Source organism: Pelodiscus sinensis, chromosome 11, assembly GCF_052426305.1.
Source record: "Pelodiscus sinensis isolate ZL-2025 chromosome 11, ASM5242630v1, whole genome shotgun sequence".
Classification (NCBI taxonomy): domain Eukaryota; kingdom Metazoa; phylum Chordata; order Testudines; family Trionychidae; genus Pelodiscus; species Pelodiscus sinensis.
The window spans coordinates 8,213,685-8,625,071 of record NC_143062.1 but is presented as its reverse complement, the minus strand read 5'-3'; the positions used below and the strand labels follow the sequence as shown (position 1 = coordinate 8,625,071).

The following is a 411,387-nucleotide window of genomic DNA, read 5'->3' as shown; positions in this document are numbered from 1 at the left end:
ACTGGTCATTTTCAGCAGCGGCTAACTTGGGGACGCCTGGGGCAGAGCAGCTGGGGTGCTGCTGGGTTGGTCACCCCAACTGCTCTGCCCCAGGCGTCCTGATTCAGCCGCTGCTGAAACTGATCAGCAGCGGCTGAATCAGGACTCCTGGGGCAGAGCAGCTGGGGTGCTGCCGGGTTGGTCCAGTAGTGCCAAGGAGCGTAGTGCCAAGGAGCGGTGCTGCGGGACCAACCGGCAGCGCCCCACCTGCTCTACCACAGACCCCGGGCTTTGCTCCACGTCTCCCTGGTCTGCTGGGAGGGGCACTAGCTGCGTCCCCCCCCCAGCAGACCAGGGAGACGCGGAGCAAAACGGCGGAGGACCCGGGCCGGACCGCGGCGCTTCCAGATCAGCGCCGCAGTCCGGCCCGGGTCCTCCGCCGCTTTTCTCCCTGTCTCCCTGGTCTGCTGGCTCCCCCAGCAGACCAGGGAGACGGGGAGCAGCTTTTCTCGCCCCGGAGGAAGCGGGCGGCGGGACCAGGCGTCCTGCCGCTCCAGTCCTCCGGGGCGAGAAAATCCCCGTTCGTAACTGCGGATCCGACATAAGTCGGATCCGCGTAACTCGGGGACTGCCTGTAATGCAGTGTCAGTCCTGGGATGAGTCCTCATCATGAATGGTTGCTAGTCGGTCTATAATTGGATCCAATTTTTGGATCCCCTGTATGCTGAAACGCAAGGGATCTAAGAGTCCATAAGTGCTGAGGAACCCTGTGGCTGGAAAGCATTATAATTACTTTGTCTAATCCCCTTGCTGGGGTGAAGGACTCTCTAATCCAACTGCTGTAGGCCCCAAAGGTTCCCAGTCTTGCCAGCTTCTATGCACATCTAGGCTAGGCTACGTCTAGACTGAAGGCTTCTGTTGGAAGAAGCTTTTCTGGAAGAGATCTTCCAGAAAAACTTCTTCTGAAAGAGAGCGTCCACATTGCAAAAGCGCATCGAAAAAGCAATCTACTTTTTTGAAAGCTAGCATCCAGACTGAATGGACACTATCTTGCATTTCAGCTGTGATTACTGTGGATGGAGTGGTCACCAGGGCACCCGTGCTTTTTCCTCTTTCCTCTTCTTTCGAAAGAACTCCCTCTTCCCTATCCTCACACGCCTTTTTCTGAAAAACCTTCTTCCTCCTAGAATGAGGATTACCAACGCCGGAAAAACCCCTCTGTTCTTTCAATTTTCTTTCGGAAGAACACGATTGCAGTGTGGATGTAATTGAAGATTTTCAGAAAAACAGCCATTTTTCCGAAAAAAACTCTGTAGTGTACACATATCCCAGAGTCCTATTTAGCTGGGGTTGCTCTGGTTTACAGCTAACTCCTTGACTACCATGTGGCGCTAAAGCAAGGAATGAAAGCTTTGCAAAGGAACTCCTCAAACACATATATTTAATTCTTAGATAGCACAGGAGAATCAGACCTAGGCAAAACGATAAATGCCTAAATTCCATCCCTCTTTGGAGGCCATACCACTGCTGAGAGTCTGGATTTGGTCAGGGTCCTTGGAGAACGGCAAAAGCTCTTTCTCCTCCCACTCCTTCAGCTGTGTCTTCTGTTTGTGGCAATGGAATAGCTGCCTTGTTTAGACTGCTTGACTCTTTTGAAAACAGTCTGACATATCCTCTCTCTTCTTCCACGGGATTTTCCATTTTTGCCAGCGGAGGGAGACAGGGAGGCAGACTTGTGTTCCTCTTTATTTCCTTAACTTGAAGGTACAGTACAGGAAGAGCCCAGCATGGGAGGAAAATGGCATGTCACCAGAGCCACTGCACCTGTGGGTGGGGGGTGGGGGGTGGGGGTCCTGCCAGAAAGTCCAACTGACATTGGAGGACAGGCCAGTGTGAGTTGTCAGAGTTTCACAGGAAGCTGGTAAGAGCTTTGCAAGAGAAGGTGGCTTACTTGTGTAGCATCCATGAGTGTGACGACTTCAACAGCATGCACACGAAGATTCTATGAAGACATCTGAGGGAGGAGGCTAGTTGACTACCAATTACATCAGTTCCAGACAAGGAGGGAGAACTGGCTGGTTGCCAGCCCTTTAGGTTTCCTTGGTCCTACCACAGCAAAGAGAGCTGTACGTGATGTCGTCTTGAAGTCCATTTCAGCCCTTCATTTCTGTAACTCTCTCCCTAATGGTTGTTGGGCAGGAAGTTAATAACAGACAATGCTTTTGCAAGTAGCAAGCCCAGAGTTCCACCAGGATAGAGCTATTAATTGTTGATTGGCCCTCCATGTTCCTTTTATAGCTTCCTACGTAGTCTGCCCACTGGATGTCACGGTCCTGCTACAAATTGAAGATACTAATCCACAGTGAAGTTTACAAGCTGAAAAGCTATTAAAAAACACAAGGGAATTCATCAGTTGCCATAGACATATTCCCCAAACGATCACACGCAGGATCCTTTTGTTGTCCATTTGCTTACCGGTCAATTCACAACCTTCGATAATTCACAACAGTCTTCCAATCATTAGTTCTAACTACTACCTTCTGCTAGAATTCTTATTCACATAAGATGATCTTATTGCCCTTATATAAATCCATGGTACGCCTACATCTGGAATACTCTGTACAGATGTGGTCTCCTCGTCTCAAAAAAGATATGCTGGCATTAGAAAAGGTTCAGAGAAGGGCAACTAAAATGATTAGGGGTTTGGAACAGGTCCCATATGAAGAGAGATTAAAGAGACTGGGACTTTTCAGCTTGGAAAAGAAGAGACTAGGGGGGGATAGAATAGAGGTCTATAAAATCATGAGTAGTGTGGAGAAAGTGAATAAGGAAAAGTTATTTACTTATTCCCATAATATAAGAACTAAAGGCCACCAAATGAAACTAATGGGCAGCAGGTTTAAAACAAATAAAAGGAAGTTCTTCTTCACACAGCGCATAGTCAATCTATGGAACTCCTTGCCTGAGGAGGTTGTGAAGGCTAGGACTATAACAGGGTTTAAAAGAGAACTAGATACATTCATGGAGGTTAAGTCTATAAATGGCTATTAGCCAGTATGGGTAAGGAATGGTGTCCCCAGACTCTGTTTGTTAGAGGGTGGAGAGAGATCGCTTGATCATTACCTGTTTGATTCACTCCCTCTGGGGCACCTGGCATTGGCCACTGTCGGCAGACAGGGTACTGGGCTGGATGGACCTTTGGTCTGACCCAGTATGGCCGTTCTTATGTTCCAAGAGGGTTTACATGGCCACTACCATATGTGATCAGACCCCTGGCTATTAGAACTGGCATAGTGCACCCCTGGCTTGAAGTGGTTTTCATCATAGGATTTACAGTTTGGTTCAGTGGCTCTCCGCCCCTATCCCCCAAGTTCATAAATTGTTCCAGTACCCTTGGTCGGACCAATAATTTGTTTAGTTCAGTATCCTATCTCCAAAGTGGATACTGAACTGGCCAGTGTCAGATTCTTCAGAGGAAAGTGTAAAACTCCAATAGAGGACAGCTCTGAAATAATCTTCCCATAGGAGTGTCTTCTAAAACAGCAAGACTCCAGAAGCACAAGGGCTGATGTGCATGTCAGAGAAAGAACTAACAGAGAAAGAACATTCTGCTTCAATATCTTGTGGCCCTGAGTTCCATAAGGGAAACATGCACTAAATGAAACAGAAATTCCTTTCAGCAGTTTGAAATTTGTTTCCTTCGTTCCATTCTAATGGACCCTTCCCTGGTCATTTAAGCACAGAAAAATTAGATTTGCCTTTTCTAAACTACTCATTTTGTATTCCTCTGTCATTCCCTACCTTCTTCCTTCACTGAACTAAACTGTCTTAAGCTTTTAAATCTTTCTTATGTGGAAATCATTATAAGACTGATTTATTTTTCCACTGGCCTCTCCTAGACGGTTTAAATTTCTATTTCTATTGCATCTTTTCTTTTAAGATGGGCTGTGGAACATGGAACACAGTATTCCAAGTGAAAAGCACACCACTGATTTACATAATAGGCCACATTGAGGCAAGGGTAGAGAATAATTCGATCATAGTGCTTTTGACCACTATATAAACAGAGATTTTCAATGATCTCTCTACAATAACACCTAAGTTTCTTACTTGATTGGTTAATTTAGAAGCAAACTGTGTGTATGAAAAGTTTGAATTGTTCCAAGCAATGTGCATTACCTTGAACTTGTCTACAGTGAATTCCATCTCCCATTATGTTTTTGCATGTTGCCTAGTGATCGGGTCCTTTATATGGATAACAAATAAAACGGGGCAAAAGACAGACTAGAAACATCCACACTTTCAAATTTCAGAATTTAAACAAAACCTCTAACTGTTCAAAGTAACACAATGGCACATCATCTGAGGAAAGCATTTAAATCAAGGCCAAGCCTGCAATTCAAGGAGATTGTAAAATGATCCTTGGTGTCAAAGCCAACTGAAAATCAGGCATAAGAATAGAAAGCTACATCTTAGCCACAATCATGGGAAAGTTGGGGGAAACTGTGGATGCAGGCTGAGCAGTGTGATGAGTGACATCCAGATTGAACTGGCATTGTTTCGTGTGCCTGCTGCTGGACAGCCACAATTTTAAGCCAGGTAGAGAAATTTAAGAACTTGTTGACATTGGGTCTTTCAATGAGAAACTTGATGTTTGATTAGTGTGACGGCGAGCTGGGGTTCCCCCAAATCCTGCAGCCCCGTAGCAGCAAGAACAGACTCCACCAGTTGTAGAATAGAGAGGGGTTTATTGTTCCTTCAGGATACAGCACAGCACATATGTGATGTGGCTTCAGGCAGGGGCGGCCCGTGAGCCTAGGCAAGCTAGGCAGCTGCCTAGAGTGCTGCTGGCCCAGGCGCCCAATGATGATGTCACGGCCATTGACGGCCGTGCAGGCAGGGGCGCCGATTGCCCCGCCCCGCCTAGGGTGCCAGCTGCTGCAGCCGGCCTTGGGCTGCTCCTGGCTACAGGGGCCAGGACCAGGATGCCTCAGACCCTACGGTTAAGGGTCCATCGTCCCTAGGCCCCAGCTTAGCCTCTTCTCTCCATGCTTCCCAGACAGCCACTACCTCCCTCCCAGGCCCTGCCCCCCAGCCAGGTGTTGGTCTCCGCCTTCCTCCCTTTGTCTTTCTCCCTGGGAGGCTGAGCCTGGGTGTCTGGGTTAATACACATGTGGGTGAGTCAGTGAGAATCTCACATCACACCGCAGGGGGACCCTGGGTCACAGAGCAGGCAGCACCCCGCTATGTCACAATTAAGAATCAGGGCAATCAACTACCGATAGGCAAGAATTTAAACTCATGGGCCGAGTCTTGCTAAGGGCTTTATACAATGCCAGGGGTAAAAGAGCAGCCTGGACACTCTGCTAGGAGACACCCACGCACCTGGGTATGGAAGAGTGATTGTGAAGCTGTTGCTGGACACTATGCAGGAGAGGTACCAGTGTTGAGGGGCCCCTGCCGACTCCCCTTGGAAATTCCAGCAGAACCTGCTTCTAGACACTTCAGGTGAGTCTGTAACTTTATTTTTCCCTTTAGGCTGAGTCATGGAGTGGGCCCTGGATGAAAACAGGTTGCTTTGGATGGGGGTGAGCAAATACCAGCCCCAACAGGGTTAGTCCCTAGCGGGCCCCCACACTGCCATATTTATCTGCGCCTTTGCAGCTAAAGCGACAGGGAGTCCTGTGGCACCTAATAGACTAACAGATGTATTGGAGCATAAGCTTTTGTGGGCAAAGACCCACTGACATGCATCTGACGACGTGGGTCTTTGCCCACGAAAACCTATGCTCCAATCCATCTGTTAGTCTATAAGGTGCCACAGGACTCCCTGTCGCTTTTGCAGATCCAGACAAACACGGCTACCCCTCTGATACTTTGCAGCTAAAGGGGATCACTGCTCCCATTGGCCACGGATTGCCATTCCTGGCCAATGGGAGCTGCGATTCCACCTCCGCAGGTATGGGCGGATTAATATAATGACAGCGGCCCACCAGGGGCTCACCCTGATGAATCACCGCTGTTTTATTGCCCACCCCTGCTTTAGATCAGTGCAGGTGGATTAGCTGGGGCCAGGACGGAGGAGGACAAAATATTTGTCCTTTGATTTCTGAGGGTGAATGACATTTTGCGGACGTACTGTCTGTCTCTGTCTGTCTGCTCTTTGTATTATCTAGGTTGGAAGCTCCTTGAGGCAGGGTCATATCTTGGGAGGAGTACAGAGTGGTGCTTAAAGCAATTCCAGGGCTCAACTTCAGAAGTCAATGCTTCACTGGTGAGGGGGTGACTGTTTGCAACTTGAAACAAATGTGCTAGTGAGTTACCGGTAGGTACTTTATCCAGGTGATGGCAGGAAATAGAAGGAAGCTCATTTGCCTTTTCTAAGGGGAGACAAAGTTCTGTCCTCAGATGGGGGTGTACGGTGTTCAGCAGCTCCAGCAAGGCAAAGCGGCTCTGCTTGGCAGATGCTACCTCTTCTGCCTTAAAGGTATCGTGGCCCTTTCTGGACTTCCTCCATTGCTCCTCTGAGCCACAGACCGCATTATCTGCACTTCTCTCACAATCCTCTCAGGAAGGGAACCATTTGGGGTATGTCTACACAAACAAACAGCTGTGTCTCTGAAGCCACGGTTCTAAAAATGGAAACATAGCCGTTTCTGCTCATCCTGGAGCATGGGCTCTGAGACATGTCCCTCTCTTTGCAAGTGTGTGTTTTGTTTTGTGTTTTTAGTGTAGACATACTCTAAGAAGCCACTGCAAACTTTCCTGGCTTGTAGTCCAGATTGCTAACGTTCCGTTGCAACTGCCCCAGCACCTGTAAGAGGTTCTGGGTGGTAGGTGCTTCCATTTGCTGCTTCCTGTTTTTGTCCTTTCAAGGGTTGGAGTGCAGCAACAGCCACAGAAATCCATTGAAATCACTCCTTTTTAGGAAAACTCCAGAACAAAAAAACAGATGAGGAAGAAGGCAGGTAGGCAAAATGGTGGGTGGAGAAGCTTTGGAAGCAGGATTTGTGTAGTGTTTAACAGACCAAATGGAGCGATGCGACAGCCGGATTAAACAGTGAATTATGCTGTCCTCTGCAATGCCATATCATTGTTATGCATCTGGACCCTGCCTGTACATGTTATATAGGCACAATTTTCCCATTTCACTGTCTTAAGGTTGCAGAATGCAGGCTGCACTCCTGAAAGAAACTGAAGTCTCTAGACAACTTCAACAAGGCCCAGTGGCCCACCATGCAAGTGAAGATCTAGTTGCTCATAATGGCACTTTCTCAAACATCGGTGGGACAAATTTACCAGCTGTGAGGTGTTGTGCTGTCATACCCTCGGTGGTATCACTAGAGTACTTCAGGAATAGATTGTGGTGATTTATAGTCCCATTGACGCCAGAGTGGCTGTGCCAATGCTGGGGTTAGCAATTTGTTGGTTGTTTGAAATGGAGACTAAGTTGATGCATCCATCACCATAGAGCAGTACTCTGGGCCACTCCTGGATTATACTTAATAAGGGCACCTGTGTCCTCTCTTTATTTTCTCATCTGCTACCACAACACACCACTACCGTAACATCCTGGCACAGCAAGAATGGGAAAATCAAGTGATATTCAGGTGTATTCTGTAATGCTAAGTCAGTCTAGTACAAATTCAGGCAGAGTTTCCTTGCCACTGAGATGTACCCTGGCCTGTGCATGACCCACCCACAAAATTCTTTAAGGAATATTTCTACAAATGGAAAGGGAAGTTTTTGCAAGTTTAGGGGTTTGTAGTTTGTTCCCAACATATGAAACAATGTATCTCTGCACAGGTCTGCTGTACAGCACAGCATAGTTGAAATATGAGACTGCCAGAGAAAAACCGCACAGGTATATCTATTATTACCCTCTACAAATACAAAAAGAATGAAAAGAGATTGCCCTTACTCACAGCTGCAGAACAAAATTATTACAGGTTGCTTCTTTGAAGACAGCAAAGTTGGAAAAGTTCTTCCACAAATACAGTGTGGAGTTAATGTTTTTTTCCGTTATTTGCTAGTTGTTGCTCAGCCTTTTCAGCCAAAATGTGAGGAACAAAGCCTGAACCTGTATTATAGCAGGGACCTTGCAGTGACTACTATAAGGCTGCATACCAGTTTTCATTCTAAGCCCCAGTTTTTGCTTCATGACCTTCACCTTGGGAAGGATGCACTACATGTGCATGTGCAACTAGCTTCACTTTACAGTGGCTTTATAGAAACTAGGCTATGTCTAAACTACACCTCTCTGTCGGCAGAGGGATGTAAATTAGACGCATCAAAAGTGCAAATGAAGCCGGGATTTAAATATCCCACGTTTCATTTGCATAATGGCGACCGCTGCTTTTTTCGAAACAGGGCTTTTTGAAAAAAACCCAGCAGTTTAGACAGGGCATTTTTGACAGAAATGCCCCGTCTTAACTGCCAGTTTTTTTTTGGAAAAGCCCCATTTAAGAAAAAAGCGGCAGCTGCCATTATGCAAATGAAGCATGGGGATATTTAAATCCCAGCTTCATTTGCACTTTCGATACATCTAATTTACATCCCTCTGCCAACAGAGGTGTAGTTTAGATGTAGCCCTAGTGTATTGTCTCTATCTCTGTAAAAACAATAAAGTCCTGTGGCACCTTGAAGATGAACAGATTTATCTGGTATAAGCTTTGATGGGTAAAATCCTCTTCACCAGATGCATCTTTTACCCACCAAAGCTTATGCCCAAATAAATCTGTTAGTCTTTAAGGTGCCACAGGACTGCTTTATTTTTCTTTTTCTAGACTCAGATTAACACAATTATCTGTGTATGCTCTGGAAGAATGGCCTCCCGAAAGAACCACTTTCCAATACTCCATATTTCGTAAAACGGTAATCTGCCAGTGTAGGAAAAATGTGGAATGAATGCATAAAATGTGGTGTTTTTCCACTGTGAGCGTACCATCTTACCTTACCATTGGCTGTTTGGGACTTTCTTGTATTGTTTAACTTAACTCCACCATCCTCTTTCTGTTAGGCCTGTCATTTTTTCTGTAAAAGGGGAGACCAATCCTTGACAATTCTGTTTCTGTAAAATAGGTCTGTTTCTGATTTGAGCGTGTTTAGTGGGGGATAGGGTGAAAGCCTCCGAACTACCTCGTGTTCATCTTTTTCTGAAGAGCCTCCTGGGATCCACTGTTTACAAGGCCCTCACATGTCTGCCTTTCAGTGGTCTGAAGCCCTTTGTTCTTAGGCTGCTTTTTCCTCCTTCTTTGGCTTGCGCATCTCTGGAATACATGTTACCACTGTAAAGGAAGAAGAGGAAGAGCTACATTGACTTCCAGAACACTTTAGTTTGCCCCTTTTGTTGGAAGCCTATTTCTTTAGCCCTCCATCTATAGGCTTAGTTCTGTACATGATGCAATCTCTAGACAGTCCTACAGCATAGAACAATTTATACTATCGGGCCTATAGCCCGAGAGCAGGAGTAAGCTATAGCCAGTACGCTTACTCCTGCGCTCTTGAACCTCCAACTTGAGCCCAGCTTCTTTTTAATGAGGACAAGCACATAGTAGGATTCATTAAAAAGCAGCACAATATAGTTTTAATGATGTTTCAGTACAAATACAACACAGAAATGTTACCTGTCCACCGTTACTTATCAAATAATGTCATTTAGATGGCATAATTCTGGGGAGCACTATTAACCGGGCTCTTTGTGTTTCTGAGAACGACAGGCATCTAAGCCGTAGTAGTTCAGGGGAGTGATGTAACGATACAGTGGCGATGCTCGAAGTAAGCTGTCTGACACTACCAGGTCCAGCCCCTAGATGGAATGAAAGTGTTGTAATTCACAGTTGCCTGCTCTCAGTTCTGCACTTAGTGGACACTGGTTCTGAGGAGAGGCCGTGCATTTCCTTTTTGCCTTGCTTCGCAGCAGTTGTATGGGTTGACTCCTAACGATAGCGGAAGGCTGCAATCAAGTACTTTGCCAGGGCCGTGGAGCCAGCGTGTGGATTGCTTTCCCAGAGCAAGGGTGTTCAACAGGCCAGGCTGGCAGGACACCTGAGGCCTGTTGAATTCTCTCACGCAGCCAGTTGCTGTCTCAGAGCCTGGGAGGAGAGGCCAGATGTGAACGCCAGGAACCTGCCGTCCCGTGAACGCCAAGAAGCCAGCGCTTCCTGAGCCGGGCCCCGGGCGTATCGGGCGGGTGGGGTGCAGGGTGGGCGCAGCTGGGCAGTGCCCTCAGGCCCCACGGCCACCCTGCCCAGGGGAGGGCTATGGGACGGGCAGGGGGCAAAGGTCTCGTGCGGCCTTGGGGCACCAGCCCAGCAGGAATTCCGGCCTCGCAGCACCTGGCGCCGGCCTGCAGGGGGCGCCCGCCCCCGCCGCCCCCTGGGACGGGGGAACCTTTCTCCTCCCCGCGGAACCTTTGCAGCGGAGGCGCCTGTTGCCGCCCGGGGGATGCTCCGGCTGCGCTGGCCGGGGGGACGCTTAGCGGGGCGGACCCCGAGCGCGGAGCCGAGGCCGGAGCGAGGAGGCGCGGGCGCAGCCGAGCCGCTCCCGGGGCCGGCGCGCGACCTGCGGCGGGAGCAGTGGCCGAGCCCCGCGGCCCGGCCCGGCCCGCAGCCCCGCCGGGGAGGTGAGCGCGGGGCTGCCGCTGGCGGCGGGGGGCGGGGACCGAGCCACAAAGGGGCGCCGGCGGCGGGGGAGCGGGCCCGGGAGCGGCCCAGGCCGCGCCCACTGGGGGGCAGCCTCAGCGGGAGGGGCCGCTGGGGACTGGCCCGGGGCGGGCGACGCTGGCGCCTGTGGGGTGTCACCGGGCGGGGGGCGGGGCGCGCCTGGCCTGGGCTAGGGGGAGAGCCGGGGGCCCCGTGCGGCGGCAGCGTGTGCGCAGCGCTGGCCTGGGGGGCGGGGAGGAGCCGAGCACCGGGCGGGCGGCTCCGCGGGGGGAGGGTGGCCCCGCCGGGGGGCGCCCGACTGAGTTCGGCAGCGGCAGTGGACAGTCCGCGTGGAGCGGCGCCGGAGGAAGTGCTGCTGCTGCTGCTGCTACTTCTGACTGGGACCTGCCGGCCGGGGACGGGCGAGGTGCGCGCTGCAAGCAGGGGAGGTAACAGCTTGGAAATCAGGCCCCTGTTCGGAAACGAACGGGACAGCCCCGAGGAGGTTATGTAAGAGCGAACAAAGACCAAAGGTGGCAGAGCAGCTGTCTTGCTCGTCAAACAGAGAATCGATCTGCAGGTTAAAAAAAAAAAGGCCCTTCTTGTTGATCTTGCCTCATCACACAGGGTCAAGGGGCATTCAATGAAATTAAAAGGTGGCAAATTCAAAACTGAATAAAGGAAATACTTTTACACAGAGCATGCAGGTGGGCTGTGGAACTCATTGCCACAGAGGGTTGTTGAGCCCAAAAACTTACTAAGATTCAAAAAGTGCTAGGATGTTTACATGGATAACAAGGATATCCAGAATCATAATTGTGGATGAGATATTAAACCTCATGCTTCAAGGTTTATGCTAATCTCTTAACTGTTAGTGCTGGGGATGAGATTTAAGGTGGAGAGAGGCAATTCATCCCATAGTTTGGTTCTTACATCTTCCCTTCAGGCATCTGATACTGATTGCTGTCAGAGGCCGAATATCTGCCTAGATCAGGCATGTCCAAAGTCCGGCCCGCGGGCCAATTGCGGCCCGTGTTCCGGTTTAATACGGCCCCACAGGTAATATCTATCTTTTATGGCCCCCAACGAATCCATATGTACTGAGATGAATACATTGTAAAATCTCAGTTAATGTCAGTTGGTCTAAATCAGTTATAAATATATTTGGACACAACATATATACTTGGTGTTATGTTCCTGTTCATATTTTTTGAACTTAAAAGTTGACAGACAACCTTTATTACCAATAATATGTAATGTACTTTACAATGTTCCTGACATATATTTCAGCTTCCTGGATTTTTTTTTCATCTGGCCTTCAGATATGAAAGGCAGAGTGATTTAACACCTGTTTAGATTTGTCATCCATGTGACAAAATGAAAAGTATGCCGTTTGCAATAAACTTTGCATAAAATAGTTCATTTGCATTTAATTTTAATGGTTCAAAGAATGTCAGGCAAAATGGTCGGCCCTCACGCATGTTCACTTCATCAAATCTGGCCCTGTTTGAGAAAAGTTTGGACACCCCTGGCCTAGATGGATCTGGGGTCTGATCCAGTCTGGCAATTCCTATTTGTAAAATTGTATGTAAAAATGTACTTTAAAAGTCATTGTTTAGTCACTTTCAATAGTATTATATTAGTAAATAGATATTTAAAACAAAAAATTGGGTTTCCAGTATTTGTGTGATATTGGTGGATGGACTGTGTGGTCCTTTTGTGATATTTTTGGATAGGTTTTGAGGGTTGATCACTATTCTGTAGTGCTGTAACTTTTTCATTTGATTTCCTCCCTCACCAATCCATAGTTTGGTGTTTATGTTGAGTATTGTACAGTCCATTCTCACTGATGCTGCTTATTTGTGACACCAGACAATAGGAGCTCACATCAGCAAGACATTTGCACATTTCATTAACATGTCTTCCCATGGATTTATACAGAATTTATCAGAATTGCAGTTTTTGATTTAAAAAAAAGTGTACATCTCCTTTGGTGTTGCAGTTTTAGTTATCTTAACTGCTGACTCGCCAAGCCATCAGGGGGTTTATGTTGTCAAGACTCTTCAGCAAAAAGGGTCAGAATGTGTCACTCCCTTCCCCCTCCATTCATCTTAGTGGGTTGATAGTTATCTTACTTACCGCAATTGCATTTGGGTAACTGTTTAGCTTTTGGTAGTCCTATTAGAAATATCCAGGTAATGTGCTTATTCACTGAGATGCTCGCTGTGTCCAATAATTTGGAAGTACCTTTTGCAGATATAAAACTACAGTTTTTGTAAATAGTAGGATGAAGAGTGGAGGTCTCTAGGAAAAACCCAGATGCTCCAACAGGTGATGGGGTTATGTGCTCTGAGTCAACACTTAACCAGTATCCCAGTCCTGTTTGTCGGGGTTCCACCGATAATCACTGAGCCACATACCTGAGCTACTTGGCTTTAAAGATCCAGTAACTCTTTTATCAAGAGTATAAGTATTTAGCCTTTGTCTACTGGCCACATGCCATCCTGAGTAACTGAGTAAATTCTGTCTCCCTAAATTCCCCATGAAATTTCACTTGGATGTAATATGCTGCTATATTTTTACAGAACTATAGCATAATGTAGATAGTGTGTTTTTTAAAAAATGGCTCTGTTCCATCCAAGATGTAGCTGCAATTTAGGTTAAATGTGCAGTAGAATCTTTTGGGATTAGAAACATTATATACAATTTATTATGGTGGGTGTATCAGAATATAGTATTTCACCAATATGTTCTGCAAATGACTCTCTGCCCCTTCTTCATTGTTATGCCATAATTTTACCCATATTCTGATTGGTTAGGTGCCATATCCTGGAAATCTGCCTGTCTTGCTAGATGTGGTTTTGAGCGCCCCAAAATAATCTGTTTCAAATATCTACTTTTCTAAATATGACAAGGTCACTAGGGTAAGGGAGGAGTGATGTTGAAATAAGCACTATACAAATATATAATCCTACAGGATTTGAGCTGAAATTTTAAAAACAAAGTTTTCTGACCACAGATGTTGTGTTGCCAGCATCCAAAGTTAGCAAAACTTTACAAATCCAGAAGTTAAACACGTAAATATTTTAAAATAACATGTCTAGGTGGCAGATCACAGGTGCTATAATGCAGTTCTTTCTAATGGTGTAGTTAAATTAGGCTATAATTTCAACACAGCTATTTTCAAGAGCTTGTAATTTTTTGGGAAATAATTCTGCAGGGAATGACATTTTCTGTGCTCATTCAAAATGTGAATTATGTGCAGAAAATGTAGTGACATTTCTTTTGGGTATTCTTGAGCTAAGAAATGTGTCAGATGCTCTATTTTGTACTCGACTAACAAAAAGTTTAATTTTTAAAAACTTGATGCTTGCCATGGATTTAATTCTCAGAGAAGGGAAATATCTTTGACATCTTGAAACTTGGTTTAGAAATAGATGCAAATTTAACATGTTTTCTAACAAATACTTAGTTAGGCGAGGAGTATATTGAAATAATCCCAGCTGTGCATATTTCATTGAGTGCAGTCAGAGAAATGGCTCTTGCTTCTCTTGTGTGTTCAGATGATGTGTACAATTCTGTAGTTATTGAAATAAATGAATTCATGGGGCACACTAAACTATCTACATTAGATTCCAGAATTTCTGGTATAAAATTTCTTCAAATATATATGTTAATTTGAAACTGAGAATGAAAATTTTAACAGTTCTTATAAGCACTTGTAACAGCGTTCATGTTTCTAATAGGCTAACGAACTTGAGAAAGTGATGACATTTCTATAAACTGAGAGGGGAAAATGAATGGCGTAAAGTTCCAATTTAAATTAAAAAGAGGAAGACTTAGGGTACATTATAAACCTAAGTCAGTCTATATTAAATCATTTGATAACCACCACAGTAATTACTCCTGCCGTGAAAATGAGAAGACAGACTGTTACTACATTTAAAAAGCAGAGCTGCAGTGGCCTGGGATTGGGCGTAAGCTGGAACAGCTGAGTCCTGGCTAGCAGCATTTCCCCCACTGTTTCTCTGCCTCCCTTGCCCCCTGTAGATATGGTGTCGCTTACATCCCTAATATAGAGGCCCGTGTGGATATAACATAGTATCCATGGAATTGCAGGTCTCCCTTGGAAACCACAGCAGCAGAGGGTGCAGAATGGGAGGCTGCCACTCCAGCAGCCAGCACACTGTGCCAGCAGCTCCTCCGGAGCAGCTATACTGCCCCAGCTCCATCTCCATCCCTTCCACACAGCTGCTTGTGTCTCTTGTCTGAGGGCTTGCGCACCACTTGAACACAAGAATGTGGCGAAGACCAATTGCTGCTTAGTTTGAAGCCCAACCTAGTAGGCAGGGCTGGGGGCAGTACAGCTGTACTGATGGAGCTGCTTCTGGGAGTGGCTGCCCCACGTTCTACTCCTTTCTCTGTTGGGGCTCCTAGGAGAGTCTTGCGGTTCCATATACATTTGTAACCATGCAGGGCTCTATCTACGCAGATGCTGCGTTGCCCTAACTACACAAGTGTAAGCTTTAGGCCTCTTGTTGAGGTGGTGTTATGTCAGTTAAATAGGACTCTTACACTAGTGGGAGCAAGACTGTAACATAGATTCTGACCTAATAAGGTTGATAGAAGCTGCGTTGACCTGACTGCGTAGCAGTATTCTCTCTAAGATCTTCCATCCATGAACGGCATGAGTTTGGTCTTGCGCACCAATGTTAAGGTCATGTGTGCTTGTTCGGATGTGTGCCCACGAAGATGCGCATTTAAACATGAGTCTTGTTACTTCTGTAAAGATAACTTTTTAATAGATTGTATTAGTTTCTATTCAGTATGAAACACAGCTTTCGCCCTATTAAAACATGTTGAGTCCATGTACGTATTTTCCTTAATATGGGCATTTTCACTGAAGTTAATTTGAAGAATACTGCTGTTAGTTTTCCTAAACTGTGAAATGTTCCAAAACAAAGAAAATAACTTTAGTCCAAGCCCCACATGTATCACAAAATGCAAGTTTCAGTTTTCTCTCCTCTGTAGAGGGCTTATTTTAATTCTTGCCACTATCAAAAAGGTTACAGGAGATCTACAATGTGGTCAAGAAATTTGTCTTTAAAATAGTGCTTTTCATGTTATGTAATACGTCTCTTCCCCTCCCCCCCATGGTGATCCAAAAACTCCTCAGCTACAACATAAGAAAAAGAGCAACATGATTTTCATGTTGCGCTATATGAAAGACAATGTAGGAAACAACCTATGTTAGTAGGAAGAGACAGTATTTCATCAAATAGCTCTTTTCCATTTCCAGTCTCTCTTATTCTCCTAGTGGTATTATTTAGTGGTATTATTTAGTAAGTGCCAGCAATTGTTTGGCTCTGGGCAAAATATTGAAAAGGAAACATTATGTGCCACAAAAACTTTAAAATTTAAATAGCCAGATGAAAATGAAATTACCTGAAAGATCCAGATAAAGAGGGTTCTATGGGCCTGACCCAAAATCCATTGAAACCAATTGGAAACTTTCTATTGACTTCAGTGGAACGGGGATTTAGGGCATACCTTGGATTTTTTTTTAATGGGTAGGTAAACTACAATTGACTGACCTGTTTTAATGTAAACAAACAAAAAAACTCAACTAGAATAAACATCTTTGTAAAATGTCCATTTTCCCCAAAAAGCCATTTTCCATCAAAATGTTTCCCCACAGCAGTCTAGTAGATACTAGAGCGGACTGAATTATTCATTGCAATTGTATTCTTTTTTCCCCCCCTGCATTCAGATCATTTGCAAACTGCTCTGGTTTCTGCAAGATTATTACTTATTTGTGAGAATTCTTCTAACAATTCAAAACACATTTCAGGCTGAGATGATCATTAAGTTTTAGTATGCACAATTACCTTTCAGTGGTTGGTGATTGGTCACCTAAGTAACCTTACATTTTTCTGCTTCCTGATTGGAAGACTCGTTTTTTAAAACAGGAGAATAATGAATGAGTAATCAGACACACAACTCTACGCCCAGTGACTTCATGGGACTTTGCAGTGCTATTTCAATACTGAGTTATTTTGAAAATCCCATTCTACATTTTAGACCCTCCACCTACAAAAACTTACATATATGTCTAACTTTACCCCCGTGACCATTTCCTTATAAGTGAGTGGGACTATTCTCATGAGTAACATTAATAAGGACTTTAATAACCACCTACTTCCCAACCTAGACACTGGTAATGTGATAAAACCCATGGAAGTCAGATCAGACCCTAAATAAAGCCAAGAATTAACAACTGAAGATGTATAATTAAAGACTTACACAAAGGATTTGATGGTAAGGCAGGGAATCAGAATTTTACTTTGGCACTCTGGCCCTGGCCGGGGCTGCTGGAGGAGCAGCCACCGCCAGCTACCTATGACGCTGCTCTAGCCCTGGCTGGTGCTGCTAGCGGAAAAGCCGCCACTGGCCGTCCACGATGAGGCTAGCAGCTCCTGTCCTGGGGAAGAGCTAGGTTAGAGCTAGGGCCAGGGCCATGTGGTGGTTGCCTGCTGTTCCTGGGGCAGGGCAGCCACCCAACACGCAACCCCGCCCCGGAGCAGCTGAGCAGCCACTGTTCTGCCAAGGAGGTGGCCACTGTTCTGCCAAGGAGGCACAGTTCTGCCAAGGAGGTGGGCAGGCCCCAAATTCTTGGTGCACACCCGCACAGGCGCACACTTTAGAGGGAACACTACTGTGCAGTGTAGACCAGTCTTTAGGAAGTAGCATCAATGCCATTGCATGTTGTAGAGAAGGAAATAGTTAGAATTGTGGATTGATTGTGTGTAGGATGGGGTGGAGAGGGAGTGGACTTGCTAGAAAATTCTAAGAATATGGTTTTTTTCAGTCTTTGGTTTTGAATGTGGTAGATAGGGCTTTTTCATCCTAACTGGTAAGTACAAAAGCTGTTAAGTACTATGTACAGGCATTTAGCATTTACTGGTGACTAAACACAGTTGACTTAATCTATTTGATTCGGTAAGTCGAAGGAAGTGTTAGCAAACAAGCAATTGAATGCACTGAAGTAATGAATACAGACATTTTCTAAAGTAAAAAAGGGCCCAAATCTGTGATTAATCTCAAAAAATGCAGAAATTGGTTTCTTTAACTCTTCTAGTTCAAATATGCCATTGAATGCACTTTTGTCTATTGAAGTGGAAGATCGGAACACTTATGAGCTGATTACTGCAAGTGAGACATATTCAATGCCTGGGTGTCATCGCAATTAGGGATGTAAAAGACTAGTCGCTCCCTCCTCCTTGCTGCCTCTATCAGTCAGCAGGACTTCCCGCTGGCCCTGGGCTCCACCTGGTGTTCTAACTTTGAAATGCACAAGAGCCCCTGCTGGGGCTCTTGTACATTTCAAAGGCAGAACACAGAAGTGCTTATCGATTAGTCTGTGGAAAAGGAACATCAACTGCAGCCCTAAAGCATTGTGATGGGAATTCAAAATTCCATCGACTACTCGACTAGCAAATTAATCGCTACTTAACGTCCCTAATTGCAATGCTACTGTGATACTTCAAACCCTCTTCAAGATCTTCTAGCAACAATTGAGTATCAACTTCAGGACTGGTCTCTGTGTGACTCTGATGCTTCAAAATGCGAAATATTAATGGACAATAAAGTCATTAAAATAACTGAACTTGATAAGGAAGTAGCATCCTTTAATGTAAATATCACCTTTGTTGTTTTCTAAAATGAGTGATACATAGAAGTTATTGAAGCATTTTGTCTTGGATGTGTACTTTTGCCATTGACTTAAACCTTTAGATCCATCACACTGCTGCAAATGAAGACATTGGGAAAAGGGAAAGAAGAAGCAGAAGAATCAACATTGACCTTAACAGAAGATGACGGATCTAATATGAGAGAGGACTCTAATGGTGGCAGGCATCCATGGAGGGAATGTGTGTTCTACTTAAACTGCTGCATAATTATATGCAAATGGAAAAAGAGGCCCTCAAGAATGTAGAGAAAATTATTACAAAAAGGTCTTTGCCAGTTATACAGAAATGATGCGATGAGAGTATTTCTTAGGAACACTCATTCTAAATGTTGTGTGTGCAGTACAGTTACAAAAACGTGTTGAGCAAAAAAAGGAACATCTACTGCAGCCCTAAAGCATTGTGATGGGAATTCAAAATTTCTTCTGCACTTAGCATCAACCTCTTGGTTGGTTGAAAATAGGAGAATTGATGCCCGTAGTTCACAGTAACACTTAGAGGAATTCCCAGAAAGGCTGTTGCTTGGTCTATATGTAAAAAGTTTTACTGGCATAACTGTATCAGTAAGGAATGTGATTCTTTTATTTGCCTATGTGACTATGCTGGTAAAAGCCCTAGTATAAACACGATTAGGGTTTATTTCATTTCCTAAATGGGAATAAGCTAAACTGGTATAAGCATTTTTTTTACTAGTATGATTGTATCTACTCTAGGGATTTTTTTTGTCACTGTAATTATGCAGCGTTAATGCAGCAAAATGTAGACAAGCCCCAGCACTCTGTAGATGGTATTGCATCAAAATACCATACATATAGGCTACGTCTACACTGGCCCCTCTTCCGGAAGGGGCATGTAAATTTCACGAGTCGTCGTAGGGAAATCCGCGGGGGATTTAAATATCCTCCGCGGCATTTAAATAAAAATGTCCGCCGCTTTTTTCCGGCTTTTAAAAAAGCCGGAAAAGAGCGTCTAGACTGGCCCCGATCCTCCGGAAAAAGTGCCCTTTTCCGGAGGGTCTTATTCCTACTTCAAAGTAGGAATAAGACCCTCCGGAAAAGGGCACTTTTTCCGGAGGATCGGGGCCAGTCTAGACGCTCTTTTCCGGCTTTTTTAAAAGCCGGAAAAAAGCGGCGGACATTTTTATTTAAATGCCGCGGGGGATATTTAAATCCCCCGCGGATTTCCCTACGACGACTGCTGAAATTTACATGCCCCTTCCGGAAAAGGGGCCAGTGTAGACGTAGCCATATTGAAACTTGCACTGAACATCAGGATAACTTTTATCAAGACATGAGACACAAAATATAGTACATGCTTTACATAATAAGGCAATCTAAAAGGCAGTACTAACTTGTAAAAGAAATTGAAGGAGGTTTTGTAATGATTTGACAGATTTAGGCAGCTAATGGTACTGTCTCAATTTCTGTGGCAATCTGGTTTGATCTAGTTAATAAAGATCTGGAATTACACTAGAAAAGAATAAATTCATATAATCTGCAGAATCTTTCTGTTGCTTAGTCAGTATGACAGATCCCTAATACATAGAAAAATGAAGCTTAGGTCCAGTATGGAGGAGGTGAAATACAGCTAATGTATCATCATCTTGAGTTTGTTCCTTTTCTTATGGCATTTAAAATCAAAGATCCAAGCTTTTATCCAAAATCTCAGTTTGTGAAGATGGTCACAGTCCATCAAAATGATGAAAAATAATGGAACCAATGTGACAGTGAAATTCAGAATATCAGTGTTTTTTTTTTTTAAGAAGACCTGTAATCCAGACCAGCCTCTTGGCATCAAGGAAGCATGTTGCTGGTGCATTTGCACGGAGTTAGTGTACACTGAAATAGACTACCTGTATCTCAGGGTCTTATCCAGCTTTCCACAGCTGTGAGTGGGAGCTGGATCAGCCCATATGGGCTGTTTAACAAAGCCCAGGAGGGATGACTAGTGTCAGTCTTTTACGCACCACTGAATCAAACCAGAGATAGGATGAGTTTCTCTTTAAGCACCTGTCTGTCTTGTGCGGAAAGAAATATTGTGATGTTATGGGTAAATTCAGTTTGACACACACATGCTGGAGGTCTTGTGCAGCCAGTAGTAAAACAGAGTTAGATTTTTTTAAAATTATAGATTATTAGAAAACTTACCTGGCATTGCCTGGTTCCTTCAGGGCATGGGGATGGGGGGGAGGGGGTGCAGGAGTCAGGGTGGAATGTTGTGGAGGGGGCTCAGGTCAGGGGGCTGGGGATATGGGGGGGTTAGATTGAGGGTTGGGAAGTGAGGATGGGCTCAGGGCAGGTGGTCCTATCTGGCAGGGTCCTTCTCTACGCCACCCAATTTCCCCTGACCAGTGGGGGCCTTCTCTACCCCTCACTTCATTTCCCTTTGGCTGACAGGGACCCTTCCCCTCCCCTAGCGCTGTGGTCAAGGATCTGAGGAGGGAAGGTTTTGGGGCAGAGGGGATACTTACTTAGTCTGGTGGCTGGCAAGATGGCGAACCCCAGGCCCAGCTGGCCACTCTCTTGGTTTTGTGGCTCCCCCAGTGATAGATCTGCAGTATAACTCTCCCCTGCACTTGCTGCCCCCGTTGGCCACTCTCAGTATTGTGTCCCTCTTCCCTGTTGCCTCCCTTTCCATGTTATGGAAAACAGTCCCATTCTAGGCACATCCTGTTATCCTGGCACAACCAAATCCTGACCTTGCTTTAAGTTAGGAAGCTGCGTATCAAATTTGGTGATCCTCACTCTTACCATTTAGGAGGTGTTCTTGAATGGATGCACAGACAGATGCACATGTCTAAAATAGATGGATTTTCTGGCACACGTGGTATTGCACTCAACATATAGTAACTCTACTTAGGAACTCTTTCAGATGGATAAAAATGAATCACGGCTGTGGAATGGTGGTTGCCGAGGGACCAGTGATCATGACCTGATTGCATTCAATGTGGGCAAACATAAAACTGTGCCAACAAGTAATTTGTATATGGAGTATACTCCTGATTGTCCAAATAGCAAATAGAATAGAATTTAGTCAGCTCATCGGGAGTTCATGCAGTTGAAAGGGTCAGAGCTATTCAGCTCATTCTCCTCACAGTCCTGGCTGGGGTTGGGCTGCAGAAGTCTCCCTGTGCTGTGGCAGGGCAGTGATACCCAGTCCCTGCAGGCGCAAGATGCAGCAGAAGGAGGCCTGCACTCTGTTCTGTCCTACCAGGATTGCAGCCTTCCCTGCATCATCCACCTGCAGGGATCACGTGTCTCTGACCCTGTGGCAGTGAAGGGAGCACTCTGCAGCTGAGTTCTCATGGTCTGCTCCCTCCATCCCGTGACAACTGGACTTCAGAGGCCTCACTGTGCTGCCCTAGGATTCATGCTGCAGCATGGTGGCCTCCTCCACAGCCTTGACTTCCTCCACGCAGTCCAGGCTGAGGGTGTGGGGGTAAATGGGAATATACTGTACGTGGTGCTTCAAAAGGCTAATTTACCAAAGCAGAGGAAAACAATGAGTGAAATGATTGTGGGGAGAGGGGATATTAAGTAAAAGAAAATGAAAATTAAAATTAGAGTTTGTATAAAAAGTTTTTTAAATGGCCAAAAATACGATTAAACAATCAAGAAAAAGGATATTGTTGGCCCAAAAACCCAGTTCTAATTCAGAGGTGAGTGAAGTGACGGCAGCAATGAGAAACAAAGTAATATCCATCAAAGGGTCAAAAGTGGGGAGCAGATAGCAGTCTATCAATTAGCAGTTATGAAGTGTAGACAATGCAGTGCTTTTTTTGTGATGGTACTGCCTGGTATGCAATCCCGGCACCTCCAGACGCAGTACCGGCACCTCCAGTCAGAGCTCAACAACTTTTCCCCTGAAATACCGGCATTTTTTTTTTTAAACCAAAAAAAAGCACCGAGAAAAAGACATGGGGAAAAAAATCCACGACGGGCAGGATGTAAGACAGTAAGGAGTTGCAGTATGTCAGAAACAAAAGCGATCCTAGCAGTGGTGGTGGTGGTATTTGGAAATAATAAAATGGTTATGCGGCATATAAATCAGATTTGTTCAATTTGGAAAGAAATAGGATGATGTGCTATAGTATAGAGGTGCAAGAGTATAGCTGTTTAAACAGGTTATAGATAAGCATAAGCTTATCGGTTACCCGAACGGTTACACACAATTCCCGTTCCTGGGGAGCTGGCTGCCACTCTACACCAGAGGCAGCAGCGCAGGGTGGCAGTCGGGAGCCGATTTGTGCAGGAAGCTGGCAAAGAGCCGGCTTCTGGTGCATACTGGCTCTTGGGAAGCTAGCTGGAGGTATGTATAACCATGTAACTGCTGACATTTATATAATTACCTGCATTTTAATATCCCTGCTGTGCTATATCTCATAAGGCTGACATAATTTCAAGTCCATTAAACAACATCTAATATACATAAATATTTTAAAATCAGGATAACTGGCACACAAGAGTCCTAAAATAGTTGGCTGAGGAGCTCTCTAGCCACTGTTGTTAATTTTTAATATATTTTAGAATATTAAGAAAATTCCAAAAAAGTGGGAGATCACTAATATTGTGCAAGTATTTCAAAAAAGTAAGCAGGATGACCCAACTATCTGAGGCTGTTTAGCCTGACTTCACTTCCAGGTAAAATAATGGAATGGCTGATCTGAGATTCAGTGGTTAAAAAGAGTTAAAGGATAGGGATATAATTAATGCCAGTCAACATGATTTTATGGAAAATAAGTCTTGTCAAACCTGACTTCATTCAGTGAGATTACAGGTTTGGTTGCTAAATGTAATTGCATACATGTAATAGACTTTTAGTGCACAACATTTTGATTAAAAAATTAGCACTTGATTATTGTGGGAGTGTTTTACGTACAGTATTGGAAACTTTTCTTCCAAAAGCATATGCCTTTTTCTACCTGAGAAATACAGATGCTTATGAAGTGATCCACTTAGTTTGGATTTCATAAACCTTTGTGACTTTTTCTCCCCAAAACCTGTGGTTTGTGGGGTTGTTTTTTGGGAAGGAATGGGAGAAAATCACAACACTTCGATTGACTTCTTTAACAAGCTGCAATACCTTTCCTGTCTTCCTCAGAAATTGTCAAGTGTTTGCTGACAAAGGGCACTTGCCAGTAATCTGTGGAAAGCTTTATGTTGTGAGGGTGAGGGCTTAAGCCAATTAATTTCTGCAGAAAAATTAATTTCACTGGAAAGTTGTTTCTAGTTCTCATGCTGCCAAGTAGCCTTGTGAATGTGAATCAAATGTAGAATGATGCAGTGTTGTCTTTGTGTCTGCTCACAGACTTATCAAGCAGCACCAGATTTCTGGGCAACTGCAAGGAATTATCTGGGGACTCTTGCCATTGTTTCGTCTACTGGAGGTCAAAAGGACGCTCAGGGCAAGGTTGAAAGCTTCAGGGATTCTGCTAGAGGCTGCTCCCATCAATACTCTATCCACCTGAGGGCTGGAGCTACCCTTTTGCCTGTTGTTTCCTGGCTATTGTTTCCTGGGTGTAGGTCCATCAATGGCTGTTAGCTAGGATGGGCAGGGATTACTTCTCTAGCTTCAGTTTGCCAACAGAAGGGATGGGTCACTTGATGGTTCCCTGTTTGGTTTGTTTTCTCTGGGGCACCTGGCATTGGCCACTGTCTGAAGACAAGCTAGATCAGTGGTCCCCAACGCGGTGCCCGTTGGGCCATTTCTGTGCACCCGCCGAGTGATATGGGCCGGCCCCACCCCCAGGCGCATGGGTGGTGCCGGCCCCTGGGCATGCAGCGTATGGGCGGCCCTGCCTCCGGGTGCACGGCACAAGGGCTGTGCCAGCCACGGGCGCGTGATGCTGGCCCCTGGGCGCGCGGCACAATCACGGCGCCGGCCCCGGGCACGTGGCACAGGGGCACTGCCAGCTCGTGGGTGTGTGGCGTATGGACATCCCCACCCCTGGGCACGCAGCACAGGAGCAGCGCCGGCCCCAGGCGCACGGGTGCTGCTGGCTCCTGGGCGCTGCCGGCTCCTGGGCACGTGGCACAGGAGCGGTGCTGGTCCTGGGCATGCAGCGCATGGGCTGTTCCAGCCCTGGGCGTGCTGCTTATGGGCAGCCCCACCCCTGGGCATGTGGCAAAGGAGCGGTGCCGGCCCAGGAGCGTGGCACATGGGTGGTGCTGGCACTGGGCACTTAGCATATGGGCAGCCCTGCCTCTGGGTGCCCGGCGTGTGAGTGGCCCTGCCCCTGGGCGCCCAGCAACCCCAAAAGTTTGGGGACCACTGGGCTAGACAGACCTTTGGTCTGATCCAGGATGGCCGTTCTAAGGTGCATAAAATTATTCTCTCTATACCCAATTTCTTTCCCCAAGTTTCCTCTGCAGACAGGCTCACCAAAGAGAGATTTTGCTGCAGGCAGATGTTTACCATTTCATCTCCTAATTTTCTTTTTTAAAGAGGCTGTTTTGTTTTTTCTCTCACTCTATCACTTTGCCACCAATGAAGAGGCAACAAGGGAAAGAAGGAAGTTGTAAATTTTCTACTTTGTCACTGCAAGTGGGGCAAATAATGGAGGGAGTCAATGTGTTATTTCCCTCGGGCCCCTTTGTGATCACCTTTAGCTGAATCAGTTTTAGGAGTATTTAAATTAGTAGAATACAAATTGAGGGGATGGATTCTCTCTCTCTGACCCTTGTATGCTGTTTTGGTATTAGAAAGTGGCTGGCAGAATCCAGGATCAGGTCTAGAGAGAATTCACCCCGATTCAACCTTTGTAAAAGATACCAAAAGGCCCTGTGGTAGAGGTGGGCTTAATTGTTGGAGGAGGTGGGACTGTAGTGACAGATTGCCTTAAAGGGCTGCCTAAATTATAGCAATCTGTTATTCTAGGGCCATCCGTGGCCTCCGCATTAGCCCAGAATTAGGAGGGCATGAGGGTGACTTGTAGCTGTATCAAGCCTTTCCTCTCCCCTCAGGCTTTGAGTGTTTTGTTGTGCCCCATGGAGAGTTGTGCATAACTGCAGTGCAGAACACAAAGAAAACTATGAAATCTGCAAATCATTTCTGTTTTCTGTATTCCTAAATCTGCTGTTGTGAACCTTTCTCTTTAAAATTTTTAGTTTTATTGTCTGCAATCCTTCTCTAAATATATTCAAAGTACACCACTTTCCTCTAAGTAAATCCTGTTTTTCCAAAACGACATTGTACTAAAAATTAGAGACAAGCAAGATCCAAAAAATTAGCATCTACAGTTACAGTATCAGAAAATCCAAGGTTTTTTTGTTATCTCTAAAAGAACTCGTATTTGACTTGCCTAACAGAAAATTACCTATCACCTGAATCAGTAGTAGTCCTACTAATCATTACTTGTCTAAACCAGCTTAATTTTTTTTACTGTAATAGCACACACTTTTACTCCCTCAGATTAATAATAATAATAAAAAAGAGTCAGTTTCTTATGGGTGAAGAACTGAAGTTCCTAAAGTGTTCTTGCATCTTTGAATAAGATGTGTTGCCTTTCTCTAACCATCTTTTCATGTTTTATTTTGTATGCCTATTTGTGTAAATTTGCACTTTGATATATTAACTAAAAGAAACTCATTTCTATGCTTAGTTGTTTCTGTGGTTTACACTTTTGTGGACTTCGCTAGCAGGGTTTGACATTTTTATTTTCTTGCATGTGATTTTATTTTATCTATGGGTTTTGTTTAATTGTAAAAACATTGTTTTTAATTCGGTTAAAGATTCAGTAAAAGTGTATAGGGGGAGGGAAACGGCTTCTGTCTATTTTTACTCTTGCTGTGTAGAGCTGTGTCAGTTTAATGCTACTACTGCCTGGAATACAAAAAATAGAAGATGAGAGAGGGATAGAGTAGACCTCCCTCCCCTCCTTCATCCTCTAGTTTCAGGGGATGGTAACTAAAGCAAGTTCTTCTTAACCAAGTTAAAAGGAAATGCCCTGCCATTCTGACCATTGCCTTCACGTCAGTGTGGATTAAGGTTCTGCATCCCCACTGGAATCAGCTCAGTTAAAATTCATCTTCTCCTTCTAGAGCTGCTGTTTTAATGAGCCCCAGTTGAAGGGCCCTTTGTCTAGGCCTGGCACATATTGGTTTCTCCAGGTGTCAGGGCTGTTCCCCTCTCTGGCATGCCAAGTGCAGAAGGTGGGGTCCCGCAAAAGACCTTAAATACATTGCCTCTATAGGCTCTGCTGACATAAACTCCCCAGAGTCACGGATTCACTCCCCCTGGGAGATAAGCTGCCAGCATCAACTGAATTAAATAAAACCCTGAAAACCATGAAGAAACTGTTGAGCATCTTCCCAAGGGGTACCCCAAGCACTTTTGCCTCAAGACAGCTTGAAAAGCCCACAGAAAACAAACTGTCTCTGAGAGCAGCCCTCTCTGGTTAGGCAGGGGCACACACAAGCTCATGTATTTCACACAGAGAAGTTTAACCAAACACAAAGCAAATCATGACTAAACATACATTCCTCTCTCTACTCACAATCCATACTGATCTGTACTTCAAGGCTCAGTCCATTCCCATGCCCAATATTTCTTGTAGGCATGGTAATACCATTTGATTACTCCATCTTGCTTCCTCCAGCTCCTAGCTTAGAACTCACACAAAGGAACAGCAGCCAGGTATCTATATTCAATTTAAATTTTAACAGTCTTTCTCATTGACTTTCCTGTCTTTCTGTCAACACCCCTCCCTATCTGAATTTGAGCCTTAGTCATCCCTACTGGATGAAGGAGGTAACCTAGTTGCAGATGATGTGGGGAAAGCTGAAGTACTCAGTGCTTTCTTTGCCTCTGTCTTCACGGACAAGGTCAGCTCCCAGACTAATGCGCTAAGTGATGCAAGATGAAATGAAGATAGACAGCCCTTGGTGGGTAAAGAACAGGTTAGGAACTATTTAGAAAGCTAAACATACACAAATCCATGGGTCCGGACTTAATGCATCCGAGGGTACTGAGGGAGTTGGCAAACTTCACTGAGGAGCCTTTGGCCATTATCTTTGAAAAGTCATGGAGATAGGGAGAGGTCCTGGATGATTGGAAAAAGGCAAATGTAGTGCCCATCTTCAAAAAACGGAAGAAGGACGATCCAGGGAACTATAGGCCAGTCAGTCTTACCTCAGTACCTGGAAAAATCATGGAAGGGATCCTTAAGGAATCCATTTTGAGGCACTTGGAAGAGAGGAAAGTGATCAGGAATAGTCAGCATGGATTCACAAAGGGCAATTCGTGCCTGACCAATCTGATTAGCTTCTATGATGAGGTAACTGGCTCTGTGGACATGGGAAAGTCAGTGGATGTGATATACCTCGACTTTAGCTAGGCTTTTGATATGTTCTCCCACAATATTCTTGCCAGCAAGTTAAGGGAATGTGGATTGGATAAATGGACGGTAAGATGGATAGAAAGATGGCTAGAAGGCCGAGCCCAGCGGGTAGTGATCAACGGCTCGATGTCAGGATGTTGGTCGGTTTCTAGCGGAGTGCCCCAAGGTTCTGTTCTAGGACCGGTTTTGTTCAATATCTTTATTAATGATCTGGATGAGGGGATGGATTGCACCCTCAGCAAGTTTGCAGATGACACTAAGCTAGGGGGAGAGGTAGATATGGTTGAGAGCAGACATAGGGTCCAGAGTGACTAGACAAATTGGAGGATTGGGCCACAAGAAATCTGATGAGGTTCAACAAGGACAAGTGTAGAGTCCTGCACTTGGGACGGAAGAATCCCAAGCATTGTTACAGGCTGGGGACCCAACCAGTTAAGTAGTAGTTCTGCAGAAAAGGACCTGGGGATTACAGTCGATGAGAATCTGGATGAGGGTCAACAGTGTGTCCTTATAGCCAAGAAGGCTAATGGCATACTAGGTTGCATTAAGAGGAGCATTGCCAGCAGATCCAGAGATGTGATTATTTCCCTTTATTCGGCTCTGGTGAGGCCACATCTGGAGTATTGTGTCCAGTCTGGGCCCCCCACTACAAAAAGGATGTGGACGCATTGGAGAGGGTCCAGCGGAGGGCAACCAAAATGATTAGGGGGCTGGAGTATATGACCTACAAGGAGAGACTGAAGGAGTTGGATCTGTTTAGTCTGCAGAAGAGAAGGGGGAGGGGGGAATTTGATAGCAGCCTTCAACTTCCTGAAGGAAGCTTCCAAAGAGGATGGAGAGAGACTGTTCTCAGTAGTGACAGATGGCAGAACAACGAACAGTGGTCTCAAGTTGTGGCGGGAGAGGTCCAGTTTGGATATTAGAAAAAACTGTTTCCCTAGGAGGGAGGTGAAGCAGTGGAATGGGTTACCTAGAGAAGTAGTGGAGTCTCCATCCCTAGAGGTGTTTAAGTCTCGGCTTGACAAAGCCCTGGATGGGTTGATTTAGTTGGGATTGGTCCTGCCTAGGGCAGGGGGCTGGACTTGATGACCTTCTAAGGTCTCTTCCAGCTCTATGGTTCTATGATCAGGTGCTGGCCAGCACTCTCCTATTCATCACACCAGGCTTGGGCGGATTTTCTTCCTGCCTGACTGAAGCGGATTTTTAAATCCCTTCTTTGGTTCTCACATTCAGAGGGGGGAATCACAAGCACTTTTTTCCAGCAACTCTGATTAAAACATTTGAGAGGTTCAGTCTTCTGTTGTCAAGAGCATGTATGGGGAGAGCTCCCCAGTTTCTTTGCTATATTGAGCCCCGGGCAGTTTAAAAATATTACTTTTGCCCAGGTTGGAGGTACTACTATATTGCCAGCTACCTTGAACAAAGGAAGAATATTGTGTAACAAAATCTCACTTTCAGATTGGACTTGAGATCTTCAGTAAAATACTGAAGGATTCTAGAATTTTCTTTCTAGCAGGAGGAAAAAACTAGGCATAGATTTTGTTCATATTGCTTTCCCCCTCTGGCTTCAAGAGCTGATCTTATTTACAGTTAATTTGTATTTTTCTTCCTATAAATGTCTGGCTATTTTGAAGTGCACAAAAATATACTTAACACCAGGCGGTTGTTAACTCACCCCAAACCTGAAACCTCAAACTAAGAGTCTCGAGGCAAGAGTCAGGAGGAGGCCAAAGGATGATGTCTTGTGTTTCTTTAAAGTAAAAATAGCTGGTTTAATTGTGAGTCTTTCCTTGTTTTTACTCAGTAACAAATACCATCCACAATGTGCCCCTACTTGTAAGAAGATGTGTAAGCTTAGGGTCAGGATAATAAATCAAGGGTGACTTTCCCTATCTCTGAAAATGTAGCACTATTTTAATTACTGAGAAAGCTGAGGTCAGTTTGGCCAAAATGATCAACCTTTGAATCAAAGCCAAATGTCTATTGTACTTTTGAGATCTATAAATCTGAAAGCTCTCTGTATGTGTCACGATCAAGCCATAGCACTGGTTTTGTTTCATTAATTGATGTAATTAGCATCACTTAATTGGTTGTAACCTTTCATTTAGTATTTCTTCTGTCCCATGAGTTTTTGGGAAATAGTAGTATCTTTTATTTAGATGTCTGTCTGGTGAAAGGCAAATGTCAAAGTAGAAGTATTTATTCATCTAGTAATTAAAACTGTCCACAGACCTAGATTACTTTTCAAACTCTCCACTCTGTTACACCACTATTGTAATATTTAGAATGCTTCTTTGCCTCCTCAGGACCAACATGAAAGTTGTATGCTCCTTCCTTAGAGAAATACCAGAATTTTCACACAAGTATATAATACACGGGAACCTCTGTAAACAACACCTTCCAAGGAGCTGTCAACCATTAGAGCAGGGATGTCAAATGTATGGGCTGGATCTGGTCCATGGATTCCTTGTGAGTCTCCAGGCTTGTCTACATGACCCCTGAGTCTACGTTAAGATGGTGAGATGTGTAGAATCTTCTGATGTGCACAGATGTATTCCTTTAGTGCTTGGTCACAAGGTCCACACAGGGAGTTAGAAGGCAACACACTCTGCTCTACAAATTACATCCTGGTAATGCAGACTCTGGGTCTGTGAAGACAAGCTATTCATTTCTGTATTAGGCTGATGATGTTTGACTCATTAGGATCTCCTCCTGGATACATGAGGATGGGTTTGATTCGCAATGAACATTCGTTGGTACTTAAAGACCAATCAGCAGCAATTCTAGAAGAACCTTGAGTACAGTTATAGAAGCTGTTGGTCACATACCAGAGGGTCCAGCGAAGCAGAAGTCTGGTGGAAGCTGGTATGTCTGGGAGAGTTGAAATGGCACTGAAGAGCACTTACTTGCAGACTGGAGAATAGATGTCACAACCTTGCAAGTCAAAGAAAAGGAAACATCAGGTAACTCAAAGGGTGAATGCCTTTTGACACTGGTAGACCAGCAGATCCCTTTTAAATTGAAGAAAAGACGCAGTGGGAGGAGATGCCCTTCTCTTCTTTCCTTTATTCAGCCTGTGACAAGTGTTCATGATGTCTTTATCTAACGAGAAAGGTAGATCAAAGAGTGTTGTGCATGTCAAGAGAAATGGAGGATTTTCTAGTTATTGTGGACATGAAAACTCACATGCTTAATATGGCTTGCACCAGCCCTCGTAATAAATATGCTAATACAGGGAAGTTACACAAAGGTAAATACTCTAAATCAGCACAGTTATTGAAAAAGCAGCAATCAGTGTGGACTAATTCTCAAAGGGTAGCCATGTTAGTCTGTACATTTAAAAATGAGTAGTCCTGTAGCACCTTAGTGACTAACCAAAATATATATAGTATCATGAGCTTTCATGGACAAAACCCACTTCATCAGATGATAAGCTGAAGAGGAATAACAGAAACCAAGTATTCTATAATAGGGAAAAAACGGTACCTGTCAATTGTAGGTCAAGTGCAAATGCGGTTAATTAAGTGGGCTGGAAGTGTCCCATACTAAGCTTGTAATGTAAAAATGAAGTTTTAAATGCAGGGAAGACTGGCTTTATAATGTGACATCCAGTTAAATGTCCTTGTTCAAGCCCAGGGAAACAGTGTCAGATTTGCAGATGAATACCAATTCTTTTCTCTCTCAAATTGGCTGGTGACATTCCTTTGTAGAAGAAAGGGCTACTTTTAAATCCATGATTGAGTGCCTAGGCAGGCTGAAATGTCCCCCTACAGATTTATGTGTGTTAAAATTTCTGATGTCTGACTTGTGTCCATTTATCCTTTGTCGCAGAGACTGCCCAGTTTGGCCAAAACACATGGCACAGGGATATTGCTGGCAATTGATGGTATTGATCACATTAGAGGATGTGTAGTTGTATGAGACTCTGATGTTGTAGCTTATGTAGTTAGATCCTGTGATGGTGTCGCTTGTATAGATGTGTGTAGGCAGAGTTGGCAACAGGGTTTGTTTCAGGGCTAGGTTCCTGGGTAAGTGTATCTGTGGTGTGTGGCTGCTGAAAAGTATTTGCTTCAGGTTGGGGGGGGGCGGGGGCTGTTTGTAGGTGAGGATTGGCCTGTCTCCCAAGGCCTGTGAGAGTGAGGGATCGTTTTCCAGGACAGGTTGTAGGTTGTCAGTGCTGCCCTGGGGGCTGCAGGTGATGGCTAATGGTGTTCTGTTGTTTTCCTTGTTGGGCCTGTCTTGAAGAAGTTGATTCTTGGGTACTTGTCTGGCTCTGTCAATCTGTTCCTTCACTTCCCCAGGTGGGTATTTAAGTTTAAAGAATGCCTGATAAAGATCTTGTTGGTTTTTGTCTCTGTCTGTGGGATTGGAGAAAATCTGATTGTATTTTAGGGCTTGGCTGTAAACATTCAGTCGTGTGGTATGTCCTGGTGGAAGCTAGAGGCATGTAGGTAAGACTAACAGTCGGTAAGTTTCTGATATAAGATGGTGGAGATGTGGCTATCATTTAATTGTACTATAATGCCAGGGAAGTGTATCTTTTCTGTGGACTGGTCCAGGCTAAGGTTGATAGGGGGGTGGAAATTGTTGAAATCCCTGTGGAATTCTTCTAGGGTCTCCTTCAAGGCAAGTGGACTGAAAATGACATTATGCAATCATTCAGTTGGAAGGTATTTTGACTTCAGCATGCTTCAAACCCTATTCATGAAGGAAATAATGTAAAGACCGATCTGATGACAAGATGTCAGTAGCCAGTAATAGAGATGGGTTGGAGGGAGAGAAATGGATTGGGCTCTTACATGAAGCATTGGTAGGGAATTCGACATACCAGAGGAGAATCTGTTCTGTACTGTGAAATTCCAAGTATCTCACGTGGGCCTGTTTATTTTTGCAGAAGAATTTTGCAGACAAACTGACGTTCCGTTTGGAATCTTCGGTTACATTCTGGCAATCAAGGGACAATAGCCAATACAATTTTCCTTTGCCAGCAATTGTAAGCTTCCATCTAACTGAAACAGTGCATGCTGTTTCTGAAGGAGAATAGTGACAATCAAAGCCTTTTTTATATTGTGGTTTGTTTTGTGTATTTCCCTACCATAATGTAGGTAGCAAAATCATCACAAAGCTAATCCAGACTCTCTCTAGGTCTTTGTTTGTTTCCTATATTAACTCTTCTAACACCATAACAGGAAGGATCTCTTGTCATGCACAGTGATTTGCCTAGAATAACATCACTTTTGATTAGCGAAGTCAAGATATTATTAATCAAATCTCTCCCCCTGCTCCCTACACATATACTTCTTGTATCTTCTTGAGCATATAGAGTGACCACAAACATCTGCCAAAGGTTTTCCATTCAAGTTATTAGTGATCTACAGCAGTGAACTAGTATCTCAGTTAGCGGTCCCAGCAAATGTTCTTTTTTATTTCTAAACGTCTGAGAAGTGATTTGACTTTGCCTCTTCTGTCTAAAAAATAGCTAGTATAGATCCACAACAAAGCAAATAATAGTTACCAAAAAATAAAACAAAGCCACGGACAACTTTTCATACCTTGTGTAGTACAGGTTGCACCTCCCTTAACCGGGACTCCCTGATTTGCCAAAATCTGTGGTCCAGCATGGACCATTGATGTTCCTGGACCACAATGCCCAGGGAAAAGGAGGTCTCATGGCAGAGCAGGAGTGCGTTAGGGGGCACTGGCAACCCAGTATATGTGTGTGTATATGGAAGGGGGAGGCAGGGAACACAGCGGGGAGCTTCTGCCCCAGCAGTGGCCAAGGAGCTCTGGCCTTGGCCCTCTGCCCCAGCCCTGGCTGCCCAGGCAGGCAGCTGCTGAGCTCTGCCCCAGCTGCGCAGCTCTAGCTCTGGCCACAGAACCAGGAGTCTACAGAGCTCTGCCCCAACTGCGGAGTTCCAGCCATGGTGCTCTGCCCCGGTAGTAGTGGAGCCAGCAGCAAGTAGAGAGCCTTGGGGGGCTGGGGCAGCGGCAGCAACAGGGGCAGGCTGGAGCCCTCACCCAGTGGCAGCACCGGTCAGGAGGGGAGGGACCTTCCCTGTTCCAGCAAATCCCTTTGTTTGGGACCAGTCTGGATCAGTGAGGTCCAACCTGTGCTAGCTCAGTCATTTCACTCTGCTGGACCGTGGTGTAAGCCAAAGAGTTCCATTAAATGAGAAGAATCTCGGTTGCTCACATTTATAGACAGATAAAAGTTTGTGGAATTCCTTTGCCTTTCCTCTTCTCCCAGAACTGTTCCCATCTTACCCCTCCTCTCCCTTTCAGTAGTAGCCAGAGTGACCATCTTTTCAGGTGTGGGATGAGGACTTTCTTTGCAAGCCATCCGTTTCACTCATTAGCGATCCAAGGAAATGCTTGTAGAACAGCTTGAGTAACTCCCTCTCCTCCAAGTCCTGAGCAGGCTACCTTTGCTGGCAAAGCTAAAGAGAGACCAGACCAAGTATTCCAAATTGGGTTCCCTGCGTTGCAGGGCAAAACACTGACTTGGCAACTGGTTGTCAGAGAACCATTCTGGCTCCTCGTTAGATCATTTGATTACTACTAAACCACTAGCAAACTATTTAGGTAGCCCCTGCCACAAAGAATTTCCTGTCTCTTAAGGCTTGACTGCACTGCTGCTTTACTGCGCTGTAACTTTCTCCCTCAGGTGTGAAAAAACACCCTCCCCCCCTCAAGCCCAGCAAGTTACCGTGCTATAAAGAACCAGTGTAATCAGACTCCCAGTGCTATTAGCTACTCTCTTCATGGAGGTGATTTACCTACACCACTGAGCTCTCCCTCAGCGCTGGTGCTGTGACCACGCTGCTGCGTTAAAATGCTGCCGTGGTTGTGCTTTAAACTTACGCTGTATGTGGACAGCATCCAGCACGGTAGAAACTCTCTGTGAGTTGGAGATTTTAGGTATAATTGTAAATAATAACATTCATCTCTGCTACCAGTGTGAAACATTCCTATTTTAGAATCTGCTTTTAGGATGTGACACACACAGAAAATATCCATTAGGAAATCTTGATTTTTGTTTTCCTTCAGAAAACTGTGCAGTAGCATGTGGGGTTACTTATAGAGAAGAATGCTGTTAATCATACACGGGCTCCCATGAAAATAAAAATGTGTGGTTATTCAAATCTCCGAATTCAGTCCAGGTGAATGATGACCCAAAGTTCTTACAGTTAGATGAGTGCTATGTGAACTGAGTGAAATAACTTGGCAGCTTCAAGCCAGTTACTAGTAATTCATGAGGAAAGAAGAGGGGGAGAGGCACAGGAAATCCCATCTCAACATTTAGTTTCCCAGATGTCAGAGCACTGGTTCTCAATCTGCACATAGTTGTAGCACATGTGATGTCCTGAGGGCCATACAGATGGTGTTGGATCTGGCCCACAGTGGTAAAGAGGTTGAGAACCAGAAGGCTCTTACTACATTTAAAAGGCAGAACCACAGCGGGATGAGCTCCCAGGGCTGGTATAAGCCAGGACTGCTTAGTCCTGGCTCTTGCCGCCCCCAGGAGCTAACCCCGCTACAGCTCTGCAGTTGAAATGTGGTAGCAGCTGGGCTGCTGTGCACCCGGCTCCTACTGCATTTAAACTGCAGAGCCACAGTGGGGTTAGTGAGTGCCCCCCCACTGAGTAATCAAGTAGTCGATGGAAATTCCATCGACTACTCAATTAGCTGATTAATCATAATTTAACATCCCTACTCTCTAGGGCTGTCAGCATCTTTCATACATACTAACTTCACTTGAAAAAAATTATCCCTTGAAGAAAGCTTTGACTGAAGATCACTTGTAAGCTTCTCTTCCACACAACTGTATAATTCAAGTTAGTGGCCTGGGAGGAGCATGCACCAGTGGCTTTCTAAGATGAGCTTTTCTGCTTCGGAATCTTAGGAGCTAAAATTTGAATTGTGTGGTATGAATATAAAACTCATTACGGATTGCTTCAGTAACCTATAAAATCCCTCAAGTCTATGAAAATCAGCATATACTGATATTGTCTCTGTTCAGGACTTCAAACAGCTTTCTGCAGATGGACCTGATGCTCCTATAGATTATGTCCTCAGATATGCTCTAGAAATTATTTTGGGGAAGTTCTGTGGCCTGTATTATACAGGAGGTGAGATTAGCTGACCCCAGTGGTCCCTTTTGGCTGTGGGAATCTATGCAAGTTCTGTGGGGCCCACTAAAATAATCTCATTGTATTAATATGTCAGTCTGCTTATTAGCTTGCATTGCATAGTTAAAAGTAGAACTCAAGGGAGCAGAGCCAATATTGGCATTCTAAAAGGGACATTCTGAGGGGTACTATAGCTTAGTTTCTGTTTCTGTATTTTCTCTGATTAGAGCATTTCTGTAGTATGCATGAGATTCTCTAAAAATGTTTTTGATCTCTTATATTGTGTAGGGTAAGAGAAAGTGAGCTGGATCTTTCATTTATAAGCCTGTCAAAAAATGTGTGTGTGTATCTTGAGTCAGGAAGGTAGTTGGCACTTTCATTTTTAAAGACAGAAAAATGTTGGCAGCTACCTCAGTCCCATCACTTTACCTGTGAGCAAACGTGTTCAGCAAAGACATGGATATTAACAAAACAGGTGTGTGTTTAGGCTGGGTATGTTTGGTGCCTGAGAATCCCTAGTTTCTCTTATTTCATCTTTTAAAGATGTGGGGAAAAAGTCAGGGACCAGCCATTAGAACGGGGTGGGCAAATACCAGCCCATGGGCCAGTTCCGTTCTGCCAGGGCTAGCCCCAGGCAGGCCCCCACACTGTCATATTTACCTGCACTTCCATAGGTACGGGGGAATCACAGCTTCTGGCTGCGAATCGCCATTTCCAGCTAATGGGAGCTGCGATCGCCCATACCTGTAGAGGTGCAGGTAAATGTAGTGGCAGCGGCCCACCAAGGGCTAATCCTTGTGAAGCACTGCTGTTTTATTGCCCCTCCTGCATCAGACTGTAATGAAATGTTAACTGTGAACTAAGCTTCCTGAGAGGTAAGTGCTATCATGGGAAGGTCACAGGAAGCAGAGTTCCTTATGGAGTGAATGATTCTGCACGAAGTCAATGTATCTAAAGGTTTTTAATCTTCACATGGATTTTTAACGTAGTGTAAAACTTAGTCAAAATAATTTTTAGTCACTGGGGAATTCTTGTGTGTCTGATCATTGGGAACAATGGGACCAGTATGGATGTGCCAAACAGTAAATGAATGCTCATAATATGAAGATGACCGATTTTTTTTCTTTCAAAACTGGTGAGATGGTGACCAACTACCCAAGGTCATGCACGTTTCTTAGCAAGAAGTCTATTTCTTGCCTGAGCAGAAATTTCCTATGCCAAGTCACAGGTGTTGGCAGGGGGAGTTTTCCATTAATTCCCTCATTTCATTATTTCCTTTAGCCAGAAACAGATGTAATTTTGCCCAAAAGCTTAAACAGACCACCCCAAAGGCAAGACAAGCCAGTTGTCAATCAGTGGTGAGGAAGTAGACAGGTGCAGCATCAACAACAACTTGCCCCTCCCCCCCAACTCTTTGGGATAATGAAATGCAGAAACATGAGCCAAGGGACAGAATAACCACAACTTGGTAGTGATTTATCCATAGCAGTGTGCCATATGACTGGCCCTTTGGAGGCACAAAGATGACTGAAAGAAAGTGACCCTCTGTCACCACTTAGCTGTCTAGCTAAGTGGTAGAAAGAGGGGTGTGTGTAAAGGGTAAATCATAGAATCATAGAATAATAGGACTGGAAGGGACCTCAAGAGGTCATCGAGTCCAGCCCCCCGCCCTCAAGGCAGGACCAAGCTCCACCTACACCATCCCTGACAGATGTCTATCTAACCTGTTCTTAAATATCTCCAGAGAGGGAGATTCCACCACCTCCCTTGGCAATTTATTCCAATATGACCACCCTGACAGTTAGGAATTTTTTCCTAATGTCCAATCTAAACCTCCCCTGCTGCACTTTAAGCCCATTACTCCTTGTCCTGTCCTCAGAAACCAAGAGGAACAAATTTTCTCCTTCCTCCTTGTGACAATGCTCTGGATGAATTAACCAGATATTCTGTGCTTAAGAAAACGCGCATTTTCCTCCTTGTGAAAGTGGAAAATGTTGTCTCTGGCCAGCATGCGACTCTGGTATTTAAATCCGTGCTTCATTTGCACTTTCGATTTGCCTCATTTACATTCCTCTTTCGGAAGGGGAATGTAGTTTAGACGTGCGCTCAGAGTCGCATGCTGCCCAGAGACAACATTTTCCGCTTTCACAAGGAGGAAAAGGCGTTTTTTCTTAAGCACAGAATACCTGTTTGGCCTGGGGGTGGGGAGAGTGCATGAAGCCGCCTCCTGCCCTGCGAGGAGCGCATAGCACTTTGAAGTGCCACGCCCCTCATAGGGCGGGAGGAGGCTTCGGGCGCTCCCCTTGTCCACAGGCCAATCAGGGCCTGGGGGTGGGAGAGCTGCGTGAAGCTTCCTTCGCCCTGCCCCAGCCCTGCAAGGAGCACATGGCACTTCAAAGTGGCCGTGGACAGAGACAGGTCTGACTGCAACCCCTGTTCGCGGGGAGTCCGAGCTTCCCATGGACAGAGGCTGCTCCAGCCTCTCTTGTGGACAGGGGATGCTGCTGAGAACCAGCCTCTGTCCGCGTTGGGCCTCAAGCTCGTTGCAGTCAGAGGCTGTTTCGTGGGGAGCTTGGACCGCCCCCCATGGACAGAGGCTGCTGACGCAAAGGCTGCAGACAGAGGCTGCTCCACGGGATGCGGAGCAGCCTCTGTCCACAGTAATCCTGTGGATAGTGGCCTGCTGGGAGCTGGGCACGGGGCAGGTAAGGAAGCAGCACCACGGAGCAAGTGCTGGGGGGAACAGCTTTAAAGCCAGCTCTGCCCAGCACTGGCTCCTGCTCCTCCACCTCCTTTGCTGCCTCTGATACAGAGGCAGCAAGGGGGGAGGAGTGTGCGTAGTCAACTAGATAAGCCTAAATTTATCAGTTAACGTCTAGTCAACTACTTGTTCACATCTCTACTTGACTGATTTTCTTCCGAGACTACCTCATGCCTTGAGAGCTCATGCAGAGTGTGCTCCTTGCAGGGGCCGAGCTTGCATTTCATAAGTTCCAAGCCACCCTTCCATGCATACTGACCAAACGTCCAGGAGAGTTTTTTTTAATTCTGTAGTCCTCCACTATTGGTTAGAATCTGTCCAGCTATTGCCAGTGATTGGGTGAGGTTGGCACTCAAAGGAAGGGTTTAACACATGTTTCTTATGAATTGTTCTTAAAAGGACAAAATTAACAGCCAAAAATATACATGGCAATTCTATGAAGTAGCTAAATAAGAGATCGGATCTTGTTGAGTTGCAATCGAAAAATCTCAGTGGAATTACTCTGGATTGATAATGTGGCCCCCATGGTTTCTGGCCCAAAGAGCTCACAGTCTGATGCAATACAGAATGACACACTAGGCCACAGTGCAGGTCTGGGAGTATGTAGAGATGCCCTCCAGAAAATATCAGGGTAGGAAGAACTTCCAGAAGCATTTCATATAACTATGCTGCTACATTTTAAATGATTTTCAAATTGAATTTAACATGCCTAAAAATCAAATCATTTTAAAAGTACGCAGCCGAGGTTCAAGCAAGCACACGTCAGCACCTTTGTGCTGGTTCTGTTCACCAATAAAGAGCATTTCCGTAGTTATACTACCTTATGAAGAGGAGAATTTTTTCTTTAAATGTTACGAAGTACCACATTGCTTGTAGTGATGTGTCTCTGTCCCTTATGAAATGGGGGCCCTACGGGGGCAAGTACGCACTCTGTCACCGGAAGCTTCGTGAAGCAGTTGATTGATTAGCTGTCTGTGCTACTGCCTGTGTTGTGTAATGATCTGCAGATGCTGCCTTGACTTGCGTTAGCGCTTTTTGTTCAGACCCACAGTGGGAACTGGCCCTTATGTAATGCTGATTGTCAAACTCTGTTCCAGCACTGTCTGTTCGCAGAGGGGAAGGATTAGCTCTGCTTCTTTTCTTTCCCCCACCCTCTCTTACATAGTCGTCTTGTTTTCGCCTCTCTGGGCGAGAGCCAGTTTTAGGCTGCTTTGGTGTTATGGTATCTTGTTGAGTGATCCATGGTAGGGGTGTAATAGTGCAGTTGGTTAACTGATTAACCGGTAAGCAAAAGCTTATAGGTTAATGCTATAGACTACATGCATTCCCCCCTCCCCCCACTTGCCAGTAAATTTTTTAGCAGGCTGGCCAGCAGCCTGGCTCAGTCCAGGCTTGAAACAGGTCCAAGACCTACCCTTGCTGCGGCTCTGCATTTAAAGTGTATTAGGAGCTGGGTGGGCAGGCTGCCTGGCTCAGTTCTGGCTCGTACCAGGTCCGGTAGCTCAGACCCCGCTCCCTCCCAACACCTCTTTATCAGAGGTAGCAGCGCAGGGCGACAGGCAGCCGGTCTTCAAGGGGAGCTGGTTTTTAAACTGGCTCCCCTCGCAGACCAGCTCCTGCCTGGCACCCTGCACTTCTGCCTCTGATACAGAGGCAGCAGCGCAGACTGGCAAGGGGTCCTCAGGAGTGGGGCTGGAGCGCACTGGCTGCCGGCCCCACCCCCGGGGACTATAGAATAGTTGAGTAGCAGATAAGAATTCATGAGGTTACTCGACTATTCAGTTAACTGACATTTAACATTCCTAATCCATGTACCTAAAGAGAACAAGGGTTAGGTCCTGAATTTCTTCACACAATAGCATGCAGAAGTAGATTTCTGAAGAACCTCCTTGTGATGTTTTTTTTTCTAGCCTCTGCTTCTCACAAATCATGTTGGCCAACAGCAGTAAGAACTCTGGCAACTTATACTGGTTGGGGACGAGGGGATTCTTCTCAACAGTGTCTATTGGGAGTTTTTCCTCCTCCTAGAGAATGGATGAGTGTGGACACAGGTGCCATTCCCAACCTCAAATGCAGTTTGCTATGTAAATCCCCAAATCATCCTCGTTTTCTACATGTAAAACTTTACAATAAAGCAACATCAATGAAGTTCAACTGAAAACTTCTCCCTGGGCTTTGCTGCTCAATGGTACCTATCTCAGGACTGCTTCATCACATCCTGCATTCTTGTACTAGCCAACCATTCCCACTTTACATGGGGGTAGAGAGCTACTGGCCTTTGTGAGTAACATAAACCACTTTTCCATCAGAGTAAACACCTGCATCTGGGGGCAGTGTTCCATGTATACGTTCAGCCAATTATAGTCAGCTTTCTTCAGCCAGCAGTGTAACCCTTCGGTTTGGACTTTACAGATACCCCTTTTAACATAAAAAGAAGTAGGCCTGTGGCACCTTAAAGACTAAGACAAATATATAGGATCCTGAGCTTTGGTTTATAAGACCCACTTCATCAGATGAGTTGGAGTGGAAATAATAGAACCCAAGATAGATAGATCGATCGATCTAAAAAAACATCAAAAGAAGTACCTGCTAATTGTAGAACCTTTGTTAGTGAATCTTTGTTTCCAGTTGTGAATGTGATGGCAGATGGGTTTCACCTAAGGACTAACACCAGGGATTGTTAAACTTCGTCATAGTATGGTCCGCGTTTGTAGAGAGACTGTTGTGGAAACCTCCCCTCCCGTTTATAATTGTGCAGGCCATTTCTTTTTCTGTTCTGCTGTATTACACCCTTTTAGCTTCCAGAGAGCATTAATAGTAATTAATGTGTTGGGCTAGGGTTTAATGTATACTTAGCTGCTTCTGATGTGATTAAATAGGTGGAAATAAGAGCCAGCATCATGTGAACAACTATCTCTTAACTGTCTGCCACCAATTATCTGTAAGGCACAGGTGAAGAAATGCTGCTTTAGAGTCATAGTAGTCTGGTGCAACAAAATGAATACATCTCATTTGTGAGTACAGTAGAAGAATCTTGATTTAAATCCAGGTTTAATCACATTTATAAATTGACAACTTTAATTTTCCTACAGAAAAGTTCCATCTCATTGATTTGTGATCAAGCCAAAGCATTTTGACTCATGCATTTCAAAATGCAGCCTGTTAGGCATGTGCTGTTTGAAAACATGCTTGTGCCTTTTTTGAGCAAATACTTGTCTTAATTTTACACAACAGTATAGAATGAAGAAATATAATTTGAAGATGACAATATATTGTGTAAGGTGGATTGTTAGAATTAAACATTTTACCTTACACAATAGTCCTGACGGTTTATTCTTTCTTTCAAAGTGGATTTTTAAATTCAGCAGCAAACTATTCATTTGAGTTCTCACTTGGAAGTGACACAGACATTACCAATATATTTTCCCCCGTGAGAGCTTTTAATGAATGACTTCTTCTCTAATGATCTATTTGTACATTTTGCACTTGTTCATACCATTAGGTACTGGATGTTGTTTATTTTTATAGTGCCAAACGTAAGTCTTTTTATAGCCTGAATGCCAAGACTAGAATAATCATACCCAAAATAAGTTCCTCTCCTTTCACTTTTAACCTTGTACAATGAGGCTATGTCTACACTGCACAGTTATTTCAGAATAAGCTATTTCGGCTTAGTTACTCTGAAACAGCTTATTTTGAAATAGCATGTCTACACTGCAGGGAAGCCTCAAAATTAGTCTGAGGCAGGCTTTCCAAATGGAGGTGTGCTATCTCGATTTAGAGCCCTAGGAGGAATAACGTAGAATGGCCCTGGCGAGGGGCTATTTTGAAATAGCAGCTGTGGAGCATTTACACACGTCTTATTTCGAAATAGCTTTTTCAGAATAAGAGTTATTACTTGTAGAATGATTTTACAGATTTTGGAATCGGCTGTCCGTTATTTCGAAAGAACGGAATTGATGTGTAGACGCTCGCATAGTTATTTCGGAATAACAGCTGTTATTCTGAAATAACTTTGCTGTGTAGACACACCCTAACGGACTAGTGATATAGTACACATGACACTTGAATGATTTCTGCAAAATTGGCATGGAATTAGAGCTGAGTGAAATTTTTTTTTTTACTTGCCCAAAAATGCAGTTTCAGCATGACTTACACTATTCATGAGTTTGGGTTGAATCTGGCAAATAATTTTAACTGAATAAAAAAAAGAGAAAACCTTTCTAAAAGTCAAAATGGTTCATTTTGACATCTTGTTTTGAAATGAACTGTCTGATTTAGAAAACAAAATTAGATTGACCTGAATTAATTCTTTTACAAGAAATTGGGGGGGGGAGGGGAATCCATTTTGGTTAAAAATGGAATTTTCTTCCAGATTTTTTTTTTTTTTTTGGTTCAGCTACTGAACCAAAAACTTATTTGTTCTGTTCTAACTGGAATGACGTGTAATACCATAACTTCTGTTTACACAAATGTTTTTACTCCAAAATTGCACCAAACCAGTCTCTAATTTTCTCTACAATATGCACTGGTATTTTGGAATGTTTTGGGTTCTCAGATTTTCCAGGGTTCTTGACATTTTGTTTAAAGGCAGCCCATTACAACAGCCAAGGCAAAAATCTCTTATGGTAGAACAGATGCTTTAGTTTTCTGGCTACCCATTGTGTAGCAAAGTGTTTCTTGCCTCTGAATGCGTGGACAGGAATTAATCCTGCCCCAAGGAGAGTGAGTTTTAGAGATCACCAGGGTTCTTTCTGCAGTCCCAGCTGTAACCATTCTTTATCCAGTTGTATTGACCATGTTTCATTAAGTCAGTTGTTAGGACATGGACCCCATGTGGGTGTATCTTGTGATGGAAACTGCAGAGCACACAGTATTGGCAACTATCACAATAATTGTTGCTTCACTTAAAGGCTCAGTTTTTGAGGACAAGCAATGAGCTAAGAATCTCGGCTCTCATTTAAAAAAAAGAAAAATATGAATTTCGCACTCTCAGGACTATGAAGAAAAGCTTGGAAAGGACAACAAATTATGGATCTTAACCCTTTGTACACTGAGATTTTTTTTTTTTAAACTGTGATCTTTAAAAACATTATATTCATGCTGGAGAAGCACCTAAAGCCCTAATCCAGGGTTGGGCCTCTGAGACACTCATTACACTAAGAAGATTACAATTAAAAATATTTTACATTAAAAACAACTACAACTACATAACCGACCACAAGAACAACAAAGAGCTACTTTTTATCTTCCCTGAAGGGCAGGGTATAATACATGATAGAGGCTGTCTTGGATATTATTTTGATGTTCAGCTGAAGCAGGCTTTGACTCCCTGAACCGTTGTAAACATAAAAGCTTTTCTCTATTGTGTAAGCAAATGGAATTTTTTGTTAAGGTTTTCTCATTTAATTACCCTTTCCGGCCCCTTTCCTCCCCCCCTCCCCCCGTTTATTTGGCAGCCTCCCAATTTCTTAAATTTGTCCACAGTCATAGGCTTTATAATGTAAACCTGTGGCGTAGAGGACTTTGTTTATATTTCTTGGTGTTGTCTGCCATCTTCCTGTTTTCCCTGCATCTGTCTCAGAATGTCATCTCTCCTTGTGTTTCTTTTCTTTCTAGGGCCAGGAGGTTCGTAGATTGATTCAGTGTAGGAGAGCTAAAAAGTCCAGATGAACAGTAACTTGAGTCAGATGAAGATAATCTGTTTATCTCTTGCATAGTGCCCTGCCAGCAGTGATTAAATGTGAGAGAGAGGTTGGACTAACTCTGCCATAAAACAATAGAGGCAGATCCAATCTGGATGTGTTATGTAATTCCCCTTCGAGAAGGCTCGGAACTGGGTCATATCTTTGTGAGAAATAAGGGCCGGCTGATGTCTGTGTCATTCCTACCTGCCTGTTGTTCAGTGTTCAGGTTCTGTATCCCAGTTTTGTCAGGCAAGCTGAGAGGTCTCCAGAGAGGCAAAGCTTATGCAATTGAAAATTGTTAGAGGAGCTGCCAGGATCTTGGATGGAAGTGGGGCAATAGGAACAGCTACATGACAACACAAACAGGTAGAAAGTGTCTGTTTTACCCCTGCATATCACAGAGGCAGCTGAATAGGTTAGAAGTTCAGATGCACTTGCTGCTGATTTCAGATAATCTTAAATTGTCCATAAGAAAAAAAGGTTGGAATCTGCTCTTTAAAAGATACTTCCTGTGATTAACGCATGGCTTCTGTGTTTTTTATTTTATTTATGTAAATACAGACAATATGAAGACCCAATCTCTATCTTTTAACCACTTTCAAAAATATTTTTGTAAATTATAGTATAAACATTGGGATGTGAAAGATGAAACAGGAAAATACTAGTATACAAAATCTCTTGTATTTTGAGGTCTTGTAAGTTTCACTTAGAATAACCAGAACATTTTCCTTATTTGCTCCCCTTTCTCCATTTATGTAAGAATTAGCTCATAATTAGCACACTAGAATTATTACTCAGCAATTATCACAGTCCCCCTTTTTTGGTTAGTGTGCTGTCTGTTTAGATAGTAAGGTTGGTAGAGGCTAGGGGTTGCTTTTGTGTTTCTGGGAGAAGCCTCTGCTTTGACTATAAAGTGTCTGGCATTTTTGGTAATATATAAATGAAATAAACCCTACTGAAATCCAAGGGTGTATAAACTCCCAAGGACTGTTGAAAGGCAAACAGTACCTCTCTTTAAAAAGGACAGCAGCAAGGACCCAGGGAATTATAGACCAGTCAGCCTAATTTTGATTTCTGGATTGATACTGGAAGAAGTTATTAAACCATTTGTGAGCACCTAGAGAACAATAAAATTATAAGGAACAGCCAACATGGATTACAGGCAGTCCCCGGGTTACGTACAAGATAGGGACTGTAGGTTTGTTCTTAAGTTGAATCTGTATGTAAGTCGGAACTGGCGTCCAGATTCAGCCGCAGCTGAAACTGACCAGCGGCTGACTACAGGAAGCCCGAGGCAGAGTTGCTTTGACCCGGGCTTCCTGGAATCAGCCGCTGATCAGTTTCAACAGACTGAATCTGGACGCCAGTTCCGACTTACATACAGATTCAATTTAAGAACCCCAGGCGTCCCCAAGTCAGCTGCTGCTGAAACTGATCAGCGGCTGATTCCAGGAAGCCCGGGGCAGAGCAACTCTGCCTCGGGCTTCCTGTAGTCAGTGCTGGTCAGTTTCAGCAGCAGCTGATTTGGGGACGCCTGGGGCAGAGCAGCTGGGGTGCTGCTGGGTTGCTCCAGTAGCGCCGCTCCTCGGTGCTACTGGACCAACCCAGCAGCACCCCAGCTGCTCTGTCCCAGGCATCCTGATTCAGCCGCTGCTGAAATTGACCAGCAGCGGCTGAATCAGGACGCCTGGGGCAGAGCAGCTGGGGTGCTGCCGGTTTGGTCCAGTAGCGCCCAGCGCTGCGGGACCAACCGGCAGCGCCCCAGCTGCTCTACCACAGCCTGGTCTGCTGGGGGGTGGGCGCGCACTAGCTGCGCGCCCCGCCCCCCAGCAGACCAGGGAGACGGGGGCGGCGGACCGAGACGCACCGCGGTCCCGCTGCCCAGGTCCTCCACGACTTTGCTCCGCGTCTCCCTGGTCTCCAGCAGACCAGCAAACCAGGGAGACGGGGAGCAAAGCCTCCGAGGATGCCGGCAGCGGGACAGCCGCGGCGCGTCTGGGCTGTCCCGCTGCCCGTCTGTCCCGCTGCCGGCGTCCTCAGAGGCTTTGCTCCCTGTCTTCCTGGTCTGCTGGTCTCCAGCAGACCAGGGAGACGCGGAGCAAACCCCGTTCGTAACTGCGGATCCGACATAAGTCGGATCCGCGTAACTCGGGGACTGCCTGTACTCAAGAACAAATCATTTCAAACCACTTTAATTTCCTTATTTGACCTGGTTACTGGCCTAGTGGATACAGGGGAAACAGTAAATGTGCTAAATCTTGATTTTAGTAAGACTTGGGACACCGTCCCACACATGACATTCTCATAAGCAAACTAGGGAAGATGGTGTAAATGAAATTACTAAAGGTGAGTGTACAATTATTTAAAAGAAAAGCGTAGTTGTCAATGGCTTGCTGTCACATGGGGCAGCTCTATCCAGTTATGGTCTCACAGGACTCTCCTGCGTCATGTACTGTTCGATATTTTTATTAATAATTTGGGGAATGGGATGGAGAGTATGTGTAACACTAAACTTGGAAGGGTTGGAAGCACTTGAGAGGACAGGATTATAATTCAAGAGAATTGGTCTGAAATCAACAAGATGAAATTAAGTTAAGACAAGTGCAAAGCCCTACACTTTAAAAAAAAAAAAAAAAAACCTCAAATGCAGAGGCCAAATTGCTAGCCTCTAGTAAGTGGTACTGCAGACATGGCTGTGAGGGTTATAGTGGATCACAAACTGAATGGGAGTGAACAAGTTGATGCAGTTGTGAAAAAGGCTAATATCATTTTGGGCTGTGTTAACGGGAGTGTTGTTCATAAGACAAGGAAGGTATATGTCCTACTTAATTCAGGGTTGGTGAGCTGAAGTTCTGTATCCACTTGCGGGAACCACACTTTAGGGAAGATTTGGCCAAATTAGAGCAAGTCCACAGAGGAGCTCAGCAAAAATGATAAAAAGTTTGGTGAACCTGACCTGTGGGAGAAGATTTAAAAAAAGTGAGAAGGGGCATATTTAATCTTGACAAAAGATGATGGGGCAGGAACTTGGTAACAGTCTTCATGTTGAGGGGCTTTATAAAGACGGTGATTAATTGTTCTCCATGTTCATTAAAGGTAGGACAGAGATCTAATAGGCTTACTCTGCAGGAAGGGAAATTTAGGTTAGATAGGAAGAAAAACTTTCTAGCTGTAAGGTGACACTTAAGCTCTGGAATAGGCTTCCAAGGGAAATGGCGAAATCTGCATCATTAGCGCTTTTTAAGAACACATTGGACAAAGGTGTCCGGGCAGGTCTCAGTATACTTGGTCCTGCCTCAGCACAGGGGAGTGGATTAGGTGACTTCTTGAGATCCCTTTCTTCCCAGCATTTCTTGTGGTTCTGATACACTGCAAATGAAGATGTGCTCGTAGCACAGGAGGCATACCCAGAGTACTAATCTAGCTAGCAGGAGTCACAATGGGCAGTGTAGATGTGGTGGCATGCACCTAGCACTGGCTAGCAGAGTCCAAAACGTGGTCTGGTTGATAGCCTGTTCCGAAATGCCTGCTATCATGTCTACAGTGCTGCTGTGACCCATGCAGGCTAGCTTAAAGTTGTAACAAGTGTGTATACCCATGATGCAATCACACCTTCACTTGCAATGAAGGCATACACCAAGTGACCCTCCACAAAACCCCCGAATCCAGCCAGGTAGCAGCACAGTGCTTCTTTCTGTGGAAACAGAAATAGCTTCTCAGTTGCAGGTCTGCAAACAACCTCTTTAAGATGAAACAAAATAGAAATATATTTTTAGACTTGTGTATCAGTTGGAAGGTGATTTTTGCTGCTTACAGATGCAGATAAATTGCTGCTTTGAAACAAACATCAGAATTTAGCACAGCACATATTATCAAAGAAAACTTATTATGGCTTACGCTTCCTCCCTCTTTCTTTCTTAGCTGCTGTGGTCTGTTATGGGTGACCTAGAGCAGTACTTCACAACCTTTCGATACCAGGGATCAGCTAGCTGCCTTCCTAAACTGTGCACTGAAGAGATCTCGGGAACCAGCATCATCTATGGAGCACTAATCCTAGAGCATGGAGAAAAAGGCAGTAGATCTGAGGCTCTGTGGACGAGTCTTTAGTTAAAGTGAATCACCAGCATCTAAGTCAGTTCGGATTTGTGGTGTTTTCTGCCGGACTCTGACAACCAAACTATCCTGTTTAGTCCACTAAACAAAGATTGAACTGTAAGAACTTTTGGTTGCTTCCACAAAACACTAGAACTGAACCTGTAACCCAGTGGTGAAATACTAATCCCCTGAGCCATTCTCTTCTCTTGGTTTCCTTTTCCTTTTCCTTTCCTTTTCCTTTTCTTTTCCTTTTCCTTTTTTCCTTTTCCTTTTCCTTTTCTTCTTGCTGACGCATTCTCATTGTTACTCTTGCCTAGGTCAGCTTCCCAGCATCGGATTACTTCAGCTGGAATAATTTTAACAGATTTAGCTGTTAGAATTGTATTTTTTCAGGCCTTATTTTACTCCCCACAGCTGGATCCAGTGCGGAGCCTTGGCTTTCTCCTTCTCCTTTCCCTTCCCCCGCAGGGAACCGGTGTTGGCGCTGTAGAATCGTGCGAGGCGGGTAGAGCACAAGGCTGGAGCGCCAGGCAGGCGGTGGCCCGAGGCAGGTGGCCGTTCCCCACTGGGTCACAGAGTGTTGGGGCCCCGGACCCAGAAGTAGAAGCAGGGCCAGAGGCGGCTGCCAGCGCCACCCCCTGGCCTGCCTGCAGGGGAGCCAGAGGCCAGAGGGGAGCCCGGGTATCCCCCGAGGAGGGTTCAGGGGAACCCCAAGCCATAGCTGCCCGTTTTGACTCTGCAGAGGCTTGGGGTGGGGGAGCGGGGCAGGGTGACACAGAATGACATGATTACATCACTCTGTCGTCCCGCAGGAAATTTTATATATATACACACACATACACACACACACACACACACACAGAGAGAGAGACAGAGACAGACAGACAGATTCTTGCTTGAGTGATTAGATGTGAAATGTCATTTGAGCCTCTGCTACTTCCAGAGCTCTAAGCCTTCATCATCTTGTACATCGGGGAGCAGAGTGACTCTATCTACAGATGATTTTGCCTAGTTAAGAGGACTTACTTTTTAGAAGTTGAGAACTAATGTTGTTTCATATTTGTTCACTTTGCTCCATGGGTGCAAGCACATATGAAAAGTTCGTTGTGAGTAGATCAGGGTCTCAGTTTGGAGGTAGCCCATCTTTCAGTCTTTGGATCCCATCTTTCATATAATACTTTGCATAATATGTTTAATTCTCTGGGGTCATGTCTACACTAAATGACTTCTGGGCACCTGATTTTACAAATTCCAAGTTCTGTGTCCTCAACTACAGGGAAGAATTGAATGTAGTCCGAGGGAGGCTCTATTAATGTGGACACGCCGCCTCAGACTCAGAGCCCCACAAAGCACTCTGGGGAGCTGTGGGAGGCCTCCCACAGGCCAATTAGTTCAGATTAATGGTATTGCAGCATCCACGCTAATGTTATTTTGGACTTACAAGTTTGGGAATAACATTATGAAAAGTAGGACAACAGAGCTGGAATTCCATAGCTCCTTATTTTGGAATAATGGGCTTGGTAGTGTGGATGCATCGCTTACAAATTCAACCTTGGGGGGCTAATTTTGGACTAAGGTCCTAGTGTAGAGCAGGCCTGGGGGTCTGGTTAGGTTTCCAAAGTAGCTGGGAATGGTTTCAGTGTGTATCAGGGAGAGGGTGAAATTGATGGTATAAATTAGAAAAGAGAAATCTAGTTCTCAATCTGTAGCCTGCAGGCTGCTTGTTGCCCAATCAGCACACAGCTATGGGCCATGTGGCATCCTCAGGTAGTATATATATTGTGTGGCTGCAGCCCACATAACACCCACAGAGCCACGTATGCAGGGCACAACGGTAAATAGGTTAGGCACCACTGGTATAGAACAACTGAAAATATAAAGAAGGAGGTAGGATGGGGAAGAGGAAACCTACACTGAAGAGGAATCCAAAGAGAAAGTGATAGCATTACGATTGCTGTAAGAAAGAATTGGTGGCATGAAGCCAGCAAGCGGAAGAACTTACAAAAGTAAGAAAGATTAATAATTAAAAGTAATAATAAATACAGTGGAATGACAGTATGTTATAATTAGAGTCCACAATAAACGCATGCATTTTCAGTTTTCTTTTACCGTGGCTGCTTTGCTTAATTTTTGAGTATTGGTTAAGTTTTTCAGCGCGTAGCAGTAACTCGTGCAAGATCTGTAAATCTGGCTTCCTCATTCCCTCTTGAACGATTGTGTCCTTAACTCTTTCTCCTGGGAGGATTTCAGTGCCTGGGATAAATTATGGGACCACACAAACTTCTTATGGGCTGCACTTGGGAGACTCTTATATTGAAATTCTGCATGACTGAGCTTTTCTTGAATGGTATTTTTTGTCCTCCTACAGGGCTGCCTTGCAACAGATCATGAGCAGGTAATGCACAAAGAGCACCACTGGGAATCATGTCGGACGAGTCAATCTCAGGGAGTGATCCAGACCTGGACCCAGACTTGGAGCAGGAGGATATGGAAGAGGAGGAGGAGGAAGATGATGAGGCAATGGAGGAGGACAATGATGGGGATGACGAGGAAGACTTACTTGATGAGAATGGTAAGTGATTGGGTTGTGAGAACACACATACACTTTATCATGCACGATCCCTAGAACTGTTAATTCTCAGTATATGGCTTTGGGGAGCCCTATGGAAATAAAATCTAAGTAGGAGAGGGAACAAACCCCTGTTATGGGTTTTGCTGAGTATTTCAAGAGTAGAACTCTTGCTTGTTTGGTTTGTTTGTTTGAAGGAGCTTCTAAAAGGTTTGAAATCTAGAAGCCTCTGTTAATTGGCTGAGCCTCAGTCAGGGGGAGGGGCTACCAGAGCTATATAAGCCTGTGACTCAGTGACCAGAGAGCTTGCGACCAGGAACAGCTAACAGGAGAGTTTGGAGAGGGAGTTTAAAGGGGGAGGTTAGAGGGCACTAGTGACTTCTGACCTTCTTTAAAACATAACTCTTAGAATAATCTATATTCCAGAGGTTTAAAAAGAATCCCAGTTTATACTTAAACTTATTCATTAGAAAGATGGAGACAGAAGCCCAGCAGCAGAGTGGGGGCTATCCTGTTTATTGTGTCGAGTGTAACATGTATGATTACCTGCCCTGTGGACGGGTGGCATATGTGTGCCCCCGTTGCAAGGAGCTCCTGACCCTCAGAGACCGAGTTCGGGCTTTGGAGGCCAGGGTGGCTGAACTGGAGGAGCTAAGGGAGGTAGAGAGCTATGTTGATGAGACTTTCCGGGACACTGTAGTACTGTCCCACCTCCAGTGGATGAAAGTCTCAAGGGAACAGAGCATTCAATGGGAGCAGAGGGAAACCATCCCGTAGTTGGGACCCTCCTCCCAGAGGATGTTGCGGTATCCTCTCACACTGAGGATACCTCTGAGGGGGAGGGAATGCCAGATAGGAAGAGGCAGGTGTTAGTAGTGGGTCATTCGATTGTTAGAAACATAGATAGTTGGGTTTGTGATGACCGGGAGAACCGTATGGTCACTTGCCTGCCTGGTGCGAAGGTTGCAGATCTCTCGAGGCATCTACATAGACTTATGTGTAGTGCTGGGGAGGAGCTGGTGGTCGTGGTACATGTAGGTACCAATGACGTAGGGAAGGGTAGGAGAGATGTCCTGGAGGCCAAATTTAGGCTGCTAGGAAAGAGACTGAAATCCAGGACCTCTATGGTGGCATTCTCGGAAATGCTTCCAGTTCCACGCACAGGGCCAGGTAGGCAGACAGACCTTCAGAGTCTCAATGCGTGGATGAGATGATGGTGTAGGGAAGAGGGGTTTAGATTTATTAGGAACTGGGGACACTTCTGGGAGAGGGGGAGCCTATACAGGAAGGATGGGCTCCACCTAAACCAGGGTGGAACCAGACTGCTGGCACTGAACATTAAAAAGGCCGTAGAGCAGTTTTTAAACTAAGAGATGGGGGAAAGCCAGTTGGTGCGGAGATGCACGTTAATCGGAGGGAGACTTCTCTTAGAGGAGAATCCGTTGATAGAGATTCTCTAAGCTGTAGTCAGAAAGAGAGGAGGGGAGAGGGCAAACCATGGGCCAGAGCAGACAAACAACCGCATACAAAGGAATCCAATGCATCAGGGAAGGGCAGACAAATAAGCAGTGGCAAATTTTTAAAGTGCTTGTACACAAATGCTAGGAGTCTGACTAATAAGATGGGTGAACTAGAGTACCTCGTATTAAATGAGGAGATTGACATAATAGGCATCACTGAAACCTGGTGGAATGAGGAAAATCTGTGGGGGACAATCATACCGGGATACAAAATATATCGAAAGGATAGAGCAGGCCGGGTGGGTGGCGGAGTGGCACTGTATATGAAAGATAATGTAGAATCAAATGAAATAAAAATATTAAGTGAATCAACATGTTCAATAGAATCGCTATGGATAGTAATTCCATGCTCTAATAATAAGAAATTAGCAGTAGGGATATATTACCGACCACCTGACCAGGACAGCGATACTGACATTGAAATGCTAAGGGAGATTAGAGAGGCTACCAAAATAAAGAACTCTGTAATAATGGGGGATTTTAATTACCCCCATATTGACTGGATACATGTCACCTCAGGAAGAGAAACAGAGATAAAATTTCTCAATGGCTTAAATGACTGCTTCTTGGAGCAGCTGGTGCAGGAACCCACAAGGGGAGAGGCAATTCTCGATTTAGTCCTGAGTGGAGTGCAGGATCAGGTCCAGGATATAACCGTTACAGGACCGCTTGGGAATAGTGACCATAATATAACAACATTCAACATTCCTGTGGTGAGAAGAACACCTCAGCAGTCCCGCACCCTGGCATTTAATTTCAAAAAGGGGAATAACACAAAAATGAGGAGGTTAGTTAAACAGAAATTAAAAGGCACAGTGACTAGAGCCAAATCCCTGAAAGCTGCATGGAAACTTTTTAAAGACACCATAATAGAGGCCCAACTTAAATGTATACCCAAATTAAAAAACATAGCAAGAGACCTAAAAAAGAGTCACCGTGGCTTAACCACCATGTAAAAGAAGCAGTGGGACAAAAAGGTATCTTTTAAGAAGTGGAAGTCCAATCCTAGTGAGATAAATAGAAAGGAACATAAACACTGTCAAATCAAGTGTAAAAATGTAATAAGAAAAAGCAAAAAACTCAAAAAGAAATAACAAAATGTTTTTTAAGTACATTAGAAGCAGGAAGCCTGCTAAAAAACCCATGGGTCCCTTAGATGATCGAGCTATAAAAGGAGCAATCAAGGACGATAAAGCCATTGCGGAGAAACTAAATGATTTCTTTGCTTCAGTCTTCATGGTTGAGGACGTTGGGGAGATTCCTGAATCTGCACCGTCCTTTATGGGTGATGAATCTGAGGAACTGTCCCAGATTGAAGTGTCATTAGAGGAGGTTTTGGAACAAATAGAAAAACTTAATGTTAACAAATCTCCGGGACCGGATGGCATTCATCCAAGGGTTCTAAAAGAACTCAAACGGGAAATTGCTGAGCTATTATCTGTGGTTTGTAACCTATCCTTTAAATCGGCTTCCGTACCTAATGACTGGAAGGTAGCCAACATGACATCAATATTTAAAAAGGGCTCTTAAGGCGATCCTGGCAATTACAGACCGGTAAGTCTAACTTCAGTACTGGGCAAATTAGTCGAAACAATAGTAAAGAATAAAATAGTGAAGCATGTAGAAGAACATAATTTGTTGGACAAAAGTCAACATGGTTTCTGTAAAGGGAAATCCTGTCTTACTAATCTATTAGAGTTCTTTGAAGGGGTTAACAAACATGCGGACAAGGGGGATCCAGTAGATATAGTATACTTGGATTTTCAGAAAGCCTTTGACAAGGTCCCTCACCAAAGGCAAATTACATGGCCATGGGATAAGAGGGAACGTCCTTTCTTGGATTGAGAACTGTTAAAAGACAGGAAACAAAGGGTAGGAATAAATGGTAAATGTTCAGATTGGAGAGGGGTAACTAGTGGTGTCCCCCAAGGGTCAGTCCTGGGACCAATCCTTTTCAACTTATTCATAAATGATCTGAAGAAAGGGGTAAGCAGTGAGGTAGTAAAGTTTGCAGATGATACAAAACTGTTGAGGATAGTCAAGACAGAAGCAGACTGTGAGGGACTCCAAGAAGATCTCACCAAACTGAGTGATTGGGCAACAAAATGGCAAATGAAATTTAATGTGGATAAGTGTAAAGTAATGCACATCGGGAAAATAACCCCAACTATACGTACAGTATGATGAGGGGCTAATTTGGCTACGATAAATCAGGAAAGAGATCTTGGAGTTATCGTGGACAGTTCTCTGAAAACTTCCCCACAGTGTGCAGCGGCGGTCAAAAAGGCAAATAGGATGTTAGGAATTATTAGGAAAGGGATAGAAAATAAGACCCAGAATATCTTACTGCCCCTGTATAAAACTATGGTACGCCCACATCTTGAATACTGTGTACAGATGTGGTCTCCTCACCTCAAAAAAGATATTTTGGCCTTGGAAAGGGTTCAGAAAAGGGCAGCTAAAATGATTAGGGGTTTGGAACTGGTCCCATATGAGGAGAGGTTAAAGCGACTGGGACTTTTCAGTTCAGAAAAGAGGAGACTGAGTGGGGATATGAGAGAGGTATATAAAATAATGAGTGGTGTGGAGAGGGACGATAAAGAAAAGTTATTTATTAGTTTCCTAAATAGAAGAACTAGAGGACACCAAATGAAATTAATGGGGAACAGGTTTAAAACTAATAAAAGAAAATTCTTCTTCACACAGCGTGTAGTCAACCTGTGGAACTCCTTGCCAGAGGAGGCTGTGAAGGCTAGGACTATAATAGAGTTTAAAGAGAAGCTAGATAATTTCATGGAAGTTAGGTCCATAAAAGGCTATTAGCCAGGGGATAAATGGTGTCCTTGGCCTCTGTTTGTCAGAGGCTGGAGAGAGATGGCAGGAGACAAATCGCTTGATCATTGTCTTCGGTCCACCCTCTCTGGGGCACCTGGTGCTGGCCACTGTCGGTAGACAGGATACTGGGCTAGATGGACCTTTGGTCTGACCCAGTACGGCTGTTCTTATGTTCTTACGTTATGTTCTTAGAGATTGCTCATACTTCAAACATTTCCTGAGGAAAAATGCTGACTGCTTGAACTTTTGAATGAATCCTTCTGTGGCGTTCTGTCTTCACTCTTTCTGGATGTCTGGGATTATTTTGATTATAGTGGCTGGAATTCAGCTTCATTTGTTTGTGGGTGGTGCAGTCCTGTGATTAATATTGATGGAATGTCACTGTTTTCTGCCTTAGAGAGGGTCTGGCTTAAACACATTTCAAAAGTTTGCTATTCCGGGTGAACAATTGATTAAAAAGTGAGACCTAGAGTCCTGTAACAGATGCAGTTGTTAGTATTGGCACTCAGATGCTGTTCTCCAGGGCTACTGATTCTTTGTATTTAAACCTGGATTTGGAAAACTTTTGATTGGTGCTGGTGGAATGAAAGAATAGAACAGTCATGCTGTCCATTATGTGGGTGGAGCCTGGTCTGATGCACTTCTGAATGTTTGCCTCTCTCAACAGAAATGGTCACAAACTGCTTTAGTTTGGCCTTATCTCAAAGAAGGCTGACTTACAGCAGTGAGGACGTGGTTAGAGTAAGGGGACTGAAAATAAGGACTTCTGGAATATATTCCTGGATGTGTCACTGTGGCTGACTGTATGATCTTGAGTTTGATTTTAGTCATTCCAGATGCCAGTTTCTTAATCTGTAAAATGATGATACTTTGCTTCACAGGTTTGTAATCTTCCCTCAGGGTTGTAAAAAACTTTTATATTCTTGGATCCTTAATGACAAAATGCCTAACACCATTACAAAGACACTGTTGGGTCAATTTTGCCCCAAGACTTAAGTTTTTTTTTTTTTTAAATAAACCTCTCACCAACATACTTTATATTTATTTATCTATCAAAATTCGAATGGAAAACTGTGTTTTCCTTTAAATAAACATTCCTTTGCATCTGTTTTGGAACCGACATATTATAGCATTATGAAGATGGTGCATGAAATTGAAAATGCAATTGACTTGAAACTGACTAGCCTATTTTCATTGTCCTAGTTTGATGGAAATGGAAGAAGTACAGCACATAGTGAAAACCTAATTAGATTTACAGTCATTTAAATTTTGCCAACCTCATGTACTATCTGTAAAGCAAATAAGGAGACCAAAAATGTGAACTCATGTTCCTCTCTGCTTCTATGAGCACAGGGATGCTTGAGCCAAAACCCATAGAGCACAGTTTTTGGCAAATGGTGAGAGAGCAGCTCATTATTATCTTGAGAAAGTTCCCTCTCTGTGGCATGAATACACTGTGTGGGTGGGTGGGTGGAGGCAGGTTTCATCAGCAGTGGCCTGTTAAGGGGACAATTCCTTCGGGGTGGGGGGATCAGTGGATTCTGTAAGTTGAACGCCCTGTTACATACATGGGGCTAGGAGATGGGGAATAAAATCTCATGATTCAGATGACAGAAATGAAGACGAGTGAAAATTTGCTGCATTTAGTCCCCTATGTAACCGTTATCCAGGTAGGTGGGTAGCCTGACTTAATCTGATAGGCTACGTCTACACTGCAGGCTTCTTGCACAAGGACTTTTTGCAGAAGAGATCTTCCACAAAAGTTCTTGCTCAAGAGCGCGTCCACGCTGCCATGTGCTTTTGCACAAGAGAGCGTCCAGTCCGCAGTGCCATGGACGCTCTTGCGCAAGGAAGTTCTGATTGCCATTCGCAGACTGGCCATCAGAGTACCTGTGCTTTTTTCCGATCGGGGTTTCTTGCAAGAAACCGCTGTTGTCCGTCCACACATGCCTTTTGCGCAAAAGGCTTAATCCTCGTAGAAAGAAGAATAACTTTTGTACAAAAAGCCCCGTCTTCTGATGATCTACTGTACTTTTTCTTGTGCAAAAGCGTACTTGTAGTGTGGATGCTCTGCGAGTTTTTGTGCAAAAACAGCTCTGCAGTGTAGATGTAGCCATAGAGTACATCTAGACCAGTTGTGCACAACCTTTTTCCGGGCACAACCCCCGGGAAAATTTTGATTGGGGGAGGGGGGAAAGCGCAGCCCCTTTGAATGCCGCTCCGCTCACCTGCTGCTCTCCCCACCCGCACCACATGTACGCCATGCCAAGAAAAAAAATGGCACCCTGCTCCCCCTGGAAGACAGCCTGGTCTAGACAGTGGGGCTATTTCAGCATACCAGAGGTCACCTGAAATAGCTACCCCGCATCTTTGAAATATACCTGTTATTTCAAAATATTGTTTTACTCTCTGGTTTATGTACTCTCTGGTTTATAATTGTTGGATCGCTTATGGATTAGGGATGTTAAATATAGATTAATTAACTAATAGAATAGTTGATAAGGACTAGTGCACATTCCACTTTGAAATGTACAAGAGCCCCAGTGGGGGCTCTAGTACCTTTCAAAGATTGGAAAGCTGTGTGGAGCCTGGGGTCAATCGGGGACTCCCCGCTGTCCCTGGGCGCCAGGCAGCATTCCACCTTTGAAATGTACAAGAGTCCCCACTGGGGCTCTTGTACATTTCAAAGAGGCTGCACCCCTGCCCCATCCCACAGAGCTGGAGGGAACCGGCTTTTAAGCCGGCTCCCCCCAGCACCCTCTCCTTTTCCCCCGCTTGCTGCTACTTTGTGATAGAGTCAGCAAGGGGGAGTGTCGACTATCTGATTAAGCTTTTGCTTATCGGATAGTCCAGGGGTCTCCAAACTTTTCAGCCCGAGGGCCGCATTAACTATCAAACAGCAGTTCGGGGGCTGACTACACACTTGAGGTCCAAATAAAAAACAATCAAAACATGGATGTTGTTTTTAATTATTTATTTAATATTATTTTATTCAGTTATTATTTAATAACACATTGATACACTACACATGAACACCTGTATTAGTGTGAATGGTGAAATTGTTTCCTGGATGCCAAAATAGCAGACATTTCTGGCTTTAGATTTGTTGTCCCTAACATCAACAGTGACCTGAGATTATCATCGGACAAGTTTGTTCTCAAATTGTTCTTCACGTATTTCATTCTTGAAAATGTTTGTTCACACAGGTATGTTGTTCCAAAGATTGAAAGGTACCTTGATGCAAAAGTTTTGACATTAGGAAAGTCTTCCTTGGGCAAAAACTGGTAAAAACCCACCAGTCCTATTTTGAACTTGTCCCTAAGGAGGTCATTTGCTTGCAACTCAATGACTTCCAGCTGCAGTTCATCTGGGCAACTGGCCACATCTGCTTCAAATGGGTTTTGAAACAATCTCACTTCTTCTGCCTTTGAATCCAAAAAGGTCTCCACGGGCCGGATGAGAGGGCCACGCGGGCCGCATCCGGCCCGCGGGCCGTAGTTTGGAGACCCCTGGGATAGTCGATTAGTTGCTTACATCCCTACTTTCATATCTATGTAACGAATTGAAATACAGCCCAGTCTCATACTCCTTCAGGAAAAAAGCTAGCAACAGCCAAGAAGGACAAATACATTAGGAAATCAACAGGTCCTACGATATATGAATGAGGTTGGTACAAGCAATCCAAGCATGAGCAGAAAGTCTGATCAAAGATGTGTATGTAACTAGGAAGTAAGATTTAAAGGCAGACATCTGAGCAGTTCAACAAGAGAGCGACTTCCACAGCACCTTTGCTAGAAGATTCAACACTGGAAAAATGAAAAACCAGTGCATCACAAATAGGATGACCTAGGTCTTTCCTTTTCCCTGGTTGAATAAACAGCACATTCCCATCTGTGTCTTACAATACAGAGGGAATGTTTCCAAACAAGGCAAAGAACCAGTGTTGTCATCCCCATTTACCATGACAAATATGTGCCACATACCATCGGCACACCCAAGTAGTGCTCTTGTGCCAGAAACTGATCTCTCCCTGAGAAATAATTTATTATAAATAAGCTCATGTATGGACTATCTTTTTGTTAGGCCCGTTTTGTCAGAGTAACCAGGAAACTGCTCCTCCACTCAGTTCTTTGTTGTTACATTCCAAGTGTTTGACCCACAGCCAGCAGGTAAGAGATCCACATATTCTCCGCTAGCTGTAATGGTTCCCTTCTGACTGAACGCAAGTCACAGAAGAACTCCTCCTCCTCTCCGCAGGCCAGTCCGTTTCTCCTCTTTCCCACCTTCGCTACTCTGTGCCGCTTCTCCTCCTTCCCACGGCTGTCTTGCATGGGGTAGCATTTTCAACAGCTGCTGTCTGCACAGCCCATTGCTCCTCAATAAGCTGAGGCTGTCTACAAATCTGGATTGCTTGTAAGTCACTGAAGAGGATGGAACGAGGACATTCCAATTAGTATCTAGTACTAACACAAACAATATTCTGTGTGCTAGCATTACATGATAATTGGCATGCCCTCCTTCCGTCCCCTGTAAGTAACGGCTCTTAAAACTAGGCTGTATTTGTATGTCCATTTTTGGTGTTACTTGTACATGTCTCCTTTCCCTTTCTACTTCATCTTTAAAACTGTGGTTTGTCTATTAAAAAACCTTTTGGTTTATTTTTACTCCAAGCAGGTCTCTGGTGTGCAGATTATGTTAAGTAAGCATCCCAAAGAAACCTGGTAACTGCGGGGGATGGTTTCACACCTTTGGGGGGGACAAACCACAGGGGAACAGTCAAAGTATTGCTCATTAGAACTCAAGGACGAGGAAGTTGGGGAGATTCTCAACTGTGGGGAGGGAATGTTTGCTGGTATCACCTTGCATGGAGTAACTAGCCTGATTAAAACTAGGGTGAGACCTTCTGTTTGTGGGCTGGCTCCTGGTGTCAGGGATCTGAATCACCATAAAGGTTCCCCAAGGTCACAGGGCAAGTGGTGACAGAACCCCTTATTGGCCTGGGAGCTCCCCAAAACATCACACCCGCCCTCTAACTCCATCACCATCATGGAAATAAACATAAGAACATGGGAAGATAATGGATGGTATAGATACTGCTAATCAGTGTATATCCTCTGAACTACACCAAATTATACCAAAAGATATTCTTCAGCAGCAATTATATGTATTGTCATTTGGGGGCAGTTGTTTTTTTTAAACAGAATTTCATTCAAATCCCAACGGTGTTTCTACTAAGTTGAATGGTCTTTGGATCAGGCCATTAGTACAAAATATGAGTAACTTTTTTCCCTTTATTTCTTCATGTCATTTGGTGTTTTCTTTCCCCATTAATTCAGTTAGACACTCAATTGCTGTATCTATGATGGGGATGTGAAGGACTAGTCGACTATCCAATAAACAAAAGCTAATTGGATAGTCGAAAGGCTACTCGACTAGTTGCTCCCCCCCCCTTGTTGCCTCTGTCATAAAGAGGTAGCGGGGGAGGGGGGTAGAAGAAGGGAAGAGGAGATTTCAATCTTTGAAAGCTCCAACTCAGTGGGACAGGGCAGGGGCGCAGTGGTGGCACTTCCTCTTTGAAATATACAAGTGCCCCTGTTGGGCCGGTTCCTCCCAGCGACTATTCGATTAGTCCCACATTTCTCAAACTGTGGGTCCCGACCCACTGGGGGTCGCAAGCAACTTAGAGGGGGGTCACGGTATCACAAAGTTTGAGAACCTCTGGATTAGTCAATTACTCGCAATTGAACATCCCTGGTTGTGATGCAGCAGGCCAGCCCCCCTGCCTGCACCGTGATACTTAGAATCATAGAATCAGAACTGGAAGAGACCTCAGAAGGTCATCAAGTCCAGCCCCCTGCTCTAGGCAGGACCAATCCCAACTAAATCAACCCGGCCAGGGCTTTGTCAAGCCGAGACTTAAACACCTCTAGGGATGGAGACTCCACTACTTCCCTAGGTAACCCATTCCAGTGCTTCACCACCCTCCTAGTGAAATAGTTTTTCCTAATATCCAACCTGGACCTCTCCCACCACAACTTGAGACCATTGCTCCTTGTTCTGCCATCTGTCACTACTGAGAACAGCTTCTCTCTCCATCCTCTCTGGAACCTCCCTTCAGGAAGTTGAAGGCTGCTATCAAATCCCCCTCACTCTTCGCTTCTGCAGACTAAACAGACCCAAGTCCCTCAGCCTCTCCTCATAAGTCATATGCTCCAGCCCCCTAATCATTTTGGTTGCCCTCCGCTGGACCCTCTCCAATGTGTCCACATCCTTTTTGTAGTAGGGGGCCCAGAACTGGACACAATACTCCAGATACGGCCTCACCAAAGCCGAATAAAGGGGAATGATGACATCTCTAGATCTGCTAGCAGTGCTCCTCTTAATGCAACCTAATATGCCATTAGCCTTCTTGGCTACAAGGGCACACTGTTGACTCATATCTAGCTTCTCATCCACTGTAACCCCCAGGTCCTTTTCTGCAGAACTGCTACTTAACCGGTTGGTCCCCAGCTTGTAACTATGCTTGGGATTCTTCCGTCCCAAGTGCAGGACTCTACACTTGTCCTTGTTGAACCTCATCAGATTTCCCCTGTTAAGCCAGTCCGGTCTCCTACCATGTTTGCCTCTCTTGCTACGCATCGGGATGGTTTCTTTCTGTGCCTTCAATAAGGCTTCTTTAAAATACTGCCAGCTGTCCTGGACTCCTTTCCCCTTCATGTTAACATCCCAGGGGATTCTGCCCATCAGATCTCGGAGGGAGTCAAAATCTGCTTTTTGAAGTCCAAGGTGCGTATTTTACTACTCTCTTTTCTTCCTTTCGTCAGGATCCTGAAATCTACCATCTCATGATCACTGCTTCCCAGGTTGTCACCCACCTCCACTTCCCCTATTAGTTCCTCCCTGTTTGTGAGCAGAAGGTCAAGCTGCGCACGGCCCCTGGTCGGATCCTTCAGCACCTGTGTCAAGAAGTTATCCCCAACATTCTCCAAAAACTTCCTGGATTGCCTGTGTACTGCCGTATAGGTTTCCCAGCAGATGTCAGGGTGATTAAAGTCCCCCACGAGAACCAGGGCCTGCGATCTGGAAGCTTCGCTCAGTTGTCCAAAGAAAGCCTCATCTACCTCATCCACCTGATGCGGTGGCCTGTAGCAAACACCAACCACAACATCAATGCTGTTGTTTGCTCCTTTAAAGTTAACCCATAGACTCTCAACAGGTTTTTCTCCCTCTTTATACTGGAGTTCAGAGCAATCGTAGTGCTCTCTTACATATAGTGCAACTCCTCCTCCTTTTCTCCCCTGCCTGTTGTTCCTGAACAGTCTATACCCTTCCATGACAGCGCTCCAGTCATGCGAGTCATCCCACCAAGTCTCTGTTATCCCAATTAAATCATATTTCTTGGTCTGGGCCAGGGCCTCCAGTTCTTCCTGTTTGTTGCCCAGGCTTCTCGCATTAGTGTACAAACACTTCAGGTAACCAGTTGATCGTCCTATCTTCTCCATTCTCTTACTGGTTAACCACCCACATCCCTAGTCCCACAGTATTTTTCTTCTCTGTACCTGAAGCCCTTCTCTTCCAGTTTGTAATTTTATTTACTTTTGACCTTGAACGTATCCGTGTTTATTACTGTTAACAAAAAAAGGATGAAAATAGGTGGTAAAAATGTAATAACTTGGTATGTAAATATTGGGGTTTATTTTAGTTGACACAAGGACGGGCAGGGGGAGTGTTCAATAGATTAATACTTTGGTGAATGGAATTCAGTGTGGCTTGCTGCAGAACTAAAACAGAAGTCAAAACACAGTGTCACCTGAGTTTAAGAAAACAACACATCTCCAATGCCCAAATAAAACGTTTCATGTGAACAAAGAGGTTAGTTATAGACTTAGAACTGTTAGCCCACACATATGTACATTTAATAATTGGGCCACATCATTTGCTGTGCATACTATGGATGTGAATGGTTAACTGGCCAAAGCAGCTGCTGCCTGTAGTGGGCCTAACCTGGCTGGAGCAAACCCACCCTTCCCCCCCTAATTTAAGCAATTAACTGGGTAAACATAATGTTTAACTGGTTAATTGGTTCAACAGTATTTTATATCCTTAGTGCATCTACACAACTTCATCCTTTTCTCCTGTTTCTGGTTTTTAAAAAACTTTGAATCCTTCCTTGCACTCTGAAATGTACTGAGACCGATTTTCATTTTCTTCCCATTCTAGTGTGTCAACTCTTCACACTGTTCTCTGCGAACAGCTTGAAATGTATATGAGGCGGGCAGGCGAATCAGATGCGCACACATGCGTGCCTGTTTGTTTGTGTGTATTTTTTAGAATAAATCCACAGTCTTATTTCAGCACACATACACACAGACTAATACAGATTGAACCTCTCAGGTCCAGGACACTAGTCCTAACAACGTCTGGTCTGGCACCACTGGGTTCTCCAGTGTTGAAGCCCTCAATGGGGGGGAACCAGCAGAGCAGGATCACAGATTGTGCCAGACCAGAGAGCCAGGCTGGTAGCTGGGGTAAGAATTCAGCAGCTGGGGCCTGGAGCCCGTTGGCTGGGAGCCTGTAGGTGGGGAGCAGTAGCTGTGGGCTAGAGTCAGGCAGCTGGAGCAGGGGGCTGGGAGCTGAGCCCAATGGTCAGCAGCTGAGAATCCGGCACTGATCTCCTCTAGTCCAGCAAACTCCCTAGTCTGGAACCTCTCGGGTTCTGAGGGTGCCATACCTGGAAGTCCAACCTATACTAGTGTAATACAATATATTGCATGAGATGAATGTATTTTCCTAACAAAGTTTTTAAACATAGAATCGAATCATAGAACTCTAGAACTGGAAGGGACCTTTAGAGGTCGTCGAGTCCAGTCCCCTGCCCTCACAGCAGGACCCAGTACCGTTTAGACCGGGGTGGCCAAGCTGCGGTTTTTGTGCTGTATGCAGCTCTTTTATTTAAAAAAATGCGGCTCCTGCTGCTTCTGAGCCCTGCACCCGGACTGTTCACGGCCGGCTGCTCTGCACACAGCGTCCCAGCGTGTGCTCATGGCTGACCACTCAGTGCACGGCGTCCCAGCTCCTGTAGAGAGAAGCATGTAGCAGTGGCTCCAGGACCTAGGCATTAGGTTAGAGCCAGGGGTGGGGTGTGTGTGTGTGCCTGGCTCTGCGGGAGGGCAGGGGTATTGGGTTAGAGCAGGGGGGTGGGTACCTGTCTTTGGGGGAGGGGAGAGAGATTGGATTAGAGCGGAGGGGGGAGGGCTGGCTCTGGGGGAGGGGAGACGGATTGGGTTGGAGTGGGGGGGGCTGGGAGTGCCTGGCTCTGCAGGAGGGGGACAGCATTGGGGTGGAGAGCGGGGCTGAAGCCCCTTAAACTCAAAGTCTTTGTAGATGCAGAATAAGGCAGCCAACACAGATGTCATATTTAAATTCCCAGGCAAAAAAGAATCAGCATGTACTTGGTTTACACTGTGTTTCTTTAAAGAAAATTCAAAGACTATTATTTGCCAGGCTGAAGCAATTCTGAGATATGAGGCTGTCCCTTATTGTTTTTGAACCTCTCATATTTGCAGTGTGGGATAGGCACTTCAAATTGTGCTAATTTACTTCTCAGTTCAGTTTAATTTTAAAAAACTCACAGGACATAATAGGGCAGTAGTGTTAAATTTAAAATACATGGTGGGTATGTGTTTGGTTTTTGTTTTGTTTTTTTAGTGTGAGAATATTACTGTATTTGTAAAGATTTTTTTTTTAATTTGATGTTTGTTCCTTGTCAAGTTGTCTGAAGATCTATGGACTGGCGGTGAATTTAAGTGACTAAAGACCTTTTTACTGGTTTTTGTCCGAAATGTCCTGTAATGTTATTTTTATCACTACATTTTGTGTGCTATGTCTATCTTTCTATAGCTAGATATATAAAAATAAATATATAATACGTGACTCTCCGCACCTCTATCCACTGCTATTTTTGCTCTTCGTCTCTGGTTGGCCACCCCGGTCTAGATCATCCTTGACAGGTGTCTGTCTAACCTGCTCTTAAATATCTGCAGTGATGGAGATTCCACAACCTCCCTAGGCAACTTATTCCAGTGTTTAACCAATATTTTTGAATGATACAAAAGTAGGACGAAAATTGGGGGGGAAACCACTTTTTTCTGGGGTTGGTTTTTTTGGGGGGTGGGGTGTAAAACATTGGTTTAAATTGAAAACAAAGGGGCAGCTTGGTAAAAAGAAAAAAATATGCTTTTTTCTCCCACCTTTATTGAGACAAAGGCCTTGCTGTCTCTTGTGGTACCATCATGGCTGAGAGAACCAGATCTTCAGTGAATGACATTTTTGTTTGTAATAGAGTAATTTAAGAGCTCCCTAGACAGTGGATGCTTCTTTCCAGTCCGTCACCCCCAGGCACATTGCTTTCTACAATGATCGAGTTTCTCGGTGAATGGAATCTGGCATGGAGAAGGTCTCTGTAGCAAGGTTAGTCATGCATGAGCATTAGCTGCCTAAGGTGTCAAACGTAGCCGTGAAAGCACTCGTTCCCTGTTACCAGTGGTGTAGTGAGGGAACCCTGCTAGTACAAAGGAGTGACTTCCCTGTGTGTGGGAAGCAGAGGTGACTCTTCTTAAAGATCTGTCTTTTACAAAGCCCCAGATCTTAAGTGGCATTTTCATTGTATTCAGATTCTTCTGGGGATCTGCTGTAAAACGCTTTGATATAAGAAAAAAATCAGGACGTTTTGGTGTTTGTTTGTTGTTGTGTAAGAACGTTACAGGTTCCTGAGTGATATTGTTTTCCCATCTTCCAGTTTCACCTGCTTGGTCTGTTTTAGGTTAGCAAACAGCATGTGAGAAGTTAGAAAATTCACAGACAACCTTTCCCCAAAGCCAAAGACTGTACTTGTTTTCTAACTTCCCCAGTTCCCTTTGGCCCGATAACCTTTGGTGTGTCTCTGCAGAATAGCTGCGATCTGTGTGCCTCTGGCTGTGGATTTCCTGTTGCCTGTTGGAGTTCCCCCTCTGCGGGGCCCTAGTTGAGTTTGAATGGTTATGTAAGGAGTTTTGTTTTATTCCCGTCTTCGCTTCTGCTGCTGTTAGTGGGAATGGATTGCCAGCAGAGTAAATGGGATCAGAACTGAACAGCGTGCAACTTTGCTGCTCAAGCCACCAGAGAGAGGAGAGACACCAGCCCACATATACACAGACACGCATGCACTCTCCTCACTTACATGCTCGTCTGCCTTTTAAAACCACCCCCTTTCTCAGGAGTGGCTGGCGTTACTGCCTCTTAATTTAGCACGTATGCCGATCCCAAGCTAACAGGTCAGAATAGCTCTGGTGATTGGTCCCCAGCTATCCCGCACGTCTACCTTATGCTGGGCTGTGCCATGTGAGTGTCCGAGCAAGGGAGGGAGATAGACACCACTGCTGTGGTTGGAAACCAGGCAGAGTTAACCAGTTATAGAACAGTGACCCCACTCTGCCGCAGCAGAGTCCTGGAGGACATTGCTCATCGACTCTCACGCCCTGGGCTTGTGGCACAGAGCACTAAGTGCTAGTTACCAAAGTCGTTTTCAGGATTACGAAGCACCAGAATTTTACTTAGCCTGTATTCTACCTGGGACTGTCACAGGTCATTTTCCCAGGTACACACTGACAAAGCCAGCAGAGCATCGTTAGTGCTCACTGCTCCTGGCAGAAGCAACCAACTGTTGGGAGCGACTACAAACTTTTCATCTGAGGACCCTGAGCCTGGAATAGCCGAGGAGGCTGATTAACTTGTTGCCTTATTGACCCTTCACTAAAACACTGACCCAGGCAGTCGGTCACTGACGGAGACCTTGCCTCAGTCAGCCGAGTACTGCAAGCATCATGTTACTCTTGGATGAGTCTCAGCAGTTTCCAGGTAAGATTTGGGGGGTGGGTGGGGAAGTTAATCTCTTTTCCTGCTTTATGGTGACACTGTTCATTTTAATACATCCATGCTGGGATATGGCAACTAATATTTGGAGCACGCTCCTCAGAATTGCTCCCTTGTATGTATTGGGATCGGAAAGCGTTTTGAAGACACAGATTTCAGTTTGGCATTTGTCTGTCAGTGCCACTTTTCAACGCACGTATAATTTTGACAGAAAATGTAAGAAAAGAGTTCCTTGCTTTGTCTTTGTCTGTATTACTGGATTTGTTTGTAAAGTTCATGGTTTTAGTAAAAGAAGTGATTAAACCTTCCGTGTCTGTCTGACATGACAGGATTACAGCTGAAGTTCTGCTGTTCTTTGAATTGTAGGCGAAGTTATTTAGTGAATGAGGATGTGATTGTCTTACTGGCAGTTTTTTCAGTATCCTCTTTTTGCCTCTTTGGATGCATTTCTTGCTCTTCCTCTGTCTCTGATGGCGTTCTGAGAACATGGGCTAGTAAAATACTAGGTATGGTTAATATATTTAAGCTACTTGCTCCTCAATACCTCAGGGCACTGGTCAAGCAATACATGATCTGCCTAGCACCATTTCCTATTTCTTGGCAGGCTGTAATTTATATCTGGCTGCCGAGAACTGCTCTGCAATTTTTTTCTTTGTTTGCTTGTCCCAGTAAGGGTGCGTGCGTGATAGGGAATATTAACATTACCTTGCTTCACTGAACTGGATCCTCTAAACTTGGTCTCTGATGTGAAGAAGTAATATTTGAGAGAAGCTTCTCCTTTTTAGCCTTTCGCTCTTGGCATGCTGTATTTGTGTTTGAGTGTCAGATGGGCAGGGTATCAAAGATGGAGCTCTTTTCCTCTGACCCCACCAGAAGGCTACAGATTGTGAGGTTTGTTGCTCTGTCTCATGAAGCTTATGTAAAGGAGTCCACCTGCTACAATCAAATCAAGCAGTTCAGTGTGTGTCTGAACAATAGCCAACCTCCTGAAGTCGGACTAGGATCCATTTTGTTCACTTTGCATGCCTTCAGTCTGGAGGAGTGACTGTGCAGGCAGGATGAGTAAGCCACATCGGGACGGGCCTGGATAGAAAAGGGAAGGGGATTAAATTCAGAATGCCTCGGATAAACTCGGAATATGGAACATATAAATGATGCCCGCAGCCCAGTGTAGGGTAGATAACTGAGCTGAAGATGGGGAAGAAGAAAGAAGGGAAGGTGCTTTTACTGGTGATACACTTGAGGTTAGCACAGGGTTAGAGGAAACCCAAGAAATACTCAAATGGAAAGATCTAGTTGGTGAGAGTTATGAAAGCTGGGGCAAGCCCACAGACGAGTCCTACACAGCACGGTATCACACAGGGATTGGTGTTGGAGGCTTGAGCTCTGTGCTAGATTCCAGGGTGGCAAAGCACAGACAGCTCTGAGAGTTGAGCGCACATGTTGCTTGTGCCCTGTCTGGCTGGTGTGCTCTGGAGCCTTCCCTTTCCAGTGGCAAGGATGTTTGCAATGGTACAGGTTTTTGGGAAAGATGCAGTATAAGGATCCTCAAGATGTGTGTGTTCTAAATCTTTCAGCCTGTGTATGTGTGTGGGAGCGGGAGGGGATTGAATTGGGAGAGAGGAGGATAAAATTCTAGGATGCTTTGCAACATTAATTTAGAATAATTTCCCTTTTTTTAATTTGTATTGCATTGGCACGGAGGAACCCCCACCCGAGATTTAACATTGTGTACTTACTAAAAATAATCCACATCAGAACATTACATTTTATAGTCACTTTCCATGTCAGATTCTCCAAGTGCCTTGACAGTACCCCTGTGAGGTAAGGAATCTCTCTTACTGCCTTTTAATGGGGGGGAGGGAGCTGAAGCACAGAGGTGTGGTAACTTGCACAAGGTCGCATGCTGAGTCAGTGGCAGAGCTAGGAATGGCACCCGGATAGCCTGACTCCTGTCTATTTCTGCACAAGTTGGTGCTTTCTCTCCTCGTCTCTTCTCTCTTAAATGGCTGTTGATTAGTCTAGTTCACTGTACTGCCTTTTAGAGAGAGTTCAGCCATTTATGTTCTGTACACCCAGCATTTGTGTTGCTATCATTGTATTTTGCAACATATTTTTGGATCTGGACATTTTCCAGATTTTTCCTGTGGTGAAATTTTGTGGTGTTACTATACACTGGCTGTACCCTGTTTCAGCTCAGTATATCAGTCATTTCCCTAATACGGGGATAATGAAAAAACCAAACAAACCACAAAACCCCTTCTCTGTGATTGTGGGGCTTTGTCATCTCTCTTTCTTCAGTGAACCCAGTGCAGAGCCATTGCTTGTTGTGGGAAAACTGTTTTCTTTCCAAGACTGATTGTTTCTATCTTCTATGTTGTCTGAGATGGTGTCTCTCCTTGACATCACGGCTGCTTCTTCAGGCTTTGATTGATGTGATTCTTGGGATCACTGGACACTTTTGCAGCCCTTTTGTGTTCTGTGTCAGGTTGGTTCAGTGCTCCCGGCTGGGAGTATGCTGAGCAGCACCAGTATTTTAGGAATAAACCTGGAAACAAATAGTTCTTCCGGCTATGATGTTTCATACCCATCTTACTCTGCTTTTCAAAGTGTTTTCTGTTCTTCTTCTGGACACACAAACCAGGAAAAATGCTAAGGAGCATCTGTGACAAAGTGACTCTCACTCTTGCACTTGCATCTTTCTTCAAGTGAAGTCTTTGTCATCAAACAATGTCCTTAAGAATTCCCCTGAGATTACTTAATGGACTGAAGCAGAAAGTGGCAAATGAATTAAGGCCTATAGGAGTTGGGTTTTTTTAGTCCAAGTACCATATCCATTTTTCCAGTAAAAAATGATGTTAAAGGAAGGAAACCTAGTCTAATGGTCTTTAAACACTGATCAAGATCAAATCCCCTTTTTTCTAAATAAGCCCCGAATGATGCTGTGGAGAGGGCTGCAAGTAAGGATGATCATAAAGTTCTGTTTGCTGTAGTTGCTGTTTTGGTGGCCTTGGAAGCGTGTGGCAGCAATAATCCCCTCTTTATTATCGCTCATTACCCTGAGGCTATCCTAGTATAAAGCTAATACTATGACTCCCAACCTCCTACAGTAAACTAATCCTTATGTAATCATTGCATAATGCAACATGCCTGCTCCCCCACCTTCTCTACTCATTCTGTTTTCCAAGCCCCTGTAAATTACATGGCTCTCCCACAATAATGGGAGTCTCAAGACAGACCCATCTTGCAGGACATACGATAAACTGGGGCATGTTTCTGGGGCTGAAATTTTCAACTCGGGTGCCTACATCTATATTTAATCTCTTAAATGAAAATAGTAAATGACCTTATTTTGAGAGGTTCTGAACTTCCTCTGAAGTCAGGAGGTGCTCTGGCTAAAATCAGGCCTCTTTTATTTTGGTGCCTAATTTTTGGCAGTCTAGTTGAAAAAACAAAACCCTGGGTTCCTAGGATACTGGTTAACAGGGCTTACCAAAAAGTGACGTTTCAGTGCCTTCCTATCTCCCCTGACTGAAGAAGCAGCGTGCTGAAAAGTCCCAGCTCTGGGGACGGAAACATTTCCTGACGTAGTAGCATTGAAGTCATACAGACGTTAGTTTTGTCTAACTAAATTGGGTGGGAAGGACGAATGTGAGTGAATCACAGATGGGCTACTACTGGATAATAGTATCAGAGGGGTAGCTGTATTAGTCTGAATCTGCAAAAGCGACGAGGAGTCCAGTGGCAGATTTATTGGAGCACAAGCTTTCGTGTGCAAAGACCCATTTTGCATCTGATGAAGTGGGTCTTTGCCCACAAAAGCTTATGCTCTGATAAATCTGTTAGTCTACAAGGTGCCACAGGACTCCTTGTCACTTTTACTGAATAATGGAGGTCAGTTCCTGATTTTCGGGGTGGGTGGAGAGTGAAAGAGAAATATATCTGAGGGAGGCAGCATTTAATATTTTGGGGGGACTGGTTGAAAAAGTGGATACATTCTAGATTTGAGAATAGGAATGTTGGGTAATGACACTGCATTTCTCTGCTCCTTTCCTCTGAGGATTTCAAAGCACAATGTGACTATTTAACTGAGGTTTACAACATTCCTATTTGGGGGGATTTGTGGCAGAAGTGAAAATAGAAAGCCGGTTCCCAGCTGTCAGTCCTGGGCTCTGTTAGACCAGTGTTTCTCAACCAGTGGTACGGGTACCCTTAGCGTTACCCCAGAGAAGTCTGGGGGGAACGTCAACACAACTGAAATTTGGAGAAAACTGAATTTTTATTTTACGTTTTACAGCGCTTTATTATTTTTGTACTTTTTACACCCAAAAATTTCATTGCCTGCCCAGCTACGATTAAGTTGTTTAAACAAATGTGTTGCAATGGTAGAAAAAAAAATGTTGTGTGTCTGAAAACTGTAGGTACTGGCCGTACTTTTTTTTTTTTTTTTTTTTAAAGGGAGTACTTTATAAAACAAGGTTGAGAAACACTGTGTTAGACTATAGTTCTTGGCATAGATTAGAAAGAGGATATTATTTGAATAAGGACATACATTTCAAACCGTGTGTGTTGGGAGTGCTGTTGTCTAGCCCTACCCTCAGAAGGAGGCTGTTATGGGATGGATGTAGTTCTGCATAGGTTGGACTTGGCTGGAACAGCTACCTGCCTTTCATCTCCAGCTGGGGTGTTGATGCTTGCAAGTGTGTCTCATACAAAAGCTTATATAAGTGCTCTTTAGTGTTTATGTAACTTGGGTCTCTTTAGAGTGTGCAGCAGTGAGGCCTGGCCGGAACAAGAGCTTTTGGATATCTGGGGCCTGGTTCTGCTTGCATAATCCCAGGGTAAGAAGATATATTGTCTGTCACCAAAGTTGGCCTTTTGGCATTCCAGTTTGCCTGGGAGCACTCTGGCCCTTTTCATTCCCTCCTCGTGTTCTGTTGCCTCTTTCTGACTCTTCCCCCCCCCCGCCCCTCCTGTTTTGATTTGTTCTTTTTACTTGTGAATGGTTTTTTCAGGCCAGGAAATACGTTTTCTTACATAGCACACTTCATCTGCAACTGATGCACTCTGAAAAACTCAGAAAAAGAGGATTTTTAATTTTTTTAAACTTCCACTGGCTGTGGATTCCTCCGCTCCCAGAAGGAATTTGGAGATCCCTGTCCTCCTTTCCCTTCAAGATTTTCACTTTTCTTTATTTCCACTGTTATAACCATGTTCTAAGGAGTTCATTAGGACTTTCTTCAGCACCTATTACCATATCCTCCCTCCAATCCCGGGACCAGATGGGAGTGCTTTTATACAAAGCTGGCTCCCTTATTCCCTCTCTGCAGGCCTTGAGCACGCTGCCTTTACACTAGTGAGCGATCACTTTATAAACATCTAGCTAAATGAAGAATGTGTTACTCGAACTGCAAGCGGAGCTGTTTGTTACACTCGTATGACATGCTCTGCCTCTAGTTTCTGTGACAAGTACAAAAGAGAGACCTGGTGTTAACTCCTAGAGAAGTCAAGCAGTGCTAATGAGGAGAGGGGAGTTGATGTGTGTGCTGTGTGACAGGCCAAGCATCAGACAGAAAGCTCCAGGGCTTGAGCAGATACAGACTGGATGATTCATTTTGTGCCTCTCCATGACTCATTGCAAGTGACCAGCAATTGCAACCTACACTGTGTGCAAATCTGAGGCGTGAGAGTGAGTGGGAATTAGCTTATGTTCCCGCTAATAATTGCTTTTCATGCAGTGTTTGTTTTTCGTCAATGAGCGCCGCTAGGAGAGAGTGCTCTGCTGTCTGCGTTGCGAGGGATCAGAGGTGAGGGTCCCCAGCCAGCGGTGACTGACTTCTTCGCCCAGCTGAGAGCCACGTTTGCAGTTTGCCCCTGAGCTTGAGTCCCACAGCTAATCGACGCAGCTGGCAGTTGCCCTCCTCTTTCCTGTCAGCCTGTCATGTGGCTAACCCAGGTTAAGATGAAGCATTGGATGCTGCGAGCAGTAGTCTCTGCAAGTGGCACCTCTGCCACAAAGACTTTGCTCTGGACTGCACTGCATTGGGCTTCTCCTGTAGGCCGGGGAGATGCCTCACTTGGCTCTTTAGCAAACTCTTCCAGGGGACTGGCATTGACAGTGGTGGTCTGCAGCCCCTCTGCTCAGTCCCCACAAGGTAGGCGTGAGTGGGAACAGAGGAGAGGAGAAACAGACCGACCAGAAGAGAGCGGAGTCCCTGAAAAAGCCTAAAAGGCAAGACAGCGAGGGGAAGGTGAGTGAGAGGAAAAAGAGGAAGCTGAGCATGCAGCGATGTAGACAAAGGGGCTAACCGTGATGGATACTTGTAGAGTTGGCTGTCTGTTCAGTATGACAATCTATTCAAGAGGGAGGGAGAGATTTGTGGTGTATTCCCCCTTGCTCTTCCCCCCCCCCCCCCCCCCCCCCCCCCGGGATCCTGCTAGCTTTGACCAGGAAAGATTGGTTGTGTGTGTACTGGGGTGGGTGGGTGTGTCAGCTTATGTAATGGTTACATAATTAGCTCTTTGTTAGGCTGCTCGGGGGGAGGGGCCTAAAGCTGCTGAGTTGCTTGAAGGACTGAGGCTGATTATGTTAAAAGGAGAACAATGACTTTTTGCTCTCTAATTAGCTGGCCTGATAAAAACTGCCGAGGTTTTCAAAGACTGGATCCTGAGAGCTGGTGAAGACCGTTTTCTTTCCTTCTCTATTGAGAGGTAGATTAATTTGGGGTGGGGCACAGAGAACCAGGGCTGACCATGGAATAATGGAAATGCATTGCTAAAGGCGCCTCGAGAAGTCATCGAATCCAGCCTCTTGTGCTGAGGCAGAACCAAAGAACCTCCAGTGGTGAGGCCTCCCTTGAAGCCCACCCCAGTGTTTAACTGTCTTGATCAAGCTTTCCCTAGTATCTAGCCAAAATCTCTCCTCCTGCAGATAAACCCCATGACTACCTGTCCTTCCTTCAGTGAACATGGAGCACAATTGAGCATCATCCCTTCCTTATCATGCTCCTAAATATATTGAAGACTTTTGTCAGGTCCCTCTGGGTTGTCTTTTGTCAAAACTAAACATGCCCAGGAAAAGAATAAAGTGGGACCCCCTTGAGTGGTCTCCAGGCCCATCTGCAGTCTGGCAGTGATTGCAGAAGAAGCAGATGAATCTGCAAGTATCTGGTGTAGGTTCTGCTCCTGTGTGCAAGACAGAACTGTGTGGAATGTATTTCGTGCACCACAGATAGGTTGGAAAAATTAGATTTTTATTAGTAAATATCAGTTAACCCTAGTGTCACTATGTCCTTTCTCCATGCAAAATATCTCCAGCAATAATTATAGGAATTTGATGATGGGCAAAGAATGAACAATTCTGTTTGAGAACTTTTATTAGAGTCTGATTTCAGGATATTTATTTTGTATGTTTTGACATCTGAGGTTGACAATTTGTGTTTGAACAGTTTACAAAGTTTTCGCTTTTTGAATATCAACCTCTTCTCTCTTTAAAACATTCTCTGGTGTCCCCCACCATCGTTTTCCACAACTCTGAATAGTCAAATAAATGAAAATAAACGCTTAAAGGCTGTCATTGCACAACTGTGAACATTTACATAGATAGAAAATGTGTATTTTAAAGCATATTTATTTTTATCTAAATTATTTGAAAAAAATCCGCCAAACTGAAGCATAGAAAATATGATGCTGGTGCTGGTAGTTGAGCTGCACTTTGTGGGATATTTGAAACAATTCCTACGGCTTTCAACAGTGGTTGCAGGGGCTGTGTATGGATGTGCTACCCTCTGCTCGCCGAACGTGGTCATGTCTGCTGTGGCTGCTTTGCATCACGGCCCCTTCTGCCAGTTTATTTGCAAGGATAAACGTTGCACTAGCACAGTTCTGTAGTGGAGACTGCACTTGTTTGGGCGGATTGACACAACCAATGTAAGTTACAACGCAATTGTCTGCTGAGGGTTCAAGAACCATTTTGATCTGTAGTGCAGGGCGTATTCAAGGCCCAAGTACAGAACAGGGTCAAGGCCCTGTCTGCCTCCTAAACTGGAGCCATGTTGTAACCAGGTCCCTTGACTCGCTTGTTAGTGTAGACAGGCTGTTCTCTGTCCACACTGGCCTTTACCTGGACAGTTGGTCACATAGTTTATAATTTTTGTTAATGGAGGTGATGGCACTCAGGATGCCTAGTCACGAAATGGGAGCTCTTTGTGCCAGGTGCCATACAAACACACAACAAAATGATGGTCCTTGTCCTAAAGGGTTTACGGCAGTGGTCCCCAACGCGGTGCCCGCGGGCGCCATGGCATTTGTAGGCGCCCGCCGACAACCCGGGCTGGCCCCGCCCCCGGCGCACTGGAGGCGCCGGCCCCAGGCACGCGACACTCACCGGCGCCTGGTGCGCGGCGCTCGGGCGGCCCCAGCCCCGGGGCACATGCGGGCGTGCGGCGCCGGTGCCGGCCCCAGGCACGCAGCTCGGGCGGCGGCGCCAGCCCCGGGCCCACGGCACAAGGGGCTCGGGCGGCCCCGGCCCTGGCGTGCCCCAGGACGCGCGGCCCCGCCCCCGGGCGCCCGGTGTGAGTGTGGCCCCGCCCCCGGGCGCCCGGCGCGTGTGTGGCCCTGCCCCCGGGCGCCCGGGAGCCCGTAAAGGTTGGGGACCACTGGTTTACGGTGTACTTGGCTCCAAATACGGTTTGTGGCAACACACAGCACATTGGATACATGGCTGTTGAAGCTAAACCTGGTTCATCCTGGCCAGCGCATGACCGTCGTCCTGTGCCTGGGTTGTAACACTGTTGGGTAGTTACGTCCCTGGACTATGCAAACGCAGCCAGTTTGGCTGGTGGGCCTTCTTCCAGCGCCGCTGGTGGATAGGGCTAGCCAGTGTGCAGTGCACATGGCTGAGGCAGTATGGGATACATGCCCAGACTTTCCCCCGGGGCACTGACTGCGTAAGCATGGTTAGGCAGCTGTGGATGTGCAAACGTGGTTGACAAATTGTTACAGTGTGGAAAAAGCTGCTCACTGTAGCCCTGTCGGATTAGCAGGTCAGTCGAAGGTGGAGAGGCAGACTGCTACTGGGACGTTCCCTCACACCCTCTGCCACAACAAGCAAAGTGCTACCAAGGCGGGACTGGTGGTCGGCATCTGCTGTAGGGAATCTAATAAAACTAAACCCCACGGGGTCTAATGTCAGCTCGGCTGCGAGATCCTCTCGGAGGTGTCGCCTGGACGAGGCCTGGTATCTTCTCGTGCTTTAAACGTGTGCGAAGCCTGCCCAAGCAGCTTTACTAAACACTGTGGTAAAATGCACTAGGGATGGGAATGGTTAACCCTGACCAGGTGATGCTTACCGGTTCTGGTTCACGGGGAGGTGAGCGGGGGGCTGAAGCAGCCCCCTCCCCCTGCAGCAGTCGTGGACTGCTTCAGCCCCATGGTGCCCACCAGTTAACTAACTACATGGAATTTTACATCCCTAAAACACACCCAGCCGTGGGAACATTGCTCCACCATGGCTCCCACTGGTTCTGACACCACTTCAGCTGAACCGGTGAGATTTTTCGTGGCGCCCCTATTGTGGGCAAGACATTATTGTGGCAATGGGAATATAGCGTGCATGTCGCCATTCTGAAGTCCTCATGTTAGAATTGTCTATGCAGGGCAAACAATCGTGTAACTCTTAGATTGAGGAAGGTTCTAGCTTGCTCAGTCATGTTGTGTTCGAACAGGGACAAACCGTTTGATCAGGGTTGTATTCCCTATCCGCGCTCAGGTAAGAGGGTTTGGTTTTTAATTTTTGGCACTGCTGTCTCTCACCTACACTTAAACATGTGTTAAATAGGTTTGGAGCCAATACCAAAGAGGAAGGAAAAGTAAATATGCACAGAGACGGAAAGACAGATAGGGAAACATGGACTGGAGGCAGCTGCAGCCTTCTGCTGGGTCAACTCTGGATTGTGTTACTTGCCAGGTTTGCCTGCCAGGACCCTTTTCTGAGCTCTGCTGGAGAAAAGTCAGTGCAAAGGGACAGCCGGGTGCTGCATCAGTAAATCACCAGGTTGCAGAAGGAACGGACTTCATATTCCTCTCTTATTGTGCCCAGGGACTCAGGGTGGGATGGCAGCAGGGAAAACCAATGGCGTGTTGGCTCTGGGAAAGTTACTTGTTTAATGACTCATCCTGTAGAATGTGGTCACGTTGCTGCAGTTGCTGCTTTCCTCTGCCCTATTTTATCCAATCGTTTGATCTAGTTATATAATTGTGAGCCAAGACACGGCAGTGACAAAGAATTGGGAGTAATGTGACCCAATGACATTTTTAGTGCAAATGGCAGAGCTCTTATCTGGGGAATCCAGGAAACCGGAGTCTTTTCTGAGCAGTAATTTCGCCCTGCAAATGAGCAGGACGCCTGCTGCATGTGCCTGTGTGTTTAAGGAGGCCTGTGGTAGCAGCGGATTGTAAATCCATGCTGATGCTAGAAAACCTGCCAGCTTCCTAACACGGAGATCAATTTGTCCATGTCTACATTTGTAGCAAACCAGGTTCCGTGTTCAGCACAAGCTCAGCTGTGCCTTTGGTGGCACTTATTACTGATAACCGTTCTTCTAGCATAGACAAGGCATAGTGATTCAGTTGTGCGTAGAAAATGGCCCATTCTGAGTCCCCGTTCTGGCTGTGACTCAAGATGTGTTGCGTTCAGAAGTCCTGCTTTAGTTTGTGTTTAGACTGGGGGCATATGCCAGTAGTTCTGGGAGATCTCCACTGAATGAATCTCTGCCGAGCTGAGCTTGCAGTGCTGTTAACCATCTCATCTAGCAAGATGCTGTTCTTGGGACACCCACTTGGAGGGGGAGAAATCAGTGGTGAAACTAATGTGAATGGCGTGTTAATATGGCAGCCTCTAGTGGCAGCTGTGTGCATGACGGGGGACTCGGCTGTCCTAAGATTCTGGGGCCACTGAACACATTGCTTGTGGGTGGACCTTTTCCTCTTCCTTGCTGCGCCCAGCCTTTCCCCGTCCTTGTCTGTTTCAAAGGCAGCCTGTGCCCAGTCACTGTCCTCCTTTAACTCTTGTGTAGGACGAGCAGAGTTGACACTGAGATGGGATGCAAGTTCTCTCTCTCTCTCTCTCTCTCTCTGCTGTTAATATTGGGCAGCAGGTTTTGTGGAATGGTGGCTCCCTTTTATGAAGCTTGTTGGAATGTCCCTGCCGGAGGATGCGCTGAAGGCCACAAGTATAATGGGGTTCAAAAAAGAATTTGATAAATTAAGCCCAGTTGGTCAGGGACGCAGCTCCATGCTCTGGGTGACGCTCAGCCTCGGCCTGATGGGGGGACCGGGTGATGGGATGGATCACCTGATAATTGCCCTGTGCTGCTCATTTCCTCTGAAACATCACACCGGGCACTGTTGGAAGGATGCTGGGCTAGGTAGACCCTGGGTCTGACCCAGTGTGGCTGCTCTTATGCCCTTATAGCCCTTCCTACCATGTAGCCTACACTAGGGATGTAAAAATGCCTTTAAAATTGTAACCGTGTAACGGCTCACATTTCCTAGCGGTTACATGCAGTAGGGGCTCTGCTGTATAAAACCTAACTAAGATTTATACTGCAGAGCTGGCAGCAAAGCCTCTTTGGGGTCGGGTCCGGGTGGCTATCGGCTTGGCTCCCGGAGAGACTTCGCTGTGGGCTCTGCAGCTTACTCCTGGAGAGTCAGTGTATAGTCTGGGGTGGGGGCGGCCAGGTCCTCCAGGGAGAGGGGCTGCTCTGGGTGGGCCCTGCATGGCCCCTGCCTGAGGCATGCGGGAACTTGCTCCAGCCCCTACTGGTTAACTTTTTACATCCCTGTCCTATGCACGTTGACTTTTAGCTGCATCTAGACTTGTAGGTTGCCCTCATGCAGTATCAACGGGAAGCCTTCCTCTGCTCAAACCACTCCAGACAGAGGAGAGAGAGTTAGGAGTTAAGAGTGCCTCTCCCAATCACTCCTAATTCTGGCCCCTAAAAGATCTCAGGCCAGAAAACACTGGATGTGAGTGAGACTGTTCACTTCATTTTCATGGGAGGACCCTACAATTTTTTCCTCTCGTGTGTCTGTTTGTAATGGTGTGGCCGCTTTCCCTGGCCCTAGAACCCTAACGCTGCCCTCCATAGCGTCTCAGGCGGGCCCCCGGAGCGGCAGGGAGATGTCAATTGACAGGTTTGACCCTCAAAGACATATGCAAGTATGACCCCGGAGAGGGATGAATGATTCCGGTGGATCTTTCAGCTCAGAGTGGGGCTGGCAGTGTGGGACGGTAGTTTGCAGCGTGCTGTCGCCCTGTCGTTTCAGACCAGCGTCCGGAAGATGTGTTCAACAGCGACCGTGTTCAGCACGGCGAGGATGGAGACTGGCAACGCTCTACTTCAACTACCTCATCTCAGAGTGAGCGGGCAGAGCGACGCTTACAGAACCAGCATAAGAGCCTGGCCTCTGAGGACACCAAAAAGAAGAGGGCTCAGAAACCTTCTCACATGAGGAGGAACATAAGGTGGGCATCAGAGAGATGGGAAGGGTCCCGCGGTCTTACTAGGGAAACGTGGGGTCTCTTGGTTTGAATGTGAATTGCTGCTAGACTTTGGCCACCAGCAAAGTAGGCAATTTCTGTTCTGAAAACCAAAGTGGGGGAGGCGTGGAGGCACGTGAACCACTGGGGATCTCAGAAGAGCAATGCGCTCAGCTGGGCAGCGGCAAATACAGGAAATCAGCAAAACAATTGATCTCTAAGTATAAAAGTTGACCCTCAGTTCCACCCTTACGTTCTAGTCAATATCATGGGTTCAGGTGTGTCTGTGAGCTACAAGAGCTGCTGATACTGTCCGTAGCCTGAAATAAACCCTTTTCCTGCGCTCCTGTAGTTGTTTGTTTGCAAGAAAGCCCAGGTCCTAGCCAGGGACTATAAAGTTGCCATTTCTCCTTCTTTTTACACTGTAGCAATTTAAGAGGTATGGGGTTTGTTTGTTTTTAAGGGTCCCTGCTATCACAGGCAGGATGTAGGGCTGCTAGAAGTTTTCATTAACATTTATTTACAGGGAACCAGATGGCTCAGGAGAGTCCTAATGGAGTATGGAGCCTTGTACCAGCTGATGGTAGTTTGATGCCCCTTTTGTGAAAAGAATTGGGGGCCTAGATCTGGTTCACATGGCAATTGGTAGCCTCTTTGGCAGCCTTACCCAAAGGCACGATGGCTCGTTGGGTCCTGCATACCAAGATAGCGCCTTACTCCTAGAGGAGGAGGGTCTTACATTTGAGGGCGAGGGTGAATTGGCAAGGCAGGGTGGCAAAGCCTTTGACTGCCACTGAGCAGATGGCCCATTTTCTGGAGAGAGGAATTGTCTCCAGAGCAGCAAATCCAACACCTTTCACGTTAATCTGAAAGGGAAAAACGGACTCTTTCCAAACTCGTGGGATTGCCTGTAAAGCGGTGTATGTAATAAGGATGTACAGTCCCCATTAATTGCGTAAACCTTAGGAGTCAGCAGCCGCATGCATGGGGGGGGAGAGGTGGCTCCTGCCTCCCCCACCTCATGCTGGGCAGCCGGCTTCAGCTTCTGGCCCTTCTGAGTATGTGGGGGGGGACAGCTGAGCTGGCTCCTGACTCCAGTGAGGCTGGAGCAACCCTCTGCTAACGGCAAACTGCGGGAGGGGCGGGTACTCAGGTACCTGACTAAGTGATGCTTACCGGGTACCAGTTAAGTGGTTACCCATTCACATCCCTACTATGTAAGATTTGGAAGGCATGTGAAGTCATGGTGCCCAGAAAGACCAGGAGAACAGGGCAGTGACTGGAAAGTATTGGTTTCCTTGTTCTGTTAAAGGCTTTTGTGTGGACTGATGCTTTGTCATCTAACACATTTCCTTTTGCCTGATGGTGTGTCATTGCGGGCTGGCTGTAGACTCTAATACCATAGAAACAAATAACGTACATCCTCTCTGCTGCTCGCAGCAAGATCCTTTCCAGTGAATTGTTCCCAGGCATGTCAGCATAGACACACCCTTGTCCCCTCACCTTTTCCATCCAGCCAGCACTTTGCTCCATGTTGTTTAGGAGAGTCTGTGTCTGGGTGTGATGTAATAACGTGGCTTGTGTTTGCCCCTGTGCTCAGAAAGCTGCTGCGGGAGGACCAGCTCGAGGCTGTGACAAAAGCGGCCCAGCTAGAAGAGTTGGAGAGGAGGAAACGGCTGGAGCAGCAGCGAAAGGACTATCCGGTGGCCATCCCCACTGTACCGCTAGAGTTCCTTCCAGGTAATCAGCGAGGGGCATTCACTGATGCAAGTTTTGAGGGTCGGCGCTAAAGAAGAGAAGAAAGTTGTACTCTCCCATGCCCCACACGCATCTGCCTTTTGAGACGTCCCACCCAAACGTCATTCTGCTTAGGTGGGGCAAGTCTTCACAGTGGGGCCATTGCTCTTCTGGCCTTTGTGTTGACCGGCAGTGAAATAATGGACAGTGCATTTAATAAACAAGTATAATTAGTGTTCAGAGTTAGCACTGCCCTTTGGAATGAAGGAGGCTGTTCATATCTCTGAGCTATTTTCCAGACTGTCTGCAGATACCTGGAGACCACACTGTGTTGGTTACACTCTAGTCATACTTTTAAAATGTTCTTGACAAATGTAAAGACTTGAGAGTTATTTGCCCAAAGGGAAAGCTTAAATCCTGGACCACAAGATCGCAGTTCTGGGAAAAGGTGGCCTCTTTCAGCCCTGAGCACTTGTACTTTCTCTGCAGGATGTAGCATCAAGTAAGAAAGGGAGTTTTTCCCCCTTGTGTGGCCCAGCGTGGTTAAAAGATGACCTTGGGTTTCTCAGCCTTTGGGACGCTCTGGGCTTCAGAGACTCAGTGAAGAATATACTCCAGACGTGGCTTGTAACAGGGAGCTACCCAACAGTGAGTGCAGCGTGTTTAGAGAGAATCATCAAGGCCATTGAGGTGGGGAAAAGGGAAGTGAAATACCCACTAAGTTGAGACTTAACCGTAGGTAAAACAGCAAGAGTCGATTATGGAGCATCCTAGGACTAATTAGTTGAGCTCATCTGCGGAAGTGGGTTTTGCCCACGACAGCTCATGCTACGATCTATATTTTTGTGAGTCTCTAAGGTGCCACGGGTCAACTCGGTGCTCTCAAAGTTACAGACTGAACAGCGACCCCGCTGAGACTAGCTACAGCGAGTGCAGAAGAGCATGTTGACTTGATTCCAAACAGTGTTGCCTCTTTCCTGCTGATTAGTAGTGTTTCTTACTCTTGTTTACTGTTTTTGTGTAGAGGAAATAGTTTTAAGAACAGCGGATGCCACTCAGCTTCCTCCTCAGGTCCTAGCTGAGGAAGTGATCTGCTTGGATAGCACCAGCAGTGGCAGTGAAGATGACGCAAAAGGAATACTGCATGGCATTAAAGATGGTAAGGCTCACAGCCAACTTCTCTCACCTCCCTGTGTCTCTCCCAAATGGTCCCATTTATCCACAAAGCCATGTCTGTCTCCAGATTGTACGCATCTAAAGGCAGTCTGTATAAAATTGCTGTGCCAATTCCAGTAATCCCACTCCCAAATTGCCCTTACTTAACCTTTCCCACGTGAGGCGAAGCTGCCCTCGCCAAGCACTGGCTACCAACTGTATCTGAATGTTCAACTCTGCATTTGCAATGGGTTTTTGAGTCCTGTATTGAGAAGGGGACTCCTGTTTGCAAGCCTGGCGGACAGCTGACACCCCTTCCACCTCTGGCTGTTTGACAGAAGTGATCGAACTGAGTTCAGGAGAGGATGAGGCCCTCCAGATTGTGGAGAGCAGCGACTCTGCCAACGAGGGGGAGGACGATGGCACGGAAGAGAGCAGCGGCTCTCATGTGAATGACGCCTTAAATCAGCTGGATCCTCTGGGGCAGGTCATTGTCAACATCAACCATCCACCAAATGAAGAGGACATTTTCCTGGCTCCGCAGCTTGCCCGGGCAGTGAAGCCTCACCAGGTACAGGAGTTCTGGGGCCAGAACACGCAGGGGCTGTAGTAATACCCCTCCCTTGTCCCAGGAGCTGGAATCCACGCTGGGGCCTCACGGGGGCTGGTGGTTTGTCATAGCGATGATATTGGCAGAGCTGCCACCCTGAAGATTGTGGTCAGGCTTAGTGGCAGTGGCTGGTGCAGAGTTAAATGGGGGAGAGACATTAAACGAGGCCCCTAGCTTCATAGGTCGTTGGCTGTTGTTACATGATGAGCAGATCCTGGCACGTCAGTCTTCGAGCCTGTGCTGTTGCCATGTCAGAATACGTAGAGAGAAGAATATTGTCGTGTGTATAATTGCGCTGCCTGAATCACATCCCTTCAAGTGTCAAGTGTGTAGAATGGTGAGATTCCCGAACGATATCCTGGAAAGTTTTGCAAACTAGGCATGACGACAGTTGGCATGATATTGATAGAGATTTTTTTCCTCCGCCTCTTGCTTGGATGAGCAATATTTTAACAAAGTAATTAAGTCCTTGTGGCTGAAAAGACCGCAATAGATCTCTCATTTCCCCATATACCTTATAAACTCTTGCAGTGTTGATGTCTTCCCCGTTTTGTTGTTTTCCACCACTTCTTTGGCAACTCTTCCACTGTTTTCTCTAGATCGGCGGAATCCGCTTCCTGTACGATAACCTGGTGGAGTCCCTGGAGAGGTTTAAAAGCAGCAGCGGGTTTGGGTGCATCTTGGCCCATAGCATGGGGCTGGGCAAGACCATCCAGGTCATCTCTTTCTTGGACGTGCTTTTCCGGCACACAGAGGCAAAGACTGTCCTTGCCATTGTCCCTGTGAGTAGCTTGTATGAAGCTGTCAGGCCCACCAGTGTGGCTGTCTTTTTTTTTTTTTTTTTATAGCTATAAGGGGGGGGAGGATTGGTACCTTGTACTCTAGCAAAAGCCCTCCCATAACCTCGCTGCCATTCGCCTGCTTTCGTTCCTCCCCTCTTTGAGATGGTGCATCATGGTTCATTCTAGCTGCGGCCAGCTGCATGTGATTCCGTGGCCTGTTTAGCTTTGCATTCTCAGTGCTAGGGACTGAATTTGGATATCTGAAGAATACATACTCAGTCCTTGGGGTGCATTTTTTCCCCTCACAGGTGAACACGCTCCAGAACTGGCTAGCAGAATTCAACATGTGGCTCCCCGCGCCCGAAACGCTTCCTGCTGACTATAACCCGAAAGAAATTCAGCCACGCTTCTTCAAAGTCCATATCCTGAATGATGAACACAAGTAGGTGCCATGGGTTCCCCCTCGGAGCAACTAGTCTGCTTCTCGGGCAGCTGTAGGATCCGCATGTCTGTCGCACGTCCGCAGGCTGATCAGCTGATCTCATTCCATGCTCTGCCCTTTTACTTTCTCTCCCTCTGCACAGATGCAGAATATGCCCTTGTGGGAGGATTTCAGTACATGGAAAATGTGCATCTTTTTGTGAGGGGTTAGATTTCTCTTACCCCTTTTTTATGCCCTTCTCTGCCAAGGTAGTTAAGACCAAAGCAGACTGTGAAGAGCTTCAAAAAGATCTCCCCAAACTAAGTGATTGGGCAACAAAATGGCAAATGAAATTTAATGTGGATAAATGTAAAGTAACGTACATTGGGAAAAATAACCCCAACTACACATATAATATGATGGGGGCTAATTTAGCTGCAGCTAATCAGGAAAGAGATCTTCGAGTCATCATGGATAGTTCTCTGAAGACGCCCATGCAGGGTGCAGCGGCACTCAAAAAAGCAAACAGGATGTTAGGAATCATTAAAAAAGGGATAGAGAATAAGACGGAGAATATCTTATTGCCCTTATATAAATCTATGGTACACCTACATCTGGAATACTCCGTACAGATGTGGTTTCCTCGTCTCAAAAAAGATATACTGGCATTAGAAAAGGTTCAGAGAAGGACAACTAAAATGATGAGGGGTTTGGAACGGGTCCCATATGAGGAGAGATTAAAGAGACTGGGACTTTTCAGCTTGGAAAAGAGGAGACTGAGGGGGGATATGATAGAAGTATATAAAATCATGAGTGGTGTGGAGAAAGTGAATAAGGAAAAGTTATTTTACTTGTTCCCGTAATATAAGAACTAGGGGCCACCAAATAAAACTAATGGGCAGCAGGTTTAAAACAAATAAAAGGAAGTTCTTCTTCACACAGTGCATAGTCAATCTGTGGAACTCCTTGCCTGAGGAGGCTGCGAAGGCTAGGACTATAACAGGGTGTAAAGGAGAACTAGATAAATTCATGGAGGTTAAGTCCATCAATGGCTATTAGCCAGGATGGGTAAGGAACGGTGTCCCCAGACTCTGTTTGTCAGAGAATGGAGATGGATGGCAGGGAGAGATCGCTGGATCATTACCTGTTTGATTCACTCCTTCTGGGGCACCTGGCATTGGCCACTGTGGCCAAAGGGCCGGATGGACCTTTGGTCTGACCCCGTATGGCCATTCCTATGTTCAAGGTTATCAACTTACCACCATATGGGAAAACTCCTCAAACTCCCGATCTGATGCTGGGTGCGCATTGGTCAGTGGGGGGCCTGCATTGCTTCCTCCACCCTTTAGAAGCCAGTCATATGATTCCTCGGCCGTTATGCACGATTGCTTGCTTAGGAAGTCACGTGATTCCTCGGCCCTTATGCGCGATTGCACACTTAGTGTTGGCTTTTCTGGGAATTGTCACGTTCCTCTCTGATTCCTCCTTTGAACTTTTACGCAGTTTTGCTGTGCCTGCGGGTTTCTAGACGAGTTAGCATCCCTAGGCAGAGTGCAGTCCTTGACACTGTATGCAGAGTGTATTCTTGGCAGCTGCAGCGCTGCACAGTCCTTTTGTTGCACACCGTCTGGTGGAATTTATATCACTCTCCGGGCACTCGAACACGCTTGCTCCCTGAAGCCCTCCCCTCGTGAGAGGACCATCCGTCCTATTCATTTGACTTTCGTTGGAGCCTCTTGGGTGTATCTTATATTGAATGGGGGTTACAGTGCTCTGGTGTGTGGGAAAGCTGGAGGCGGCCAGCCTCTGATCTGAGCTTGTCCTTCATGCTGCTGGGAGGGAAAGGAAATAATTCTGCTACCTCTCGGATTGCTGGCTAGGTATGTGCTGTCAGTGGGCGAGTAGGACAGCCACACACACCAGCGCCCTTTGGAGAGGTCTCGTCCCTAACACTTCACAGAAGAGGAGTCCATTGTCCTGTGAAATATGATTTAGGGTTCAACACAGCAAACTTCACTCAGCACCTCCTGACCTCTAAGGGTTCCCCTTTCTCGGCCACGTTGCCCTCCGTACGCTGGAATCCTCTCCCAGAGCTTCATGGGAAAGGGGTCAGTGCACGTGTCCGCTGGTCTGAGCTCATGCCAGCAAGCCTTTTGAGTTGGAGAGCAGGCCCTGTCCCTTAGCAGGAACCCTTTCCGCAGGTCCCTGTGTGCCCAAGGAAGAGGTCTCATGGCTTGTGCATTTGTTTGTCTAGGACGACGGCTGCCCGAGCGAAAGTGGTGACTGACTGGGTGACAGACGGTGGGGTGCTGCTGATGGGCTATGAGATGTACCGTCTCCTCTCGCTGAAGAAGTCCTTTGCCAGTGGCAGGAAAAAGAAAACAAAGAAACAAGCTGGCCCTGTCATTATCGACTTGGATGAGGAGGACCGGCAGCAGGAGCTTCTGAAAGGTGGGCGGGGAGACTTCCTGGGAAATACTTGCCTGTCTTGCAGCCGGGAGACTCTACTAATGCCAGCTGGCTCAATGAGCAAATGGTGACTGGGCAGCTGAGAACAGCTGCTTTGCACATACGCACCGATGTCAGAGGTGGTTACCATTAACCCCAGGACTGGATTTGCTGTCAGCTTACATGTGTGCAGATTCTAAATGAACGTCGGGCTAGCAAAAGGTGCAGGAGAGACTTGGCTACCAGCTGAAGTCCTCCAGTTTTTACACAGAGCAGGTGCAGAGTGGTCCCCACCTATCAGCATCACTGCTGTGAAACAACCCTGTTCTGGAAGATTGGTCTTGGAATTAGAAAGGTGTCGGTATTCACTCAGTCCTCGAGCTCCCTGCTGAGGCCGCAAATAAAGGAGGCAACCTGTGTGCTGAGCTAGTGAAAGGACCACTAGGGACTAGGCAGACTCCCAACTCCCATGAAATGAACCTCAGATGACTCGGGTCTCTACCAACCCAGGCCAGATTGGAGCTGGTGGCTCAAGAGCCGGTTTCCAATTGCTAGAGCCATCTTGGTTTCTGGGCAAAAGTTAGAGAGCCAAGATGCGGGGAGGTCCTATCTTTTATTGGACCAGCTCCTGTGGGTGAGAGAGACATGCTTTCGAGCCACCACAGAGCTCTCCTTCAGGTCTCTGTCCTGATCTCTAGTCTCCTGCAGAAGAGCTGGGTGTAAGCTCCCACGGTCATCTCTCTGCCCAGTAGAAGTTTGCCCAGTACAAGATATTACCACTCCCACCTTGTCTCTCTCGTATCCAGGAACCGACGCGACACTGCAAACCAGAGCTTGGTTTCGACTTTCGTAATTGCTCATTTTTTGTTCTGTTGAGCAAGCTGCCCTGTGAAGCAGGGCCACCAGCTGACCATGTAACTCCGTGTTCCTTTCCTGCAGGGATCGAGAAGGCTTTATCCCGCCCTGGCCCGGATGTAGTTATCTGTGATGAGGGACACCGGATTAAGAACTGCCATGCCAGCACATCCCAGGCCCTGAAGAACATCCGCTCCAGGCGGCGGGTGGTGCTGACGGGCTACCCGCTCCAGAACAACCTCATTGAGTACTGGTGCATGGTAGACTTTGTTCGGCCTGACTTCCTGGGCACCCGGCAGGAGTTCAGCAACATGTTCGAGCGCCCCATCCTGAATGGGCAGTGTATTGACAGCACGCCTCAGGATGTCCGTCTCATGAGGTACCGCAGCCACGTCCTGCATAGTCTGCTGGAGGGCTTTGTTCAGAGGTGAGTCCCCGTCAAGGGTGCCGCAGTGTGGTCCGCACCGCCAGCTCCTTCGTCACAGTTAGCCACGTGGATTGAGCAGTGTGTCTGTTACAGTGTATTCGTTACAGCTCCATCCAAGGAGCTGAAAGCATTTTACAGCCTGGGGTACCCTTACAGGAGAGGGGAGGCAGAAATCCTCCCCATTTTACAGATGAGGACCCAGAGGCACAGAAAGGGCAAGTGATGTGGCCTGTAGGATCCCTTGCCAAAGACAGAAATAGACACCTGACGTCTTAATTTCTAGTGCAGCATTTCAGTTGCAAATTTGTCCATCCTGATTTAGCACCATGGTTAGCTACACCTTCAGCAATGCATCTTACCATTGTCCTGGGGTGTTCTAACATTTGCTGTTTGCTAAGAGTTTACTGTACTTATTTGGCTTCAGTTGTAATGTGTCCTACATTAGAAACTCTCGTGACTGGAGTGCCTTCTCTTTGCCATCATCCAAAATCTTACCCTGATGGCTAGAGCCCTGTGCGGATACAAAATTTGTATCTGCAAAAATGAGCTGTGGATATCCACACTGACGTCTGTGGCTGCAGATACCCGCTTTATATCAGTAGGTATCTGCAAATCTGCACGGTTCTAGATACAAAATTTGCATCCCCATCCACGTCCCTGTCTGCAAAAATGAGCTGCGGCCTATCCGCATCCGCCTGCGGCTATGGCGTGCCTATCCGCATCCGCCTGCGGCTATGGCGTGCCTATCAGCATCCGCCTGCGGCTATGGCGCGGATATCTGTGTATTTGCAGGGCTCTACAGAGACACTAACCCTGAACAATCTTTCTCTCGTCGTTTCCTGATTGCCTCTGCAGGCGAGGCCATAATGTACTCAAGGCTCAGCTTCCCTACAAAGAAGAGCATGTTATCCTGGTGCGCCTATCCAAAATCCAGCGGGCTCTTTACACAGAGTTCATGAACCGGTTCCGGGATGCAGGCAACAGTGGCTGGCTGGGGCTGAACCCGCTTAAGGCTTTCTGCGTCTGTTGTAAGGTAGGTTTTGGCAAGAGGGTCACTCTTCCTGCAGCAAACAGGGAAAGGGCAGGGGTCTGACATCGTGTTGGCAAGAGGTGGGATGTAGATACAGACAAGATACCTGAGCGCATCTTAAGCAGTAGTGTGCATGTTCCTGTGCATGGTGTAATCTAGTGTCCTCGGGGTATCACTATTCCCATGTTAAAGATGGGAAACTGAGTCATAAACAGTTAAATTGACCTGCCCAGATTTGTAAAGAAGCCTGTGCCAGAGCCAGGAACTGCACTAGGATGATCCAAGGCCCAGCCTTTAACTGCAAGAAAATCCTTCATTTCTCAGAGTGCAAACAGCATTCTTCACATATGCATATGTGTGTGTGTGTTTGTGGGTCTTCATTCATCAGTCACCAGACAGAGGAGCTTTAGATCATTAAACCTGGTAACATGTCTTGATCGGAACAGTTTGTACCTTGTGCTAAGACAGAATCACAGTTTCATTTTTGCTTGTTGACTGGAATCCTCCTAACTTTTGTAGCAGGCAAAGTTTCCATGCTGATCTACTACAGGGGACTTGAAAATATGCAGCCAGAGTCCCTGGCATTAAACATTCTAATGCTGAGAGACTAGTTTAATTTGTGGCTCTTTCAAATGAATTTGGAGGGGAGTCATTGGATTAACGATATCCCTGCCGGGAATTAGCATATGCCTGTGCGAGAGATGTTCCTTGTTCCCAAGCTCCTCGGGTGGGTTTGTGCTAATGCGGTGACACCTTTTCCCTTTTCCTCACCTCGAAGATCTGGAACCACCCAGATGTGCTGTATGAGGCGCTGCAGAAAGAGAATCTGGCGAATGAGCAGGACCTGGATGTGGACGACCTGGGCACAGCTGGAACAAACTCTCGCTGTCAGCCGCCGGGAATGAAAGTCAAAACAGAGAGTGGTGCTTTGGCCTCACCCATGGGAGAAGCTACCAACAGCAAGTTCATTCAGGGCATTGGCTTCAACCCCTTTCAGGAGAGAGCAAATCAAGTCGTGACATACGAGTGGGTGAGTACCAGCGCCATGAGACTCCTAGCCCAGAGCTTTCTTTGGACCCTGTTGTTGGGGGCAGTGCACTGTGTGTCGATTTGAGAATTGGCATAAAAAACCCTGTGTAGCTGGGATCTTGCTTCTAGTTCTGGTGCTTTCTCACCTGTTACGAGGGATCTCTGCTCTGAAGCTTTGTCTTGGCCAGTGTGTGTAAAAGGCTGCTCGTGGGAATTATGAGGCTCCGGTAAAGCTGGTGCTGTACTTTACTCCTGGCTTGGATCAGGCCCGGATGGAGCAGTGTCTGTCTTCTCACCAGCATGGCTGTGGTCAGGACTTGCACGGGGGTGAGATGGCAGAAGCGTGCGTGGAATAAGGCAGTGCTGATGCTAGTGGGCATCTTGAGGCTATGGCAGAATAAATTAATTCTCCTAGTACTGGAAGGGACCTTGAAGGTCATCAAGTCCAGTCCCCTGCCTTCACAGCAGGACCAAGTACCATCCCTTACAAACTTTTGCCACAAATCCCTAAATGGCCTCCACAGGGATTGAACTCACAACCTTGGGCTTAGCAGGCCAATACACAAACCACTGAGCTATCCCTCCCCCCATGGAAGTGATTCCTGTTCCTGGACTGAAGAGTCTTTGTCTACCTATTGCCCAAGAAATCTGGAGTTTGAAACACCCTGGATCCTCTGTCGGGAGTCAGCAGTGGTCAAAACCATCCCTTCTCTCTGGGCCCGCCTGGACGTGTCTCACTTCCGGACTGTGCTGCACTAAATGATTCTTGTCACCTTGAGACAGAGTTGTAACGTGCTCCGTAAGGGGCTGCCTTGGAAGCTGCAGTGGGCAGAATGCATCAGCCAGCTTCACCTTTTATACTAGCTCTCCAGCCGCTGGACTGGTTTCCTGCACACTTCCAGATGCGAGTCCTTGACTTGGTGGGCCTACAAGGGTACTTGGGGGAAAGCTGTTGCTTGTTAGTCACCCCAGCAGTTGTGACTGTCGAGCGAACAGTCCCCCGACTTAAATGACAGGCTGATGGCCGGTTATTCTCAACAAGTGGCTGGGGGTGTCTGGAACTTGGAGGGGTTTGTGGAGACGTGACTCCTTAGGGCTACCTTGGGCTTATTGCATTTTGGAAAGCACATGTTGTTATGCCTGGGTACCTGCCCCTGTAACCGAGTCTCTGGTCTCTGGGTAGGCCAAGGACATCCTGTGCGATTACCAGACGGGTGTTCTGGAGAACTCGCCCAAGATGGTGCTACTCTTCCACCTGATCGAGGAAAGCGTGCAGCAGGGAGACAAGATCCTGGTCTTCAGGTAAGAGGAAGTCTCGATGGCTGCTCCTCGGGCCAGGGCGGGGCTGCGTTTGGCGGTTAGACGGGGGAGGATGAGACCGACGGTGATCCCCCATGACAGCTGCCTGTCGCTGTGCAGTGTTGGTTGGTCGTTCCCATTGTTCTGCTGTCCATTGATTTTTGTAGCCTTTTTCTCCCCAGAGGTGTCAGTGACAAGGGGGTGCCCCCTTGAATCACTCTCTGAGTGCTAGCAAGGGGGGGGACAAGTTCTGCACTTCTAGTTACACTGCTAGGGGCTTTCCTGAGCAGCACCCTTGATTTTTGCAGCCAGAGTCTGTCCACGCTGTCTGTCATTGAGGAGTTCTTGGCCAAGAGACCAATGCCCAGTCGTCCGGGCTCAGATGCGCAAGGCGTTCATAACTGGGTCCGAAATCTCCATTATTACAGTGAGTACAGACCGACCTCCTCACTTCCTCTGGGCCCGCTTCGCCCTCTGCAGCTGAGCTAGCTCCTGGCATGCTGCGGTTCCCTCCGGCTTCTCGCCATGCTCACCTGTGCCTTTGTCTTCCCTCCGTCTCGTGTGAGCTGGCCTGGGTGTGCTCGGGTGTGTGTTTAATGTTCCCCAGGATGGACCAATCATTTCCCAGTCTTTTCTCTGACTCTGTGAGCCGCTTAACTATCACTTCTTTAATAAAACCTTCTTTACTTGCACCGCTTGGACACTTAACTCTTACGCCTCTGGAGCCTTGTTCAGTGCTTGTGAGTTTTCCTCCTGCTCTAGTCTTTGTTCCCTTCAGTAGCCAATTCCTGTGCCAGGGCAGGAGTGTTAGGCCAGCTGGCTGGACGCGGTGTCCCTGAGAGCTCCTGGCAGGCATGCTAAGTGTGTGTAAATGGCTTTAGCCCCTCTCCTGACTCCAGCTCTCTTCCTTGTGAATGAGCTGTGCCCCGATCACACGTACTGCATCGTCTTGTCTGATTCCTCCGCATATACTCAGGTTGGGTCGGGGGCATTTGCCAGCAGCTTGTGTTAGGTGGTCGTACTGTACTGGTGCCTGTTACCAATGCTGGTATTTCAGGCATTTGTGACCGGTACTACAGACTTCCTACCGGAGAGCTGAGCCCCTGGGCTAGATCCCAGTGCCCTATAACTGTACGTTTCCGGTTCAGCTGTAAGCCCTGTACCTGCTGTAGAATCTGGCTTATGCCAGACTCCTGGTTTGCACTCATTCACTACTGCAGCTGGCCGCGTCCTTGGCCGACGGTGCGGTGTGTGTTTGACTGGGGAGAAGTGGGCGCTGGCCGGGACAGCTTGTTGTGTGTGGATGTGTTGCCTGGAATGGCTGGGAAGCTCTGTCTGAGTTTGGTCGCTTGGTGTCTGCGGGGTGACGGCATTTTCATGGTGCAGGTTCTCTGCCAACCCGACGGGATCGTTGGGTTTTGATGGTTCTCCCAGTGCAAAGGGTTTTTAAACACCTCTCTGATTCTCTCGCCAGGGCTGGATGGCAGCACTTCTGCCTCGGAACGTGAGCGATTGATTAACCAGTTCAATGACCCCAGTAACGGCTCTGTGTGGCTCTTCCTTCTGTCCACCCGGTGAGTTGTCAGCAGCCTGGAATGGAAGGATGGGCTGAAGGAGTCTTTCATTGGTGGGATGGAAACAGGAGCGTTTCAGACCAAAGAATTCTTTGCACTTGCTCTGCCTGGATGCTTAGGACCAGAACTCCTTGGAGTAGAAAGACTGGGAAGAACGGTGGTTTCGAAACGTGGTTTGTGTTTTCTTTAAGAGCTGGCTGTTTGGGTGTCAACCTGATTGGAGCCAACAGAGTTGTGGTGTTCGACGCCTCTTGGAACCCATGCCACGATGCACAGGCGGTGTGCCGGGTGTACCGCTACGGGCAGAAGAAGCCGTGCCACATTTACCGGCTGGTTTCGGATTACACCTTGGAGAAGAAGATCTATGACCGCCAAGTCTCCAAGCAGGGGATGTCAGGTAGAGCCTGAACTCTTGTGCCAATACGTCATCTTGCTTTCTTCCCTTGTGCTCTCTAGCCCGTGAACGGCGTCAGCATGACTTTGGAGACGCTTCCTTTTGTCTAAGGTTGGCAACAAACTGCTGCTAGAAGAAGGGACGCTACAGAGGCATTCAGCCTGGGCAGTTGTGATGTTTTTATAGTTTGAAGTGAGCCCAGAGCTTGTAAAAGTGAAGGGTTAAGCAGCCTTGGTTTGAGCCAGCATGGTGCTTGATGTGCCTGGTTCATGCCTTCCGCCGCTGAGTGCCTGCACACCTACATCCAGGCTGTGGAGCCTTGTGCAAGAGCAGAGAGGCTGGTGGGGGTGTCGGGGACAGCCAGAGGCGGGGAGATCAGGGTTTAACTTCTGTCTGCTCTGCCTCGGCTTAGACTGGGCGAGTTGCCGCAGTGCTCCACGACTCGGTTCCCCAGGCCTACCTCTGAGCAAGTACGTATGCGTCCTTGCGGCGACCTGCGTGCTGGGATTGTTCCAACCCTGGCCCTCGGGCGCAAAAACTGCCGGGGAGCTAGCTTGTGCCAGGTTTTGTGGTGGGGTTGGGAGATGCACAAGTGGGAGGTGACCCAAAAGAGCCAGGTGAGAATTTAACTCCAGGGCAGCTCAGTGCCCTGCCGCTGTGGGCGCTCTGACATCCATGTCCTGGGCTCTTAACGCAGGGGAATTTCATCAGCCATATGGTACGTACAGAGCCCGTGATTCCCAGGGAGTTCATGGCCCACACCCAGTTGGTGGGAGATGTGGAGAGCAAAGCGTCCCCGATCCCCTCCCCCCACAGATGTTTTCGGCTGTGGCAAGCACAGATTCAGTGCTGGGAAGTGGAGAGGAGGGAAGGAGGTGAGTCCAGCAGGGAGCGGTGACCTGTCCCCCTTCTCTGAACGCTGCCTTCTCCCCCCGTTCTCCAGATCGGGTTGTGGATGATCTGAATCCAGTGTTGAACTTCACCCGGAGGGAGGTGGAGAACCTGCTGCACTTCGTAGAAGAGGAGTCAAATCCTGCCCAGCTGGCTTTGGACCCTGTCAAGATGAAGGAGTCTGTCTTACAGCTGGCCTGTCTCAAGTACCCTCACCTTATCACCAAGGTAAGAACGACGGCACGCGAGGCTGCGGCCAGATGCCCTCACCGTTGAGGGAGAAGATGGGGCTGCCTGTGTTCTGCGACCTGGGTTGAGATAAGAGCGTCCCCAAACAGTGTTGGTTACAAGGGGCTGTTTGTTTCTCTGAGACCAGCCCGCGATCAGTGTCGGGGATCAGGACAATGGTGGTTTCCGTGTGGAATCCGGGACCTGTGGTTCAGGGGCAGATTTCTTCAGCCTTGGGTAGAGTGTAGGAAGGACACGTGTGGCTAGGGCTGATTGAGGTGAGGAGGAAGGAAGGGCCGTGTCTGTCTCGATAGAGGCTCAGGGTGGGAAGGGAAGCCCGCAGTAGGACGCCATTCGTGCGTGGTGTATTGTGTGGGTTGTGAGCAACGTTCCCGCTAATCTTTTCCATCCAGGTGCGGAATAATTCTATGTGCACTGAGGCACATGCAGATGTGCACCACCAGTAGGAACACACACTGAGCTGTGGGCACTAATCAGCGGGGTGGCATTTGAATCTCTCCTGAGCTGCCGCACGGGGTGTGAGTGCTCCGTGGGGAGCTCCCTGTGGAGTTTGGGCACAGAAGTACCCCCGGGTCCTCCCTTTCCCAAAAGCGCCCCCCGGGAAGGCTGATGCCAGTGTGCGGAATACTGCGCACAGCCTGCCGCGATGCAGGCGGGTTTGTGGCATTTGGCTTTGCTGCCGTCTTGTGGTACGTTCAGTGTGTCCTGTGCCGTGACTGCAGGAGCCTTTCCAGCACGAGTCGCTGCTGATTGACCGGAAGGAGCACAAGCTGACCAAGGCAGAGAAGAAGGCCGCGAAGAAGAGCTACGAGGAAGAGAAACGAGCCTCCGTCCCCTACACCCGGCCGTCCTACGCCCAGTATTACCCAGCCAGTGACCAAAGCCTGACCAGCATCCCTGCCTTCAGCCAAAGGAACTGGTGGGTGCTTGCTTCCGTCCACGTTCAGCCCAGGGGAGAGGCAGGGGCAGGGAAAACACCCGGAGCAGACGGAGACTAATCCGTTACACGTGGCTCCTAGGAAATACTGAGGCCGGGCGACGCCCCCTTCCTCTGCCAGCTGTACATAGAATCATAGAATGCTAGGACTGGAAGGGACCTCGAGAGATCACCGAGTCCAGTCCCCTGCCCCCATGGCAGGACCAAATACTGTCTAGACCATCCCTGATAGTCGTTTATCTAACCTACTCTGAAATATCTCCAGAGATGGGGATTCCACAACCTCCCTGGGCAATTTATTCCAGTGTTTGACCACCCTGACAGCTAGGAACTTTTTCCTAATGTCCAACCTAAACCTCCCTTGCTGCAGTTTAAGCCCATTGCTGCTTGTTCTGTCTTCAGAGGCCAAGATGAACAAGTTCTCTCCCTCCTCCTTATGACACCCTTTTAGATACCTGAAAACTGCTCTCATGTCCCCCCTCAGTCTTCTCTTTTCTAAACTAAACAACCCAATTCCTTCAGCCTTCCCTCATAGGTCATGTTCTCTAGACCTTTAATCATTCTCGTTGCTCTTCTCTGGACCCTCTCCAGTTTCTCTACATCTTTCTTGAAATGCGGTGCCCAGAACTGGACACAGTACTCCAACTGAGGCCTAACCAGCGCAGAGTAGAGCGGAAGAATGACTTCTCGTGACTTGCTCACAACACACCTGTTAATGCATCCCAGAATCATGTTTGCTTTCTTTGCAACAGCATCACACTGCTGACTCATATTCAACTTGTGGTCCACTATAACCCCTAGATCCCTTTCTGCCATGCTCCTTCCCAGACAGTTGCTTCCCATTCTGTATGTGTGAAACTGATTGTTCCTTCCTAAGTGGAGCACTTTGCATTTGTCTTTTTTAAACTTCATCCTATTGACCTCAGATCATTTCTCCAATTTGTCCAGGTCATTTTGAATTACGACCCTATCCTCCAGAGCAGTCGCAACCCCTCCCAGCTTGGTATCATCTGCAAACTTAATAAGCGTACTTTCTATGCCAATATCTAAATCGTTGATGAAGATATTGAACAGAGCTGGTCCCAAAACAGACCCCTGCAGAACCCCACTTGTTATGCCTTTCCAGCAGGATTGTGAACCATTAATAACTACTCTCTGAGTACAGTTATCCAGCCAGTTATGCACCCACCTTATAACAGACCCATCTAAGTTGTATTTACCTAGTTTATTGATAAGAATATCATGCGAGACCGTATCAAACGCCTTACTAAAGTCTAGGTATACCTCATCCACCGCTTCTCCCTTATCCACAAGACTCGTTATCCTATCAATGAAAGCTATCAGATTGGTTTGACACAATTTGTTCTTTACAAATCCATGCTGGCTGTTCCCTATCACCTTGCCACCTTCCAAGTGTTTACCGATGATTTCCTTAATTACTTGCTCCATTATCTTCCCTGGCACAGAAATTAAACTAACTGGTCTGTAGTTTCCTGGGTTGTTCTTATTTCCCTTTTTATAAATGGGCACTAGATTTGCCCTTTTCCAGTCTTCTGGAATCTCTCCTGTCTCCCATGATTTTCCAAAGATGATAGCTAGAGGCTCAGATACCTCCTCTATCAGCTTCTTGAGAATTCTAGGATGCATTTCATCAGGCCCGGGAGGAAGCAGGGAAGGTGGAGGGAGAAAACAGCTGATGAGGCAGGAAGGCTCCCTTGGCAGCCTGGGGCTTTCTCAGGGGCAGAGGGGCACTGGGTGCAGAGGCAGTGGCTGAGAAGGGGCATAGGACCACACTGCAGGATGCTGAATCCAGACAGGCCGTGAGTATCCAGGCCTGCCCCAGACATGCCCAGAGTCCGTCATCTGCCTTCGCTCCACTTGGAACATGCCACTGCCCCAGCTGATGCTCTGGGAATGCTGTGTGCACGCTGGCCGGCCGCTCGCGGGTCTCTGCCGGCGGTAAGACAGCAGCCCCAGGTTGCGGGTGGGGACGCTGCGGTGAGGGGACTGGCCCACAGTCGTGCCGGGAGTGGAGCCTGGGATTCCTGTCTGCTAGTCCTGCGCCTTAACCCCGAGATCAGACCCCCGCTCGCACAGCGCCCTCGCTCCCCGTGAGCTGCCCACGGCCTCTCGCCAACCCTGGGGGCAGGGCCAGAGCGTCTGGGGCTTTGCTGTTGAGGGGATTCTGCCTCCAGGAGCAATCCCCTCTGTGCAGGCCAACACCTGGCAGCGGCGACAGTTTGACACTCTCCTTCTCCCTCCTCCCGCCAGGCGCCCAGTCTTCAAGGGAGAGGACAAGCCAGTGGCGAGCGTCCGCCCCGTTCAATCCACCCCCATTCCTATGATGCCGCGACATGTCCCCTTGGGTGCCATGGGCTCGGCCTCCGGTTCCAACCCCGCTGTCAACTTCCCCATCAACTACCTGCAGCGCGCTGGGGTCCTCGTCCAGAAGATTGTCACCACGACAGGTCAGCCATTCCTCGGGAGCCACAGCTGGCTGGGAGCCCAGGGCAGGGCGCCCAGAGGGAAGGCGGGCTGGGCGTCCCTCGGGGTAGAGCAGCGTCCCCGACAGCAAGCGGTCTCCTCTGCGGCCCAGCGAGCCAGACGAGGCTCCTGAGTGTGGTTGTGTCAAGGAGAAAGCGCTCCGCGTGGGAATTGATGTGTGCCCCCGAAGCGCATGCTGCGGCTTTTCCAGTGAAGAGCCGGAGGCAGACCAGAGGCAAGGGGGGCGGGGAGAAGGCTGTCTCCTTGCAGCCTCTTGGCTGTGAGCTGCCCTGCCGCCCCCTGCCACGGAGGAGAGGGAGAAACTGGCTGGTCCAGAGCCTGGTTCTGATTCTCTGCCCTAGGTAGAGCCGCCTGGGCACACTCTTGCACCAGCTGACAGCAGTGGCTAGGCACTGTGCCAGCTGGGCCCGGCCAGAGTGCCCGGCTGTTCCCTTTCCTTACCGCATTGAGGGAGGGTGAGGAGGCAGCTCTGCCAGCTGGAGGCCTTGGGGGATTTCCCCGTTCCTGGGGAATCTCCAGCAGGGGCCTTGCCCTGCAGCTGGGCAAGGGGGTAAAAGAGGGCATTGGCTGCCCCAGGATACTGATGGGGCAGCTTGAGGCCAGGCAGGTTGCACTGGGGTGCCCCGTTCAGTCCCATGTTCTGACTGCTGGGGCGTATCCGGGGGCTGTTGGCTGTTCATTTCCTGCCTGGACGTGCAGACCCAGGCGTTGCTCAGGTCTCACCCCAGTCCCACTGGTAGCAGAACTTCCCAAGGAAGGCAGCAGGGTGGTGAGGGACTGGAGCTGTGGATTTCTCCCTTGCGGGGGCCCGTAATGGAACCTCTGAGGCTCTGGCTTTCTCCCAGATATTGTGATTCCGGGCACGAACACCTCCACCGACGTGCAGGCGAGAATCAGCGCCGGGGAGAGCATCCACATCATCCGGGGCACGAAAGGTGAGCCCTTGGGGGGAGAAGGAAATGCCAAGAGGCCTCTTGGTGGGTTTAACCGTGGAGAGATGAAGGGGTCGGCCCGCCGGTACTGAAGCCTCCTGCCCGGGCCCCAAAGGGAACGACCCTCCAGCCCCCGCCGGTTCCCGACTCTCATTCTGTTGGTGCAGTGCTGGGGCTGAGTGGGGATGGCCCTGGGGGAGCAAAGGGGGGGTGGAGGGACATGGACGTCCTGCCGCAGGGCAGAGGCAGCAGAGGGAGGGTTTTGCAGGGACGGCCGGGCAGCCAGCGGGACCGTTTGGAGGGGTGCTCTGCAGGGCGGGCGCGCGAGAAGGCAGTCGCTAGCCACACTGCTGTGCTGTGTGTGACTGGCCGGCGGGCCGAAGGCTCCTGCCTTGCCAGGCCCGGGTTGGGTGCCTCTGGCCGGGCCTCGGACGCTGACCCAGCCATGGAGAGGGAGATGGGGATTAGGCACTGGCGTGGCCTCGCCCAGCCTTGCCCTGGGGAGGGGATCTGGGCTGTGCCCGCAGCCGGGCGCGACGTGTGACGCATCGGCCCCGCTCTGTTCCAGGGACCTACATCCGCACCAGCGACGGGCGCATTTTTGCCATCCGGACCACGGGGAAGCCGAAGGGAGGTGAAGACCGTCGAGCAGCCGCCTCAGGTAGAGCCGAAGATCCCGGCGCAGGTTGCGTGCCCTGCGCGCTCCTCGGAGGGGGTGTTCCACCGCCGTCTTCCACAGGGCAGTCTCCAGGGGCCTTGCTTTGCACACTTCCTCCCCTCCCCCGCGGCCCCATCTTCTCCCCTCCCCCCAGCTGATTTCTTCCACCCCCCAGCCCCCAACGCTCCTTTTCCAGCCCCTGACGTCTCCCCGAGCCGCTCTCTCACCCACACCGTCTCCCTGTCGCCTGCAGGCTCTCAGGGCCCGGCCCTGGACTCCACGAGCAACGGCAGGCACAGCGCCTCGTCGCCCAAGCTCCCGAACACGGAGGAGCTCACCCGGCCCCTCTCCCCCGACAGCCCGGAGATCATCAGCGAGCTGCAGCAGTACGCCGAGGCAGCCGCAGCCCGGGAGTCTCGCCACAGCTCGCCCAGCACCAACACCGGGCCCGGCCATCCGGCCCGGACGGACACCGCGGCCGCCTTGGCAGCCCGGGGGGCTGAGCCACGGCTGGGCATCCACTGCTTGGCTCCGTCGGTCTCTGCGGCCCTGCCGGCCACCAGCCAGCACGTCGACGGCCACTTGGCGCTGGACTTGCGGGGCAGCAAGCGCAAGTCGTCCTCGCCCTCTGCCCCCGAGGAGCCGGCCCGGAGGCCACAGAAGAAGCGCCACCTGCCAGCGCCCGTTCAGTCGTACGAACACGGGTACCCAGTCTCCAGTGGGTTCCCCCTGCCCCCTGTCTCTCTAAACCATACCCTGACCCACCCCTTTGCCCCCCAGGCAGGAAACTCCTTGTACATGGGCACTGGCTCCTCCTACTACCAGCTGCCCAACCTACTACCAGACCCTCAGCTGGTGTTCCCTGTGACTACTGACCCTCTGCTGACAGCCGGCACCGCCAGCTCCTCTGCTGCTACCTCAGCCACCGCCAGCGTCCCCTCCTTCATGCTGAACCCCTCCATGGCGGGGGTGCTCCCCGGCTACTCGCTTCCCTTCACGCAGTCGCTCCTGCCTGAGCCCAGGATGTTTGCTCCTTTCCCGGCCCCGGGTTTGCCTGGCAGCCTTCCCCGGAGCATGGCCTCTGCCTACTCGGGCTACCTGTCCCCTCACTCGGGCTACCCGGCCGGGGGCCTCCTGCGGTCCCAGGTGCCTCAGTTTGACTCCCAGGAGGCCTCCGAGGCAGGGTGCAGCTCTGACGAGGACAAAGATGACGATGTGATCGAGATCACGGGGAAGTAACGGGCCAGGTCCTGGGAGCGCTGCCAGGAGGCAACAGGGGCAGGACCTTTCCGGAGTCAGGCTTTCGCCTCTGGGCCGGGGCAGCGGAGCTGGGGAAGAGGCGAGGTTAGGTGTCGAGGGTCAGCGCTGGGGGAGGGAGGGTGGGGAGAACTCAACGTGGGGGTGGGGGGAAGAAAGCAGCAATGCAAACCATAGGAGTGCCTCCCTTGCGTCCGCTCCCGCGTCGTCCGTCTTGTCCGAAAGGGCCACTCGGCGCTGCGGGGCCGTTCTCAGGCCCGGCGACGGTGGGGGAGAGCGCGCCCTCTCGCAAACTGCCTTATCTGTGTCCTCTGCTCCCCGCGGAGGCCCGGCACAGGGTGTGCCCAGGACAGGTCCCCGTGTTCGGCGGGGGCGGAGAGGAGCAGGCTGTGTCGTGCATGGGAGGGGAGGGCGAGGGGCGGGGGGGTCAGTGTGAAAACCAATTTGTTTTTCATCCTCTTTGAAACTCCCGACACAGGAACGCGGCAGCTCGCACCAGGCCCCTGCTGGGGGGGGGGGGGGGGGCGTGATGCTCTCGCGAAGCCCGGGGGAGGCAGGGACCCCGTGGGTTGATCCTGTGGTTTCGGTGCTGGCTTAGGAATTCTTTCAGTCTCATAGCGGTTCGAGGGGAGTCCTGGGGACTTGGCCCCGCTCTTCCCTCTCTCCACTGGGCTCCGGGGGGGTTCCCCTCCCGTGGGCAGCCTGGGCGGGTGCGGCCCCAGCCAGCAGGCCAGGTGGTGAAGGGGTTACCGCTGCCTGGCTCCGTTGGCTCACCCCCTCCGCAGAAGCGCTACATTAATTTATTTCATGAAGGCAAATATTTATTGTGGGGGGAGTTTCCTACGTCTTATGGATTTTGTGGTTTCAAAGACAACCAGGCCGGCTGGCGTCCCTCAGGCTGGGGCAGCTTGTGGGGTTGTCTGGCTGGGGGCCGAGACCGAAAGAGCATCTGACCAAAGCAGGGTGTGGACGCAGGACGAAACGGGGCCATTCTCCCGCCGGGGCCTTTGTGACAGGCACGTGGCATTGCTGGGGGTGTGGGAGGCAGCAGCACCGTGGAGCGGGGGCAGCGCCTGTCACTGCAGGACAAGGGGATGTGCGAGCCACTTGCCTCGGGGCTGGGATCTGAGAGACTGGTCACCTGGGCTTGGGGGTCGCATGGCAGCAGCCCCCTCGGCTGCCACGTGGAGCACTGCTGCTGGACGTTGGAGGCCGGCCCTTCCCACCTGGAGAGGAGTCTTGCGGGATGAAAAGGGGGAGAAGGACGCTAGCACGGGTGGAAATTGCACTGCCTGCTCGCCTCTTGGGCTCTGCATTCGAGGGCTGCTCTTCCCGTTGACCTGAGCAGATGGTCCGCCGTCCCGGCTGCTGGGCGCACTGGTAACTGCTGGGTCGGTTAGCAGCTTGGAAACTCGGTGCCCGCTCAACGGTCCGGATCCTCAGCGGTAGGTCGGCTACTGAATCCCTCGGATTCATTGGACGCTGGGGGTTTAAATGCCTTTGCGGACCTGCACCCGCTGCGGGAAAGAGACGACGAACGTCCTTGGAAAGTGTCCGTGCCCAAACCGTGGTCCTCAGACTTCCAGGCTTGAGGCTTCAGCGCAGCTGTGGAGGTCTCCTCACGCCCACCCCGCGGGGAGGGACAAGGTGGGGCGTATTGGCGACGCTGGCTCTGCAGGAGGGGGAGCTGCTTTCTGGAGGGAAGGTGGGGCGCGTGCGTGTCTCTGTGCACCATGGTAACAGTCGGGTGTCATGGGGCTTCCTCGCTGTCTCCGTTTTAATTGACATCGTCCGTCAGCCATCAATCACCATGCCGCTCATAGAAGCCTTAGATCTACAGTTTAGCTATGCAAATTATTTTAAAAAAACAAACGTTTAAATAGTGCTTTCTTCTTTAACATATCCGAGGAGTTGAAACCGAGGGGCTTTGAGCAAACTTCTGAACTGCTTGTCTTTGGATGCACTCTGGAAATAAACATCTTTCCCCCACCCCCTCAAACTAACAAAGCATATTAGTTGATGGTGTCTGTGCGAGTGTCTCCAAAGACTCGACAGTGCTGCATCTGTGAGTCGTACCGTCTGTGTCTCCAGCTTGTGCAAAATACTGTGACGCTGTCTGTTGTGTCTCTGTAGTCCTCTAACGCTCCCGTGGCTTGGGGGAGTGGGCCTAGGCAAGGGGTTTCTTGTCGGGAGTAGAAAAGGCTCAGCCGCGCTTGTGGAAGTCGACTGTTGCTGTAGGGTTGGAGCAGATCTTTTAACCCGAGGACTTTCGCATGGAGCCCGGTTCCCCAATTGTTTGTGCAGGGGCAGCACGTTTCATCTGAGTGATCCTGCTGATTCTTCGTGGCAGGGGCGTTTGGCGTCTCTTTGTGCCGCTCGGATGAGCCATGAAGAGTTGGTGGGTTAACGTGGGTCCAACGCTGGACCTGTAATTGCAGCAGGGTTCGCCCTGACGTGGCTCGCTGCCTCGCAAGGAAAGCACCGGAGGCCTCCCCCGGGCGCTCTGGCTGCATTGACTTGGGCAGGAAAGTCTCTGGCGCGGCGGAACACGGGAATTTTTCCTGCTCGCAGGAATTGGAGCACCTGGCCAAGCCCTGGAGCCATAGGAACTTGGAGACTGGTGGATGCTCTGATAGCCATAGGAAACGGGCCTTGTAATTGACTTCCCCAGCCACAGGGTGACAGTATTGTACATGGAATATTTGCTTCCTGCCAGCAGGCAGGTTACACATGTGCCTGGTTTGAAGGCTGGTTTGTGCTCAGCAAAGCAAGTCAGGGAACCAGACGCTCTTCGCTCTGCGCAGATTCCCATGCTAAACCGGGCCCTTTCTCTGAGCTTGGCAGACTTCCATCTCCTCCTGTCTAGTCCTACGTTCAGGGCTTACGGCACACGTCAGCTGCCGGAGACGGACTAGCCCCACAAGTGCCTGGCTCAAAGCCCCCCCCCCCATCCTGTGCTCCAGCCAGCACTTGGTGGATGGATCCCTCTCTCCCTCCCGTTCCATCCTGACAAAAGCTCAATCCACTCCCCCCTCCCTCACGAACCCTTTCAGGTTCCCCACGAGCTCTTCTTCCAAGAGCTGGTAGTGGTTGACCGATGAAGCCTCATGGATCTGGGCATCCCAGCCTTTGGGAAGGGGAGAGCGCATCGTCTGGCGTGAGGGGAGGGCCTTGCATGCGATTTCCTCTGCCCCGTCTGCCAGGAAGCAGCAGATCCGCGTGCCGGACGGCTGGCCATGCCTCCAAGCACGGGAAGCGCCGCAAATGTGGAAGGAGGCTGCAGAGTAGAATTGTTGACTTGACTTTTGCATTGAGGGCCACCCGGTCCTTCAACCTCTTGGACGTTCAGAGGGGCTATTGACCAGGGAGCCTTCGGTCAACCCTGTTTCACAGCATTTTCCCACCTGGTCTATGTCTACGTGACGGCCGCTAACGCGGCGCTACAGCTGTGCTGCTGTAACTCCACATTATAGACTTCCTCCACCCACGGAAGGGTTTTTCCAAAAGGCGATAGCTGGAGGGACAAAGCTCCCTTCCATCGACCAGCCTGTGTCTTGACCAGGGGTTAGGCCGACCTAGTCCTGGTGTGACATTTTTACAGTCCTGTAGCTGTCGTCCCACGTTTTAGGTGTAGACCAAGCCATAGTCTCCTCGCTCCTCTCTGCAACCCTCAGTGTTCCCTCTGTCCCTGATCTCTCCTTTCCAGGCGCTTGTCTTTTCTCCAGCTGACGTAGTCCTGCTTCAGGAGGTCCTGTCTTTGCTTTCCTGACTTTCCGACTCCAAATGGACTGACCAAAGGAGCTTAGAGTTCACACTTGTGCTGCGGACAGCACTGGGAGCAGGGACTGGGGCTCTCTGATAAGCACGTGGACACTAAGGGAGGTTCCGGGGCAGAGCACGGACGCCCTGAGGGCCTGTGCAGTCCCGTTCAGCCAGTAGCTGACTGTAATGAGTAGACTGGACTGACTGAAGCCATGCTCCTTAGATGGCCGTTTCTGGAGCAGCAGGGCGCTCCGACCACGTTCCACTCCCAGGGGATGAGGTGATCCCACAACGGCGCTGTTTCGGAGAGCTCTCTAGGAGCTCCCTGATCTCCGTCTCCTCTCGGGCAGCCTGTGTTCCTGCATCTCACATTCAGTTCCACCACCATCGCAGTGGGCACGGAGCTGAGGGAAAACTGCAAAGTGAGCTCCTCTCCGAGCGGTGCTAGGGCTGAAAGAATTCCCTTTGGGGTCTGTCTCTGGGAACAATCATGCAATTGACTTTCTAGTGGCTACTGCTGGGAGAGCACCCTTCCCCCGGCACGCTCGAGTACGGCTGGCAGGCAAGTTCAGGTGGCCCCCCGCGGGTATTTGCGCCAGGGAGTGGATAAATGTTGGCTAATGACTTAGCGTCATTTCTAAACTAGAGAAAATCATGGTCTGTGGACATTCTGCAAACAGGGGCAAAATACAGCCACTCCGTTCACAATGTGTGTGCTGCACTGCTCTCCCAGGCAGCCCAGGTGGGAGGGGGAAGGAAGGTGCAGGGATGGAATCCAATTATGATACACTGGGAATGGCTCCGTGCGAGCTGACGGAAAAGAAGCCCCATCCACAAAGGGAGAGGGTGTCGCAAGTGAAGGCCGATCGACCAAGCACGTAGGCTGAGGGGAATAGAGAAGAAATCCTCATCTGCTCCTCCCTATCCCCTGTATTGACGCAGGGCCACTAGCAGCTGCCCACGGCTGCACTGTGTCTTGGGCCCTGTGGTGTTAGCCCCCCAGCTGGCATTCAGAAACGCTCGGGCAGGCCTGCTTGTGTAGGGGAGCGGGAGCGAATCCATTGATAACCTTTGTTTTCTGTTTTGGTTTTTCTGTTTTTAATACCGCCTTAGTTTGTGGCCTGTCTCTTGTGATCGGAAAGAGGAGTTACTGTAGCAGGGTGGGTCGGTCGGCCGGCCGCACACATGATCATGTGCTTCCCTCGTCTCTCTGTCTAACGGGGCGTGCTCGCCTGATCTCCCAGAACAGAGACTTTGAACAATTTGTTGTTTATATGATGTATTTATTTTTACTTGTGTTTCATGTCATTTTTTAAAAAAAATAAATTGTAAGTTGGTATAACTGCCAATGGGTTCTCTCGCTCTTTTTTTCAGTAAAATAAACTTCAAAATTAAAAAAAAAAACCACCCAGCGACTATTGTCTGAAATGACTTTGGTTTTCATTTGCATGTTATTTATTAGTTCCCATAACAGAAGAACTAGAGGACACCAAATTAAGTTAATGGGGAGCAGGTTTAAAACTAATGAAAGAAAGTTCTTCTTCACACAGTGTGTAGTCAACCTGTGGAGCTCCTTGCCAGAGGAGGCTGTGCAGGCTAGGACTATAACAGAGTTTAAAGAGAAGCTAGATAATATGGAGGTTAGGTCCATAAATGCTATTAGCCAGGGGGTAGAATTGGTGTCCCTGGCCTCTATTTGTCAGAGGCTGGAGACAGATGGCAGGAGACAAATCGCTTGATCATTGTCTTCGGTCTACCCCTTCCGGGGCACCTGGCGCTGGCCACTGTCGGCAGACAGGCTACTGGGCTAGATGGACCTTTGGTCTGACCCAGTACGGCCGTTCTTATGTCCAGTCGTTATTGCAAGGCTGGCTCAGGGAGTCATGAAGAGCTTCAGTGAGCTTGACTGTGCTGGAGTTAGACAAAGCCGGCTGCATTTTAGGGCAGGAGGCCTTGGATTCCGCCCCACACATAGGTAGGTGCTTAACGCCACGTGAAGGCTGCGCTTTGCTGCACTGGGGCTGGGATAAATTCCACTGGGCTGGGTGGTTCGTGGCAATGGCAAGTTCTCACAGCCCGACAATCACCTCTCTGCCGCAAACGTTTCCTGTTCTCAGGTTGCAGCGAGGGCTTTCGGTATGGAGCCTCGTTCTGTACCGGGGGAGTGCAGAGCATTGACTGCCAGGGATTTCTTCCTAAAGACCCAGGGGTCTAGAGCTGACCTGTGGGTGGCAGGAAGAAGGGAGCAGTGGACGTTTTGTGGTGCACAGTCCTTGCCTTGACTGGTCTTTTTAAGCGCGGCTAAATAGAGCCCCCCCTGTATGTGGTAGGCTGCACTAAGAGGTTCTCCCTTTAAGTGAATCCGTAACGCTCAGAGGTACTTGCCGCTGTGGGGGCAGGGGAGATCAGAGCCAAAGAGCAGGGCAGGGACCTGTTCTGCACCGTCCCAGCTTCCTCCTCTGAGGTTTCCAGAAGGGCCGGGCCTGAGTGAGTTGTTCAGGGCTGGGCACTCAAAGCCTTTTCCTCCCCACATTGGGCGTGTCGTGTGATCCTGCGCCTTCCTGTCGCCACGTCCCCGAAGGCGGTTCCTGATGAACCCGTGTGACAATGGAAGCGAAGGCCCCTTCCCCGGGCCGCCTCGTCTCATTCGAATGGGTGGCGAGACATCCCGTTTCTTCCCCACGCCCGGCATGTCCTTCCCCCGCCCCTCACCTCTGCAGGGGCAGCTAGCAACCTCCACCCCCTTTCCGCTAGGGAACTTCCTCTGCTTTTCCTGGGGGTTCAGCCCCCTCTCATGCTACCCAGCAGCTCGGCTCTGCCCTTCACGCCAACCCGCCTTGTTCCTCGGTGCCTCCATCCCAAGCCTCAGCCGTGCCAGCTCCACGAGGTCCTAACTTGCGGCCTCAGAAGGCGGGAGTGGAAGGGGGTAACTGCTCTGTCCTGTCCTTGGTGGGGCTCAGAAAGGCCTTAAGCCTGGCCAGCAAAGCTGTGTCTATTGCTCTCCCATCCCGTGGACCCTGGGATGGGACCGGTTTGGCTTGTTCCCGCTTCTGTACCCTGCGGAAGGTTTAATATCCTTCCGTCAGCAAGAGGCCCTTCAGCCGGCCCATCGGGCATAGCGACCTCTCTCGTGGCTTGGAGACGCCTCGGCCACCGCCTCCATCATGGAGAACAGCAGGTCGGACCCAAGGAGAAAAATGCCCCCACGTGCTTGTCATTTGGTTTGCTTGCCAGGCTGGCGGGGCCCCACACAGGAACCCTCCCTGGCTCCCAAGACGAACGGCCGCCATTCGAGTGCCCCGCGTGGCCCGTTCTGCAGAGCGATTCGCTCCAGCTGCTGCCATCTAGCCAGGGCAGGGCAGCAGAGGGCTCCTCCCATGAGCCCAGGGGGCTGCCAAGGGGGAGATAGGACTGAAACACCGCAAGGGAGGTAATGACGGGGGTGCCCATTCAGCCTAGAGCCAAATGGGACCAGAACTCCCAACTCTTTCCCCAGGCCTGGGCACTATCTACCAGCCAGGTGTGACCGGTGTCAGGCGCTAGAGCCCAGCGCAGGGCGCCAAAGCCTGGGTCAGAGGCCATGCCCCGGGTCAAGGGAGGCGGGTAGCAAACGGTTCCCTTCTGTTTAATTGCCAGGATCAATCGTTTTAAGAGGACAGAAGAAAAACGCGGCGAATAAATCTCTGGGGATGTAAATCAAGTCCTCCCGTCGTGTTCGTGGGGGGTGGCCGGGCCAGCAGCCAGCCTGTGGCTGCAAGGTCTCTGCTCCAACACCCGCCTGGGGGCGCGAGGGCATCCGCCCGGTCCCGCCCCCGGCTCCGGGAGATGCCAAAGGGCAGTGTCACGGCTGAGGTAGTTCACGGCGAGTCCTAGGGTCTTGCCTGGCAGCGTCGGAGCTGAGCCGGCCCGTGTGCAGGGCCGTGCTCCGCAGGGCTCTGGAGACCTGCCCCGCTAATGCCCTGTGCCCCTCTGGAGGGCACGGCAGAGATCAGACGAGGCTCGGCTCCGCTCTGCCTGGCTTCGGGGTGTCGGGCTGCCTGCGCACTCGGCCTTTCCCGTTCTCCGAGGAATGTGGCTGCCACTTGGGGCTCCAGGCCTTTGGCCGCGGCCTCCCCTGGTGCCGGAGTGCCTGGCAGTACTCGTGCAGGCTGGTGCCCGGAGCCCCCAGTGTCCGCGGGTAGCCCCTGGAATGGAGCTGCAGGCCGGGCACGGTGCTCAGGCGGCTGCCTCCCTCCTCGGCGCCCTGGCTCTGTCTGGCAGGCGCCGCCCCCACGGCCTCGTGGCCCAGCACCCGAAGGCTGTAGCGCGCGAGCGGGCGGGAGAAGGCGCGCTCCACCGCCTGGCACTGATAGACCCCGGCATCCTCTCTGGCCAGCTGGCGGATCAGGAGCCCTTGCTCCAGGAGGGAGACGCGGTCACTGGGCCTCACCTGGGAACAAAGGCAGGCGCCCTGAGCAGCGTCCCGCGGGCGGCTGGCAGGGAGCCGGGGCAGCAGCTGTGGGGCGCTGCCTGGGCCAGGACGGTGCCGGCTGAGCTGCTGGTGCAATGGGCCGTAGCTGGCCCCCTCCCTCCTTCCCGCCGCAGGACCGGGGCAGTGCCCCCTTTACCTTCCCCACTCTGAGGGACCGGGATGGAGCAGAGCCCTGGGCTCCTGGGGAGGAGCAGAGAGCCGGGGGCACCTCTTCCCCTTCCTGCCCCCGTGGCACGGCGCGTGGGAGCCGGCCACGCCACTGCCCAGGGGTCCGCTGTCCCCGGCCCGGGTACCTCCTGCAGGGCGGCCCCCCTGCTGCGCTGCACGAGCCACCGCAGGGCCGTCTGGGGCGAGCGCGCCCGGCACTCCAGGAAGGTGGAGTTGGTCTCCACCCCGAACAGCAGCTTCTCCTCCGCCGCGGGCCCCCCTGTGGGGAGACGGGACAGGGGCATGGGGGGGAGCAGAGCCAGGCCGAGGAGCTGCGTCTCCCCGGCCCCCAGCTCCCTCCCTGGCCGCAGAGGAGGCAGCAGGCGGGGGGGGGGGCGCTGAGTCTCACCCGCTGCGGCGTCCGGGCACTGGTGGAGCGGGTCGGCCTTCAGCGCATCCTGGCAGCGGGCTCGCCTGGGCCGAGGGGAGACAAGGCGCTCGGTGAGCCCGCCAACGTGGGCAGGGTGCTGAGGGGCCGGGGCTGGAACGGCCGGAGGCCATGGGGGGGCATCTGAGGGGCCGGCCATGGCTGGGGGGGGGGGACAGCAGGCCAGGAGGGGACATTGGGGGGCTGTCTGTGAGCCCCGGGGCTGGAATGGCCAGGGGACATGAGGGTCTGAGGGGCCGGGGCTGCAATGGCCGGAGGGCGCGGGGGGGTCTGAGGGGCTGGAGCGGCCAGGAGTGCGGGGGGGGGGGGTCTGAGGGGCTGGAGCGGCTGGGGGGTCCTGGGGGGGGTCTGAGGGGCCGGGGCTGGAATGGCCGGAGGGCATAGGGGGTCTGAGGGGCTGGAGTGGCCGAGGGGCACGGGGTGATCTGGGGGGCTGGGGCTGGAGCGGCCAGGGAGTGTGGGGGGTCTGAGGGACTGGAGCGGCTGGGGGGCACGGGGGGTCTCGGGGGCTGGAGCGGCCGGGGGGTGTGAGAGGGTGGAGCAGTCGGGGTGTCTGAGGGGCTGGGGCTGGAGCAGCCAGGGGGCGCGGGGGGGTCTGGGGGGGCTGGGGCTGGAGCTGCCAGGGATGCAGGGGGGGTGGTCTGAGGGGCTGGAGCGGCCGAGGGGCGCGGGCAGGGCCGCTGTGGGTCTGTGCTGTTGGCGGGTCGCCGGGGGAAGTTCGCCCGCACTCCGCTGGGGCCCCACAGGCTGCACGGGGGCCGGCTCCCCCGCCCAGCACCCGGGGCCCGAGGGCCGGCTCCCCCGCCCAGCACCCCGGGCCCCGAGGGTCGGCTCCCCCGCCCAGCACCCCGGGCCCCGAGGGCCGGCTCCCCCGCCCAGCACCCCGGGCCCCGAGGGTCGGCTCCCCCGCCCAGCACCCGGGGCCCGAGGGCCGGCTCCCCCGCCCAGCACCCCGGGCCCCGAGGGCTGGCTCCCCCGTCCAGCACCCGGGGCCCGAGGGCCGGCTCCCCCGCCCAGCACCCCGGGGCCCGAGGGCCGGCTCCCCCGCCCAGCACCCCGGGCCCCGAGGGTCGGCTCCCCCGCCCAGCACCCGGGGCCCGAGGGCCGGCTCCCCCGCCCAGCACCCCGGGGCCCCGAGGGCCGGCTCCCCCGCCCAGCACCCCGGGGCCCCGAGGGCCGGCTCCCCCGCCCAGCACCCCGGGCCCCGAGGGCCGGCTCCCCCGCCCAGCACCCGGGGCCCGAGGGCCGGCTCCCCCGCCCAGCACCCCGGGCCCCGAGGGTCGGCTCCCCCGCCCAGCACCCGGGGCCCGAGGGCCGGCTCCCCCGCCCAGCACCCCGGGCCCCGAGGGCTGGCTCCCCCGTCCAGCACCCGGGGCCCGAGGGCCGGCTCCCCCGCCCAGCACCCCGGGGCCCGAGGGCCGGCTCCCCCGCCCAGCACCCCGGGCCCCGAGGGTCGGCTCCCCCGCCCAGCACCCGGGGCCCGAGGGCCGGCTCCCCCGCCCAGCACCCCGGGGCCCCGAGGGCCGGCTCCCCCGCCCAGCACCCCGGGGCCCCGAGGGCCGGCTCCCCCGCCCAGCACCCCGGGCCCCGAGGGCCGGCTCCCCCGCCCAGCACCCGGGGCCCGAGGGCCGGCTCCCCCGCCCAGCACCCCGGGCCCCGAGGGCCGGCTCCCCCGCCCAGCACCCGGGCCCCGAGCGCCGGCTCCCCCGCCCAGCACCCCGGGGCCCGAGGGCCGGCTCCCCCGCCCAGCACCCCGGGGCCCGAGGGCCGGCTCACCTCCTCTCCGCCGGCCGGCAGGGGCTGCAGGCGGAGCCGTCCCAGGCGCAGTAGGGGTCCGTGGCCAGGCAGCAGTGGGCGCAGTCCGGGCCGTAGAGCGGGCAGCGGTGCAGGGAGAGCCGGGCCAGCCCCTGGGTGCTGCTGACGAACAGCTCCTGCTGCTCGCGGAGCCAGAGGGGCCTCAGCACCGGCCCCCTCCCACCCTCCCCCCGACCTGCTGGGGCGGGGCCCCTCCTACCTCCCCCCTCCCAGCTCCTGGAGGGTCCAGCCCGCAGCTCTGGGCGAGGGCACTTTGGCCCCGGGGGGGGGGGGGGGTCTGCTCTGTGACCCGGCCCCCTGCACCGGGCTGGGCGATTCCCAGACACCCGGCTCAGCCTGAGGAGTTGGGGGGGGGGGGGATTCCCGGGGGAGACGAAGGGGGGGAGGCCGAGACCAACAGGGGCTTCAGGGGAAAGGCAGCTGCTGGCTGGGGAACGGGGCTGGAGGTCGGGGGGGGACCCCCCTCCCCAATGGGTCTGAAGCATCCCGGCCCAGACTCCTGTAGCCACGTCCCGTCTGTGCTGGGCTGTGTCGCGGAGGAGCCATAACCCCCCTGTTCTCTGGCTGGCGGATTTGGGGGAATCCCGACTCGGCGTCACAGGCCCACGTGGCCCTGGGCAGCGCCAGGCCTGGTGCCAGGCCAGGGGGCCCAATCCTGACAGCTGGGCCCAGGCAGCACCAGGCAACGGGCCCCGTGGCATGCGGCTGGGGCCGGTGACTGGCGGCAGCGCCATGTGGCTTCCCCGTGGGGAGCTGGGGGTCGCGGCCTTGTCCTGGCCTGTGGGCCCCGGGCCCCGCCTGGCCCTGAACCCGCTTGGGCTTCGGGGTCAGGAATTCACTTACCCGCTTTGGCGAGAGCTGCATGGCCAGGATGGGAGACGGCGCCTGCGGCAGAAAGGGCGGCGCTGCCACTTGGCTGGGTCCTTTGCCAGCTTCCCAGCTGGGCAAGTGCTGGGTCCCCCCCAAGTTCCCCTTTGCCAATGGGCCCCCCGCCCGGCTGGCACCTCCTGGCCCCGGCTTTGAAATCCCAGTCAGAACCGGAGAGGTCAGGGCCCAGCTCGGACTCTGCCACTGGCTCTCTGTGACCTTGGGCACCTCACTTAGCCCCTGTCCGTGCAGCGGGGTAAGAGCCGGAGGGAAAGGCCCTCCCAGATGCCTGCACTGAGGCTCTGCCCACGGCTGAAGGGGGCAGGGGAGAGCAGGGCCTGGCTGGCCCTGCGTGAGGAGCAGCCAAGCTGGGAGCCACTGCAGGGCGCTGGCTGGGCCCTGCCCCATGGCGCAGACTCTGCGGGGAGGACGCTGCATGTTTGCAGTCACGGTCAGTAGCCCACGCGGGCAGCCTGTGCCCTGCCGCTCAGGCCCCTTGCAGGCTCGGTTCCCCAGGCGCCGCCGAGACCCTCCGGCCACTCAGAACCCCCCCCCCCCCCTGCCCCACTACCTTAGAGACACTGAGTTCCTCCAGGCTGACCTCCCGGCTGCCCTGGCCTCTCCCGCCGGCGAGCCCCACCTTCAGCACTCGGCCTTGGTCTGGGGAAGCAAGGGAGGTGCTGTGGCGGGCGCGGAGGCTCTGGCTCGTCCGGGGAAGGGTTACACCGCGTCTCCCCAGGCAGGGGGCCGGACGCCAGGCCAGGGCTGACAGTTGCACCCGGAGCCGCCTTCGCCCAGTCCCCAGCTCCGCGACTGGGGCCTGGCTGCGGCTGGTGGGCAGCTGCCATCCCGGGGACCGTGCATGGCGCCCGCCCGCCTGTTCGCTACGCCCCTTCGCTGCCTGGGGCTGCGGTTCCCAAGCAGGGTCTCTGCCCCCTGGGCACAGCAGCGCGTCTGGCCGTTGCCTCGCCCCGCCGCCGGCTCCCTGCGAGCACCAGCAGGTCCGCCCCGAGGAACTGGGCCGGTTTGCTCAGCTCCGCGTCCGGCCTGTCGTTCCGCTCCGATCGACTCGGCCGAGCACAGAGGTGCTGCGAACGCCGCTCGGGGTGCCTGAGGGCCTGGGCCAGGCGAGGCGAGGCGGGGAGCGCCAGACAGCGATCACTGCCCTGCTCTGGGGTAGGAACGGGAGGGTCTGGGCGAACAAGCGGGTGACCGGCTGGCTCAGCGCCCCGCTCGCTCCCTGGGGCAGGGCCGGTCGTGTTGCTCCGCACAGCCCCTGGCACCGGGCGGCGCTGCCCTCAGGGCACGGCTGAGGTATCTGGCTACTTGGGCGGAGTCCCACAGCCGGCCCAGTGAGGGGCGGCTCCATGGGGAGGCTGGTGCGTGGGCAGAGCGGGCGGTTTTTGCTGGCGCCGGGGCCACGACGTGATGGCGCCAGCTGCTGTGATGGCAGCAGCCCAGCAGCCGCAGCCCTGGCGGGGCCGAGCCCGGAGCCTCTACCTGTCCCGAGGAAGAGAACGTCGTAGGGCCCGGTGTCGGTCTCCACCCTGTCCACCAGCAGCTGCCGGAGCCGGTAGGGCACGTTGACCCGCAGCAGCACGGGCTCCCGGCCCAGGGGGTACACGGGGTCCCACATCAGCTGGTGGCTGCGCATGAAGCTCATCACGTCGTCAGGGAAGTCCTTGGTGGAGCGGAGAAGAGGGTCGTAGGTTTCGCTGGGGCACTGGGGAAGAGATGGGAAGAGAGGGGGGAGTTCACAGCACAAAGCGACCCGCCCCCTTCCCCCGGCCGTCACCAGCCTCGGCCTCCCCCCCAGGTGCCACGTGGGTGCTCACCGTCCCCGGGCGGGGGTAGGGGACCCGGCCCTTGTACTCCACCCAGTGGTAGTCAGCGCCTTCCTTGTGCGCGAAGGGCCCGCTGAAAGCCGCTCGCACGGCAGCCATGGAGTAGACGCACACGGCCGAGCCCGTGAAGATCCCGCTGCGGAGAGGAGAGAGGCCGGCCTCAGCGGGGCTCTGCCGTGGGCCGCCTGCTCTGGGTGGTCAGACCAACTGGGGGCCCTGCCCGGGGTCTGCGCCACCCAGCCCCCGCCAGCAGCGCTGGAAGGTGCTGAGAGAGCAGGGCCTGCCCCCGCGCTAAGCCAGAGACAGGACAGCGTGGCCACCGGCCCAAGAGCCCCCTGGGCTGCCCAGAGGCCAGCGTTGGTGGGTGAGGCAGGCAGGCCTCCGGGGAGCGGGATGGCTTGGCAGCGGGGCCTCGGTGCACCCTCCTGCACGGACCTCGCGTGTCTCTTCTCCCCGCCCCACCCCTGGCTCGTCGCAGCCTCCGGCCGCCCAGTCTCCCCGAGAGTTTCCCCCGGCCCGGCCGCCGGCTCGCACGCACCTGGAGACGGTGAAGAGGCCGAAGACGAGGGGGCTCTGGGGCTCCCGGGTGCGGAGGAGGAAGACGTCCTCTGCAACGACAGCGGGGCCGAGTCCTGAGCGCGCCCCTCAGGGCGGGGGGTTCGAGTGCCTCTTGCCCCCTGCGCGCTCTGCCGAAGGACCGGGGCGTAGGCCCACCCGGCCGGCCCAGCCAGGGCTGCCGTGGCCCCGTGACGGACCCGCCTGGGCCTGAGGCAGGGTGGCCCGGGCCGGCCCCACTCACCGAGCTGGTCGAAGTGCGTCTCGCTGGCCTGGGGCCCCGGGACGGAGCAGACCAGCCGGGCCTTGAGGAACGTGCTCCAGCGATGGATCAGGCTCCGCCGCCCGCCCGCGTCGTTCTGCCAGCCACAAACCAGCCGCTCAGAGGAGGCTCGCGCTGCTCCCGCTGTGCCCGGCCTCACTGCCCCCTGCCGTGCCCGGCCTCACTGCCCCCTGCCACGCCCGCCCCAGCCACGCTGCCCCCTGCCACGCCTGCCCTGCCCCGCCCCCTGCCCCGCCCCGCCCCTGCCACGCCCACCCCAGCCACACTGCCCCCTGCCACGCCCGCCCCACCCCCTGCCACGCCCGCCCCAGCCACACTGCCCCCCGCCACGCCCGCCCCACCCCCTGCCACGCCCGCCCCAGCCACACTGCCCCCCACTGCTCCTCCCTCTGCCACGCCTGCCCCCCCAGCCGCACTGCCCCACACCATGCCCACCCCCACCCGCACCCCGGCCGTGCTGCCCTTCAGCAGTGGTAACCAGGCGGGGCAATTAGGCTGCCCGCTCCAGCCCACACCCTCTCCACAAAGCAAGGCAGGGGATGTGACTCGCGCAGGGGCAAACCCAGGTCTCCTGACTTCCCTGCCCCTTCTCTAACCACTTGTTCATGCTGCCTCCCACCCTCTCCCCACACGCCAGCGCTGAGCCCCAGGGGCCCTGGCCCGGGGGAGGGAACCAGAGGACAGGGCCATGGCACAGCGCCAGCTCCTCCCCCTCGGGTAGCTCACCTTGCAGACCCGCGCCACCCGGGCATGGACACGCCGCCTCTCCCATGGGCCGGCTTCCAGGGCCGTCTCCCGCAGGAAGATGTAGACCTTGTCGTCGTGGGCGTTGTGGGTGTCGGGAATGACGTGGGCCCCGATGAAGACGGGCTCTGGGAGAAGAGAGGGTCAGAGCACCCCGGGCTCGTGCAGGCAGGTGCCTGATTCCCCTGGCTCACGTCCCCTTTTCCTCTGGCAGCTGCGGCTCCGCCCCGGCCTCGCTTCCAGCTGCGGCCAGGCGCTGCCTTCAGGACTGGGCCCTGGACGGAGCCGCCATGACGCTCCCGGATCCTGACCGGAGCCCTCCACCCCCCGGCTCCTGCACCATCCCCATCGGCGAAGCAGGTTGGGTCCCCCCATTGGGCTCTGTGGGTGAATCGTGGTGGGACGAGGCAGCCGGTTTGAACGGCCCCTAGACTGGAACGGCCCCGGGCGCGGGCCCCGTGGGAGCTCTGGCCTGCCCCGTGGGAGCGTTACTGACGTGGGAGGATGGGCTGGGATGGAGGAGCCCCCGGCGCGCACCGGGAGCGCGGCAGCTTCCGGCCACGTCGGGGCCTGGATTTCCGCACGAAGCCACGCGGGGCTGAGGCACGGTTCACACCAGGCACCGCGGCCCAGAGCCCGCCTTGGCCTTTGCCCTTGCCTGCAGGACCCACGTGTGGTGCTGCCCCCCAGCCGGCCTGACTCATCCCGCCAAGACCGCTGCAGCCTGAGGTCTGCTCCCAATTTTCCTCCCCCCCGCCCCTTCTCCCGGGGGGCAGCAGGAGGGGCTATCTGAGGTGCTCAAGGAGGGGCCTGCACCTTAGGGACACCGCGGGAGCCGGCCTTTTAGAGCAGCAGGGCCAGAAAATCACAGCCCTGCTCCTCTGAGATAAACGTGGCGCCTGCCTGTCTCCCTGCCGCGGCCCCCCTCCCCCAGCCGCACTAAGTGGGGGGTAGGATGCCCCCTGGCTATATCCTCACAGCCCCAGCTATGTCCTCCTGTCTATCTATGTCCCCGCCCCCTGGCTATGTCCTCCTGTCTGTCTATGTCCCCGCCCCCAGGCTATGTCCCCGCCCCCAGGCTATATCCCTGCCCCCTGGCTATGTCCCCACCCCCAGGCTATGTCCCCGCCCCCAGGCTATATCCCTGCCCCCTCCCCACCCCCAGGCTATGTCCCCACCCCCAGGCTATGTCCCCGCCCCCAGGCTATATCCCTGCCCCCTGGCTATATCCCCGCCCCCAGGCTATATCCCTGCCCCCTGGCTATGTCCCCACCCCCAGGCTATGTCCCCGCCCCCAGGCTATATCCCTGCCCCCTAGCTATGTCCCCACCCCCAGGCTATGTCCCCGCCCCCTGGCTATATCCCTGCCCCCTGGCTATGTCCCCGCCCCCAGGCTATATCCCTGCCCCCTGGCTATGTCCCCGCCCCCAGGCTATATCCCTGCCCTCTGGCTATATCCCTGCCCCCTGGCTATGTCCCCGCCCCCAGGCTATATCCCTGCCCCCTGGCTATATCCCTGCCCCCTGGCTATGTCCCCGCCCCCTGGCTATGTCCCCGCCCCCAGGCTATGTCCCTGCCCCCTGGCTATGTCCCCGCCCCCTGGCTATGTCCCCGCCCCCAGGCTATATCCCTGCCCTCTGGCTATGTCCCCACCCCCAGGCTATATCCCTGCCCCCTGGCTATATCCCTGCCCTCTGGCTATATCCCTGCCCCCTGGCTATGTCCCCACCCCCAGGCTATATCCCTGCCCTCTGGCTATATTCCTGCCCCCTGGCTATGTCCCCACCCCCAGGCTATATCCCTGCCCTCTGGCTATATCCCTGCCCCCTGGCTATGTCCCCACCCCCAGGCTATATCCCTGCCCTCTGGCTATATTCCTGCCCCCTGGCTATGTCCCCACCCCCAGGCTATATCCCTGCCCTCTGGCTATATCCCTGCCCCCTGGCTATGTCCCCACCCCCAGGCTATATCCCCGCCCACTGGCTATATCCCCACCCCCTGGCTATGTCCCTGCCCCCTGGCTATGTCCCCACCCCCAGCGCACCGTTCAGCCAATGATCCTGGTTCTGCTCTGTCCGGATGTAGTGCTGCTCAGCCTTGTGAAGCCGGGTCCGGAAGAAGGCGGCGCTGCTGCCCATGAAGTCGCTGGAGGTGCCCGAATACAGCTCCCCCTCTGTGCTCGGAGAGGCAGGCCCAGGTTAGCTGGCGGAGCCAGCGAGCCCCACCCCGGGGCCGGAGAGGCAGGGACCGCTGGGGGCGCTGTGCCCAAGGGGCGGGGTGTGGCCGCGACAAGGAACCGGGGCGCAGGTCCTTGGAACCCCGCCACCGAGTGAGGCTGGGGGCCTGGGCGTGCTCTCCTCGGGCTCCCTCCCTGCGCCGGGGCAGGGCTCGGAGGGGGCCTTTCCCTCCGGCTGCTCTGTGAGGGGCGGGCGGGGAGCCCCGTAGCGCTGTGGGGTGCTCTTACCTACGAGGAGCCCGGTGAAAGGTTCGTGGGGGCTGTACGGACACTTGCCTCTCCCCGATTGCACGGAGTGGGCCACCAGCTGCATGGGGGAGCCCCCCGGCTCCTGGGGGGTGGAAAGGGGATATGTGAGCGGGGAGCAATCGGGGCTGAGCGGCCCTGGGGCAGACCTGAGGGATTTCCTGGCCCCTGTGGTGTCAGAGCCACGCGCATGTAATTGTGCCCCTCCCCCTGCCCCTGCCCCTGCCCCACCCCTTCTCTGCGGCCCTGTCCTGTGACCCCGCCCCCGCCCCTGCCCCACCTCCAGCCTCCCTCCCACACTCGCTTTCACTGGGCTGGGGCATGGGGTTGGGGTGAGGGTTCCAGATGGGAGCTCTAGGGTGGGGCCAGAAATGAGGGGTTCCGGGGTGGGAGGGAACTCCGGGCTAGGGGTGTGGGGTGTGGGAGAAGGTGAGGGCTCTGGTTGTGGGCCCAGGCTCTGGGGTGGGGCTGGGGAGGAAGGGGCAGGGCCCGGGACATCTCCCCACTGCAGGCCCTACCCCTCCTCCGCCCTTCCCCAAGCCTCACCCCGGCTCCACCCCCTGCCCCTCCCCCAAGCAACCCCCAGGGGATTATACGTGCAAGGTGGCAGCGGGGTTCCCCTCCCCCTCCCCCCATGTGCAGCGAGTCGGGAGGGGGAGGCCCGGTGGGACAGAGCAGACCGCTGGGCCGCTCCGGCTCCTGCCGCCCACGTGGAGAGAGGGGGGAGCGATTCCTGCTGCCGCGGTGCCACACCCCTGTAATCCCCCGGGGCCCTCTGGTTGGGGTGGCCGCCATGGGGCTCCTGAAAGCGCGGGGCCCGGGGCAGCCCCCGAATCGTCCTGTGGACGGGACAGCTCTGACCGCATGGGCTGGGTGTGCGCGTGGCGTTGGGGGCCCCGGCGCCCCAAGGGCTCACAGTGCACCGAAGGGCTCGGAGCTGCGGCCGCTCGGGTCCAACCCCAGCTGGGCAGGGTCACTCAGCTGCTGGAGGCCTGGGAGGAGCCAATCTCTGGAGAGGGTTTGCCATGGCGAGGGGGGGCCCCTGGAGTCTGTGCCTCCCTCCTGCTGCTGGGGTGCTCTGCACCCTCTCCTCGGACCCCTCACACTGCCCCCTCCTAGGCCCTGCGCCAGACAGCGTTTCACAGGGACCCCGTGGTCCGACCCCTGCCCTGGCAACGGCCAGTTAACCCTCAGGGGTCTCACCTGGGCCCGGGCCCCAAGCTGGATGAAGGCGCAGATGGGCTGGTAGGAGCCGGTCCCGCAGGCAAACACGTGGCTGCTGTTGAATGGCTGGAGAAGCCGGATGAAATTGGCACATTCCATCTGCTCGGGAGAAAAGCTTCCTTCAGACAATGGGGCCAGGGCTCTAAGCAGGCTGGCAGCCTGAGGTCCTGCCACTTACGGATCAATGAGGCCAGGGCTCCGAGCGGGCTGGCAGCCTGCGGTCCTGCCACTTACGGATCAATGAGGACAGGGCTCCGAGCGGGCTGGCAGCCTGAGCTCCCGCCAGTTACGGATCAATGAGGACAGGGCTCCGAGCGGGCTGGCAGCCTGAGTTCCCGCCAGTTACGGATCAATGAGGACAGGGCTCCCAGGGGGCTGGCGGCCTGAGCTCCCACCAGTTACGGATCAATGAGGCCAGGGCTCCCAGGGGGCTGGCGGCCTGAGCTCCCACCAGTTACAGATTGATGAGGACAGGGCTCCCATGGGGCTGGCAGCCTGAGCTCCTGCCAGTTACGGATCAATGAGGCCAGGGCTCCGAGCGGGCTGGCGGCCTGAGCTCCCACCAGTTACGGATCAATGAGGCCAGGGCTCCCAGGGGGCTGGCAGCCTGAGCTCCTGCCAGTTACGGATCAATGAGGCCAGGGCTCCGAGCGGGCTGGCGGCCTGAGCTCCCACCAGTTACGGATCAATGAGGCCAGGGCTCCCAGGGGGCTGGCGGCCTGAGCTCCCGCCAGTTACGGATTGATGAGGCCAGGGCTCCCAGGGGGCTGGCAGCCTGAGCTCCTGCCAGTTACGGATCAATGAGGCCAGGGCTCCGAGCGGGCTGGCGGCCTGAGCTCCCACCAGTTACTGATCAATGAGGCCAGGGCTCCCAGGGGGCTGGCAGCCTGAGCTCCTGCCAGTTACGGATCAATGAGGCCAGGGCTCCGAGCGGGCTGGCAGCCTGAGCTCCCGCCAGTTACGGATTGATGAGGCCAGGGCTCCCAGGGGGCTGGCAGCATGAGCTCCTGCCAGTTACGGATCAATGAGGCCAGGGCTCTGAGCGGGCTGGCAGCCTGAGCTCCTACCGGTTACAGATCAATGGGGCCAGGGCTCTGAGCGGGCTGGCAGCCTGAGCTCCTGCTGGTTACAGATCAATGAGGCCAGGACTCCGAGCAGGCTGGCAGCCTGAGCTCCCGCCAGTTACGGATCAATGAGGCCACGGCACCCAGGGGGCTGGCCTTGCATGGGTCAGGCAGCTTCCTGCCTGGCCGTGCCTCGCTAAGCTTTGAAACAAGGGTCACGAGCCCCGGTGCTGCCTTACCTTGGCGTCCTTCCCAGCCAGCCGGCAGCGTTCCACCTGCTCTTTGGGGGCTGGCCAGAAAACCTGCAAGAGAAAGCAGCAGCCCGGGGTCAGTTACTCCAGCCTCCTCTCGCCCCTGGGGGCTGGCCTGGGTCGGGCAGCGCCACGGGGACTGCCGTGCTCCCCGGGAGAGCCCCGTCCCTGCTTCTGTCGGGCCGCCAAACGCAGGCTGGGGCGGGTCAGAACATGCAAGCACCGGCCAGCCAGGCGGCCACGTGGCTCCCGAGCAGCGTGCCCCCCCCCGCCCGGCTATGTGAACCAGCCCTTGGTGCTGGCTTTGCAGGATCAGAGCCCCGGCAGCTCTCAGCGCTGCGCTCCCAGCTCCCCCGGCTGTGGGGACGGGGAAACCGGAGCTGCCGTGGGGCCACCTCCCTCCCCCCGCACTGACCTCCTGAGGCGCCTCGTTGGGCCTGTCCAGGTGCAGCAGGAAGAGGCGGTTTTTGGCTCCCACCATCAGCCATGCCCGGGCCTCATCCACCAAGAAGGACTGGAAGGCCAGGCCGTCCTCCGAGGCCAGCAGCAGGCGGGAGCTGTTGGATCTCAGCAGGTCTGCAGAGCAGAGGAGGGGATGGGTCACCCCCATACACAGCAGGGAGCACTGATATCCCCCCCACCCTACAGGCCCCCCAGGAAAGCCCACGCATAGACTCATAGACTTTAAGGTCAGAAGGGACCATTATGATCATCTAGTCCGACCCCCTGCACAGTGCAGGCCACAAAATCTCACCCACCCCTCCCAGAATAATCCTCTCACCTAGATCTCAGATATTGAAGCCTTCAACTACTTTGAAGACCCCAAGATGCAGAGAATCCTCCAGCTGTGATCTGTGCCCCATGCTACAGAGGAAGGCGAAAAACCTCCAGGGTTTCTGCCAATCTACCCTGGAGGAAAATTCCTTCCCGACCCCAAATATGGCGATCAGCTGAACCCGCAGGAAGCCCGGCTAGTAGCCGTCCTCTCCCTGACACCGGGGCAGGGGCCCAGCCCACCCTGGCCAGGAGCCGCCGGGGCCGCTGGCAGCCCGGCCTGGTGTTCCCGCCAGGGAGCAGAGCGTCCCACGGGTCAGGGAGCCGGCCGGCCCCGCGGGAGACAAGCAGCTGCTGCAGCCGGGCCGGGCGGCTCCGCGTGGGTGTCGCTGGCCCTGCAGCAGATCGGCGCCACGGGGCCTGCAGGAATGTTCTCCCCTCGCCCCTTCGGCGAATGAGGGAGGGGTCCAGCCGCGATCCTGGCAGAGGGGGCCTGGCAGGGGCTCTGTAAGGACACAGCGCCTCGGCGAGATCAGTTCCCCGGCCCGGCCTGTTTAATGCCAGGCCTGCCACGTCCATGCCCACAGCTGCCCAGCCAGGGCGCGGTCCTGGATCGCTGGGGCCGTTCCCCTGGCTGCGGCTGCGAGCTTCTTCCGCGCCAAGGACAAGCTTTTCCAGTCTGCGTCGGGGTCCGCACTAGGATGTGGTAGCCCCACGCGAGGCTGTGTGTGTGGGGGGGGGGCTGTCCTAACTGGTTAGCTGGTTCTTTTACCCATTAACTGACTAACTGGTATTTCACATCCCCCTCTGGACTCTGGGGCTCATGCGCATGGGGGAGGGGAGTCTAACTGGACCGAGCCGGAGCCGGGAACTCGCCCTCCCTCCCGCCCCCCAAGCCTGTGACCGCTGGGCGGGGAGTGACCCCAGGCAGGAACTGGGCAGGACCCAGCGCTGGGGCCCCTCAGGCCCCGTGCAGGGAGGGGAGCCCCGATTCAGTCTGGCTCCCAGGCCAGTTGAATTGCCCTGCGCTTCCAGCGTTACATCCATCGCCACAGCCAGGGAGCACGGTCCCTAGTTTCAGATCCTCCTGCCAGTAGCGTGGCTTCTCCCTCAGTGACGAGGTGGGTGGGAATCTGACCCAGTTCGCCCCACTCATAGAACAAACCCAAGCAGGGAACTGGCTAGTTACACAGGGAGCCTGGGGGTCGGGGCGGGGCGGGGTGGGGGCTGGGAGCCGGCTGTGTGGTGCTGTGCCCCGTATGGAAATATGGTTTTGAATATGTCACTTGAATTGGCATTATGCAAATCAGGTCAAGTAACCGATCATTCAAGAGCTTGGGAGCACCTAAATGTGTCTATTCTATTTGTGTGCACGTATCATTTTTGTATGTGGAGCCAGAAATCATGAAGTGTGAACCTGCTATTAAGGAACTTAATGGCTCGGTGATCAAGGCAGCGATCTGTCAATGGCTTTGTGTTCCCTGTGAGCCCAAACCGTGGTTGGTCCTGCAAAGACATGTGACCAGGCCACCAGGGGCTGGACTCCATGCTGAATTTGGTATTTTTCCATTGGGATGGGGAAACAAAGGTTTCCCGCCCTAGAGAAATTCCATGTCAGAGATGGGAAGCAATCAATATTTGTCTTTTGATCCTGCCTCCCCTTGCTAAGCGGACACATGGCAAGCTGCTAGACTGAGGCCAGAGGAAAGATCAGCTCTGGCTTGAAGGATTTAGTGGAAATAATGACGTGGGAGAGAAAAATGATCGGTAGCAATTGCTTCCTGTACCACGGCGAGTTGTGATGTTCTGTTATTTCAGACTAGCAGCTTACTGTGATCTGGTTTCACTTGCAACCACGTAAATCCTACTTTTCCCGCTTAATAAAACACTTTGGCTACATCTACACTGCAGGCTTTTTGCACAAGTACATTTACAGTCCAGCGTTGGAAAACAGGGCTTCTTCCAGCAGAGTTATTCCTCTCCCCATGAGGGCTAAGCAAGAGCTCTTCCACAAGGAGGCTGTGTAGACAGGCAATGTGATTTTGTTGCACAAGAAACCCCTATGGCTAAAATGGCCATGGGAGCTTTCTTGCGCAAGACAGCGTCCACACGGCCATGGCAAAAGCACATGGCAAAAGCACATGGCCGTGTGGACACTTGCACAAAACAGTTCTTGCGCACGAAGCCTGCAGTGTAAACGTAGCCTTTTTGTTTCCTATCAAACCCAGTGTAAATAATTGTTACCGGGGAGAGGAGGGGGGCAAACAGCTGTGCAGATCTCTCTTTCATTGATCAAGAGGGTGAACTCTGTGAGCTTTCGCTGTGTAAAACTTGTATATGGAGCGCAGAGAGCGCAGGCAAAGGGCTCCCATCCAGTCATGTAGCAGATCGGCGTGTGAGCATTACCGGCCCCCTCTGTGGCGATCAACGGGCCCGGACGCAGCCCCCCAGCTCTGGTGGGCCCTCGTCCAGGCCCTGCGTCTGTCACAGGCCCAGATGAGCTGATTGTCCCTGAGAGGCCGCGGTTCTATTCTAAGCCTTTGGCGGCGTGATCAGGGTGCCGGGGTCATTTTGTGGTTCAGCCGTATTGTTCTGGGCCGTCCCCTAGTGCACCATCCTTCCTGGCTTGGGTCTGTCATTTCCTTTCTGCACGCCTGCCTGCGTCTCCATGCACCTCCATCCAGCCCCGTGCAGGCCTCTGGCGCTAGCCCGGCTCCCGCGAGGCCCTGGGCCGGAGGGAGTCTGGGAGGTTTCTTTCCTCTGGGGTTTCTGAAACCTAAACTTGCCCGGCTGCTGTGGCCTTGACCCTGCTGCGTGTGGTCTGTGAGTCACACCTCCTGCCTTTGTCTGCATCCTCCCCCAGCCGGCCCGCAGCTGGGAGCTTCCTCTCTCCGCGATGCCCATGGTGTGAGGGCTGCGAGGGCTTTGAAGCAGCCTCCGTCCTCCCACAAACAGCCCCAGCTCCCGCCTGGCCACGGGAAGGGAGATGCAGCCGTTGTGTTTCCGGGACGCCTTATCCATGCTGGCAATCGCCCAACAGGGACTTGCGCCGGCGTCGCTGGGCTTCCTCGCCGGAGGCTGCGTGGTGGGGACCCCGTCCAGACCCGCTTCTCCCCGACTCCTGTGTGGGCCTGGGTTTCAAGCCAGAGCTCTTCCGTAACCGCACTGGGCGTCTCCCTGATTGGCTCGTACTGAGAACGCATCGCCCCCAGGCCACAGCCGAGGAAGACAGGTTTGGAGAGCCCAGAGCACCGCGGATAGGCGTGAGCAGAGACCTGGCTGCAGGTGTCTGCCTGGCCCCGCATCCCCCAGGTGTCCCCTCCGCCCGGCCCCGCCGCCCGCATGCCTCCCCTCCGCCCAGCCCCCCCGCCCGCAGGCCTCCCCTCCGCCCAGCCCCCCGCCCGCAGGCCTCCCCTCCGCCCAGCCCCCCCGCCCGCAGGCCCCCCCTCCTCCCGGCCCCGCCGCCCGCAGGCCTCCCCTCCGCCTGGCCCCCTCGCCCGCAGGCCTCCCCTCTGCCTGGCCTCCCCACAGGCCTCCCCTCCGCCCTGCCCCCTTGCCCGCAGGCCCCCCCTCCGCCCGGCCCCACCGCCCGCAGGCCTCCCCTCCGCCCAGCCCCACCGCCCGCAGGCCACCCCTCCTCCCGGCCCCCTTGCCCGCAGGCCCCCCCTCCGCCCAGCCCTCTCGCCCGCAGGCCTCCCCTCCGCCCGGCCCCCTTGCCCGCAGGCCTCCCCTCTGCCTGGCCCCCTCTCTCCCATCCTCCAAGCCCCTCGCACCAGAGCCGCTGTGCTCAGCGGGCGTGAGCCAAGCAGTGTGTTCTGGGCTGGAGAGCGTGGGGAGGCTGCCAGCGATGGGGCTGTGCGTTAGGGGGGTGCTGAACCAATGGCCCCACTAGGGTGTGCTGGGATGGGGGTGGGCGAGAATCAGAGGCCCCCACCCCAGCTCTGTCATTGGAGCTGGCCTGTTAAGGGGCAGGGGGTGACCTGCGTGAATGTGGGAGGGGGAGCTGGCTCCAGGGACCCGGCTCCCAGGGAAGGGCTGGACTCACTGAGGTTAGATGGTCTTATTTGGACAGAGCAGAAGCCAAGCGCTGAAGAGAGGGGCCTGCGAGGCGGCGAGGGTCGGGCCTCTGCCTTGCCCCCCAAGAGCCGGCCCCCCACCAGCAGCCGTGTAGCTTTGTCCTGTGCTGTTAGCCAGCGGGCGCGCTCTACCCCAGAGGCAGCTGCATTTCGCTGTCAGCCTTCCCCAGAGTCCCTAAAACGCGTTGGGAACCTCTTGGCTGAAAGGGGCCACGTGCAATGTGGCCACCAGCCCCTTGTCCTCCGTAGCCGTGGCAACAGAGTATGGCGCCATGAGGCTGGTGCCGCCACGCTTGGCCGATACGGGCCGCACCAGTAGATAAATCACCGACCACGTGTCACTAGGAGGCTAAGGCAGAATGAGGGGCTGGCTCGCTGCCCCCCCACACACCGAAGTCCAGGGGTCCCCGCCCCCCGGCGAGGGAACAATGTGCTTTGCGGCAGGGTGTGTGTGGCTGGGGGCGGCCCCAGGGCGAGGCCCTGACCAGTGCAGAGCGTGGCACAGAATAGGGCCCTGCACGCGGAGGCTCAGGGTTGAAACGGGGCATTTTTAGACACCCTCCTATGCCCAGGGGCAGCCGTTGGGCCACTCCCTTTCCAGCCCCCAGCCTGAGGGCTGCTCTCACACCGGCCTGTGCCACTTTCCACAGTCCCCCCCGGAGCTCAGCCCCTCTCAGGTTCTGGGGCTTTACACGGAGCGAGACGCCACCCTGCAGAGCTGAGATGGGCCCCTCCACACCCAGGAGCCCAGCTCCCCCCTGCCTCACCACCTGCCTGGCATTGGGGCTGCCTGCTGCCCCGTCCAGGAGGGTCTAGAAACAGCAGAGCCCCCAGGAAATCCCTGACTCCAGAGCCGGGGGACAGCAGCTCCCTACCTTCGTAGGAGAGGCGCAGGCGAGGGACAGCTGGCGTCCACGCCCTGCCATGCCCCAGGCTCAGCAGCAGAATCCACGTCAGCAGGGCTGGGGCAGCGGAGAGGCGCGGCCTGCTAGAGACCAGGGCCGGCATGCTGATGGGTCCTCTGGCCCAGCTCCTCTCAGCTGGGAAAGCCGCTCCCCCCGCCCAGGAGCATGTTCTGATGGGGGAGGGTCTGGTGCCGCTTCCAGCTGCAAAGAGAAAGGGAGGGATTGTGGGTCTCTCCGAGCCGCGGCTAGCCAGGCTGGGTGTGTGCGGGCGGAGCCCCTGCGGCTCCCAGCCTGGCCCGCAGGGTCCATCGAAATCAAGGCGGGGGAGGTCAGTGACTAAAACCAGCCGGGGAATGCACCCGGGAGCGTCTCCGTTCCCACTTGTCCCTCCGTCGGTGCCTAAGGGAAGATGCGTTCGCACGGGCTGATGTAACCAGGGGCAAGACGGTGATTCCCGATTCACTAGAGACTTGGCACTAGATTTGGAGCCGCTCGGGGGCTGGACCAGTTTCTATAGCGGGGGCGCTGAGAGCCGCTGAACCAAGCTACAGCTTAAACCTCCAAAGTCCAGGGCTCTCTGCGCCGCACCAGCCAAGGTCCTGCCGGATCACACACATTGCTGGGCTAGAGGGCTCCGGCTGGCCTGGTTCAGAGGCTCAGCCCCAGCAAGGCCGGCGCGGTGGGGGCGCCCGTAGGCAGCAGGGCCAGCTGCAGACCGGGACGGTCCCCATAGTTCGGGACCACTCAGACCCTGCCGGATCTGGCCTGTGACCAGGTACCAACGTTCATGAAGTGCCCCCCCTTGAAGATTATTGCCCGCCCCCACTGCAGGATGTGGGAGGCCGCATCGGGGGAAGGGGAAGGGTTTGGCGAGGGTACAATCCGGATGGAGTCCCAAGGGCCGCGGCAGACCGGCGGCAGAGCCGTCGCTTATGTCGATTTGCTACAAGAGGGCGCCAGCCGAGATCAGGGCCCCGGGGCAGAGAGCGCGGGAGCCAGGCTGCCCTGCCCTGCCCGGTAGCTCGCGCTGCCCTTCCCTCAGCACAGCCGCCCCCCTGCCCTGAGGAAATCGCGAGGGCTGGAGTCGCACACACGCCCCTAACTCCAGCCGGGAGCTGCTGTGGACTTGGGGCCGCTCCCTTCCCCCCATCCTCCCACCGGCCCTGGGAGGCCAGAGGATTCTCCCACAATTCCCGGGGCGAGTGGTGGGGCCGGGCAGGGGCTGGACTGGAGGACCACACAGGCGTTCGGCGGCCCCCTGCGGACTGCGCCAGCTGCCCCGCACCAGCTGCGGGGGCTTAATTGCCGCTGCTGTTCTCTCGTCTTTGATTCCCCCGTCCGCACCGGGGCTTTGAGAGGCTGGCATCAAAGAGCCGGTTCCCCCTTTCTGGCCCCATTTCTTCCTGCCCTGTCCCCAGAGCGGCTGCTGCTTGGGCCACCTGCCCCCTCGCCAAGGGGGAGGCTCAGCGCAACCAATAACATGAGCCACAGTAGTGAGGAGAGGGAGCGTGTGGGGGGGGATCCACCCCTATGCATGCGGGGCCACGGGGTAGCCCCCACAACGGCCCTTCCCGGCCAGGGCAATGCCAGGCAGGGGGGTTGCCCTGGGTAACCGCAGAGCTAGAGTGGGGGCCCATACTGCATTGCATCCTCAGCCGCCAGCTCCCACAGGCCTGTGGCAGGCCAAACCCAGTGCTCCTCACAGGGCCAGGGCCCGTGTTTGTGGGGTGCGGGGAGTCTTGGGAGAGCCCCCGCTGGTAACTGCAGGTTGCTGTCAAGGCAACGGGCCTGTCTGGGGACCGTGCCGAGCAGTGGGGGGAGCCCTGTGTGACCCCCATGCTCTGAGATGGTCCCAGGTGACTGCAGGATTATGTGAGGGGCCCTTAGCTAAGGGCTGCGCCTGAACCACGGCCCTGTGGTCTGTGGAGGAGCTGATGGGTTTTGCATGACTCCTCTGGTGGATGAAACACAGGGGCTGGTTCAGGTGCCAGGGGTCAGTCCTGCGTACCCTGTTAGTAGTCTGGTTGGTCTTGCCTACCCTACATTTCACCTCCTGACAACCGCTTGCTTACAAAATCAGACATAACACTGCGGCAGTGTCACAGCGTGCTCCTGCTGACAAATGGCGCTGACAGACGGCTCCGGCTGACAAACAAACGGCTCCGACTGACAAACGGCTGACTTTCTCATTTCTACCTTAGTTCTAAAATAAATCCATTGGGATATAAATACTGGGCTTACGTCTCAGTGTATATATAGAGCAGTGTAAACAAGTCGTATGACATTGTAGTTTGCACTGACTTTGCTAATGCTTTTCAAGTAGCCTGTTGTAAAACCAGGCAAATATCTAGGTGAGTCGATGTCTTCCCGGAAGCCCTCTGCATGCTCCCAAGGGGTCCTACCTCCGGTTGAGAACCACTGCCCTATACTGTTCCTAAATCAAAGGCAGCTTCAAGCCAATGCTTCTTTGCTTTCTATGGCTGACTAAAAACCCTCCTTACAGTGCACAAGGTTTAGGAGAGTCATTCTGTCTTTTGCCCCCTGTGGCTACTGCACCAGTCTTTTAATGCAACTTGTGGAACTCCCTGCTGGAGGAGAGAGGATCAGAGAATAGTTGTCAATGGGTCACAGTCATGCTGGAAGCACATAACAAGTGGAGTTCCGCAGGGGTCTGTTTTGGGACCAGTTCTGTTCAATATCTTCATCAACGATTTAGATAATGGCATAGAGAGTACGATTATTACGTTTGCAGGTGACACCATCTGGGAGGGGTTGCAAGGACTTTGAAGGATAGGGTCAAAATTCAAAATGATCTGGACAAACTGGAGAAATGGTCTGAGGTAAACAGGATGAAGTTTAATATGGACAAATGCAAGGAAGGAACAATCCGTCTCACACATACAGAATGGGAAATGGCTGGCTAGGAAGGAGTCCGGCAGAAAGGGATCCAGGTGTCATAGTGAACCACAAGCTAAATATGAGTCAACAGTGTGACACTCTTGCAAAAAAAGCAAACACAATTTTGGGACGCATTAAGAGGAGTGTTGTGAGCAAGACACGAGAAGTCATTCTGCCGCTCTACTCTGCGCTGGTTAGGCCTCAGTTGGAGTATTGTGTCCAGTTCTGGGCACCACATTTGAAGAAAGATGTGGAGAAATCGGAGAGGGTCCAGAGAAGAGCAACAGGAATGATGAAAGGTCTAGAGAACATGACCTATGAGGGAAGACTGAAGGAATTGGGCTTGTTTAGTTTAGAAAAGAGAAGACTGAGAGGGGACATGAGAGCAGCTTTCAAATACCTAAAAGCATGTTACAAGGAGGAGAGAGAGAAATTGTTCTCCTTGGTCTCTGATGATAGGACAAGACGCAAGGGGCTTAAACTGCAGCAAGGGAGGTTTAGGTTGGACATTAGGAAAAAGTTCCTAACTGTCAGGGTGGTGAAATACTGGAATAAATTGCCCAGGGAGGTTGTGGAATCCCCATCACTGGAGAAATTTAAGAGCAGGTTAGACAGACACCTATCAGGGATGATCTAGATCAGTGATTCTCAACCTTTTTTTATAAAGTACCCCTTTAAAAAATAATAATAATAATAAGTACCCCCAGTGCCTACAGCAGTGGTCCCCAACCTTTTGGGGCTGCCGGGCGCCTGGGGGCGGGGCTGTGCATGTGCCACATGCCCGGGGGTGGCACCGCGCATGGGCCGGGCACCTGGTGCTCAGGATGCAAGAATGGCTCAGACCGGCCCTGGGCACTAGGCAGGCACACATAAATGCCCCGGTGGGTGCCATAGCGCCCGCGGGCACCGTGTTGGGGACCCCTGACCTACAGTTTTCAGATACACACAATTTTTTTCAACCGTTGCAACACATTTGTTTAAACAACTTAATCGTAGCCGGGTGGGCGACGACATTTTTGGGTGTAAAAAGTACAAAAATAATAAAACGCTGTAAAACTTAACACAAAAATTCCGTTTTCTCTAGATTTCTGTTGGGTTGACGTCTCCCCACCCACCCCACCCCGACTTCTCCGGAGTACCCCATGGGATACGCGTACCACTGGCTGAGGAACACTGCTCTAGCTCCGTGGTATTAGCCACTGGCCACACGTGGCGATTTGGCCGGGTGACTGTGGCTCGTTCACTAGAGCTGTAGGCACTAGCATGGCTGCTGCTTTAGAACTGGTTGGACACACGGATCTAGATGGTGCGTGGTCCTGCCGTGAGGGCAGGGGACTGGACTTGATGGTCGAGTGCTAGGATTCTGGGACTCTATAATTCCCTGCTGTGACCAGGTAAACCCAGGGCCACAAAGGGAGCAGGCACTGAGAGAGCTAGAGAGAGCAGCCATCATCACTGTACCGGCTGGGAAGCTACCAGGCTCCAGGCTGCGCTCCTCCCCCGGAGGTCGGGATGCCAGGGCATTGTGGCGGGGGGCCTGAGGGGCTGGGGCTGGAGCAGCCAGGGGGCGCAGGGGGTGTGAGGGGCTGGAGCGGCTGGGGGGTGTGAGGGGCCGGGGCTGGAGCCGCCAGGCGGTGCGGAGGGGGGGGGGGGGTCTGAGGGGCTGGAGCGGCCGAGGGGCGCGGGGAGGTCTGTGGCGCTCAGAAGGGCTGGGCGCTTTAGGGGCCCAGGGAGTTTCCTGGGAAAGCTCCCAGGACGTCTGTGCAGGGCAGCCCGCCCCCAGCTTGGCATTTGCTTTGTTCGTGGGGCTCCCTGCCCCTCCGCTTCGGGTAGAGGCTGGCTCAGATCCCGTTCAGCCCCGCCGGGCGCCCCGAGTTCAGCCCGCCCCCGGCAAGCCGTGGCAGGTAGCCACGAGGAGTCCCCGCAGCCCTCTCCCGATGCAGGCCCCCTCTGCCCCGCCCGGGCATGGAGACAAAGCAGGCGCTCCCCCAGACGAGGGACCAGGCCGCAAGCTGCACACTTCTGCCCAAATACGCTCTTGGAGGGAGCTTGTCCCAGGCAGTTTATAGAGCCGGAGGTGGGGGAGCGGGCTGGAAGCGCAGAGGATGAATCTAAGGCTAAATTAAACACTCCCGACAGCTTTCTGCACCCAGCTGTCCAGAGCAAGTGTGTTCTCCCCGTGCAGCCGGGGTGCAGCAGGGCTGGGCCTGGCGCCAGAGTCAGGGCCGTGGCAGGGAAGATGGAGGGAGCCAGGCCAGTCGGCGTGGGCTCTGGAGTCGGAGGGGCTGGGGCGAGCAGGTGGTGAATTAACTCCTATTAAAAAGGAGCCAGTGCTCCTGGGCAGAGCCAGGCATGACCCTGGCCTGGCAACGTCTCCACCTCTGCACCAATGCTGCTTCCCCCCCGCAGCAGGACTTCTGCCCCCTCCGCCCCACAGCTCCACCTCAGGCTCGACCGGCAGCCCCGCCTTGTGGTACAGCCCTGGCTACCTACCCCACAGCGACGCCGCAGCCCTGAGACCCCGGCTTCCTGCTCCGCCTCTCCCAGCGTGGGCTGTGGCTGTTGTCTAGAAACCAAGCCACCCCGCCGGGGACTGGAACCGGATGGACTTTGCACAGGGGCAACCAAGCAGACAACTTAGCGCTACTGGCCTGGCTTGGCTCTGAGCCATTGGGCCGAGTCGTGTGCGCCCAGTCCCCCCGGCCAGCCAGGCCTCCGGACAGTGCCTCTCACAAGGCGCTGAGCTCGGATAACAGGGCGCAGGGCTAAGACCTGGCTGCATCGTGTGGCATCCTTCAGCGGAAGGGCACTGGCACCGGGGAAGGTGTGAACAGCACCAGGGGCTTACACGCCCCCCGGCAGAGCCAGGCCTCGCCGGCTGGGTGACAGGCCCCTGAGTGACAATTGTCCTGACTGGCACACTGCTCAGGGATACACAGGCGGTGTTCCCAGGCCTCCTGTCCCCTAACGTATACCGCAGCACCCTGGGGCTGGCTAGTGTCCCGATTGGAGGGGGCCTCTCGCGGCTTGCCTGCCGGGGTGTCTGCAGGACGCTGCTATGCACATCTGCCCGGTGTTGTGTGTAAGGGGCGGTGTTGTGTGTAAGGGGCGGTGTTGTGTGCACCGGTGCGTACACGCCTGTACGACGCATGTTGAAGTGTAACTGGTTAACTGATTAAACGAGGGTGGATGGGGGAGGGGGGCATTCCAGATGGATGGGCTGGAGTGGCCCCCCCCCCACCTGCCACGGCTGGGTCAGAGTGGCCTCCGCGCCACAGGTAGGTACTGCTCCAGCCCAGCTGTTCCGACCCTGGGCTGCCGGGCAGAAGCAGCGGCTGGGGAGGGAGCGGGCTGCCTCTTCCAGGCCTGCTCCCTGGTAATGGTTAACCCGTACCCGGTTACCCATTCGCATCCCTCGTCTGTACCGTTTGTGTGCGAGACATGTCCCTGCACCTGGGCCCACGCCTGCGGCTCTCCAGGAACCGCATGTGCACTCCCGTCTCGCTGCGTGTGCAGAAATCTCTCTGCTCCAGCATCTCCACGGAGGCTTCCAATCCTGCCGGGGAGCGTGACTGACTCTCCAGCAGCTGCTCCCTGCTTTCCGGAGGGGCTTGGGGCAGGACAGCTACCCCCTTGCTCGAAACGAGATGGCAAAGGCCAAAAGAAACGAGTTCCTTTCCCTCCCCGGCTGTTTCCCCCCCGGAGGGCCGGGGAGGCGACCGGCGCCGGCGAGTGCCCAGAGGTCGGACGGTTCTCGTGAGCCCAGCACATGTAACAGCCCTTCCCTCGTGCCAGCGACCACAGGAGATAAGGGCACGAACGTTGGGCTCTGCACCAGTGTGGCAGCAGGGCGCTCGAGGCGAGTACTGTACAAAGGTGGCCTGCAGCCTTCCGTCAGAGCACCCCAGGCCGATTCCCCCCAAGCGACGGAGCACGCCACGTCCCAGGAACCGGCTTTGTGTGCTCTCGGTAGCCCCTCTCCATGTCCCCGTGGCTGGGCGGCTTTAGCTTTTCACCATCTGCCTAGCATGCCTGCTAGGCAGGAGACCCCACCGCGCCCAGGCGTGGTGTAAGGACCGGAGCACACGCTGCTCCAGCCCCCCGCTAGCCGGGCAGCCGGTCTTGTCCAGTCTGGGGCACTTCCCGGCTTGGTTTCACATTTGGGGCTGAGCTCTTCCTTCTGGTTTTAGCCTTTTGGGGCCCGGCTCCTCCAGGGTTCAGCTGTTCTGTCAGTTTCCCTCGGTCTGCGGGCGGTGGAGCGCCCCTTTCTGCCCCTCCCCGGTCCGTGGCTGAGGCGGCGTCCATCCCAACTATTCCAAGTACGTGGAGAACCCGGCAAATCCGAGCTGCCGCCGCTCTCTCTTGCTCGGAAAAGAATTTCCCACCTGTTCCACCGGCGGGCTCAGGGCTCGGCCGGCCGCTCTCAAGGGAGCAGATCGTCTGTCGGGAGAGGGGGCTGACACATCTCTGGCAGTTTTACTCCCTTGGGGTCTGTTCTGCTGGCACCAGGTCCCTCATGGCTTGTACCGCGAATGGGGCACGACTGTGCCATCGACGGCTAATACCCTCGGGAACGGGCTTCCCCTGTTAGCCCACGCTCTGTGGCTGGCACTCACCAGCTCTCCCTCCGCGGCCGTTGTAGCCATGGTGGGAGGCCTCGGGTTTCCTCGGTCCGCCCCCCGCTCTGGTCAGGATGAGTAACGCATGGAGCCGGCGCGTCTCGCTGGCTGGCCATGGGCCAAGGGCAGGTACTCGTGCTGATGCTTTCAGGTCACTCAGCTGCCTTTGACTTTGTTGACTGGGGGGGTTTCTTGACTTGCCCGCATGGAACGAGTCTCCCTTTCCAGGCCCTGTCCTGGCACCCCCAGAGTTATCCTGCTGGGGGTGCCAGGCAGAAGTGTGGGGCAGTGGCGAGGGGTGGTGGATTCCAGGGCTGGGACAGCAGTGGGTGCCCAGTGCATGGTGAGGGCATGGGCACAGCCGTGTGTGGTACTCTGGAAAGCCCTCGCTTGGCTCTGGCATGTGTTACCCACTGACCATTTTCATGACCCCTCACGTCAACAGAAAGGCCTCGTTAGGAGAGGGCTGCTGGCTCCCAGGATCTGGACACAGGGACTTTCACCTCCAGGTCAGCGGAGACCCGACGCAGCGGGCACTGCCGGCTGCCTGGTGGCCTGTGGAAACGCGGGGGGGTCCCGGCCGACCTCCCAAAGGGCCCTTGTTAATGTGCAGGGAGCTAAGCCCTTCCTGGCCAGTGAGCGGGCTGAGTTGCAGCTCCCAGACCCAGGCCCCTCCCTCCCCGTTCAGCCTAAGCCTCCCGCTGGGGCCATCTGGCCACCAGCTGCTCTGCTCAGTGACCCTGCTGGGGGGACTCACTGGTGCCAGCCAGTGCCCTGGGCCGAGGTTACTGGTCTCAGGCTCCTGGAGCCAGACCTGACCCCGCTGCGGGCGTCGGCCTCCCCCATCCCAGCTCTGCACATCTTGCTTTTCATCCCCAGGAGGCTCGCTCCCTGCCTGCTCCCTGCCCCTCCCTCCTGGCTCCCTGTTGGCTCCCTGCCCCTCCCTGCCTGCTCCCTGTCGGCTCCCTGCCCCGCCCTCCTGGCTCCCTGTCTGCTCCCTGCCCCTCCCTGCCTGCTCCCTGCCCCTCCCTCCTGGCTCCCTGCCGGCTCCCTGCCCCTCCCTCCTGGCTCCCTGCCCCTCCCTGCCTGCTCCCTGTCGGCTCCCTGCCCCTCCCTCCTGGCTCCCTGCCCCTCCCTGCCTGCTCCCTGTCGGCTCCCTGCCCCTCCCTCCTGGCTCCCTGTCGGCTCCTTGCCCCTCCCTCCTGGCTCCCTGCCCCTCCCTGCCTGCTCCCTGATGGCTCCCTGCCCACTCACTGCTGGCTCCCTCCACCTCCCTGCCCGCTACCTGCTGGCTCCCTTCCCCTCCCTGCCGGCTCCCTGCCCACTCCATGATGGCTCCCTGCCCCTCCCTACTGGCTCCCTGCCCCTCCCTGACTGCTCCCTGGTGGCTCCCTGCCCCTCCCTCCTGGCTCCCTGCATGCTCCCTGCCTGCTTTCTGCTGGCTCCCTGCCCCTTCCTGCCCGCAACCTGCCCCTCCCTGCCGGCTCCCTGCCCGCTCACTGCTGGCTCCCTGCTGGCTCCCAGCCCTGCCCTACCCGCTCCCTGCTGGCTCCAAGTCCCTCCCTGCTGGCACCCAGCTCCTCCAAGCCTGCTCTGTGCCGGCTCCCTGCTGGCTTCCTGTCAGCTCCCTGCTCCTCCCTGCTGGCTCCCTGCCACCTGCTCTAACTGGAGGCAAAGAAGCCTGGGGGACTCTGGCAGAGGGAATGCTTTAATGAGTGGCGGGGGCTCCTGCCCCACTGGCGGAGGCTGCTGTCAGCCAGAAAGGCTCTGCCATTACAGCCTGGCTTTGATGGCAGGTGCTGGAGGAGTCCCCAGGACCCCAGTACGGCCCTGTGCTCCCTCAGGCTCCTGGAGCTGCTCTGCCTCTCTTGCTCCCCGTGTGGCCCAGCTGCTCTTTGGGCGGCACTGTCTGCCTGCAGCCCAGAGAGCTCCCACGGCCCGGCCGTTTGCCAGCACCTCAGCCAAACCCACTTGAAGCTGGCAGGGGGGAGCGATGTGTCTGCATGGAGGTTCCCAGCACTTCCGCCACATCGGCTCACCTGCTGGAGCAGCAGTGGCGTAGCCAGCACCGGGTGGGGGGGGCCAGACAGCCGCGTGTATACGTGGGCTCCGGGGGGCTTCTGTCTCCCCACTGGAGGATCAGGGTGCCCCGGTATCTAACTCTGCCCCCCACGCCAAGTGATAGCAGAGCTGGGGACGGAGAGACTAGGGATGTCCACTGGGGCTCGAGGTGTAATTTCCAGCTAGGGTGGCCATGCCAGTGCTTTAGCCCTGCGTATGGCATGGGGGGCACAGCTGAGCTGGGCCGTGGGGCTGCTCCCTTCTCAATGACCGTGCTGCTGATTTTAGTGCGCTAGCTCTGTCCGAGGGTCTGCGCCACCTGGGAACGACTCCTCCAGCACCCAGGCAGGCAGCCCCGGCCGGTTTCCTCGAGCTCCCATGGGTGCCTGTGGCAGCGCAGGGAATGGAGCCAGCTCTCCCAGAGCTGGCTGATTGGCAGGGTGCAGCCTTGGCCAGCTTTATGGCAGGGCTGGGCGAGTGCGTGTGCAGGACGGCATGCGGCGAGGCACAAGCGGGTGCGGGCGTGGTGACAGCAGGCAGGTAGCCACCCACTACACGTGCGGCTCGGACGCAGCACCGGCCCGCTCCCAGCGAGAGACGGAGCCCAAGCCCTTGTCTCCCCGGCTGACAGCTCCGACTTCCTCCCAGGCTCTGACGCCAGCTCTGCCCCCGCAAGGCGACACGCCGGAGCCGATGCCAGGAAACGTGGAGGATGCCAGGTGGTGTTGAAACGTGTTATTTCAGGGAGGCCATATCCTGGGCTGACACGTGACTAGACCAAAGCCGTGCGCTGTCCCTGGGACGAATCGGTGGCCACCCCAGGTTCTGTGCTTTTGGGGACCCCCTGGCCGCGCCTGCCCAACTGTCCTTCCTGGCACAGAGGTGGGGCAGGGGCAGGGCCTGTGGCGGGGGGTTTGCCTCGGGCCCTGCATCTGGGGCACTGTGGGGTGCTCTTGGCCCCACGCCCCCCTGGGGATGGCCCTGCACTAGTTGTTCTCGCTAGCGTGCTCATCTCTGCCTGCCCCCCGGAGGATACGGAGCAGCCACAACCCCCAGTGACAGAGCCGGCTCTTGAACTCAGCCCGCTGTTAGCTCTGTGGGCCCCAGTGGAGTTCCTCGTGTGTCCCCCAAGATGGCAGCCACGGCAGCTACAGTACTGATCTGCCATCCAGCTCCTCGCTGGCCGGGGGCCGGGGGCAGGCTCCGTTCCTTCTGATCGGGGGATGTTTTGAGAGGCAGCCTGACCCTGGAAAGGGCTCTGGAGTGAGAACCTGCCCCCCCCCGCCCAGCCCCATTGCCTCGCTGTGGAGGAGGGGCAGGGACGCTGGCCAGGCCTGTGGAAAGGGCTCGGGGCTAGGCCTGGATTCCTGGGACAGAGCCAGCGTCTCCCGCCCGGTCCCCCCGGGGCTGCCTCGCAGGAGCTCCGCACAGCAGGTCACTACCCCCGCGGGGAGCGGTCCGGGACGCAGGCCTGAGGGGAAGGAGCGCCTGCCTCCTCTCTTCTCCCTCCCCCACCTAGTTTAAAAGCCTGCCCAGGGCCCCTGCGGGGCTTTGCCTGGCTGCTGTTTCAGCCCCAGGTCTGGGCCTGGGGGCCAGGTTCTGTGGCCGCGGGAACCGCTCTGCACTCCCTGGAGAGGCCCTCCCTCTGGTGTGGCAGGGGCTGTTCCCAGGGGAAGAAGCGGCTCCCGTGGGGCAGTAGCCAAGATGGGCAATAAATCACCCTTCCCGCAGTAAACACGCTGCAGAGGGTGTCACGGAGGTGAGGCTGGAAGGGAGGGTGCCTGGCCCAGTGTTTCTAACCAAGTGGATAATCCCGGCCGGCCACGCTCCCCGCCTCCGGCATCTCCGGGAGGGTCGTGCTGAGGTAGCTCAGCGAGGAACAGCTACAGAAAACCAGCAAAGCCCTACAACCGGGACACACCGGCCCCTCTCCCCCCGCTTCTCTCTTTGCCTGGAGAGCCGAGGAGGGCACTGACCCATGAGGACTACCACACCCGCCGGGTTTATGAACTCTGGGTTGGGTATGAACTGTCTGTGTAGGGCTACCCCGTAGCTTCAGAAAAAATACCGGACACACATGATGGGTGGGGGGAAGGGACCAGCCGGGAGGGGAGCGGGGCTGGCCAGGACGAGGGGGGGACGGGAAGCAGGGCTGGTTGGGGAGGTCGGGGGCAGCGTGGCTGGCTGGGAGAAATGGGGGGGTGGCCAGCAGGAAGCAGGGCTGGTCGTGGGGCAGGATCCGGGGGCAGCAGGGCTGGCCTGAGGAGATCAGGAGGAGGAGAACCAGCTGGCAGGAAGCAGGGCTGGCCGGGAGGGGTCGGGGGGAGCGGGGCTGGCCTGAGGAGATCAGGAGGAGGAGAACCAGCTGGCAGGAAGCAGGGCTGGCCGGGAGGGGTCGGGGGGAGCGGGGCTGGCCAGAGGGGTGGGAACTGGCGGGGAGAGAATCAGCTGGCAGGGAGCGGGACTGACCCGGGCACATGCAGATCCCAGGGCGCTGCCTGTCCCACGCACGGTACCGGCGAAGCACGAGGAGTCCAGCTACGGCTCCACATGTCTGGTATTTTCTGAATTTTTTTACCAGGCAGAGGGCCCAAATACCGGACTGTCCGGTTGAATCCCGGACACCTGGCAACCCTATTTCTGGGCCCTAGGAGCATGCCCTCTCCGGACTGTAGGCTGGCAACCAGGCTATGCTGGTCCCTAGCCCAACAAGGATTCCATGCCACTCCCTGGCAGCTCACTAGACTCCAGCCGCATCCCCATGCAGGGGTACAACCCCGAGAGAGATCAATCCAACAACCGAAGTCTCCTGGCTGCCGACTGACAACCCCCTGCAGTTTCCAATCGACACGGTATCTGTTGAACACTGTCCCAGATGGCTGGGTAGCACTGCTATAGACCATGGCTAGGCCTCTGCAGTTCTCCACCCCCCAGGGGATGTCACGTGAGGAGTGGGCAAAGTAATCTCGGCGTGCATAGTTTACATTTGCAGGCTGCTTCGGGATCCTTTTCTAGCTACTACGTATCTGAGAGTTTGTGAGCAAGCGCGTCCGTCTGTCTGTCCCAGGGGTGAGCAAGAGAGCCTCCGCGGGCTGGATCCTGCCTGCCAAGCGGGTTGATCCGGCCTGTGGCTGCCCTGTCGCCAGGGGCGGCCCATGAGTATAGGCCGACTGGGCCATCGCCTAGGGCGCTGCCTTCAATGGGGCACCTGAGGCACCCCGTGATGACATCACTGCCTTCAATGGGGCACCGATCACGCGTTCCGCCTGGGGCGCCAGCTGCCGCAGCCCGCCTCAGGCCGTCCCTGCCTGCCACGCCCCCGCCCCCAAGCCAATCAGCGCCTGGGACCAGGGGCACACACAAAGTCTCCACCCCCTGTCCAGCTGGTGGTTCACTCTTAGCACCATGCGCCCTTGCAGGGCGGGGGCAGGGAGCAAGAGACTCTGCGTGCTCCCCCGCCCCCAGACCCTGATTGACTGAGAGGCAGGGAGAGTGCGCGAAGTCTCCTCCCCCGCCAGGGGCGTGGGCACCTAGAGGGAATCACCAGCTGTTCCGAACAGCTGGAGGTTCTCTGTCGGGGGTGGGGCAGCACTCTCCCACCTCCAGGCCAATCAGAGTCTGTGGGTGGGGCAGCACTGTTCTGGCCCTTCCCCATGCGCCACAGGCCCCGCCCCTTCTGGGGCAGCCCAGGGCCACTTCAAAAATTTGTGACATGCCCCCCCCTCTAAAATTATTGTCCACCCCTGGACTATCCGTTTCTTCAAGAACGTCTCAGAAACAGTAAAAGCTAGGACTGCCAAATTTGGTAGGCAGCTTCCTCTTGGCAGAACTTAAAGCAAGATCGGGGGTTGGTTGTGCAAAGGTGGGGGCTTTGAAGCTCCCCCCATGCATATGGCGACGCATAGAACCATACAGAAAAGAGACAGAATTGCCAGGCAGGTGAAAGGGGTGGGTGGGAACATGCCCCCCGGTCCAGGACTGCCCCAGCCTTGAGTCTCCCACCCCCCAGGCCTCCCCCAGGCACCCCCCCCGGCCTCCCCCAGGCACCCCCCAGACCTCCCCCCTTTAGGAAGGGCGAGGGGGCCACACCCCCCAACACACTCCTACGGGAACACTGCTAGCTGTTCCCTCCATTAAGGAGTGAGGGGACGTTGCACAATTTGCTGCATTTCTCAATCTGACGGGGGGGGGGGTCAGAGGAACCTGGATCTGCCCCAGCTGGGGGACATGCACCCCTCCCCCAGCTGTGCCTGCAGCAGCTGCAGCAGCCACAGAGGGGTGCTTCTCACCAGGCCCCAAGCTGCTACGGTGACAGAGGGCTGGTAATCCTCTCTCCCCCGGGCCACTTGCATCCTGAACCGCTCCTCCCCTGCCCCAGCCCCGAGCGGCGATTTAAACACAGAAAAACAAAAAAGAATTGAGTTAAGGACCCGAACAACGCCGGGTAAATCTTCTCGTCTATCACAACAACAACTGGCCTTTAGATATGTATTCGTTATTATTGCATCGGTCCAGTCAAGTGAAATGCTACAAAACCTCACTGTGGAAGCATCGCTCCCCTACGGCAGGAGGGTTGGCTGGGTCTGCCGAGGCTCCCCGGTCATCAATAACCCAAGTTCTGATGTATTTCGAAACAGAAGGAGCCCGAGTGAAATGATTCTTTCAGGGAGCTCTTTACAGTTCCCAGGGTCTGTTTCTTTTCTGCCTGCGACTGGCATCTCCTGAGGTTCTGGGAGGTGAGGGGTTGCAGACAGGGAGATAGGACAGCTGGTTTAAAGGAGCAGAACTTTGCCCTGGTGAGGGTTTAACTCCTTCCGAGGGCGTAGCAGTAATTTTTTTTTTTGTTTAAACATTAGTGCTTCCTGAGAAAGTTAAATGGAAAACAAAAGATTTATTTAAGTTGTTTTTTTTGGGGGGGAGGGGAAGGGAAGATCTAACAGAGTAGCCAGTGGAACAGTCCTTCCATTGAAATGAACTAATTTCAGATTCTCAAGATTTACTGGTGGGAAATTAAATAGCCAGCGTAAAGAAGCCACAGAAATTGCCAGCATGGAATATACAAAGCCTTAGCCTGGGAACAAAACCCGCTGAACCCAAAGTAAGGCATGAGTGGCACAAGAGTGATGAGCAACAGGCTTACCAGAGACTCCCCACTCCTATACGATGGAACAGGAGTGAGAGAATAATCCCTGTTTACTTTGTGAGCTAGGAAGGGATAAATCACAGTCAGAAACGGTTTTACAGATGCAGGGGCCAGCTGTGCGCTCAGTTACAGCAGGCTAACCCAGATATAACTCCACTGGCTTTGGGGGAATTACGCTGGATCTGCCCCAGTGTAAATGGAAACGCTATTTTGGTCCCACAGGGAGCAAAAACGGCAACGCTATTCCGGGAGCACTTCAGTAAGACTCTGCTACTCACCACCTCGAGGCGTTGTTGACTCTTCTAGATGGTGACCGGCGGGCCTTTGACCGGCACGCTGGCTGCTTATGTTGCTCGCCTGTTTCAAGCTCTGCCGCCTCGGTGCATTCGCCCCTGGCAAAGCAGAAGCACCTGAAATGTACAAGGAGGCAGTAGATAGGGGTGGAGCCAAGACACAGTGATGTCACCCAAAGACAGCCTCCATTCATAAAACAGGAGCTACTAGACCATCTGTTCCACTTACTTAGGTTTCATTCTCAGCCCTTAAGCTGATTCCTTGGCCCAGACAAGATTTGCAGGTTAGAGAGGACATCTAGTGGTAAACGTCTATATTTATTATCATAGAACCATAGAATCCTAGAACTGGAGGGACCTCGAGAATCATCGAGTCCAGTCCCCTGCCCCCACGGCAGGACCAATCACTGTCTAGAATAGATCATCCCTGACTTGTGTCTGTCTAGTCTGCTCGTCAATATCTCCAGTGATAGAGATTCCACAATCTCCCAAGGCAACTTATTCCAGTGTTTAACCACCCTGACAGGAAGTTTTGCCTAATGTCCAACCTAAATATCCCTAGGATCCAGACACTTCCCCGGTAGATATTGTAAAAGTGCAAACAGGCACTTTTGATTTTGATTTTGATGGTGAATTACGTGTTCTCTGCTTTTCAAGAGCACAGGTTCTCTGAGGAGCTCACTGACAGAGCTTGACAGATTAACCCTTGACACAGCCAATTGGTGAACGCTCTGTGATCACCCTTCATTTGGAGATGGGGAAACTGAGATACAAAGAGGCCAAGAAAGCCCAGATTTTCAGAATAGTGATAGAGATGCAGCTGTGTTAGTCTGGCGTGGCTGAAACAAAAGACAGAACTATGTAGCACTTTAAAGACTAACAAGATGGTTTATTAGGTGATGAGCTTTCGGCCAGACCCACTTCCTCAGATCAATTTGTGGAAGAAAATTGGCACAGCCTAAGTGATACAATCAAAAAAATGAAGACATATGAAACTGACAAATCAAATTTTAGAACAGAGTGGGGGTTGGGGGGAAGATTAGTGTCTGTGAGGTAATGACATTAGGGGTGATAATTGGGGAAGCTATATTTACAAAGATAATTGAGGAAGCTACCATTACAAAGATAGCTTCCCCAATTATCACCCCTAATGTCATTACCTCACAGACACTAACTTTCCCCCCTCACCTTCCCCCACCCCATTCCAAAATGTGATTTGTCAATTTCACATGCGTTCTTTTTTTGATTGTATCCCTTTGGTATATATGGTCGTGCCAATTTTCTTCCACAAATTGATCTGAGGAAGTGGGTCAGGCCCACGAAAGCTCATCACCTAATAAACCATCTTGTTAGTCTTTAAAGTGCTACATAGTCCTGTCTTTTGTTTCAGATTTTCCCAGGTACCGAGGCATTGCTCTGCTCAGCGCTGAGGCCTAAGTGAATGAGGTGGCCACCTCCCCATTGTTAAAAGTGACTTAGGCACGTAGGGGTGTGATCCTCAACGGCACATGGGCACTGCAACATTGGGAGTCGTGGCACCTAGACAATCCAGGAACACGGAGATCCACAAAGCCAGGTTAGGTATCTTGGCCCCACGTACAATGAATGTGGGGAGAGAGAGGAGCCTATGAACGAGTCTACAAAAGCCAACGTATTTAGCAGGGAGCTGCCTAAGCCAGCCCATAGAAGATGCCAGTCAGAGATGTGCACTCACCCCTGCTCCTCTCTTGGATGTGGGTGGTTAGTCCAGGCAAAGGGCAGCACTTAGCTCTGCTTGGTGGCCTGTGAAGGGGCACCCACTCGATGCAAACGGGCTGCCAGCGGTGCACAGTGGTTAGAGCCCTCGGCCGAATGCGGGAGACCCAGCTTCAGTCCTCAGAGCAGGAGCGGTGCGTCCGAGAGTCACTGGGTTCTCCTCTTGAAGGGAGACAAGCGAGCAACTACCCTGCTGGGGCTGGGAAGCCCAACGGAGAAGGCAGCTGGAAAGGACGTGGTTCAGGTAAGTCAAGAATGGGCAGCCGGTATAAGAGCAGTGACTGGCCCCACCCACAATTGCCCCCAGAACGCCTCCCGATTCAGCACGGCTCCTGCGCCCGGGGAGGCTCCCCTGGGGGCCTGAAGGCTCGCCCCTGGGGTGGGGGTGGGGTCTTGGCAGTCTTGGCACAAGGGGCAGGGCTGGGCAGTTGTCTCCCCCAGCCTTACATTCACCCACTGCCCATGCCCATGAAGTCAAGCCACTGATGTGCAGCTTGGTTTTCATTGGACGAAGACGAAGCAGGGAGACCTAATGAGAATTTTGGGGACATAGAAATCTCAGCAGGACTTCAGCTGAGAGGCCCCTCGCACTAACCAACTGCTGGGGCTTGCCTTCCAATGCCCACCAAAACAGCTGCTCAAAGGGCTAAGGGCCCAACCCAGCAGGGCCTTAGGCAGGGGCCAAGCACTGTCTCCATCTGGTGCAAAGCCAGCATTGAGCTGAGTGTGACTGGCAGGCAGATGGCTCTGCAGCCCCAGGCCTCTCACATACCCACTGGGGAGGAGGTGGGATGGAGCACACCAGCCAGGCCAGATTTACACCTGACACTCCCCTAGGCACAGAATTTGCAGCCTCCCCACCTACAGTTGATCTCTGTGTTGCATGCAGTTTAGAAATTAATGGAGCTTGCCTATCTCCTAGAGCTGGAAGGGACCTTGAAAGGTCATCAAGTTCAGTCCCAAGTACCATCCTCCCCAACAAATTTTTGCCCCAAATGGCCTTTACAAGGATTGAACTCACAACCCTGGGTTTAGCCGGCCAATGCTCAAACCACTGAGATAGGTAAGGTAGCCCCAAACCACTGCTGCCCACAGGCCTGTGCTCACTGTGCCTGGTGAGAAATCCAGCCCTGTGAGGTGGCATCTAAACAGACCCCCCCCCAAAAAAAAAAACTGCTAGGAGGAGCGTGGCCATGAAACGACAATCCTGCCCACTCCTGCCAGACTGCTGACTTTTGTCCCGTGACTGGAGGAAGCAGAGCATCACCTAGGGATACCGCCCCGCCCTAGCCAGGTCTGAAATCAGCGTGGCAGGGATCTGACTGATGCAAAGAACAGAGAAATGCAGGTGAACTCTGAGCTGCCATACACTCATAGAACTGTATAGCTAGAAGGAACTCCAAAAGGTCATTGAGCCCGTCTCTCTAACACAGGACTGAGTATACCTCAGCCATCCCTGAGAGGTGTTTGTCCAATTTGGTCTTAAAACCTCCAGTGATGGGGATTCCTTTGGAAGCCTGATTCCACTACGTACGTACCCTTTAATTTAGCAAGCTTTCCCCAATATCTAATCTCAACCCGCCTTGCTGTGGATAATGATTATTTCTTGTCTTACTGCTGGTAGGCACAGAGAACACTTGGTCACCATCCACTTTATAAGGGCCCCATACATACTGAAGACTGTCGCCTGGTTTGATTGTCATCAGGCCATGCTTTGAACTGTCCACTAAACGGAAGCTTTGAGGCTGAGCGGTAATGGGCAAGGTCATTAACAATCAAGGTCTGGAGTAAGGTCCAGGTCCGCTCTTCAGCGGGCTTAGCATCTTAGTCTCCCGGAGGGAGGGATAACACTGCCTTTTGGCTTTCAACAGCCACAAACACCCATCACAGGATGCAGTCCATAGCCCTCCTAGCACTTTCAGGACTGCTGTAGATGAATTTCAGGGAAAGTCCATTGCTCCCAGGCAGTGCATGGAATTCCCCCAATTTACCTCTGCTCTCAGGAGCTCAGCCAAACCAGTCTCGAGACAATACCTGGGTAGGAGGTGAAAAATGTCACCTGCCAGGAAATGCCCAAATCTGTTATTGGGTGGAGGCCCTCTGGATTCACCAGACAGATCACCACTTAGCTCAGTCTTGCTAGTCTGGACTTCATGCCACAGAGGATGAGAAAAATGTAACAGTCCCTTCCACAGTCCTGTTCTTGAAGTCCTCTGGTGGGTGGCAACGTGTGAGTCTTTATACTACTGCAGCGATCAGTGATGAACGTGTCTGGTAAGACAGTCCATTGGTTTTGAATTACATTTTCACAGTGAAATATATTTATAGGCGTTTCTGTGATGCTTATCGCTGACTGACATCCACGAGTGACTTAGCCCTACCACCACTTCCTGTTTCACAGTGACAGCGCGGTGGAGACTCTGACATCCTCTCCCAGTCAACTTTTAAATAACTGTCCAATGTACAAACGGCTGTTGGTGTGGACCAGGTTGTTGGGGGATAACAGAGTCTCCTGATATCACCTTGCCAGTGGGACACCCCTCCCATTCCAATGTGTGAGCCTGGGGTTACTCTTGCCTTGTGGGGCAGGGAGGACATCACAGATGCTTGTCATAATTGCATCAGGCCCAGCTGGAGCCCTCTTCTGGCAAGTCTGGATACCCCTGAGCGGCTCAGCCAATACTACAGGACTGCGATGGGACACCTCTCAGACGCCAGCATGTCGCCCTGGGTGCATCTGTGATGGCCCGACAAAGGCTGGAGATCTCCACCCATGGCACCGTAGGAAAAGGCCACTCCCTAAATCGCATGGCCCCAGCCTTGGATGCTCCTCCAACAGCTTTGCCCGGTCACTCTGCGCTGGGGCCCGGCATTGGGGGTATTGCACCTGCCCCAGCTTTTCCTTCTGCCCCCCGCGTCCGGCTCTCACCTGGGCGGGCTGGGGAGCAGAGCGGCAGGGAGCCCAGAGATGCAAGGGCCCCTCAGACCTTCCCCATTGGCCAGTGGTGCCACCTCAGGCTGACCTGTCGATGGGGCCGGAGCCACCTCAGCTCCCTCACCCCCTGCCCTGCCCCACCTCAGAGAGTCTCGCCCCGACTTATTGGGGTGGGGTCAGCCCAGAGACTTCCTTCCCCAAAACCTGTGGATGGAATGGTACATCCCCAAAGACCCCCCACACACCCCGTGACTGGGATGGTACATCCCCAAAGACCCCCCACACACCCCGTGACTGGGATGGTACATCCCCAAAGACCCCCCACACACCCCGTGACTGGGATGGTACATCCCCAAAGACCCCCCACACACCCCGTGACTGGGATGGTACATCCCCAAAGACCCCCCACACACCCCGTGACTGGGATGGTACATCCCCAAAGACCCCCCACACACCCCGTGACTGGGATGGTACATCCCCAAAGACCCCCCCACACACCCCGTGACTGGGATGGTACATCCCCAAAGACCCCCCCACACACACCCCGTGGCTGGGATGGTACATCCCCAAAGACCCCCCCACACACCCCGTGGCTGGGATGGTACATCCCCAAAGACCCTCCCCCCCCACACACACACCCCGTGGCTGGGATGGTACATCCCCAAAGACCCCCCCACACACCCCGTGACTGGGATGGTACATCCCCAAAGACCCCCCCCCACACACCCCGTGGCTGGGATGGTACATCCCCAAAGGCCCCCCCCCGTGGCTGGGATGGTTCATCCCCAGACACCGCCCCCTGCTGGCCGGGATGGGGCCGCCGGAGAGCCCCTCTGCCGCCCTGCCCGGGCCAGGCCCCGTCGGGGATGGGCAGGGCCACGCCCAGCGCGGAGCCCGCCCCGCCCCTAGGCAGGCCGTGCCCGCGCACGCTCCCGTGCGGGGGAGGCGGTGAGACGAGGAGGCGAGGGCGCGTCCCCGAGCGCCGCCTTAGCGAGCGCCCGAGAGTGAGCCGGGAGCGGGCAGCGCCGCGGTGAGTGGGGGGGAGACCGGCACTTGGGGGATCCCCGGCGGGGGGGGGGAGACTGGCACTCGGGGGATCCCCGAGGGGGGGGAGACTGGCACTCGGGGGATCCCCGAGGGGGGGGGAGACTGGCACTCGGGGGATCCCCGAGGGGGGGGGAGACTGGCACTCGGGGGATCCCCGAGGGGGGGGGAGACTGGCACTCGGGGGATCCCCGAGGGGGGGGGGGAGGCTGGCACTCGGGGGATCCCCGGCGGGGGGGGGGGAGAGACTGGCACTCGGGGGATCCCCGGCGGGGGGGGGGGGAGACTGGCACTTGGGGGATCCCTGGCGGGGGAGGGGGAGAGGGGACTGGCACTCGGGGGATCCCCGAGGGGGGGGAGACTGGCACTTGGGGGATCCCCGAGGGGGGAGACTGGCACTCGGGGGATCCCCGGCGGGGGGGGGGAGAGACTGGCACTCGGGGGATCCCCGGCGGGGGGGGGGGAGAGACTGGCACTCGGGGATCCCCGGCGGGGGGGGGAGAGACTGGCACTCGGGGGATCCCCGAGGGGGGGAGACTGGCACTTGGGGGATCCCCCGTGGGGGGGGGGGGGAAACCGGCTTGGGGGATCCCCCGTGGGGGGGGGCACTGGCACTCGGGGGGGATTCCCGGCGGGGGGAGGGAGACTGGCACTTGGGGGGATCCCTGGCGGGGGGAGAGACCGGTACTTGGGGGATCCAGAAGGGAGGGGCGAGGGATACAACCCACCCTGGGGGTGGCTTGGGAGCAGGCTGACACTCGGACTGGTAGGCCCTTGTTGCAGACCAGCCTGAGCCTGGGGCGGGTTGCTGGGGGGACTACCTAGCACGAGGTTCCAAGGGGGTTGTTGTTTTCTCAGTGTTTCCCAAGGAGGAGGATTGGCAGGCAGAGTGTGGCTCTGGGGGGCAGCAGTGTGTTTTCCAGAGTGGCATTGGGCACCCCAGGAAAGGGGCCAGGCTTGCTGGAGCATGTGTTTGACTAGCCCCAAAGATTTCTGCATCTCTTTTGTCTGAGGAGGAGGAAATCTGAGGAGCAGCCAAATACTCAGCATGCCAAAGTTCTCCCAAGACACCCCGTGCACCCTCCCACATGGATCATCCCGGGGAACCCCGATGCCAGCTGCTCCAATGCCTTGGGCTCTCTGGGCTTTCTCTCCAGCACCCATCACTATGGAACAGGTTGAACCTCTCTAGACGGGTACAAACCAGAGAATTTCCTGAACCACGGGAGGTCAATGTTGTCTAGCAGCATTACCAACACTGCCACACCTTCCTGGGCTCTTAGAAGACTGTTGGGGTGAAGTAGAGCTAAATAACAGCACAGAACACTGAGAGCCGGGGTGGTAGCTATAAACAAACTTTATGGGACATCAGGAAACTTGGCCACACCCACGATAAGTGGACATCAGCTAGCAAAAATCATGCTGGGCCACAGATTTGCTGGACAACGGATGTTGCCGGACTAGAGGTTCAAGCTGTATCTAACGTATGAGACTCCTTACAGTGCAACTCCTGGGCGATCCCAAGCCGTTTTTAAAATAACCCCCTTTAAACTTTTCCTGGCTAGAAACACAGGGGTTTTTGTCGCTCTTTCAGTGGAGGGAAAAATGGACCAGAATCAACATTTACTGATTTCAGGGAAGCCCCCAAAATCCCAGCCTGTGCTGGTCAGGAAAACCAGGCTGGCAACAAATGTGATTAGCCCTGATTTGTAACCAGTATTGTGGGATCCCAGGGGCATGAGGGCCCAAGGGCTTGTTCCATTTCTGTTGTTTAGTTCTTACCTACAGCCCATAATCCTCTGTTTGTGTCATTATAATTAGCTGAACAGTTGTCTCAGGAGATTATGACTCAGGTGCAGAATGCGGAGCAGAGACTCTGTTTTGATCACTGGAATCCTAGAAACAGTCCCGTGCCGCCTCCCCTTTTCCCTCTGGATAGAACATGGACACCCTGGCAGAACTGCTGCCAAAGAGCCTGTGCTCCAAAAGTTTTCCGTAGAGCATCAGTGGCTCTTTAAGGGATGGAAGGAAAAATGCATGTTGCCCTCCCAGGCTGTGCACGAGTGCTGTGACCTCATCAGGCTGGTGCATGTGAACCAGGAAGCAGAACAGAGCTGAAATAAACAAGACAGGTTGGGAACTTGGGTAAAACTGAATGGCTGCATGAGTAGAGAAGGGAGTGAAAGTGACCTGATCACGGAGTCCAGTTTCTGTGCTCGTGGGTTACCTCTCTGCAGCGGGTGAGGTGATTCTCTCTGTTCTTTGCCGCTGCCTGATTTGGGACAAGTGCAGATTGTAGCTGGGTCTCCGTTGTGCAAGCTTGCTTGCTTTCTCTTTTGTGTCATGCTTACATGTGTGGGGCAGTGTAATTGTTGTGATTTTATTACTAGTATTTGTATCGGATAAGTTTTAGAAACAAAAACATAGGGCCAAATTCTGCACTCTGTGACCTGAGTGTAAATCCAGAATAACTCTTGATTTCAGTGGAGTTACTACAGTTTTCTCTCTGATTTAATTGACACCAGAATTTGGTAGAAGTTTTGCCTCTTTTCTAGCTGCCCAAGCGTGTACCCAGGAAGTGTGGGCAGGCTTGGAGCCAGGTGGCTAGCTTTAGCTGCTGTTTATGCTACCTAGCCATGTTGCTATTTTTAGCTGGAGCAAGCACAAATTAGTCCCTTGTGCTGGGCTGCATACTCCCGGGGCAGAGGAACGAATTCGAGATGCGCTGGCAGAGTTGGGAAGGTCTGCAGAGCGCCTCCCCCTGTTGCTCGCTTAAGCCATGCCATCTGGCCTTTCTTGTCATGGAATGTTTGATCTTAGTTTTTGGAAAGACATCTCTCCTAGAATCCTAGGGCTGGAAGAGACTTCGGGAGTCATCGAGTCCAGCCCCCTGCCCAAAGCCGGCCCAAAAGCAGGATCTCGCTTACTCTTTATCTTTAAACTCCTCTCCAGTCCTGCAGGGACATCTGCAACTTTCCAAGGTGATCTCTTTCTGCGTTAGGGCTGTCTGAGTGTAAACGACTACAGGGCGTCCCCACTGTAAGTTGCCCCGGTATCCATGCGCACTAAAGTCGTTGACGCTAATAGGAACTGATGCGTTAGAAGTCCTCCTGGTCCCTGCTCTTAAGTTGCGTGGAAAAAAAAAAGCACAAATGGAAGTCAGCTGCGGGAAAAAATTCCCCGCTTTACGTTGTTTTGCTATCGGTCCAAGTTTTTTTTGGAATGTATCTTGGACTTCTAGCGAGGATGGCCTGTAACCGTTTAACTGTTAGGCGGATGGTTATCTGTTAATGGTGTCAATTCGGCGAAGCCTTCTCCCCCGGAGCTGGGCTCGCAGCCCTGTTCCTGTGGAGGCTTCGCCGTAGACTTTATACTGCAGAGCCTGCGGTGGTTACATGGTTACCCTAATACACGATTTTTAACAGCGCTATTCTGAATGGAGTTCCCCCGTAAGCTCTGATGTGGCTCAAAAATCCCAAACTAAGGGGACATGCCATTCCTCTTAAGGGGACAGGAAACTGATCCTGGTTACTTTCCTAAAGGGAGCACAACAACACACAAGGGAAGTGTTTGGGGTGCCTGTTTCTTTCTAAGGTGAGTGTGTTTTCATACGGCGTGTGTTAATAGAGGAAGTAACAATCCCATCTCCTCCTGTTTTAGCGACTTGGATCCTTGGTCAGGAGTCGAGCAGAGACCATGAGCTGTTGCTAGCTCTAACCTTCTGACTTTCAGGTGAGTAGAAACATAAGACATGGTGCATCAAATTCACCCCTTCAGTAAGTGGCGTTAGACCAGGACTGGATCTGGCTGACTTTGCAGCGTTTCATCCTCCAGGCCACGGTTGCGTTGGTGTGGCTAGCCGTAGCGTTGGTCCTCTTGTGGTCCATGTGAGGCTGAATAGAGAGCCAAGATGAAGCTGTTCTTCCAGAGAGAGTAAATTTGTCCATGTAGTTCAACTCCACAGCACCCCTTTAACTTTGGTCCCAAATTCCGTTTCTTTTCAAAAGCCCTTGCGCACAGAAAAGGGTTAATGGGACAATGCAATCTAAACTTTCTGCATTGTACTCAGTTGACACTTCCCCCTGAGTTCTTGGAAACTTAAAGACAACAGCAGGTTGCTTGTGTGCGGAAACCAGCCAATGAAATTGACCGTGATTGTGTTATTGCCCAAAGTGAAGAGAAGAAAGCAAGCCAGCATCACACATGGTGGAGTGTCCATTTTCATTTTGAAAGCTCTTTCAGATTTAAAAACCAGGTAAAGAAAGAAAGGAGTTCTGCCTTGGGGATGTTACCTTTTACGTTGTGCCTTTCACTTCTGTGAAGTCACGGTTTTGATGGGTTTGATCACAGGGGTCCCCTGGAGATTGTCTCTCGGGCTTTGTCTACACTGCAGGGTTTTTGCGCAAGAAGCCTTTTGCAGAAGAGATCTTGCCCAAAAACGTCTTGCACAAAAGCGCGTCCAGACCTGAAAATGCATCACAGAAGCGATGTGCTTTTGCGCAAGAGAGCATCCACGCTGCATGGGCGCTCTTGTGCAAGAAAGCTCTGATCCTGTGCTTTTTCCAATAGGGGTTTCTTGTGCAAAAAGCCCTCTGGAGCGTCCACACTTGCCTTTTTGCACAAGAGCTGTAGTGCAAAAAGGAGTTATTCCTCGTGGGAAGAGGAATAACTTTATCGGCAAAAGCCCTCTGTCCTTTCGATTTACTTGCGCAAAAATGCGGCTGAGGAGTGGATGCTCTGCGCAAAAACCTTGTAGTGGAGACAAAACCACAGTGTACTGATCATATCCTGGAGCCCACCAACTTGTCCTGTGGGGTACCCCACCACCACGTCCTGCAAGGCCAGAGGCGCTGGTCTCCCTCAGCCAATGCGCAGAGTTGGGGTCACAGCCCCCGAGCAAAGCAACACAGATGCTGAACCAGCTCAGCTCTGGGAGGACTCAGCTCTGAGGCCATTGAGAGCACCCTGGTGTTCAGCCCCAATGGGACCAAAACCCCAAATAAATCCGTCTTACTCTGTATAAAAGTTTTACACAGAGAAATCCCATAAGTTCTGCAGCTTTATCAGTGAAAGAGAGATCAGAACAGTGGTTCCCTGCCCAGCAACGGTTACGTGCACTGGGCTTGATAATAAACAAAAGTGATTTTATTAAGTATAAAAAATAGGATTTATGTGATTGCAAGTGGAAACAGACAGAGCACAGTAAGTTACTAAGACAAAATAAACAAAGCATGCCGGCTAATCCTAATACACTAAGAAATTTGTTACATGCGAATTCTTACCCTCACAGTTCTTCTCCTCCTCTCTTTCCCAAGCTGTCATGGGAGATGAGGGGGAAGGTCCTCTCATGGATTGGTAACTGCTTATGAGATAGGAAACAAAGGGTCGGAATAAATGGTCAGTTTTCAGAAGGGAGAGAGGTAGCTAGCGGTGTCCCACAGGAGTCCGTACTGGGACCAATCCTATTCAACATCTTCATAAATGATCTGGAGAGAAGGTTAAACAGTGAGGTGGCAACATTTGCAGATGATCCAAAACTGCTCAAGGTTGTTAAGACCAAAGCAGACTGTGAAGAGCTTCAAAAGGATCTCCCTAAACTAGGTGACTGGGCAACAAAATGGCAGATGAATTTTAATGCTGATAAATGCAAAGTAATGCACATTGGAAAACATAATGCCAACTATATGTACAAAATGCTGGCGACTAAATTAGCTAATAGATTCAAGAGCGAGATCTTGGACTCGTGCATAGTTCTCTGAAAACATCCACTGTGGAACTGTCTATACTGGCATGATTTTACGCAAGAACTCTTTTGCGGAAGAGTTCTTGTGCAAAAACTCTTCCAGAAGAGAGGGTCTACGCTGGCATGTGCCTTTGCGCTACAGATGCGCTTTTGCGCAAGAGCATCCATACCAGTGTAGACGCTCTCTTGCGCAAGAAAGCTCTGATGGCCATTTTAACCATCAGGCTTTCTTGTGCAAGAAATTCATGTTGCCTGTCTACACTGGCCTCTTGCGCAAGAACAGTTGCACGACAGGGCTTATTCCTGAGCAGGAGTGTCATAGTTCTTGCACAAGAAGCCCTGATTTCATACATTAGAACGTCAGTGTTCTTGCGCAAGAACTCGCGGCCAGTGTAGACAGGCAGAAAGTTTTGGCGCAAAAGTGGCTGCTTTTGCGCAAGATCACACCAATGTAGACACAGCCTCAGTGTGCAGCGGTGGTCAAAAAAGCAAACAGGATGTTAGGAATCGTTTAAAAAAGGGAACGAGAATAAGACAGAGAACATCTTATTGTCTCTATATAAATCGATGGTATACCTACATCTGGAATACTGTGTGCAGGTGTGGTCATCTTATCTCAAGGAGGCATCTTGGCATTGGAAACATTACAGAAAAGGGCAACAAAAATGATTAGGGGTTTGGAACAGGTCCCATATGAAGAGAGATTAAAAAGACTGGGACTTTCCAGCTTAGAAAAAAAGAGTTTAAGGGGGATATGATAGAGGTCTGTAAAATCATGGTTGCTGTGGAGAAAATAAATAAGGAAAAGTTATTTAGTTGTTCCCACAACACAAGAACTAGGTCATCTGAAGAAAACTCCGGTTGTCTGAAGAAGTGGGCTGTGCCCACGAAAGCTCATGATACCATCTATGTGTTTTGTTAGTCTGTAAAGCGCTACCAGACCATTTGTTGGTTTTTAAGTTTATCTTGTACAGACTAACTCAGCTACCCCCCCCCCCAAAGCTCAAGAACTAGGGGTCACCAAATGAAATTAATAGGCAGCAGGTTTAAAACACACACAAGGAAGTTTTTCTTTATGCAACACGCAGTCAACCTGTGCAACTCCTTGCCACAGGATAGTGTGAAAATCAGGGCTTTAACAGGGTTCAGAAAAGAGCTAGATAGATTCATGGAGGATAGGTCCATCAAGGGCTATTAGCTAGGATGGGTATGGATGGTGGCCCTAGGCTCTGTTTGTCAGAAGCTGAGATTGGGAGACAGGGGAGGGATCACTTGATTACCTGTTTTTTTCATTCCCTCTGGGGCATCTGGCATTGGGCACTGTTGGAAGACAGGACACAGGGCTAGATGGACCTTTGATTTGACTCAGTATGGCTGTTCTCATGTTTAAGCGAGTCAACCTCCTAGCTTGAGGTCAATCCTTCCCCCTGTTCAGTCTTAAGTGCTTCCAGGAGACCTCTTGGGTGGTATGAGGGGATCTCCTGGCATCTGGCCAACACCTCTGTTGTTTGGTTTTCCCACCTTTTGCCCGAGGTGGGAATTCTTTGTGTTCAGTTCAAATTTATCTCACTTTGAATGGAAAAGTACCAGATCCAAAATGGGATCCACCATCTGGTGGCCTGGCTACATGTCCTGCCATGACCAATCATAATCCAGGCTTATAGGAAAAACAGACCCATTCACAGAAAGTTACCTTGAGCACCAGACCATTAAGTTTCCAGAGTATCGGTAATGGCTGTCATTAGCATGTTTAGAATTATAAACAGATCCACACTTCATATTTCTAACTTCACATAAAAAAGAATACCTGCACAAAATCAGAATATGCACAGTCAACAGTTTGTAACTTTAATCATGATCTGTCACATGATGTATTTTACCTAAAGCATCTTCATAGAATCCTAGGGCTGGAAGAGACCTCAGGAGTCATCGAGTCCAGCCCCCTGCCCAACACAGGACCAACCCCAACTCAATCATCCCACCTGGGCTTTGTCAAGCTGAGACTTAAAAACCTCTAGGGCTGGAGATTCCACCCTCTCCCTAGGGAACCCAGCCCAGTGCTTCCCCACCCTCTTAGGGAAATCCAACCTAGACCTCCCCGACTGCAACTTGAGACCATTGCTCCTGTTCTGCCATCTGCCAGCCCTGGGAACAGCCTCTCTCCTTCCTCTTTGGAACCTCCCTTCAGGAAGTTGAAGGCTGCTCTCAAATCCCCCCTCACTCTTCTCTTCTGCAAACTAAATACGCCCAAATCCTTCAGCCTCTCCTCATACGTCATGTGCTCCAGCTCCCTAATCATTTTGGTCGCCCTCCGCTGGACCCTCTCCAGTGCGTCCACATCCTTTCTGTAGTGGGGGTCCCAGAACTGGACACAATATTCAGCATTGGTGAGGCCACATCTGGAGTAAAGGGGAATAATGACATCTCTGGATCTGCTGGCAATGCTCCTTCTAATGCAGCCCAATATGCCGCTAGCCTTCTTGGCTAGAAGGGCAAACTGCTGACTCATCTCCAGCTTCTCATCCACTGTATCCCCAGGTCCTTTTCTGCCAAACTGCTTCTTAGCCAATTGATCTGCAGCCTGTAACAATGCTTGGGATTCTTCCAGGGCCGGCCCACAACATTTTGGTATCTGAGGTGGGGAGTTCAAATGACGCCCCCGTATCCCCTTGCTTGGGCCAAAACTTTGAAAGGTCTCAATTCCTCCAGCACAGCACTCCACCGTCTCTGTGCATCTAGAGCAGAGAGAAAACATCTGCACCAGCAGCAGACACAGTTTTCTACACTCGGGGGCCTAGTGGTGCCCCCCACAGTCTGGCATCTGAGGTGGCCGCCTCAGTTCACCTCGTGGTAAGGCCAGCCCTTGGTTCTTCCGTCCCAAATGCAGGACTCTGCACTTGTCCTTGTGAACCTCGTCAGATTTCTTTTGGCCCAATCCTCTAATTTGTCTAGTCACTCTGGACCCTATCCCTGCTCTCCAACATATCTACCTCTCCCCCTAGCTTAGTGTCATCTGTGAACTTGCTGAAGGTGCAATCCATCCCCTCATCCAGGTCATTAATAAGGATGTTGAACAAAACCGGTCCTAGAACCGAACCTTGGGGCACTCCGCTACAAACCGACCGCCAGCCTGACATCGAGCCGTTAATCGCTACCCGTTGGGCAGGGACAAGGTTGATGGTACTCCAGCCCTCTTTAGGAAGTGGGCCTCTACCTCAGAGCTCTTTGCCAGGGGGCGATGTGGGAGACACAATCTCTTTCACTGTCGTCATTAAGCTTCTGCCTCGTCCATCGTACCCTAAATAAATCCACCATTGTCCTGTGACTTGTGGTCTCGTCTGGTTACCTCTCGGGAAAGGTGGTGGGGCCCCCTTCTAGTAACCGGGCCCCCCGATCCCCAGCTGTGGTTACAAAAGCGGGTGGTTCACAAGCTGGGGTGCGGTAATTTTAGTGCTGGCCTTAGCTGCTGTTTCACTCGTCCCTCAGCTGTGAGAAGAGGAATTGGAAGAGGCTGATGTAGCTGGGAAGTCACTTTGAAGCAGGTACCTGCCTGCTAAGGTTGCCTTCACGCCCCTTCTCTTTCTCCTCTCTTGCCGGTAGCTCGTGCGGGACACTGGAGGCACCGGGGATAATGGCGGACTGGGTGCTCATTGGACTGATCGGGGCCCTGGTCGTGCTGCTGCTGCTGACGCTCTTTGGCTTTGCTGTCTACTCGGGGCTCTTCACGGAGGTGGTGGTGAGTGCTGGCTCGCCCCCCATCGGCAGCATCACGGTGGCGTACAAGTTCAAGGTGGGGCCCTACGACGAGTCTGGCGAGCTGTACACCGAGAGCTGCAGCATCTCGCCCAAGCTCTGCTCCATCGGCGTCTACTACGACAACCCGCACACGGTAGGCACAGGGCGGGAGCTGGCCGGGCCTGGGAGCCGCGTGGCTGAGTCTCCTCCCTGGGGGGTGGGAGCTGGGTAGGAACGTGGGCCGCTAGCAGGGAGGCCCCAGGTTGGTGGGACTTCGGGCTACGTGTAGGTATCCCCATGGGGGAGCTCTGCCATTCTTGGGGCTAGGCTGCACGGCGTTTCAGTGGGGCAGGAGGCCGAGGAGAACCCGAGTGCAAGTAGGTTCTGCTTCAACAGGCAGGCAGAAATTGGGGTGAGCTGAGGGTGGCCCTGCGGGGTTGAACACCCGTGTGCGTCTCTAAGGAGTGTGGCTGGAGTCCTAACCGGTGAGAGCAAAGCGCTGGCTGCCGGGCCCCCTGGAGATGGACACGCAGCCTGCCTTCCTGGGCTGCCGTTTGAGGTTCTCGGCGGTTCAAAGCAAATTGTCTTTCCCTCTCCGGACGTGCTGGCCTGTGCCCCTCTGACTCCGGCGCCTTCCCCAGCGTATCCCGCTTGGCTTGCGAGATGAGGTTGGGGATGATTCATGTCCCCAGCGACGCAGGAGACTTTTGGTTGGCGCTTTTCTTCTGGCGCTTGCCAGATCGGACCGGGAGGCCCGAAGCCTGTCCGAGCTCCAAGTCTTCAGGCGGTGGGGAGAAGACCGCTGTCGAATGGCCACTAGGCGGTAGCCAGGCACCCAGCCACCGAGCTGGCAGCTTGCTCCCGGGGCATGAGAAGGATGACTGACGGAGGAGTGAAATAGCCTGTGCCCGGGACAGACGCACACTGTCCCACCAGTAACTCAGCAACATCCGGTGTGACCTGTCAGGAATGCTGGGTGAGACCTGCCAGCCACTGTGCGCGTGCTGGGAAGTGGGGCGGTGGACTTAGGGCTTAGGCGGACATCTCTTGCTTGGCTTTTCTGCTCCCCACTGAGCGGGGTGACTGGCCCTGCGGTGCGGGAAGCTGCCTCGAATGGCCGAGGCCTGCCCCTGTTTAATTGTTAGCCGGTGGTGCCTTTAGACAGGCGGAATGTGTCACTCAGCCCGACTGTTGGCATTCCTACCCTGGTCCGGGGACACCGGCCGTGTAAGCCTCCTGCTTTGCCAGTGTCCTGCCAGGGCAGCGTCACCAGGTATCCCTGCGGCCGCTGCAGAAGGTGGGAGGCAAAGAATCCCTGGGTGACGGGGATTTTGCTCCCTCGACGGCACTTTGCAGGGAGTCAGGTTGGTGGCCCCTTGTGCTCCCCATGTCTGCCCCCGCCTGGCCCCATTGCTCTCCCGTCCCTGTGGGCCATGGGAAGCAGAGAATAGCCCCGAGCAGAAGGCTCCTCGCGGCAGCTGTCAGCCCTCAGCCTTCCGGCCTTAATTCTCTCCTGTCGATTGTTGACATTGTCCCGTTGCCATGTCAACGCTTCATGACATCAGGAGCCGAGGGTTGTAGTGTCACAGCAGGAGCTGTTGGAGGACAGCCCCCTCATTCCAGAACAAATCTCGTTAGGCATGGCCGGGGTAGCGGCCCGAATACCCGCCAGGGAGCGTGCTCTGGAGAGCAGTGTCCTGCAGGCAGGATCACCCCTCTGCCAGCAGCCACGTGGAAATCTGGCAGCTCCCAGTGTGAGCAGGGAAGCAGGCCCTGGACAGCTGCTGGGCACAGCAGAGAGGCTATGGCTGGGTTAGCTAATGTCTGGGCCCCTGCTTCGGCCACCTCTGGGGTGGAACGTGGCCGCTTTCGAGCCATGCACAGCCGTGTCGCCCAGGAGATGAAGGATATTGTATAGTGGTGGCCTGGGCCGTGGGGCTAACAAGCCCTCCTCTTTAACGGGGCCACGAGGGCCTTAGTGACAGAAATGGCCAGGGCCTAAGGGGAAACACGGCTCCTCCCGCAGCAGAGACCCCAGCCACGGGCCGGGCATGTGTGTCTCTGTTAACACCCTGCGCAGAGAGCGCCTCCTACTGGGTGGCCAGGCCAGGCTGTATCAGTCACAGGGTCAGCTGCTACCAGATGTTCTGAGCCACTCCTGGACCTGTGCCATTGCTGGGATTGGTCCCACCCATCATGCCACAGACCCCTGGGGCTAAAGCAGGGGGTGGGAACCTTTTTTGGGTCGGGGGCTGCTGATCCACAGAACCATCAGTTGGGGCCATACATATGTTAGGGGAAAACCCCAACAAACAGAACCGCACTGGTATTGGCTCTCGCCCTTGACGGGGGGGTGGGGGCTGGAGCACCAGCACGGGATCCCCAATACTGGGGGGGAGCAAACCCTGCGCCTCGGAGGCTGGATCCAGGCAAGCCGGGGGGCACATCCAGCCCCAGGATTAAAGGGGGACCAGCACCCTGCCCCTGGGAAAGGGGCTAAGCTGAGACCTCCCTTCTGTCCGCAGTCACAGGGCGTCTCTGTGCGTATTAAGAACAAGCAGCAGCAAAATGTCATTGGGCTTCGCGTTCAGCTCGCCGGCGCGGGCCAGAGAGGCCTTCCCGATGCCTGGGAAACATTCATTCAGCAGGGCTGCCGCGGTCCTGGCAGCACACAATGCCTCCGCCCCAGCCAGCCCCTCCCGCCTCTGCCCCCCACGCTCTGCGCTCCCCACGGCGTGGCAGGAAACTTCGGTCCAGGTGCCTCTGAAAGCTGCTTTCTGCAAACACCGTTCCCCAAGCCAGGCCCTTGTGCGCCCAGTTCTGGCCCCGGCACCTTTGCAGGCCCTTGTTCTGCACCCCCGTTCCAAGCATGGGTCCCTCTGACCTGCTCTGGTCACCTCCTAGCCCTGTAGCCCCGGCCCATGGACAATCTGTCTCCCCAAATTCCCCCTCTGGTGGGATGCAGGATTCCCTTGTTCTGCCCGGAGGTGGCTGCATTTCAGGGTCCCTATGTCCAAGAATCTCTTTGGCTCTGGCCATGTCCGGTTGTTCTCTGGCCTGGCAGTGCCCCCCCCTTCCTGCGGAGAGCTGGGACTCCTGGGGGAAGAGAGGGCAGGACTCTGGGGTGCAGTCCCAGCAGAGGCCTTGGGTAACTAGATCCAGTGGGGAGTCATTCTCCGGTCTCCTGGGTCATCTGGGGGTACTGAAATCAGCCCTGCCCTGAGTCCACCCTTCACAAGCCCCCCCATATTCTGGCTTTTTACTGCTGCTTCGGGAGGAAGGTGTGGAATATATGTTGGGTGGCCTTTGGGAGGATCTTCCCCCACTGCTGTGAGCTGGGTCAGCTCGTGCCTCAGTTTCCCTTCTTGTTCTGAGGTGTCCCCAGGTGTCCCCCATGGGTGGGGAAACTGGCAGTGCTGCTGCCCATGCACTAGCTGATGGGTAAGAATGAGGGGACCTTGGTCTCTGGAGCTGGCACCGTTCACTAGCACTCGGGCTGTGATTCGGCGCGGGGCTGAGCTCTGTAACCCCTCTTTGATGTCAGAACTTGCTCTGCCAGCTCGGCAGCTTGTGAGAATTATGATTTCGGTTGGCATAGTGCGTAGAGGCCCCAGGCCGGATCAGGGCCCGCTGTGCCCAGGGTGTGCGATACTGTTGTTAAAAGAACACTTTGCACTTTGACAGCATCACCCTCCAAGCACCTTCAAATGCTTGTGAATTGTGTGCAACTGGGGGGGAGTGGAGATCGCTAGTTCATTGACGGGGAAACTGAGGCAAGGAAGAGAAGTGGATGGGATTTTGACTAGTCATTGGCAGAGCTAGGAATAGAACCTGGCTGTCCCGACTCGCAGTCCTCTGATCCTGCTACTGGATAACGCAGCCTGCCAGAGAGACTTGGTCCGTCTCCAGGCCCGGTGCAGCGTTTGAGAGGAGCACAGCACAGCGCTGTGGTGTCTGCCAGCAGACGTCCAAAGACAAGCGAGGCCAAGACACCGCAACACGGTCAAAAAACTCCCCCAGCATCAGCCCGTGTGAACAAGCTCTGCCGTCAGGGCCAGGGATGTAAATGAATGGCAGCTACCTACACTCTCTTGGGGGTTGGGGAAACCAGTTTTGAAGAGGGGGGGGTTTCTCTTGGGACATAAAGCTGCCCCGGTAGGAAGAGGAGGATCGAGGTGGAAAATAGATTTGTTTGCAGACTGATCATCTCCCAAATAGTCAGATGAGGAATGTCTCAAATTCGAGATGGTCCGTGCCCTTTGTCTGTGCGCATTCATGTGGCTGCTAGGAAAAGGGGATCGTGTGTCTGCGTGTGAGAGGTAGCTAGAAAAATGGGATGAGGTGTGAGTGCGTGTGTGTGAGAGAGGTTTCTATGAAAAGGGGTTGGTGTGTGTGAGCGGTTGCTAGGGAAAGGCGTTGGGATCTGTGTGTGAGCGGTTGCTAGGGGAAGGGGTCGGTGTGTGTGTGAGCGGTTACTAGGAAGAGGGGATGGTGTGTGTGTGAGCGGTTGTAGGAAAAAGGGTCGGTGCGTGTGAGCGGTTGCTAGGAAAAGGGGATGGTGTGTGTGTGCATGCATGCGGTTGCTAGGTAAAGGGGGTCAGTGCGTGTGAGCGGTTGCTAGGAAAAGGGGACGGGGTGTGTGTGTGTGCATGCGCGCGGTTGCTAGGAAAAGGGGTTGGTGCATGCGAGCGGTTTGTAAGGAAAAGGGGACGGTGTGTGTGAGCGGTTGCTAAGAAAAGGGGTCGGTGCGTGTGAGCGGTTGCTAAGAAAAGGGGTCGGTGCGTGTGAGCGGTTGCTAGGAAAAGGGGACGGTGTGTGTGTGTGTGTGTGTGTGTGTGTGTATGCGCGCGGTTGCTAGGAAAAGGGGTCGGTGCGTGTGAGCGGTTGCTAGGAAAAGGGGACGGTGTGTGTGTGTGTGTGTGTGTGTGCGCATGCGTGCGGTTGCTAGGAAAAGGGGTCGGTGCGTGTGAGCGGTTGCTAGGAAAAGGGGACGGTGTGTGTGTGTGTGTGTGTGTGTGTGTGTGTGTGCATGCGCGCGGTTGCTAGGAAAAGGGGTCGGTGCGTGTGAGCGGTTGCTAGGAAAAGGGGTCGGTGCGTGTGAGCGGTTGCTAGGAAAAGGGGTCGGTGCGTGTGCGCGGTTGCTAGGAAAAGGGGTCAGGGTGTGTGCGCGTGCGCGCTGTTGCTAGGAAAAGGGGTCAGTACGTATCTCCCGGACAGATTCAAGAGGTCGCGGAGGGGAGACCTGTTGTTATCCGTCCGGTTGCATTTCCTTGCGGAGCTTTTGTCTCTGGCCAGGAGCTCCCTTCCCGCAGAGGGTGGTGGCGGCAGCGCAGCGGTGGGGACTGCGCTCGGTTTCTGGCTGGTGGCGCCTGCTGTGGCCGGGGCGGGGTTGGCTTGGAGGGCGGAGTGTGGTTGGGGCAGGGCCCAGCCCGCGCCTGGAGGCAGCGATGCTCTCTGCCTGGTCGGCGCTTTCCCACCCCCGACTCCCGCGGAGGGCGGCGCTCCCACACTTGCGGTACGGCCGCGGGAGCTGGGGGGCGTGGCAGTGTAGAAAACAGGCTCCTCTGCGCACTGTTGAAAGGCCGACATCGGCGTCTCGCTGGAGCAGGGACGTCGTGGCCTGCACTCCTGGCTGCACCGGCCTCGTTCTGGGCACAGGCCTGGTGAGGGCTGCGTCTGCACGCGGCGACGCTCCCTGTGCCGAGCGCCACGTCCCAGCAGAGCAGGAGGCTCAAAACACGCTGGATCGGCGGGGCTGGCACGTGCCCGGCCTTTGTGCCGGGGCTGATCCGTAGGCAGGTGGGAGCTGCCCCGTCCCTTTGAAGGGTGAGTTGACTCTGAAGCCCTGGGTGAGCTGGCAGAGTTGGGGGTGGCCCTACGTTGAGCATGGGATGGACTAGATCTCTCGTGAGGTCTCTTCCAGCCCGAATTGCCTGTGATTCTGCTGATGGCCAGCGACTGTTCCGCTGCTCGTTATTTCATCAGAAACCTCCCCTGAGGCTGCGGCTGAGGGTGTAGAACCCGGCCGTTTCCTGTCCTCTGTCCCTCTCCGGCAGCTGCAGGGCGGCTCCATCACCCTGCTCCCCGGGGAGTGGAAGGGAGGAGAGCTCTGGAGCCAGATGAGGGAGGCTTTGCAGATGCTGGGCTGAACTGGCCTCGAGCTCTCCTGCTAGTGGGCCTGGCTCTCAGGCTTCTCCCCGTCCTGCCCGGGCATGGGCCTCTCGGGTCACTGAGAGACCTGCCATCCAGCCAGGAAACCGACAGCCCCAGCCCGCCTGGCTTTCCCCAGCTCACAGAGCAGCAGAGGTTTGGCCGGGGGCCCGGGAGGCGCCACTCCAGGCTCTGTCGTTGCTCCAGAGTGCTAACGAGCAGCTGGACGGGCTTCTGGGAGCAGACCCACCACCTCTCCCTCGGCCTGTTTGCCAGGAGCCGCCGTCTGTGGGGGAAACCCGAGAAGAACAACAGAGCGTGCTCACATGGACTCTGAATCCTCATGAACAAAGGGGAGTGTGGCCATGGCCGTAGGGCAGCTGGACTAGGGTGCAGCGGGGGCCACCGAGCCTTGGCTGAAAAGGGCCCCCTGAGCATCTCCTTCGGCCACAGGGGGCGCTGTGGGAGAAAGCCAGCTCTGCTGGAGGAAGGACTGAACGGCCACACGCTGCCGCTCCTCACCGTGGTGTCGCTCCTCTGCCGCAGCTTCTCCGGGCCCAGGCGGGAGGACGCGAGGTTGCTCCTACGGGTGGCTAAGCCAGGCTTCCGGGTCCGTCCGGGAAGGACAGGCTGGGAGGCCGTTGGAAGTCCTTGGAGGGAAGGTGTAGACCCAAAGGAGAGAACAGGACGGCCATGGTGGTGGGGGGCTGGTGGCAGCTGCTGGTCTCCGCTGCCTCATTCCACTGGGCGCCCAAACCCTCCTTTCTACCCCCTTGTTACTGTTTATATCACGCGGGCACCGAGGATCCCTCGGCACGGAGCAGGGCCCCCGCGGGGCCAGGGCCCCAACACCGCTGCCTCACGGGCTGAGAAGCTGAGTAGAAGCACGAGACAACAGACGCCTCCAGACAGGAGGTGCGAGCCAGCGGCGGTCTGTTGACAGGCAGCCTCGCCAGGGTCCAGCTTGTGGGTCTCCCGGCAAGAGAAGCACTCAGCAGGGATTTGAAGGAGAACAAAGAATCCTAGAACACTGGAACTGGAAGGGTCATCGAGTCCAGTCCCCTGCCCCCACGGCAGGACCCAGCACCGCCTCGACCACCATCCCCGTCAGGCGTCTGTCTAACCTGCTCTTCAATATCTCCAGGGATGGAGATTCCACAACCCCCCAGGCAATTTATTCCAGTGTTTCCCCACCCTGACAGGCAGGACGTTTTTCCTAATGTCCAACCTAAACCTCCCTCGCTGCAGTTTAAGCTCCTTGCTTCTTGTCCTGTCCTCAGAGGCCAAGGAGAACAATTTTTCTCCCTCTTCCTTGTGACACCCTTTTAGATACTTGAAAACTGCTCTCATGTCCCCCCCTCAGTCTTCTCCTTTGCAAACTAAACAAACCCAATTCCTTCAGCCTTCTTCCTAGGTCATGTTCTCTGGACCGTTCATCATTCTTGTTGCTCTTCTCTGGGCCTTCTCCAATTTCTCCACATCTTTCTTGAAACGTGGGGCCCAGAACTGGACATAATCCCCCAGCTGAGGCCTGATCAACGCAGAGCAGAGTGGAAAAATGACTTCTTACTTCTCTTGTCTGGCTCTCAACACTCCTGTGAATGCAGCCCAGAAGGAGGTTGGCTTTTTTTGCAACAGTGTCACACTGTTAACTCCTGTTCAGCTTGTGGTCCACTCTGAGCCCTAGATGCCTTTCTGCAGGGCTCCTTCCTAGACAGTCGCTTCCCATTCTGTACATGTGGAACTGATGGTACCTTTCCCAGTGGAGCGCTTCACGTGTCCTTATTGAACTCCACCCAACTCGCCTCAGACCACGTCTCCAGTTTGCCCAGATCAGGTTGAACTATGACCCAAACTCCCTAAGGACGAAGGAGGCCTGGTGGTGAGTGAGCTAGTCTGGGAGACCTGCTTTGAACTTGGCTCTTCCACACTCCCTCAGTGAACTTGGGCAGTCCCAGCTGTTCTGTGCCTCAGTTTCCCACCCGTACAGGAGGGCTGTGAGGATACAGACAGTGGGAGCAGCAGGCGACGCGATGGTGGCTGGGGGCCATACAAGTACCTGACACAGGCTCTGTGCCTGTCCGCTCCATCAAGCTGCGCTGGAGCTGGGAAGCAGCAGGGTTCCCACTGCCAAGTGCCTGAGGCCAGCTGGAGCCAACCCGGCAGAGCAACAGCTCGGACGCGTGTCTCCGTGTGCCAGGTACGGCTGGAACGTCCCCATTTAGCTGAGGGACGGGCCTGGTGGGGGGCAGCAGCGGAGGCATGTCCGGCCTTGTGCACCCGATAAGTGGGGCGGTGCTCTGTGATCGGCCAGGCTGGGGGCTGTTACCGGCTGATCAAACGGAGCGTTTCGCTGGAGCTTTTCCTGGAGGGCATGAGCGTCTGGCATGCCACACTCCCAGCTGGCACCTGCGCTTGCGTCTTGCGGAGCGTTTCTGCCCTCCTGGCCTGTCTGCTCCCAGCCTGGCTGCCCCGGATCCTCTGCTTCTGGCTGGCCTGCAGCCGCCCTGTGCCCAGCCTGGCTGCCCTTGGACCCACTGCGCCAGGCCAGCCCATGGCCGCCCTGCTCAGAGCCTGCTCCTCCCAACCCAGCTGTTGCCCAGGCTCCTAGGCCCCCCCCCGCAAGCCAGTGGAAGCACTGCTGGTACGGACCATCAATGGATGGAGGGGAGCATGGGCGTGAACCCCACAGGAACTTCCGAGCAGAGTTTGACTGGAGTCTCTAGGGCCGACGTGGCCTATCCGAGTGCCCCTGATGCCCGACGTGTAACGTCCCTCCCCAAAGCTTCATGTGCAATATCAGCTCTGGCTCCTCTTCTTCCTCATGTTCGTGCTTGGCCTCACTGACTCCCTGCGCCGAGCGCTTCCTGCCTGGCTGAATGAGGCGCGCTGCCTGTTTGCCTGGCAGGCAGGGCTGAAGCACATCCTGTCGCTGGGCAGGGATCCTGCCACGGCCTGGTGGTTGAAAGGCGCCCGTCAATCTGACACCCGGAGAGGTAAATATTTGGTCACGCTGCTGCTTCCTGGTCTGACGGTCGCAGTTACACCTGTTCCTGACCCCGGGTCTCCAGTCTGCATTCTGGGAGCGGCCCCACTCCACCCCCCCCAGCTGTTAGCCTGGCGCCCAGCCCCTCTTTGAGGCTCCACCCCTGAGTCCCGAAGCAGCTGATTGACTTAATGCTGGAGCAGAAACAGGAAGTTGTTTGAATAACTGGGCTCCATTGTGCTCTGATGTGTCTCATGGTTCCGGCTCCGGCTTGATTTCCTGGGATCCTGACCCAGCGTGATTCCTGGCATCTAGCTCCTGACTCCGGTTGCCAGTTTGTCTGATCTCTAGTTTGTTTCCTGCCTCTGACGCCTGACTCGGAAGCCTGTGGTCTCCGCGTGTGGCTTTGATCTCCCGCTATCCTGATCCAGCGGCCGCTTGACTGTTCACCCCAGCTCTGGCAACTAGGTCTGGCCCGCCTGTGACCCGGCTGTGACAGCCTCCTGCAAAGTTGAATGATTTGCTCGGAACATCCACAAACACTCTCTGGCAGACACACAATAATAGCGAAGGAATTTAAATGGAAAAAAAAAAGTCAATCTTTGACACCAATTAAAATCAAACCCTTTCAGTCCTCATTGTAGATACAAGGCGGGGGAGGGAATATCTTTAATTGAGAGAGACAAGCTTCCCTGCATACACCGATCTCGCCTTCCAATTCCCTCCTATTCCCCTTGGCCCTATTACGCTCATAGCGGTCCCTCTCGCCCCCTGCTGGCGAAGCCCCTGCACTGCGGTGCAAAGCCGCAGGCCAACCTGGAGGCAAGTATTCAAAGTAAACACACGACAGCCTGCTCCCGTCACTTAAAAAATTAAACCCCGGCTGAGCTGCCAAGGCTGCGCCGGGAGTAGTTTGTTTTTCCTTTTCCTAAAATCCGCTCGGCTCCCAGCTTCATTTGCTCCGCGCCGTGTTTGTCTGTTTTATCCGCCTCCGCGCAGGATCTGTGAGCCCTTCGATCAAGAGATCGAATGGCTGTTTGGTTGCCTGGAGCTGGATTCCTTCTTAAAGCGACAGGGCGTGACGCGCCGTCCTTTTCCATCTTTCAGACAGCCCCGGAAGCCTGGCGGGGAGTCAAGCCGCCCGTCGGCACTTCCCGAATCAGAAGCGTGCCCCTCTCCCCGGGAATCAACGCGGGACTGGACCGGGTGTCTCTTCTCCACGGCTCTGTTTGGCTCAGGCTGTGGGGATTCTGCCTTGTTTTGGGAGGCTACTCTACACTTACGCGGATCTCACCTGAGCAAGCGTTCCCTGCCGTTTTGGCCTACCAGTCCTTGGCTCCGTTTCAGCTGGGGTTCCGAGGTACCCTTGAAGGGACTGGATAATTCCTCTCCTGGGGTTTATAGCCATCGCCTACATACAGAAGCAGCAGTCCTTGCCTGCCTCCGCTCAACTCAACCTGGGGCAGGTAGGGAAAGTGCAAATTAGAGCAGTGTTCCCTGTAAGTCACCCCAGAGAGATCCTAATCCCACCCAGCAGATTAGCAGAGCACCCGTGTGTTTCGGTGGGTGGTGCACAGCCGCACAGGCCTTGGTGCACAGAACAAAAATTATTCTGCACATAGAGGGAAAAAGTGAGAGGGAACAGTGGCTGCAGTGCGTGTTCTCGGTCTGATTCTCGTCCGACTGCGTGAACTGGGGCAGTGTCGGTCCCTTGGCATTTGCAGTTGGGTCTCAGCTTTGGAACCGGCAGCTTCGGTTGTGAAGTGGGGAGACGAGTTCCTTCCCCTAATGCTAGACTGTGTAACTGGAGGGAATCCAGACTGCTCAGGGGGTCATAAACCCCGTACTGCTCATGGAGTCTCCTGTGGTTAAAAAGCTAGGTAATTTAGAGAAAGTAGCATTTGCCCCACAGCTCTCTTGCTTTGCAACACAGTGATGGCCTGAAAGCCTACAGCAGAGCTGGGGAACCTTTTTTGGGTCGGGGGCCGCTGACCCACAGAACAATCAGTCGGGCTGTGCACAAGTGAAAAGCAAAAAGAAAAAAAAATCGCAAAAAACCCCAAACAAACAAACCCTCAGGGATGTGGCCCTGTTGGAGGAGAAAGACGTTCCCCTCACACACCTAGTTTAGGGAGACCCAGGCTACATGAGAAAGGCCAGATTGGGTCAGACCGAAGGTCCATTCACAGCCCAGTGTCTTGTCTGCCCACAGTGCCCAATGCCAGATGCCCCAGAGGGAGGGAACACAACAGTCAATCCTCATGTGATCCTTCCTGTCACCTACATCCAGACAAACAGAGGCTAGGGACACCATTCCTACCCATCCCGGCTAATAGCCATTGATGGACCTAACCTCCAGGAATCTATCTAGCTCTTATTTGAACCCTGTTAAAGTTCTGGCCTTCACCGCATCTTCCGGCAAGGAGTTCCACAGGTTGTGTGCGCCAAGGCTAGTAGATTTTGTGTGCTCCAGCCCCACAGTAGGGCTGGAGCCCCAGTGCGGGCTCCCCAATGCTGGAGGGGGAGCCCTGAGCCTTGGAGGCTGGATCCAGGTAAGCCAGAGATTGCATCCAGGCCTGAGGTTCCTCACCCTTGTCCTGGAGGGTCAGGAATTTGCTGCGGTCCGTACTTTATTTCTAGTTACACTCTTTAGTACAGGGCTCAGAGAACAATAGTGACCTGTTTGTCATAGATCTTTCTTTTCCAGAATTGGGCTCCCTTCTCTGCTTCGCTCCAAAACTGCCGAGTTGTTCCCAGAGCAGAGCTCTGCGTGCAGGCCTCTCGCACGGCACAGGGTGGCAGCCGTGTGCTGCCTGAGCCAGCCCGCCGCTCCCTGGAGCGCTAGCTCGCACAGCTGCTGAATGTCCCTGTGTACGTTTTCAGCTCCTGGGGTTTTTTATTCTTACGCTGCGGCATCAAAGCGCGTCTCTGGGAGTGTGTGGGAGGGAGGGGAAGGAAGGGCGAGGACCTGATCTGCTATCGGAGAACAGTGCCGGAGCTGAGAGAGCGCCCCACACCGGAGGCCTGATTTCCAGCCCGATCAGATGGAGATCGCTTTGGAAAGTGGGGGAGTTGGCCGCCGGAGAGAGGGGAGCCCTCCCACCATGGACCAGACGCGTGCGGTGTGCGGTGGGGTCCTCTTCGGAGCAGAGCAGCTGGGGGGGGTTGCCAACTAGGGGAGGCCAAGGTCTGCACCCTGCTGGCCCTCCGCTTTGACAGCATCATGCAGGAGGGGGCACCCAGGCCGGCCCCGCAGCTCTTTGTCTTTGGACTCGCGCCTCTTGCCAGGGGGCCCGTGTCACACAGAGCCCCCCAAGGCAGGTGGAGTGGCCATAATTACCATCCTCCCAGCAGCTCTCTGCGTTTGTGTTGTACAGAAAGGGGCTCTGAAGCCGATGTTCCCTCTCACTTTTTCCCCTCTGTGTGCAGAATAAATCTTGTTCTGTGCACCAAGGCCTGTGCAGCTGTGCACCACCCGCCAAAACACACGGGCGCTCTGCTAATCTGCTGGGTGGGACTGAGATCTCTCCTGGGTGGCCACCCAAGCACTCAGCGTACAGGGAACACTGGCTGTATCCCACGGCTCTAATTTGCACTTTCCCTACCTGCCCCAGAATGAGTTGAGCAGAGGCAGGCAAGATTTGGCCCCTGAGGCGGCATGAGTTGGCAGGGCTCTGCTCTCGGGCCCTCACCGACTGCAGTTAAAGGAGGGACCCGGGCCCAAGAAGGCACAGATGCTGGCTCTGCTGCCGACGCAGGGTGAACGCAGTGTTGCCTGCAGGAGGCACACAGGTGGCAGGTGTGCTGGCCTAGCCGGTCCTTGGCACCACCGCGAAGCCTGAGGCCGTGCGTAGGGTCGCCAGGTGTCTGGTTTTGAACCAGACAGTCCAGTATTGGAGGGTTCTGTCCGGGAAACAAATTGAGAAAATACCGGACATATAAAATGGCGGGTACTTTCTAATTAGGTCAGTTTTATAATTATTAGGGGTATCGGTACGTAGTTGTGAACTGCCTGGCTGGTAGCCACGCTCATGCCGCTTGAGCATGTCTACCAGCTAGGCAGTATGCAACTATGCGAGGGGGGCAGGGGCCGGAGCGGGAGGGAATCCCCAAGGCTGGACGCGCTTGTGCTTCGCCGGGACTGTGCGCGGGATGGGCAGCACCCCAGGATCTGCATGCACTGGAGTCAGTCCTGCTCCCCGCCGGCCAATTCTCTCCCCCCCGCTCCTCCCCCGGCCAGTCCCGCTCCCCCCGACCCCCTCCCGGCCAACCTTGCTTCCTGCGGGCTGGTCCTCCCCCATCTCCCCTGGCCAGCCCCGCTTCCCCCGGCCAGCCCTGCTTCCCGCCAGCCGGTCCCCCCGTCCATCTCCCCCGGCCAGCCCCGCTCCCGCCGACCAGCCCTGCTTCCCACTGGCCAGTCGCCCCCCCCCTCTCCCCCGGCCAGCCCCGCTCCCCCCGACCAGCCCTGCTTCCCACTGGCCAGTCCCCCCCATCTCCCCTGGCCAGCCCCGCTCCCGCCGACCAGCCCTGCTTCCCACTGGCCAGTCCGTCCCCCCCCATCTCCCCCGGCCAGCCCCGCTCCCCCCGACCAGCCCTGCTTCCCACTGGCCAGTCCCCCCCATCTCCCCCGGCCAGCCCCGCTCCCCCCGACCAGCCCTGCTTCCCGCCAGCCGGTCCCCCCGTCCATCTCCCCCGGCCAGCCCCGCTCCCGCCGACCAGCCCTGCTTCCCACTGGCCAGTCCCCCCCATCTCCCCCGGCCAGCCCCGCTCCCCCCGACCAGCCCTGCTTCCCACTGGCCAGTCCCCCCCCATCTCCCCCGGCCAGCCCCGCTCCCCCTGACCAGCCCTGCTTCCCGCCAGCCGGTCCCCCCGTCCTTCTCCCCCGGCCAGCCCCGCTCCCGCCGACCAGCCCTGCTTCCCACTGGCCGGTCCCCCCCATCTCCCCCGGCCAGCCCCGCTCCCCCCGACCAGCCGTGCTTCCCGCCAGCCGGTCCCCCCGTCCATCTCCCCCGGCCAGCCCCGCTCCCGCCGACCAGCCCTGCTTCCCACTGGCCAGTCCCCCCCCATCTCCCCCGGCCAGCCCCGCTCCCCCCGACCAGCCCTGCTTCCCACTGGCCAGTCCCCCCCATCTCCCCCGGCCAGCCCCGCTCCCCCCGACCAGCCCTGCTTCCCGCCAGCCGGTCCCCCCGTCCTTCTCCCCCGGCCAGCCCCGCTCCCGCCGACCAGCCCTGCTTCCCACTGGCCGGTCCCCCCCATCTCCCCCGGCCAGCCCCGCTCCCCCCGACCAGCCCTGCTTCCCGCCAGCCGGTCCCCCCCGTCCATCTCCCCCGGCCAGCCCCGCTCCCCCCGACCAGCTCTGCTTCCCGCCAGCCGGTCCCCCCGTCCATCTCCCCCGGCCAGCCCCGCTCCCGCCGACCAGCCCTGCTTCCCACTGGCCAGTCCCCCCCCATTTCCCCCGGCCAGCCCCGCTCCCCCCGACCAGCCCTGCTTCCCACCGGCCAGTTCTCCCCCCTCCTCCTCCTCCTGATCTCCCCCGCCAGCCCTGCTTCCCACCAGCCAGTCCACCCCCCCATCTCTCCCAGCCAGCCCTGCTGCCCCCTCCCCCACCAGCCCTGCTTCCCGCTGGCCATTCCTCCCCCTCCACCCCTGCTCTCGGCCAGCTCTGCTCCCCTCCTGGCTGCCCTCCCCATCTGAGATCAAGTGTGTCCTGTATTTTTTTAAGCCACCCGGTAACCCTATCCATGAGCGTCCCCCCCCCCCCCCAAGTTCTCTGCTCTGTCTCCCCAGGCGGCCAAGGAGTGGGGCCCACAGGGGCTCCGGCAGTGGCAGGGGCTGCGCAGCTCTGAGGGGGCTGTGTAGTGAGCCGGTTCGTGGCCGAGCAGCCCGGTGCTAGAACGCAGGGTGGGGGAGCAGCCGCTCGGGGGGCTGTCGGGTGTCTGTGACGGCTGCTGGCTGAGCTCTGACGGGCGGGTGTCGGGGAGCTGACGGAGGGTTGCCCCAGGTGGCTGTCTGCGGAGAGCAGCTGGCAAGGCCCTGTCTCCACATGGACAGCGAGCTGCGGGGGTGAGGCCTCGGGGCCCTTCTGTCTGATTCATTGTCTCTGCCTCCCACTTTCCCCTGCTGGGCGCGTCTTCCCCCCAGCCTGTCTCGCGCTGCCGACCTCGTTTCTTGCCTGCACGCAGGAGCCATTTGTCAAACCGACGAGCTTCTAGGAACCGCGGCCCCAGGATGATTAAGTGGATTGTTCTTTGGGGGCCTCCTGGCTCATCTGTCCAGGTGCAGACAAGGGCCCTCGCGGGAATTCGCCGCACCTTGAGAACTCCAGCTCCTTAACCACAGTGCAGGCGCCTCCCGAGGAGGAGGCTGGCTGGGACGGAGAACTGCGCCTCTCCCTCGCCCCCCTTCGTGCCTCAACCCCGCTGCTCTCGGCCCAGGAAGGAGGGCAGCCAGGGTCATGGGTGGTGGCCCTGACGGTGGTCAATGCCAACAGGCTGTGTCCTTGGAGGGCGATTGCCGAGCGTGGGCCTCTGAGAACAGCCTGGATGCGGCGGGCTTCTCGTGGTTACGGTGCTAGCCCCTCGTTAGGAGAGGGGTCTTGTTCTGGGGTTGCGTGGAGGTGGCGGGGGTACGAAACGGCCTGGAAGTGCTCCAGGGCAGAGGTTTTCAACGTTCTAGGGAAGTGCCCCTTCGGGAATCTTAGCCGCAGTCTGTGGACCCCCAGGAATCCACGGACCAGGCCTCGAAAACCACTGTTCTGTGGTAATGACAACCTTAGACCTCGTCTGTGGACTCCAGGATCATGGAGCACTTTGGGACCTCTCTGAGAGCAGAAAACCAGAGTCTCTGCTTTCTTCGAAAATTCCTTGTCTCTGCATCTCTCTCAGCAGACCATGGGCACCACCGCCACGGCCCATGCTGTCTTCCTTCCACTGCGCCCACTGCAGGGCCTAGGAACCACGAGGCGGAGCGTGGGCAGCAGGGCAGGAGGGGTGCGCGGGGACCTGAGAGCCAGTGGCTGTCGATAGGGAGCAGTTCTGTGCTTCGCCGGCTCTTTGGTTCCTTGGTCTTCGGGGGAGCTTCAGTTCTGTTGACGTGTGCTTTGGAGTTCACGCTTCGTCGTGAGCACAGCATGGTGGGGCCGCCCTCTCTGGCCCTTCGGATTGGCCGCTCCAGCCCAAAGGCCAAGGACTAAGCACCCCCGGAACAGTTCGCCTCGCCTCCGACCTCTGGGTTGCTCTTGTGAGGTCAGAGGACCAATCTGGAAGAGCTTGGAAGGGTTCCCCTTCTGAAGAACGTTTCCCGTTCCCCGTTCTCTGCACTCAGCTAGGTAGCTCGCAGCCTTTTGGCCCCTCACTGCTATTGGATGATCAAATACCCATGGCAACCAAGAATGACTTCCTCTGTGCCGGGCCAAGAGCCCCAGCCCTTCCTGGTGGCTTCGGGCCTGCCCTTGGGACCTGCCCGTTGGTGACTTCCAGGCCCAATGACTTCCAGCAACTGGGTGTGGCTAGGAAGGAAGTGCCTGGCTCCTTAGCCCTACTCCCGGCCCCCACGGAGTCCAGGTCCAGGCCAAACCACCTCTGGGAATGGGCCAGGCTGCCTCAGAGATCATAGAGCCCTAGGGCTGGAAGAGACCTTGGGAGGCAGCAAGTCCAGCCCCCTGCCCAAAGCAAGACCAACCCAACTCAATCATCCCAGCCAGGGCCTTGTCCAGCTGGGACTTAAAACCTCTAGGGATGGAGACTCCACCCCGCCCCTAGGGAACCCAGCCCAGGGAGGTGGTGGATCTCCATGACCGTGACTTCCCAGGACAGCCACGTTCCGCCCGCCCTGCTGCCCCCCTGGCGAGGCTCATGAGGTGGGGAGGGGGCGTTTTGCTGGGGCCTGGCCTGCGTGTGAGGTGAGACCAGGCCTGGGAGCAGCATGCAGCCCGTTGGCGAGGCTGGGCTCCCCCCGTGCACGCCACGCAGGTTAGTCAAGTGGCTGCTTCTCCCAGCTGGGAAGGAAGCGAGAGGCAGCCTGTTCGTGTGTCTATTTTTAGCGACGCGCCAGGGCGGAGGTGCTATGTGATGGCTCCCCACTGGTACCCGGCTCTGCCAGCACGTTGCTGTCGTGCCATGCGGGTGCCGGCACGTGAGGGCCTGGCCTCAGACCTGCCGCTCCCTTCGTGGGCCGCAAGGCAGCCGGGGGAGGGCTCAGTGTCCCGACTGGCCTGGCGGTGCCCGTTTCGGTAGACCCGCTCCCCCACTGGCCAACGCTCCGGCATCTCACCCAGCGCTGCTGAACCCGCCTGCCACAGGCCAGCGTGTGGAGGTTTCGGGGGGCCCGAGGAGTTTGATGGCTGTCCTCTGGGTGCCCACGGGCATGCGTGAGCCTGGAGCGGTCCCCTGGGTCCAGAGAGGGACCGAGAACCCCACTGCCTGGTTCTGGTTTGCAGACACTGCGGCAGGGTTAGCCGGGATCTCTGCTTTCTCTAGCACAGAGCGAGGGCTTTGGCAGGCAGGGTTGGATTGTAACAGGCGCCTCCCCCCCGTACTGCGTTAAGGCTTCTCCTGGTGGCCCCGAACTTCGTGGTGGACAAGGGCTCGGCTGGCTGCCTTCCCCAGCAGGAGCGTTGGGGAGCTGGGCTTCCGGAGCCCTTCCAGGCAGGAAGATCCCAGAAGAGAGGCAAGGTGGCCCAATGGCTACAGCACTAGACCTGGGGGTCTCTGCTCCACAAGTCCCAGAGCACGTCGGCTGTGAAATCCCAGCGGCCAGAGGGGAAACGTGATCCAGGCGGGAAGAGGCCCAGGTGCAGAGATGAGTGCCAGGGAAGCGCCACGGGGAGAAGTAAACGGTGTGTCCGTCTGGGCCCTTGAGCACGACTCTGTGGCAAATCGTTCCTCCACGCCTGGATCTGCATGTTCAGCAGCAGCCAGCAGCGGGGAAGCCGGCAGGCTGGGCTCGTGGCAGAAGGCTGGCGTTCCGTTCACAGGTCCACCGCTGACTCGCCGCTCGCTGCCTCAGTTTCTTCATCTGTGAACGGGAGGGTTCTAATACTTAGGGGAGCCGTTATCCTAGGGTTTCTTCCTTTCGGAGGGCATGTCTTGGCATGTCTTCATGGCTGCTGCCCCCTCCCCGTCTGGAAATCGATGGCGTGGTTCTGCTCCTTGCTTGGTCCCACTGGCGCACCGTTTCTTTGAGCTCTGCAGAGTGATGTGGGGCTGTTCGGCGTGTGATCTGTGTTAGCAGCTGGAGGACAAACTCCGCCAGCTGCAGCCCGGAGGAAGTAGAGGCAGGAAGGCCGTGGGCTAGGTTCATTTCTCCATCAGACGTCTGTTGCTAGTAGAAGTGCTGCATGTGTCAGGCTGAGTGTGTCTCTGAAATGTGCCACCCTGTGAGCAGTCGTGGATCGTGCTGTGGAAGGAGAAAGTGGCTTGGGCTCGTGCGCTCTATTGCGACTGGCAAGAGAGGGAGGATCCGGGGCGTGGGCTGAGCGGTGCTACGCGAGGAACTCCTCGAGCAGCCGAGGTGGGGGGAGAGGGCGTGAGCTGAGCGTTTCGGTGCTATGGTTAATTTCTTTGGCAGGGCTGCTGAGCCCCGAGAAGAGGGGGGGGTTTGGACTCTGCACAGCGTGTGCTCTGGGTCTGAGGCAAGAGCTGGTCGGGAAGGGTGCCCTGTCCTGCATGGCTTTCCCGCGTTGGCCTGCGTGGCAGGCAGGAGGCAGACACAGCAACAAACAGGAGTCCAGCCCGCTGCCTCTTCAGTGCTCCTAGATCAAGGCAAAATAGAGCCTGCGGGATGAATTTGGCCTGCCAAGCCACCAGATCCAGCTGTGGGGGCCATGTGCTTCTGTGAGCCAATGGGAGCAGCCCATCTTCTGTTTCCAGCCAATGGGAGCAGCCTGTTAGCAGGACAGGCAGTGTGCTAAGTACCCCCTGCCCCTCCCGGCTTGCGGCTTTCAGAGAAGCACATGGTCCTTGTAGCCAGCTGCTCTGAGCAGCCTGCGGGGCAGGGTAAGCAGAGTCCCTGGCTGAGGAACCTGCTGGGCTGCTGGCTGGGAGCTGCCAAGGGAAGCACCTCCCAGCTAGCGCCTGCCTCTGGCACCCCAGCCTCTCCCTCCCCACAACCATCTGCCCCCCCCCCCTCCGCACCTCTATCCCCTCCCAGACTCTGCACCCCCTCCTGGATGCCTGCTCCAGGTGACAACCCCTTCCCAGATCCTGCACCCCCCTCGTACGGGTCACAACCCCTCTCCTGCGCCCAGCCCCCCTCCCAGACTCTGAACCCCAGTCTCCTGCCCCAGGTCTCAACCCCCTCCACCCCATGCCAGATTTCTGCAAGCGGCATCACCCGGCCACTTAAACTCATTCGCCAGCTGACTTTCCCCGGGCCAGTAACATGCCCTGGCCTTTGGGTCTGGATCTGGGACGTATGGAAAGTGCCTTTTCCCGCGTCCCCAGGCCGCTGTAATTCTCTACCCAGGGCTCAGATCAGGCCGGCTGGCGAAGGCACAGCACGTAGCGGAGATGGCAGCACTGGGTCTGGCTGCAGCCCTGGGAACTCCCGGGCTCTTTTAATATTCAACCCGTGGATTCCTGAAAAGCCAGCATGCGCCGCGGGTCCCCGGCCGGCGGGGGAGGTGGGGGCAGCCGCTGCGACCACTCGCTCATTGGCATTGGCATGAATAGCCAGCCTCGCTCACTGGGCCCCGCTCGGTACCGTCGCAGCTTAGTCCGTCTGGCTCTGGCCCTCTCCCGCAGAGGAGAGACTGAACCCCTCATGCCCTGCTCCTTTCTGTGGCTTTCCGGGTGCAGATCTCCAAGCACACTGTGGGCCTAAGGTTCGCAAAAGGGGGTGGGTGGGAAAATGGGGAAGCCGAGGCCCAGAGGAGCTAAGCGACTTGCAGGGGGTCATTGATTGCACTGGGAGTAGAATCCAGACCTGAATTTGGAGTCCTCTGCTTTCGACAGAAGGTAAAGCTGCCGTCCCAGTCCATATTCGGAGAGAGCAACACGGCCTGGCGTAGGGCCGGTACCTGGGCTCTCCTGAATTCTGAGTCTGCTCTGCTCCCTGGATGGCTGGGGGGTCTGTCCCTTCTCCTCTTGGCCTTGTTTTCCCCACCTGTAAAATGGGGGGGGGGGTGCTCCCTGGCACCAGGTGGCCGGCTTTCATGTGCCCGGGTTTGTGCAGTGCTGTGTCTGCAGCTGACTCATAGGTCGCCAACTTCCCAGAAGAGCTGCAAAAACAAACAAACCGCTTCTTCTAATTGGCCCAGCTCCACAGGGACACATCCTCCGCGTGCCCCACCTTTACCCAACCGAGGGTTGCCCTGGGAGCTAATTTGCATCTGGTTTGCATAAAATTTACATAAACCAATTCACACTCCCCTACTCTTTGTCTGAGTGTGTGTCTGCCTTGGTGGATAAATAGATTATTGCTTGGGGGTGAGATTCCTCGGCAGCTCACCTGAGCAGTGTCGTCCTCCCCCTCTCGTATGGGCGCAGGGTCTTGGAGCATCCCAGCCCCCAGGTGTGTTATTTCTGCCCTGTGGGGTGATTCCAGTGCCTGGCGAGTGAACAGGCTGCTGGGTTTCCAGAGCAGCCCCTCCCCGACCTACCCATGTCTGGCGAGCGGCGATGGAACCTTGCTGGAGACTGTAGCCTGGCTCCTTCTCAGCTGCTTGTTAGCTCTGATGCCGCCTGTTCTTCCTCCATGTCTTAGGTGCTGCCTGAGAAATGCCGCTACCTTGCGGGCTGCATCCTGAGCGAGGGTGATGAGAAGCCCTCGGAGGACCTGGTCCGGTACTTCAGGAAGTACGGCTTCAAGATCATTTCCTTCCCGGCACCCAGCCATGTGGTCATGGCCACCTTCCCCTTCACCACCCCCTTCTCCATCCAGCTGGCGGTGAACCGGGTCCACCCGGCCCTCGACACCTACATCAAGGTGAGTGGCCATGCCGTGCCGAATGCGTCAGTTTCATGGCACCCCAGCCAACGCCCTCGCCTGCCATTGGCTGTTGTGGCTGCCATGTGTTATCGCCTGGCCGCTTCCTCCTATTTGGTCACGTGGCCTCTGAGCCTGGTCTGCCATTGGCTGTTATGGATGCAGCAGGTAATTTACCCATAATGACGTCCTCCCATGCGGCCACATGGCCTGACGTCCTTTCTTCTCTCCGGTCAGACACATTGATTAGTGGGTTTCCTGCTAAAAGCAGGCGTCTGTAGGTAAGTGGTGGTGCCAGACCTGTGTGTGCACCTCTCTATTTCAATTCTCTCTCTTCAGGTAGTTTGGGCTTTGAGGAGTGTGGCTCAGAGCGTCCTAGAATTATTGCTCCAGCCTGGGGGTGCCCTGGCTCTGGCCGGGCTCTATACGCCAATAATGCCCAGAATGAGGCTGGTGGAATTATTTGCATTTTAGCTCCTCCTTTCTCTGGAAGGTGGGTGTCACTATGGAGGGCAGCTCCATTAGTGACTGTACGCCAGGATGGGGGAGATGCAACTCTATGTTCCAGGTGTCCTGAGCCTCTGACTGTTAGAAGCTGAGCAGGGGTGATGGGGTGGACCACTCAGCAATTGCCTGTTCTGTTCATTCCCTGCTGTCGGCAGACAGGGTACCGGGTTAGCTGGACCGTTGGTCTGACCCAATCTGGCTGGTCCTCTGCTCTTATTCAGCTCTCCTGGGTTAGACTGGTGATACGGGATGTGCGTGTAACCCTTTAACCCAGGTCGTCTGCTCCATTCCATTTGCTTTCATGTGTTCTTGCCAAGCTGCATTGCCCAGCCATGCCACCGAAAGCCCTCAGCTGCCGCCGCCGCCGCCGCATCCGCCCCAGCCCAAGACCTCCTCCTGTACAGTCTCCTGTAGCTGTCAGCTGGAGACCCTTCCCCTCTCTGCATATGCCCGGGCTGTTCCTGGCAGATTCCATCGCAGGCTGCTCTGGGTTCCAGCCCCCCCCCGTCCAGGGAGCAGAGGTTCCTGTCACCCGTCTGGGACGGGGGAGCGGAGCCGAGTGGATCTTGGCCCTGGGAGAGGGATCTTGCACCTGGCAAAGAAAACGTGCCCGGAAGTGGAGCTTTGCGGGCTAGGCTGAGACCCGAGCGCAGGCCCCTGGGGCTCTGACCCTGAAGGGAGGGGAACGTTCAGGCGTTTTCGTCTCAAAATGTTGCGGCGAGGGGGTCACCTCTGGCTAGGACTGGCTGGGACGAGAGTGATTCCGTGCAAGAGTGCACGCCCGGAGCTCTGGGGCTGCGACGCGGGCCTGATTTGCAGCACCCCTCCGCTTCCGTTCCTGCTGCCATCCCCCATGTGTGCCAGGGCACCTTGGCTTCGACTTGCAGCCCCTCCGGCAAGTCCAGTCCTCTCCTGCCCGATCTGCTAATGCCTCTCAACTGTGACCTGCAGCCCTCCTGATTTCAGGCCTGGGTCTTGGGACACACAGGGGAATGGTAAGACCCTGGAGGTAGATGCAGGGCTATTCTGCTGACTCCCGCTGGCTGCTAGACCTGTTGGGCCTTCAGAAGTCCTGTCAAAGCTGGGAGGGAGTACAACTCACCATGCCAGTGCCTCCTGGAGGCTGTCATGGGGATTAGCTCATCTCACCAGGGCGCCCTCTTCTGGGGGTATCTTGCTGTCATCCCTTCGGCTCTGGAACCCATTTCACTCCCAAGACCATGGCATCCTCTCCAGTGACCCAGCCCTCCGGCCATTCCCCCATCCTGGTGACTCCGCAATGTCTGTCCAGCCATGTCCCTCAGTGGCGACTGCAGTCCAGAGTTTCACCACTTCACCAGTGGCAATAGGTGCGGGGCGGGGGCCCTGCCTACTGCTCCGGGTCCTGGCCCAGAGACCCTGTATGTGGCCACCACTTGCAGCATCCCCTCCAGCTCCTTTGTAGAGCTCCGTGAACCACTTCCCCATAGTCTCAGCCCCTTCTTTGTCCTTGCCTCAGGAGGCTGAAGCTGAGAGCTTTCGGTGGGATGGCTGTCCTTTAGTTCCACAATCTCAGCCCACAGCGCTGCTCTGGCCAGAGTATTGGCTGCCTTCGGCCTGTAGGACACCCAGTGCTCCCTCCTCAAGCTCCAGGGAGTGACTGAAGCTGCTTTGCTCTGCAGTGCTTCTTATGTGGGCCAGGAGGGCCCCGATCAGCTGCTCCTCATAGACCTTTCCTGATTGGCTGTCTCCTGTGCAGCCTCCCTAGGACTCAAGCCCATCTTGGGGCAGGCACCCCACACAAAGGTGTATAAAAGGGGGGAGTGTTTGGAGAGAGATGTGGGGTCTGCAGTGGTAGCGGCCCCACCCAGAAGCCCCCAGGACTCCCCAAGCTGGGGGAGAAACTTAGGCTGAGTGTTGTTTTGTTGCATAACACAGCAATGGAGGCACGCCCCAGGAGGCCTCATTCCCAGTGCGTGCCTATCGAATCAGCGCAGCGTGGGGACTCGGCTGGCATACGGGCCCCCTCTGGAGCAGCAGTGGTCCGTCGTGGCTCGTTACATTGGTGGCTTCGTGATGTGGACAGATGGAGATGCCCAGGAAAGCCCCAGTCTCCGGCCCCAGGGTTTGGAGCTGGCTCTGAAGGGAGGCGCAAGTGTGGCGCCCGCCCATCCAACGCCAACATTTCCATCCGTTCATATGGAAGCAGCTATTTATAACCTCCCGTGCCTGGCGCGGATCCCAGCCCAGTGGGACCAGAAATATCTTCCTCCTCCGCCGTGCTGCTGGAGTCCTCCATTGGGCCCGGGGGGCCAGCCTCTTCTGTGCTTGAGCAGGTCCCGAGGGAAGCCAGCGGCGGGCGGGGGCACAGTGCAGGCCCAGAAGGATGGGTTCTGGGTTATGGCAGAGGATCTGGAGATCCGGGCCGTTCCCAGGTCTGTGCCCTCTTCCTCCCCTCGCAGCTTGGCCCTCGGCTGTGCAGAGCGGGGGAGGAGGTGGGTCGCTTGGTGCCGGGGGTAGCAGAATGTGGTTCGTGCCATGAGGCGGTTCCCCTGGGTGAGTCTGCCAGCCCGAGGGCAGGTTGTCGGGATGACAGAGGGCGGGGGGGCTGGGAGAGCATCAGGTTTGTGACCGCAGTGCTCGGTGGTGCAGAGCTGACGCTGCCTTGCTCCAGGAAAGGTCCTGGAGAGCGCATCTGTCACCCGAGAGATGAAATCATTAGAGCTAAAAAGAGCCGCAGATTGTGCTGGGAACACCTGGCAGCTTTTTAATGAGAGCTGCCTTTCTGTTAAAAGAAGCCCCGACATCTAGGGATCTCGGGTGTTCAAAGCGAATGGAGAACAGGCGCTCGTCCGCCGCTAGACGGTCGCCTTTGAATCGGCAAGGCAGGGCTGGCTGCGCTCGAGCCAATGTGCCCCCGACTCACGTGGGCGCCTGGCTCTGCCGGAGCCCGGCCCCGGCAGGATCTGAAGTGGGGAGCACCAGTTAAGGTGGGCAGTGGGTCTCGGTCCTGGTCTGAGCCTGTCGGCGGTGGGAGTCGGTCAGTGCCTCTAAGGAGAACTGGGGAGGCCGGGCACGGCGGGGGTTGTCCTGGCAACAGGCCATGAGCCATTGGGCAGGAGCAAACCTGCTGCTTTCGGAGAATTTAAGACCAGCCTGAGCCTGTTCCACCCTGTTTGGCACTTTCGCTGCGCCCTGTCCAGGAGGGCGATCCACTGGGAGCAGGTCCCACCCTTAGCCTGGAGGTGCTGATGGGGTGGGGGGGCACATTGGCTCTTTGGCTCTTCCAGGGCTTAGATCCAGGTGTGGTCTAAGCAAACCCAGGCCAGCTTCATACCTAGTTGTGCCAACGCCCATGACTGCCAGCCTGCAGCGCTGTCCACCCTGCTAGTCCAGTTCTGGCTGTGCCGGTGCCCCTCCCTCCCCGCCCCTGTCCCCCGCCGTGCCGGTGCCTCTCCCTCCCCGCCCCTGTCCCCCGCCGTGCCCCTCCCTCCCCGCCTCTGTCCCCCGCCGTGCCGGTGCCCTTCCCTCCCCGCCCCTGTCCCCCGCCGTGCCCCTCCCTCCCCGCCTCTGTCCCCCGCCGTGCCGGTGCCCCTCCCTCCCCGCCTCTGTCCCCCGCCGTGCCGGTGCCCTTCCTTCCCCGCCCCTGTCCCCCACTGTACCTCTCCCTCCCCGCCCCTGTCCCCCGCCGTGCCAGTGTCCCTCCTTCTCCGACCATGTCCCCCGCCGTGCCGGTGCCCTTCCCTCCCTGCTCCTGTCCCCTGCCGTGCCGGTGCCCTTCCCTCCCCGCCCCTGTCCCCCGCTGTGCCGGTGTCCCTCCTTCTCCGACCGTGTCCCCTACTGTTCCCTCCCTCCCCGCCCTGTCCCCTGCCATGCCGGTGCCCCTCCCACCCCGCCCGTGTCCCCCGCCGTGCCGGTGCCCTTCCCTCCCCGCCCCTGTCCCCCGCCGTGCCGGTGTCCCTCCTTCTCCGACCGTGTCCCCTACTGTTCCCTCCCTCCCCGCCCTGTCCCCCGCCATGCCGGTGCCCCTCCCACCCCGCCCGTGTCCCCCGCCGTGCCGGTGCCCCTCCTTCCCCGACCGTGTCCCCTGCTGTTCCCTCCCTCCCCGCCCTGTCCCCTGCCATGCCGGTGCCCCTCCCACCCCGCCCGTGTCCCCGTTGCTCCACAGCTCTGCCAGTGCCCCCTGCTTTGCAGCCCCTTTGCTCTTCCAGCCCTGATTCCTCCCCAGCCCTGTCAGTGCCCCTAGGGCCTGCCCTGCAGCCTGGGGGGCGCGGGGGGAGTGTTGAGCAGACTCTGCTGCCCGTGGAAAGCAGCCGGTGGTTTGCAGCGAGCAGGGACCGGACGCCGGCCAGGCACCACTCCGCTCCTTTTCCTCCTGAGCCTGCCCCCGCCCCCATGGGCGAGCCCCTCGCTCTGCGCCCTGGCCCAGGCTCCAGGAGGTGTCTCTGGGCCTCGGAGGCCGGGGGAAACTGGAGTCCCCCAGCCCTGAACGCCGAGGGGAGTTAACCTGTCCCCCCAGTGCTCCCTGCTCCCCGACACCTGTGAGTGGGGGGGGGGGGGGCAGATCAAGCCAGAAACTCTCCAGCAAACAGGTGACCTGGGCGCCCTTTCTGAGGGGAATTGGCGTTGCCATGGAGACAGCATCTCCAAAGAGCTCCCCCCCCCCCCAGTCCCTTGAAGCACCCGCGGCGCAGGCGAGAGCGTTCGGCGGCGGCGGGTTTGGAGAGCGGCGCCTAATGAGCGGCGCGGGGCAGGCGAGCTGAGTGCGGGAGCCCTGCGGGAGCCGCGCCGTGGGATGAGCCGGGAGAAGAGGCATCAAAGGGCTGGGAGGCAGCCGCCGCTGGCTGTGGAGAGGGAAGGCGGCAGGGCCGACCCAGCGGAGTCCTTGCTGGGAGGGGCCTTCACAGCCCGGCCTGTGAGGAGGGTGGGCAAGAGCCATGGGGAGTGGGATGAGGGGGGCGGGGGGAAGGAGACGGGAGAAACGCGGCCGTAGTGAGCGCGACACTTGCTGGCAGGCCCCTTCTCTGTGTCTGGGCCTGCCATGGGGCAGCTCCCCGCCCCCTAGGCCGCACAGCCCAACCTTGACCCAGCGAGCAGTGGTCCCCAGACGCTTGAGGGTCCTGCCACCCCTGTCTCTGCCTCCCAGAGCCAGGGCTAGGCTCGTGGCCGCTGCCTGTTACGGGGGCTGCAGCTGGGCTAAGTTTGGGTCGGGGCTGGAGCCGCAGCAGGGGAGGGAGCGGAGCCCCAGCCGGGCTGCGTCTCTGCTCCCAACACGGCTGGAAATGAAGCTGCAGCCAGCACCGAGTCTGGGGCAAGGGTAGGGGTGGGGCAGGGACTGGAGTCGCGCTGGGGACAGGACGGGTGGGGCTGCAGGGGGGACCGGAGCGGAGCTTGCGGGGGGAGGCTGGCCTGGGCTCTGTTACATGCTTTCAGTGGGCTGCACCCCGCAGTTCGTGTCCAGCCCCTTGCCGTGTTCATGGGGTGGCTGCTCCCAAAGACGCGGCGCAGCCCGGCCTCCCTGTTCCCCCTCCTGAGACGCGCCTCGAGGGGAGCCCGGTGTACGTTCCCTCATCGGAGCAGTGGGGGATCTAGTAGCAGCCAGTCCAAGGGCTGGAGGCAGGCGCGTCCATCTCAGAGACCACCTGCATGTGAGCCACGTATGCCTGAGAACAGCTGCACCCACTTGCTAAGTGTTTTTCCAGCTGCATCTCCGTTACTTAGTGCCGTCTGTGCCATGAACAGCTTATGGAATTGGATGGGTTACACCTCCCAGCACCTCTCCCTCCTGCAAGGCAGGTGGTTCCCACCGAGGGCCAGGGAAGTGAAGTGCCATGCCCATGGCCGCGCAGTGCTGCAGTGGCAGAGCCGGGACTAGCCGACTCCCAGCCCGCCCCCCGAACTCCTAGCAGCGCTAACAGAGGTTTTCTCTCCGACTTTGCACTGCTTGTCCTGGGCCCGTCCCTGGCGCCGAGCGCGGGGCAGGGCAAGCCGAGCCAGGGTTAACGCAGCGCGAGGTGCACAGCTGCCGCGAGACGTCGAGGTGGCCGGGGGACGTGCACGCTGGAGAGTGGCACAGACCGATCCCGGCGGCTCCGGCGTGCTCGCGCTGGCTGGCCGTCCCCGCAGCAGCAGGTCGCAGAATGCAAATGACCGCTCCTCTGAAGCACGCTCCCAGGACGAGCCGGTCTAACGGCTCTGCGAGCGGGTTATTAAACTCTCACCTCCTGCCACTGCAGGGCGCAGGGTTCCTGGCGGGGGTTTAATGAGCCCTCCGTGGCTGGCTGCATTGGCCTGGGCCCACAAGTCTCCCACGTCCCAACTTTCCATTGGAAGCTCTGCCCCGTGGGCAGCCGGTGAGGCATTTAATTGCATCCACGCAGGGCCGGCCGTCTGGGCTGGACAGCTCTCAGCTGGGTATGTCCTAGTTCCCGGCCGCTTCTGTGTGGACAGGTGTCCCCGTTACAGGTGGCTCAACCTGGCCCCGTTTGTTACAAGTCTCAACAGAGGATGGAGGCCGGGTGGGGTCATAAAACCTGTGCTCTGGGGTCTCGGCGGACTCCGGAGTGAGTCATTGTCGGAAGAGACCACCAGCTCATCAGGCCAGCAGCCCGGCACTACGCGCACAGCTAGACCCAAGTACCGCAGCCCTCCGAGACCAAACTGGGGTGTCCCCAGGCAGAGCCCCAGTGGCCTCCGGGTACCCGGCCCCTCCAGTAGCCGGGAATCGATTAAGCAAGGCACGCTGGCGAACTGGGGTGGGAGAGGCTCTTCTCGTGGGGTCAGCAGTGTTGGTCTCCCAGGGCGGTTGCGCTTGTACTGTGCCGATGTGGGGATTGTTTGCGCTCTGTGCGCTTTATGTTGCATGTGATTTCTGCTATCCTGTATCAGCCCTGTGTGCGTGCCTCAGTTTCCACAGGCACTGCACCAGTAACAAGATGGGGATGGGAATTTTGGGGCGACAGCCTTCTCCACGTACATGATGGCCGATGCTTTCTGTAACCTGAGCCTGGGAGGGGGTAGGACCAGGTGACATCTTTTACCCCGGGAAGCAGGACCAAGGCCAGAGATGGGACAGCCTGACTGGGGAGTTCGTCTCACTGGCTTGGGATGCAGGGAACGGGGTTGGGGCCCTTGGCTCTGGGCCCCCTCTCCTCAAGATGGACTGGACTGACTGCTTCTGCTTCCTGTGCTGAAAAGGCTGCTTCTTGCTGTATCCTTGTCAACTTATAAACCTGTTCTACCTGCTGCCTGAGAGTCATGTCTGGCTGCGGATGGGGTGCGGGTCCCCGTCACTCCCCCCGCCTTGGTGACACTGTAGCCCTGGTCTGGGGCGCAGAACATGTCCTGAGCCGCTCTGTCCCACTGGGAGGAGGCTTTTGGGATCCTCAAAAGCACCCGTGTCCCATTTTCGTAAGTGACTTGGAACGCTTAGTCCCATGGACTGAAAGGTCTGGGAGCTGTCGACCTAAGTTCCGCAGCTCCAGCCATGTGAATCGCGGTAAGCTGGTACGCGGTACATCGCCGGTTGACGTTCTCCCGTTGGCTCCGCCTACTCTTCTCGTGGATCCAGCCGGAAGTGAAGACGTTCCCTGAGGCATCTAAGGGGGAATCTTGAAACTGGTATTTGAGCTCTTAAATTGTTCCAGCCTTTTTGGAAAAAGTGACCCTGGAATTCCAGCACTGTCCACTGCAGATCACTCCCCCTCCATTGTAACACGTTCACGGCTCAGGTAAGCAGGGGAGAATCCAGTGGTAAATCCATGCTAGAATACCAGGCATTCTTCAGTAGCAAGGTAGATTGATTAAAATCAAGGCAGTTTAAATCATCAGTCCAAAAGCCTTGATTTAAATCCGTGATTTGACTCAACTTACCCCTTTTTGCTTCGGTTATTTTCTAAAGAAAGGTGCATTCTCAATGGTTTATATAAGCATTGAACCATGTTGATTTACAACTGAATAGAAGCTTTGCCCTGCATTTGGTACCTCGTTTTTACCTAGAAGGCTACACTATAACTATATACAGGTATTTCAGCAATTTTATGGCTTGCTATTATCCGATTCTTATGACCTGTATATTTGAGCGTGTTAAAATGGTGACTGATAGCTTGCTTCTTTTTTCTAGAGCATTTACATTTTGCTCATGATTTGAGCCAAGCTATGTTAGGAGAGTAACAAAATGGAATTTAATGTAAACCCACACAACAGCATATCAAATGTATTTTTATTAAATCAAAGACACCTTTAATATGGAACGTAAGCTCTTGCACCATACTTAAGCTTGACTTCAAAAGCTAGATATCTCCCCCCTCCCGATTCTTTCTTTATATAGAAAAGCAGCCTTTAACGCTGCATTTTCCATAGAAGCTCATGGATTCGGCATGTTTTCAATATAACATGCTGTTTTAAGAGAGTCTGATAGCTCCGTCCTGAACATATTTTTCTGCTCAGTTCAGATTGCATTTTCAACAGATGTATTTAAAAAAAAAAGAAAAATCTTGAATTTAAATCGCAACCTCAAAATCATCTCGTTTAAACACAAAACATCTTTGATTTGTGCCCTTCCTGCTTAGTAGCGAGGTGTAACAAAGCCACCTTGGTCTGAGCCCAGGGCTTGCTACTGGTTCTTCTGAGACTCTTTGGAAGAGTGATTGCTTGGGGGTCACCTGGGGTGTTGTAGGGTTCCCAACGATTCGTGGATCATGCTGGTTGGTGGTGATGACCGTGATGTGGCACAACACGAGAAGGGCGGAGAGAAATTCTCTTTCTCCTAGGACGCTGATTCAGGAATTCGGCGGCACGGGGGTCAAAGGTAGCCCTGGCATAAGCTCCTGATGAGTTCATCAGGGATAGCGCTGGCTCTGGAATGTGCAGTACCGAACTGGTTATCTGGGAACTGCCGGAGTTCTGGGAGGCACCGGATTGAGCTACCCCTGTGGGGTTTGTCAGCTCGAGCAGGGAGTCTGGTGCGAGCAGGGAGCGTTAGCCGGCTGCGTGTTGAATTGGGTGTGGCCGGGAAGCCTACAGGCCACCCCAAAGTGGCCGATCATGAAACCAACCTGACCTAGACCCCTAGTTACAGAATCAGCCTGGTCCAGATGCCAGAGCAGCTGCCTCTAGTTTTGTTGACACTCGCATCTCGGGTGGGCGGTAGGGTCTCTCCTGGTGGGCGGCGGGTGTGATAGGCTGGGGGAGACAGTGCTGCCCTTAGCGCCGGCACCGACCCACTGCCGGGGGGTGGGAGCATGCCCCCCTTCCCCAAAAACCCCCCTGCCGCCTCCACTCCATCCCCCACCCCAAAGGTCCCCGCTGCTCACCGTGTCCCTCCTCCTGGGGGCGGGGGAGCGAGCAGAGACGTGGAGAGGGTAGAGGGAGCTGGTGCTGGGCCCAGAGTCGGGCCAGGCAGACTGTGGTGGCATTGGGCTGGCACAGCGCTCGGGGGGGCTGCTGGCTCGCGGCGGCATTAGGTTTGGCCTGGTGTTCAGAGGCCGGTGAAGCTCTTAGTTCTTCAACACATGGGTAAACTGAGGCACAGAGCAGTTGTCGTCATGTTTCCCAGGCGTATTGTGACTGTCCCTACGGTGCTTCCGATAGAAAGTGCTATAAAAGTGCAACATGTGAAGTTCCTTGCTATCCAGGTGGTCCTTGTTCTGGGCCCAAATGTATTTCTCTGCAGTTCTTCCAAAGCCCGCTCTATTACCAGCCTGCCGGCTGCGGAGGAAGAGCTGGAGAATGTGCCCCCCCCCACCCACCCCCACCGCTAGTCGAGAGAATCTTCACGCATCAATACGAGCAGGGGAGAAAGCCCTGGAGAGCAGGAGAGGATTTGACTTGTCTGACGAGGCATCGATAGCAGGGACGAGACCAGTGCTGACAGCCTCGCAAGCTGTCAGAGCTGGGGTTTGGGAATTAGCATAAAGACAGGGACCCCAGGGACCAGGCTCTCAGAAGGCTGTGCGTGCTTTGGCACGTGCCAGTGCCGCGATGGCACATGCTGTCCTGGCAGTGCATGTGCAAATCACCAGTTGCACAACTAGTTAGCTCTTTTGCACATGCACAACTGGAAAATCTCCCACCGTCCAGGGAAAACGTCCGGCATGGAAACGGTCTTACGTTCCTGTGAATAATAACAGCAGCTGTACTTTTCTCTTCATAGGAGATCAGAGCACTTTCTAAAGAGAGGGCCATAGAATTACCCTCATTTGCTAGCTAGGGAAACTGAGGCACGGGTGTAGTGACTTTCCCTGGGTCTCCATTGTAAGCAGCAAAGGCAGCAATAGAATCCAAGTCCAGTTCAGGGCCTGCCTCTCGGCTTGAGTCATTTTGGCCTCGGTAAGTATTTCAGCCGGCTGTCTCATTTGCACCGTCTATTTTAGTGCTGACGTTGCCAGTCTCACACCGTTAATTGAAATAGATCAGATGTTTTCCCCCTTCCCCCAGATGCAGGGTTTTTGGCACCTTCACAATTTGTCATTTGTTTCCTACAAATAGGCGGCTCGTTAGGGGTGGCGGAGCAGCCGTTTCACTAGTTTGGTCTCAAATCTGTTCATTCTTGCTCCCCTAATGAAAGAACCGAACCGTGCTGGGGTTTGGAAGCGCACCCGGTGGAGGGACAGGGAGCTGCGATACCACTATCGGGGAGGAGGCTGGCTCACCCTGTCGGGAGGGCCCGGGGGAGCAGATTGCTGGGGGTACGTGTCTCCAAGCCCAGATACACAGGTCACCGACGGGGAAGATGACCCGGTATTTGTGGTGACTTGTATTCGACAGAGCGGGGCTGCGGAGGGGCGCTCCGAAGAAATTGTGCCCCTCTGACTGCCAGGCTTCAAACATGGCCCTTGGTTTTCATAAAAACTAAAGTTCAGGAAGTCAAACCCGCTTCACCCAGCCACTACCCCACAGGTCAAAGCTGGAGTGTAATCGGAGATTTTTCTTGAGAAGTCTGAATAAAGAGCACCTTGCACTTTCGAGCACACTCTATGGAAGCACTGTATGACCAGTCACAATACGCCTGGCAAGCAAGATAGCTGCTCCGTGCCTCAGTTTACCCACATGTTGAAGAACTAAATGTTCCATCTAAGGTCACATGCTGATCTGCCGCAGAATGGGGGCCAGAACCTAGCAGTTCTGTGCCTTACTGCTACGACGCGCTCCTTCCAGGAGTCTTGGCTCCCTCCAACTGCTGGGACATGCTGGTGCCCTGCGGTCAGGGAAGTCCTCTCTCCTACCCCCCGCAAGGCTCAGGTGATTGTTACTGACCGGTGTAAAGGTGGCACGTTCTGATGCCGTGAAGACGACCTGGAAGAGCGTGGAAACAGCAGGGGACATTGGGGTCACGGCTGTTCCTTCTCATCCACGTACGTTTTCCCAGGCTCCTCCGCGTCCCCGGTGAGTCCAGCCCACACTGCGTGGCAAGAGGCTGTTTCTCTTCTCTGTGGTCGTGGTGTGACTCTGCGGATGGCAGTACAGTCGCACCTGACGGACGCCAGTTCATGTGGAGGAGAGTCAGGCTGGACTGTGACTGTGGCCGCTGGCAGCCGGAGCCTTGGGCCCAGCGTACAGCAGCAGTGGCGGGTGTCAGCTGGGATGCTGTTGCTCCCAGCTGTGAGATCGGCGCGTACGGAGTCTGGCGGGGGGTGTTCTTCAGGGAGGGGCTTTCACCCGGGAATCGCGCCCCACGTCGGTCGGCCGGTGTGCTGAACTTGGCCGTGGCATGATGCCCGTCTGGTTTTGCCTGCCCATTCCCATCATCACGCCCTTCAGAATGGCGACACCCCAGCTGTGAATCTGGGAGGGTTCGCTCAAGCCTTGGGTTTCGGGGTGTCCGCGCAGGTAGCACACAGGGCCCCTTCTCTCGCTCTGCCAGGGAAGTGGAGACGCATGCGGGCTAGGAAGCATTTCCTCGCTGCTGGCCCACATGTTCCTGTTTTTCAGTCGCTTCCACAGACAGCTGGTCTGCAGGTTTTTGGCCAGCCAGGCTTCTGGTTGGTTGGCGGATGGCTGGCAGGCCCCGGCTGGGTGTCAGTGTGTAGCAGGCCACGCACTCCGGCTCCTGGGCGTTCTTTTTTAAGACTAAAACACCCAAGAGTTTTGCAGCCCGTGGTCTGAGCAATATGCCACAGCCCGTCAGCTCGCGAGATCGGGCCTTGCAAGGAGAGATGACCCACCCATCTCCCTACTTTCAGCAGGGCCCTTACCCTGCCTTCCTGATGCGGGAGCCAGCTCCGTCCCTCAGGCAGCTGGTGGTTGCTCCCTGTAGTCCCTGGGGTGGGCAGAGGACTTGCCTCAGATCTCTCCAGTTAAGCTGGGTTGAGTATTGACTGGGAGCCCTCAGGCCCTGTCTGGTGCCCTGCCTTGGGGCTAGAGGAAGCTGTGCTGCCGGATTGTTCGGATGAGACTTAAAACCAGACCCTGCTTATGGAACGTCTCCTGGCCTGATGGTGGCTCTGGGCATGACTTGTGAATCCCCCCTGCACGTTCAGGGTATCCTAGTGCAACGTCCGTGCACGACGTGCCACGTGAAATCCCAGTGGTGGCACTTTACACTCCCACACCACTGGTGGACATCGCTGGCCAAGGCACCAGGCAGCGGGGGACCCAGCCTGGCAGAGTGCCTATGGGAATCTTGCTTAGGCTCGGAAGAACGGCTGCCCCTTCTGCCGAGGCTGCATGGGGCCACGTGGCCGTGAGCTGTCTCGGCCCCTGGTGGCCCCACTTCCTGCCAGCCTCGTTGGCCCCAGCGTGTTGTCTAGGGGATGGTGGTGCCCTCTCCTTAGCTGATCCATCCACTCGCCCTTGTCCTCCCAGCGTGCTGGTGCGGCTTAAGAGGTGCTGAGAGCCCTGACTGGGTCTTGTCCACGGGGGTGAATTCCGCCCCAGAGCAGCTGTGAGATGAGTGAAAATGCCCCACCCTGGTACTGCCGCCAGTCAGTCAGGAGGAGGAAGGGGGCCCTGGCTTGGAACCCCCCGCGAGCTGTTCCTTTGGGTCACTGGAGGGGTGACTGGCGGGGACGCCAGGGCGGAACCCCTGCTGTTGTGTTCGGACACTGGTTGGAATATCAGCAAGCCCAGGGTGTCGGGGCTGATACCAGATGGTCAGGCCTAGGGCCCGGTGCCTTGTTAGCTGGCCAGCAGCGGTGCATGTGTCCCCCGCTCTTCACCCACAGACCCCAGCCATTGATCTAGGGGGCACAGAGAGGGGAGCCCAAGATGGAGCTGCTGGAAAGGGGAGAGGCCTCTGTGTGGGCCTGGCACTGAACTGACTGCACTTGGCCCCCTCTTTCCCAGCTGTGGCCCAGGCGGAACCTAGCCCCCCATCCGCACAAGGCAGCGCAGACACCTGCTTCCTTGCAGGAGCCTTTCCGGGGGCACCTTTGGCCTGGATTGTTTGTCAGGCCCCCAGGGCGGCCCAGAGGCAGGATTCCCACCAGGCGGTGACAACTGGGCACCGCCTCCCATCACCCGACCGCTGGCTGCTGCTCCCGTTTCTGCGCCGGCGAATCCGTAAATACCCTTCCCGGGAAGCAGCCGTACGCCAGCCCACCCGTCCAACAGCTGCTTCTTCAACTTGGCCGCTCTTCAGCCTGGCCACGTTGGCAAGAGAACGAAGCCGCTCAGGCATGAAATCCGCTCCCCCGCCCTCCCCGGTGAAGACGAGGCACTTGGAGCAAAGCAGCGATATTTCACGCGGCCATCAAGGAGAAACCGGCGGGATGGCTTGCGCTGGGCCGAGAGGGAGGGCAGACGCTGCAGTGTCTGCCTGTCTGATTCCTGCTCGCTCGATCCGTGCGCGGTGTGGGGGGGGAGGTGTGTTTATCGAGGGGACTCGGTGTGGGCTGGTCAAAAGGTTTGGGTCCGAGAAGGACGCATCCCTCACAAATGAAGGCGCTGGCCCAAATGTAGGCCGATAAACCTTCAGCCCTCGCAGCGCCTTGGTGCGATTCGTATATTTCACCCACGCTGCCAAGCTCCCCCGCCGCTGGACTTCGGGGTGTTGCAAAGAGCTTCGTTGAGATGGTTCTTTTAGCCCGTCTCTGGGAAAGCCAGGTCCGAGGGAGAGCGACACTGAAATGGAAATCGAAAGGCCCTTCTTGTACCTGGAGGTGCTGGCGTGGGTCCTGCCGGGCTCAGACGTAACAGGCTTTCTCAGAGTGAGAAGAGCTATAACAGAACCGCCTTCTGGATTGGAGGCAGGATCCTATTCTGGAAACGTGCCTGTTCTGGGGCGGGGGGCTGAGGAGGAGATGTTTCTCCGGCAGGCGGAGCGTGGCACTAAAATCACTCCAACACCAGCTGCATGGAGCCGCTCTGCTGTTCGGGATGTTAGACTAAATCCTGAGTCAGGGGCTAGTGGCGGGGGGGAGATGGGGAAAATGCGTGTGATTGGCTCACAAGTATGTGATAAATGTGAGTCGTCTTTAGCACTTGGCTATCACCTCTGCGCGGAGCGAGATTATCGCAAAGGCAATTTGTTGCATTTCCAAGCTTAGAGCCTTTCGGTCTCGCGCTTGGATGCGCATGTACCGAGATGCCCATTTGGCATGATTTGGCGCCCATCTGAGCATCCCGATTTGGGATTTGGACTCAGCTGTCCCACGGGTGCAGTGTGCGGGGGTAATCTCTGATTATCAATGATAAGCATTGGTAAGGCATTCGTCACCAGAGCAGCTGGGCAGCCTTAATTATGCCCCGGGCTGGCAGGACTGTCTGTTGTTCAGACTGCCCTTTGCCGTTGCTTCTTACGGTGCTCAATTTTAACCATTTCTGCTGAAACTTTCCATGCTGTGGGTGATCCGCAGACCTCTTGATACCAACTGGCAGGGGGTACAAGAATCCCAGGGGTCCATCAAAACTGAAAGCATGTGCCAAAAATAGCTCTGTGTGTGTGCGTGCGTGCGCCAAAAATAGAGGGGTGTGGGGGTGTGTGTGTGTGTGTGTGTGTGTGTGTGTGTGTGTGTGTGTACTAAAATTTTGTTCTCTGGGTCTGGAGTTAAAAGTGTGTCACTCAACGATAATGCATTTGAGACAGACTGCTCCAAGCAGGGGGTGGGAGACACTTGTCTCCCTAGTGGACTATTGTGTATTGCTTGTCATGCAATAATAGCTGGGTAGCATATTAAGTGAAATGTTAATGAAGACCTGACAGAGACTTGAGAACGCTGTTTCCCTCTGCTGGTTCATTTCAGGGATGTTTCGTTTTGAGGTGAACTTCCAAAGTCTGTCCTGGTGTCTTTGGAGGTGCTCAGAGACATCTTGGCTTCCTTCCGCCGGTGAAGAGAAGTTGCCAGAGGGCTTGATTTCATGCAGAGGGGGTCGCTGGGAAAAGAACGTGGGGGAAGCCGTTCTGTGGGAGACTGTTTTGTGAATGAAGCTCAGCTGCTAGAAAGCATGGTATGATTTTGCTTTATGTGTAACCATTTGTTTTCCCAGTCTTCTTTTTTCTGTCGCCTTTGCTCCTGGTGGTTTGATGATAAACTTATCTTCATGCTCTCTGAGTACTTATCTGAGAAGGGGGTTTTACCCACGAAAGCTCCCGATCCTATCTGCGTTGGTTAAACTCGCTGGTGCCACATGACAACTTGTTAAAGTGACAGGCTAACCCGGCAGCCCCTCTGAGACTTTTGAAGTGCTGTGTGCTAAGCGGAGGGTCCTCCTGGGTTGCCTCTTGGAAGCGGTTGTGCAGCGTTCCTGTGGGAACAGCAAGTCTGCGAGCTCTGGGACAGGGGCCGAGCGCTCACTAGGACGCCGGGAGGACTTGAGGGTTGGCATGGGCCTAGCAAGACCCTGGAAAAGAGGCTGGTGGAGCCAGGGATCTGATCTGTAGCAGGCACAGACGCGCATCCCCCATGCCAAGGACTGGTGGTAGCCAGGTGCCTGGGTGCTGTAGGGAATGATCTAGACTGTACTGGGTCCTGCCATGAGGGCAGGGGACTGGACTCGATGACCTCTTGAGGTCCCTTCCAGTTCTATGGAAGCCATATGCCACACACCTGCTTCAGGTTGGGGGTGTTTTTTTGGGGGGTGGAAAAATTCAGCCAAAGTGGTTCAACTGTTTCTGGAAACGAGGCTAGAGAGAAATCCGCGGCGTGTTAAACCCACGCTGAGGCCGTTCCTTGGAGAAGCGGGAGGCCTCGCTTCGGTGGAGAGGTGGCCCGTGTGCCACGGACGTGCCTTTCGCCATCCTCGTGAAAACCGGCCAAAGTGGGGCCAAGTTAGAGGCCCATGAAAAGCTGCAGTTTTCTCACTCTCTGCAGAGCCATGGCAGGGCATCAGCGGGGAGAGCCTGTACCCATTGGGCACGTGCCAGCCCTGCAGAGAAAAAACCCAGCAGGCAAGCAAGGAATTCGAGACTTTTTTCATCATGTAGCTGCACGAAGGAGCCGGGTTCCGATCGCAGAAGCAACTTTCCTTATGGCATTTCCTCATCTTCGACTGCTGGCCTTTGCAACCTGAATCACAGTCTTCCAGTGCCGTTTTATTTTGTGTAGCATTTAGACTAGGGATGTAAAACTCCATTTCATTAGCTCACCGGTTAACGTTACGTTTCACCGATTAAACGGGGGCGGGCGGGGAGGCAGCTCGTCCGCCACTCCATCCCACTGCAGAAAGTCAGAGCCTGAATTCGGCTGCAGTCTGTAATTTCTTACGCTAAGATCTCAGGTGCCAGTCTCCCCACCGGCATGACACCCCCGGTAAAATGGGAGCGGTCTGGCAGACACGCCTACAGCCTCTTCGCCCCGGCAGCTGTGTCGGGAGCTGCTTGCAAGAGCTCCCCCTGCGGTACAAAAGGATGCGGGCAGCTGCAGGTTATCATCTCGTGCCATTGATGGATGTTTCCAGCCCTGGCAGGCTGGTGATTTCTGGGTATCCGTGCCATGTGGCGCTGCTCGGTCAAACTTGGCTTCGCTTTCCTTCTCCTACTTGAAGCGGGGCAGATGTTGCTATCTGGGACTCAAACTGCACTGAAATGAGGAAACAATCTGGAGAGACCGCTTGGGACGATGGCAGAACGGAGACCCCAGAGCGTCCGTCCAGAGACTAGCATGTACAGGCGTTTCCTGCCCCTCTCCCGCCCCATTGTCTCCGCCTCAGAATCAACTTCTCCCTTGGGCTCGGCTGCTTTGGCTTTCTCGGGACAGCACGGTCAGTTGTCACCGTCTGCGACTCCGGAGCCTATTCCTGGAAGCTGTGTGATGGCGATGGGAGATGCCAATGCAGCTGTCTCGCCCTCTGCACCTCCCACGCCACCACATTCATGGTCTCTCTGCCCCCTGGTCCTACAGCAGCTATGGGGGATCTGGAGGGCTGGACCAAATTCAAAGCTGGTACTAAGTGGTGCCATGTCCCCGAGTTTGTTGGAGTTGTACTTTTTTTCACCAGGCCTGTATTGCCTCTTCCTCCTGCCCTGGGATTTCCTGCCCTGCGCTGGAATCCAACTGCACTTCTGGGACAAGCAGCACCAGCTGGGTCAGATCTATACAGCAAGACAGAGAGTGGCCGACAAGTTGCCTCTGGGAGCAGCTAGAGGGACCTTGGAGAGGAAAGGGATGTGCAGAGAGAGGCCTGGCCTGTCAGAGGCTTCATCCTCTCGGCCGTGTTCAATTCAACTGATCTTGCCCAGGCTCTCGGAGAGTTATTTTGAACACCAGGTTATGCTGGAATTATAAGGATGCCTTAAGAATAGAAGAACGGCCAGACTGGGTCAGACCAACGGTCCATCTAGCCCCGTGTCCTGTCTGTGACAGTGGCCAATGCCAGATGCCCCAAAGGGAGGGAATATAACAGGCAATCCTCACGTGATCCCTCCCCGTCACCCATTTCCAGACAAACAGAGGCCAGGGACACCATTCCTACCAGCCTGGCTAATAGCCATTGATGGACCTAGCCTCTAGCCTCCATCAATCCATCTAGCTCTTTTTTTAACCCTGTTAATGTCCTAGCCTTCACCACGTCCTTTGGCGAGGAGTTCCACAGGTTGACTGTGCGCTGCGTGGAGAAAAACTTCCTTTTGCTTGAGACCTGCTGCTTATTCATTTGGTAACCCCTCTAGTTCTTATATTGTGGGAATAAGGACATAACTTTTCCTTATTCACTTTTTCCACACCAGTCATGATTTTTTTTTCTATCTCATAGAGCTGGAAGGGACCTTGAGAGATCATGGAGTCCAGCCCCCTACCCTCACAGCAGGACCAACTACCACCCCTGACAGATCTGCCCCAGATCCCTAAATGGCCCTTGCAGGGACTGAACTTACAGCTTTGGGTTTAGCAGCGCAATGCTCAAACCACTAAGCTATCCCTCTCCCCTTTATAGGCCTCTATCCTGTCCCCCCCCCCTTAGTCTCCTCTTTGCTAAGCTGAAAAGTCCCAGCCTTTTTAATCTCTCTTCATAGGGGACCCATTTCAAACTCCTCTTCATTTTTTTTTTGCCCTTTTCTGAACCTTTTCCAATGCCGAGATATCTTTTTTGAGATGAGATGACCACATCTGTACGCGGTACGCCCTAGAATCATAGAAGTGTAGGACCGGAAGGGAGCTTGCCAGATCACCTCACCAGCCCCTGTGCTCATGGTAGGACCAACTAGACCATCCCTGACAGGTGTCTGTCTAACCTGCTCTTAAACATCTCCAGTGATGGGGATTCCACGACCTCCCTGGACAGTATATTCCACCCTGACAGTTTGGGCGTTTTTCCTGATTTCCGGCCTAATTCTTCCTTGATGCAATTTGAGCTCATTGCTCCTTGTCCTATCCTCAGATGTTAACAAGAGCAATCCTCGGATGTTAACGAGAGCACTTTTCCACCATCCTCTTTGTAACAACCTTTTATGTACTCTAAGGCCGACGTCTTCTCTTCCCCAGACAAAACAAACACCTTTTGTTCAATCTTTCCTCATAGCTCATGTTTTCTAGACTTTTCGTGTCTGTTGCTGTCTGCTGGACTCCTTTGTCCGTGCCTGATACAAGAGGCCTGCAGCGCAGACACCGACAGGAACAGCTCTTTCTAAGATCCAAGGAGCTGCTCTTGATGGGGCAGGCCAAGCCAGCTTGACTGGCAGGTGGTGGTAAATAGGGGCTCATTTTGAAGCCGAGCTTAAAAACCGAGCTGTGCCCTGAAATACACCACTGGCACAGCCCGTTGGGGTTGCATTACTACATGAGAGGCATACTAGTCATTTCTTGAGGAGTCCGGGTCACTCCGTGGCAGTGGGGCCTAGTGAGTAGAGCACCGGATTGTGACTCAGGAGACCCGGGTTATGTTTCCAGCTGTGCCACTGGCCTGCTGGATGAGTGTGAGCAAGTCACTGTCTGCCCCGTGCCTCGGTTTCCCCATCGGTAAAAAAAAAAATGATACCCAAAGCACTTTGGAATCTACGGCTGGGAAATAGTATGATGGTGATGGATCTAGCTGGATACGATCTTAAACCTCGACCGTTGACTGGTGACTGTCCTCTGGCTCCACCATGCTATGCAGTGTCTATGCCGCCGTTGGGCTGCCCTGGATTTCCTTCCTCTGCAGGCTTCCGTCTTGCTTTCTCACTGCTTCGGATTGCTTTGGCTTGGCCTTTCCCTCCCTCTCTTGAGCGGGGAGAGGAAGAGGAAGGTTGGAGTTCAGTGCTTGCTGGCTTGTTGGCTTCTTGAAGTTACATGTGGATTTGCCTGCAAGCGGCACCCCACAAAATCTACCTCCTCAGCAGGAAGCATCCTGCTCTGAAGAATGGCGTGGGGTGGGCAAGGTGGGATCTGGAAACATCTGAAGTCCTGCCCAGCCTGGAAACATCCCTGTGCAGAACCAAACCTCTCCCCTTCTACACTGCCTGTCTTTTGGGGGTGAACCTCTTAGTGGCCAGGCAGGTTGCTTTGGGCTGCCGTAAACGAAAAAACACAGGTCCGTGTTGAAAAATCGACTTCCTCTTTTGCCCAGTAGGTGGCACTTCGAACATGGCCTCAGCTCCAGGGAGGGCACATGCCTGGCTCACCCCTCTTGGGCTCAGCTCTCCTCCATGGGCCCCCCGGGGGAGGTCTTTGCCTGCAGCTGCTGGAATGACCGGCCGCTTCTTCGGGGTGGCAGAGCAAAAATGGAACCGGCTTTCCATGCCAACCTGGAGCGGAGTCCAGGCGCAGTGCCTGGGGGCAGAGGAGAGCTAGGGTTGGGTTCCTGCAGCCCCAAGGGCCAGGCCGAGAGGAGACCGACCTGAGCGGGACTCGGGGGGAGAAGTCTCGAGAGGGAGAGAAGATGCAGAAACTGGGCCCGTTTGGAACAGACTGGGCATGCTGGGAGGAGAGGAACCGGCTCCGGATCTGAGACACCCTGGAAGAGACCCTGGGTGAAGCCTTGAGAGGGAGCGAGAGCCGGAGGTGGATTGGTAGGTTAGAGAAGAACCGGAGAGGACAGGCGATGTCCAGCAAGTGGGAAGGGTAGACCTTTGTCCCCTGCAGGGCACAGCGCGAGGTCCCTGTCAGCCAGATACGGCCCAAATTGCACCCAGCCCTCCCTGACTTTGTAAAGAAGCAACGGGAACACTAATGAGCTCGGGGTGCGTTTGATTCCTCCTCGCCACTGAAGTCTGCCTGCCGTGAGCTCTGTGTTTTTGTGAGTGTTCCCCCCCCCCCCCCTCCTCAAGCTCTTTGCTGATGGAAGGCAGAGCTTCAAATGAGATTACGCCAGACGGCACCGCTTTCCATTTCAAAGGGTTGGAGGTAGAGCCGCAGCGGCTTGGCGTTGCTGGGGTTTTTTGGAGTAACCGAGGTGCTATTTTGACAGCTTGTACGGCTCCTGTCAGATGCTAAACTCCACAGCTGGTTGCGTGTCGCTTGTTTATCTCCAATTACGATGAGGAATTCGTAATGACCGGTTAGCGAAGTAGCGGAGGATGACATTTTGTAGCACACTGTCGTGAAAACAGAGAGCAGCCCTCCTACGCCCCGCTCCCCTGGAACATTAGCCACACTACTTAGCAGCCATGGGCTCTCGTCATGTGCCAGGGCACATAACCTTTTGCGACTCTGACTTCCCAGCTCTCCTGCGTGTCACACCTTGCTCCGGATTGTAGCGAACCCAGCTTGGGCTCTTGTCAGCGTAATGGCAAACGACGCCCTCTTTCTGCCCCAAATCCTCCTGTCAAGAAAATGTCCTCCAGCGTCTTCGAGGGCAGTTCCCCTCCGGGTCGTCCTCCCTGGTTCCTCTGAGTCTTGCGTGGCTCCAGTCGCTACTCAGAGGGAAATATACAAGGAGTTTCAGAGAGGTCGCCGGGTTCGTCTGTTTCGGTAAAAACGAGGAGGCGTCCGGTGGCACCTTAAAGACATTTATTTGGGCACCAGCATTTGTGGGCTGCAGCCCGCTTCATCAGACGCACAAAGCCATCTGCCACGTGGCATTTTATCCACGGGCACGTGCCAGGGGGCGTTGGTGACCTCTGAATCAGGCCTGGGATTAGGAGGCTGCTGGAGGTGCTGTCTGTCACAAGAGCCGTAAGTATTAGAGGGGTAGCCGTGTTAGTCTGAATCTGCAAGAACAACGAGGAGTCCAGTGGCACCTTATAGACTAACAGATTTATTGGAGCATAAGCTTTCGTGGGCAAAGACCCACTTCGTCAGATGCATGTAGTGGAAATTCCAAAGGCAGGTAACAGTCATTGATGATCCTACACTACTATATACTGAAAGAGCAGGGGAATTAGCTCCGGCATCCAGCCAGACTCGTCTTGGGTAATTACATTCCACCTCCCTGGATTCTCCGGTTATTCTTCACTTCCTGTCCTATACGGTTCTGCTTAATACTAACAAACAGCTGTCCCGTTGCACCTCCGGCAAGCTCTCTCTGCGTGTAGATGGTCGGTTACTCTCAGCTCCCCCTCCTGTTTATCCAAGGAGGTTGGTTGAACAGGGAGGTGATGCCGGCTCCTTGCCGTCGAAGAGTGGGCTATCTGTCAGATTCCATAGCCAGCTGTTGCTCTGCGAGTGGCATGCGACTCCACAGTTTGTGGTAACATCTGTCCAGCCTGAAAGTGAATCGGCGTGTGAGCCGAGGACCGATTCTTTCTGATTCTTGGTTGTGGCGCGTTGAGCCCAATGCAGGAAGTTGGCCATTTAATATGAGGTCTAGATGATCTTCTAAATCATGCTGCGTGAGCATCCAAAGGATGTGGAACTAGGCCCTTTTGGAGACCAATGCTCCCTCCACCCAAAACCAGATGCCCTGCTCTGTCGCTTCTGGTGCCTCTCGCCTCGCACTCATTTCTGAGTCATGCAATTTCTCCAGTATGCTCCTCCCGTCCTCAGCGAAACCTCATGCTGCCGCTACCCCGCTGGGTCGGTTCATCCCACGCCGCAAACGCCTGGGCACAGCCACCCAGGCCTGTCCCTGTCCCCCGTTCTGCTGTGTGTCTCCGGAGCGGAGTGCCGAAGCGTTCAGTACTGGCAGATGGGTGAAGCTGTGGCTCTGCGTGTTTGGGCTCAGGCTGCGGGGAACCCAGCTGGGGGCTGCCTTTCGGATTAGGATGATGGGCTGTAAAGGGAGTGGTGCCAGCAGTTTGGGATATCTGGGGGCGGGGTCTTGGCAGTGCTGCTGGCCACTTGAGGTGCAGTTGAGATTCCCCAGTGAGGGGAATTTGGGGGATTGTGTTGGGCATTCAGCATCTCAGAGTTCTTGAGGGGCAGGTGTCCCGGGAATGGTGTTGATGGCTTGGGGCTCTTGAATGATGGGTACCACGGGGAGGTGGATGCTGAGCAAGGTAGCTCAGGGTGGAGTCGTGGCTGCAGGTGGCAGGTCTTTGGAAGGATGCTGGGATCAATGGTGCCGTCAGGCGGGTAGAAGGCTGGAGTTGTTGGAAGTGCACGGTGTAAGCCACACCCTTGCGGGTTGGGGGACCAGTGCCGGTGACTCTGGATGAAGCTGTCTGGCTGGGAGGGAGGGATGCTGGGCCCCGGAGCGGAAAGGAGCATTCGCATCCCAATGTTTTCTCATTGTTCCACATCTGCCACACATGGCGAGGCTGGGAATGGGCGACAGAGGGTGGATCAGTTGACGCTTCCCTGTTGTGATCGCTCCCTCTGTCATTGGCCTCTCTTCCGGCAGGCGAGACGGGGCGGTTGAGTGGGGAGCTGAGCCCGGCTTCTTGCCTCGTTCTGTTCGGTTTGATGTTCTCATTGATCCCCGTGGCCGAAAGTGCGGTTCTGAGCTTGTTAAGGGAAAGCAGCCGGCTGCAAAGGTCGTGGAAAGCAGCTGCTAACCTTCCCGCTGCCTGGGCTCTGCTTTCTAATAAGAAAACCTGCTCCTAAGCGAGGCGCTTGCTGTGTGTGTCTGCATCTCTCCTCCCTGACAGCACTGGCTGGTAATTGGCTTGCCTTCCACTCGGGCGCCAGAGCCGAGAGCTCTCAGGGTCGAGGTAATGAGACCCCCCGGGAGGGAACACACGCGCCCCCAGCTGGGTTGCTTTGGGGCTGGGAGGAGGGTGATTAAGAAGGGGGCGTGGGCCGACCGAATGGCTTCCTTTGAGACCCCACCCCCTTCCCATTCCCTGTGACGCAATTCCACATGCCGGTGGAGGAGTGCATTTTTACAGCCTCCTAAGGCTTCCCCAGGGCTCTGGGCACTGCGATGTCCTCCGGGGTCCGTACGAATGAGGAGTGAAGTTCCTACTAACGTGGGCAGCTGAGAGCTCCGTCCCCTCCTTGCAGTCCCTGCAGGGGGAAGAGAAGCTCGGTCAGGTTTTAGCCCCACCTGTCCGCCTCCATTCCTTTTTCTTCCGCGTCCCATTACTTCTGAAAGCTGCCGGGGCAGGAAGAGCCCGTTCTCCAGTTCCTTTTGCTTCTAGCCACTGTCTGTGTTTCTGAGGCCCAGAAAAGGTGCCGGGCTTTGCCCATGTGGAGAAGAGACCTCTTGTCCTTGGGTGAGCGAAGGAAAAGCACACGCAGAGCGTTTCCTTTTCTTGCCTCATTCACATGATAGCCTGGTAACATCTGCTTCCTGTTGAAGTGCCGAGTCGGATGCATGCCTGTGTAGAAACGCCACTGGCATGGAACCTCGGTGTCGTTTCTTTCTGCGAATCTGAGCAAATTTGCTCCATTTATGCATCAAAATGTGATTTTTTTTCAGCCCAGCATTGCTGCCAATTCAATCCAGCCCATGGCTTCTAAATCACATCCTTCCAGCTCTTCCTTCAGACGGAAATATTCCACTGAGGCACTATGGAAACCCAAATCATTTTCCATTTGCTGGGTTGCAAATGCACCTTGTGCTTAGGCCTCCTCGTGGAAGAGACGACTCAGATTGAGATAAGAACTAGTCCAGGTTGTCTTGGGAATAGAATCATAGAATACTAGAACTGGAAGGACCCTCGAGAGGTCATCAAGTCCTGTTATGACAGAACAAAACACCATCTAGATTCTACATCATCCCTGACAGGTGTCTGTCTACGCTGTTCTTAAATATCTCCAAAAGTGGAGATTCCACAACCTCCCTGGGCAATTTATTCCAGTGTTTAACCACCCTGACAGTTGGGAAGTTTTTCCTAATGTCCAACCTAAACCTCCCTTGATGTAATTGAAGCCCATTGCTCCTTGTCCTATCCTCAGAGATTAAGGAGAATATTTTTCTCCCCCCTTTTTGTAACAGCCTTTTAGGTACTTGAAATCTGTTCTGTCCCCTCTCGGTTTTCTCTTTTCCAGACTAAACAAACCCAATTCTTTCAGTTTTCCATCGTAGGTCATATTTTCTAGACCTTTTGTTGCTCTCCTCTGGACCTTCTCCAATTTCTCCATATCTTTCCTGAAATGTGGTGCCCAGAACTGGACCCAGGATTCTAGTTGAGGCCTAATCAGCGCAGAGTAGAGCAGAATTTCTTATTATGTCTTGGTTGCAACACAGTCAATGCATCCCAGAATCATGTTTGCTTTTTTTGCAACAGTGCCACATTGGACTCATGTTTAGCTTGTGGTCCGTTGTGGCCCCTAGATCCCCGTCTTCCATGATTTTTCAAAGTTAATAGCTAAAGGCCCAGATACCTCCTCAATCAGCTCTGTGAGTATTTTAGGATGTGTGACATCAGTCCCTGGTGACTTGAAGACATCTAACTTGGCTAAGCAATCTTTAACTCTCTCTTTTTCTATTTTAACTTCTAAACTTACCTCATTTTGTCCAGCATTCACTATGCGAAGCATCTAATCACCTCCAACCTTCTTGGTGAAAACTGAAACAAAGAAGTCATTAAGAACCTCTGTTGTTGTTTCTCCCTCTTCACTAATGGTCCTACCCTGTCCTTAGTCTTCCTCTTGCATCAATATATTTGTCGAATGTTTTCTTGTTACCCTTTATATCTCTAGCTAGTTTGAACTAGTTCTGTGCCTTCGCCTTTCTAATTTTGCCTCTACAAACTTGTGATATTTGTTTATATTTGTCCTTTTCAATTTGACCTAGTTTCTACTTTTTGTAGGACTCCTTTTTAATTTTTAGATCATTCGAGATCTCCTGGCTAAGCCAGGGTGGTCTCTTGCCAAACTTCCTGTCTTTTATATGCAGTGCAATAGTTTGTTCTTGTGCCCTTAGTAATGTCTCTTTGAAAAATACCAGCTGTCTTCAATGGTTTTTCCTCTTACACTTGCTTCTCATGTGTCCTTATCTGCCAACTCCCTGAGTTTGCTACCGTCTCCCCTTCTTGAAATCCATTGTCTTTTGTTGCTGTTCTCCCTCCTACCATACCTTAGAATCACGAACACTATCATTTCATGATCACTTTCATCCAAGCTGCCTTCCGCTTTCAGATTCTCAACCTATTTGTTACTAGCAAATCTAGAACAACCTCTCCCCTAATAGCTGTCTCCGCATTCTGAAATAAAATAATTGCCTAATACATCCCAAGAACTTCCCGGAGAATCTGTGCCCTGCTGTGTTAGTTTCCCAACGGATGTCTGCATAATTGAAGTCCCCCATCACCACCGAGTCCTGCGCTTTGGATGATTTTGTAAGTTGTTTAAAAAAAGACTCATCCACCGCTTCTGCCTGGGTAGGCGGTCTGTAGTAGACCCCTAGCATGACACCACTCTTGGCTTTTTACCCGTTTTTTCCTTACCCAGCGACTTTCAATAAGGTCTGTCTCCTATGTCCATCTGCACCTCAATTCATATGCTGTACTCTTCTAGACCAATATTCCCGTCATGCGTGTTAACCTCAATATTCCCGTCATGCGTCTCTGTGATGCCACCTACGTCATAGTTGCGTTTGTTTACAAGCATTTCTGAGTTCTTCCTGCAAGTGCCCCAAATTTCTCACATTAATATGCAGACGACTAAGATACCCGTTTGATTTTGCCCTTCCCAGTTCTGCCTTGTCTCTCCTTCATCCCTGCTATTACAGCCCATGCTCTACCCCGCCAATTTCCGACTTGTCTCCCAGGTCCTTGTGTTTATGACTTGCCGGTGGGCTTTGGTCAACTGCCCCGTCAAACCTAATGTAAAGCCCTCCTCACTAAGGGTATGTCTACACTACCCCGCTAGTTCGAACTAGCGGGGTAGTGTAGACATACCCTAAGTTAGCCAGTCTGTGTCCAAAGACGTCTTCGCAGCCAGGCATTCGCCTCCAGGATGCATCTGTCTCAGCCTGTACCCCTACCTTTGACTGGAAGGATGAAAGAGAACCCCACCTGCGCTCCATACTCCTTCACCCATACTCCCAGAGCCCTGTAGCCATTTCGGATCTGCTCTGAGGCGCACCTCGCTGTATCATGAGCGCCCACAGGGATGTGTAGCATGGGGGAGTAGGCAGAGAGCCGGATGATCCTTGCCAATACTTCCATAAGGCCTTAGATACAGGCCCGGGCAGGATGTCCTGTCAGGGCAATGGATGGATGCCCCCGTCCTCCTTAGAAGAGTCTCCAACCACCACTACTCTGTCTTTCTTCTTGGGAGTGGTGGCTGCAGCTCTCCCGGCCTTGGGGGCTTTTCCCACTCCGTCTTAGGGGGTGATTCCTCATCTCTCGTTGCCGGTACAGCGTAACGGTTCTTCAGCACCGTGGTGGGTGGGTTGGGGGCAGGGGTGGAGCACTGCCTGCTGCCAGTGTCCTCCCTGAGGCAGAGCCAGGTGCCAGCTGTCCTCTGTAGCTGAATTGCTTCCTTCGCCTTGGGCGTCTGTCTCCACTTGAATGCTCTCAAGGAATTCCTCGTGGGCATGGATGCGCCTCAGCCTCGCCACCTCCTCCTGCAGCTCTCCCACCTGCATCTGGAGACCTTCCACCTTTCCCACCGGATGGCCCCCCAACTTTGTTTTCTATAAGTCTCTGCCAAACCACACCAGGTAGAGGCATCCATGGGCAGACAGTTTGTCTGGCTCCGGGCTCCGGAAAGACATTCTGTGTGTAGGAACAAATCCTGGAGCGCTGACGTCAGTGGGCTCTTCCTGGACCCTTTTCTCATTTCTCCTCCCAAGCTCTCTTTCCACCTGCTTCTGGAACATTCTTTCCCCTTTGCTTCCTTCCCCTTTGTTCTCACTTCCTGCTTTTTTCCACAGAAGCTTGTCCTGCTTTTCGATAAGTTGAATTGTAATACGAGGCCGCTCTTTCGGCTCCCTTAATTCCCACTTAACTTTGACTCCAGCAGTCTGTTTTTTGTTGCTTTTCATTGGTCATGTACGTTCTAGGGTATCTCCTACCTGGACTCCTACCTTCATCTTCTTGCCAACTCTCTACCTTGTGTTGCTGTTTGCAGTTGAGATGTCCTTGTGCTAAGGATGAACAGGCTTGGCGTATCATGTCTGGGAAGTTGTAGACTTCAGGGACTTCGTGGACTGTGTTCCCAATGTGTTCTTTTCCCATGGGAGCTCATCTCTGTCTTCCATGCTCTGCTCAGGCAGAACTCCAGTTTGACTTGCTAGGAGTTTTACCTGGGCTAGGTTAGCCGTCTTGGTTTCTTCAATTTCCCTGTACCTTAGGGTCCTCCCCTGTAAAGTAGGGTTCGTGACAGCTACTTCACGGGGCTGTTGTAAGGATTAATTAAAATATGTAAGGAAAATGTGATGAGAGAATTGGATCAAAGGTGCCGTAGGTTACGTTAATACCGCAACATTATTTCGACATAACTAGCGTTATTTCGCAATAAGTTGGTCCGCGTCTACACAACTGGCAGTTATTTCAAAGTCATGTCAAAATACTGCCAAGCTGGAGGACTTCTTACTCCGACTCCTGGAACCCTCATTGTACGAGGAGTAAGAGAAGTCGGAGGACGAGTGCTCTATTTTGAAGTGCGTGCTGGGTTAGACACTCCCAGTTTTGAAATAAACTACGCAATTGACGTAGCTCAATTTGCATAGCTTATTTCGAGTTAAACCCTGCTGTGCAGAAGTACCCGTAGAAGGACAGAGCTTTATGATGATTAGGTAGCACTGAACTAGTGCTGTGTTTCCTTGGTTTTCATACGTGGTTGCATGAGTTTTCTTCCAAGACGTGTCCTCCAGGCACATGTTCTAAAGCATCCTGGTACCATAGACTGATCAAGGAAGAAGGGTTAGCGAGACGCTGTCCAGAAAGTAAGGCCTATAGAGTTTTTCAGTGCTCGATAGCAAGCCCCTATGAAAGGGATGACAGTCTGCAGTCAAGCTCAGAAAGAACCGTGCAACAGCAGAGGCATATCCCCAAGTCTCTTGTTATTGGCACGTCCTAGGGCAAATGCAGTAGGAATGAGCGTGTGTTTGTAGTGCCCGTACTGCTCCGGCTGAGTTGCATGACGCTGACAGCACAGGGCCTGCTGTCGAAAAGGCCATCTGTTGGAAAGTGGGACAAAGCTCCTAAGAAAACTCGGTGGGGCCTGCACTTCCTGGTGGATTTGCTTGCCTCAGAGGCTCATAGCAGCCCATCATTTTAGGCACCACACCCATGGCTTTACTTTGCTGTTTGTTGAGCTCTTTTCATCATGGGCCAGCGTATGGTAAAACAGAGACTGAACTCCACAGTCCTTTTCCCTGAGCGGAAGTGGGGAGGTGGGTGTTGGGGGAACCCAGGCCCACCCTCTACTCTGGGTTCCAGGCCCTGTGATAGTAGCTGACTGTGTGAATCCCTGATACCTGCTAGAATACAGCTCCAAGACCCCTGGGCTACTTCCCCACACCTCTCCCAGCCCCTTTCTTCTCTCCACGTCGTCCTCCCAGTTGTGATCTCCTTTCCTCCTACTCCCGGTGGCACCCTCCTCCATCCTCTCAACTACACGCACCCTACACCTGCAGGCAAGCTTCTTTTATAACCTGTCTGAACTGGTTTGCTTAATTACCCCCAGGTGTCCTAATTGGCCTAGGCTAGCCTGACTCTGGTTAATTAGCCCCAGGTGTTCCACTGCCTTGACTGCCTCTAAACCTGCCCCACCCTGTTACTCTGGGAACAGAGATCTCCTCAGTCTGAGGCTTACGCAGCTCCCCTCCACTGCTTTTTTCTAGCCTTCTGCTCTGACCCGGTCACAAAAGCTTGAAACAAGAAATCTAGCTCCACTGTTCCTGTTTTGGCATGGCAAATGCACAGGTGAGTGGAGACCTAGAGGGATAGAAATGAGGTGAATACGTTGGTTGATAGGAACAGGCCGTTGCCAAGATTCACAAGCGCTTGCGACTGTCATCTTGGAAAGGTGCTGTGGCGAAAAGCCTCAGAAGCGATCGTTTTGGGGCTGGCTTACAGAGTGGCCCTCCGGAGGTTGGTGTGTTGCTCCCTGGACTGTGCTGGCAGCAGTTTGTAGAAGGGGGACCCGCCGGTGCTTCTCAGAGGTTGTTCTCATTATGCTAATGCAGGAGGCTGGAATCAGCACTCTCTCCAGCCACCCGGCACCAACAGGAAGCACCGAAAACAACCTTGGCTTGTATTGCTCTCTGTTGCCTTGGCTGTGATGTGGAAGGGCTCTTCTTGGCAAGAGGCAGAGAAATTGCCACAGCTGCAGCGCTGGCCAAGTCCAGAAGAGGCAAAGCAATTTTGCATTGCTCCATTCATCCGTGATGCCAGGGACCATTTCCCCGACCTTTTCCCCAGCTTCCTGATTAATTCTGGTTAGCAGCCAGCTGCTGGGAAAGTAGCCTCTGCTGTTTGAAAGGAGAGGAACTGGTCTCTTGGGACCCGTACTCTGAAATAGATGCAGCCCTCCGCAGTGGAGGTACCGATCTCCCACTGTCAGAAGGGTTTTGTGTCTACAGGCCCCACTACCTTTGATGAATGGCTAGGGCACTACGAACTCCAGCTGCAGCGAGATTGCAAAGAGCAACAAAAACATGTTGAGATGTGGTAGGTCTGCACATTTTTTTCATCAAGACCGATACCAGTGAGTAAGAATAGAATCTGGAAGTAGTTCCCCGAAGATCAAAGTTGCGAGTTGCTTAAAGCTCAGGCTTTAAGGTGCAAATGGTCAACTGGAGTCAGGAAGAAATTCCCCCAGCGGCAGAGGTAGGTTGAACCTCTCTAAGTCAGGCCCTCTCTGGCCTGGCAGCATCCATGGGCCGGCATGATTTGAGTTAGCCGGATGTCCACTTAGCCTGGGTGCGGCCAAGTTTCCCGCAGTCCCATAAAGTTTGTTTCCAGCCACCAGGCCTGGCTCTGTTCTGCGCTGTTATTTAGCTCTAATTATCCCGAAATGTCTTCTCAGAGCCCAGGAAGCAGCGGCAGTGTTGGGAATGCTGCTTGACAATATTGACCTCCCGTGGTCCGGCAAATTTTTTGGTCTGGTCCCGAGGGTGCCGGACTAGAGAGGTTCAATCTGTAGTGGTACATTGCAGTGGGTTCACAGTCTCCTCTGACGCATCCATAGTTGGAGACAGGCTACTGAGCAATTCGAGCAGGGCCGCTCCTATGGATTGCCTACCCGACTCCCAACCTTTCTACAACCCCATTTTTCACTAGTTCGCTGTTGTTAGGCTGGCCCGGGGGCTCTTAGAACGGGAGTGGCCGATAGCCAGCAGCCTGACACGTAAGGCGGGTGGGGGCGCTTGTGCTCTGTGGGAATGAGTGAGCGAGACTTTTGGTCAAAGAGTGGGGGTCACGGGGTTGGGGGGCTTATGATGCCAGGGGCACGGAAAGATTTGTGAGCAGCCGGGTGGAGTTTGCCTGCTCTCTGTAGCTCGGCTCTCCATCGCGAGCGAGTCGCTGGCTCCCAGCTTTGCTCCCGCAGTCTCCGGGCGAGGCAGCCCCGCTCTCGGCTCTGCCCCTTGGCATGCTGTGACGAACGCGGGGCATCTCTTCTGACGGCTAATGGGGTGCAGAAGGGCAGGTGGTGATGGCTGGGCTGGAGAAGAGAACTCCCTGCTGATTGAGCCTTGTTTGAGGCGGAGGGATAGTGTAGCGACTTTTATGGCAGCTTCCATCAGGCAGTCCCCGCGCTTAAAAAAGAAGCCACTTCCTCCAGCCGCATTGGCGGGCAGGGTACTTGAGCGAGGGGCCGAGGAGGAGGAGGGGTTTGTTAGCCTGAGTAACTCTCCCTCCCGCCGCTCGCTGTTGCCAGCGGTCCCCACGCCGGGCTTGAGGGGCAGCTCCCATGCAGAGGAATTCGCACCCGTCCGTTCTCACAGTTGCTGATTTGGCTGTCTGACAGCTGCCTCTTCCCGGCTCCGCTGTGCGTGCGCCTCTGTGTGCGCTGGGGAGGGAGCGGCCAAGTGTTTCAGCCACGGGAAGTGTGAGGAGGAGAGACGAGGTGTAAATTGCATGGCGGCTGCCTCCGCCAAGGTGAAAATGAAAAACGCTTCTGTGCCAGGGACCCTCAGATTCTAGACTCAAACGGTTCTTTCTCTCCCCCGCTCGTGCTCGACTCCAGCGGGCCTCGTGTGCTCTGATTTCCTCCCTCTCTCTTCCGCAGCCTGGGCTGCTATTGAGTCGCACGCCGGCGCTCTCCTTTCGGGCGCTCTAGCAGAACGATTGTGCCTTAAATATAAATTAAAGTTCCCACCAAAGTTGAGGGGCAGTGAAATGTGTCGTCCTTCTCGTGCAAAGTCCTGGGCAGAGGTGCTTGGTCATGGGAGGTGTGTTAATTGCCAAGTGATGCACTTTGCTACCCTGGAAGGTTTTGTCAATTATTAATTCTGGCCTTACCTGTTTCGTCTAACCCACATGGCATTTAATTACTTGGTGCTGTTTATATTGTATGCGTTCCCTGCCGATAGGCATCCAGGCAAAGGCGAAATAGGCTTATGGATTCTCTCGCGTGAAATAATTGCATCATCCATTTAAATAGCACCTTCCACCCTGAAAGAGCCGCAAGCTTATTACAAAGTATGTGGCTGGGGCAATCGCGGCACTGAAATGCAGCCGTCTCTTGGGAGGAGCGCAGCAGGTGTGTAACGGTGCACAGCAACGCTCCCCGACAGCTGAGGCCTCTCAGCAGCACAAATTGGGGTGTGAGCGAATCTTTGACCTATAGTCGAGGCGCTTGCTTGGCAAGTGTGACTCTTGCTGACCACAAATGGGCAGGGCCGCTGTGTTACGGCTCCTCCAAACGACAGCTCTGACGGCACCGGCTGTGCTGAGGCCTCGGTGCAGGACGGAAGCAAAGGGCCGAGTGCTTCTACCTGGCCCACTGCTCCTGAGGCACCAGCGATTCCTGCGGGGGGTTGACCCTGCTTGGCTGAGGGCGTTTGAAAGCTGCGAGATGGCTTCATGGCTGTGGGCTTCCTGGGCGCCACAGAGAATGTGACGTTCTCCTCAGCCGGTGTGGCGCCTCTCGGAACACATTGCCTCGTGGCCGTGTAGGGTAGGACCACCCGGGCCCATGCTCTCTCTGCCAGCACACGCCCCTTCTCCGAAGGCCAAGAGGGTGCCCTGGCGCACTGCAGGCCGAAGGGGCTGGCCTGGGACACCCGCTGTAGGTTTGTGAGGGAGGGTGCGCCAGTCATCCTGGGTCTGCCCTCTGACCTCCCCTCAGGACACCCGTCCTCAGGAGCACGGCTCAAATGCTCTTCCGTGGCTTTCTTGTCCAGGCTGATGCACCAAACAGGCCCTGGGCTCTGCAGAGTCCACACGAGGGTGAAGAACGTTCTCACGTCCTCTGTGGGACAGTAGAGCCCCGAGGACTCCAGCAGCGATTTACTGGAGGCCCAGGCAGGGTGGTTTCTGGGTGGAATGAAGACCAGGCAAAGTGAGGAAGGCTTCAGGGTACTCCAGTCACCTTGTCTGACTCCCCGTGCCCGCTGCCGAGACCGTTATCCCGGCTCCAATGCAGGAGAACGCGCCTCTTTTCCGGTTCAAGCCCCACCCCCTCCACAACTCCAGTGGTGCCCGGCCTGCAAGTGCCCAGACTGCCAGCACAGGCTAAAAGACCAGTGTGAAGTAGGGTGGTTTCTGGAGTGGCCTAGTGGATAGGGCATTCACCTGGGGAGTACAGGGTGGTGGGTTCAAGTCCTCTCTCCCCCAGGCAGCTGCTGGCGGGACAACACCCTTTGCCTCAGAGATGGAGCTGGTTCCTGCCTTAGTAAGGCAGCATACAGGATGCCTGGGAGGTGGAATGAGTTCTGGAGTGGCCTAGTGGTTCAAGTCCTGCTGCCCACCCAGGCAGCCACCGGGAGCCCAGGGATGGAGTTAGGTGTTGTATTAGCAAGGCAGGACAAGGGTTGTCCTGAAGGTAGGTTCCCAGCTCTTGAAGGGGCATGCGCTCTGAGTTAGGGGTGTGCTTAGCTCATGCACACGGTGACTCTGGTTGCCAATGGCTACCAGACGGGTTGTCCGCATGCACAGCTGCCAAAATGGGGCACAAATTACCCATGAACTCATGGCGGAGCTCTCAGAATCAAGGTCTAAAAGTTGAGTGACTGTCTCGTGGAGGGAGGCGGTGCAGGCCGGCTGCGGTTGGTTATTGGTGCAACGGATTCACGGTAGCACTTCTGGTCTTCCCCGCCCCCATCCTTCTATGTCTTTTTTAGACCTTCGTTAGTGCCGGTTTTTTCCACGTCCTTCCAGAGAGGCACATTCTCATGCTGCTGTGGCAACCCTCTGCCCGAGGAGGAAGCGCTGCATTGTCGCTTCAGCGTCTATTGAAACTCAGCCACGGGGGTGCTGCAGAGAGATGCAAGAGGCTCCTTTCTTACCCCCGGGACCAATCGCACCGTCTGCTCCACTCCCGTCCCTGGCAGAGTCAGGCCGAGCCGGGGAAAAGAGCTGGAACCCTTTGTAGTTCCAATTGCTAAGCACGCTGTCGTTACGTTGGCCCAATTAATTGTAATGAGGCTTGGTTTAGCTTCGCAGGTGTTTTATCGGTGCGTTACGGAGGCCTAATGCTCGGGTCCAGATGCTGTATCGCAGCTCCCGGCCTGCTGGCAGGGTACCAACATATTCCGGGGTGATGGATTCGAATCAGTCTGCAGAGTACCGACCCGGAGGCCTGGCTCGACTGCCCCACTGGCGAGCTGCTGCAACTTGGAGAGAGAGAGAGAGTGTGAGAGTGTGTGTGTGTTTTCACGGGTTTTGTTTGGGATGGAAGTTAGAGAACAGTCTCTCGGCAGAGAGTGGATAGCCGCACTGTTGTTTTGATGCTGTTAAAAGGGTGCGCTGCGATGGAGAGATGGGACTTCACCGCATGGGGGAAGGCAGCGCCCCTTCTCCCTGCCCACCGGGCTTTGTGGCAGGAAGGGAGTTAGGGAAGGGGGTGGCGGGTGTGCTGGGTGGCAGGCCAGGTGGTGATGGGGGTGGCGTACCTGCCTGGCATACCAGGAAGACGGATCCCTGGGATTGTGGTTCGTTATTTGTATCCCTGCCGTGCCTGGGAGCCCCAGTCATGGGCCAGATCCCGTTGCGCTAGGTGCTGTACAAAAAAGAGGCCGCTCCCTATAGTAAGAGGAGCAGACCTGCCCGCCCCTTTTCCATGGGGCCATGGCGGAAACGGGAGGGAAGGATCGAGGCCCCCAGGGGTGGTCGAGCACGGCTGCCTGACTGAGCGGTGAATGGGAGGGGGAGTGGGTAGGCCGGCCCCTGCTCCCTGAAGAGGAGCATGCTGGGAGATGAGGCAAGGAAGGGGACGTCGAGGTAGGGTTTGTTGTTCGAGTTGTGGCCATGTGTGAGAGTCTGTGCGCGCTCCAGAGCACTTCCGCCGGCCGTTCGTCTGTGGGTGCGTCTGCATGTCCGCCTGTCCCCTCGGGTGTCCGTCTGCGTGTCCTTGAGTCTGCGTCCAGGCCGCCTGGGTCCTCCCAGTGAATCTAGGTTCAGTGCCGGATCGCTCTGTTTAAAGGTTAAAGAATAAAATGAAATCTCGCCGCATCCTTCCCCCCCCCCCCACTCCCTTTAATTCCTTTTTATTACTTCCATTCCGAGAGCTGTCAGTCAGGCGCAAGGCACTTGACTGCAGGGAGGGGGTTGCTCCCCCTCCCCCTCCCCGCCCTCTGGTGTGTTTATTTCCAAACCGAAAAATCAGCTGGCGAAAGGCAGCGCGGTTAGTCAGAGTGGGGTGGGTGGGGAAGCCACCGAGCCTCCTGGAGGCTGGTTGGGAATGAGCTTGGGAGGTTCACGGGGAGAGGCGCAGGCTGGCTTTTGAAATGGCAGCCGAAGCTTTGTGCAAATGCATTGCTCTGTGGCCTTGCCCCCGGCGGCTGGTCGGAGCAAGCCCGATGAGCGATTCAAAGGATGCCAGATGCAGAGCGCAGGGGTCTCGGGCAGGGGCTTGGGGTGTTCCGAAAGCAGAACTGCCCTCTTGTGTAGTGTCGCTGCTGCAAAACCTGCTGCCTCGGGCTTCTCCGGTTCCACCGAGCGCTGCTGTGCTGCTCTAGAGCCGGGGCGGGTCTGGGGGGCGGTTGCAGGGACCCTCCCCGGCATCCCTGCCTCCCACGTGGGTGGCTCCTGGCCAGCGTCCCCTGGGAAAAATGGGGAGAAAGCAAATATGTGCAGAGAGAAGGAGTTTTGGATCCAACCCAGAACTGCAGTGTTTAGATTAGACTAGTGATAGAAATGTAGCCGTGTTAGTCTGGGGTAGTTGAAGCAAAATGCAGGACAATGTAGCACTTTAAAGACTAACAAGATGGTTTATTAGATGATGAGCTTTCGTGGGCCAGACCCACTTCCTCAGATCAAATAGTGGAAGAAAGTAGTCACAACCATATATACCAAAGGATACAATTAAAAAAATGAACAAATATGAAAAGGACAAATCACATTGCAGAACAGAAGGGGGGTGCGGGGGGGGGGGGAGGGGGAGGAAGGAAGGTAAGTGTCTGTGAATTGCTGATATTAAAGGTAGGAAGAGTGGGATGTTTGTGAGTTAATGGTATTACAGGTGATAATTGGGGAAACTGTCTTGGTAATGGGTGAGATAGTTCAAATTCTTGTTAAGTCCTTGTTGGCAAGTGTCGAATTTTAACATGAATGACAGTTCAGAGGATTCCCTTTCAAGTGCAGATGTAAAAGGTCTTTGTAGCAGAATGCAGGTGGCTAAGTCATTTAGAGAGTGTCCTTTCTGGTTAAAGTGGCAAGAAACTGTTTTCTCTTTGTGATCTTGTCTGATATCTGTTTTGTGGGCATTAATCCTTTGGCAAAGTGTCTGAGATGTTTGTCCAATGTACATAGCAGACGGACACTTTCGGCACATGATAGCATAGATTATATTTCTGGATGCGCAGGAATATGTGTTCTTGATCTTATAACTCACTTGGTTAGGTCCAATAATGGTATCAGCAGAATGAATATGTGGACAAAGCCGGCAACGGGGTTTGTTGCAAGGGAAGGTACCAGGGTTGGTATTAGTGTGGTATGTCCTGTGGTGGTTGGTAAGAATCATCTTGAGGTTAGGTGGTTGTCTATAGGAGACTATGGGTCTGTCTCCCAGAGCCTCTTTGAGTATGGTTAGATTAGACTAGGCAGGCATGCTGTACGGAAGGCAGCGGTGCCTTCCAAGACGGCTTTCTCTAGCCTGGGGTTAACAGGTGACTGCAAGACAGCTAGGTTCCACCCTAGAAGCAGCTGCATCGCGTTGGGAAGTTCAGTGCTTTGGCCCATCCTTTGGGATCTCTCTGGGGGGAGTTGCCTTCCCGAAGGCCATGTCACGAAATCTTCCGTTCCCCAGCCCTAGCTTTGTGGGGGAAGTAGCTGATTTCCCAGTGGTACGTCTGGGGTAAGAGCTGCATTTATTGGAATTCACACAACACTCGTGTTTGACTTTTTCCCGTCGAGTCGGAGATTTCAAAAGAGCCGAGGAAATCTGGGGCATGGGCTGCTCTTGGTTCCAGCTCTGCAGATGCGTTGGAGTCCGTGGCTTTCCTCCAGATTCACGCTGGAGAGACACAGAGAGTTGGGTTGCGTCCCCCGAGTTCCCACTTCCAGGCGGTGCTATTTTTTCTCCTCTGCGGCATGCGAAGTGACGTTAGATCCTCTGTCTGGGCTGGAGCAAGGCAAACGGCGCCAGGGGCTGGCAGGGACCAGATTGCATGCACGCAGCACGCGGCTCCCCAAACAGCAGCGTCCCTGGGACTCTGGGGACCAGCCTTCCTCCAGTAGGTGTCGCTGCACGGGGTGAAGAGCTGCAAACACACGACTGATGGGACCGATTCGGGGGCCGGCTGCAGCCTGTTGTGCGGCTCGGCTCGCACATAGTGGCCATAAACGAAGGGATCGGGTCGTTCCCTCCAAGCAAGGTGCCTGGTTGGCATAGAACTGGTTTAACTGGGGGGGGCAAGTCCCCAGCCCCGCCACTTCCCCTGAGGCCATGCCCCCATGGGAGTCAAGCTGCCCCCCCATGGGAAGGCGTGCCCCTCCCCCCCATGGGGAGGGGTAGAGGGCAGGTGGGTGCGCAGATCCCCAGCCTCCCTGGCCCCAGAGCACCAGGAGGACGGGTGCTGGGGGCAGCAACACTCTGCCCCCTATACACCTACAGCAGGCCTTCTGGGGGCGGACGTGGGCGGAGCCAGGCCTGGCCGTTTGGGAAGGCAACGCCTCCCTCTGCCTAGCGTACCGGCTGCCCATGCTCCTGGGGCTGTGAGCGGCTGGGTATCAACTAGAGCAGCCTGGGGGCTGCTCTAGAGCCAGGGACCAGCAAGAGTGGCAGCTCAGGCAGGCTGAGGGCTCTGTTCCCTCTGGCGGTCAGTCTGGAGTCGCCGTGATTCTGTTCCTGGAGCCCGGTGCGCATGCTGAGGGGGTCGGGTTTGCCAGTCTAGTAGCAGCGGGCCATGTGTGGCAAAAAGGCCCTGTGAGATACTGTGTCTTATGTCAACCAAAACTCCAGCAGGGGAGCTGAACGCCTCCCACCCTTGCTCCGTGATCCCCATTTCACAGATGGGCAACTGAGACAGAGGGAAATGAAATGACTTGCCCATGGACACCCTAGAAGTCAGTGGCAGAGGAGGGACTCGACTCTGGGTCTCTCTTGACCACTAGACCGTTCATCGTGGTGGATGGCTTGCTGTAACACATTCAGGGTGTGTGTGAGGGGGGGTCCTCTGCTTAATTAAGACTGATGAGAGTACCGGGGGGCAGAGTTAAGATTCTAGCCTGTAGGTTCATGGGGTGTCCTTGGTGCTGATTGACTGAGAGGTGTCCTGCTAGGCTTCTGTCGAGGGCTACTCACTGCCATGCGGGCAGGGGGCCTGGTTTTTTGCACTGGCCCGTGGCTTGCCCTCCGTCTGTGCTCTGGAAGGGACTGTCTCCTGTTTGCTTTGTGATGGGGGCCTGGCTTGCGGGCAGCCGGCAGACGGGCTGGAGCCCCTCTGAACGGTAGCTGGGTTTGAACCGGGGGTCTGGCAGCGAAAGGCGCCCCGCAGTCTCAGCAGCGCCCGAGAGGGGACGCCTAAGGTGGCTGCGGCGCACTCGTGTTTCAGACCTCGCCGGGGCTGCTGGTTTTGCCGTGGGGGAAGCCAGGCGCGTGTCCGGGGCCGGGATGTGAGTTGTGTGTCTGAGGGCTGGGCCGAGGAAGGGCCATCTGCCAGGGCGATCAGTCTCCGGTTCCCCTGCTGCTTTTCCAATAACGTTTCAGCTTTATAGACAGGGACGCGTGTTGCCGGGAGGCACTGGAGCCATCAGCTCGAGGAAAGCAACAGGCACCCCATTGAATCTGTAACTTTCCACCTTCTCTCTTTCCCCTCCCTGTTGTGTGGCCTGAATCCTCCTGCCCCCTCCAGGCCATTGGCGCAGTGAAGCCAGTGGAGTTTGTCGAAGGAAGGACAGTCAGGGCTTGGCCTGACTGCGTATACGACTGGGGCATAATGAAAGACAAGAGACACTTGGCTACAGTGGTGATGGGTGTGGGATAAGAACCTGCCCTGAACATGAGAGTGGCCAGGCTGGATCAGAACAACGGTCCATCTAGCCCAGGATCCTGTTTGCCGACAGTGGCCAATGCCAGATGTCCCAGAGGGAGTGAACAGAACAGATAATCAAGTGATCCCTCCTTTCTCACCCATTCCCAGCCTCTGACAAACAGAGTCTAGGGACACCATTCCTACCCATCCTGGCTAATAGCCATTGATGGACCTAACCTCCATGAATGTATCTAGTTCTTTTTGAACCCCATTAAAAAAAGTCATCCTCTGGCAAGGAGTTCCACAGGTTGTGCGCTGAATGAAGAAAAACTTCCTTTTGTTTGTTTGAAACCTGCTGCCTATTCATTTCATCGGGTGACCCCTAGTTCTTATGTTATGGGAACAAGTAAATCACTTTTCCTTATTCACTTTTCCTACACCCGTCATGATTTTATAGACCTCTATCATCTCCCCCCTCCCCTTAGTCTCCTCTTTTCTAAGCTGAAAAGTCCCAGTCTTTTAAATCTCACTCCAAATGGCACCTGTTCCAAACCCCTCATCGTTTTTGTTGCCCTTTTCTGAACCTTTTCCCGAAGGAGAATAGAGCTGCAAGGCTCAAATCCAGCCACCTCGGAAGCCTGGGTCTGGTTCAATGGGAGGTCGAACGGGCCTCGCTGTAAGTTGCTCGTGTACAATCCTGCAGCCTCAACCAAACATTCTTCCAAAGAGCAGCTGCCTAAGGCTAAGGCCAGTGGTGCCTCTTGGGCCGGGTCTGTTTGTGGCGCTTTTTGAGGGGGATCGAGGCTTGAATGGGTCTAAAGTCTGAGTGTTTTTGGGCAGAGGATGGGTCCAAAGGGTGGATCGCTTGAGGGCGAGGGGAACGCAGGCTCGCCTGTCGCTGAAGGTTGGGGCCACACACCAAACCACAAGGCTGTTCCTTGCTGGTCTTCTGACAATTGTTGGGGGTCTTGCCGTGCTGGGGGCTACAGCAAATACCATTGGTGGCCTTTGAATTTCCGAGCCGAGAAGTGCTCCTAAGCCCTCTCTGCATTGCCTGGCTCTGGCTGTTTCCCGACAAACTCCAAGGGGCAGCATTAACACGTCATTTCCTGCTTTTTTAATGTCGACAGGATTCAGCTTGTATTTTAATAACTTCAGGTTGCGCTGTAAATTAAATTTTAATTAGATCAATCCCTGGTCTGAGCAATTAAGAAGGCCTCCGAAGTGAAGACAGACCAGCTGCTGAGCTGGGGGAGGCTGGAGTAACGGGGGTTGGATGGAAGAGGCGAAAGGTTTCCCTGCCTGGCCTCCAGGGGGCAGAGTGTGACAGCTGGGGCACTTTGAGGGGGCGGGGAATAAGCCCTTCCGTGGCTTCGAAATCCAGGATTTGAATGGCTGAGTGAAATGTCTGTCGAGGCCGGGAGTCGCTCTGCCTGCCTGGCTCCTTTGGGGAGGCAGAGGTTCTGTGGATGGAGGGCCTGATTCTCCTTTGCCTCTTTGCACTGTAGTGACATTTCCGGCCCCCCCGGTGCTTCCCGTTTGCACGGCCGGAGCGGTGCACGTGGCGCTCGGGGCTGGCCGGCTCCTTTCTTGCCTTTGTGTCTTTAAAAACATAGCTCTTGCTGGCGGGAATGAAGATGGGAAATTGTCAATCTCTGTCTCCCTTTGTCTGCAGCCTCCATTTATTCATCTCTCAGCTGTCTCCATCAATCTGGCTGCCGTGTATCTGTTGTCTGCCTGCCCATCTATCCATCATTTAAGCCTCTTGCTGTTCAGACCAAACCTGATTTGCTTTCGCTCGGCGCGTTGGGCCTTTTGCAGGCTGCTGTTCACCTGCCCAGTGGCCGGTGCAGGGAGGCTCTTCCCTGGCGTGGGTACGCCCCTGGCAGGGCCTTCGCTTGAGTTGTGGCAGGATGGTGGTGGTTTCAAATTATGATGAGCTTTTTCTGCAGGGCCAGGGACAAGCCTTCCTGACCTGCTCTGTTCCTCCTAAGACCCGTCATCAATTATGGCCAGAGACCCCCCCCCCCCACTTGTCAATAATGGCTGGAGACACCCCCTGTCGTCAATTACGGCCAGTGACCCCCCCGGTCATCAATAACAGCTGGTGACACTCCCCCATCGTCAATTACGGCCAGCGACCAACACCCCCCCATCGTCAATAACAGCCAGGGACCCCCCTCTTAACGCCCAGAGACCCCCATCATCAATTATGGCCAGAGACACTCAGTTGTCAATAACGGCCAGAGACCCGTCAGAGATCTGCTGTCAGTTACGACCAGCCGCCAGGGCCCTGCCCCGAAGAGGCCACAGTCTGCGGAGCAGATCACCGCTGAGCTCTTGGCGGGGCGCAGGAGGCACGCCCAGGCAGATGCTGCTGCGCTGGCCGGTGTCTCTCGCTTGGCCTTGAAGAGGGAAACGGCCGTTGTGCCCGCCCACGGGCACCAGGTGCGAGGCAGGGAGCAGCCTGCTTGCTGGTGTTCCTTGTCCCCTGCCCTTTAGACCAGCTGGGGCTGAGCGGCAGTCACCGAACCACAGAGCTTGCTAATTAACTGGGAGGGGCGGTGTGGGGGCCAGCGCAGCCGTGGGGGCTGCCCCTCGCCTCCCGGCAGTGGGGGCACAGCCAGCCCAGGACCCCCGAGAGCCCACCTCCCTCCTACGTGGGCACCCTGGAGTATCATACGCTCTGTCTTTGCCTTTTCCAGCACCCGCCCCCCTCGGATGCTGAGCTCTGGGTCTGTTCCCATCAGCCGGCCTGGGAGCAGACGCGAGCTACAGCTTGTCGGGGCCGCATCCGGCTCACAAGCCAGCCTCTCAGCCTTGCCTGGCCAGGGCACGTTTGGGGCTGGAGCACAGGGCAGGGTGGTGGCTGCGTTAAGGCTGGCTGGCTTTGCTGTGGACAGGCCGGGGGACTTTGGGCTCGGCTTCTCCGGGCCTTGTTTTCTCCTGCCGCCCCCTCCCAGCCTGAAGCCTGCCCCCTGCCCACATCACCCACTCTCCAGCCTGCCAAGCCGTGCTCTCCGGAGCGCTCGCAATGCGTCCACGAGCCAAGCAGCTTGCCTGGCAGACTCTGCCCCTCCCTCGTCACTCCATGCTTTGATTAGCCGCACAATTAACGGACGGCCTGGCTAAGCGGTTGCTAAATCAGTTGCTTGCTTAACTTCCCCATTGATTTACTGCCTGATTGAGCCGTTGCTAATTCATTGCACATTTACTTCTCCGCTTCAGGCCTGCTCCACAGTCGGATCTGATCGACGGCAGCCGCGTCTGCCAGCAGCTTCTCTCGTGGTCCCGTGTGTCACCAACTGACTTCTCAGCCAGCTCCGCTGCTTGGTTGCTTACGCTCGCCTCTGGCCCCGGGGATTAGCCACTGCGTCCAGCCGTCTCGCCCCGCTCCGTCTGCCTCCCTCCCTCCGTCGGCCGCCTGTCCTCCGCCCCCCCCAGCTCCTCGCCCCTTGCTTCCTCCTTCCCTACACCAGCTCCCCAGCCTGCCCAGGGCCACCTTATCAAAAGGGCCGGAGCTAAGGAGGGGATCCGTACCTCCCACCCAGACCCTGCACCCCACCCCAGCCTGCCCCACACCCTACTTCCCTTCCAGACCCTGTGTTCTCCTCGGCCCCTCCACTGTGCCGTCCGCTGCTGCTCCTGGCTCCTTCCCATCTGCCCGATGCCCTCCTGTTGGTATCGGCTCTCCTCCCCCCCTCGGCTCGCCTCTCCCTTCCCCCCTCGCTTTCCTCTTCCCCCCCCAGCTCTCCTCTCTCTCCCCCCGGGCTCTCCTCTTATCCCCCCCGCCCCCTTGGCTCTTCCTTCCCCCCCAGCTCTTCTCTCCCCCCACAGCCCCTTGGCTCTCCTCTCTCCCCCTGGGCTCTCCCCCCCCAGTTCTCCTCTTCTCTCCCACCCCTTGGCTCACCTCTCCCTTCTCTGGCTCTCCTTTCCCCCACCCCGGCTCTTCTCTCCCTTCCCCCCCATAGCTCTCCTCTTCCCCCCCCGCTCCCTTGACTCTCCTCTCCCTTCCCCCCCATAGCTCTCCTCTTCCCCCCCGCTCCCTTGACTCTCCTCTCCCTTCCCCCCCATAGCTCTCCTCTTCCCCCCCGCTCCCTTGACTCTCCTCTCCCTTCCCCCCCATAGCTCTCTTCCCCCCCCCCCCCCCCTTGACTCTCCTCTCCTTTCCCCCCGGCTCTCCTCTCCTCTCCCCCACTCGGCCTCTCAGCTCTCCTCTTTCCTCCGCTTTGGCTCTCCCCTCCCCCTCAGCTCTCCTTTCCTCTGCCCTGGTTCTCCTTTCCCCCCATTGGCCCCTCGGCTCTCTTCTCCCCACCCCGGCTCTCTTCTCCCCACCCCAGCCCCCCGGCTCTCCTCCCTCCCAGCTTTCCTTTCCCTCCCCGCCCTGGCTCTTCTTTCCCCCACCCCGGCCCTTCTCTCCCCCCCCTCGGCTCTCTTCTTCCCCCTCCGCCAGCTCTCTGCTCCTCTCCCTTGGCCCCTCTGCTCTCCTCTCCCCCACTCGGCCTCTCAGCTCTCCTCCTGCCCCCACACCCTCGGCTCTCCTCTCCTCCCCTCCCCTCGGCTCTCCTCTCCCCCACTCGGCCTCTCAGCTCTCCTCCTGCCCCCACACCCTTGGCTCTCCTCTCCTCCCCTCCCCTCGGCTCTCCTCTCCTCCCCTCCCCTCGGCTCTCCTCTCCTCTCCTCTCCTCCCCTCGGCTCTCCTCTCCTCTCCCCCCCTCCCCTCGGCTCTCCTCTCCCCACTCGGCTCCTTGAAATCCCCAAGGCAGGGTTTCATAGTCCTAGGTCGCCAGGCCGTAAGTGAGCACTGCGATCGTGGCCCTCCTGCAGCGCACAGACCAGAGGCCTGCCCCGCAGAGCTCTCAGGCACACGGCCGGTCTTGAGAGAGCGCATCCACCACGGCCCCTGGTCAGTTGTGCCAGTGGTTGGCTACTCTAGGGCAGGGCCACTCAACTTTGGGAGCCCCGGGGGCCACAACGATACTCACAGCACAAGCCGAGGGCCGCAACTCAAGTGCGGTTGCATAGACACGCAAATCTCTGCAAATGGTTTCTTTCACACTGATGGGCAAATACAAAGATTTAGGCGCGACTGCACCACACGCCGGCCCCATTTCAGTCAGTTGTGCTGATATTAAGAAGACGCAACATTTTGCCGGTTTCCGCTCATATTCCAGCATTCAAGAGCACAAATTAAGTAGGGGCCCATGGTGAGCTGATGCCAAACGCCCGTGTGCGTGCGCAGTCTTTGGGGCACGTGCATTTGTAGGTGAATCTTTGGACTCTGCCGCGGGAGACCGTCTTGGCAACAACAATTTTGTGGCCCCCGGAGATGGAGGAGGGCCACTCGCTAGCCTCGGTCGCTCGGCGCTGGGCGAGAGCCACCCTTGCAAGGTCTGAGAAGGGGCCCAGCCCCTAAGCCCCTTATTTTTCCTGTTCCCCCGGATGGGTTGTGAGAGAGCAGATTCGAGGCCACTGAAAAGCTGCGGGTCCCCCAGCAGACCTGGTCGGGGTGGCAATGGGCAGCGGATCCTTCTTCGCCTCTAATTTAGAAGCCAGTTGCTGCGGAATCTGCTCCCGAGAGGAGCCGAGCCCCGTGGGGTCGCCAGTGACAACGTGGCTGTTTGTTTCTCCTCCCTCGTTTGCACGTATCCTAAAGAGTGCGGCTGTGACTCTCCACGGATCTGGAATGGCTTCCAGCACTGGAGGAAGAGGTGGGACCGCCCAGGCCTCTTGGAAGTAGCAAGGCAATGCCACAAACCTGTTAGGCTACAGGAGTGTCAGTATTTTCCCAAAAGGAATCTGACTGCAGACCTGGAGACCTCCCCTTTGCTGCTTGGGAGCGGGTACAATTGCGGAAAAGACATTCCTCTGGCCGCTTGCGAGCCATAGGGCTCGGTGCAATTAGCCGTCTGTCCTTAACTCATCTGCTTGGCCAGGTTAACGATGTCACCTTTGGTGTCGATATGAAGCTTTACACTGTCAGGAGTCCAAGGTGGAGTCTGTATCTGGCTGCTTCGATTCCATCCCCGCCATTTGGCTCATCTCAGCTGTGTTTGGCTCCTGAATTTTTGGATTTTTTTTCTGGGAGGTCAAATGGGCAGAGACTCCCCCCCCCCCCCCCAACCCAGTTATGGGCTGGGACGGGTCATTCCGACCTCACTGCTGGGAAAATGGAAGCACAGAGAAATGAAGTGATGTGCTCACGCTCAGAGCAAAGAGAAGTTAAGTGATTCTCTCGCCGTGTACCCCAAACAGTCCCACACTCCCAAGCTCTGATCTCTAGAATGTCTTCCCTGTGATGGGGTGAACCAGGCTCAGAAGCCCCCTGCCAGAGGCCTTGTGATCCTGCTACACCCCACCCCAGAAAAAAGGCCAGAGACGAGTCCTCCAAGAGGCTAGAGTGGCTGTGGAGGAGCCGGCCAATCAGAAAGGCCCTGTGAAAGGCGCTGCAGGATCAGACTCAGCTCAGTGTCTCTGGAGCCCTGAAGAGGTGAAGATCGAATGGCTGGCTGGCTAAGGGAGCAGCAGCACCATGGAGAGCGCCGATCGACTGGTTGGTGACCACTGCACAAGGGCAAGAAACAGTCTCCAGGAGGGGAGGCCCTGGAGGCACCATTCCCATGAGTGGGGAAACAAACGGAGAGACAGAAGAGAGGGACGCTAGCAGAGGGCGCAGGGATGGACGTGTACCCCGGAGGGGCCTTGTGTTTCACACAGGAGTGTGACTCGGCCAGAGGGCTGCATAGGGGAAAGGGCTGAAGAGGCAGCGTGGTGCAGGCACACACACTCGGCCAGACGGGGGGGGGGTCTCACGAAATGTGAGTGCCACCCCCTTACCATCCGCCTTTGGCACTGTTTCAAGGGCATGCCCTGGGACGCCGAGAGAAGATGCTAAGTCTGCTGGCTACTCTGAAAGAGGCCACGGCATCCCACGAATGCCCGTAAGTAGCGAGCACCGCTTGTGTCTGTATGAGCTGTTCTAGGGGAGCGTGAAAATTCCCAAGGAAGTGTAGCCAACGCACTGGCTCCAATAAGCCCCTCCCAAAGCCAGCCGCTTTGTGGCCATTTTACATGGCCGGGCTTCCGACGCGCTTTACTTTCACATCCCTGGCGGATGTTGGACAAACATGTTGGAAACTGACATCTTCCATGCCTCTGGAGACCAGGGAAGCGAGGCCGGCGGCCTGAGAGGCACGTCACGTGCCTGTCATCAGACATAAGCACCGTGCATCAAAGATCTTTCTTGGGACTGGAATCAAACGTTGCAGCATGGACTAGTGCTTGGCAGATTCCCCTGCGCTCTGTGACTAACGATGCCCCCACGATGTCCACCTCTCCCGTTCTTTCATCTCAAGAACGAACCACATCGCTCCCTTGCTATTTTGGGGCCTAAATGAGGTCTGGGCCTAACTGAGGAGCCGCAGGCTAAGATTAAACCCAAGGAAGAAAGAAATGATGCTCTCGGGGAGAGAGAAGCACGTTGGAAGTAGAGAAAGCCACACGAGTGTCCACAAAATATACAGCCTGAGAGTTCTCCTGCTTCCTCCCAGATTCTAGATGGCCAGATAGCAACAACTATACTCTCCCACCTCAGGCTGGCCAGGAGACATCCCAGCCTGTCGGGTCCAGCGTGGTCAAGGGGATCCAGGAGTTGGCTGCACCAGATGTCCAAGTTCATTCGACCTGCTAGGTTTGGCCTTCAGAGCTGTGAGGTTTTATGAGGTTTCCCAGCACCGGCTGCTGCTTCAGGACCACAAGCTCTCCTGAGAGACGGCGGCCACCCAGGGCAAAGCACTTCTCACTGCATTGGGGAAGGCTCGTGGGCTGGGGCTGACCGGTGGCCTTTCACAAGAGGCAAGGATGACCACCAGCCTGTCTGCCTGCAGGGCCACCATCACCTCTGGTCCATAGCCTGCCAGGAAACGTTACTGGGGTGACATGCCTTACTGTGCAAATACGCAGCTCCTCTGCTCTGCTTTCCTTTGCAAGCGGGGGGAGAATACGCAGCAGAGAAGCTAAATTCCCGCCAGCCCACGCCTCTTCCGAATGCAAAGGGGAGAAAAGACCGTGAGTGGCCGGGTGTTGACCTTTTAGCTGCGGTGAACACGCTGAGCCATGGTGATGGGCTGTGACGGCGCGTTGGGGGTCCCCCGTCTCCTGCACCCCGAAATGGCACAAACAGACTGCACCAGCCGGTGGAGTAGAGGAAGTTTATTGCCTCTCCAGGTTACAGCACAGCCCAGATGTAGTCTGGTCACAGAGCTGGGCTAGGATGCCTCAGGCCCCCTTGAGATGGGGGAGACTGGGCCCCTAAACTCCAGCCCCTTTCCCTAGGCTGTCTCCTCCATGCTCCCAGCCAACCAGCAACTAATTCACTCTCTTCCAGCCCTGCCCCCCAGCCAGGGCAGCATTCCACCTTCCTTTGTTCCTCTCCATGGGGGGTGTCTGGCCCTACTGGTTTGCATAGTGACTCATCCTGTTTTGCTGGGTCCTGGTACCCACGGCAGCCAGTGGGGGTTACCCCAGAGCCAGCAGCCTAGAAACCAGCCAGGTACCCCCACTACGTCACATGGGCGCAGTAGAAATACTGGGAGGTGGCGTGAAATCGAATGAACTTGGACATCCGGTGCAGGCAACTCACGGATCCCTTTGACCACCTGACAGGCTGGGATGATGTCTTCTGGCCAGCCTGAGGTGGAAGAGGGTAGTTGCCATTTGGCCATCGAGAATCATAAGACACTAGAATTGGAAGGGACCTCGAGAGGTCATCGAGTCCAGTTCCCTGCCCTCATGGCAGGACCCAGTACCACCTAGATCATCCCTGACAGGTGTTTGTCTAACCTACTCTTAAATAACTCCGGAGATGGAGATTCTACAACCCCTCTAGGCAACTTACTCCAATGTTTCACCACCCAGGCAGGCAGGAAGTTTTCCCTAACGTCCAGGGCTCGACAAATTGCTGTTTCTACTCACCTGTGGCGAGTAGATTTCAGTCGGTCGCTCCGTTCGCCCCGTTCACCGGTGCTGCGCGCATGCTCAGTGCCAGTCTGACGCATGCGCAGTGCGGGGCTGGCGGGTAGATCTCGCCACGGTTTGTCGAGCCCTGCTAATATCCAACCTAAACCTCCCTTGCTGCAATTTAAGCCCATTGGATGTGGGAGAAAGCAGGAGAACTCTTCAGGGATGTGGGTGAACATGGGCTTTGGGTGCGTTGGGGATCAGATCGTGAGCCTGCGAGTGGATTCTCCCATGCGGATGTCTTGGGAGCATCTCCGCAGGCTGCAAAGCTTTGGAAAATTGTTCTCTGGGCTCTGTTGCAATAACCTAAAATAACGTAGCATACGCGCCCGTTGCCTGATGGGCTGGCAGCCGCTGAGTTAAAGGCCCATGGGGCACAGCAGCAGGGAAACTTCCTGTTTAGTTTGTCATTTAACAAAAAACCCAAGAGAGATGAGAGCCGGTGCTGTTCTGCCTTTCCAGCCCACCCCGGCCCTTTCTGTTTCATGCCGTTCGTGCTGTGCGCTTGAGAGGGGTTCACCTGCCTTCGAGCAGGAGCGGAGACGCCTCCAACGGCTTGTCCGTGTTCCCGCTAGCCTTGCTGAGGGACGCATCTCCTTGTCAGAAACGTGCGTGCTTTCCAGCGCTCTGCACTGCTGGATCCCGACAGATCGGGCCTGCTCTGTGCGCCGCAGCATCCTGCTGGAGGCTCTCCTGCCACAGACGGACGAGAGATGAGAACACACAATCAATTTCCTCCGTATGGCACTGACCTCCAGGCAACGGCCTCACCCTTGTCTGTTCCAGTTAGAGCTGCATCAAAATCCTGGCCCTCGCGGTCTCCGAAGTTTGGAGGTGCTGGAGATCTGGCAAGGGACTTGTGTTCTGACACTGGGCTGAGTCAGAGCCCTGGGTTGGAAATCCCGGAAAGTCTGGGGTGTAGGAAATGAATCCAAAGGCAGGTGCAGCCGCTTGAACCCATCTGGACTCTGAGCTCCCAGGGGGCTTTTGGGTTATTAATAATGACACTTGGCATTTTATGTCCTGAAAGGCTTGTCACAACCGTAATACGTCCCCATGCCTCCTGTGAGAGGTGGGTGGCATTATCCCCATGCTGCTGGTGGGGAAACTGAGGCACGGGAAGGCTAAGGCCAACATTTCCAGATGGGCCCATTAGGTTTTGGCTGCCTCCAGTTTTTGAGGCCCAACCGCTCTGCGTCCGTTTCTTTCTCTGTAGAATTGGAGTCACGCCCGCCGCATGCAGCAAGCAGCCTGTTCCTGGGGCTGCTTTTAGCACCGCTGTGACGCAGCAGAAGGCCAAGCCAGCAGCTCTCTGCAGCGGCACCAGGAGCGCTGACGTGTGCGGGGCGGGCTCGGCCGTGGAGGGGCGGGATTTCACTCGCACCGGCTTTACGCGTCCGATTGAGGCAGAGCTAGTACCTCACCCCCAGCCACGCCTGTTTCCTATTGTCGCGGCAGAGGGCAAAGCCGATCCCCTCTCTCCGGTGTCGCCAGGGCGATGTGGCAGCGTGGCTGGGTCAGGCACCAGGCGGCTTGGTGCTCCCGCCTTCCCTCCCAGACACAGGAATGCCACCTTTGTGCCGGTGACCGTTTCAGGCTTAACAGAGCAGTGGAACTGGGCCTTGGACTTGTGGAGAGAGCGCTGGTCTTGGGAGATTTGAGTTCAGTTTCTTGCTCCGCCACCTCCACCCTGCAGGACCCTGGGCAGGTCACTTAACCGCCCCGTGCCTGGCTTCCCCTCGGCAACATGGGAGCTGACGCCTCCCTGCCTCGGCTATGAGGCACTCGGGTGCAGTGGTGCTGAGACATAGGAGGAGGGTCAGTGACGGTGCAAGCTTCCCCTGCCAGCATGGCCGGCTGGTACTGGTCACAGCTGTCACTCAGGTCTGGTCGGCATGGCTACGAGCTGGCCCTTTCCCGCCCATTCCTTGCTGCTCTGCTCATGCGGCTTGGGTCCTCTGTCCCTTCGGCTTCCTGTGCCTTGCAGCTACCAAGCAGGGACCGTGCAGCGGCCAGCTGGCAGCGGCTGCCTCGGCCCGGGGCTCTCTGGGGACGTGGCTTTGCGCCTGCGCCGCACAGCCCAAAATAAAGTTCCTGGTTATTTTAAAAGAAAAACCAGCCCGCCTGCGTGCCCGCCCCCGAAGCGTAGCGGTGCCATCAACAGCCGGCCCCCTCTGCCAGGCGAACCGTCGGAGTTGTCAAGCGCCGCAGCTGCTGCTGGGCGGGCGAGGTGTGGGTGTGCGTCAGAGCGTCCAGCTGTTCCTTCCGCGCGGAGGTCCCTCCTCCTCCCCCCAGGCCCGGCTGGCATGATCGCAGTGGGAGTCTTCTGTGGGTGCCCGTCCCCCGCCCCCAGTCCTGCTCAGCTGACACCTGCGGGTTCAGGGCGGCGTGCTTTCGTGGGGCTGCCGCTTCCGCCCACCCGTGGGTGCCAGGCTCGTGGGATTGCTGCCAGCCTTGCAGTGGGCTGGTGAGGAGGGAGGGACGGGGCAAGGAAAGTTCTCTGAAATTCCCCTTCCCTCGAATCTCTGGAAGGAGCTGCTTGCTCCGTCTCGCCTGGGTTATCTGGGCCGCTCCGAGAGGTGCTGACCCGCACTGCGGACTCTCCCCGCCGGGCTGGGGCTTCCGTGTGTGACGGCACGTCGGGGTTCTCCCGTCTCCTGCACCCCCGTAGTGGCACAAACAGACTCCACCAGCCAGTAGAATAGAGGGAGTTTATTGCTCCTGCAGGATACAGCACAGCACAGATGTAATCTGGTTACAGGAACTGGGGCTAGGAGGCCTCAGTGCCCCCCCTTGAAATGGGGGGTGACTGGGCCCCTAAATCCCAGCCCCCTCCCTAGCTCCTTCCCCTTGCTTTCCAGAGAGAAACCAACTCTCTTCCAGCCCTGCCCCCCAGCCAGGGGCGGCATTCCCCCTTCCTTTGTTTCTCTCCCTGGGGCGTAGCTGGTCGGACAGGTTGAGACACCCTCTTTGCATAATGACTCATCCCCTGCCCTGCTGGGCCGCACTACAGCCAGCAGCCAGTGGAGGTCACTCACAGCCCACTGCCCAGCATAGCAACCAGCAAGGTACCCCCCACTACATCACACCATGCTTGGCAGGTCCCTGGCCGGAGAATCAGCCAGGCCTCTGCAGAGCCCCCCCCCCCCCCCCTTGCCTGTGTCAGTGTTACCAAGTGCTTCAGTAACACGCAGCTGAGGGACATCTGCCTCCCTGCGAGGGAAACGTGGAAACGCCGGGCCAGGGTCATCCCTGCGGCAAACCCACGGAACGCGGCACGGCTGGCACCAGGAGCTACTTTTGCCCCGTCTCCAGGCTGGTGGGAGACGGGAAAGGGACCAGTTCTCTGCCAGGCATGGAGCTGAGCCGTGGTGCCGCCGCACGAGTCTCAGCTCGTCTCCTTGACGAAGGTTTGATTGGCTCGAGCTCCCTTTCCTCCTAACGATGGCTTTAACCCCTTAGGTGCCAGCTGTCACCGAGAGTTTGCGTTTCCTTGGTTTCCTGGCAGGTGATGCTACACGGGCAGAAGCCCTGGGGTTTACCTGGGCCAGCGAACATGCCTTGTCTCCACTAGGATGGCTATGAGTGTTCGCTTCACGCGGGTTACAAATACACCTTTTTTCCCTGGTGACGACACAGCCTCTAGGCAACTGTGGGAGCGCGGTAGGCAGGGGGGGTTCTGTTGATGTTGGGATCAACCCCTCATGTGTTGGCAGGTGTCGCGTAAATAACCCCGAGTACTGACAGCAGTAGGGACAGCCTGGCCAATGGCATTTGGGGACTGGGTGGAAGGTACAGACTTGGAAGATCTGCAGTGGCCCCCCTGGGGAAATGCCACATTCTCCACTAGAGCCGCGTCCTTTATCTCTGCTGGCTGAGCGGGCGGGGCTAGCGCAGGATGGTCCTGCCCCAGCCCTAGCTCCCCCGGCTGGCTGCCCCCCAACAGAGCAGCGGGAAGCGCTCAGAGTGAAAACTAGGATGGATTGTGCCCGGATCTAACTGGACATGCTGGGGGGTTAAATCGCGTGGCGGCAGGGCTACACGTCCCCGGACCACCCCCAGGAGGACACAGAGAGGACACGTTCAGTGAACAGGCTGCTCTGAGCCTTGTGGCCTCTTTGGGGTCCAGAGCAGAGATCCCAGCCTGTCTTCATCCCAAGGCCTCCCCATGCAGCCGCTCACGGAAGTGCTCCTCCGATGAGGCCCCCAGCCCTTTGCCTGCTCTGGTGGTGCCTGAAAAGAGTCTCAAAAAGGGCCCAGTGGTTGGGGGGGGGGTAACTCTGGGAGCCCAGTCCTATGATGGGCACCCTCCTCTTTCCGGTGTGGTCCGTGGTATCTCTAAGCCACCTCTGGTACTATCCAAGAGCCAAGTTGGAGGCCTCAGCTGGAGGACTGTGTCCAGTTTGTAGGCCTCACTTCTTAGGCCTGAGATCTTAGGCCTCAGTTGGAGTATTGTGTCCAGTTCTGGGCCCCACATTTCAAGAAGGATGTGGAGAAATTGGAGAAGGTCCAGAGAAGAGCAACAAGAATGATGAAAGGTCTAGAGAATATGAGCTAGGAGTGTGAGGGAAGACTGAAAGAACTGGGCTTGTTTAGTTTGGAAAAGAGAAGACTGAGAGGGGACATGGTAGCAGTTTTCAAGTACCTAAAAGGGTGTCACAAGAAGGAGAGAGACAAATTGTTCTCCTTAACCTCTGAGGATAGAACTAGAAGCAATGGGCTTAAGCTGCAGCAAGGGAGGTTGAGGTTGGACATTTGGAAAAACTTCCTGTCAGGGTGGTTCTACACTGGAATAAATTGCCTAGGGAGGTTGTGGAATCCCCATCTCTTGAGATATTTAAGAGCAGGTTAGACAGACACTTGTCAGGGATGGGCTAGATGGTGCTCAATACTGCCAGGAGGGCAGGGGACTGGAGTGGACTTGATGACCTCTTGGGGTCCCTTCCAGTACTAGTGTTCTGTGATTCTGTGATAAGTTGGGGGGCCTGGTGTCTGACGAGGACACGTTCCAAAGGCTGCACAGATCTGCTGTGGCCAGGGACCAAGGCTGGAAATAGAGTCGCAGCTCCCTGGAGTCGAGTCAGAGGCTGGGAGCTGCTGCTGACGAGAGACGGCCGTGGCCCTGGCCGGGGGCGTGGCATACGTGGCCACTGGGTGCCTGTGCTCTCTCTTTCAGGAGCGGAAGCTGTGTGCCCATCCCAGGATGGAGATCTACAAAGGAGACCGCATCTATTTCATCTGCCCCCTGGCCCGCCAAGGGGACTTCTATGTGCCGGAAATGAAAGAGCTGGAGAGGAAGAGCAGAGCGGTGGAGGCAGAGGAGGCACAGACCGATGTCACAGGTACCCACAGAGCACACGCTTCCCCATTGAAGTCAGTCCTTCCAGGTGTCCCCAGACCCCTTGGAGGCCCTGCTGCCATGTGGACAAAGCAGCTAGAATGGAGGGGGGAGGCTGGTGATTTTGCTGCTCCCTTCATTGAGCAGCTGGAATTGACGCCTTTTGTGACGGAACAACATCTGCAGCAGCTGGAATTGACACGTTCCATAAAGGATCGACATCCGTTCAGTTCCAGCAGGGCCCAGAGCCTGTCACAATTACTCCTGATTTCTAACAAGCCTGTCTCTTCCATTGTAATACGTGTTGCTGTTGTCATCCCCTTGGGCCCTGGGGTACACACCGCTTCGTTGTCAATGGAACAGTAAGCTAGTCTCCGTTGGGCCGCTGGTGGTGTTGCTGTCCCTTTCAGTGGCGGTCCCCTTTTCTCATCACCTACCTCTCTCCTGAGCTCTTGAGCAGCCGTCGCTTTTGGAAGCCTGCGCAATTTAAACCATTTTCCAAAGCCAGCGCAGGAATTCTCCAGCGGCCCCAGCTGAAGGCTTTGTAGCTAGCGAGGAAGCGATCGTCACCACACCTGTCGGTGCATGACAGCCGTGTTGAGCTCCACTGTCACGGCCCTGCAGCTGTTAGAACACAGGCTGCTACTTCCTCTTCCCACGTGCTCACGCTTTCGTGGAACCCAAACAGGTGACTCATCAGTGCTCTCAATAAGCATATATTAGGGGACTTATATTAGGTGACATAGTGTCTTGAGAAATACTGGGAAAGCAGTATTCAGGTCACAGATACATTTGTAATGTACACTGGGAACATGTGACACTGTCTCCGGCTATATGCCACATGCGTGACTTTGCCACAGTGGCAGCCTTCCAGTGGCTTTTTTGCACTTCTTTCATTTTGAGTTTCTTTCATTTGTAATCACGCACAGCCATAACCCCTCAAAATTCCCCCTTTGGCCTGAAATCTTTGTTCATTCAGCCATACAAGTGCCAGACACTCCGGGAATGTCTACACTAGGACATGATTTTAAAAGAACTTATTTTGAAATAGTAACTCCCGAAATAACTATTTTGAACTAGCACATGCACACTACAGGGAAGCCTCGAAATGAGTCCGAGGCAGGCTCCCCTAATGTGGACATTCTCTCTCGACTTAGAGCCCCAAGAAGCACTGGGGAGTAATTACTTTGAATGACTCTGGGGAGTCGTCGTTTTGAAATAGCAGCAATGGAGAGTCCACACTACTGCTTTTTTGCAATAACTTTTTTAAAATTAGCATTATTCCTCCTGGAAAGCAGCAGTTCTGATTTCAGAATAAGCAGCCCATTATTTCGAAATCGGGAGTTATTTTGAAATCACTCCCTAGTGTAGACCAGGGCTCAGAGTCTTGGGTTTTGGAAACACTCTCAAATATTTTGGAAACACTCTCAAATATCACCATTTTGGATAACTTTAGATTGGCTTGTCTGTGATCTGATCATGTGATGCAGTACTGTCACATGCTGTTCAGACAACTGCAGTATTGTGTGGCACTCGATTGGCACTCCAATAGCTTTAGGTGCCCACGCACAGCATCGGACCGTTCAGATGTTTGCAAACAGACATGTTTTTGTGCACACATAATGTGTGTACTTTGGTTACAGGTGTACGCTTTTGTCTGTCTGCTTTCAGAAATTGGGCTTGCATTAACGTGGTGAGAGCATGTGGAGAAACACTCTTAATTCATAGCTCCAAGGGGCAGAGTTAAGGTGTTCAGAGCCCAACCCTGGCTCAGAAGCAGCCTGGCTGGAGCAACCCCTCCCCACCCCCATTTAATTGGTTAAGCTTAACAGGTAACTGGTTAACTAATTAAACGGGATTTTACATCCCTCTTCCCCAGAGACGGTTAAAACTTCACATGCTGGCTAGCGGCAGGGTGAGGGGGAAGTTTTTTTGCATAGACTTATAGACTTGGAAGGGACCTAGAGAGGTCATTAAGTCCAGTTGCCTCCAGTCATGGCAGGACCAAGCACCACCTAGACCATCCCTGACATGTGTTTGTCTAACCTGCTCTTGAATATCTCAAATGATAGAGATTCCACAACCTCCCTGGGCAATTTATTCCAGTGCTGAACCACCCCGGCAAGAAGGTTTTCCTAATGTCCAACCTAAACCTCCCTTGCTACAATTGAAGCCCATTGCTTCTTGTCCTATCCTCAGAGATTAAGGAGATTATTTTTTCTTCCTCCTTGTAACAGCCTTTGAGGTACCTGAAAGCTGTTATCATAGCCCCTCTCTGTCTTCTCCTTTCCAAACTAAACAAACCCAATTCTTTTAGTCTTCCCGCACGGGTCATGTTTTCTAGACCTTTCATCATTTTTGTTGCCTTCACTGGACTTTTTCCAATTTGTTCGCCTCTTGTCTGAAATGTGGCACCAAGAACTGGACACAATACTCCAGTTGAAGCCTAATCAGCACAGAATAGAGCGGAATAATTTTTTCTTGTGTCTTGCTCACAACGCTCCTTTTAATATATCCCAGAATCTTGTTTGCCTTTTTTTGCAACAGTGTCACACTGTTGACTCATTTAACTTGTGGTCCATCATGACCTCTCGATCCCTTTCTGCAATACTCCTTCCTAGGCCGTCATCCCCATTTTGTACGGCTGCAATTTCTTGTTCTGGAGTACTTTGCATTTGTCCTTATTGAATTTCATCCTGTTTACTTCAGACCATTTCTCCAGTTTGTCCAGATCATTTTGAATTTTGACCCTGTCCTCCAAAGCACTTGCAACCCTTCCCAGTTTGGAATCATTTGCAAACTTTAAAAGAGAACTCTGTCTGCCATTCTCTAAATCATTGATGAAGACATTGAACAGAACCGGACCCCTGCGGAGCCCCACTTGTTATGCCCTTCCAGCATGACTGTGAACCATTAATAACTATTCTCTGGGAACTCTTGAGTTATCCAAGCAGTTAGGCACCTACCTTATAACACCGTTTAGGTTGTAGTTCCCTAGTTTGTTTATAACAATGTCATGCAAGACCGTATCAAATGCCTTACTACAGTCTAGGTATACCACATCTGCCGCTTCCCCCTTATCCACCGGGCTTGTTATCGTGTCAAAGAAAGCTGTCAGGTTGGTTTGACATGATTTGTTCTTGGCACATCCATGCTGATTCTTACTTATCACTTTATTATCTTCTAGATGTTTGCGAATGGATTCCTTGAAGGGATCCCCCCAGGCCCATTCATGGGGGAAGCCCAAACTACTGTTCCCGTGGTGGAGATGGAGTGTCCCAAGCTCTCAGTACAGCACCTCTCAGCAGCCTGACTGTTTAGAAAAAACTAAGCCCAAAGCACACCGTTCTCAGGTCTCCCTGCAACGCTGCCCACCCGCCATTACCGTGGCATTCGGAGCCAGGGGGCGGGGCATCCCTGGCCCTCTCTGTCGTGTGCTCACAGCTGAGCTGCACTCGGGCCTGTGAGTCGGACAGAAAGATTTCCTTGTGCTTTCCATAGGCTGCGTCTTCCCTCCCTCTGCCGTTGTGCAGAGCAAATTCATCCCGAGTCGTGGACTCTTTAGCCCCGCCCCCCAGAGGGGTGGGGAGTGTAACGATCCACCAGCTCCCCATGTTTCTTCGTTCTCTTGACTTCCGCTCCAATGTCTCTGGCCGTACAGCTGCTGGGAGAAGGTCATGGTGGCTCAGTTCGGATCCACGGCTTTGTTTTCTCCATACTGATGACGGTTGGGCCAGCACCTCACCCCTCCGTTCTCTCTCCAGCTGCCCCCTTTTGCAAAGGTCTCCGTAGAGCGGCTTGTGCGGGAGGGACCTGCTGGTGTTCTGTTCCCGGGAGACCTCACTTACTGGACCGGATTCTCAGCAGGGATCGATCCATTGAGCTACCGTGCATGTATCGCTTTATGCCGAGTTCCCCATGGGCGTTGTGTATGTAAACCAAAGGGGAGCAAGCTCTTTCCTTTGGGCCAATGCTGTGAGGTGCTGAGCATTGCCTGAGTGGTGTTTGGGCCCCGGCCACCACCTCTCAGGCAAATAGAATTTGAAGGGGCACCACACTGGGCAGGCTTGGACCCTGTCTCATCTCCTAGAATCACAGGATCCTAGAATCCCAGGGCTGGAAGAGACCTCAGGAGTCATCGAGTCCAGCCCCCTGTCCAAGGCAGGACCAACCCAACTCAATCAACCCAGCCAGGGCTTGCTCATGCCAGGACTTAAAAACCACTGGGGATGGAGACTCCACCCCCTCCCTAGGGAACCCAGCCCAGGGCTTCCCCACCCGCCTAGGGAAATCGTTTTTCCTAATGTCCAACCTAGACCTCCCCCGCTGCCGGTTGAGACCGTTGTTCCTCATTCTGCCATTCATCACTACTGAGAACAACAAATGGTCTGGTAGCACTTTATAGACTAACCAAACATGTAGATGGTGATATGAGCTTTCATGGGCACAGCCCACTTCTTCAAATGACCGGAGTTTTGAGTTTAGGATGTTCAGACACACAATAAATAGGAAAGAAGGGGGAGCGGGGAAAGGAGAGGGGGGAAAGAGGGAGCTAGAGGGAATCAGTAAGTATCTGAAGATTGGGTAGTTAAAACGAAGCAGATAAGAATCAAAGTCAAATGATAGTATCCTTCCTGAGTAGGAGTCTGCACAAAGAGCTGTTCGCACCTTCAGCGACTGTTAAATTGATAGTACCCCAACCACCCTTCATCACGATTGAGTCCATTAGCGTGTGAATTGAATTTGGAGATGAACTGTAATTCCAGCGTTTCTCTGTGTATCTGGCTAGTAGAACTGGTTTCTGACAAGACAGCTACTTGAAGAACAGCCTCTCTCCATCCTCTTTGAAGCTCCCTTCAGGGAGTTGAAGGCGGCTCTCAAATCCCCCCTCACTCTTCTCTTCCGCAGACTAAATAAGCCCAAACCCCTCAGCCTCTCCTCATAGGTCATGTGCTCCAACCCCTTCATCATTTTCCTTGCCCTCCGCTGGACCCTCTCCAATGTGTCCACATCCTTTCTGTAGTGGGGGCCCAGAACTGGACACAACACTCCCGATGTGGCCTCACCAGAGCTGAATAAAGGGGAATAATCACATCTCTGGATCTGCTGGCAATGCTCCTCCTACTGCACCCTAATATGCTTGGCTCCAAGGGTCACACTGTTGACTTCTATCCAGCTTCTCATCTACTGTATCCCCAGGTCTTTTTCTGCTCCCTTTCCTTCCTTTCCTCCTCTCATGCAGCTGCAATTCTCAGACCAGGTCACTTCTGGATCACGAGCTTGTCCTGTCCAATGCAATTAGCAGATGGCGAGATGTTAACAAAGCCGCTCCCAGGCCTTCGAACTGCACGGGGGCCAGACACGGCAAACTGCCATCCTCTTGAGTTCAGAGCGGCACTCCTACCTGCGCACGCCCTGCCCTGTGCGGTGCCTTTGGCCGCGCTCTTTGCAAACAGCTGTATTAAAATGCCCCCGTCTGTGTGAAGGAATGATTGCCTTGTGACTGTGCTGCACAGCCACTCCTGACTGTGGATGCGGACAGTGTCATTCAAAACCCAGCAGCCTGCGGCTGTGCCGTAAGGGCTCGGGGGTTTGAAGCCCCCCACTGCTCTGACCTTGGAAAACCCCACAGCTGGCTCTCACGGTGCCGAGGGCCTTCCACTCCAGCTGACGGGGCTGGAGGGCGCCCGAGAGCTCACTGGATCACCTGCTGGGTCCATCTCATCCGTCTAGTCCCTGGCAAAGGCTCTGCCACCTGTCTGAGACCCGATGTGCTCAGCACACAGGCTGAACATGCGCATGGGGTGGGCAGGAACACGGGGGGGGGGCTCAGGCACCATTCCCTTCCTTGCTCTGCACTCCTCAAGGTCGTTAGGGAGACAGGCGGAGACTGACGGCTCTCCGGGGGCCGGTGTCAGTCACAATTAGCTTCCTTTGCGTTTCAGTCTTGTCAAGGGCTTTGCCCCGAGAGCCCTCAGCTGCCTCCGTGACCTGCCCCCTGCCGCGGGAAGCAAGAGAAGGTCCGAGCAAAGCCAAAGCCCCCGTGCGGAGGGGGAGGAGGCCGGTGCTTCCCGCGCACACGGCCGCCTGATCCTTGCGGTAGGCTCAGTGGTGAGCGCCGTCGCCCCGGCGACACACCTGTCTGGCCAAACTGGGCCGAGTGGCGGGTCTCCCCGAGCAGCCGCTGGCGCTCTGGCGGGCACTGGCCGCTGCCAGGGGGCGCACTTCTGAGAGGGGGGTTCTGCCCGCAGTCCTGCCCTGCCCCCCTCCCCTGACCGGCCAGGCCCAGCCCCCCCACAGCTCTGCCAGCGCCCCGCAGTCCTGCTCTGCCCCCCCTCCCCTGACCGGCCAGGCCCAGCCCCCCCACAGCTCTGCCAGCGCCCCGCAGTCCTGCTCTGCCCCCCCTCCCCTGACCGGCCAGGCCCAGGCCCCCCACAGCTCTGCCAGCGCCCCGCAGTCCTGCCCTGCCCCCCTCCCCTGACCGGCCAGGCCCGGCCCCCCCACAGCTCTGCCAGCGCCCCGCAGTCCTGCCCTGCCCCCCTCCCCTGACCGGCCAGGCCCGGCCCCCCCACAGCTCTGCCAGCGCCCGCCCCGCAGTCCTGCTCTGCCCCCCCTCCCCTGACTGGCCAGGCCCGGCCCCCCCACAGCTCTGCCAGCGCCCCGCAGTCCTGCTCTGCCCCCCCTCCCCTGACTGGCCAGGCCCAGCCCCCCCACAGCTCTGCCAGCGCCCCGCAGTCCTGCTCTGCCCCCCCTCCCCTGACTGGCCAGGCCCAGCCCCCCCACAGCTCTGCCAGCGCCCCGCAGTCCTGCTCTGCCCCCCCTCCCCTGACCGGCCAGGCCCAGCCCCCCCACAGCTCTGCCAGCGCCCCGCAGTCCTGCCCTGCCCCCCTCCCCTGACCGGCCAGGCCCAGCCCCCCCACAGCTCTGCCAGCGCCCCGCAGTCCTGCTCTGCCCCCCCTCCCCTGACCGGCCAGGCCCAGCCCCCCCACAGCTCTGCCAGCGCCCCGCAGTCCTGCCCTGCCCCCACTCCCCTACTAGTCCAATCCCAGCCCCCCCACAGCTCTGCCAGCGCCCCGCAGTCCTGCCCTGCCCCCCTCCCCTACTAGTCCAATCCCAGCCCCCCCACTGCTCTGCCACCGCCCCGCAGTCCTGCCCTGCCCCCTCTCCCCTACTAGTCCAATCCCAGCCCCCCCACTGCTCTGCCAACGCCCCACAGTCCTGCCCTGCCCCCCTCCCCTGACCGGCCAGTCCCAGCCCCCCCACAGCTCTGCCAGCGCCCCGCAGTCCTGCTCCGCCCCCCTCCTCTGCTGTTCCAGTCCCAGCCCCCCACTGCTCTGCCAACGCCCCACAGTCCTGCTCCGCCCCCCTCCTCTGCTGTTCCAGTCCCAGCCCCCCACTGCTCTGCCAACGCCCCACAGTCCTGCCCTGCCCCCCTCCCCTGACCAGCCAGTCCCAGCCCCCCACTGCTCTGCCAACGCCCCACAGTCCTGCTCCGCCCCCCTCCCCTGCTGTTCCAGTCCCAGCCCCCCACTGCTCTGCCAGTGCTGCTCCGTCCTGACTGCTATTCCAGTCCTGGGCTCTCTCCCCACTTGTGACCTGCAGCTCCCCTGCTGTGCCAGTCCCTGGCTCCCCTGGGGCAGAGGCTGGCGCTAGGTCCGACTGCCCCGTGGGCGCACCGTGCGCCCCCAGCCCCGCGGACCCCGGCGCGTCTCCTCGACAGGCGCCATTGGAATCTCTCCAGCATCCCCCCGCCCAGCCCACTGCCCTGCCGCTGGCCCCACGTGGCTGCTCCAGGGGAGGGCGGCAGCTGCGCCTCCTCTGGGGAGGGGCCGGGGCACGGCCTGGGCTGCCATTTCCGCCTGACAGGCCGGGCCGCGGGCACCCCTGCTGCTCCGCCTGCCCCTGCCCATCTCCCGGCGCCTTTTGTGTGGGGTGTGAAAAGCTGTGATTAGCTGCGCCTGGCCTGTTATTACATTGATCTATTATTTAGCGGGAGAGGAGATGAATATTTGATAGGGCCCCGCGCGTGGTGGGGGGAGAGGGCCGGCGCGCTGGAAGGAAGAACGGTGCATCCGGTGGTTCTGCCCCCGCGGGAGGCCGCCGACGCGGTGAATCCTCGCCGCTCTGGGGCGGGGTGTTCCCGTGTTAACCCTCCCTCGCCCGGGATGGCGCAGGCCCCTTGCACAGCCCTGCAGGATGTTGGGCCGTCTCCTTGGCGGGCGTGGGGGGAAGCCTCGGGCCGGATTGACAGCCCCGCCGAGGGAAGCTCTGTTTATCTCCATGACCCACGCGGGCTGGGCAGCAAGAGTGTAAACTCCACCCCTCCACCCTCCGGTGAAAGGCCCACTTGTGCCAGGAGGTGACCCAAGGCCCCCCTCTAAGTCTGTTCCCCACTCTGGGCTAGCGCCCCATGTCTCAGGGAGGGAAACGTTCCAGGGGCAGCTCCCTGTCAGAATCTTCCAGCATCCTTGGCAGCACCCGGGCCGGGCCCGCTGTCCTCTCCCCCTTCGCAAGCCGAGCTGCCTCCACCCGGGGGCAGGGGAGGGACAGGGAGGGGCTCCCCTCAATGCAGTGTGGCTAGCGCCGATGCAGGAGTTAAAAACACCGCAGCGTCCGAGCGCCCAACGCAGGGCACCCCGGGACACGCTGCAGTTCCTAGGGGGGCCGATCGCGTGGTCCTGGGACGGCCGAGTACCGGCGGGTAGCGTGGGGGCGACCGTGGTGACGCGGTCCGAGGCCGGCTTCTCTCGGGCTCCGTCCTGGAGCCGCGCCCGGCCTGGCGTTCGGAGTGCTGTGCTCCTGGCAGCCTGCTTGGTTCGGTGGTGGGGCTGGAGCGCCCGTCGCAGAGCTGGGCCTCGCTGTGCTAGGCCCTCTGCCCACAAGGCACGAGAAGGTGGCCCCTGTCCCTAGGAGCTGAGCTAAGAGATGCCAGATGGAGCCAGACAGATGGACGAGTGTCATCTCTTGGCGGAGACGTACAACTCGGAGAGCCATGAAACCAGCCAGGCCGCTTTTGGCACCAGGACGAGAGCGGATTTTTTTCTTTTTTTGCCCTAGCCAAATTGCAATTAAATAATTACCCTGGCATCCCTAACGCCCCCACTCACCCGGACCTTTCAGTGACAAACTTCTCTGCCTCTCCCCAGCAAAGGCTGCGGCGGGGAGCAGCGGGGTTACCCCCTCCTGCTGAGAGCTACCCCGCTGCTCCCCAGAGCTGGCTGCAGTTCAGTGTTCCAAGCCTGACCTCTGCGCTGGAGACCCTTGGGCCTCCAATTCTATAACCTGGCCATGTGGAGGGATTCGCATCCAGGGTTTAACGTGGTTGATCCTTCAACATTAGCCAGCCCCTCCCATTTGGTGGTCCAGGTCCAAGCTCTGTGGCTCAGGCCCACCTCTCATATTACTGTAGTAGAACCTCGTTCCAATAATTATCCCCGTCTCCTGGGGGCTCTGGGGCTCCCAGCAATCAGAGCCTGGCAAGCCCGTCCTAGTCCGAACCGATGCATCGCTCAGGCAGCTCTGAAAACCTCTTTTTTCAGTTGAGAAAACCGTTTGGTGGCAAATCCTCGGGATGGGCAGCCGCCGCCGTGGCGCCATGGGGCGACTCTGTAGCCCGTTGGGGCGGGGTCACGTCTCTGGGGGCAGGTGTCGTTGGAGAAGCAGCATAAACCACGGGGTGTCTGCTTTTCACTTGCTCACATTTCCCCCCCACCCCGGCGCGCAGCGGAAACTTTCACCCCCTGCCTGCCACGGAGCCAGTGCCTGCGTCACAGCGGGTGCCGGAGAAAGCCAGGCGCTCGGGAATTCACACCGTCCCGGCAGCAGGCTTCGGCGAAGGCGAGTGAGATGCATTTAGACAGCAGCACTGGGGAGGTGGCTAGCTCTCCCCTGGGACTCTCGGACCGACTCCCACACACAGAGCGGCTGGATCAGTCTGCGGGCGTCCCGGCATCTGCAGGACTGGGCCTGCATGGCCGTGTGGACTCCAGACTCACAGCTGGCTAGGGTACTCTCCAGAGCGCATCCCCTGCAGCAATCTTAGAGGAGCTATCGGAGGGGCTGATGGGGGTCTAAGGTGGCGCGGTACCGGACGCGCCTCTCTGACAGCCTCCGGTGCGACCTGGGAGATGCATCCACCACTTTCTATTGGACGCCTGCATCTCCCCTGGATGTCCGTGTGGGACATGAGTCCGCGAGTGGTCTCCTCCATCTCCAGGGCTGCCAGAGTGTCGTGACCCAGACGATCTCCCGCAATAGGGTGGTTTTGCTCCCGCGCTTGCCTACCGGGAATGTGCGGGGGTTGGGCCGACAGAACCGGAGCAGGCTGTGATTGGCTGCAGGAGGGCACGCCCACGCCGCTCACAGACCACCCGCCCGCCCCTCGCTGCACCTGCCCTGGCATCACAGGGGGGTCACTTTAGAAAAGCCGACGGGGGCGGAAACCGCGGGGCCGCCTGCTCCCTCTCCCCCCCCCCCCCCGCCTTAGCACACGGACCCAGCTCGGGGCTCGAGATGCTGAGACAGCAGGGAGCAGCCCCTGGGCAGCGCCAGCACCTTCTGCAGAGCCTCAAAACGCGGTTACCAGCATAGCGGGAGGGGGCTCCTGTGTGCGGGCCGGGGGGGCATTATCGGAGCCCAGGGACCCTGAGAAAGCGGATTAAAGTCACGGTTCTGTCCCGCACACAAGAGCCACTGCCCGGCTGTTTAGTCCTGGTGTCGGGCCTGGGCTTTCGAGCAGTGCTGGCCGGTGCCTCGGGCAGGTGCACTGACCAGGAACGGGAGCTTAGAGACCTGATGGCTTCCTCGGTGGAGGCGAGAGGGGGGCAGGAACTGGGGTGCCCTGAGGGGAGGGGACGGGCTGGGCTCCCTGAGCGGAGGAAGTGCAGGCGTCTGAGGGAGCCGCGGGAGCAGGGAAAGATCTCTGCTGAGTGGGAAAGGGACCTTCCAGCTCTTCACAGCAAGCAGCCAAGGGCCTCAGGTCCCCTCCGCTCCGCCGGCGTTCTGCAGCGTCCCCGCGGTGTCCCGGGCCCTCCCGGCGGTACTTAGTTCAGCCTGTGCCTGCCGGCTCCAGCACTTCCTGCGGCGGCGGCAGAGACCAAGGCAGGCCGCGATGTGATGGGCGGAGGAGGGGGCCTCACTGCGGAGGCCTGGCCACGTGGAGGGGAGGGCTCACAGGCTCGGAGGGCTGGCCGAGTTAGGCTGTGGGACTCCAGCAGGCAACGGAGGGACCCGAGCGGCGTGGGGTTAATTACAGGCTTAGAGGTGCCTGGGGATCAGACCCCGCTGAGCACCAAACCTTGGCACCAATGAACTGAGGGAAGGTTCTGCCCTGCCCAGGAGAAGCCTTGACTTCCAAAGAGGCTGCTCACCCTGCCTCAGCCGACCCCCTCCGCTGGCCGACCTGCCTGCTGTAAATCCACCCGTGGGGTTCCTCCAGGGGGCACCTGCCTACGTTCATGGCAGCTGCCCCTCAGCAAACAGCCCGCCCGTCCTGGGCTCTCGCTGTGTCCCGGCATGGGGGGCGCCCCGCGGCCTGCGCAGTCTGCCGAAGTGGCTGGCGGAGGCTGTTCAAACGGGATCGGACGCGACGGGGTGCTGGGAACGTGCCCATCGGGCCTGTGACTCTCCTGCCCGTCCGCCACGCTGGGGAGCAAAGTGATGCGTCTGCAGGGGCTCCGGAGCGGTGGAATTTTCCTAGGAGCGCCGGGGCAGCTGCCAGGAGCCCGAGACCCCGGGTAAAACCGCACCGATGCTTTTTCCTTCCCAGGCTGGCACTTGGGTCTCGTCCCGCTGTGGTTCGGGTGGGGAGGCGCGCAGCCAGCGCCCGCCTGGTTGTGCAGTGGCGTTGATGTACAAGGGGAGAGCCCTGGTTCACGCCTGGCTGAAGGGACACGTGCAGCGATCCGGTGGCCCCGGGGTGGAAACCCGGGGGAATCACGAAGCCGTTCGAGTGGCCGGCTCCCGCTGAGCAGGCCAGACCCTGCCTGCGAAGAGCCTGACTGGCTAGTCCATGCCGATGCTGCTTCCTAAGTCCGGAACCAGAGTGCGTAGCTGCACCGGGCCCTGGCACAAGACCAGAACCAGAGTGCGTAGCTGCACCGGGCCCTGGCACGAGACCGGAACCAGAGTGCGTAGCTGCACCGGGCCCTGGCACGAGTCCGGAACCAGAGTGCATAGCTGCACCGGGCCCTGGCACGAGACCGGAACCAGAGTGCGTAGCTGCACCGGGCCCTGGCACGAGACCGGAACCAGAGTGCGTAGCTGCACCGGGCCCTGGCACGAGACCGGAACCAGAGTGCGTAGCTGCACCGGGCCCTGGCATGTTGCCATCTCATTTCTTTCACCTAAAGCTTAGACGTGCGTGGCGTGCTGCCTTTGTCCTGGTGATCAGTGGCAGTGAAAAGAGGTGTGTCGCACGGCCCTGTACTATACACTGACCTGCTGCCTGCCTGGAGGCGGCTGCCCAGCGCCACGTGTGAGATCCACTGCGGTAGAGCAGCCTGGTGCTGAGACTCTGGGACCTTCCTTGAGCCCGGCTGAACAGAGCCTGGAGAAAGCTGCGTGGACTGGTTCTGTGCTCAGATCCGTCGAGCGACGCCTGCCTGCCACGAATTCACACCCAGGGGAGTAGATCCCTGCTGCTTGTAACGCTGCCTGAAACACGCTGGCCTCAGCCTCTTGTCTCCTAGGCTCCTAGCTGCCCCGCACGCCCCTGTGGAACGAGTTCTGCCAGGTCTCAGCCTGGATCCCCATCCCGGGCAGAGTTCATCCCGCCCTCCTGTCCTCGCTCAGAAGAGGGTTCGCCCCGGAGGTGTTTCCATCTCAGGAGGTGACTGTGGGCTGAGCCAGCCCCCATCTGCACAGTGCTCCGCGATCCCGGATGGCAAGAGCCTGCTAAACATTCCTTCGTTCAAGGGGAAAAAGCCAGGCAGGTGTGGTTTTCCTACACGCTCTCGCAGCTGCGACCGAGAAACTACATTTCCGCTAAGTTCAAAAACATGTTGTTCACCAGGAACTCGCCTCGCTGCTTCAGCTCCGCCTGGGTCCCGGGAGGAGACGCGTGTACCTTGGAGAGAAACGCGGGCGAGGCTTGAGAATGGGAGGCCTGGTCGGCCCATCAGGGACCCAGCACCGGTCAGGAGCTCAGCTCCCGACCGGCCGAGCGGCGCCGTGCCTTTCCCAGGGGGGCCGCTGAACGGGGAGGGGGTGGGCCGACACGCGTCCCTGCGCGGAAAGCGGCGGCGGGAACGGGAAAGCTGCTGGCATGCGGGACTGGGAGTTTGTAGAAAACCATTCGACGAAGCCGCCCCCTGCCCTCTGTGCTCAGCAGCTCTGGCATTGGGGGGCTGCGGGTGGGGCTTTGATTGCTGCGCCCCCTCCTTTGGCAGGGACCCCCTGGCTTTTTGGGGTGTCGCCGCACGGGACCCTCCCTTTCGCCGTCTCCCTCAACATCAGTTTCCACTGATTTTCCTCCCTCCTTGTCACCCGTCCCCCCCCCCCCGCGGGTTCTTTTTAAATCCCCGCCTGCAGCCAGGCCACCTTGGGCTGGCGTCTCTTCCGCGCTCACCGGCTCCTGGCGGGCGGGCGAGCCCCAGGGAGAGCGGAGCCACGGCGGCGAGTCGCTCCCCACCCCGGGCACGTCAGCGCTGGAGAGACATGGCCGCTCATAGCGCCGGCGTCGCCCTGGGGAGCCGGGGTTTGCTTCCCTCGCTTCTCCCTGCCCGTTTTGTTGGGTTAGCGCCTTCCCTTCCTCCCCCTCCTGTGCTGCTCCGTCCCCGCCGGGCCGTGGGCGAGAAGTGATCCTTGGCTGGCAGCCGCAGCCCAGCTGACTCTGTCACACCACCCTGCCCTGGGGGGGTCGGGTGCCACGCAGGGAGATAGAGCTCCATGAGGTTCCCTCCTTGCTGGAGCCGCGTGGCACCAGGTTTACGCCTGCCCCTGGGGCTGGGTGAGGAGGGAGCTGGGTGGCTGTTAACAGCTGCCAGGGACTGTTAACAGCCTCTGTGGTGCTGTTGACAGCCGTGTCCATGTGCACAGTGCTTGTCACACGCGGTGGCCGGGCCCTCCCCTCTGAGCAGTTGCTCCGCCAAAACCGGGCCGTTTCCCTCCGCGTAAAACTGGCGGAGGCGTGAGGGGAATCAGCCCAGCAGCTCACCCGCCAACAGCTCTTCAAAAGGACCCCCTAGTGGCTTCGCCGTGGGGAGTTGAGTCCCACCCAGCGCTGCGCTCACGCCTGCCGCTCGGCACGCACTTTCTGAGCACCCTCCGGGTGTTAGCCGGTCCCTTTTGCAGGTGGTGAAATGACATGCCCAAGGGCACATGCGGAGGCAGTGGCAGAGCCGGGAAAGCCCCCAGGCCAGCTTGGAGGCAGAGCTCAAAGTTCATGCAGTTCTTTCCTTCCCCAGCAAGCCGGATCCAGCCCACCAGGCTGCCCCGTGGCAGCGCCAGGTTCCCCAGAGAGAAGGAGTGGGGTTGGCTCCAGCATGGGGCGCTCTCCCGGGGTTGCTTCAGCACGCGGGCAGTCCGCCCCGCCCCCGTGCCCCATGGGACAGCAGCACCACCCCCGGGCTTAACTCGGTGACGTCGGACACAACGATCCCTGTGCCCGGGCAGGTTTTGCCAGCCAGCCTGTTGCCTGGGGCCGGTGCTGTGTCTGTTTAGGACCCGACCTGCTTGGTCTCTTTTCTGCAGTGGTTGGACTGTGGCCGGGGTGGGCTTTGGGATGCAGACGTGGACCGGGGGGAGGGGAGGGGTTGGGATGCAGACGTGGACCGGGGGAGGGGAGGGGTTGGGATGCAGACGTGGACCGGGGGGAGGGGAGGGGTTGGGATGCAGACGTGGACCGGGGGGAGGGGAGGGGTTGGGATGCAGACGTGGACTGGGGGAGGGGAGGGGTTGGGATGCAGACGTGGACCGGGGGGAGGGGAGGGGTTGGGATGCAGACGTGGACTGGGGGAGGGGAGGGGTTGGGATGCAGACGTGGACTGGGGGAGGGGAGGGGTTGGGATGCAGACGTGGACCTGGGGGGAGGGCTTGTGGAGGATGGAGCCGGTGGGTTGGCCACAGGGCTGCCGGCAGAGATGGTGATCAGGGGCGAGGCACCGCTCTCGTGCAGACAGCTCCCTGAGGACAGGTGCAGCAGGATCCCTCGCTCAGGGCCCGAGGGTGCCTGGCTAGAGCCAGCGAGCCGGTCCCAGGCAAGGCCCCAAGGGGGAAGTGCTCCGTGAGGGGTGATTTTTGATGTAACTTTTTCTTCGTGGGGGGCAGCTGCAGCCTCCCCTGTCCGAAGGCCGGCCCGCTCGGTCTCCTGGGGCCCATCTCCAAGGCTGGGGGGCTAGAGGTTTTGGGCTGCCCGGCCTTGCTGGGCACTTGGCCCCTGGGAAGGGGCAGGGGGTGGTGCTGCTGTCCCTGGGACACACGCTGGGCTCTGCGCCCTGAGCCGCTCCCGGCTGCGCTGTCGCTCCAGGGGGCCCCGGGCGCAGCAGTTACGGGTGGGATTTCAGTGGGAGGGGCCAGGGAGGGCAGCCCGAGACAGCAGCAGAAAGCAAAGCGGCGCTGAAGGAGACGCTGCCGTCGCGCCCCTTAAGAGCCAGGCAGGGGATGAGCGGTGCGAAGCCGGCGTCCGTCTGCGGATGTGCCAATGCATCCCCGGGCACCCCCCAGCTGTGCCAATGCACCCTGCCCCGGGAACCCCCCAGCTGTGCCAATGCACCCCCGGCACCCCCCAGCTGTGCCAATGCATCCCTGGGCACCCCCCAGCTGTGCCAATGCACCCTGCCCCGGGCACCCCCCAGCTGTGCCAACGCACCCCCCCAGATACCTCCCAGCTGCGCCAATGCACCCCCCCAGATACCTCCCAGCTGCGCCAATGCACCCCTCCGGGCACCCCCAGATGTGCCAATGCACCCCCCAGGCACCCCTCAGATGTGCCAATCCACCCCTCTGGACACCCTCAGATGTGCCAGTGCACCCCCTGGATCCCCCCAGCTGTGCCAATGCACCCCTCCGGGCACCCCCAGATGTGCCAATGCACCCCCTGGGTACCCCCCAGCTGTGCCAACACACACCCCCAAGCACCCCCCAGCTGTGCCAATGTACCCCTCCGGGCACCCCCAGATGTGCCAGTGCACCCCCCTGGACCCCCGCAGCTGTGCCAATCCACCCCTCCGGGCACCCCCAGATGTGCCAATGCACCCCCCGGACCTCCCAGCTGTGCCAATCCATCCCACCGGGCACCCCCCAGCTGTGCCAATGCACCCCCCCCGCACCCTCAAGTTGTGCCAATGCACCCCAGTCTGGACCAGCACCCCTCAGCTCTGAGCTCCTCACCACTGTAGCAAGGCACCCCAGTCTAGACCTGCTCCCTCCGGCCCTGGGCACCGCTCAGCCTGCCCCTCGACTGCCAGCTGCTCCGGTGCTGGGCACCTTGCCCTGTGCCAGGCCGTGCCCATCCCAGCGCTCTGACTGATGATTCTTTCCTGGGCTTCAAGGTAAATTCAGGAGCAAGGGTTCCCACGGCCCAGCCTCACCTCTCAGCTGGGGGTGGGAGCGCGGCCCTTTCCCTGGGTGAGTTCCGCTCCCCTCCGAGGAGCCAGAGCCGGTCTCCGAGGGGCTGAATCGCTCCTGTGGCCTCCGTCGACTGTACTGGCCTGGGCCTCGCTGCAGCCAGCGTGGGAGCTACTGGCCAATCTGCTGGCTGGGAGGATCGGGTGGGGGAGACTTTTAAAGGACCCGGGTCTCTGCTGGAGCCCAGACTCTCGTGCTGGGGAAAGGGTGAGCCGGAGCAATGCCTGGGGGCTCTTTGGCGGCCGCTGCAGGGTTGGGCGGGGGAGACGAGGATGTGGGAGGAAGTCTGGCTGTGGCTGGCGACAGGAGCAGCCCATTGGACCTAACCGCACGGCAGAGACGTCAGTTTCATCCTGTCGCAGCTGTGATCGCTTTCGCATTTACGCCATGTCACCTGAACTTCTGCCCCGCGATCCCCTCAAACTAGCATGCGTATTGGTATGTCCTGGAATGTGTGTGTGTGTGGTGTAAAAAAATAACATTAAAAACTGAGCTAAAAGAATATTGGAAAAGGCAAGCGCTCAAAAATCAGAAATTGCCAGAATTAAGGTTGCCCTGTACCCTTAACTCTGCCCCGGGTGCATATACGACTACAGGATTTAATTGACTGATCACGTCCTCTTTTTCCCCCACAGGATCCATTTCCTTTTATTCTCCTCATGCAATGAGTGGTCCTTTACCTTCTTTCTTCCACACCATCCATACCTGGGATTATTCCTTTCTCACGCGCTTTTCCCTGGAGCGCCCCTCTCTGCTATCCAGCAGCCTCGCTAACACTAATGAATGTATTATTCTGACTCCTGTGGGAGATAGCCAAGTGTTATCAATCCCCTTTCTAGCTGGGAAACTGAGGCATGGAATCTGCTGACGTGCCCAAATGTGGGGTGCCTTGGTGCTCGGGTTCCCTATTTGTGGCTCGCAAGGGGTGGTGTTTCCGAGTGTTTGGTGCACGCTAGCGTCCCCCGGGGGGAGTGATGCGGAAGTGAGGCTGGAAAGGGATGTGTTTGAGGGCATCAGGAGTCACTGGCAGGGGTGGGCTTGGAATGCAGTCGTCCCCCCCCCGAGAGCACACGGCTCCCTGCCTGTGGTCTCTAGCCCCAGCCGCCTGCCTTGGCTTCCTTTCTCTGAGATACATCAGTTAATCGCTTCCCCGAGGACACGCCTATTTCCCCAAAAGGCACAAGAGACCTGATGCGAATGCAGGCTCTGCCGTCCCACCTCCCCCGGCTCTGTCTGCACCCGTGGGTGTGTCCAGGGGTCCCCCCATGAACCTGATCTGCCCCTTTCTCCCTTCCCCGCTTGTCTCCCCCCCCCCACCCCGTGTGGCACGGCAGACAGCCCTGCGAGGGGCAGGCCCGTGCGTGGCCATGTGCGGCCTCCTTCTCGGAGGGCAGCGCCGGGCCGAAAGGGCCTGCACTTAGCGCACCAGCGCGGAAACAACCTCGCTTGTGCTCAGCGGCCCGGGGGTGCCCAGCGCTGGGGGGGGCACTAGGCAGGCCGGCCCCGTGCGAGAGGCAGAGCTGCGGGAGGGGGTCGGGGGCTGCCTTAGTGGGACTGCGGCAGCTGGGCCGAGTGCTCCGTGCATGCCGGGAACAAGCAGCCTTTGAAAGTGCTCGCAGCTCCAGGGCTCGCGGCTCGGCTCTTTGTGGAGGTGGGCGGGCGGGCGAGGGGGTGAAGGGAGCGGCCAAGCCCAGGAACGCGGCATTGCTGCCACCACAAGGGAGCCCGGCTCTGTGCTGCCAAGTCCTCTGGCTTGGGGGATGGAGGCCTGGGGCGGGAGGGGCTGCCGTGGGGTGGAGAGGTGATGTGGGGCGGGGGGGCATTGGCAGGTCTGGGGCAGGAGAGGTGCTGTGGGGTGGAGGGGTGTTGGCAGGGCTGGGGCGGGAGAGGCGTCGTGGGGTGGAGGGGTGTTGGCAGGCCTGGGGTGGGAGAGGTGTCGTGGGGTGGAGGGGTGTTGGCAGGGCTGGGGCGGGAGAGGCGTCGTGGGGTGGAGGGGTGTTGGCAGGGCTGGGGCGGGAGAGGCGTCGTGGGGTGGAGGGGTGTTGGCAGGGCTGGGGCGGGAGAGGCGTCGTGGGGTGGAGGGGTGTCGGCAGGGCTGGGGCGGCAGAGGTGCTGTGGGGTGGAGGGGTGTCGGCAGGGCTGGGGCGGGAGAGGTGCTGTGGGGTGGAGGGGTGTTGGCAGGGCTGGGGCGGGAGAGGCGTCGTGGGGTGGAGGGGTGTCGGCAGGGCTGGGGCGGGAGAGGCGTCGTGGGGTGGAGGGGTGTCGGCAGGGCTGGGGCGGGAGAGGTGTCGTGGGGTGGAGGGGTGTCAGCAGGGCTGGGGCGGGAGAGGTGTCGTGGGGTGGATGGGTGTCCGCAGGGCTGGGGCGGGAGAGGCGTCGTGGGGTGGAGGGGTGTCGGCAGGGCTGGGGCGGGAGAGGTGTCGTGGGGTGGAGGGGTGTCGGCAGGGCTGGGGCGGGAGAGGTGTCGTGGGGTGGAGGGGTGTCGGCAGGGCTGGGGCGGGAGAGGTGTCGTAGGGTGGAGGGGTGTTGGCAGGCCTGGGGCGGGAGAGGTGCTGTGGGCTGGAGGGGAGTCGGCAGGCCTGGGGCGGGAGAGGTGCTGTGGGGTGGATGGGTGTCGGCAGGCCTGGGGCGGGAGAGGTGCTGTGGGGTGGAGGGGTGTCGGCAGGGCTGGGGCGGCAGAGGTGCTGTGGGGTGGAGGGGTGTCGGCAGGGCTGGGGCGGCAGAGGTGCTGTGGGGTGGAGGGGTGTCGGCAGGGCTGGGGCAGGAGGGGCTGTTGTGCAGGGTTGGCCCTTCCACGAGGTGAACTGAGGCGGTCACCTCAGGTGCCAGACTGGGGGGGGGCGCCTCTAGGCCCCCGTGTGTAGAACATTGTGTCTGCTGCTGGTGCAGATGTAGGTGGCAGAGCCGTCCCTGGAGAGGAGTAGAACAGGAAGGAGGCAGAGTTGAGACCTTTCCAAGTTTTGGCCCAAGCGAGGGGCATGGGGGTGTCATTTGAGCTCCCCACCTCAGGCGCCAAAATGTTGTGGGCCGGCCCTGCTACTGTGGGGCAGAGGGGCCTTGGCAGGGCTGGGGCAGAAAAGGTAAAATGGGTGCAAGAGAGAGGGCGGGTGTGGGGTCTGGCTGGGAGGCAGGGTGCTAGAGCGGGGTGGGAGGGTGGGGTCTGGTTGGGAGGTGGGGTGCAGGAGCGGGGTGGGAGGATGGGGTCTGGCCGGGAAGTGGGGTGCAGGAGCAGGGAATCAGCAGGAGGCAGGGTGCTGGAGCGGGCTGGGAGGGTGGGGTGAAGGAGCGGGATGGGAGGTTGGGGTCTGTCCGGGAGGCAGGGTGCAGGAGCGGGGTGAGAGGGTGGGGTCTGGCCGGGAAGTGGGGTGCAGGAGCAGGGAATCAGCAGGAGGCAGGGTGCTGGAGCGGGCTGGGAGGGTGGGGTGAAGGAGCGGGATGGGAGGTTGGGGTCTGTCCAGGAGGCGGGGTGCAGGAGCGGGGTGGGAGGGTGGGGTGGGAGGGTGGGGTCTGGCCACAAGGCAGGGTGCAGGAGCAGGGGTATCAGCAGCAGGGAGGATGCTGGAAGGGGGTGGTGGTCCATGGGCATGAGGAGGGAGGAGGTGCTTACCTGGAGCCACGCCTCCCACCGCTCCCATTGGCTGTGATTCTGGCCAATGGGAGCAGAGGGGGAAGCCTCCAGGCGATTGGTTTCCTGCGCTGCCCTCCCCCAGTCCAGGGGAGGGGTGGTGGCAGTGCACGGAGCCACTTCCTGCCCTCCCCCCCGGAGCCAGATCTGGCCAAAGTTCCCTTTCTGGTGCCATTTGGGGCTTCCACGTCCGCGCGTGAACCCCATGGGGTCCTGGCGAGTCCGGAGGCGCTGAGGTGCCCTTGTTCGCACCAGCCAGCCTTGCCCTCGGGCCCCTCTTCCCACTTGGGGAGGGCACTTTGGGGCTGGTGGGAGGAAGGGGCATAGAAGAGACCCGGGGGGGGGGGGGGTCGTTTGCAACAGGGAAGGGAGACGGGGCTGGCGCGGGAGCAGCCGTGTGAAAGGAAGTGGCCGGAATTGGTTCGCGGGTCACTGGCTTCTTCCTGAAGCTCGAAGGGCCGAACGCGCCTTGCCCAGCGTGGGGTGGGGCCCAATGAGCCGCCCTCCAGGAGTCTGGCCACCGGGTGCAGCGGGTTTTGCTTTGCACGCTCCCTTCTGGTGCCTGCTGGGCTGGAGGGCTTGGCAGGGGACAGGCCAGCTGGGCACATCTGGACTGGGTCCTCCTCGAGGTCCCATCCGGAATGGGTCCCATGGAAACAGGTCCCTCTCGTAAACCCCCCTCCCCCGTCTCCAGGAGCTGACTGGGGTGATAATGCAGCTCAGCCCTGCCTCCATGTGCTTAGCCTGCTCCCCCCGCACGTTAACCCGTCCCTCTTCTCTCCCCAGGGGCCGACACCCTGAGCGAGACGAGCTCCGCCAGCCTGGAGGCCACGACCGACAGCCGCGAGACCTCGGTGGCCACCTCCATCCTGTCCCCCTTCGCAGCTGGCCGCGGGTGGGAGGAGCCGGACAATCGCAGCGAGCACAGCTACAGCGAGTCGGGCGCCAGTGGCTCCTCCTTCGAGGAGCTGGAGCTGGAAGGCAGCGGGGACGGGCCGGCAGGGCAGCCTTCCCCCCTGGCCTGTGCCGAGGGGGAGGAGAGCACAGATTCCAAGTGGGCCAAGGAGCCCACTGCTCTGGAGAAAGAGAAGGGAGAAGAATAAACCAGAGTCCTGCCCGCGTCCTCCCCTGGAGTCGGGAGGAGCCAGTCTCTCCCGTTTCCTTCTCGCCAGCCAAGAGATTTCCGCCGATGCCCAGAGACCCGCTCCCCGCCCGCCGGAGGCAGATGTTTGGATGTTATGAAGGAGGACAGCTACACCATGGTGGGGGCGGAGCTGCGAGCTGTTCTCCTGGAGCCTTTCACCCGCCCGTGTGCTGTAGCAGAGAGCTGGGGAGGGGGGGCGGGGAGCAGGAAAATGTACTTCCAGGCGCTGTGCGTGTGTGTGCGTGTGCGTGTGTGTGTGTGTGTGTGTGTGAAACACACGTTCTTCCTCTGCCTGTCTTCCCGCTCCATCCTTCCAGCGCCTCAAGGCAGCCTGACTCCCCACCCCACCCCGATTGACGGGCACCAAAGAGCCATGGGCCAGGGAACCATGCAATGTAAAATCGCCCGCCTGAGACTGACGGGATGTTTTTGGGAGCTGGAATAAAGCGACTGCTTTGCCTCCGCGGCGTGAGGGCTCTCGGGGAGGCTCCTGGCAAGTCTCAGCTTTCGGGGGTGAGCTCGTCCCTGGTCCCGCCAGCCGCGGCGAGCCGAACCGTCCCCGCGCCAGCCCTGTTCCCGGCGGACTTCGGGAACCAACGCGGGGCTCCCCACAGAGCAGCGGTGGGAGGGTGTTAGTGGGGGCGGGGGCTGTGGGAACGCCCTGGGGGCTGGGCCCTGCCCACCCTGCTTGCCAGATGTCCCCTCCTCGAAATCAGCGCCAGTCTTGCACGCGCCTCCTGGAGAGAGGTTTGAACAGAGAAGCCAGGAGCGACAGGGGCCGCGAAGAGAGGCCGCACTCCTCCTGTCCCCTCGGACTCCAGCCCCTTTCAAAGTCCCTCTGATCAAACCTCTCCATTTGCTACCCCAGATCCCTGTCTCCAAGTGAGTCAGCCGCCTGTTCCCACCTTCGCTTTTCCCACCCTGTCTCCAGCCACACCGTGTCCCCGGCTTGAGACTGCTAGAGACCCTCCTGCATCTTCCGTTGTAGCCTCCTTGCGTATTTTCAACAGACGCATTCTTTTGAGGGGGAAGGGGAGGTTGGAGTGATAGGGGAGCTGGTCCGTTATTTTGGATAGATTTGGGGAACAGTGTTCTTGGTCGAGCAGAGATCATGCTGTGGTCTCTGTCACAAGACACTCCCGCATGGGACATCCTCCTGCAACAGGCTGAGGCACAATGGGTGTGCCTGACTCAGTTTCCCTCCTTCAGAATCCCCAGAAATAGTTCAGTCGTCTGAGTACTGAGGTACTGGCCGTAGTGGGGTTAATTGATTACAAAAGAAAGCCCTGTGCACATAAAGCTCCTTAGTCCCTCGCCACGCCCTGGCTTTCAGTACAGCTTCTTAATCCATCACTACGCCCTGGCTCTCTGTACGGCTCCTTCGTCCCTCGCCACGCCCTGGCTCTCTGTACGGCTCCTTCGTCCTTCGCCACGCCCTGGCTCTCTGTACGGCTCCTTCGTCCCTCGCCATGCCCTGGCTTTCAGTACAGCTTCTTAATCCATCACTACGCCCTGACTCTCTGTACGGCTCCTTTGACTCTCGCCACGCCCTGGCTCTCTGTACGGCTCCTTTGACTCTCGCCACGCCCTGGCTCCCTGTGTGATGGTCTGGACCAGGTCTGGGCACAGCTGAGGGCATCTACTCAGGGCGAATTGCTCAAACTCGGGGCTCCATACAGCCCCAGACTGGAGGCCCTTCCCAAATAGGCCACAAACCAGTTGCACAGAGCACTTCAGCTGCCAATCTGGCCAGCCAGAAGCCTCATGAGCAAAACCCCTCTGACACCCCAGCCCTATCCATGCCCCAATCAGCCCCGGGCCTAACACACAGGTGAGGGGTTTTAGAACCCAATCTCACCTACCCCAAACGGGTTCTTCTGATCCCAAGAAACCAGCCACAGATCCCGATCAATTTACACTCTGGATCTCACCCACAAATCACGCTGGGCCAATCCTTTAGCATCTAAAATCTGAAGGTTTATTACTAAAAGAAAGAAAAGCACGAGAGTGAGGTTGCTAAAGTATCCTACATTACATGCATCGAATCTCCCAGTTCTTGATGCAGGCTCGTAGCAGAGATGTTATAAACTGCTATTTTAAAAGTCTCTGGTGTACATCCTAGGTCTGGATGGGTCCACGGTTCTTTCCGGCTTGTAGTTCCCTGCGAGGCTGCATCTGGGATTAAAAGCAAATCTGAAGACAAAAAATGGAGGATGCCACATGGCACTTAGGGTATGTCTACACTGTCTCCCTAGTTCAAACTAGGGTGGCTAATGTCGGCATTCGAACTTGCAAATGAAGCCCGGGATTTAAATATCCCGAGCTTCATTTGCATGTTCCTGGGCGCCGTCATTTTTAAATGCCCCGTACTTTGAACTGTCTGCCCGTGGCTACACGCAGCACAGGCTAGCTAGTTCGAATTAAAGCTCCTAATTCAAACTACCGTTACTCCTCCTGCAATGACATACAGACATTATACAATTACGTGAATAGCATATGCAGAATCAGTAGAACATAAACTTTCGTTTGACATCTCGCATGGCTCCCTTTGTATACACGTTTGGGGCAAATGCCCGCCCATGGGTGCAGCAGTGATCTTGGCTGCTCCCCTTAAAATCCAGTAACGTGACACCCTGTGCGGCTCCTTCGTCCGTCACCAGGCCCTAGCTCTCTGTATGGCTCCTTCGTCCCTCACCACGCCCTGGCTCTCCGTACGGCTCCTTTGTCCCTCACCACGCCCTGGCTCTCCATACGGCTCCTTCGTCCCTCACCACGCCCTGGCAATTTGTATGGCTCCTTTGTCCTTTGTCACGCCCTGGCTCTCCATACGGCTCCTTCGTCCCTCACCACACCCTGGCTCTCCATACAGCTCCTTTGTCCCTCACCACGCCCTGGCTCTCCATACGGCTCCTTCGTCCCTCACCACGCCCTGGCAATCTGTATGGCTCCTTTGTCCTTCATCACGCCCTGGCTCTCCATACGGCTCCTTCGTCCCTCACCACGCCCTGGCAATTTGTATGGCTCCTTTGTCCTTTGTCACGCCCTGGCTCTCCATACGGCTCCTTCGTCCCTCACCACGCCCTGGCTCTCCATACGGCTCCTTCGTCCCTCACCACGCCCTGGCAATCTTTATGGCTCCTTTGTTCCTCGTCATGCCCTGGCTCTCCAGGGTGGCTCCAGCATTCCCAGAACTTCTCTCAGAACTTCTGTCTCCTCATTCTCCAGCCTCTCCCGCAGTTTTGCTCTCCCTCAGATTCTCCCTGGTCCTGGGTCGCCCTCAGGTGCTCTCAATTGGCCAACCTGGGAGCACCCGTTCCGGCACAAGGAGCAGGCCCCATTTCAGCCTCTGGAGGCAGCAGGCCAGTGCCGGGGGGCTGTATCGGCGCGAGCACAGGCTCAGGTGCTGTAGCTCGGTGGCACCCACTGGCATTGGGTTGTTGCAGGTAAGAGCTGTGAGCTGCGCTATTCATTCTGCCCCCAGGCCAGCTGCACCCCCTAACTCTCAGGGTCCTCCTGGTGCAGTGGAGACTCCCCGGTGCCCATCTGGGGCTGGTGGCGCCCCTTGTGGATTGGTGGGGTCTAGCTCACCTGCCCCACAGCTGTAGAAGGCGGGGGCAGCTGGGCACAGAGAGAGGCGCGTTTTCCGAGCGCCACGGCCCTGGCTCGAGGGAGGCGCCGGGCGCAGGGAAGGAGGGAGGAGGCGCGGCGGTTGAAAGGGTCGATCTCCCACCACGCGGCTGCTCCTGTCGCTCACGTCCAGGCTGCAGGGGTCTTGGATCAATGTCTCGCGCGGGGCTTGCTAATGGACTTGGATCCATGGAGCTTAGCACTCAGGTTCCTCCGCATCCACGCTGCCTGGGGGGCCCCCAGCGGGGAGGCCGGGATCAGAACCAGCCCCTCACCCTGGCTGCTCCACTCCCTCTCCCAGCCCTCCCCATTGCTTCCTGACTCCTCCAGGCTCTCGCGGCTGCATCTGCCACCTGGCTTGGCCCAGCTGCAGCTTTGCCCCGGGGCTGGCCTGCAGATTTGCCACACGGGCCCTAGGGGCTAATGGACCAGCCCACTCTCACTGCAGCTGGCTGTGCCCACTCCCTGTGCCAGAGAGGTGCCTGTACACGGGGTGTGCGCACGTCTGGGTGCACACGCTTATGGCTGGGTGCCTGTATGCAGGTGTGTGCGTGTGCACATGGATGCAGGTGTGTGCATGGCTGGGTGTGCACACCTGTGGACGGGTGCTTGTATGCTGGTGCGTGTCTGGGGTACACACGTATGGCTGGGTACCAATATGTGTGGCTGTGTGTATGGGGGGTGCCTAGGTGCAGGGTGTCTTTCTGGGTGTGGGGGGACGGGTGCATGCCGGAGGGAGCAGCGAGCATGGAGCTAGAACACACACACTGCGCTTCCCCCAGGTTTTGCTGACGGGCGGAAATACGATCCCCTCTGCAGCTCGCGCCTTGTGTTGTTTGGGAAGAAAAAGGGACTTTTGCTCCATTTCACAGTAACTGCTGCTGATTGTGGATCCTGCGGTGAGGGGAGGAGCCGAATGTGCTGGGGCTTTCCAAGAACCCCTTGAAAATGAATCCCTCCTGGTTTGCGTATTGCTTCAAAAGTGTGTGCGCGTGTGCATGCATGTGTGTGTGCGCACACATGTGCAGCCCTCCCTGGGTCCATGAAAACTGTGTACGTCTGTGTGTGTGTGTGTGCGCGTGCATATGTACAGCCCTCCCTGGGTCCATGAAAACTGTGTGTACGTCTGTGTGTGTGTGTGCGTGCGCGCGCGAGCATATGTACAGCCCTCCCTGGGTCCATGAAAACTGTGTGTACGTCTGTGTGTGTGTGTGTGTGTGTGTTCGCGCGCGCATATGTACAGCCCTCCCTGGGTCCATGAAACCTGTGTGCACATCTGTGTGTGTGTGTGTGTGTGTGTGTGTGTGTGTGTGTGTGTGTGTGTGTACAGCCCTCCCTGGGTGCATGAACATTGTGTGTACGTGTGTGTTTGTGTGTACAGCCCCCCCAGTTTAATGACCAGTGTGTGTGTGTACAGCCTTCCCTAGGTGCATGAACAATGTTGTGTGTGTGTGTGTGATTCCTCCCTGGGTTAATGAACAGTGTGTGTGTGTATGTGTGTACGGCCCTCCCTGGGTGTGTGAACACTGCATGTGTGCAAGGACAGCCCTTTGTGTGTGGCAGGGCAGCCCCTGCGTGTGAGATGTGTGCAGGGCTGTAGGGGGGGCGGTGACTCGGCAGCTCTGGGGCATGTGCCTGGACGGGTGCAGGGGGTACAAGTGTTTGCCCCGATGCAGCAGGGTGCGCGTTGGGCAGAAGGGGCTGAACCTTTTTGCTGCAGCCCCTCCCGCTTGGCTGGCACCACTGAGAACAGCCTCTCTCCATCCTCTTCGGAATCTCCCTTCAGGAAGTTGAAGGCTGCTACCAAATCCCCCCTCACTCTTCGCTTCTGCAGACTAAACAGACCCAACTCCCTCAGCCTCTCCTCATAAATCCTGTCACCCCCAGGTCCTTTTCTGCTGAACCACTACTTAGCCAGTCGGTCCCCAGCCTGTACCAGTGCTTGGGGTTCTTCCACCCCAAAGGCAGGACTTTGCACTTGTTCTCATCAGATTTCTTTTGGCTCAATCCTCCAATTTGTCCAGGTCACTCTGGACCCTATCGCTGATCTCCAATGTATCTACCTCTCCCCCCAGCTTAGTGTCATCTGCAAACTTGCTGAGGGTGCCATCCTCGTCCAGGTCATTAATAAAGATATTGAACAAAACCAGCCATGGGATCAACCCCTGGGACACTCTGCTTGATACCGAGCGCCTGCCAGACATCGAGCCGTTGATCACTATCCATTGAGCCTGATGATCTAGCCAGCTTTCTAGCCTCCTTACAGTCCATTCATCCAGCCCATCCTTTAACTCATTGGTAAGACTATCATGGGAGATCTTGTCAAAAGCCTTGCTAAAGTCAGGGTCTATCACATCCACCGCCTTCCCCACATCCACAGAGCCAGTTCCCTCAGCATAGAAGGCAACCAGGTTGGGGAGGCAGGACTTGCCCTTGGTGAATCCAAGTTGACTGTTCCTGATCACCTTCCTCTCCTCCAAGCGATTCAAACTGGATTCCCTGAGAACCTGCGCCGGGATTTTTCCGGGGACCAAGGTGAGGTTGCCCGGTCTGTAGCTCCCCAGATCCTCCTCCTTCCCCTTTTTAGAGATGGGCCCTATGTTTGCCTTTCTCCAGTCGCCCTGGGTCACCCCCGATCCCCACGAGTTTTCAAAGACAACGGCAAGGGTCTTTGCAATCACATCAGCCAACTCTCTCAGCGCCCCGGGATGTGTTCACTCTGGTGCCTCCAGCTTTTCTAAGTACCCTCAGCCTGTCCTTCCACCGCAAAGGGCTGCCCACCTCCTCCTGTACTGGGAGCTGATTTTGTCTGTGAAGACCAAGGCAAAACCTGCGTTGAGTACTTCAGCTTTTCCCACCTCATCTGTAACTAGGTTGCCTCCCCCATTCAGTGAGGGTCCCACACTTTCCCTGACCTTCTTCTGGTTGCTGTAGAAACCATTTTTGCTATCCTTCACTTCCCTTGCCTGCTGCAACTCCAATTGTACTTTGGCCTTCATGATTACACCCCTGCATGCTCGCACGGTGGTTTTATCCTCCTCCCTAGTCACCCGTGCAAGTTGCCCCTTCTTGATGGCTTACTTGTGTTTAAGCTCACAAAGATTTCTTGGTTGGCTGTCGTATTTGCTGTTCCTTCTGCACATCGGGATGGTTTGTTCCTGTGCCCTCAATAAGGCTTCTTTAAAATAGAGAAATCCGGCTCTCCTGGATTCCTCTCCCCCTCCTGTTAGCTTCCCAGGGGATCCTGCCCATCAGGTCCCCGAGGAGTCACAGTCCGCTCTTCTGATGTCCAGGGTGTGTATTTTGCTACTCTCCTTTCTTCCTTTGGTCAGGATCCTGAAATCAACCATCTCATGATCACTGCAGCCCAGGTTGCCACACACCTCTACTTCCCCTACTAGCTCCTCCCTGTCTGTGAGCAGCCGACCAAGAGAAGCACGATCCTTCATTGGTTCCTCCTGCACTTGCACCAGGAAGTTAGCCCCATCTTTCTCCAAAACCTGCCTGGATTGTCTGTGCGTTTCTGTCTTGCCTTCCCAGCAGATGTCAGGGTGATTGAAGTCCTTCATGAGAAGCGAGGGCCTGTGACCTGGAGACTTCTGTTGTCCGAAGAAAGCCTCATCTACCTCGTCCGCCTGATCTGGTGGCCTGTCGCAGGCACCCACCACGACACACCCCAAAGCCAGCAGGCTTTTCTTGTTTCACACTGGAGCTCTGAGCACGCCTACGGCTCTTACGTATGGTGGAACGCTTGCCCCATTTCTCCCTGACGGTCCTTCCTGACCAGCTTACACCCTTCCGTGACAGCGCCCCAGTCACGCGAGTCGTCCCACCGCGTCTCCATTACACCAGTGTGACAGACCGGGACGGGTCTGGGCACAGCTGAGGGTGTCTGCTCAGGGCAAATTGCTCAAACTTGGGGATCCTTCCAACCCCTGACTGGCAGCCCTTCCCAAATAGGCCCAAACCAGTCCCATAGAGCACTTCAGTTGCCAGCCTGGCCAGCCAGAAGCCTCACAAGCAAACCCCTCTGAAACCCCAGCTCTCTCCGTGCCCCAAATAGCCCTGGGCCTGCCCACAGGTGAGGGTTTTAGAACCCAATCTCACCTACCCCGAACAGGTTCTGTCCGATCCCAAGAAACCAGCCACAGTTCCCAGGTCAATGAACACTCTGGGTCTTACCCACAAATCACGCTGAGCCAATCCTTTAGAATCTACCATCTAAAGGTTTATTACTACAAGAAAGAAAAGCAGGAGAGTAAGGTTGTTAAAGGATAGTACATTACATGCATCGAATTTTCAGTTCTCTATGCAGACTTTTAGCAGAGATGTTATAACTTCAGGCTTAAAAGTCTTTGGTGTACATCCTGTGTCAGGATGGGTCCACGGTTCTTTCCAGCTCATGATTCCCTGCAAAGCTGCCTCTGGGGTCAGAGGCAAAACTGGATACCAAGATGGAGTCGGCCGCATGGCACTTTTATATCCCTTCCTGGTCTCTTCCAAGCTGGAGACAGTCACATGGTCAGTGTTCAGGTGTGTCTTGGCCTCCAGAGGTCTATTGTTCTCTGGAGCTTTGCTCATTAACACGTCCATGGACTGAGCATTCCTCGCCTATTGCTCAGCCACACACAGAGACGTTTCCAGTATTGATACAGAATACATATTTATAACTCCACACACAGATATTATACAAGTGTATGGTTAGCATATACAGAACCAGTAGAAGGAAAGCTTTTGTTTGACACCTCACATGGCCCCCTTTGTACCAACTTTTGGGGCGAACACTCCCCCATGGGCACAGCAGCGATCTGGCTGCTCCCCTTAAAACCCAGTAATCCCACCGAGTCTCTGTTATGCCAGTCACATCATAGTGTCTTGACTGTGCAGGACTTCCAGTTCTTCCTGTTTGCTTCCTAGGCTTCTTGCGTTCGTGTATGCAGGCACCTGAGATAACTAGCCGGTCCCTACGCTGTCTCAGTAGGACTCAGGAGGCCTCCCCGTTGTACCTCCTCCTTGTGTTTCCCCCACATCCTCCACTTGGGTCCTCACCCCCCAGAGAATCCAGTTTCAAGGCCTCCATGTGAGGTTAGCCAGCCTGCCTGCGAGACTGCTCTTCCCTCTCTTCGGTAGGTGGATGCCAGCTCTTCCTAGCTTCCTTGTTCCTGGAACAGCAGCCCACTGGCGAAGAATCGCAGGCCCTCTCTCCGACACCACCTGCACAGCCAGGCAGTTACCTCCACAACCGGAGGGTCCCTCCCTGGGCCTTTTCCTGCAACAGGAAGGATGGATGAGAACACGACTTACACCTCAACCGTCGTTGGCCTTCTCCCCGGAGCCATGTCGTCTGCAGTGCCCTACTCAGGGTCCTTCTTGGCAAGGCCACTAGGGCCCACATGGAGAAGTAGGGAGGGGTGATCAACCGTGGGAGCTAGGCCGCCACATCTTCCATTCTCACTCCAGGCAAGCAGCGCATGTCTCTCGTTTTCCGGGCAGGATGGCAGATGACTCCGCCCCCTTAGGAGGGATTCCCCCCACCATCACCACCTGTCTCCTCCTCTGGGGAGTGGTGGTCAAGGGGTCCCCACCCAGGACAATGCGTCCCATGCCGTCCATACAGCGCCTCTTCCTCTGATCCTTTACCTCGGGCAGCCTTCCAAGTCACTCTCCTCTGACATGCCTGTGCAGAGCATCTCAGCGTGGCTACTGCAGCCTGCATGGGAGGCACGCGAGTCCTCCTCCGTCTGGGGACGCATCGGCCAATGCGCCCCGCTCAGATTCATCAGCCTGCTGCCCCACCCGCTGACTTCTCTGCAGGAAGGCTCCGTGTTCGTTGCTGTGGGTGGGCCAGGCCCTCGGGCCATGTGGCCCGTCACCTTCCCTTCCGGCGTGAGGAGCGGCTGCTTCTGTCCTCCAGGAGAAAGACAAACGTGGCACATCCTGGGCCGCTCACAACAGCTCTCGGCCGGCTTCACTCGCCATATTGTGGTTCCCAGGGTGTGCCACAGAGCGCCGGTGGGCCGTGAGCGACTTGCAGGTGGGCCGCAGCTCAAAGTGCCCCCCTGCAGTGGGGAGTCTGCGCTGGTGCCCCAACCCCACGGCCCCCGCCCCTCGAGGCTGGAGCACCAGCGACGGCTTCCTGGAGGGGGGAGGGGAGTGAGCCTCGTGGGCCGGATCTGGCTTGCAGGGGAAGGAGGTGACTCTGCACAGATGCTCCGTCTCCTCCCGGCTGGGGAAAGGGCCACGCAGGAAACCGCTCACCTGGAGCTTTCCCTGCCAGAATCTCAGCCAATGAGAGCGGGGGGCGATGCCTGGGAGAGGCGGGAGACACGGAGCCAGGTAAATGCCCCCGCCTTGCCTCTGCCCAGACCACAACCCCCATCACCCTCACCCCCTCCCGCCAACATGACGCCCCCAAACCCCACTCCTGCACCCATCTTCCCAGAGCCTGCACCCCCACCCCACCCCGCACCCATTTTGTCATCATGGGGGGCTGGCTGGTGGTCCACGGAAAGGTGTGTCAAGCAGGGTGAGCCACGGGCCAAAAAGTTTGGAAAAGCTCCACCTCCATGGGAATCCCAGGTGAACTTGCAGGCAAATTCCCTCTGATCCTCCAAATTCCCCAGGTCTCTGTCTAACCCAGGAGTTCAGGGCACACCCCTCTGTGTGCCATGGCCGCTCTGGCATGTTCGCTCTCTTCCAATGGGTGCTGGAGCCCCCAGGAACGCGTATCCCTGACAGACCTCAGACTCCCAACGACCCCCCCCCCCCCCCCCGGCCACATCTGCCTCTGGCTCCAAAGCACTGGTCTGCCTTTCAGGGGTGGGGAGGTATTGTGCAAAGCCAAGGAAATTCATGGCCCTGCAGTCTGCTCGGAGACGGTCAGCCATGCCGGGTGCGGCAGGGCAGCTGTTTCCCCCAGGACTGCGCTGCGCTGGAGCGGGGCAGTGGGAGGTAGGCGCAGCTAACACATTGGCCAAGGAGGTGCCAAGGAGTGCTGGGTGGCTTGGATGTGTCCGAGCCATGTGGAAGGGCGAGCCTGGCCACCGGCTTCGGCAGGCCACGGAGCAGAGCTGGGGGAAAAGTTGGGGCTGCAGGGCCAACCAGCCATGGTTCATTGTACGGGGCTTACCGGCAGCAAAGGTGAGGCAAAGGGCTGGATGCGCCGCGGGTCGCTCCGGTGAAGCCAGGGGGGTTGTACGAAGGAAGAATTTTGTCTGGTGGAAATAGCTTTGCAGCAAACCAGTTAAGCCCCTAGGACTCTCCTTCCTCTCCCTGCAGTCACCTCTCAACGGGGCCCCAGCGCGGGCCTGGGTGCCGTCGGACACCACAGCAAGGCCTGCTCCCTGGAAAGGGCCTTGGGCGCCATCTCTCTGGTCCCATCAGGCGTGGTGGGAGCTTGGGTGCGCATCTCGTGGGGAGCGGAGAGAGTCCCTGCACCAGAGCCCTGTGGCAGAGTGGGGTGCTCGAGGCAAGCCGGGGGAGGGGGAGGCAGCGGGTGGAAGAATGTCCTGGCTGATGGCGTCACAAGCAGAGCGAGGCCGGAAGCAGGGGGCGCGTCCTCGGGAGTAACGGTGAGCAGAGCAGAGCGAAGGGCTCGCAGCGCTTTCTCGAGCAGGAGGCCCAGCCCGGCCGGCCAGAGCAGGCAGGCGAGTATGGCGACGCGGGGGCACCTATCAGGCCTCACTTGGTTGCTGCAGATGGCTCTCAGCGGTGAACCGGGCACATGCTGTGGGCACCCCCCGCATGCCCAGCATTGAAAACCCAGTTCCTTCGCCCTCCCTTCACCCTGACCCTCTGCAGAACAAGCCTCCAGGGCAGGCCTGGTGATAACAGCCTGGGGGGGGGGGGTGTTAATAAACAGGCAGGAAACAGCGTGGGTTTGAGCCCCGCCCTGGCATCCTGAGATGTAGGATGGATAAAAGGGTCCCAGAATGTAGAGAGGCTAGGGGGCTCCTCCAGCTTAGATCCGCCACCTCTGGTCTGGTTAATGGCCACATCTCCCCAGCCTCCACATTTCTGTTGTCCGCACATGCCAGTCGCCCCCACCACCAGTCTGGGCGCCGGCAGGTGCACTAGCCATAGGCCTTGCAGGCCGCCAAGGCATGTGTTTGTCTCGGGGGAATCCCATGCATGTCAACTCTCCATTGGCTACTCAGTGATTGGACGTGTGCAGTAGAATTGCTGGACACCAGACCCATTTGCACTGCCTTTGGGAGCACCAGTGAGCTTTCAGTCAGCCCTTCCCCCGTGGACATGGTAGGGTGCCAGAGCTGTGTGAACAGCCACATATGTGCACACAGCAGCCGGGGATTGGACATGGGGTCCAACAAGTAGCCCGAGTCGAGCTCCTTGACGATCCAAGCCCAGTGATTTCCACGTGGGCGTTTGTCACGCGGGACGATATCGACAGAGCTGGTAGAGGCGTTGGCTTAATTTGGCCTGCAATGAAAACCTTGTTGTAGCTGTGTTTAAACACCGATGTTACATGGCTCCGGCTTCACTCTAGCGATGTGCCAGGCTGGGTTAGATGTAGGTATTGGGAAAGGAAAAGAATTTCCTTGGGGAGATTAAAAACCATCCTTATTGCCTGCCCCCAAATTCCCGTCCTCATAATTCCAGCAGACGTGGTACCAAAATGGGACATATAATGGCTGAGGTCTTTGCAGGACCAGGGCACCTCCTCTTGGTGACAGTATTCAAGGGCATCTCCCATGCCTGCCACTCCTCTTGCTGGGGACGGGGGGGGGGGGGGGGGTCAGCATCCCAGGCATGGAGGGGAACGTGTGGCTTCTGTTTTGAAAAGGTCACTGTTAATCCTCCGTCCGTGATTGACACAGGATCAGTCATAAATATTTTGTGCTCTGGCTGATAAAATATTAAACTCCTCCCGCGCGTCTGGAGATCTGGCTCTCCCCGTGTGTTTATCTTTATTGCGGCGTATTGCAAACCAACAAACCCCCCTGAAATATTCATGCCCTGCTGAATGGCTGGTGGGCGCTGGGGCCTGACTGCAATGCTAAAGGCACCTTGTCCTAGGGGCCGGTGCAGAGTTGGGGCGGAGCGGGGAGCCACTGAAAATGGCATGTGGCCAGCAAGCGATGCCAGAGCAAGGAGGGGACGAGTGGCGTTGTTCATCCACACGTTGCCTTGCTAGAGCAACTCTTGGCCAGCACGCTTTATAGGCATTGGGGAGTTAACCCCCCAGAACATGGACGAGTCCCTCTGTACCCCGAAGGACGCCAGGGTGAGCAGAGCTTGCTGGTATAGATGTGCCTGCCCCTAAAATGTTTTGCCACACATCAGCCAAATTTAGATGCACGGCTCAGCCGTTCTTCCACCACAGGCTCCGCGAACCACCAGGCCAGAAACAGAGGGGTGAAAAGTCCCGGATCCCTACCCCCTCTGCAACAGACTCAGCATCCCAGCCTCTGCCTCTTTCCAGGGATCCAGACATCTCCCGACTGCCCACACCTGTTGGGGCTCACCTAGCCCTCGCTTTCTACAACTGGAGTGTGATCCCAGCCGACAAGTGGCTGTTGAGCGTCATCCACTCTTGGATATTTGATAGAGTTTGCATCCTTCCCTCTTCCAAAGCCCCTCTTCCCGCCCCCCTTTGAGGACCCCTCTCATGAGAACGTCTCCAACAAGAGGGGACACCTTACTGCAGAGAGAGGCACGTCCCTCGTCAGTTCCAAGGGAGAGGGCTTTTCTTGACCTCCTTCCGGATCCCCAAGTAGAACCGTTAGAGACCAGTCATGGGCCTCCCCCCTCTCAGCTGCTCCCTTCACCAACTCACCTGGCCACACTGGCAGTGATAATTCTCGCGCTAGAAAAGGGTCGATGGTTTGTGGCTCTCGCTATGAAGGTTGGTTACATTCACATAGACATTCAGCTCACCCACGGGTGCTTGCTCAGCTCCATGTAACGCTCTGACTATTTTCAGGATGTTCTGCTCCCCTCCAGGATAGCGACCGCCCCCAGAGCCTTTCCCAAGATATTCTCGCTTGTAGTGGCCCATCATCAGCTGTCATGGTCTCGTCTTCCCAAGCCTTGATGAGTTGCCAAGTCCCTGTAGGAGATCTGCCCATCAACTTGAGTGCTCCTACACCTCCCCGCTTCCCTGGGAGTCAGCATGTGATGGACCGGGCCAGGTCAGGGCACGGCTGAGGGCGTCCGCTCAGGACGAATTGCTCAAACTCGGGGCTCCTCACAGCCCCAGACTGGAGGCCCTTCCCAAATAGGCCACAAACCAGTTGCATAGAGAGCACTTCAGCTGCCAGTCTGGCCAGCCAGAATCCTCACGCGCAACCTCCCCCCCAACACCCCAGCTCTTCCTATGTGCCAATCAGCCCCGGGCCTAACACACTGGTGAGGGGTTATAGACCCTGTGACGTAGTGGGGGTACCTGGCTGGTTTCTATGCTGCTGGCTCTGGGGTAACCCCCACTGGCTGCTGTGGGTACCACGACCCAGCAAAACAGGATGAGTCACTATGCAAACCAGTATGGCCAGACACCCCCCATGGAGAGGAACAAAGGAAGGTGGAATGCTGCCCTGGCTGGGGGGCAGGGCTGGAAGAGTGTTAGTTAGTTGCTGTCTGTGAGCATGGAGGAGACAGCCTAGGGAGAGGGGCTGGAGTTTAGGGGCCCAGTCTCCCCCATCTCAAGGGGGCCTGAGGCATCCTAGCCCAGCTCTGTGACCAGATTCCATCTGTGCTGTGCTGTAACCTGGAGAGGCAATAAACTTCCTCTATTCCACCGGCTGGTGCAGTCTGTTTGTGCCATTTCGGGGTGCAGGAGACGGGGGACCCCCAACGCGCCGTCACAGACCCCAATCTCACCTACCCTGAATGGGTTCTTCCGATCCCAAGAAACCAGCCACAGATCCCAGGGCAATGTACACTCTGGATCTTACCCACAGGATCACACTGAGCCAATCCTTTAGAATCTAAAATCTGAAGGTTTATTACTAAAAGAAAGAAAAACATGAGAGTACGGTTGTTAAGGAGAATACATTACATGCATCGAATCTCAGTTCTCGATGCAGGCTCTTAGCAGAGATGTTATAAACTGCTATCTTAAAAGTCTCTGGCGTACATCCTATGTCAGGATGGTGTGACAGCACGTTGGGGGTCCCCCGTCTCCTGCACCCCGAAATGGCACAAACAGACTCCACCAGCCAGTAGAATTGAGGGTGGTTTATTGCTCCTCCAGGATACAGCATAGCACAGATGTAATCTGGTTACAGGAACTGGGGCTAAGCGGCCTCAGTGCCCCCTTGAGATGGGGGGATCCCAGCCCCCTCCCCAGTTCCTTCTTCCCTGCTTTCCAGCCAGGAACTAACTCACTCTCCTCCAGCCCTGCCCCCCAGCCAGGGCAGCATCCACCTTCCTTTGTTCCTCTCCATGGGGGTCAGCTGGCCAAACCAGTTGGGATACCCTCTTTGCATAGTGACTCATCGTTTGTCTGCTCGGTGGTGCTACAGACAGCAGCCAGAGAGTTAGCAGGTTACCCCCCACTACCTCACAGATGGGTCGATGGTTCTTTCCCTGCAAGGCTGCCTCTGGGATCAGGAGCAAAACTGAAGACCCTATGGAGGGGCCACATGGCACTTATATACCTCTCCTGGCATCTTCCTGGCTGCAGCAGGTCACCTGGTCAGTGGCCTATCCCTGTGTTCCATGCTGGTAGCCCTTTGGTATCAGTCACATTCCTGAGATGTGTATTGGCCCCTAGAGATTCATTGTCTCCTTGCTAATTAGCATAGCCATAGGCTGAGCTTTTCTCGCCCATTGCTCAGCCATGGAGAATTTTCCAGCCTCCCTACAGAGTACATTTATAACTCCACATACAGACATCATATAAGTATATGAATAGCATCTTCAGAATCAGCAGAACATAAGCTTTCATGTGACACCTCACATGGCCCCCTTTGTATACACTTTGGGGCAAATACCCCCCCCCATGGGTGCATCGGTGATCTGGCTGCTCCTCTTAAAATCCAATAATGTGACACAGCACAAGGAGAAAAATCTGCCCCACCCTCCCTCACACAATCGCTGGACTCCCATGGGGCAGCCTGAAACGTGAGCACTGCAAGAGCGTACCTGCCCATGGGTAGGTTCCAGGCCATGAACAATATTGCAGTTCATGATGCAAGCACACCTCACATCCTGGCCGAGGCATGGCTGTCTGCCCTAGGCCGTGCACCCTTGTGCACCCGGGTCACCCCATTCGCACGGCTCCACCTTGATTGACTTCGAGACTGGCTGCAGCTGGTTTATTCCCCAAGCTGTCATTCCACGAACCTCATGGTGACAGTTCTGGCCAAGGTACTATCTTCCTTACAACGGTGGACGAGTCCTCATTCAGTGTGCATAAGAGTCCCCCTTTCTCCCTCTCTGGACAGGGTCATACCTATGAGGGTGGGGAGCCCATATGCACAGCCACACAGCACACAGTGCTTGGACAAATTGAGCCATCAGGATGCAGATCATTCTCCGGAAGTTGTGAGCACTGCTGAAGGCACCTGAGTCCTTTCTCCCATTCGTACACAGTCATGTGATGTTCTGACTGTTTTCTCCATCAACAAGCAAGGGAGGGTGAGATCTGCCTCCCTGTGTTCAGAAGCAGCTGTGAGAACATCAGAACAGCCACTCTGGGTCAGACCAATGGTCCATATAGCCTCATCTCCTGTCTTCCAGCCGTGGCCCGTCCCAGGCGCTTCAGAGGGAATGAACAGAACAGGCAACCATCAAGTCATCCACCCCGCTCATACAGTTCCAGATTCTGGCAGTTAGGGGCTACGGACACCCAGAGTGTGCTTTTGCATCCCTGACCATTCTGGATAATAGCCATTAATGGACCTTTCCTTCAGGAATTGATTTAATTCCTTTTAAAATCCCATTATAGTTTTGGCCCTTTACAACATCCCCTGGCAAGGAGTTCCACAGATCAATTGTGCATTGTCGGAAGAAATGCTTCCTTTGGTTTGTTTTAAACCTCCTGCCTATTCATTTCATTGAGGGAGCACTGGATCTTGGCAAATGTGAAAGGGCAAATAACAGGTCCTTATTCACTTTCTCCGAGCCACTCATAATTTTGCAGCTCTGTATCCTATCCCCCCTTAGTCATCTCTTTTCCAAGCTGAATAGTCCCTGTCTTTTTCATCTCTCCTCATAGGGAAGCCAGTCCATTCCCTTAATCATTTTTGTGCCTTTCTCTGCACCTTTTCCAATTTTAATATATCTTTTTGTGAGAGGGTCACCAGAGCCGCATGCAGTATTCAAGGCGTGGGTGTACCATGGATTTATATAGTAGCATTGTGATATTATCTGTCTTCTTATCTATCTCTTTCCTAATGGTTCCTAACATTCTCTTAGCTTCCTGACTTCTGCACACCGAGCAGATGTTTTCAGAGAACTCTCCACAATGACTTCAGATCACCCTCTTCAGTGCTAACAGCTCATTTAAACCACGGCCGTTTAAATGGATAGTTGGGGCTATGCTTTCCAATGCGCATTACTTCGCATTTCTTGCCATTGAATTGCTCCTGCCATTGTGTTGCTCGGTCACTCCGCTTTGTGCGATCCCTTTGTAATCTTGGCCATCTGCTTTGGGCTTAATTAGTTTAAATCATGTTGCCTCGTTTGCCAATTTTGCCACCTCATTGTTGACCCCTTTTTCCCCCATATCGTTGATGCATACGTTGAATAGGATTGGTCCTAGTACAGTTCTCTAGGAGACCCCACTAGTTACCCCTCTCCATTCTGAAAACTGACCATTTATTCCTACACTTTGTCTCCTGGCTTTTAACTTGTTACTGGTCCATGAAGAGGGCCTTCCCTCTTAGCCCTTGACTTCTTGCTTTGTTTAAGAGCCTTTGGCATGGGACCTTGTCAAAGGTTTTCTGAAAGACCAACGCCACCGTCCCCACTGGATCTCCCTTGTCTACATGTCTGTGGCCCCCACTTAAAGAATTTAAACAGACTCATGAGGCTCGATTTCTCTTTATAAAGTGTGCTGGAATCTTTCCCAACCAGTTGTGTTCACCTCTGTGTCTGAGAAGTCTGTTCATTGCTACAGTTGGGTACTGATGTTTGGCACCCCCTGTCTGTAATTGTCATGGTTGCTTGTGGAACCTTTTTTGATCATTGGTGTCACATTAGCTTCTCTCCAGCCACCTGGTACAGATGCTGGTATAAGTGATAGCTTATATGAGAGTAAGTATAGTAATCATAGTATAATTCATTAATCAAATAGTTGAGGCATTTTCGTATTGACTATTTGATTAGTTGATAGGGCAGCCCCGCACGGAGTACAGGATCAGCCGGGGATTGACCCCGAGCTCCATGTGGCACTGCCACATTGAAACGCCATGGCGGTGTTTCAAAAAGGCAGCACTGCACAGCTGATCCTGGGCTCTGTGTGGTGCTACCCCTTTGAAATGCCACAGCAGTGTTTCAAAGGGGCAGCACTGCACTGAGCCTGGGGCAAGTGCCACACAGCTGACCCCAGGCTCCATGTGGTGCTGCTGCTTTGAAATGCCACATCGGTGTTTCAAAGGGGCAGTGCCATAGGGAGCCCAGGATCAGCTGTGTGGCACTGCCCCCTTTGAAATGCCACTATAGCATTTCAAAGTGGCAGCATCACCTGGAGCCTGGGACTCTTCCTTCCTTCCTTCCTTCCTTCCTTCCTTCCTTCCTTCCTTCTTTCCTTCCTGTCTATCTGATAGAGGCAGCAAGGGTGGAAGAGATGTGTTGACCGTACTGTCAAATATCCAGTAAGCATTCACTTCTTGGATAGTCGACTAGTTAGTTGTTCACATCCTTATATGAGACCTATTAATTCTGCACTTTCAGATCTGAGTCCCTTCTTCCTCTTGATCAATTTCACACCTCAGGCTGGGTCAGTTCCACCACCTGGAAAGAATGGCTCAGCTGTGGGAATATACCGACCATCCTCTGCAGTGAAGAGCACTGCAAAGAACTCACTTAGCTTCTCAGCGAGGGCTTTAACTTCCTCAAGTGCTCCATTGGCAACTCGGTCGTCCAGTGGCCCCACGGGTTGCTAGGCAGGCTGCCGGCTTCTGATGTACTGAACAGTTTCCATGCTCTGGAACTGATGGTTCAGCAATCCACTCACCTATCAGCAGCCTCTCTTCCAGGGAAACAAAAACAGGCTGGCAGATTCCCTCAGCAGATATGTCTCGTGGGAACACCATGATTTGGTGCTGGGCAATATTTTCCCTCTGTGGGACCCACAGCCGGGGAACTTGTTGGCCTCTCGAGCAAACAACAAAAGCATGATGTGCCCCAGAGGAGCCCTAAGGCACCACTCCCAGGGTGATGCTCTGTTTCTTGCTTGATTGGATCCGTTCCATTATGTCTTTCTCCCCTAGTGCTCCTGCCATGAGTTCTGTGCAAAATCCAGCAGGACAGTGTGAGGATCTCTCTGATCATAGAACTGCAGGACTGGAAGAGACCTTGGGAAGTCATCTAGCCAGGCCCCCTGGGTGCTTGGTTGGACTCTATTATCATTCTAGACCATCCCTGACAGGTGTTTGTCTAACCTGCTCTTCACATTTTCTAATGATTTAGGAGATGCCACAACCACCCTAGGAAATTTATTCCAGTGTTTCACCACTGTGACGTAGTGGAGGGTACCTTGCTGGTTGCTATGCTGGGCGGTGGGCTGTGGGTGACCTACACTGGCTGCTGTATGTAGCATGGCCCAGCAGGGCAGGGGATGAGTCATTATGCAAGGGGGCTCTGAACCTGTCCAACCAGTTATCTCCCAGGGAGCAGAACAATGGGAAGAAGGTGGAGTGGAGCCCTGGCTGGAAGGCAGGGCTGGAAGAGAGTGGTAGTTTCGGTCTGGGAAGCAGGGGAGAAGGAGCTAGGGAGGGGGGCTGGGATTGTAGGGCCCAGCCACCCCCCATATCAAGGGGGAGGGCACTGAGGCCTCCTACTCCCAGTTCCTGTAACCAGATTACATCTGTGCTGTGCTGTATCCTGGAGAAGCAATAAACTTCCTCTATTTTACTGGCTGGTGGAGTCTGTTTGTGCCACTACGGGGGTGCAGGAGAGGGGAAACCCCAAAGCACTGTCATAACCACCGTTACAGGAAGTTTTGCATACTGTCCAGCCTAAACCTCCCTTGATGCAATATAAGTCTGTTGCTCCTTGTCCTGTCCTCAGTGGCCAAGGAGAACAATTTTCTCTCTCCTTCCTGTCACACCCTTTTAGGTACTTAAAAACTGTCATGTCCCCTCTCCATCTTCTCCTTTCTAGACTAATCAAACCCAGTTCTGTCAACCTGTCTTAACAGGCCCTGGTTTCTAGACCTTTCATCATTGTTGTTGCTCTGCTCTGGGCCTTCTGCAATTTGTCCAAATCTTTCCTGAAATGCGGTGTCCAGAACAGAACACAAACTCCAGCTGTGGCCTAATCAGCCCAGAGCAGAGTGGAGGAATTAGGTCTTGTATCCTGCTTACACAAGTCCTGTTCATTCATCCTGGAATGGTCTTTGGTTTTGTTGTGCAGATCACTTCTCTCTTCAGGCCCAGACAGTTCTGGTTTCCCAGCTAATCCGGGTCGTCCCAGCCACCTGTCATCCTCCCAACATTCCCTGAGCTCCTTCCCCAGAGGAACAGGGAGATCAAACTCCTGGATCCACAGCTGCGTCGCCTCCAGTCTTGGGATGTGGATGGCCATCACCTATAGACTATTGGTGTTCTGCAACTCTACAGGACAGTCTGACCTCAGAAGGGTGGGGGGCAAGTCAGCCTCCCCACCACTAGCCGCAGATGTTGGGCAAGCAGAAGGGCCCATTTTCATCCCAGATCCCCGGTTTCCCTGCCTCCGAGGCCTGGTCTTGTCCCACCACACAAGTCGGAGGGGGGGAAATGCAGCAATCTTCCCCCTGGAAACTGGCCCTTGCTGGGCTGCAGCCTCTCCCCTTGGGGCCCTGGAGGCCAATAGTCAAACAGCACCAGCCCAGTGGGCCTCTCTGCTGGGTGTCTCTGCAGGTGGCCCAGTGCCATGAGCCGGCTGCCGCCCTGCCCCTTAGGAGGTTGCAAGGCCTGGGGCTGTATGTAGGCGCACCCATCCCTAGCAGCTCTGGACTGTGGGCATTGCCCCTGCGTGCTCCAGAGCGGGACCCCTGGCTTAGCATCAGCACCTCGGACAGCTCCTTGTGTCCAGCGGGCCCCAGTGCGTGGGATCAGCACCTCGGACAGCTCCCTGCTGCCAGCCCGCCTCGGGATCAGCACCCCAGGCTCGGACAGCTCCATGCTGCCAGCCCGCCTCGGGATCAGCACCCCAGGCTCGGACAGCTCCCTGCTGCCAGCCCGCCTCGGGATCAGCACCCCAGGCTCGGACAGCTCCATGCTGCCAGCCCGCCTCGGGATCAGCACCCCAGGCTCGGACAGCTCCATGCTGCCAGCCCGCCTCGGGATCAGCACCCCAGGCTCGGACAGCTCCCTGCTGCCAGCCCGCCTCGGGATCAGCACCCCAGGCTCGGACAGCTCCTTGAGGCGAGCCCGCCCGCGCCAGCTGCTTGGCTTGGGCGCCTTGGAGGAGTTTCCAGCGGGAGCCAAACCCGCCAGCCTCAGGGAGAGGGCGCGGGCGAGGGAGAGCCCCGCTCGGTAGCTGAGCAAATCAAGAGCCTTCAGCACCAGCGCGGTGGGCAGCTACTTATGCAAGAGCCGCGGCCCGAGCGGCAGAGCCCCTCCAGCGCCGGCGGAGGCAGCAGCTCCCAGCCAGCGCGAAGCCAGCCCTCGCTCCGCTCGCCGCTGCCTGGCTCCGATGGGGAGGCGAGCAAGACGCTGGCCCGGGAGGGACCCGCCGCTTCCTAGCCGCTAGCGGCTTCCCTGGCTGCCCAGGTAAGCCCCGGATCCATCGGCATCTCCGGCAGCAGGGACCCGGCCCTGCCGGGTTGGGGGCTACCGGGGAGCGGGCTGGGGGCTGCGGGGGAACGTGCTGGAAGCTGAGGGGGAGCGGTCTGGGGGCTGCCGGGGAGCGGGCTGGGGGCTGCCGAGGAGCGGGCTGGAGGCTGAGGGGGAGCGGGCTGGAGGCTGAGGGGGAGCGGTCTGGGGGCTGCCGGGGAGCGGTCTGGGGGCTGCCGAGGAGCGGGATGGGGGCTACCGGGGAGCGGGCTGGGGGCTGCCGGGGAGCGGGCTGGAGGCTGCCGGGGAGCGGGGTGGGGTCTGCGGAGGAGCGGAGTGGGGTCTGCGGGGGAGCGGGAGGGGCTGCGGGGCAGAGAGCTGGGGTCTTCCCCCAGCCCGCACCCAGACCCCCAGGGCTCCCCCGTGTTGTGGGACGGGGACATTCGCTGCGGGGCGGAGCCTAGCGATCCCCCCTCTGCTTCCCGACAGACTGAGCCGCCGGGACAAGAGTGTCCCGGGCCGGGCAGCGCCAGACACCGCTCCCCGCTCCGGCCAGACAGCCGCTTGGAAAGTTGAGCTGGGGGGCTCGTGGCGACTCAGTACAGGACCAAGCGAAGCCCCCTCCCCAGCCGCCCAGGACCGGCCTTTTCCGTCCCGAACCGGCCTGAGAGCGGGGCCCGGCTGGGCAGGTGCTACTGCATTTAGACCATTCCGGGTCCTTCGGGGGCGAAAGCAGCGGGACGCGGCTGTTCGCGCCGCAACCGGAGCGGCCAACGGGGAGGGACGAGGCGAGGGAAGACTCGGCAAAAGAGACACTTGGTTCCGCCTCTCCCCTGCCGAGTCCGGCGCCCTGACTCGCGGCTTGCGCCGAGCAGCCCCCGCTAGACGCGGAGCCCCCGACTACCGGCCCGGGTCTTGGATTTGCCCCCCAACCCCAAGCGCCTAGATAGGCGCAGGGGGCAGAAACGGGCAGAGGGGGCGGCTGTCGGGTGTGGGCCTGTTTCTCTTTGAGTCCGGTGCTCGGCCCTCGGAGCGGCACAACCAGCAACCGGACACCGGGGCCAAATTCAATGGGTAAATCTGAGCAGCAAGACAAGACAGACCCTTCTTTTCTTTCTTTCTTTCTTTCTTTCTTTCTTTCTTTCTTTCTTTCTTTCTTTCTTTCTTTCTTTCTTTCTTTCTTTCTTTCTTTCTCTTCCTTCCTCCTTTTCTTCCTTCTTCCTTCCTTTTATTTTCCTTCCTTCCTTCCTTTAATTTCTTTTCCTTCCTTCCAACCATCCTTCCTTCCTTCCCTCCCACTTCCTTTTATTTCTTTTCCTTCCTTCCTTCCTTCCTTTCTCCCTCCCTTCCAAATCATTAGAACAACTGATCGAGGATTGCGGAGGATTCTCCATCCCTGACCATGATGAAATCCAGCCTGGCTGGTTTTCTAAACGCTGTGCTTTAGGAATGCGTTGGGGGCGGCTCTCTGGCCTCTCTGCAAGGAGTCAGACCGACTGACGCGCGACTCCCTTGGCCTGGGGATGGGTGAATTTCAGAATTTGCCTTTCGCCTCGCGAATTCTTCCCCTTTCCTGTATGAAAGGGGAGGCTGCTCTTTCGCGGCGCTAAGCGTGTGGGCCCCAGCAAGGCGTCTGCTGGCTGTGGAGAGCGGGGGCCGGCTAGGAAGACGGTGCTGAAACATTTCCCCGGTTCCTCGATTGTCTTCGCCCGACGGAGCCCGCAATCTGGTGTGCGGACCCAAAGGGTATTATTTATCAGCCGTCTGGGAGGCCCCACGCGCCGTGCTCGCCGCCAAGTGGCGTCGGGTTTCTCAGTGCGCGAGAAAAGCTGCCGCCCCCCCCCCCCCACCGCAGAGCCGCCTTTGCTCCCTTTGCGGGCCCTGGGCAGCAAGGCAGCCGAGAATTTACACCCCGCTGCTCCTCCGCTGGCTTCCCAAGGCTCCGTCTGAGCAGCTGGTCCAAAGAGCAACTCGAAGGAAGCCGGGCGGATTGACAATCGCCCCGACAACCAGCCACACTCGCCCTCTCCCAGAGCAGCCCCGGCAGGATGGCTGTTCGGGGGGGGGGGCGGGGGTACTGACCTGGCTGATGGCACCAGTTACGCCCAGGGCCTTTGGAGACAGGGGCTTGATCAGAGTCCCCTTGTCTCTTCCAGATCCCCAAGAAAGGGGCCCATGAGTTGTCTGTGCCTGTGCATGGAAACCTTCCCCCCTTCCTGCTGCCCTCACACACTGGCTGCCACCAATCCCCTCCCAGGCTTTGGTAGCTCTTGGAGGCCCTACGAGGCCTAGCTGTTCCCGGTGGAGCAGGGCCACCGGCCGTGGCCCTCTCAGGGTCCCGATTCAGGGAAGCATTGCGGCACGTGCTTGGCTTGAAGTTCCTGGGAGTTGTCGGTGAAAAGATGCATAATCCCAGTAACGCAGCCCATGGGACGTCCCTGAATTCGTCCCTGCTTGAACTCGGGCTGAGCTTTTGGGGGAACCTCCGGTCTTGATGGAAACGTGGCCAGTGCGGAGCAGCCCCCGCGCGCCTTGCAGAGTTGTCACGTCAGCTGTTCAGTGGGCGAGCCCAGGGTTAAATACCTGGGCCGGGAGCCAGCGGCCCCTTCACCGTGTCAGCACCCGCCCCCCAGGTTGAATGACCCTTTCACCGTCCTTGGGGCTCTTTGAACCCGCTCCCATTTTCCTGCATCCTTCCTGGGTTGCCGGCCCCGAGCCTGGACACCGGAACCGCTCTACGCCCCCTCGATGGCTGTTTCTCCAGCCCGGGATCCCGGTGGCTCGCCTAGCCCCGGCCTCATGCCGGGAGCTCACGTTCAGGGCACTGGAACAGCTTGTGCAATCGGGGTGCGACCCCCACTCCTTGCGGGAGCCCCCGCGTCCCAGGATCGCTCCCCCCTCCGGCCCGGGTGGCCTGCGTCCCTTGAGCCCAGAGGGAGCGCTTTACATCTAGCCAGGCGACCCCAAGCACCGCTTGCTCGCTCGCTCGCTTCCCAAGCGTGCTTGGTGCCAGCATGGGGGGAGGGGGTCCCTGCGTAGGGATGAGCACGGGCTCCTGACCCGGGTCAGCGTCTGATCCTCAGTGCGGCTCCGTTAAACTCCGAAGGGGCAGACCCCTGGATGCCCCTGAGATCAGGGGTTTCGTGCCAGCTCCGACTCCGGCCCCGGCCCCGGCCCTGCTGGCGAGAGGCAGTTCGCAGGCTCGGAGGAAGGATGGCCGCACGGATCGCCCCGGGTTCGGGGGTGGGAGCCCGTGAAAGGGCACGAGTCGGAGGGACGGGAGAGCGCGATGCTCAGTCTGCTGGGAGACAGCTGGACCCGCGAGGGCGTCGTGAGCCTCGGGCAGGGCTGTGATTCGAGAGAGACTCGGGCAGTGGCTAAGAGCAGGGCCCAGGCAAGACCCGTCTTTGTCCCGCAGACTGGAGGGCCAGAAAGCAAAGGCAGTTTAGGACACGCAGACTGAAGCCACGTGCAGGCGAATGACATCTCGCTTCCTAGTGAGAATGGGCCCAGAATTACTCCCGGTCCCTAGGCCCGGCAAATGTTCATTAATTGCCCCTTCCAACTCCTGGGAGGGAGGGACTTTTATCGTTCTCCGTGTGGAAAGAGACATGCCCAGGGACGTACAGCAAGGCAGTAGCAGAGCCAGGACTGGAACTTCTCACAGCAGAATCAGGGCGTTAGCCATCAGACCATGGTACTGGCCCTCAGGAAAGAGGGTCTCCCTGGCGTCGTGTGGGGAGGGTGAAAGAGAAGAATGGGTCACAGTCCCTCCCCCCTGTCACCCACTCCCCCCCCCGCCCCCCCGCTTTGCTAAGCTGCTTAGCACTGCCGGTGCTGGGCTCGGAGCCTGACCTGCCTCGGCTCTGAGACACGGAGGCCGAGGCAGGGAGCCGGCCGGGGGCTGCTCTGCGCCGGGATGGCAGAAAGGATCAGGGCGCCTGGCGAAAAGCCGAGGCCCTGTGAGCTGCTATCGGAGCGCAACCTGCGCGTGCAGGAGCCGACAGCGGCTGCCGGGCCGGGGCCGGGGCCGGGGAAAGCCGGGGCTGCGGGGAAGCCATCGAGGCCCCGTCAGGATCCCACAGCCTGCGCTGCCCCGCTGCGTTTCTCCGCCTGGCTCCGCCGCTCGGCGCCGAGCTCGTGCGCGGCCAGAGAGGATGCTGCGCTTGGCTCGCCGGTTCCGCCGCCGCACCGGTAACGGGGGGAAGGGCAGAGGGGGCACCGCACAGTTCATTTAAGGCCACCGGCCTAGTCTATCCCATTCCGCCTTCCCCTGCCAGCCGCGGGGCTGCAGGCCGGGCGCGCCCCCCGCCGGGGCTGGCTCGGGCCTGGGAGCGGCAACTGCAGGAAGATATCCGGGTGCCAAAGCTCAGGGAGCCCCTTAGAAATCCCTGGGCCTCTCGGCAGATCCCCGGCGGCCTCTGCCTGCCCTGCCCTGGGCCGGAGACTCAACGTCCTGTGCGACCTGCGGGCAGGGAAAGGCGGCCCGCCCCAGCGCCGAACATCCGCACTGCGCGGTCAGTGCGCCCCGGGCTCCGGTTCTCAGCGGCCGCCCGGCCTGGTTTTCCCAGCTCGCCCCCCAAGCTGCTGGGTGCCCCTCCCTGGAAAAGGGCCCGGCGTCTGTTTCTCCCCTGCGCGGCCGGCTCTGAGGCCACGGGGAGGGGCGGATTCCCAGCAACCAGAGAGTCAGATGCCAGCAACACGTGCAGGCGTGGCCCGAAGAGCTGCATTCTGGGAAGCTCCTGCCGCTGCTTTGGAGCTCAATTGTCTTTCTTTCTTCCCATCACCCTAAAACCCAGCCACCCTCTATTCCTTCATTCGGGAGCCGGGCCTCCCCGCGCTGCTCGTTAGCTTCAGGGCTTCATTAGAGGAGCCCCGTGGGCTCTGTAGTGCCAGTGCGAACGACTTTCACCCCCCGGCAGCCTCGGCTGGCTTGCATGAGACGAGGCCCCCCCCCATGTGTCCCCTCCCAGGCGTTGTGTCTCTGATTTCTTCTCCAGCCGCTGCGAAAGGTCCTGAGCACTAGGGTGCCGGAGAAGAACCTACAGATTGGTGGCGGCAGTGGGATCCGGAGGAAGCCGCTTTCCGTATCTCGCGGAACCCCCTCGCTCAGGGCCTGCTGCTGCTCTCGCGTGCCTCAGTTTTACTTCGGTGCCATGCCATTGGCTTCAGGGACAGCCCCCTCCGATTTACACCGGAGCGACGCAGAGTGGACGCCGATTTCGCTCCGCTCCCTTCCCACCTCCACTCCTCTCTCGCTTGCCGGTGCCTCTCAGCTCCCGCTCCCTTGGCGAGTCTTTAACTCCCAGGAGCACTTTGGGGACAAGAGAAGAGCCAAAACTGCTGGAACCTGGCCAGGCCGCAGGGAAGGGGAGATGCTGCCATGCCAGTGGGTTAGCGAGGTTCCGTGCCTCAGTTTCCCCAGCTGCAAATTCAGGATGATGGTATTTAGTTGCACGCATCAGACTTATGGGAAGGGCGTGTTGGAGGGTTAATTCATTAGCGAGCATAAAGAATAATCTAGCGACAGACTTATCACCTCTGCCTCTGTGCCTGTCTCTGCAGAAGCCGGGTGCCAGACATCCTTGGCTAGGCACTGGGGGAAGTCCCTAAGGGCACATTCACGTGGCAGGAGCCCTGCTGTGTCCTTAGTCTAGTGAGACTTGCTAGTTACCCAGCCCTCTCGGTCCTGGGTTCCTGGATCGCCTGGTTGGTCTCAGGACCGCGTGGTGCTGGGGTCCCTGCAGTGTCCTTCATACGCTACGGGCACCCGCCCACACCCATTCCTAGAGCTCAGGTGTAACCCTCTCTGCATAAGCACCCCCCTTCGCCCTTCTGTGGGACCCTCTGCGGGTTTGCGGGTGCCAGGGACAGAGCCTCCCCCGGGAAGGTCCCACTTACTCGCTGGGTATTAACCAGCACGCTAACCAGGCTCGCTGGCCAGCCAGGGTCGCTCCACCGTCTCTGCCCAGTGCCATCGGCACAGCGGTGAGGTCTGGCCGCTCTGCCCCTGGAGCTGGTCCCCAAAGAACTTCCCTTGGGACCCCAGTTCCGGCTTCGCGGGCCCTGCCCCAGCTATTTTATGAACCAACCGGAGCACACTAAGAGCATCACCCAACCAATCCCACACCCCGCCTTCCTTGATTGACACTTCATTGATTTAGTGATGCCGCCGAGAAACAATAAGAGACCGGACGGTGAGCAGACAGGCCGGCCACGGGAAAGGGGGGACGTCACCCCAGAAGAGGATCCCCCGGCCCCAGCTGCCGGGCAGGGGGCGGTGCCCGTGCCACATGGCCCTGGCAGAGCTGGCATTGCAGGCTAAGGACCAACGGCAGTGGAGGAGCTCGGGCGTGTTGCGCATTCTGAGTCCCGCATTCAGGGGCCGGTTCCGGTTCGGGCCAATCCCAGCGGGCTTCTCCCCGCATCGGGGTTCTGGTTTTACCGCTCCCCAGTGGGCCCCCGGCAGCAGGCGCTGACCTGGGACTGGCGCGCGTTGAAGCCTCTCTCGTCGGAGCGGAAGTGCTCGGTGCATTCAGCCAAGATCAAGGGCGGGCAACATGCGGCCCGCGGGCCACACAAGCATTTTCCTCCATGGCCCTTCGGGCTGAGGCCAGAGCGGGGGCGCTCAGGCAGCCTGCCGGCCACGCCTGGCCCGGCTCAGAACCGCTCCGGCCCCCAAATTCCCTCCCGGATCCCACCCCGCCTCCTGCACCCAAACCTCACACCCCTCCACTGGGGGGGGGGGGGCAGAGAGCCACGTCACATGGGGCGCAACCCCCGCCCCCCGATCTGAGTCCTGGCTCCAGGCTGTCCGCGCAAGGTCGCCTCTTGGACGTTCCTTAGACAGCCCAGGCCGAGCCCTCTCGCTCCCAGGAGGAGGGTGGGCCGGGCGCTCTGGGCGCGGGTCGCAGAGCCGGGGCCGGTCTGTCGGCAGCGGAGCGCTGCCTGTTTGCAAGTTGTAAACATTCATAATTGACGAGCCTTGTGGGCAAAGCGTGTAAACAGCCCGGAGTGCGAGAGCGGGGGGCGGGGGGCGGGGGGAGCCGAGCAGGTGTTCGCGGCTCCTGCAGACGCGCAGCCCGGCGAGCGGGGAAGTGTGAATTCTGCGCGGATTGTCTTTGTGCACGGAATAGCTCTGGGGTCCCGGCGTCCTCGGCTGCCCAGGCATCAGAGATCCTCCGGCATGAGGCTTGGCAGGCTCACCGGGCGTCTGACGCACGGATCTCCAAGCACTTGGCAAAGGAGGCGGCACCACTCTGCCCATTGTGCAGATGGGTAAACTGAGGCACGGTACCGGCGCGTCTTTTGGACTGTAAGGGGTGAAAAGCATTGCCCGGGTGCTAGACACATCAGTACAGGTCCCAGGCAGCTTGAGATCAGGGCCGGATTAAGAGGGGGGGGCTAGCCAGGCAGCTGCCCGGGGCACCAACCTATGGGGGGGAGGCGCCCGATTTAAGTGGTAAGGGGCGCCATACGCCCGGGGCTGGGGTCACGCATGCGCCACGTGCCCACTGCCCCGGGCACAAGTATGCTTCAGTCTGGCACTGCTTGATGCCTCCTTTCCGACAACTGTTCTGATTCGGAGATGCTGAGGCCAGACCAGTGACCCTGTGGTCTGACCTCTGGCACTGCACAGGCCGGAGACCTGTCCCACGCTAGTCTCTAGTGCAGATCCTCAAGGAAACCCTCCAATCCAGAATGAAAATCTTCTGGGGATGGAAAATCCGCCTGTCCCGTGGTAAATGGCTCCGCTGGTTAATTACCCCCACCGCTACCAACGTAACATACCCCGGCTTCCAATCGGGACCACTCCAATTGGCTCGCCTAGAAGAGCCCACCAGGCTGACCTCCGGGGGGAGGCTGTGTTCAATCCGAGGGGGGACATCTCGGGCCCTGCCCCCGCTGGCTGTGACCCGGCTGGCGCCAGTGAGTGTGATGCGGCGCCCGCATAGCGGGGACACTCCGGATACATGCAGCTTCGCAGAGGGTGATGGTCCAGGAACTGGATCACAGCTAGCGCGGGACATCTACACACGCTGCGGTAGCACCCCAGAGTGCACACAGCAGGCAGTGGGAGCCTTCTAGGTCCCACCTGTTGCCCTTCCCCCCCAAGGCCTGACAAAGCCCTGGCTGGGTTGATTTAGTTGGGTTGGTCCTGCCTTGGGCAGGGGGCTGGACTCGATGACTCCTGAGGTCTCTTCCAGCCCTGGGATCCTAGGATTCTCTGATTCAAAGGCTAGCGCATCCCCCCCTCCCCCAGTGTTGGCCGGAGTGCGGTGGGCGGGGCCACCCAGGTCTGTTGAGGAAGGCAATGCCTTCCCTTGCCTGTATTACTGCCCATGGCTGGCCTCGGAGAGGCAGGGAGGGTGGTGAAACCGAGAAGGGGGGAAGAGATCTTGGTTTTCGCTGCATTAGTGCTCTGAGCCGTGTTCGGCGCTGTCCTCTGGGGGCCAGTGATGGTACCGGGAGGGGACAGGAGAAGCCCGGCTGTTCTCCACCAGAATCTCGCGGAAGGGAGACGGCAAGTGGCATGTTCTGCCCGGCCGGTGGTTTACAGGGCTGGGGAGCTATGGTTGCCCCCAAGTGCACCGTGGGAAGTCCACACTGGTTCTGAGCATTCAGATCACGGGTGGCACGAGGCCTGGCCTGACCTGTGGGTGTCTGGAAGCCCAATGCCTGACATGTCTATTATCGGTGTACCAGGAAGTCCCTCTGGAGATCAGCCTTGTGCAGGGTGCTGTACGAACATATCACAAAGAGCAGCCTCCGCCCCAAGGCACTTACAGACCAAACAGGTCACTGGGGAAACTGAGGCACGGGGCGGGGACTGGCCTGCGCTCACCCAGTGTGATGTAGTGCTGGTATCTTGCTGGTTGCTATGCTGGGCGGTGGGCAGTGGGTGACCTCCACTGGTGGCTGTTTTTAGCACGGCCCAGCAGGACAGCGGATGAGTCACTAGGCAAGGGTCTCCCAACCTGTCTGACCAGTTGCCTCCCAGGGGGAGAGACAAAGGGAGGAGGGTGAGGTCCGGTCCCTGGCTGGGGGGCAGGGCTGGAGGAGAGTTTTTTAGTTTCTGTCTGGACTCATGGAGGAGGCAGCCTAAGCAAGGGGCTGGAATTTAGGGGCCCAGTCTTCCCCATCTCAAGGGGGGCTGAGGCATCCTAGGCCTGGCCCTGTAACCAGATTACATCTGTGCTGTGCTGTATCCTGGAGCAGCAATAAACTCCCTCTATTCGACTGGCTGGTGGAGTCTGTTCGTACCATTACGGGGGTGCAGGAGACGAGGGAACCCCGACGCGACATCACACCCAGCACAGCCGCATCAGGGCCGGGGCTTACCCAAGCATTCAAACACCAGACTGTAACGTGGCACCGTGGGGAGGGAGCGGACGAGGACGAGCCTTTTGAGTGCTGTGGATGTCACATGGTCTCGCTTCTGTTCTCTGATTGGATGGATACTTGGGGGGCGTGGCATTCATGTTCAGTGTTGCTACCAATGGCACTTGGCCGCAGGGACCGATGGGCGGGGAATGGTCCCATTGCCCAGGGGAGTCCATCCATTGGGTGCTTTGCAGTGTCTTTCCTGCTCCCCTGGGGGCTGCCTTCGCCAGCCCTAGGCCAATGAGCCCTGGCAAACGGCTTGAGTATCTTCCTGCCAAAGCCACCGGTGAACTGCCCATTAACATCCATGCAGGGGAGATCAGGGCTGAGCAAGAGACGGTCCCTCACACAGGTCTGCACAGAGACAAATTGTCCAATGAAGTCATTAGACTTGGGCAACAGTGGGGTCAACTCCTTAACATAAAAAAAAACCCAATTCTGGGTTTTTACATTTTTGTGGGAAAACTCCAACCTCTGGGAAAACTCCGACCTCCAAAAAAGCCGGGGAGAAAAATTCCGGACGTCATTTCCCAGGAATACTGATTTCTGTTTGTAACTGAATTAGCTGCAGCTAATTTGATCGGCTCGTTTTTGATGGCTGCTGGCCCTGTACAGATCGGGAGCAGTTTTTCCTTAGTTACCCCTCTCCCGGTTCTGGACAAAGGGGAAGAGCTGAGGATCGGTCCCCAAGCCACAGGGGAGAAGCCAGAATTCCTAGGTGGCTAGCTGGCCAGGGCCGCTGATGGGAGAGCCGAGAGCCCAGGGCCAGGCCTCCATGTGAGCTGTGACTGACAGCAGCTGAACTGGAGCAGCAGCAGTGTCCCAGTGATGGGGTGAGTTTCCTGATCTGGCCACAGGGTTGTGTGCGCTGCTCTAGGGGAGAGGCAGAGCCGGCCTCTTTCCCACAGTCCGTGGAGAGACCAAGACGCAGATCCCTGGCCTGGCAGGAGGCCAGAATAGAGGTGACACGCAGGGTCTGGCACACAGAGTCTGAGCTCATCCGGGGAAGGTGCCTCAGGTCCCGGAAGGAGACCCCGGCCTTGGGAATGTGCTCAGTTCATTGCACTCCCCAGGCTGGTGCAGGGATGCTCACCCAAACTGTGTGGCTGATGGTGTGAAGGGCTCTTGAAACCTCAGTGGGTTTGGTGCAAACACCTTGTGTGTGTGGCTATGTGAACGGCAGGGATTGCAGGTTAAAGGGCAACAAGGTTCCTGCCATGGGAGACTCTCCTTCCTCGGGACTCAGTGCTCCCGCTATGCCCCAGACTCGCAGCGGGCAGGCCAACTTGAGATGGACAGGTGCAGTGAATCGGGGGGGGGGGACTTGGCTCCTGTCCTCACATGGTTCAGCTGAGGGATGGTGTCTCACGCTGTCTGGAGGGGCTCACACCTGGGCATGCCTGCCACAGGCAGACTGTCCAGGCACGGCAGGTGCCCAGCCTGGTGGGATGGTCCCTAACCCTGGGCCAAATGCAAACTAGCCACCGCCAGTGCCCTAGACACTCTGGTCGACGCCACCTGGGCAGGCTGGACTGTGATACATACGGAGGTCAAAAATCACCAGTATAGTCAGGTTGCATCCAGTCCCAAGCAACCAGTCGCTCCCCAGGATCAACTCTGAGCCTAGATATTACACCAAAGACAACACTGCTAGCCGTGACACAACAAACGACGTAAAAGTTGCTTAGGTAGGTAACTGGGATGAGAGATATTGGGAGGTTAAACAGGACAAAATATTTATCTCTGTGTGTGTGTGTGTGTGTGTAGCCCTAAAATACTTTGCTGTCTGCTACCTTTTGAGAGTATACACCGTGGCACATCTATTGTGTGTATGATGTGTGTGTGGGGGGGGAGTATATGTGTATAGCCCTAAAATATTTTGCTGTCTGCTACCTTCTGAGAGTATAGACCATGGCACATCTATTGTGTGTATGATGTGTGGGGGGTGTATGTGTGTGTATAGCCCTAAAATACTTTGCTGTCTGCTGCCTTTTGAGAGTATAGACCATGGCACATCTATTGTGTGTATGATGTGTGTGTGTGTACAGACCTAAAATACTTTGCTGTCTGCTACCTTTGGGGAGTTTAGGCTGTGGCTCATCTAGTGTGTGTGTGTGTGTGTGTGTGTGTGTGTGTGTGTGTGTGTGTGTGTGCTCCCAAAAGATGAGCCTACGTCTGAATGGTAGCAGACAGCAAAGGGCTTCAGAGCTCCCCAGAGTAACTCCGAGGCTCTTTGTCTTTTCATTCAGTCAGTCTGCTCTGCTAGAATCCAAATGGGACAGATGATGAATTTTGCCTTGGGTCCGTATTTATCGCGGCTCACAGAAACCAGCTGACAGGAGGAGCGCCCAGGGGCTCTCTCTCATGGCAGAGGGAGGGGAATGCATTTAGCACACACACAACCCCCGGCCTTCCACTGCACGAGGAGTCGCTCTTCCCTGTTTCAAGTGCCTCATTTGTGTTACCTAAGGCTTCTTGCTGGCTGGTTGGGTTACTTAGGTACCAGGGGAGAGGGGTGTCCCACACTGGCCCTTGAAGGGTTAAAACCCAGCCCTGGGAGAGGCTGTGGAGCCAGCAGCTGAGGCAGATACAGCCTATTAGGGCCCAGCTGGGGCTGTATAAATAAGGGCTCCTGGAGGGAGGAGACAGATTCACTCTTGCTCCAGTTGGGAGTAGGAGGGACCCGGTTGCTGGGGAAGCTGGTGGTGTCTTGACGCAGGGCTGGGCTGGGCTGGGCTGGGCAAAGGCAGGCAGAGCTGGGGAGCTCTGGCCAGGCAAGGCCTGAGGCTGCTAGGGCTGTGGTGAGGCAGAGGCAGCCGCTCCACACCCCCTTGTCAGGCTGCAGTTTGCCCCCAAGGCAGGGGCTAGATGCAGACTGGCCGTGGGTCACTGAGGGAAGGCGGGCCCAGGGGGTGACAGAGTCATGCGCTCCCAGGATGAAGCATGCTGGTGCAACCTGAATGCAGCTCCCTTGTGCTTTATGCGACCCTCTGTATTTGCAGGAGCATGTGCTGGAGGGGGGAGGGTCTGTAAATGGGAAACTGAGGCATGCAGCAATTAAGGTCGAAAGTGCCCACTACATCAGGGATGGGCAATAATTTTTCCCAGGGGAGGGCCACTTGATGAATTTTGCTATGGTGTCATAGGCTGGCTCCACCCCTGGAAGGGGTGGGGCCTGGGACAGAAGGGGTGGAGCTAAGGACTAGCCTCCCCCCCCCCCCACCCTGTGTTGTATGGGGCTGAAGGATTTGAATTAAAAACACAGCAAAGGGCCCGCGGTTCCCAGCCCTGCCCCGCCGCTACCGCATTGCCTGGTGGCCGCCAGGGGTTACTACGGCGACATAATGGGATCCTGGTCGCTATGCTACCCCGGCAACCCCTCCTTTCCCTGCCATCTTCTGGCTTGTTCACGCTGCAGCCGATGGGACAGCAAACTCCCCGGCTCAGACCCAGTCACCCTGCCCTTCTCCTGGGCTTCCCCCCAAGCCTGGCCTGTTTGCCCAGCTGGTCTCAGCTTCTCCCATCAGGGTCCTCAGCTGTCTCGTGTGTCTCTGCCCCATCGGCCTCCAGGCACAGCCTCCCTTCGCAAGTGCCTCCTTGAATCTCAGTTTGAATTGCTGAGCCCCGCCCCTCCTCCACCAGCTTCCTGGCCCCGTTTCTTGGCCCTGCCATGCCCCGGTCTCCACTGTGCCCTGGCTTCTCATCAGATCTATTGCCCTTCCCCCATAACTCCCTCCCCCCCACAACTGGGTCCTAGGCCCAGTCTCTTTTCTTAGCCTGCCCAGTCCCTGGACTCATCTGATCTCAATCTCGCCCCATCTCCTCTGGTGCCCGATCCACTGCCCCCGCTTCCCACCCTGGCCACTTGCCTAGTCACTCCCAGCGTCCCGCCAGCCTGACTCCCTGCCGGCTCTCCCTGTCCCCATCTCCCACCTCTAGGCCTCTCCTTACAACCCCCTCCTCTGCCCCCTCTCGTCCACCCTGACAATTGTTCCCTCTCTAGTCAAGTCAGGCGCTTCCCTCTCCCGTGCTGGCCGAGCCCTGCAAGGGGATCTCGAAGCACCCAGGCTGGTGAGAAATTTCAGCCCAAGGAGCTAACGTTTGGCAAAGAGGCAATGAAAACAGGGTCTTCTAATGGGAACAGTCAGGCAACCCTTGCTCTACAGGCAGATAGTCCCCTGGGATGCTCTTTGTGGGAGCCGCAGTTTAAATTCCCCCAGGGAAAATCTTGTCCACGGGTGCCTGTATTCATCCGCCGGGAGGACTAACACCGCGGGACTTCTTCAAGCAACAGCCACCAGACACGCTGGAGCCTTGAACGCAGCATTGCAGGGAGCTGCTGTAGGCAGGGTAAGTGGCAAGGCTGGTTGTGTTCAGGGAAGGCCCGTTAGCCAAAGCTGCAGTGGAGGGGAGAAGGGGGCAGCTCCCACGCCGGTGCCAGCTGCTACGGAAGTGCACGTGTAGGATGCTTCGGCTCAGCTGCTCGGCACCACCCAAATTATACCCTCCCGCCTGCTCCCTCTTCGGGGGCTTGACGGGTTGGACTTCGATCATTACAGCCTTCCAAGCAGCCTTGAGCACTCACGACCGATGGCTCGGAGGCGACAGGCTTCCAGCCTCGCGGGGCGAAACAAGCCCACGAGTCAATCGCGTGCTCCCCGCACCAGTTTCCTTCCCCGGGCCTGAAACGCCGCGATCCCTCCCGCCCGTCTCCCTGGACCCCCCGACCTGCGCGGCTCTCACGGGTAGGCCGCAGGGCTTGGGGGGAGACCAGGAGAAACCCCATCCAGACAGGGAAATCCTGCTGCGCCAGACCCGAGATGGGGCAGGGCAGAGAGCCAGGTGCCGGGTGTGCAGCTGGCTCTGGGTGGCGGCAGGTTTTCATTGTGACGGGTGCGTTCAAACGAGCCGGGGCAGCGGCGCAGCAGACACGGCTGGTACGTGGGGTGTCACGTTCCTCGGGCCGGATTCTGGGTTGTGATCTGACCCCTTTTGCGCTGCTCAGGTAGCACAGAGGGGCCAGACTCTGGCAATAATGAAGCACGTGGCTGGAGACCGGGGTTGATGAAGCCGATTGCCGTGCCAAGCATCCTGCCGCCCCAGCATAAGGGGTGGGGCGATGCTGAAGCAGGGGAAGGGTTCTGCTGGGACTATGCTCCCCTCCATTCCTAGAGACCACACGTGAGAGCCACCCTGAGGCAGCTTGAACTCCCTCCAGGATTGGCTCCCACCAGGCTGCAGGATCAGGGAGTCCCTTGGAGTCCCTCACCTCTCGCCTGGCCCGGGACGTCTATTTCTAGGGGTGAAACTTCAGCGTGGGGGAAGGCCGTTGTGCTGCGAGAAGGAATTGTGTGGTTGGGGGGGTCCTTCTTCCAAGGAGCGTGTCTGTTGAAATGACCAGGTTGAGGTCCCTTGTCGGCGTCATTGTCAGGGCAGATAAGAAGGGGCCAATTTCGGGAGTGACACTAACTTTTAAATGCGAACGTTTGCCCATGGTGGCTAGTGGCTGGTGCACCCTGGGTAGTCTCACAAGGCCGGCTGGCAAGCTGAAAGGCTAGTATGAAAGTATCTGCGCGGCTGGCTTTCTGATCAGCTGGTGGAGGGGGCAGAGGTGGCACAGGGCTCAGGGTGGTGGCGGCCAGCGATGGGGAGGGGAGTGGAATATTTGCATATCAGGTTGTGGGGGGTTAATTCCAATTCTGATCCCTGGAGGCCAGGTGGAGGTGGGAAATAGATGCGGGTTTACGTAAGAACATAAGAACGGCCACACTGGGTCAGACCAAAGGTCCATCCAACCCAGTGTCCTGTCTGCACACAGTGGCCACTGCCAGGTGCCCCACAGGGAGAAAACAGAACAGGGAATCCTCACATGATCCCACCCTTGTCACCCACCTCCAAACAGAGGCAAGAGATAGCATTCCTACCCATCCTGGCTAATAGCCATTGATGGACCTAACCTCCATGAATCTATCGAGCTCTTTTTTTAACCCTATTAAAGTTCTAGCCTTCACTGCATCCTTTGGCAAGGAGTTCCACAGGTTGACTGTGCACTGAGTGAAGAAAAAGATCTGGTTTAAGCAAATGTAAAGAGATGCTGGAACTTGAAAGCTTGGCATGACTTCAAGAGTTGTTTCAGATGTGAGCGACGCTTGCTGCCAGGTCCCTTTTCTCTCCTTTGTGGCTCTCGCCCCCAGTGACACAGACCACGGGGAAAATTGAGGCGAGGCCAGATTTCAGGTCCCACATTCACACTGAGGTGTGACTTTTGCTGCCACAAACGTCATGGGGTGTGAACCTCACCTCTGTTCTAGATGCTGCAGGCTGGGGTGCGGGGAACGGAAGGGACATGACTGGGACAGGACCGTAGCACATTTCAAATGTAGGCCGCCGGAGCTACCTAAATTATCTGGGGGCATCTGCAAGCCACCTTCGTTACCTGCCCTTGGGCTTGAAGTTCTGGGCTGCTCAGCATCTCCCCGGTTGGAGTAGGGCTGTCCTGGCCCCGCCACACAAACAAACCGCTGCCAGTAAGCAAACGGCAAACACGGTGCTGCTTGTTTGCTCATTTGCTCCCGTGACAGTGATCAGAGGAGTCACTTGTTCCAAGCATCGTCACAAAAATGGAGCCGGCTTTGGAGAGCCAAGACCTGGCTGATTCCCTGTTGGTAGCGGGTGGCATCCCATTTCCCCTCGTAGCTTTTGTTTGTGAGCTGATGGCTCACGCAGCCGGGTGTGGAGGGCGTCGTGTGCTCGCATTCGGTTGGGACGGTTAGACAAATCAGAAGCAGCAAGGCAAGGCCAAAAATCCAGACAGCAAATGATTAAAGCAAGCAGCTGGGAGAAGAGATTGCTCAGAGGAAGGGAAGGAAACACAGCCCTCGGGGTGCCGGTCCTAACGAGATGGAAAGTCGTTGCCACGTTGGGGAGAGACAGGAGGAGAGATTTGTGTCATCTACCTTCTTGCCCTCTGGGGAAAATTGACATGATGACCACTTGTCCACACTACCTTCGGTGCAGATCTGGGACAATTCCTCAGCTTTGTCACCAAAAAAGAATGGCTCAGGTTTGGGAATCTCCCAAATATCCTCAGCCATGAAGTCTGAAGCAAAGAATTCATTTAGTTTCTCCACAGTGACCTTATCCTTTGAACAAGTTATTTACTTGTTCCCATAATGTAAGAACTAGAGGTCACCAAAATGAAATGAATAGGCAGCAGGTTTAAAACAAACCAAAGGAAGTTTTTCTTCATGCAGCGCACGGTCAACCTATGGAACTCCTTGCCGGAGGATGTTGTGAAGACCAGGATTTTAACAAGGTTCAAAAAAGAGCTAGACAACTTCATGGAGGTTAGGTCCATCATAGAATCATAGAATAATAGGACTGGAAGGGACCTCGAGAGGTCATCGAGTCCAGCCCCCCACCCTCAAGGCAGGACCAAGCTCCACCTACACCATCCCTGACAGATGTCTATCTAACCTGTTCTTAAATATCTCCAGAGAGGGAGATTCCACCACCTCCCTTGGCAATTTATTCCAATATTTGACCACCCTGACAGTTAGGAATTTTTTCCTAATGTCCAATCTAAACCTCCCCTACTGCACTTTAAGCCCATTACTCCTTGTCCTGTCCTCAGAAACCAAGAGGAACAAATTTTCTCCTTCCTCCTTGTGACACCCTTTTAGATATTTGAAAACCGCTATCATGTCCCCCCTTAATCTTTTTTCCAAACTAAACAAGCCCAGTTCATGAAGCCTGGCTTCATAGGTCATGTTCTCTAAACCTTTAATCATTCTTGTCGCTCTTCTCTGTACCCTTTCCAATTTCTCCACATTTTTCTTGAAATGTGGTGCCCAGAACTGGACACAGTACTCCAGCTGAGGCCTAACTAGTGCAGAGTAGAGCGGCAGAATGACTTCACGAGTTTTGCTTACAACACATCTGTTGATACAACCTAGAATCATATTTGCTTTTTTTGCAACAGCATCACACTGTTGACTCATATTCAACTTGTGGTCCACTATGACCCCTAGATCCCTTTCCGCCATGCTCCTTCCTAGACAGTCGCTTCCCATCTTGTATGTATGGAACTGATTGTTCCTTCCTAAGTGGAACATCAAGGGCTGTTAGCCAGGATGGGTAGGAATGGTGTCTCTAGACTCTGTTTGTCAGAAGCTGGGAACTTGACGATTTCCTGTTCTGTTCATTCCCTCTGGGGCACCTGGCTTTGGAAGACAGGCTACTGGGCTAGCTGGACCTTTGGTCTGACCCAGTGTAGCCGCTCTTATGTTCTGATGAAAGAGCGGACGAGACCTCTGTGACGGCGCGTTGGGGTTTTCCCATCTCCTGCACCCCTGTAGTGGCATGAACAGACTCCACCAGCCAGTCGAATAGAGGGAGTTTATTGCTTCTCCAGGATACAGCCCAGCACAGATGGAATCTGGTTACAGGGCAGGCCTAGGATGCCTCAGCCCCCCTTGAGATGGGGGAGCATGGGCCCCTAAATCCCAGCCCGTTGACTAGGCTGCTTCCTCCATGATACTAGCCAGAAACCAAACTCCCTCACTTCCAGCCCTGCCCCCAGCCAGGGCTCCACTCCCCTTCTTCCCATTGTCCCGCTCCCTGGGAGATAACTGGTCAGACAGGTTCGGAGCCCTCTTGCATAATGACTCATCCCCTGCCCTGCTGGGCCCTGCTGCAGCCAGTGGAGGTCACTCACAACCCACTGCCCAGCATAGCAACCAGCAAGGTACCCCCACTATGTCACAACCTCACATTTCTTCTCCTCCTTCCTCCCTCACCTCTCTGTGCAGGGGGCTCTGGGTTCCGCTGCCAGCGCCTAGCCTATGCGCACGTGAAGGAAGGGCCGCGTGATTGATTAATACTCATTGCGGGGTCTGGGTGCCGATTTGAAAAGGGGCCCTTGAAGTGGGGTAACAAAACTCTCCCGTGGGTTGGATGGAGACGAGGAATCTCTAAGGAGACTTCAGTCATTGCCAAACATCCCTGTCTGTTGCAAAAGGCTTTGCTTTCCCAGCCCCCGCACTTGTTTGTGCAGCCAGAGCGTTGGGTTTTTTTAATTGAAATCTGCTTAATTTGGAAGGGAAAAATCTGTTTAAGATTTGGAGAAGGCGGCGGCCGGGGTGGGGGGGAGCCAGCGCGCGCTCTTGCGGACGAGGACACAGCAGAGCCATTCGGTTGGCCACAGAGGGGAAACGCTTCTTCTGAGATTCTCAGGTGGTGTGATGTAGCGGGGGTCGGGGGTACGGTCCACTTGCTGGGCGCTGTGCTTGGGCTGTGGGCTGTGGATCTCCCCTACTGGCCTCTGTCTGTGAGCCCGGCCCAGCCGGGGGTCGCCCTGAGGACCCTGATGTGGAGACCATGGCACAACGGAGAGGGAAGGAGTCTGAACAAAGGAAGGGGGTGGCTTGGGGAAGAGTCAGTCTTGGCTGGGAAAACATGGAGAGAGGAGGCTAAGCAGAGTGCTGGGAGTTCAGGGGGCTATGCACCGTGCCCCCAGGGGTCTAGGGCTGCCAGCCCCTGACTCCTTATGTCCACATCACGTCTGTGCTGTGCTGTATCCTGGAGAAGCAATAACCCCTCTGTTCTACCGGCTGGCGGAGTCTCATCTTGCTGTAGACGGGGTGCAGGATTGGGGGGGTCCCCGACGCGCCACCACGGATGGTCATTGCTGTTGTCAAATCGCAGGCAGTGGCAAAAAAGTAACGTGGGGTCCGTGGGGTCGGCTCCAAGGGAGAGCTCTGGGAAACTCCTGGCTTTGAAAACAGAGGCAGAGCGTGAGGCTATCACAGCGGGTCTCAGTGTGGTCCGTGGGCCGCTCGTGGGCCGTGACCCTCTTGCAGGTGGGCCGCACGCTCGGGCTGGCCCCCCACAGCAGGAAGCCTGCACTGGCGCCCCAGCCCCACACACCGCTGCCTTCCTGGGAACTTTTCCCGCTGGGACCACGGGCCGGGCTCTGCAGTGAGGCGGAATGACTCCGGTGGCTACCCCGAAGTTTCTGAAAGTCCCACCCCTGCCAAGTGCCGCTCGCTCGTCCTGCTCCCTCTTTCGAGGGGGCCAGGGCACAGGGGAGCCACCGTGGTTCCAGTGGGGCCTGGGCGGGAGCTGGCACGTCATTTGTCAGCCTCACGGTGGGGGAGAGGAAGGGCTGGAAGGACCGTTCCCAGCCAGCCAGGCCGTCCCTGCCTCTGCCCAGGTGTGCAATTGACTAGGAGCGCTGAGCGGCCAGGTCTGCTCTCTGCTGGCTGTCTCTCTGCTTGGCCGCTCGCCCCTGCAGGGCCGGCTGCTCCTTCCGTCCTTGGCCCTGCCTGTGGTCAGGCCGCTGGATTCGGATTGTCTCTGGAGGCGCCCCTGGGCTAGAAACAGAGTCGCTTTCTGCCGGTTTAATTCCAGGGTTGAGCAGTTATTAGATCAGTGACTCCTACCGAGCTACTTTGCCTCTTCCCCGCTAGAGGAATCAATCTAACAGGTGTTCCCCACGGGGGAGGTGTTGGCAGCTCATTTGCCAGAACAGGGGTAGGGGCGGGGGCGTATATGCTGACTCCACTTTACGCGGATGTTTATTGTGCAGTGATCCTGGCCAAGCTTAGGACTGGCCCCCCGGCCGGGGCATTAATTGGTCTCCTTCCTAGCTCTTCAGCTGGGGGGTGTCTCCATGCAGCCCACACACGGCTGTGTGTGCACATCGTGCGTTGTGGGTGCACATCGTGCGTTGTGCGTGCACATCGTGCGGGTGTTTGTCGTGCAGGGCTGTATGTGTGTGCCAGCGAACAGGCACACACAAGTGAACAGGTCCAGGCAGGTGTGGAGGTGAGTACGTGTGTGCCACCCTGCGGGAAGGGGAGAGCACAGGCGGGTGTGCCAAGCGCTATCTGGGAGAGGCCAGGCTCCGACTTGCAGCGGGTTTCTTAGCTCTTCCTCTGCTCTTCGGCGGGTACTTACTGGTGGTTACGGCCGGGACCTTGCGACCGGCACACGAGAGCCAAGGGCGCCTGTGTCCCATGCGTGTGGGATGGTGGGGCAGCGGCTGGGTGTGTGCCACATGTGTGCGTGGTGTGTGCACATACAGAAAGCGTACATCGAGGGGGTGCACGTGGGCAGTCAGTGGGCGGTCCCACCCCTAGCCCCACCCCTTTTATCAAGACCCCGCCTCCGCAGGAGCCAAGCCACCTCCCTGCTCTCTCCCAGCACAGGGAGGCCTGGTGCACATCCCCAGCCTCGGAGCATGGGGAGGGCGAGTGCTTGGGGGCAGCACCACTCCGCCCCCTGTACACCGACAACAGGCGTTCTGGGGGCGGATGTGGGCGGGGCCAGGCTGGCGGTTTGAGAAGGCAACGCCTCCTCCTGCCTAGTGTACCCGCCGCCCCGGGGGGTGCATATACAGCTGTGGTTTGCTGTGACTTGCCCAGCTGAGGGACTCAGGCCAGGGTGGGTTCCTAGGCAGCTTGGCCATGCCCTGGGGCCGGGCAGCTGGCTTGGCACAGTCGAAGGGATTGAAATGCCGTGAGAGGCCGGCACCGAGCCGCCCGGCGCAGGCCAGCGGCACCCCAGGCCTGAGGGGGTGGTGACCCCATGGCCTGTCCTGCTGTCACAGCCCTGGGGGGGCCTGGCAGCACCCGCCTGCAGACTCGTGACTGTCAATCTGCTTCCTCTGCCCACAGGTCCTGCTCCCTTGGAGAAGGGGCGCCCTGACCTCCGCACCGCGACCCCCAACCCCAGCGCAGTCGCCGATGCTCTCTCCACCCCCCCGGGACAGGGCCATGGGGCCCTCTGCCCCCCTGTGGCTTTGGCTGCTCCACGCTGGCGCCTGCCTGGCCAGCAGCCCGAGCCCCGGCTACGGCGTGGCAGCCAAGAAGGAGATCAGCACAGAGGGGGACCTGGTCATCGGGGGGCTGTTCCCGGTGCACGAGAAAGGCAGCTCTGCTGAGGAGTGTGGGCAGATCAACGAGCACCGGGGGATCCAGCGCCTGGAGGCCATGCTCTTCGCCCTGGACGAGATCAACCGGGACCAGCGCCTCCTGCCGGGTGTCACCTTGGGGGCCCACATCCTGGACACCTGCTCCAAGGACACCTACGCCCTGGAGCAGTCACTGGATTTCGTCCGCGCCTCCCTGACCCGCGTGGACGGCTCGGAGCACATCTGCCCCGACGGCTCCTACGCCATCCACGACGAGGTCCCCATGGCCATCACCGGGGTCATCGGGGGCTCCTACAGCGACGTCTCCATCCAGGTACGGGGCCACGGGGAGGCTCCGGGGCCTGCGTCGCTGACGGGGCGTGCAAGGGGAGTGCTGCATGGCCGGTCAGATTCCAACTCTGGTGGGAAGGGCGTGGACGCTGTTGCTATGTGGTTGCGTGTGCTCCGGGTGCAGGGTTTGGGGGGGTGTCTCCATCCGGAGCCTGGTCACCAGGTGCTCGCATCATGGAGCCTTCGGCCGGAGCAGATGATCGCTGGCCTGGTATCTGGAGCCACGTCACCATCCCAGGGGTCTGAGTGTACGGGTGTGATCCCCGCACCACGAGCCATGTCACCGTCCCAGGGGTCTGAGTGTACAGGTGTGATCCCCGCACCACGAGCCATGTCACCATCCCAGGGGTTTGAAGGTACGGGTGTGACCCCCCCCACACCATGAGCCATGTCACCGTCTCAGAGGTCTGAGGGTACAGCTGTAACCCCCGTGCCATGAGCCATGTCACCGTCCCGGGGGTCTGAGGGTATGGCTGTGACCCCCGCACCACGAGCCACGTCACCATCCCAGGGGTCTGAGGGTACGGGTGTGACCCCCGCACCACAAGCCATGTCACCGTCCCAGGAGTTTGAGGATATAAATGTGACCCCCGCACCACGAGCCACGTCACCGTCCCGGGGGTCTGAAGGTACGGGTGTGACCCCGCACCACGAGCCACGTCACTGTCCCGGGGGTCTGAAGGTACGGGTGTGACCCCCCGCACCACAAGCCACGTCATCGTCCCGGGGGTCTGAGGGTATGGGTGTGACCTCCGCACCACAAGCCACGTCACCATCCCGGGGGTCTGAAGGTACGAGTGTGACCCCCGCACCACGAGCCATGTCACTGTCCCGGGGGTCTGAGGGTACGGGTGTGACCCCCGCACCACGAGCCATGTCACCGTCCCGGGGGTCTGAGGGTACGGGTGTGACCCCCGCACCACGAGCCATGTCACTGTCCCGGGGGTCTGAGGGTACGGGTGTGACCCCCGCACCACGAGCCATGTCACTGTCCCGGGGGTCTGAGGGTACGGGTGTGACCCCCGCACCATGAGCCACGTCACCGTCCCGGGGGTCTGAGGGTACGGGTGTGACCCCCGCACCACGAGCCACGTCACCGTCCCGGGGGTCTGAGGGTACGGGTGTGACCTGCGCACCACGAGCCATGTCACCATCCCTGCGACTCTCTCTGACGTTGCCTGTGCTCTGGCGTTTTCCAAGCCTTTGCTCCTTGCTGGGCTGGTGATGCGAAGCCGCCCCTCAGCTGGGGCAGGTTGGCCTTTTCATAGCCCAGCAGCCACTTCCCTGCCCCCCGGGATGCCCTCCTCTCCTTAGGCACCGACCTTCGACCTTCACCTTTCCCAGAAGTTGCTCAACCCCTCCCCTGCCCGCTCTGTCTCATGCCCCTCCTCCCAATGCCCCGCCCCCACCCCACCTCTCCCTGCCCAATATTCAACTTGGGAGGGAAGAATCCCAAGCACAGCTCCAGGCTGGGGGCCGCCTGGCTCTGTAGCAGTTGGGCAGGAAAGGCCCTGGGGATACAGCGGATGAGAAGCTGGAGACGAGTCAACAGGGTGTCCCTGGAGCCAAGAAGGCGACTGGCCCATTGGGGTGCATTGGGAGGAGCATCGCCAGCAGATCCAGAGAAGTGATTGTTCCCCTTTATTCGGCACTGGGGGGGGGGCACATCTGGAGTGTTGCGTCCAGTTCTGGGCCCCCCACTACAGAAAGGACGTGGGCCCATTGGAGAGGGGCCAGCGGAGGGCCACGGGAACTGGAGCGCGTGATCTACGAGGAGAGGCTGAGGGAGTTGGGTCTGTTTAGTCTGCAGAAGCGAAGAGTGAGGGGGGATTTGATAGCAGCCTTCAACTCCCTGCAGGGGGGTTCCAAAGAGGCTGGAGAGAGGCTGTTCTCAGTAGTGACGGATGCAGAACAAGGAGCAATGGGCTCAAGTTGCAGTGGGGGAGGTCTAGGTTGGACATTAGGAAAAACGATTTCCCTAGGCGGGTGGGGAAGCCCTGGGCTGGGTTCCCCAGGGAGGGGGTGGAATCTCCATCCCTAGGGGTGTTTCAGTCCCGGCTTGACCAAGCCCTGGCTGGGTTGATTGAGTCGGGGCTGGTCCTGCCTTGGGCAGGGGGCTGGACTTGCTGCCTCCCGAGGTCTCTGCCAGGCCTACGGCTAAGACTCAGGTGCCTGCCCCTGGAGGGGGACACGCTCTGTAGGGCAGATCACGCGTCCCTCCCATCCCCAGCCCCAGATCCACCCATGGTACCTACGGTGGGGGGCAGGGGATTTGTCCTCCCGCTGTGACTCCCCCTCCCTCGCCCACCAGCAGGGAGCCGCTTTCTCGGCTCGGCCCGCCCCTCCCGACTGCCAGGCCCTTGGCGCTGCGCTGCATTAGGGCTGTAATTAATGCAAATTAATCTCATTAACCAGTGCGGCACCTGGCCGGGGGGGGGGGAGTTCATAGCCGAGCCCTGAGCGGCTGCCGGCACAAGGGCTGTGGGGGAGGAGGGGTCACTGGAGCCCGGCCGAGCTGACCCCACACGCCTGCCTCGGGGGAGCCCGCCCAGTGCACCTGGGACGCCGTCCCCGGCGCCTCCCGCAGGGGAGCCCCGAGGCGCAGGCCCGGGGAGGGAGCTGGGCCCTGGCCGGGCCGTGGAGGGGCCAGGGAAGAGGAAGGAGGCCGCCTTCATCACAGCCCCCGAGTGGGCGAATGCCAGGCGGCCTCCCCACGGCTCTCGTCCCCGCCGCCCCCTCCTCCCGGCCACCTCCCGGGTCCTCCCCCTTCCCCGAGGGGGCCCGGCTGCCAGGACCCTCGGCCCTGAGCCAAGGGCTCTCCAGGGAGGGGGTTGAACAGGCGGGGCAGGCTGGCCAGTGCCGGGGCCCGTGTGAATCGCTCTGCAGCGGGGCAGGGAGGAGAGGCCGCTGGCTCCGGACCCCTGGGGCTGGACGTGAGAGCAGGAGCCAGCCCGGCAGCTGGGTTACCCGGCAGCGCCCAGGGTGGGGAGCGGGGCGGAGGGGCCCGGGAGAGGGAAGCTGCTCGTAGGCGGCAGTCGCAGGCCCGGTGCCGGGCTGGGCCCAGAGCTGAGCGGCGCTGAGCCGGGTCTCCGTCGTCCCGGGCTTTCCCGGCGCGGCCCGGGGCCCCTCCAGGCTCCAGGCGCGGGGCAACGGGGACGTCGTGTGTCTGAGCCCCGCCCTGAATAGCCCCCGCACCCGTGCGCCCCTCTCCCTCCCCACTGGGCGCGCTCAGTGCTCCTGTCTGGGGGGCCGGGCCCAAGCACCGGGCAGCCTGCCCAGCACGGGGGCCCGCTGTGAATCGGCGGGGAGGGGGGATCCTCCCGGATGCTCCTGGTGCCTGTACGGCCTCGCACGGAGCCGGATCGCTCCTCCAGGTCTAATCCACCCAGCGCCCATTGTCTGCGGGGCTGCAGCTGCTGCAGGAGGAAAAGTCCTTTGCCTGGTGTGGCGCAGCGGGGGGCTGTCTGCTCTGTGACCCGGGTCCCCCTGCGCTGGGATGGGAGAGTCTCACGGACCCTCCCACATGTGGATTAACCCAGACAGCCAGGCTCAGCCTCCCAGGGAGAGAGACGAAGGGAGGAGGGCGGAGACCAGCACCTGGTTGGGGGGCAGGGCCTTGGGGGGAGGCAGTTGCTGTCTGGGAAGCATGGAGAGAACAAGCTAAGCTGGGGCCTAGGGGCGATGGGCCCCTAACCTGAGGGTCTGAGGCATCCTGGCCCCTGTAGCCACATCGCGTCTGGGCTGGGCTGTATTCTGGAAAATCGATAAACCCCTCTCTATCTACTGGCTGGTGGGGCTGTTCGTGCTGCTATGGGGCTGCAGGATGGGGGAACCCCCGACTGCGCCGTCGCTATCGCTGGTGCCGAGTCTCCCCACTGAAGCATTTTCCCAGCCAGCAGGAGCCCAGCGTCAAGCTGCGGGACGGCTCCCCCGGCGCGGCTGCCGGCTGGGGGTACGGGGATCGCGCCCCGACACTGCGCCCTGGGGGAGGCAGCAGCTGTTTGGGGCCCGTGAGGGGAGACACCGGAGCCGGTCCAGCCGGCAGGGAGACGGGAGCAGGGGGCGAGGGCAGCTGGGGGAGGAACAGGTGAGAATTTGGCCACACACGGAGGCTGATGCTCTGTGCTTGTGAGCAGGTTCTTACCCGGGGCGAGTGGCTGGCGGCAGGGGCTGCAGCGCAGCGCCCCATAGGGCAGTGCCACAGCAGGGTACCAGTCCCCCAGTGACCAGCCCCGCTTCCTGCAGCGCCTGCTTTTCCCAGCCTCCTGCAGGCCTCGGCCCAGATCCCCCAAGGGGTTTAGGCTCCTGACGTCCATTGATTTTTAAGGGTCCTAAATACCTGGGGACCTTTGGGCCAAATGAAATTAATGGGCAGCAGGTTTAAAACAAATAAAAGGAAGTTCTTCTTCACACAGCGCACAGTCAATCTGTGGAACTCCTTGCCTGAGGAGGCTGTGCAGTCAAGGACTAAAAGAGAATTTAAAGAAGAACTAGATACATTCATGGAGGTGAAGTCCAGCAATGGCTGTTAGCCAGGATGGGTAAGGAACAGTGTCCCCAGCCTCTGTCTGTCAGAGGGTGGAGATGGATGGCAGGAGAGAGATCGCTTGATCATTCCCTGTTCGGTTCACCCCCTCTGGGGCACCTGGCATTGGCCACTGTGGGCAGACTGGACACGGGGCTGGACAGACCTTTGTATGGCCGGTCTGATGTTCTTATGGCCTTGTTCCCTCTTTAACATTTCGGGGGGTCGGTGTTTCTCCCCTGCCCCCTAGTCATCCAGCCACTCGTCTCTGAACGAGCTGCAATATCCCCTCTGGCCAACAGAGACCCCGGTGCAGACCCTGTGCCCCTGAGCGTGTTGCAGGCTTGTGCGGCTCTTCCCCAGCGAGGCTCCCCTCCCTTCCGCTTGTCCCAGGCTCCCTGCGCGGCCCAGGGCCCGGTGTTTTCCTGCCTTCATGCCATATGGAGCTTGTCATCTGTCAGGGGCTGGAAAGGGTTCCCACGCTGTTCCATGAGCTGTGCGGCTCTCCCGAGCCCGGCGCAGATCCGCAATTGGCAGCCGCATCTGCAGAGCGGCTCTGCCGGGATCTGCAGCCACGGCCGCCGTGGCAGATCCCCGCGGCTAGAGAGCGGGTCCCCACAGATCTGCAGGGCGCCGCTGAGTTCTGCCCGCCTGGATCTGGCCTTGGGTACACCTGCCGCCGGGTCACGCAGCCTCTTCCGCATCAGCAGCTGGGCGGGGCAAAGGGGCTGAAATGGACAGAAACAGGAGGCAATTGCCAACAGGCCGGACCCTAATGTGGGATCTTTAAGGACCACAAGTGACCAGCACCATGCAACTGACTGGAGCAAAACCAGGACTCCTCCCGGCACGGTCTGGGGTTTCCTCGGCTGTCTCCTAGGCCAAACTGTCCTCGGCAGTTCCATCGGGATCCTCCCTGGGTTAAACTGTTGCTTAGGGTGACTGGCCACTGTTAAAAACAGCTGCCAGGCTTCACCCCAGAGGTGGCCGCATGGCAGTGCAGGGGAGGTGAATCTTTTTGTATCTGTAGTTGTAGGCTGGGCTTGGCGTGAGCAACTCCATCCGGGCGAAGTCTCGACTCTCAGGAGACAGGTTTAGGGAGGTGAATGGGTCGGTGGCCTGGAGCCAGAAAGCCTGCGCTAGCTCTGAGACAGGGGAACCCCCAGGGAATCGTGAACCGAGGCCAAGTGAAGGATGGAGACGGCACAGTGGGGCTGTAAGAATAAGGCGTGCGTGGGCAGAGTGCGGCACAGCCAGGCCCTCCGCGTGGGACACTGTGCGTGGGACAGGGCCGGGGGTGTCTGGCATCCACCCACCCTTGGTCAGGCTCCCCCGGCAGTGGTGGATGCTAGCCTGGGGCGCCCCGTGCGGAGCTGGATTCCCAGTGTGGCCTGTCCCAGTGGCTCGGATTGCGCCTTCGTTCGCCAGCGTGGCCTGTCCGCTTGAAGGCTCCTGAGATCACGGACAATCCCGGGGCTCCAGCTCCAGGGGAACGGTTTATTTCCCTGCCTGTCTCTGCACGGGGCTGTTCCCTCCGCGCCCGGTGCGCCGGCTCAGCCGACGATGATCTCGATGTTCAAGTCCACCCCCCCATCAGCCAGGCTGCTCCGGGCGAACGCCGCGGCCTCCCTCCGCCAGGCGTGCTGCCGCCACTGGTGCTGGATGACGAGGCTCGCCCGCTGGTACTTCTTGTACTGGCTCCGGGCCCGCCACATCCTGGCCAGCGACTGCAGGAGCACGGTGGCTCGCAGGGGCCGCACGTACAGCGCCAGCGCCTGCACCCGCCTCGCCTCCCGCTGCTGAAAGGAGGCTCGGCGCCACCACCGCTGGATCATCAGCACGCAGAGCGTGGCGTGGCGCACCGTCCGCCGGGTGAGCACCCCCCGCCACCACGACTGGATGGCCACGGCGGATTGGCTGCTGGGGTCTTTCTCTTGGGAGGGAGCCAGCGGGGGAGAGAGCGCCCCCTGCTGTGAAGAGAAGGCAGAAAACCATCTGTGGCCACGGGAGAGGTGGCCACCGACTATCAGCCATTTCCCACGCTGAGTCGGAAGCACCCTCTGTGTCCCCCGTCACTCGGGCGGAGTCTGAACTCGGGGCCTGCTGCACTAAGGCCCAGACCTCTACGGCTTGGGCTAAAGGAAGAGCTCCATTAGCTGACAATGGCAGTAGGCTGTTACCTTCGGTGCGGCGCAGCCCCGAGAAGGAGGCATGACGCCCACGTTGTTTGCTGAACACCTTGCCCAAAGAGAGGCGTCCGGGGAGGCCATCAATGGGACCGTAAGACCAGCCAAAACTAGCTGCCTCGCTGGGGTCGATCCAGCCAAGCAGACAGTCGCAGCTCTGAGCTAGAACGACAGCCTGAGCCTGCTGGGAGGGTCCCCGACACGCTGCCAGGTGAGCTGGCTGGCTGGGGAGGTGGGCAGTACTCACAGGGAAGAGGGGAATCTCTCTGGGCCCATGGGCAGAGAGGCTAGGAGAGCCCCGAGAACCTGGTGGCTCTGAAGGTGGCTTCCTGCTGTGAAGCCCGGGTTGGGCTGATTGAGTTGGATTGGTCCTGCTTTGGGCAGGGGGCTGGACTCGATGGCTCCTGAGGTCTCCTCCAGCCCTGGGGTTCTAGGATTCTCTCTGCTCAGCGGTGGGAGGAGTGGAAAGGGAGACCTGGGACCCACTTTCCTGGCCAGGAAGGACAAGACCCTGGCAGAGCGCCACAGGGAGCAGTACGGAGAAGACAGGCTGCCCCCTGCGGGCCCCCAAAATCTGACCCAGTCTCCCCATTTCCACCGGTCATGTCCCGCTGCTGCCCCGGCATGTCCCTAAGTCCCTTTGGCTCCCAGAGCGGGGGGCATCTTTGGAAGGGAGCGAGGGAGAGCCGATCCATGCTGGGTGACACCCGCCGCCCCCGCCGAAGAAGCCCCGCCGGTGAGGCGGAGGATACTCACATCCTGGTCCGGTGCACCCAGCCGGGAGCCTGAGGGGGCTGAGTGCTGCCTCTGAGCGCCGTCCCCACTTCCAAGGGCAGGCCCTGCGAGCATGGGTGTCTGCGGCGCCTTGGCGTCCTCCGGCTTCTTCCCGGGACGGCCGGCGGGAGCCTTCACACCCGCGCGGAGGAAGGAAAGAGAAGAGCTGCTCAGCGGCGGGGAGGGGGGAGGGGGTCCCAGCCCCCGCCCTGGCTGTCCCCAAGCCCTGATGCACCAAGCAGGGCCTGGGTGCTACCGCCGGCCAATGCGCTTGGAGCCCCGAGGACTGTGCAGGTGTAACGGAACGCAGAGGGTGGCTCCTACAGGCGGACAGACCAACACCGAGACAGGCGCCAAGCAGGGCCTGGGTGCTACCACCGGCCAACATGCTTGGAGCCCCGAGGGCTGTGCGGATGTAACGGAACGCGGAAGGTGGCTCCTACAGGCGGACAGACCAACACCGAGACAGGCGCCAAGCAGGGCCTGGGTGCTACCACCGGCCAACGCGCTTGGAGCCCCGAGGGCTGTGCAGGTGTAACGGAACGCAGAGGGTGGCTCCTACAGGTGGACAGACCAACACCAAGACAGGCGCCAAGCAGGGCCTGGGTGCTACCACCAGCCAACATGCTTGGAGCCCCGAGGGCTGTGCGGATGTAACGGAATGCGGAAGGTGGCTCCTACAGGCGGACAGACCAACACCGAGACAGGCGCCAAGCAGGGCCTGGGTGCTACCGCCGACCAACGTGCTTGGAGCCCCGAGGGCTGTGCGGATGTAACGGAACGTGGAAGGTGGCTCCTACAGGCAGACAGACCAACACCGAGACAGGCGCCAAGCAGGGCCTGGGTGCTACCGCCGACCAACGTGCTTGGAGCCCCGAGGGCTGTGCGGATGTAACGGAACGCGGAAGGTGGCTCCTACAGGCGGACAGACCAACACCGAGACAGGCGCCAAGCAGGGCCTGGGTGCTACCGCCGGCCAACATGCTTGGAGCCCCGAGGGCTGTGAGGGTGTAACGGAATGAGGAGAGTGGCTCCTACAGGCGGACAGACTGACACCGAGACAGGGGGCTGCTGCCAACAGGTAATGAGGGGGTAACCCGCTCCCACCGACCCCCCTCCCGGGGCTCAGCCTGGCTGCGCTGGCTCCCCTGGGCGCTGGCTATTTGGTCCAGTGGCAAGTGTAGCGTCCGCCTTCCTGCAGCCAACGGCATCGCAGCCCACGGCCGGGCTGATCCTGCAGGCTGGTGCCGGAGACACTTGGACATGGGCAGCGACTGATGCTTGGCTTGGGGAGACGAGTTCCCCCAGCCCACCCCTTCCGGCCGAGGCCCTGTCCTTTCTGGCCCGGCAGACCCACTGTGGCCACTGCTGCCTCCTATCCGGGGTCCCCTCTTGCCCCAGGATAGCACCCCCAGCCTGGGATAGCGTCTTTGGAGCTCTGGAGGGCCTGCGGGCGGCGTGGCTGCTGCCTGCCCTGGCCCTGGGGAGAGGAGAGCCACCGGCCCAGGGTTGGGAGGACGGGCAACCCCCACCCTGCTTGCTCCAGCCTCTGACACTGGGGGAGGGGCCAGGGGAAGCAGTTTGGGAAGGCAACACCTTCCCCTGCCTATGACACCCGCCGCTCATGCCTGGGCTCTCGCCTGGTTGTGGTGGCAATAGCCCGTCGGGGGGCGGGGCTGGGGTGAAGCCGGGAATTCAGGGCCGGGAGGACAAATGGGATGGAGGGGAGCGAAGGCCGGCAGCGGGCCCCATCCTGAACAAGAGATCCCGCTGCCGAGAGTAGAGCCGGCCGACCCTCGGCCTCCCCTCTACACCAGCCCCTGGCTTCTCCAGCAGATCCCTGCGCTGTTCCCGGAGAAAGCCTCGCTCTGGATGGGGAGCCTTCTGCCCCGGCTTTGCCAGGCCTGCCCACGGTGTCCCCAGAAGACCTGCCCCCACCTGCCCCATGAGACCACCCTGTCCTCCACAGCGGGCTTGGGGCAGGGACAAGGCGCCCGGCCAGGGAGCTGGGGTTGGCACATATCTCCTTCTCGGTGGCTGTCACCCCCCAGCCCGCCCTAGGCGTGTTCTCAGCGAGCAAGGCGTCCGTACGGGAGGTTTGCTTTTCCGGGCCCCCATGCTGCGCCTCACGTCTCAGGGGGGGAGCATGTTTCCCAGGGATGGCAGGAGTCCACCTTCCAGCCGTTGTGTGGGTCTTCTAGGACACCAGCCTCAGCACCCGGTGGTGTTGCCATAGACACCGGCGGTGCCAGTCAAGCTGGCCAACCCCGACAACGGATGAGACAACAATCGACCTGCTGTGAGCGCTCGGCTGGGGGGCACTGGCTGGGTTAGAGGCAAGCCAGATCCATGTGGCATGGAAACTGGGCGTTGGAAGTACGTGCGAGGGGGTTGACGGCCTGGCTGGACCTCAGGATGCCGGGGGCAGCGCACAGAGGGGCGAGACACCGAAGGAACAGCCGGTGGTGGTGGTTTTCCGTTGGAGAAACGGATGTTCCTGCAGGGCAGAGCAGTGTCTGTCTGCGGGTGGTGCATCTCCTGCTCTTTGCTCTGCACCGTGCAGATGGGGCACCCGCAAGCCGAGCCCTCCTCTCACGCCAGTGTCTCTGCCCCGCCACTGCCCCGCTCTCGCCCTTCGAAGGAGCCCGACCACAGGCAGGAGGCTCTGACGTAGTGGGAATCGAGTGCCTGGCTTAAGGACTTGGCCCGGAGACGTCCCCTCTCAGATCTCTGGCCCAGGCCAGTGTAGCGGGAAGCCCTCGCCCTTTGGTTCCTGGCGCACTTGGGTCTGTGTGACACGGGGATAGCTGGCAAGTCTGGTCGATAAAGAAGCCCAGGGCTCCATGGTCCTACCGAGACCGAAAAACCTCCTGTTGCAGAGTAGCCAGGGGAGTCATTTTCCAGCCCCGCCCTCCCATACGTTCAAACACGCCCTCCCTTCAATTTCAGTCCCTGAGGGAGACTCTGGAACTGTCCTAAGCTTAGGATCCACTTTCCAAACCCGGTTTTGAAATGGCATCATCCACATGGACAGGCTGAACCTAGTGGCTCCGTGTGCCCGGCTTGCACCACCTGAGGTCCTGGCAGGTTAGTGAAGTGGACCTTGCGCTTGGCCTAAGACCGACACTCCCCGGCTGGGGCTCGAACCACCAGATTCCAGGGACATTTGAGGGCCACGGGGCCTCTCAGCTCTCTGCTGTTCCTAGGGTGTTAGCTGCCTGTGATGGGTGGGCCCGAAGCCCCCTGCTGGAGGCTGGAGGCCTTGCCCCACCCCGCTCCAGGGAGAAGAGCAGAAAGAAGTCCTCCAGGCAGACTAGAGTGGCTGCTTCTGCTGCAGCCAATCAGGGCTCAGCAAGGTGATATAAAAGAAGCAGCTGGGCTAGGGCCTGGTAGTTCCCCACTGGCGCCCAACCCGAGCAGATCTAGGGCCTGACTGGGAGGACAGCAGCACCTTGGACAGCTCCGAGGGCAAGTGGAACTTCGGATCCAGTGGAGACCCAAGTGCAGCGGCTGAAGATGAGCCATAACCGCCGGTAACAGGATGCGCTGAGAGCCTTGCCTCAGAGCCCTGAGAGAGAGAGGGCTGGAGGGAGCAGCACCTTGGGCAGGGGTAGGCAGACAGAGAGGGACAGATCCAGCCCGCAGCTGCCCTGCCGCTCCCCAGAACAACTGAGACCTGGGGACGGGGGAGCGCGTGAAGTCTCCTCCCATTGCCAGGGGCACACAGCACCAGAGGGAACTGCCAGAGGTTCTCCCTAGGAGCCGTGCGCCCCTGGAAGGGCGGGGTGGGGGCAAAGACTTCACATGCTCCTCTGCCCCCTGGCCAATCAGGGTCTGTGACATGGGGGGAGCACATGAAGACTCCTGGCTCTGCCTCTTCCACCCAAGATCTTGACCCTTGTGGGTGGCCCGCGACCACTCATGAAACTTGTGAAGTGCCCTCCCCTTCAAAATTATCGCCCAGCGCTGATCTTCAGGAAGCGGGTGGGACTGGGTCCCCTCCCCAGCCCCCCAGCAGCTATGGCAAGGGGGGAAGAAGAGGCAGCCCACCAGAAAGCCGTCAGGGACACCGCTCCTGGAGACAGCTGGGGCAGACACACCCTTGGCCACAAAGGGGTGCCCACAATAGGGTGAACCCTTCACGCGGCCCAGTGCCGAGAGCAGTCACGAAGAGTCCAAGCTCAGACAGCATCACTGCAAAATGAGCCGCTCCCCCTTTCCTGGCCTCGGTTTCCCCACCTCTACAAGGAGGCACGCAATCCCTGCTGACCTGGCTGCAGTTTGTGTTCAGTCTCGCAGGAGCTGGACTGGTCAGAAAGCGGCACATTCTCCAGTAGGGCCCAGATCCTTGAAGGCACTTAGGTTCCAGCTCCCAGAGGAGTCACGGGCCTGACTACCTTTCCGGATCTGTGCCTTGTTCACTCCGTCTCCGTACCCAGCGTCCCACCTCGCCCTGTGTTCCTAGCATTCGCTTGTTGCTTGGGTCGCGTTCAGTGGTCAGAGGGGAGGGCCGGCCTTTCCATGTCCTTTTGTACAGCCCCGAGCACCATGGGGCCTTGGTCCCGACTGGAACCTTTGCATGGCGTCATTATTATGGCCATTAATGACTTGATCGTGCCTGGACATCTTTCTGGAAATGCCATCCTCTGGCCTGTAAGCGGCAGTGTTGCAGGTCATGAAGCTACAGCTGCTCTCATGGCTAAAACGCACCACCCGGGGTGATCCAAAGGGCATGGATGTTCTTGGGTTGGGCAAAGGGTTCCCAACTAGCGTTGGGTATTGCCTCTTCTGCCCAACTCCGGCAGCGCCAGGTGCCGCGGTTGGGGTGACAAATGGAGGGGCTATGAACTGGTCAAACTGGCCTGATGAGAAGAAGGGAAGATGGAGAAACCACCGGAGTCCAGGGCTGCGTGTACGAGCTGGAGGGAGCCACTGAAAAGCAGAAGGGCGATGCCCACTGGAGGCCACCGGCTGGCATCAGCCCTGCCAACTGCCCCCGGACGGCGAGGCGGAAATGTCACTGCTCTCTCTGCAGGCTCTGAGGAGGCCAGGGGTAAAGATCTAGGTAGCTCCCATACCTGGACACCCCCGAGATGTCTAGAATTCTGACGTGACACCCCTGAGATGAGCTAGAATTGAGTTCTCTCCTTGGGACCAACTAGACACCTCCCAGCTGTCAACCTAGCTCCCAGCTGTGTTTGGGAAGTCCCCTCCCTTCTCACAGCAAGGAGTTGCCGTTTGCATTTTCATCCGGACCGTCCTGCCTCGTCCCTAACAGGAATCGGGGCCCACTGGAACCAGAAAGCGCTTGGCGGACTGCCGGTCTGAGTGCCGTGATCACTCGGCGATCGGGACATGACGGGGTGTGAATTGTTCTCCATTAATTCGCACCTCAAGCGTCTGGTCTAGTGCCAGCCGTGACGCAGCTTGGCATGAATCAACGCAAGGTACTTTGCAGTCCCTGGTGCCTTGTCGCCATGCGGAGTGCAATACTCTGTTCAGAACATATGTGTGCGTATTAATTAAGCAGCGGAGACTGAACGGGAGCCGAGAAGCAGACTCCAAACAGTGACTCTCGCCAGCCAATCAGAGCACAGGCTTCCTCGTGCAGCCTCTTTGACAGCCGGTGTTTTTAATAGCCTCATTAGCGGGGATTTTTCCCCTTTGAAGGTAATGAGGATGGCTGCAGAGCATCTGGAATGAGCGGCCAGCCCGCGCTCTGTGCAGGGAGGGGGCGGAAGGGGCACGAGCCAGCCCTTGTTTTGATCTCAGTGCCTGGTGCATGCAGTGGAATTTTCCGCTCGCTCCCATTGTCGTTTTCGTTCTCCTGTGGCCGCTCTTCATCTGTCTGGGCTTGGAGACGCCTGCGCTGGCTCTCGGGGCAGACTTGTGGAGGGTGGAAGTTTTCTGCGGGGAAGTTGCCGTGCGTTGCCCTTCGTACGTATTCCGGTTCCTGCGTCCGACCTGCCTGCTCTTCCTGGTTCTAGATGCGTTTGCAGGCAGGTCAATCATGGGTCTCGCTCTGGCAGAGTTGGATTTTGCAGGATTTCACTGGGAGGTTCAATACCTCCCCTCAGCTGTGGCAACCTCTGCAACTTCCCCTGGCTACTGCCCACCTGCCAGCGTGCCGTCTCTCTACTCGTCGGCCGGCGTCGCGTGCATTGGGATGAAAAGCAGGGCCCCGAGTCACGCGTCAGGCCGGGAAAAGGGTTCGACGGGAGCAATCCCATCTCCTCTTGGGGGAGTCGGTTCCCACAAGGCATGGGGGCAGAAACGGAGAAGAAATCCCCCAGCATGCTCTGGGACTAGAAACCCTTTCTGGAGCTCTAGGGGAACCCAGTCAATGGGCATGAATCGGCGAATCCGAGGGCTGTCGGAGATCTCAGGAGTCATTGAGTCCTGCCCAAGGCAGGACCAACCCAACTCCATCATCCCAGCCAGGGCTTGGTCAAGCGGGGCCTGAGAAACCTCTGAGCTGTGTGTGCTGATCCTTTGGCTCTAGTCTTAATCCGCTTGCACAAACTGGGATCCGGCGGAGTGAGGGAAATGGGGGAGCAGGACCATCGAGAGGAGAGCGGCCCCGTCATGCCGTAAGTCCCCCCCGGGGAAAGGAGACGTGGAACAACCCAGTCTGAGGGACTTGGCTGCTGCAAAACATCGTTCTGACATCCCAGAGGCTGCCAGGCCTCCAGGATTGCCCTGAAGTTTCCAGGGATTAAGCTGGGAGGGGTTGCAACTGCTTTGGAGGATAGGGCCATAATTCAAAATGACCTGGACAAACTGGAGAAATGGTCTGAGGTAAAGAGGATGAAGGTGAATAAGGACAAATGCAAAGTGCTCCACTTAGGAAGGAACAATCAGTCTCACACACCCAGAATGGGAAGCGACTGTCTGGGAAGGAGCATGGCAGAAAGGGATCTAGGGGTCATAGTGGACCACAAGCTGAATATGAGTCAGCAGTGTGATGCTGTGGCAAAAAAAGCAAACATGATTCTGGGATGAATTAACAGGTGTGTTGTGAGCAAGACACAAGAAGTCATTCTTCCGCTCTACTCTGCACTGGTTAGGCCTCAATTGGAGTATTGTGTCCAGTTCTGGGCACCGCATTTCAAGAAGGATGTGGAGAAATTGGAGGGTCCAGAGAAGAGCAACAAGAATGATTAAAGGTCTAGAGAACATGACCTATGAAGGAGGCTGAAAGAACTGGGTTTGTTTAGTTTAGAAAAGAGAAGATTGAGGGGGGACATGAGAGCCATTTTCAGGTATCTAAAAGGGTGTCATAAGGAGGAGAGAGAAAACTTGTTCATCTTGGCCCCTGAGGATAGAACAAGAAGCAATGGGCTTAAACTGCAGCAAGGGAGGTTTAGGTTGGACATTGGGAAAAAGTTCCCAACTGTCAGGGTGGTCAAACACTGGAATAAATTGCCCAGGGAGGTTGTGGAATCTCCATCTCTGGAGATACTTAAGAGTAGGTTAGATAAATGTCTCTCAGGGATCGTCTGGACAGTATTTGGTCCTGCCATGTGGGCAGGGGACTGGACTCGGTGACCTCTTGAGGTCCCTTCCAGTCCTAGTATTCTATGATTCATTTTGAATGGAAGATAATGTTGTGGGCTGAAACGTTCCAGAACCCATCTCCCCCAACTTGGAAAGCCTGGCCTGGGGACTTAATGACCCGGGACAGTTGGCTTCACGTACCACTGAGCCTGCTTACCCGCTCTCGGGGGTGGCCCCCCACCCTGTCCTGCTGGGCCAGAAGCTCTGGTCTCCTCCAGACTAGGCACAGAGTTAAAGTAACAGCTCCCAGCTCAGCTGTGGGAGCGCTCAGCTATCAGGCCACTGACAGCACCCAGGAAAGCAACCCAAAGAGAACCAGAACCACAAATAAATCTGTCTTACCCTGTGAGACGTGTATTGAGTGAATGAGGAAAAGTGATTTATTTGTGCCCTTAACCTATGAACTAGGGATCACCAAATGAAATGAATAGGCAGCAGGTTTCAAACAAACAAAAGGAAGATTTTCTTCACACAGTGCACAGTCAACCTGTGGAACTTCTTGCCAGAGGATGTTGTGAAGACCAGGACTTTAGCAGGGGTCAAAAAAGAGGTTAGGTTTATCAAAACATATTAGCCAGGATGGGTAGGAATGGTGGCCCTAGCCTCTGTTCGTCAGGGACTGGAAATGGAGGAGAGGAGAGAGATCACTTGATGATTACCTGTTTCTGTTCCCTCCCTCTGGGGCATTTGGCATTGGCACCTGTTGGCAGACAGGACACTGGGCTAGATGGACCTTTGGTCTGACCCAGTCTGGCCATTCCTATGTAGAAAAGTTTTACACAGAAAGCTCGTAAATTCCCTCTCTTTATCAATGAAAGAGAACGAGGCAGGCACAGCTGTTGTCCCTTCCCCCCAGATTAATATAAATAATAACAACAAATTGCTGAACGTTTGCAAAGCACTTTGGAGATTATGATGTTCTGTTGTTGCTCCCGGCATTGGATTCTTCTGTTTTCGCAACAGAAGCAGTTGATTTTCCCAGAGAGCAAAATCGGAAATATTCAAACCGAACAACAGCAGCCCAGAAGAAGTCACCAGCTCAGGAGACTCAGAAAGCTGCAAAGCACAGTGCAACAGGAACGGAGGGGAAAACAACACTCGAGTCACTCAAAATAACAGACGTATGTGACCTTCACCCTGACAATGAACATGCCGTGACTCGCAGGGAGAGCCTGACAGGTTATCACCCTCCCGACTGCTGATAATGATCTTCCCAGCTCATGTTCGGGGTGGAAACGGTTTATTCTGAAAAAGTATTTTGAAAAGAAAGAGCAGAAGGGTCGTGCCGTCCCACCCGAGGGACCGTTACAGCGATAGAACATTCGGGAACCGGAAGGGTCTCCCGTTCAGCCAGAGTTCTCTGGGTCAAACAGCCAATCAAAGCGCTCTAGCCTCATCCCATGTGCTGTTGCCTTTCTGACACCTCGCTGGGGTCCACAGAAGTGTCCTTATTAAAACGGCACAAGGAGGGGAGTTCCCATGGTGATTGTTTCCCAGCGATTCGCCTGATGGCCTCGTCTGCACCATCGCCCTTGTGGACCCCTCACATGGACTTGCTGGTCCCTGCCCTTAGCCACCAGGCAAGCTTTGCTGGAATGGGTTCCCTAGGGAAGTAGTGGAGTCTCCATCCCTAGAGATGTTTAAGTCTCAGCTTGACAAAGCCCTGGCTGGGTTGAGTTAGTTGGGATTGGTCCTGCCTAGGGCAGGGGGCTGGACTTGATGACCTTCTGATGTCTCTTTCAGCTCTCTGGTTCTATGATTCTCCATCGGGTTGAGGAGAAACGGCTGTTAGGTTAGGCTCTGTCTCACAGAGTGCAAATGTGGTTAGATGCGGCTTCAGCAGAGGTGGCAAAACCTTTGTCCAAGATTGTCTCAGGCTGCACCATTGCTGGGCACCGGCCCGTGGCGCATCCTTCTCCTGCATGAATGGTCCTTGAATCTCCCTCAGATTAGCCTCAGCCTCCAGCGGAGGAGAAACCCAGATGGTTTTCTTCCGATGCTTCAGGATGGGAATTTTAGATCCCCTGGAGATCACAAAAGATGCTGGTGCGTCATCTCCACATGCAGTTACACTGATTATGCACGGTTGTGACAGCAGCAGCTGCAAACAGCCCGGGAGATGTCTAATTAGTCCGGTTCTGAAAATCGAGCTGGGTTCTTTGTTCCGTCCTCACCTGTTCCAAAGGTTCCGTGACTGGAATGTTGCAACAGTGCAGGTGACAGGGTGCGAGGCCAAACAATCCAGCTCTCTCCCCACCACCGAGCCACGGTGGAGACTGCCCCGAAGGGGAGCAGAGGGTCCCCCCACAGATGAGTCGCAATGCTTACAACATGCACATGCAGCCAGAGGTGAGGACGTCCAGATGTGATGTCACCACGTCTAGTGATGCAACATAAGAATGGTGAGGGTCTAATGCAGAGGGATTCAAACATTTCCTGGCTTCCTCCCCTCCCAGGAACAGGATCTCGCTGTGCTGCACCCCCTCCGTTACTGCACAGTGGGCTCAGCACAGGAGCTTGGGCTAAAAGCTGGGGTTGGGCTGGGGCAGAGGGAATGAGGGACAAGCTGGGCTGAGGATGGGGTGGAGTTGCAGCTGGAGGCAGAGCTGGGGCTGGTGGTAGGCTGGGGGTGGAGCAGGGGGGCAGCGTGGAGCGGAGCTAGGGTTGGAGCAGGGCAGAGCAGAGGGCGGGGTGGTGTTGCAGCTGGGGGTGGAGCTGGGGTTGAGGCGGAGCAGGGGGTGGAATGGAGTTACCTTTGGGGCAGAGCTGGGGCTGGTGGTGGGCTGAGGTGGCGCAAAGGGCAGGGTGACGTTGCAGCACATGGCTCGGTTTGGAAATAGCTCCGGCTCCAGACACACGCCCGGGACAAGCAGATCCCGCCAAGCCTTGTGTCCATCCTTCTGCCTCCCTCAGAGAGACGGGGCCCTGGGAGCAGCCCCCCTGTGTCAGGGGTAATTAATTGCCCGAGGCAACGCTGTCATTTTGCAGCTGTTATTGACCATGGATTCCTGAGGGGTGGCCTGTCCCCTTCCTAAGTGAATACCGGTGAGCAGCGAGCCAGATGTCCCAGCACCCCTCCAGCACGCCCCTGTCCATGGCCGCCGAGTGGGTCACACTTCCCAGGCACGGTCAACACCTGGCAGGGGACTGACGAAGGAGTCACAGTGCTTGGGCCCAGTGGCTGACTAAGAGTTACAAGTCCTGCGGATCAGTAGCTGCAGTGGCCAGAGCCTAACCCGTCTGTATATAAAACACTCCTATGGCCGGGCTTGTTACAACCGTCTATACACTGGTCATGCCTAGACCCGTAACACGATTCCAGCATCTCTCCCACCTTCCCTTACAGCCCCGCATACAGGTAGCCAGAGGACAGTTCCTGGCCATCCATCCATCCCATCTCCAGCACACCCACGGCTCTGCTCTTTGGCGCCCCTTTGTGCTGTAGGAACGGAATCCAGGCACCGGCGAGTCTCCGAGATCGCTGGTCCGACCGTGCTCATCCCCTGCGCTCTGCGGGCTCGTCATCACAGAAAAGCAGGGTTGGAAGGGACTTGCACTAGGTGACCTCTTCGTCCCACTGTGCTGAGGAAGGATTAAATGTCCCCAAACCGTCCCTGACCGGTGTTCGTCTCACCCAGGGGTGGGCAATAACTTGGGGGGGGGGGCCAAGATTGTGGAAAGGAGTCAAGGGCCGCACTTTTCTATGGAGGGGGTGCGGGTTCTGGGATGGAGGCTTGGGGCAGAAGGGCGCCCGGGGTAAGGGACTGGGGTGCAGGAGACGGTGTGGGGTCTGAGAAGGAGTTGGGGTGAAGGAGGGGGTTGTGACCTGGGGCAGGAGATGGGGTGCAGGACCAGAGGGAGTTGTGACCTGCGGCAGGGAGGTGCAGAGGGTTTGGAAGGTAACCTGGGGGAGGGAGTTGGGGTGCGGGAGGGGCAGGGGTGCCAGAGGCAGGCTCTGGCTGGGAGGCGCTTACCTGAGCATCATCCGGCCTGCAGCACCCCCAAGGCAGGCTAGTCTCCCTGCCTGCTGCAGCCCCAGAGTATTGAAAATGCAGCCTGCTCCCTCCACGCGGCTTGTGCCACCCTCATCCCTCAGGCCAATCTCTCAGCTCCCATTGGCTGGCTTTTCAGGCCAATAGGAGCTGAGGATTGGGCTGGGGGTGGGGAGATCACATGGAGCCTTCCCCTCCCTCCGGAGTAGTCACAGGGAGCAGCCCTGCATTTCAGACAGCAGCTGCTGCGTGTCTGAGGGTCCCAGGAGGGGCGTCCGGGGGCGGGTCCGGTGGCTTGGCAGGCCAGATCCGGCCTGCAAGAGGTATCTTGCCCAGTCCTGGTCTAACCTGCTCTTACAAACATCTAAGGATGGGGATCCCACAAACTCCCCAGGCAACTTAATCGTCTACATCCTGCATGTTGCGGCCTACATCAGGGTTAGACTATGGAGTGGTCCAATGAGGCTCCTTCAAGGAGACGCTTTCCCCTTTCTAGCCTTCAGAAGACCAGCCGCAGTAAACGGAGGCAGGCGCTTCTCCATCTCTCTTGCTCCCCTGCACACCCGGTAACCTCCCCCATTCCTTCTTCCCCCTCCGATCCAGGTGGCCAACTTGCTGCGCCTCTTCCAGATCCCGCAGATCAGCTACGCCTCCACCAGCGCCAAGCTCAGCGACAAGTCTCGCTATGACTACTTCGCCCGCACCGTCCCGCCCGACTTCTACCAGGCCAAGGCCATGGCCGAGATCCTGCGCTTCTTCAACTGGACCTACGTCTCCACAGTGGCCTCGGAGGGGGACTACGGTGAGACGGGCATCGAGGCCTTCGAGCTGGAAGCCCGGGCCCGCAACATCTGCATCGCCACCTCCGAGAAGGTGGGGCGCTCCATGAACAAGAAGACCTTCGACAGCGTGATCAAGGCCCTCCTGCAGAAGCCCAGCGCGAGGGTGGTGGTGCTGTTCACCCGCAGCGAAGACGCCCGGGAGCTGCTGGCGGCGGCGCAGCGGATCAACGTCTCCTTCACGTGGGTGGCCAGCGACGGGTGGGGTGCCCTGGAGAACGTGGTGGCAGGGAGCGAGCCGGTGGCGGAGGGAGCCATCACCATTGAGTTGGCGGCCTACCCCATCCAGGAGTTCGCCGTCTACTTCCGGAACCTCCACCCCTACAACAACAGCCGGAACCCCTGGTTCCGGGAGTTCTGGGAGCACAAATTCCAGTGCAGCTTCCACCGCCAGGACTGCAGCCGGCACTCCCTGAAGACGGGCAAGTTCGAGCAGGAGTCCAAGATCATGTTTGTGGTCAACGCCGTCTACGCCATGGCCCATGCCCTGCATAACATGCACCAGGCCTTGTGCCCCAACACCACCAGGCTGTGTGATGCCATGAAGCCGGTCAACGGCAGGAGGTTCTACAAGGACTTCATGCTCAACGTCAAGTTTGACGGTAAGCGCCGGGCGCCTGTGGGGTTGGGGGCTGAACGGAAGGGGGCGGGTTGGAACGGGCAAGGGAAATGAGAAGGTTGAACTAAGCCGGCTGGGGGGTTCAGCGGCCACGTCTGAGCCGGACAAGCCAACGCTGGGGCTGTGGTTCCCCACACAATGACGGGCCTCCAATCCTGGCTGCAGAGTCCGCTGGCCCTTCTGCCTCTTGTTCACAGCCTCTGCCAGGCGGGTGGCCTGACATCACTGCGATAACGTAGCATCGTGACACAAACGTCCCACTTGGGCACAGGGAGGGTCTCCGGTTCCAGACCGGGAGGGGCAGAAAACCATTTCCTACCATAGACCATCAGCTTCCCGGCACCCTGGACCGGGTCCCCTCCATTCTTCCTTTCGTGACCTGCGTGAGTTTTTAGTCCAAAACACTTGTCGTAGCAGGTCACGGCTCTGCTGCTCTACCGGCATGGCACTACCAGCTCTGCTGCTCCTTCCGGATGTCTGGCTAGACAGTCGGTTCTGGAGAACTGGCCGGTTTCATTTCCTCCTTAGATTTACCATTCTTGTCAGGGACAAAGCATTCAGGGTGAGTCAAAGTGTCAAAGTCAATATATTCCAGGCAGCCTCGTAAGAACGACCATACTGGGTCAAACCAATGGTCCATCCAGCCCAGTGGCCAATGCCAGATGCCCCAGAGGGAGAGAACACAACAGGTAATCCTCATGTGATCCCTCCCGTCACCTACCTCCAAACAGACACTAGGGACACCATTCCCACCCAGCCTGGCCAATAGCCATTGATGGACCAAACCTCCATGAATCTATCTAGCCCTTTTTTGAACCCTGTTAAAGTTCTAGCCTTCACTGCATCCTCTGGCAAGGAGTTCCACAGGTTGTGCGCTGAGTGAAGCAAGACTTCCTTTTGTTTGTCTGAAACCTGCGGCACATTCATTTCATTGGGTGACCCTTGGTTCTTATGTTATGGGAACAAGTAAATCACTTTTCTTTATCCACTTGTCATGATTTTATAGACCTCTATCCTATCCCCCCTTAGTCTCCTCTCTTCCAAGCTGTAAAGTCCAAGTCTCCTTCTCCTTTGTGCTCCGGGTTGGGCTCACTCCCATGCTGCTGGGATAAAGCAGGGCTCCCCACGAGCTGACCTGCTGCAGAGATGGGCGTTACTACCCTCAATTCCCTGTGAAGGAAGAACATCAGAACGGCCACACGGGGCCAGACCAAAGGTCCATTAGCCCAGTGTCCTGCCTGCTGATGGTGGCCAATGGCAGGTGCCCCAGAGGGAATGAACAAAACAGGGAATCATTAAGCGGGTCACCCATTCCCAGCTTCTGGCAAAGAGAGGCTAGAACCATCATCCCTGCATCCTGGCTAGTGGCCATGGATAGCTCTGAGGGTGCCAGGCGTGGCTGGAAGGTTGGCGTGTCAGCCACTGGTTAGCCTGTTTCTGCTCAAGACACAGCGCTACACGTAATACCCAGTCGGTTCATGGGGCAGATTCACAGGTGTGGCGTTCCCCGGGGTCCCCTGCACCCTGTCTACAGCAAGATGAGACTCCACCAGCCGGTAGAACAGAGGGGTTATGGCTTCTCCAGGGGACAGCGCAGCACAGACGTGATGTGGACATAAGGAGTCAGGGGCTGGCAGCCCTAGACCCCTGGGGGCACGGTGCATAGCCCCCTGAACTCCCAGCACTCTGCTTAGCCTCCTCTCTCCATGTTTTCCCAGCCAAGACTGACTCTTCCCCAAACCACCCCCTTCCTTTGTTCAGACTCCTTCCCTCTCCGTTGTGTCATGGTCTCCACATCAGGGTCCTCAGGGCGATCCCCGGCTGGGCCGGGCTCACAGACAGAGGCCAGTAGGGGAGATCCATAGCCCAAGCATAGCACCCAGCGAGTGGACCGTACCCCCGCTACATCACACCAGGTTGGCTTGGTGTTGGCTCGGTGGTGGGGGAGCAGCTGGATTCTATTTGGCCTTGCACCCCGTCACCTGCACTGTTGCAACATTCCAGTCACGGAACCTTTGGAACAGGTGAGGGCAGAACAAAGACCTAGAGCGGAGCTGGGCGAAGAGATGCACGTCAGTCAGCCTAGCACTCAGCCCCAGCACAGGGGGCAAGCTAGGGGGCAGATCTGGGGCCCAGCTGTTGTCCAGCCTACTTCACCTCCCAGTAAACTTGAAAAGAGGAAAGGAAGGAGACTGGCCAGAGGCACTGTCCTCGCCCAGCGTGGCAATCTAGAGACCACACAGCGGGAGAAAGATTGCGGCCGTACCTCTATTTGATTTCACCTCTCAGCAGCCTTGGGCTGTCAGGCTTACGCCAGGGAAGTCATTGCTGCAGAGATGAATGCACTGTATTATCCATCTCCTTGGGGAGGAATTGCAGGGAGATAAATGTAGTATTTTCACCTGACGTGTTTAATGCCAACCTGAGATAATAGCAGAGGTGGAGGGGGAGCTGACTGTCAAGTTGAAAGGATGTACTTTGGTGACAAGGAATATGCCTGGTGTGATCCCATTGTAAAAAGGGAATAGAACCCAAATCATAGAATCATAGAATCATAGAATCATAGGACTGGAAGGGACCTCGAGAGGTCATCGGGTCCAGCCCTCAAGGCAGGATCAAGCTCCGTCTACACCATCCCTGACAGATGTCTATCTAACCTGTTCTTAAATATCTCCAGAGAGGGAGATTCCACCACCTCCCTTGGCAATTTATTCCAATATTTGACCACCCTGACAGTTAGGAATTTTTTCCTAATGTCCAATCTAAACCTCCCCTGCTGCACTTTAAGCCCATTACTCCTTGTCCTGTCCTCAGAAACCAAGAGGAACAAATTTTCTCCTTCCTCCTTGTGACACCCTTTTAGATATTTGAAAGCCGCTATCATGTCCCCCCTTAATCTTCTTTTTTCCAAACTAAACAAGCCCAGTTCATGAAGCCTGGCTTCATAGGTCATGTTCTCTAAACCTTTAATCATTCTTGTCGCTCTTCTCTGTACCCTTTCCAATTTCTCCACATCTTTCTTGAAATGTGGCGCCCAGAACTGGACACAGTACTCCAGCTGAGGCTAACTAGTGCAGAGTAGAGCGGCAGAATGACTTCACATGCATATGCATTTATGTATAGGCAAGCAGATGCCGTGTGCTACATACGCCCGGGTGTGAGGCAGTGCGAGCAGTTAGCAGACTGCAGCAGCTGAAGTAGAAATGTGCAAATTGTGTGTGTGGGGGAGGAGGGGGGAATCGTTGAATATTTGCACAAATCTGAAAGTGAATTTGGCTCCAGTTGTGATTGTGACCTTTCTGTGTCCCCATTCCGGTAACATCCATGTACTCCGTTACTAGTGCAAATCCAACAAGCACATTTTAGCTTGAACGCGGACACCGTCGCTCTGCAAACAAATGCCAGATGGTATGTTCAGCTGTAAAATTAACACAATCCACACTCCGTGGTTAAAAAGTCCTGGGGCAGTGTCTGTTCCCTGGTTGGACAATTTATTTAAGGGACCCCCCGGGCAAGTTCAAATATTTGCAATGTAACTGACACCTCTCGCGTCCCTTACAGACTCGTAACTTAGTGGCCTCAATTTGCAAATTGCACATTGGAGGGGGCGTTGCTGCATTCATACACTGCACAACCTGCAGGCTAAGGATTACTTGTGGAAGGAAAATTGTGAATGGTTCTGAAAATGGTTCGCGTGGGGCGTACTCGTGGCCAGAAAAAGAAGTACATTTGTCTGAAGAAGTTATCCAGTGTGAATTATTTGCTCGGCTCAGCAGTGGCAGCGTGGCTTGGCAATATGGTGGGGGAATTAGATCGTTAACTCAAATACGTTAATTAACATGTTAACCATCGCGTTAGCATTGAGTCTAGACAAAGGCAGCCACTGAGCCGGTTGGGAATAGAGTGTGATCTAGCGAGAGCTGATGAATGCCGACTGAAACGTTGGCCGGCCAAAGGGCGGGCAGGCTCCCTCCCGCCCCAGCACCCAGCGAATGTAGCCACAGTCTTGGGACCCACTAGCTCATGGTAAAACTGCACACGGACTTCTCCTCGCTGGATCTTACCGCCTAGGGGTGACTGTATGGTCACTACTGAGATCACCCCTTTGTGCCAGGGAAGATGCACCCTAAGGCTTCCCTGTAGTCCAGGGGGGAGGAACCTTTTTTGGGTTGGGGGCCACTGACTCACAGAAAAATCAGGTGGGGGGGCTCACAAAAGTGAGAAGTAACCCCCTCAAACAACCAAAACCCCTCTCCGAGGTGGCCCCCCAACTGTGGAGAAAGACACTCCCCATGTTCCCCTCCCACAGCAGAGCCTAGAGAGGCCCAAGCTAGTAGATTTTGTGGGCCCCACTAGACTCTGGGATGGGGCCAACAATGAGGGGAGCAGGGTGTAGGAGGGGGTGACCAGGAAGTGGGCTTGAGGTGTGGGCAGTTGGTGGGGCTGGGCAGGAGGGAGGGTGCAGGAGTGGGCTGGGGTGGGAGGGAGGGGGAAGGGGCAGGAGTGGGCTGGGGGTGGGAGGGAGGGAGGGTGCAGGAGCGGGCTGGGGGGTGGGAGAGGCTGGGCTGGGCTGGACAGGAGGGAGGGAGGGAGGGTGCAGGAGCAGGCCTGGGCTGGGCTGGGGGGTGGGAGAGCTGGGCGGGAGGGAGGGAGGGAGGGTGCAGGAGCGGGCTGGGCTGGGCGGGGAGGGAGGGAGGGAGGGTGCAGGAGCAGGCTGGGGTGGGAGGGAGGGAGAGAGGGTGCAGGAGTGGGCTGGGGGGTGGGAGAGCTGGGTGGGAGGGAGGGAGGGTGCAGGAGTGGGCTGGGGGGTGGGAGCGCTGGGTAGGGAGGAGGGTGCAGGAGTGGGCTGGGGGGTGGGAGAGCTGGGCGGGAGGGAGGGAGGGTGCAGGAGTGGGCTGGGGGGTGGGAGAGCTGGGGGGAGGGAGGAGGGTGCAGGAGTGGGCTGGGGGGTGGGAGAGCTGGGCAGGAGGGAGGGAGGGTGCAGGAGTGGGCTGGGGGGTGGGAGAGCTGGGCGGGAGGGAGGGAGGGTGCAGGAGTGGGCTGGGGGGTGGGAGAGCTGGGCAGGAGGGAGGGAGGGTGCAGGAGTGGGCTGGGGGGTGGGAGAGCTGGGCAGGAGGGAGGGAGGGTGCAGGAGTGGGCTGGGGGTGGGAGGGCTGGGTGGGAAGGAGGGTGCAGGAGCGGGCTGGGCTGGGCGGGAGGGTGCAGGAGCAGAGTGGGAGAGCAGCCAGCGAGCTGGGGTGGGGTCCTGCAGGACTGGAGTGCCAGCACCAGCTCCCCAATACTGGGGGGGGGGAGCCCTGAGCCTCAGGGACCGGCTCAAAGCAAGCCGGGGGCCACAGCCAGCCCGCGGTCCCTAGGTTCCCCACCCCAGCTCCGGTCCTGAGCTCATCCGCGGGGCCCATGCAGCGGTGCCGCTCGCGGTGTCGCGGGAAGGGTTTTGGCCGGGGACAGGCCCACGTGGCAATCCCAGGCTGTGATGGCCGCTTGCAGGGACAGACGGGGGCCAGCTCAGCCCCAGCTGGTGGGAGTCCTGGGAGCAGGGATTCTAACCGCTCCCCTTCCCCTCCGAGCCTCCAGGAGCCTCCGGGGGGGCGGAGGAACCGTGCCGTGTGCCTGAAAAGCCCGGCTAACCGCCCCGACTCTCTTGTCCTTTCCCTCCCCCCCAGCGCCGTTCCGGCCAGCGGACACCAAGGGCATCGTCCGCTTTGACCGCTATGGCGACGGAATCGGGCGCTACAACATCTTCAACTACCACCGGGCGGAGGGGAGATACCGCTACCAGAAGGTGGGCTACTGGGCCGAAGGGCTGACCCTGAACACCAGCCTCATCCCCTGGGCCCAGGCCGCCGTGCCCGTGTCGCAGTGCAGCGACCCCTGCAAGAAGAACGAAATGAAGAGCATGCAGCCGGGGGACATGTGCTGCTGGATCTGCATCCCCTGCCAGCCCTACGAGTACCTGCTGGACGAGGTCACCTGCATGGACTGCGGGCTTGGCTACTGGCCCAACGGGACCTTGAATGGCTGCTACGAGCTCCCGCAGGAGTACATCCGCTGGAAAGACGTCTGGGCCATCGGGCCGGTCACTATCTCCTGCCTGGGGTTCCTCTCCACCCTCTTCGTCTTCGGGGTCTTCGTTAAGCACAACGACACGCCCATCGTGAAGGCCTCGGGCCGCGAGCTCTGCTACATCCTCCTCACCGGGGTGCTGCTGTGCTACAGCATGACGTTCATCTTCATCGCCAAGCCCTCCACCGAGGTCTGCACCCTGCGGCGCCTGGGGCTGGGCACCTCCTTTGCCGTCTGCTACTCCGCCCTGCTGACCAAGACCAACCGCATCGCGCGCATCTTCAGTGGGGTGAAGGAAGGGGTGCAGCGCCCACGCTTCATCAGCCCCACCTCGCAGGTGGTCATCTGCATGGCCCTCATCTCCTGCCAGCTGGTCATCGTCGTCATCTGGCTGCTGGTGGAGACCCCCGGCACGGGGAAGGAGACGGAGCCGGACAAAAGGTACATTGTCACCCTCAAGTGCAACAACCGCGACTCCAGCATGCTCATTTCACTCACCTACAATGTGCTCTTGATCATCTTGTGTACAGTCTATGCCTTCAAGACCAGGAAATGCCCCGAAAACTTCAACGAGGCCAAGTTCATTGGCTTCACCATGTACACTACCTGCATCATCTGGCTGGCCTTCCTGCCCATCTTCTACGTCACCTCCAGTGACTACCGCGTAAGTCACCCCTGCTCAGCAGGGGAGGGGCCGGCAGCCTGTGTCCTGGGGAGCTGGAGGGCGAGGGTGCCTCCTGGGCATCAGGGGACGCAGCTCGGGCAAGGGGGGTTTAAATGCAGCATAACTGCAGGGTAAACAGAAGGGAGAGGGTGTCTCTGGGGCAGGCAGCAAAGGGGAGAAGGCAGCTGGGGGCGGGGCAGGGTCTGTGCAAGTTCCTAGCTACTCCAGTCCCAGGCTCCAGACCTGCCGGCCAATACCTCTCCATCCCCCCTGAACCTCCCAGCTAGTCCAGCCCTGCCAATGCCCCTCCAGCCTGCCCTGCCCCCACCCCAGCCCTGCAAATGCCCCTCCAGCCAGCCCTGCCACTCCCAGCTAGTCCAGCTCCTCCCCCAGCCCTGCCAATGCCCCTCCGTCCCGCCCTGCCACCCCCTGCTCTCCTAGCTCTGGGACAGAGTAGTACAGCAATGGCCCATCGTTGCACCAAATTGTGCCCCGCACCAAGCCACTCACCATTGGCACCGAGTTCAGGGCCCAGACCCAGGCCGACATGCTGGTCCCCCCTTTCTTTGTCCGTCTAAATGCACCTTGATCAGAGCTCTCGCCTAAGGGCCGGGTTTTCCAGCAGCAATTGCAAACCCAAAGTGGGGGGCTGGAAGAGCGCGGGTGGGCCAGCAAGGGGCCTTCAGCGTCCCGGAGACCCAGGGCCCCCTCTCCGGCAGCTCAGTGCATGCCAAGGCTGAGCTGGAGGAGGAGCACAGAGCTGATCCCCCGCCGCGAGGGGGGATATGTCTGACTCTGTTCCCGCTCACTGGGTTCACTGCTGAGGTCTCCAGGAGCCGGTGGGCTGGGAAAACGCTGGGGAAAGGTGTCGGCTCTGGTATGTCTGTGGACAACCAGCAGCACCTAGTGGTAGCTCAGATGAGTGGTAGCGAGCTGGATGGTGTCTGCCCATCGCCAGCCACTGAACCGGGTGAACAGTTTGAATAACAGTTTGACAGGAAGCTGGAGTAAGAGGGTAGGTAGGTCCTCTCCTGGGCTGATACCTGGTTAAAAGACAGGAGACAAAGGGTAGGGATAAATGGTCGGTCTTCAGAATGGAGGGAGGTCACTAGTGGGTCTGTCCTGGGACCAATCCTCTTCAACATATTCATACACAATCTAGAGAAAGGAGCAAACAGTGAGGTGGCAGAATTTGCAGATGATACCTAACTGCTCCAGCTAGTGAAGTCCAAAGCAGACTGTGAAGAGCTTCAAAAAGATCTCACCAAACTAGGTGGCTGGGCGACGAAATGGCAAATGAATTTTGATGTTGATAAATGCAAAGTAATGCACCTTGGAAAAACATCCCAAACGATGGGGAGTAAATTAGCTACAACCACTCCAGAGTCAGCAGTGTGATGCTGTTGCAAAAAAAGCAAACATGATTCTGGGAGGCATTAACAGGTGTGTTGTGAGCACGACGTGAGAAATCATTCTTCCGCTCTACTCTGTGCTGGTTAAGCCTCAGTTGGAGTATTGTGTCCAGTTCTGGGCACCGCATTTCATGAAGGATGTGGAGAAATTGGAGAGGGTCCAGAGAGGAGCAACAAGAATGATGAAAGGTCTAGAGAACATGAGCTATAAGGGAAGACTGAAAGAACTGGGTTTGTTTAGTTTAGAAAAGAGAAGACTGAGGGGGACATGATAGCAGTTTTCAGGTATCTAAAAGGGTGTCGTAAGGAGGAGGGAGAAAACTTGTTCATCTTGGCCTCTGAGGATAGAACAAAAAGCAATGGGCTTAAACTGCAGCAAGGGAGGTTTAGGTTGGACATTAGGGAAAACTTCCTAACTGTCAGGGTGGTCAAACACTGGAATAAATTGCCCAGGGAGGTTGCGGAATCCCCATCTCTGGAGATATTTCAGAGTAGGTTAGATAAATGTCTATCAGGGATGGTCTAGACTGTATTTGGTCCTGCCATGGGGGCAGGGGACTGGACTCGATGACCTCTCAAGGTCCCTTCCAGTCCTAGTATTCTATGATTCTATGAGAGAGTTACCGTGGAGAGTTCTCTGAAAACATCCATGCAGGGTGCAGCGGCAGGCAAAAAAGCAAACAAGTTAGGAATCATTACAAGGGACAGAGAATAAGACAGATATAAACCCCTGGTACGCCCACATCTGAAATACTCTCAATCCCCCCTGAATCCCGCACGCAGATGTGGTCCTAATACTGCATGCAGATGTGGTTGTCTCCTCTCAAAAAAGAAATCTTAGCATTGGAAAAAGTTCAGAAAAAGGGCAAAAACAATGGTTAGGGAGTTGGGACAGCTGCCATATAAGGAGAGCATAAGAAGACTGGGACTTTTTAGCTTAGAAAAGAGGAGACTAAGGGGGGGGGTTATGATTGAGGTCTATAAAATCATGACTTGGTGTGGGAAAAGTGAATAAAGACGAGTTCTTTATTTGCTTCCATAACACAAGGAGGAGGGGTCACCAAATGAAATAAATAGGTAGCAGGTTTAAAACAAAGAAAAGGAAGTGTTTCTTCATGTAGCACACAGTTAACCTGTGGAACTCCTTGCCAGAGGATGTTGTGAAGGCCAGGACTTTAACAGGGTTCAAAAAAGGGCTAGTTACATTCCTGGAGAGTAGATCCATCAATGACTATTAACAGAGATGGAGTTTGTAGCTTCTGTTTGTCAGAGGCTGGGAATGAGTGACAGAGGATGGATCACTTGATGATTGTTCTAATCTCGCCCTTTGGGGCACCTGGCCACTGTCGGCCGACAGGACACTGGGCTAGATGGACATTTGGTCTGACCCTGTCTGGATGTTCCTGAATGATGTACGTTGGAGAAACACTTCCTAAGGCTGCTGGTGGCAGGCTGGTGGAGTGTGCAATGGGCCAGGTGAGGCTGCATGGGAGTTGGGTTCTGGTCCCTGCCTTACCAAGTCCTGTCCGGAGGATGGTAACACTGGCTCACCTCGATGGGGTAGGAGGGGGGCAGGCGAGCTTTCTGCCAGACAGCGTCATGAGCAACGTCTGTCGCTGCAGTCGTCTCATCCTGCAACTTCGCCAAACTTTAACTTGTCGGGCTGAAATTCCCCAGGCAGGGCGTCTGCCTCAGGCTAGTTTTTTTGGACACTTGCAGCCAGCTGGCGCCAGCTGTTTCGAAGTGCGAGGTGAGGCGGGATGGGCCGGCGTGGCTCTGGGGTACAAACACTCTCCCATGCAGGTTTGGAAGCAGGGCGCCTCCAGACTGGTGCAGGGACTTGAAATGGGGCAGGGGAGTTTCCCCAGTCTGGCCAACCGACCTCAGCACGTTTCCGTTTTTGTTACAACTGAGTCCTTCTGAGCATGCTCCAAGGGAGCAGAGTCGGGATTGCTTTGCAATCAGAGAGAGGCGCTGCCCTAGAGCTGAGCGGGGGAGCCTCAGAGAACCCCCCCCTACCCCTTCCCCCTGCCATGAGGATGGGAACTCAGAGCACTTGAAGGCAGAGGAGTGACAAGCAGGACCAGTGGTGAGAGGAGTTGGTGAGTGGGGAGACTGGGACATGGTGCTGAATGGGGAGTGAAGAGTCAAGGGCAGGCAAGAGGAAACTGAGGCCAGGACCTGGCGCGGAGAGGCTGGGATGGAGACCACACTCCATTAGCTCGAGACCGAGGTCTGTGCCGTGAATCTAAAGGGTCCCACCCTGCTGAGTCCCCAAGAGCGTACGTCTGATGCCCTAGGGCGGGTTTCTTTTCGGGTCGCTTTCTAAGAACACAGAAAGCTGCGCTCCAGGAACAAGGCAAGCCCATGGAAATTAGGACAAGCTAAAATTGCCTGCCCCAAGCCCCGCGGCCTTTTAAACAGCTGGGCCCCTTTCGCTGCTTCCCCCCCTCAGCGGCCCTGGCTGCAGAAGTTGGAAGTGTAGCATGAAACAGGCCAGAAGGCAGAGGAAGGATGGCCTAGGGGTTAGAGCAGGCGAATGGTGCCCTGGAGAAATGGATTCTCCCCTTGCCCCTGCTGCAGAGCTCCTGTGGGGGGCTGGATGGCTCATTCCCACCCGGCGTCTCCCAGGGGGTCACTAATTGTGTGGGTCTCGTTTGCTGGGGGCCTGACGCAGCTGGGGCTGAAGCCGGGGGGAGGGCTCAGCGGTGAACAAAGGACACCCCAAGTTCTCTGCAAAAGCAGGTCCTGGCATCGCCGCGTGGGCACCGAAAGTGAGTGGGAACGTTCGGCCTCACTGTCTCCGGGCCTCAGTTCCCCAGCTGTAAAATGGGGACAATCCCATGCCCTGGTCTCCCGGGGCACTGCGAAGCGATGCACAGGCCCCCCGGAGGCTGTGAACACGCCCGCCCCCCTCTGGACAGCAGGCGGGAGCCACTGCTGGGCCGCACACTGAGCAGCGCAGCCAGCCCAAAACACGGCCTGACTGCTCCTTAATTGGGGGCCAGCTGCCTTGTGCCCTGACTGAGGAAACAATAATGTGGGAGCTTGCAATTAACGATGCTCGGAATGCAGCGGGGGGGGCGGAATGAAGGTTGCCCGGGCAACCTCCGCTGGGGCGGGGCCAAACGTTCCAACGCGTGACGTTGCCGGATGCAAGAAAAAGCGCGTCAGAGAACCCCTCCCCTGGCACCAGGAGCCTTCGCTAGGGGCTGTGCATAGAGCTGAGCGGCCAGGCGCTGCCGATGCAGCGCAACGGAGAAGGGCTCAAAGCGAGGGATAGGCCACCGGGGCTGCCCCTGCTGGGCTTTAGCGCGTGTAACCCACCCACGCTGCACAGGGCAGGGCGTGTCCCGTCTCGTGGCACTTAGGTCAGTGCCCGTGACTCCAAACCAGGCCCTTAAAAGCCAACTTGCCATGCCTGGAAATCTACCAGGAGTTGCGGGGTCCCTCAGAGGGGGGGGCCGATGTTCCTGCCTCTGGGATAACAAGTGATCTACGGTCTCCCCGGCATCTGTGGGGGGACTGAAGGGGCCTGCCCTGGCTCCCGTCCCCTCTGCTCGCCAGGTGTGCTCTGTAGCCCTGTTCATTTCAGCAGAGTCAGGTCGGGGGAGAGGCCGCGCCTGGGCGTTCGGGCGGCATCCCCCTGGCGTTTCCACTGCCTGAGAGAAATGGGATGGGTCCTGAGGCTGCCTGTGCCGTTCAGTCCCCACAAGATAGTTGGAGCTGGTTGAGGGCAATGCTCCCTCTCATTTGATCCATTCATGTGCAGATTAAATTTTGTCGTGCACACCAAGGCATGCACAAATGTGCACCACCCGGAAAAATACAGTCTGCTGCCCGTGGGCGCTCCGCTAGAGGAGCGGCATTTGTGTCTCTCCTGGGTGGCTGCCCAAGTGCACGGCATGCAGAGAACACTGCCACCCGCTGCTACCCATTCAACAGATCCAAGCCAAAGGAGACCTTTGCATGAAACTGTGCAAAGCAAACATGGCCATGTCCCCCCACCTGGGCCGTACCATGGGAGTGTCCGGAAAGGGCCGATGTTCGCAGCTGTTTAGGACGGATGTGGAGCCATGCAGGGTCTCATGGAGACGTGGAGCCATGCAGTCAAGAGGTTCAGAGAGTCCGGCAATGGGGGATTTGGGTTTGATCTTTACAGAGCTCCTAGAGTTAAGCTCCAACCTTCCAGGGCTTTGCTTTTGCCATGTGTGTGTCTGTCTCCCCGGGCTGACGTCTCCCCTCTGCTCCCCCCCAGGTGCAGACCACCACCATGTGCATCTCCGTCAGCCTCAGCGGCACCGTGGTCCTCGGCTGCCTGTTCACCCCCAAACTCCACGTCATCCTCTTCCAGCCACAGAAAAACGTCACCAGCCACCGCGTGGCCACCAACCGGTTCAGCGTGACAGCCACGGGCTCCAGCCCCTCGCAGGGTGAGTGGCTGACAGCCCGCCCCCGCCGGCACCGCTCCCTGGCCCTCCCCGGGCACACGACGTGTGGCCTGGCCCCCGGGATAGGGGCCCTGTCTCTGCACGAGGTCGAATGCCGTGGGGGCTGGGGGAACCCTACACACCGCTTCCTATGTGAGAAGGGGACATGCCTGGGGCAAAGTATGCCCTCAGCCCCATGGCTGGCCAAGGGAAGCGCGCAGGGCGGGTGAGGCGGGCATGGAGGCCTAGCCGCTGTTTGGTGACTCTCTGTGTTCTCCCCCCCCCAGGCTCGGCCTCGCAGTCCGTCCCCACGGTGTGCAACGGCCGCGAGGTGGTGGACTCCACGACGTCGTCCTTGTGAAGCGCGCTGGGGGCGCCGGGGGCGCAGGGCCGGCCCCGGGTTTTCTCACGCCCGCGGGGCCTTGCCTTCCGCAAAGCGGCGCGCCTGACCTGCTGGCCGCGCTCCCCCAGGAGAGGGGCGGTCCCGCGAGAGCTGCACGTCACCGTCCGCCGCCCTGCCCCGAGGCACAACCCGGCCGGGCAGCCGTGACTGCACTGAATGGCCCCGCAGGGGCTGGAGGAGCCACGTCCTCTCCGAGGGGGCCGGCCCCCCGGGTTACCTCATGCAGGCCGGACTACGGGAGAGCAAAACCCCAGCAGTGGTACCTGCCCGCGTCTCCCTGCTGCTCCACCCCCCGCCCCTTGGCAGACGAAACACCAAGGGCTCCACGGTGCTATGCCTCCAAGAGGACAGACAGGTCCTTCCGCAGGACCATGGGCCGGGGGCTGCAGGGAGATCCCTGGCTGGAACTGGAGCTCCCTGCCCCGGCTGAGCTGAGCCTCACATTGAAATGGACAAACCGGTGCTTCCAAATGAGCAGAGAGCTGGCTGGGGCAGCCCCCCCCCAGGAACCGGGGTGGCCCCCCAACCCCGCTGCCAGTGCATTACCTGGCTCGGCTGGAGCGTTACCCGGAGCGTGCTGGGGGGGCGGGGGGTAATAGGGCTTTGTGTGGCAAGGGCAGGCAGGGATGGGCATGGGGGCTAGCCAGGGCGTGGCACAGGGGGGCTGCCCTGCCATGGGCTGCTGAGACAGGCTAGCAGGGGCTGGAGACAACTCCTACAAGTGGAAAAATGGGAACCGGGGGCCAGCCAGAGACGGAGTGAGCGAGGAGCTGCCGGCCCCAGGCTGGACTCCACTGGGAGCAGGCCTCCTCCGCGGGGGACAGGGCCCCTAGGGGAAGAGTCCCCCCGCACAGACTGCAGGGAGGGAGCACCATCCGCGGCTTGGGCTCCGGCTGCTCCCCACTTCCCCATTGACCGTGCTGCCTAAACGTGCACCCCATTGCTCCTAGAGAGAGCAGGAAAACTGAGTTCCTGCTGCATTAGCATCCCCCCACTGCGCCCCCATGCCCTTGGTGAGCAGCGGCTCAGGGAGGGGTCGGGCTGAGCCCGTGGGGAAACAGCCCAACCGTAACTTTGCCCGGCAACGCTGCCTGAGAGCTGGCGCCGCGGCAAAAGCAGCAATAAGCCACCCTGCTCTGGGCTTTACTGCGGCCGCGCATCTGCCCTGCTTGGTGAGCAAAGGAAAGCGAAGGGCACCGGGCTAGGCTGGAGCTGCTCAGAGCGCAGCAAACAGCATCCTCGTGGGCCCCAAACTGTTTTCTGGGGGAGGAATAAATCAGCTTGAGAGCCCCCCCCCTTTTTTAAATGCTTTCCCCTCCCAAATTTCCTCAGTATTCTTGGTTTTGCTGGAGGACAGCTAGGTCATTGCAAGAGCCTGGGCAAGTGAAACGCATGTGCTGGGAGGCCCTTTAAAACTCTTGCTTCTATTTATTGTAAGTTCCCATTTAATTCTAACACCTAACAGACCCCTGGGAGAAAAACCTTCTTTGTGAAGTCTCTGCAAGCCCTGGCCGCTCTGGTGAGGGCTGAAAAAGCTGCTACCCAAGTTCTCCAGTCCTCCAAGGAGTTCACCAGCAAAAATAGGGGCAGCAAGGTTATTGCGAATTCTGATTATTCCTCACCAGCCTGCTTGCTCTTGTTGGAAGACAGGATACTGGGCTAGATGGACCAGTGGGTTGACCCAGTGTGGCCATTCTGATGTAGCTATTCCTGAGATTTGTAAGGGGGAAAGCATAAGCAAGGACAAACCCTTCTGGGCCATCTTCATGTATCATAACAACTCAAACCCGCCCTAGTACAGCCTGGCCTGGATACAACATTTTGTAGCTGCAGCCGAACTGCAAGCCACAAAAACGGTCCCCGGATTTGCAGGGCTCTCCAAAAACACCCCCGTTTTACCCTGTCAACGCCTACACCAAATGGCACTGTATTATCTTACCTGTTACGATTCCGAGGGTCAGGGTAAAGAATCAAAAATTGGCGTCTGCTTTCTTCAGCGGGTCCTTTGCCCACCTGACCGTGCGTCGTGTAGAATGTTTCTCCCTCCCTGCCCGATACGGTTTCCCGTTTGTGCGTCAGCCCCAGGGACAAGGCGACAGGCCAAGGGGATTCGTCAAGCCCCCATGTTTGTGGCAGGACCTAGGACACTTATTTGCAACTCGCTTGTTACTCGATCAGCTTTCACGTTGCTGGGATCCGGGGGGAAGGCCGCCCTTGCCCATGGACTCGGCTAGCCGAACTAGGAACCGCAGGGCAAGATGCGGAGAGGGCGCAGCAAGTTAGATCCTGAATGAGAATTTGCTTTCAAATGCATTCCGAGGAGGAGCGGCTCTTCCTGTGTCTCAAATGACATCACTAGCCAGCACTTCCTGTTGGGAAATACCAGTCCAAAGGCCCTGATGGGCCGAGTAGCACTAGAGCAGAGATTGCACCCGTGTTTATTCAACTGCCTGGGGCGGCCAAAAAAAAAAAAAAAATCTGTTTCTCTGTAGCACCATAGACGTATTTAATCCAGGTGAGTGACTAGTTCTTATTTAAGCAACCACGCTGCTGCTCTCTCGCGGTTTCTGTGGGTCGCCGCTTTTCCCCAGTCGCCCCATGCCGTCGGTGCTAAGCGCTAACATTCCAGTGTGCGTAGCTGTGCCCAGCCCGCAGCCGGGACACCGGTGCCACCATTCCAGCCGCTGAGTCCAGCAGGACTCCTGGCGGCCCCTTGGCCTGCCGGACGGGCACGAGCGCGCAACCTTAAAATCAGCGCGTCGCTTCATCGCTCATCTCCGCCCACGGGCACAGCCGGGCGTTGCGTGCGGCTCCTACTGTACCCGCGGGCGCCGCGTGCGGCTCCTACTGTACCCGCGGGCGCCGGACGCTCGCCGCAAGCGAGCCCCCAAAAACCAAACGGCAGGCTGGGCTAGGCACCCTAACTCTGTATGGTGTTTTTTTTAATTTTTATAAACTATTTATTGGGAGGCGCCTTTTGGCTGGGGGGGGGGGGGGGGGGAGAGAGACAATTATACTAATTAGCCGGCTGCTAACAACCCCGTGCGTGTTACTTGGCCCGTGCCTAGGAGTAGCGTTGTGCCATGTGTACCGCCAACCAAGCGAGTTTTTATGCGTAGATCTTTTTTGTGAGCCAGTTTGTGGTTTTTTGGGTAATTTATGGAAATAAAGTGCGGGTTTTTAATGGCTGCCCACAGGCACCACGGGGCCTCTGGCTCGTGTCTCTGTGGCAGGGGGTTGGGGGGGGCTCCTTGGCTGAACTGTGTGGCGCTGGGGACAGAGCAGGAGGTGGCGGGGTTGGGGGAGGCAGGAAAGTGGGCGCCAGCTCCCTGCGGTGTGAGCGTGGGCAAGGCACGCCAGCCCTGGGTGCCTCCCTTCCTCGGGCATGGGTGGGAGCTGCCCACATTGGCCTGCCCCATGGCCACTTCACCCTGTGGCCGGCCCAATGGCATCCCCTTCCCCCGCCGGTTCCAGGCCTCCTGCTTTTCTTTGGCGGCTCTGCATGGTCAGCCCAACGCTGCAGCGCAGGGTCAGAGGAACGATCGACCCTCCGCAGGAGCCGGGGTGTGCGCAGGGCTTGTCCCGCCGCGCCCATCTCCTTGTGCAAGCGAAGGCAGGCGCGGCAGCGTAAGCCAGCCCCACTGCAGATCCGAGCTCTGGCCTCGGGCTGCAGGATCCACGGGCCTTGGAGCAGCCATGTTCCAGGAGGAGGCAGCGTGCCCCCCACAACCTTGGCCCAGAAGTTAGCCCCACCCGGGCATGGCTCCCAGCCCGCCCATGGCTCCACCCGGCCGGTTTTGCTGGCACCCAAACAGCCGAGCCATGGCCACTGCGAGCCGACAGGTTCATACACAGGTTGCTTTTAATGTGCCAGTTTAACTCCAGAGTCTCCACTAACCACCCGCAGGCGCGGCTAGGAGCTGCCAGGCGGCGGGGTGCTGCTAGCGGGCGGGGCACTGCCCACAGGTGGGGAGCTGCCAGGCGGCGGGGTGCTGCTAGCGGGCGGGGCACTGCCAATGGGTGGGGTGCTGCCCACTCCTGGCCTCTTCAGTGGGATGATGCAGACACTGTTTTTAGCTTCTTTGATTCGCCACCAGCGGCCCAACCTGCCACGAGAGAGCCACTAAGCTGTGGGGCTGGCCCTCAGGGCTTTTCCACGGGCTAGCGCCCCCCAGGGGCCGTGGGAGTGCTCTGCAGCGCCCCAGCCTACTGGCCCCGGGAGCCGCCCTGGGTTTGCCCCAGGGGAAAGCAAGTCGCTGACCCGGCTGCCCTGGAGCAGCGGCAAGTGGCGTTTCAGACTTGGGCTCTGAGGGGGGAGCAGGTCCGCTTTCTACCCTCCCCCCTCGGGCACACCGTCATCACACGCCCCTCCCCGGCATCTAAGAGCCCCATCGGCCCAGCTGAAGACAGTGACAAATGATGGTGGATTTTCTCCAAGCCCCCAGCTCAGGCTCTCCCCACCCCCTGCACAGGGACGCCCCCGTGTCACCCGTCGCTAGCGGCCAGGCCGGTACCTGTGCTCCTGCCCGATCCCAGCCACCAGGAAATCCCCAGCGCTGGAGAACTTCAAGCTGTTGACAAAGCCGACCTGAGCGAGAGGAAAGCGCGTGAGGCTGGACTTGGCCGGCTCCCTGCCCGACTCGGCCCCCCCAGCGCCCGCGCCCCTTCCTCACCAGGGGGATGTCGAAGAGCGGCTCCAGCCGGCGGAATCCCTCGCCGCACTTCCACAGCCTCACGCTGGCACTGTGCGAGCCTGCGGGCAGAGCAGCACGTGAGGCCCCCTCACCCCTAGGCCCGACCTGCTGGCAGCTGCGGCTGGCGCCCCACCCCGGGGCCCAGACGTCGAAGGTGCTGGCAGCATAGCGGGAGCAGCGAGCTGGCCTGTTCCGGGGGAGAACCGCATCCCGGCCGGGGTCAGGGGCTCCCCCTCGCCCCGGGAAGCGTGGCAGGACCAGCGGGGAGCGACCCAGCACTCCCGTGCCAGTGACGAGGCCACGGCTCGCTGGAGAGGCCCGGCCAACGGCCCCAGACCTCTCGTCCGGGCCTTGCCCCTCACTTGTGGCACGTGACACGGACCCCACTTCAACCCAAGCCCCCTTCCTTGCCCCCACTGGGCAGCTAGTTTCTAAGCAGGGGGCCCGAGCCGGGGCTAGCGGAGGCCGGTTGCGGCGGAATTCCCCGGGCTGCCAGAGCAGAGCCAGGCCCCTGGAAGAGGAGGGAAGTTGGAGGCAACCACCGGTCTAGCTGCTTTCCATGCAAGCCCCTCAGAACAGCCCGGCTCAGCCACGGCACAGGCAGGACCGTGCTCTGCCCAAAGCCTCACCCAGAGCCAGGGCCCCCGCCCAAAGCAACAGCGAAAGCGAGGGGCTCACAGCGCGAGGCACCTGTAGCTACAACGTCACTGTTGGCCAGAGCGGCCACGGCGGAGATCCAGTAGGGCTGCTCCAGGCCCTGGGCCCCGTGGCGACTGTGCGCTTGCCTCACCGTCGCGAGCGGCTTCTTCTTCGAGAGGCCCCAGAGGGCGACCGACCTGTGAGGAGAGGCGGATGAGGCCACGCCCGGAGCCCGGCCTGCGCGCCCCCCGGCAGGACCACTCACCCATCGTCTGCGCCGGACACCATGTGCTCCTCGTTGATCAGCTGGACGCAGTCGATGGAGCCCCTAGGGGAGGAGAAGGGCTGCAGTCCGCGGGCCCCGGGATGTTACCCGGCCTGGGCCAGAGCCCGAGCGGCCGGGGCAGCCCCCCAACCAGCGTATCCAGAACTGAGCGCTGCCCGGGCCCCCTCTCCCCGGAGACCATGGGGTCAGCAGGCCGCCTGGGCTGCCCCTGGAGGTGGAACAATCCCTCCAAGCAGGACAGATTTCCCCCTTCCGCTGCCAGGCTGGCCCATGGCTCAGCCCGGCGGGGCAGGTCCAGGCCGCAGTGCGTTGCCAGGGGAGCCCGGTGGGGGACTGCCATGTGCCGCTGGGGTAGCCAACCAACGTGCCCGCCTCTCTCCTGCCCACGCTAGCAAGGCAGCTCAGTGGGTGAGGCAGCTACTGCGGGCGGCACCTGACCCACCGCCGGGCCCCAGGGCCCAGGGGGGCAGCGCAGTCGCGAGGCCCCCACCCGGACCTACTGGTGCCCGTAGAACACGAGCTGCGACTCCTCGGGGATCTTCCAGACGCGCACGGTGCCGTCGCGCCCGCCCGCCGTGACGCAGCACTCCCGGCTCAGGCTGTCCAGCCCCGTGATCGCGTCCTGGTGCCCGAACCTGGAGTCGGAGGCAGACCCGGCAGGGGGTGAATCCCGGGCTCAGGAAGTCCAGCCTGGTACCTTCTACCCCCCGTCCCACCCCAGCTCTGCGTTCCCAGCCTCCCAGCCCAGCACCACAGGACCGACGGTGCTTGCGCTCCCGGATGCGTGGCCACGGCCTGCCAGGCCTCCACGCCCACACGAGAGTGTGTCTCTCGCCAGACACAGCTGGCCAAGGGCCCGGGGAGGTCTACAGCAGACAGCCACGCTTGGCAGGAATGGCTTCAGACTTTTGGTGCCTGGGCCACGCCCTCCCAGCCCTGGGCCACGCCCTCCCAGCCCTGGGCCACGCCCCCTGGGGCAGGAGGAGTGCTGCAGATCTGGAGAAGCTGAGCACAGGGTCCCCCCACACTGAACGGGCAGCCTCAAACAGGGACCACAGGCCAACCCGGGGGGCCAACGTGAGGCTGGGCAAGTCTGCTCCCTCCCCAGGAATCCCAGCACTTCCGCTCTAGCGTCACCCCAAAGCCACCGAACACGCCTCCCCGCTCAGCCCCCCATGCCCGGCCCTCACAGCGTTTCCACGTAGGCGTTCTCGGCCACGTTCCAGACTTTGACAGAGCGGTCGTGCGAGGCGCTGTACAGCTGGTGCGTGCCCTTCTGGAACGACAGGCCCTGCGGGGCAGGGAGGGGCTGACGGCAGGCCTGGAGCTCAGACCCAGCCATGCCCCCCCCATCCCAGACAGCCCCACGAAGGTCGACCAGCTGACCCACCCAGGCAGCTCTCCCCCCCCCTTCCGACACAGCGCGGCAGGTGAAGGCGCCCAAGAGCTCCCTCCATCTGCTTCCCAAGTCAGCAGGGAAGGCTGGGCCCCCCCGGGCACGCACCGACACAGCGTCTCGATGGCCGGTGAACTTATACAGGTGCTTGCAGGTGGCCCCGTCCCAGATCATGATCAGGCTGTTCCGGTCTCCGGTGGCCTGGCAGGGAGACAGGTCACGCTCGCCAGCTTCCCGAGGTCTGCGCTGGCCCGGCTGCTGCTTCCCCACCCCCCGCTGGCTTCACGTGCCCCCAGGGAGACTTGGGGACAGAGCCGGCTGCTGCCAGCCCCCAGCCCTGGCTTCACGTGCCCCCAGAGACTCAGGGACAGAGCCGGCCAGCAGACGCCTCCGCCAGAGGGGAGCTGGGCTTCTCCACTAACCACCCCGTCGCTCTGCTCTGGGGGCTGTTCCAAGCCAGCAGCCTTCGTCTTTCCTCCTCCCCTGGGGACGGGCCCGTTGGCGCCCGGGTGGCCGCGGCGAGCCGCTGGTGCCTGGCGAAGGGGCCCGCTGGGCGCACAGCCGGGTGGGGAGCTGCCCGGAGCAGCGCGAGCTCCCCCGCAGGGTCTCGCCCTCCACGCTACCCACCGGGCACGCTCCGCCCGTGACTCGTCGGCAACGCCCAGCTCTGCCTGCCGGAGCAGCCGCTGGGCTCCGAGGGGGAGGGGCAGGCCCGGTCGCGCCTCCTTACCAGGTATTTGCCATCCGACGAGACGGCCATGCAGAGAACGTGCGCCGTGTGGCCCACGTGCTGGGCCTCCCCCTTCTTCCCGCCAGGGATCACGTGCAGCTTCTTCCCGCTCGCCACGTCCCCTGCGGCCGAGAGCGGCGTCAGCCCCTGCCTGGGCACGGAGACGGAGCCAGCGCCTCCCCAGAGGGCCAGCAAGCCAGTGGCTGGAAAGACCCCCCCCCGTCCCAGCCAGACCTCTCCAGCTGCGCTCCACGGACTAGCCTCTCCCGTCTCGCCCCCGCTATCTGCAGCTGTCCAGAGCCAAGCGCGGTTGCGCGGGTCCCACCCAGCCGCGGGGGCGCCCCCCCCACAGCTTGCTTTCGGCGCGGGGAGCGGAGGCAGTGACGATAGCCTCTGATAAGCCACATCCCATTTTCTTCAGGAGGATCAATGGAGCTGGGTCCCCAAGATCTAAGTGCCCCCAGAAAGGCAGCGGGAGCTGGATGCACCCCCGGAAGGGCAGCGGGAGCTGGATGCACCCCCGGAAGGGCAGCGGGAGCTGGATGCACCCCCGGAAGGGCAGCGGGAGCTGGATGCACCCCCGGAAGGGCAGCGGGAGCTGGATGCACCCCCGGAAGGGCAGGGCGGAGGCGTTTTGAGCCCCCAGCCCGAAAATCTCTTGTAACAGCAAGAGGCTTCCCATGCGAGCAGGCCAGGAGCAAAGCTCGAAACTGACAGGCAAAGCCAGCCCTGCACAGCTGACACCTGCGGCCCTGGCACCACCCGGGGGATGGGCAGAGCCGGGTGATCGACGAGGATGCTCTTCCCAGCTGCCCTTGGGCAAAACGCCCCTGCTACCCAGGCTGCCACCTGCCAGCCACAAGGGGAGTGGGGAGGGCGGGCAGGACTCACATTTGATGATGGAGCCGTCTTTGGCAGCCGAGAACACACTCTTGTCATCCGGAGAGATGACCAGGCAGGTGATGGGCAGCTGGTGACCTCGCAGCACGCGGATGGCGGCTGGATCTGGAGGCTGCAACTGCTCTCACCCACGCACAGACACACACACACAGCGCTGCATTAACAAAGGGCTCGGGCGCCACCCAGCTCGGGACGCGGCACCTCGAAGATCTAGCTGGCAGCACTCAACTCTGGAAGGCTCCGATTTTCAAATATTTAAGATACTTCTATCCCGCCCCATTATTAACAACAGAGTGCTACGCACCGCTCAGAGTACGGCTAGGAGGTAGGCTAGTGCTGCTCCCTCCATTTTACAGATAGGGAACAGAGGCACCGACACGTCAAGTGACTTGCCCAAGGTTACAGGAGGCAGTGGCAGAGCACGGAATTGAACCCACATCTCCTGCGTGCCAGTCCAGTGCTCTATACACTAGGCCACGCTCCCACAGAGGACACCGGGACTGCAGCTGACCTGATGGTGGGGAGATTGAGCCAGGCCAGAAAGGGATCCCATGACAAGACACAGATCAACTTCCCGATGGAAGAACGGGCTCCCCACACCTCTCCCAGCCCCTGCCCAGAGTGCGGGCCCAGGGAAGCGTCTCACACTTACATCTTTGGCGACCAGTCGCTGCAGCTTTCCCTTCTGCTCCAGCTGTGGAAAGAAGGAGACGTCAGCCCCGAGCAGCAAGGCCCTACACACCCAGGCGCTGCATGGTGGAGGTGGCTTTACCCTTCTAAGAGGTGGCCACGGCAGGGGAGGGAGCAGATGCTCACAGCTTGGAGACCGGAGCCACGAGCCAGGGCAGGCGGAACGGAAGGGGCAGCCGCCCTGGGGCTCTAGGAGCAGCAGAAGGGAAGCGGCAGGTGTGGTTCAGAAAGACGCTGGCAAACAAGCAAGGAGCCCCTAGAGCCACCAACTCCTCCTCCCTCCAGCAGCCTACTCACCACATCGTCTTTCAGGCGGCCGGCAACCAAGTCTCTTTCCAGGGCCTCCTCTTCTGCCTTCTCCTCCTCTGCCCAAAGACACCCCAGAGACAGCCCGTTACGCTGAGTTTATCTTTATGCCTGTGCTGTCAGCAGTCCCTAGCCTCCTTCAGGGCTTCGTAAAGCTTTTCTAGCCTGGGGGGCGAGGGGCAGGATGATGTTTCAAACAGCCGCTAAGTGGTGCTGCCGGTGCGACCAACCCGCCCGGAGCGTCCTCACTGGGTCCCCTTAGCACCGCATGGAAATCACCACGCACTTGCGGTTCCGCGCAAGGGGGCCCGAAAGCGGCTGGCGTCTCGGGATGGTCCTGCCGCTGCCAAGTCCCACGTGCCCGCCAGCGGCTGCGTCAGACCCACGGGGAACGGAACCAGGGCTTGGCGTGAACGCGGCCGAACGCCGGGGCGGCCGCCTGCCCGTATCACAGCAAACTGGAGCAGATGCAAGACCAGGTGCTACAGGCCTTCGATCTCACTGCCAGACTCCCGCGGACGCGTGCCCCAGACAGCGGTAACGCGACCCTTGCTCTACCCATCAGAGCGAGGCAGGTGTGCCTAGCAGATTCAGTACAAGCCACCGACATTGATCTGGAACACGTTAAAAAGTCTTTCGCTCCCATTACAGGCAAAGGATGATGGTCCAACACGTTCCAGCTAGAGAGACGGGGTACGTTTGGGTAATTAACCAATGGCCGGTTTACCCAGTGGCCTGCGAAACCACAGCAAAGAAGAGTAGCTAAGTCACCACTCGGCAAACACTCGAGGGCTGTTAAGGGACAAGGTCTAGCCTTCGTGCTTTGATGATTCTGGCTCCCTCCCAGCTGAGCCTATGGGACAACTGGCCACAAGGGTCAGTGCCCAGAAACAAGAGCTGCCAGAAGGTTAAAAAGGACCCCTCTCCGGGCAGGGGCACCAGGCCAAGACAGGCACCCAGACCTGCCCAGGCGAACAGCAGGGAGTGGAAGCTTTTAGACAAGGCAGCTTCTAGGCAGTTCTGGTCTAGATCCACTCTCGCCAATGCTTTGCCCCCACCACAGCCTGGAGATTTTGGTCTTCAGAGGCACTCTACATGCCTGAGAAGGCCAATGTGACAGGGAACGGCCCATTAACCCAGTTGGGGGGTGGGTCAGGCTGAACTGAAGCTGTAGCCCAGCTGGCGGTGCTATAAGAGAGGGGAAGTCAGGAGCAGACGGTGGCTGGAGGGAGAAATGTTGCAGTTGCTCTGGGGGGAGACTAGGAGGTGGTCCAGGATCCTCTCGAGGGGCAGTTGGAAGCTCCCGGCTCGGAGAGGAGCCTACAGAGAGGACCTTGTGCCTTGGAACGGCTCCTGATGGGAGAGGGGGAAGGGGACCCCCTAAAGCAGGCCATTGAGAAGAGAGACTCTAGGAAAGGTCTGGGAGGAGCCAGACGCCCAGGGAGGCAGCCAGCAAGAGAGATCTGCAGATCCTGGGAGGTGGAGCAAAGGCTGCAGAGGCTGGACCCTGGAAAAGATGGGTGCTTTGACGCTGACGCTGTTACCCCTGCGTAGACGGGACGGAGCCTGACCCAACCACAAGGCAAGGGCATGAGACACCACTAGGGGGCGCCAGGTGAGGCAAGAGCTGCTAGGCCACGCCCCTCCACCATCGTACATTGCTGCGGGTGGCCTGCCCGCGGGAGGGCGCCCCGTTGCCACACTCAGCCCCGCCAGCACGTAACTGGATTCTGCTTTACATGCTAGTAAACGCATTAAGCTACATAGCCTGCCCCCGATGCACGCACCCCCGGCATTGGATCTGCACTCAAGAGTAAATTTCATCAGGCCATCGCAGCCCCGCAGAGACCACGTTTCAGCCCCGAGCACTGCGTCCCTGGGCGTGGGGCTGAGCCTGCTGCACCCTACCACTGCCCAGCCAGGCGCACCCAGCCTGCCGGGTACTCACCCTGCTGTCGAAGCTGCTCCAGGTAAACTTTGGCTAATCTCAGCTTCTTCTCCTGGGCGGTCTCCTCAATCTCTTCGGCCTCATGGTCCTTCTTCCGCTTCCCGCCAAACGCAGGGCTGCAGGGGACAGAGGGGAGGTGGGCGTGGGTACAGGAGAACGCAAGAGCGGCCACGCTGGGTCAGACCAAAGGCCCATCTAGCCCAGCGTCCTGTCTGCCCACAGCGGTCAATGCCCCAGAGGGAGTAAACAGAACAGGGAATCATCAAGTGATCCCTTCCCGTCGTCATTTCCAGACAAACAGAGACTAGGGACGCCATTCCTACCCATCCTGTCTAATAGCCATTGATGGACCCAACCTCCATGAATGTATCTAGTTCTTTTTGACCCCTGTTAAAGTCCTGGTCTTCACAGCATCCTCTGGCAAGGAGTTCCACAGGTTGACTGTGCGCGGAGTAACGAAAAATTTCCTTTTGTTTGTTTAAAACCTGCTGCCTATTCATTTCATTGGGTGACCCCTAGTGCTTATGTTATGGAAATAAGTAAATAACTTTTCCTTATTCACTTTTCCCACACCACTCATGATTTTATAGACCTCCATCATATCCCCTCTTAGTCTCCTCTTTTCTAAACTGAAAAATCCAAGTCTTTTTAATCTCTCTTCATATGGCACCCGTTCCAAACCCCTCCTCATTTATGTTGCCCTGTTCTAAACCTTTTCCAATGCCAATATATCTTTTTTTAAGATGATTTCACCACATCTGTACGCAGTATTCCAGATGTGGCGTACCATAACTTTATATTGAAGCAATAAGATATTCTCTGTCTTATTCTCTATCCCTTTTTTAACGCTTCCTAACATTGTTTGCTTTTTTGACTGCCGCTGCACAGAGTGGATGTTTTCAGAGAACTCTCCACAGTGACTCCAAGATCTCGCTCTTGAGTAGTTGTAGCTAAATGAGTTTAGTCCCCATCGTCTCGTATGTGTAGTTGGGATTGTTTCCAATGTGCATTACTTTACATTTACAAACATTACATTTCATTTGCCATTTTGTTGCCCAATCGCTTAGTTTGGGGAGATCTTTTTGAAGCTCTTCACAGTCTGCTTTGGTCTTAACTATCTCAAGGAGGAGGAGGGCTTTTCCTCCACCCAGAACCCTTTTCACTTCCTAGGCCATTGGTGGCCTACTGCCCAGTCAAGAAAATCAGTTTTCCGTCTGGAGGCCATTCAATCACAGCAGTTGAAATACATAAACTGACTCCATGCAACTTTATTTAGAAGCGCCTCAAGCACCAAGTTTTGTAACTAATTAAGGGCATAGTTTGCCAGGGCTGGGGGCAGAAGCGTACTAGCAATCAAAATAGGCCCGGGAAACGGGTTGAGAACGGCCCTCCCCTTGACGTCACCCCTACATGCCCCTCAAGCCCCGCTCCCTGCAGCATGTCCGGTACGCGACGCAGGCGGCAGGTTGGGCTCTGTGTGCCGCATACAGCGCGGACACAGAGCCGCTCGGAGTGAGGGGCAACGGCATGCGGACACGACGGCCCACCAGGAAATTCCCAGTATCCCACCGGGCCAGCGCGCCCCTGGTTGGGGGGTTTCCCACCATCTAGTGTCAGACACCCCCTCCAACATCTGACCCCACGGCTTGACGTCAGGGGGACTGTGAAAGCCTGGTTTGGACCAAAGTGTGACATGCACAACCAGATTCTAATCCACACACGTCAAGCAAGGGCAGGCAGAGGGAAGCACATGGCTCTCACAATCCCAGCCCGGCTCCGGTTCAGCCGGCCCATCCCACAAATCCTAGGGACAGAGGTGCGGTTAGCAAAACTAACCGACCCCAGGAGACTGTCTTGGCTACACCAATCCTGCAGTCCACCGGGATAAAGGAGGCCGCTCGCTAGCCTAGGTTGCCCATCACTGTTCTAGTCTGTGCAGATACTTGTATTGCTGTAGCACTGAGTGCTTTATAGCCAAGCAATGACTCGCTCTCCCCTCCCCAAGGGAGCAGTGGTGTGCTCGGGGATGTATTATACATAGTGCAGGGACAGTCCTTAACTCCACAGGGGAAGCTCATGTCACAGGCTATGCCAGGACCCCTCCCATAACACTATCCTAAGCACATGCAAAGAAAAGCACCGCATGGTCCCATCTTGTCTCCCTGCCTGTTTACCCCCATCGGCAGGGACTGCTCAGTCTACAGTGACTGGGCGCGGGAGCACGGTGCAGGGGTCTCCTAGGCCCTGCTCTGCAGGATGGCTGGCTCGGGGAGCCTTAAGGTCAGTGCGTTACCTCTCTGCATCGGAGTCACTGGAGATCTCCTCGTTCAGCTTCGAGCCTGCTTTCTGCCAGGATTTCTCCTCCGCATCAGGGGCCTCAAGAATAAAACCCTCTGTCAACAGATCCCAGCTAGAGCAACAAGGTGGGGACAGCAGCCCCCAGTGTCTCCTCTCATCACTGGAGGGGGAAAGGGCGGCTGTAGACAGGCAGGGAAAGCACCTGCCCTGCGATCCCCCACAAGGCTCTGTCACCGCCAGCCCATATTAAACAGAAAAAAACTACCCCTCCCAGCCCCATTCCCCTCGCTCCCCCCTCCCAGCCCCATTCCCCTCGCCCCCCCCAGCCCTACTGCCCACCCCCTTCCCTTCCCTCCCCCAACCCCACCAGACTGACGGCCCCCGGGACCCCACTCCCTCCCCCTCCCTCCCGCCTCCACCCACCCCGATTCCCCCCGGGACCCCCATGTCCCCACCTGCTCCCATCACCCACCCCCACGGGACCCCATTGCCCTCCCGGCCCCTCCTCCCCGCACTCCCGGGGCCCCGCCCCCACCTTGCGCCGCCTGCGCCCGGCTCCCCCCGCCGCGGCCGCTCGCTGCTGCTTCCTCTTGGCCCCCGCTGCCGCCATGCTGCCCCGGCTCTGCGGAGGCTCGCTCCACGCCAGCTGCACGTGGCGCCCTAACCCCGCCCCCGGATCCCTCCCATTGGTTGGGGGCCTCCAGGTCCGCGTTCCTTCCTGGGCCGGACCCCGCCTCCCTCTCCCATAGGCCAGATCCGCCGCTGGGCCCCGCCCCTGCCTCCTGTTGGCGAGCGGAGCTGCCTGTGAACCGCCCGTTCACCGCCCATACGCTTATGCGCAAGCGCAGTGCGCTTTGGTAGGGCGGCGGCTGCGTGGGGTAAGTGTGCCACTAGGGGGCGCCGGAGCGTGGGAGCTGGTTGGAGGGACCCGGGGCTCCGGCGCGGGGCTGGCTATGGAAGGGGGGGCCCGGCCCCGGGGCTGGCTATGGAGGGGGGGGCCCGGCGCGGGGCTGGCTATGGAGGGGGGGGCCCGGCCCCGGGGCTGGCTATGGAGGGGGGGGCCCGGCCCCGGGGCTGGCTATGGAGGGGGGGGCCCGGCCCCGGGGCTGGCTATGGAGGGGGGGGCCCGGCCCCGGGGCTGGCTATGGAGGGGGGGGCCCGGCCCCGGGGCTGGCTATGGAGGGGGGGGCCCGGCCCCGGGGCTGGCTATGGAGGGGGGGGCCCGGCCCCGGGGCTGGCTATGGAGGGGGGGCCCGGCCCCGGGGCTGGCTATGGAAGGGGGGGCCCGGCGCGGGGCTGGCTATGGAGGGGGGGGCCCGGCCCCGGGGCTGGCTATGGAGGGGGGGGCCCGGCGCGGGGCTGGCTATGGAGGGGGGGCCCGGCCCCGGGGCTGGCTATGGAAGGGGGGGCCCGGCCCCGGGGCTGGCTATGGAAGGGGGGGCCCGGCCCCGGGGCTGGCTATGGAAGGGGGGGCCCGGCCCCGGGGCTGGCTATGGAGGGGGGGCCCGGCCCCGGGGCTGGTTATGGAGGGGGGGGCCCGGCCCCGGGGCTGGCTATGGAAGGGGGGGCCCGGCGCGGGGCTGGCTATGGAGGGGGGGCCCGGCCCCGGGGCTGGCTATGGAGGGGGGGGCCCGGCGCGGGGCTGGCTATGGAGGGGGGGGCCCGGCGCGGGGCTGGCTATGGAGGGGGGGGCCCGGCGCGGGGCTGGCTATGGAGGGGGGGGCCCGGCGCGGGGCTGGCTATGGAGGGGGGGGCCCGGCGCGGGGCTGGCTATGGAGGGGGGGGCCCGGCCCCGGGGCTGGCTATGGAGGGGGGGGCCCGGCGCGGGGCTGGCTATGGAGGGGGGGGCCCGGCCCCGGGGCTGGCTATGGAGGGGGGGCCCGGCCCCGGGGCCCCGGGGCTGATAACGGTGTGATTTGGGGACTGGCTGGAGGGACCCGGGGCTGTTATGGGGGGCTCAGTGGGGGACGCCGAGGCTAGTTGGGGGTAGCAATGGGACATCAGGGATCAGGTCCCCACATGGGAGCAGCACTGTGGGGGTGGGGCCCATTTTGCAGGCACAGCAGCAGGGCCCACGTTGGGCTTGGGGTCCCCGTGGGGGGCAGTAGCTTTGGAGGATGCTGATGGAGCTGGACTCTCCCTGGGGGGAATGGCAGGCGGGTGGGGAGGATGAGTGGAAAGGGCCTGTCCAGGGGTGCGGAGCCGTTGTGGCTCCCAAAGGCCACGTCTGTAAGGTGGGTGGAGTCTAGTGGCGCTCCGACTAGGTAACCGGTCCCCTGGGGGCTGGGTTCCAGGCGGGGGAATTCACGCTGCTCTTTACTCACGAGGCTCCCTGCGCCAGGTGGGGCTGGCTGGTGTTTACCCCCGTCTGGCTAGGAGTGTTACTTGCCCAGAATCACTAACAACAAATGAGGGAAATGAACCTGGGGGCAAATGCTCAGCTGGTGTAAACTGCCACCAGTCCATTGAAGGAGGATCTGAGCACATGCCCTAGCCACTAGCCCTCACTGCTCCCCCCCTTCCCTGCTGCTGTATGGCTCAGTGGGCCTCACCCCTGCAGCTGCCCCCTCTCAGAACGTTGGCCATGGGGAGGGAGACTTCTTGACCCTATTACTCCAGGTGGGCTCTGGTGAGAGCCGCAGGCGGGTGTTGGCTCTGACGTAGAAAGGATCACAAGGCAAAGATCTGTAGCACCTGTACCGCTGGCACACCGACCCAATGTCTGACCAGCCTTGCTTGGCATGGAGGGTGGCAGGCCTGTGCGGTGAGGATGCGCAGGTAACATTTCTCCTCCGTCTGATCTTCCTTTTCCTGCCCATCGGTCTGTGCGTTAAAGTGTTGGAAGGTCTCAAAGAGCAGTGGCCCTTGAAGGCACAGAAGGCCTGGCCAGGCGCGAGATGACGGAACAGGGGGAGAGGTGGGAGCAGTGGATGGGAATAGCTGAGGGTGGGGAGGGGGTGAGGTGAGGCGGGAGGGGGTATTTGAGTGGGCACCACCTCCCCGCACCCAATGCTGCACTCCCCTGCGTGGGACAGGGCGTGGCAGCCCCCCTGATGTCTGAGGTTGCAGGGTAAGGGCTGGGGGGGGGGACTGGCTTTCTGGGTGCGGGTCCAAATGAGAGATGGGGGGCGTGGCAGCTTGCTGGGCCAGCTGGGTGCTTTGGGCCTTTCTGAAGAGCTTCCTGCGGGGCGGGCGGGGGGCATCCGGCATGCCAGCGGCTCTGCTGTCCCTCCCGCGGCCGTCACCCTGGGCAGAGAGCGCTGTGTCCTGGCCTGCCTGGAGCTTCTCTGCCTTGCCCGGCTTCTCTGGGTGGGTCCCTGTGCAGCTGGCAGGGGCACAGAAAGCCAAATGCTGGATTTGGGCGGGGGGGGGGGGGTAGGGAGGACTCGGGCAACCCGGCCGCTGTCAGAGCCGCTCCTGGCCAGCACTGATCTGCTGGCGACGGAGCTGGGCCCCTCCCTGGCTTGGGCCATGGTCCTCGGGCCAGGCTGGAATGTGCTGGCTCGGCTGAGCACTGCCCCTCTTCTGTCGGGGGGGCGGGGTGTCTCTCTGCTGCCCCTCCCCGGGGCCTGCGCGGGCGACCTGCGAGCGTCCTGGCACTGACAGCGTGGCGGGAGACTCCCTCTCTGCTCGCTTCTCCTTTCCCCAGGGCCGAGCTGGCGCCTCTCCCGCAAGGGGAGTTGCTTCTCCGTAGAAGGGCTGAGCTCACTCTCCGGGAGGAGGCGAGCGGCAGGGGGAGCGGGCGGCTGTGCCAGCGCCGGCTTGTCTCAACTTGTCCTGTCCCCATTCCTCTGCTGCGGCCGGCCCGGAGGAGCAGCTGCCCCTCCCCCAGGCTCTAAAGCTGCTCCAGGCAGGTGAGTGCCTCTCTGCATCCCCAGCAGCCCAGAGGGGGGTTGGAGGGCAGCGGTGAGCCTGTTCTGTGTGCGCCTGTCCCAGCCCGTTAAAGCACTGACAGGCCTCCGGGCACAGCCGCAATCTGCTGCCTTCCGGCTGGTGCTGATCTGAAGCGTGATTAGCTTCGGGAGTGGAGCTGCCGGCCTGCGCCCTCCCTGCTCGCTGGGTTCCTCCTCCTCGCCACAATCTTAGCTCAGGTCCAAGGGGCCCCTCGGGAACTCTGGGGCGCTCCCTTCCCCCCTCGCCAGAGCTCCCGTTGCTTCGCTGCATGACAAGGCCCTGTTTTCTGCTGCGGCTTGTCCTGCATCACCGCCGTCTGCCTGCCCCCGAGACACCCCCGGGAGGCCAGCAAGCCAGTCTGCTGCGTGGGTGTCGTTGTGCGGTCCACACCCGGCTGTGGAGCTCCAGGGCTACACAGTACAGCTCTTGCATCTGGCATCCCAGGAATCTTAGATTCACGGAGCACGTAGGTTCCTGTTTTCCTTGCCCACCCGTGGGGAAGTTCTCGCTGAAAACAGCTGTGCTGTGTCTGGCAGGAACTCTTCTGCCCCTGCCGTCTTTCCTTCCTGTCCAGGCTTTTTGTGGCTCCTGCTCTTGGCTGCTGCCACCTGGAGTGAATCATCCAGGCAATTCTTCCAGCCAGGCTTGGAGCTTGCTGCTGGGCATTGTGTTTCTTTGTGCCAGGGTAGGCAGAGGAGGCTTCAGTGGAGAAGAGCAACCCACGGTTGCTATTTGTGCGGGTAGATTCGATTCCTTTCTTGGCCACGAGAGGATACCTGTGGTGGAGTGGTTCTCCCTGTGTCCCATGGGAGAGAAGAGATCTACCCATAAACCTCTTCACTTTTAAATTGTTAAGGTGACCTACCAAGTATAAACCTTCCCCCACTCCCCCCCCCCCCCCGGTTTCTGCTTACTGGAAGATTTAAAGGTTTGGGGGTTTCTTGTCTTAGAAATATCAGGCATGGCAAATCTAGTCTTCCCTGGCTTTGCTGGAGGACACCTTAGCGGTTGATTGTGTGGTCTAAAATGGCAAACTTTAGCCAAGAGTGCTTTTCTCCAAAGGGTCTAGTAGGTGTTTGAATTCAATAGTTACAACACTAGCATTTTCAACCGGGAGAATACAATTGCTTTCCTTTCCCAGTTTTCACTCCTTTAGTATCGGGAATGTTATAATTCTGCCAGTTCTCCAGTGGTCCATAGAGACTTCCAGAATAGGCAGGATTTGCCTACTAAGTAGTAGTAGTAAGAACGCCTGGTGCTTTGGAGGGAATGAACAGAACAGAGAATCGTCAATTGATTTATTCCCTGTCGCTCATTCCCAGCTTTTGGCAAACAGAGGCTAGGAACACCATCTCTGCCCACTATGGCTTACCCTCCATGAATTTATCTAGTTCTTTTTTGAACCCTGTTATAGTCTTGGCCTTCACAACATCCTCCAGCAAGGAGTTCCACAAGTTGGCTGTGTGTTGTGTGAAGGAATACTTTCTTTTGTCTGTTTTAAACCTGTTGCCTATTCATTTCATTTGCTCTTGTGGTATGAGGAGTAAATAGCACATCTTTATTTACTTTCTCTATGCCTCAGCCATCACTTTCCAAGATGAAAAGTCCCAACCTTATTAATCTCTCCTCATGTGGAAGCCCTTCCATACCCCAATAGTTTTTGTTCTTTTCTGAACTTGTTCCAATTCCAGTGTATCTTTTTTGAGATGGGGCAGCCTCATTTGCACACAGTATTCAAGATGTGGCCGTACCATGGTTTTCTATAGAGGCAATAAGATATTCTCTGTCGTCTTCTCGATCCTTTTTGAAATGATTCCTGACGTTCTGTTTGCTTTTTGCCTGCCGCTGCATGTTGAGTGGCTGTTTTCAGAGACTTCTCCACAATGTCTCCAAGATCTCTCTCGTGCATGGTAACAGATAATTTAGACCCCATCATTTTATACGTATCGTTGGGATTGTGTTCTCCACCGTGTATTACTTTGCGCTTATCAGCATTGAATTTCATCTGCTATTCCTTGCCCAGTCACCCGGTTTTGTGAGATCCGTTTGCAGTTCTTTGCAGTCTGCCTGGAACTTAACCGTCTTGAGCAGTTTAGCATCATCTATCCATGTTGCCACCTCACTGTTTAGACCTCATTCCAGATGGTTTATGAATAGGATTGGCCCCAGTACGGACCCTTGAAGGACACCGCTAGTTACCTGTCTCCATTAATAAAAGTGACCGTTGATCTTGACTTTTGTCTCCTATCTTTTAACTGGTTATCAGTCCATCAGCGGATCCTTCCCTCTGATCCCACAACAACTTCCTTTGCTTAAGAGCCTTTGGGAGGGACCTCGTCGAAGGCTTTCTGGAAATCTAAATACACTAGAGCCACTGGATCCCCATTGCCTCATGCTCGTTGATCCCCTCAAAGAACTCTAGTAGATTGGTGAGGCAGGATTTCCCTTTACAGAAACTGATGGCGAGTTGGGGTTCCGCCCAATCCTGCACCCCCGTAGCCGCAGGCACAGACTCCACCAGCCAGTAGAATAGAGGGAGTTTATTGCTTCTCCAGGGTACAGTGCAGCACAGATGTAATCTGGTTACAGGAATTAGGGCCAGGATGCCTCAGGCCCCCTTGAGATGGGGGTGACTGGGCCCCTACAACTTCAGCTTCCTCCTCAGTCTCTCTGGGTACGTCTACACTAGCTCCCTGGATCGATCCAAGGAGGCTAATGAGGGCGACCAGAATTACAAATCAAGCCCGGGATTTAAATATCCTGTACTTGATTTGCACGTTCCCGGCCGGTCGCCATTTTAGAAATTGACTAGCCCGAAGTAACTGCCCGCGTCTACATGCGGCAGTGAAACGGGATTCCGATTTAAAGCCCCTAATTTGCATTAGCTGGTAAACCTCATTGCAGGAGGAATACCAGCTAATTCGAGTTAGGGCTTTAAAGCGGGATCCCGTTTCCCTGCTGCGTGTAAACACGGGCAGTTACTTCGGGCTAGTCAATTTCTAAAATGGCGACCGGCCGGGAACATGCAAATCAAGCCCAGGATATTTAAATCCCGGGCTTGATTTGTAATTCCGGTCGCCCTCATTAGCCTCCCTAGATCGATCTAGGGGGCTAGTGTAGACGTACCCTCTCTTTCATGGCTTCAGCCCCAAAAAACTCCCATTCCTCTCGCACACTCTTCCTTTGTTCACCCTCCTCTCTTAACTTGTAGAACTGGTTTTAGCCACTGCCCTGGGATGGTACAGACAGCTGCCAGTGGGGGTTCCCCACAGCCCAAGCACAGTAACCAACGAGGTACTAGCTGAAACAAAAGACAGGACTATGCAGCACTTTAAAGACTAACAAGATGGTTTATTAGGTGATGAGCTTTCGTGGGCCAGACCCACTTCCTCAGATCAAATTGTGGAAGAAAATTGGCACGACCATATATACCAAAGGGATACAATCAAAGAAAGTGAACACATATCAAAAGGACAAATCACATTTCAGAACAGAGGGGAGATAATGGGGGGGGGGGTGGTTAATGTCTGTGAGCTTCCCCAATTATCACCTCTAATCTCATTAGCTATCTTTGTAATGGGTAAGATAATTACCGTCTTTGTTAAGGCCCAGACGTAAAGTGTCAAATTTAAGCATGAATGACAGTTCACAGGTTTCTCTTTGAAGTCTTGTGTTAAAATGTCTTTGAAGCAGGATGCAGGTAGTTAAGTCGTTGAGACAATGCCCTTTCCGGGTGAAATGGCAAGGAGCTGCACACCACAGAAGCCATGTTGACTCTTCCCCAACAAATTATAAACAACACGTGGTCCTGTGGCACTTTAGGGACTGACAAACTGTCTAGAATCACAAGCGTTTGTGGGTAAAACCCACTTCCTCAGCTGAGTTGGTGTGGCTGACAGTACTGAAGAGGAATGGTCCTTTGCTTTCTCGCCAGGGATCACGCACAGCATAGAAGCTTGTGGTTGAGTGATCACCCAGCTAGCCAGCAAGGACATGTATTCGTAAGGTGAAAGCATTCTAGAATAAACACATATTACTAACAGTAAAAGCCCCTACACACATGCTAAATAGTTGACTGCAGGTCACCTCCTGCACCCTTCCCCGCAGCTGTGTTATCCATGTGGCCGAGTTCATAACCGGCTCAGCTTCCGAGCCACCGGGCATAGTCCCAGCCCTCTTTTAGGATGGCATGTGCCTTTGATCTTGGCCTCCTGTGAATAGCTAATCAGCTGACAGTGGCTTGCTCCTCAGGGTGTGCTACCAGAAAGCTGGGTTTTGCATAGCTGGGCATATGGAATTTGCATTTCCTGCCTCCGAGTTTTTCCCCAGGAAAACCACTTCACGCTTTTTGTTCCAAGAGGCTGGGCTTGTCTGACCCATTGTTCACTTTCATGCTCTGAACCCCCCCCCCCCGCCCCCCCGGAGGAGTTGTGTACAATTCAGGCCTTCATGTGAATGGTTAGTGTAGTAATACAATGGGCCCCGAATATACTCCCATTTAGTCCGGGGAGCCCTCCCGCATCGGGTACAGCACAAAATTGCCACATCTGGAACACCCCTTTTCGCACGCCTTAAAACTTCCTGAATCGGCAACCAGCCACCAAAGCAACCTGTGTGTCGTCGTCCCCCTGAGGGGGCGCTCGTCCAGCCCGCCAATGGGCTGTCTCTTTCAGGGCTTGTGCTGTAGGACACGCTTGCGGCAGGACGCCCTCACCCACCGTGCTTTGCGTTGCTGCGTAATCCCATCGTGCGGCGTTTTGCCACATCGCTGCGTGCCGAGTGAAGCCGGGCGGTGTAACCCAGGGAGTTGGGGATGAAATCCCCTTTGATGTCTGCTGGGTGGGTTTGACCAGTGCGCCCAAGCGCACACCCCAGCTGGTTATCGGGCTGGGGGGAACCTGGCCTCCATGCGTCACTACTGGGACTGCCAAATTCAGGACAAGTGGCACCAAATGGGGCAGGCTATTCCCAAGGCTGGTGGACGGTCCAAGACTTAGATTTTCCAAGCCATCCCACCCTCAGACCTCCACCAGACACCCAAGTCAAATACACCGAGGGTCACTGAAAAGACTGCTCCTAGTATACAATAGTTCTCCCAGGATCGGACACGTTACCCCCGGGCTGAGGGCCGAATGTTTCAGCTCACAGCCAAGCACATGCGTACAGCCGATCCTTATGAACTACAACGTGCTTTGGCTTCAAGAGCAGTATATGGGCAATCAAAGGCAACGTCCCTTTCACCACCGTTTAACAAGCAGCCGGAAAGGCCAGGTCCTTGAGCATTCCAGTCCTTGTACCACCCCCAGCGTGCCAGACTTGCTGGTGAATGGTTCCTTAACACCAGTGGCATCGGGTTTCTGATCCTAGAGGACCAGCCACGCACCCCCAAGTCAATATATCCCTCTCGGAGCTTACCCTGTGCGCCGGTCCTTCTTGATTACACTAGGATGTGTTTAAAAGCAAGGCGGGAGTATTGGTTCAAAGATCAGAATGCATGCAGGTCTGAGACCAGATTCATAGTAGCAGGGGAGCTGGCAGACTCCCGTGCCCCTGGCAAAGTACAGGGGATGGGGCCCAGGCAGGCAGCCTCAGCGACACCCGGACAGTGGTGCATCCCCCTGCCTTTAGCACTGCCCAGAGCACGCTGCATAATACAGGTCGAACCTCTCTAGTCCAGCAACATCCAGCTGTTAGTGAGCCGGATGGTCGTTTATCACGAATGGGGCCAAGTTTCCCTCGGTCCCATAAAGTTTGTTTATCGTCCTGGCTCTCTGTTTGGTGCTGCTGTTTAGCCCAGTTTACCCCGAAACGTCTTCTCAGAGCCCAGCCAGCAGTGGAAGTGTTGGTGATGCTGCTAGACAATATCGACCGCCCCTGGTTTGGCAAATTCTCCGATTTGGTGCTGCTCAGGTCCCCAGGGGTCCGGACGAGAGAGGCTCAACCGGTCGAGTTTTCTAGCGGCAGAATTCTTTCAGAATTGGTTTGAGATCCAGCACGACGAGGGCTGTGCGGAGGCTTGGTGGAGCCGTGCAGGAAAGACGTGCAGGACACCGGAGCGTTGGCCCACGAGAGCAGCAGGCTCCCGACACGTGGGCTCAGGCTCCGGCGCCGCCGGTGGGCATCTTGCCAGCTCTTCTTCCGCCTGTGTGTTCTGGGAGAGGCAACCTACTCTGAGTCCGGACTCTGAGCCGTGCTCCGGAAGCTCTGTGGTTTTCTCCTGGGCCGCCTCTGCCGCTCCTAACCCTCCGCTTCCTTCGGCACTGGGGGGGCCTCGCTGGCTGTATCCCGTGCGGCCCGGCCCCTCGCAGGGTTGCAGGTTCTCTGGAGGGCCCAGGCTCGGCCCAGCGCTCCCAGCAGAACAGTAACGTCTGGGGGCTTGCGCTCAGCATGGGGGGGGCCAAGTGGGGCAGGAGGGAGGGTTTGCTAAGCGGATCGGGGGCGCTGCCTGCGTGCAGTGGCCCTGGTTGGCTCCAGCAGGACTAGCTCTAGAAACAGGAGGTTGGGACACTTCCAGGCTGTTCCACCTCAGGCTCGCCCCACACCCTAGCGAGATGGAGCCTTCCTTGTCCTCTCTTTCAGCCGGGGAATGGGTATGGTCCCCATTTTGTGGGTGGGGAAACTGAGGCAGAGAGCAGCATGCAGTGATTTGCAGCCAGTCAGGGCTGGGAGCAGAGCCCGGGTTCCCAGCCGCTGCCGTAAGCACAAGGCTGCCGGAGCCTGGCCCTGCGGAGCCCTTGGCGTTGGCCCACAGTTAGTGAAGCTTCAGGCCTGTCCGGGGAATCCAGCAGGAAACCAGAACGGCCCCTCGGCCTCCCTCCTGCCTCTGCAGGGCACAGGACAGCAGCCAGACTAACCGGGCCCCTGGCTCTTTCTGCAGCGGGGCGCTGTCGCCACAGGGAGCCATGGCCCCGAAACGCAAGGCGCCGGCCAAGGCCCGGGCCCAGGGCAAGAAGGTGAAGCCGGAGCCGGAGCCGGAGCCGGAGGAGGACAACGTCCGCTCCACCGTGCAGGCACTGAAATCCGCCCCCAAGGAGAAGGTCAAAGCCAAGATCGATTCTGCCTGTCAGCTGAGCAATGACACCGCTGCCCAGGTAAGAGCCGCGGCCCAGCACGGATCCCGGTCGCTGACACTGCTCTGGGGTGCAGCCCGGGGATCCCGGCCCCAGGGGCCCAGCGCGGACCCCGGTCGCTGACACTGCTCTGGGGTGCAGCCCGGGGATCCCGGCCCCAGGGGCCCAGCGCGGACCCCGGTCGCTGACACTGCTCTGGGGTGCAGCCCGGGGATCCCGGCCCCAGGGGCCCAGCGCGGACCCCGGTCGCTGACACCGCTCTGGAGCGCGGCCCGGGGATCCTGGTGTGAGGCACGGAGTGCAGGGGTGACCCCGCCGTGTGCCACCCAGCACAGTCTGACCCGGGGCAGCTGTGTGGCCACCCACGCCCAAGGGCCCCTCCGGTCACGGCTGCCCTGTGTTGGGTCAGATCCACGAGGACTACGACTGCATGCTGAACCAAACCGACATCGGGAACAACAACAACAAGTTCTACATGATCCAGCTCATCGAGCAGGGCGGCACCTACAGCTGCTGGAACCGCTGGGGGCGCGTGGTGAGTGCCTGCCGCCCTGCCCCCGCTGGGGCTGTGCCACCGGGGGGGCATCGTCCCAGGGAGCCCGGGGCCCAGCCAGCACCGCCCGGCCCGGGGCAGGGCCGTGAGCAAAACCCGGGGCTGAGGCGGGCGGGCGAACCCTCGCCAAGCCATGAGACATGGCGTCTGCCCTGCCGCCACGGGCCGGAGCCGGGAGTTTGGCTCACCGGTGTTTCCCTGGCTCCCTTCCAGCAGCTGAGCCACGCCCTGGCTCCCGGGGGGTCGGAGGAGGCTCTAGCACAGCTCCCCTGCCCCGTACGCTGGGTGGGAGCGCGGCTCGCGGGGGCCTGTCCCACCCCAGGGCAGGCCTGGTGCGCGCTTTGTGCGTCCTGGAAGGGCCGGTCGGCTCCGAGCCGCGGGGGCTCCCCCTTTCCTCTTGTTCATCCCCTTCCCATCCCCACCGTGTGCAGGGTCTGGCATCCCTCCGCCACCCCACAGATCCTGTTCGCCGCCCCCCCCCATGCGCATGGACGCCAGGCCCTGCCCCGCGCACAGACCCACAGGCGCTCCCCCCTTCCCCGCAGGTGCTGGAGGCGGCAGACCCCACCGACGTCCCCATGGGGGGTGGGAGGACGCACCCTCGACTCTGCAGCCACCGGGCGTGTCCCCCCGAGGGGCGGGCTGCTCCCTGTCTGGGAGGCACCTCTCAAGCTGTGAGCTTGGCGGGGCCGTGTCGCTGTGCATGCAGCGCTCAGATCCTGTCCTGTGCACAGGTGGTTTCCATGGGCTGCTGGAGTGAGATTCCCACCCTGGCCACTAGGGGTCAGTCTCAACCCGCTCCCTGGGGTTCCAGGGACTGGCGGGGGTAGGACCGTGGAGGCTGCTGACCCTGTCGTGGCCAGGCCAGGGCTAGACCCAGCGCCCTGCGTGGAAGGTGCTCGGGGCAGGCCTAGCCTCGCTGCTGGCCAACGCCCGAGCTAGGCAGCCCAGCCCAGCCTCCCTGCCCAGTCCCAGGGGCTCTGATCTGCCTTACCCAGAGTCCGTCACAGCTGGGGTAGCTTTAACTCCAGGCAGCCCGGGCCTGGGGGGATAGTGCGACAGGCAGGACAGCTCCCTGCCCCGCTGGGACTCGGGTAGGTCAGTGCCCTGGCTGGGGGCCCAGGAGTGGGAGGCGCCCGCGGGGAGAGGGTTACACGGCTCTGCCAGGAAGAGACGACAACAGGATCATTAGAGCAACCCCCCCGGGTCCCGCCGCCTCGGGAGACGCTCCTGTTGCACTGGCTTCTCCAGAGCCCCACCGACAGAGAGAGGCTTTTGGATGAGTAGCCTGAGCCACAACAGACTCCAGGCCTCTGTGCTGCTTCTGGGTCTAAGACAGGGTAACCGGGAACTGAAATTGACCAGAGCGTGGGGCGGGGTCTGTGGTAAGCGTTCAGCGTGGGGGTGGGGGCCTTGTTCGCTTTCATACGTTGTCTCTGGAAGGCTTTTACCCGGAGAATAATCCATGTGCATGCTTGGAAGGAGCTGTGTGGTAACGTACAACCGACCTCTGGGCAGAGCTGTTGGAAACATAAGAACGGCCGTACTGGGTCAGTCCAAAGGTCCATCTAGCCCAGTATCCTGTCTGCCGACAGTGGCCAGCACCAGGTGCCCCAGAGAGGGTGGACCAAAGACAATGATCAAGCGATTTGTCTCCTGCCATCTCTCTCCAGCCTCTGACAAACAGAGGCCAGGGGCACCATTTCAATCCCCTGGCTAATAGCCTTTTATGGACCTAACCGCCATGAAATTATCTAGCTTCTCTTTAAACTCTATTATAGTCCTAGCCTGCACAGCCTCCTCTGGCAAGGAGTTCCACAGGTTGACTACGTGCTGTGTGAAGAACTTTCTTTTATTAGTTTTAAACCTGCTACCCATTAATTTCATTTGGTGTCCTCTAGTTCTTCTCTTATGGGAACTAATAAACATCAAGGCTACGTCTACACTGGCATGATTTTCCGGAAATGCTTTTAACGGAAAAGTTTTCCGTTAAAAGCATTTTCGGAAAAGCATGTCTAGATTGGCAGGACGCTTTTCCGGAAAAGCGCTTTTTGCAGAAAAGCGTCCGTGGCCAATCTAGATGCGCTTTTCCGCAAAAAAGCCCCGATCGTCATTTTCGCGCTCGGGGCTTTTTTGCGAAAAACAGTACTGTGCTGTTTACACTGGCCCTTTTCCAGAACAGTTTTCCAGAAAAAGACTTTTGCCCGAACGGGAGCAGCATAGTTTTCCCGGAAAAGCACTGATGATTTTACATTAGATCGTCAGTGCTTTTCCGGAAATTCAAGCGGCCAGTGTAGACAGCTGGCAAGTTTTTCCAGAAAAGCGGCTGATTTTCTGGAATAACTTGCCAGTGTAGACACAGCCTGGGACAGGCACAAGCTTGCTGGTGACCATGCAGTGTAATGCAGCTATAAAATCCCCAGTCAGGAGGGAATGAGACGTGGGTCTCCACCCAAGAGCGGGGGTGGCTGAGGGCCTCTTGGGGGGGCCCCAGGGAGGGCTACGTGTGCAGTTGTCCTGAAGATGTGACAAACGGTTGGGCCATTCGTAACTGTAAGATCACCCCCAAGTGGTGATGGCCTGGGGCAGAGTTAAGGTGATCTAGCTGGGCGGTTCCACACAATGCAGCGTCTGAAGCAGTTTGGAAATAGGAAATGCAATTTGCACACCCAGGTTTCCCCCGGTCCAGGTTTGGGTTTGCCGTTTAAAAGTGCCCTGGCAGAATTCTCTAAAGGCACCTTCCCAAAGGGCGACTTTGCCAGGCTGGCTTCCCTTACGATGGCCCCTTCAAAACCTTGTCACCGAGCGGAATGAACACTGGGCAAGGATGGGCCCCACTTCTCTCCCAAGAATCCCCCTCCCTGCGTGTCGGGGCTCCCCCCTTCCTTCTCAGAGGAGATCTTCGTAGGATCCTGGGGCTGGCAGAGAGCTCAGGAGTCATGGAGTCCGGCCCCCTGCCCAAGTCAGGACCAGCCCCGACTCAATCAGCCCAGCCAGGGCTTGGTCAAGCCGGGACTGAAACACCTCTAGGGATGGAGACGCCTCCCCCTCCCTGGGGAACCCAGCCCAGGGCTTCCCCACCCGCCTAGGGAAAGAGTTTTTCTAATATCCAACCTAGACCTTCCCACTGCAACTTGAGCCCATTGCTCCTTGTTCTGCATCCGTCACTACTGAGAACAGCCTCTCTCCAGCCTCTTTGGAGCCCCCCTGCAGGAAGTTGAAGGCTGCTACCAAATCCCCCCTCACTCTTCGCTTCTCCAGACTAAACAGACCCAACTCCCTCAGCCTCTCCCCATAACTCGTGCTCCAGCCCCCTCGTCATTTTCCTCGCCCTCCGCTGGCCCCGCTCCAATGGGCCCACGTCCTTTCTGTAGCGGGGGGCCCAGAACCGGCCGCAACACTCCAGATGTGGCCCCCCAGTGCCGAATAAAGGGGAACGGTCCCTCGCTCTGCTGCCTCTGCTCCTCCAGTCGCAGCCCACTGGGCCGCTAGCCTGCTTGGGGCCTGCGGGCTCCGTGGGCTGCACGTCTGCCGAGACGCCCCGAGATAAAGGGCCGGAGGGGGGCGCCGCCTTACCCGCCGCGGGTTCCTCCCCTCCCAGGGGGAGCCAGGGCAGTCGAAGCTGAGCCGCTTCCCGTCGCTGGAGGCTGCCAAGAAGGACTTTGAGAAGAAGTTCCGGGAGAAGACCAAGAACAGCTGGGCCGAGCGGGAGAACTTTGTGGCCCAGCCCGGCAAGTACACCCTGATCGAGGTGGAGCGCGGGGCCGAGGACGGGGAGGTGACTGTGAAGGTGAGTGATGGGGGGGGGGGGGGGGGCAGGGGAGCAGGAACCTGCCTGGGGGGTTAAGGTGGAGGGGGGCCAGGCAGGGTTAGGGGGATCCATTGCTGACGTGCTGGGGGGGGGGTTCTCTTGCAGCTGGCCTGCAGGCGGACGGGGGTGGCATTGGCAGGCCCCATGGGGGGAGGGAGCGTCTGGGGGGAGCCCCTCTGCGGTCAGAGCTGAGCCCCCCTCCTCCCGCAGGTGGACAGCGTGGACGGGGGGAGGCGCCTGACGCAGCGGACGCTGCCCTGCACCCTGGACAAGGCCACGCAGGAGCTGGTCTCGCTCCTCTTCAGCAACGACATGTTCCGGGAGGCCATGCAGACCATGAACATTGGTACGGGGGGGGCCAGGGGCTGAGGGCACCTGGAATGGGCCTAGCCAGGGGTCCCGTTAGCGGGCGCCGGGCTCGGGCGGAGGTGCTGGGCTGCGCTAGATCGTGGGACCTGGCTGAGCCGTGCCCGTGATCGGCCCGTTCAGTCGCCAGACGCTGGGCCCGGCCGGATTGCAAAGTGGCTCTGCTCCCCGGCAGTCCAGGCCTGCCAATGCCCTCCCCATCCTGTCCCACACCCTCAGCTAGTCCAGGCCTGGACTAAGGGGTGCAGGGTGGGGGACATGGCAGGGCCAGGAGGGGAGCCAGGACTGGAATAAGGGGCGTAGGGCGGGGTGGGGGCATGGCAGGGAGGGGAGGGAAGCCGGGGCTGGAATAAGGGGCGCAGGGCAGGGTGGGGGCAGGGCAGGGAGGGGAGGGGAGCCGGGGCTGGAATAAGGGGCGCAGGGCGAGGTGGGGGCAGGGCGGAGAGGGGAGGGGAGCCGGGGCTGGAATAAGGGGCGCAGGGCGGGGTGGGGGCAGGGCGGGGAGGGGAGCCGGGGCTGGAATAAGGGGCGCAGGGCGGGGTGGGGGCAGGGCTGGGAGGGGAGGGGAGCCGGGGCTGGAATAAGGGGCGCAGGGCGGGGTGGGGGCAGGGAGGGGAGGGGAGCCGGGGCTGGAATAAGGGGCGCAGGGCGGGGTGGGGGCAGGGCAGGGCCCGGAGAGGTGCCAGGCCCCTGCTGAGCCCCCCTCCCGGGCCGGCCAGACGTGAAGAAGATGCCGCTGGGCAAGCTGAGCAAGCAGCAGATCGCCAGGGGGTTCGAGGCGCTGGAGGCCATCGAGGCGGTGCTGCGGGAGCAGGCGCGGCCCGGCAAGCGGCTGGAGGAGCTGTCGTCTCGCTTCTACACCATCGTCCCCCACAGCTTCGGGCGCGCCCGCCCGCCCCCCATCGACACGCCCGACACCCTGCAGGCCAAGAAGGACATGCTGCTGGTGAGGTGGCGCTGCGCCCGCCGGGGCTGGGGGCGGGCGGGGCCTTGGGCTGCCTTGGCGCCAGCCAGGGCCGGGTGGGAAGAGGCAGGGGCCCGGCCTGGCCCTGCCTGGGGGAACGGCCACCGCGGAGGGTGTCTCCTTGGGGCCTGCTGGAGGGTGGGGGCCCGGCCCGGCGGCCGTCGAAGAGCCCTGGAGCCGTCGGCGGGTCCAGCCAGCCCCGGGCAGCCGGGGTCGCCCCCTCCCTCGGCCCAGCGTCTCTGGACAGGTGCCGCCGGGGCGCGAAGGGTGAACGCGGCCGCCCCTCCCGGCAGGTGCTGGCCGACATCGAGCTGGCCCAGAGCCTGCAGGCGCAGAAGAAGGAGGAGGAGGAGGAGGAGGAGGTGGAGGACGTGCCTCACCCGCTGGACAGGGACTACGGGCTGCTGAAGTGCCAGCTGAGCCTCCTGGACCCGGCCTCGGAGGAGTTCCAGGTGTGGGCGGGTGGAGGGAGTTGGGGCCGGGCTGAGAGCTGGGGAGGGGCTGGGGTCGGGGGCTCGGTGGTGGAGCTGGGGGGCTGGGTGGGGCGGCTGGAGATGCTGGGGAGGGCGGGGAGGACACGTCCCCTGCTCCTGTGGGACAGGCCCACGTGGCCCGTTGTGAGGGGTGGGCGCCAGCCCTGGGGGGTGAGCGAGGGCCCCACAGTCACGCTGCCCTCCCCCAGGTGATCCAGACCTACGTGGAGAAGACGCGGCAGAAGCACCAGAAGGTCCAGATCCTGAACATCTGGAAGGTGAAGCGGGAGGGGGAGGTGAGTGCACCAGGGCCCTGCCGCTCCGGGCGCTTGGGTCCGTGGGGGGGGCAGCTCGGCACACACAGCCGCTGGGCGCAGCGCCAGGCTCCGGGAAGCCCTTGCAGCCCGGCTCGGCCCCGGCTGCTCTGCCCTTGTTCAGCGCTGGCCACAGGGCAGTCGGGCTGCTGCAGGGGTCGCCGAGGCCGAGAGGTCCCCTGCAGCAGGGAGGCCGTGGCGGTGCCGGGCGCGTGGGCAGGCGCCGAGATGTCCCCTGCAGCAGGGAGGCCGTGGCGGTGCCGGGCGCGTGGGCAGGCGCCGAGATGCCCCCTGCAGCAGGGAGGCCGTGGCGGTGCCGGGCGCGTGGGCAGGCGCCGAGATGCCCCCTGCAGCAGGGAGGCCGTGGCGGTGCCGGGCGCGTGGGCAGGCGCCGAGATGCCCCCTGCAGCAGGGAGGCCGTGGCGGTGCCGGGCGCGTGGGCAGGCGCCGAGATGCCCCCTGCAGCAGGGAGGCCGTGGCGGTGCCGGGCGCGTGGGCAGGCGCCGAGATGCCCCCTGCAGCAGGGAGGCCGTGGCGGTGCCGGGCGCGTGGGCAGGCGCCGAGATGCCCCCTGCAGCAGGGAGGCCGTGGCGGTGCCGGGCGCGTGGGCAGGCGCCGAGATGCCCCCTGCAGCAGGGAGGCCGTGGCGGTGCCGGGCGCGTGGGCAGGCGCCGAGATGCCCCCTGCAGCAGGGAGGCCGTGGCGGTGCCGGGCGCGTGGGCAGGCGCCGAGATGTCCCCTGCAGCAGGGAGGCCGTGGCGGTGCCGGGCGCGTGGGCAGGCGCCGAGATGCCCCCTGCAGCAGGGAGGCCGTGGCGGTGCCGGGCGCGTGGGCAGGCGCCGAGATGTCCCCTGCAGCAGGGAGGCCGTGGCGGTGCCGGGCGCGTGGGCAGGCGCCGAGATGCCCCCTGCAGCAGGGAGGCCCTGGCGGTGCCGGGCGCGTGGGCAGGCGCCGAGATGCCCCCTGCAGCAGGGAGGCCCTGGCGGTGCCGGGCGCGTGGGCAGGCGCCGAGATGCCCCCTGCAGCAGGGAGGCCCTGGCGGTGCCGGGCGCGTGGGCAGGCGCCGAGATGCCCCCTGCAGCAGGGAGGCCGTGGCGGTGCCGGGCGCGTGGGCAGGCGCCGAGATGCCCCCTGCAGCAGGGAGGCCGTGGCGGTGCCGGGCGCGTGGGCAGGCGCCGAGATGTCCCCTGCAGCAGGGAGGCCGTGGCGGTGCCGGGCGCGTGGGCAGGTGCCGAGATGCCCCCTGCAGCAGGGAGGCCGTGGCGGTGCCGGGCAGGTAGTACCCCTGCTGGCCGGCACTGAGGCCTGTGCGGCTCCACAGGGCGAGCGCTTCCGGGCTCACGACCACCTGGAGAACCGGCGCCTGCTGTGGCACGGCACCAACGTGGCAGTGGTGGCCGCCATCCTCAAGAGCGGGCTGCGCATCATGCCGCACGCGGGCGGGCGCGTGGGCCGGGGCCTTTACTTTGCCTCCGAGAACGGCAAGTCCATTTCCTACGGTAAGGCCTGCAGCCCGGGACCCCCTGCTCTGCCCCACGCCTCTCTCGGGTCCCCTCCCGGCCCGGCAGCCCCCACGGGCTGAGTCTCTGTCTGGGGGCAGCGCGTTCTCCGGCTCCCCTGCCCTCTCCTGCCCCGGCCTGCGCCCTCTTGCATGGTGCGGCCCAGCTGACGTGCCAGGGCGATGGGGGTGCGAGCAAGAGGGTAGAGGGAGGGAGAGTGTGAGGAGCAGCTGCTTCCTTGCGGGCCAGAGGGGAACTCCTGGCTGGGGGGGCAGGGCTCCCTGCTTTCCTGGGGGCTTCCTTCAGCCCTCCTCCCCCACTCCCTGCTTTGCCCCCTCCTCCCTCGCAGCCCTGTGGGGCTGGAGTCGCTTTGGGAGCCCCCGGCCCCTCCGGAGAGGGGCTGTGAACCACTGGCTGGAGGGGCTGCAACTGGGGGGGGGGGGGGGATGTTTTACGGTCCATGAGGGCAAGCGGTGGGGGAGGGGCGGAGAGGAGCAAGTGGAGGGCGGGGCCTCTGGGGGAGAGGCAGTGCAGGGGCGGGGCCTCCAAAGGGGCGGGGCTCCGGTCTGATGGCCCCACCCGCGCTTGCCCTGCTCCTGCGCTGCCAGCTCCGGGGGGCGCTCCGGGGGCCCCGCCGCCCCGCCAGGCTCCGCAGCGCCGGCTGCTCTCCCCTCTGCAGTGAGCTGCACCTCCCAGCGCGTCGGGATCATGTTCCTCACCGAGGTGGCCCTGGGCAAGGAGCATCGGATCACCCGGGACGACTCCTCCCTGCGCAAGCCGCCCCCGGGGCACGACAGCGTGGTGGCCCGCGGCAGGACCGAGCCGGGTGAGTTGCCCCCGGTGGGGGAGGGGTGTCTTGCCGAGCCCAGTCCCGCGCGCTAACTCCTCCCCCCCACGCCTCCAGATCCTGCTTGTGACCGGGAGCTGACGGTGGAAGGCAGGAAGGTGGTGGTGCCGCAGGGGGAGCCCGTCCCGGTGGCCACGTACCAGGACTCCTACTTCAGCCAGAGCGAGTACCTGATCTACCAGGAGAGCCAGTGCCAGCTCCGCTACCTGCTCCAGCTCCGCCTCTGAGCCCCGCGCCCCGGCAGACCCGGCAACGCTGAGCTGCCCGCACCCGTGGAGCTGCTGCCGAAGCGTCTCCCTCGCCTGCTGGCTCTGGCCCCGTGGCTCCGGCACCGCGGCTCCGGCACCGCCTGCCGCTGCCGCCCGAGACTGAAACTCCCAGCAGGCTGTGGGGGCCGAGGGACCCCCAGCCAGTGCTGCTGGCATGGGGTGCTCCGAGGTCCTGCGTTCCTGGCAATAAAGGTGTGTGCTGACTGCACTCAGCTGCCCCCGCCTGTCGGATCCAGGGACTGGCCTCGACCCGTCTCCGGCCTGCTCCGGCTCCCAGAGCTCTTGCCTGGCAGGTCCTGGCATAGGCAGATGTCCAGGGACTCCCCTCCCCGTTTTGAGAAGCCCAGGTCCCGGGGCCTGTTGCGGGCCCATGGGGGGGCCCTACGTTGGGGTGGGGGAGCTCAGGGCAGGGAGCAGCTGCTAATCCGGAACCGCTCCTGGACAAGGCAGGGAGCACAGGGCAGCATCCCTGCCTGCCCAGGGAGGACGGGGTGTTCCCTGGTATCTTACGGAGGGGAAGGCAGGGCCTGGGAGGAGGCTACGTGGCCCCATTAGACGCACAGATGCTGGCAGACGGGGGAGCAATGGGGCAGGGATGGGGGGCCAAGAGGAATTGGGGGCCAGACAAACGGCCGGCTCCCACATCTCCGGTGTGCACCCTGCGCTCGGACGGGTCACCGCTCTGCCCCGAGCAAAGCTGCTGCTGGAGCCGAGTGCAGGAGCCAAGCCCGAGATGGATCCTTTTCCAACCGTGCCCCCGTGGAGGGGAAACCGCCATTCTCCTGGAGGCGGGGCCTCCCCACATGGGGCTGATTGCGTGACCCACAAGCCAGGCTGTGTCCTTTCTCGGCCAGGAGCTGCCGAGTCCCCAGGGGTGTCGTCCTCCAGCCCGCGCCGTCGTGTGCGGCTCGGGTGCCGCCCGGCAGCCCTGCAGAGCCGTTGTCCATGCCGCCTTCGCTGGCCGCCCCCGACAGGCCACGCCTGCCGCTGCCTCCCGGACAGGAACCCGTCGCCAGAGCCTCACCCGGGTCTAGGAGGCCAGGCTGAGTAGAGCATTCAGCTGTCGTTCGCCCCCTCGCGTGGCTCTGCGTTTTCCTATTGCGGCCCGGCAGCGGGGAAGCGGAGCGGGACGGAGGCGCCGGCCTCCGAGCCTGTCGCCGAGGGGTTAATGTGTGCAAAGTACACGAAAGAGACGAGTCCCTTATCTAATCTGGCGACTCGTACGGCCGCCATCACCATAGCATCCTGCCGGTGCCAGCGCGCGCTCGGGGAGGGAGCTATACCCATCCAGCCCGCTCCTCCTGGCCAGCCGGCTGGCAGCGGAAAGAACTGCCGGAGGGGAAGCCGCGGGCCCGTCTCCGCCGCAGGTAACGCGAGGGCTCCCTGGCGGGCTGTCCTGCCGCGAGGGCCGGCCGTGCCCGGAGCGCGTGGGACAATGGGATGTGAGCGCTGTCGCACCGGGCAGCCGCAGGGTTACCCAGGGCGGGGCTGTGCCTGGTCCTGTCCGATCTCTTCCCCGGGCAGTTCCCAGTCTGGGGCCAGCCCCCGAGAAGCTCCCTCGGCTGGCGGCTGAGGCCTGTTCCCGTAGATGGCTTGGAGCAGCGGGGCCCAGGCTGTGAAGGGGACTTGGGGCGGGGGAAAGCCATTGCGGAACAGGGCGATGGGCGCCAGCCAGGCTGCTGCTCCTCATGCGTCCCCCCCACCTCTTACCAGCACCAGCAGCCCTGGCAGAGCCCTGAAGGGCCGGGTACGGGCGGCAGGCCGGGCCGGAGCTCAGCCGCAGCAGGGACCTGAGCCCAAGGGGCACCCCTGGCTGAAATCGGGGCCCCTTGAAGTGTGTGACGAGCTTCTGCACAAGCAGCCCGGCTCTACCTGCCGGTGCCCCTCACCCTGGCCCCGAACTCCCTGTTCCTACCGGCCTAAGGACACGCTTAGCAGTGGAACAGGAGCAGGATGCTAATGGTACCTGGGCCCTCGTTAAGACATAAGCACTGCCCCCTCTTCCCCCCCCCTTCCGTGCCCTCTGTGTCAATATTGCCGCTGGGGCACAAGGCTGCAAGTGGCTTTGCCCCCCCCCCCCAGCGTGACAGCACAGGGCAATGGGAGCAAAACTCCAGCCAGCCGCACCCCCACTGGCCCCGCCCTGTTCTGCTGGCCGGCCAATCAGATCCCTGCAGCTGGTTCCTCCAGGGCACAAAAACGCCAGAGATGTAAAAATAAAAAGATCCCGGAAGCAAACCAGGGGCTGCAATGGGAACTCCCCCAGCACCCCCCCCCCCGGCGGGGCTCCCTGCCTTCTCCTCCTCCCCCCGCCTCCTGGGCCCAGGGGGCATGTGTAGGCCCAGCAGTTCCAGCCTCTGCTCTGTGGAGAAGGGCTGATCCCTCTGCTGGGCTCTGGCCTGTCCCTGTCCACCTTGAGCACGGGGGGCCCTCTTGCCACAGCCGTGAAGGGGGCCTGGACCTGGGCCCTGTCCCACCCCCGCGAGGGGAGCAGGTGTTGGCTCTGCGGCTGCTGGTTGCATTGGCTGGGCCCGGTCCCGTGGGGGAGACAATCACAGACTCAGCTGGTGTATTTTGTGGGCGCTGCCTTAGGGCTGTGACTGCACCCCACTCCCGCCGCTGAGTGAGGCTGCAACGTCCCCGTCCCCCGTCAGCGCTCATCCGTTCCGGCCCCAGGCTCTGCAGACCCACAGCACCGTGGCAGGAGGCAGCATCAGCCAGGCCTGGTGCCCGCAGCTGCTGCAACGCTGGCTGCTCACACGCATTGGTGCCAGCCCAGAGGGTGCGAGCTCTGAGTCACTACCCAGTGCAGAGTGCGGCCAAGGCCTCCGACGGCTTCCCCGGGCTGGGTTTGGCGCTGGGGTCGGGTCTGAGCCCCTCTCTCATCCCTGCTCTGCCCCGGCGTCTTGCAGAGAGCGAATGAACCTGCCAGCCCCTCCCTGGGAGTAGTTGTTACCGCCATGTTACCCTCGCGGGGAAGGGACTTGCCCAAGGACATGTCCCGGGTCAGTGGCAGAGGGAGCTGATGCTCGACCTCAGACCCCGACTCCCACCCGCTGCCCAGCACCCACCTCGCCTCTTCCCACGAGACGCTAGCAGCCATTGACATCGCCGCTGCCTGGGCCAAGGTTTCCGCAGTGACCAGTCATTCTGGGCGCCTCTGGATTTGGGGACCCCCTGGAGGGGGGCTAGCCCCTGCAATCCCTGGCCAGGCAGGCACTCTTGGCCCTGGGCTGTGCATCGGGGGTGCTGCGTTCCCGGGGGGCAGAGCAGACACAGGCACCAGGGGAGCTGGCCCCCAGCGCCAGGGGGGTCCCCTCCAGGCAGGGCTGGTTGACGGCAGGGAGCCTGAGCCACATGGACCCCTGGGCTGGGAGGCCTTGCCCAGAGTAGATACGGGATCCACAGCCCGGATGCCTGGGACCCCCCTGGCCAGGCTGGGGTGGGGGGAAGCCTGTTCCTATACCTGGGGAGAACCCTAGAGCTCCCCCTACAGCTGTAGTGAGGAGCGGGGGGGGATGGACCCAGCACAATTGTCCCGTCAACAGCCTGAGCCCAGCCCCTCGGCCCTCCCTGAGCCTCCGCACCCCCCCTGCCTTGTCCCCCTTGGAGGGCTGCGTTGGGTGTGGGCCAGACCTGGCCCTCCTCCCTCCCCTGCAGGGCTGGCGCTCCGGAGGGGGGACCTTTGGCAGTGCGGGGCCAGGGCAGCCGGGGGCCGGGGCGTGGGCCTGAGAGCGTGGGGCTGCTTAGGACCCAGCAGAACTCTGGGTGTGACTGACAGGGCTTTAAAAGGCCAGGCAAGGGCCAGATGTGACAGCCTGTGCCATCCGCGGCGCAGAGCGGCGGCAGCCAGCCAGAGGGGACCGCTGCCCAGCCTGTGTGCCCCCTGCGCCCCAGAGGATGCTGGGAGACCCTGCGTCGACCCAGGTGCTGCGGCTGAGAGAGGGGCCCCCCCACGCTGGCCTGGCCCCACAAGTGGGCGCGCGGAGGTGAGATACCAGCGGCCTTGCTCCGGGAGGGCTTTGCTCGTTCGTGTCTCCCTGCCCCCCGAGAGTGGGGCACCGGCCGCAGGGTCCTCCAAGGCCGCTGGGAGCCTAGGGGCAGGCAGATCTGAGGCCATCGCGGCTTGTCTGAGGTCACAGTCGCTCAGCTGGCCAGCGGGGGAAGCCAGCCAGGGGCCCTGGAGCCAGGTGAGATCCCCACCTCCTGGCAGGATGAGTGGGAAAGGGGCAGGTAGGGAGGAGTCTCTTCCTAAACGACAGCGGTAGGCGGGGGCCCGATCCTGGGGGGCCCTTGGCACCCCCCGCTCGAGGGATCCGGCCCCTCCTTGCCGACGGTTTTGCGCTAAGCGCCCCAAAGGCAGGATGGGCTTAGGAAGTGAGTTACCGGCACGGGGGGCAGAGAGATCGGACAGCAGCGGGTTCACCGCATGGGGCAATTCGGTTACACCAATTGCCTGTGAGGCAGGCCCGCGGCAAGGCTCTCGCAGCCGGGAACGGGGAAATCCAGGCTTCTCTGGGAAGCTGCAGAACCCTGCCTAGGGCAGCTCAGAGTCCTGAACCCAGGCACCTGCCCGCGCGGCCCGGGGAGTGGTCCCCCAGCGTGTCTGGCTCTCTGAGGGGCGGTCCCGTGGATCTACGGCCCCACAGCAGCAGGGAACGTGTTTGATCCTTAATTTAGAAAGTCCCTGGCAGCCGAAAGGGGCAGGGCTTAAAGAAAAGAAAAGTTATGGAAAGTGGGAAGCAGGGAAGTGCTACCGGACCCCAATGGGAGCTTGGTGGCGATGGATGGGGGGGCTGTTACTAGGGAAGAGACTAAGGAAGAGACTTCCATCCATGGCAGCATTGCCACTGGACCCGGCTGCGGGGACAGACAGGCCCTGGATCCCCCACCTCAGGGCACAGCCCTCCAGCCCACTGGCCTGTCTCTGTTGGAGGAGCGCTCGGGAGACCTCCGCCCCCCGTGCCTCTGGAGACTGGCGTAAGTGTGAGGGTTAATGACCCTCGCGACAGGTGTGTTCCCATTAGCGGGGGGGATTCTGGATCTGGTTTTCCAGCGGAGTGTCCAATCCCTTTCTGAGTCTTGCTAAGCGAGTGACTGCCCTGCAGCTTCCAGTGGCAATGAGTTCCGCTGGTTCATGGGGGTGCCGTGTGGCAAATGGCCACTCCTTGGTTTTGAATTGCCCACCTTTCCACTTCACTGAATGCCACAAGGCCGAGGGGACAGAGATGCTCCCGATCCACCTTCTCTGGACTGGTCGTTATTGTACAGCCATCTAGCTCCCCCCGTTTTGTTCCCCTCCTTTCACGTCCCGTGGAAAGCCCAGGGAAGTGTCTGGCCTGGGGGAGGGACAGGGGGCTTGTGGTGGAGGTCCCTGCTTCCAGCCCGGGTGGATTGCTGAGGAGGAGCCTGAAGCCACGTTTAATGGACTGCGAGGGCCTAGTGACCCACTACTGGGTAGGTGACCCACGTGGATGGGAAGGACCCAACATGGCCGCCTCCTGAGCACCACAGGCTGCGGCTGGTCCCAGGCCAGTTCTCAAGGGACGGGTGTCCACAGCACCAAGCCACGGGCCCAATTTCCTCACTGGCAACCTCCGTGGGGAAGCCACGGGCAGCCACGGAGCTGGCTTTGTTCTCAGGTTCCCTCCTCTCTGGCTCGAGGCCTTCGGTGGGGAGGGGCGTTACCCCGGCCTGGGCAGGACCAATCGGAAAGGTGAGGGGCTCGTGTCCCCCCCCGGGGGGGCCCAGTCGCTCGCCAGACCTTCTCCTTGCTCCCTCACTTCTCAGGTTGGCCGCCTTCCCTTCCTCCCCCGCAGGGAAGAAGCTCCACCAGGGAAGATGATGGGGGTGGTGACGATTCCCGCTCGGAGACGCTAGCAACTCGTTCCTGCTTCCTAGGCGCTGGAGACTCCGGAGCAGCCCGGCGGCACAATGGCAAACAGAAGTGGGCTGAACGCCACGCCGGGGCGCGACGCCTCCTCTCTACCAGAGCTGTCCCAGTTCCAGGAGGCCGTCGGCCTTTTCTTCATGGTCCTGCTGAACGTCACCGCCCTGGTGGCCAACGTGGCCGTGCTGGTGGTCATCCTCAAGACCCCCCTGCTGAGGAAGTTCATCTTTGTCTGCCACCTCTGCCTGGTGGATCTCTTGTCCGCCATCTTCCTGATGCCGCTGGGGATCATTGCCAGCTCCCCGTGCTTCAACAGGGTGATCTACAGCATCGCCGAGTGCCAGGCCTTCATCTTCTTGAACGTCTGCGTCGTCAGCGCCTCCATTCTCACCATCTCCGCCATCAGCGTGGAGCGGTATTACTACATCGTCCACCCCATGCGCTACGAGGCCAAGATGACCGTGGGGCTGGCGGCCATGGTGGTGGTCTTCATCTGGGTGAAGTCCATCCTGGTCACCGTCCTGGCGCTGGTGGGGTGGCCCCTAGACAACGGAGCCACGAGTGCCAGTAAGTGCACCGTGTCCTGGAGCCCGGGGACCCACAAAAAGGTCTTCATCGTTGTCTTCAGCGCCCTCTGCTTCTTCCTGCCCACCGGGGTCATCTTCGCCGTCTACTGCAGCATCTACAAAGTGGCCCGGGTTGCCGCCATGCAGCACGCGCCCGTCCCGTCCTGGACCGCCGCCCCCCGGCTGCGATCGGAGTCCCTGGACAGCCAAGTCACCATCATCACCAGCCGCACCCTGCCGGCCAGGCTGTCCCCAGAGCGCATGCTGGGCGGGGGGAAAGCTGCCGTGACCTTGGCCCTCATCGTGGGCCAGTTCTTGTGCTGCTGGCTGCCTTTTTTCTCCTTCCATTTATACTGCGCCATCAACTCGGTCAGCCCGGGCCGGGGCCAGGGGGAGACGGTCGTCACCTGGCTCGCCTACTCCTCCTTCGCCATCAACCCCTTTTTCTACGGGCTGCTGAACCGCCAGATCCGGGAGGAGCTGTCCCGGCTGGGGCGGAGCTGCCTCAACAGGCCCTTGAGCCAGGAGCTCTGTCTCTCCAGCCGGGAGGGCTCCCTCCAGGAGAACTTCCTGCAGTTCCTGCAGAGGACCAGCTGCACGCTGGAGACCCGCTCCAGCTACGGCAACTCCAGCCCCCGGGACACGTTGGACCAAACCATGAGGGGCTTCAGAATTCCAGGCCAAATCCCGGAAGAAACCAACTGAGAGCCCCCTCGGCTCCGGGTGCCTGCTCTCCGCCCGGAGAAGGATGGAGCAGCCCAAGGACGGCCCAACACCTGCTGGGCCCGGGGGGAGGGCTTTGCCTTCCTCCTGAGTAAATCCAGCGGTGCTGGGCATAGAGGGTGGGAGCCAAAGGGGGAGAAAGCAGGAAGTCAGGGAGCCGGCAAAAGCCAAAGGCGCTCGGGAGAGCGAACCCTCTTCCTCCCCCAGCGTCTTCCCTGCCGTTACTCCAGCACCGAAGTCAGACGCAGCGTCGTAGCTGTCGGGTTCTGCAGTTACCTCGTCTGCTAGAGGACTAGACCTGGCGATGGAGGCACAGGGAGATCAGGTGACATGCCAAAGGTTACCTAGTGCCTCGGTTGTGGGGGTGGACGTAGGAGAACCTCAGGCCCCTTCGGTGTCTCCATCCTTTGCTTAAGCCACTAGGCAACACTGCCTTCCTCTGTTTCAAGGCCTGGTCTTTCCAGATGTGGGGGCCTGGGGAGCAGCAGTAACTTGCCGTAGTTGTGCAGGGCAGGCAAGGAGTCACTCTGGAGCAGGTCCTCTTGAGACAGGGTTTGGGGCTGGCTTCTCTCCTCTCGACTCAGTCGTGTGCCGGCTCCTGGGACCCCAGAACAGGTCACTTCCTCAGGAAGCCGGGCTGCAGCATCTCGAAAGCCGCCCCTTGTCTGGGGGAGCCGCGCTTGGCTCAGCAGGGATCTCTCCAAGGCCAGCGACCTCTGGGGAGGCGGGTGAAACTGACACGCGATGCACAGAGGGGAGCCCAGCAATGGCGGCAGGGGGGTGGGAGCTGGGTTGCCTTAAGGCTCCTGCCGCGCCACCCGGCCTAATCCCCAGCGATGGCAGCTCCTTCAGTGCCTGGCCGTGACAAATGCAGGTTGGCAGGGAGAGCTGACGCGTGTGAGTGGATCCAGGGGGCAATCCTGCCGATTTCAGGCCCTAGCAAGCATCAGGGGCTGTCGGAGCAATAGCCGGTGGCGACAGCGCTGACGGTAATACTGTGCGTGCGATCACGTGCGTGCCCCGGCCGGGGACGGAGCCCTTCCCTTGCCTGCTCCCCTCCCTGGGCAGAGACAGCCAGCAATAAATACAAAGGCCTAGCGCCTCAAAGCTCATTCGGCTCTTCCCTGCTGTCGATTTGGGAGCCTCCGTGGATCCTGGGCCTCAGGGCTCCTGGCTGGGTATTTCCTCCACCCCGGCCAGCTCCCGAGGCATTTCTAATTCTGTCTGTGATCGATGCTAATGTATTTCCCACGCGATCTATTTTAACAACTGTCTAGAAATAGAGGCAAAAGACGCGCAGGGCACAGAAGCCTCGTTTGTCTCGAAGAAGAGAACGATGCACCCCGTTTGGCCTAGAAGTCTGAGGAGCAGTCTGGGGACGGCAGGGGGAACACCGTCAGGCGGGTTGAACCAGGCATGGCTCTACCATAAGGCCCACACTTGGGCGATGATTATTTTTACAGCGTCGTCATGCTGGGAAATGGGAGAACAGAATCCGTAGGGCTGGGAGCTGGAGATCGCCCATTCCCACATGGCGGCGTCAGTTACCCCGGGTTCGTTAGCCGATGAGTGGACAGGGCCTGGGGATTGTAAAGGGCTTGCAGAACATGGACAAAAGGAGCCTTCCGTGAAGTCTGTAGGAGAGGAGCCCGGGGCAGGGATGCGGCGGGGGTCTGTAACGGCCAAAGCCAGGCCCCCTTTGCCGCGTGTGCAGCGTGGGGAGCCCCCGCTGTCGACAGTAGCAGCTGTGCTTTGCATCTGTGGTGCTTTCTGACTAGGAGAGGCCACCTGGCCGCCGCTCACGAGCCGCACGGGTGCAACATGTCGACACGAGAGGCAGGCACCAGCATCCGTGCACCGAACATCCCTCCTCGATGAGATCTCGCTCCTGGCCCTAACGCCGCCCCGGGCGGGCCCTACCTTTCCGGTGGCGGGAGGGGCAGCTCCCGGCACCTCCGACATGCTGCCACCCCCGGACTCCCGCCTAGCAGGAGGCAGCGGTGAGAAGGGCTCCGCAAAGCGCCCGGGCAGGGCCCAGCTGCGTGGAGTCACAGCGGCTGTGTGTGCTGACACAGAGCAGCCCTCTGTGAGCGGGAGAGGGAGGCCGGGCCGCCTGGTGCGTCCCCCGGGCGGGTGTCAGCCAAGCTCTTGTTCCAGCAAGTAACGAGCTGTACCCAGCCCGGCAGGACGGAGGGGGCTGGTTTCCAGGGAGCCGCAGCTGGGGTTCGAAGACCTTGCAAACGGAGCCGGTTTGCTGGATAAAAAGCCCCCGACTGTTAGAGCTGGGCGGTGGAGAAGTTCTCTGGGGGCGGGGTGAGGCGGGTAGCTAATGCTCCCTTGGCCACCCCAGCCTACCTGTGATCCCCCAGAGCTCTGACCAGCTCCCCCTGCCCCTCGCCCTGCCAGCATTTCCTGGCCCTTTTACAGAGGGAGAAGGGAAAACAGGCCAGCCAGCTGGGGGCGCTGTCCAGTCTGACCCCAAGCCGAGGGGCCCAGGCCAGAGTCCCTTATCTGGCCCACGGCGGGGGGGGCTCACCTCTGTCTTCCCCTCCCCACACTTGTGGGAAATGCAGCCCATGGCCCTTCTAGCAAGTGATCCCGACCAGACTACAAGGGCCAGGAGGGGGCAAAGGGCCCCAGGGAACTAGAGGCAGTGGAGGGGGGCAGGGCAAAGCTGCTGCCAGAGGGTCGCTGGGTTGGGACCCAGAGCAGTGAGTGGGCCTAGGGATTCCCCCTTTCCCTTTGCACCATATCTGGCCACCATTGGCGTGTGGCCTAGAAGATCTGTGACTGGCCCCTGGCCTGAGGGGCTGGACTGAGGCTGCCGTTGGCCACGGTGGCAGGCGCTAGATGAAGGACGGCGGCTGACCCCGGAAGGGGGTGAGAGACCCCTGGAGTGGGCACTGCCAGGGGTCAGTGTCCTGAAGAGGGCACCGCAGTCTGGGAGCAACACGGGCGCGGAGCAAGAGCATGGAGCCTGGACGGGGGAGACACCAGCAGGCAGGAGGTGCCTTGTTGATGCAAGGGCTAATTCCCAGTGCTACCAGCAGGAGGCGCCGCAGCGGTGAGTCCCACCCTGTGATGGTGGGCGGGGGCATCTTTGAAACGTTACAGGCAGCCATGGTTGCTGGACATAAAGCTTTTGAAACTTGGCCAAGTAGCCGTGGAACTCCTTGCCACAGGCTTTCTGCTCCCAAAGTCCATAGGCTCTGTCTTTGTCTTGGGCAGCTGGCTAGGAGGAGAGAACCGGGGCTGGTTTGGCCCCTGGCTGGTACGTTACAGCCCCCCTTGGAAATGCATGTTCCCCAGGTGACCCCTAGATGCAGCTCTGACAATGGCGTGGCGAGTGTGACTGCAGTGGCCAGGGTGATGCCAGGGGCCCCGAGGTCGAGGCTTTCTAATCCGAGAGCGCTGACGGGTTCTTGTACCTGCCGTATTGGCTGGCTCCCGCTGCCTTCGGAGCAGCTGTGGGGCCCCCGTCATGGCAGCGACTGGGGGTTCCCAGAGAAGGTGTGCCAGGGCCCCCGCAGACTCCCCACCACTGTGGCCAAGAGGAACCCTGGCGCACACCCGGCCTGGGGGGGCAGGCCAACAGGGGCGACATGCATTGAGCCCACCCGAGGATGCAGGGTCTCTCCCCATGACTAAGGCTTCCTCCCACAGTAACCTGCCCCAGCTCTGCCCCTGGGAGTCCTGCCGAAGCCGGGCCCGGTGCCACTGGGGTAGCTGGGCCTGGTGCCCTTGGGGTAGCTGAACCCGGTGCCTCTGGGGTAGCTGGGCTCAATTCCCCCAGGGTAGCTGGGCTCAATTCCCCTGGGGTAGCTGGGCCCGGTGCCGTTGGGGTAGCTGGGCTCAATTCCCCTGGGGTAGCTGGGCCCGGTGCCGTTGGGGTAGCTGGGCTCAATTCCCCCGGGGTAGCTGGGCCCGGTGCCCTGGGGTAGCTGGGCCCGGTGCCGTTGGGGTAGCTGGGCTCAATTCCCCTGGGGTAGCTGGACCTGGTGCCCTTGGGGTAGCTGGGCTCAATTCCCCTGGAGTAGCTGGGCCCGGTGCCCTTGGGGTAGCTGGGCTCAATTCCCCTGGGGTAGCTGGGCCCGGTGCCCCGGGGTAGCTGGGCTCAATTCCCCCGGGGTAGCTGGGCCCGGTGCCCCGGGGTAGCTGGGCTCAATTCCCCTGGGGTAGCTGGGCCCGGTGCCCTTGGGGTAGCTGGGCTCAATTCCCCTGGGGTAGCTGGGCCTGGTGCCCTTGGGGTAGCTGGGCTCAATTCCCCTGGGGTAGCTGGGCCCGGTGCCCTTGGGGTAGCTGGGCTCAATTCCCCTGGGTTAGCTGGGCCCGGTGCTCTTGGGGTAGCTGGGCTCAGTTCCCCTGGGGTAGCTGGGCCCGGTGCCCTTGGGGTAGCTGGGCTCAATTCCCCTGGGGTAGCTGGGCCCGGTGCCCTTGGGGTAGCTGGGCTCAATTCCCCTGGGATAGCTGGGCCTGGTGCCCTTGGGGTAGCTGGGCTCAATTCCCCTGGGGTAGCTGGGCCCGGTGCCCTTGGGGTAGCTGGGCTCAATTCCCCTGGGGTAGCTGGGCCCGGTGCCCTTGGGGTAGCTGGGCTCAGTTCCCCTGGGGTAGCTGGGCCCGGTGCCCCGGGGTAGCTGGGCACCCCAGGCAGGAAGCGGAGCCAGTTCCCAAGCTGCACTCAAACGCAGGGCCGCCCGCCGCCCCAGGCACACTCCCCTGGCGTGGGCACCTGCTCCTGATAAAGCAGCTGTCTTCTCCCTCTTATCTGCCTCCCCCCCCCCCCCCCCGCCCCCGGGAGGCTGCACAGTCCCTGCACCTGGCCCTGCACCCGCCTCCCAGGCAGCGACGGGGAAGGGCGGGAAGAGAGAGCCCTGTCCCCAAGGGAGAGGGGGGTCGGGGGCCAAAGCCCCCTCCTCTTGGAGAGGGCGCACCCAGCTGAGGCCCCCAGCAGAGACGGGGTTAACCCCCCCTCCCCCAATGACAGCTGAACCAGGACAAAAGGGAGCTAAGCGGGCCCCCCCTCCAGCCCCCAATGGCTCCGGGAGGCCAGGCCTCGGTCCTCGGAGCGACGCAGGCGCCCAGCTTCCAGTGGTGTCCGTGGGCGTTCGGCCCCTGGCTCCGCGTGGGAGGGGTCTGGTGCATTGGCTGCTCTGAGGACTGGGGCCTCGGGGTCCCCGAGAGCCAAACATGGCCGCTCTTGCTGCCGTGGGGGTGCCGCCCTCGGGAGTGGGGCACCGGACTGCTCTCCACGGCCCCGAGGCGGCTCTGCCCCGCTGCCACCCCACTCCTACCCCCCAGCCCGGGGGGGAGGCCTACACCAGGGAGCAGCTGGCTTCCGGCACCGGGGGTTGCCCTGGAAACTGGCCCCACTGACCCCCGCAACTTCTGTTCCCCTGCCCGGCCCTGGGCATAATTGTGTTGCTATTTAATTAAGGCAGCTGCAGCCGTGTGGGCCTGCTGGCCCCGGGAAGTGCTTTGGCAAGGGTGAAGAGACTGGCTTCAAATGCACTGCGGCGGGGGGGGGGGCCTTGAATGGGCCCTCGGGGCACCCCAGCGACGACCCCATGGGGATTTGGGGAGTCCAGCTTCTGCCCTACTGAGCCTGGAGGTGGGGGGGGATACCAGCTGCCTAGAGCTCTGGAGGGCTTTGCAGACCATCCCGCTCGATGGGCAGTGAGTGTCTCGCCTGCTGGGGGGCTCCCCTGGACTCACAGCCGGCCCCTCAAGCGGACTGGCCCCCTCCACGCTGCCACTTAATCGGAGCAGAGTCCTGTCCTGTCGGTGAGCCCAGTCCCTGCTCTGTGCCTATGAGCTGCTCATGGGGTGATGTGTCCCTTTAAGACCCGGAGCTGGCCCGCCCCACACAGTTAGCCCTGCCTGCCGCACCAGGGATGCAGTGGGGAAAACCTGGGAGGCCGTAGCAGGACAGACTAGGACTATGGACTTGGAGGAGAGTCCAGACCTTTATTTCGGGACTGCTCTGGAATGCCAATCAACTCAGCCCCAAGCAGAACTGGTGCTGACCCAGCTAAGCGCAGCTGTGATACTGTGGTTGAGCTGAAGACAAGGGAAACTGAGGCAGGCTGCCTGCAGAGTGACTTCCGGCCAAGAGGGGACCAGTCACACCTCCTGGCCCAGCTCCCAGCAGGCACAGCTGGGTTTAGATCTTGGCCTGCCCTTGTACCAATCACGAGCCAGCTGTCAAAAGTCCACAGGGTTGGCTTCCAAATTCTGACCCTTTCTGGGAACGTCTGGGTTCTTTCTAGCCCCTTCCTGGGTCGAGATCTCAAGCTTTTGCCCGTTGTCAGAGAAGCTGGAACGTCGCTAATTTTCAGCTGCAGAGGGAGCGTCTCCCAGCAGCGAAAGGTTCTGGGAGCTGGTGCTTTAAGTGAAACACCCAATCCAACAAGCATTGCCAGTGCGTCACCTGCTTGGGAACAGCCCTTTGTGGCCAGATAGAGCCCCCCGGAGCCGCTCGCTGCATTGGGAACGGACGGGAACGAACTGAGCTGCTAGATTTGCGTCCCTCTTAAAGGCAGGCAGGCTGCCTCTCTCAGCGTGGCCTTTCCCCTGCCGGCCTGGCCCTGGAACCGCGTGTGTGAGCCATGCGGCGAGGCCCATGCCAGACCGTCACTGAACCGTTCCCTGTCCCTAGGGCCTGGAGGAGCCCGTTAAACCGCCCCCGAGGCCTGAGGTCACAAAGTTTGTCTTTTTATTAAACGGATGATAAGTTACAAAGAAGGAAAAAATAGAGAACTCTATGTACAGCATTTTCCACGTCTGGGGGGCCGGCGAGGGCACTGTGACGGGGGGGGGGGGGCGATGGGAGGGAGATGTTGACCACTGAGTGGAGGACAGGGTGGAGACAGCTCCTTGCATAGTGGGTGGGATCGCCCAGAGAGATGGAGGGGGGGCTGTTTGGCTTCAGTGGAGGGTGCTAATTGACCCAGCTGGAATCCGGCCCCTGGGCTCCTCTGCTGTCTGCTGCCGCTCCCCCGGATTCGGCCGTGGGGGCTCCAGGCCGTGGGGGACAGGGAAAGGTTTCACGGTGGGATCACGGTGGGAGCGAGGGCTCGGCCGCAGAGGAGGCTGGGTGAAGGCAGCGTGTCGCAAGGAACGGCCTCGCCGCGCAGTCGCTGGACCCATGTTCCCATTCCAGACTCAGGCAGCTTGTTAGCGCCTTGTAACCCCTTCTCTGGAGCCACTGGTGTCTCGGCGGGTGTGACACGTGGCCCAGGTGGATGCTTCATGATGCACCTGCTCCACTGTGGAGCATGGCTAGGAATGAAACAGCCCGGCCCTAACGCCTCCCCTGCTGGCCTGGCTTCCTTCTCCCACCCCCGGCTGCAGCACTAACCACGCCTCCGAGGGGGGAACTTCCCATCAGGTGAGCGTCCGTCAATCATGGAGCTTTCTGCAGGGTGGGGGGAGAGCCCTGGGGAGGGCAGAACATGGGAGCCTCCTCCAAGGAGCAAGCAGAGCCATTGACTGGAACCGGTGAGGGAAGGGGCAAAGCAGAGGACGCCTGGACTGGTTTCTCCATCCAGTCACGACTGACTCCAACAGCCTATGAGTCGGCAGGACAAAGGCGCCCACGCATCAGCTGTCAGGGCTGGGCATCTGCCCTGGGGAGAAGCCAGGGGAATTCCTGACGCCACGGTCGCTGCCCCCGAGCGGTACTTACTGAAGTAGGAAATAAGCCACAGGGCCAGCCCGTATGTTCCAGACTCACCAGAGGGGGGCTGCAGGGATGTCTCCCCTGCCCCGGCAGAGAAGAGAGCCAGGAGCGGTGATAGTTCGAGCCCTTCAGTGCCTTCTCGTGGCGGTGCCGAGACGCGGTTCTGCTGGAGGGCAGCCCTGGCCCGTCGCCTGCTTCCCTGGCTGCAGAAGGGAGGCTGGGGCTCAGGGCTGAGTTCCCAGCCTGGCACGGGTCCAGGAGCATGGAGATCATAAAAGCACCGATTTTCGGGCCGAGCGTAACGGCCGATTCCAGCGTCCTTTCCAGCAGCCCCGTCCGGCGGCAGCCTGGCAGCTAGAACCGGCCTCTAGCCTCGCTCTGCCCCCCAGCTCCCTGCAGCTCCGGTGCCCGCCGTGGGGCGCAGCTGTTGGGGAGTGGGCCCCCCACGGCCCGCCGCCCTCCCACCTCAGTAGGGGGAGAACTTCTGCCGCTCCGCTTTCTTGGCGCCGTTGGCCGTGGAGATCTTGGTCGTGTAGGCGGGGAGGCTGCCGTTGGGCCCCGCGGCCGAGCAGGGGGGCAGCGTCAGGAAGGGGATGGGCTTGAGGCCGATGAAGTTGGACAGGGAGATGGCGTAGGGGGCGCCCAGCAAGGCGGGAGGGGGGGCAGCGACCGCTGTCAGCGTGGGGGCCGGCGACGGATTGAGGGGCTGGGAGAAGGTCATGCTGAGGTCAACAGGGCTGGCGAGGGGGGGCGTCTGAGAGGTAGATTTGGCGGTCTCTAAACTGGAGGAACAAAGAGGGAGAGAGGCAGTGAGACGCACACACAGTGGGGCTGGAAAGCAGGGCGGGATAATGCCCTCGTGTATGTACCACTGACCCCCTGCAGTGGGGACTTGAACCCTTCACCTCTGGATCTAAAAGCCTGAGCTGGCAGCTAGCCTGAAAAGCCAGGCCCCTTCTTCAGAAGCCTGTGGCTGACTCCGACATGCCTGTACATGGGTTAGCCACTAGAGGGCGGGAGAGCACCGTGCAGGCTACTGCTGGGCTGCCCCTCATGTGGAGTGACACCGGTTTGACATCAGGAGTTAGTGAAACCGCTGCCAAAATGTGTTGATCCTCTTCATTTACGCGGATTAGAAAGGGATTTAAATAGACCAAAATAAACCGCTTTTATGCCACACAAAGGGCGTCCACACCGGGTTGACTAAACTGGTTTAATGAAACCAGTGCCAGCTCGTGTGCCCATCACTCCTAAAGGCTCCTGGACCGTTTACACCGCAGGGCTGGGTCCGCGCCAGAGGCTGTTTCTGAGCTCTCTCGCCGGGGCAGACGGGCGGGTAAAATCTGGCCAATCCCAGAGCTGGGATTTTCCAGGCGACCAGGCTCAGTTTCCTCCGAGACAGCAAGAACTGGGGCTGGTAAGAAATGTGCCATCCGCGTACTGAGCAGGGTGCCTGTGGTGCATCATGGGAGATGTAGTCTGCCCAGGGGGCCTGGCCTAGAGAGGACAACAGGAGCAGGAGGCATGCGAACTACAGCTCCCATGAGCCACCGCCAGGCAGGTCTGGCCCCAGCGCGCTGTCTCTTTGCAGTTTTGCAATGACCAGTAAACGTTGTGGGTGGAAACGGAAGACCAAAGCCAGCTGTTTCCCCGCCTGGTTCTTCAACAGCCTCCACATTTGCGGGGGGGGCGGGGGATCGCCCCTCTGAAAGGGGCGGGAGGGGGAGGGGATGAAAGGTGCCCGTCATGGTGCAGACGGTGGCACCGAGGTCCAAGCTGCAGGGCAAGGAGCGACCCAGCTGTCGGTTTCTGCAGCCCCCCGGCCGGGGGCTGGCCCTTACCAGGCTGTGATGAGGTACTGGGCCAGGGCGATGCTGACGGGCGTGCCCGTGATGGCCACGTGGCGCTCGCTGGCGCCCTCAGTCTGGTTCCCGATTTTGATGTGGGCACCGGACATCTGCCGGATCTCGCTGATCTTGCTGCCCTGGCGGCCGATGATGCAGCCAATCAGCTGGGGAGGAGCAGAGCGGAGTTAGTTGGGGGATGGGATGGGGGAGGGGAGCAGCCGTGCTGGGCACAGGGGGACTGGAGAGGGCCGGCCAGGCCCTGGCACGGCGGAGATCCCAGGTGTGCCCACCTGCCAACAGCAGGGAAAGGGGGGGGTTGCTTTCTTAGGCCAGCAGCTGTGCCCGCCTCCTCCCCCTTGCAGGGCAGTGCCCGTGTGGCCCCGCAGGGGTGCGCCCAAGGAGAGGCAGCGGTAGGGTCTCTCCCAAACCCTGGGAATTGGTGCTGCTCCCCAACGCCCCCGATTGCAGAACCGGCTTTCCCTGGCCTACCTGGCTCCCATCCCCCATGGCCACTGCCCCAGATGGTACCCGGGCAGGGGCAGACCTGGGAGTCCGGGAAGGCCCCTGCAGTTCCCCGGTCTCACTGCAGGGGCCGTGACGGGCCCTAGATGCTGCGCGTGGGGACGGTCGGGTTGGGGTGCAGACACAAGGCAGCGGGAACAGAGGCGACTCTGTGTCCGGCTGCGTGTGGGCGGCTGGAGAGCTGCCCGGGGCACCGGGGCCGGGAATGAGGCCGCGAGGGTGGACGTGGGGCGCTCCGGCACATTCCTCTCGGCTGGCGATGCTTCTGCCCGACCCCGACTGTGCCCTGCGGGCCCCTCCCCGAGAGCTGCACCCGGGGCTGGCCAGCGGCTGGGGTGGCCCTTTCGCTGCCGTGGCCCCTCCTGCCAGGGGCTCCGTGGTGGTGGCTGAACCCTCAGACGGGCTGGGGCGGGCAGGCCCTGGCGTCCAAAGCTGGGACGCTGCCCCTTGAAGTAGAGATTTGGCCTCCCATGTAAGTCAGGTGGGGGCTCTGCCTCAGGCCAGATCTCTGGCGGGATCCAGGATTCGCCTCCCCCCCCCCCACTCCAGTGCCAGGGGCCAGTGGCAGAACCCGCTCCTGAGGTTGGGGGGGTCTGTGTTTTGGGGCCTGGGCTTGGCCGGGACTGTTCCCCTCTACCTCTGGGGCAGGTGTCGCCTGGGGGGGACGGGAAGGGGCCTGGCCTGCCCCCCACCAGGCTGCCCGGTGCTCAAGGGCAACTTACGTCATTGGGCACCAGGAACTCCTGCGAGCTGCTCTGGGGGCTGGCGTCCAGGCCTGGCCGGAGAGGGAGGGAAAGGCAGCAAGGCTGGGGCTCTGGCAGCGATTGCCTGGCCCCCCACCCCACCCCACGCTGATCCTGCCCAAGGCCACCGGGCGGGGGGGGGGGAGGCAGCACGGCCGAAGATCCCAGACCCCCCCTCCTGGCTGCGCCCGGCGGAGAGGGCAGGTCTCCCAGCACCGGGCCCTGGAGGTGTTGCAGGGGAGGGTCCAGCCAGAGTTTCCCTGCTGGATTTGGGGCTCCCGGCTCACCCTCTCTCCACCCCTCTTCTAAGCTGTGGTCAGAGGCGGGGGCCACAGCCTGGGTCCTCCCCCCTCCCTGCCCTGGCCCCAGAGCTCCCCATGCTGGGGGAAGGGCCAGACTTTGCTTCCTGTCGTCTATTTGGTGCCGTGGGATCGGGCCCCTCTCCCTGCCTGGGCAGGTTCGCTGCAGCCCGCCGGGGATGGGGCTGAGGGCTGGTTTCCTTACCTGGGACCATGGAGGGGGCCTGGCCCAGAGAGGCGAAGGGGAGGGCATGTCCAGAGAGTTGCTGCAACTTGGTCACCTGGCCCAGGGGAGAAAAGGGGTGTGAAGGCAAGAGACGCAGTCCAGCCACGGGGTGGTGGGGGCAGAACCCCCTTAGCACGGGGGCTTTGTGGAGCGCCAGCAGCCCCCACCCTGGCCCGCCTCGTGTTCAGAGCGGCGTGCGGCTCCCCCAGCTGGCTCCACGGCGCCGGTGTGGGCGGGCCACAAGCCACAGCCACGGAGACATGTGCCCAGGGTGGCCGGGCCTGGCACAGCTGGCACCAGCCACCCCCTGGCTCCTGGCGGGGGCAGCGAGGACGGGCTGGATCCGGGAGGGGCTCCCTGCGTGTCTGCCGAGGGAGGGCGAGGGGGGAGGCCCGGACGTAGGGTCTCGACTTGGAAACGCCCCAGGGATCGGTCCCGGGACGGTGCTGGGGAATTTCCCCCTCCGGTTCCGGCGGCCCCCTTACCTGGCTGGCGGAGAGGAGTGCAGTGCCCAGCGAGAGGCAGGGGTGGTAGGGAATGGTGGCCCCTTTCGGAGGCGACTGAGGAGGGCAGAGCAGAGGAGAAATCAGCGTGTTTGGGGAGACCCACCCCCCGCGCCCGACGTAGCCTCACCCGGTGGGGAGGCCGGCCGCGGTCTGCCCCCAGGGGAGGCGAGAGGCTGGCTGGCTTGTGAGTGGCCTGGTGGGATGAGCCCCTAGGGTTCCACGGCCCCTAGGGCCACCTCGGCCCCGGGCATCCGGGGGGAACGGGGCAGAGAGAAGCCACAAAGCAGGGGGATGCGCCTTTTGAGGGAGCGCTCCACTGGGTGCCGAGCTGGCCCATCTCCCCCAGCCTTGGTGGGCAGGGCCTTAAAACCACCCCGACCGGCTTGGCTCTGAGCCAGCGCTGGCCTGGCAGACCGTAGGCAGGGGGCGCCGGGCCGGGTCCCCTGAGCCTGCGCCCTCCTCGGGGGGCAGAGGGGGGAGCAGCGAAGGAAGGGGCCCGAAGCGGGTACCTCCAGGATGACGGCGCAGATCTGCCGCACGCACTGGATGATGGCGCCGGGCACGCCCGAGACCGTGACCGCCCGCTCCGTGGAATTGGGCAGCAGGTCCCCTGCCACCTGCACCTGCGCACCCGTGGTCTGCAGGGAGACACACACCCTGGGCTGAGCGGCTCTCCCCAGTTCCCCCCCTTCCCCGGGACCTGCCAGGCCTGCCCCCCTCGGCACCCCCGCTGGCATCTGGAACGCAGCCAGCTGGCACGGCCACCGGAGACGCTGTCCGAACTGCACCTGCTCCGCTGCTGGGCCGTTCCTGGGCTCCCCCCAGCAGCCCAGCCGGGTTCCTTGGGGCTGAGGTGCCGGCAGGGTAAGTCCCTGTCTCCCGCAGTAGCACCCCGCCGGGGCTGGGCTGTCCCCCTGCCCTGTGAGCGGAGCCATCGGGAAATCACAGGCGCGTTTACCCCGTCTAGGGACTGGCGGGTGCCTGGGCTGCCCCACAAATGGGTCTGCCACAGCGCCAGCAGCAAGCGAGCGGGCCGGGAATTGAACCGGGACCGTGAGAGGCCGGACTAATCCACAAGGGACGGGCTACCCTGAAGAGAGTCCGGTCCTGGGAAGCTCGAACTAGTTACCTGGAGGGGCAGCCTCCTGCTGCTCCCCCTGCCTGCCCTCCTTTGGGCTTTCTCTTCAAAGGCCACGGCACGGGGGCTCCTCCCCAGACCCTGCTGCACTGGGGCAGGAGAACCAGGAAGTGAAACTGACCAGCCCTGCGACCCTCCCTCCAGAGGGGAACTGGGCAGGAAGGAAACAAGCAGCCCCGCGGGGAGAAGCAACCCGGGTTTGCAAGCGACCCCCCGGGGCCTCACCTCCCGGATCTCCTTGATTTTGGCACCAGCTTTGCCAATGAGAGATCCGCACTGGCTGGCCGGGATGACCAGCCGCAGCGTCACGGGCGGTTTGGACACAGCGCCTCCGTCGGTGGCTCCCGGCCCCAGGTCCTGGGGAGAGAGGAACGTCACTGGCATGGAGCCCCCCGCACCCGCCTGGGGCCCAAGGCCAGGGCATGGGGCTGCCCGCAGGGCCTGAGCCAGGGTGTCAGGATGGATGTGGATGAATATTGGCCCAGGCGAATGGCTGGCTCTGGACACATCGGTCCAGCACAATCACAGATCCCCGAGGGACCAAAATCGGGCCCCTCTGGAGAGCAGAGATGCTGCAGGCGGAGGAGGAGCTGTGGACTTGAACAGGAATTTGCTGCATCTCTTGGGAGGCCCACTGAACCTCCCCCCCCCACACGCACATCGCCCTCCATCCGCAGCAGGCTGGCACGGTGCAGGGTGAGTACAGGGGCAGGGGACCGTACCTCCTCCAGTTTGAAGGCGATCATGGAGACGGCTCTGAAGACGGCGTCTGTGGACCCCGTGATGGTGGTGATCCGCTCGGGACAGGAGCCCTCGGAGATGGTGATCCGGGCGCTGCTCTGCAAAAGCAAAGCGGAGCGCCGGGTGAGAACTCGTCCGACGGCTGCCCAGCCCGGCTCCGGCTCAGCCAGCCTCCCGTCTCTGGCGTCCTTGCTGGGGGCGAGGGGTGTGCCGTGGGCTGAACACAGTGACCCGGGTAAGGGCTGTCCCGTGAGCTCTGCGTTATCCTCCAGTCCTGCCTGTTACTCATGCAGCAGATCTTTGCAGGGCGCCGCTCAGGGACGTTTTCCTGGCGGCTTATTTCGAAGCCTTCAGCAAGTGTGTGGATTGGAGGCACCGGGCGGGGGGGGGGGGGGGGGAAGGGGTGTTAGTACAGCGCCTGACACATCCCGGCCCATGAGGCGCCGCAAGGGGGCCGGCGCGCCTGGCGTTGCCATGATACCAACAATGCGTTCATTGTAATAACGGGTGCCTATTGCAGACCGACGTGGGTTACTTTGCATTTGCGGAGCGATCAGGGTTGGCTAGCGGGGCCCGTGCCCGGCCCTCAGGCTCCCCAGTCGTGTCCAGTCCGAACCGAAGTAACTTGGTGCAAACCTTTGCTCCCCTCTTCCTGCTTTTCCCTCTCATTGATAAATCTAATCAACAGCACGGGTCTAGGAATGAACCAGGGAGCCCCCTGCAGCTAACGTCTTGTCCCGGGTGAGCTTTGGCCGGTTTCTCGCCTTCGGACTGTGCTAGGACGTCTCTCCCCCACCAAGCCCTGTTTGTTTCTGGGAGGGAGTGGTAGCGCAGGGGCTAGATAAGGCCTTTTTGCCCAGCTAGCCCCGCCCCACTTTGCCCAGCCAATGACAGGCCTGGAGGAAGGTTAAAAGGAAGGGGCCTAGCTCAGTAGGGGCTGAGTAGTGAGGGGACAGGAGCTGGTTCTGTTCAGTGTAGGACCTGAGCCAGAATCTGTCTACTGGGCCAGCTGCTGGGGCAGATAAGTTTCCAACCCCACATTTAGGGCAAATGAGGGGGAATCTCCTGGGGACCCTTGCAAGGAAGGGAAATTAGGACTCTTGGGACCATGCCCCAAATTTAAGGCTAGACCCAAATAAAAGGCCTGAGTTCCCAGGCCTGGGGCTACAGTGGCAAAGGGCTGCACCCTCCCCCCTGGCCCTCCCCCCCCCTGCTAAATTAGGGGCCTAACTACTAGGCCAGCCTGCTGCCAGGGAGACCTGGCCACAGTTTCCTTAAGAGCTTCTTTGGAGGACATTTAACAGTCCAAAGAGATCGGTGGTTCGCCTTTATCCACGTGACCTGCTCAAACACTCCTGGGAGATGCAAGAGTGGTAAGTACCGCCCGTGTGGCATGATCCCGTGAGTGCTGTACAATTGCATTTTCTCCGCTGTGCCTGGCTCCAAAGCAAAGCTCCCTGCTTCAGGATCCCCAGCAGGATCTTTACCTGTTCATTAATCAACTAGTTTGATTGGCGGGGGGGCGCTTGCTAACCTGCTGCACCTGTCCCTTTGAAATGTACAAGAGCCGTGCTCCTCCTGCACTGGTTCCTGCTCCCCCCCGCTCCCCCTTACTGCCTCTGTCTGATAGAGGCAGCAAGTGGGGGGAGCGACTAGTCAAGTGATTACTCGACTATCCAATAACCTTATCGGGTAGTCGACGTATTGATTACATCCCTACTCTGGAACAGTCGACTTGAACTAAAAACAGGCCTATTTTTGCTAGCCACTCAGCATCTTCTTCCTCAGATCCCATCTGAGCCGTCTGGGCCTCGCTGCTCTTTTCGGTATCCGTCCAACCCGGCACCGATTCTTCACACGCCTCGGTCTCTGCTGGAGCCTTATCGGTCTCGCCAGAAGAGAGTCGGGCCTGGGAAGGCATTTCCTCACCCTCCTTTGGGATGCGAAGAAATGGCTTCGCTTCTCTGCGTCGTCTTATCCTTCGTTGCTCCCTTTGAGCCCGGCGGTCCAGCCACCCACCTGGGGCTTTTTTGCCGGCATCCTTCTTCTGAGACTTCAGACTTTTCTGGTTATTTGTTGCTAAGCTTGTGGCTCTTTGCTCTTCCCTCTGAGTTCCTTTCTTTTAATCTTCCTAACTTGGCAAGGCACCCCAGGGCCAGCATAGGTCAAGGTGTTGCAGGTCAGCTACTAGTGGAGAATTTGGTGATGTGGAGTCTGGGTATCCATTAAATGCAATTTGCTTTATTTACACCAGTCCTGGAACGGGGTGGTCAGAAAGCATGCAGGGAAATCCCTCCTTCCTAGAATTTCATCCCCACTCCCATGCTTGGTTCCCAGGGAGCAACTCTGGAGACAATTCTCAAGGCAGTCAGAGCCCCCGACCGAGAACAGACTCTTTTGCCGCTCGTCCAGTGTCCTCTCTCCCAAAGTTGCCTGCACACACCGCCGTTCAAACCCCCAAACTGGCAGAGCGCCAGCGAGTCTCCCACAACTCAAAACTTGCTCGCGCGTGGAGGCGGAGAACTTGGCTGGCTCTGCACAATGGCGCCACCTGGTGGCACATTCCTTAACAATACACTTGAAGCTCCACCCCTCACTTCCCCAGAGTCACCGGGGCAGGATGCTCTGGGGCTGGGCAGCAGGCTCCTGTGTGAGGTGGGTGGGTGGAGGGGAAAGCACCTTCCAGTCCCCCGTCTAGCTGATTAACCTGGGCTAAGGCCCCGTGGGGCTGGCCAGGTGTATGGGCCAGTGTGGGGTGGGGATTGCATGAGGAGGAGGGAGCGTGGGAGGCGCCGCCCTCCCCCACCACTGACCTGTTCCCGTATCCTCTTCACGGTCTCGCCTTTCTGCGGGAAGAAGAGGGAGGCCGTTAGACTCCTGCGGGGGCCCCGAGGAGCCGGCCGGGCTGTGGGGAGCGCCTGCCTCTTACCTTACCAATGATGCTGCCCACCTCCTGCGGAGACACAAAGAGACGGGAGCAGCCCCGTGAGGCGATGATGCTGCGCACAGAGAACCGGCCCGAGGGGGGGGTCGTCATGCTCGGGCATCTGCCCTGCGAGGGTTGAGCAGCTGGGGACTCGAGCCGGAGGGGTTCCGCTGCTGCTCCCTGGCTCTGGTCCTGGGCTCTTCCCAGTAGGTGCCGAATCCCGGCACTGGCCAGGCAAATTGCCCCTCCCCCACAATTGCCCCAGGCTCCATCTGCCTCCTCCAGTCCCCCACCCATCACCGTGAGTCCCCATTTCCACCCCAACCCTGCCTCCATCCCTCTGTTCCCCCTTCCCCCGCCTCTCGCTCTGACCTCCCCACTCAAGGCCCGGTTTGGCCTGCGGCTTGCAGAGCAAAGGGCTAGTCCCGCACCCAGCTGTCCCTCGGCACAGCACAGGCGCTGGCTGGCCGGGAGGCTGCGGCAAACAATACTCGTACCTTTGGCGCTGTTGCGCCGCTGCTGTGAGCACGGCTGCAAAACACAAGCCCTGCCCTAGAGAAACGGCGAGCGTTTGGCCGTGTGGGGGGTCTGTGCGCGCCCATTGGTTTGGCTTTCCTCACATTTAAGGGCTTCGGGGAAAGGGGTGGGTGAGGCCAAACTCTGAGCCCCCCCCCCTTCCAGCACAATGAACTCTGGGGGAGCTCAAACGCCTCCCACTTAGCCAGTCCCTTAAGAGGGGCTTTGCCAGGCCCAGTAGCTGTGAGGCAGCAGGCAGGGCTGTCTGGGTTGGGAGGGCAAAGGACGTGTAGACATGGTGGTTCTCTCAAAAGAGCCGTAAAAGGGCTAGAGAACATGGGCTGGGGGGGGAGGCTGAAAGAATTGGGCTTGTTCCATTTGGAAAAGAGAAGACTGAGAGGGGACATGAGAGCGATTTTCTAGTCTCTAAAAAGGTGTCCCAAGGAGGAGGGGGAGAAACTGTTCTCCTTGGCCTCTGAGGATAGAACAAGAAGCAAGGGGCTTAAACTGCAGCAAGGGAGGTTTAGGTTGGACATTAGGGAAAACTTCCTGTCCAAGTGGTTCCACACTGGAATAAATTGCCCGGGGGGTTGTGGAATCTCCATCCCTGGAGAGACTTAAGAGCAGGTTGGACAGACGCCTGTCAGGGATGGGCTAGACCAGTGTTGCTTAAACTGTGTTCCATGGTACACCAGTGTGCCGAGGGGAGAACAGAATTCAAAATGGCCACCCTTAAAGGGACAGGAGACCTTTTTTCTTTTTTTTTCTCCCTCGCTCATTAACTTCCTCCATTCCTTTTTTTCTCAATAACGTTCACCCTTTTGTTTTGTTTTTTGTTTTGCTTAACAAAAAATCCCTGGTGTTCCTCATAAAAAAACAATTGTTTGGTGTTCCTCGGTCTTAAGAAACACTGATCTAGACGGTGCTTGGTCCTGCCATGAGGGCAGGGGACCGGACTCGATGACCTCTCGAGGTCCCTGCCAGTTTTAGTGTTTTGTGGTTCTGTGTTTCTAGGATCCATACAGACGGGCAGGGGGCGGGGAGGGGGGCAGAAACTCCTAAAAGGGGCTTTAAAATGGATTACAAATTAAAAAGTCAAGGCATGCTATGGAGAAAATACTCTTTTTTTTTTTTTTTAAAGTCATCAAAAGACTTTGACAGCAGCACTTTAATTCAGCTGGGTTTTTTCGTCTAACCCTGCAGACCTCTGTCTGTCTGAGCTGAATCGTTGAGGTCGGCAGATCCTTGTGGTCCAGGTTAGATTTGGGGGCACGTGTAATGACCTCACGTTACACAGCCACGTGCAAAAAGAGCATTTTCCCCTCTTAATAGTTGCCAGGGGACTCTTTGCCCTGCCTCGAGTTCAGCTTTTATCCCCCCCAGTCTGCGCACACGGACCCCTTGTGGGACTGAGCCACGGGGCCCCTGCGGCTTCGCTACGAAACGTGATCCCGGCCCGAGGCTCCGGCAAACCTCTCTCTGCTCTGCTGTCACGGGGTCAGGGGTTCGTTCTTGTTCAGTGGGATTAGCGTGGGGGAGCACAATGAACCGTGGGCGCTGCACAGGTGTCTGGCTGTGTAAGCCCAACGCAGACCCCATTCGCCCAGGGGTCCCAGCCGGAAGGAGCCCTCTGCGGCACAGTGTTGCTTTCCCGGGGGTCCCAGCCGGAGGGGCTCACTTACCTTCCCGTGCATGAGCATCCGCAGGGTGAGAGTGATGTTGAGCTCTGGCTCCTCCGGGCCGGCGTCTGAGCCGCTCAGCCTGTCGGGCGACTCCATGGGGTGGGAATGCATGAACCTGGCAAACCAGCTCCGGGGGCTAGGAGGTGTCTGAGCAGCCGAATCTGCAGAGAGGGAGAGCAGGGGGCCTTAGAGGCGTCTGCAAGCCCCGCGTGGACCTGGGCCACGCTTGCTGGTGCTACGGCCGCCACCCTGCTCTCCCCGGGGCTCGCGGCCCGTGCTGCAGCAGAGTTCTTCTCCCGGAGCTCCCTGCCTGGCTGTAGGCCGCGGGCTGGGACGGAGCATGCGGGCAAACGTGGCAGCTTGGCAGCACCGAACCCAGGCACAGGCCTGGGCGTGGGAGGCGGTGTCACCGAGCCGGGCACTGGCAGGCTCCAACAAGGATGGCAGGGGTGGTCTGCCCAGCGCCGCCTCCGCCATGTTTGGGAAACCCGGCCCTAAGGGCGCCGCCGCCTCCTCCGACCCTCCCAGCGAGCCCCTCTTCTCCTCCACCGCCGTTTTTTCGCAGGTTGGACATTAGGAAAAACTTCCTAACAGGAGTGTGGGGAGCCAGACACGAGGAGTCGTTCTTCCGCTCTGCGCTGATCAGGCCTCAGCTGGAGGATTGTGTCCAGTTCTGGGCACCACAGGTCAGGCAAAAGGTGGAGAAATTGGAGAGGGTCCAGAGAAGAGCAACGAGAACGATGAAAGGTCTAGAGAACAGGAGCGAAGGCTGAAGGAATTGGGCTTGTTTCGTTTAGAAAAGAGAAGATTGAGAGGGGCCATGATAGCCGTTTTCAGGTATCTAAAAGGGTGTCCCAAGGAGGAGGGAGACAAATTGCTCTCCTCGGCCTCTGAGGACAGAACATGGAGCAATGGGCTTAAATTGCAGCGAGGGAGGTTTAGGTTGGACATTAGGAAAAAGTTCCTAACTGTCAGGGGGGTTCCACGCTGGAGTACATTGCCTGGGGAGGTTGTGGAATCCCCATCTCTGGAGATATTTCAGGGCAGGTTGGACAGACACCTGTCGGGGATGGTCTACTCTGGACAGTGCTTGGTCCTGGCATGAGGACCGTGGGCACCAGGGCTGGCAGCCCAGCCCCTCCCCAGCACTACGCGTGGTCAGTGGGGCAGGTGGAAGAGCCCCTCCCCAATTTCCCACACACTGCACCCCCCTTGATTTCCCACACACTGCACGCTCCCCTCCCCAATTTCCCACACACTGCACCCCCCCCTTGATTTCCCACACACTGCATCCCCCCTCCCCAATTTCCCACACACTGCATCCCCCCGGATTTCCTGCACACTACACCTGGATTTCCCGCACACTACATTTCCTCTCCCCCCGCCCCAGATTTCCCACACACTGCAGCCCCCCCTTGATTTCCCGCACACTGCAAACCCCTGGATTTCCTGTACACTACATCTAGATTTGCTGCACACTGCACCCCCCGGATTTCCCACACACTGCATCTAGCTTTCCCACACACTGCACCCCCTGGATTTGCTGCACACCCCCGGATTTCCTGCACACTGCATCTAAATTTCCCACACACTGCGCGCGCGCACACACGGATTTCCTGCACACGGCACCTTGCACCCTGGAGCCAAAGCGAGCACAGCGGCTGTTTAGTAACAACCTTGGCTAATGCAGGGTGGTATCCTGCCAGGAGGGTCACATTTTTCCATCCTTTCTGCAGCTGCCTCACCCGTGCTGTCAGCCCAGCTGAGGGGCCAGGGACTGGTGATCAGAACCTCCCGGGAGAGCGTACGCCTGGGCATTTGTCCCCCACCCCAAAACACTCTGCTCCGAGCTAAAGCAAGTGCCTGCATCGCAAGCACACGCCGAGGGACTCGCCGCCTACGGCACCCGCCAGCCACATGCCCCCTCTGATCACGGGCTTTCAGGGGGGCTGACCCCCAAACCCGCCCCCATGTTCTGCACCTCTGTCTCTTGGGCCCATGCTAGGCAGCTGCCACGCTCAGCCCAGCCTCCCTGCAGCCAGCTGACCCACTTCACAGTGCGGCGTTCGACGTAGCGTGGCACGGCGAGGAACCGGGGGCAGGTTGCAGCTGGCGCGCTCTGTGTCTGCCATCTGAGCAGGGCAGCCCACCCGCCGGGGGCCTGGCAGCAGTGTAATTACTGGACATGCTCCTTAGTTGCTTCTGGCGCTGTAGGGCAGCGAGGGGTGACCAAGGCCAGTGAGTGGGCCACACGAGTGGCCATCCTTCCTCACCAAGGGCCATGAGGCTGTTGTCACCGTGGCTGTCTCCTGGCACAGGGTAGTTTTGCTAAGGGCGCTTGTGTGCCTACAATGTGCAGGCGGTGCTGATCAATCAGCGAAAACTGACATGGACGGAAACCAGCTGAATCCGTTCACCCTGCACCGGGCCACCCGTCAACAAAATGCCTCGCGGGCCCCACAGGGCGCCCCGATGGGCCATGCTGCCCCCCACAGCTGTCGAGGAAGTTTTCATTGAGGGCAAACCACCTGACGGGCCACTCACAGACACTTGTGAGAGCTCAGCCAATCAGAGCACGGGGGAGGGGTTAGGGTATAAATAAGGAGACCGCCCTCTTGGGGAGATGTTTGCTGGGCGGCGTCAGGACCAGTGTGGATGCAGGTGAGTGCGATCCAGCTTTTCCGAGGGTTGCCCTCCATTCAGATGTGCTTTGATCAGGGCGGTGTTTACGGACCCGGCAGGTGGGGCGGGGCACTGTCACCCAGAGAGGCCGCCACGTCTGGGGCCCTCTCTGCAGCAATCCACTGATTGCTTGCCACGGAGCTTCTGTCCGCACTCAGCCGACCACGGGCAGATCTGAGGCCATGGGGAGTTTGTACGGTCTTCCCTCGCGGGCTGGGCTTGGGGGGCGCGAGCAGCGAGCGAGCCTGTCGGAGCTACGGGGTGTGGTTATGTTACATGCTGATGCTGGCCCACACGCCACGTGGCATAGGGCAGGTTTGGTTCACCAGCCCCTAAGGACCAGTCCGCTGTAGCTGGGCTAGCTGCAGACACCCCAGCCTGGTTGCTGGCAGGGTTTGAAAGGGCTGAGCTGCTGTGGGTCTCCCCAGGCTCTGGAGTCCAGGGGATGCACACCATGTCAGATGGTCGCTCTGCAAAGCCTGAGAACCCCTCTGGGACAGGCCGGGGGGCAATGGGTTTCTAGGGGGTACTGCCATAGAGCAGTATAGCTGCTATGAGCCAAAGCGTGTGAGAAACGCTAGCAGCTTTCCTGCCTAGCACCTTGAATTGCAAGGCCGTTCTTAGCATCTTATGACCTACGAGGAGAGGCTGAGGGAGTTGGGTCTGTTTAGTCTGCAGAAGAGAAGAGTGAGGGGGGATTTGAGAGCAGCCTTCAACTTCCTGAAGGGAGGTTCCAAAGAGGCTGGAGAGAGGCTGTTCTCAGTAGTGGCGGATGGCAGAACAAGGAGCAATGGTCTCAAGTTGCGGTGGGAGAGGTCCAGGTTGGATATTAGGAAAAACTATTTCCCTAGGAGGGTGGGGAAGCCCTGGGATGGGTTCCCTAGGGAGGGGGTGGAATCTCCATCCCTAGAGGTTTTTAAGTCCCAGCTTGACAAAGCCCTGGCTGGGTTGATTGAGTTGGGGTTGGTCCTGCCTTGGGCAGGGGGCCGGACGTCTCTGCCAGCCCTAGGAGTCTGTGATCTTGCGGTAACTTAGCATTGCCTGGCGTTCCGGGGCGAGTGTGACAGGCATTCCGCGTTTGGTTCCTAAGAAGCTGCGTTTGCAGCCTGTTGCTCCCAAGATTGGGAAGGGGCAGGGTGGATGAGGTCACGTCTTTTCTTGGACCTGCCGCTGCGGGCGAGAGAGAGCAGCTTTTGTGCTTGCGAAGGGCTCTGTGCGGACACAGAGCGCCGGTCTGACGGGGAGCTCCAAGTCCTCGAAACTTCGTCTCTTTCACAAACAGAAATGGGCCCGATTGAACAGCAATGAATCCTTGCCTCTGCTCGGCCCCACAGGCTGCCTGTGGTGTCGCTCTGGCGCTCCAGGGTGGGAAAAGTCGGTTTGCCGCTGTTCTGGGCTGTCCCAGGCTGCTGGGCCCAATACCTGGCCCTAATCCAGCGCCCGGTATCCAATGAAGGCTGCAGCCTTGGCTAGCTTGGTGTCAGCCCCAGAGCCTGCACCCCTGGCGCTCCGGGGCACTGCCCGAGACAAGTGGCCAGATATCCCTGCCAACAGGTGGGCAATGCTGCCCACCCCTGAAAGAGTGAAGTGAGCCGTGCCCAGACGCCGAGGTGATGGGCACAATGGGCGTGCCTGCCGTAGAATGCCTCTGGGGCTAAGACGAGGCCCGCACACGAGCAAGGCCCTGCCCTGTGACATGACCTTGCAGGTCACTGGGCCAGAGCCATCTGGCTAGTCTGCAGATGGGGCTCGGGAGCATGGGCCTGTCTTGGGACTGATGGAGGGAGGCACTGGAGGCCAAGACCTGGGGTGTGGGCGGGGTTTGGCATGGTGGGCGTGGCTTCTTAATGGTTAGGTCTTGTGGGTGGGTGGGGCTTAGAATGTTGGCCTGTCTTGAATGGTGGGTTTTAACTTGCGGCCATATGACTATGGGTGGGGCTTGGAGTTGTGGGTGGGGCATAGTTAAAGCACCTCCCACGTTTCCTCCCCTGCTACCCACTGAGAGGGGCTCGCTGGCCCGTGGCCTTTTGGCCTGTTGTGTTTTGCTTTGCCTTTGCCTGTGACAGATCTGTGCTTGTAGCCAGCTCCCCTTCGGCTCTGCTCTCCCGTCTGGGGAGCACCATCCCCCCGCGGGCCCGTGGCCCGGCTTCCATGGGCATTTGTCTGTCTCCCGCGGGGAAGCCTGCACTGCCCTCTGTGCAACCTTTCCGAAGCCCCCCCTTCCCTGGCGCTCGGCTCCGCGGCTGCCAGGGATCTGTGGCTCCTGCCAAGCGCAGGCGAAGCATCCCGGGAATGCAAACCTCCACGCGTGGCCGGGCCCGCTGCGCTGAACTGCCCTGAGGCTGCTGCCCGGAGAGGGGGTGGGAGTGGTGCAGGGGCCGCGGGGAGGGGGTAACATCCAGGGCCTAATCGTCTTAAGCCCCCGGATTCTCTTCTGGGAACCCTAAAGCAAAGCAGGCACAAAATGCTCGTTCACGGCAACAGCTGTCGAGCCAGACACAATCGAGCCGCCCCTCTGATCTCAGCCAGCAACTGTCCCATCAGAACCCCAGGGAGGGGGGCTGATCTGGACGCGAGGGCGGGAGAGGGGGCTGGGTCCCTTGCATGCAGCTGGGATCAGGTGCGGGTTGGGGAGGGTCTCTCCTTCAGCCCCCTTCCTTGGCAGCGCTCCGGGGCTGGAGTCGGGGGCTGCGCTGACGTGGAGGGGGCGCGGTGGGTGTTTTCCGGCCGAGAGCCTAGCCCCCGGGGCAGCGGGTCGGGACAGCAGGCAGCCCGGGGTTGGCTGGGGCAGCCCTTCCAGCCTCCCAGGGCTCCCCGAGGCTCGCAGACGGGTGGGTAGGAGACCTCTGGCCCTGCAGGAAGTGAGGGGCTGGGGGGATTGGTAGGTGCTGCTCTGGTCTGTCAATTTCACTGTCCCACTAGCCCGGCCTGGGTGGCTCGGTGTTACTTCCCCCTTGGCCCTTCTTGTCCTGGCTAAATTCCCATTTGTACCCAGCCGGATTTCTCCCTTGCCCTGGGGGCCCTGACCCCCAAGCCCAGAACCACGTGGGGGGAGGTTGATTCCTTGGCTCCCTTGCTCCTAGGTCAGGCTTTGGGGGACTGAGCAGACGGGTGCCCTTGTGCTACCTGGGGCCAGGATCTGTCCTGGAATCCCCTAGGTCCCCTCAGCCACAGCCCTGGCCTCCACGCTCCGAGAGCAGAAAGGCGCCCGCCGGAGCTGGGCTGTGCGCCGGGAGACGAGGCAGGCAGGGCCGTGGCTGTACCGGGTGTGGGCTGCTCTGGAAGGGGGAAGGAGCCCATGTCCCCCCCCAGGCTGAGGGGCAGTGTTAATGGAAAGGCAGAGAAGGCTCAGCCACGCTTGGGGGGTCCACACCTGTGAGAACAAAGGGGGCAGAACCTGGGGCTGCCCTGGCCACACCCCTTCCTGCCCCCCCTTTGCAATAGCCCCGGACAGCCTTAGCCACCCTCCCCCCCGCGGGTGCTGGAGCCGGCCTTGCTCCGCAGCTGGGCAGGCGCCTCCCCAGGAAGCAGCTTTGCACCCGCGCCGCTGTGAAGTCCTCAGAAACCAGTGGGGAGATTCCCAGCCCTGGGACCCCCCCATGGGTCCTGTCCGGAGCCTGGAGGGGGTTCCCTGCCCTCTGCAGAGCCGATGGCCCATGGAACCCCCCAGGTGAGAGACAATCGCCCGCCTCCAGAACCTCACGCCTGTTACCCCTTGAGAGCTGGGGGAGCGGGACCCTGTTCGGAGCCCCCCCCCCCCCGTAGGGCTCCATCCGGGGCAGGCCGGCGAGATCGGGGAGTCCCATTGCTCTGAGTCTTTGCCGGGGAGGGAGGGGGGTCCTGCCTGCTGGGGCTGGGGATTTCGGCAGAGCCTGTCGGGGGCTGGGCCTCCGTCCTAGCCCAGCTCTCTGGGGGCACGTGGGTTCCCCTGAAGTCAGCAGAGCAACCCTGGGAGCATCTGGTGCCTGACCACTGAAGGGCCCCCCACCCCAGCCATGACCCAGGACAGTGGCCTTTTGCAGAGGCCTTCCCTGCCTCCTAGCCGGGAGGGGGGAGGCGTGCAGGGTGCTCTGGAGAGGGGGGCTGGCTCCCCGCTGGCAGCAGAGATGCTGCCGCTTGCGGGCGGCCCGGCCCCTGGGAAAGGAACGAGCAGCTGGTGGTACGAGGGAGCAGGTCGTGAGATGAAAGGGATCAGCAGCCCATGCATCTTTCCTGCCAGAGCCACGGGTGGGCCGCGGCCTGCGGATCAAAGCCGGGGGGGGTACAGCCGGGGGCCGCGGGGAGGGGCGTGTGGTCCGGCCGGAGAGACGCGCCCTGGCTCGCAGGCCCCAAAGCCCTGGGGGGCTGGCCCTGCCGCAGGGACAGGAACCGAGCGGGCCTCGAGGCAGGCCCGGCTTCACAGCAAGGGAGCCTCCGCTGCCCCGAGGAGCAGGATGGGGGCCTGCTGGCGCCGTGGCCCTGTCGCAAGAGGGGGACTGGACGCAGACCTGGGCAGTGCTTGGACACCCAGACAACCGCCTCTGACCCTGAGCTCGGGGGCACATCCGTGCCTACCAAGACTGGCCTTGCATCCCCCACAGACATGGCATATTGACCAAGACATGGGCTGCAGCAGCAGGGCTGCCCGGGGCGAAGGGCATCTGCAGGGGCAGGCCTCTGTCCCCGTGGCAAGGAAGGAGGGGTAGGCAGAGGGGTCAGGTGACTGGATTTGCAACTGACGCACTGCGCAGTGAAGGACAAGGCTCTGTGCCTCAGTTTCCCCCTGTAATACCAGCATTATGGAAAGAAAGGCCGGCACAGTGGTTCGGCACTAGCTTGCGACTTAGGAGACCTGGGTTTAGTTCCCTGCTCTGTGTGGCCTCCGGGAAGTCACCCAGCTCACTCGTGCCTCAGTTTCCCCTCCCGTGAGGTGGGGTTGATTGCACTTCGCTGCCCTACGACAGCTGACTGCATCCAAGTGTAGCCCTGCCCTTAGGGGAGTTAATTTTGTGAGTGTTTGGCTGAGTACCCCAGCTGGGTTGTTTTGTTTCTACTGGTGGTGCACGTTGGCACATGTCTCAGTGCACATAAAAAAATGATTCCGCACATGGCTGGAAAAATGAGAGGGAACCTTGCCTGGCGCCGCAGCGCCTGGAGCCCAGTGTCTGCAATACGGTGCTAGCCTTGTCCGTTAGGACAGCTCCGTTAGCAAGGCATGGAAGGGCAGAGGGGAGCAAGACGCTCCTGGCTTCCTATTGGCACCAGAAGGGCTGAGAGGTTCCCCTGCGTTCCCCCCCCCCTCTTGTTTGGCTTGTTTTCCCTGCTCGGCTCCCATCTGCCTCTGCTTCCATGGATGCCCTGGTACCTCAAAAATATCCCTTAGCACCCCAGCCTAGCTCCGCCCGGCCTGACCCGGAGCCAGCTGAGCCCAACACGTTCTTCCCACCGGGGGGCGGGGTCCAGAGGAACCACTCTGTGTCCGTGCTGGACCATTCTGTCATTTGATTGGGTGCTCGCTCTGCCCCTCCTAAGTCAACCCCTCCCCTTTTAGCTGGGCCCTGGCCGCCAGGCTGGGCGCAGCGTTTGGGGTAGCAGGGAATGAGCATGAGCTGCCTTCCCCGGCAAAGCGCATTACAGTCCTCGTGGCTTCCCCTTGGGCAGGGTCCCAATCGCTCCCATGTTCCAGATGGGGAAACTGAGGCACCAACAGACACACGCCACTGTGTCAGAGTCAAGATTAGCAGTCAGCCAGCGGCCCCTGGATCCTTACAGCCTTGAACTGACGTGGGCTAAGCAGCGGCCCCATGGTTGCTTCACGGGGTCAGGCCAGCTGCTGGCCACCAGCCTACGGGGCTGCCTTAGGACCGGCAGCAGCTCTGCATTGTGCCCCCAGGCGCTGAGTTCTAACCTTACCGTTGTCCCCAGGAAGCAGCCACTGGGCAAGTCGCTGGCTGCGGCGGGCCCAGCTGGCTATGTCTCTCCGGGAGGGGGGTGTCCCTAGCGGCCTCCCTAAGCCCCCCGGTCTCCGGCACACACAGGGGAAGCCAGCCAAAGTTTTGGGGGCAGCGTCCTTGTTAGCCTGCCCCCCAGCATGGGGCCCAGGACGCTTCCTGCCTGCTCCTCGCCCAGTGTGTGTGGGGCGGGGGCGTCACTCGCAGGCTGGGCCGCCACCCCCTTGTGACCCGGACAAGGCAGGCTGGAGGGTAGGAGGGTTTCCAAGGACGAGGGGGCAAATGTCAGAGGCCAGAGGGCAATTAGAGGCCCTGCGGTGGCACAATCCCTGTGGAGAGGGGGCAGATCCCTCGCAGCTACCGTGCAGCCCCACTGGAACACAGGAGGTCTGGGGAGCATCCCCACTGCCGGGGAAGGTGCCCCCTGGCGCTGGGAGGGGGTGTGGCCAGCAAGCCCCCGACGGGAGCTGACGGGTTATCCCCTGGGAGATGCCCTGTTGTGGGACGTGCCCCTTGGAAAGTTCTGCCCCCATGTTACGAGCTGGGATTTGGGTCTGCCCTGCCGGCCAAGGCACCTCCCCTGTGGGCTCAGACTGGCTGGCCCGGTGCCCGCTGCTGTGCCCGTCATTGTGATGCCGTGTGAGTAATGCCCAGGGCTGGCAGCTGGGTGCCCGTGGCGCGTGGGCGGCGGAGGGGGGCGGAGGCTGGCGCTGCACTGGGAGGGTGAAAGCAATCCCCCGGGGCGGGGGGCAGGGGCCGTGTGGGGGCGTCCCACAGGAGGCCGGGCTGGGCCATCCGTGGGATGAGTTGGACGGTCTCAGCGCGGACGCCCCCAGATCTGCGTCCTCGTTACTCCATGGGGCTCCCGGGGGCAGCAGAGCTGGGGGGAGCCCTGGCCCAGAGGGTGGCAGAGTTGGAGGCACAGGCTGGTGGGGACTAGACCAGGCAGGACTGAGGCACCGGCTGAGCTGGGGCGCCGGGGCCAGACCTGGCATGTGGCTGCGGGGCCAGGAGTGAGCCTGGGGCCCGGGGAACAGGCCTGGGAGAGGAGCAGCGGAGTGGGGCTGGGGAGCCCGGGCAGAGCTGTGCACGTGGGAAACTTTCCGAATGCCCGGCACGCTGGGGCTGCGGCAGCCACTGAAATAACCCCCGCAACGGGCACGGATCTGTGCTGCGAGACCCCGCCGCCCCCGGGAGCTGGGACCCGCCCCTCGGCCGGGGGCTGGCCCCCCAGCACCGTCCAGGCTTCCTGGCCCATGGGATCGCTCGGCTCCAGCTGACGGGCAGGGAGGTAACTGGGAAGGCAGCTCCCCTCTCCGGAGCACCTCGCCAGGGAAACACATGGCTCCGGGAGGGGGGGAACTTTAGCTCGTTCGCCCCTCGAATCCCCGTGTCGCCGAGCAGCCTGGGCCAGGGCCGGGGCGTTGCGCCCTGCACAGGACGTGCAAAGCCATCGCTTTGCGTCCCCCTGGAGCAGGTGCTGGGGCCAGCACGGCCTCCCCTCGCGCCCAGCTCCGTCCAGACTTCGCCCCCTGCCCCGGCAGCCTGGCTGGACTCGGTCCCAGCCCGCAGCCTGCCTCTGCCACGGGGTCCACCCGGCACCCCCTCTCCCCAGCACCCCCAGCCTCTCCTACCGTCTCAGTGTGTCCCGGGGCCGCCGGCGCCTCTTAGTCCCACATTGTCACCCGCAGAGGCGCTTGCAACAACTGGGAGTGACATCAGCCAAGAACAATGAACCGCTTGACAGGCGAGGCCCAGGCCAAAGCCTGGGGAATATGCCCCCCCCGGCCGGCCGGCTTCTACCCCTCCCCCCCGCATCCAATTACAGCGGATAAAGGAGCCACTAAAAGGAACAATGCACACTGGGTAAGGCCATCTGCCAAGGACAGGGACATTCCACCCCCGGCCCCCTCCGCTGGCACATGCTCGCCCTTTGTAGCTGCATTCCTTCCCGGTAACCGCCCGGCCTCAAGGACACCGCCGGCGGCCAGGCCTGGGGCCCTGGCACACGCCTCTGCTCCCCCTCGCTGCCCGGCCTGCAGCCAGCATCGGGCCCGGGCCAACCCAGGGGAGGGGAACACGACGGCTGAGGCCGCTGGGTTGGGCCCTGCACCGCGCCGGCCGGGAGGTGCCGTGTCTGGCCTGGGGGGCCAGGCTGGCTGCTCATGGCTAAGCCGGCACCCGCAGCCCAGCGGCTGCTCCCCGTGGAGGGAGAGGCACCGCTGGAACCGGGAGGCCGTGGGATTCCCAGCAGCCTCCGGGCCCAGCTCCATAAAGAGTTGATGGGCGTGAGGCACCTTTGGCGCTTGGCTGTGGTGCGGCACGGCTGGTGCAGACCCGGCTCCCCCAGAGGCTGAGCCCATCGCGGCTCCGGCCAGCAGCTGCTCCCAGGCCACTGCGCGGCTCTGCTGCCGGTTCTGGTTTCAGGATCCTCTCGCTGGGCGGTAGGGCAGGGCTTGCCCGGTTGGCTGGGGCTTTCGGCCTCTCCCGGTGCTGCCTTTCCAACGCCCCCCCCCATGCCGGGGTCCCGGCCAGCAGGGTGTGGTGGGACACGGTCCCCGGCACGACAAGCCCGTCCTGCGGAGGGGTGGCAGCCGGGGCGTTGGTGGCCGGTGTTCCTGGCGAGGGGCGGCTGGGGGCGAAGGAGCATGGATGCTCCCTTCCGCCTGGGGCAGCGCGGTGACAAGGATGGTGCAGCAGACGGGGCAGGGCCAGGACACAGGGCTCCAATGGGGATGCCACCTGGATTCCCACCAGCTGAAGAGCTGGCCCAGTGGGTTTGGCCCTCGCTTAGGTGGGGTGGTTTGGAACGCAATCGGCCTGGATTTGGCACAGCTCCCGGTGACACCTGGCTGCTCGCGCTGGGTCCTCGCTGGCTGTGATCGCTGCTGGCGCCGCTCATGATCACTGCTGGCAGGATTGTAAGTTTCAAAGGCGGTTTGGCCACGGCCCGATCAGGGCCTCTGGATCGAAAAACCTGAGCCCCCCCACCTGAGCTAAAGGAATGGGGGGGGGAGCTGCCCTTGACTTTAAGGGGCCCAGGCTTTTACCCCCTTAGTGACGGTCTCCGAGCTGTGCCCGCAGCCTCGACACAGGCCAGGGTGGAGTCTCTCAGCGCTAGCCCTGGGTGTGACATGCATGGAGACCTCTCCAGGCCTGGGCTCTCCATCCTTCCCTGCAGGACACCTTCCCGGCTGGCTGGCCCTGGGGGCCCCCCGGGGATGTCTGGGCAGCAGCCTGGCTTCCCGGGGCCCAAGGAGACCGGCTGTGTTGGAGCTGTGACGCAGGCATGTCTCAGCCACACCCCTCAGTCTGCCGCTGCTTGGTTGGCAGCTTCTCCTCTTGCGAGCGCCTCTGGGGTGGAGCAGCACGTTCAGCTCCAGGATCTCCCAGCGGCCCCTGGGTCCCAGCCATGGCTTAGCCGTCTCACTGCACAGGCACCAGCCTCCTTCCCTGGCAGCAGCCCTTAGCCAGCACGACTGCCCCCCGGCTGTGTCATGGGCTGCCCGGGAAGGAGAGCCAGCCTGGCACAGACCGGGCAGCCCTGGGCGAGGGGTTTCCTGCCCCAGCCGATGACCTGCTGGCATCCTGGCTGTGGGTGCGCATCTGAGCAGGAGATGGGCTGGTCTGTGCAGCCCCCCTGCTCTGATCCCCGCTGGAGGTCTCTGGGCTACTTGCTGGGTGCCGGATGGGGCCCTGCCAGCCGGGCCACACAGCTGAAGAGCGCCTTCTCTTCTCCCCTAGTGCCGGCCGGGCAGCACGGCCCGCTGGCAACCCCAGCGCAGGGGCCCCCTTGCTCTGGGGAGCACCCCCTAGTGGCCGGACAATGCATTTCGTCTCCGTGGTCCACACCACAGCCAGCGAGACAGCTGTGGGCACCCTCCCCTGCCAGAGGCCCACGGCCTCCCGGTTCCCATCTCTCCATGGCCCCGGCACAGCCACCGCCCAGAGTCACAAAGTTCATGGCATCCCCCCATCCCAGGGCCTGAGAGGCAGCACCCGTGGCCACGAGGACGGGCTGAGCTGGGAGCAAATCCCCCCGCTGGCCCTAATGCTGGGCTTGATCCTCTTAGCGCGTCTCTGCCTCAGCCATTCAGGGTGCCGGCGGGCCGCCGAGCCCGCCTCCGTCTGGCGGGGCTGAGCGCTAAGGAGCCAGGCCAGCTGGCTCTGGAGCAGCCCTGTGGCTGGCAGCTTTAGCCTGGCCCATCTGTTCGGCTCGGCCACGCACGGCGTAATCCCCGGCTGGTTAAAAGAAGCTGTTTGCATGGTGACGGGGTGAAGGAGACCAACTGGCTCCATCGTCCCGGCCCTGAGGGGGAAGCAGGCCTGTCGGAGCAGGGCTGATGCCCCTCAGGGGGCGCTATTGTGGCTGGCAGCCACTAGCCACGCCCCTTCCTAGAGCCTGGAAGTCAAAGCCCGGCTCCTTATCCCCAGGCCCATGGTCTACGCCCTAGACAATGCTGGGAACAGAACTCTGGACATCCAGGCCCTTGCTGCAACCATGTGACCTGCTGCCTCTAGAATAATCAAACGGCCCCGCACCCCTCCCGCAGCTGACCCGGAGGCCTGTTCTGCCCTCCATTGCCCCTGCTGGAATTTGAATCCTCCGCGTGGCCGTGGGCTGCCTGGGAGAGGCGGCTGGGTGTCAGCGCCACGCGGGAAGGAGGGAGTGGGGGGGCCGGGGGCAAGGGAGCCGCAAGGGATCAAAGCAGCCTGGAGTCAGGCCCAGGCCTGAGTTTTATTTGCTGTCGCCACAGAGTGTGCGGTTCGGGAGGAAGCTTCCCTGATCGAACCCAGAATGGCAGAGTTTGGTCCCTGTGTGGCTCCCGGGGGCTCCCAAGCCAAGCAGTGATGGGGTGAGGCGGGGGGGCTCACATCAGCGGGGCCGGGGCACAGCTGGGTCATGGGGCTGGCATAGCATGGGGCTGGCATAGTGGGGTAGGATGAGGGGGTATTGGCAGGGCCGGGAGGGGAGCAGGGTCAGATGGGGGTCCTGGCAGGGCTGGACTAAGGGGTGCAGGGAGGGGTGGGGGGCACTGGCAGGGGCTCCCAGGGATCGACTCTAAGGAGCTAGGGCTGCACTTAGATGGGTTTGCACTGCCCACCCGTTTTCAAACTTTTTTTCTCAAGACCCTGTTGAAGAAAATCGTTGGTGCCGCGACCCGACAGAATGTGACTGGAGTGGGGGCTCCGGGGTGGGGCTGGAGCTTTGGGGTGTAGGAGGGAGTTTGGGGGGGCAGGAGGGGCTGACCTCGGCTGGCTCCCAGGGAGCGGTGCAGCGGGGGGGCTAAGGCAGCTTCCTGCCTCTCCTGCCCCCGCAGACCATGCTGCCCCCAGAAGCAGCCAGCAGCAGGTTCCCAGCCAATGGGAGTGCAGAGCTAGTGCCCCACCCCCAGCTAGCAGCTGAGCAGGCTGCTGGCTGCATCTGGGGTGCAGCACACTTGGGGGTGCCAGGACAGGCAGGTCGCTGCCTCAGCCCCCCCGCTGCTCACCTGACCCCCCTGCAGCAAGGAGCCCCAGCGCCCGACATCCCACCCCCCGGTGCTGGGTCATGCCCCGTTGTTTGAAAACCCCTGGGCTAGACCGTGTGGCTGGGGAACCTTCCCCGCCTCGGCCGGGCTAGCGGCCAGTGGAGTACAGGCCCCGTGACGGGAGGGAAAGGAGCAAGCGCCTGGCCCCCAGCGTGCCAGGAGGCTGGGCGCCCAGTGGCAGAGGAGCAGAGCAACGCTGGGGGCCTGATCCCATGCAGGAAGCGCCAGAGGGCGGGCGGGAGGGGCGGCTGCTCACTCCAGGCTCTTCAGGAAGTCCAGCAGGCCCAGGTGCCACTCCTCCGGCTTGTCCAGGTAGCAGGCGTGGCCGGCGCCCTCCAGCCGCAGCACCTTGTGGTTGGGCAGGTTCCTGAGGTTGCTCAGGCTCACCTCGCCCAGCTCAGCATCCTGGGCCCCGTACACGATCAGCGTGGGGGTCTGGGGGGGACACACGGGCTCAGCCAGCAGCTACCGGCGCTGGGCTCACACGAGCAGCACTGGGGGGGTTTGGGTCTGGTGGCTCCCTGCCCGGAGCGTCCCTGGGGCTCGGAGCCAGGGCGAAGGTCCTGGGTCCGGATGTACCATGGGGAGTTTAGAGCCGGGGGAAAGGACACACGTTTGCTGCATTAGCCTACGGCCCCAGACTCTCTGCTGATGCCAACGGGCCAGAACCCCGGAGACTGGGACCCGGGGAATTCTCACCGGGCCAGGGGACTCCCGACTGCCAGAACCGCCCCAGAGGCTGTGGGCAGCCCGTGTGCGGCGGAGCAGCCTGACGGTGGCTCTCGGTTCCCCGTGCCCGGCCAGTTGCTGGCCAGCCCAGGCTAAAGGTGCAGGGGAGGCGTAAAGATGGTGGGAAGTCGCTTTGGCTCCCTTCCGCCTGCTCGGGATCTGCTCCCACGGCCCGAGAGGGCGGGGCCATTCAAACGAACACACCGAAAAGCAGCCTCTGAAACGCCCTCTCTGGGCATAAAAACACCTCCCCCCCCCAGTCCCGGGCATCCCAGGGGAGCTGGGACTGGAGAAATGCAGCGTATCCCATGGCTCCGCACCTGCCTCCCCAGCTCGACTCGCTCCCCCCGCGCCCGGGCTCCGCCCAGTGCCTGGCTCCGCCCCCGGCCCGGTACCTGCATGCTGGCATACTGCGTGGCGGGGAACTTCTCGGTGCAGATGGGCGCCACCGGCACGTAGGCGCGGACCAGCTGGCTGTGCTGGAAGAGGAACGGGAGCGAATACATCCCGCTGAGGGACGGGCTGATCACCACCGCCTGCTCCAGCCGCAGGGCCTCCAAGACGGCCTTCAGGAAGCCCCCCGGGGCAGGCTGCCCGACGGGGGCCGGCGCTGTCGCCTCCTTGGACCGGCCGAGCCCTGGGCCATGGAAGACAAAACCCCTTTGGGTTACAGATGTCGCCGGCGGGCCCCTCTCCCTTTTGCCCCAGGTAAAGACCATGGGGGGGCAGTCCCCCCAGCTGCCGGACACACAAGAACGGCAGGTCAGGGGAGAAGGAGAAAGCAGCAGCCTGGCCCCAGTACCACAACAGGGCTGCTCCTCAGCTTTCCCTGGCAGCAAGTCTCTGGAGAGGTGCCCAGAGGCAAGGCAGGCTGGGAGCCGGGACACCTGGCTTCTGTGCCAAAGGCTGAGAGAGGCTGGTGCCCGCTGGTTGGGGGGGGGGGGGGGGACTTGCATCAGAACCCCTGGCTTCTCGTCTCACTTGCACTGCTGACTCCTATGGGTGTGGCTCAGGCATGCAGTTGTGCCGTGCCTCAGTTTCCCCACCCAGTCCTGTGCCACAGGGGAATTACCGGAGGCGGGCACTGCTCGGGCAGGCTCTCCGGGGAAGGTGTTAGAGCCAGGCACCGCAATAGTGTTCTGATGATAAGATGTGTCCCCCCGCCCCCCCCCGGGGACCTTATGCCGCCCATGCAGGCTAGGGCCGTTGGCCTGCCCCATCCTGGGGCGGTGCTGGGCAGCTGTACCTGGCAGATCGATGGCCACCGCGCGGTAGCCGGCACCCGCCAGCTTTGCCAGCGTCTGCAGGTCGAGCCAGGTCTGGGACGAAAAGCGAATGCCGTGGAGCAGCAGGACAGACAGCTTGGGGGGCTGCTGGGCCGGCTCGGCCTGCCGGTAGAACAGGGCTTGCCCATCCACCGTGATGGTGCCCTCCGTGACCCGCGGGGCGGCGGCCATGGCTCGGAGTGCAGCCCTGCGAGAGAGGGAGACCTGGGCTGAGCCCCATGGCCCCAGAACGGACTGGGGGCACAGCCCCGATCCAGACGCAACGTGCCCTATGTCCTTAGCGCTTCGCTGCCCCCCTCAGCGCTGGGCGGGGGGCTGAGCCCTAGGCTGTCCGGTCTCTGGCTCGGCTTCATGCAACGGGGAGAGGGTGGAGCGCTGGGAAACGTTTCTGTCGTGGGGGGAACGGATGGGGGGCACCAGAGGGGAGCAAGCAGCCGCGGGTCAGGCCAGCAGCCAGCCAGGACCTGACAGGTTGTGGGAGAGGAGACCTGTTATCTGACCCACGGCCAGTTGGTGCGTGAAGGGCAGGGGGTGCCCTGTTCACCCATGGCCCGGCTGCTTAGTGGGCAGTGCCCGTTCACTGGGGGAACTCACTGCCCCGTGAGTGCACCGGGCCAGGAGCCCAGGAGGGTCCCATAGGCGAGCAGGCACGAGGCTGAGCTCAGCCATCGGTCCTCAGAGAGGGGGTTAACCAGCCCTTCTGAGCCGAGGCTCGAGCTGCTTCTTAGCAGGGTCAGGGGGAAACTGACGCTGCGGGGCTTTGGGGGCCCCGGGGCGGGGTTTGGAGCCGCTGTCCGGGCCAGGTGCTGCCGGACCGCTCCTCGCTCGGGGCCCGGGCCAGGCAGCTGCGCCCCAAGGTCCCTGCCCAGCCGCGGCGCACGGTCCCGGGCGGGGCGATACCTGCGGAGCGGAGCGCGGAGCAGACGCGGCTCGGGGCCCAGGCTCTCCAAGCGCCCTGCGCGTCCCGGGCAAAGGTGGGACAGGAAGCGCGAACCGGGGGCGGGGACCGGGGACGGGCCAGAGCCGCGGGCACAGTGACCCCTAGCGGCCAGCACCGCCCGCCCCGGGGAGAAGAGCAGGAGGGAACAGGCACCCCCAGCGCGAGCCCCACTTCCCAGCCCCACAGCACTGGAGCTATACTCCCCAGAGGCGTGCGCAGCACATTTCATTAGGGTGTGCACCCAGGGAATTTTTTTTTTAAGGGGAACATTTCTTGAATACTCAGTCATAAAGGACATTCTTTTTATTCATCAAATTAAAGAAACTAAAACTTAATTAAACTTAATTTTTTTTAAATTAACAAATAAACTTTACTTAAAAAATACAGACTTAAGTCTGGGACATTGTACTTCCTAGTTTGTTTTTTACATGTGCAATTGGGCGCTTACTGCATAACACAGCCAGCCATACTTTAAAACTAAAAGAGCGAATCATGCGATTCAATTACAATGCAAAGCCACTTTTTTTGGAGACATTATAGGGTTAGCAGGTAGTCTTAAAAAAATATTGGACACACTTCATGGGGGGGGGGACTGGGCTGAGAGGGGAGCGAGGCTGGCCGGGAGGAAGGGGGTTGGGGCCGGGAAGCAGAGCTGGCAGGAGGGGGGCGTCAGCCGACAGGAAGCAGAGATGGTCGGTGTGGGGAGGGGGTCGGGCGGAGTGGACCTGGCCAGGGGTGATCGGTGAGAAGCTGGGGGAGGCCAGCAGGAGCGGGGCTGGCCAGGGGAGCTCAGGAGGAGAGGAGAACTGGCTGCCAGAAGCAGCAGAGGGGTGCAGCGGGGCTGACCGTGGAAGATCAGGAGACTAGGGGAGAGCTGGCTGCCAGAAGCAGGGCTGGCTGGGGAAGATTGGGAGGAGAAGTGGGGGAGAAGCAACCGGCCAGCTAGAAGGGGGTGAGGGGTGGGGGCGTATCAGCCGGTGGGGGGTGTCACATTACTGGAATTTGAGGGAAGCGGCCGGATCATGGCTGCACCCATAGGTGGGGGTGCTGGCCCCAACAATGGTATAGAAGGGGGCCATGTGGGGTATTGAATGGGAGCTTGTTGTTTGCTGATCCTGTGTACACTATTTATGTGAGTGTATAATGTCTGTGTGTGTAGGTAGGAATCTGTAATCTGTGTGGAAGCTGAATATTTCTCTGAATGTGATTGAGCATTGCTATGGACAGGCTGATTAGCGAGGCCCTGTGGGACAATGGCACTCGATGGGCCAAGGACACACCTAAAGCACAAGGGCGGAGACCTAAGAGCTGCCAGCAGAGAGAGGCTGAGGACCAGGTGACCGACTGAGACCAGAAGAGGCCAGGAAGGAGGCATAAAGAGGCCATGTGGTCGATGCTATTTTGTCTTCAGCTCAGCACTTCATCCCAGAGGCAGCACTGCAGGGATTGAAGAGCCCAAAAGACCTGTGAACCCATCCTGATCTTAGGATGCGCAATAAGAACTTTTAAACCAGCAGCTGTAACATCTCTGCTAGAGCCTGCATTGAGAACTGGGAGATTCGGTGCATGTAACGTACTATACTTTAATAACCTCACTCTCATGCTTTTCTTTAGATGTTAGATGCTAAAGGATTGGCCCAGCGTGATTTGTGGGTGAGGTCCAAAGGGTAAATTGACCAGGGATCTGTGGCTGGTTTCCTGGAACCGGACAGAACTTGTTTGGGGTAGGTGGGATTGGGTGCTAGGACCCCCCACCTGTGTATGAGGTCCGGGGCCATCTGGGGCATGGATATTGCTGGGGTATTGGAGGGGTTTTGCTCATGAGGCTTCAGGCAGGCTGCTGAAGCGCTCTGTGGGATTGGTGTGTGGCCTGTTTGGAAAGATCACCAGTCTGGGGGCTGTAAGGAGCCCCGGATTCGAGCAATTCGCCCTGAGTGGACACCCACAGCAGTGCCCAGACACGGCCCGGTCTGTCACAGGGGGTGGGCCTGACCCGGGCAGTGCAGATCCCAGGGTGCTCCTGCCCCCCGCACGGTCCAGGCGAAGCGCGAGTCAGTCCGGCTGCGGCTCCACCACACGCTTGACCAGCGCGCAGGAGCATGGACCGGGCTGCCCCTCCTCCTCACACGCAACCAGGGCTCCCAGCGCCAATCGCACACCGCCTCCCAGCCACTCCCCCCGCCAGACTTCCGGGAGCCCAGTCGAAAACCAGAAAATACGGGATATTGCGTATGTCTGGTATTTTCTGGATTTTTTTACCAGACAGAGCCCCAAAAAACCAGACTGTCCAGTAGAAAACCAGACACCTGGAAACCCTAAGACATTAGTGTGTGCCTGGGCACACCCAGCAGACCCTGTACGCACGCCAGTGATACCCACCATGGGGCTAGTGGCGCTGTAGCTACACCCTACAACAGCCTCATGGGGCTCGCAGTGCTGGACTACAGCCCCACGACAGCTCCACAGGGCTCCAAATACAGTATACACTGTAGCTATACTCCCCATGGGGCTAGCAGTGCTGTAGCTACAATCACAGGGGCGAGGAGGAGCAGAGGGAATGGAGGACAATGTGGCTTGTTTATCACACAGCAAGTTGTCGTGGTGTGACTGCCGGGGTCAGTGGAGTGGCTGTTTGCAGCCAGAGGTGCCAGTGCTCACAGCTTTGCAAGGGCCGGGCGACCCCTTACTCAGCTCTGTCTCTGTCAGCTCGCGTGGTTTTATTGCAAATCTCTCCCCACACCCTGTTATTCTCCAAGGCACGGCTCCTGCTCTCCTGTTACCTGGGCAGGTGCCAACTTCCTTTGGCCTCCAGATCCACCCTCCAAGTCAGCCACGTAGGAAAAAGTGATTCCCATGGCAGGGCTGTGGGAAGTCAGACACCGCTAGCGCAATGGAAAAAGCTGATCTCCGGGGGTGCCCGGAGGTCTCCCCGGGGGCGACTGGCCAGCGGTGCGTGGGGCTGGCCGTGTGCACAGGAATAATACGGCGCCTGCTGTTGTTGTTTGGCTATGGCCTTGCAGAGCCACATAGACAGGAGAGACGTAGCTCTCGGGTCCCTGCTGCGGAGCCAATGTCGGCCCAGCAATGCCGCACGCAGAGCACACACCTTGCCCAGGCGGTTTAATGAGCTTTTCTTGCCCGGGGCAGAATCCAAGTCTGTGCCCCGTCAACGGCCACTTCCATGTATGTGGGGCTCCTATGCCATTTCGGTGTGGTTAGCCCACCTGCCACCCCACTTCTGCATGGACAGCCACGCCTGTTCCCATGTGCCCTCCTTCCATCTGCGCCTAGGCCTGTGCGTGGCATGGCCCACTGTGGCTTTGTGGGCCTCCTCTCAGCAGCAGCAGCTCGTGGCATCTGCTGCTCTTGGGGGGAACAGGATGCAGGCGTGGGAAATCTGGAGGGGGAGAGCCAGACTGCATCTGCCGTGAGGTTTGGGTTGGATAGTGCCTTGTAGGGAGAGAGCAGCTTCCCCGTTTTAATATGCCCTGCCCCTTTCTCCCCCAAGGAAGGGGTGGCAGAGTTTTCATGGGGTCTTAGGGACCTGAGTTGTGGAAGGGTTCAGTGCATCAAATGAAAGTGCTCCCCCCCCCCAATACAGCCCCTGTTAGCATAACCCTAGGCCCAGCTGCATCCAGGGTAGGCAGGGCCTACAAGTTACCCCAGAGCAGCTGGGAGTGCGAACGCAGAAGGAGGCCGGGGATGGTGGCTTTAGTAATTGCAGTTTGCGGTGAAGCTGGCCTGTTAGATAAATGAGTGCAGGTTGAGCCTCTGAGTCCAGCACCCTCGGGACCTGACCGGTGCCAAACCAGAGAATTTGCCAGACCCCGGGTGGTCAATATCGTCTAGCAGCATCACCAACACTGCCACTGCTAGCTGGGCTCTTAGAAGACATTTCAGGGTAAATTAGAGCCAAATAGCAGCCCAGAACACGGACAGCCAGGACTGGAGGCTGTAAACAAACTTTATGGGACCACAGGGAACTTGGCCACTAGGGACATAACACTACAATTGATTAACCGATAAGAAAAAGTGTATAGGTTAATGCTGCAGACTACACACATTTTCCCCCCGCCCTTTGCCAGTACATTTTTTAGCAGGCTGGCCAGCAGCCCGGCTCAGTCCCAGCTTGCGCTGGGTCCAGGACCTGCTCCCGCTGCGGCTCTGCATTTAAAGTGTATTAGGAGCCAGGCAGGCATGCAGCCTGGTCCAGTTCTGGCTCACGCCAGGTCCAGGAGCTCAGACACCCCCTCTGGACAGGGGCTGCTGCCAACCTGTGCTGCTGCCTCTGTATCAGAGGCAGCAGCGTGATGTGTCAGGCAGCTGGTCCATGAGGGGAGCTGGTTTGTAAATTGGCTCCCCTTGTGGACCAGCTCCCACCTGGCACCGCGGGAGTGGGGCCGGAGTGCACTAGCTGCCAGCCCCACCCTGAAGACTATAG

The 411,387-nt window shown here is 57.1% G+C and overlaps 10 protein-coding genes across 26 annotated transcripts; 5 read left to right on the top strand and 5 right to left on the bottom strand.

Moving 5' to 3' along the window:
- The first annotated feature begins 10,436 nt into the window (after positions 1-10,436).
- RAD54L2 (RAD54 like 2) lies at positions 10,437-106,110 on the top strand. 4 transcript variants are annotated; one of them, XM_075939463.2, is made up of 23 exons: positions 10,437-10,603; positions 48,206-48,496; positions 50,748-50,951; positions 79,541-79,739; positions 81,355-81,494; positions 82,516-82,650; positions 82,985-83,217; positions 83,856-84,038; positions 84,347-84,480; positions 86,714-86,910; positions 87,847-88,189; positions 89,045-89,222; positions 89,998-90,249; positions 91,432-91,550; positions 91,856-91,974; positions 93,022-93,121; positions 93,313-93,518; positions 94,459-94,634; positions 95,378-95,574; positions 97,864-98,060; positions 98,943-99,032; positions 99,598-99,690; positions 99,941-106,110. In XM_075939463.2, exons 3-23 carry the CDS (start codon positions 50,804-50,806, stop codon positions 100,924-100,926), a joined length of 4,425 nt encoding a protein of 1,474 aa, XP_075795578.2. In that variant the 5' UTR covers positions 10,437-10,603; positions 48,206-48,496; positions 50,748-50,803; the 3' UTR covers positions 100,927-106,110. The 4 variants fall into 4 exon arrangements, with proteins under 4 accessions (XP_075795578.2, XP_075795577.2, XP_075795579.2 ...); XM_075939462.2 differs by lacking the exon at positions 48,206-48,496; XM_075939464.2 differs by lacking the exons at positions 10,437-10,603; positions 48,206-48,496 and adding an exon at positions 10,928-11,071.
- A 2,195-nt stretch (positions 106,111-108,305) lies between these two features.
- On the bottom strand, positions 108,306-141,812 carry LOC142830966 (semaphorin-3D-like). Of its 3 annotated transcripts, none has more exons than XM_075939469.2 (18): positions 141,656-141,812; positions 126,627-126,857; positions 121,317-121,477; positions 120,890-120,952; positions 119,566-119,685; positions 118,345-118,447; positions 117,925-118,053; positions 115,863-116,008; positions 115,098-115,212; positions 114,837-114,930; positions 114,290-114,434; positions 113,955-114,177; positions 113,026-113,114; positions 112,431-112,472; positions 111,549-111,706; positions 109,734-109,798; positions 109,471-109,604; positions 108,306-109,135 (listed from the first exon to the last, which is right to left on the bottom strand). In XM_075939469.2, exons 2-18 carry the CDS (start codon positions 126,757-126,759, stop codon positions 108,695-108,697), a joined length of 2,361 nt encoding a protein of 786 aa, XP_075795584.2. In that variant the 5' UTR covers positions 126,760-126,857; positions 141,656-141,812; the 3' UTR covers positions 108,306-108,694. The 3 variants fall into 3 exon arrangements, with proteins under 3 accessions (XP_075795584.2, XP_075795583.2, XP_075795582.2); XM_075939468.2 differs by having other exon boundaries at positions 114,837-114,906; XM_075939467.2 differs by lacking the exon at positions 141,656-141,812 and adding an exon at positions 132,048-132,174.
- Positions 141,813-147,213: 5,401 nt separating this feature from the next.
- Positions 147,214-253,734, top strand: TEX264 (testis expressed 264, ER-phagy receptor). 3 transcript variants are annotated; one of them, XM_075939470.2, is made up of 6 exons: positions 147,214-147,390; positions 151,065-151,136; positions 156,748-157,036; positions 177,722-177,943; positions 231,774-231,939; positions 252,913-253,734. In XM_075939470.2, exons 3-6 carry the CDS (start codon positions 156,779-156,781, stop codon positions 253,227-253,229), a joined length of 963 nt encoding a protein of 320 aa, XP_075795585.1. In that variant the 5' UTR covers positions 147,214-147,390; positions 151,065-151,136; positions 156,748-156,778; the 3' UTR covers positions 253,230-253,734. The 3 variants fall into 3 exon arrangements, with proteins under 3 accessions (XP_075795585.1, XP_075795586.1, XP_075795587.1); XM_075939471.2 differs by lacking the exon at positions 147,214-147,390 and adding an exon at positions 149,486-149,644; XM_075939472.2 differs by lacking the exon at positions 147,214-147,390 and adding an exon at positions 149,506-149,649.
- A 20,800-nt stretch (positions 253,735-274,534) lies between these two features.
- Positions 274,535-329,919, top strand: GRM2 (glutamate metabotropic receptor 2). Of its 3 annotated transcripts, none has more exons than XM_075939473.2 (6): positions 274,535-274,779; positions 295,845-296,414; positions 316,069-316,906; positions 322,590-323,653; positions 329,324-329,498; positions 329,783-329,919. In XM_075939473.2, the coding sequence occupies exons 2-6, from the start codon at positions 295,914-295,916 to the stop codon at positions 329,854-329,856; spliced, it is 2,652 nt and encodes an 883-aa protein (XP_075795588.1). In that variant the 5' UTR covers positions 274,535-274,779; positions 295,845-295,913; the 3' UTR covers positions 329,857-329,919. The 3 variants fall into 3 exon arrangements, with proteins under 3 accessions (XP_075795588.1, XP_075795589.1, XP_089637168.1); XM_075939474.2 differs by lacking the exon at positions 329,783-329,919 and having other exon boundaries at positions 322,590-323,430; positions 323,520-323,653; positions 329,324-329,450; XM_089781042.1 differs by lacking the exons at positions 274,535-274,779; positions 295,845-296,414 and having other exon boundaries at positions 315,222-316,906.
- On the bottom strand, positions 302,440-306,165 carry LOC149523773 (uncharacterized). Of its 3 annotated transcripts, none has more exons than XM_089781044.1 (3): positions 306,008-306,165; positions 303,899-304,048; positions 302,440-302,926 (listed from the first exon to the last, which is right to left on the bottom strand). In XM_089781044.1, exons 1-3 carry the CDS (start codon positions 306,032-306,034, stop codon positions 302,510-302,512), a joined length of 594 nt encoding a protein of 197 aa, XP_089637170.1. In that variant the 5' UTR covers positions 306,035-306,165; the 3' UTR covers positions 302,440-302,509. The 3 variants fall into 3 exon arrangements, with proteins under 3 accessions (XP_089637170.1, XP_089637171.1, XP_089637172.1); XM_089781045.1 differs by having other exon boundaries at positions 302,440-302,923; XM_089781046.1 differs by lacking the exon at positions 306,008-306,165 and adding an exon at positions 305,855-305,984.
- Positions 329,920-333,742: 3,823 nt separating the features above from the next.
- RRP9 (ribosomal RNA processing 9, U3 small nucleolar RNA binding protein) lies at positions 333,743-344,478 on the bottom strand. 2 transcript variants are annotated; one of them, XM_075939479.2, is made up of 15 exons: positions 344,321-344,478; positions 343,781-343,863; positions 341,488-341,603; positions 339,531-339,598; positions 339,196-339,237; positions 338,535-338,661; positions 337,644-337,765; positions 337,022-337,114; positions 336,708-336,808; positions 336,018-336,152; positions 335,497-335,559; positions 335,271-335,428; positions 334,572-334,651; positions 334,413-334,486; positions 333,743-334,004 (listed from the first exon to the last, which is right to left on the bottom strand). In XM_075939479.2, the coding sequence occupies exons 1-15, from the start codon at positions 344,393-344,395 to the stop codon at positions 333,812-333,814; spliced, it is 1,530 nt and encodes a 509-aa protein (XP_075795594.2). In that variant the 5' UTR covers positions 344,396-344,478; the 3' UTR covers positions 333,743-333,811. The 2 variants fall into 2 exon arrangements, with proteins under 2 accessions (XP_075795594.2, XP_075795596.2); XM_075939481.2 differs by having other exon boundaries at positions 335,283-335,428.
- A 161-nt stretch (positions 344,479-344,639) lies between these two features.
- On the top strand, positions 344,640-364,053 carry PARP3 (poly(ADP-ribose) polymerase family member 3). 4 transcript variants are annotated; one of them, XM_075939477.2, is made up of 12 exons: positions 345,836-346,563; positions 347,435-347,639; positions 354,557-354,770; positions 355,159-355,284; positions 358,904-359,092; positions 359,324-359,459; positions 360,199-360,425; positions 360,737-360,895; positions 361,126-361,212; positions 362,552-362,729; positions 363,409-363,555; positions 363,634-364,053. In XM_075939477.2, the coding sequence occupies exons 3-12, from the start codon at positions 354,582-354,584 to the stop codon at positions 363,801-363,803; spliced, it is 1,608 nt and encodes a 535-aa protein (XP_075795592.2). In that variant the 5' UTR covers positions 345,836-346,563; positions 347,435-347,639; positions 354,557-354,581; the 3' UTR covers positions 363,804-364,053. The 4 variants fall into 4 exon arrangements, with proteins under 4 accessions (XP_089637169.1, XP_075795592.2, XP_075795591.2 ...); XM_089781043.1 differs by lacking the exons at positions 345,836-346,563; positions 347,435-347,639 and adding an exon at positions 344,640-344,663; XM_075939476.2 differs by lacking the exon at positions 345,836-346,563 and having other exon boundaries at positions 347,175-347,639.
- Positions 364,054-369,610: 5,557 nt separating this feature from the next.
- On the top strand, positions 369,611-372,270 carry GPR62 (G protein-coupled receptor 62). The gene has a single exon (XM_075939754.2). The coding sequence runs from the start codon at positions 369,780-369,782 to the stop codon at positions 371,004-371,006; it is 1,227 nt and encodes a 408-aa protein (XP_075795869.2). The 5' UTR covers positions 369,611-369,779; the 3' UTR covers positions 371,007-372,270.
- Positions 372,271-376,920: 4,650 nt separating this feature from the next.
- PCBP4 (poly(rC) binding protein 4) lies at positions 376,921-403,030 on the bottom strand. 2 transcript variants are annotated; one of them, XM_075939482.2, is made up of 12 exons: positions 400,095-403,030; positions 389,849-390,009; positions 387,654-387,677; positions 387,538-387,570; positions 384,706-384,822; positions 384,209-384,340; positions 383,355-383,483; positions 382,825-382,899; positions 382,319-382,394; positions 381,794-381,846; positions 380,544-380,713; positions 376,922-379,484 (listed from the first exon to the last, which is right to left on the bottom strand). In XM_075939482.2, exons 2-12 carry the CDS (start codon positions 389,957-389,959, stop codon positions 379,169-379,171), a joined length of 1,236 nt encoding a protein of 411 aa, XP_075795597.2. In that variant the 5' UTR covers positions 389,960-390,009; positions 400,095-403,030; the 3' UTR covers positions 376,922-379,168. The 2 variants fall into 2 exon arrangements, with proteins under 2 accessions (XP_075795598.2, XP_075795597.2); XM_075939483.2 differs by lacking the exon at positions 387,654-387,677 and having other exon boundaries at positions 376,921-379,484.
- Positions 403,031-403,179: 149 nt separating this feature from the next.
- ABHD14B (abhydrolase domain containing 14B) lies at positions 403,180-407,060 on the bottom strand. The gene is made up of 4 exons (XM_075939485.2): positions 406,907-407,060; positions 405,967-406,193; positions 405,116-405,357; positions 403,180-404,426 (listed from the first exon to the last, which is right to left on the bottom strand). Exons 2-4 carry the CDS (start codon positions 406,175-406,177, stop codon positions 404,244-404,246), a joined length of 636 nt encoding a protein of 211 aa, XP_075795600.2. The 5' UTR covers positions 406,178-406,193; positions 406,907-407,060; the 3' UTR covers positions 403,180-404,243.
- Positions 407,061-411,387: the final 4,327 nt, after the last annotated feature.

What these genes read in the sequence shown, in the direction of transcription:
- RAD54L2 (XM_075939462.2), top strand. Translation starts at nt 50,804, where the DNA reads ATGTCGGACGAGTCAATCTCAGGGAGTGATCCAGACCTGGACCCAGAC. An exon ending in ACTGCATGGCATTAAAGATG is followed by an intron (nt 82,651 to 82,984) that starts GTAAGGCTCACA and finishes GCTGTTTGACAG; the next exon opens with AAGTGATCGAACTGAGTTCA. An exon ending in CTGTCCTTGCCATTGTCCCT is followed by an intron (nt 84,039 to 84,346) that starts GTGAGTAGCTTG and finishes TTCCCCTCACAG; the next exon opens with GTGAACACGCTCCAGAACTG.
- LOC142830966 (XM_075939469.2), bottom strand. Translation starts at nt 126,759, where the DNA reads ATGCCGGCCCTGGTCTCTAGCAGGCCGCGCCTCTCCGCTGCCCCAGCC. An exon ending in CCAGGATCATTGGCTGAACG is followed by an intron (nt 116,009 to 117,924) that starts GTGCGCTGGGGG and finishes CTCTTCTCCCAG; the next exon opens with AGCCCGTCTTCATCGGGGCC. An exon ending in TGCAGCTCTCGCCAAAGCGG is followed by an intron (nt 111,707 to 112,430) that starts GTAAGTGAATTC and finishes CTCCGCGAGCAG; the next exon opens with CAGGAGCTGTTCGTCAGCAG.
- TEX264 (XM_075939470.2), top strand. Translation starts at nt 156,779, where the DNA reads ATGGCGGACTGGGTGCTCATTGGACTGATCGGGGCCCTGGTCGTGCTG. An exon ending in ACTACGACAACCCGCACACG is followed by an intron (nt 157,037 to 177,721) that starts GTAGGCACAGGG and finishes TCCATGTCTTAG; the next exon opens with GTGCTGCCTGAGAAATGCCG. An exon ending in GGCACAGACCGATGTCACAG is followed by an intron (nt 231,940 to 252,912) that starts GTACCCACAGAG and finishes TTCTCTCCCCAG; the next exon opens with GGGCCGACACCCTGAGCGAG.
- GRM2 (XM_075939473.2), top strand. Translation starts at nt 295,914, where the DNA reads ATGCTCTCTCCACCCCCCCGGGACAGGGCCATGGGGCCCTCTGCCCCC. An exon ending in GCTCAACGTCAAGTTTGACG is followed by an intron (nt 316,907 to 322,589) that starts GTAAGCGCCGGG and finishes CCTCCCCCCCAG; the next exon opens with CGCCGTTCCGGCCAGCGGAC. An exon ending in TCACCTCCAGTGACTACCGC is followed by an intron (nt 323,654 to 329,323) that starts GTAAGTCACCCC and finishes GCTCCCCCCCAG; the next exon opens with GTGCAGACCACCACCATGTG.
- LOC149523773 (XM_089781044.1), bottom strand. Translation starts at nt 306,034, where the DNA reads ATGGGGGCCCGGAAAAGCAAACCTCCC. An exon ending in CCCGGAAAAGCAAACCTCCC is followed by an intron (nt 304,049 to 306,007) that starts GTACGGACGCCT and finishes GCGGGTGTGAAG; the next exon opens with GCTCCCGCCGGCCGTCCCGG. An exon ending in TGGGTGCACCGGACCAGGAT is followed by an intron (nt 302,927 to 303,898) that starts GTGAGTATCCTC and finishes TTCTCTTCACAG; the next exon opens with CAGGGGGCGCTCTCTCCCCC.
- RRP9 (XM_075939479.2), bottom strand. Translation starts at nt 344,395, where the DNA reads ATGGCGGCAGCGGGGGCCAAGAGGAAGCAGCAGCGAGCGGCCGCGGCG. An exon ending in GCCGCCTGAAAGACGATGTG is followed by an intron (nt 339,238 to 339,530) that starts GTGAGTAGGCTG and finishes TTCTTTCCACAG; the next exon opens with CTGGAGCAGAAGGGAAAGCT. An exon ending in GGGATCGGGCAGGAGCACAG is followed by an intron (nt 334,005 to 334,412) that starts GTACCGGCCTGG and finishes CTCTCGTGGCAG; the next exon opens with GTTGGGCCGCTGGTGGCGAA.
- PARP3 (XM_089781043.1), top strand. Translation starts at nt 354,582, where the DNA reads ATGGCCCCGAAACGCAAGGCGCCGGCCAAGGCCCGGGCCCAGGGCAAG. An exon ending in CGGCCTCGGAGGAGTTCCAG is followed by an intron (nt 360,896 to 361,125) that starts GTGTGGGCGGGT and finishes GCCCTCCCCCAG; the next exon opens with GTGATCCAGACCTACGTGGA. An exon ending in CGGCAAGTCCATTTCCTACG is followed by an intron (nt 362,730 to 363,408) that starts GTAAGGCCTGCA and finishes TCCCCTCTGCAG; the next exon opens with TGAGCTGCACCTCCCAGCGC.
- GPR62 (XM_075939754.2), top strand. Translation starts at nt 369,780, where the DNA reads ATGGCAAACAGAAGTGGGCTGAACGCCACGCCGGGGCGCGACGCCTCC.
- PCBP4 (XM_075939482.2), bottom strand. Translation starts at nt 389,959, where the DNA reads ATGCATTCCCACCCCATGGAGTCGCCCGACAGGCTGAGCGGCTCAGAC. An exon ending in TGAAGAGGATACGGGAACAG is followed by an intron (nt 384,823 to 387,537) that starts GTCAGTGGTGGG and finishes TTGCTTTTGCAG; the next exon opens with AGCAGCGCCCGGATCACCAT. An exon ending in GGCCCCCTCCATGGTCCCAG is followed by an intron (nt 381,847 to 382,318) that starts GTAAGGAAACCA and finishes CTCTCCGGCCAG; the next exon opens with GCCTGGACGCCAGCCCCCAG.
- ABHD14B (XM_075939485.2), bottom strand. Translation starts at nt 406,177, where the DNA reads ATGGCCGCCGCCCCGCGGGTCACGGAGGGCACCATCACGGTGGATGGG. An exon ending in GGTGGCCATCGATCTGCCAG is followed by an intron (nt 405,358 to 405,966) that starts GTACAGCTGCCC and finishes TCCATGGCCCAG; the next exon opens with GGCTCGGCCGGTCCAAGGAG. An exon ending in CGCAGTATGCCAGCATGCAG is followed by an intron (nt 404,427 to 405,115) that starts GTACCGGGCCGG and finishes TGTCCCCCCCAG; the next exon opens with ACCCCCACGCTGATCGTGTA.